This window comes from Lissotriton helveticus, chromosome 6, assembly GCF_964261635.1.
Source record: "Lissotriton helveticus chromosome 6, aLisHel1.1, whole genome shotgun sequence".
In the NCBI taxonomy this organism is placed as follows: domain Eukaryota; kingdom Metazoa; phylum Chordata; class Amphibia; order Caudata; family Salamandridae; genus Lissotriton; species Lissotriton helveticus.
This window is the reverse complement of record NC_136067.1, coordinates 644,977,530-645,554,245: the sequence shown is the minus strand read 5'-3', so window position 1 is coordinate 645,554,245 and position 576,716 is coordinate 644,977,530. Positions and strand designations below refer to the sequence as shown.

At 45.4% G+C, this 576,716-nt stretch overlaps 2 protein-coding genes and 1 long non-coding RNA gene across 5 annotated transcripts in view; 2 read left to right on the top strand and 1 right to left on the bottom strand.

Moving 5' to 3' along the window:
* LOC144762824 (lebercilin-like) overlaps positions 1-118,891 on the top strand; it is a 2,038,162-nt gene extending 1,919,271 nt beyond the window's left edge. For both annotated transcript variants that reach the window (XM_078648105.1, XM_078648106.1), the window contains 3 exons: positions 829-947; positions 46,259-46,412; positions 117,970-118,891. In XM_078648105.1, coding sequence (XP_078504231.1) covers positions 829-947; positions 46,259-46,412; positions 117,970-118,628 — 932 coding nt within the window. In that variant the 3' untranslated portion in view covers positions 118,629-118,891. The remainder of the gene's footprint in view (positions 1-828; positions 948-46,258; positions 46,413-117,969) is intronic.
* A 35,493-nt stretch (positions 118,892-154,384) lies between these two features.
* Positions 154,385-415,418, bottom strand: LOC144762821 (uncharacterized). The gene is made up of 4 exons (XR_013596141.1): positions 415,033-415,418; positions 158,682-158,769; positions 158,519-158,591; positions 154,385-154,740 (listed from the first exon to the last, which is right to left on the bottom strand). It is a non-coding gene; the product is annotated as an uncharacterized LOC144762821 (long non-coding RNA).
* HMGN3 (high mobility group nucleosomal binding domain 3) lies at positions 413,976-445,533 on the top strand. 2 transcript variants are annotated; one of them, XM_078648103.1, is made up of 6 exons: positions 413,976-414,218; positions 420,003-420,053; positions 421,567-421,596; positions 430,609-430,659; positions 444,618-444,716; positions 445,159-445,533. In XM_078648103.1, exons 1-6 carry the CDS (start codon positions 414,204-414,206, stop codon positions 445,192-445,194), a joined length of 282 nt encoding a protein of 93 aa, XP_078504229.1. In that variant the 5' UTR covers positions 413,976-414,203; the 3' UTR covers positions 445,195-445,533. The 2 variants fall into 2 exon arrangements, with proteins under 2 accessions (XP_078504229.1, XP_078504228.1); XM_078648102.1 differs by having other exon boundaries at positions 414,026-414,218; positions 444,615-444,716.
* Positions 445,534-576,716: the final 131,183 nt, after the last annotated feature.

The following is a 576,716-nucleotide window of genomic DNA, read 5'->3' as shown; positions in this document are numbered from 1 at the left end:
CACTAGGATATACAATTTGGGCCATGCAACAATGTGCTGTATCTTGCTTGCTCTAATAAGTTGGCATTCATTCTCATTGATTCAATGTGTAGACTATGACATGACAATTGTAGTTTGCTCCAAACTCTGCTGGTGTGGGTGTATAATTGTTTGAATCAAACGTTTGATGATATCCGTTTATGGCTTTAGGATGCGCTCTTATCTTGGCCCATGAAACTGATCTATGGTTTCACAACTTCTAGCACAGGCTCTTCCCTCCATGTCAGTGATGTATATACTCATATTATCTCCGGGTGCCCTCTCACTTCAGAAAATGTACCTGAACCTGTCTGACCAACTAGTGAAAGGGAAACTACAGCAATACATCTTGTGTACTTTCGACATCACTGGCAATGTGTCTGCAGCACAGGCTTCGTGCTCAAAGCTCTTTAAGGAAACACTGCATGTCTCCACATTTGCACACATGCATCAACTTGCATATAACATCGAGACTTTTGCACGGTACCCTTCATTCAGGAATGGATACATATAATATGGTAATTGTGATCAAATTATTTTTTTACACGTTCTCTGTGGTGTTCTTCCACGCATGCAAAAGAGGCAGTTTATGATGATCTTAACAGCGCTGCTAACTGATACCTATGATTAAACTGAAATTATCTAAATAGATTTTCGACTTTGTGCAATCAATGAAATATTTCGTTGTGTGTTGTTGTTCCTTTATCATTGTAAAACACATTTTGAAAAGATCCTAGAACTAAATATAAGTAATACAAAAACTGGCACTGCAAACCTGAATGTAATCTGCTTTTTAAATGACAATTGCAGCTCCTGTCCTAACTTCTGCAAAAGGTATACAAACTAATGAAGATGTCTTACCAGTACAGCTTGCTTCTTCAGCTCCATGTAGTACTACTGGCACTGCACAAGAATTACAAAAGCAAGAGGTATGTCCTTTACTAAAGATGAACTTGTGTTGCACTGAATCATGCTTTTGCTAAGCTTATTGAAAAGATCATTTTACTAAAGGTGTCTGTGTGCAAAGCTTTGAAGCAATTAATTTGTTAATAGATTTTCAGCCATCAGAACTCCAATAATGGTCATAAAATTAAATAGTTGAATTAAAAAACTTTTAAAAATAATGGCGAGGGGCGGGGCCAAGAGCATCAAGATGTCAGTCGCACCTTAGGAGTGCTCCGGACCCATCCGTCATCCGCTCTTTAATCGCTCGCCATCGGGACCCCAGTGTCGTGTCGGGAACCTTAGCTGGGCTATGACCCGAAGGTGGGGAGAAGGCCTAGCACGGGGGCAGGAGCGCGAAACAGGACACCGGAAGACCACACCAGTATACAGGTCGGAAGTGAAGAACCCCGAGCGGCCGTCCTCCTTTTATTAGACCCCGCAGGCCACGCCTGGCCTGCCGATGTGGTGGGTGCATGAGTGTTGGCCACTAGACCGCCAACTGTTACATCCCTATCCAACTCAGTTCTTTTGTTATAACATTTCTTTTAACATAATCACAATGGTTCACAACTGCTATTCCATCCAAAATAGAAGTACAGTACTTGCGTGGGCCTCAGTCGGCGAGCTCCGGGCCTCTTCAGGCGGGGGTTCGGCCTCAGGCTGTATCTTTGGGTGCTGGTACGCCCTTCCGTGCTGTTCTGGCCGGGGTTTTCGGAGCAAGCTCCATGATGAGATGAGAGGCTCACTTCCGGGGTCTCGCCGACTTGGCCACTAGCCTATTCTTACGCCCCTCCCTCGGGCGCAGCAGTAGTCATGGGACTTGTGTGGTCACTTGAGGTCTCCCTGCGATGTTCTGGCGGGACTTCCTTGAACCATGAGATGTTTCTGGATACTTCATCCGCTCCTCTGCCCGCAGTTACCATTGTGCCATGGTTAGCGGTGACTGTCCAGGTGCCAGGCTCCTAGTTTGTTTGGAACTTTCCCCCCTGGCGTCGGCTTCGCAGGATGACCATCGCTCCCTGGTTGAGCCTTCTTGGGGTGGCACGGCGTCTGACGCTTGCGTCTTGGTTGTGTTGCGCTCTTCTCTCTTGCACCTCTTCAACCTCCAGTTGAGGTGACGATCACCTCGGGCAGATAGGGAGCAGGTCCCAGTGGGGGCCATGGAGCATGAGGGCCCACGGGCTCCGCTGGGACGTACAGTGAGGGGTGCTTCGGTATTCTCTTAAGAACTCGTGGAGCCTCTGTTCTGGGTCTACTTGTTCCACGACCGCTATGCGAAACATCGTGTTCAGAGTGCACAGGAAGCGTTCGACAACACCAGTTCGCCTGAGGCCGCTGAGGGGTGATGCGGCGATGCGATATGCCTCGCTGTTGGAGGAACGTGGCAAACTCGGCCCCTTGGAACGGGGGACCATTGTCGCTTTGTACTTCTTGAGGAAAACCAAACATGGTGAAGACTTTCTCTAACACTGGTCCGACGTGGTTGAAGGCCGTAGATACGACGGGTTCTACCACAGGATGTTTTGAGAATGCATTTATGATCACATTTGTGCTTTCCTACTCGCTTACTTTGGACCATGGGATGGGTCAGGCCTCTTCGGTGATAACTGGGAGAGGTGTCTCCGGGCCACTTGACAGCTGGTACAATGAGCATCGTCTGACATATTCTTCTACCATGTCCTCCAGCTCTGGAGCCAGACCTTTTCTCGCATCCGTGCTTTCATCTTGGTTATTCCCTGGTGCCCTTCATGGGCTAATTGGACTGCCCGGTGCTTGAGGCTCTTGGGATCACTAGCCGGAGTCCTCTCAGCAGGATGCCCTCGCTGGTAGCGCTAAGTTCGTGACGGACCCGCCACATTCTTGTTAGGGTGTCACGATCTTCCGGCGTCCACGAGTTGGCCTGACGAATGTAGTTTGTCCACGAGCCTTCTTGCACGGCGCTTAGTGTCTTGGTGTAGACAGCATCAGTAGCAGCAGCTTCTCTGAGATCCTCCAGGGACATGCTCTGGGGGCATGCTGCCAGAGATACCAAATGTGCATATTGTTCGATGTCCTCATCTTCTTCTTGCTTCTCTGACCAAACTGGGTGTCTCGCGAGGAAGTCAGCCGGGTTCTTTGACCCTGGGAGGTATACCACCTCCATTTCATACGGTTGCAACTGGACTGCTCAGCGCTCAAAGCGCGGGAGTGGGTGCAGTGCAGTCCCTCTGGAGAGGGGAACAAGAGGCTGATGGTCGTTGACCATGGTGAACGGTCGTCCATGGAGGTACAGATGAAAGTGGTTACAGGCCCACTTGATGGCAAGCGATTTGCGCTCAATCTGGGTGTACCTTGTTTCCGTGGAGGTGAGAGACTTGCTGGCAAACGCCAAGGCGGCCCACTGGCCTGGTTCACGTTCACGAAATCGGCCGTTACCGACCGCTATTTGGTCTCCTACATCTGGCCCTTGGATCTCACTGCAAAAAACACAGTTGATGGATAGAATGTAGAACAATGTCATACATTCACCCCAGTAAAAGGATCTGGGCCTAAATCCATCGTTTTTTTGCACTCCACACCACCCTGGGTTAGACACTGGCTATATGCAAATCAGCTCTGACCCTGTGCCTCATGGGAACAGTCCAGTCCGAACTACCAAGCCATGTCTTACCCAGACCGGAATCAAGCATCCAAGGACCGGTTTCTGGCTATGAGCCTTCATCAGCCTGGATAGCTTGACTCCAGTGGTGTGGAGAGCCTGGGACTCACGTCTGAGCATACTCAGCCCACTCGGGGTGAAAATTGCAAAAAACACAGTTGATGGACAGAATGTAGAACAATGTCATACATTCACCCGAGTACAAGGATCTGGGCCTAAATCCGTTGTTTTTTTGCACTCCACACCACCCTGGGTTAGACACTGGCTATATGCAAATCAGCTCTGACCTTGTGCCTCATGGGAACAGTCCAGTCCGAACTACCAAGCCATGTCTTTCCCAGACCGGAATCAAGCATCCAAGGACCGGTTTCTGGCTATCAGCCTTCATCAGCCTGGATAGCTTGACTCCAGTGGTGTCTTTCCCAGACCACCACTTTGTTCGCCATAAGTTGGCAGGGTATGCTCAGTCGTGAGTCCCTTGCTCACTTTGTCACTGGATTCAAGCAAGCCGGGCTGAGGACGGCTGAAATGCCAGAAACCGGTCCTCGGAAGCTTGTTTCCGGTCCAGCGAAGGCATGGCTTGGCAGTTCGGGCTGGACTGTTCCCATGAGGCACAGGGTCAGACTGAGTTGCATATGGCCATGTCTGAACTGGGGTGGCAGAGTGGGCTAAAGAACGGTGATGAATTAAACCCAAATCTGTTGACTGGGTGTGAGTGTTTGATTGGTTCAGATGCTCCGTCTATCACCACCCCCTTTTGTACCACTTTGTTCGCCATAAGTTGGCAGGGTATGCTCAGACGTGAGTCCCTTGCTCACTTTGCCACTGGATTCATGCAAGCCGGGCTGAGGACGGCTGAAATGCCAGAAACTGGTCCTCATAAGCTTGTTTCCGGTCCAGGGAAGGCATGGCTTGGCAGTTCGGGCTGGACTGTTCCCATGAGGCACAGGGTCGGACTAATTTGCATATGGCCATGTCTGAACTGTGGTGGCAGAGTGGGCTAAAGAACGGTGATGGATTAAACCCAGATCTGTTGACTGGGTGTGAGTGTTTGATTGGTTCAGATGCTCTGTCCATCACCACCCCCTTTTGTACCACTTTGTTCGCCATAAGTTGGCAGGGTATGCTCAGACGTGAGTCCCTTGCTCACTTTGCCACTGGATTCAAGCAAGCCGGGCTGAGGACGGCTGAAATGCCAGAAACCGGTCCTCGGAAGCTTGTTTCCGGTCCAGGGAAGGCATGGCTTGGCAGATCGGGCTGGACTGTTCCCATGAGGCACAGGGTCAGACTGATTTGCATATGGCCATATCTGAACTGGGGTGGCAGAGTGGGCTAAAGAACAGTGATAGATTAAACCCAGATCTGTTGACTGGGTGTGAGTGTTTGATTGGTTCAGATGCTCCGTCCATCACCACCCCCTTTTGTACCACTTTGTTCGCCATAAGTTGGCAGGGTATGCTCAGACGTGAGTCCCTTGCTCACTTTGCCACTGGATTCAAGCAAGCCAGGCTGAGGACGGCTGAAATGCCAGAAACCGGTCCTCGGAAGCTTGTTTCCGGTCCAGGGAAGGCATGACTTGGCAGTTCGGGCTGGACTGTTCCCATGAGGCACAGGGTCAGACTGATTTGCATATGGCCATGTCTGAACTAGGGTGGCAACGTGGGCTAAAGAACGGTGATGGATTAAACCCAGATCTGTTGACTGGGTGTGAGTGTTTGATTGGTTCAGGTGCTCCGTCCATCACCACCCCCTTTTGTACCACTTTGTTCGCCATAAGTTGGCAGCGTATGCTCAGACGTAAGTCCCTTGCTCACTTTGCCACTTGATTCAAGCAAGCCGGGCTGAGGACGGCTGAAATGCCAGAAACCGGTCCTCGGTAGCTTGTTTCCGGTCCAGGGAAGGCATGGCTTGGCAGTTCGGGCTGGACTGTTCCCATGAGGCACAGGGTCAGACTGATTTGCATATGGCCATATCTGAACTGGGGTAGCAGAGTGGGCTAAAGAACGGTGATGGATTAAACCCAGATCTGTTGACTGGGTGTGAGTGTTTGATTGGTTCAGATGCTCCGTCCATCACCACCCCCTTTTGTACCACTTTGTTTGCCATAAGTTGGCAGGGTTTGCTCAGACGTGAGTCCTTTGCTCACTTTGCCACTGGATTTAAGCAAGCCGGGCTGAGGACGGCTGAAATGCCAGAAACCGGTCCTCGGAAGCTTGTTTCCGGTCCAGGGAAGGCATGGCTTAGCAGTTCGGGCTGGACTGTTCCCATGAGGCACAGGGTCAGACTGATTTTCATATGGCCATGTCTGAACTGGGGTGGCAGAGTGGGCTAAAGAACGGTGATGGATTAAACCCAGATCTGTTGACTGGGTGTGAGTGTTTGATTGGTTCAGGTGCTCCGTCCATCACCACCCCCTTTTGTACCACTTTGTTCGCCATAAGTTGGCAGGATATGCTCAGACGTAAGTCCCTTGCTCACTTTGCCACTGGATTCAAGCAAGCCGGGCTGAGGACGGCTGAAATGCCAGAAACCGGTCCTCGGAAGCTTGTTTCCGGTCCAGGGAAGGCATGGCTTGGCAGTTCGGGCTGGACTGTTCCCATGAGGCACAGGGTCAGACTGATTTGAGGGAGAGGTGTGGCGCCACGGCCAGGGCGACTGACGCTGGAATCTGGGGATCAGGGTTCGATCCCTGGCTCCGGCGGCAGGTTAGCCCAGCACCATGCGACTCTGGGCAATAGCTTGCTTAATCTTCCCGATGGCCCCCAGCGCCTAGAGACCCTTACGGGTGATTGTGCGCTATACAAATGTGGATTATTATTATTATTATTATTATTATTTGCATATGGCCATGTCTGAACTGGGGTGGCAGAGTGGGCTAAAGAACGGTAATGGATTAAACCCAGATCTGTTGACTGGGTGTGAGTGTTTGATTAGTTCAGATGCTCCGTCCATCACCACCCCCTTTTGTACCACTTTGTTCGCCATAAGTTTGCAGGGTATGCTCAGACGTGAGTCCCTTGCTCACTTTTGCCACTGGATTCAAGCAAGCCGGGCTGAGGACGGCTGAAATGCCAGAAACTGGTCCTCGGAAGCTTGTTTCCGGTCCAGGGAAGGCATGGCTTGGCAGTTCGGGCTGGACTGTTCCCATGAGGCACAGGGTCAGGCTGATTTGCATATGGCCATATCTGAACTGGGGTGGCAGAGTGGGCTAAAGAACGGTGATGGATTAAACCCAGATCTGTTGACTGGGTGTGAGTGTTTGATTGGTTCAGATGCTCCGTCCATCACCACCCCCTTTTGTACCACCTTGGTTCTCACGGCATCGGCTTGCTCCGTCTTGATGGATTACGGCCTCCCGTGGGGCTTGGTTAGGGCTTGATCCATCTCGTTTGCCCTAGCCGCAGACAGGTCATGTGATCTGGCTAGTATCAGTATGTCCTCCAGCGTGATTCTTGGTTTGTGCAGTATGAGTCCTCATAAGGTCTTGTCACGGCACCCCTGAATTAGTTGTCTCCTGATCTTCTTTGGCTGGTCTTCATCTGTGCACATGCTGGCAAGCTCCCGGAGACGTGCGCAGAACATGTGTGTCGATTCTCCTTCCCTCTGGAGGGCTTGTCTGAGCTTAAAGTTTTCGAAATCCGGGTTTAATTGTGGATTAAAATGGCCATTTAGCGCTGTTACTGCCCCATTATAGTCGTCTGCTGCCCCTGTATTAGGTAGATGCTTGAAAAGCTTGAAAATGTCATTCCCCACATAGTGTAACAGCAAAGACCTCTTTACCGAGTTGTCCTTCTCTATCGTCGTGACGAAATAGTTGTTGATACGTTCGTTCCATATCTTCCAAAGGGATCACTGACTAAATATCGAGGGACAAAAAAAGGCTACCCAAAATATCGACGCCAAAATATCGACAGACAAAATATCGAATTCCTATCTACAAACAGGTAAGTACCAAAATATCGAATCCAAAATATTTTTTAAAATATATACTTTGGAAAAATATAGAATTTCTTAAAAATAATGTAAAATTAAAAAAATATTAAAAATAAATAGCTAAAATATACTTAAAAATACTTAAATTACCATAAAATGATTAAATAATTAATTTAACTTATAAAAAAAAACATGCAATCATATTTGTTAAAACATATATATATATTAACATAATATTAATAAAATATACACAATATTATTACCGTAAGATAGCGGGAGTGTAAAAATTACTATTCCCACTCCTGGAAGTGCAACAGTAGGGAAAGCGTTGGATAGCATAGGGGTAAAAATTACTATTCCTACTCCAAAGAGTGCAACAGTAGGGAAAGCGTTGGATAGCGTAGGGGTAAAAATTACTATTCCCACTCCAGAGAGTGCAACAGTATGGAAAGTGTTGGATAGCGTAGGTGTAAAAATTACTTTCCACCCCATTCCCCTATAAACCCACAACCCGCTACAGAAAATAAATTAATATTATTCACATAATTATCAATTAATAAAAATTAATTATCAATTAAGAATTAATTAATTACCAAATAAAAATTAATTAATTTATTCAAAATAAATACCAATAAATTAATTAACATATTTAATTACTTATAATTAAATTACTTTCCACCCCATTCCCCTATAAACCCACAACCCGGTACAGAATTAAATTACGCAAAAATTAAATAACATAAAATTAATTACTTAAAATAAATTACAAAAAAATATACACTTCTCACACATATACTAACATACAAAACACTTTAAAAAAATCGATATTAAAAATTCAATATTTTTAAAAACCTATATTATGTACTTCGATATTTTGACTTTCTATATTTTTAAAATCGATATCACATTACTTACCTTAAAAACTATATTTTTGATGTCTATATTCTGTCCATTCGATATTTTGTCCATTCTATATTTTGGAGTCGACATTTGTGTTACTCGATATTTTGACCATATACCCTTCCAAAGGGAGCAGGCTAACGCGGGATTCTCTAACTTACTGAAAGGAGGTAAGACTCCTGATGCTGCGTGTTGGAACGGTATGCGGGCTGCGGCCTGGTCGCCGTCCCTCATTGCGTCTGACGGTGGGGCCTCTGGGTGTGTTTAGGCCGGTGGTGTGCCACGGGCTCTGGCGTGGCCTAGGGTAGGGTAGCGCAGGGTGTCCCACGTGGTGCTCTGTACTAGTATCAGTCTTGTCCTCTAGACTCTCAATGGGCTGGATCCCTCTCCTTCTCCTTACTTGAATGCTTTTATTTCCTTCCTTCCTTTTAGCAATGCTTGTTGGGTACAGGAAACAGCAGTGAAAGTCCTTGTTTCTGCCGTATGGATTGATACTTCTCCCTCCAGGTGGGGTCTCAAGCAGTTCTTCCCCCGGGCACGGCCCAGAGCGATGTAGCTTGGCGGGTGTGTGGCCAGCGTATTCAGACTGGGCTAGGCACAGTGGGGCTACCGGTGAGGTCGCGTGCTTCCCTCGATGTGCTTCCCGCATCAAAACGCGTCCGGCTCTGAGGCAGCTGCGGGTGCGCACGTGCTGCTGGCGTTGGGCAGTCTTCAGCTCGCGTGGTGCATAGCCGCGACGGAACGCACAGGAGGCGGCCGTTTCAGCCGAGTAGTGCGCAGTGAGAGCGAGGGTTGGGCCCCCTCCGGTCGTCGCCAGTGTCATGTCGGGAACCTGAGCTGGGCTATGACCCGAAGGGGGGGAAAAGGTCTAGCGCGGGGGCAGGAGCGCGGAACAGGACACAGGAAGATCACACCAGTATACAGGTCGGAAATTACGAACCCCGAGCGCCCGTCCTCCTTTTATTAGATGTGGTGGATGCATGAGTGTTGGCCACTAGACCGCTAACTGTTACACCCAGTGCCCTGCCAATCATTCGTCTGCCTACCTGGGAATCCGGGGGGTTCCTTTGCAGTGCTTCCTGGTGATCCTGGACGAGATGGGCAGCCCTGAACTCCCGGACTGGCCACCGGATTCCCGCCTGCCCTCAGGCCCTGAACACTCTGCCTAACGGGTGCCGGTCCTGGTGCTCTTCCGGTACTGCCTGCCCACACCCGGTGCCCTGTTGACTTTTGGGGACCGCCTGCCCTGCCCCGGTGCGCCCCCCCTGTTGCCAAAGACCCTTTGAGCCTGCTCGACCGCCGATCGGTTGGTGATGTGCTGATGTGCGAGTCTCCCCTGGAAGACTTGCGGAGCTGCGGCGCTGAGGCTGCGGCTGTCCTCAGCTCCCCCGGAGGCCTGCCTGCTGTGGTGTGGACTTCTGGAGCCCCCGGCCCTGAACTGGCGATGAGTCCTGTGTGCGGCAGCCATCATTTTAATATGGCCTGGAGGCCTGGGGCACGGAGACATAGGTGACGAGGTGAGGAGGAATGCCGATGGTGGGTGTCTGTGAGGGCCCTGCCTAATACTGAGTCGGCCATCGATCGGGTGGCAGGGGGGCGTTCTCCCCCCACTGATTGCTCCTGAGGCACAGAGGTGTCCCACACTTCACCCGGTCCTGCACTACGGGGGTACTATGACGTGGCCTGATTGGGGTGGTGGTACAAAAGGAGGCCCCCTCCCTCTGATGGTGCAGTACGCTGGGGGCCTCTTGACTGCCATTCCGGGCAGTGGCGCTCCAGTGGCTGTGCTGCCCACCCCCTCTTGAAACATTGCATGGGTTGCTGACCGGCCCCCTGCCGTGATTCCCGCCAGGTTGAGTCTCCACATGAGGCCTGAATCTTTAGGCACCTCTGCTGAGGGGCTGCGGAGCATTAGTGCTCCCAACTGCTGTCCGACTCGCTGGAGTGCAGGCCTGGGGAGCTGTGACTCAGCCGCCGATCAGGCGGTAGTGGGCGACCTCTGTACTGGTGTGGCCCTCCTCTCTGTTCTTTTGCTGCAGGGTGGTCCGGAGAGCCTGGGTCAAGACGATCCTGCGTGCCCTGCCTGCGTTGAATCGCGGTGCCTGGGTGCGGCGATCGGCCTGCTGCAGTTGGCCCCCCTCCTCCCCTGGTGCCTGAGTGGGACATGAGGGGTGTTGCGACTGCCTGTTCGGGCAGTGGCCCTCTTTGTGTGGGGTGTCCCTCCTGGAAGACCTAAGGTTGGACAGTGGCAAACGGCTGTGGCCCACTCGGTAGATCTCGTCCGCTATATCGAGTGGCGGTGTCTTTGTGACCTTGGCATCCCCCAGTCCCTCTCGAGACTCTGACTGCTCCTTCAATTTGCCATCAGGCGGTTGATTCTGGTCCCTCTGTCCCGAAGGACCTGGAGGTCCTAGGCTGACACCAACCTTACCCCCTGCAGATCAGTGCGTCCAGAGTTCTCTCCGCTGCCAGCGGGGGTCCTCTGTGTGCCTACATGTATCTTGCCCCTCTTCCCCCTTCTTCGCCATCATCCCTCCACTGGTCTGCCTGACCGATTGGTACCCACCCTTGATCGAAGGTAGCCATGGGTAGAGACAGAGTACCCAAGACCCCCGCCACCCAAACCAAGATGGATCGGTTTACCACCACGGACGCCGGGGCCACTGCTGGTCCCACGGACAAAGAAACTCCTGCTGTGACAGACCTCTGTACCATTCTCCAGGTGATTCACACGTCACAATCCTCTGTCGAGGGTAAGATTGCGGAGGTCAGAGTAGACATGACCCTGATCTGGCAAGATCTCCGCAATGCTACTGCCCGGATTAAAGAAGCAGAATCCCGCATTTCTACCATGGAGGACGATGTCCATCAGCTTAAGCTCCAGATGACCCAACTCCAGTCCCACACGCAGGAGCTACATCGGCGGCCCGAGGATGCTGAAAACCGATCCCGTCGCAACAACCTTCACCTGATTGGTTTTTCGGAGTGCGTAGAGCAGGGCCTGGTGGCGGACTTCGTGGAGCGCTGGATACGCTCCTGGATGCCCGAGGGCTCTCTCTTCCCCCTGGTTCTCGGTCGAGAAGGCACATCGTTCACTTGCTTCCCACCCACAGCCGGGCATCCCTCACAAACCAATCATCCTGCGGATCCTCAACTTCAAGGACCGCAACGCTATCCTGGCCGAGTCTCGTGAGAAGCAGCCTCTCAAGCATGAGAACCTGACGATAATGGTCTTTCCTGATTACACACCAGAGGTTCAGACCCTCCGTCGATCCTTCAGGAAAGGTCAAGCAAAAGCTTTGCTCGCTTATCATCCAGTATAGACTCCTCTTCCTGGCTTGTTTGCGAGTGGTTTTCCAAGACAAATCTCACTTCTATGACACGCCTGAGGAGGCATGGACATGGGCAACAGAGGAACGTCCGTTGAGACTGAATGCCGGTCCTCCGACCACGACGCAGGCACTCCGGTAGGCGCAGGGGCTTCACGGAGATTAACACCCAAACCATCTGGTGAAACCTCCCCTGCTGAGCGGCGCTTCAACTCCTCAGGCCGCTCCGACCCCGGAACTGATTCGCCCATCCTTGCTGGACCTCCCAGACACTGACCTCTCCCACAGCCCAACGCTCCTCCCAGGACCGGCTTGAACCTTTTGCTGAACTGTTAACTTTTCCTTTGTCTCTTCAGATGGTGGCTGGCGTCACCCAATGCTAGCACCTTGCCTAACGACAAACTTGTCATTGATGGCTACAGATATGAACATCCTACTACGAGGAGGGGTCCTCCACGACTTTCCCTTTTTCTAAGAGTTTTAGTTTGGTTCTTTTGCTTCACTGTTTACTGTTTGGGCGACAGATGCTTCCGTTCCTGAAGTGTAGGGTGGGGGGTGGAGGGGTTTGGGGGGGGGGGGGGGGTGTGAGCTGCAACCCCTGTTTGTTTTGTTTTTATTTTCTCTGTTTTCTGCACCAATCTCATTCCTTTACATGTGGATGAACACTTGTCACTCGCTCCTATAACACCATATCCACTGGTTCTAGACATAGTCTCACTTTTCGGGCCTCTGCCATGCTGGCCGGCAGCCTGGCCCCCTGCATGACTTCCCCCTGTCCCGCAATTCTAGCAGGGCGTCGTCGCTCCATATAATGTCCTGGAATGTTAATGGCCTACTAGATAAGATCAAGCACGCAGCTGTCCGGTGATATGCCTAGCTACAAGCAGCAGACCTACTCCTGCTTCAAGAGATCCATCTGCTAAGCAACCATTGTCCCTTCTTTGCACGACACGGCTATGGCGCAGTCTGGCATTCTGGATTTAGTAAGGTGTCAAGAGGGGAAGCTATCCTGGTGCGTCGTACTCTTCCTCTGGTGGCACGTAAAGTGACACACGACCCTCAGGGCTGTTTTATTCTTCTGGATGGGACCCTCGGAGATCGCCCTCTTAATCTACTCGCTGTTTATTCCCCTCCCACCTTATTAGCTTCCACATACCAGAAGCTTACTTTAGAGGTCACTGCCCTGCCCCTGGGACTGACAGTTGTTGGGGGTGATTTCAATGCAGTTATGGACCCCGGCCTTGATACCGCGTCAACCCCCTCCTCCTCCAGGATTGCCCATTCTGGCCTCCTCTCGACATGGGCTGCTAGCCTAGGTCTCGGGGATGCTTGGAGACTTTGGTACCCGACAGCGCGACAATACACACATACTTCGGCATCTCACCGCACGCACACGCGCATAGACTACGTTTCTCTGCCGACTCAGGATTGCCAGACGATTCAAGTAATTTCTATCCTCCCCCGAGGCTTGTCAGACCATTCCCCGGTGATGCTCCACATAGGCTCCCTCCCCCCATCCTCCCACCCAATTTGGCGACTCAACGCCTGGTTTATGCAAGACGAGGAGTTTAGGGACCAAATAGGTACCGAGCTCCGCCTTTATTTCACCACTAATCAAGGTTCAATAGCCTCCTCCCGTACCCTCTGGGAGGCCGGAAAGGCCACCATTCGGGGTTTCGCCAAGGCCCAACTCAAACTCACCCGCACGGTGCGTGACTCTCAGCTCACGCTTCTGGAAGCACAGGCCGCCCAGCTTGAGACACTACCCCCTGACGACAGAACTGATGCCCAAGACAGGAGACATGCGTTCCTGAGGGATGAGATCAGAAAGACCTCCCTGGAAGCTGCCAAATTGCATTGCCGATCTTCCATGGCCTGCGTGTATGGTTGGGGAGATAAAAAGGGAATGCTCCTCCACCGCCTTGCCACCTTCCCTATGGCCAACCGTATAATACCAGAGATAACTGATACGAGGGGGGCGCTAGGGGGTGCACACACAAGATGGCCACACAAGCGTGAGGCTCCTGCAGCCAGGTGTATTTTATCCTAAAAATATCCTGCCAAATGAATAGGTGCATACCTGCAAAACACGCCATCTGAGAGCCAAATGCCACCTCTCGCCTCGGTGTGAAAATCTGGCTGATTGGTGCTGAGCTGAGCCTGCCATGAGCTGCTGAAGATCTGACCAAGAGTGCCGTGGCATTTCAAATATAACAAATCCTAGGCAACTTGAGGGTCCTGAAAATTGTCAGGTACATCAACACACAATGGATAAATCTGACAGTGTACTGGGCAAAAAACAGCAACTACGTTTTAAAAAATATATTGTTCATTTATTTAAAAAAAAAAAACCATATACACATAAGAATTAAAAACCATGTGATTGAGCAAAAATACAATGAATGACAATAATAATTGACGCAATATAAAACATAAAATATTATGAATACAATGCATATATGAAATTAAATAAGAAACTAAACAACACAACAGTGGGAAAAAGATAATCTCTATGCGCGTTTTGGCGTTAAACACGCCTTCTTCTGGAGACCCACTGGAAGATTCTAAAAAGAGTGAAGCATGGGCGCAAGATGACGCAAGAGGAAGATTTATAGACGGATAAAAGCAATTCAGAAAGGTGTCTACTATGTAGCATGTGCCAATGATAGATGGCGCCTGCAGTAGTTGGTTAAAAATGACCTCCTTTCATGTGTGAGTACTGGTAGAAAAGCAGAAGAGGTTCTGCAATAGACTTGACTTTTAACAAGTTGCCCAATTATGGGGCGCTGTAATATTGAGCAGAAATGATGAACTGCTGGTTTCAGGGAATCGCTCGGGACCCCTAACGACCTTCAATAGTTTTCCAAGTCCAGATGATCTTGATGTCTCATCGGATAAGGTACCAAATGGGTAAATTGTGGATAAAATGTGTCGTGATCTGAGGTGAGGGGCGCTAGGCCCTCATGACGCAGCAAGCACACAATGAGGCAGACACCGACACAGTGGTAACAGATGGGTGAATGGGCCCCAGAGCACGTGCGCTCGGCCCCTTTATTGGCCAGTGTCACATGACCTGTGACGCCTGGTGGTGGGTGGGTGTTAGGTGTACAGTTACAGAAAGAACTGAGACACTAGACCGTGTCTTACGTTACTACATCCCTCCCAACCTTAGTTAAGCAAATTACCCTAACTAGAGTTCAACCTGCGGGGAAAAAATACAGTTCAAACAAAACCTATGATTTACACGACGATTCCCACGTGGTGGTCTTTACTGCTGGCTCAGTTGATTGCTGGCAATGTCTTTTCTTTTGCCTTGGCAGACTTGCAGCTTGTAAGTGGGCTTTACAGTCTCTCTCGCTCTGTTTCACATCCTGTGAACGTGCAGAAGTATAAATATACATTGAGTCCCAAGTGTGTTACTTTTCGCTGGACCGTCCTGTTCAAAGTGCTTGGTTGAAACTGGTGTCTGTTCCGGACTGGACTTTCAGCTGCAGGTCATCCCTCTCACGGATGCCCCTCTCTCGTGGGTGTCCCCTCTCACTGGACGACCCGGAGGCCCTTCTGCCAGGCTTCCACTGGACCGGTGTGCATGCCGCCTTGCCTCTTCAACATGTTGAAGGACGTCGCTACGGGTCATCTTCTCCGTGTCCGAGTTCCACCTGAAAGGGTGTTGTTGGCACTGGTTCAGTCGTGTGCGACCTTCGGTCTTCCAGGATCTTCAGCGTGAGCTTCAACAGTCCGTCTCTCGTTGGGGACCCGCTGCCACCGGTGTCCCTGAGGCCTCTGCCCCTGGATTTCCGCGGCCCTTTCGTCCGTTCCATCCCAGAGGTGGGTGTTGCCAACAGACTGGCGTGCTCTCTTCTGTCCTTCCATGGATGACTGTCGGGTTCGCACGTGGATGCTTCCTTCCAGTGATGTTACTTGTCCCGGTCGTGCTTGTGGACTGTCGTGCACCTCTCACGTTCTTCTCGGTGTTTCCCCTTTTGAGTGTCGTGGTGTTTTGGTCCACACTCCTCTTGGTTATCCTCCATTCTCTTGTCGTCCTGTCGTCGTGCTCTGACCTCTTTTCCTTTTCTTCTCTTCGGTGGTGGCAAACGTGCCACTCAGACCTCTTCTCCTTTCTCCATCTACTTCGCAACGCGGTCTGGTCACCTTGCTGTTACATCTTCCTAACCAGACTTCTCCAGGCAGCGTGCACTCCACCTGCTTCCATCCGGTCCTGTCCTGGTTCACGGACACTGTCTTCTCTCGTCAGTCTGTGACTGGACCGGGCGTTGCGATCTTCTCTCTCTCTTTAGACGTTACATGTTGAATTGTGGTTGTCGAAGTTCGTTAGTCGCTGATCATGGACTGTGTCTTGGTGTTCGAACTTCTTGGACCTCTGCCGGTCCACTCTGCCGATGCTGGCAGGCTATCTTCGGTCCTCTTGTGGGATACTTGCTGTGTTACGGTTTGTTGACCCTTGCTTCGGTCACCTCCTTTTGCGACCGCCGGTGGGTCAGTTTTTGGTGCAGCCATCTGGCTGGCCGGCTTCTTGAGTGTGGCACGTGTGTGACTGTCTGTGTTCTTCGTGCGACCGTCTGTGTTCTTCGTGCGACCGTCTGAGGGGTCGGCTTTTCCTTCTCTGCGACCAGACGGGGTGGTCTTCTGCGTGAGTCCCCACGCTTCGCTGTTTTCAATTGGGTCACTCTTCGCTCCGTTCCGGTGCGTGAGCATTGGCGCGCTTTCGTCCGCGCTCTTCCTGTGCTGCATTTCTGTGCGGAGGGTTACGCCGCCACTCCAAGCTTCTTTGTGTTAGGTCAGCTCCCCGTTACGTCACGGGTGTGCTTGCTTTTCTTCTGAGACCTTGGAGCAGTGTTGACGGTCGTCGCGCTTCCTCCCTGTGTCGTACTTGCTTGCTGGGGAGTCTTGGGACCTCTGTTCTGTTCCCGTGGTGACGGAGCTGCAGTTCCTTCCCTGCTGTTGCAACGACAACCTGTGGCCATCAGGTGCCGCTCCGCTGGCAGTTGGTCTCTGCTTGTCCCCTGTGCGTCAGGTGGTCTGCGCTTCCGTTTTGTCTCCTGCTCCTGGTCACTGCTTGCGAGCGTCAGTCCTTGCGCCCTCCTTCGTGCGTGGAGTTACCTCACTCCTTCTCCTGGTGCGTTAATTCTGCGTGCTTGGCGTATTTATGCCTTTCTGGCGCGTTCCCGCGCCTTCACTTGCTGCTACAGTCTTGTGCTGTTGCTGGCCGTTCCTAGGCTTGTGCAATGCTTGTTTGCTTCTTTGTTTCGGGTGTGTAGCGGTTTGCAATCTAACCTGGACGTGATTGCCGGTCGAGTGTGGCAATTTGTAGTCTTTTCCCTGCAGCTGCACCTGAGGGCACTACTTTCCCCTGAGCCCCTTTTGTGTGCTGTACAATTGTCCTTGTTAGTCTCTGACACTCTATGGCATGTGAGTAGGTGCCATAGCATTACACTGCGGGGGTACAGTAGTGTCCTTCAGTCACCCCAAACTGGGTAGTGTCCTTGCACCCTTCTGGCATATCTGTATGCCTTGCATCGTTTTGGGGGAAAGTTTGTCTTGCAGGCTGCAGTGTTGCCTGTTGGCCACTGGGTGGCAGTGTATCTCGAACTGGCTGCCTGCCGCCTTTGCTTTCACTCGCTCCGAGTTATTTTGGTTCTCCGAGGCACCTCCCGGTCTTCACCCCGGAAACGCGCAGGCCTTGTGCAGCTTGCTCCTGACGGCCTTGCAGTCATTACCCCCTGGGCGGGCACATCATCAGACAGCCTCGCTGCCTCCGAATTCCCGGCAAGTCCTTTATTTATATATATCTTTTTATCCCCAGTCTCGCACGATGCCCATTCAGTGCCGGGAGGGGGGGGGGGGGGCTGGAGTTGGCGCTTTCCTTGACGGGTGTGGAGGAGTGGGTAGCTACTCCACTCTCCACTGTTTTCCCAGCGGCCTCACTGCCCCATTGCTGTACGGGCTCACCTTCTGCCCGCTTCCCTTCACTTTACACTTTTCCTCCCCCCGCAGCAGCTCCTTCACTCACGCGCTGCCGGGGGTGTGGTAGCGCCGTCAGCCTCTCCTCAAAACGCGGGCGGGCTCCGCTTGCGATGCTCTCCCGCCCGGCAGCTCTTCTACACGCTGCGGGCACTTCTTTTGTAGATTCTTCGCCCCGCCGCCGCGGCCTCCACTCACACACTGCGCGGTGGGGACAGGGACACTCGGGGTCGCTTCTCACCTGCCGGCGGACCTCTTCAACCACGCGGGTGAGCACCGCGTGGTCCTTTCATTTTTCCCTCAGGGCGCTCAGTCACCGCTGCCGCTTATTTGTTCAGGGGCAGTCGCGGTTGACGCGGGTAGGCTCCGCTCGAAACGCTTCGCCCTGGGGCACCCCTTTATGCTTGGCGGCCCTCTTCTGCCACGCGGGTAGGCTCCGCAGTGGTCTCCTCAGTTCATTCACGCCGCAGCCTTTCACCACACACGCTGCGCGGCGAGGACAGGGGACGCTTCAGGCAGGCCGCGGGTGGGCTCCGCTGGCCTTCTTGCACTCGGGGCACACTGCGCGTAGGCTTACCTTCGGCCACAGGGCCACTCTTGCCACGCGGGTGGGCTCTGCGTTGGTCACCTCACGGTGGGGCTCAGTCGCGGCCCAGTTTTAGCCTCTGCAGGTGGGATCCGCGCAGCCCTCTATTTATCCCACGCAGGGGGGGGCAGCTCCCGATGTGCTCATGAGGTGCGGGGTCGGCTCCCGGTCACCTCCTCGGTCGTGTCGCCCCGGGGCTTGGCTCACGCCCCGCGGGCCTCACGGAAGGCAGGCGCCGATCCTGTGGGGGGAAGGGGGGGGCGCGATGTCGCCCGGCAGCTCTCTCCCCTTTTCATTAGATTTGGGTAGTGGCACGCATGGGCGCACATCCCACCCTCGTCGCCATTGTCGTGATCTGAGGTGAGGGGCGCTAGGCCCTCATGACGCAGCAAGCACACAATGAGGCAGACACCGACACAGTGGTAACAGATGGGTGAATGGGCCCCAGAGCACGTGCGCTCGGCCCCTTTATTGGCCAGTGTCACATGACCTGTGACGCCTGGTGGTGGGTGGGTGTTAGGTGTACAGTTACAGAAAGAACTGAGACACTAGACCGTGTCTTACGTTACTACAAAATGATCACGGAAGAGAAGGATTCTCAACATTTCATGGTCCCGAAGCAGAGAGAGCACCGTGCCAGCACGGTGGAGCTGGGAGGCGGCGAAAGACACTGGGATAGACCGATGCTGCGGACGAGACAACTGGGTCATGGCCGCTGATCGAGGGACAAGATCGGAACGCCACCCTGTACGTTGGTGGGCAGTCAGTGGAGATATTACCCTGTATAGCCTCCTGCATTGCCGTGAGGGATCTACAACGGAGGACGGGGCGCCACAGGCAGGTCTGACTGCGAGGTGAGAGGCGGCGGCACTGATAGAGCGCTGGCGGCACTGCGCTCGGAGGCGGCATTGAGGTGCGAGTCAAACTCCGCACCGACGGGGCACACGCTGCGGACGCAGAGCCGAAGTGCCGACTGTGGGTCCCCCCCGGAGGTCTGCACTGCTCACAGAGGAAACGCTGACTGGGAACAGGCACCACTTGCAAAATTGGGAGTGCTGGAAGCCCCGGTACCTCGAGCGGGAGACTAGCGCTGCTGCTGCTTTGGATTCTTCATTGTTAGGTGCACCGCCCAAAACGGGCGGTGCACCTAACAGTGAAGATAGCAAAGGATCTCCCCCAAAGGGGGGGAGGCCACGCGAATAGATGCGGCGCACCGCATTAGCTGGCTGTCCCTCGAGGTCCATTACTAGGCCCCATCTCGAGAGGAGGTCACGGCGGCCGCCATTTTGAGAGGATCATCGCCCAGGTGAACACAAGTGGGTGCAACTGCTACGTGAGGCGACATAATGGGTCGCATAACATCAGGGTCTCTATATTTCAGCTTTCAACAGCCCCCCCTGTGGTGAGACTGTGAGTTGGACATTTGACTGGAGCACATAGAGAGCTGGCACTCACACGCGAGGAGGGGGGCGAGTAAACTACAAAACAGGATTGCGGAGAAACTGTGGGGGGATTTGCAAGGAGACTGGAGGAGTGCCCTTGGCGCTACACCGCTGTGCCCGGTGCGAAGGGAGGATTGGCCACGCGAGACTGGGGGCACCCTCACTACATTGAGCCTGGGGCTGGAGGGAAGAACTGTAGCAGCTGCAACTGTATGCCAGGAGACAGAGGTGAGACAGGGTCGTAGTTGGCAGCGCACAGTGAGAGAAGACGACTGAGCTTGTGTGGTGCAACTGCAGCGTAGTGCACAAAGAGAGTGCTGGACAGGGACGTATGCCTCAAATCCCCCCCCCCCCACCCCCCCACTTAAGTGCCAGCATGGGCAAACCAGACGCGAGGCAGCCAAAGTGTAACTTTGAAGGTGCGAAGAGAGGAACGCGTGGCGTAAACGATGGTCAGGACCTTGAGAGGAGAGCCAGAATGAGGCCACGTCACACACCTCGGATGTGCAGAACATACTGCAGGAGGTGAGACAGGGGTTCGCCACAATAGTGGATAAAGTAAATCGAATGTCCTCAAGAATGGATGCCATCGCACATAAACTTGACGGTCATGAGGATCGCATTAAAGAAACCGAGAGACGCATATCCGACACAGAGGATGCTACCACCAGGAATACGACGCAAATAAATCACATGGATAAGCTTCTGAAAATAATTGCAGCCAAGAATGAGGACTTGGAAGCTTGCAGCAGACGGAACAACATACACGTCTTAGGCGTTCCCGAATCAACCAACATGGGGAGGATGGAGGAATATATCGAGAGGCTGCTAGTGGCGACCATAGGCACCGAATCTTTCTCCAGTCAGTTTGCTGTGGAAAGGGAGCATAGAACCCTTGGGCCGCAACCGGCTCCAGGCAACACTCCGCGTCCCATTATAGCAATGCTATTGAATTTCAAAGATTGAGATGTGGCCCTTCGTGCGGCAAGGAGTAAGCAAACCCTTTCCTGTGATGGCAATACACTTTCCATCTACCCGGATTTTACACCCGTTGTACAGGAGGAAAGGCGTAAATTTACAGATGTTAAGAAAAAACTGCGAGCCGCGCAAATTGACTATGTGCTGTTGTACCCAGTGCGCCTCAGGGTTACGCACAAGGGCAAGCAGCATTTTTTTACTAACCCGCAGCAAGTCGAGGATTCCTACGTCACATGAAATGCGCAAACCGAGCTGATGGAAACCTGAGTGCATCCCAGCAGGCCGCAGCTGAGGCGATGGACGAAGAGCAATAACAAAGGAACGTATGATGCGCTTAAACATATTTGAGATACAAATGCCGGACTGGATGTGTAATTGTAGACTCTCAAATATGATTGCTGGTTATTGACTGCGTCATTTGGACTAGTTGCATGGGACACCGGGCCCCCACTCCCCCTCCTTAAGGAACCCGGGAAGTATGGTCAAGGAGGGCCTGGGGGGAGGGGGTTCATGTCCAGAAATGGCCCCCAGAAGGTATCCCCCATTGGTATGCCACAACACTACACGTACAAGGGTTGTGGTATTATTACTTTTAGTTCAGTTGGGGTTTGGGGAGGATGGGAGGGGAAATTATTCTGGCAAGTTGGGGTTGGAGGGTGGGAAGGGAGAGAGTTGGGTTGAGCCTATTATGGTGTTCAGTACTGTGCGTCTGGCAGCCGGAGACGTACGTGGCTGGCAGGGGAGGGAATTGTTAGGCATCATAAGTGCGCTACATCAGGTTTTTTTACACACTTACAGATTTGGGTACCATCACAAGGTCATTCATGTGGAAAAGGTTGGGCTCTCATGACACATGGCTAAGGTAGATACAGGGGCTATGAATATCATAACGTGGAATGTCAGGGGCTTGGGGGACCCCAGAAAAAGACGGAATATACTGTCGTATTTACATAGGCATAATGTGCATATAGCGATGATTCAAGAGACTCACTTTGCAACTCTAAAGCCAAATTGCTTCGCCAGTAAATGGGCGAAGCATAGAATCTTTTCCTCTTACTCCACGTACTCTAGGGGCGTTGCGATTTTAATAAAGAGACAGGTGCCTTTTCAGCTATCAGGAGCCATGTGGGACACACAGGGGCGATACTGCCTGGCGTGGGGGAGACTGGGGTCACTGTTGGTTACATTGGCCTGTTACTATGGGCCGAACACTGATGACCCGGACTATTTTACCTCGCTCTGGGCCAAGATATTTGAACTGGTCTTTACTCATATCATTTGGGGTGGAGATTTTAATGTCACACATAATCTCAGAATGGATAGATCACACCCCTCACCCCACCACTACACCAAGGCAAGCGCGGTAGTGCAAGACACGATCACTGCCTATGGACTCATTGACTCCTGGAGGCATACACATTCACAAGAAGGCACGCACTATACAGCTCAGGCGGCGTCATGGGCACAACTGGACTATTGTTTTGTATCCCGGGGGTTAGCCCCGGCAATAACTCGAGTACAACACTTAGCTAGAACATACTCGGACCACGCCCCAGTGCTCCTCGAGCTCTCTTCCGCCGACCTCGAGATCCCGTGTGGTCACTGGAGGCCGCATGCCCCTATCTTATTAGACATAGTCTTTCAAGAAGAATTGCGTGTAGAGAATCAGGATTTTTTCGCACGTAATAAAGACTCGGTGTCCAGTGTCGAAGTTATATGGGAGGCATTTAAGGTAATGATCCGTGGATACTGTATGTCGAAAGGATCAGGGGTACTTAAAGATATTCTTAACACATTGGGTAGATTAGAAACGGACCTTAAAGCTTTGAAGCTGGAAGCTGCCGTGGGGCAGAATAGGACTGCTAGTGCCAGGTTCAGAGACAAACTCACAGAGTACATGGAGGAAGCGCAACGGGAAGCGCGATTCAGGGGTAGATACTGAGTGACTAGAAACTACGGAGAAGGGGAAAGGCCAGGCAAGTCGTTGGCACACAAAATAAGACAACCTCGCTGTAACAATTATGTACTGGAAGTCAAAGACTGGGAGGGGGAGGCATGCCGAGACACGGCCAACATACTTAATGCCTTTCTGAAACACTACACTATGAACAGAAAGGATGAACTAAACTTAGAAGCATTCTTGGGTGACGTGGCATTGGGCTAATTGAGTGATGTGCAGAGGACATTTCTTAGTGCCCCGTTTGAGATAGACGAGGTAAGGGAAGCCATAATGACTATGCAATTTGGGAAGGCCACTGGGACAGATGGCATTCCGATCGAATTTTATAAGACCTATATTGATCTGATGGCCCCCATTCTTCGAGAGGTCTATGAGGACGCGTTGGAAGTAGGACGTCTCCCTGTATCCATGAGAGAAGCTCTTATACTCTCCCTGCTGAAGCCAGGGAAGTCGCCTATAAAGTGTGACTCCTAGAGGCCACTTTCCTTGCTTAACTGTGATGCAAAAATACTGGCCAAAATGATAGCGACGAGGCTGAGCCTACTGATGGAGAATTTAATCCTTCCTGACCAGTCGGGATTTGTACCAGGGAAGGCCACCTCTCATAACTTGCGAACGCGTTTCTCCATCTTAAATAACGTTGCACCGGACCTCCCTCTGGCCGCAGTATTTCTAGACGCTACCAAAGCGTTCGACTCTATTGAGTGGGGTTATATTTTGGTGTAATGCTACGCATGGGCTTCCCACCACTGTTTTTATCGTGGATTAAACTATTATACTGTTCACCTGTTGCTAAGGTGCTGATTAATGGGCATACGTCACATACATTTAGCATTACTAGGGGGACCCGACAGGGGTGCCCGCTTTCCCCGCTGCTTTTTGCTATAGCGGTAGAACCATTGGCGGCCAAATTGCGTCAACACCACAACGATAAGGCATTGCGATGTAATCTGCGCCAAATACTTATATCCCTCTACGCAGATGATATTACTCTTTACATCTGTGACCCACAGAGCAATCTGAACCCAATCCTAAGAGAATTTATAGTGTTTTGGAAATTGTCAGAAATCCAGATTAACTGGTAGAAATCCTGTATTTTTCCATTGACGGCCGCAACTTCACTCTTCCAGCTGGATTACCTCCTGTAGTGGTGTGAGGAAGAACTGAAGTACCTGGGGATGAGGATCACCAGAAATAGAGAGGAGCTTATGAGACTGAATTATGGAACAGTGAAGTACCGGGTTATTTAGAACCCAGCGGTGCCAGGGGACATACCCGAAAACTTCGGATTCTCCTGTCTCAGACTACAGAAACACAGAAACTTCTTGGTGACGTCAAAGATCAGATTTATTGGCTGCAGCCAGTAACAGGTATCCTAGAAGTACAACACGGTGTATGTTCTCAGGAGACTGCTCAACTTTACAAAGCTAGTCATCCCTTTTTATACCAAATATTATGCTTCAGGCGAACATTCCTTATTTTACAGTTGGCCATTCACATGTTTTCACGACAAAACTGCAGAATCATGATGACAAGCCCATTTTTCAGTTTGTCCAGCCCACAATCAATTTTTAGTCAAACCCAACATTCTTCATCAGACAGGTCGATCGAACCCACCATAAAAACGGGCACATCCCCATCGTAAATGGACCATAAAGAAAGGAGCAGAGACAGGTGTGAGCAAGATAAGACATAGCTGTGCGTAATAAAAGGTTTGATGGTGTCTTGTGTCTTGATCAGCAATCTTGATCAGCTACTGGGAAAGGAACTGGCTTAACAAGTTTGGCTTCAGGCAAGAGGGTCGCTCGCTCAGGTCATTCTGAAGTCAGCTAAAGTGTACGTGTGCTTGGAGACTCGTTCGGCCACTGTCATCGGACTATGTGAGGGCAACCACAAAATGGCTGCCGTACGCAGGATGGAACCCGAGGGTTCAGAACGGGAACTCTGATTTCACGGTGATCTCGTCACTCGAATATGACGAAAATACTTGTACACCTTACACTCGCCATTTTCGGTCTGGTGCTACCAAAATCGTCATGGTACGATGACTTTTATGAAACGGGTTCAGAATTTCAGTACCTCAGACCCTCCTTTTGCCCTTACATAGGCAATAACCTAAACCCATGTTAGTCTGCGTCTAGGTCTATACTCATCAGGTCGTCAAGATGTTGCTGTAGCATCATCCTATTACTTAGCACGTCTCTTGGTACAGGTTTCCTTACACACGATGTAGCACAGAGGCCACATATAGCAGGAGCACACTGTACCCACAGACAGAACAGGAAAAGAATGGCTAGGATCATCCCAATGATCATCAGAATCTTCCATCCCCACGTGGATAACAGTCACCAGAACCATCCCATCAACGACCAATCTCCTTTATCCACATGTATAGATTCGGAGATCTTATGCAGTCTTGAAATGGCCTGGTACACTGTCGGAGCATTATCTGGAATGAAGACACAGCAACTTGATTGGATCACTTTACATACCCCACCTCGATCTGCAAGTATGACGTCTAACGCAACTCTGTTCTGGAGTGTCATAAGACGATCCGACTGGAGCTCAGCAGTCACGTTACTAAGGGCACCGGCAGTTTCAACTACGGTGGACTCGACCACCCTCGTCAATTGTCGTATGTTCCTGCTGTTAACCATAGGTCCCCAAAACGGCAGAAAACCCTTCAAGAAGTCACTCAATTCTTGTCCTGCAGTGTCTTCCTTACTGACGACACCTCTAACTACCCTTGTCTTGTGGTAATCTGTCGCAGCTGTGTAGGTGGGAGGCAACAGGAATGAGACAAAACATGTGCCTGAGAAATCAGGGGGCAACCATGTGTATGCTCTGTCATAACAGATTAAATAGGTACCCTTAGCTGCTAGGAACGATGGGGAAGTCTGAGACGCAAAAACATACGTCTCAGTGCAGATACTCTTCCCTAACTGAGCTCTTGGATTCTTGCCATTACCTTGCAGACATAGATGACCCTGATGGGGTACAATCCAAATTGGAGAGGATCTTTTTGATCGCTGATTCTCACTCAGACTCGTTCCATATCCAGTCACGTTCCATCCAATATACGCTAGTGTCTCATCTTTTGGGGTAGCCTCATAGGAACTAGCTCCCTTTATCATGTCGACTATTCCCTTGACTAGAGCACTATTCTTTGGGTTGTCTTTCACAGAACGTAGGGGGTGGACTTCGCGAGCATAGATGAACATCGTTCGGTATGCCCACACAGAACCATTATAGCTGAATGGCAGGACTAGGTAAGGAATACCTTTATCAGTAGTATGAGGCATAAGACCACACAACCAACAGTTAGTTGTGTTCACTACTAATTGGTGTTGGTGCAGAAGCTGAACGAAGGAGTTATTAATAAACTCTTATCTTCTAACGGACTCATGTTCAGGTAGAGGGTGAAAAGAATGCGAGGAAACAGTAGTCGGAGGTATGGGCTGTGTAGTGGGTGCAAACGTCACTCGAAAAGAGAATAAAACATATCCCATTAAAAACATCATCACGCTAAGCAACATGAAAATGCATAATATCAGAAAACGTTTTCTAGTCATCACTGTACACAGTTTGGCTCTAAAATTCATCTCTTTGGCAGGTCTCTCCATCTCGAAAAACTCCATCCTCTAACCTTGCTGCTCGCGGAGGTAGGGTGTTGCGTGCTAAGGAATGCGTCTGTCAGTCCAGGGAACGCCCTAGGACCAACCAGAACCGTCGACCTTGTGCCTCCGGCTTGTACTCCAGAGACTTGACGCCGCGACCCTACAGCTGAACCCGGATGGCGGTTCGAAAAACAAAAATCGGTCAAAACAGTTTCTCGGATGGGAGAGCTGAACCTTTTTCTCTAAAAAGTAAAAAGAATTTTATTTGTCCATGGTTCTTGGTCTCAAATTATAACGGCTTTTTCCAGATAACGTCTGGTCTTGGAATAGGAGTTCAGGCCCGGTAGTGTCCAATCGAACTGACGGTGGCACGGCTTCTTGCAAAAGGTCGTCGCTTTCACGCTGAGAACTTGTCCCAATTAAACGTGCATCGCTGAAAGGCAGAAAACGAGGCACAGTCTCAGTTTCAGAATCAGCAATACCCTCCTGGACCCACCGGTCGTACGGCAGAGGCAAAGGGACCCTCTTGCAGTGTACGCCGTGGATCCAGTTCTTTTTTCCTTGCACTCGTACTGCAGTTCTTGTGGACAAAAGCACCAAGTAGGGGGCGATCCAGCGGGGCTGATCGTTCTTTGTCCGCTGGAAGTTCTTGATTAATATCCACGATCCAGGATCGATTGCATGCCCTGGATCTCCAGAAGCCTGAGGCAGTGTATCGTGAACCTGTTGGTGTAAGACACGCAATTTAGCCGTCAGATCATACAAGTAATCAAGCAGTACAGGGTGTTCAATCTCGCTGAATTTCGTCGGCCTCGGCACTCCCCATATGTTGGCCGGGCGACCAAACACAATCTCATAAGGACTAAGTCCTACTCGGGAATGTACAGTAATCCTAGTTGACAAAAGTGCTAATGGCAAAGCATCAGGCCATTTAAGGCCAGAGCTTGCTTGTATCTTGGCCAGTTTTAGTTTAAGAGTGCCATTATAGCACTCTACTAGTCCAGCTGATTGGGGGTGATTTGCAGCATGGAACTTCTGGCGGATTCCTAGCCCTTCACACACTCTCTTCATCACTTGACCCACAAATTCACTCCCATTGTCACTCCAAACCATTCTCGGCAAACCAAACCTAGGGAAGAACTCTTTGAGAAGGGCTTTCGCTGTGGACAAGGCAGTATTATCTTTTAGGGGATATGCTTCTACCCATCTCGAAAAGGCAAAAACAACAACGAGTACGTATTTCAAGTTGTTGCACCTCTCCATGTGGATAAAATCTAGCTGCAAAACCTCGAACGGATACGTTGGAGGCGCAAAATGACCAGCTGGAGTTGGAGTTCCCTTACCAGGATTGTATCTCAGACAAACCATACAATTTTTAACCACATTCTCTGCACACTTGGGAATTCCAGCATTTTGCCATACTGGAGCCAACAACTTACAGATCCCTTTCACACTGATGTGAGCCATTCCATGCGCCATTGTAACCACTGCAAGCACGTACGCATCGGGTAACAACCATCGCTGATGCTCTGACAACTCAACCCAACAACCATTCGCATCCAATTTACCTGTACTCTCTCTCCACACACTCAATTCTTTCTCTGTAGCTTCAGCTTGGATAGATTTCACACTCTCTATCGTATCTTCACACATTCCAACGTCACCAATCCATCTTGCAGGGCCCGCAACATACATTCGACTTATCACATCTCTTGCCGTTTCTTTCGCAACCTCATCAGCAAACGCATTACCGCGACCAACGTCGTCAGTAACTTTCTTATGTGCACTGCATTTCACAATCGCAACTTGCAACGGCAAAGTAAGTGACTCGAGGAGCTCATTTACCAACTGACCATGCTGAATCTTAGTTCCATGAGACGTGAGGAACCCACGTTCCTTCCACAATCGTCCAAAACTGTGAGCCACACCAAACGCATACTGGCTGTCAGTATATATGGTTACTTTCATTCCTTTTGATAATACACACGCTCTCGTAAGTGCAATCAACTCTGCTGCTTGAGCGGAGTTATGTTGGATACATGCAGCTTCAACAATCGTATGCAAGGTCGTAACAGCATATGCCGCAGTCGTATCACCATTCGGAAGCTTGAAGCACGAACCATCCACCCATAAGGTACCATCACACTTCACAAGAGGAGTGTCCCTAAGATCTACTCTCCCTTTCGTTTCTTCTTCTTCCTGAGAAAACAATCATGTTGTTCAGAAACCTCTGACTTTGCTACAATCGGTAACAACGTAGCTGGATTCAGCGTGTTGCATCTCTTTATGTGCACATGGCTCGCTAAAAGTGTCAGCTCATAACCTGACAATCGAGCACTAGTTAAGTGCTGTGTCGTGGTTCTGTTTAGCAAAGTATCCACTGCATGTGGAACCATTACAATCAACGTATTATTCATCACCAAACCAGCAGACTGTCGAATAGAAACAGCTGCTGCCGCTGTAGCTCTCAGACAACTCGGCAATGCTCTAGCTACCGGATCCAAAGTCGACGAGAAATACGCACATGGACGCTGCTTGTCCCCAAAAGATTGCGTCAACACTGACAATGCACATCCTTCTCTCTCATGGACATACAGTGTAAAGGGCTTACTGTAGTCGGGGGTACCCAACACAGGAGCCGAACATAATGCATTGCGCAATTCCGAAAAACTTTTCTGACACTCTTCGGACCACGGAAGGGGATTTGGTGTATCTTTACAAGTCAATGCCACCAAAGGTTTGGCCAGTAGGGAAAAAATCGCTATCCATTGTCTGCAATATGACGTGATACCCAAGAAGGCACGCACTTCTCTTTGTGTAACTGGCACACTCATTTTTGCAATTGTCTGAATTCGTTCTGGGGTCAATCTTCTTCCCTCCATCGACAAGAAATGACCTAAGTAGGTCACTTCTTGTCGACAGTACTGTAATTTCGAAAGAGACACTTTATGATGCAAATTAGACAAATGACGTAACAACGACAAGGTGGCTTCTTTACAAATCTCCTCAGTATCTGCAGCGATTAACAAATCGTCGACGTACTGAATAAGAGCAGCACCATCAGGTAGAACAATCGTATCAAGTTGTGTTTTCAAAGCCTGACTATAGATTGACGGACTCTCACAATAGCCTTGAGGAGCGCGCTTGAACCCGAAGCTTCGACCTCCTAGAGAGAAACCAAAAATATCCCTACTCTCCTCGGAAATTGGGATGCTGAAGAAGGCATTCTTTAAATCAATCACTGAAAACCAAGTCGCGGAAGCTGGAATCATAGTTAATAAGGCAGTGATATCAGTAACAACAGGAAATTGTGGCACAACGATTTTATTCACCTCTCTAAGATCGATTACAAACCTGTAAACGGGTGGCTGAGAAGAGTCAGTACGTTTCAGGACAGGTAAAACAGGGCTATTGCAAACATTACCTCTCGTTTCTTCAATTACATCTTTCTCAATCAAATCATAAATGATCGCTAGCAACACCTTTTAACCTTCATTAGAGATCTTGTATTGGGGAATGCGCGGCATTTTAACATTCCCTTTCAACGTCACAACATATGGCGGTATTTCCAAAAGACCCACGTCATTAGGACCAGTAGCCCACAGAATATCAGGAAGAGATAACAAATCTGCCGGAAGTTTATCCTTCGACAAATACATTGGGGAGACCACTTTCTTACCCAATGTGAGTTGTACTCCCGAAGGAGAACAATACAATGTCGCATACAATCTTTTCAACAGATCCAATCCTAACAAGTTCTCACCACAACCTGTCGTCAGAATAAGGGGTGCTTCGAATTCGCAAGGTCCAACAGAAAGAGACATAGGACTAGAAATCGGGTTCCTAACCGGGGCGCCAGAAAAACCTACTGAAACATTCGTCTCGCCAGACAAGGTGCGCCAGGGAGTTTAGAGTGCATAATAGAACTCTTCGTAGCACCAGTATCCAACAGAAAAGGTTCTCACACACCTGATGTAATCACCTCAACATAAGGTCCACTCTGATCTACTGGAACTGAAACAACTCCCTCTCTTTGTCTATGGCTGTCCTAGCAATCATCACCTTCCATATTCTCACCTTCTGCATAGTAGTCATCGGCATAGTACTGAGTCATCCTACCAGACGCTTTATGCTGCTGATCAAAACTATTCATTGAATTTTGAGGAGGAAATGGACGTGCGTTCTGGGAGAATCCTCCACGTCCTCTACCTCTAAGAGCTTGTGGAACACCCCGACCTCTTGCGCTAGAAATACCATTGATGCGCTGTAACAACACAGGGCAGCTACTTTTAAAATGACCCTCTTCTTTGCAATATGCACACTGATTAGGGCCTACAGGAAAACGTGGTTGAGAAGACTCGAACCTTTGCGAGTTTCTCTGAAATTGCTGAGGTTGCTGATAGTCACGCTGATTACTACGGGGCGGATACGCTTGCTGTAAAAGAACCTTCGTTTTTAACTCTTTAGTTTTCTTGTCTGCTCTGTCCTTCTCATCCTTATCTCTATTTTCGTAGTATTGTGCAGTAGCCAATATCTGTGCTGAAGAGGAAACGGCCCAAGAACTCTCTGAGTCTTTCAATTTCTTACACAACTCGGGAAGCAAATTGTGCACAAACTTGTCAACGAACAACCGTTGACCGCCTTCTATACTCATGTCTTGACCACTGTGGTCGTTAAACGTTTCTTCAAACCTAGTGAAGAAATCAGACACAGTTTCCTCCTTCTTCTGCTTGCATGCAGACAATTTATCCCAATTTACACGCATCGCAGGCATTAAAGTCTTCATGTAAGTAACGATCTTACCAGGGAGTTCTGCTACTAAAGGCTCAGGTTTAGCACTGCCTACTTGTCTGTCATTTGCCGCACCAATATTAGCCCATGTGTCCCCTAACTCCTGCGCATGATCCGTGTGACGAATCAAACCCCACAAAGGCTGTGGGACCACATTTCCAAACAACATGTCTATATCAGCTAAATTCATAACACATGAGTCTGCAGTCTGTGATAATTCCTTATAATAGCCTGCAGGATTTTTACGGGGGTCAGGTAAGGTCTGTTTAAGGGCCAAGACTTCAGCTCGCTTCCATGGAACATGTACCCAAACACGCTGAAAATGAGGCTGAACAGGTGGATTAGCGGTTAGATCCCCTTCTTTCCAAACTGGCGGAACTTCTCTCATGGGATACTGTCTCACTTTCCTCCTAACAGAGGGATCAGGCTCAAACAACGATCGAGAAATAGCCTCATTCCTAAATGACAACAATGTCGCAACTGCTCTCTCAACGTCGGAACCCACAATCGTGCCTTTCGCAAACTCGAACCGTACACGACACAACTCAGGTGGATTGGGTTCCACATCACGATCCTCCAATTCTTCGAGGAGAAAAACACACATTTTATCAAAAACATATCTCTGCTTCGGTGCTTCCCATTGGCGGAAGACATCCATAACAGACTCTAACTCATATCTTGTAGGGTCGGTAACCCATCTATGCGCCAAGTGGTCCAATATCCCTTCTCTCTAGAATCAGGCAGTTGGCTACGCAACTGTGTATGCTCTGAAGTGGGGGTCGTGTTTAATGACCCAAAGAAAGGAGACAAAAGACTAGTAACAGTGTCCGTCATTCTCTGTCGGACAGAAGGAGAAGTTGACAGAACAGGAGATAAAGCGGACTGAGAAGAAGCTAATGTAGGAGAAGTAGCAGAGGAAACAGCAAGAACAGGTGAAAAAGTCGTAGGTATTAAAGCCGGAGCAGGTAGCAAAGTTGGCAGCCCTTGAGAAGGCTGCACCAGAGGAGTAGGAGCCAGCTGAAGAGGAGCTGGCGGCTGTGCAACAGGAAGAGGCAAAGCAACCAGAGGTTGCGCAACTAAGGGTTGCGGAGGTGCTGTAGCACTCTTCGCATAAGGGGGTGGCGAATTCAACAAATGTGACATTAAAGGATCTTTCTCAAGTTCCTTCGTTGCATCTTGCTGAAGAGGTGTCAAAACTGGATAGCATTTATCAATCGCCAGTTTACGTTGCCTGTGCAACTGTGCACTCGCTTGTTCCTCCTCATCATCCTTATACTGCATAGCAGCTTGCATTATCGAGATACCCCTTTCTCTTTTATTTCTCTTCGCTAATTTAATTTCTTTCTGTTTGGCTTCCTTTCGCCATAGGCGAAAGAGTCAAACATCGCCGGCCGGGCTTTCTTCTTAAAAAGTCTAACCTCTAGGTTATCTAAAATTTCCGTGTCGAAACTACCATATCGGGGCCATTGTAGGACACCGTCCTTCTTTGTGTAACGAATCCATACTTCGTTATATGCGATGGGGCCCACGCCATGCTTCACATAGAGCTCATAGGTTGGAGTTCCAATTGGAGGAACCGGACACGAGTCCTCCAATCGGGAATCCCTATTATAACCACAACAAAACAAATTTCCAAGTCTGCTAAGACCAGGCATCTTCGCTCACTAGCCTAGCTTCAAACTTCAAGGGAATATCAAAAACGATAGTCTCGTGAATACACGAGTCCCTCGGCTTTGGTACTTGCAAGTTCCAAATCAAAGATCCCAAGGGGATACCCAAAAACTAAGGACTGGGAGACGCTCCACTCATACTTAACTGAGGTATCGATGATGTCACCAGAAGACCCGTCTATCGTCCCGCTCTACAAATCATCAAAGAGTCTAAGACAGGGCGATAGTCAGGGCAGCAGTCCTTCGTAGCCGTCGGAAAGTGGGAACCTTGCAGCAAAGACTTTCGGACCACGACGACATACAGGGGTCGATGAAGTGGTTGGCCTTCCTCCAGAATTTTCACACGAAGCTCCTCACGAACCTCAGGCTTGGACCGGTACCGCTGAAATCGCCCCACCTTGGGCGCCAAATGAAGTACCGGGTTATTTAGAACCCAGCGGTGCCAGGGGACACACCCGAAGACTTCGGATTCTCCTGTCTCAGACTACAGAAACACAGAAACTTCTTGGTGACATCAAAGATCAGATTTATTGGCTGCAGCCAGTAACAGGTATCCTAGAAGTACAACACGGTGTATGTTCTCAGGAGACTGCTCAACTTTACAAAGCTAGTCATCCCTTTTTATACCAAATATTATGCTTCAGGCGAACATTCCTTATTTTACAGTTGGCCATTCACATGTTTTCACGACAAAACCGCAGAATCATGATGACAAGCCCATTTTTCAGTTTGTCCAGCCCACAATCAATTTTTAGTCAAACCCAACATTCTTCATCAGACAGGTCGATCGAACCCACCATAAAAACGGGCACATCCCCATCGTAAATGGACCATAAAGAAAGGAGCAGAGACAGGTGTGAGCAAGATAAGACATAGCTGTGCGTAATAAAAGGTTTGATGGTGTCTTGTGTCTTGATCAGCAATCTTGATCAGCTACTGGGAAAGGAACTGGCTTAACAAGTTTGGCTTCAGGCAAGAGGGTCGCTCGCTCAGGTCATTCTGAAGTCAGCTAAAGTGTACGTGTGCTTGGAGACTCGTTCGGCCACTGTCATCGGCCTATGTGAGGGCAACCACAAAATGGCTGCCATACGCAAGATGGAACCCGAGGGTTCAGAACGGGAACTCTGATTTCACGGTGATCTCATCGCTCGAATATGACGAAAATACTTGTACACCTTACACTCGCCATTTTTGGTCTGATGCTACCAAAATCGTCATGGTACGATGACTTTTATGAAACGGGTTCAGAATTTCAGTACCTCAACAGCTATTACGCGAATAACGGATAGTGTCACACGCTGGATAGCGCTGCCCCTCTCAATAGCAGGGCGGGCATCCTAAATAAAAATGGTGATACTCCAACAACTTCTCTATCTTTTTTTAAACATACCATATCACCCGGGGGCCTATTTCTTTAAGACGCTAAAATCGGAATTGATACACCTGGTTTGGGGGGGCAAACAACCGCGATTGCAATGGGATGTACTAATTCAACCTTATTCACAGGTAGGGTTTGGTATACCGGATTTAGAGCTGTGTTACACGTGCGCGCAAGCACATTACGTATGGTTTTGGGTGGAACAACCAAGATATATGCCTCAGGTTGCAGCGGAACATTGGCTCTCACACCCCATTCCATTAGACGGAGTATTATTCGAACGGGTGGGAACTAAAGACAGACACGCATCTGCCCTCACACCCACTGTAGCGGCATGGCAACGAATAGGCCGAATGCTGGATGTCCTCCTATTATACTCACCACTGTTACCTCTCACCTACCAACCGAACATGTCCTTGCTCCAGGAGACCATCTTTCACACTTTCGAAAAGCGGACTCGGATCCACACCTGGGGGGACCTGTATCACAATGGCCAATTCCGCACTGCTGACCATTTATTTCAGGACACACAACAGACAGCACTTGACGTTTTCTTGTTCATTAGACTCAGACAGGGGATCCGGGCGCTTACCCCTGACTTCCCGGCAGAACCGCAAACTCTTGCTCCGTTACAGGTGGTCCTGAAGGCCGACACGGCTAGACGCCTTGTATCACTGATATACAAAACGGTCCACACTCAAAGAGAAGTGCCACCCGCACCATCATGAGGTAGATGGGGGGAGGAGCTGGGATTTGACTTAACTGATGACCAATGGGATTTCTGTTGTATGCAGATGTAACGTGTCTCGGCCAGTAGCAGACTTCGTATTATACATTATAAATTTCTACACAGACTGTATTATACGCCAGCCAAGATGTGTAAATATAAACTGAGATACTCAGATAGGTGCGATAGATGCAGCACTGAAGGGGCAGGCTTCCTACACTTGGCATGGGAAGGTCCAGAGGTGAAGTTGCACTGGGGGCAGGTCTTTCACACTGTACAATTAATGATTAATGCGAAGGTAGACCCTACCCCGCTGACGGCACTGTTGGGATTAGTCAAACCACTAAGGGCTGAACACCGTAAGTTTGTAGCATTGGCATTGTTAATGGCCAAAAGGAGAGTGGCTTGCCGCTGGGGTAGAGGAAGCGCACCTAAATTTAAGACTTGGATGGATGACTTGATTATTTGCCAGGATCGCCTTACCACATATGCTGAACTGCTACCAGTGGCATCACGACCTAGAGATATTTGGGCCCCACTGTTGTGTTATTTGCTTACACATCCTAGAAGCTAGCAACCAATAGGGTAGACACGCAATGAGCAACGAATTGAGGTGGTGATGGATGGCTAGGAGAGGGAAGTGGGTGGAAGATTACAGACAGGACTGAGTTGAAGAAGGTACTGTAATCCATGTGTTAGGTCCTGAGGGAGAGGGGACAGCAGCACACCATGACTGTGGAGAAGTGGGACTGAATAAAAGAAAGTGGTGGGGAGCCTTGGCACGGCTGTATGGTGGGAAACGGTGTACCCAAGTACCCTGAATGGTTTCTTGATTGTCCCCAGGATGTATAATGACTATGAGTTGAATGGAGACCTTGTAATGTATCTTGTGTACTGTGGATGGACCCAAAAGGTGCTTAGATTTGATTGTCTTGATGCTGTGATTGAATTACTGTTATCAAAAAATTAATAAACAGGTTAAAAAAAAAGAGATAACTGATACGAGCGGTGAGATCCAGCGTGCCCCGATAGCGGTGGCCCAATGCTTTGCCACTTACTATGCTACCCTCTATTTGGCTCGGACGCCTGGTCTGTTGCTCCCCGAGCTCCTCCGGCGGGAACGGTTCCCCCTTCCACACCTTAGTGAACTTGAAGCAGAGGCACTAGACCTTCCGATTAGCCCTGAGGAGGTGTCTGATGCCATATCACGCATGGAGGCCGGTAAGACACCGGGCCCAGACGGGCTCCGGCTAGAATTTTATGCGTCTTACCAAGACACCGTGGTCTCACCTCTCATGGCGATGTACAATGAAGCGGTGGAGGGTGGCTCTTTCCGACCAGAGTCGGACCTGGCTACCATTGTAGGGATTCCTAAGTCTCAGCCCCCCTCGAGCTGCTGCTCGGACTATCGCCACATCTCACTTATCAATACTGAGCTTCAGATCTTGACCTCTGTCCTGGCCAACCGCATACGACCACATCTAGCTAATCTGGTTCATCCAGACCAAAGCGGCTTCATGCCTCTTCGAGGGACCAGACGCTGTCTTAGATGCCTTAATCTTGCTCTTGGGAACTGGCACTTGCTGTCCCCCTACTTTTCTCTCCTTCTTGTAGATTTCGAGAAGGCTTTTAATTCGATTGATTGGGGTTATCTGGAGGCAGTGTTGGAGCAGATGGGCTTTGGAATCCCTTTCCACAACGTGGTGAAGACGCTATATCATCAGCCCCAGGCACAGGTCCTTGTCAACGGAGTTCTATCTCGCCCCTTACCCATTAGGCGAGGTACACGGCAGGGATGCCCCCTCTCTCCGATCTTATTTGCTTTGGCAATGGTGCCCCTTGCCTGCCTTATTCGATCTGACCACTCCCTCATTGGATGGAGGAGGCTCGGCTTTGAAGATTATAAGAGTGCGCTCTATTTAGACAATGTACTGCTGTTTCTGGCTGACCCAGCCCAATCGGGGCCCAGATGCCTCAGAGCATTGGACCGTTTTGAGTGCACCTCCGGCCTTCGGCTCAACCCAGCCAAGTCCGTTTTGGTCCCTCTTCACTTGTCCCGTGAGTGCTTTGATTGGCAGTTGACGATTCCCCTTTGACAGCAGTCCTTCAAGTACTTGGGGATCTGGGGATCCCTTCTCCCTGACCTCGCCTGGTCACTGTATGTCACCCCACTGGTTAAGCTGGTCCGCGCTGATCTCCTTAAATGGTGTACACTGCCCCTAAACCCTCTGGCCTTTTGATGGGGGTCTTGGGATGACAAGCCTCTATCTCTATTATTTAGCGACGCGGCTCCTTATGGTTCACAATTGGTTTAATTTTCGGCTGGTCCGACCCGGCATATCGCCTGGAACTGCACACCTTGGGCTTCTCCTCTATCCAGGGTATGCTGTATGGAGACGTTGTTCCCCAGGCTCTCCCTGAGGTCACATGCAGAGTACTTCTGGCAGGGCGGGCCTCACTGCATCATACCCGCTGGTTGGGCACATTGACTCGATATACCCCCTTGTGGTGCAGCACCAGGCTCTGAGAGGTTGCTTCCCTATCAGGGTTTCGGCCCTGGGATCTCACCTGGATCTCCCTGCTGGGCGATGTCTGGCGTGGTACCCATCTACGCTCCTTTAAGGATTTGCAGGCCAGACACTCCCTCCACTCCGCTAAATTTTTCTGATATTGAAGCTGGGCCATGCCCTCCAGCCCTATATTCCAGATGGCACTTCCTTGCAGGAGTATAGTCCATCCGAAGCACAGGTCATGACCGGTGATTTGGGAAGAGGAGGGGTTTCCCGTTTTTATCGTTCACTCACCAACAATACCTCCAACTCCCTCTCTCAAATCCGGGATAAATGGGAGGGTTGGCTCGGAGCACTAGAAGACGCTGACTGGAGAGACGCACTGATGGTCCCTAAAACAATTGCGACCAAATATACTTTCTACACGCTGCCTATCTTACACAGCTGCGTCTCCACCTCGCGGGGCTTTAGCCTGACGCCCTCTGTCCCTTCTGCAACCACTCTCCTGCAGACTTCTATCACATGGTATGGTATGCCCTGCGATACAGGGGTATTGGGAGTCCATAACAGGAAAGCTCACGGAAGTCTTGGGCTGGGAGGTTCCTCTTGATCCTACATGTATCCTCCTGGGCATCACCGAGGGACTGGATGGCAAGAGGGCTAAGAAACTCTTCCTTAATACAGCACTGCTGGTAGCTAAAATGGACATTGCAGCTCACTGGTTGAACACTACCGCGCCCACATTGGTGCGCTGGTGCAGAGGGGTGGACTGGTGTGCCCCGCAGGAACAGCCTCTTTACGTGGCATGGGGATGTCCTAAGAAATTTCACCAAATGTGGGGCAAATGGGTTGGAGTGATAGAAAACTAATGTGGATTCATATAATCTCTGGATTGAAAGTGGATATGTTGATACTGGACTTGTGTGTGTCTATCCTTTTATGCCAATGTGATGTGTTTTTGCCTTGGTCTAGCCTTTTAAGATGTAGTCCTGAATGGTGCTGTTTTCCTTGTTACATGTAAAACTCAATAAAATTGATTATCAAAAAAATATTAATGGTGCCAATGCATCTGTGAATTAATGGTGGTATTATTACTCCAATTTCTGCTTCTTCATCCAAGTCCTTCCTAAATGTATGCAGCTCCCTAATGGGCACTGCCCACCACCTGATTAAAAAAAAAGGAACAACTGGATCCTCAAAGGGTACTCTGTCTCTTTGATCCTCTATAAACCAGCACCCCGCTATGCCATTATCCTGAGTAGGATACCCACTCTTTAAGAAATGCATAAGGCCAACCAAATGTAGGAGGGTGGATGTAAAGACTGGGATGCAGAAGATGAAATTGAGGTGATGAAATTACCTATAAGTAATTGAAGCATTCACTCCTTTGCCACTTCATTGTCCCAGTTTTACAAATGTAAAGATATGATCAAGTATACTTAAGTGCTGACTAAGAATACCAGTCTACAGAGATCAGCATATAGAAAGCTTTTAATGCAAAGGTTTAGAAGCAGAAGAATCTCAACACATGCAGAACACAAAGCTAGACAGTAATGAAAAATGAATTTGGAGGGAGATGACAAGTTCATGGCAGCAAAGAGATAATGCTGTGATGCACCCATAGTTGCTGCCTAATTAACAAATGTGCCCTCCTGTAGACCTCCCCACCGCATATGTTGAATGAGGAACACCAGCCAGATTGTAAGCTCTAGAAATGGAGCATCTTAACCATCATGGGACAGTGGCTAGAGATGGTTTAAGCTTATATCTGGATGGACCAAAAATCAGTCATTCGCATGATATGAAATTGGCGGTATGGTTCAGATAGATGTAAATGTACATGTATTTATATAGCGCAAATCACGGACACGGTATCTAAGCGCTTGCTTAGGGAACCCGTCCTGGTATTCCCCTGTGAGATACCCCGGCAGGGTATCCACAAGGTAAAAGCCAGGCATCCCGCCGCGAGGGGCCGTAGTGGAGATTAAGCAAGCTATTGCCCAGAGTCGCAGAGTGTGACCCTGTAAGTCGAGTAGGCACCGGAGCGAGAATTATCGAGTCCGTGGAATTTTTAGAGCCCGAGACCCGCCGAGGTGGGGAATCGAACCCTGGTCCACGGCTGATCTCAGCTTCCGGGTCTGCCACCTCTAACCACTGAGCCACACTTCTCCACTCCACAGATGGAAAGTACTCAATGAATATCAAGTGTATGACCAAAACTTCTTCAGGCAAAATGGATTAGGAAACACATTTGATAACTAGGGGGCATATTATCAAGCAGGACGTTAAAATTATTGCTGTTTTAGCGGCAGAAAACTGCAGCTAAAGCAGAGATAAGGGGCTTGATAATATGCCGTGGAGAATTCCAATAGAAGCCCATGTTCACACCAGAACATGGGTTTCTATTGGAATTCACAAGGCCATATTATCAAGCCCATTATCGCTGCTTTAACGGCAGTTTTCTGCCGCTAAAGCAGCGATAATTTTTAACGCCCTGCTTGATAATATGCCCCGTGGCCTCTTGAGAATATTGGAAAATGTATTGATTCAATTAACAAACCCCGGAACATTGGTGAGACCTATTTTGATAGACAACCCTGATCACTCAATCTATCTACAGAAGTCATTGCTACAAGGAACAAAACCTTCAAAGATAGAGGTTCAAAGAGGGCTCTCTTTGAAACATCTAGAACTTAAAGAAGATCCCAAGTAGGAGAAGGAGATTACAAGAATCTATAACCAAGAAAATCCCTTAAGTAATCTGAAAGTCAAATAATCCTCCTCCTTTATCCCCTCCACCCCAAAAGGTACACTAAAGGCATGAATGATAGTCCAATAGACTCCGACAGTGGAAATAGATAAGCCTAAGTCAAACCTAAGAAAATGGAGGATCAGGATGAAGGAACAATCACTTGATATCTGACCTTTAGAATTATACTAAGTCCTAAAGGAATACTAATGATGGCTGTGTGATTGTAATGTAACATGGGTGAAATATATTGAACAATATGTCCTTTCTTCGATGGCAGGAGGGAGCCTATGACACAGTGGGGGATTTGTTTGCCAGCTGTACGCTAGAACAGTTTGTACTGGGACTGGGGCAATTTTTACAGTATGCCAGAATAGCACATACAGACCAGGGAAATTAGGACTGTTTTCCAGAGAAGCCTCTGAACATGCAGTTTTGGAGCAACTTTTGTATTTCAATTGGTGCAGAAACCTAATCATACAGTCCCTGGCCCAGCTCCGCCGTGCTGCTGCACCGCACTCGCTCCTGTTTAGATTGCCTGATTACTTTTTTCCATGACTTCCTCTCTCCCTTTCTGCGGGTTCTTATTTGTTTTTTCCTCATTTTTCTGCCTGTCGCCCCTTGTTTTTCTGCTTGTTTTTCACTTGTCTCCCCTTGTTTCTCTGGTTATTCTCCACTTGTTTTCAATGGTCTTCTCTTGTTTTTCGGCGTGCGTCTTCACTTGCCCTCACTTGTTTTTCTGCATATTTCTTCACTTGTCTCCCCTTGTTTCTGTTTGTTTTCACTTGTCTCCTTTAGTTTTTCTGCTTTTTTTCTCTCTTTTTGCTTTTCCCCCTGCTTGTTGCTCATTGCCTATTTTCTGCCTCCCACCTCTCCCGCCCACCGCCTCCCAGCACACCTCCCTCCTGCCAGGACTTACTTAATGGAGGGCGCAGCGCGACCTCATTCAGCAGGACCCTGACCCAGATTCCCCAGTACTGCTCTCCCTGCTGCGGTGCCCCTCATTCCTGCTTAGATTGCCTGATTATTTTCCTCCTTGGTTTCCCCTCACACTTTCTGCGTATTTTTTTCTATTTTTCCTTGTTTTCTACTTGTTGCCCCTCGTTTCTAGGTTTTGCCTGCACAGCACTTGTGGTGTGTTTTTGAAGTCTGTTGTATTTAATGTAAATATTAAGAGGGGCTTACATTCCACCCTTGCTTTTCATTGGTCGATGTGCATGCCACTTACTTTTCCTCCATTTCTCTTGGCTGTAGCATACTAATTACTGTTATTCCTCTTGTGTGATTCTCTATCAGTGTCCCATGATCCAAGTACTGTATTCATGCACTTTGGTGGAACTTCTTTTCCTAATTGATGTGCTATTTTACACATAGGGCGAACCCCATCAAAGGTATCGGAGCACTTTACAGGCACGGAAAGATGACGTGATTTGCATAGAAACACTGGATTTGGGGCTTCCCACGGAGTTCTCCAGCTTCCCGGTCGGTCATTCTAACCCTTACGCTAGCACTCGCTGGTGCTTCTGTATCAATCGCGATTCCATGAATAGTGTGAGCACAGCTGTAGCTTTAACGGGGAGGAGATTTCAGGTTAGCTTTCACTTTGAATAGCCCATTCTTGGTAATCTGAGACAAAAGTCGAACTTTACGACTTTTGGTATTGAGAGAGATCATTTACGAGTCTTTCTTTACGTCTGCAGTCAGTAGGAATCTCCACACCTGTGCCGTACTCTCCACACCCGGGCCGGACCCTCCGGCTCAAGCCGTACTCTCTAGCTCGGGCCTTAATCTCCGGCTTGGGCCAGATGAAGTGTAATCAGTTGGCCAGAATAAAATTTTTACAAAAGGGACCATTAGGAACATGTGATAAATGGTAGAGGAGGTCATGAAAATCAGTTTAAGCAGGGAAAAGGGTGAGGTCCATCACTACATTATATCCCAGAAAAGTTTGCTTCTTTGCATCATGGTACATGCAGTGTACAATTTGCGCTCCCCTCAGTGTTAACTGTAGTGTCTACACCACAGTCAACACTAAAGAGAGTGCTCCTAGAACTGACTGGAGTGTTGACACTACAGTCAACACTGAGGTGAGCGCAAATTGTAAAATGATGCAAAATAGCAAACTTTTCTGAGTTATGATGTAGTGTCCGGTAACAACCTTTTCCCTGTCCAAACTGTTTTTCATGACCTCCTCTAGCATTTATCACACGTTTCTAATATTCCTTTTTGTAAAAAGTACATTCCAGGCCATTCGTTACACATCATTTGGCCCAAGCCGGAAAGTACGGCCCGCGTGCAGCGAGTACAGCCCAGGTGTAGAGATTCTGGCCAGACTGCTGACGTGAAGATACGCCTTGTAAATTACCTCTGTGAATACCAAAAGTCATAAATGACTTCTGTGAATACCAAAAGTCGTAAAGTTAGACTTTTGTCTCAGATTACCTTTGTGAATCGGACCCCTTGTTGTCAGTTGTTTTATGATTTTATCCTAGTCACTATTTTAAAAAGTAAAATTACTTTTTATTTTATTCTGCTATGTGTTTGAAGTTCCATGTATTTTATTATCAGTTGAATTATTATTCTTTTTTTATGTTTAACTGAAATTGTGTGCCACTTTGTTCCGTCACACATGGGACATTACGTTTATTATGTTGTTCTATCTTGTGATACAGCACATGATCACTTTCTTCTTCTATGTAGTGTAACTTCTATTATGATGACTTTGTTGTCTGATGGTTTGATATGCATTTTTAGGAGACATGCGCAAATCGCCTCTAGGCGCTATCCAGCTGCCGCACTTCCCCCATACACCCCGACCCTCTTACATTGTTTGCGAGCTGTGCCATGCATTATTACCATGAAAAGCGCCTCTTCTAAATTTTCACTAACATCAGTAAACTAGTTACAACAGGACAGATTCAGAGTAACCACATCTGCAGTGCTAGCGACATAGAACTCACAAGCAGACATCCGGTGGGCACGTCCCAATCATCTTCATGTAAACTTCACCAACAGGTATCATGGATGCTGACATTATCAACTGTGAAACTAAAGCAGTCGGACCTTTGAAGGCAGAATGTGGGGATTACTCACATTCTCTCTACACTAGGGAGGTCACAAATTGGTGTCCAAAACAGGAAAGGGGTTAAGGGGCCAACCTCTCCTGGCATCCGGCCCTAGCCCACACCCAGCCTTTCTTCTCCCTTGAGATGCAGAATAGTGGGAGTATCCCTAATCTGCCCACACTTGGGTGGGGTGTGGATTGAAGGGGGGCAGAATTCCCAATATAAACCAAGTGTAGGAAAGTGAAGAATCATGTGGTGTTGAGGTTAGCCCTCACCATGTAATACTACCACAATCACCCAGAGGTGGTCCTTGGATTCACACTAATAAAACTTAGCTCATCCCTGGTTGTGTGGCAAAGAGCAGTCAGGCTTTACTAGAGGGACATGTGGTAAGCATTTCAGAGTACTAACATGAATAATAAGTAATTCACATGCCTCGAGAGACATCAGACACCAATTTATAAAAAAAGAAAGTGTATTTATTTATCTTAATTTAGACACCAAAGCAAACTGAATAGCATACAGATAACTGGAGTCATTGATTTTTAATGGAATAGAAAATCAATGGAAAAAATACAATGAAAATGTAACATTGAGGTCGATGGGAAAAACCACAAGTGACAATCGATCACTGGCTGGTCAAGTCGTGTTGCACTCTTGAAGGGTAAAGGTGATGTGGGGCCCATGACCAAGTCACGATGATCAGTTAAATTTTACCTGGCCCATGGAGTCCGTGTGCAGAGTTGTATTGGCAGTCCCTGGTGCTGAACGGGAGTCGCAGGAGAGCTGTTTTTACGACCGAAATGGTGCTGCGGGGTAAAAAGATGCAAAAATACAACAACGCTGTAGCTGCTGATGTCGGTTGAAGGTTGGATGGAATTCCCTCTTAATGCAGTGTCATGTAAAAGGGTTGGTTGCCTGACTGGCGACCAATAAGCCTTGGCAGCCTATTACTTGTTCCTGTGAGGCATTTCATACACATTCACACTCATTCAATTGCTAAATACTGGCTGACAGAAGTGGGAGAACAAATGCAAATGGACCCCAGAGGTTTTAGGTATGGAAAATGTAACAGAGTACTTATAACAAATCTTAAAATACTTATAACAAATCTGACTTCACCGTGAATTGTGCTGGTGGTAGCAGTGGTCCTATGGGAGTCTCCCGCCAAAGTCATAATACGGTGGTCTGGAACTCTATTGCAGGGGTTGCTGCACTGCCACCCCGGTTTGGCAGTCCATCGGACCTCCAAACTCATAATCGAGCCCTTTGTCCCTTCTAGCCCGACATGGATGGCAATGTGCTAATCCGATACTTTAAACTCTGCTAGAATAAAAGACATTTTAGGTGAGCAGATTTAGATTGTCGCTGGTGTAGTAGGGTGTATATCATAGATATTACCCAGTGGTTGTTATAGTTAGGACCATGTTTTCATAGGAATTTTTGTTTTTGTTTTCCTAATAACTTTGGTGCTGTTTGACAAATCTTCAAGAGACGTTCTAAAAAAAAGTTGTTCCGCCTCAGCTCCTTCCTAGAAAGTTTCAGGGTGATCCCTCAAGCAGGAGCCGGGAAAAATAGGCGTAGTCCCACAATGTTTTTTCTTCATTTATTTTTCCGTAGGAAATCTAGACACAACTGCAGCCCAAACCGCTAAACTGTTATACACCAAATTTGGCAGAAAGCTAGATCTTGGTCCAGAAAGGGTGCTTTTTATGATTTGGTGTAAATCCATTCAGTAGTTTTTGAGCAATTAATGCTCAAAAACATTGTATCTATCAAACCGCGGCGCAACCACAGAGCCAGCAGATCTCTTGGAGAGAACTATAACTTGCGTCCTTACCATGCACTGCTAATTGCTCTGCATATTACTTCACTCATGATATATTCTATGACATCATAGATAATAACACTGCAGCATTTGCAATTAAATTATTGATCAGAAAACTGTGCATGGCGGGTCACGTGTCATAGTAACCTTAGGGTATGAGTTATGGTTACTTGAGATAACTATAACTGGTGAATGTCGGTGGCTTTGAAAATGTAAAACATCCCCTAACTATAACGTCACATTAACCTTTGTTCTTTATCAGTACAAACTAAAAATAAAACAACAAAGGTTAATGTGATGTTTTAGTTATCTGATGGATTGAGGCACAAGCTAACATTAAAAATCTGAAGAAGCACTTAAGTAAACTAGTTATAATTTAGGTGCCAGTAATTCTTTAGTGAATTGACTATAATGTTTGCCCCAATCATGCCCTGCATATGACCTAACATATTACATCACTCATGACATGTTAAATGACATCATTGATGACATCACTCAACATCTAAGCCATAGGCTATTTAATGATGTTCGGTGGCCAGCTGCCCACAAGTGACCTCCGCCAGCTGCACCCATTCTTTGGATGAATACTAGTAAAAATACAAATGCATCCATCAAAAGTTTTTTACTTCCGAAATATCCAATTAATTTAGCATCTTTTGAAAGCTCGCAGACAAACTTATAAGAGCTCAACCATCGATTTATGTTGTTGTAGTACTCCTCATTCACAAAGCCTGTAGCAGACTGTCCGAATCATTGGTTGATATTGTTACTAATTTCAACAGTATTGTTATTTGCTTCTAAACAACTGGTACCCTTACAAAACACACATAGCTCATTTTAATGTTATGTTAATTGTAGTTTGATAGAGCACACAGTCACCAAAGGCTTCATGCCGCTGGTATAAACCATTTACATGATCATTGCATTTTAGAGAGCATATGGTGAAGCAGAGATAAATGTAATTAACATCATAATGCTTTCCTAAAGAACCAAGCCTTCAAAACCCATCTAAATTGAAGTTATTCAAATTCAGTAATGATTGTTCATGTCAGCTAAGGACATGTATATTTTGCATTATTTGCACAGACCAATAAACTACATAGTTATGCTGCACAGATCTACCCTGAATTCTTTAGTGATTTGAGCCGTTATTTTTAAAAGAAAAATTCCCATAAGCTATCATGATGTGCTATTTCTTTATTATTCTTTTAGGAAGAGGACAATTTGAAGAATGAGCGGAAAATAGAAAAAAAATACCTTATGACTGAAATGGTGAGGCAAGAAAAGGACAATGTGAGGAAACAGGCGCTAAAGAAAGAGCGAAAACATCAAGTATGGGAAGCAAAAGCTCAGATACTTCGCAGTGGTAAGAATTGCGATTCTCCTATTATCATGACTAGAGAAACTGGTTTTCATTAAAGACACGGAGGCTAACATTATGCATAACACTTTTAATGCAGTCTCCAAGCAGCCGCATACATCACAAAGTAAAAGGTTCAAGAATAGAACAATAGGAACATATAAAAGGCATGAGCCAACAACAATCTACCTCTTTTAAATGTGGTGGAGAAGAAAATAAATCCAACATTTTAATCTTCCAACGTTTGTTTTAAACCAATCGCAAAATGAAGGACGAAGATGAATGAGGAAGGAACCAAAAGGCCAAACTTCTCAAAATGATGAAAGGTTACCTGAAAGAGAGAAAGATATAAGCATTTCCAGAAAGGGCAGAATGACAAGCAATGCACAATGCAACCTAATCAATATGAAGTTATAAATAAGACAACTAAATCATAAATAATGTTTCAATCAATAGAAACATTTTCCATCAAAGGTACTCGAGATGATGAGCAAAAAAATATATATAATGTAAGCCTTAGCCTTCCAAGGGGAGGGATGGGTGGGATAATGTTAGCCTCCATATCTTTAATGAAATCCAGATTCTCTAGTCATGATAATAGGAGAATCGTAATTTCATTACAAGAACGGAGGCTACATTATGCTTGTTGGAAGCTTTGTAAGACTACATCAGACATGTGTTCAATTGGTTTGCAGTAATGTTGTTCGAAAGTGCTAACATTAGACCAGTCAGCCGCTTTAAGAATATCGTTCAACTTACCACCAGACCAGAAAGATTTACTGGCCATAGCATCTCTAAGTGAGTGAACTTGGAATTTGTTTTTAACCAGCACCTGCTAAATTCATGAACATTTTGACTCATCTGGCAGTAGGTGTCGAAGTTATAGCTCTATGAGGTTTAACAAAGTATATAAGTAACTGGTTCACACCCTGAGCACGAAGACCATTCATTCTGCGATCGTACTCTCTCATGCAATCTACCACACATAGTTTTGGGAATAAATCAAAGTATGGATAAAAAATTGAATCAGACATAGTCTTGGTTCTCCAAATTAGTTCAAATCTGACACAAAACATATTATAGGATCAATTAGTAATTTCAAGAGCTTTGACATCAGAAATCCTGCAGCAAGAATTTAAACATAGCTGTGTGGCGAGCTTGATGAATAGTGATTTCCTACTCAAGTGAGTATTAGGCCAATTAAGATCAAGAATTAACTTAACGTCCCAGAGAGACTCTTATCTGGGCTTAGGAGGTCTCCTTAGTCGAATACTCTTCATTACTCTACAAACAATAACGTTCTTACCTACCGTTTTACCGTTGACGAGGGCGTTGCCTGCGGAGATAGCCGATCTATAGCAATTGATTGTTCTATAGCTGAGACCTCTTTTGAATTGTTCTAAAAGGAAGTTTACTATGTCAACAATAGGTGCTAACAAGGAATCCAAGTTCATTTACAGGCACCAGCTTCTCCATATGTTGTTATACCTGTGGTGAGTACCTAGGGCCCATGACTCTCCGAGGAGAGTTGCAGCTGTTGACGAAAGTCCTGAGATTTCATTGGATCTCCTGACACTCTCCAGGCAAGAAGGTTCAAACTCCCAGTCAGAATTAGGGGGTGACCTCCTCCATCTAAGTCTGTTAGAAGATTCTCTTGGGTAGAAATTAAGACGGGGGTTGCAAGCTAGTTCTAGAGTGGTGGGGAACCAGGCCTGAGATGGCCAAAAGGGAGTTATTAGGACAAGGCAGCACTGGTCCTGTCCCACTTTCTATAGAACTCTCTCGATCATGGCAAATGGTGGGAAAGCATATGCTTTGATTCCTTTCCAAGACTGGAGAAAGGCTTACACTGACAGAGCACCCGGGTCGGGCATTCAACTGAAGTATTTTTCCACCTGAAAAGTTAATCTGCTTGTAAAGAAATCTATTTCTAGGGGTCCCTAAATCTTATTGAGACATCTGAATACGGAAACATTGATCTTCCAATCGCTGTGATCTAAGAGGAATCTCGAGTTACAATTCGCCGAGATATTCATTTTCCCTGGGAGGTATTCTGCTCTGAGAGCGATCTTGTGTTCCAGGCAGAACATCCAACGTTTTTGGGCTAAGTTCGAGAGGTCCGCAGATTTGGTATCTCCCAGACAACCGCGGACATGTTGTCCATCTTTAAAATGACTGATCTTCCCTGGATAGAATGTTTGAAGCTCATCAAAGCGTAAAGGTCAGCTGTTAGTTCCAAGTAGTTTATGTGCTGAGAGGATTCCTCTTGCGCCTGTATTCTTTTTTTTTGTCAAATCTGTTTTTATTATTTTAAGATTACACTGAGCAATATCAGGCATTGCATACAGAAGCGTACAATCATGCAGAGGTTATTTGTCAGTACATGAGCGTGTGGCCACAGTGATTTTACATGTATTCAAGCTTTACTGCAAATGAAACAATGAATGCTCACCCAGGAGCTATCTGTACTGTGTTCTGCTAGTTCTGATGCAGTCTCTAGGTTACAGTAGAAAAGCTGTGTGTCAACCTCCCAGTTACTTGTGTGGTCCAATGCTGACCGTTCAGCTTGATCAATGAAACAGATGATTTACTTACAAAGCAAAGGAACAATAACAATGGCAGCGTAAACTGTGTGTACATGCTTAACTCCCTCCCCCTTACCTTTATCCCCACCCCGCCCCCCGGGGCCACTTGTACGCTCCTCAGCTACAGCCGTGCTAGTGTAGTTGCACTCGTGCCAAAGTAGAGCAGTAGAAAGTGGGACCATACTATCTCAGCAGTGCAGTGGCCTGTGGCATGCCTCCGCCTGCGTGGTCCTTATCTGCTCCCTCCGTGTGTCTCATGTGGCCTTCCCTTTCCAGTCGCTGTAACGCACAGAGCATCTGTTCCCAATGGTCCGCTATAGGCTCCTTCCGTAACCCCATTGTTTCCTCCCTCCAGATGGCAGTCCCCTCTGCCCTAGCCCATGCCTGAAATGAGGAACTCCATGCCCATGTGTGCGGCGGGTCATGTGCCTTCCATCTCCTTGTGAGGAGGCACTTTGCCACCACGAGCCCCAGATCAAAGAATTGGGACGTTACCTTGTCTTTAGGGGACCACTGGGAGTGGTGCAGGATGTACTCGGGCCAGTCAAACGGTTTGGTACGACCCGTGCTACCCTGCAGCAGCCCACTAATTGCGCGCCAATAGATGCCCAACACAGGACAGCTCCACAGCATGTGCAAGAACCCCGCCCCCAGCTCAATACACCCAGGTCACAGTGCATCATTATGATGAAAATACCTGTTGATCAGCTCTGGTGTGAGATAAGCCCTGTGGACAATGAATAACTAGATTTGGCGGAGCCACATATTTCTGGGGATACGCACGGGGCATTTAAGTATCCTTTCCCACTCCGTATCCACCAGTGGCCGCCCCAGGTCCAGTTCCTATTTGCATCGAAGCAGGCCTAAGCTAACAGCCGTGTGCTCCCTCAACGATGCCGCGAACCAGGGGCCTGTCTCTCCCCATGACGTGCAAGTATTGCATGGTTAGATGCTGGCTTGGCTCCGTGGTCATGTCCCCCCATTTGGCAGTCAATCTCGCCATCAAGGAATGGTGCGTCAAAACCCCCCCGGGCGGGAGCCCTTCCTCTGCCACCAGGGTCTCGTATGGTATGAGCTCACCATCCCGGTATAGATCTCCAAGCGTACGAACATCGGCCTCCCACCATTCCACAAGCACAGGAGCCATAAGCACCCCTCCACCACTAGGGGAACCCTCTAGAGGTATGGGGAGTGCGAAAGGGACTGTATTGCAGGTGAGATATAGGGCCCTTCGGTAGCACTTGTATGCCACAGCTAAGAGGAGCGGCGTCGGCCGCGTGACTCTAGCAAGAGGATGGAAAAGTCTGGTTATTTGTTCTAGTGAGTATGGCGGCATTTTTGTGGCTGTATCATCCCTGCCCCTATCCGCCAGCCAGCGAGCAACCCATTGCAACTGAGCGGCCAGAAAGTAGCCAGGCCTCCCCGATCCGTCGGCAGGTATAATTTCCCCAGCGCCAACCTGTGCCTAGCAGTGCCCCAGACAAAGTCCCGCAACATCCTATTGAGCATGCTAAAGAAGGGGGCTGGAATAAATAGTGGCAAATTAACAAAGTAGTACAGGAGACGGAGGAGCATGACCATTTTGGCGAGCGCCACCCTACCTGTAGTCGTTAGTAGAAGTGTACTCCAAAAGCGCACCTGCGATTTAAGCGCCTTGACTGCCCTTCCCAGGTTCCCATCAAACAGATCAGATGGGTGGCGGTAGATTTATATCCCCAGGTATTGGAAGGTACCCTCTTTCCACTGGACCTGTGTACAGTCAAGACAGTATTCCGGGTCCGCGGTCCCTGCGCTAAAAGCGTAAAGACAGGATTTACCTGCATTCACTCGAAGCCCTGAGATGGTGGCAAAGGTCTGCAGCAGCTGGGCCAGCCGCCCTAGCATGCGCCCCATGTGCCTCACATACACCAACAGGTCATCAGCATAGAGCGACACCTGATGGACCGTGTCCCCCAGTGGTATACCATCCCCCAGAGTCGCCCGTATAGCCACCGCTAGGGGCTCCATTGCCAGTGCGAACAGCAACGGGGACAGGGGGCACCACTGCTGGGTGCCCCGGCCCACCGGTACCGCTTCAGAGATGTAAGGGCCTAGCCCCATTCGGACTGTGGGATTCTTGTATAGCAGGTCGACCATATTGAGGAACCCCATGTCCAACCCGTAGTGTAGCAGCACCACTGACAGATAGCCCCATTCTAGGCAATCAAACGCCTTCTTCAGATCTAGGATAAGATATCCCGCTCTGGGACACACATGCGTGGCCTCGGCTGCCACCCTGAAATACCTCCTGAGATTCAACGAGATGGACCTCGCATGGACAAACCCGTTCTGGTCTGCTTGTACTAAATGGTGGACCACTGGTGCCAAACGTTCCGCTAGCATTTTTGCGAGGATTTTATAATTCACATTAAGCATCGCCAGGGGTCTATATGATCCTAAAGCTGTGGGGTCTCTGTCTGGTTTAGGCAGGGAGACCAGGAACGCCTCCAATATTGAAGGGGGCAACGATCCTTCCTCTACCGCTGTACTGTATAGCGCGTGAAGTAACGGCACCAAGGACTCGCGGTATGCTTTATAGTACTCAGCAGGCAAACCGTCCGGCCCCAGCGTTTTCCCGGATGCCAGTGACTGGATCGCCTCCCCAATTTCCTCTAAGGAGAGAGGTTCATTGAGCGCCTCTCTATGCTCCTCTGAGGCTGTGGGCAGTTGGATAGAATCCAGAAACCCCTCTAGAAGATGCCTGGGGCCAACTCCTTTGGCCTTGTACAACTGCCTATAGTGATCAGTGAGGGCACGGTGAATTTCGCGCTGCGTATACACCAGCGTCCCATCCACCCTGGGAATTGCTCCTATCGGGGCGCGGTTACCCTCCTGCCATATCAACCAAGCCAATAGGCGGCCCGCTCTATCTGCCCTGGCGTCCGTTCTGGGCATGTGTGCCGAATAGTTGTGACATCTGAGCCGCTCCAGAAGCTCCGCATGTTGGGCACGGAGATCCTCCAACCTGCGCGAGTGCCTGCCCCCTCCCTCTCCTTCCTACTCGTATTGTAATATCTCATCTTCTAAGCGCGCCAGGGAGTCTGAAAGCGTTCTACTTATATTCCATGTGGTCCCCAAGCAGTGCCCCCGGACAGCCACATTGTGGGCGTCCCACTCCACTAACGCGTTGCTCGCCGTCCCTTCATTAATGTCAAAATATGTTAAAATAGCCATACCTCGGGACGAGCGAAACTCTGAGTCTTCCAGCGCGCATGGTTGAAGTCGCCACGTGGGCACCGCCTCCCAGCTGATCCGAAACCACAGGGGGTTGTGATCGGAGTGTGTCCGCCCTAGGTATTCTGACTGCGCAATAAGCAAGAGCAATTATTGGGAACCCACTATCCTGTCTAATCGGACATGCAAGTCATGGACTGCTGAGTAATTGGAGTAGATTCTATCCATCGAGGGGAGTATGCCCCACAAGTCCTGCAGCGCCCAGTTTGAGAGCCAGTCCCTAAGCACCTGCGCTTTGGACTCCGCCACTGTGGCATGGAGGGGAGAAAAGATCTGTCCAGCACCAAATAAAAATGCCCGCCTAGCAACCAAGGGATCCCAGCATAGGGGCGCACACACCGTCAAAGCTGATCGTAATACACGATCAGCTGGTGGCTCGTGGATACGGTGAGGAAAGTCGCCTGGCAACGCGAGGACGAAGCGCCTCCGTTGCCAAGGTGCCTTCCTTTAATGGCTGACGCGATACCGAGGCGTGCCAGAGCCCGCGCCTCCCATCAGAGGGGGGGAGGTGTCTCACTGACACTGGCTTTTCCTCAGGAGGGATCTTTGAAATTAGAAGCGGGCCATCACATTTAGCTTAAGTCGTGAGTAACGGTAACTCATTGACAGTGGTACATGGAAATAAAAACGGGTAACAATTCAGGCAAGATTAAGAAACATATGACTAAAAACGTATGACGATACTGACTCGAGTTAGCAGATTGGGGTAAATTCAAGGGGAAGTCAATCTCCGGTCAAAGGGAGAGGGAAGGCAAGGGGGGAAAAGGGAGATCTCCGTAAATTGGAGATCAGTATCACGGTAGGAGAGAGGGGGGGTAAGTCCCACATACTGAATAAAATACTCTAAAATGGTACAAATAAAACAGTTAAGAGCAAGTATAAAAGTTAAACTTACCTGCTCGGAGCCACATTTAAAAGAGGCAGATTATTGTTGGCTCATGCCTTTTATATATTCCTATTGTTCTATTCTGGAACCTTTTACTTTGTGATGTATGCGGCTGCTTGGAGACTGCATTAAAAGTATTATGCATAATGTAGCCTCCGTTCTTGTAATGAAATTCAGCAGTTGCTTCACCAGTAGTTTACTTTTGCATTGGGCTAAAGAATGTTTTAAATAACATTATGACTGGATCCAAACATAAATGACTTAGACATACTATATTTAAGTATGTAGTTTGTTTGCTACATGTCAAAAATATCCAACTTAGGTGTAACTCTTTTTTATTAGCATTTGCGTTGTACATACAGTTGCAGCTCTGCAGCAAATAATTTGCAGTGAACTTTAAAGTTTTGATATATTTCTCATACATTCAGCTCTACTGTGACCTGCGCTATCAACATACTTCTCCTGGTGCATGCGAGGCAATCTGTATTCTTAAATATGAAAAGGTATAACTTAAGGAGGGTGAGAACTTACCCCCATAAACTGAAACTGTGAAATCCCCCCCACCTCCCTCCCCACCATTGGTATGCATATTGCTAGTTCGACTGCCACGCCATTGTGAAGAGATTGGACCCGGCCAGAGTTCAATTTACCTCAGAAGTGTCTTCCTTTGCTGTTAGACGAAGGAGGCGGAGGTACTTCGGAAACATAATTTCATTGCATTCTGTTGACAACAGGGTCAGAATGGGCCTCCATACCTCTTTAAATCTGGACACAGAGCCTGTGAGGGAGGCCTGAATGGGTTCCATCCCTAGAATGTACCATAGTTTATGGAGCCAACCTGTGTGTGTGGGTACCGTTTGCATGCCCCAGTGCGTTCAAATATTTTGAAGCGCCGCCCCCAGAGCTAAGCACATCTGTTTTCCTTTGCGGAACTTCAGTGGAAATGTTAGAGGGTTGGGTAAGCCTAATAACACGTAGGCCGGGAGTCTCGGGATCTGTGTCTCGAACTGCCCATCGATGTCATCCAAGATTTGAGGCCAATATTTAGACAGAACCAGGCAGTCCCACAACAAGTGTAGCAAGGTCCCATCCTTCACGTATCCCCACCAGCATGTAGGACTACGGCCTGGGTTCCCCTGGTTTAGGCAGGCAGGTGTCAGATACCAGTATGTAACTATCTTGAAGGCAGTTTCCTTACTGGCAGCGTTTTGCGCTGTGTGTTTGGCCCTATAATAGATATTCCCCCATTCCTTCTTTGAGAGGTCCCTTTCCTAGCTCTTTCATCCAACGTCTCTGCCTGGGGGTAGGCTCTGTGGGGGCCGGCATGCGCAGTACTTCGTATAGCTCGGAAATCAACTTTTTATCCGATACCTCTGCGACCAGCAATTTTTCGTATTTCGTCAGTTTTCAATTAACTTTGGGATGTATGTCGGGGTGTAGGAGCCAATGTATGATCTGCATATAGTGATACCTTTCTGTCTCTGGGAGTGTGTAATCTTGCCGCAATTGTGAGAAGGGGATAATCCCATCTACGTCAAACAAGTGACCTGCTGATTTACAAGGCATGGCTTGCCAAGCTCTGATTCTCCACGTGGGAACCGGTCAGACTGCTTCGAATCACGGAGCCGCCACTCCATGAGTGTGGGGTCCTTTTACTCGAACCATCAGACTCTCAGCTACTCCACCAGGGAGTTTTGATCTTTTTGCCATTACCTTGGCCACATCCTTGGAAACCCTTCCTCCTTTTGAGCTACCAACCTAGCTCCATAGCTAGTAACACCCCCAGTGACCAGTCCTCTACTCTCTGGGTCCTCCATTTCAATGAATGGATGAAGCTTCATTTCTCGCCAGACATTGAATAGCTACAATCTGGGAAAACCACATCCACAAGAGATGTCCGCTCACAAGAAGTGGAGTACCTTACATCATATTATTTAAACAACGTCCACCACTCTAGTTCTTGAACCTGGATTACAGCTGACCCAACTACGTCACTGCCTTTCCTTGTTACCTACAAGCAGCATCTGGCATCCTGTTTTATCCTCTCACAAATTATTATAAATACAGACTAGATCTACCATCTCTGCAATGATAAGTACCTGTGGCACTCCTGATGAAGGCACCTTCAGTGCTGAAACGTGCGTCGAGAATTTATTCCACACAGCCACTTTGTACTAGTCCTTGTTTTTATAATTGTCTTTAGTATCATAAATTGTGTATCTGAGATTGTTCAGACCAAACTGTCAACTAAAATTATCATAATTCATTATGCATGTATGATATCGAGTGTGCAACAGATTGTGTATCTGACAATTTTTCTAAATGCATTATTTTTTTAATAAAAATATGAATAAAATGAAATCCCATGTTTTAGCAAAGTCAATTTTCTTTACACTGAGTTCATAATCATCATTTGCTCTTTGATGTACAATATGTTAATGTAATATGTATTGATTGAACTGCCTAGGAATCCTTTTTGCGATTGTTGCCAAGCTCTGAAAGCCTTGCCGTCCAACACCGGGGAGAATTTCTTGTTCTCTGGCAAGGGCGTCATTGAAGAGGGGAATGTCGTAAGTGCTCGTCTCATAGCCACCTCCTCTCCTGAGTCCATCACTGCTCTGGTAATAGGGGACACCTGTAGGCCCTGCGGCCTATCAGCCTTTTTCAAAAAGGGAACCTTCCACAGAGAGATCTGAGCCACCGCTCCATCTTGGAACAACCACCACTTTTCTGACTCCTCTCTGTTCCATTCAACCAGGTATCTCAGTTGAGCTGCTCTATAGTACTCCACTAGATTCGGAATCCCTAGCCCTCCCTCTTCGGCCCTCAGATAGCCCACTTCTTGGCGCATGCGTGGTCTCGCACCTGCCCATATGAAATGAAGCATATCTTTCTGCAATGCATTGAGTGCCCCTTTGGTGACCTGACCGGTTGCTTATGGACCAGATATAGTGCTTTCGGTAGACCCGATATTTTGATCGTGGCCAAGCGACCCTTTAGTGACATCTGATGGTGCCTCCGTGTCTGTAGATCTTTCGTGATCTGTCGGACGAGATTATCATAGTTCATGGTGATCGTTTGTTGCACCGATGGAGCCAATTCAATCCCTAAGTACGGTATAGAGTCTGTTACTTGGATCCGCGAGAACGGATCTCCCTCCATCAATGAGCCCATCCGTGCACCGGCTAGATTTAGAATCTGTGACTTCTCGATGTTGACTTTAGAGACGAGACTCTACTGTGTCTGTGGGTACAGTCTCTGATTGTCTCAGCAGAAGAAAACGGGTACCGACTCATTCATCGAGTCCATTGCAGGATTCCGTGTCCTGAAAGCACCGCCGAGAGCAATACCACGCTTTGCAATGCAACCCTGGTCTCACAGACTCCGTCAACAAGCCGCTGCTTGCACCACATCCTGTGGGCACCGCACTCCGCAACGCTTAGCTAGACGCTGCCCAACCCGAACATCGGCCGGCGGAGGTGGAGGTGGAGCCTATCAGTAGGGTGTGTCCCCCAATCAATACATGAGCCAAGAGTCTTCCTTTGATTTTGGCCTCCCTTTCCCCCACCGTCCCCTTGAACTGCTTATCACCTAAAATAGCCACCCCCGCCTTTTTATCCGGGGTAGATGAGAAGAACTGTTGGGGGAAGAATTGGGATCTCATTTTATCCCAACCTTTGGAGAGGAGATGCGTCTCTTGGAGAAGGCACACATCCGCCTCCATGTTTTCCAAATAGGAAAGGATGGACCTCTGTTTAGTGGGATAGTTAAGGCCTCTCACGTTGAGAGTGAGAAATTTCATTGTGGACTGGGACATGACTTGTTGTGGGGATTGTACCATTGATGGCCTGTCTCTGGATCCTTGTGATTTCCCTTCCCCCTTGTCTCCCAAGCCTTGCCTGACCTCCAGTGCATGAGGCCCATCCCCTCGGCGCAATTACCCTGCATACCAGTGTCCCATCCTCCCCTCCCGAACCCCAACTGTGAGTCCTGTTAAACCCCAAAATGACCAGGGCCCGCCAAACATGTTTTTGTGTCCTTGGTGTTCAGAAAAGTTGAGAGTATTGTGTGGCCAATTCCCCGAGTCTCCCCGCTCCCCTTGGATGACCCCGCCACCGGCCTATCCCTGCATATGTCACTTATATGTGTTCAGGGTGTCTTCATGGGGGGGGTGTCTCCTTAGGCAGCGTCTCCAGCACCGACTGTCTTTCTTGCGCTATGGTCGTGGGGTCAGGTCTCATTGCTCGCTCTGTGCTACATCCTTCCGGTGACCTTTTGCCATCTGTCTCTAGGGGTACTGATCTGCCGACTCTCCACCTCCTCCTGGAGTGGGTTCTCGATTCCCAGCACCTGGCAAGTGTCTTACATTGATCTGAGCTAATGCAATTTGCCCTGCCACTTGAAGATTAGCCAGAAAGCATGACCCCAAGTATATGCTACTCCTTGATTCCGAAGGTGTGTGGTTGGCAGACAAAACTCTCTTTGCTTTTGGAGGGTTATTAGGGACAAATCTTGGTAGAGGGCGATGGGATGTCTTGATATCTTAGGGGTTGTGGTCTCTGGCTAGTCATAGTAGGCGCTCTTTCAGTTGGAAATCCAGGATGTAGGCCAGGATATCCGGCGGGGGTGCCGGCGCTCGACGCGGGAGACTCACTCTGTGCGCCCTATCTATTTTAATCTCAAAGTCCAGTGGGGCATCCAGTACACTCCTGAAAAGGCCTTGTAAGTATTGCGAGATGTCCGGGCCTTCTTCTTTGGGTGGAACTCCCTTAACACAGATGTTATTAACCGAGAGCGATTCTCCAGGTCTTCTGTGTGTGCCTGAAGATCAATCTGCTGAGCCTTGAGCCGGAGAACCTCTTGCTGCAGTTGTTCCACTTCCTCCTCCCGGGCTTGCTCTTGATCTTCGATGGAGGACACACGCTCTCCCACTGCATCGATGTCCCACCGTATCGCCTTCATCTCTCTCGCTATTTCCCCTTTCAGCTTCTGTATGTCTTCTCTCAACGAGCTATAGAGCGTCTCCAAGAAGGAGCGAGTGACCGGGGCTTCGGGGGGATCTGTGTCCTGTCCATCTTGCGTTGTTGGGGAGAGTCTCCCCTCACCGCTACTGGCCGGCGGGAGCTTGGTCAGCATCTCCTTTAGGTTCCGGTCTTTCCTGCCCCGTACTGAGGTCATGGCCGCTGCACCTCCCACCGCCGCACTGGTCCACTTTGCCCCGTCCCAGAGGGGCTTTGTGTCTTGGCCCCGGCCGATGTCTTTTCACCAGGGCGTCATCTCACTGACACCCCACGCTGTCGCTGAAGGCGCAGGGCCCGCTGGCAGCTTCTCCTTTTGGGTGCTTATCCCTGGTGGGGCCTCAGATGTCACTCCCCTTCTTCCTCCTCCGGGACTTGCTCCGTTTACCCCCATTAATGGGCCACTTGAGGGACTGCAACGTGCTCTCGGCTTGGGTGCCCAGGCGCAACAGTCCTCACAGAAGGTCCTGCGATATCACGGCTTGTCTCGCAGGTCCTGTGACCGCCAGATTACGCCTGCCCACAGTATTCACTCCCTTGCCCTGGGTGCTGCTGGGCCGTGCCTCGCCGCGTCCTCCGTCCTTGCTGGTCGCCCCAGGGGGTTCTCAGTGTCTTGGCCCTGTAAGAGTGTGCCACATCTTCCTCCCTGACCACAGGTCCTCCGGTATCACACTCTCTCTGTCCTGGCGGCCACTCGCCAAGTATACCGGCTTCTCACTTGTGGGCTTGGGTGTCCGGCTCCCGGCGTGTCAATGTAACCGCTCGCCCAGGGGTCGCACAGCCCTCTGCCCCAGACCTCCATGCATCTGACTTCCCCAGGGCCCTGTCTTCGTCCGTTGACCGTCATCCGCCTTTGTGCCACGTCGCCGCTTCTCACCTGTGATGCCGTTGCAGCCTTGCAGCCGACCTGCAGAACCTACACCAAATGCGCAGGGGTCTCACCCATCCGGCGGTCACATTCCTCTGCTCTGGGTCCCACGCTCTGAGGGAGCGGGCATCAGCAGCAAGAGCGCAGCGTGGCCAGGTGGGGATTCTCGCTCTTGCTCTCCACCATGCGGATTTGCAGGCAGGTGCCCACTGCCGGTGGCCTCTCTCTCCCGGCAGTCTGTCCCCGAATCTCCGGCTCCTAGCTCCACCGATTTCGGCACCCTTCTCCCCGCCAACCGATCTTGTTGGGCGAATCTCTGTGGGGTAGAGTGGCAGCGTTTCAGCTCTCTGCCGTCGCTGCACCCCTCATTGGTGCTCTGCTTCAACTCTCAGCCCTTTTAGGCTCCGGCTGCAGTCACGCTGATTTGGGTCCGAGTGCTCTGTCCTGCCCGCGTGCCCCCACCACTGCATGCCTTTTACTGTCCCCTGCTGCTCACAGATGTTCCCCAGTCCGTTTCAACTGGGCCACTATTTGTCACTGAGGGGATCCGATGCGGAGAGCGGCATCAGCGGGCCCAGCCAAGCCCAGCCGCCATTTTCTTGCACCGGCCTCGCATTGTCCCGTAGCACTCACTCACACAGTAACGGGCCCTAGCCCCAGGTTTCCCCTTCCTCTCAGGTGCAGTCGGGGACAATGCATATGCCTCACCCAGTGATGTGGCTCTGTAAGGAAATACGTGCTGATTTAGGCTGGATTGGGCGCTGGGGAGCGGGGAGACGAGAGAAACATGTCTTACCCGCTCACCATCTTGGGCACGCTCCCTTCCAACTCCTTAAAATGCATTTTTTGCAATTTTCACCATATACTTCTTGATTCATTAAAAAACTTTGAATTAGAAGGCACCTTTGAAAATGTTCTGTATCAGGGGCTGAAAGGTTTTATAATGCAATTTTAGTTTAAATATATAAAAAATAAATCGCAGAACAATGAACCCTTGATCTTTTTGGAAGACATTATGTTCAGAAAAGCTGATCCTGATTATCATTACAGCAAAAAGGATAGCTGATACCCTATAGATACAGATCCAGGATAGTGAACAATGTTTAAAAGAAAGCATCCTGTTAGCAACCTATAAAAGAAAACTGGAAGAAACAAACAATGAGCTAGGCGAATATAAAGACTACCTCATGAAGTCTGAGAACAGCACAGACACACGACTGCAACTCAGAAAATGTAATTTACCTTATCAAATCTATTCCTGCGAGAACAGAAGTGGATTTATGGGATCCGCAGCCATAAAATTGGCCTAAATGATGACATTCCCTGGAGTACTCTTAGTAGATTCTGAATAGTGTTATAGGAGCATCTTACTGCGCTGCCGTGTTATCTCACTGCACTGCGGGTATAAAAGTACCTACCTATAACCCCACTCCCTGATAACCAGATCTTTCAATGAATAGTCGATAGTGAATTGATTAAAAATCGTGGTTAGAGTGGTTTTGACAGAAACTAATATTCCCCTAACTAAGGAGCCGATTAGGATCGCGGTCAATCTGCATCCTCCGGGCCGGCGGAAGCCACTGCCGGCCCAGAGGATGCTGATTCACCGCTGCGGAGGCTCCAAAGACCCACCGCCAGATTAAGATGGCTGGTGGGTCAGGAAGACCGTCCGCCGCTTTTCTGCCGCGGTCGCATTCCGACCGCGGCGGAAAAGCTCTGATATGGTGGCGGTGTCTACCAGACACCACCAGCCATATTAGGATGAGGCAGAGGACATGCTTTTCCGCTGTGGAAAAGCATGTGGTCTTTCGTTTTTGGGGGCTCGTTGCGAGCCCCCAGGGTGTTGGGGGGTGCACATGGCGGTGCCTTTTAACCTTGCGGGGGGCGCTGCAACAAGCAGCACCCGCCGCAATGTTAAACATAGGGTATGTGACCGCCAGGGTGGCGGTCACATCCTAATCTGCATGGAGGGAACGCCGCAGCCCCTGCGGATGTTCCCTCCACCTCGGGGGTGGCGGGCGGACGGACGCAGGTCCGTCCGCCATCCTAATAGGCCCCTAAGTTGTAGCATTCCTGGGCATTTGCTTTATTTGTTATCTCCAAGTATGTGGATGATGGCATAAAAGAAGCGTATAAATAAAATTATTTACCCCAGATGACACTTACTTCCTTCCAGTGAAAGTTGTATTGAAACCAATGGAGATGCTGTGTCACTCTCCAATGCTAATGTGGTGTGAAACGTGCAGACCTTTAGCGGGTATTGAAGCCTATTCCATAGACAGTTTGATGAGGCAATATCTGTTTCAACAGGATGGTTCAAGCACTCTCTTTGGTAAACAGCTGCGTTCTAGTCTCTGTCACAGACGTCCCGCATCATGTGACTACTTCTGGATCACATGATGGGACGCATTGACACTTCGGAAAGAGATTCCGATCACTTGTTCTGAACCTTCACAGCATACGGAGAGACATTGTCATAGAGGCGGACTCACCTTGATGTAGTAAGCGGGGAATATTGGGGGCAGATGATAAACGAATGCAATGAGCTGGGTCCGTTTATAATTGGAGCATGAGCACAACAGCACTACAGTCACTCGATATAAGATTTCGCATGGTACGATTAGGCACGATTAGATTCATGGATGTTTTTTGTGAGTTGGAAGTAAACAAGTGCTGTTAGATTGTATGAGGAAGGATATACACAGTTGATTATCGTGTCTTTCTCTAACTTCTCATGCATTACGCCCTTGTTTTGAAACTAGTGTGTGACTACAGGGAGCAGCCCTCGCTTCTATGATTTTTGGAGCACAAACTGCTGTGAAACTCAGTAAGAATTATTTGGTTAATTTCTCTGTGGACAACGATAAACCTTGAGGGGTGTAATGGGCTTGGGGTGAATTCCGAGTAATTACTTTTATATGATGAGTTCTAAGGCTGCATAATTGATTAACATTATGTGGAGGCACAGTCCTGATATACTGTGATTAAATGAGAGTAACGATTGGTCTTAAGGAGGTCAGCCGAACGCACTGATTTAGTTTAGAGGGGCAGAGAGGTATGGTTCTTTTAAATTATACACATATATGAATGAATTTTGCACAAATTGTTTTCACTTAGCCATATTTTCTTATTTGCTGATTATATTATAAGTGTGAATATAAGACCCATATGTGAGTACAAGGTCAGTCCTCGATCCACTTCTAATAAGGTAGAAAAGGAGGGTATGACTACGGGGATCTATTAGTCCCGACGAAAGCCAGGAAATACACAACAACCAGCTGAAACATGTCAACCCATGTGCAGAGAGGAGGGAGGAATGGTTCATAATCTACCCTCCTCTGGTTTGTTATACCTTTCTAATCCTGGCCAGCGAATCCAGGAATAAAATAGGAAATTGGATATCCCTGAGGTAGGTATAACATCTGTTTTCTGCACTTATCCTTTGCTTGATCCCTTCTCTTCTTTGTATTAGTATTGTTTTCCCCACCCTATTGTTCCATCCCATGCGTTGGTCTGCCCAGGGGTGTGTTTAGCAGTCCAATGATGAAGCATGGCACAATTTTTTGGGTGAGGGCAGTTTTTCGAACATCTTGACTTTGCCAGAAGACTCTATAATTTCCACTCCTACTTCTCTTTGTGCAATTACTCACTCATGCAAGTCATCACTCAGTGACAGCACATCTAACAGTGGATAAATGTACGCCACAGAACTCCACAGTTTCACATCTATGCCTTTGAGGAACAGTGTTTGAGACACAAATGTAGCTACAAAAACCATAACATACATAGCTTAATCAGTAAAACATGATTAATAAGAGGGACCTAATTATCTACGTCTGTCTAACCAACTCACCAATGTTTACACACTCCTGTCTGTGTGTACAAATCATCATGTACTAGCCAACATGAAGGAAAAATATCCATCACACATTGGACAACACATAGTAATGTGGATGACTGAAATCCTCAACCTAGGTAAACCCTTACATCATTGAGCATTTACTTGTAGTGAAAAAAAACCTGAAAAATCTACACATCTACATTTATGCAGATTCAGATGATACCTGTGTTGATTCAACATCTCACAATGTATTACATATCCCACTTACCAAAGCCAAGTACGGCTCTTTCATTGAATCCTATGTGAATCCTATGTGCACTTCATTTCATATCACATGTAATACATTTCCTGGACAACATACACAGTATTGGGGGAACATCACTCCAAACAAAAAGAAGACGTGGTCGGTGTGGGACATCTCACACACACATCAAACATGTGTAGGTGGCATGTCACATCACTCACTCTTGTGTCAGTACAACTATGTAGATTGTCATGTGACTTCACTCATCTTTTGATCAAGACAACAAGCCATAACAGCATGTACCCGCGTCACTACATATGCAAGACGGTCTATCATCTTTGCACCTAGACTCACTTACATCATTGATGAGGAATCTGCTGCTTGTTACAGGAGGAAAAGTTAAAGCACAATGTCAGACTCTGCACAACACTTACCCCTTTCTAGCTTCTGTTAGGCCTTCAACAGCCCATTTAGCTCTGGGTAGGCCACAAACAGGGTGCATCCCATGAGTGGAGTCAGCTTCCAGTGAGCTCCCTACGACCTGGGGAGGACTTCCCAACCTGGACCTCAACAATGGTACGGGTCCAGAGTCTTCGGTCCTCCCACCTTTTCTTGCAATGGGCACTGCGCCAGCAAATGATCCCCAGGGACTGTACTTGACAGGCAATGGTTTTCATAATGCCAAGCCTTCTTCTGATGGGCGTTGACCTGTTTACACATGTTAGAAATGGGGGTCTTTAGTTGGCAGAGGTAGGTACCTTTGTCCAAATAGGGACCCATGCTTCTAGTCAGAGTAAGGGGGATACACTTCTAAAATAACCCTTGCTCACCCCCTGGGTAGCTTGGCACGAGCAGACAGGATTATCTCAGAGGAAGTGTGTAAAGCATTTGTGAATACATACAGTAATGCAGTGAAAACACCACAAATGGACACCACACAAGTTTAGAAAAATGGTAAATCTTTATCTAAACCAACAAGACCAAATACGATACAAACCCAACATACAATACTCTTGAAGAAATAGTACTTGTGTCCTCCTGGGCCTACCGCGATACTGAATACGGCAGAGTCTAACAATTCCTGCTGACTGCGTCAATACGGGCCAGCTAAAGCGTCGACAGACTCGGACACAGTACCTTTTTAGTTGTGACCAACACGTCGGTGCGAGTCAGTCGGGGAAAACGTTGCCAATGCGTTGTGAAACAGAGCGTTGCGGCGGACGTCCTCGCAATTTGGTGCAGGCAGCGGCTCGTTGTCGGAGTCTGTGAGACCAGGGCTTGCGTTGAAGGGTGAGACGATGCTCACTGCGGTGCTGGCAGATCACAGTGCAGCGACGGAGCCGGCCGATGTTCGGGTTGGGCAGCGTCTAGCTAAGCGTTGCGGAGTGCGGTGCCCACAGGACGTGGTGCAAGCAGCGGCTTGTTGACGGAGTCTGTGAGACCAGGGTTGCATTGCAAAGCGTGGTATTGCTCTCGGCGGTGCTTTCAGGACACGGAATCCTGCAATGGACTCGATGAATGAGTCGGTACCCGTTTTCTTCTGCTGAGACAATCAGAGACTGTACCCACAGACACAGTGAGGTCTTTGCTGTTCCTGAGACCTCTAGAACAGGGGGCAATCTCAGTTCAAGCCCTTGGAGATCTTTTCTTCAAGCAGGGGGACAAAGCAAGCAGCAAAGTTCTTTTCTCCATTCCTTGTTAGCAAGTAGCCATTGCAGGCCAACCCCAGACAGCAAACAGCACAGGGGCAGTATTCCTCCTCAGCTTCTCTAGCTATTCTCCTTGGCAAAGGTTCCTCTTGATTTTCCAGAAGTGATCTAAAGTTCAGGGGCTTGGGCCCCACTTTTTATAGCACACAATCCTTTGTTCTCGGGCGGCAGAGAGGCCCTGTGCCCAGTTCAAACCAGTTCTGTCCTCTGGTGCAGCTTCCTGGCATGAGGGGGAGACAGCATTCTAGAAGGCAGACCAGGCACATTCAGGTGAAAGGAAATCTCCTCCCCTACTCCAAATGCAGCCCAGGTCTATTCAGCTCAGCCCAGCCCAGGCTCATCACTTTCTCGGGAGCAACGGCACCTTCCCAGCCCCTGACACTCCAAAACCAGAAAGGCAACCCACATCCTAGCAGAGACACACTGGATGGCTAGGCAAGAAAATACCTACTTTTTGAATGGGCCAAAACCTGGGAATCTTGCATGCCTCACAAAATCAGCCCTACACTATCGGAGACTAAATTTTGGCTTCTCCATAAAGCTTTCTGGACACCGGCACGTCTTTTCGCTCGCAACATCAGAACAGATGCATTCTGTTGGAACTGTAAGTCCGCCGAGGGTGACCTCGGCCATCTCATCCTCCAATGTGAATGTGTGGTCCCCTTTTTGGATAAAGTTTTCGGATTCATCAGTAAAGTCTTCTCTTTCTCCCCACCCAGGGAATTGCCATACGTAGTATTTGGGTTTCTCAAAGCCACGTCCCTAAATGACAATGACAGGGCCCTATTAGACCTGCTACTCATGGCTGCTGTTAAGGTAGTTCTCAACAATTGGAAAGATACCAGCTAATCTAACTTTGCCTGCTGGCTAAATTGGGTAATCAATCTCCGAGGCGCCGATAATATATCCCTTCAACACTCGCCATGGCGCCCCCCCGCGGAGGCGAATGTGGATCACCCTTGACAACTACTTTAATACCCACAAACCTCCATGAGTCTTTTTTTTTCTTTCCACTGCATTCTAGTTTGGCCGGTGCCTCTCTGTCTACATGGCTGGAGCCAAGTCAGCGCAATTAGAACGTCATCAACCTGTGGACCACCTTAGTGATACTCCTGCTAATACTGTGGCTTTTGTATCTGCAAACCTATGATTTCCTCAGTTAGTTATTTATTTATCTATTTACTTTGTGTTATATTTCTGTTAAGATATTGTTTGATTATTGGTAGTCACTGTTCTTTATCCCATTGTCAATGCTGTAACCTCTATCGTAATTCCATGTATCACAACCATTTAATCGCTATATGTATATACCACCTATGTACTCCTTTGTTTTTATTTTCTCTGAAACTGCCAATAAAAAACTTTTGAAATCGAAAACACCTAATTTTTAAAAGATATATTTACAAACACAGAATGTAAAAATAACCCTCACTAAAATATGCATTTTAACATTCTGAGGCCAGGCATACTAAACTTCTTTTTCCTACCTGGTTCCCGGGGGTGGTTATGCTTAGAAGTTGTTATAGGTAAACTCCCAATTCTACCTTACGGGAACAGGTAGCCTGGCAATGATGAAAAAATTAACTTGGCAGTATTTTACGATCAGAACCTTCCACGCACACCAGGGCATGTCCCTCTTTTCACATACACTGAACCCTGCCCACAGCGGTACCTTGGGCCTACCTTAGGGGTCGCTGACATGTAAGAACAAACATTTGCAATGCAATAGGTCTCGCATTATTAAAGTTTGAGCTATTGGTGTTGCATTATTCAGCAATGCCAATAGCTCAAACGTTAATAATGCGAGACCTATTGCATTGCAAATGCTTGTTTTAAATGGATTTAGGAACTAGTTGGATGGATGAATGAGTGAAGGGATGATGGATGGATGGATGACTGAAATAATGGCTGGATGACTGAAAGAGAGGGTGGATGGATGGATGAAAGGGTGGATGGATGGATGATTGAAAGGGTGAATGGATGAAAAGTATAGATGCAAGAGTGAGTTAACGTATGGATGGCTGACTGAACGGATGGATAAAGTAAAAGGGTGGATAGATTGATGAGCGAAAGGATGGATGGATGAGCGAAAGGATGGATGGATGAACAAAATGATGGATGGATGAGTCAAAGAGTGGATTCTGGGGCATTTCAAACCCCCACCTTTAGCAGCTACAGCCGGGGTGATGTTCTTGATGGGCCTCTTCTGTCTGCAACTTGGCAGGCAAAGGCGTGCGAGTGATAGGATGGATGGATGTGAGTAAAAATGTGGATGGATGGGAGGGTGAAAGGATGGATGGGTAGATGGATGAATTAATGATTGGATATAAGGATGGATGAATGAATGGGAAAATAGATGGATATGTGAAAGACTGGATGGATAAGTGAAAGGGAGGATGGATGGAGGGAATGATAGCTAAAAGGGTGAATGGATGAGTGAAACTGAGAATGGACAGATGATGAGAGAAAGGAAGGATGGATGAGTGGATAGGTTTAATTGATAGGTTTGGATATAGATGAGCAAGCAGACAGAATGAAGAAAGACTGAATAATGGATGAAAGAATCAATGGACGACAGATGTAAAGGTAAAATGGTAGATATCACCAGGGGGATGGAAGGATGAATGGACAGATTATTGGATGAAAGAGACAAAAGAGGTCCTTTAAAGGGAAGAAAGCCCCAATGTCAGCGAGGCCAGCCTTTCACGCTGCCCAGCATCCCCGTATTCCAGATTGGGTTCTCTGCTCAGGGGCTTTCCAGCTGGTTTTCTGGTCCAAGACATGTGCTTGTGAGATTTACAACCCAGTTAAATTGTGCAGAATATGTAATTTATAACAGACTGATGTGCTGATGAGTCTTCGGTGTGTCCAGATGTGCTGATGAGTCCTACCGGATGCTACGTTGTATGCGCTTTACTTATAACATTAAAAGTAATGTGTGGGTGCCGCGATTATACCAAAAGTAAAGAAATAGAAAGAAAATATGTATATTTCTTTACTTTTGGTATAATCGCAGCACCCACGCTTTACTTATAACATTATAAGTAAAGCGCGGGTGCCGCGATTACACCAAAAGTAAAGGAATAGAAAAAAATATCTATTTCTTTTGGTATAATCGCAGCACCTGCGTTTTACTTTTAATGTTAAAAGTAAATCGCGGGTGCCGCGAATATACCAAAAGTAAAGAAATATAACATCAAAAGTAAAGTGCGAGTGCCATGATTATACCAAAAGTCAAGAAAAAAAACACGAGGGTGGAAATCGAAACTAGTGGTGCGCGTGCACCACAGAGGAGCAGGTGGGGGGGCGAGGGAGCCTGTCGTCTGTGTCCGCGCGCTGATGCGCGTCCTAGACAACAGACGGGAATGGGCGGAGCAAAGGCAAGACATGCGCCCGCCTTTGCTCAATCGCGTGTCACGAAAGCCAATGAGAGACGGGAAAAGCAAACCCACACACACGAGCGTGTGGGTAGCTTTCTAAAACCCGTACAAGAGGCCTCGCGCTGCGCGAGCAGTGCTGCACACTTCAACGCAGACGTGAGACCTAAAAAGGAAGGTTAGGGCCCGGCAAGTGGGTGCACTTGCCAAGTCGACAAGGCAGTACCAGACTGCACACAGTCTCTGCACTGGCAGACCAGAGTTACAGTTACAGGCTGTTTATGTGGGTGGCACAGTCAGTGCTGCAAGCCCACTAGCAGCATTTGATTTACCGGCCCCGGGCACACACAGTGCACTGTACTAGGGACTGACTAGTAAATCAAAAATGCCAATCATGGAATTACTAATCCATAACACAATTTTCCAGAGGGAGCATTTGCACTTTGGCACTGAATAGCAGTGGCAAATTACCCAAAGCATCTAGACCAGCAAAACAGCAAAAACAAAGTCCAACACACAGTAAAATAAAGGCGGCAAAGACAAAAAAATACAGGGGAAACCCACACCAATGATTCCAGTTCTAACAACACACAAGACATGAAGCAATAGATTGTAACAACAAAAACATTGATCAATCTAGTCCTCATACACATTTATTAGAGTGTTCGCACATGCATGTGACACATCTCACTACACAACATTCGTACTCCTCACATTCTATTCATCATTTTTTCAATAAAACACTCTGTAAGACATCGGTGGACTATACTTATCCCTGGTTGTGTACTGCACAGACAAACACAGTCCACCAAAATCATGTAGAGCTTGTAGGGATTAGTAGTGTACTCTGCTGTGAGCTAAATGGGCACACACCACAACATGTAGACCTCCTGCAAGGGAGCACACTAGAAAATGTGTGTACACACTCTGTACGCACACTCTGTACGCACTTGCCACTTCAATGACATACACATGCTACATACAGCCCGACACTGGGGTGCAGACTTACACCTATCATAAATAGTACAATGCAAGCATTTGCAGGTGCCACACTGACAGATACCATTCGTATATGTTATGCACATGTGGACAACAGACAGGTATAACATACCAACTGAAACAGACTTTTAGTGGTTGCTACTTGTGTCACAAGACATACCCCCTGCTACATTAGTCACTTACACATGGATGACAAGCACAGAAAATAAGAAATTTCAGCTGTACATGGTGACTGTTAACAAGCTCAAGATCCACTGAAGTCGTATTAAAATCACGTGAGAAGGTTGCAGTACCAGTACATTTGAATTGGATCAGAAGGCCTAAATTATGTAAGCTAAATTAACTGGCATAACATAGCAGTTGAAGTAATTGCCAGAACTTATGGTATCGCACACACTCACAGTGTAGGACAACAAAAATAACTCCCTGGTCAAGGGGTTACCACAGACAACATACAGTAATTTCAACATTTAAGTCAATCTCGAAAGAGTAGTGGGCGAAGGGACTCAGTTTGGGAACTTGCTACCATAATGTCGACTACAGGGAGCAACAGCTGATAAACATATGGACAGTCCAAAGTGACTGTGCCTCTCAACCTCTGTCATTGACAATGATGGGCACTAATCTGCATTCTACCTTGTCCTGTGCATCCAGTACACACTTAATACACATTTTACAACACATCCACATGACTACAAAGCCGAATGTACATCTCCGGGCCATGGCATATGTGACATCAACTATGTGTGGCACTATGAGGGGGCCTTTGAGGAATAAGAATCTCCATAGGCACAGGGTTAAGACAACAGATCTGGCCAGAATCTGTATTTTGACTGCACACAAGCCTCTCTTGATCCTTACCTGGAAATTACAGGACACATACACACCATTTATTCTGAGACTAGACATATACAACAACATTCGTCAGGATTACTGGACAAATGTGTGTCTGTAATCTTCTTTACATTAATCTCTAGGAACTGTGTGGTAGCAAGCCACATACACATGGATGTAGGTGCTAAACTGATTCCATGCCCACCTGCAGGATATGTTGGACAATACACAAGCAAGCTCGCAGTGTCACTGTAAGACCCCAGACCGTAAACAGAGAAGGGATTGGATATTTGCAATCACTGAACATTTCCGCCCTCTTCCCATCAGGGTACAAAAGTTAGGTGGTCCGAGTTGGATATGTATTTTACACTTACTCTGTATTGGTATATAATAAATTCTTACACACCACAGTTATTATTCATGGTACATATATTCAGCGCAATGAAAGTATAGTATGCAGTATTCAAGGAATTGTATTTATTCCATATTGGTACAGTACTTGTGCTTCTAACTGCATACCATTATTCATAAATTATCTACATTACGTTCATGTAATTTAACAGTCATTACACAATTGTTGTTCTCAGTGAAAATAGGAAAGAAGGGAGGTGATAGGTAAGTGAGGGACGTGGTAAAGGTGGTGTGACAGTGTTACAGCACATTGGAATAAAAACGCCTTTACAATTGAGGTACTGGCAATGTTCCCAAAATACATCGCACATAGGATAGAAAAAATTGTTCATTTGTTCCTATGCATGTCTGGCGTCTCGTCTTGGGCTTGGAATAGCTCCTGTAGATTACGAAATTTTGGTTTGAGCCACAAACACGGGCAAGCCGAGGCACTCCGGTCGCTGTAGCTGTATACGAGAGAAGAATGATGGTCTGCACTTTTTGAAGTATACCACATGAAGACCCCATTTACTACATTTAAGACGCCGGACCAAAATTTCGTAATCTACAGGAGCTATTCCAAGCCCAAGACGAGACGCCAGACATGACGTCCGCCCCACACCATGCTCTCCACCTTGTCCTGATGAAGACCCCCACATGAGGGAAGAATAACCCTTCTATATACTCGGGGTCGAAACGTTGACCACGCCGTACCCTACACGCAATAGGAACAAATGAACAATTTTTTCTATCCTATGTGCGATGTATTTTGGGAACATTGCCAGTACCTCAATTGTAAAGGCGTTTTTATTCCAATGTGATGTAACACTGTCACACCACCTTTACCACGTCCCTCACTTACCTATCACCTCCCTTCTTTCCTATTTTCACTGAGAGCAACAATTGTGTAATGACTGTTAAATTACATGAACGTAATGTAGATAATTTATGAATAATGGTATGCAGTTAGAAGCACAAGTACTGTACCAATATGGAATAAATACAATTCCTTGAATACTGCATACTATACTTTTATTGCGCTGAATATATGTACCATGAATAATAACTGTGGTGTGTAAGAATTTATTATATACCAATACAGAGTAAGTGTAAAATACATATCCAACTCGGACCACCTAACTTTTGTACCCATATACCGACCCAGGTCCATGAGTTACGAGGGCACACCCCTTTATTACTCATACTCTTCCCATCAGGGATCATCAGAACAGATGTGGAAGCCTTTTGCTCAGCCGCTCGTGCACTTTCATTTTTAATAGAAGTAACAAGGTCTACACAGAGGGTCGTTAATTTATTAAACAAACATAATTGTGTCTATAGCCAATGTTCGCATATGATCATTAGGCTTAAGCAGGTGTAAGTGAATCCATGCTTACCAATAGTCATGAACAGAAAACAGTACAGCCAAACTTCATATCAATGCAAGGAATTTTACATAATGGAGGATGTTTCAAATAAATTCCAAAGCTTTACGTATCCGACATGTCTAGGACAAGTTTCTATGTAATGCTAAGTGAATCCTTACTGGATGAGCCTGCATATTGCCTGCTTGGAGATGCCCATGAACAAATCTTGGACACCCTCGTGTAGAAGTTTGGTACTTGATAGACTCCGTGTCAGCATGCAATTATATCATGATGTCAGCAGAAGTTCCTCTGCTACATGACTTCTGTAAATGTTCGTTAAAGTAGAAAATAGAGCATCCTTGTATGATGCACACAAAGCAAAGCACCATTTGTCATGGTTTGGCACACAGACATGTCATCTCGTGGATGTTAACTGGACTGATATTTGCATACTTGTTGCAGGACCTAGTAGGCAGTGTCCAAGGAGTCTTGAGAATGTTTGCTTTGCAACTTGTGGATGAGAAGATGCATCAGAGAAAGTCAATCAACATTTGCATGTATGCTGCAAGGTCCTAAAAGGGCAAAACATCTTGTTAAAAAGAGGCTATGTAAGGTGAAAAATGTAACTGAATGGATTGGGCATAACGGATACACATGACACCCATTGCTTACTCTAAGGGACGACCTCAAGGAGCAATTTAAAACTAGAAGAGTTACATCTCCAGACCAGAAATGTGTACTGAAAAATATCTTTCAGAATTAAGCCATCTAAGCAAACGATTAACAAAAATGTGAGGGAAAGCAACTTAAAACGAAGCATCCCAAAAAGCTGCAAAAATACGTTCATGCCGTTCAAACGTCAAAGCACACAGAAAGCCATGGTAACTAAAAACCAGGTAAGTCATTACTAATATTGTTTTTAGTAGGATATCAGTAATTTGAGATACACAGGCTGATTCCAAAGTTCACACCACACAGATCAGCTTAAACTTAATGTGTGACGAGTGGTAGACGCAACATTACTGATGCCGGCAAACGCAGAAGGTGGTCCAAGAGGAGCTGCTCGAACCAAGTCAATAGAGCAAGTATGTTCCCAGCTAGTTGCCACTGCAGCCGCAGTGGGAAGGATTCCAATCTGTTGAAGTTCCACTGCAATAGCACTAGGACCAGGTGATTCTCAGGTTGCCTCGATAAAGCATTAAGCAACAAAGGTATACTCTGGGGGCAACTAGACAAATGGGCATCCAGGGGATCCAATAGTACATTCATGTCCGTTGGCTCTACCATTGGCGAACCCAGGCAGAAATCCAGTGCACATTCGTAAATGCACAACAGACAGCGGAACACAGGTTGTGTGCAAGGATGCCACACTGATCGAAAGGAAAGGAACCAATGCTTATTAGGCTCCAGAAGCCACGGAATACTGTAATATTGAACCATGCGTTCATGGCACAACAGCACAGGTGTCAGTGCTTGTTCCATTCTGTCTTAAACGGGGACATCCATAGCGGGTCGGGAATACCACAATCACAGTCCCAGCAGCAAGGAGAAGTACAAGCAGAATGCCTCTACAAAAGCTTACACAAGCCAAGTGTACAAAAGTAGGAATGACACAGAAAGTAGTCAATAACACCGGAGATAATGTTGTATAAAAAGTGGACTACTCCCTCTGTATCAGACATGTTCAAGATACGATGAACCAGCTCCCCTAAATGCTGTGTGAAGTTGGTAAGAAGTACCTCTCTAGCTCGGATGCAGACCTTCAAAATAGGAGATCAAACGACGCTGACGGAAGGTAAGGCCGTAACACTTTGAAACAGCATGGCCTTCAGTGTGCTCAGAGTATCAAAGCCGTTTGTGTAAACATTCCTCACAGGCCATAGCGTTGCCTCCCTAAATATGCGGGCAGGTGTAAAATTAATTTGTGTGCAACAAGTCCTAATGGAATGGACTTTCACCACATAAGTCATGCCAGCTCGCTTACTACAAAGAGCCTTGATCGTGAGCCAGAAATCAAATGTCTATCAATAGTAAAGTTAAAGTTGGATGTTTCACCTCTGCATGTGAACTTCTCAGGTTGTCTGACCTGTTTGCCACCCACATATCTTTCAGTTACAGTTTATTTTTAAACTCCATACACTGTACAGACAGTAGGATGAGGAAACAAGGTGAAAATCACTGCTTTGTAAGTGTTTGCACATATCATACTAGGCTGGTGTATGTGCATGCATATGACACTTTGAGCCATGGTATGTCAATACCAGTAAAAACAAGTACAGATATGAACACAAGTGAGAATGATATACCCTACTCATCAACAACTGTAAACAATCACAGAAAAGTGGAAGTTATGCCACAATGAACGTTAGGCAAACAAACGTCACAATGATTCTGTCAAGTACAGAGTAAATATATCTTCTCTACCCATTACATGAAAGTAGAATTTCTGGCTCTAAAGTAACACACTCCTTTGTCTTAACTAAGACAGACTGGACACATAAGCATAATCTGAACCTGTGAATCAGTAAGCATTGCAGTCCAACAGAGTGAAGTAGATATGTAAGGGACTTACCTGCTCGTCTGGTGAGCCATAGAGTTGACATAATGGGGGAGAACCTCATCCACCATGGTTTCCAGCTCCTCTAGATAGAAGGCTGTAGCCCTCACACCTTTAGAACGGGACATGGTGGCTCACAGACATGACAAACAGCAGCTGAAGTAGAGGAAGTGGAGTTCGCAGCACTTTCAGTAGGCAAGTGAAGAATTTAGTCCACCGCAAAGTACTTGTACATCACATAGGTGGTCTTAGCCATGCACGGACACCGTCATTGGACCGCGAGATTCAAATTCACCAAGGCTTCAGCTTCCGCGTGCGAGATTGCCTACCTCGCAGTCAACTTCTGGCTGCGACTTTTGATTATCCAATGTCTAATTGGATTATCCAATGTCCGGAAAGCGACATCAGACAGTCACCATCTTGGCGGCTGTTGATATATAAAAAATAAATGTTAATCTAAAGCATCACATCCACTACAAACAAGCTTACAAGTGGGATGTTGAAACTGGGGTGGTTTCTTAAAGGGGCGTGGCTCAAATAAGAAAGGTAGTTGTTTTAAAAAATGAACCATTAGGAACAAATGAGTGCCTAGCATAGTGTGGCGGCCCACCGGTTTGTCACTGCATTTCTTTGCTACATGACACGACTAACATAACAACCACAACAATTCAGGACAACTGATTTTGACAGATGCCTCTTATTAGCCAATGTTAAATAAGCACAGACTATGGCTTCGTTGTTATCCTTTTTGAAAAAAGTTTCATTCATCTGATGAGGCAATGAAAGGACTCAAACGAGTCTAGATGAATTGACATCAGAGGTTCTGAAGGGTGGCACTGCTGCAGAGTTAAAACGTTTTTGTCCAGCCAGAAGGAGATGCCAATAGGGACTTGTCTCAGCACCTACATTTTAGTACCTGCTGGGCTGAGTACCGACAGGACCCTGCCAAATGAATGCCCTGACTTCAAGCATGTAACGACATGTCTACAGAGGGTGTACACCTCGTTCATGGGAAAAGCAGCTCACAAACTGCTATATATAACCTTCCTTCTGATATCTCCAACAACTCTGACGTGAGAGGACCACAGTGACGATGGAAGTAACTGTGTGAATAGAAACTAACATTGGAGACTTCTGTGTGGTCGTCAGAATCAGATTATGTATCCAAAAATCAACAATCAAATGCAAACATGTTGAGCCAAGATGAGTGAGATCTGGGGAAGCAATGTTGTGAGTATGCCAATATGTTAAAAGATGTGTAATACTGAGTTTTGGTGCTGATTGTATTCATCACTAGTGTTGTCGGAGGCATGACTAATGTAAGACCAGACACTGGGATCTATGTCAAGAATCAAGATATGTGTAAGTCACACACATTGTAAGTTTTGTACAGTATGTAGAAGGTATCTTTTACCGTACCTACCATTCACAGTACTTAAAAATAGGCAAAATATACATGTAATTCTTCTATACGGTAGTTAAACCTACTTTCCAAATCATGATGCCACTCAGACTACAACGTGGGTACCCACAGCCAAAGTTTCACATATATCCCCATGTGAACAGTAGCTGTGTTCTCACCTTCACCTAGCGACATGTCAAGGATTTAGTATCAGACCTGCAAGGAATGGAAATGTGTACCTTAGAGTTGGCTCAGCAACCTCAGCAGAGATTGCATGTGTGACAGAGGGAGATTAGTCCATTGAAAGGAGAGAACACCTGTCTACACACTAGTACTCTATCAACATAAGGCCTACTTATGTACTTCAAAATATTGAATCCAGGGTTTGTTACTGCAACACAACTGCCACATATGCAATCTAACCATAACAAGAGTTGCTCGACACAAAAGGATCACGTTCTCCATGAGGAGTACACATACCCGACATAAGTCCAAACTTCCTTAGTCCATGGGACACTTGGCCACCTCCAATTGTTTGCCTACATCTGTGCCATTTACTGGATCATTCATATGTATGCTGTTGGTACAGCAACACACATGTAGGATTCTGACCATACTGTTAGACATCACAGATACTCTGACAGCTACACATTTTGATTTGAAACAATGACAGGATACCTGTGTATATGACTAAATAGATTAGATTTATTTTATATAAAAGAACATATGACTATCGCATATCAGGCCTTTGGCCAGTCCATGAAATAGATTGTGGGGGCAGGTAACCAATCTGTATGCCGCCTCACTTGCCTACTCCACACTGTCAGCGCAAACTCCCCTGGAGGGGCATCAGGAGGGTAAGACAGGCACCTTAGGGATCTAATATGGGAGTGGGGAGTCCAGGTTTTGGGAGGGGTGTGCTTGTGCTTAGTAGGGGGGCATTTGGAATTGGGAGGGGTGGACTTTGCCTTGGTAGTGTGTTGTTTTGGAGTGAAACTGGACCTGCCGCTTTTCCTCTTTCTGGGAGTGGATTTTAGAGGGGTAGTACGTGAGGTGAAAGGATAGGGGATAGAGATGGAAAAAGTGGGCCTGGGTTGATGGAGGGCTGGGAGATGTCCTACAGGGCAAAGTCCAAGGGAGAAGAAGTAATGCTCATGGGTAGAGTTGGTGGGTAAATCAGAGTTGGGGTCAGATTAGGAGGTAGAGGAAGTTGAAGTGTTTGCTGTATGTAGATCTGATGTGGCTGCAGGAGTGGTTTGTGTTGTGATGAGAAGGTGTGTATGGCGATATGCCTGCAGGTGTGGTGTGTCAGGTGAAGGGGAGGTGTGGATGGCTGTATTGATGCAGGTATGGTATGTGTGGTGATGGGGGAAGTGTGGATGGCTGTATGGCCCCAGGTGTGGTATGTGTTGTGATGGGGGAGTTGTGGATGGCTGAAGGGCTTCAGATGTGGTGTTTTTGATGATGTGGGAGGTGTGGATGGCTGTATGGCTGCAGGTGTTGGGTGATGGAGAGAGGTGAATGGCTATATGGCTGCATGTGTGGTGTGTTTGATGGTGGGGGTGTGGATGGTTGTATGCTGCAGGTGTGTGTTTGGGTAGGATCATGCCCTCTGTGTGTGTGCTTGGGGCAGGCAAAGGAATAGGGTTTATGGATGGGGTTGAGGAAGGATGTGGGACGGAAGGCTGGGGTTGGGGTAAGGCTGCCATTAATGAGGAGGTCAGAGCCTGAACCTATAGAGCACACATACCACTGTGAATGCCACCCAGGTAGGCAGACATCTGAATAAGTTGGCTGCCCAGACCCTGGATGGCATTCAACAATGCAGTCTGCCCAACAGAGATCCGTTTCAGGTGGCCAGTCCCTCCTCACCAAGGCACAGTGGCAGGGATGCCTGCAGCTGAGGAGATGCTCCCTTCCTAAGGTAGCGGGCCTGGGCAACTGGTTGAGGAGCAGCAGGGAGGGTGGCGATGTAAGTGGGTGGCAGTCAATTCAATTCAATAAAACTTTATTTCGTTTTTGTTTTGCAAACCATAAAAGTGCAAATGCAGCGATACAAAATTCATTATTAAAGAAAACCACATCAAGACACAAAAATACAATATTAGCAGCACTTTGAGGAAATACATGTTTTGCCAAAATACATTAAATACAGATTCATAAAGGAGTTTGACAAAAATTCATTACAAATCCAGACATTTTCTATACTTTACAATAGATTTTAAAAACTCAAGTACATAAAGGATACTATCGCTGTGTAATAATTGTAAATACATCATAGCTGGTCTGATCTGACGAAAATTAAGTTTCTTTAAAAGTCACACCAGATAGCGTTTGCGGGGGTATTCATATAATTTACATAAGAACATAAAATGCAGCATATCCAGTGGAGACTTTCCGTCGCAGCCGCAGGGAGCTGCTTCTTTACTAAAAATAGCTTTTTTGTGGCCTGACAAGCAAATAGTAAAATCGATTCAGCCGAAATCTAGTCAATACAATACAATACAATACATTGTCCAGAGACAGAAAGTCTTTTACAATCAGGTGCGTGAGAGGGATATCAGGGTTTAACCATAATTTTAACGAGAAGGACAGTGGACGCAGGGAAAAAATATCACTGACATACTGGCTCCCCAGTTCTTCATGGACATCTAAATTAGATGTCCCCTGCGGGACACCCAATAGATGTTTCAAGAACGTGTTCTCTGCAATCTGAAGTTGCTCTCCCGGGATGTACCCCCAAATTTCACTACCGAATGTTGCTGTAGCCACTGATTTGGCATTATATGGTTGCAGCATAGCGCCAGTAGGCTTTTTCCCCAGTTTAGATGCAAAATTAAATACCGAGGCGTTTACCCTAGCAACGTCCCCTTTCTTTTTAAGAACATGCGGGCCCCAGTTTAACTTACTGTCAAAGAGGACCCCAAGATAGGAGAACGTGCTGGATATGGGGGATTGTTGCATCTCCCACGTTAAATTGAAAATTCCTTCTGGGTGGCTGGCCTACCTGCATAATAAGCGATTTGGAGTTAGTTATTGTTAAATCCTTGTCTGTCATGAAGGACTTAAAAGCAGTTAAAAGAGCTTGGAGGCCTCTTTCGGGTCTAGATATGAGGACTGCATCGTCGGCATATAGTAGGACCGGAATAGCCAGACGGCCAACTCTGGGGCAGTCAGCCCCCACCTCCTGAAGAAGGCTATCTAGGTCATTAATATAACAATTAAACAAAAAGGGAGCCAAAATGCATCCTTGTCAGACTCCCCTTTTGATATTAAAATTCTTCATCACACTCAGATCTTGAGAAAATCTAACATTTGCTCTGGTGTTTCTGTGTAAGTTTTCTAGAAAGTCCACGATACCACCATCAACACCCTTCGCCCTCATGGACTGCCACAGCTTCCGCCTGTTCACACAGTCAAAAGCTGAAGACAAGTCTATGAAGGTGGATGGTCCCTTTATATGCCACTGTATATTTACTTAATATTAAAAAAAGATTAAGGCATTGGGTGGTCGTGGAACGTCCGCTACAGAAACCATACTGGGAGACGGTCATGATGTTGTTGTCCTCAACCCAGGTAGTAAGTCTCTGCAGAAGTACCCTTCCTATTACTTTCACCATGGAGTCTATGAGTGAGACGGGTCGATAACAATGCGGACTGCATTTATCCCCTTTTTTAAAAACAGGTACAAATTGTAGAAACCCCCAGGACTGTGGGCATCCATTTTGTACCGCAGCATTAAAAACGGATTCCAAAATTGGGGCCCAGAAAGAAGGCTGAGACTTAAATAAATCAGGGGGAATCCCATCTTGGCCAGGTGCTTTCCCGGCTGTTAATCCTACAATTCCTTCAAGGATTTCACCCCTACCAATTATAACTTTATTACCACTAAAATCAGGTACCAGTCTATCGTTTTCTTCCAAAGGCCAAGCATACATATGCTCAAAATTAGCTTCCCAATCCTCCTTAGATATATAACATTCAAGACCACCTCCTGTCTCCTGGACAAGAAATGTTTTTTTTATTGTACCCCAAGACTTGCAGCTATTCTTAAGAGTTTCAGGATCCAATAACTCATTCCAAGCCTCATCCCTTATTTTCCTTGCGCTTGGCTAACGCTATTTTATAATCCCTGCGACATATTTTTACGTTAGCTTGCACTCTTGGTTTTGAGGCTAGGGCTGCCCTTAGATTACTAGCTGATTTTGAGCAGTGTTGATCAAACCATTTAGGGCCCACCTTGGTCTGTTTCTTAATTGGCACAGACAGCAACTCCGTGCCCCTTTCTGAGATCGTCTGGAAAGCTACTAACACCTTCGTATGCTGATGCCCCCTCTGTGTGCAGATGTCAATTTCACCTGCGCACGCTGCTTTAATATCATTATAAAATTGCTCTGGGGCAACTTGTGTCCATCTAAGTCTACGCTTTCCATCGATTGTACTCATTACTCCCTGTTTGGGATTTGACCCTATCTTTGTAATCCAAGGTCCTGTTAAGCATAATGAGAGAGGATTATGGTCACTGGATTCACTCTCCTCAATTAAAAAAGAATCTATAAATGTCTGCATAGGGGATGAAAACCGCACAAAATCAATGAATGTCCCCTTCCCATGGCCCTTAAAAGTGGGTACCCCAAATCTAGTGTAAGGGTCCATCAGAGCCATGGTGGGTGTCACATCAAAATCATTCATCATATCATTAAGCAACTCCCCCTCAAGCGAGTGCTCAAAGTGAAATCCATGGGTTCGTGAGCAACTCAACTCAGAAATACATGTGAGTAGGGGGTCACCGCAAGGATGTATATTAAAATCACCCATAACCATAAGATTGTGTAAGCTATGGCTCATAGACGAATTGATAAAAGCATTCAGAGCAAACATATAACTATGATCCGGACATGAAGAAGGTGAATGTGGAGAAGTGTGGCTCAATGGTTAGAGCGGCAGACCCTGATGCTGAGGTCTAGCCCGGGACCAGGGTTCAATTCCCCGCCTCGGCGGGTCTTGGGCTCAAAAATTCCACCGACCTGATAATTCTCGCCTCGGTGCCTATTCCAATCATGGAGTCCCACTCTGCAACTCTTGGCAATAGCTTGCTTAATCTCCACAACGGCCCCCACAACGCTAAGGATGCCTGGCCTCCACCTTGGGGGTGCCCAGGAGTGGACACCTCACAGGGAAAGCCAGGATGGGTTCCACAGCGGTATTCGTACAAGCACTTTGAGACCCTTGCAGGTGAGTAGTGCGCTATACAAGTATCAATTTACAATTATGAAAATTTATCAGACCAGCCATACAGTTTTCTCCTTTTAAAGTTAAAGCAAGAATACCCGGGTTAGAGGAAGGGACTGTACGTACTTTGCATGCCAAAGCTACATAAATATAAATAACCAATCCCCCCTTTGGTCTTCCCCTACTGGAGGCAATTGCTGGAGCAAAGTATGCCTTATATCCTTCCAGAAGTAGATTACATTCAACCAACCACGTTTCTTGCAAACAAATTATTAAAAATTGCTTAATGTAGGCAATCCAGCTGGGGATCCCTATCCTGGCAGGTAACCCTGCAATATTCTAAGAAATAAGATTATTTGAGCTTCCCCTGTATAGTCTGTCTTCCACAACTCCCAAATCGTCCTTCCTCCCTCCTCCCAGATCACCACTTTCCTCAAGTCAATCGCAGGCTTCCAAGCCAGACAGGTTTTCAGATCTGTTATGGACTGAGAGTCCGCGCCCAATCATATTTGGGTTACTGAATGTATTCTGTGGTAGCAATGAGGGAGGACAATCAGAGAGGGATCCCACCCTAAATTAGCCTCCCAATCGCCAGTTTCCATCCCGATTGGGTCTTACCGGGTCCCTCCCTGGTAGTGGCCTATAAAAAGACCCTAAAGGTAATAATTCAATTGCAGTACCCGTCGTCCGCTGGTGGCGTTGACCTCTTGATAGTAAGCAACCAGCAATATGAGGATTATCAAAATTGACAATAATACAATCCCCACTACCTGTCTTGTTAGATCTGCCAATCAAGTTAACCCTGCGTACCATTATTATATTATTAGAGATATTCACTCCGTCAGGGGTGTTTTGACTTAGCCAAAACATTGTCTTGTTCCGCAGTTGTTCATAACTCAGTCTCTCCTGATGGGAGGGCAGGAGCGTGGCTTAGTATGACCACGTAAGGGGTGGCTTCTGGTGGAAGATCAATACCCACAGGTCTTTGTGCCACACTGAGTCCCTCAACTGACCTCTGAATAGAATAGGGTGTAGGTGATTTCCTCCTGGTACTTAGGGGTTGTATTGGAGGTGTATTCCCTCTCAAATTTTCATTAGAATTGCTGGCGCCAGCTATAGCCATGGGCCTTACACCGCTCGTCACTGGATCAGCCACCTTATTACTATTACCAGCTGTCCTGTCCTTCGTGCTAGGAGGGGGATATTTTTTACCTGTGTGTGTGCTGTGCCTGTTACGTTAAAAAAATTAACCAGCGAAGACTCGAGAAGCAGAAGCCTAGACTCTACCCTACACAATTTTGATACGATGGGTTCCAGCAAGGTTTTTATCATACCCTCTAATTTTCCCCAGAAATCTCCCCCACCATGAGGACTATTCAATATTCCCCCATCACTCTGGACATTATTAATTGGGTTTCTGTGATCCTCCTTTCCTGTGTCATGTATTTCCGCCGTAGTCACCACGGTACAACCTGTATCTATATGACCCTGTTTAGTTACCCTGGTTTATTTTGGGATGATACTGGCTTTTTTTAAACGAGTGGAAACTAGCTTTTGTTTCTGTGCTCTATCCCGTAGTCTAGACTTAACCGGGCTAGGTACCAGCTCTGGCGTTCCAGAACACATACTACCATTTAGTAAGGAAATATCATCCTCTGTCTGGGGGACCGTTTCTTGGCCAGGGGGAGGGGTAGTTTGGATCTGGGTATTTGTTATGGCTGGAGTAGCAGATAACCTGCCAAAGGTGGGGTCCATGGATAGCCTACGCTCTGTCAATATAATTTCCTTATTGACGGCTGACCCTGCCCTAGTCAGATAAGCGTCTAAGGTCCCAACCATCCCTGAACCACCTTCATCTTTCCGTCGTACCATTGCAGGACACTAATAATAATTCAAGGTGACCAGTGCTTAATTGCTAAAAACAGTGGACTGACCTAATTCAAGGGAGAAAGCCTAGGGAGTGTTATCAATCATAACAGCACCACCTATTTAATACAACACAACAATCCTAATATAAATTATAAATACACACAATTATACCTTGATGACAAATGAATATTGTTGCTGTAATTGAAAGAAAAAGACTAGGATAAAAAAACGCTGTCACAGCTGCAATTAAATCCTTGGAGATAAAATACTAACTTATAGTACATTAAGTCAGCAAAGGATTAATCCGTTTTATACTGAGTAACTACGTTTAACAGGTTCCACAAAGGTCTTTTGGTAAGTGCCTTTCAAATATATGCACTGTTCATGATACCATGTAATTACTCACAAAGTTATATGGGTTTTAGGGGGGTGGACCAGCCCGGCCTCTTCTGGCCCCTGACGGCCACAGACGGCCCGCCCTTTGCCCGGGCTGCTGGTCTCGGCATCCTCCTCGCGGTGGTTATGGGCCGTGTAGTCCCTGGCCCCGCTGCCCTGCACCACAGGTCACAAGCGCCGAGTGAAGTGAAGCGTCTCCCGCGGAGCGGGAGGCGCGAAATGCTGAAAAAGCCCCCGGTATCAGGGGGGAGGGGCTGCTGGTCTCTGCGTCCTCCTCGCGGTGGTTATGGGCTGTGTAGTCCCCGGCCCCGCTGCCCTGCGCCACAGGCCACAAGCGCCGAGTGAAGTGAAGCGTCTCCCGTGGAGCGGGAGGCGCGAAGCGCTGAAAAAGCCCCCGGTATCAGGGGGAGGGGCAGCTGGTCTCGGCGTCCTCTTCGTGGTGGTTATGGGCCATGTAGTCCCTGGCCCCGCTGCCCTGCGCCACAGGTCACAAGCGCCGAGTGAAGTGAAGCGACAGTGGCAGTCACTGATGGCTGGGTGGGGTCTGCCACCACCAAGAAAGAGCCCCTGGAGTCCAACTCGCTGGATGTAGTCTTTGGGACAGGATCCTCCATGGCACTCCCCTCACCCTCTTGGCCACTGGGTACATCAGTATCAGTGTAACGACTGGACCCACTGTTGTGTATCGATTTAGATTCCGTGTGAATTTCCCGATTCATGCCCTTATATAGGTACAATTCACATTGCCCTTATATAGGCATAGAAATCCAGTCCTTATTTAGGCATAGCCCATGCTACCAAAATACAGGCATGGCCACTTTCATCCGTTCATCTACGTCACGACGATTTCTTGGAACTCTTAAGCCGTTAGGGACATCCCCTTGCTTGAATATTGATTTCTCCAAGAAACTCATTAATATGCATGAACATCTATTTCCTAGAGGTTCATTCATGACGTTCATATGCCCGACTTTTACGTCAATACTGGCATTCCTAAAACACCTTCAAGGTATAAATATACCTTCACTTGCTACGACAAAGCACGGTGTGGTTCGATGCAGTTCGACTACCTACTTGCACAACGCAGCTCGCCACAGCAAGTATCAAAGGAAGCTAACTCCCCAGCTGACGCACTGACCAGACGCTGTCATCCTCCTGCCGAAAATCCAACTCCAGTGTTTCTGACTCCCCTTGCGGGGTGTTGTGAAATCGAGTCCTGGGAAAGAAATACCACCCTCTCTCGTTCTAACTTATGAAGCTGATCAGAGACTAGAGAAACCGTTGGCAAATTCTTGGCAAAACTAAACCTATGCTAAAGCAGCACCTACTTCTTCCCTAGTACTAGACTTAGGTTAGGTAGACTGGGGTAGGATTATTTAGAAGCATCAGTTGAGTATTTTAGCCTGTGTTATTTATGTATGTATTTTTATATATGTCATAGCTGTGCGCATTATATTTCGCATTCTGTCTAACGATTGTAGCAGTTCATATCTCTTGCATGAGAAATAAGACTGTTCAATAAACCCTTTTATTGAAATGCCCGTCTCTCTATTTCTGTGCAACTCTGTAGAAACGAAGCATGCACGATTGACTGAGTGAAATAGTTATCTATTGTTTCCCCGACTCTGAAGATATTGTTCCGACTCTAAGGGAAACAAAGTTGTCATGTTTATGCGGTTGTCAGAAACTAATCCCTTCTTGTTCATTCGAGAAAGTTTCTAGTGACCTCTGAATTAGCTGGCACACACACAATTAAGTTTAATATACTCGAAAGAGACATACTGACCTTAGTCCTATGTCAAATCTATATGTAACTCAGTCGTGCTTTTCTCAGAGACCCCTTTTACTCGTAAAACTCCAATAGATGTCTGGAGTGGGTAAGGGATAATATCCGCCATAGCCGAGTAGGACAAAAAATCCTATGTATTAGATTTTTGGTTTGTTCAACGTTGAAGGATACTGTGTTCCAAAATATTGTGCACCTTATCTTTGTTTCCTTGAAACTTGCACTGCAACTTTCATTGAAATGGCTGACGAGGATAACGCCTCAACTGCAGCTACAGGCGACAATGCCGACAGCGTTTTAAACTTTACAGGTTTTCAAGAAACCGATGCAAATGCTGTAATAATTCCTCAAAATTTAAGGAAAGCCATCACTATAAAACTTATAAAACATGGCCTAACATCAAGAGGTGGTAGAGCAGTTTTTGTGATAGAGGCACATGAATATCACCAGGCAGAGGTATTCTGTTCATGGATAGTCTTCCCAGAAGCAAATCCAGTAACACGTATGTTTCACTTCTACAAAGAAGATGATCCACCAGAGGAATATATTCCTTTCGAGGATAAATGAAATTCCACTCACATACCAGGAGCATGAGCTCTGGTTTCACGGCGCCCTAAAACATTTAAATCACATTACCAGGCTCGGTCCACTAGGTAGACCAGGAGCAACATGGTCGGCCTTAGCCGGCTACACACCTGACCCTGACATTGAAGCAATATCGGATGATGAATTACTTAGTAATATACAAAGATTAATAGAATTATACAGTGAAACACCAACTGTCAGAAAGTCCTGAAAAGGTCTTTACTAAAAACACTCCTACATCTTCTAAAAAGAAGTGGGAAAATAGCAAACAACCTTCCAAAGAGAAGCGTTCTCATTCCCGAGGTAGATGTCCTCAAAAGGAGCCCTCTGAAAGGAGGTACAACCTCAGGAATACGGATAATTGAAAAAAAACCTGATAGATATCAAGATACTGATACACGTTCCTTTCGTACCTTTCAGACATCGTCACAGAAATCCGAAAGAAGAGGACGGTCAGAAAACAAGGAAGAATGCGTGAAGTCCAAAGACGATCAACACGTTCAAAAAAACAAAACACCTCAATTTACTAAAAAGAAGGTAGCAGGTCTAAAGATCAGACATGCCGAGGATCTTGAGGACACAACTCAAAAACGGAGAATGGGCTCAGACAATGCTGGACAGCGCAGCAGAAGTAACAATAGCTCGCCAGAACCTGAAGGGTCTTCTGGAGACAGTGGACTTGAATGAGTACATTTAAGTTGAAATTGCAGATACTAGGGTTAGCTCTCCACATAGGTTAAATAAAATAACACTCCAGATGGAGGGAGACATTCCAAGAAAAGTGAAAGCACTTTTTTGGGAGCGACTTTCTAAAGGTTATGATATACTTCTAGCTGAACAAGACTGGCCACCAGAATTTGTCAGGGAGTGCCCACAGGGCGAAGACATCATTATGCCAGCCTTCTCTAACCATATTCCAGTACTTTTAATATATACTTATGCCAGGAAATGGGCAGTTGCCCAAGCCTCAGCATTATGCAAAAATCATGTAGGATGGGATGAGGATTCTCTTCACCATAAAATGTAATTAAAGAAATCAACCAACTGCGCAAAGGCAGTACTCAGTTAAGCAAGAAGCTAAAAAACAGGTCAGGGAGATTTTAGATCAACTTGAATACCAAGGGGTGATTGAAACATGCACTTCATCACTGAACAATCCTTTGTTTTCTGTTTCCAAACCAGACAATACATATTGTCTAGTATTGGATTACAGACACCTAAACTCTTGTTGCAAAACATTTGCAGAACAAAATACACACAGTACAGCATTAATGAATACCATTGTGCGTAAAAAATATAAAACCACATTAGACATTTCAAATGGTTTCTTTTGTCAAAACATTGCACCAGAAAGTAGGGATTGTACCGCTTTCTCAATAATGGGGGCACAGCATCACTTCTGTCATCTCCCTTAAGAATTCAGGAATAGTCCTGGGTTATTTTCAGCAAGGGTAACAGAGTTACTACAAACTTATGATGACAAGGAATTGTCATACGTCGACAATATCTATCTGATGGACAATGACTTGGATAGGCACTTGAACAGAGTGAACACCATTATACTGGGCTTCGCCTCTGAAGGGTACAAATTCAACTTAAAAAAATCTAGAATTGGCCATCTCAATGTCCTTTTTCTAGGATATGAATTATCAAGTGAAGGTAAAAGCCTGGCAGCCAACTTTTTAGAAAAGTGTGCACTGCTCCAACCTCCAAACACGCTGAAGAACTTACAGTCGATTCTAGGTTTCCTGAATTCCGTAAGAACTTACATTCTAAACTACGCAGAGAGGGTAAAACCTCTCTACGAATTAATCAAACCTGATTTTAAAATCATTCATTGGAAAAAAGAACACACAGACATTTTGTGTTCACTCCAAACAGACATGTTAGCAACTAAACATTTACAAACACGCGTAAATGTATGCAACCTGGTGATCTGAATAATTCCAGGTCAATGCGGATTCACCTACTTAACTTTTAACGAAGGTGAAAAAGTACCAATTGCATACAAATCACATTTGTACACATAAGGAGAAATGAAATTCACTTCTACAGAAAAAATTCTGACAGCTGTTCAAACCCCTGTAGCAAAAGAAAGAGCCCTAGCACACGGAAAACGCATAATGGTTGTGACTCCCGTACCTGCCTTAGAGGCAGTGACAAAAGCGAGCCTTCTGAATGCTAAAACTTTACATTCAAGATGGATACAATGGGTTAATTCTCTTGCTGCAACTGATGTTGAATACGTTTTTGATCCTTATTTAAAAACATAAGCTTTCCTGCAATACAAACAAGAATGCCCTCTGCCTACTGAAATTCTCCCTCTTGATCAGTATGAATGTATAATATACACTGACCGATCAGCACACCCACTACGGGGGGTAAACAAGCTTATAGTGCTGCATGCGTGTTCGTTAAAGGTCATATGCGCGATGGCAAATTCAGACCTATGGTCACAAAAACGCAATCTCTAGGAGATTGTACAGCTCAGCGAGCTGAACTACAAGCATTCAAAATGGCACTTGAAAATACAGATCGCGAATTCCCCACACTCATATTGTGTGATTATTTCTATTGTGTCCAATCTTACAATTAATATTTACAGAATTGGCTTCAAAACAGGTTCAAAGATGCAATAGGTGGCACAATCAAGCATAAGATGCTTTTGGAACAAGTAGTTCAGTTACGAGAAGGACTACAAAACACTCACGTGATACACACGCTGAGTCATCAACGTGATGGCGTTCACGTTGAAGTGAATTCATTGGCTGATGAAGCAGCGTAGGCAGCTGTGCAAATGGCTTCCGTAGCTGCAATCACTCATTCAACAATGAAAATAGATGGTGAAATAATACTGGCTGTCAATGCAACAAGCAAAGGCAGCAGTGCAGTGTTACCTAAAAAGATTCCACTCAAATACTCATATATAATTAATGCAAACAACATTCCGTTTGCTCGAATCACTGGAGTGGTGGATAGAGTAATTCCAAACAGGGAACGTAAAGTAGCTTTGATTCACAGAGCACATTTGGGTGAGGGTCTGAGACATAAGGGGATCTCTAAAACAATATTAACTGTAAAAGAGATGTGATGGTGGCCAGGAATGAATGCACACATTCACATGTTTGTCATAGACTGCAACAGAGATCGCAGCACAGAACGCCGCCAGATACCTGACTATAGTATAGCCAGCCCAGTACAGACACCATTGTTAGACAGCATTAGACTATCTGCGTGAAGATGTCCCTGTGGACAAATGCAATCCCACAAATATTAAGACACGGTTCCTTTGGATGTGGCCTCAGCGCTCGGCTGACGCTCGAACTGTTATAAAAGATTTGCGAGTCTTTATCGGCACATACGCAATTGGCATGCTACATTCTGACCAGGGTCCTGTGTTCAGCTCTCGAGCTTACAAAGAAGCCATGGCCAGTTTGGGCGTTGCATTGCGGTATTCTAGTCCATTCCATCCTGAGGGAAATTCGGTTGTGTAGAGAAAAAAACGGGACATAAAGCTATCTATAACAGCTAGGGTATTAGGTTTGGGTGACGGGTGGGTCAAACATCTAATAAGTGTCCAACGTAGTCTTAATAATTTGGCAAGAAGTTTTCTAGGGGGTATCACTCCATATGAGGTCCTTTTTGGGACAGGTATGTTGGTCTCGGACCTTGATTGTCACACATCAGTGGTGGAACAAAAGAAATTTGATATCACAGATCGTTTGGCTGTTTTACAGGACTTAAATGAACTAAGAATGAAACAAAGCAACGTGTTCCTGAAACCAACCACCACTGGGGAAAAAACAATCGTCCCAGCAAGCCTGTCTGGATTCCAAAGCTTGGTGATCTAGTCAGAGAAAAGATCGCAGACAAGATGGACTTTGGGCCTTCTTAAAGACAGCCAGTACCTGTCCTAGCAATCCACGGATCAAGAACAGTTTTACTGCTGCCCTTTGCTGGTAAAAAAGAGAACAGGTTTGTGTCTATCGACCTGATCTAACCACACTATGTGGCTGATACTAAGCAGTAGGCCATGTGGACTCCGACAATGTAGCAGACACACTCCTCTAGCTACAATCCAAGAGGTTCAAACTGAGAGACTCATCACCATTGAGGAATCTGCAGTTAGAAAAGAAGAACTACGCAACAAAGCTATGGAACTTGTACATCTTGAGACCCAAATAACAGTTTGTCATGTAACACCAGTCTACAACGAAGTAACAAGCGATCAAGTGGTTCCAGCGATTTCAACAAATCCAGATGCAATTCCAACCATTGACAGAACTGTCTCCGGCTATTTCATTAACTTTGATACATTTTCTGAGGATCCAAGTGAACCTGAAACAATGCCAGTAAAAAGAATATTCAAAGAACAAGCTATAGACTTTTGTCATCACCTGGAAAAGACTTATCTGGTTTCACCAGTATTGAACTTTGGATTGTGTTGGGCATATTCTTTCTTCTACTTTGGTTAACTCTGGTAATAACTCTGGGTATGCTGATAAATGGAAGATATGTCAAAATGGACACAGCAAGTAAGAAATTCAACTTAATCCTGAAACCACACAAGTCATCCCATCGTGAACAAAGAGACATGTCATCAGTGAACATCACAGCCGTTCCTATACCTGATGGTATAGCTTGGGGCAAAACAGAATATGACATTTTTGGCCCGTCGGAGCAGTTGAAGATTCCACACTTATTCAAGATTTCATTAAGTGACTTTGTTTCATCTAGTACCTTTTCTGATGATTGGGACTTCAAGACTGTTAATAGTATGATGTCAGATCTAGAAATGTCTGCAGTATTCACAAATCATTAATATTTAGAAGGTTCTTCAGACTATGAAAAAATGTATTGTTATAACCATTATGGTCATCATTTCTTGCACAAATCTGCAAATCCTAGAAATGTATTAATGTATAACCAATGGGAACATTGTCCTACGCCACCAAAGGGTAGATCAAAAACTTTTGCTATGAAATTTCCATACTTTTCAGGGTTCAATGTATCCAATCTAGAATCATTTTACTTTAAGAATGTAAACAAAACAGGAATTAAAAGTATTTTAACAGTACCAAACAGATTAATTCTGCAGCCTTTTATGCCCAACTGTCTAGACTAGGTTTTGACTTTTGGAAAGACTACATTGAGACAGAAACTGTCTGGGGTACAAAAGATTGGCAGGTACAGCGGGTAGAAGCTATGTTTAAAGCCTGTATCGTCCCTGAGCAAATTATGTTTTTGAATGACACTGTCCAACAGATGTCTTGTCTTGGGTTAGCCAAGATCAAAGACATGAACAATACGTCTATACCTACACCTGAAAGTGATGACACTTCAGAGGGGGAGGTCGACGTACATACTATTTTGCATCACAACAGAACAGATCCAGATTGGAATAAATGGTTGATCTGGCCCACAGACACAAACAACTGTCAAGATAGATTCCTGAACAAAACACAGGGTTTCACATTCAATAGGCCAGACCCAAGATATGTTCAAAGACAGCATCCTGGAATAGTAACAACATACAGTGTAGGGAAGCTCTGCCTTGATTGGCTACAGAAATCTACACTGAAGGATGTAAAGCAACACTTAACTTTACTTAAAGATGGCGCAGACCCTAGGGAATTCTTGCTAGGACCAAGAAAACTGTGTCAAAAACGTTTCATATAAGCCGGTATATATGCTGCATATAACGAAATATGAAAGATTACGCAAGCAGAGACTGCAGAATAAATACGAGAAATTGATCGTATAAATGTAGAGAAATCTCTCTCTGTGGTTGACAATGGGTTAACGACTCTGTCGTCCAGGATATATTCAATGGACAGCATAGTGTCTTATGCCATAGACATCATGGAACAAGACTTGGTCATGTTGCAACTGTCTAAAAAAAAACAAGAAAGATAAGGAATCTCGTATGGTGCTTGTATCCAAATTTTCTACAGCAAGTTCGACATACAGGAAAATCATACTTAAGCACTGGCCCATCTTACAGTCTGAACCCGACCTCCGGGGAATTTTTGAAAAACCTCCTTTGTTCGCTTACACAAGAAGCAAGAACCTTAAAGAAATTTTGTCTAAACCCACTCCAACAACCAAGCAACACCGAGGAACTCAACCTTGTCTTAATTGCAGTCACTGTAACTGTATAATCAAGGGTAGCACTATCCAACACCCCATGAAGGGTCACACCATCAGATTACAAGTCGATGCCACATGCGACTCAATGAACTTAATTTATGCCTTGAAATGTCCCTGTGGGAAGCTCTATGTTGGGAAAACAGAACGAAAAATAAAAACACGTTTAAATGAACATAAATCCAACATACGGGTGTGTGACGGGGCGGGTACCCGGGGGTCTGAGGGTGGGGGCCTGGCCACCGACTGGTGGTCCGGTCCCGCTTGTTCACGTACCTCCGTTTCTTCTCCAATGCCCCAGGACCCGGAAGAGGAAGCAGACTGGCAAGGAGGTGATCCGGACTACTGGTGGCCCACCGCGGAGAAAGCAGGCGGCTACCCCTTTAAGGAGACGGACCTGAGAAACGAGACCCCGCCCAGAGGGAGTGACGCGTCGGGGTCAAAAGGCCCTCTGAACCAGGAAGCGACGGACGGCGTTTCCCGAGCAACAAGCCCAGGCGAGGAGAGGAGAACCAGGAGCAGCACGGAGGACGAAGAGGACGTACAGCCCCGGAGAACAGAGGAGCCGAAGAAGCCAGGAGGCCACCGGTTAGGCGATTCGCCCCGCCACGGTCCCACGGGAGGAACGTGGCTACAGCAGGTACGGGGGCGTATGGCAGGGTGGATGGGCGCTCACGTCCCTACAGATACTGAGTAAAGTGACCCGAGTGCAGAAGCTGCCTCGACCCCTCCCTCTCACGAGCACCCCCCACCCCTAGGATAAGAGAGTGGTCGTTGCACCTGGTGTTGGTTTCCCTCACTCCCGGTCCCGGTGTTGACTACGTTACAAATAAGCCCTGATACTTTCCTGTCTTCTTTCCTCCTATGTGGAGCCCGACGGGACGACTTGGAGAACGGAAGCAAGAGCCATCCTGGACCCGTTTCGCCAGCCCCATTACGACCAGGCAGCGTTCGCCAGAGAACGCATCACTAGCAGGAACCGAAAGACTTATACTAAAATAAAGCCATCCTTAAGAAGTTTGATTCGGGTCTCCGCCTCTCCTTCCAACATAGAGCAGGGTCCCCCAGAGGAGGTCCTTCAACCCCTCCCGTCCTCAGGCACCCCGGGACAACTGGTGTCAGAAGTGGGACCAGAAGATCAGTCCGTCTGTACCCCTGAGATGGACGCCCTGATACAACACATGATAAAAGGACAGGAGAAACTGGAGTGGGCCGTGGAACGGCAGCTCTCCTCGGCACAAGCCGACCGGGAGCTCTTCAAAGCCACCTTCACCGCTCAAATGGAGAGCTTAAAGACTATGCCGCCCGCAGCAGCGATCCCCACTGGGGAACTACGGGTGCATACCCCTAATCCATCAGGCATTGCCCTCCAAAAATACCTGCAGGGGGAAGACCCTGACGCCTTCCTGATGAACTTCGAGAGAGCCGCTCGAGTGCTGGGATGGCCCGAAGAAAAGTGGCCTTTCTTCCTCGCCCCTTTGCTCACAGGGGAGGCTCAATCGGCCTATCAAGCGGCCAACCCCTTGGGCAACACTCCTTACGCCACGATTAAGGGAGTGATACTGGATCACTTGGGTCTCGATCAAGAGGCCTACCGAGTCAGGTTCCGAAAGGAGAGGGGCATCCCCGGAGAGAACCCCAAGACATTATACTTCAGGCTCAAAATGATGGCTGATAAATGGCTGACTCCAGAATCCTGCTCCAAGGAAGAGATACTCAAAAAAGTCTATCTTGAACAGTTCATGGAAGCCCTACCTTATGCCAGTCAAAGGTGGCTAAGACAACATTCAGGATTAGGGATTGAGCAGGCGATCGAGATGGCGGCCAATTTTGCGAGAGCACAACCAAAGGCCCTCCCCTGGGACGGTGAGAAGACTCCGAAACATCCCTTAACCCTCAAATCTGAAAGGAAACCCAAACCCCTACTGGAACCCCCCCGCTACAAACCTCCGGCAATGGTGTCGCCAATGGGGCGAGGACCTCAGTGCTACGAGTGTGGGGACTGGGGGCACATCGCGCGGGTGTGTCCAAGGAAACGACCCCCCCCTGAAGAACCCATGGAAGTGGGCTATCTGCCCCGGACTGTCCTATATTCCGCCGAAATGGGTGCCTCCTTTTATGTAAGTATGGGAATGAATGGCTTTAACGTTAGGGTGCTCCTTGACTCAGGCTGTCGCCAATCGGTAGTGCAGAAACGCTATGTGTTCCCGACCCAGTACGTCCCCAGAACCCTAGTGCACATCAGGTGCGTGCATGGGGACGTAAAGTCATACCCCGTGGCCTCCCTCACCCTGAAGCACAAGTCTAGAGGGCCGTGCACCGTTCGGGTTGGGGTGGTGGACACCTTACCCGAAGACGTAATTATGGGTGTCGATAATCCGGACTTCCTTACCCTGTTTCGGGACATGCTGAACAACCCCTCACGGAACAGTACCCGTCCCCAGCCTGCTTATCTCACCCCGGACCCGTGGGTTACGGACCAGAGCTTCAGGTATGCGCAGACAGAGGACAGAACCCTCTTCAACGCATGGGAAACAGCACACGCCCAACAGGGTACCCAATCCATGGTGTACCCAACCTTTCTCAACAAGAACGGGCTCTTATACCGACACGCCCAGAAAGACAGCCCGCTTCAACTGGTGGTGCCACAGGCCTTCAGGGAACAGGTCCTGTTTTATGCACATACCCACCTTACCACTGGTCACGCCGGAAAAGAGAAAACCACGGATGTGATCCTGAGGAATTTCTTCTGGCCGGGTATTTACAAGGAAGTGCAGGAGTACTGTGCCAGGTGCGAAGTATGCCAACGAAGGAATACGCAGCGACCATGTGCTGCCCCTTTGTATCCCCTACCCATCATCGGGGTACCTTTCGAGAGAGTGGGGATGGATCTGATTGGCCCCTTGCCCAGAACAACCAAAGGCCACGTCTATGCGCTGGTCCTAGTGGACTACGCCACCCGGTTCATTTAGGCCTTCCCGTTGCGGGCCCCCACCACAGCGGCTATATCCGACCGATTCGTGGAGCTGTTTGCGAGAGTCGGGTTCCCTAAGGAGGTGTTAACGGACCAAGGGACCCCTTTTACATCCAGGCTAATGAAAGAAATCTGCAAGACCTTGAACATCAAGCATCTGCGTACCTCGGTATACCATCCCCAGACCGACGGTTTAGTGGAGAGGTACAACCAGTCTTTGAAGGCGGTCCTCAAGAAGATGCTAACAGCCGAAGGCCCGGACTGGGATCGGCTGTTGCCCTTGGCCCTGTATGTCCTACGCGCCCAAAAACAAAGCAGCCTGGGATGCTCCTCGTTCGAACTCCTGTACGGACGCATGCCCCGCTCCCTGTTGGACATCACGAAAGACCTATGGGAAAACGAGGAGGTATACGACCAGAAAACGGTATTGGATTACACCAAACAATTAAAAGGGAAGCTGGGAAAATTGAGGGATCTGGCCTCCTCCAACTTAGAAAGGAAACAGGCTACCCAGAAGAAACGATATGACCAAGGAAAGCGGCTGAGGCGCCTTTCAGTCGGGAAATGGGCCCTGGTGCTGCTCCCTTCGGTAGGCGGCAAAACCAAGAGCGAATGGCAAGGGCCATATCAAGTCGTAGACACGATTGGAGATACCACCTACCGGCTACGCATGTCATCACGAAAAACACAAAGCTACCACATCAACCTCTTGAAGGAATGGTTGGGCCCCGCGCCTCGCAGTGTGAACAGCGCTTCTTCGAGCCTTGAAACACCTTCCACCGTAGGCAAGCTCGTGGTGAACCCCGATCTGTCCCCTAGGGAAGTTGATGACCTGCGAGAAGTCTTACAACCGTATGCATCCATCTTCTCTGACTTACCCGGACACACGCGTCTCGTGGAACATCGCATCAACACCCCTGAGGGTAAAGTGGTGAAACAGAAGCCCTTCAGGATCCCCGAGGCTCGTAGGGCTGTCGTAAGGAAGGAGGTCAGAGAGATGTTGGACCTAGGGGTTATCCGACCCTCGAACAGCGAATGGTCGTCCCCGATTGTGCTGATCCCGAAACCCGACGGGTCCAAAAGGTTCTGTATGGACTTCCGAGCCCTGAACGCTATTTCCACCTTCGACACGTTCCCCATACCTAGGGTGGACGAACTGATAGAAAAGATCGGCGAGGCGCAGTACATCACCACCCTCGATCTCACGAAGGGGTATTGGCAGGTGCCTCTTCGTGAGGATGACCGAAAGAAAACTGCCTTCGTGACCGATGACGGCCTCTACGAATTCACCGTCCTTCCTTTCGGTCTTCATGGGGCGCCGGCCACCTTCCAGCGCCTCATGAACCAAGTATTGCGTCCTTATCTTTCATTCAGTTCGGCTTACCTAGACGATATCGTCATCTTCAGTGGTAGTTGGGCCGAACACCTCCTACACATATGGACCATCCTGAGTGCACTCCGTCAGGCTGGCCTACATATTAACGCCAAGAAATCACGGGCTGCGTTCACGAAAGTAAACTACCTGGGGTACGTGCTGGGGGAGGGACACATAGCACCCCAAATAGAGAAAGTAAGAGCCATTGCTGCAGTGCCTTTTCCCTCTACAAAAAAAGAACTCAGGGCCTTTTTAGGGTTAATAGGGTACTACCGGCGGTTTATTCCTAACTTTGCTGCTGTTGCCTCTCCCCTTACTGATCTGTTGAGGAATGATGTGCGGCCACGGGACTTACAAAAACCGTCCCCAGACGCCCTCGAAGCCTTCAACCACCTGAAGGTCTCGATGACCACGGCCCCGGTGTTGGGCTCCCCCAACTTCTCCAAACCTTTTATACTTGCCACGGACGCTTCTAACCTGGGGGTGGGCGCGGTCCTCTCCCAGACAGGCCAAGACGGTGTGGAACATCCCCTGTTGTACATCAGTCGGAAACTCTTTCCTAGGGAGGCCCGGTATTCCACCATAGAACGGGAGGGTTTGGCCAGCAAATGGGCAGTAGAGAAGCTGCGTTATTACCTAGAGGGACGGCCATTCATTCTCCATACCGATCACGCCCCATTGAGGTGGATGCACCAGAACAGTGGACACAATCCCAGAGTGCTCCGGTGGTTCCTTTCACTGCAGCCCTTTGCCTTTACCGTGGTACACAAGAAAGGGAAAGAGAACGGGAATGCGGACTTCCTGTCCCGGGTCTTTCCTCTCCCCGATCGGGAGAGTCCAGGGGTGGAGATGTGTGACGGGGCGGGTACCCGGGGGTCTGAGGGTGGGGGCCTGGCCACCGACTGGTGGTCCGGTCCCGCTTGTTCACGTACCTCCGTTTCTTCTCCAATGCCCCAGGACCCGGAAGAGGAAGCAGACTGGCAAGGAGGTGATCCGGACTACTGGTGGCCCACCGCGGAGAAAGCAGGCGGCTACCCCTTTAAGGAGACGGACCTGAGAAACGAGACCCCGCCCAGAGGGAGTGACGCATCGGGGTCAAAAGGCCCTCTGAACCAGGAAGCGACGGACGGCGTTTCCCGAGCAGCAAGCCCAGGCGAGGAGAGGAGAACCAGGAGCAGCACGGAGGACGAAGAGGACGTACAGCCCCGGAGAACAGAGGAGCCGAAGAAGCCAGGAGGCCACCGGTTAGGCGATTCGCCCCGCCACGGTCCCACGGGAGGAACGTGGCTACAGCAGGTACGGGGGCGTATGGCAGGGTGGATGGGCGCTCACGTCCCTACAGATACTGAGTAAAGTGACCCGAGTGCAGAAGCTGCCTCGACCCCTCCCTCTCACGAGCACCCCCCACCCCTAGGATAAGAGAGTGGTCGTTGCACCTGGTGTTGGTTTCCCTCACTCCCGGTCCCGGTGTTGACTACGTTACAAATAAGCCCTGATACTTTCCTGTCTTCTTTCCTCCTATGTGGAGCCCGACGGGACGACTTGGAGAACGGAAGCAAGAGCCATCCTGGACCCGTTTCGCCAGCCCCATTACGACCAGGCAGCGTTCGCCAGAGAACGCATCACTAGCAGGAACCGAAAGACTTATACTAAAATAAAGCCATCCTTAAGAAGTTTGATTCGGGTCTCCGCCTCTCCTTCCAACATAGAGCAGGGTCCCCCAGAGGAGGTCCTTCAACCCCTCCCGTCCTCAGGCACCCCGGGACAGGGTGAAACAAGAAAAATCCAACATTGCTATGCATTTTGCTGAATCACGCCATACCATCGCACAACTGAAATTCATTGTTTTGGAAATTGTCAGCAAAAGGGAAGGAACTGACAACCATAAACAGTTGTTAATACGTGAACTTGAGTGGATCTACCTGTTACAGACTCAGAAGCCGTACGGCCTTAATGACCGCATCGAATATAGTTGTTACCTGTAAAGCATATTTACTGTATCTTGTACATTGTACCTTGATGACTTTGCCCCTTGCCCCCACTGACTCACTCCCTCACGTTCAGTAACCGTTACAAGATGGCCACCTCACTTCTTTTCCCCTTAGTACCGTTTTCTATGTCTACCACCCACCTGCGTCACCCTCCCCGTTTAGCCACACGTCCTTATAGTCTCCTCCCACGAATATCATTGACACAGATTTTGCAGCCGTTTGCCAGCGGACTCCGCTACGCTTGAGCACGAAGTAAGTCACCCGACCTTGTTTAAATTCACGCTTCCAGTCATTCTCACTTCATCCCACGCGGTAAAATTCCACCTCACCTCCCGCTGTACACGCCCCCTAGTCACGCCGATTTACTAGTCATTTTACCCCCTCACACATAGACACGGTTAATTCCCTTCAAAGCACCCCCTGGTCATCAGCGCCTCACCGCCGCTTTTTTCTGTTTTCCTCCGCAGCACTCCGTGATAAAGGGCCTTTTGGTCCGAAATGCATTGGAGAAAAGTTCATGTGCCAGTAAAATGAAATAATTGTCACACGACTGATATGACAATAATATCAGGTGTTTAAAGTAACATACAATGAACTATAACAAATAAATCATGAAACTTCATTGATTGTGAATCACGTTATTGATCACGCCCGGTGTGCCTCGACAGGGGATGTATTCGCAACTGTTGCATACACTACTCACTCCATGTTGCAACATGGCCAGTCTCAGCTACGTTCTATCATGCTATTAGGCTGGACGTTACAAAACCTTTGTTCAGGCTATGTGCCTTGGCGTCTAATCAACACTACGTCAATGTTTTCAGAATTCAATCTCACTGATAAACAGATCAAATTTGGCGCAAAGGGGAGCAGACTATACGGTGCTGAGCATTGAAAAACTGGAAAGATTACCATTCACAGTGACGGAAAAACCAGCTACTAAATGGATAATACATGCAACAATCACTATGCCTGTTACAATTTTCAGTATTGCCTAAAACACATACCAGCAGGCACATATGAAAGGTTGGGTAAAGAATACATCAAGACATCCTGGGAATTACCTTACACACACAAATGTTGGAGTGGGGGCTTGAGGTGTTTCTTAGCGGTTCAAACTGTGAAAATGCGTTAAGCGGTTCTCTCCTTTGTCAGGGTATTAACTTACACGGGGCCTGCGATGGTTCCTCTAACAACTTATCCTGTCACCTGCAAGGTTCCCCAGCTGCTGTGATTGATCCAATTTTTGGACAACTCTTTTATACGAATTGATACTCTAAGCAGAATGAAAGCCATTCTTTTGCAAAAAACTGTGCCACTTACCTCGGCCAAAGAGACCTATGATCTACAAGTCTCAAGGACTTCTACTGAGATACGTGCCCTTTTGAATACAAACTGCCTTATACATTTCTCAGAAATGTTAAGTCGTATCTTAAACATGTCTGATATGAGCGGTATTGTAAAAGTATTTAAGACCGTATGTTCTGGACTGTTAGCACCATTTCAAGCAGTCCTCGGATTCCTTCCAAACTTCGTGCACTCTGTGTTTGGAGGACTGCCCCTCCTTATGGGACTCGTTGCAGGGATATTATTTTTGCTCCTACTGCTACAATATGGCAAGCCAAATCACCAGCGACACCCAGTTCTCCATGGAGACAACTCTACTGGCGATGAAGTGTCGTGAGCGCATCGTCCAAATTTTGGGACTACCTCGTCTACGAGAATTAAATACCACATGATTTCTGTCATTCAGACCAATTTGGGAAGATTGCATCTTACCTGTTCTACGCTGCCTGCTATGCGGAGAGGAATGCGTGCTTGACACCTGTCTGACACTCCCATCAGTCACGCCATCGGATGTTGATACTTTGCTGGACCCGGTAACGGCTCATGCTCTATGTTGTCCCCAGCGGCTACCTATTCTGATGACGGCATTCATTTAGATTTCACAGATGCGAATTGCAACTGCTGAGGTACGAGACGAAACATCAGGCGCGCAGGTACCATCCGATTCGAACATTGATGATGCGTCCAATGCTGAAGGCGAAAGTTCACATCTACGTGCGGGTAATCTTCTAAACGAGGTAATACAACTTTCACCTACAATGGTAGACAAATTTTTGTCTACAGACATGGAAGATTTCATGCTTTCTCCCAGCCCTAACACTGACTTTTGATTTTGGCACACAGTGTTCTGAGAGACTTTGAATTTGACCTTCATTTTTCAAAACAAGGTACTAACTTTGGAACTTTTTCCTATGATGAATTTTCCAAATTTGTATTTTTTCATTTTTTGGCACAAGAAATCTGCTTATAGTAGAACTATTCATAGAGAACAAGAATTATTTGAAAACTTCCAGAGACAATATATGACCTTGTCCACATACAAACAGTTTTATGTAGTCTGACATGAAATAGTTTTGGCACCTTTTTTCTTCTATATTTATGAGCAATTTCATAACTGTTATTTTTCGTGATTCATTGAGTTAACATTCAAGATGTCAACATATGCTTAGAATGAATCCTTGCTTTAATGTGTACAGCACCAATGCAATTTTATGCTTACGAGTATGAATACATCGTTTACAATGTTTTTGAAACATGCTTTTAGCACTTGATGTATAGATATATTTTAGACATGTTACAGGTGTTTAGAATTTAGTAATGTCATACATAAGAAAGTGGAGTGGGTGTTGTGTATCGATTTAGATTCCGTATGAATTTCCCGATTCATACCCTTATATAGGTACAATCCACATTGCCCTTAAATAGGCATAGAAATCCAGTCCTTATTTAGGCATAGCCCATACTACCCAAATACAGGCATGGCCACTTCCATCCGTTTATCTACGTCACAACGATTTCTTGGAAAACCAGACTCCTAAGCTGTTAGGGACACCCCTTTGCCTGAATATTGATTTCTCCAAGAAACTCATTATTATGCATGAACATCTATCCCCTAGAGGTTCATTCATGACGTTCATATGCCCGACTTTTACGTCAATACTGGCATTCCTAAAACACCTTCAAGGTATAAATATACCTTCACTTGCTATGGCAAAGCACGGTGTGGTTCGGTGTAGTTTGACTACCTACTTGCACGACCCAGCTCGCCACAGCAAGTATAGAAGGAAGCCAACTCCCCAGCTGACGCACTGACCAGACACTGTCATCCTCCTGCCGAGAATCCAGCTTCAGTGTTTCTGACTCCCCTTGTGGGGTGTTGGGAAATCGAGTCCCGGGAAAGAGATACCAACCTCTCTCATTCTAAGGTATGGAGCTGATTAGAACCTAGAGAAACCTTCTGCAAATTCTTGGCAAAACTACGCCAATGCTAAAGCAGCACCTACTTCTTCCCTAGTACTAGACTTAGGTTAGGTACACTGGGGTAGGATTATTTAGAAGCACCAGTTAAGTATTATAGCCTGTGTTATTTATGTATGTAGCAAGGTCTGATTATATGCTGTAAAACATGGCTGCCTGTGATGAAACAAGAGATGTACTAATTGAACCTGACACATACATCCTTGACCGCCTCCTTCATTTGCTATGGAAACAGATGCCATACCACGCCGAGCCATAGATCTAGTAGCATACAGCAGTGTTTATAGTGGCATGACACAGATACGTAAGCAAAGCCAAACAATACTATGCATGAAATTACTCTGTTATGGGGATTAGCATTAGTCACAATACAGATTGAGGCATTTGCAGGTACCTGTGACTAAACAACACTTGATTAGTTGATGACCTATTTGTCCGGTCATTTACTCATAGTTATAGTGGCTGATGGGCCTTCAAGTGCCCATCAAGCTTGGAGTAGGCCACCACCAAGATACAGGCCATGAGGGGGTTCAGGGTCCGATGTGTGCCACAACGACATGGGGAGGACTTCCCTAGCTGGACTTGGGTGATATTTTAGCTCCAGGGTCTGAGGTCCACCCACCTCTTCCAGCAGTGGGACCTGTGCCAGTGAAAGACTCTCAAGGACCACACTTTCTGAGCGATGACTTATCAAATTCTTTGCTTGAGATTCCCGTTGACTTGTATCAATGCAAAAGATGACAAAACTGAGTGCACATGCAAAACAGATATCTTCTGTGATGCTGATAAAGGATGTTGGGACTACTGACATGTACAAGTAGTACAATACTAGAACTCAGATTTTTTTCATCAAAACACATTTTGTAAGATCTTCGGCCACAACATGGCTCAAAGAGGCCGGAATCACATATAAATCGTCCCTGGATTAAAGACATGGAAGTTTTCTCTATACTTATAACAAGCAATAAGAACTATGATGTTTTGACAATACTGATGGACATGCACACTGACATGAGGCTATATTATACATACCACCAGAACATTAATATTGACTCATTTAGCTCTTTTCCAAGCCCATGCCAACATAACTGAAAAAGAAAGGCCAGGGCCAATACACATGGTCTGTGGATTTAGACAAGAGGTTACAATGCACACATCTGGGAGTACATGACAGGTTAGGTATGTCTGCATGACTGTACAGAGAGGCCAGAAGTCTGACTCTGTATATGTAGTCCACAACATGTCTGTTAGTGCCACCTATGATCTACCCCAATATCTTTGATCAACATTGAAGCTCTGGCAAGTGTTGCAATGTATTCTCACAGTGATCAACATGGTGTCCATCTGTGTAATTTTAGGTGTAATACAGGTCTGACATTTAGTCAGACCTGTATTAGGCATCTAGCCATTTAGGTTAGTAAGCACTGTGACAAGGAAGACTTTGACATACCATTCGTAATATGGTGTAGTTCAGCCATGTAACACAAATGTGGATGCTGTGATGGATGTGCCTGCTTATACCCATTGGCTATATGCACAGTACTTGACACAAGAGTGTAGTTACTCTACCCAATGTGTTCAAGAATTCTGGGCCTGTTATCACACAACAGTAGTTGTAAGTGGCCTTTCCTAAGGCTGGGCAACACAATTGATATGATTCACAAAGCCAACAAGGGAACAACACATCACTACACCCACAACAAGTTATGTGTGGCTCACCTCTCCCAAGGCCACCCGCCTACGCTCCCAAAGTAAGACTTGATATACGAGCTACTAGCTCTCTCGGTATGCACTTCTACTGCCCCTGCTGTTCCCAAGGGGCGATCTCAATGATCCAAGTAAATTCTTACCCACTGTGGCTTGCACCACCCAATACAAATATCAAAGTAAGGTATCAATGAATTGATAATTGTCCATCCAATGTTATCTGATTTCAAATTTTCTTTATTCTTCTTTATTCATGTAACAACATCGGGCAGCCAACGAGTTTTGTTCTTATAAAAGAACTTCATCAGGGCGATTCTTCTGGTGGTGATTAGATAATAATGATGGTGGAGCTCATAGTCAAAAAGGTGAAACAATTGCAAATTCCTACTGGTACTTCTTATAATTCGCCACACCTCTAACGTCCATACCAATTATTGTACCTATAGCTTCTGAGTTATTTCAAATATTTAGATGGTCTCATGATTTTCTCCTAGTAAATGGCTACTGTGCCCGTATCACGGCCTTTCCAAATGGCAACAATGTATCCTCTTCGATGTTCAAAGGAGAACGCCCGAGCTGGTCATACATGGAAGTGACCTCTCCAACAAGGGTCTCCAGCTCTTCATTTCTGTAGGCAAGGGCCCTCGCACCTGTTTGACCTGGCATGGTTGCTTCCTGAGGTGACACACAGTAGTGGACGACAAGGAGGTGTTAATAGCAGCAGTGTCTGTAGGCAAGTGAGTATATTTTCAACCCTCAAAGTACATGTACATCACATACGCGGACATGAGCATATATGCACTCACCAATTGGATGACCGCAATCACAGGAGTAGTGCCGGAGGCATGGAAACAGGCAGTGGTAACCCCTTTACTTAAGAAGCCCTCGCTGGATCCAACAATCCCAGCCCATTTCAGGCCTATATCTCTTCTGCCCTTTCCCATAAAAATTCTGGAGAAAGTGGTTAGCAGGTCCCTGTCAAGCTACCTGGAAGATAACTGTCTATTGGACGGGGATCAGTTTGGATTCCGCCCAGGCCATGGGACAGAAACTGCATTGGCAACCATGTTGGACACTCTGCGAATGCGAGCTGACAATGGTAATTCCTCAGTACTTGTACTGTTAGATATGTCGGCAGCATTTGACACGGTTAGCCATGCAGTTTTGCTAAACAGACTGGAGAAACTGGGCGTGAAAGGCAAGGCTCTGAAATGGTTACAATCTTATCTGTCCGATAGACAACAGATAGTGACCATGACTCCGTTTGCTTCCCCTAAGTCCCCGGTCCATTATGGAGTACCACAAGGCTCGTCGATCAGCCCTATCCTTTTTAATATATACTTGCAGCCTCTGATCCCTATTATAAAATCTTACGGGATCGAATTGATTAATTACGCTGATGACACCCATCTGGTGTTCTCTCTGGAAGGGAAACATGCGGTACCCATGGACAGATTCCAGGATTGCATGGGTCGGGTCTCCGCCTGGCTCAAAGCAAACTTCCTTCAATTTAATGAGGGGAAAACGGAGGTAGTCTGCTGCTCGACGGTTAAATTAAATCAACAGATACCGAGCAAGCTCAGGCTCTCGCCGGGGGCCGACCCCTGCGTCCCAGTAAAGACCGTGCGGAATCTGGGAGTGTTATTTGATGAAAACCTTCAAATGGTGTCACAAACTAACAAAACAATTAGTGTTTGTTTTGGTCTGCTAAAAGCACTCAGGCAGATTCTCCCTCTCCTGCCCGATGACACTAGAACCTTGGTGGTAAGGGGCATAATCCTGGCTAGACTGGATTACTGTAACTCCCTTTATTTGGGCGCCCCCTTATACATCTTGCAGGGGTTGCAGAGAGTCCAGTCGATAGCGGCCAAGTTGGTGCTTAATAGACCACGTAGCTCCTCTACCACAATGGCCCTGAGAGACCTTCACTGGTTCACTGGTTTCCTGTACGGGACAGAGTCACCTTTAAATCTCTGTGCATAGTCTACAGAGCGTTACACAGTACGAGTCCTCTACCAATGCAGTAAAGATTCACATGGTACAAGCCCACTAGGTCTCTTCGTTCCTCTAATCTAAGTCTGGCAACTACCACTAGATTTAAGGGGGACGGTGGCAGCTTTCCCTGAACCCGCTTGGCGCCATTCTTAGAGCATTACTGCTCGCTATTGTTTTAATTGTTTAACTGCTGAAAACCAGCTCCGTGAGCCTGTGAATAGTTTTATTTTGCTATTTGAAGTAGCGTTTTAAAAAGGGGAAGAATTGCCTGTCTGTGTGAAAACTGATTACTAGTTACACATTGTCAAAAAATTCCGCTTACCCACACGCACTGAGGGACCAGCTCCTGTTGTTGTTCGACCTGTGCCTGCACGCCCAGTCCGACCCTCAAGCCAATCACGGGTGCGGAAGGCGGGGCAGAGCCAGGAACATCCAGGGAGGCGAGCGGTTAGCGCTCTAGCTCTCCCAGACTCAAGGGCTATAAAGGTAGCGAGGAGGCACTCGCCCTCGCGGTAAGGGGGACGGTGGCAGCTTTCCCTGAACCCGCTTGGCGTCATTCTTAGAGCATTACTGCTCGCTATTGTTTTAATTGTTTAACTGCTGAAAACCAGCTCCGTGAGCCTGTCAATAGTTTTATTTTGCTATTTGAAGTAGCGTTTTAAAAAGGGGAAGAATTGCCTGTCTGTGTGAAAACTGATTACTAGTTACACATTGTCAAAAAATTCCGCTTACCCACACGCACTGAGGGACCAGCTCCTGTTGTTGTTCGACCTGTGCCTGCACGCCCAGTCCGACCCTCAAGCCAATCACGGGTGCGGAAGGCGGGGCAGAGCCAGGAACATCCAGGGAGGCGAGCGGTTAGCGCTCTAGCTCTCCCAGGCTCAAGGGCTATAAAGCAACTCGTCGGCTCAACGCGCAGTGTTGACGCGCAGTGTGGCGCCTAATCCTGCGCCTAAGACGAGCCAAAGACCACCCGTCTGCGCCCGTCCGGGACAGGACGGGGCCAGGGGCAGGGGGCTATGGCGATTACCACCATGTGCTCGGAGTCAGTCCGGCGTCTGGCTCTTACGGACACCAGCCAGACCCTAATCGACATGGGCAGGGATGTTACTACTCTGTGCTCCCACAAGGTGGGGAGTAATTTGGAGGGACCGTTTACCTGCAGGGAATGCTTAACACAATTTACCATAAGCGCGGAATTACCCCATGTCAGTTAAGATCTACTTTAACTGCCGCTGCTAATGACCCTATAAAGTCGACTATCAGCCCTTTTAACGACCCCCTTTTAAACTGTAAGAGCCTATTGTGTAATGTTCGCTCCTTGGTTACGCATTGCACGCAGGTCTGGGATCTCCTAACATCAGAGAAACCACATCTTTGTTATCTGACTGAGACTTGGCTTAAGCCCCACACTGTTCCGGCTATCACACTGGGAGTGCCGTCAGGATATAAAATGGTAAGGATGGATCGCCCTATTAAAACTGGAGGTGGGCTAGCCATTGTTTTCAGGCAGGAAATGGAGGTGGTGGTTACCGAGACGGTGTGTAATCCACAAATGGAGCTCCTAATTTTCACCATTAACCCTAGCTCTAGGGAAACTAGAAAGGGAGCTTTGGTCTATCGACCCCCTGGTCCTCCTGGGAATTTCTCCATTCATCTTGTTGAAGCTTTAGCTCCCTACATGCATGTGAACTCAGATTTTATTCTGGTAGGGGATTTTAATGTCCACAGTGAAATAGACACCTGCGTGGAGGCACAGACATTATTGGCGGATTTGGCCACTCTTGGTTTTAACCAAATGAATCAGGGACCCACACATATAGCTGGCCATACACTGGATCTTGTGCTTTATACTTCTACAGTGATTAAATGTCTGCCTCCCATTCAAGTGGACAGGACTGATCACTTCATCATAGAGTTCCATACTCGTTCCAATCAGAGGGTAAATGGCACTCAGAGGACTATGGCGGATGTCAGAAGACCCTGGAACAAATTAACACCAGAGAGTTTTAGGGGGAAATATATAGAACCCAATTGGATTGAATGTGGCGATAATGTCACCACTGCGTTAGCCAGGTTTAATAAAGCTGTAACCACAACTATAAATCATGTTGTCCCTCTTAGGACATATAAACCACGGCCTGCCCCTAAACGAGAAGTCTGGTTTACGGACGATCTCAGACAATTAAAGCTAACTGCAAGGAAGTCAGAAAAACGATGGAGAGTCACACGCAGGGCCGAGGATAGAGATGACTACAGGATTTCCCTAAAAAACTACCATAAAGCTATTCGGTCTGCTCGGAAACATCATATAGCGGCCCAATTAACAGCAGCTGGGAAAAATGCTAAAGTCCTCTATCAAATATTACAAATGTTTACTAAGCCCATAGCATGTGAAACCGAGGGGATTGAGTCCCAGGAACTTTGCAATAACATCTCACAGTTCTTTGTTAGAAAAATTGAAGGTATTTATACCAAGATCTTGACCTCAAAAACCATCTCTTACAACACTGAAACTGTTGACAGTCTGCCACACCTTAGTACAGCAGAAAACAAGGGTAACAGACTTATTGAATTCCCACCAATATCTCTGAAGGAGATAACCATTCTAACCACTCAAATAAAAAGTGGGTGCCCTTCAGATGTAATTCCAGCACGGGTCATGTCACTTCTGAGCGACGATCTGGGTGTTGGAATTCAGCAGGTCGTTAATTTATCCTTGAGTACAGGGGTAGTTCCCCCTGACTGGAAGCATGCTCTGGTGCGGCCTCTACGGAAAAACAATTCCATTCCGTGGACCGACCTGACTAACCTGAGACCCATCTCTCTCCTCCCTTTCTTGGGGAAGCTTACTGAGAAGTTTGTAAACCAGCACTTATCTAAATATATTGAAAGTACGGGGGGACTAGATCCATCCCAATCAGGTTTTAGGCCAAGGCACGGCACTGAGACCGCCTTGCTGTCCGTCGCTGACGATCTTCATATGCTACAGGATAAGGGTTACTCCGTTATCCTGGTGCTTTTAGATCTGTCAGCGGCGTTTGACACTGTGTCACATGAGATCATGACCTCCAGACTAGTTGACATCTGTCTGGGAGGCAAGGCGCTGGCCTGGTTAAGGAGTTTTTTCACCGAACGTACCCAAAGAGTCATATTGGGTCCCTACCAGTCTGAGGAGGTGGAGATCTCTAAGGGGGTGCCACAGGGCTCCTGTTTGAGCCCAACGTTATTTAACATCTACGTGGCACCCCTAGCTAACATCATGAGATCCCACGGGTTCATTCCCGTATCGTATGCAGACGATACCCAACTCCTCTTCCCATTTAAAACTATGACTCCGGAAGTACGTAGCTCCTTCTCCCAAGGGATGAAAGAAGTGGCACACTGGATGGCAGCAAATTTCCTCCAGTGCAACGTCTCCAAGACCGAGGTGATGCTCTTTGGGGAAGCCAAACGTTTGTGGACCCCTGACTGGTGGCCTCAAGACCTAGGCCCAGTCCCCGAACCCAAGGTGGTTGTGAAAGACCTAGGAGTTAAACTGGACCAGGAGCTCAACCTTAAACATCATGCCAATCAAGTGGTGAGCTCCTGCTTCCATGTAATTGGGCTTCTCCGACGGGTATTCCCCCTGTTGCCTGATACTACCAGGAAAACTCTAGTTCAGTCGCTCGTATTGAGTAGACTGGACTATTGTAATGGTCTGCTGCTAGCCGCAAATGAGGGGATTACTGCCAGACTGCAAGTGGTGCAGAACACGGCTGCCCGCCTTGTTCTCAATGCCCCGGCTCGCACTCCCTCTAAACCACTGCTAAATAAACTCCACTGGCTCACAGTGAAACAGAGGGTGTTGTTTAAAACTGGTTGCATCATCCACAAGTGCATCACGGGTAATGGTCCTCATTACCTATCACAAAAATGTAACCCTTACATTCCCTCAAGATCTTTGAGATCTGGAGATCGTGAATTGTTAGTTGTCCCCAGGTTCTGGAAGACAAGACAAGGGGGAAGGTCGCTATCTGTAGCAGGCCCGAAGTTCTGGAATGAACTACCTTATGAACTTAGATCATGTAAGGAACTCTTTCCCTTTAGGAAAAAATGAAAAACTTTCCTGTTTAACTATTAGTTCTTGTTGGACCATTAATAAACTATAGGATAGGGCTTGGATGCTCTTAGATGCTGCCAAAGGCGCGGAGATACTCCTTAGGGAGTCGATTCCCAGCGCGGTACAAGTGTGCAAAAAAATAAAAAATTTAAGAGATCTAGGATGGGAGGCAGAGCCTTCAGCATAGCAGCCTCTCGCCTATGGAACGAGCTGCCTCAGAACATCAGGCAAGCCGACTCCTTTGCCAAAGTCTGAGACCCCGGCGCCCATCATTTAGCCTTTCAATCTGCAGTTTCCATCTGATAATGTTTTTCCCCCAGAGCGCCAGGATACCCGTAGGGTGGCAGTCGCGCTATATAAGAGCAAAATACAATACAATACAATACAATTCCCCAACATTAGCCTATGGGAGAGACCACCGTGCTGGTAACTGCCAACCTTGTGGTCCTCGACCGCCGGCATTGTAAGCCTCTATTTGTCCTATGCTTGAGCTCAGGCAACCGCCATATCAGCAGTCAAGTGTGATGTGTTGCAAATTGCACTAAGAATTGGTAAAAATTGCATATTAACACTTGCGTAGGTTCTATTTGCTAATTCATAAAGCACCACCACCACAACATATAAATATTGGAGCCTTTATAATTGACATGCTCCAATCCAATTTTAATGTACTGTACAGGGATATATTTGTGCATTTCATTGATGTGCAAATATCTAGGATGAGATCAGCAACATGTGTGACGAGGTACCCGTTTATACATGTCTGTAACGCCTCTCTTTAGTGCTGTTTCCCACTTTAACATCATGTTGTGCATATCCAAGTTACAGTGCTATGATTGTGACCTTGTGGATGAATGGTCGACAAGTCAGGCTTCACAGTCATGAAGCCACAGGTGTAGTTCTTCTGGATTCTAAACGTGTACTAACACATGACTTTGCCCTTAGAGGCCAGTTGTATGTAATGTTGCAAACAGAGAGCACTAATGATGTTCCATAACCTTCTCACATAGATATCCCTGGTGGGGGGGGTGACATCCTCCACAGTTCTGCCCATTTCCTGACCAAGAGACCATGCAGGAGTGGCACAAAATCCAGAAATACTGATTAAATTGACATACCATTCTGGATCGGACTACGTTGGAGGTGGACCTCCTACCTGAACTTAACAATCCCCACAATATAACCCCACTTGTTAAAGTAATGTCAGTTTTGCATTTTTTGGCCACAGGCTCATTTCAATTCACTGTTGCCATTTCAGGTGGAATGTCTCCACCGATGTTCAATATTGTCCTGACACAGGTACTTACAGAAATGTTGAAACATGTGGGCAACGGCATTCAGTTCCCAAGACGTGAGATTTATCCACAGTATAGGAAGCTTTCTATGGAATTGGTCACATCCCACATGTTATTGGATCAACTGATGGAACCCATATTCCCCTAGTACCACCATATGACCGAGAGCAAGTCTACAGGAACCAGATGCACTACCACGCCAACGTGCAAGTTGTCTGTTTGGCTGATCTGTACATCTCCGTCTTTGCCCGGTTTCCAGGATGTGCATATGATAACTTCAGCCTGCGGAACAGTAGCATACCACGGCTGATGTCATAACTCCAACCAGAGACAGCCTGGCATGTAGGTAAGTGAGTTGTATGTTAGCTATGTTATGCATAAAGGTGATGTAAAATGATCTGAGCGTGTGATTAAATGGTGCCCTTCTATCTATCTCCCATCTAGGAGACTCAGAATATGCCAACCTGTGATGGTTGTTGGCCCTGCTGAGCAATCCTGCAACGCCAGTTAAAGTCAGCTTTAATGAGGCCCATGGAATGACAAGGCGCCAGTGGAACTGGCTTTAGACCCTCCTGAAAGCCAGATTCTAATGTCTGGACAGGAATGGTGGAGCCCTCCAATACTCACCCGGGAAGGTGTGGCAGATCACCGTTGCCCCATGCATCCTCCAGAATATTGCCCTGAAACGGGTCATACCTTACATCCCAGGGGATGGAGGCTATGAAATCCCACTGGATCTGTGTCGTGAAATGCCAAGTGAGGATGAAGATAGTGGTGAGGATGAAGGAGCAGATTTGGGTCAGGATGTCATCTGCACCTACTTCTCCTGATGGTAAATATGGTGTGAGATGTGCAGCTGACAACAAACTAGGCACTGTTGGGGTGATGTTCTGATCCAGAGATTGTAGCTAGTCTGACCATGTAGTTTTCAGAACAATTTGGTGAAGGTATATGTTTAGGTAGTGGATCTTAATGCAAATGTGTCAGATGTTTTGGTAAGGGAACTTCAGAAGTTGAGCTTGTGAAGTAGTTCATATGTGTGTTTTCACAACTAATCTCCATGTAGGTCTGTTTTAGGTCTCTGCGGCATGTTGTATTCATTTGGACATTTTAGAGTTGTGACTTCAATAGGTATGTGTTGCTGTCTCGATGAACGGAGTGGACAGGGATTGTTCCTGGGACCGTGAGTCATGGAGTTTGGGAGTAAAAATCTGTTATCAAGACAGCTTGCACTGCTATAGTTTTACAGTAACCTACATTCGTTTGGACTGATGTCTTGTGGTGCGTTGGTACTAAAGCAAGATGTGTGCCATGTGACATTACAAATGGTTGTCTTGGGTCCAAATAATAGAAACCAGCCTTCACAAGGCCTCATTCCTCATGGTCTATGACCTGTATGTAACTGTTGCTGTGTTTCCTCACTAAGGGATAATCATGCTTGTCAAACATGACTGACATTTATTTGTGTAATTCCTCCAGATGAAAGCAACACTGGATTGAGAAGACCTTGTGTTCAAGAACTATGGTACTGACACGTGTCTGTGTACAGAATTCATTGCTGTTATTTGTTTTTATATATTTGGGATAACCTAAATGTGCATGTCTGATGTTTTCGACTTATTCAGTTTTTTGCCATGGTGTGCAATATTGACAGACCTGTTCCCTCATGTGGTATCAACCTCCTAGTGCAGAGGTCTAAATTGACCCTGTATTACCGAGTGCTGCAGATGTTGGTATGGTATCAGATATCATGTCAGCTTATGAATGGACAAATGTAATACATGTATTGATTCAAAACATATGTGTGTATGTCCTTATGTGACCTGCTAGTGTACGAAGGTTATACCACTTTCTTTCTGACAACATATCCATGTTTCCAATATTCACATATGTTAAACATGAAAAACTGAATATGGTTGTTCTGTCACATAGTACAATGTGTGAATGAATACAAGAGACAATGTGCTTTTTGGTGTATTGTACAACTAATTTACAGGACAAACAAAAGTGAGTAACATAAACGTGATAGGTGGCTAAAAGGAAAGTAAAAAGTGAAGGATACAGTCATAGTGGATGAAAGCATTGAAGTAGATTCCATAGTTTCTGGAGCTCAAAGTCCAAATTTGCTCCTCACATCAGACTGAGAAAAGTGGGGCGGTATAATCAACAAAGTTAATGTGTCACACACACAGGAACAACACCAGTGGCAAGGTGTCTATCTGCCAGTGGTTCTGGTCTTGCCCCCTTCCCTCCTGAAGTCTTACAAGAACGTCCCCTCTTTCTGGGTGAGAGGGGACTGGGAGCTGCTGAGGCAAGGGTACTTGAGGGCAAGGGCCTCCATTCCTGTGGCTGCTGCAGAGATTGATGGTGCTGAAGTGCTAGGCACACAGGGAGGTGTAGTCGAAATTGGAAAAGCCATGCAGAGAGTGCTGTTGATGTGCCACATCACCCCTACAGAGGTCAGCCACCTTGGTGCGGACCCCAGCCACCTCAGTGTGGACACCTGCCACATCGGTGTGTAGGTCTACTACCTTGGTGTTAACACCAGCCACCTCAACCCGGATTGCAGCAATCTCCTCATGTGTTGACTCTTGCAGCTCCTTCATTTCCCTGACTTTGTTTACAACCTGGGCCAACACATCTTGAGAGCTCGGGTAAATGCCCAGGAATTGTGTAATGGCAACCTGGGCAGCTGTCTCACCAGTGGACTCTCTGTGGTATTCCACATTGCCCCTCTCACGACATCTAGCCTCACTGCTTCATGACCTAGGCCTAGACTGCAAACTCTCACTGGGTCTTGGCTCCTGACTTACTGGGGTGGTTGTGGCCGTCTGAGAAGCCAGGACTGCGGGGCAGGAGACGGTACTACCTGTGCTAGGTGCACAAGTTGCGGGGACAGATGTTATTTGGGAAGTTTCCACCGTGGTGGGAGGTGTGGTCCCAGTGAGCCCAACTGTTGAAAATCTACCCAGGCTGACCAGATTTGCCAGGCCATTCTTCGACGTCCAAAGCTTCAGGAGGACGTTCTTCACAGAGGGCTTCTTCTTCTTCTTCCTCAGGGTATTGAGAGGGGCTATGGTGGCTCGCCTGTGTCTGCTTTGCAGCAGTGCTGGGTTTACTTTCTTGGTGAAAATATTGGCAGTCAATCGGAGATTAGAGGTGTGTACATCTAGGTTGTTTGTGCCAAGTCCATTGTGGGGCTGAAAAGTGAAAAATGTTAGTGGTGTCTTCATTCTGCAATTTCATGTGGACTTCAGATCTGACAATGTATCTGATCTCAACATCTCCTGGGATGTGTGGCTATCTGGAATTTAGAGTCTAGGCATTGCGTCATCATCACTAACCTACACCCACACAGTATCATTCTGATGTGTATCTATCCATTCCAAAGGCCATAGATGTTGAAATCTGAGCAACAATTAGCTTGGCTTCATGTTTTGGATAGTTATTCCCATTATGGGACTGTGAGCATGGGGTCACCTGGCTTTAGTAGAGACTTTAGTGAGTCTTTGCATAACTCAATAACTCAGACTAACATCAGTCATAGTTTGCATGCAGAACACCATTTAACTGAAGTTGTACTATGTGTATTTCTGTATACAAATTTCTGTGAATTACAGATTTCATGAGTAGTATTAGTTTGGTCGCAAGATGGCTGCCAGGTGAAACGGGGGGTTAAGGAGTGTAGCATGCTGTATAAAGTTGAAGAGACAAAGCCTTGTGTGAGCTGTAGTCAATTGGATATCACTTTAGCAACATCTGAGAAAAGGTAATCTACTTGAGTAGTGTTAGTTCAGTAGCAAGATGGCTGCCGGGTGAGAAGGAGGGTTACGGAGTGTAGCATGCTGTGTGGAGTTGAAGAAACAAGGCCAAATGGTAGCTGTAGTCAGTTGAATGTGCCTTTAGCAACAAGTGAGAAAAGGAAAGCTACTTAAGTAGTGTTAGTTGAGTAGCAAGATGGCTGCCAGCTGAGATGGAAGTTGAGGAGTGTAGCATTCTGTATGGAGTTGAAGAGACAAGGCCTCATAATAGCTGTAGTCAATTGGATATCACTTTAGCAACAGCTGAGAAAATATAAGCTACTTCAGTTATGTTAGTTCAGTAGCAAGATGGCTGCCAGGTGAGAAGGGGGGGTTAAGGAATATAGCATGCTGTGGGGAGTTGAAGAGACAGGGCCTTGGGGTAGCTGTACTCAATTTGGATATCACTTTAGTAACAGCTAAGAAAAGGTAAGCTACTTTAGCAGCGTTGTTTCAGTAGCAAGATGGCTGCCAGGTAAAAAGGGGGGTTTAGGAGTGTAGCATGCTGTGTGGAGTTGAAGAGACATGGCTTCATGGTAGTTGTAGTCAATTGAATGTGCCTTTAGCTACTTGAGTAGGGTTAGTTCAGTAGCAAGATGGCTTCTCGGTGAGAAGGGGGTTATGGAGTGTAGCATGCTGTATGGAGTTGAAGAGACAAGGCCTCATGGTAGCTGTAGTCATTTGGATATCACTTTAACAACAGCTGAGAAGAGGTAAGTTACTTGAGTTGTATTAGTTCAGTAGCAAGATGGCTACCTGATGAGTAGGGGGGTTAAGGAGTGTAGCATGCTGTATAGAGTTAAAGAGATAAGGCCTCAGGGTAGCTATAGCCATTTGGATATCACTTTAGCAACAGCTGAGAAAAGGTAAGCTGCTTGAGTAGTGCTAGTTCAGTAGCATGAGGGCTACCATGTGAGTAGGGTGATTAAGGAGTGTAGCATGCTATATGGAGTTGAAGCTACAAGTCCTCATGGTAGTTATAGTCAACTGGGACTTGACTTACGTGAAGTGTACCGTAGCTGTTGACAGCACAGATTTTTGGCCAAGCACACATTTGCATGTTCCGACATTATCGGGGTCCTGTTTTTTAATTTAGAGATGCAGCACTTACAAACAGCATTGGACCATGGCATTTCATGATATATAAGCATGTGGTGTCATATACACCAATTGTCATTGCCACAAACAGACATCTCAGACACTTTCTATGTGGCATGTTCAGGGAGTAGATGTGAAAGACGATGGCAAAGGCAGAGTTGATGGCAATCATGATAGTGTAATGTTGTAGCATTTCTTGTAGTATAGCTTAACAGAGTCCATTCCTCCCTGTATTTTGTCCAAGCCTTATGTTTAGGATGGACAAGACCTTTTCCTCCCAGTGAATGAGTTGGCACGCTGGGAGGACCACCGCCAGTCCTCCTGGTGGTGGCTGATGCACTTGCCATGCACCTTCTTCCTGAGGTTGTTCTACTCTTCCTAATGTCGTTCTGTGTGCTCTGTTCACTATCCTCTCTCACATTTCCACTCTCGTACGGTAAGGAGTATGCTGTACTTGGGCTCCAAAACGTTGGGGCTCTAATCTAATGATTTCATCCACCATGACTCTTAACGCGCCTTAAGTGAACGCAGGTTTCTTATGTGCCATGGTGAGAAAAAAATGGGTGAGGACTTCAACTGAGATATAAAAACAGAGGATGATAAGATAGGTTAAAAAATAAAAGATAAATGTGGGGTGGTGAAGAAATAAATATGAACATTTCACCCAACAATATATGCGTTGTCAAAGGTATTGTACAAGGTGTATATGTGCCTGTTCTGACTAGAATGTAAAAAGATGCTTATCAGGTTTGGGGTGTGTTTTGTAGTGTGATTTGCAGGTGTATCCACTTGTCACAGCACTTCCAGTGTGTGGTATTTAAATCCATTCAATGGACAGTGTTGTGTTTTTTTAATTCTCGTACCTCGGCAATTGATTGCCTTTAAGAACTCGTTGTTGACTGTGCACAGCCGTGAGACTATCAGTGCCACTTTGTACTAGTAATATGCTTGACGATCGGATTGCTATCCTGGCGGCATCTGTAAGCTCACTGCCAATAATTCAGACCACCGTGAGACCGCCGCAGGACCACTGACAGAACCCCCATCCTTGTGGTGTATGCTTCATGCTGCCCAACTCATAATACGTCAGTCTGTCATGCGCTGGTGCAGCTGCAGCGTGGAGTGGACGGACGCGGTTCTCTGGTGGTCGGACCAGCAAACTAATAATCAGTCCCTCTGTATTCATGGGTCTCCAAATTCCTGTTCATACTCCAACATATCCCCTTTTGCTCCATCCAATATAGTTCTCTTCTTTGGAAGAGTAGATTTACCAATTCTTAGATCTAATTTACAGTCTAATTGTATCAGATCACGGTGCTGCAAAATGGATTTTGCATTTTGAGTGTTGATCTTACATGAACATAATAAAGAGGTTAGTGGCAAAATATAGTAGAGCACGTTTCACTTTGAGCCACTGCGGTTGAGAAGGGTTCTCATAAAGAAACCAAAGAGAACCATGTCTGACAGGAAAGTCAGTTCAGAAAGTCACAAAGTCTGCAAGGCTAATTCCATCCAAGGGCCATATTACATATATGCCACAATTTCCCTATTTGCACCATGGTGCACCTTTAAATAGGTGCGGCGTGCGCACACAGCAAAAGTGTGCCCCTAGGGCAGCCGCAAACTCTTGCTGCCCTGGGTGCAGGCCATTCAAGCGAAATACAGAGCAGCTGCTTCAAAGTTGCCCCATGTTTCACTGTGTATGTGGCAACCTGCATGCACTTTTTAAGAGGGGAGAGAGTTCCCCTTGTAGGCGGGTGTAGTGAATGGTTTAACCCACCTGCCAGGAGATGTCTGAGGGGTCCATCAGACCCATTTCCCCCCATCCAGTGGGCAGCCATCATGGGGCGCACTGATAGTGCGCCACATTTTTGTGGTGCACTTTCAGTGTGCCTTCTGACAGCTTCTATGTCTTTGCACCTGCATACATATGACGCAGAGGCAAAGTGATTCCCTCATTTGCACGGAGCCGAACACCAGGGCAAATGAGGGAATGCGCTCTTGAGCTAGCGCTGGTGCTACATATGCCCCAGAGGCCTCGCAAGCGTATGCGACCCCTTCTATAATACCATGGTGCCCTGGGGGCACACAAACTGGGAACACATGCCCATAGCGCCCCCGGGGCACTTTTTGTAATATGGCCCCAGAGTCTTTAATGAAAAAGGTTATAGGTGAGTACTGAGCTAACTGGGAATTCACGCGGGAGGAAGGAATTCAGATATCAGTCAGTTCTTAGGTTTCTGCAGATCTGTTCTTTCTATCCATTGTGAAAAACACAATTCAGAAATACTCTGTAACACAGTAAGTTTAATTTCATACAACATTTCTTTAAAAAGGCACGCCTTATGATCCTCACATAATATGATCGCTCAGCATCTAATAATGCTTTATATTAAGTAATGTCTAAAAGTTAAATGGCATATTTCAAGGCTTTTGTCATCATTATTATTGTGCTCTTGTTTGCTTCCTCTCCCTTATACCTTGATTTGTAATCTCCGAAACAACGTCTTCAATTATTATATTTTGTTTTCTTTCAGAATGGAAGCAAGAAGTTCTAAGAATAAATCCGGAGAAAGATATTGCAGAAGATGACAATAACAGAGCAAAGTTAGAGCTGGCCTGCTCCAAACCAGAATTTGAGGATCTAAACTTTGAGGACATCAAAGATAAAATGTGGATTAAAAACCTTCTAATAGAAAAGATTCTTATGATTGATCCGAATATCTGTAAAAGAGTTTATTCTGATAGCCGTGCTAAGCACAAAGATGGATGCTCTGCAGTACAAAGGAAAGACCAAAAACACACAAATGAGTCTTACTGCTGTCCTGACTTGACATTTGGCTGTTATTCGCCTTCCTTAGGAAGAGGACCAGAACAAACATGTGATTCTTTTAAAAAAGCTTTATTTTCAGAAGATAATTTTGTTAACACAAGAGACTATAAGAGCAAAAGAATAAGAAGTCCTACTTTAATGAAACAGCTGTTTGGAGTCCCTAACAATACCCCTAGTTCTTCCAGAGGCAACAGTTTGAAGCCTCTTTGTGCTACCTATGACCATAATGTTAAATATCACATTAATAACAGTAAAAGCAGCAAACGTGCTATTATAAAGAATCAACACACCTCCTGTGAAAGGAGGTTTGTGAACTCTAATAGACACAATCTGCAACATACCACAAGTGCAGACAGTGACTGATTCTTCTTAAAATCGAATAGAAGCACTACTGTAATCAAAACACAGATTAGACATTTTATTGCTGATTGTACATATTTTAATCAGTTCATTTTCAATTATTAAAAATAATTGTTAAAATATATGAGGCCTTTTATCATGCCTAATTACTGTAATTTCAGGAAGTTGAATTGTAAAATATATGCCACATAAATTACAACGGATCATGTTTGGGAGCAGTTTATTTCCAGGTCGTAGTTGATTTTATAAAATAATTTATTTTAGTAATGCCTCCAATGATGATGCTGTCTCAAGGTGTGCATTTTTGGAACTAAATAAATAGCTTCTGTTTAACTCAAACTTTACTATTGTATCCTTAGAAGTACCCTGTAAAGAGGAATACTTACTAGAGGGCAACGGTTTCCTCTTCGCATAGGCACGGAAAAAACCTGACCTTGTAAAGAAAATGAAGCTAGATTAGTGAAAGGGGAAATAGGAAATGACGAGATTGTTAGGTAAAGAGAGGGAGAGGAAGAAAAAAGAAACAGAGACAAAAGACTGTGGAGGTATCCAATGCAGGAGTAGGTTGGAATCGCAGATGACAGATTGACAGTGGAGGGCGAAACCAAGGTAATGGAGTACCATGAGACAACCCTTAAACCCGTTTAGAGAAGGACGTCATTAAAAGTTGGCAGTTGCACACTCAACAGGAATGCCTTGTCCCACCCTGTGAGATGGAGTGTCCCAGCCACAAGTCAGGAGGTTTGTTGCAATGAATACGGGTGGGGGAAATCTGGGATCCAAACAGGAAAGCAGGTAAAATTATGAAACAGAAATATTGTCAAGGATATTGTGATGTCAAAAGTTGTATATTGAAAGCAACAATTTCCTTTTAAGTGTTGTGAGGGGTATTGGGTTCATAAGAAAGGAGTAGTTTCTGTCCTGTAACTCCAGTTCTGTAGTAGGGGTATCTCTGTTATAGTCATAATCTAGTGAATAGTCCCGCCCATGTGCGTGGACCCCGGCAATCAAAAATAATCTCTTAAGTTGTCAGAAAATTGCAGAACTGCAAATACACTTAAGAGAAAATTTAAAGACAAATAATGCAGCCTATATCCACAGGCTACACTGTCCAGTACTTCAACTAGAAAAATTCCACCAAAAATCCACAAACAGCAAAGCCTGTCCAGATTTCCCTTGTTTTAACAGCAAACACTCTCAAAAATGATAGAGAGGAAGGCATGGACAGACAAGCCCCATAGGCTGCCATTATTTGGCTTAAATAGGATACTGTGCCTTTAAGAGAACCTTCCAGAACTTTCTCCCAGTATCCCAGAATGCATAGCAGGTCCAACTTACTTTCAGTTCTTTTTGAAGGCGTAACACGCCAGACCTGTCGCATTCCTTAAAGGAACATGTCTCTCTCCACCGGGGAGGCGAGAGGGCGCTTATGACTATAACAGAGATACCCCTACTACAGAACTGGAGTTACAGGACAGAAACTACTCCTTCTGTAGTAGGGGATCTCTGTGTATAGTCATAATCTAGTGAATAGAATGGCAAGCCCATCTCCACACCAAAGCAGCGGTGGAGAAAAGAGAATAAACGCCACTATTGTGCGAACAAATTCCGCAGCGAAGCCTGCCCAACCTGAGCATCTGCCCTGGCATCCGTGTCCAGGCAGTAATGCTTAGCAAAGGTATGAACCGACTTCCAAGTGGCCGCCTTGCAGATTTCTGCAATCGGAACATTACGGAGCAAAGCTGTCGTGGCAGCTTTCCCCCTGGTGGAATGCACCTTAGGCTTACTCCCTAAGGTCTTATTAGCTTTTTGGTAACATAACTGTATGCAGGACACAATCCACCTAGAGATAGACTGCTTAGAGGTCGCAAGACCCGTCCTGACAGATCCATAATTGATAAACAATTGGTCAGACCTACGAATATCTTTGGTCTTATCCAGATAAAATTTCAAGACCCTCCTAACATCCAGGGAATGTAACGACCGTTCCGCCGGAGATGAAGGATTCTGAAAAAACGTAGGCAAAGTTATGGTCTGGTTGACATGAAAATCAGAAATAACCTTGGGAAGAAATTTAGGGTGAGTACGCATAACAACCTTAGCAGCATGAAATACAGTATAAGGTTCTTGGCAACACAATGCCTGAATTTCACTCACCCTGCGGGCCGATGTAATGGCCACTAGGAACGCCGCCTTCCAGGACAGGTGCTGAACGAAGCCTTATGAATAGGTTCAAAAGGCTCCTTCATCAACCTGGACAGCACCACATTCAATTCCCATGAAGGCGAAGGAAGCCTGACAGGAGGGAACACTTTCTTCAAGCCTTCCAAGAAATCTTTGATCACAGGGATCTGGAAAAAGGAAGTCTGCGAGGGCATTTCCTGTAGGCAGTCAAAGCAGCAAGATGAACCTTAATAGAATGGACATTAAGGCCAGACTGCGCCAACTGTAGAAGATAAGGAAGGATGACATCCTCCTTACAAGTCGTCGGATCATAGTTCTTAGACCTGCACCAGATGCAAAATCTCTTCCACTTGTAAGCATAGGAAGTCCTAGTGGAAGGTCTCTTAGACTCCTTCAGTATGTCCATACAATCTGCAGGAAGATTCAGATGACCATATTGCACTAACTCAGGAGCCATGCCGCCAAACTCAAAGACGAGAGGTTGGGGTGCAACATCAGCCCCCCGAACTTCGTGAGAAGGTCCGGCCTGCACGGCAGCCGAATGTGAGGAAGGAGAGACCGGTGAAGCAGGTCCGTGAACCACCACTGTCTGGGCCATTCCGGGGCAATCAGTATCATCCGCGCCCTGGACTGGGACAGCTTGATGAGAACCGTCGGAATCAGGGGAATGGGTGGAAAAGCGTACAGAAAGCTGTTCGACCAGTTGATCCATAATGCGTTCCCCAGCGTCCCCGGCTGGTAGTACCTGGAGGCGAAGCCTCGGCATTTGGTGTTTTCGGCGGTGGCGAACAGATCTACGTCTGGAGTCCCCCACCTTGCGAAGACTTCTCCTAGTACTTCGTCGTTTATGACCCATTCGTGGTTTTCCTGAATCAGTCTGCTCAGTGCGTCTGCCTGAACATTCTGCACATCTGGCAGATGGGTAGCCGTTATCCTCAGTCCTCGAGCCAGAAGCCAGCGCCAGATCGCCTGCGCTTCCTGCGACAGGGTGCGTGACCTCGATCCTCCCTGCTTGTTGAGGTAATACATCGTGGTCGTATTGTCCGTCTGCACATGTAGAGAGTCGGTATAGAAGGACAGATGAAAGGCCTTCAGTGCCAAGTGAACAGCTCTGAGTTCCAGGAAATTGATGTGGTACGTGGACTCCGTCGGGGACCACGTCCCTTGAATCTGTAGGTCTCCGGAATGCGCTCCCCAGCCCTGGAGAGAAGCATACGTCACGATAACCTGAGTGGGAATGTCCTTGTGGAAGGGAACCCCTCTGAGGAGATTCCCCGCCGAACACCACCACTTCAGAGACTGAAGAGCATGCAGAGACAGTCATATCTTGTCGTCCCAAGATCCTCTCCTCTGATCCCACTGATCCTCCAAGCACTCTTGCAACGGCCTCATGTGCAGCCGTGCATGTGGCGTCAGGAAGATACAGGAGGCCATCGATCCCAGCAGATAAGACACCGTCCTCACTGTCGTGGATGGAGCGGCCATGAGAGCCCGAGCCTTCCGAAGCAGTGATAATCGTCGCTCCTCCGAAGGAGACACGCTTGCTGACAGCGTATCGATGGAGGCTCCCAAGTACTGAATGCACTGGACTGGAGTCGGAACCGACTTGGACATGTTGATGTGCAACCCCAGCTTGTTCAAATGAACGCACGTCTTCTGGAAGTGTGCTTGCGCTTCCGTGAAGGAGGAGGCCTTGATCAACCAGTCGTCCAGGTACGGGTAGACAAACACCTTGTTCTTCCTTAGGTGTGCTGCTACCACCGCCATGCACTTTGAGAATGTTCTCGGCGCAGACTTCAGTCCGAATGGCAGCACTGTGTATTGATAGTGATTGGCGCCGACTTGGAACCGCAGGAACTTCCTGTGTTTGTGTGCAATGGGCACATGGAAGTAAGCATCCTGGAGGTCAATGGCACACAGCCAGTCCCCCCGTTGCAGCTGAGGATAAATCTGATGCAATGACAGCATGCAAAACTTTTCTCTGCGAATCCACTTGTTTGCTTGTCGCAAATCCAGAATGGGCCTGAACTCGTTCTTGTCCTTTTTTGAACCAGAAAAAAACGGGAGTACAGGCCTCTTCCTCTTTGAGACAGAGGTACGACTTCGATCGCCCTTTTCCTTAACAGGATACCGGTCTCCGCCTGGAGCTCGCGCAGCTGATACTGTGAGCCGACCGGAGGGATCGATGGGGGAGGGCTGATGAACCGAAGACTGTATCCATTGCAAACAATATTCAGCACCCACTTGTCCTGAGTAATTTTTCTCCACTCTGCCAGAAAAGATTGAATGCTTCCCCCCACCGGAGCGGGTAACAGTTGTCGGGGAAGTAAGTGCTCAGGGCCTAGACCCGGCCTGGCCCTTAGTCGCTGGTGCCGACTGATGGCCGCCTCTGCCCCTCTGGCGTTTCTGGAACGGTCTTCTGAACTGCTGCTGTTTTTGCTGCTGCTGTTGTCCAGAAGACTGGCCATGTCCCCTGCCTTGACCACCGAACCGGCGTTGGAACGGCCGGTACGTCTTCTTGGTCTCCTTGGGCTTCTCCAAACCCACCGCTGTGAGCGTTTCAGCTTCCGTCTTCATGCGGGCCATTTCGTCATCAGCGTGCTTCCCGAAGAGGGTTTCGCCAGAGAATGGCAGATTGGCAACCCTCTGCTGAGCATCCGGTTTCAGAGACGTAAGGCGGAGCCATGCATATCGTCCTGGAAGTCTTCACGCTTGTCCCGCGGAAGGAGCTCCGCAAATTGTTGAAGGGACTCCCAAAGGGCTCTGTCATACCGACCCAGCAAGGCAGTGGCACTAGCTGCTTTCATTGAGGTAGCCGATGTCCCACAAACTCTTCTCCCAGATGAATCCAACCACCTAGATTCCTTATCTGGCGGAACTGTGGAGGAAGGCGTGGTGGCATGCTGTTTGCGCGCCGCCGTCACAATCACCGAGTCAGGAGGGGGTTCCAGCCTGAGAAAGGCCGGGTCCGAGTCCGGAGCCCGGTACTTCTTCTGTAGTCTGGAAGGCGCCGCCTTCGTCACTGCTGGAGTGAGGAAAAGATCCAGGGCCGGTTCTTCCAGGCCCGGCACCAGTGGTAGTAACGGCCGAGACAAATGCTTCTGATGGAGCGTCTCGAAGATGACCGAAGTCTTTGGAGTGGGCACCGTCAAAGTAATGCCCAATTTCGCCGCACCCCGTAACAGTACGTCCTGGAAGGACACCAGATCGTCGACCGGTGAAACCCTCGTGTCTGGCAAATCTGACAAGGTCGGGGAGTAGTCCCTGGTCCCAGACGACCGGGTCCATGAACGAGACCTGTGTCTCCTGAGGCGCCGTCTAGATCGAGTAGAAGACCTGTGACGCGAACGTTCCCTTCTCCTGGAGCGGGAGCGCGACCTCCCAGCACGTGGGCGCTCCTCCGGTTTCCATGGAGGCGTCTTCCGTGGCCTGTCCAGGGGCTTCGGGGTAGGCGTACCCTTAGGAGGTGTCGGAAGCAGAGGCAGCGACACCGACCTCGGCGGCCTATGAGGGGGTACCGGCGGCGGAGGCTGCCCCGCAGGAGACGGGGGAGGCAGGGAGGGGAGAGGCGGCTTAGCCGGAGGAGCCTCCTTCGGTAGAGGAGGAGGGGTCACAGGTCTTGGCAGCGTATATACCACCGAGTACGCCGTGCCCGATGACTTCTTCGAGGGAGGGGCCTGTGATCCAGACCCTCCATAGCGAGAGCGACGCCGCCGACGTCCTCCACCAGATCCAGCGTGACTCTTGGCGCCAGAATCCCTTCTGCGCCTCTTAGAGGAGGTTGAGACCCTTGGTGACGCTGATCTCTTTCTGCTCGACGTCGAGCGTCGTTTTTCAGGCGTGGAACGGCGATCCCTCGACTCTGGCGTCGAACGCCGTCACCTCGACGTCGAGTGTTTCTTCCTCGACGACGAACGTCGCCCCTTCGACGACGAGCGGTCAGACCTCGACGGCGAGCGTCGACTCTTTCTCCTCGACGACCGCTTCCTCGCGGTCCTCGACGCCGAGGATCCCCTCGACGTCGAACTGGTCGACGGCGACCGGCGGTGTCGCTTCGACGGCGAGCGCCGGTGTCTTCGTCGACGGCCTCGACTTCGACGACGACGCCGTCGACGACGCCGTCGGCGGTGACTTCGACGGCGGCCTAGCCAGGCCTCTCGACGTCGATCTTCCACGCAGTCTCGACCCGGAGCCCCGGGGAGAAGGGGAACACACCATCGTCATCCCTCTTGACGTCGTCGTCGATGCTATCGACGTCGACGGAGACCGGGACCTTTTGCTGGTCTTCCTGCCTCTGGGGAGCCCCCCCAGAGGCCTCAGCAGGGGCAGAGGGAGCCTTCCCAGCCTGCCCAGACCCACCTGCAGTCTGCAGTCGCCGCTCTTCCAGGCCTTGGAGCCTAATCTTCTGCCTTTCCCTCAGGGTCCTCGTAGAAAAGGTCTGGCAGATGTCACACTCTTCAGGGACATGATCATCAGGGAGGCAAAGAATGCAGACGTCGTGGGAGTCAGTCTTGGCCTTCTTCCTTCCACATGCTGGGCACTTGTCGAATAAAGCAGGCATTTTAGATCCCTAAAAGCCTGAACAAACACACAGAAGTGAAAAGGAAACACCAAGAATCAAATGAGAACACTTTTAAATCCAAAAAGTGTAAAAAAGTCCAATAAACCCTTGAAAAAGGGAGAGCTCAATGCACAGGGTCCTGTAAGCAGGAGCCGGAAAAAAGAACTGAAAGTAAGTTGGACCTGCTATGCATTCTGGGATACTGGGAGAAAGTTCTGGAAGGTTCTCTTAAAGGCACAGTATCCTATTTAAGCCACATAATGGAAGCCTATGGGCTTGTCTGTCCATGACTTCCTCTCTATCATTTTTGAGAGTGTTTGCTGTTAAAACAAGGGAAATCTGGACAGGCTTTGCTGTTTGTGGATTTTTGGTGGAATTTTTCTAGTTGAAGTACTGGACAGTGTAGCCTGTGGATATAGGCTGCATTATTTGTCTTTAAATTTTCTCTTAAGTGTATTTGCAGTTCTGCAATTTTCTGACAACTTAAGAGATTATTTTTGATTGCCGGGGTCCACGCACATGGGCGGGACTATTCACTAGATTAGATAAAAAAGAAATATGCAAAATACCTTTTAAAAATGTATGTTAACATTTTATGGTTTAAATCTTTTATAGATTTTATCAACATACAATACGTTCCGTGGTGCAAAAGCTGAATCACAGCCATTTTCCGGTTTAATACAAACATAGTTGAGTGGCCGTGGTGGATGAGGAACGTGATAAAATGAGACAAAACAAAACATAAACCGTAAAGGAAACCTATCTCATCCCCCACCCCGTCCCTTGTCCACCAAAGAAAGAAATATATTCAGTGCTTGAGTCTCGTAATTGAAGCTCGGGCCTCACTTCCCGTCTCCCTGGGGATCAGAGAGCCGCAGAAAGCGGAGATACCTTGGGCAAGTGATTTCCCTAAACTCGGAGGAGAGAAGGGACAAAAAAGGTTGCCAGAGCTCCGCAAAAGAGAAACCCTTCCTTGTCATTGTCAACGTAAGCTTCTCCATCCCCAGGACATGCCACAACCGGTGGAGCCAGCCTGTGAAAGTGGAGGGTTGTGCAGTGCGCCAATGTGTTAGTATGTTTTGCACTGCAGAACCCAGCACTATTGCCATCAACCGGCCTAGCCAAAGGGTTTGGGAGGCCCAAGAGAACATAAGCCGGGAAGCGTGGTATTTGCGTGTCTAAGTGTGTGTTTAGATGGGGGCACTGGAGGGCGCACTGCAGTATGGCTGCCTCCTAAGACAGCTCCGCCGGTCGGGTTCAATTATTGGTGGCAAAGAGTACATTGCGGATGCCAAACTGACCACAAATGGCACTAATGGCGATCAGAACTGTTTGTCCCTGAAATGAGCAAGGTGAGAGCCCTGTGGATTGCTGCAGAAACCGGTAAATCATCATTGTGGGCACAACACGGCGAAGATCGGAGCATGTAAGATGGCGGCGCCCGAGGCGATGTCGGTCCGGAGCGGGTGAGGACCGCGGTGCAATTATACGGGGTACCAGACACGGTAATCTCCATTGCTCATTCGGATCCTCAGGGAGGTTGAGGGCTGTGTCCTCTACTGGAGCGCACTGTTAGTAATCGCAAGTGGACTGGGCTACATGAAGCACACGGAGGGAGACAAGCTTCCACAAAATGGAGACCCGGAGTAACGGCGGCACAGCGGCTAATGTCCTTTTATGAGGCAGAGTATCTACGCCCTTGAATGCACAAAAGGAGTAGAATTAATATGGAATAATGGCAAGTTTACCCCTTTTGTGACTTGTGGCATACTGCACCGCCCATGCAATTGCGGATCCCATGACACCCAGTGGTGCGGTTGTGCTGCGAGGAAACTGTTTGCGGCGACATCCCTGCAGGTGCGGTCTCAGTGGGGGATATTCCTAAGAGCGACTGCATAGGTTCTGTGGTGCAATGAAAGAAGCCAGAAAGTGCTGCGAAGCTGCATGAGTGCCCGGTACCGTCAACGTTTATGGAGGGTGCTGCCACTAATGCTCCATGGTAATATTGAAGGGTGGAGTCTATGCTGCATAATTTTATGTACCGGTAGCCCAAACTAAATAACATGTGGCCTGCTAATTGAAACTGCTGGGGTCACCTGACTTCTGTATCTGCGGCGAGGTAAAGGGAGCACATTGAGTGCATGAAGTGTGAAGGTGCACAGCTGGAGAGACATTCAGGGCTTCCGTATGTACAGTGAGGCTGCTTAGTCCTGAGGAGATACAATACTGGGAATTATTTGACTGTCCTCATAGTGGTTGTCTGTGTGCTGTGCTGAAGAGCTGTTGTCATCTGACTGACGACAAAGCCACGGCCAAGGGACACATCATACAAGAATAACGGGTTACGGCACAGCTAAGCAACGATTTTCCAAATCTGAAGTGCCTTACATCGCCAGACATAACCGTCTGAAGTGCTGGATCGCGTAATAATGGGTAAGCCAAATAGACAGCAATCAAAATTGACCTTTGAAACAAAACGTCATGCCAAAGGCGCAACTGTGCATTCGGACACCGAACTGGAAGCGGAGAGTGTGACGGACAACGTCATGGAAAATGTTCTTCAGTAATACAACAAAGTCTGCAAGACATCAATGGAAAATTGGACTCTCTCCCCCAAACGGTAGACAACATGTCTGCAAACCTGGATAAGCAAGGGGAACGTCTAGATGAGGCAGAGAACCGTATCACTGCGGTGGAGGACGAATAACATTCTACGATATTGGAGGTCATAAAGAATAGGGCAGAAGATTTAGAAGCAAGGTCACGTCGCAATAACATCAGAATTGCGGGAATCCCAGAGTCCACAAACACAGGAAGGATGGAGACCTACGTGGAGGACATGCTACGCGAAGTATTTGGTGCCAATAACTTCTCGACGGTCGTTATAGTAGAATGTGCACACAGATCCCTGGCCCCGAGACCGCCGCCGGGCGCTACTCCGCGGCCCATCATCTCCCGTATTCTTAATTATAGGGATATGGACGCAATATTATGGATGGCAAGGGAAAATCAGCAAATAACCTTCCAGGGCAACACGCTGGCTTTTACCCGGACTTTCGATGGCAGTACAGCTAGCACGTAAAGACTTCAACCCTGCGAAAAGGAAATTACGAGAGTTGGGTGTCGAGTATGAAATGCTCTACCCTGCTAGATTGAGGGTGACGTGTGAGAGTTGCCCCACGATCCTACAGTTGCCAAAGGCAGCACAAGACTTCATTAAAAAAGTAGCCAGCAAGCGAAAAGAGCAAAAACGTACTGAACAGAACCAAGATTCAGATTGAGTTAAGATCGGCTGGGAATGTCTCCGTGTACTACTATCATCATGGAATGATGGGGAGTATACTCCTCATTATAGAAGCGGACATTACCGGTGGGACAAGTCTGTTGTTTGTTATGTGAACTACACTGGATACTGCCGGGTTGGCTACATGTTTTTGCTGTCGAAAATGTGAGATGAATGATTTTCCTAAGGACAATAGTTGGTGATTGGATACCCTGCGACTGGACAGCATTCCTGTGGTAGCAAGCAACGGCGTTGATTTCTACTGGTGGTAATGTATGGACTATGCATATAATGTTCTGTTCCAGGCTGCGATCATGGATGCTGAGTTTCTGTTCTGCCCTGTCAGACTGATGTGCCTATTGAACTCTAGTTGCACTGGAAAGTTATCTAATGGTTCAAGACGCAGTAAGAGTCAGGGCACCTGACGCAGGTAGAAATGTACAGAAATAATGTTGCTGGGGGTTTGCTAAGTAGTTTACAGGGACTGTAACTGTATCTACTATTTTGTGGATTAGTATTTAGTACATTTTGGATCTCTAATGTGTGTACTCATGTAGTTTGACCTAGGCTGGCGGTGATGGCAATACAATTTCTTACCCCACACAATACCCAGATATACATAGTAACTGGGCGGTTTTTGGAAATGGATATGTTTTAGGTAATGTTAGATCTGCACTAATAACGTACACCTGACCACATCCACTAAGATGGATGGCGTTATGTGCACTTGGCGGATCCCCCAGGCGGGTGTTCTCCAACATGTGTTTTGTTATGTTGTTAGTTCAATTAGGGGTCTGTCTTTGGCATGGTTGGGATGCTGAAGTGGGAGGGGGGTGGGCGGGACGGGGATGGGAAATGTTATGCAGGATGTGGTATTTGAGAACCATCACGGATATCCAGGTTTATTCCACTATGATTGTTGTTGCCGGTATTTTAATAAGTAACACTAGATGCACAAGTTGCGTAGATTGTACAATATTACACTATGTGATATTTACTAGTGATGACTACTGATAGATACATCCAGCGCACCTAAATTTGATTACTTGGAACGTTAGAGAGCTTAACAACCCGAAGAAAATCCGTCAAATATTTGCGTACTTCGACAGGCTTCATATTGATATTGCCCTCCTTCAGGAAACACACCTTGCACCTAATCACAGAAGTCATATTGGGTGCAAATGGGCGGAAACAATACACAGCTCATCATACTCCACATACTCTAGGGGAGTACTAATTTTGGTTAAAAAAGGCACGCAATGTAGTGTAGAAAACACTGTAACAGATGTCCTGGGTTGATATGTTATTAACACGGGGCGTCTCAGGGGGCAGCGACTAGCTTTAATTAATATCTATGGCCCCAATATAGATGACCCAGACTTCTATAACATGATCTGGTGTAAAATTACCGACTTACCTGACACGACATTACTCTGGGGTGGGGACTGTAATATTGCTCTGAATGACAACTTGGACAGGTCAGGTACCTCGAAAGAGCCACACCGGAGGGCAGTAGGAGTATTACAGGATATTATGACTGAAACACGCCTAATTGATCCCCGAAGAACCCGAAATCCAGGGCGTATGGAGGCCACATATACTTCAGCGGTGCATAGCAGTTGGTCTCGTATAGACTACTGGTTGGGTACAGAAGACACTGTGCTATGGACACGGAATATACGTCACCTACCCAGAACACTATCGGATCATAATCCGGTGCTGTTGTCCATAACTATACCGCATTATGCGCCACCACCATATGTCTGGAGATTTAATGCAAAGGCATTATTGGACTCAGTATATACTGAAACTATTGGTCAGGCCATCACTGATTACTTTGAGTTAAACAAGCCCACCACTGAGGATCCTGGCTTACTATGGGAAGCTTTTAAAGCTACCATTAGGGGAGTCTGTATAAGTACCAACGCAGGAATATTAAAGGACATACGTAGACAACTCAGCATGCAGGAGGCCACACTAAGCACACTGGAACGCGAATACGAGCGCACACAGATTGCAAAGACCTTAGGTGAAATTCTAATTGTAATGACGGAATATCAGTCATACGCAGATGAGGAACTTAAATATATCTCAAAACATCAAACGGCATGCTCCTATGGTGAAGGGGGTAGACCAGGTAGAGTATTGGCGTCCAAAGTTTGTTCTGGTCGTGCGCCGCAAACAGTACTGTCAGTCAGGGATTCCAATGGGGAGCTACAACATGATACACAGGGGATACTGCAGGAGTTCATGAGAACATATGATGAACTATACGGGTCACAACACACTGCTTCACCTTCTGAAGTCATGAAATATTTGGAAGATTTGGCGATAGCGTGGCTATCTGACACGCAAAGAGAATATTTGTCCCTGCCAGTAACAGTGAAAGAGGTAACTGAAATCATTAAATCACTCCCAAACGGTAAAGCACCAGGCCCAGATGGTTTCACCTGTGAATTTTATAAGGCCTTTGTCGATCAGCTACCACCTCATTTGGTTGAAATGTACGGTGAAGCCCATGACAAGCAGATTTTACCACCCACATTGAGAGAAGCCATGTTAATTGCCCTTTTAAAACCAAATAAAAACCCAGAATGCTGTGACTCATATATACCGCTATCCTTAATTAACGTTGATACAAAGATACTAGCCAAACGTATTGCCACCAGGCTACAGCCACTGATGCCCAAACTCATATTACCAGATCAGTCAGGGTTTATACCCTCTAGATCAACAGCCCAGAACACCAGAACACTATTCGCACTTTCGCATTATTTAACCCCATGCACAAAAGCAGCTACAGATCTTTTAGATGCTGTGAAAGCATTTGATTCCATTGAATGGCCATATCTAAACACTGTTTTACGAAGAATGGAATTCCCGCTCATCTTCTTACAATGAGTGCAAATACTATATACTGCGCCTACAGCGTGTATCAAAGTTAACAAATATATATCAGATGCCATTCCAATTGCGAGGGGAACAAGACAAGGGTGCTCACTATTCCCCTTGCTCTTTGAGATAACACTTGAACCGCTAGCTTGCAAAATACGGCAGGGTCATCATTATTCAGCGCTTCAATTCCCACAGAGACCTTAGCATATTTCTTTATATGCAGATGATATGATGTTATACGTGAGTGATCCTGAGAATCATTTGGCCCCTCTACTGAGGGAATATATCAAATTCGGACGACAATCTGGGCTCCAAATTAACTGGTCCAAATCTCTCATCATACCCTTAACAGACACAACACAGCCACACCCGATAGAGTTCCCGCTAGAGTGGCAGTCAGACCCAGTAACATATTTCGGCTTTTGGGACCACCGGGATCCAGAAGTAGTGATCCGTACAAACTATGGCAGGGCAATTAGTGTCATGGAGGACAAAATAGGGCGCTGGATTCAACTACCATTGACATTGGCTGATCGCCTGGCCATTGTCAAGATGGTCATTTTACCCAAATTCTTATATCTTTTTAATAATATCCCTATTACACCTCCAGCAGCAGTCTTTCGCAGATTATCTACAATGGTAACCCGACTGATATGAACGGTTAAGTAGGCCCGAATCGAGTTGCATTCTCTTACACTACCTTACTCGCGAGGGGGTTTTAAAGTCCCGGATTTTCTTCTGTATTTATTTATGTGCGCAAGTGCAATACGCGCATTATTGGTATCATCCTGTCCCCTAATTCACCCATGTGGCTAATAGAAGAAGGTGATGCGCTCCCAATACCACTAAACGCTGTCCTTACTCATCGCCAGCCCCCACTTCATGATAGAGATAAAAATATTATAGATACGACTAATACTGCCTGGGGAAAGATGGGTAGTTTGGCACATAAACTCCCATTATATGCCCCTGCACTGCCACTACATCATCACCCAGAACTCTCAGTTACTCAGGAAGAGGTAGGAATGGGTCTGCTAAAACAAGTGAGAATTGATACTATGGGGAAAATGTACAGCAACAGCGCATTTAGAGTACCCAGTGACCTTACATATATTAGCATTCAGACGTTACTGTTTCGTATCACATATTATAGGCTACAGGGAGCTGTCCAGAAGTTATACCCCTCTTACCCTGCGGAGCCACCACAGCTGTCCGTGTTACAGTTGATTCTCACTGAACCTCGTAACATGCACATGGTATCAAAACTCTGCATTAAATTACAGGAGGGTATAGCCGACACCACGCACAAAGCATTAAAGAAATGGAACGATGTCCTGGACAACCCCCTTACAGAGGAAGAATGGGCTATATGTTGTTCTCTAACTGGTATGCTAACGCCAAATGGAAATCTACGTATATTGCACTATAAATATCTACACCAAACTTACCACACACCACCAGGCTTTGTAAATATGGACTGGTACAGATTCTAGATGTCCACGCTGCAGTGCCGAAGTAGCAAATTTTATACACCTTGCATGGTACTGTACATCAGTGAATGACTATTGGGTAAAAGTTGTAAAGATACTGGGTGGTATGGTGGGTGTTAACTTTGAATGCACGGTTCGTACCTGTCTACTGGGTCTCATCCCCGGTGTGCGAGCTACTAAGCGCAAATTCTGCATAATTGCTCTACTCCTAGCTAAACGTAGAATATTGCTATGCTGGGGTAGTAGAGAGGTCCCAAAAGTCAAACAGTGGATTCAAGATATGGCTTACTGAAAAGACATTCTGCAAACATATGAGGAGGAGCTGCCCACTGGTTCCAAGCCTAGAGACTACTGGAAGTACTTGATCGAATATTTGCAAATGAACCAAGTTGATTAATTGTGCATCATTTTGTAATGTGACGTGCTATTTTCAGGTGACATTATACAATTGCAACATACTGGATGATGGATGCTGTACTACGGTCTGTATGTTGTTCACATGTTTTGAACATTTTATGTGTATGAAAATGCTAATAATTTTTTTTATTTTTAAAGTGTGTGTCTACATCCTCCAGTATATGAGTCCAGTATGTCTGGATGTGTGTACAGTCCCACAGCAGGTGTACTAAAGTGCCAGACTCCCCACAGCCCCGCCAGCAAGTAGCTGCCTGAGAGGGATCCATTGAGTGAAGCCTTTCGGGGGTATAGTACCAGTAGGTAGCTAATTTGGTGAAGGTTTCTGTCAGTCCCATGTGGTACGCCGAATGGCAGGCTCTGTAATATACCCCCTCCCACTCTTTATGGCTGAGTGTTCTGCCCAAGTGTGTATTCTGGGCTAAAAGCAGTTTGTAGAGGTCTGAAGTGAGTTTTTGTCAGAGGTGCGAGTGATAAGCCACTTCTCATAAGTGGTCAGGAGCCTGCCGAATTTGACAGTATCAGAGCCTTTCAGTTTCCGGGAGTCCATAGTCTGATTTGAGCTGGTGGAACGGTATAATTAGTCGAATAGATGGCCCACCAAGCAGCAACCTGAAGATCTCCACCGAATGGCAGCTGCTGCTTCCATGCCCGGCTGGAAGTCAGGGTTCTCAAACCACGGGGTAAGTGGCGAGGGGAATGTGGTGAAATTGTGTTTAGTGTTAGTATGGTCCCACGTTTCAAGAATGACCCGAGTGATATGGGACGCATAGAGGTTGGGTGGCCGGTGTGTTCTCCGTAGGAAGGGAATTCCCTGCAGTGGTCTGGCAGCCACTGCTTGGCCCTGATATAGCCAGTATTTCTCCAGACTCCAGCCGGATCCACTCAACCAGGTGTCGCAGCTGGGCCGCTTGGAAGTAAAGAAGAAGTTCAGGGATACCAAGACCCCCTCTCTCCGGGGGGAGCATCGTCAATGTCTGCTTCATCCTGGGTTTGTGGCCATTCCAGATAAAACATGCAAGTTCGGATTGTGTCTTTTTAATCGATCCCAACGGGGGTCGGAGAGGTAAGGTGTGGCTTGCTTCTGGCTTGGCAAACGAGTTAAAAATCTTAGTTAACACCGGGGCCAACAGGTAGCAAAATGTTTTACAGAATATGGTGGAAAACTCATCGGGCCCGGGGGCTATGGCGAGTTTGAGCCTTGAAATAGCTGTGATGTCCTCCTCTATCTTGATGTCGCTGTCCAGGTGATCTGCCTGGGCTTTCGTCAGGGTGGGCAAGCCGTCGGACGCGAGAAAGGCGGCACCATCCGCGAGAGATAGGGGGAGCTAGCATAAAGGGAGTAACAATCTCAAAAGAGCGTAAAAGTAGCGACGACTGGTGCATGGTCAGATAAAGAGGCCACGCCTATCTCCACGGCTTTGGCCAGCGCTTGCAGAGGTGTGGATGCCAGCAGATAATCTAATCTAGCGTATGTTTTATGCGTTAGAATAATAGAAAAATGTGTGGCTTTGGGGGTGAAAGCAGCGCCACATGTCATTGCGGTCCAATTCGTGCAGGCGGGTCAGACCTGCCGCGGATAATGCGCCTGTCTGGTTAGTGCGCTGACAGGATCTATCTGTGTTGTTATCAAAGACAATGTTTAGGTCACCCCCCAGGAGAATCTTACATTCTATTGTGGCCATCGCCTCAGTGAGCACAGTGTGCAAAAACTTTTCCTATCCTTCATTGGGGCCATAGACTGAGCCGATGGAAACGTGAGGCACCCTAGAGCAAAACGATAGGTGAGGAGCCGTCCCTTAATTTGAGCTTCTTTATGGAGAATTTCCCCGGGAAACTGCTGCGCGACCAAAATGGCCACACCAGCTGAATTGGCGGGGCCTGAAGAAAACAGCTGGGTCGGGAACCTGGGGGATTTGAGATGATGGCAATCTTTTGACAGTAAATGAGTTTCTTGGAGTAAACATATGTCCGCCTTGGTGCTTTCCAGGCAGGACAGGACAGCTTTACGTTTGACGGGGTTGTTAAGTCCCCGCAAATTCAGGGTGAGTATTCTAAGTGTGGTAGGGATCATGTAGTCAGGAGGGAGTGGGCTACCATGTACGGGATCTGGGATTCCTTGCTCTGTGAGTGTAGGGCAGGTGTGGTACCGAGAAGCGCTGTCTGCATGGAACTATGCTACAAATTAAAAAAGGTGGACAAGGAACCCCTAAAAAACAATAACAGCCTCAACCAAATGTCATTTGAAAGTCCTTCTGCAACATGCAGAACTAAAAAGGAAAAATAAGAAGAATCGTATTGTAGTCCATCATCCATCGATGATCGGAAAAAAATTACCAAGGGGGGAACGTTGTAGTCAGAGGTGACCTTCCCCCCCACCAACAGCCCACTACAAAAGAGGGACCCATCAAAGAGAGCAGGCAATTTCGTGTATATCAGCTAGGCCATGTCTTTGCTAGTTCTGCGGGCAGGGTCTCAAGGGCTGCTTTTTGTTCTTGTGATATTTCAGCAGGAGGTGGTTGTCTCGGTCGGCATCGCCGACCGTGCTGTTGCCAACGGGGTTTCGTGTCGTCTGTATCTTGAGCAGGGCCGTCATCTCAGCTTTCTTCCACCTTGGAGGTCCACTCCAAGCAGACGGCAGGCCTCTGAAAGTGAGGGCAGCTGATAAAGTTTGCCATCCATGCGAAACAACAGACGGAATGGGTGACCCCAGCTTAGGAGATGTTATGTTGTCGGAGGTACATTGTAATGTGCTTGAAAGATCTCCTTTCTTGTAAGGTGAGTGCTGCTAGGTCCTGGTAGAGGATAGGGGTCTGACCGCGAAACGTCAGGGGGTGCATTCTGAAGAATTTCTTCTTTGGTTCGGAAGTCCTGAACACAGACCAGGATATCAGATGGCAGGACCGTCGCAGAGCGCAGATGGCCCACTCTGTGCACTCTGTCCAGGTGAAGGTCGGTGTCTAGTGGTCTGCCCAGAATGTGGTTGAAGAGTTCCCTGGTGTATTTAAAGATTTCGCCTGCCTCCTCGTCGGCCTTCACCCCTCGGATCCTGACATTATGGCGACGAGAGCGATTCTCCAGGCCTTCGAGATGCGACTGTAGGTCTACTTGTTGATCATGAATTCTAAGAACCTCTTTTGGAGTGTCGCCATCTCCGTGTCTCTCCAGTCACTCTTCTCCTCCAATTCGGCGACCCTCTCTCTGATGCCGTCCATCTCTCTGCAGACATCTTTGATTTCCGCCTTAAGGTCCTGCTTAAGGGTTTGCAGGTCCTCCCGCAGCGGGACAAATAGTGATTCCAGGAAGGCTTTCGTGATCAGCTCACTGCTTTTGCCACCCGAGAGCATGGGATGCTCGGGGCCCGCCACCGCGTGGCCCATTTGGTGATCGGCCTGTGCCTTCGGGAATAGATCTTTGAGGGTTTTTTCTCTTCGCCCCCTGGAGGAGGACATGCTGCGCCCCAGGTGCCGGCTGTCCAGGCGCGGGCTTGCCGGGGATAGATACGGCAGGTGTGGACCTCGGTGTAGTTCCGATATGTGCCCAGGTGCACTGTTGCCTGGATACTCCATGGTCAAGGGCTGGTGACAGGCTTTGGTTGATGGGGGTTGGCGAGTCTCCCGGTCCCCTGGGCCCAAGCAGCGGGCCTCACTTCTGCATTGGCGAGGTCTGAGCCCCGCGGCGTGTGCGTGGCCCTGGGATCCCCCATTCGTTCCAGTTCCCCAAAGGACACGACGCCCCAACCTAGGCCGTCCGTCAATGCAGCCTCAGCAGGTCTGTCCCAAATGCCTCCTTTTCAAATTGCTCCACTACCTTGGGCCTCACACTAGGAATCGGGGTTGAAGGGCTGTACTGGCTTCCCCAGCCTGTCTCAGAGGCCTAAGGGTATCAAGGTCTCCCCGCAGAACCCCGGGCGGCTGTTGACCTCCTACTCCTCCGCACCTGGAATCGCTGTAAGTGTCCTTTTCGCCGCTTGCTGCGTGGGTGCTTCAGATTGGCTTCCGGGACCGCAAGTCACCGGTAGGCCACGTCGCAATATGGCGGGTACGCACCTCGCTGCTGGTGAGACAGCCATGGTGTGGGAGTCTGCGAGGATCGCTGAGGGCGCCTGGCGTGTGTACAGGCTATTGACCCTGGAGGGCTGTATCTGGGCCGGCTACTCTATCTCAGTGCGAGCGCTGCCTGGCTCCAAGCCTCGCTGCGTGGGCCCTGCGTCTCCCATGGCCGAACGCCATCCGACTCCGCACTCCTCCCCACAGCCAGCACACCTGCGGGTCGCCTCCCCGGGGCAGTCACTTGCCTGAAGATGGTGGGCGGGAGGGTCCCGTCAGGACCGCGGGACCCTCGACCAGCCCTGGAATCGCCTGCTCTCTGCTGTTCCGTCCCAAAATGGCAGGTGGGCGCCACACCTCCTCGGGCCCTGCAGCGCAGGGAGCTTGTCCTCCATCTCTGCTGCGTGGGGGTGGATGGGGTCCCCCGCACCCCTTGGAGAATGAGGGCCGGCGGTCTAACTCATTCTCACAGCCGACCCCTCGTGGGCCCCAGTTCGCTGTTATTGTCCGTTGCTGTTCTGGTCCGCGCCTCCCCGCAGCCGGGCCTCTGCCCGGCCGGCTCGCCGCTCGCAACGTCAAGCACAGGGAGCACCGAAATGCGGATCTCCTGGTGTTTGCTGCAGGGACCGGCACCTGCAGGCTCAAATCTGCGGACGTCCGTCAGCTAATTGCGGCAGAAAGCCGATGCTATGCTGGGTCGTCGGCGGGAGAGACAGAGCAGCACGTCTGCTCAAGCTACCATCTTGGCCACGCCCCTGTTAACATTTTAAATGTTTGATTTAAATTGATATTGTTTACAAACTGATTGTAAAATTGTTATTATATTTTGGCTGACTTTTATTTACAGGTTAAAATTAAATTGTACTTTTTTATTTTATTATGTAGTAACTTATATTATTCAAAATGTTTTTAAATGTTACTATTTCTTTTACATTTTGTAAAACAAAACTTAGAATTACACATTTTTAGAGTATATTTATAATATATTTCGTTTTTCCATTATTTGTTGTATTTTTATTATAAAGTTTGTATATTTTATTAAAAGTGATGATAAATTATATGTTCACTTTATTAATTTTGTTTCTAAGTGCAGAAAAAGTAAATTAAACAAAGTTTTTCATGTATATGTCTACTGTCAAGTAATTTCTTTTTAATATTTTATAATTACTTTTTTAATTTATGGTTTTGTAAAATGTTATTTTGTCATTTAGTATGGTTGTATTTGGTTTATATATTTAGTTATTCATTGTGTTTTTAATGTGTTTTTTTTAAAATAGGTGATGCAAAATGATTATATATTGTGTTTGATTAATACATTTTCTTTTTAACATAAATTAATAAGAATGTATGCATGATTCTTATTAAATTGTATTGATTAATATTATTAGCTTATTAATATTTGTTTTCTTGGAGTGTTAAAGATGTATTGTGTTATCTTTAATGTTAAATACCCCAACTCAAGCATGCAGAGGCACAAAAATCTGGAGCGCTGCTTGCACGGCTGCTGCGGGTTGCGCCCCCTCCCCACCCCCATACATAACATAGTCTTGTTAGAATACCTAGTGAACACACAACAGGAAATACATTTGGCTTTCTATGAATACTACGAGGCATTGTATGGGCCAATGGAAGCTTTTCTGTGCGATCTAACTATCCCCAACTCTCAGGTAGACCTGGAAGACCTGACCGGCCCAACTACCAAAACTGAAATTAGGGAAGCCATTCGAGACCTCCCACATAATAAGGCTCCGGGCCTTTATGGCCTGCCGGCGGTGTTCTATGACACCTTTTCTGCAAATTAATCCCCCACCTGGAGCAGCTATACCCAACAGCCCTAGATTCTTGTAATCTCCCCCCCCCACTACCATGCAGGCCTTGGTCTCTTCCCTTCCTAAACCGGGCAGGGCCCCATCGGATATGTAAGGATACCTCCCACTGTCGCTTTTAGCTACAGAGTATAAGATTCTAAGCAAAATCTTGGCCCGTCATGGGGCGTGGCCGACTGCCAAAGAAGATGGCTGCACACTAACACGGCTCCAACACCCACGCCTGGCATCTTACTTATCCGTATCATAATCCGAACTTGGGAGCTGACATCAAAACCTTGACCCTCCCCTGTTGTCGTCCCGGGCCGCGAGAATCAAACATTTGCCTCCCGGAAGCAAGAAAATCAGACCAAGGTGGCAAACTTGAGAGGCCTCCATCTACAACTTTCCGTGTTGTGTCGCTGGCGGCCGCGCGTGAGAGCACTGTGGGCCCGGCAACAGGAGACTGACCTAGGGTGCGGGCTCAGAGCAGAAAACAAACCTACTGGGCAAAGAAAGGAAGATGGTTGGCCTGCCAGCCTACTGAGCCCGCCTGGAAGTATTCGCCGCACAGACTGAAGGGCGGAGTGGAAACGGGTCGCCCACTGCATCTGTGACCGGGTGATGGGAGATATCATCGAAGCTAGCCATTGTAGTCCTGGGGACAGTGAGAGCAAGTAATGTGAGGACCCACACCCAGCGAACTGGACAAGACCATCCTGCACAACCTGAGCCAGAGAGCTGATCAGCGCCAACGTGCGTAGCTGGGAAAACAACTGCGTATTGGCCCTAGGAGGACTGCAGTGCCTGGAGAGCAGAGCGGAGGAGCAATACTGAGCACCGGTACAGAGCCAATCAAGGGAGAGACACCGGGGATCGAGACACCCTGCCCCCTGAAGTGAGACTACTTAGCCGCCTACTGCTGCGGTATTAATCTTGAGTCCAGGCCGGGGAGCACATATGTGAGGCCCTTAGCACAAATAAGCAGTGACCAGACCTTGAGCAGGGACCACCGCGACTCACTGGTGTTGGAGTTGCGGCACAGCACCCAGTAAATACAGCTGCATATGGGGAGCATGCGCCGGGGGGGGGGAGCAAGCTGGTAAAAGCTGACAGGCCGACCAAGGCCCTTCCACATTGGCCCGTGCAGGCGGCTGTGTGTAACTGGTGGACTCCGGCCCCCCTAGGATCCACCTTGAGGAGACCCAATGCATAGCAATGTCTGGAGGAAATGGAGGCGGCACCTCGCTACAGACAAAGTTAGACAAGTATGCATGACAACAGGGGAACAGCGATCAAGCAAAAAGCACCGCGGACACCCAAAAATAGGGGGCACCACCAACATGTGAAGGGAAACAAGATGACTTAACATTACAAGACATTATGACCGCAATCACAACGGTGCGCACCTCCCTAGAATCCAGGATAGATTCGGTCTCCAATATTCTTGATCTTAATATAAAACATGTAGCAGGTAAATTGGAACTAGAACTTTTTTCCAAACCGACAGATAAAAATACATTGCTACATTACACAAGTTATCATCCAAGGGCTCAGAAGGACAATATACCCTTCGGACAGTTCCTTCGTCTCCGAAGGAACTTTTCTTCCTTGACTGATTTTTATAAACATTCGGAGAGCTTGAAAACTAAATTAAAAGATATGGGTTACCCCCAAAAGATTAATCAATCATTTGTTTCAACGAGCAAGATTTTATAACAGAGAGAGTATGTTTGATCACTCGCATAACAAGGAACAACAGTAGGAAACAACAAATAAAATTGTTTTTATTAGTCAGTTCTCTAGCATCAGCAACAAGATAAAGAATATCATTAATTCCAGTTGGGCAAATCTGAATGACAATGAACAAACGGCTCTTGATTGCCCCATATTTGCATTCAAACGGAATAATAATTTTAAAATAAATCTCGTGCACACATACAGAGAACCAGGAGGATTTAGACAACTTAATTTGGAAGGGAATAGAGTTGTCTGCAAATATAGATGCGGCACTTGCATGATCTGTGACCACTGCATTGAAGGCAAGAGTATTACCCACAACAATCAAACAATTGTAGCTAAAGATTTGAACAATTGTAGGAGCAAGAACCTAATTTATCTGATGATATGTCCTTGTAAAATGGGCTATGTGGGTGAGACAGGACAGGAGTTAAGAACTCGACTGTCGGAACATGAATTAGCTATTAGAAACAAGAAAGTGAATGCCCCTTTGGGGGAGCATTTCACACAAATGGGTCATACATATAATGATGTGAAGTGGTTAATTTTAGAGAGTTCTCCAGTAGCAGGTGGGGAGGAGATATCACTGTTAAACGGAAACACCGGGAACAGTGGTATATATCTATTCTTAACACAGTGAGGAATGGCTTGAATTCGAAAGAAGACTGGGAGCGTCTTATAGGTTAATGTTTACCCAAGATGATGCTAAATGAGATGAGAATACTAATTGTGTTATGCTCTGATATTTATGGTAATTTACTCAACCGCAGTAAGCTTCCAAACTCTCATTATATTGATGGGTGCCGTCCGGCCGGCAGCCTTGACGTACAGTGCTTGTTTTACTCACTGGTTGTCATGGACCATATCGAATGAGCTTTAATTAAACTGTGGCAAAGTGTAGCTTAGGCGCAGATCCAATGTGGGTCAGTAGTGATATCTTTTTTAAAAACTTTTTTCGTTGCAATGAGGGTGGAAACATGGAACACACTAATATGAGTTCTATACTAGGATATCTTTACGGTCTTTTCGAAGACCCTTCTGGTCAATGCGGCTCTATTACCATCTTTACGGTAACTATGAAGGAGAGGTTTACAGTCGCAGCTACAGATGACGTCAGACGCAACGAGATGCAACTGACGTTAGGGGATTCTTGGCCCAGGTGAAAATAATGAAAAATTTCCTAGCTACCGTAACGGAAAGTTTCAATTCTATTAAGGACTAGGATGAGGTACTGGGTTTTTCAGAACCGGTACCGAACCGGTAACCCAGCAGTGTCAGGGTACACCCTAAGACCTCGAGTACTTTCCTGATTCAGACACAGAAACTCAGAGTCTTCTAGGTGAAGTCAAAGATCGAATTTATTGGCTGCAACCAAGTAACAGGCGTCCTAGAAGTACAACAGCACGGTGTGTATATTCTCAGGAGACTGCTCAATCTTACAAAACCAGGCTTCTCTTTTTATACAAAATATTATGCTTCAGGCAAACATTCTTAGATTTACAGTAGACCATTCACATATTTTCACTACAAAGAAAAAGCAGAGTCATGATGACAAACCCACATTTCAGTTTGTCCAGTCCACAACAAATTACCCGGCAAGGCCCAACATTTTCATCAGATATCAGTGGACCCCCAATAAAAACGGGCACCTCCTCCTCGTAAAGCAAGACATATGTAAAGAAACAGGGACAGGTGTGAGCAAGATTAGGCAGGGTGTGTGTGCGATGAAAAGGTTTATGTCATGTTGTGCCTTGATGCTATCTCGCTCGGCCACTGGGAAAGGAACTGGCCGGGCAGGTTCGGCCTGGGGCAATGGTTTCAGCTTGCCCAGGTCAGAGAGAAGTCAATTAAGGTGTACGTGTCCTTTGGAATCAAATTTAGCTGTATTATAAGCCTATGTGAGGGCAACTCACAAAATGGCTGCCGTACACAAAATGGAAGCCAAGGGTTCAGGGCGAAAATGACGATTTCGAGGTGAAATCGTTAATGGAATATGATGAAATCAATCAATCAATCATGCCATTTGTATAGCGCACTACTCACCCGGGAGGGTCTCAAGGCGCTTGGGGGGAGGGGTATGCTACTGCTCGAACAGCCAGGTCTTGAGTTGTTTCCTGAAGGCGAGATGGTCCTGGGTCAGCTGAAGGTGGATGGGGAGGGAGTTCCAAGTCTTGGCAGTCAGGTAAGAGAAGGATCTTCCTCCGGCGGTGGCTCTTCGGATGCGTGGTACGGCTGCGAGGGCGAGGCTGGTGGACCGTAGCTGGCGGGTGGGCGTGTAGAAGGTCAGGCGGTCGTTGAGGTACTTGGGGCCCAGGTCGTGGAGAGACTTGTGTGCGTGGGTGAGGAGCCGGAACGTGATCCTCTTGTCGACGGGGAGCCAGTGCAGGTTCCTCAGGTGGCTGGAGATGTGGCTGCGTCGGGGGACATCCAGGATGAGTCGGGCGGAGGCGTTCTGGATGCGCTGGCGTCTTTTCTGTAGCTTGGCTGTGGTTCCGGCGTAGAGGGCGTTTCCGTAGTCCAGTCGGCTGGTGATGAGTGCCTGGGTGACAGTCTTCCTGGTCTCGGTCGGGATCCAGCGGAAGATCTTGCAAAGCATACGCAGGGTGTTGAAGCACGATGAGGAGACGGCGTTGACTTGTCTGGTCATCGAGAGGGAGGGGTCCAGGATGAAGCCCAGGTTGCGTGCGTGGTCAGTTGGCTTGGGTGCAGTGCCCAGGGCTGGGGGCCACCAGGAGTCGTCCCAGGCGGAGGGCGAAGATCCCAGGATGAGGACTTCCGTCTTGTCCGAGTTCAGTTTCAGGCGGCTGTCCTTCATCCACTCGGCGACGTCTTTCATCCCTTCGTGTAGATGCTTGTACATAGTGTAATAGCCATTCTCTGTCTTTTGATACCAAAATTGTCATACTACGACAAAGTTTATTGCACGAGTCCAGAATTTTCAGAACCACAAACCCTCCTTTTGCCCTTACATAGGCAATTTAACCTATCCTCATGCTAATCTGAGTCCAGGTCTATATTCCTAAAGTCATTGAGATGTTGCTGTAACATCATCCTAGTACTTAGCTCGTCTCTTGATACAGGTTTCCTTACACATGATGTAGCACAGAGGCCACATATTGCAGGAGCACACTGCACGCACAGACAGAACAGGAAAAGAATGGCTAAGACCATCCCAATGACCATCAGAATTTTCCATCCCCAGGCGGATATCAGTTCCCAGAACCATCCCATTAACGACCAATCTCCTTTATCCACATGAATAGATTCGAAAATCTTATGCAGTTTGGAGATTGGATCAATTTACATACCCCACCTCGGTCTGCAAGTATGACATCTAATGCGACCCTGTTCTGAAGGGTCATAAGACGATCCGACTGGAGCTCAGCAGTCAAGTTACTAAGGGCACCGGCAGTTTCAACCACGGTGGATTCAACCACCCTTGTCAATTGTCTTATGTTCCTGCTGTTAACCATGGGTCCCCAGAACGGCAGAAAACCCTTTACGAATTCCCCAAATTCTTGTCCTGCAGTGTCTTCTTTACTGAAGACACCTCTAACTATCCTTGTCTTATGGTAATCTGCCGCAGCTGTGTAGGTGGGAGGCAGCAGGAACGAAACAAAACATGTGCCCGAAAAGTCAGGGGGCAACCATGTATAGGCTCTATCATGGCAGATGAAATAGGTACCCTTAGCTGCTAAGAACGAAGGGGAAGTCTGGGCTGCAAAAACATACGTTTTAGTACAGATACTCTTCCCTAACTGAGCTCTGGGATTCTTGCCAGTACCTTGCAGACACAGGTGACCCTGATGGGGTACAATTCAAATCGGGGAAGATCTCTTAGCTTGCTGTTTCTCACTCAGAGTAGCTCCATATCCGGTCACGTTCCATCCTATGTATACTAGTGTCTCATCTCTAGGGATAGTCTCGTAGGAAATATCTTCCTTAATCATGTCTACTATACCCTTAACTAGAGCACTATTCTTAGGATTGTCTGTTACAGAACGTAGGGGGTAGACTTCATGTGCATAGATGAACATTGTTCTGTATGCCCACACAGAACCATTATGGCTGAAAGGCAGAACCAGATAAGGGATACCTTTATCCGTTGTGTGAGGCATAAGACCACACACCCAACAGTTAGTCGTGTTCATTACTAGTTGGTGTTGGTGCAAAAACTGAACAAAGGAGTTATTAATAAACTCTAATCTCCTAGCGGATTCGTGTTCAGGAAGGGGTTGAAAAGAATGTGAGGAAACAGTAGAAGGAGGAGGTATAGGCGATGTAGCGGGTGCAAATGTCACTTGAAAAGAGAATAAAACATATCCTATCAAAAACATCATTACACTGAATAACATGAAAATGCACAATATCAAAAAGCTTTTCTTGGTCATCATTTTACATATTCTGCTTTTAAAGTTCGTTTCCTTGGCAGATCTCTCCATCTCGAAAAACTCCATCCTCTATAATATGCTGCTCGCGATGGTTGGGTGTTCTATGCTAAGGAATGCTTCTGTCAGTCCAGGGCAACTCCCTTAGACCAACCAGAACTGTCGACCTAACGTCTTCAGCTGCACCCCAAAGACTTTGGGCAACCGCGACCCTACAGCGGAACCCGGATGGTGGTTCGAAAAACAAAAATAAAAAAGTTTCTCAGATGGGAGAGCTGCACTTTTCAAAAATAGCAATGGAAAGAATTTTTTTTTTTATTTGTCCATAGTTCTCGGCCTCAGATTATATCTTTGTTTTCCAGGTATTGTCTGGTCTCGGAAAAGGAGTTCAGGTTCTTTAGTGTTCAATCGAACTGACGGTGATACAGCTGGTTGCAAAATATTGTCACTCTCTTTTTCAGTAAGTGTTCCTTTTATACGTGCATCACTGAAAGGCAGAAAACGAGGCACGGTTTCAGTCTCTGAGTCGGCGACACCCTCCTGGACCCACCGGTCGTACGGCAGAGGCAAAGGCACCCTCTTGCAATGTACACCGTGGATCCAGTGCTTCTTTCCTTCCACTCGAACAGCTGATCTCGTTGAAAGAAGGACGAGGTTTGGGCCGCTCCACCTGGGCTGGTCGTTCTTTGTTCGCTGAAAGTTTTTCACTAGAACCCAGGATCCAGGATCGATCTGATGTCCTGGAGCTTCAGAGACCTGAGGCAGTGTATCATGCACCTGTTGGTGTAAAACACGCAATTTAGCCGTCAATTCGTACAAATAGTCAAGCAAAACAGGGTGTTCAATTTCACTGAATTTGGTGGGTCTTGGCACTCCCCATATATTGGCCGGGCGGCCAAAAACTATCTCATATGGACTAAGTCCCACTCGCGAATGCACAGTCATTCTGGTTGATGGGAGTGCTAAGGGTAGAGCATCAGGCCATTTAAGACCAGAGCTCGCTTGAATTTTGGCCAATTTTAACTTTAGCGTGCCATTGTAGCATTCTACTAATCCAGCTGATTGGGGGTGATTTGCAGCGTGGAACTTCTGTTGGATGCCTAGCCCTTCACATACTTTCTTCATCACTCGACCCACAAATTCACCCCCATTGTCACTCCAGACCATTCTCGGCATTCCAAACCTAGGGAAGAACTCTTTCACAAGGGCTTTAGCTGTGGATAAGGCAGTGTTGTCTTTTAGGGGGTAGGCTTCCACCCATCTTGAAAAGGCACAAATGACAACAAGTACGTATTTTAAATTGTTGCACCTCTCCATGTGGATGAAATCTAGCTGCAAAACCTCGAACGGATACGTAGGAGGTGCAAAATGACCAGCTGGAGTTGGGGTTCCCCTACCAGGATTGTATTTCAGACACACCATGCAATTCTTGACCACATTCTCTGCACACTTAGGAATTCCAGCATTTTGCCATACTGGAGCCAACAACTTGCAAATCCCTTTCACACTGATGTGAGCCATTCCATGAGCCATCGTCACCACTGCAAGCACGTACGCATCGGGTAACAACCAACCGTGTCAGGGCGGCGGGCATCGGAGGCTCGGCCCTTATCTGGCTTTCATCCTTCCTGAGGGACCGGACCCAGGCGGTGCGTCTTGGGGAGTTTTCAGCTACCCCCTGTAAGGTCCAGTGCGGGGTGCCTCAGGGTTCTTCTCTGTCCCCTTTATTATTTAATCTGTACATCTCTCCCCTCATCTTTGCTCTTCAGCAGCGGGAGGTCACGGTATATAACTATGCCGATGACCTCCAGCTCATCTTTAATCTGTCCTCTTCCCCTGATTCTATATCTAACTTCCAATCTATTCTATCTTTTATCAGGGACTGGATGAACTTCAACCACCTGAAGCTCAACCCTGATAAGACGGAACTTGTGCTTACGGGTGGTTGCTCCAGTCCCTGGAATTCTCTATTCTGGCCCCCCTCCTTTGGCTCTCCCCCTACCCCTGTTTCCTCAGTTAAGACTTTAGGCATCAAGCTTAACGATAAACTCACCATACACTCCCAGATAGGCTCGGTGGTTTCTTCCTGCTTCCTTACTCTCCGTACTATTCGTTCCATCTCTCGTTTTTTCTCCTTTCCTGCACTCAAATTGATCATGTCCGCACTGGTCCTATCCCGCCTGGACTATGGGAATGCCCTGTTCAACGGCATCCCACAGTACAGCATGCGCAAGCTCCAACTGGTTCAGAACCAGGCGGCTCGCCTGACATTCGGTCTACCTAGATTCCACCACACCTCTCCTCTATTGAAGACCCTTCACTGGCTTCCTGTTCGGGAATGCGCCTTGTTTAAATTAGGCTGTATGGCTTTTCAGGCCAGGGCTGGTCTGGCCCCTATCTTTATATCCTCAGCTATCAAAACTTACGTTCCCAGCAGAGACCTCCGCTCCTCGGCTCAACATCTATTAGTAGCCCCACGTTTCAGGAGAAAAAAAACAGGGCGGTTCCAAATTCTCTACTCTTGCCCCTGTGTTTTGGAATTCCCTTCCCTTCCACCTTAGATCCCTTACCCAGTATTCCCTTTTCCGCAAATCCCTGAAAACTTTTTTGTTTACCCAGGCCTTTTTGTCTTAAAATTTCTTCCCTTGTTTCAGTTTATGTCCCAGCGGTGGATTCCAGCTCCCCTGGTAGTTTGCTATTTTAGCGCCAAGAAACCGCTCGGTGTATGTTGCGCTCTACAAATATTTTAAACTTAAACTTTTAAACTCTGATGCTCTGACAATTCAATCCAACAACCATTTGCATCCATTTTACCCGTACTTTCTCTCCACACACTCAACTCTTTCTCTGTAGCTTCAGCTTGAATCGATTTCACACTCTCTATCGTGTCTTCCCACATTCCAACGTCACCAATCCATCTTGCAGGGCCTGCAACATACATTCGGCTCATCACATTCCTCGCTGTTTCTTTTGCAATTTCGTCAGCAAATGTATTTCCACAACCAACATCATCAGTCACCTTCTTGTGTGCGCTACATTTCACAATCGCAACTTGCAAACGGCAAAGTCAGTGACTCAAGAAGCTCATTCACCAACTGACCATGCTGAATCTTAGCTCCATGCGAAGTCAGGAACCCACGTTCTTTCCACAATCGTCCAAAACTGTGAGCCACACCAAATGCATACTGGCTGTCGGTATAGATAGTCACTTTCATTCATTTCGACAACACACATGCTCTCGTAAGTGCAATCAATTCTGCTGCTTGAGCTGAATTATGTGGGATACGTGCAGCTTCAACAATTGTATGCAAAGTCGTGACAGCATATGCTGCAGTCGTATCACCATTCGGAAGCTTGAAGCATGAACCATCCACCCATAAGGTACCATCACACTTTGCAAGGGGAGTATCCTGGAGGTCTATTCTTCCTTTCGTTTCTTCTTCTGATCTAAGAAAACAATCATGCTGTTCTGAATCATCTAATTCCTCTACAATCGGCAACAACGTAGCTGGGTTAAGAGTGTTGCATCTTTTTATATGCACATGGCTCGCTAGCAATGTCAACTCGTAACCTGACAATCGAGCACTAGTTAAGTGTTGTTTCTTGGTTCTGTTTAACAACGTGTCCACTGCATGTGGAACCATCACAATCAATGTGTTATTCATCACTAACCCAGCAGACTGTCGAATAGAAACAGCTGCTGCTGCTGTGGCTCTTAAACAACTCGGCAATGCTTTAGCTACCGGGTCCAAAGTCGACGAAAAATACGCGCATGGACGCTGCTTGTCTCCAAACAACTGTGTCAATACTGATAATGCACAACCTTCTTTCTCATGGACATACAATGTAAAGGGCTTACTGTAGTTGGGGGTACCCAAAACAGGAGCCGAACATAATGCTGTGCGCAATTCGGAAAAACTTTTCTGACAATCTTCAGACCATGGAACGGGATTCGGTGTATCTTTACAGGTTAATGCCACCAAAGGTTTGGCTAATAACGAAAAATTTGGTATCCATTGCCTGCAATATGATGTAATGCCCAAGAAAGCACGCACTTCTCTCTGTGTTCTTGGCACACTCAATTTCGCTATTGCCTGAATTCTTTCTGGGGTCAGTTTCCTTCCCTCCTTTGATAAGAGATGACCTAAGTAGGTCACTTCTTGTCGACAATATTGCAATTTTGAGAGAGACACTTTGTGATGCAAATCACACAAATGACGCAACAATGACAACGTGGCTTCTTTACAGATTTCCTCAGTGTCTGCAGCGACAAGTAAATCATCTACATACTGAATAAGGGTAGCGCCATCAGGTAAAACAATCGTATCAAGCTGTGTTTTTAGAGCTTGACTATATATTGATGGACTTTCACAGTAGCCCTGGGGAGCGCGTTTAAATCGGAAGCTTCAACCTCCTAAACTGAAGCCGAAAATATCCCTACTCTCCTCTGCAATCGGGATGCTGAAGAAAGCATTCTTCAAGTCAATCACTGAAAACCAGGTGGCAGAAGCTGGAATCATAGTCAATAGGGCAGTAATGTCAGGGACAACGGGAAATTGTGGCACAACTATTTTATTCACCTCTCTAAGATCAATCACAAATCTGTAAACAGGTGGCTGGGAAGGGCCAGTTCGTTTCAAAACAGGCAGAACAGGACTATTGCAAACGTTGCCTCTTGTCTCTTCAATTACATCTTTTTCAATCAGATCATAAATGATCGCTAGTAAAGCTTTTTCACCTTCACTAGAGATTTTGTATTGGGGAATTCGTGGCATTTTAACATTGGCTTTCAATGTCACAACATATGGTGGTATTTCCAAAAGACCCACATCATTAGGACCAGTAGCCCAAAGAATATCAGGAAGAAACGACAATTCTGTCGGGAGTTTATCCCTTGACAAGTACATTGGAGAAACCACTTTCTTACCCAGTGTAAGTTGTACTCCCGAAGGAGAACAGTACAAAGTCACATACAATCTTTTTAACAGATCCAATCCCAACAAGTTTTCACCACAACCTGTTGTCAGAATAAGGGGTGCTTCAAATTCACAAGGACCAACAGAAAGAGACATAGGACTAGAAACTGGTTTTCTAACCGGGGCGCCAGAAAAACCTACTGATACATTCGTTTCGCCAGACAAAGGTGCGCCAGGGAGTTTGGAGTGCATAATAGAACTCTTTGTAGCACCAGTATCCAACAGAAAAGGCTCTGACACACCTGATGTAATCACCTCAACGTAAGGTCCACTCTGATCTACTGGAACTGAAACAACTCCCTCTCTTTGTCTATGGCTGTCCTAGCAATCATTACCTTCCATTTGCTCATCTTCTGCATAGTAATCATCAACATAGTACTGAGCCGTCCGACCAGACGCGTTGTTCTGCTGATCAAAACTATTCATTGAATTTTGAGGCGGAAAGGAACGTGCGTTCTGGGGGAAAGTTCCACGTCCTCTACCTCTAGGTGCTTGTTGAACACCTCGACCTCTTGAGCCAGAAACACCATTTGCGCGCCGTAACAAAATAGGGCAACTATACTTGAAATGACCCTCTTCCTTACAATACGAACACTGGTTGGGACCTACAGGGACACGTGGTTGAGTATACTCGACTCTTTGCGAGTTCCTCTGAAACTGTTGAGGCTGCTGATAGTTATTCTGATAGTTACTCTGAGTACCACTATTTTGACCACCACGTGGCGGATACGCTTGCTGTAACAGGACCTTTGTTTTCAACTCTTTAGTTTTCTTCTCTGCTCTATCTTTCTCATCTTTGTCCCTATTTTCGTAGTACTGGGCAGTAGCCAATATCTGTGCTGAAGAGGAAACTGCCCAAGAACTCTCTGAATCTTTCAACTTTTTACACAACTTGGGAAGCAAATTATGCACAAATTTATCGACGAACAACCGTTGACCACCTTCTGTACTCATATCTTGACCACTGTGGTCGACAAACGTCTCTTCAAACCTGGTGAAGAAATCAGACACCGTTTCATCTTTCTTCTGCTTACACGCAGGCAATTTATCCCAATTTACTCGCATGGCAGGCATTAAAGTCTTCATGTAATCAACGATCTTACCAGGAAGTTCTGCTACTAAAGGCTCAGGTTTAGCACCACCAACTTGTCGGCCATCTGCAGCCGTAATATTAGCCCATGAGTCACCTAACTCCTGATCATGATCTGCATGACGAATCTTTCCCCATAAAGGCTGTGGAACAACATTCCCAAACAACATGTCTATATCGGCTAAATTCATGATGCAAGAGCCTGCAGTCTGCGACAATTCCTTGTAATACCCTGCAGGATTTTTACGGGGATCAGGCAATGTCTGTTTAAGGGCCAAAACTTCAGCTCGCTTCCATGGAACATGTACCCACACACGCTGAAAATGTGCTGGTATAGCTGGTGGAACATTACCAGGACCAGCCGCTACTTCTTCCTTCCATACTGGAGGAACTTCTCTCATGGGATATTGTCTTCCCTTCTTTTTGACAGAAGAATCAGACTCAAACAAAGACTTGGAAACACCTTCAGTCCTAAGCGACAACAACGACGCAACTGCTTTCTCAACATCCGAACCCACAATTGCGCCTTTTGAAAACTCGAACCGTACATGGCTCAACTCGGGCGGATTAGGTTCCAAATCAATGTCCTATAAATCTTCACACAGAAAAGCACACATTTTCTCAAAAACGTATCTCTGCTTCGATGCTTCCCACTGATGGAAGACATCCATAACAGACTCTAGACCATATTTTGTCGGTTCGGTCATCCATCTATGTGCCAAATAATTCAACGTTTCCTTCTCCCTAGAATCAGGCAGTCGGCTACGCAACTGTGTACGCTCTAAAGTAGGAGTCGTACTTGTCGCCCCAAAGAAAGGATATAGAAGACTAGTAACAGTACTAGTCACTCTCTGTCGAACAGAAGGAGAAGTCGATGAAAAGACAAGAGGGAAAGCAGGAGGAGTCAAGGCAGATGTAGAGGCAGTGTCAGGAGGAATACCAGGAGTGGTAGTCGATATAGTAGTCAAAGTTGTAGGAAGTATAAGAAGAGCAGATGTAAAAGCCGGTGGCCCTTGAGGAGGCTGCACCGGAGGAGCAGGAGCCAAATGAAGAACAGCTGGTGGGTGCTGTGGAGGAGCAGGAGGCAATGCAACCATGGGTTGCGCAACTAAGGGTTGCGGAGGTGCCGTAGCATTCTGCGCATAGGGGGGTGGCGAACTCAACAAATGTGACATTAGGGGATCTTTTTCAAGTTCTTTTGCTGCATCTTGCTGAAGAGGCGGCAAAACTGGATAGCATTTATCTATTACCATTTTACGTTGCCTGTGCAACTGCTCACTCATCTGTTCCTCTTCGTTGTCTTTAAACTGCATAGCAGCTTGCATTATCGAAATACCCCTTTCTCTCTTACTTTTCTTCGCTAATTTAATTTCTTTCTGTTTGGCTTCCTTACGCCATAGGCGGAAAGAGTCAAACATCGCCGGCCAGGCTTTCTTCTTGAAAAAAGTTTAACTTCGAGGTTATCTAAGATTTCCATGTCAAAGCTACCATATTGGGGCCATTTTAAAACACCATCTTTTCTGGTGTATCGGATCCACACTTCATTATATGTGATGGGGCCTACTCCATGTTTCACATACAGTTCATAAGTTGGAGTTCCAATCTGAGGAACCGGACACGAGTCCTCCAATCGGGAATCCCTATTACTACCACAACAAAACAAGTTTCCAAGTCTGCTAAGACCAGGCATCTTCGCTCTCTAGTCTAGCTTCAAACTTCAAAGGATTATCGATTACGATATTCTCGTGAATACACGAGTCCTTCGGCTTTGGTACTTGCAAGTTCCAAATCAAAGATCCCAAGGGGATACCCAAACTAAGACCAACTAAGACCTGGGAGACGCTCCACTTATACTTAACTGAGATATCGATGACGTCACCAGAAGACTCGTCTATCGTTTCGCTCTACCAAACATCAAGGGTCCAAATCAGGGCGATAGCCAGGGCAGCAGTCCTTTGTAGCCGTCGGGAAGCGGGGAACCTCGCAGCAAAGACTTTCGGACCACGTCGACATGCAGGGGTCGATGAAGTGGCGGCCTTCCTCCAGAATTTTCACACGAAGCTCCTCACGAACCTCTGGCTTGGACCGGTACCGTTGGTATCGCCCCACGTTGGGCGCCAGCTGAGGTACTGGGTTTTTCAGAACCGGTACCGAACCGGTAACCCAGCGGTGTCAGGGTACACCCTAAGACCTCGAGTACTTTCCTGATTCAGACACAGAAACTCAGAGTCTTCTAGGTGAAGTCAAAGATCAAATTTATTGGCTGCAACCAAGTAACAGGCGTCCTAGAAGTACAACAGCACGGTGTGTATATTCTCAGAAGACTGCTCAATCTTACAAAACCAGGCTTCTCTTTTTATACAAAATATTATGCTTCAGGCAACATTCTTAGATTTACAGTAGACCATTCACACATTTTCACTACAAAGAAAAAGCAGAGTCATGATGACAAACCCACATTTCAGTTCGTCCAGCCCACAACAAATTACCCGGCAAGGCCCAACATTTTCATCAGATATCGGTGGACCCCCAATAAAAACGGGCACCTCCTCCTCGTAAAGCAAGACATATGTAAAGAAACAGGGACAGGTGTGAGCAAGATTAGGCAGGGTGTGTGTGCAATGAAAAGGTTTATGGCATGTTGTGCCTTGATGCTATCTCGCTCGGCCACTGGGAAAGGAACTGGCCGGGCAGGTTCGGCCTGGGGCAATGGTTTCAGCTTGCCCAGGTCAGAGAGAAGTCAATTAAGGTGTACGTGTCCTTTGGAATCGAATTTAGCTGTATTATAAGCCTATGTGAGGGCAACTCACAAAATGGCTGCCATACACAAAATGGAAGCCAATGGTTCAGGACGAAAATGACGATTTCGAGGTGAAATCGTTACTGGAATATGACGAAAATGCTTGTACATAGTGTACTAGCCATTCTCGGTCTTTTGATACCAAAATCGTCATACTACGACAAAGTTTATTGCACGAGTCCAGAATTTTCAGAACCACAAGGAGGCGAGGATTATGCAGTCCTTTCTTCTCTTTATTACCACAGCAATTCAAAGAAAAAATAGTCAAAACATATCAACAGAACCACAACACCCATGAGCACATGGGGCACAGTGTCCATAGCAACCGCCAGCCAATGATGCTGCCATCCGATGTATAACTAGCCGTGACGTCCCTTCCTCTTCCTCTTCTGCTCTGTGAGGAAAGCCCAGGAACGCTCCTCAATCCTTCTGGTCTTGTCCTAAACCAACACAAGACAACCGTTATCCAGTTCTTCTTTCACGAAAGAAAGCAGAGAAAAGCAGTACACAGCCGCTATGACCAGAACAGAATAGCATATCACCGCTTCTAGGAGAATCAGAATATGCAAAATACTCCATCACCAATTCCATAATAACATAATGCAATAACAGTAGCATTGAGAAAAGACATAAATCGTTACTTACTGAGTTACGAAGTTGTGCGGGTGGGTCGAGACCGACAAGTCTCGGGAGGGATAATCCTCGCCTCCTAGTCCTTAATAGAATTGAAACTTTCTGTTACGTTAGCTAGGAAATTTTTCATTCTATGTCAGGACGGAGGCGAGGATTATGCAGTTTCAAAGCTTATCCACCACCAGTTCTGCCGCTCCATAGATGGGCTTGAAGTAAAACTTCTTGAACGTGGACTCGGAGAACCAGTCTGCCACTGCCATAATGTCCTCCAGCCACCTGAATGGCTTTAGAGGCCATAGCCCCCCTCGTGGAATGAGCTCCAAATATGGTGACATCTATCCCCGCTTCGGTCATGATCCACCGGACCCACCTAGCAATGGAAGGAGCGGAAACCGCCTTAAACGGCTTCTGCAGAGCAATGAGAAGCTGACGCTCTCCGGGGGGGCGGGACTCCGCCGTCATGTCTTCATACGCCTTAAGGCAACGCACCACACAGAGTTTAGGTTGCTGCGGAAAAGAAGGGTAGGATACCGACCTGATATTAGTCTTCCTAGCGACCATGAAAGTAACACCTTCCGGAGTGAACATGCGTGCCGTAATATCCAGTGCTCGCACGTCCGAGACGCGTTTGCACGACACCAGACACAATAGGATCGCCAGCTTAGACGACAATTCCTTTCTGGTAAGATACTGATTGTCATGCCAGGAGCAAAGAAACCGCAATATGATGTTGACATCCCAGAGACTCCTATATCTGGGTTCTGGGGGTTTGGAAAGTCTGGCACCTCTCATGAGTTTGCAAACCCACGGATGCTCACCAGCTGGTTTACCGTCGATGTGAGCATGTTCTGCTGAAATGGCAGATCTGAAAGAATTAACAGACCAGTAGGCCAACCCCGACTGGACCAGTTTGGCCAGAAAGTTCAAAATGTGGGCAACGTCCGCCCCCACGGGATCAGCGTGTCTTGCCAGACTCCAACGACGCCACCGTTGCCAAGCCGATCTGTACCTCTTGACGGTAGCTGGGGCCCAGGCTCTACGGATGAGCTCCTCAGCGTCCGCCGAAAGGCGTCCGTCCTGCCAGCGTCCCCTGAAATCCTCCATGCCATCAGGTGCAAGGTCCCCTGAAGTACCAACGGATGCGGCTCCCCCAGGGGGCCCGCAAGCAGCGAAGGGAACAAGGGCAGCCGAATCGGGCAGTCCCATGACAACTCTAGCAGAGGGGGAAACCAGGCCTGAGCCCGCCAGAAGGGGGTCACTAGAACCAGGGAGGCCTGCTGACGGCGAGCCTGCGCCGCTACTCGAGGAATCATCAGAAACGGGGGAAACGCGTAAGCGTGCTCCAGTCCTGCAGAAACGCATCGACCGCCGTCGCCTCCGGGTCCGGCCTCCAACTCACGAACCTCGGAAGTTGGCGGTTGAGTCGGGAAGCGAACAGGTCCAATGAGCACGGCCCCCAACTGTCCATCAAAGCCTGGAAGACCGCAGGATGCTGCCGCCAATCGCTGAAGTCCTGGAAATTCCTGGAATGCCAATCTGCGATCGAGTTCTGAGTGCCCGGAAGATACTCCGCCGACACCGAGATTCGTTTCTCTAGACAGTAGTGCCAAAAGTCCTTCGCCAGGTTTGCCAGGGCCCGAGACTTCGGTCCGCCCAGGCGATTGATATACTGTACCGCTGACACATTGTCCATGCGTAACAGGATGCAGCACGACACCTGGTTCTGGGTCAGAGACTTCACAGCGAAGGAACCCGCCAGGAGTTCCAGACAATTGATATGAAGCTGGAGCTCTTCCTCCGACCAGCGGCCCCCCATCGTGACATCGCCGCAACGAGCTCCCCAGCCCGTTCTGTTGGCATCCGATTCGATGACCAGGTCTGGGCTGGATCCGAAGATCGCACTGCCATTCCAGGCACTCATGTGATCGATCCACCAACGCAACTCCGTCCTCGTCTCCTCCGTGAGAGAGATGAGTTCGGAGTACGTGAGACCCTTCCGGAGATGTTGAGCCTTCAGTCGTTGAAGGGCCCGGTAGTGCAAGGGGCCCTGGAAAATCGCTTGAATCGAGGAAGAGAGGAGACCCACGATTCACGCCAATGTCGAAGGGAAATTCTGTCCTTCCGAAGGGTCTGGGAAAGTTCCTTGTGGATCTTGGTTACCTTCTGCTGAGGAAGGCTGAGACAAGCTGACACCGAATCTATAAGGTACCCCAGGAAGGTTATCTGTCTCGTCGGAAGGAGCTCGGATTTCCGAGCGTTCACCACAAACCCCAACTCCTGGAGCAGAGCAATAGTCATGTTCAAGTTGGAACGAAGTCGATCCGGCGACTGATCCATGATCAGTATGTCGTCGAGATAGATGATCATCCGAACGCCCCTCTTGCGTAGTGTCTCCACCACTGGCCGTAGGAGCTTCGTAAAGCACCAGGGCGCCGATGAGAGGCCGAACGGGAGTGACTGAAACTCGAAGACCTCCCCGTTCCACAGAAACTGCAGAAAACGCCGGTGAGGCGGGAAGATAGGCACCGTGAGGTACGCATCCTTCAAGTCCAGGCGGACCATCCAATCCCGTGGAGGAGAATGTCGCGCAGCAGATGGATTCCCTCTATCTTGAAATGGCGGTAAACAAGCCATTTGTTGAAGTCTCTTAAGTTTATGACCAGGCGAAACCCCTTGTCCTTCTTCTGAACCAAAAATAGGTTGCTCAGGAACCCCGAAGGGTTAAGGCGCGTTCTGCGGATCGCGCCCTTTCCTTTCGGAGGAGCTCCGACACCTCGTTGTCGATCAGACTCCTGTCCTCTGAGGGAAAAATGAACGGTCGAGGGCGAACTTTCTGGAGGGGAGTACCGTAAAATTCTATTCGGAAACCCCTGACAGTCTGGAGAACCCAAGGGTCTGAGGAGATTTTGCACCAGTTGTGGAGATAATTCCTTATCCTCCCCCCCAGCACGGACGGGGAAAAAAGGGTAACACTCACCGGATGGGCCTCCCGGAGCGTTGGCTCCGCCATGATATCCTCTGCCACCCCCTTTGCCGGCGCCACGAGTGGGGCAGAAGTTTCCCTGGCGGCAATCGTTCCAGCCGTTGTTACGCTGCTGCTGGTTCTTGTTATTAGGGCCTTGCTGGAACTGGCGGCCGGAGGAGCGGCCCCGTCCTCTTCCGGCCCCTGCAAAAACCCGTCCAGGAAAAATCTTTTTGATGGACGTCTGCGCCATGTCCAGAGCAGAGAAAGTGGTGACGAACTTATTCAGCTCCTTAATAAAGGGCTCGGCAAATAACTTGCCTTGTGCAGTAGGCCCTGCCTCCGAAGTGGCCAGATCTCCCAGCTTAGGATCTATCTTGATGAGGAGAGATCTCCTCCGTTCCGGATTCTTTTATGTCTGGACTTTACTATTACACAAATTTTAGAACTCACTACCTGTCTGAGGAAGTTCAGATAGATTTTCCTTAAGGAGATCCTGCGGGTTCTATGCTGCGTCTGGTGTAGGTAAAACACTGTCTGAAAGCAAAGATATAGTAGTTTTAATGGGCCTATTTATAGATACTCGTTTTTTTGATCGAGCACGGTTTTTCAGACTGTCTTACCTCTTAAGCCTTATAAAGTATATTGATATGATCTCATGGACATTGATATGTTCCTATTGGGTGTACCGGCTCCCTGTAAGGCAAAAGTTGCTTTGTTTTAATATTGGTCTTCGATGGTATTTCGCTACGGCATTATTGTAGTTTCAGGTATTGTATTTCTCACCTTTTCAGAATGTGTACGATGTCTTACGGGATTGCGGATCTATTTCTGAGTTGAACGGCACGATTCGTGTTCATGGGTGGACGGATACCTGAAAATAGAGAGTCGTGTATGAAAATATGTTTCCCTGTTTATTCTCATGGTGGACACTCCATATAGTATGCATTGGTTGACTTGACTCATACTCGACCAGGTTTATAGCTTTGTGTTGCCTAATAGTTAATTATCATAAGCGCCGTCACATTCATCTTATGAGAACAACCAGATAGACAGATAATTTGGATTGACAGACCTCAATGGTGCATTAGCCGGGCTTGGTAGATGATATTTATTCTTACCTATGGCAGGCAACCTTGTATCGTAATGGTCCTATATTCTGTCCGTGGGAGTGTCAGATAGTTGTTAAAAACTTGGGGGCAGATTTATGAAGGCCTTGCGCCGCCGGTGCGTCATTTTTAACATGGGAAAAAGTGACGCACCGGCGGCGCAAGGCCTTCATAAATCTGCCCCTTGCAGTTTATCGGTAGTGGGTGAAGAGACGATATGGAGATAGACTGTTTTTTTCCCCCCGTCTTGTCTTTCTGCCAAAACGAGCGTCCCGTCTATCTAAGTTTAAAAAGACCCCATTTATTAGTGTGAGTCTATCTTTGTTAACTAGTTAACGTTAAATTGCGGTGCTGTCTTACTGGTAACAGATAGTTAGGCGGCCTCTCGTGTGAACTTCATTCAGCGTTTCGATCTTTCAGGAAGGAATCTCGCGCTGTCGTTTAGATCGATTTTATATAAGGTGCGTTGTCATTGGTTGAAGCTGTTGCCTAGTTTCTTAAAGGCATATGCCGCAATCAACGTTGGATGTCTATTCCAAGATGGCGATTAAAAAGTGGCATCACATCTAAGTGTTGGGGCGGCAATCTCGGCTACATTGTGGCATTAACGCACGTAGTCTATTCAATATAAATATCTTTGTATTCTTATTGTTTTGGGTAGGTTCGTATTGCGAGAGGACAGGGAGCCGTGCATAATATTAATACGGTCTATTTATTTAGAGTTTGAGGGTGAACCACAGTATAGTATGCCCCATTACACTAAGTAAAGAGACAATAGTGTGCTGATGTAAATCAGCCAATTATGGTTGGAATAGATGGTAGAGGTTGCTTATACATATTGGAATTCAGTTCAGTCCATGAGCTACACCGTTCAATAAAAATGAATGCACTTGAAATGGTAATCCTTCTTTGTATTGATATAAAAAAAGTCATACAATGATCAACAATTGAACTGTGACAACAGGAAATGAATATATTGATATGTTTCCATTGTCTCCATTCATGTAATAATATACACGTTCTGGGCACCATTATGTGCATTTGAGCATTAGGCGGTACATCATGTTATTTGAATCATTTACTGGCATCAGAAACCTGGCAAACTGTATCTAACATTTGTCAACTGTCTTAGTATAAAGAGAACAATCAGTAAATTGTGTTTACAATTTCGTTCACAGAACCATGATGGTAAAGTCCTGATGAAGACACAGTCTACGTGTCGAAACGCGTTGACAGGAAACCATCCATTATTTATATTATATTTTTTCGTTTTTTATCTATGTATGCATATGCAACGATGCAATGATGTTTTATCAAATCTTATTAATGAGTTAATGATTTTATCAAATGATGTTTTGATTGTATGGAATTAAAATGTACTTTATACTCTAAAGCAGTTGGATACCATTATTAATTATGGTTTGTTTTGCCTTTTGAATTGTGCCAGTAGCCAGCTTGCGTGCCTGGGTGTGCTAGTTTACATATATTGTTTACCCTGACCCAGGAGCATGATCCACATCAGGGGGTCCTTGTTTCTTCACGTACTGTGCCCCATGTGCTCATGGGAGTTGTGGTTCTGTTGATATGTTTTGACTATTTTTTCTTTGAATTGCTGTGGTAAGAAAGAGAAGAAAGGACTGCATAATCCTCGCCTCCGTCCTGACTTAGAATTAGGAATTACTCTGGGACTATTTAAATCCCGCAAATGGGTTGGCCCCTTATTTCACACTATCCCAGGAGAACGAAGGTCGCTTGAGACCCCGTAGTTGGCGCTGTGGGTGATAGACCGAGAGAAACGCGGGTTTAACGTTTAAGGCCCCGTGGTTTTTGGTCATGGTGTTTAAGTATTCTTCCTGAAACTTTGGGTTTGAATTAATTTTGGTTTTCTTTGAGGTTGCCGTACATGGGAACCGGCTTTCACTTTTCAAAGCGCTGCAACAAAGCAGTCAGCTTTTTTATCATCGCTATGGGCTATTGCACCCTCCCGGAATTATCCGCAGCAACGGTGTGAACATAACCCCTGTGTACAATTTGATAAAATACAGTTAACTCACTCCAGCCATGCTGGAATAATGCATTATGTATCTATTCACAGGTAGTTCAGGGTTGCGCTCATTATAAAATGTTCCGTATCTACCCCTGTAGATTTGCCGTACGTGGAGATTTACCGGTACCGCAGTTGATGAAGCGCTGCAATCAGATTAGGTCGTTTTTTAACTCCGAGTTCAAGTTGTTCAACTGAGCAGAGGATTTTTATGTGAATTATCTGTGATTTAATTCTCTCTCAAGAATAGAGACAGGTAACATATCTTTTGAGCTTTTGCGAAGAGATGTGCTCAAACCTATTCGTGGGTTGTTTTATATTTTACTTTCAATTGTATTTTAGAGGGACGTTTTTCTCGAATCAAAGTACCCCATGGAACTTATATAAAGGTAACATGGTCCTTGTAAAGGATCAATCCCTGTAAGGTATGTACGATACTCAAAAGGGATAATTTTATACATAGGTGGTTTCAAAACGTCTGCATACCTATATTTATACCCCCACTGATAGGGTATTAATGATCGATGATGAGCTCAGTGGAGCTTGATCCTGGATTGAGGAGACATGGATTTGCAAATAGATGAATGAGTGGTTGAGTGTATGGGTGAACCATGCAGTTTAAGTAGAGTTTAGTGCAATTGGGTAGAATCTTATTATAGTTGTGAATATAACCACTGTATTGCGTTTTTCTTGTGAATCTTAAGGGATGTTATTTATTCCTATGAATATGTTTTAAAGAAAAGAACATGATGTTAACAGACCTGTGCTTTTATTGTTTATGATTTTCCTTATGATATTATGATAATGAATTGTAATTTTGTGTTTTGATTATATATTTGTGTTTTATTTAGATACATATGAAATTATCTTTTTGTGAAAGAGACAAGCATCTACACTAGTCTTGACAAAGGTGGTGCATATCTGGCAGCACACCGAAACGCGTTGACGCTACAGTTCTAGTTGCATTTGATTTTATCAGCATTCACCAATGCGAGTCTGACGCAGCTGTTAAATAGATTCTAACTAATTAATGTTTGTGATGATTTTGTAAAATATCACCGGATATTGTCTCTCTCGTGGTTTTCTTTTATTGTTTTTTCTTTTATTGTTTGATTATACGTACCTGTGAATAATTTTTATTAAGAACATTTTAATGTTGTGTTTTCAACCTTGATATCAATTGATAATAAAATCATATATCTCATAACAGGTTGGGTTTATTGATGACGCCAATGTGCTTGTACTTATAACTATGTGGTTCCCCCTCTTTGGTTCTAAGTATGTATGGAGCGTTAATTACTGAAGAGTGATTGCGTTTGAAGGTTGCACTGGTTCCAAGGGAATTTCTATTTTATATTGACGATTTTGGTACCCTGTCTCTTGGATAGTTGGGCCACTCCCTTTATTTTTGCATAGATTCAGTTTCCTCCAAAGCTTCCATAATCAGTGAGGACATTTAAAACACAAATTCCAGAATCAAAGAAGTAGTGGTCACCACTAAGTCCCTAGAACCCGACACAGTCATACTTAAAAAACAAGTCAATGAGTTGCAAACAACTGCGGAAAGAATGGATAGCCACCTGGATGACTAAGAGGGGAGAGCAAGGCGCAATAACGTCCAAATAGCTGTGCCGGAGAAAGCAGAGGGCCCAACAGCTGATCTCTTTGTGGAAGATCTGGTCATGAACAATCTAAAGGTATGCCGGGAGGAAGGCCAAAGCCGGGAGCACCCCTGCGACCCATACTGGCGCAAGTGTTTAATTTCCGCAATTGAGACACCATTCTCCAGGCGGAACGCAAAAACCCACTGATCAAGTTTGAAAATACCACACTCACACTGAAAGTTCAGAGACAATGTCACAGTTTCATGAAAATCAAAAAGGCCCTCCGGGAAAAAGGTCTACAATACGTCATGTTGTTCTCCACTAAGTTGCGAGTTGAGGCGGAAGGAAATGTGTGGTTCTCCTCTACGTGGATAGTAGAGATCACAGCCAGGTTGTATCAGTTGGGAGGAGGAGCAGACATTATCCAGCTCCCTTTTCATGTCGAGTAGTTTCTTACTCCAGGACAGACGCCCCCTCCTATTTTTATTGGGATTCAGCTCTCCCCTTGATTAGTTCGCACTGTGACCTACTAATTTAACTATATGCTGGTTTCTAAAATTGGTACTCCTATCCGTGGATCCTTATTCAAGTGGTCCGTTTCTTACTTGAGGCTTAGCATCTTTGAGCACCTCCTTGCTTGGGGAGGGTTTCCATCTTCACTGGCGTGTAACAGCTTCATCATTCTGTTGCTAAATGACATTGCATTCATTAAACATATGTAGTATGTATTTATATTGAGCCCCCTTTATTGCACATTGAGGAATAGTGCACGTATCCAGGAAGGCCACCACCCTACTTGATTTTTCAGCTCCCTTATGAAGGATTTGGCTAAAAAGTATCTCATCTCCGAAACGTACGTCGGCACATTTTCTGTGTATTTGTAATCACATGTACTGTTTATTCTGTGTATGCCATCATTATTTGTTGTTCTGCTGTTTTTGTATGTATTTGACTTATTGTCTAATGTTTGTGTATTGTTTTGAATTTTGTATTGACACATTGTTCATTGTTCTTCGCATATTGATTAGGAGGCTCCATAACAATTGATGTACACTATTGTGGCTTTTACGATAATTTCATATGTGATTTCTACATGTTATTTATATTAATGTTCTTCATGCATTAGAACATTTAATAAATGTTGAAAACTACTCGTCTATGGGACATGTGAATTTATGAATATACTACCCTTTTGAAATTAACAATTAGGGAGACTGTTCTTGCTTGCGGCTTGGAGGCAGAGCTTCCGGCCCGGAGGCGGAGCTTGTGGCTTGGAGGCAGAGCTTCCGGCTCGGAGGTGAGGATTTAGCCGTGGCTAAAATCTCCACCTCTGGGCCGGAAGCTCCGCCTCCGGGCCTGAAGCTCTGCCTCCGGGCCGCAAGCTCGGCCTCCAGGCCGCAAGCTCCGCCCCCAAGCCAGAAACTCCGCTTCCGGGCCGGAATTTACAGGCCGAGTGCGGACTTAAAGTTAGTAGTCTTAAATCTATTCTGTGAATACCGAAAGTAGTACGTTCATTCTGTGAATCCTGAAAGTAGTAACTCTGTGAATCCCGAAAGTAGTAAGTGCATTCTGTGAATACCAAATAGTAGTAAGTTTAGGATTTAGTGTTAAGTTCATTCTGTGAATCGGGCCCTGTGGAATTATCTCCCCGTACAACTCCGGCATGAAACCATCTATTGCAAATTCCGCAAAGACCTAAAAATGTGGTTATTCAATCAATAGGGTATCTCTCTTCTTGCATGGAGCTGATGGCACGAGGGAAACCTCCGGGTAGCTGTGTGCCTTAGGAATTTAATAATAATACAGAGGGGGAAATACTGGAAGATGAAAAGAAACTGGCCCATGCCAACGATGATTCAATTAAGCAAACCCTCTCGGCCAAGAGACAAGATTATAGACAAGTTACAACAGAGGCAGCTAGGGCTAGCTAAAAAAAACACCTATCATAAGATATATGAACACGGCGAGAGGGCAGGCAAGTTATTAGCCTGGCTTGAGAGAAGAGATCAGGCAACCTGCTGGGTCCACCGCTTGAGGGGGGCACGGAGGAAAAATTAATAGACCCTCAGAGAATGGCATAGGCGTTTGCCACCTATTATGAAACAATTTACACATCCACTACCACATCCTCTGTTCTTGATTCTAGAAGCCTCCTAGCCACAATCCCATTCATCGTCCTGGCCCCCGAAGAGCGGGAAACCCTGAAGGTAGACATCACGGAAGAAGAGTTGAAGGCTGCAATCCGGGACATACGTTCTGGTAAAGCCATGGGACCCATCATCAAAACGGCTACTAAGTTGGCACCCCACCTCCGGGCCATGTACCTAGACAGCTATCATAAAGGTATCCTATCAGACGAGATCAGACTTGCCTCGATAGCAGTGATACACAAGCAGGGCAAGCCAACAGAAGAATGCGGCTCCTACCGTCCCATCTCACTGCTAACTGCAGAGGCAAAAATCCTTGCCAAAGAGTTGGCAAACAGGCTCATCCCCATAATCAAAAAACTAGTACATCCTGATCAATCAGGCGTCATGCCAGGTTGGAATACTACCCTCAATCTACGTTGCCTGCATGAAGTACTGGGCTGGGCTGACACGATAAAGGAAGATGCAGCACTGCTGTCACTCGATGCCAAATGGCATTTGACACCATCTCCTTTACACCAGCCCCAAGGCGCAAATAATAGTTAACTGACATATGTCCCAGCATATCCAGTTGAGTTGGGGAACTCTTCAGGGATGTCCTCTGTCGCCGCTTATTTTTGCACTGGTTTTAGAACCACTAGTGGTGTGGGTGAGGGGGTCCCTCTGATAAGGGGACTAAAATGGACAGAACGCCATGAGGACAGAATCTCCATCTATGCGGACGATATTCAAATATTTATAGCAGCCCGACTGCATCAATTCATTGCATCCTTCACAGATTCCGTATCTTTGGCAACCACTCAGGATACACCATAAATTGGACTAAATCCATATTATTCCCAACCCACGGTCCTATACCAAAACTGCGAGGTCCACATGGCAGCTGAGGGATTTTGTTACTTGGGGATCTATGTGACCCTCGAACCATCGCTCTTCTATGGCGTTAATCTGCAATGGCCCCTAACCTGCTTGCAGGCCGATGTTCGACATTGGCGAACCCTCCCCCTTACTCTCCTGGGACGAGCAGCAATCTTCAAAATGCTAGCCCTGCCTCACTTTGTGTATGTATTGAAAAGTACCAGACTCCTATTATAATAATATTGAGAGTGCAGTACGGACCCTGTTGTGGGACGGGAGGTCACTGCGCATCTCATTGCAGAAACTGACCAGGGGGTGGTACAACTGCGGTAGTGCCTTACCTGACCTAAAATTATACTACTGGGCGTCCCAATTGACAGTAATAAATTGATGGATCCACAGCCCACAGTCTAATCCAAGTCATCAGACAGATTTATAGCTAATGGGCGGGGTGGGCACCACAAAGCCTTATACACGAATCCCAAGCAGCAGTACCTCACAGGTCCTACAGCCCGCACTATTGAAATCTGGCACATGATGAATAAAAAATTAGGGTGGCACAAGAAAATTACACAAGTAACACCTCTCTGGGAGCCCAAGTGGCTTGGCGTACTGGGCACCTGCTCTGGTTTAACAAGTAAGATTTATTTGGATCTCATCTGTGGGAGATTTGTGGACTAAAAGCAGACTAATCTCTTTTACCGACCAGCAGAAGGAATATCAATTGGTGAAGTCTGAAAATTTTAGATACCTACAAATCAGTCATGCCCAAAAAGCCGCGATCCCTGGTGGGAGGCTCTCCCAGAGGCGTCTCCACTAGAAGACAGATTGCTGCTAGACCCTATGCCCCAGAAGGCCAAATTCCTAACCTACTAGAAACTGATTACTAAATGACCCGACTCATTAACACGCCGTAGGTAACAATGGGAAGCAGACGTGGGGGACCTAGAGGACGAAGACTGACAGGAAGCACTGTCCTCCCTGCCAGATAGCTATTCCCATGAGACTAAAATTGGTCCAACTTAAAATCCTGCATAGAGCCTGTCCCGTGGAACTCTGGTCAAAATGAGGAAGAGAAAAGACACACTTTGCTTCAGACACTGTTCCCAAGAGGGAACCTTCTTCCACACACTTTGCGGCTGTCCAGCTATCCAGCCCTATTGGAAGGGAGTTACATCCAGACTGGCAAGGGTGGGGGGGAAGAACTCTCCGCCTCCCCAAAGCTCTGTCCACTGAACATATGGGAGGCCACAGATCTAACTCACACTGAACAATCGTGGGTTACCTTGGAGCTGGTAATCGCTAAATCGAACATTGCACAAAAATGGGTAGTTGAGGAACTTTGGACAATGGGAAGATGGAAGGCGGACATGGATAGATCCATGATAGCAGAAAAAGACGTCTTCAAACATAGAGGGTGCCCTAAAAAAATGAAACCGCAAGTGAGCAGGGTGGACTACACATCAATTTGAGATTTGTTTGTCTTCAACAATTGAATTGCACTGGATGGAAGGGGGGGTCGCGAGACCCAACGAGAGAGGGGGGAGAGGTACAATACAGCTAGAAAAGTCTAGGATTGAAGTACCCTATGTTATGAACACCAGTGATATCCCCGAGTGCTTATACCACTTGCTGTAATGCTGAGATTTGTTTTTTTTGTTGTCTCCTTAATAAAAAGAATATTTTAAAAAACAAATCTTGGCCCGTTGACTACTCCCCTACGTGCCACAACTTATCCACACTGACCAATGCGGCTCATCCCAGCCCGCAGCACCTCCCTGAACATTAGAAGTGTCTACCATGTCATGGAGGCCACTCCTGATGACTCTTTGGGGGCTGGGAGCATTTCCTTTGATTTGCGCCAAGCTTTTGATGCCCTTAATTGGGAATATATGGTAATGGTTCTGGGCAAGTTTGGCATCCCACCGGGGTATGTAAAATGGGTCATTCGTGCTGGCACTTGAACCCCTCTCTATTAGGCTCCGGTAGGAAGCAGAGATCGTAGGGATCCGGGTAGGCAACACAACACATCTACTGTCAGCATACGTGGACGATCTCATCCTATACACTCATGACCTGATGGGTGATCTAGAGCCCATACCGTGTACTTTCAAACATTTCTAACACATTCTGGGTCTGACCATAAATTAGAAGTCCTGTGCGTTCTTTTTTCAGACAGGAGAGCGCCCCGAGACCATTAAGTTTGGGGAGCTCTTTCTCTCAGTCGCTCCAAGCACCTTTAAATATCTGGGTATACAAATATATAAATCCCCACTAGACTTTTTAGAGGGCAACTGATGAGGCTGGCTAATGCACTACGCACCTAGATATCCTTCTGGGTGTCGCTGCCTCTCACGGTGATGGGCAGAATAGTCATATCTAAGATGGTCGTGCTCCAGCGCCTTCTGTATTTCTCTTTACAAATCTGCCAGTACTGTTTCCTGCCTCCCTTTTCAAAAGATTGGACTCACTCCTATCGGATCTCACCTGGAAAACAGGCCACAGAAGGGTGGGGCTAGCCAAATTGGAGCTGGGGACAGACAGAGGGGGTTTTGGGGTGCCGGATTTTCACGCCTACTTCTTTGCAAGCCACCTGCAATGGCTTTTGTACTGGCTTGCGGGGCGCAACCTGCATGAACTGGGCTACACAGCACAATCTTTGAGCCGGGGTGCTCTTCACACATTACCACTACCACAGAGTAGGATTCCCCCTGAGTCTCCCCTGTTGCTTCGCATAGCTCTCACATACTGGAAAAAGGCCTTACAATACACAAATCGGAGATTCCCCTACGCCCCTAATACTCCACTACCTGGAATCCCCACACCCACTGGGCTGGTCACTAGGCTGAGTATGATTGGTTGGTCACGAGAGGGGGTCTTCATAGTGGGGGCGCTATTTGCGGATGGCCCGCTGATGGACCATAAGAATTTTGATCGAAAACAGGGAGTCCTGCGTGCTCTCTTTATTCTACATGCAGATATATTCAGATATGTAAAGAAGCACTGGACACCAGGTGGCGAGGAGCCTCCAGCACACAAACTGATACATGCTGTATACCTGATGGGTAAAGGACGCCACATTGTAAGATAGCTATACAGGGGCGCCCGCGCACACGCAGAGACCTCCCTCATGATACTTAGAGAGAAGTGGGACAGAGACCTGGGTAGGAACCTAACGGACAAGGACTGGTCCTCTCTCTGGAATACCTTAAGAGGGTGCCCTGTAATGCCAAATTTAAGTTAATACAATACATGATTCTACACAGGGCCTATCTCACCCCGCACCGTCTAAACTGCATGTCCCCCAATGTGCGGGTTTTCTCCCCAATATGCCAGGCAGAAAACGGGGACTTACTGCATATGCTTTGGATGTGCCCACATCATAGGGTGTTCCGGTCCGAGACTGCACATATAATAGGAAACATAACAGGAATCTCTAGTTGGGACACAGTGGAGCATTGTATACTGGGGCTATACCACCATTCTAAGTCACAAAAAGTGCAGCTCAGATTCCCTGACCTAGCTCTACTTAAAGCGAAGCGCTCCATCACAATGAGGTGGACATCAGCCCTTCCCCCATCATTACACACCTGGCATGGGGAAGCAGTCCGTTGGGGGGGAGCAGAAAGTGTAGTCATCAGGAAAGAGGAATATCTGAATATCTGGTGCTGAGGAAAACAACGATCTCCATGGAATGGGATATGATGCTGGAGGCACTCAAGGCAATTGAACCTCCTATACCACACCACACATAGGTCATACACCCCTCCTCCAATGCAAGGGTGGGATTGGCTTCACCACCCGGCCCAACACCTGGACCGGCGAGGTGGGCCGTACCCCTCAATATGGGACTCCAAAACGGTGAATACAGGTGGACAAGGCTGAATCCGGGCCCGCATTATCTTAGTTGAGGGTGAGCCAGACTAGACAGAGGGGTGGGTTGTATGGGATTGTTTTGTTGTTATCTTGACCTTGATCGATAATTAGCCAGTAAAAGATCTACTACAATAGGCTGATACTAAAATGTCAATTCCCCACTTTGGACGGCATCTATCTTCCAAATGTAATCTGAATGTTTATTTATACTGATGTTCACTCGCTTACTGTCAAACCGCCTATGTATCGACTGTATCAATGCTTTCGCACAACGTGACATTTCATAAAATTAATAAAGTATATAACTTTTGAAATCTTTAATGTTAAACACTTTCAAAATTCATTTAGATTGGACTAAGAATTGGTGATGTGACCAAGATTGAACTGAGAATAGTAAATTTAAATTATTTAGTGTCCAGAACTTTCCACTAAATTGCTTAGATTGTAGTGTGAATAGTAAATGTCGTCCTTTTAGTGCCCAACACCTTACCCATAATAGGTCACACTGAAGTGGGAATAGTAATTGCCACCCCAATTGGGCCCAACTTCCCCTAAGTAACTTACATTTAAGTAAGAATAGTAAATGTGACCTCTTTGTCCAGCACATTCCCCTAGATTCCTTAGACTGGAGTCTGAATAAAAATGTCACGCCTTTAGTGTCCAACACCTTCCCCTAAATGGCTTAGTTTAGAGTGAGAATAGTAAATGTGACAACTTTAGTGCCAAACGCCTTCCCCTAGGTGGTTTTGATTGGAGTGGGAATAGTAGACGCCACCCCTTTAGTGTCCAACATCTTCCATTAAATGGTTTACATTGGAGTGAGAATAGTAAATATCACCGAATAGTAAATATCACTAAATCACTGATATTGGAGTGGGAATAGTAAATGTCACACCTTTAGTGTCCAGCGCCTTCCCCCAAATAGCTTAGATTGGAGTGGTAATTGTAAATGTCAACTCTATAGTGTTGAAGGCCCTCCTTTAACTGGTATAGATTGGAATGGGAATGGTAAATGTCACCCCTTCAGTGTACAAATTCTTCCAATAAATAGCTTTAACTGGATTGGGAATAGTAAATGCGACCACTTTAGTCATCAACACCTTCTACTAAATAGACTAGATTGGGAACAGTAAATGTCACCCATTTAGTGTCCATCCCCTTCCCTTACATGGTTTAGATTAGAGTGGGAATAGTAAATGTCACCCCTTTCTTGTCCAAACCTTTCTACTAAGGGCCTGATTACAATATCGGTTGGAAAACCTCAGACCTCCAGTCGAATCCCCCTACACCATGTCTTATCCCATCCGCCCGACCAATTAAAATGCCTGCGGTCGGAAGGGGAACCGTTCGGTCATTCTGAATCGGTTCCGACTGGCATTGGGAGAATCAGAGTAATCAGAGCTGATTCGTACAGCTCAACAGTCAGCGTTTCCAACCGACCGATTATGATGTAGGATTTCGACAGCCTTTCCAACTCGGTTTCTTCTACATGAAAAGGCTGTTGGAAACTGACTTTGGGGGCCCCTAGCAGGCCCCCCTTCAACCGGAGTCCTCCAGTTTGGGGTCGAGGGGTACTCAAGGGACACCCCTGTAAAACCATGCACAGTGTGGCAGGCACCATGGGGTGCCCACACAAGGTGCAAGGTTTTCCACAGACACCCATTTTCCCCCACGGTGCCTGCCACTTAGTGCAGTGAAATGTAGCAGGGGTAGCATGGGTACCCTCCTGCACAAACACCTCCCCCAAACACAAGGGGGGCCCGCAACAGGCCCCCAAAACTAATCACTGCCAGCCTTTCAATGGCGTTTTACCCGCCATGGAAAGGCTGGCTGCCGCCAGCATCCTAATCTGGCTGACGGTGCCTGCTAGGCACCACCACCATTTTACTGATGCTGACCGCTCTGCCACGCAATCGTAACGATTGCCTTTGGCGGATCCATGGCGGGCGGTCTTTGCTCCCGCCACAGTCGTGGTCAGATTGCCCTGCCATCGTAATGTGGCGGGGGAAAATTGCTTTCCGATGGCGGAAGGTCCACCTCAGCACTGCTGGTGGTGGCGTGCCTTCTGCCATGGTAATGACCCCATTAGTTTGTATTTGTTTTGCTGGTAAAATTGTCTTTCTATAAGCATGTTGTAGTGGTTAGCAACCTCAGTTACAGGGCAAAGGCTAATGCAATTTTTTTTTATTTGAAAGGCAAACTGGCTGTTTGTTGCATAGTCTACATTTAGTGCAGATTATTAGAAATCTCTTCACCTGTTCTGATTAAAATGGTACTAACAGCCTTGAATGGCTGTATGGGGATAGAGTTTGGGTATTGTTTGTATCATGGCTTTTTCAAAATCCATTATTATTTTATTTTGGGAGTAGTTGATTGTTTTAATTTGAATGTATTTTAGTTGTTCATAGTAAGTGCTATTTCCTTTATTAGGTAGCAAGACTATATGAGGGGTGTATTAGTGTTTTGATGCTTGTCATGAATGAATGGTTTAGGGCACATTTTGAAAGTTCTGTCCATCATCCATGTTTGGCATTGGCTTAGGCTTAATAAATTATCTGTTGTAGCACATATAATAACAAGATTGTTTTTTATAAGGTTGGCAAGTAAGAGGAAGGCTTCATTATTATATTTGGTTGTTAAGTGTTCAGGAATGTGGATGTCTTGGTACCTTCTAGGGACAGCAGGAGTATCACTGGTGGCTTTCTTAGTTTGTGCAATCAAGTCTTTTAAAGTGACCATAGCTGGTACCTGATGTGATGGGTTCAGGTACTTTAAGGATTATATCTTTTAGAATGTTAGTAGTGGGCTTTCGGGAAATACTGCTTGCCTATTTTAAATCTTGAAGTACGTTCCTTACTTTGATTTGAATTACATTTGGAGGTAGTTGGGTTCTCTCACGTTAACCCCATCATTCTTTGTAGTATCCCTCCGTAACAAGCATTAGAGTAACGTTTCATGTTTTTACAAATAACTCTCTGTGCTTGTGCTTTCCTGGCTGTAAGTGTAGCCCATGTGCAGGGAAAACTGTTTAATTGTTTGCCTTTCTGTGATGTGATATATTTTGCTATTTTGGTACTAATAATATAGATTAAAAAATGTAATAATTGAACTTTTGCTTTGCAAGTGTAAATAAAATAATACAGCAACTGTTTTGGGTTTTATACTTACATATGTGTTGTTGATTATCAACTTCAGTTATCCGTTAAAGGTTTTCCAATGTGTTATTTTAAATGCATTTTTTATGATTAATTTTATTTATTAATGTACATTTTTATATTACATTAATTGTAGTAAGTCTGTATGTTTGATACTTATTTGATGTTTTGTGATGTAGTTTAATTTTTTAATGTGTTTATAGTGTATTTTGTAGTTATTAAATTTAAATAATATAGTTAGACGATTTAATAATTCATGTGGAGTTTAATTTTGTTATTTATAGTAAACTATAATTATATTATTTCATATTATATGGCTTTATTTTTGTCATATTAGTGTAATAATCTATATGATATGTTTCAATATTTTTGATACTTGGTATATTTATTTAAAGGTGATGATATTTCTGTTTCAGATATTTGTGGTTTCGATATTAGTAGAAGTAGATATTTTTAGTGCAATATTTTGGTCATTGATATTTGTGTTAATTGAGTATAGGATGGCAATATTTTTGTAAACAATATTTTGTAGCAAAATGTTTCTGTGAATCAATATTGTTTTCATCTGCATGATGTCATTAATCTGGTAAACGCTGAATAGCATTGAAAAGGTTGTTCTGGTGCAGAAAGTGAGGGTTGATAATATCTAAAGCACATAAGAAGGAGAAAAGTTTATAAATGGGTAGAGGATGTGGCCTAACGGCTAGAGCAGTTGACTTCAAAGCTAGGGAACTAGGTTTGTGTCTTGGTGGGGCGCTTCATATCCTGTGATTCTGGGCAACTCACTTAATCTCCCTGTGCATAACAAAATGAATGTGTCCGTCTGTAATGCAACTGGTGGTCATGTAAAGCGCTCTGATGCCTTTGGGATGAGTTTGCCCTATAAAAAAAAAGTTTTAAAAAAAAGCGTGGGGTGTTGAGGTATGTTTGTCAAAATGTGGATTATAGATTAAGGCCAAATGTCAAAACCGAAAAATATCAAAAGCCCTGTCCATAATAATGAAATCTTCACTACAGGCCGGTGCAGGGTATGAGGCAAGTGGCTCACTCACATATAGAACAACTGAAGATGTATTTTTATAGATAAGACAGTAAAACTGGGAGCTATGCGATTTTCACGTTATTCTTTGAGCTGATTAAAGGGAAAAGATTGACCCAGACAGATAGGAAGGAAATAAAGGAAAATATAGAAGGACCTAAGTTTAAGGTGAGGAATAGATTTATAGACTTGGCCCTGGTGCTGGCCAAAAGAAGAATTGCGGTGACGTGGAAACTAAACATAGGGCCTCAGATTAACACCTGGATGCAAGAGGTATCTAAGTGGGCTGGATCCGAGGGTAGAGCTCTCTAGGGAAGAGTTAAAGGGTCTACGCCAACATCCAATTGCAGACTTCTGGAATGACACCCGTTTTGCTTGAGAACCACCTGAGCCACTCCAATAGCGCAGATGATGACAGTGAATCCTCCACAGATTGATACGTTGCAAATATTGAAGATAAGATGAGATGCCTCACTTTAGACGTGTGAGGTGAAGATAATTACCCTATTGCCTTCCCCCGTGTGCTATGGTAGGGAATGTCTGACTACATCGACAAGATAGCAGGTCGGACCTGGCCTGACATGAAAATACTCCATAATCCTCCCTGCCCTTAAACCCCCTTTACTATAAGTCCTAGGTCCCCTAACCTGTGTTAGTTGAGTTTCTCTAGTTCAAGCTTCTTTGGTTGTATACCTGTGATGCTTTTTTAAACAGGTCCTTTAAATGGCAATATATCATTTCCCACCTAATCTAAATGACCCTAGAGTGTCCGGGACACTACATCTATTACGGTCCCTAATAATGTGGGATAGGCAAACTGATATAACATGAGTATCTTTTGGGTTAAGTGGGTAGGAATCACTGGCCATTGAATGTGGCTCCTTGTATCTTCCAGGGATGAGGAAATCTTATAGCCCTACGCCCGGAACATATTGTTTTGGGTCAAGGGCAACATGTTTTCATGTGTATTTTGTCCTTGGGACAAGTAGGCCCATACCCCTACAGCACAAATCCTTTGGCTGCTAGTTTACAGTACCGCATTATGGATCAGGGAAAAACATTGCCTGCAGTTAAGATAATATTTGTGTCCATGTGTTAATGCTGTTCAAACGTGTATGTATGGTTCATTAATGCAAAGCCTTTATTAGTAGGGTGAGCGCTCTAAGTTTATGTTGTAAGCTCAGACTGCACTACTGACAGTGGTTCCAGTATAAAAGTGTATACGTTTTCAATGTTTAGCAATACGAGGCTATGTATAATGCTCCCAGAATGCTCTCTGATTAGATGCAAATATTTGCAGAAGCTTGAAAGCTTGTTTGATGATTCTTTGCTTTCGAAATAAAAACATTTCGCTAAACTACTGTAACATTTTAGGTAACATTTCTTTTAAGCATCATTTAGTAAAATGTGTTCATGTATGCTAGTATTTCTGAAAAATATTCTTAATGGAAACTCAGTGTAACCAGTTTTAATAAGATTATGGGAAACATAAAAATAAACAAGCATTGTTAAAGCCAGTAGGTCTGAAATTGTTGGTCAGCCTTTTGGTTTTGTCAATGCGTGACTTGTTTTGGCTTGGTTTTTGTAAAACCTTATTTGTGTGGGAGCTGCCGGGCCCTCACCATTATAACAAATATTGACTAAAGCAAAAATAGTTTTTGGTCTCAAAAAAGTACACATTGCCACAGTAGTTTCTGGCACTGAACAAAACAACTGTGTCAATATGCTTCTTGTGAAAGAATAGGATGCTGTCTCTCACAGTGAAGCTAATCTATAGACAGAGAGAGAGAGACAAAACACACAAGGTCATGGTTAACACCAGACCTAATTAGGGGCCCAGGTATTAAATAAAGTCTCAAAAGTGCACCCATGTCCTTGTATTAAGTGCAGATATACGGTTTTCATGAGTTCACAATACTTTACAGAAGTAGGCCAAGGAAAATATTTGTGAACTGCATTTTAGCATGAGCAAATCTGCAGGTGTAGATTTGCTCATGCGAAAATGTGAGTGTTTGGTAGTTCACTTTCCCTCCACCACTTTTTTCCCAACCCTGTAAGAAGTTTTATGTCTGCCATTGCCAGGAGTACTCAGTTTGGCACTCTAAGTTTAGAGAAGAATTGGTGAAAACCCTTAAAACATGCAAGTTAGTAGGTTTGCACAGACTCAAAGGGGCATTCCAACCCTGGAAATGTTGCTTACCCTTACCTTCAGCTCCAGTATGTAGATCTGCAGAAACGCGGTAACATAAGAGAACTGCTAGTATTCAAACCCTACTATGGTATGAGCCCTGGCATATTCAGAGAGGATATTTCAGAGCTCTTATATAATGAGATTGCTGCCATAATTTGTCGCCGCATTACATTGCACAAAACAGACAAGTGGATTTTGTTATAGGACAAGTAGATTTATGAGGCAACATGCCCCATGGGCAAGTATATATTTTAAATAATTTCCACACCCCTGATTATCATACCGACAAACATCTCCAAATCTCATTTCTGTTCTATATGGTTGACATGTGCTCTATTCTAAGTGTCCAACAAAAACATAACAAGAAATGGCATTTGTTCATTATTGAATGTAAAGTACAATAAAAAATGCCAATAAAGGTATCTTTAAAAAAAAAAGGAAAATACAGAAGGAGGATTGGGAATAGGGGTAAGATGGTGAACCAATGAGACAAACATCTGATATTCCACTTTCTTTTTCCAAGGGGCACGCATACACGGCTGGGACCAAAGGCGCTGACCGAACAGAAGACACGTGAGAGAAGGATCAGAACCTGAACTAATCAGAGAATATGACCTGAAAAGAAGAATACAAGCAACCAAAACTATGTGAACCGGAAACATGGTGTCAGAAGTGGGATCTTTCCATGAAATAATGGAACCTATAGTGCATCAACTTGTAAAAGGCCAAAAGAAAATTGAATGAGTCCTACTAACATATATCACAAGTTCCCAATTGGACTGGGACAGTCTCCAATAAATAGAAACATTTGGTGGTTCAGCCTGACTGGTCTCTCAGTCCCAGCCTCATTGCAACCAGGCCATTCCCCATTAAAGTAATAGGGACACCCTACACTGTAACACACCTCTGCACCGGGATGCCCCAGAGCCTCTCGGGGTGACCTGTTGGTGTGGCCTTGGACCTTGCCCCATATTCACATTAGGTCCAGGAGATTGGTCCAGTAAGTCCCTATAAAGTGCCTGAATACAGGAGTTCCAGGGTGTGGCCTGCAGGAGAAGCATTGTGGACGTGTTTTAGAGCCACTAGGCTACGAATCCCCTTTATCTGCCTAAATTATACATAGCAGTACGGCATCCTCTAAGTAACTGTTGGTTAATAGCCCCATCGGTCCCCAGGGGCCTGTCTAGTGGTGGCGGAAGCCACAAAATGAAAGTTTAAACGTTCGGATCCTGCGACCGACCTTTGAGGCAGAGACTGGGCCCAGTGCAACGTCTTTTGAAAGGAGTGCTCGACAAGTGACCGGCAATGGGGCGGCGAACCAGATGGAGGGTATGCTCTGTCAGAACCCGAATGGACCGGAGGACAGGCTGCAGGTTCTGTGGTGACACTGGAGCTTGATATCCATAGCTATGGTCCCGGGGCTGGCCTGACTGGTGCGCTGCAAGCAAAACCTGCTGAGGCAGTCAGCGAGAACTTGGGCTTGAGAGGCATACCTGGCAGCAGGTGCGGAAACATTTGTGGTGGAGGAGGGTTGCTGTAAGTCGGTGGAAGGCCGAGTGTAACGCTTGTACAGGAGGTGGAGGACATCCTCTGTGCAGCGGGGGCCCCCCACAGGGGCAGGGATTACCCATTCTAGGCCAACGCTGTGAATGAAGGCGGCCCGAGTGGTGCGGCGCTTGTTGCCGGAAAGCCCCCCCCCCCGCGGTGGAGGCCTGGAGATTAGATCGGCCGCTGTACCGTGGGATTTACAGCGGTGGAGAGCTGAGTAAACGAGCATTAGCACAGAGGTCAGTGTGGATCGAGCCCTGACCGGGCCCTGTGGTTAACAGGCGGTCGGGGTGTGGTGACACCTGCGGGCAGGAGGTGGGCGGATGTAGCTGGGAAAGGATCGAGGAGGCAAGGCCACCGGGAGAAGTAAGTCCATGCCTGGCCCCGCTGCTACTGAGACGCGCTAATTACATGCAAGTGTAGAGCCACGACAACAGGGCCTCCTGCTGATCGGGAGAATTGGTGCAGTGGATTGAGGTGCGAGCCACAGTGCAGGAAACGCTGACAGCCCGAGCCAGTGAGGCAGGCTTCAACTAACACGGGGCAAGCCGAAAACAAGGAGCTTGCATGCCTACAGGACTACCCAGATAGACAGTTACTGTATACTGCATAGTCTGCTGCAGCCCAGGAGGAGCATGCATTAGTGCACTGGTGGCAACAGAGGGACTAGAGAGCCTGTAGCCCCCTCGACACGGGAGGACAATGTGGTCCACTGTTTAATGCATAGAGGCACTGGAGGTTGCTGTGAAGGAGCGCCCCAAAGTAGTGAGTGACATTGCCCTCCTGCTTCCAGGCACTCCCTTGGTGGAACCCATATACAGTCCAGTAGAGCCAACTGCAGGGGACATCAGCATCTGGTGGTGAGTAGAAAGTCCATGGGTTGATCCCACGACACGGTAATCCACGGGCTGTGCCGACAGCAGAGCTTGTTGTCTATATCGCTGGCCTCACCCGCACAGAAGTGTGCTCAAGGGGATGGGCCGCACGAGGGGCACTGGTACCTGCACCTCCTCACATTAATCAGGTACGATGGGCATAGAACACGCAACACACACAGACCCCCCCGGAGGACAGGTTAGGCGCGATACATGATGCAATTCAGAGGTCCTGTGCGACACTGGAATCTAAAATAGACAATGTGGCAGCTGATATCAGACCATGGAAAGCTTTCAGACCGGGTGACCGCGACGGAACACACCCTATCAGAACTGAAGCCAGTGACTGATTTAATTGAAAAACAGCAAAAGGCACATGAAGACAGAATCTGGTACCTGGGACAGAATTGAAAACGCAGAGGGCCGCTCAAGGCGGAATAACATCTGCCTGATAGGCTACCAGAAAGGGCGGAAGGACAAGACGCGGTTGCTTTAATGGAACAATGCATCAAGGACCTCTTGCCTGCTGCTTTTTCATGACTGAGCAGGCACACAGCATTCCTTCTAGGAGGCCGGCGCCTGGAATGGGGCCCAACCGTTTATCTTCAAGGTATTACACGACAGGGCTAGGGATGCAGTACTACGGGAAACGAGGAAAATTCAAGACATCAAAACAGAAAACACAAGTGTTACGTTCTTTACAGACAATACACTGAGAGTGCAACGTCAGAGGGGATCTTTTTTGCCAGTGAAGCAGAAAATAAGACAACTCAATATTCAATACTTGCAACTCTGCGTGTTGGCGGACAGAAAAACAAGATTCTTAGACAACCGGTCGGTTTTCAGGACCACGTTCCTCTGAAGAGACTAGCAACCAGAACAATGCCGCGTCTGGACCTAGATCCAGCAGCCGCCATAATAAGAAACACCAAATCTGGCAGCAGTACCTGACCTAGAACAAATAATAAGGGAGCGCCAGAAACCAGTGTGCGAAGCGGAAGGCATAGCTCCCACAGTGGAAACCTCTCAAAGGGAGGTGACACATACTCTTTCATCAGAAGATGAAAGCTCATCAGCGGGGTTCCCACCTGACTGACTCTATCAGACATTACTCCGCAAACCTCAGCTGATATCATCTGTCATACGCCCCGCTCCTGTGGGTCACCGACTTCAGCGGCGTCCCGCAGCTTCACTAACTGATATAGTCAGTGGGTTACATCACTAGCAACTGTGGGGAAACCAATTTAAGTGATTTACAGATACCACATCAATTATCCACTGGTTTACAGTACAATGCATGCTAAAATAATGTAACCGTGGGAAAACCTAGGGGATGGCACACTGGTAGGCATTGTAAGGTCTCGCCCCATCATCCCCCATCTCATTCAAGTATTTGTTTAATAAAGCGTGATTACCGCTTAGGTTTGGGCAGCTCCCCTGGTTCACGGAGACTGCCCTTTTCGTATTCACACATTGCCAAGTTGGCACATATGTTTTCACGCAAGTTTCATGGGCATCTGGGCAGGGTGCGCCTCTAGGCGACTGTGGTCCCCTATATACGCATACACATACAAGCCTTGGCCTTAGTACTCATACGACCCCCTCTAGTACAGTGACATGACAGCTCAAAAGATTCTGACTTGGAATGTGAGGGGCCTCAGCACACCCTCCCATCGCTATGAGGTATACTCCTACCTCAAGAGGCACAATGTACACATCGCCCTTATGCAGGAAACGCACCTATCACACACGTAGATAACCAGATTACAACGAAAATGGAAGGGCTGAGTATACGCCACAGATTTCTTAGCATACGCCCAGGGCACACTGATTTGGATCTGACCAAACACCCCCTTCCTAACAGATGAAGTAGTGAAGGGCAGATATGTGTTTATAAAAGGCAGGTTGGGTGGTCGTTGCCTTCTACTGGGCAACATTTACGCTCCCAACACAGATCAGGGCTTCTTCCTGGGTTCGCTCTCACTGGTGCTGGCCAAGTGGAGTGTTATGCCATGGCTGATAGAGGGAGACTTCAACAGTGACATGAACATAGATCTGGACAGATCTTTCCCGCTATTGCGCTGCACAGCAGCATCCTCCAATTGTGGACACAATTCGGGACTGGGTTAACAGATGGGAACTGGTGGACACATGGAGACATCGCAAGCCTGCCCTGCGGGTATATTCCTTTTACTCTTCTCCACATAAACTTCATGTCCGCTTAGATAGATTTCTGAGCACGACTTCCCTGTTCCCATCCATGTCAGACATAAATTATATGGGACGTACCCATTCGGATCATAATACATCACCCTAGCATGAGAAAGCAGGCGATTACAGCCAGTGGTGCTGGAAGACACAGTATTTCATGACTTTCTTGGCAAAGCCATTGGGGAATACTTTGAGAGGAACACAGGCACAGCCACATCGGTGCTAGTGGAGTGGGAGGCACTAAAGGTCCAATTGTGAAGGGAATTCTTGGGTATGGGAAGCGGCATGAGGCGTCAGATAGAGTCAGATAGAGCCCGAGGTGGAACGGGCTTTGCTATCAATACAAACGCACGAGTCACAGACACCCCTGTGCACAACAGCACTGTCAGAGGTGCACGAAAAACACTTGATACTATTGGAACGTCTAAGATGCTTGACTTACTCAGCACACTCAGCAAAAACACATGCGAAGACTGATCGTGTAGGCTACCTTCTCGCTAAGCTGATTAAACAAGATAGGCTGACAGGCCCCATTACAGCGCTTAGGTCCCCTATTGACGATATACATTAAGAACGGACTCTTCATTTCACATCACTATACCAGAAAACACTAGAGGCATCGGAACTAGATATACGCTCCTTCCTCGATGCCCTAGTTTTCCCCAGTCATGCCAGGGCATGGAGCTAGATGCCCCAAATACGTTGGAAGAAATATGAGGAGCAATGCACGTTAGCGCATCTGGAAAAACACCCGGTCCAGATGGCTTATCATCCGAATTTTATAAAACTTACGCTGATCTTTTAGCCCCTCAGCAGCACCGGGTTTACACAGAGGCATTACAGGATGCCTCCCTTACTGAAACCACGTTGATTACTCTCCCAGATCCCACGGAACTAGGCTTTTACCGCCCGCTAGCGCTACTTAATGTAGATTAACACATTCTGGCAGGGGTTCTGGCAGGTCGGTTGGCATTACTCACATCACACCTCATTTACGAGGATCAGAATGGGTTTGCCCCAGCGTGCAACACCTTCTTTAAGATACGTAGACTATCTTGGCTCATGAGGTACGCCCCGCGTGACTGGCCGGAATCGGGTTGCCTGGTGCTGGACTTGGAGAAAGTCTTTCATACTGTTGAGTGGACATTCCAGTTCGCTGTGCTCCCAAGGTACGAAGTCGGACCTTACTTCTTAAGGCTCGTCAAACTACTATATGGACCACAAATGCTGCGAGTCTGAACTGGCACCTTGTTCAAGCAGCCTATAAAGATCTGTAGGGGAACCAGACAGGGGTGCCACCATTCGCCGATGGGGTATCCTGATGGGAGTAGACATTCACGCCATATCGCTATATGCCAATCATATCCTACTATCAGAGATATCCGATCTGTGCCACCTATTATCCCTAACACCCTCAACCTCTTCGCGTAGCTATCAGGGCTGAGAGTAAATTGGGGTAAATCATGTTTGTTTCCCTTTGTCCCCTACACAGCGGACCCTCATCTCACCGTCGGTGGCGCCTTAGTGCCATAGCAGCCAATCATGTTCTGCTATCTGAGGATATGGATATACCACGCGGACCTAGACTTAATGGATGGTAACCACACTAGAATGATTTCTGCACTGAAGTTGCAGATAGAAATTTGGAAAAACCGCTTAGTCTTTCAGTGGCGGGGAGAGTGGTGCTCATCAAGATGGTAGTGCTCCCACGCCTTCTGTACCATTTTGCTAACCTACCACTCTATTTACCACCCCCTTTTTCAGCAGGCTGGGGCGCACACTTCATGACCAGATATGGAGCAAAACACGAAGTTGCACCTGCGAAATTGTATCTGCCTTCAAATCAGGAGGGCTTGGCCGTCCCAAATATGGAACACTATTTTTTGGCATCTCAACTGCAGTGGGGGGCCAGGTGGGTGTCAGAGTCATGCTTGACGGACACAGCGGAGTATGGTCCTCCATAAGCCCTGGACATGATACTTCACATTTTCCATCCATGCTCTTGCCCGCCCAGTCCCTCCCACTGTTGGTACAGGTGGCCTATAGATGTTTACGTCATAGCTTGTTTCTCACGAAGCAGACCACGTCATATACGCCTGCCCTTCAATACTAGGCATACCTAGGGGGGCTGGCAGGGCTGGGGAGTTGGAACTCGCAGCTTGGCACGGGGCAGGCATTCACATGGTGGGGGACCTTTATAGCAACAATGTGTGAGGAGGGAGTCCAACCCGGGCTCTTTCTTAGTCATGCCTCCTGGACCGGCATGATGAGAAGTCATTGGAAATACATCACACGGTAGCCAGAAATGCACCTCTTACTGCAATACATACACGTGTTATGCACAGGAAAGCATCTCACTAAATGGTTTGTGGAGGCACTTCGTATACACATCTCTGTTGGGTTAGCATCCTTGAGGGACCTCTGGGGGACAGACCTGGCTCGCCCATGCACATCCAAAGACTGGAACATGACTGGAACATGATGTTGTCCAGCCCCACGTAAGTCCCCAGGAATACAAGGTTTCGTCTGATCCAGTTCTATATACTACACAGAGCATACCTCTCCCCTGATAAAATCAACAGATATTTCCACAGGCAAGACGCATACTTCCTGAGCTGAAAGCTTACTGGTGCTGATTTCCTACACATGATGTGGATGTGTCCTGCGCTACACATCTACTGGGAGGGAGCGATACAACTCTTTAAGTCCTGCACTGACAGAACACTGCCAAATAACTGGGAGGCCAGCATACTGGGTGTGTTCGCCAGGGACAAAGCACACAGAGCCACTACCCAATTCCTGGAACTGGCTCTAGTTGTGGCCGAAAGACTTATTACCAAATGTTGGAAGTCGGAAGAACCCCCCCCGACCCCACAGGCTTGGTCTCACTCCATACTGAACTAGGCCAACGCAGAGAGTGCTGCCCTACAGAGGGAGGACACCCTTGGCCTAGATAAATAACCAATCTCATCTCAGTGGAATATAATACTATTGTCGCTCCAGGTAGCACTGACTCAGAGGAGTGCTTCTGACAGCCCTAACACAGGACCTCCTGAATTAAGCCCGTAATCGGGATGTTATACATGAACAACTGGGTCAAATACACAATACATACACTAGAGGGATCACTGACAGAATATCGAGGAGGAAAATATCGACCTACCAGAATATTGTGGACAAAATATAGAATGCCAAAATATCGAATTCCTATCTAAAAACAGGTAAGTACAAAAATATTGAATCCAAAATATCGTTGTAAATAATATAGTTTGTTAAAATATTTAATTTTTTTAATGTAGTAAAAGTAATGTAAAATTAATAAAATAATACATATAATTAAATAAAACATACTTAAAAATACTTAAATAACCTTAAAATTAATAAATAATGAATGTAAGTAAAACAAAAATAAACATGTATTTTTTAATACATATATATTAACTTAATAATAAATAAAAATATTCAATATTTTTAGCACAGGATAGCGGGAGGGTAAAATTTACTATTCCCACTCCAGAGAGTGCAACAGTAGGGAAATAGTTGGATAGCGTAGGGGTAGAAATTACTATTCCCACTCCCGAGAGTGCAATAGTAGGGAAAACGTTGGATAGCGTAGGGGTAAAAATTACTATTCCCACTCCAGAGAGTGCAAAAGTAGGGAAAGGTTTGGATAGCGTAGGGGTAAAAATTACTATTCCCACTCCAGTGAGTGCAATAGTAGGGAAAGTAATGATTTAATATTTAAATACAAATACATTAATTATCAATAGCAACACAAAACTTAATTAAAATTAATTACCAATTACAACATATTTAATAAATAATTATGAATACTGATAAATAGTATTTATTAAAAACGAATTACCTATTCATAATTAACAACAAATACATTTTTACTACCAGAAATTTAATAAGTAATAAAAAAGTATCAATTAATAATTATTTAACAATACATTAATCAATACACAAAAATAATTTCAATAATAACTTAATTACAATTAAATTACTTCCCACCCTATTCCCCTTTAAACCCACAACCCGCTCCGAAAAATAAAATACAATTTGCATAATTATCAATTAATACAAATTAATTATGAATTAATAAAAATTAATGACCAATTAATAATTAATTGACAATAAATTAATTATCAATACAAATAAATAAAAATACATATTTACTCAATTACAATTAAATTACTTCCCACCCTGTTCCCCTATAAAGCCACAACCCTCTACGGAATTAAATTACGCAAAAATTAAATAACGTAAAATTCATACTTTAAAAAACAATTAAACATACATTACAAAAATAATATACACTTTTCACACATATACTAACATATAAAACACTTGAAAAAATTCAATATTATAAAAAATTCGATATATTTTAATGCCTATATTATGTACATCAATATTTTGACAATCGATATTACTTACCTGCATTTCGATATTATTAACCACTATATTATGTCCATTCGATATTATGTCCATTCTATATTTTAAATTCAATATTTGGTCCATGCTATATATTTTTTTCGATATTTTGTCTAGTTACCACACCAGAGGCACCATGATACGAAAATAACCCAAGGTCACGTAGGTTATTAACACAGGACTTCAGGACACCGTAAGAGGTGCAGATTCACACCCTCACTGTTCGATAGGCCCAAACTCCCCCCCCCGTGTTCCAATAGTTTTCTGATTTCATTGTGAGATCTGTAATTCCCTGAGATGCAATTCTGGTGAGGGATCTTGCAGGTGCATCTGTATCTATCACACGCTCACACAGTCCGGCAACTATTACACACAGCAAAACGGCAACCTTACGCAAGCACATAGCAGTCTAATGTTTAGGTTCCCACTTCCTTTTCACTGTCAAATGCAAAGTGATTACATGTTTGTGAAATCGAACCCTGTTATTTAATATTTGAAATTGTATGTCTACGCCATATCCCTGTAATGTAACATTCTTTAACATGGGAACCCAACACTGAAAAGCAACTCTTCATCTGGCCGCCCCGGTGATATCCAAGGAGGACTGTTGGTGGTGCCTTGGACCTTGCTGCATACTTACCTTAAGTCCAGGAGATTGGTCGAGTTAGTCGCTGTGAAGTATACATATGCAGTGTATATCTTTCCTCCATAGGATAACATTACAAGCTTCAGAAACTGCAGTGTTCAGTTTTAAAAACTGTAAATAAAATGTCATAACTCAAAAAGTACTTACCTGGTTCCGATGATCTTGGTATCTAAATTTATATAAAAGTATGTGTTATTGTTAAAAATTGGAGTCCAATTTCTTTATTGAGTGTGATCTCCCTTACCTGCCTTTGTGTATACAATAAATGCTTAGCACTTCCCTCTGATAGTCCTAACTGCTTGCCCACACTACCACATAAGAGAGCAATTAGGGTGTAGTTTGTGCCTCTGTCATCCCCTTGGGGTTTTCCTGGACACTTTACAGTGTACCTCTTGTTGGGCCATTGTATAAAGAGCCAAGTTCCCACAGGGGGTCCCTTCCTCCTTGGTCAAATATTAAACCAATGCCTTTTGGGGGGATTACTTGGATCCGCAGATCCACCACGACATCCAAAGTGACACTTCTGGGTATTTAATTAAGATCAACGGTTCCAGAGCAAAACCCCAGAGGTGTCACATTAAAGGGGATATTTTTCCTGGCAGGTCTTTAAACTTCCTCCCTTGGACCCTCTCCTCCTGTTCTTTGTTTTACTACCTGCCACACTACATGTCATGATGCATTTGCGGATCCACAAAACTAAAAAAAAAGAAAATGTGGGTTGTGTGCCGGTGGGGGTTTGGCCCATGCGGGAGGAGGGGTGTATGGCCAGTCCACAGACCAGGCCCTGTGCCCAATCCCATGCCGCAAATGGTGATGAACAGTTTACATTACAAAACATAGAAATTCACACAAAAAAGGTTCAAGTGCCATTATAGTTAGGAAATATAATAATTTTAAAAAATATTAGAAATTCACAGAAAAAAACGACAGTGAAAGGAAAGTTTTAGTTAAGTGAAAATGTCAATTAAAACATAGTTTTAAACTAACAAAACCACAGATATTAATTATAGTTATGTCAAGTAACTATAACCCTTGCCCTAAAGTAACTATAACTTGCGCCGTCACTGTACACTTCTCACTGTACACTGCTAATTAGATCACTTATTAAATCACTCATGACATGTTCTACAACATTATTGATAACATCACTGCAAAATCTGAAATTATATCATTGATGACAACACACACTGTTCATGACAGTTGGAGTTATAGTTGAGATAACTAAAACTGGTTAATTTCTGTTTGACATATACATATATATATTCACTGAAAAAAACATAGGTTTCAGAGGCGTTATAGTTAGTTGAACATTTTACTCGTACAAAACCATAGAAATTCCCCCATTATAGTTAGTTCAGCTAACTATAACTCGCGCGCCCGCAATGCACTGCTGATGACATCACATATTACATCCCTCATGACATGGTCAGTGACATCACTCATGACATCTCAAATGACATCATCCTTGTGATAGAGTGGCAGACCTCCTCTCACCCTAATATAACCTTTGATACACACACTCAAAAATAAAAACTAACATTTTCAAAACTATGGCCATACCAATACCAGATTCAACACACCTATGCAGTAATTCCAAGATCTTCACACACATCCACTCATTCACCAACAGTCCCTATACAGTCACTCATACATGTACTCACTCATCATATGTACTCATACACCTATACATCCTGTTACACACCGCCACTCATCCATGGAGTTACTCACACACATAGTCACAAATACAAACAAAGGGGCACATTAGGATGGCGGGCGGAAAAAGTCCGCCCGCCATCCTGTCGTAACAAGGGACCGCCCGCCATAAAGGCGGGGATCCCGTATGTGCCATTAGGATGAGCCCGCCACAGTGGCGAGCGCATCCTGCATCCCTAACATTGTGGCGGGCGGTGCACTCAACACCGCCCGCCACAATGCCAGGGAGGCATGTTCTGCACTTCCATGCACAACATGGCAGGCACCGCGCATAATAATATGGCGGGGATCTTTTGTACAGGGATTTTTTTGTTTGAAATTTGTTTATTGAGGTTTTTTCAGAAGAGATTTCATAGATCGCAACACATTCGCTGTACACATTTTTACAATTATATTGAGGTGTGTATCTGGCGCAGGCTAACACTTATTCGTTTCGCAATATTCAGTCCATAAAAATCGCCCAACAGTAGGGGGTGTCATTTGGGAATTGGGCACACCTGCTGTTACGCGACAGTGACCATTGCGGTATTGATTTCAGGTGTGTGTGCTGTCGGTGGTCTTGTGTTATCCCACTGCTTTTTTGCGCCTGCTCTCAGTGTGCAATGTGTCCGTTCTGGATTGAATACGTTCCCGACAAACTAACATTTGAACCATAACTGCTATTGCAGAACTTCAAACCTGTAACTATTTGGGTGAGCTATAGGTGGGGTTGGCAGAGCGTCACCAAATTTTGGTTTGGAAAAGTCAACGGTGTGGGTGGTGGTATTACCCCCTTACAGTGTGGGTGTACGGTGACATATGTTACTTCACGTAGGGGGGTGGAGTGTGAAACAGTTCTCATAAGGTATTTTTATCCCGATCGGGGGATGTGCAAGCGTGACTCCGATGTTGGTGGAAACCTAATTGCGCTGCTCCTACCCTGAAGTGTCTACATTGGATCCCGTAGGGGTTGCGGTGGGGCTTGGGGTTGGAGTTCTCTGGTGTTTCCTCGAGGGTGGTTTCATGTGTAAAGGTATGTAGCAATTGTGCCCACTCGAGAGAGATGGGATGTTTGCGAGTGCCTTTTACTTCCTCACCCTGTAACACCTCCTCTTCCGCCTTCCCCCACTTTTTCAAGGCACCTATCCAGGTTGCAATTGGTTGGCCTGTCAGGGCTCGTCAGTGCATAGCTATTTCCCTTTTCGCTAAGAGGATGGCGAGGGACAGAAAGCGACACTGCACTTTTTGAGTCTTCTGTCTACGGAATATTCCAAGGGCGCATGCCTCCCAAGAGGAAATGGTTGTGATGTTGGTCGTTGCTTTGAGTGTCTGGTGGACTCGGTCCCAACATTCCTGAAGGTTAGGGCAATCCCAGAACATGTGTTTAAAGTTCGCTTCTGGCACTCGACAGCGGGGGCAAGCAAAACTCGTGTCAGGGTAAAACCTTTGGAGCTGGTGGGGTGTGAGGTATGCTCTGTGAAGAATATTGAATTGTATATTTCGAAAGTGTGCATTCCTGGAGACCTTTAGGATATTCCAGGGCCACCTCTCATTCTTTGTCATTCAACACCCTTCCTATCTCCGCCTCCCACTTCTGACGTAATGGATGCAGTGAGGGGAGAATGAGTTCCCGGATAGCTTTATAAATCCATGTAACTAGGTGGCGCCCTATCCCCATGTGCAGTATAGTGTGAATCACTGGGTGTGTCGGGGGCTCCCCCGCTGTCTGGTACCAATATTGACGGCTGCTGTCAATCAGTTGCCTGTGTGTTAAAAATTGCCCAGGTGGGAGATCATACTGTTCAGTCATTTGGGCATACGTTTTAAGTTGGCCGTCCTCGAATAGGGATTCCATCTCCGTGACAGTGAGGTCGGTCCAGACTTGAAGAGCGCCGGGCCCGGGGGTGTAGTATGAGTCTTCCCTGGGGAAACCTACTAGCGGGAGCAGTAGTGAGTATGGGGGTTTCTCCTTGGACATGCAATGGATGCCCAACATACAGGTGCGGGCTATGGACATCGGTAAGGGCCGTGTACGCATGGGTTTAGTGCCCGGTAATAGCATCCGGTGGATTACTGGCAATGGTGTGCGGCCTTCCATGGTGACAGTTTCCCCTGTGTGATGCTCCGCCGTCCAGTATGACAGCCATTGCAGCTGGGCTGCGAGGAAGTATGCCTCAAAGGAGGGCGCTCCGAACCCCCCACCCGTCGTGGGAATGTGTAGTGTAGACAAAGCTACCCTGTGACGACCCCCTCCCCAGATCAGCTCGGTAAGTAGGGAGTCCAGTTCCATTAAGAATGACCGCGGTGGTATAACTGGGAGGTTGGCAAAGTGATAGAGCATTCGTGGGACCATGATCATTTTGGCTAGCGCCACACGTCCTATGGGGGTAGGGGTAGTGTTTTCCAGAACCCCACCACTGACCGTAGCCCTGCTAAAGCCCTGCGGTGAGTCCCTTCGTATAGGTCCTTAGGGGAGTGGTATAGTCTCACTCCCAGATATCTGGGCGCCTCGGTATTCCAATCGAGTGTTTGTAGTCCTACCTGTATTTCAAATGGGGCTATGTGAGCGCTAAGTGGATAAATAGTGGATTTTCCCCAGTTAACCCCGAGACCTGAAGCTGCAGTGAAGTCTTGTAGTGTCTGCCATATGGATGTCAGGTCTTAAGTAGCATCACAGACGAATATCAGTAGGTCGTCCGCTTAGAGGGAGACACAGTGTGTCGTGCCTGCCAATGGGATACCCCATTCCTCACCCTCTTGGCGCAGTCGTATGGCATGGGGTTCCACTGCCAGAGCGAATAGGAGGGGGGACAAGGGGCATCCCTGCTTTGTTCCCCTTTCCATGGCGAACGCTGAGGAGATATACTTGCCTATCCTTACTCTCGAGGTGAGGCCGGTGTAAAGGAGTTTTGTGTAGGCCATTAGAGTGGGTCCTATGTTTATCCTACGAAGGACCTCGAAGAAATAGGGCCATAGTAGCATTTTGAATGCCTTTTCAAGGTCTAGTATGAGACACGCTGCTTTAGGGAAGTGCGTGCTCGTCACATCCTGTATATGGAACCCTCTACGTAGGTTTTCCGAGGAAGAGCGCCTTGGGATGAATCCGCATTGGTCTGGGTGAATTAATGGTGTCAGACTTTGGGTGTATCGTTCCGCTAAGATTTTCCCCAGTATCTTACAATCTGTATTGAGGAGGGTTATTGGTCTATAGGAAGAGGGCAGGGTTGGGTCTCTACGTGGTTTAGGGAATTTGACTATGACTGATTCCCTGAGGGAGCCTGGGAGCTCCCCTCTGTCACGTGCATCATTATATACTACTGCAATGTGTGGGGTCAGTCGGGCTGAGTAAGTGCTGTAATATTTTACTGGGAAGCCGTCCATTCCTGGAGCCTTGTTTCGCGCTAGCGTTCTAATCGCCTGGGAGACATCCGCAGGCGTGATCCTCGCCTCTAACTGTTTTTTATCCTCCGGCGGAACCTGGGACAGGGGTAGTGGGTCTAAGAAGTCGGCGCTCGCTTGGTGACCATCTCGCTCTGGAGTCCTGTAAATGCCAGAGTAATAGTCATGAAAGACACTCAGAATATCCTGTTGCAAATGCTGAAGATCCCTGGAACTATCCACTATTTCTGTGATTGGCTTGATCTCCGTATCTTGCTTGGCTAACCAGGCTAGGAGCGCTCCCCCTCTGTTTCCCTCCCGGTGGACCCTACCTGCATACAGACAAAAATTGTATTTACGGAGATCGGTAAGCACTCCGAATAAAGTGCTTTTGCCGCTTTCATTTGCTCCGGAGTGGCCGCATCCGTATCCGCCCATTTCGAGAGGGTCGCCAGGGTGTGTTCTGCCTTTTGTAACGATTCTTCTAAGGTTTTGCGTATCCCCACTATTTGCTGGATAAAATGCCCTTTTGCCACCACTTTGTATGTGTCCCACTCGATCAGCCAAGACGTCGCTGTACCGGCGTTTAATGTGAAGTGTTCCTAAATATGTTCCCCATGGTCATGTTTAATAATAATAACAATAATAAAGGATTTTGTAGAGCGCTCAGTAACGCCATCACAGCGTGTCCCCGCGCTAGTGGAGAAGAAGCAAACAGACCTTAGAGGAAACCCCGTACCCAGACCTTACAGTATGTACAAGTAGGTTTTCAGCATAGAACAAAATGGTCCCTCTCTGCTCTCTAGTCTAAGGGCTAGCGGGAGTTTGTTCCAATTTTGGGCGGCCAGTAGTGTTTAAATGCTTGATCAGTGAGGCCGTCTCTTGGCAACTTCCATGTGGGTATGGGGGGGTGTGGCAGCCTCCATATTCGGGTCAGTTCATGTGTGTCATGGTCTGAAAGCACCCTCCCTAGATAATCTGTATGTTGCACTTTGGGGAGCAGCTCAGATGGAGAGAGGCCCTCACCTGTTCTCATCAGACGAGGAAATCAGTGACACCCAAACCTCTCACGACAGATCAGTTACGCCACCACTAGTGACACCTCAGACGGCGGACACACTAATATGAGTGCGACCTTCGGAGAAGACGACGGACAGGGGGGATGGCTCTTCCCTCATCCTGTCTGCCCCATCACCGCTGCAGTTTCCCGTAAAGCTCTCCTGCGCTCCGCGATAATTTGCTCAAGATCAGGGGAGCTTTTGTATGAGTGCTTGTCTGTCGGGTTAGTTGCATCAGGGTGACTCGCTTATGTTGACGCTGCCGTCTGTTAGATGATCGCCAATCCTGTGAGCTGCTGTGACCGTATAGATCTCCCAGGTGCTGTTCCACCAAATCCTTCGCCTCCGCAGGGTCCGTAAAGAAATATGTGGCACCATCTTGGATGATCTTAAGGCGGGCGGGGAATAGGAGTGCATATTGTATATTTTTCTGGCGTAAGGTGCTTTTCACTGCCAGAAAAGAGGCTTGTTGGCGCTGAACAGCTTGAGAGTAGTCCGGGAACAGCATGACTTGTTTGTCCTCCACTCAAAGTGGACCTGCTTGCCTGGCCGCTCGAAGCACCATGTCCCTGTCCCGATAGTGTAGCAGTTTCAACAGGAACGGCCAGGGTGGCGCACCTGGAAGTGGTTTTCGCGCTGGGACACAGTGAGCTCTCTCCACGGAGAAGTACGGAGTTAAGTCCTGCTCCCGGGTGAAGGTTTTGATCCATGTCTCTATGTAGTGAACAGGGTGCGCCCCCTCTGCCCCCTCCGGTAGGTTTAGGACACGAATATTGCTCCTGCTCGACCTTCCTTCCAAATCGGCAGTTTTGCTTTCCAGGGCCTTCACTCTAGTTTGTAGTTTTTTTAGGGTCTCCTGGTGCGCTTTCCGTTGGTGTTCCACTGTTTGGAGTGTCTTCTCTCCTTGTTTTACTTTGTCCGCTAGTTTTCTGTGGTCATCTTGCAACAGACTGAGATCTGTGACTAGTTCCCCAAATGTATTCTCCATAGTCACACTAGAGTGTTCGATCGCGGCTAGGACTTGGTCCAACTTGGCTGACGTGGTATCTGCCCGGGAAGCTCCCCTGCTGGCCGCGAGGACATCGGTCTGGGGAGGGTCTACCGGTGTGGCAGTCCGTCTCGGTGTGGCCTCCACGTGTTGGGCCCTCTCTGGAAGTCATCCACCCTGCCAATGCCTCGGTAGCCTCACGCGTCCAGAAGTCGGACGCCGGCGGGGGGGCTCTCAGCTCCGGACTCGGGGTACCACCCTATCCTCTCGCGGGGGTATGGAGTCAGCCACTTTGGAGTAGCGCCGCCGTGGAGGTTCAACAGCACAGTCCTCCCTCCTTGGATGTCCTTGAGGCCCCCGCGCTTGCAGTGAGGTAGGTCGCATGTGGGCTGAGTTCTGCCGGTCCCCAGGCCTCGATGCTCCTGTGGTGTAGTGGTTCGCCCCTGCGGGGGCCCGACTAGCCAAACACTGCTTGGAGTGGATCCCGCCGTTCGCGAGGCGGGCAGAGTTCCCACGTCGCACTCCCCGCCGGCGTCCCTGTGCCCTTAAGCGCCTCGACTGCCGGCGCCCATCTGAGGACACATCGTCCCTATCCCCAAGCACAGTACCACTCACGCAGGGGCCAGGGGCCTTTCAGTGACGGCAGACATCTGCTGCGGGGCCTCCGAGTCGCGGATTTCCCCCCGGGGGACGCTCGCTGGCAGCAAAGCAGGCTCCCCCCAGTGCTCACCGCACGTTTCAGGCGTCCGGGGTCTCACAGTCCAGCGTAGCGCCCACGCCACCGCGGAAGATCCAGGGGTCGTTCACAGGACGCGGGGGCCTCTCTCCTTGTCACCTCAGGCAGTTAAGGCTCAGCGGGCGCCTCCACTTTAATTGGATTTCGGGATCGTCCGGACGGTGTCAACGTTCTCAGAAGGCGCTGCCGGAGCCAGATTTCGGGGCATCACGGGTCTGCCTGTAGTCCGCGGTGGTTCCAGAGCCGTTTTTCCGGTATTCCCTGTGCTTTATGACTGTGTAGTGATCATTTTGCGCGGGCAGCCCTGCGGAGCTCTAGAGGAGTGCGTCCGGCATCTTAGTCGGCTCAGCCACGCCCCTCTCTTTTGTACAGGGATGGCGGGCGGATTGCCCCTGCCGGGCCGGCGGTGAGTACCGCCGGCCTGGCGTGGGCAACCCCCCCGCCATCCTAATGGGGCCCATAGTATCAAACTTCCATTTACTTGTATATACAGGTATATACACACAGTAACACACTTACTTCTACAGAAACGTACACATACTTACTCTCTTAAACAATCACTTATAGAAACACCCACTTATTTGTACAGGAACTCTTCCAATCTCTCACTCTCACATAAACTCACTTATTTACACCAATACTCACATATACTAGTTTAAAACATATGTAGTTACTCATAAAGACACTATTGAGACAGTCATTCACTCACTAACACACCCATACGCACACTCATCCACCTATACAATCCTGCACACATGCTGTCTTCAACACATACAAAAAGTGAGTCACTCATTCATGCATCTATGCACTAAGTAATACCCCCACCGAACCATACAGATACTCAGACACTCATACTGATACTCAAAAAACCAACTAATAACCCATATAGACACTCATGTAGCTACTTACCAACCCATGCAGCCACTTATACACAAAGTGAGAGACTGATACAGATATTTACATATTTAAACATTACTAACTAACCCATGTATTCACTAAGATACACTTAGGGCCTGATTCGGATGCGGATTGGAAAGCTTTCCGACCGAATCGGTTTGGAAATGGTTTCCGACTCACTCTGATCGGGAGAGTCCGATCTACGGAGTAGGATGCATGCGGATGCTTCCAGGTACTATTTGGTTAGACTCCCATTCACTTCAATGGGAGCATATGTTCCTAACCGCATCATAATTGGGCCCCGGGTCGGGAAGACGCGTTCCCGATCCAATTTGGAAGGAGCAAATGCCATTAGGAGGCCTTCCTAACCGCATCAGAATCAGGCACTAGAGCAGGCCCTAGAGGGAATGCTTTCCTAACCACATCAGAATCAGGCCCTTCATCAGTCAGTTATACATTTTTTTTTTAAATCATCCATTTAGACACTTATATACCCATTTATTCTTCCATCGACCTTGAGATATACATATACAAAACATATTTAATTTTCAGAAAAAGACACATTCAGTGGATGATTCAATCAATCAATCAATCAGTACATTTATAGAGCGCACTACTCACCCGTAGGGTCTCAAGGCGCTAGGAGGGGGGGTGCCTTTACTGCTCGAACAGCCAGATCTTGAGCTTCTTCCTGAAGGAGAGGTGGTCTTGGGTCATGCGCAGGTCGGTCGGAAGGGAGTTCCAGGTCTTGGCGGCCAGGTAGGAGAAGGACCTTCCTCCTGTTGTCGCTCTTCGGATGCGGGGGACGGCGGCGAGGGCGTGGCTGGTTGATCTGAGGTGGCGCTTGGGATCCGGTTGTTGAGGTAGCTCGGGCCTTGGTCGTGTAGGGCTTTGTGTGCGTGGGTGAGGAGGCGGAAGGTGATTCTTTTGTTGATGGGGAGCCAGTGCAGGTCTCTAAGGTGTCCGGAGATGTGGCTGTTTCGTGGGATGTCGAGGATGAGTCTGGCTGAGGCGTTCTGGATCCGCTGGAGTCTCTTCTGGAGTTTGGCAGTGGTTCCGGCGTAGAGGGCGTTGCCGTAGTCCAGTCGGCTGGTGACGAGGGCCTGGGTGACAGTCTTCCTGGTCTCGGTGGGGATCCACCAGAAGATCTTCCGTAGCATGCGCAGGATGTTGAAGCACGACGAGGAGACGGCGTTGACTTGTCTGGTCATGGAGAGGGAGGAGTCCAGGATGAAGCCCAGGTTGCGTGCGTGGTCCGTCGGTTTGGGTGCGGTGCCTAGGGCGGGGGGCCACCAGGAGTCGTCCCAGGCGGAGGGCGAGGAGCCCAGGATGAGGACCTCCGTCTTGTCTGAGTTTAGTTTCAGGCGGCTGGTCGTCATCCACTCGGCTATCTCTCTCATCCCTTCGTGCAGGTTGGCTCTGGCGGCGGTGGGGTCGTTGGTCAGGGAGAGGATCAGTTGGGTGTCGTCGGCGTAGGAGATTATGTTGAGGTTGTGTTGGCGTGCGATGGCCGCGAGGGGGCTCATGTAGACGTTGAAGAGGGTGGGACTCAACGAGGATCCTTGAGGGACGCCGCAGATGACTTCGGTGGCCTCTGACTTGTACGGTGGTAGGCGGACTCTCTGTGTTCTTCCGTCGAGGAAGGAGGTGATCCATTCCAGTGCCTTCTCCTGGATTCCGATGTTGTCAAGGCGCTGCACTAGGGTGCGGTGGCAGACAGTGTCGAATGCCGCGGAGAGGTCCAGGAGGATGAGGGCCGCTGTTTCTCCGTTGTCCATCAGGGTTCGGATGTCATCGGTGGCAGCGATGAGGGCGGTCTCGGTGCTGTGGTTGGCTCGGAAGCCAGACTGTGAGGGGTCGAGGGATCCATTTGTCTCGAGGAAGGCGGCCAGCTGTTTGTTGACGGTCTTTTCGATGACTTTGGCCGGGAACGGGAGGAGCGAGATGGGACGGTAATTCTTGAGTTCGGTGGGGTCCGCTGTAGGTTTCTTGAGTAGAGCGCTGAGTTCGGCGTGCTTCCAGCTCTCAGGGAAGGTGGCGGTGTCGAAGGAGGTGTTGATGATGTCCCGCAGGTGGGGTGCGATGACAGCGTCGGCTTTGTTGAAGACGTGGTGAGGGCAGGGGTCGGTTGGAGATCCGGAGTGGATCGAGTTCATCGTGCGGATGGTGTCTTCGGTGCTGATCGGGGTCCAGGCGCGGAGGGTGGTGGTGGGTGGCGTTGCTGCGGTTGTGGCGTGCGTTGGTTGGATGCTGAAGCTGTTGTGTATGTCCGCGATCTTGTTGTGGAAGTAGGAGGCGAGGGAGTTGCAGAGGTCTTGCGATGGGGTGATGTCGTTGTTTCCGGCGTTGGGGTTGGAGAGCTCATTCACGATGTTGAAGAGTTCCTTGCAGTTGTGTGCGTTGTTGTCCAGACGGTCCTTGTATGCAGTTTTCTTGGTGGCGCGGATCAGTTGGTGGTGTTTCCGGGTGGCGAGCTTGAGGGTGGACATGTTGTTCATTGTTGGTTCCCTTCTCCATACTTTCTCGAGGGCTCTGCAGTTCTTCTTGGAGCTCTTGAGTTCGTCGGTGAACCATGGGGTTTTTCTGCTGCCGGGTCTGCTGGGCGGGGTCCTCAGAGGGGCGAGTTCGTCCGCGCAGTTGCTGATCCACTTCGAGAGGTTGTCGGCGGCCTGGCTGGGGTTCGTTGAGCCGGCAGGCGGGTGCTGGCTCAGGGAGGCGGTGAGCTGGTCGGCTGTGATCTTGTTCCAGCTTCTTCGGGCAACCTGTTGCTGGTGGTGGTGGATCGTCGTTCTTTTGAAGGTGAAGTGGACGCAGCTGTGGTCCGTCCAGTGGAGTCCAGTTGCGTGGCTGAAGGTGATGTCTTTGCTGGATGAGAAGACGGCGTCGAGTGTGTGTCCGGCGAGGTGGGTGGGGGTGGACACCAGCTGTTTGAGTCCGAGGTTGGCGAGGTTGTCGAGCAGGGTGATGGTGTTACGGTCGCTGTTGTTCTCCAGGTGGAAGTTGAGGTCCCCCAGGAGGATGTAGTCGGCGGAGGGGAGGGCATGTGGGCTGATGAAGTCGGCGATGTCCTCGCTGAATCGTGTGCGTGGTCCCGGGGGTCGGTAGATCAGGGTGCCTCTGAGGGTGGTCTTCGGGTCGGTGTGGATCTGGAAGTGCAGGTGTTCGGCGGTGGTTAGGGTGTCGTCGGTGTTGGTCGTGATGCGGATGGTGTCCCTGTGGATGATGACGATGCCTCCTCCCGTCTGGTTGGCGGTGCGGTCCCTCCGGGTGATCTTGTAGCCCTCTGGGATGGCGATGGCGATGTCGGGTGCTGAGGAGGCGTTCATCCAGGTCTCCGTGAGGAAGGCGACGTCTGGGTCTGTGGTGTCGAGCAGGTTCCAGAGCTCGACGGCGTGTCTGTGGACGGAGCGGGTGTTGAGCAGGATGCACTTGAGGTGGTTGCTGCTGGTGTTCGGCTTGGCGGGTGCTGGTGCAGGGTAGGTCCGGACGCAGGAGAACTTGCAGGCGTGGCAGCTGAAGGGTCCGTGGGTGTGCTTCGGGGTGGGTCGGTGGCATCCCGGGATGGCGCCGGGGTTGAGTGCGATGAGTTGGGCGGCGTTGTAGGTTCGTCGGGTCGGCTTCCGTCGGTGGGGGCCAGGGGTCCTGGCGCTGAGCGCGGTCCGGTCGCGGACGGGCGCAGACGGGCTTACCTTTGGCGCGCCTTCGGCGTACAATCGGCGCGCCCGCTGCGCGTCAACGCTGCGCGTTCGCACGGTTGCCATATATGGCGAAGTGCGCGGGTGGGCGGAGCAGCTGGGAGGCGGGAGCGGGGAGGGTACAGAAGGGAAAAGGGGCGGGGTCAGCGGCGGTGGCGGGAAGCGGGGAGGGAGTACGAAGGGCGGCGAGACAAGGGGCACACAGGAAGGAAAACGCAAAAACGATCAGAAATTTACTAAAACAGGCACTAAGGAATGACAGAAACAAAACAATAAAAACAATCACACAGTTACACCAGCAGGCGAGCACGGACCACGCCGCTCGAGGGAGGGGGCGTGGTCACGTGGCGGCAGCGAGGCAGGCAACGAGGCAGGCAGGGCAAGGGGGCACACGCAGCAGCTGGTGGCCGTGCGGCGCGGGGGTGTCCTACAACTGATTTCATCAGTGATGTCCTCAGTGATGTCATTTGAGATGTCATCAGTGATGTCATCAGTGATGTTACTGACCATGTCATGAGTGATGTAATATGTGACGTCATCAGCAGTGCATTGCGGGCGCGCGAGTTATAGTTAGCTGAACTAATTAGAACGGGGGAATTTCTATGGTTTAGTACGAGTGAAATGTCCAACTAACTATGACGCCCTTGAAACCTATGGTTTTTCAGTGAATTTCTAAGGTTTTTTAAATGCTAATTTACAACTACACCGTGCCTGAAACCTATGGTTTTTTCAGTGAATTTCTAAAGTTTTTTAAATGCTAATTTCTAACTATAACGTGCCTGAAACCTATGTTTTTCTCAGTGTATATATATATTTATTATGCTCCGGCCAGAGGAGCATTGCAGATGGCCCTGCTGCAGCAAGCGACCTGGACAATTTCTGGCACACCTTCGCTGGGCTCAGCGATGTTACCACTCAGGGTACAGAGAGTTCCAGGGTCCACCTCCCAGTTCAGGATAGCACGGGTGGAGCGAGGTATTTTACCTCCAACAGGACGCTGTAGCCTACGGCTGTCCCTGCCTATATTGCCTACCTGGACTTCTAGGTAGCAGCAGACCGAGGGGACCCAAGGAGGAGCTGCTGGACTTTGGCGGATTTCAGTGCACAGCCTCACATCCCACCTGCACCAACTGGACATTGCTCCTGTTATTCAACCAAACATCCCCCACACCGCCGACCCAGATGCACTCACTCGTTGCATTCTGGGAGTTGGAGTCTGTTTGTTTTCACGGCAACCAACAGGTGAGCCAATCCAGCTAGTGGGAGGAGTATCCGGACTTATCACTTCAAGAGGTGCAGAAATGGGACTATTCAGTGAAGGCGGTTCACGCAATGCAGGGTGCTGAGGAAGGCATCACGCCAAAATGCATACGCCACCATTGCTTTGTCTGCCTAATAAAGCCGGTTTTTCCTTGGAACCCCCTCTGGCCTCTGCCTTTTCTTGTTTGGAGGGGAGTTTTGCGATGTATTATGCTCCGGCCAGAGGAGCATTGCAGATGGCCCTACTGCAGCAAGCGACCTGGACAATTTCTGGCACACCTTCGCTGGGCTCAGCGATGTTACCACTCGGGGTACCGAGAGTTCCAGGGTCCACCTCCCAGTTCAGGATAGCACGGGTGGAGTGAGGTATTTTACCTCCAACAGGACGCTGTAGCCTACGGCTGTCCCTGCCTATATTGCCTACCTGGACTTCGAGGTAGCAGCGGACCGCGGGGACCCAAGGAGGAGCTGGCGGACTTTGGCGGATTTCAGTGCACAGCCTCATTTCCCACCTGCACCAACTGGACATTGCTCCCGTTATTCAACCAAACATCCCCCACACCGCCGACCCAGATGCACTCACTCGTTGCATTCTGGGAGTTGGAGTCTGTTCGTTTTCACGGCAACCAACAGGTGAGCCAATCCAGCTAGGAGGAGGAGTATCCGGACTTATCACTTCAAGAGGCGCAGAAATGGGACTATTCAGTGAAGGCGGTTCATGCAATGCAGGGCGCTGAGGAAGGTATCACGCCGAAATGCATACGTCACCATTGCTTTGTCTGCCTAATAAAGCCGGTTTTTCCTTGGAACCCCCTCTGGCCTCTGCCCTTTCTTGTTTGGAGGGAAGTTTCGCGATGTATTATGCTCCGGCTAGAGGAACATTGCAGATGGCCCTGCTGCAGCAAGCGACCTGGACAATTTCTGGCACACCTTCGCTGGGCTCAGCGATGTTACCACTCAGGGTACAGAGAGTTCCAGGGTCCACCTCCCAGTTCAGGATAGCACGGGTGGATCGAGGTATTTTACCTCCAACAGGACGCTGTAGCCTACGGCTGTCCCTGCCTATATTGCCTACCTGGACTTCTAGGTAGCAGCAGACCGAGGGGACCCAAGGAGGAGCTGCTGGACTTTGGCGGATTTCAGTGCACAGCCTCACATCCCACCTGCACCAACTGGACATTGCTCCTGTTATTCAACCAAACATCCCCCACACCGCCGACCCAGATGCACTCACTCGTTGCATTCTGGGAGTTGGAGTCTGTTTGTTTTCACGGCAACCAACAGGTGAGCCAATCCAGCTAGTGGGAGGAGTATCCGGACTTATCACTTCAAGAGGTGCAGAAATGGGACTATTCAGTGAAGGCGGTTCACGCAATGCAGGGTGCTGAGGAAGGCATCACGCCAAAATGCATACGCCACCATTGCTTTGTCTGCCTAATAAAGCCGGTTTTTCCTTGGAACCCCCTCTGGCCTCTGCCTTTTCTTGTTTGGAGGGGAGTTTTGCGATGTATTATGCTCCGGCCAGAGGAGCATTGCAGATGGCCCTACTGCAGCAAGCGACCTGGACAATTTCTGGCACACCTTCGCTGGGCTCAGCGATGTTACCACTCGGGGTACCGAGAGTTCCAGGGTCCACCTCCCAGTTCAGGATAGCACGGGTGGAGTGAGGTATTTTACCTCCAACAGGACGCTGTAGCCTACGGCTGTCCCTGCCTATATTGCCTACCTGGACTTCGAGGTAGCAGCGGACCGCGGGGACCCAAGGAGGAGCTGGCGGACTTTGGCGGATTTCAGTGCACAGCCTCATTTCCCACCTGCACCAACTGGACATTGCTCCCGTTATTCAACCAAACATCCCCCACACCGCCGACCCAGATGCACTCACTCGTTGCATTCTGGGAGTTGGAGTCTGTTCGTTTTCACGGCAACCAACAGGTGAGCCAATCCAGCTAGGGGGAGGAGTATCCGGACTTATCACTTCAAGAGGCGCAGAAATGGGACTATTCAGTGAAGGCGGTTCATGCAATGCAGGGCGCTGAGGAAGGTATCACGCCGAAATGCATACGTCACCATTGCTTTGTCTGCCTAATAAAGCCGGTTTTTCCTTGGAACCCCCTCTGGCCTCTGCCCTTTCTTGTTTGGAGGGAAGTTTCGCGATGTATTATGCTCCGGCCAGAGGAACATTGCAGATGGCCCTGCTGCAGCAAGCAACCTGGACAATTTCTGGCACACCTTCGCTGGGCTCAGCGATGTTACCACTCGGGGTACCGAGAGTTCCAGGGTCCACCTCCCAGTTCAGGATAGCACGGGTGGAGCGAGGTATTTTACCTCCAACAGGACGCTGTAGCCTACGGCTGTCCCTGCCTATATTGCCTACCTGGACTTCGAGGTAGCAGCGGACCGCGGGGACCCAAGGAGGAGCTGGCGGACTTTGGCGGATTTCAGTGCACAGCCTCATTTCTCACCTGCACCAACTGGACATTGCTCCCGTTATTCAACCAAACATCCCCCACACCGCCGACCCAGATGCACTCACTCGTTGCATTCTGGGAGTTGGAGTCTGTTCGTTTTCACGGCAACCAACAGGTGAGCCAATCCAGCTAGGGGGAGGAGTATCCGGACTTATCACTTCAAGAGGCGCAGAAATGGGACTATTCAGTGAAGGCGGTTCATGCAATGCAGGGCGCTGAGGAAGGTATCACGCCGAAATGCATACGTCACCATTGCTTTGTCTGCCTAATAAAGCCGGTTTTTCCTTGGAACCCCCTCTGGCCTCTGCCCTTTCTTGTTTGGAGGGAAGTTTCGCGATGTATTATGCTCCGGCCAGAGGAGCATTGCAGATGGCCCTGCTGCAGCAAGCGACCTGGACAATTTCTGGCACACCTTCGCTGGGCTCAGCGATGTTACCACTCGGGGTACCGAGATTTCCAGGGTCCACCTCCCAGTTCACGATAGCATGGGAGGAGCGAGGTATTTTACCTCCAACAGGACGCTGTAGCCTATGGCTGTCCCTGCCTATATTGCTTACCTGGACTTCGAGGTAGCAGCGGACCGAGGGGACCCAAGGAGGAGCTGGCGGACTTTGGCGGATTTCAGAGCACAGCCTCACTTCCCACCTGCACCAACTGGACATTGCTCCCGTTATTCAACCAAACATCCCCCACACCGCCGACCCAGATGCACTCACTCGTTGCATTCTGGGAGTTGGAGTCTGTTCGTTTTCACGGCAACCAACAGGTGAGCCAATCCAGCTAGGGGGAGGAGTAGCCGGACTTATCACTTCAAGAGGCGCAGAAATGGGACTATTCAGTGAAGGCGGTTCACACAATGCAGGGCGCTGAGGAATGTGTCACGCCGAAATGCATACGCCACCATTGCTTTGTCTGCCTAATAAAGCCGGTTTTTCCTTGGAACCCCCTCTGGCCTCTGCCCTTTCTTGTTTGGAGGGGAGTTTCGCGATGTATTATGCTCCGGCCAGAGGAACATTGCAGATGGCCCTGCTGCAGCAAGCAACTTGGACAATTTCTGGCACACCTTCGCTGGGCTCAGCGATGTTACCACTCGGGGTACCGAGAGTTCCAGGGTCCACCTCCCAGTTCAGGATAGCACGGGTGGAGCGAGGTATTTTACCTCCAACAGGACGCTGTAGCCTACGGCTGTCCCTGCCTATATTGCCTACCTGGACTTCGAGGTAGCAGCGGGCCGAGGGGACCCAAGGAGGAGCTGGCGGACTTTGGTGGATTTCAGTGCACAGCCTCACTTCCCACCTGCTCCAACTGGACATTGCTCCCGTTATTCAACCAAACATCCCCCACACCGCCGACCCAGATGCACTCACTCGTTGCATTCTGGGAGTTGGAGTCTGTTCGTTTTCTCGGCAACCAACAGGTGAGCCAATCCAGCTAGGGGGAGGAGTATCCGGACTTATCACTTCAAGAGGCGCAGAAATGGGACTATTCAGTGAAGGCGGTTCACGCAATGCAGGGCGCTGAGGAAGGCATCACGCCGAAATGCATACGCTACCATTGCTTTGTCTGCCTAATAAAGCCGGCTTTTCCTTGGAACCCCCTCTGGCCTCTGCCCTTTCTTGTTTGGAGGGGAGTTTCGCGATGTATTATGCTCCGGCCAGAGGAACATTGCAGATGGCCCTGCTGCAGCAAGCGACCTGGACAATTTCTGGCTCACCTTCGCTGGGCTCAGAGATGTTACCACTCGGGGTACCGAGAGTGCCAGGGTCCACCTCCCAGTTCAGGATAGCACGGGTGGACCGAGGTATTTTACCTCCAACAGGACGCTGTAGCCTACGGCTGTCGCTGCCTATATTGCCTACCTGGACTTCGAGGTAGCAGCAGACCGAGGGGACCCAAGGAGGAGCTGGCAGACTTTAGCGGATTTCAGTGCACAGCCTCACTTCCCAGCTGCACCAACTGGACATTGCTCCCGTTATTCAACCAAACATCCCCCACACCGCCGACCCAGATGCACTCACTCGTTGCATTCTGGGAGTTGGAGTCTGTTCGTTTTCACGGCAACCAACAGGTGAGCCAATCCAGCTAGGGGGAGGAGTATCCGCACTTATCACTTCAAGAGGCGCAGAAATGAGACTATTCAGTGAAGGCGGTTCACGCAATGCAGGGCGCTGAGGAAGGCATCACGCCGAAATGCATACGCCACCATTGCTTTGTCTGCCTAATATGGCCGGTTTTTCCTTGGAACCCCCTCTGGCCTCTGCCCTTTCTTGTTTGGAGGGGAGTTTTGCGATATATATTTATTATACTATGTATACCTGTGAAAATGTCTTGGTCCGTGTGTTGCCTCGGTGGCACGGAAAAATTGGGTGAAACTGACGTCAGCACGCCAACGAGGTCCTCTTATGGCTCCGATGAAGTCATACGGTGTCACGAGCGGAGCCGTGCTATTATGACGTCCTCGTCGACGTGGGAGAGCTAGGAAAGAATTTCTGTGGAATGCTGGTGCAGGGGATATTCACCTAAGTGTTCACCCTAGTCCTGTGGGAGCAACTGTTTATGTTGCCACTCCAGAAACCAAAACAAGCGATCTGAGGGCAGATGCCCTGCAGATGGCACACGAGGTGGGGTGCCCAGTCGTGTACACCGGCGGGGCAGCGAAGTGACAAGCACCACAACCCACAAAAAAAGTAACAAGGGCACTGAATAACAAAGGATCTTCTCTCTGTACCTGGCAGGAACAACAAAGTTAAAATGCCCTACTACCAAAATGTAGAATTAGTGCTACAACTGTCTTCAAGAGGACCTGCGATGCCGCTTCTACCTCCCGTACCCTGGAGGCGGCACATGGGTCACGCAGTACGGTCATACTGCGGTGGGACGCACACTCCCTGACCTCTCATGGCACTGCTCCACATTTCAGGGAGGACGCTTTCCATTAGCTATGTTTTCTGATGACGTGTCGCGCCGGCCACGTCCGACAACATAACTCCTTTAGATCCAAACAGACTCTTCCACTCTCTCACCAGAATTGAAACCAGGCCACGCGGACACTTTCACAATACAACAGCTGGGAATGCACTTTTCAGTAAAAAAACACATTCCTTCTTCCTAATAAATCAAACAAAATGTCCCTCTAAAGAACAGGGGCCAGCTACGATCGGTAAACAGCCGTTACAACAACTTATTTACTTTGCGATACCATTACAACCAATGCATTACCACGCATGCGTTGTACATCGCAAAGTCATTACTATGCATTTTTTTGGAACGCTTGGTCATTTACCACGCATGCCTTTACAACTAATTTTGTTGTAAAGGTATCTATGGTAAATGACCATGCGTTCTAAAAAACATGTAGACGTAAGGAAACAGGCTGTTCCATTTCCTCACTACGACGTGCACCGCCCCTCAGAGATGACGTGAAGCAGGAACAATGAGGAGAGAGGAACTACGAGGAGTGAGAGGTAAGGGGATTGGGCATGGGCTGGGGGTTTCTTTTCTAGGGTTCAAGGTTGTGCAGTGGTGTTTGGGTAGTGTAAGGGTAGTGCTGGGGGTAGTGTTTTAGGGTTTAGGGTAGTGCAGTGGTGTTTGGGTAGTGTAGGGGCGTGCTGGGGGTAGTGGTTTAGGGAAGTGCAGTAGTGTAGGGGGTCGTGATGGGGGTAGTGTTTTAGGGTTTAGGGTAGTGCAGTGGTGGATGGGTAGTGTAGGGGGTCATGCTGGGGTAGTGTTTTAGGGTTTAGGGTAGTGCAGTGGTGTTTGAGTAGTGTAGGGGGTCATGCTGGTGGTAGTGTTTTAGGGTTTAGGGTAGTGCAGTGGTGTTTTTGTAGTGTAGGGGGTCATGCTGGGGTTAGTGTTTTATGGTTTAGGGTCGTGCAGTGGTGTTTGTATAATGTAGGGGGTCGTGCTGGGGTTAGTGTTTTATGGTTTAGGGTAGTGCAGTGGTGTTTGGGTAGTGTAGAGAGTCGTGCTGGGGGAGGGTGTTTTAGGGTTTAGGGTAGTGCTGTGGTGTTTGTGTAGTCTAGGGGGTTGTGCTGGGGTAGTGTTTTAGGGTTTATGGTAGTGCAATGGTGTTTAAGAAGTGTAGGGGGTGGTGTTTTAGGGTTTAGGGTAGTGCAGTGGTATTTGTGTAGTGTTGGTGGTAGTGCTGGGGGTAGTGTTCTAGGGTTTAGGGTAGTGCAGTGGTGTTTGGGTAGTGTAGGGGTTCATGCTGGGGTAGTGTTTTACGTTTTAGGATATGGCAGTGGAGTTTGGGTAGCGTAGGGGGTCGTGCTGGGGATAGATTTAAGGTATAGGGTAGTGCAGTGGTGTTTGTGTTGTGAGGGGGTTGTGCTGGGGGTAGTGTTTTAGGGTTTAGAGTAGTGCAGTTGTGTTTGTATAGTGTAGTGGGGTTTATGGTAGTGCAGTGGTGTTTGTGTAGTATAGGGGGTAGTGTTTTATGGTTTAGGGTAGTGCAGAGGTGTTTGTGTAGTGTAAGGGGTCATGCTGTGGGTAGTGGTTTAGGGTTTAGAGTAGTGCAGTTGTGTTTGTGTAGTGTAGGTGTCGTGTTTTAAGGTATAGGGTAGTGCAGTGGTGTTTGAGTAGTGTAGGGGTCATGCTGGGGTTAGGGTTTTAGGGTTTAGGGTAGTGCAGTAGTGTTTGGGCAGTGTAGGGGGTTGTTCTGAGGTAGATTTAGGGTTTAGGGTAGTGCAGTGGTGTTTGGGTAGTGTAGGGAGTCGTGCTGGGGGTATTGTTGTAGGGTTTAGGGTAGTGCAGTGGTGTTTGTGTAGTGTAGGGGGTTGTGCTGGGGGTAGTGTTTTAGGGTTTATTGTAGTGCAGTGGTGTTTGAGTAGTGTAGGGGGTGGTGTTTTAGGGTTTAGGGTAATGCAGTGGTGTTTGTGTAGTGTAGGGGGTAGTGCTGGGGTAGTTTTTAGGGTTTAGGCTAGTGCAGTAGTGTTTGGGTAGTGTAGGGAGTCGTGCTGGGGGTAATGTTTTAGGGTTTAGGGTAGTGCAGTGGTGTTTGTGTAGTGTAGGGGTAGTGTTGTGGGTAGTTTTTAGGGTTTAGGGTAGTGCAGTGGTGTTTGGGTAGTGTAGTGGTTCATGCTAGGGGTCGTGTTTTACGGTTTAGGGTATGGCAGTGGTGTTTGGGTAGCGTAGGGGGTCATGCTAGGGGTAGATTTAGGGTTTAGGGTAGTACAGTGATGTTTGTGTTGTGAGGGGGTCATGCTGGGGGTAGTGTTTTAGGGTTTAGAGTAGTGCAGTGGTGTTTGTATAGTGTAGGGGGGTTTAGGGTAGTGCAGTGGTGTTTGTGTAGTGTAGGGGGTCATGCTGGGGGTAGTGTTTTAGGGTTAAGGGTAGTGCAGTGGTGTTTGTGTAGTGTAGGGGGTAGTGTCTTATGGTTTAGGGTAGTGCAGAGGTGTTTGTGTAGTGTAGGGGGTCATGCTGTGGGTAGTGTTTTAGGGTTTAGAGTAGTGCGGTCGTGTTTGTGTAGTGTAGGTGTCGTGTTTTGAGGTATAGGGTAGTGCAGTGGTGTTTGAGAAGTGTAGGGGTCATGCTGGGGTTAGTGTTTTATGGTTTAGGGTAGTGCAGTGGTGTTTGGGCAGTGTAGGGGGTTATGCTTGGGTAGATTTAGGGTTTAGGGTAGTGCAGTGGTGTTTGGGTAGTGTAGGGAGTCGTGCTGGGGGTAGTGTTTTAGGGTTTAGGGTAGTGCAGTGGTGTTTGTGTAGTGTAGGGGGTTGTGCTGGGGGTAGTGTTTTAAGGTTTATGGTAGTGCAGTGGTGTTTGGATAGTGTAGGGGGTGGTGTTTTAGGGTTTAGGGTAGTGCAGTGGTGTTTGTGTAGTGGAGGGGTAGTGCTAGGGGTAGTTTTTAGGGTTTAGGGTAGTACAGTGGTGTTTGGGTAGTGTAGGGGTTCATGATGGGGGTAGTGTTTTACGGTTTAGGGTATGGCAGTGGTGTTTGGGTAGTGTAGGGGGGTTGTGCTGGGGGTAGATTTAGGGTTTAGGGTAGTGCAGTGGTGTTTGTGTTGTGAGGGGGTCATGCTGGGGGTAGTGTTTTAGGGTTTAGATTAGTGCAGTGGTGTTTGTATAGTGTAGGGTGTTTAGGATAGTGCAGTGGTGTTTGTGTAGTGTAGGGAGTCGTGCTGGGGTAGTGGTTTAGGGTAGTGCAGTGGTGTTTGTGTAGTGTAAGTGGTAGTGTTTTAGGGTTTAGAGTCGTGCATTGGTGTTTGTGAACTGTAGGGGTCATGCTGGGTTCTAGTGTTTTAGGGTTTATGGTAGTGCAGTGGTGTTTGGGTAGTGTAGGGGGTGGTGTTTTAGGGTTTAGGGTAGTGCAGTGGTGTTTGTGTAGTGTATGGGGTAGTGCTGGGGGTAGTTTTTAGAGTTTAGGGTAGTGCAGTGCTGTTTGGGTAGTGTAGGGGGTCGTGCTGGGTGTGGGTTTAGGGTAGTGCAGTGGTGTTTGTGTTGTGAGGGGGTCATGCTGGGGGTAGTGTTTTAGGGTTTAGAGTAGTACAGTGGTGTTTGTATAGTGTAGGGGGGTTTAGGGTAATGCAGTGGTGTTTGTGTAGTATAGGGAGTCGTGCTGGGGGTAGTTTTTTAGGGTTTAGGGTAGTCCAGTGGTGTTTGTGTAGTGTAGGGAGTTGTGCTAGGGGTAGTGTTTAGGGTTTAGGGTAGTGCAGTGGTGTTTGGGTAGTGTAAGGGGTCGTGCTGTGGGTAATGTTTTAGGGTTTAGGGTAGAGCAGTGTTTTTGTGTAGTGTAGGGGGTCATGCTGGGGGTAGATTTTGAGTTTCGGATAGTGCAGTGGTGTGTGGGTAGTGTTTTGGGTTTATGGTAGTGTAGTGGTGTTTGCGTAGTGCAGGGGGCATGCTGGGGGTAGTGTTTTAGGGTTTAGGGTCGTGCAGTGGTGTTTGTGAACAGTAGGGAGTCGTGCTGAGTTCTAGTGTTTTAGGGTTTAGGGTAGTGCAGTGGTGTATGTGTAGTGTAGTGGGTCGTGTTTTAGGGTTTAGGGTAGTGCAGTGGTGTTTGGGTAGTGTAGGGGTCGTGCTTGGGGTAGTGTTTTTGGGTTTAGGGTAGTGCAGTTGTGTTTGAGTAGTGAAGGGGGTCGTGCTGGAGTTAGTGTTTTAGGGTTTAGGGTAGTGCAATTGTGTTTAGGTAGTGAAAGGGGTAGTGCTGGGGGTAGTGTGTTAGAGTGCTGGGGGTAGTGTTTTAAGGTTTAGGGTAGTGCAGTGGTGTTTGTGTAGTGTAGGGGGTCATGCTGGGGTGTAGATTTAGGGTTTAGGATAGTGCAGTGGTGTTTGTGTAGTGTAGGGGGTTGTGCTGGGGGTAGAATTAGGGTTTTTGTTGTTGTTTTTTTATACTTTATTTTGAGAATTTTAAGAAGGGTAACAGTGTTTTAGGGTTTAGGGTAGTGCACTGGTGTTTGGGTAGTGGAGGGGGTAGTGTTTTAGGGTTTAGGGTAGTGCGCCCAACCAGCCACAACGCTGCTCCAATTGAATAATTTGGGTCAAGGGCCCTACCACGTCCAGGACCTATCAATTCCTTTCTTGGATCTCTCATATACTTGGAGAAAAAGGTACATAGTTTCTCATCAATTTCAGGCGTGTGTGCCACCTTCCCCTTCAGTGAGGGCCTGGGGCATTCTCCCCTCATCCTATTCTTGACCTCCCTTTCAAGGGGTTGAAGGATTTTCCCCACCACATACTCTGCCACTCAGGCGTCAGGGGTCCCTCGGCCGACCTAGGATGTACATTTGGGTAGGCTCGAACATGTCCAAGTAGACCACGTCCCCAACCAGGGGACTGAGAAGAGTGGGACTCTGGATGCCAGGGACGCCCCGAGTCCTTATCCTCATCGAAGGAGAAATCGTCCTCGGATACACCCTCTCCCTCTAAGGGAAACCCGCCGTCGGGGTCTACAATAGTTGTGACAGCGTCGCAATTTTCCCGGGCTCCTCCTCCTCCGAGCAGGGTGCATGTTTTAGCGTTCCCACACTCTTGAGAAAGGTCTCCGTAAGTTTATCAAATCCTTCCAAGTGCCCGCGGCCCTTTTATTCCCCATCTCATCTGGGAGCTACTGGGACCCGCCACCACCAGATCTGGGTCACTGAACACCCCAGGGATGCTTTTCATCAGCTTATCAACCTGATCCCTAAGAGGAGCCAGCGCCCTAGAATTAGCCAGAGAGAAGGCTTGCCACAGCTGGAGGGAGAAGTTGGGGGGCCATTCCTCCTCCACTTCCTTGGAGGAGTAGTAAAAATGGTCTTCTGGAGAAGATATGATATGATATCATATCATTATCATTATCATATCTGGAGAAGACATGATAGAGGAGGGTGTGAGCACAGAACAAATGCACTTAAAATCCTTAATGCAGCCCCCTCACAGGTGATCCAACAGCTGGGCTTTCAAGGAAGCCGTTATAAGAATAGACTGAGGTGCAATACCAATTACCACCACCAGGTGGTGCTGGTCAGTAACTTGGCCGTGTGGGGAAATCACCGCGTAGCTGTGTCAAAATTAGGCGAGGGTTGGTTGGGAATAAAACAGACACTAAAGGAGTGACCGGATTCCCAAACGTGCGTGAAGACCAGCGGGAGAGCTCAATGGAGCTGCCTCGCTCGGACCAGATGCGCCTGGCAGGATCTCACCGCACGCAGAGCGCACAGCAGGAGAAACTGCGAGGGGCAGAACGCGCTCGGGCAAGAGCCTGCTGCACAGGGAATATGAAACAATACGAAGGCAATAAAGCTAATAACGTGCACAAGAAACGGCTATACAAACAGCAACAACGTCAGATTAAGTCAGGAATGTAAGGAATGTACTTAACTGACGAGCAGTGAAGAAAAAAGAAGCGGAAGGGACGTCACAATATTATATACGATGGACTGTGATATGATTGGACTATAGTAGCCTTGGAGACTACCGCCCTAATGGTTCATGGGTTGTGTAGTCTTTTGTTTAACGATTGTTGTGTTACATTTTCTTTGAACTGCTATGCAAATAAAGTGAGGAAAGATATGCATAATCCTCGCCTCTGTCCTACCATAGAAATCATTAAACTTTATTCGATCTGATTTAGAAACATAGATCATAAAAGTGTACATAAAAACAGTAAATCCTCTTTCCTAATACAATACAGTGAGAAATAATTAAAACCAGTAGGTAAAACGGGTGTTACAAAGCCCGGTTCAGAGCAACTTCAGGTTAACAGAATCGTAAAGTTCAATGTTTTGCAAGATCAATCTCATGTACTTTGTGCAAAATACGCAAGAAGGGGTCAAGTAAGATGTAACGCTCCAATACCTAACCAGTCTGCACTATATAAAACTGCAGAAAAATAAAAAGTGTTTTGCACACTTCTGTCATTGATCTATATGAGGGCTACATCTGGGCGATATTTGTGCTACATTTCGGCTCTTTTTTCTCTGATGGCTATCCTGGGAGACTTATGTGTTATGAAGTTTCCTAATTTCCTCATTTACTGCAGTCTCCTCAGTAGGAAATGCTTTCAGTTTTTTACCTTGATTCCATCAAGAAGGCATTCAGATCTGTCACACATTTGCCATAAATTCTGAATGTTAGCACTCTAGTTGTTCATTAGATCACTGTAGTAAAGCTACTGCTCACCAGGGAGTTAACTGGAAGTCTACTGCTGGCATTGAAAGTGATTGTTTCAGTCTGCATGTCAGAATGTTCTAATGAAATAGAAGAGGATTTGAGATCTCATTTAAAACATGCCCTAAATTTTCTTTCTGCAGCACTAACCTCCATTGGGATCGAACCAGAAGTCTAGCGGACCGAAGAGGTACCATCTAGGAATGAGGAAAAGGGGGAGCCGGACCCTTTCTGGCAACACACAAAAGCCAGCCATGGTCCAGGAGGGTCGTGGCTCCAAAAGGTACGGGGCCACCTGGGGGCTGTGTGGGACAAGGGGAAGGTGGGAGAGAAGGGCGGGCAGTCTGATTAGTGTAAAACCTAGCAGCGCGTAACGTACTCCTGGGAAGGAAACAGCGCGCCTCACGGTGACGGTCGGGTGCTCAGTCCTTCACTCCCTTTTCCTTGTGTGTGGTATCCCATAGAAATGTAACCCTTACCAGGCCTTTCTTTGTTTTCTTTCCTTTTTGACACGGAGCGGAAGTAGCTGTCTGCTGTTGTCTGAAGACTGGAACCTCTTTTAGTTACTCTCTACTCTCTGATGTAAGAGAGTGAATATCTCTACACTGGACGTTGGATTCTTTTGTCGTTTTTGTGTTAAAAGACCTCCTACAATAAACCTATTGTTGATTCACCTACTCTCGGTCTCCCTGTCTCCTTCTCCACCGCGCCGCCTAGGCCTCCTGAATGGGCACTTAATTCCTAGCCATGCCTTATCAAAAAATCAAATACTAGGCCTCAGTGCACTGTCAGAGTTGAAAATCAGCATCTAGCAGCTAAAAGAGGGGCAGAAAGTGGAGGGAATACTAGTGAGATCAGCAGATAAAGATCCACTTAAGAATTAAAACACATATAGATTCCTCGCCCTGAATCCCCTTAAGGGCCATTTAACCACCCATCATCTCCCCTCTTATACTAGATCTAGCTGTGTCGACCCTATTCATACTCTCCATCCACACTGCTACTGGGGCTCAAATTAAATCTCTTTGTTTCTGTGCCCATCCTCCCTTTTGTTCATAAAGACCTTTTCTCATATTATACATGGCCAAAAAGCGCAACCTCTATTCTATGAATGTAAGGATATCTGAGCGAATACATCCAGATGCTATACACATCTGGGCTATGGCTACTGCCATGAAGAGCAGATACATTACCCCTTTAGAGAGTCCCTGGTCATCACTAACCCATAGTAAAATTGCTTGGGAGTAATTTTGACCTGATGATTAAGGATTATTCCCATAAAGACTTCAATGTCTTCAAAATATTCAGATACCTGGGAGAAAGCAATAAACATGTGGACTATATCAGCTTCTTCAGCCAAAAATCTATGATATTTAGAATTTGGCCTCTTGCCCCACCTAAACATGCCTATTAGGTGTATGATATAATTCAAAAACTGTTTTAAAGTGTTGCTTTTGAGACTGGCAGTCCAGAGTTTATCTTTACATATCTCTAACGACCTCCCCAATACTGGACCGGTTACACCTAATCTAGATCCCCACTTCATAGTCTTAATTTCAAAGATCATCTGAATCTGGCAGGCCCTGTGTTAGAGCATCAAAAAAGTGCCCATTTCTGTGGCCTTGGTCCACCATATCTTTACCCAAACATTTAGCAGTTGATAGTTGTTTTTTATCCAATTTGCCTACATATTTCCGAATCTGGAGATATTTATAAAACTTCTCCTTGCTCAATCCAAACTTATCCTGAAGATCTAAAATGGAACATAATTGATAGTTATTATTATAAAGGTCCCCTAGTTTTGAGATCCCACGACTCATACCTCTTGCACATGCCGTCTTGAAATATACTTGGTAGGGTGGGGGAGTCCCAAAGGGGAGCATAGCAGCTCAATTTACAAATATTAACCTTCCTTATTATCTGACGCCAAATCTTGAACCCCTTCCAGCCTTTTAAACTTGGTATTCTTGTAATAACTCCTCTCAAGATTCCTTAAAAAGCAACTCTTAATCTCTGACCCCACTGTAAGTTGATATAACCAATAATATAATACACAGCTTGGAAGTGCCCACCCCCTCGACATCTAGAAAGAGTCATAAATCTCGATGCCCTTCTTGGCTTCTTGAACTGCCACATAAAACTGTAACAAAGGCCTTCCAGCTTGGTCAACCAACTACTATGAATCTCCAATAGGCTAGTAATGAATAAATATAATACTTTCGGGAGAACAAGAATCTTTAACACATTGCACCTCAGCCTCAGTGTTATATGCATATTATTAATCCTAAGTAGATCTTGTTTGATCCTATTGAGTAATGGGGAAAAGTTAAATTCCATTATCTTCTCCAGAGTGGTTGACACAGCCACTCGTAGGTAAGTTGCCTCCCCTACCCAACGTTGATCTCCAGCCTTTGCGCCCTCTGTACTGATTATTTGGGTTTTATTCTCATTAAGATGATACCCTGAAATAGCATCAAATTCAGCAGCTTCCTCTTCCATGGCTATTGGATCATTACACTGGTCAGATGTTGTTACCACAATGTTATTGGCATATGCCAACACTTTATAATGTATGTGGGTAACTACAAATGGTCGAATACTTTTGTTGTTTTCCAATCGGGCAATAAAAGGATCAATATATAAGGCAAACAGCAGGGGTGAACAAGAACACCCCTGCGTTGTTCCTCTGGTAATACAAATCTGATGTGCTCCCTTATCCATGATATGCAGTCTCGCCCTGGGGGCATGATGCAGGGCCATGATGGCCTTAATAAAACTCAGAAAGAGTATCTGCCACCTCAACACTTCCCAGAGGTGGCCCTATGAGTTTAGGTCAAAGACCTTCTCTGCGTCCAATCGTACCAGCCCCATTGGTTTTTTCATTACAGCAGCTATATCTAATAAGGTAATGACCCTACGCACATGATCACCCATGCTGCGGCACGGATACATCTGTGTTGATAAGCTGAGACAAGTCCAGCAATCACCTTTCCCAGCCTACTAGCCAAAACCTTTGCATAGACTTATGCAGCTGCATTTATCAGTAAGATGGATCTGTATGACCTGGGATTTAGAGGGGTTTGCCCTATTTCTTAAATACCACAATGTTAGTTTCTTCCCAAGATGTCGGAATTACCCCCTCCGTCTGAGCAATATGAAATGTGAGAGACATTGTCTCCCAGAGCTCGGGAAGAAATGTCCTATAAAATTCCAGAATTATTTTATCTGGCCTGGGAGCTATTCCCCAAGCCACGGATCATGCTGCCTCCACCGGCTCTTCGGTAAGAATTGGTTGTTCAAGGGAAGCCCTATCCTCTTACTCTACTAAATTCCCCCTAACTGAACCAACAAAACTGACATAGCCATCTGGTTGAGAGGAAATATCCTCTGAATATAAGTCTGCATAACAGTTACTAAACACTATGAGGATCTCTGCAGGAATCTCAGTCTTGCAGCCCTGCTTGTAACTTATAGCCTCCGCTCCTCTATCAACCTCCCTCTGTCCGATACGATGTTCTAAGAGCCTACCAGTGCTCTCGCCATATTCATAGCAATCAGCCTTATAGCTTTGGTATTTAGCGGCCATCTTAATATAATATTGCCCATTAATTGTGGATTTTCTGCACGACTTCCTTATAATTTTTCTTCTCTCTTATTAACCTGGCAAGATTGGCTTCATATTTAGAGCGATCATCGTAGAATTCCTGCTTAACCATTCGCTTACGACATTGCTTAAAAAGGCTGACACTCGTTGTCTCCCCCCTTATTCCTACTTTGAGGGCGTCCCAGACCATCATAGGGCCATCGGTACCTTGATTAATCATTAAAAAATCCTTCAACCACCTACGCATAAATTCCTTGTACTCATTATCCTGTAAAAGCTTTCTATCAAATGTCCAAACCCTAGGTTGTCTTTCAAAACCAGTTATTACACAGTCCAGGACCAATGGATTATGATCCAATAATACCCTTTGGAAGTATTTGATTCCCACCTAACCCGCTAAAGACGATGAGACAAAAACACACAAGTTTGTTATAGGGGTGGGTAAAGAATATGTCTCTTGGTTCTGGGTTCTTAAGCACCCCCTAAACATCAACTAAGCCATGATCTTTAATTCACTGCTGAACAGCTCTATAGACTATTAGTTTCCTCCCAGAGTATACGGTGCATTTCTTGCCACCCCCTTCCACATCCATATGCAGATTCAAGTCCCCAAAAGAGAATAAGAGGGGCTGACCAAGCTGATAATTCTGAATTAAGTGCATGGAAAACAGCAGGGTCATCCAATTTAGGACTATACACTAAAGTCAGTGTAGCCCTTCCTATACCACAGGCCCTGTGTGACTCTCTGGCTGGCGCCTTTGAGGAAAAGACCGCTAAGATTTTAGAGGGTCTAAAGAACTCTTTGCCTCCTGTTCTCGGTCTGGAAGCTCCGGTTAGTCCGTCCAGTCGACCCCGGCCGGCTGTCTTTGGCCCCGGTCCGGGAGCTCCGGACGGGCCACCCAGTTGACCTCAGCCGAGGGACTGGTCTCTCAACTCGGGCAATCTCGGTTTGGGAGCTCCGGTTAGCCCGCCCAGTCGACCCCGGCCGGCTGTCTTTGGCACCGGGCTGGGAGCTCCGGACGGTCTATCCAGTCGACCCCAGCCGAATGACTCGGCCCTTAGTTTGGTAGCTCCGGAAAATCTTTCCAGTCGACCCCAACTAAGATCTTTTCCTAGTCCTTCCTTTGAGGAATTCTGCAGCATGGCACATATGGTGTCATCAGGCTCTCCGCTCGATCCTCTGCCTCCTAAATTTTGGAAGGCATTTCAGGCTGAATTATTTCAGCCTCTATATGCTATCTGCCTCCAATCTTTGGATCTGGCTACTGTTCCCGAATGCTGGAAGTTAGCAGTAGTGTCTCCTCAGCTTAAGAAACCAACGCTGGATCCTGCCTGCCTCTCCAATTACAGACCAATTTCCTTGCTCCCTTTTCCTATTAAGATCTTGGAAAAATGGGTGACCCGCTCTCTTTCGGGCTTCCTGGAGGAAATTGGATGGTTCGATGAGTCACAGTTTGGCTTCCGTCCTGGGCACGGGACGGAATCCGCACTGGTAACCGTACTGGACAACCTTCGTTCGCGTGTCGACAGTGGTCGGGCAGCCTTCTTAGTGCTGCTCAACATGTCGGCAGCGTTCGACACGGTTTGCCATCGGACCCTTATCGGGAGGCTTGAGGAGTGCGGGGTCACATAGGGAGCAAGAGACTGGCTGGTATCCTATCTCAGCAATCGGCAGCAGTTGGTCTCGTTACCTCCATTTCGATCGGAACCACGGAAGGTAGGGCAGGGGGTCCCTCAGGGTTCGGCCATCAGCCCTATACTTTTTAATCTATACCTCCGCCCTTTGGTCCAGCTCATAAAATCTTTTGGTGTCTCGGCTTTTAACTACGCTGATGACACCCAGTTGGTCTTTTCTTTGGAAGGAAATAATGCGCTCCCTCTGGAGATTTTCCATCAATGCATGGCAGCCACAGCGGATTGGCTGCGGGCTAATTCCCTCCAATTTAACAGCACTAAGACGGAGGTGCTTCACTGCTCCATGGACCGGATTCTGCGAGTACTTCCAGAGAACTTTTGGCCTGTGACTTTCCCCGAGCCAGTGTCGGCGGCGGAGTCAGCTCGCAACTTGGGGGTGATCTTCGGCCCAAATTTACAGCTTGATATGCACGTTAACAAGACCATCTCTACATGCATGATGCTGTTACGCATGTTGCGCAAAGTTCTACCCCTTCTCCCCGCTCAGGCCAGGCCAGAAGTAGTGCGAGGGACTATACTAAGTCGTTTAGACTACTGTAATGCGCTACTTCTGGAGGCTCCAAAAAAATCTGCTGGGGAAGTTACAACGGGTGCAGAATATGGCCGCCAAGCTGGCGCTTTCTCGCCCTAATTTCAGCTCCTCCACCTCAGCTTTAAGAGATCTTCACTGGCTTCCGGTGCACTCGCGCGTACTGTATAAGGCGGCGTGTCTGGTGTTTAAGGCAGTACACCGACAGGGTCCAGTGTTATTACAGAACATGTTTGCCTGGTACTCTGCCTCGCGGCCTCTTCGCTCTTCCTCGGCACAGCTGCTGGTGGTCCCAAGGTTTCTGAGAGTTAGGATGGGCGGCCGCTCATTTAGTGTATCAGCGGCTAAACTTTGGAACTCCCTGCCGCTCTCTCTGAGAAGCCATGGGGACTACCTTCCGTTCAGGAAAGCGCTAAAAACGCATCTCTTTCCAAGAAATGTTTGAGCTGTGAAAAGTGTAGTTGACCGAAGTTCAAGCGCCAGGATGCCCTTTGGGTGACAGGTTTGCGCTCTATAAGTATACAAAATAAATAAATAAATAAATACCAATACGTAGATCTGTAATGACCCATCTCCCCATTTTATCAGCCTTGGTCTTGACTACTGTACCGGATGTCCTATTAGCCTCTATAGCTACCCCCTTACTGTGGTCCTCAGCATTGTAAAGCACAGTAACGAATACCCCAGTTCATCAAATATTTTCCTGCCGTCCCATGGAACATGGGTTTCTTGCATGCATGCAATATCAAGCCTCAGTGCCCAAAACCGCAATGCAACCCTGCCCTTCTTACTTGTCATTCAGACCACATACATTTATTATACCAATATGAAATTTATCCTACATCAATGATTCCTTTGTTTTTAACCTGGATAATATGTACCTTATTATATACCATGATATTTATTAAAACAATGGTGTTCCACCATTGCTCATACTCTCTGCTTCTGCTGATTCTGCTCCTGCTAATCTCTTATATTTTAAATTGTCATTGCCCATACCATATATACCTCCCCTACTCCTCACCCTACACTCCCCAACCAGCCCTCTTCTCCCCACCCAGTCACCCGACCCCCGCCAACCCTCCTACCTATGCTAAGGCATTTGGACCACCCTTGGCCCACGGATGGAAATGTAAACACACCCCCAAGCCAGCTCCTAATGAACAAAATACCCTATAAATTGTTGAAACTAAGAAATCAACCAATGTGTTCCTTTTATTTGAAACACGTTCTTTTTCTTTTTTTTCCACATCTAACTCCTTTAAACAGGTGTCATTTCCTGCTGCTGCTTTCTAAGCTTGTTCTAGACTATCCTAACTTATCCTGAAAGTCTTAAGCTTCACTTCAGATACAAAAAAATATATTTTATCTTGGAAGATTATTTTAAGCTTAGCAGGGCTCAACAAAAATGCTTGCGCCCCATTAGCCTGTGGAGGTAGAATACACTGCCTCAGTCGCCAGTGCCTCTCAACTGTAGTATGACAAAAGTCTGGCCTCACAAAAACATGCAGCCATCTGCGGCCCGTTATGCATCAGGACGTGCTTTTTTGAAAAAATACCTTGACGCAGCAGAAACGTACCAAAAAATACAAGAATGGCTCTCAGCTTACTCGTGTCTTCACCCAGGCTGCTCTGTTGCTTAAAAGGAAATCAATTTGCCTGCTGTACTTCAGATTCCCTATCCTAGTTTATTAGTTCTGAAAAAGCCTTCCTGAATAAACTGATGATAAAACAACAGATAGCCTCTTTTTCAGCCCCCTCTTCTATGCCCAATATGCTGAGGTTGTTACACCTTAAACAATTCTCAAACTCTTTGAGTTTCCACGGTGTGCTTACCAGGCACGCTTCATGATCTGTGCCAGTCTTACTGATTGCCACCATATCATTTTCTAGAGTAGAGACCTGACTTTCTACTTCTGTCATTCGGTTTGCAAACTCTGTTAACGTTTTTCCCACCTTTTTAACTGCTGCCTGGAGTTTCTGGGTGGCTGCCTGCACACTACAGCTGTCTAGCCTGGTTTCCTCAGGTGGTCCATAACTTCCTGATATATGGCTTCCAGAGTTATTGGGTTGGGCAGGATTGTACCCCAGGAGGGGCATCTATGGCGTTGTCATCAGGCCTTAGCATACCAGTATAATCCCATTTTAGTCCTGACTTCTCTGTGGCTCCCTCGAGCAAGCTCATATTTCTGACAGTCTGCCAGGAGTCCTTTAAATCATCCTCTCCAACTTCACTTGATTCATTATCGATGCTCCTTAGGCTGCCTCCCAAGTCATCCCTTCTTCCCTTGTCTGACTCTTCACTGGTCCAATTTGACTGATCAGATAGCAAAGAAATACTTCACAGTATCTTTTTTCCTATTTGATTGACAGGGGAATACTTGTTGCCACCTGGAGGCCTTCTCTTAAGCCTACTGGCCTTCTTACCGCTGGCATACTCTGGCCCTGATCCTGGCCCTGGGTCCCCCATTCCTGAGCTGGGGCTGCATTGGGCCTTTTCATTACTTTGGAGTCCCTTAATCAAACCACAGGGAAATGCAATACTTCATCCATAACCAGCACTCTTCTAGCGAGGTATCAGTTCCTCTCAACCCTTCGCCCCTGCTTGGACCCTTAGCAGGCAGTTCAACAATTATGGAGAAAAAGGAGTAAGCAAACATAGGGGTACTTGCCCTTACTGGACCGACATCCACCATGGTATTTTGTTCTCCGGTAGCCTTCACAGACTCAACCTCCATACCGCGGGAGTACCCACCAAAGCCATGCCCTAGTTCTGCTTTCTATAAAAAAATCCATTGCCTTTTTGACCAAGCCTAGGGCACCGCCGGATATTCCAACTATCCCCAAAGGGAATTCTCCGCTGCGATCCCACTTGAGAAGGGATTTTTCCCTTCCAGCCATGCTGACTTTTGGGGCAGTTTCCCGCAGCTTAGAAGCCGCTGCCGATTTGCAGCTCATCCTGGAACGGGTAGAGGAGGAAAGAATCATGGCAACATTAGAAATGTCATCATTGATGACAACAATGTTCATGACAGTGGAATTACAGTTGAGATAACTATAACAACTATAACTGGTTAATTTATGTTTGTGTGTAACCATACTAATATTATAAAGAGAGAGCCCACACCTTTGAGGCGGGTAATCTCAGTAACCACAGCACCAATCACAACACCCAATACAGCTTTGGAAAGGGCAGTTGCAGCAGAAGGACATAGGCTATGCAGATGGCCACCATATATATATATATTTTTTTGGAGAGTTTTACATAGCGCAAACTTGACCCGAACTGAATCAGGTATCAGAGCGCTTTACATAGCACCAGTTACGTTACATGAGGACACACATTCATTTTTGTTAGGCACCGGGAGATTAAGTGATTTGCCCAGAATCACAGGATGTTTGGCGTCGTTACCAAGACTCGAACCCAGATCCCCAGGTCCGAGGTCGAGCGCCTTCGCCGTTAGGCCAACTCCTCTATACATTTAAAAGGTAAAAGAACCGTGCCAGCAAGGTAGTCCCTCGTGGGCGTGTCTGCGTTGTGCTGTGGGCGTGGGCTGGGGGCGTGACTAACGCTGGGGGCGTGTGGTACGGCCATCACATCGTGGGCTGTGGGCGTGTGCTGGGGGCGTGACAAACGCTGGGGCGTGACAAACGCTGGGGGCGTGTGTCCGCCCTTCATGCCATGTCAGTCGTACATACAAGCGCCAATTACGTTGCTGCGCAGCATCAAGGGGCACGCTGGGGGCGTGAGAAATGCTGGGGGCGTGTGTCCGGCCTTCATGCCATGTGAACGCAGTTGCGCCGCATCAAAGGGCACGCTGGGGGCGTGAGAAACGGGGGGCCTGTGCTACGTTCCACCCTTCATGCCATGTGGGTCGTACATTAATCAGAATATCGTCTGCTGTGGCCGTGTGCTGGGGGCGTGACAAACGCGGTCACCTGGAGGCCTGGTAAGTAACATTACTGCAGCCTCTCCTGCGCGCTGTTACTGAACTCTCTCATTCAACGAAATTACACGCGCCTGCTACCATCAACCAGGGCTCTAGCCGAGCTCAGGCGGCGGATCAGTACACTAATTACACGCGCCTGATAACATCAACCAGGGCTGCATCTGGGCCTCAAGCGGGGGAACACGCTAATGAGCTTGTCTGCGGGGACAATTACTGCAGCCTCTCCTACTCGTTGTCACTCAACTCTCCCATTAAACGGATTTACCCGCGGCTGATAGCTCTCTCATTCAACGACATTACATGCACCTGGTAACATCAACCAGGGCTGCAGCTGGGCCTTCTCCCTCCCTATTCTAATGAAACAAAAAATGTTGTCTACCGCAAGATTTTAAAATAAATTGCCCTTGCCAAATACACACATTACAAACATTCTATTTCATACCCTGACAACGTCGGGACGGGCTGCAGTTATAGCGCAAACTATGAATATTAATAACAAACGTTCACTAATGCCATAACAATTTCGCGATCCGGCTGGTAAAAGCGCAGTGCAAGTTAAACAAATGCAATATGAACTACTGAACCCACAATGCATCCTAATAGCCAAGTGGAGTTTGTCAGTATAAATGGTAGACACAAATGATGGACACGTGTTTGTAACCGTGATCAAGGACAGTTTACCTGTCTGAAACGCGTAGGTGGGGAACCTACAAGAAATAAACGAATAAGTCACATAATCGAGGTAGTGTGCGGCGTCTTCTTTCGAAGAATCTTTGCTGTAACCATTGTTTTGCGAGGGTGTCCCGAACCTTGCCGCCAGCACCAGCTTTTGTTTGCTCCTCTCATATTGGGACATTTGCTGCAACCATATATATATATATATATATATATATATATATATATATATATTCACTGAAAAAACCATAGGTTATAGACCATATATAGTTAGGAATTAGCATTTACAAAACCTTGAAAATTCACTGAAAAAACCATAGGTTATAGACCATATATAGTTAGGAATTAGCATTTAAGAAACCTTTTTTTTACTCACACAAAACCATTGAAATTCCATATATAGTTAGTTGTACTAACTATATATCGCGCACCCGCAATCCACTGCTGATCATGTCACATATTACATCATTCATGACATGGTCAGTGACATCACTGATGACATCACTGATGACATCTCAAATGACATCACTGATGACATCACTGATGACAACATCCAATGACTGTATGTTTCTGTAAAGTTAAAATATGTCTTACATATTGAAGAATGAGTGGATGTATAAGTGTCTGGATGAAGGATTTAGTAGGTGCATGACTGACTGTATGAGTGAGTGATTAAATGTGTCTCACTGAGTGCATGGGTTAGTGACTAAACTGTCTTAATTTGTGCATCATTATGTCTGTTGTTCTGTAAACTGCTGCATGTGTTGATCAGTAGCTATATGAGTAACTATATGGGTTATTGATTGGTTGCCCAAGTATTTGTATGGGAGACTGAGTGTGTGTGTGGGTGGCTGGGAGGTGTATGACTCTGTGCATAGATGTGTGAGCAGTTGATTCACTAGATGTATGGGTTCAAAAGTGCATGTGGAAACAGCTGTATGGGCGCTGTGTGCATGAGTGTATTGGTGAGTGAATGGATATCTCAGTGCTACATGTCAAAGTAAGTACATATGTAAAACACAGTACATGTGAGAGTTGACATATATAAATAACTGTGCAAAAGAGCCAGTAAATGTGTGAGTGGCTGTATGGATCATTGTGAACTTGTATCAGGGATGGTATAAGAGAGTAAATATGTGTTAGTATATGTTTGAATAAGTAAGGTGTGTATAACTGTATAGTTGAGGAAATGGAGGTGTGATTGATTCTTTGCATGACTGACTAGGTGTGTGAGTAACTCCATGGATGAGTGACAGTCTGTGAGTGTCTGTTTGCACTGAGTGTATCTAAGGTTATATTAGAGTCTGAAGAGGTTCATCGTATTATCACATGAATTATGTCATCAGTGATGTGATCAGTAATGTCAAATGAGATGTCATCAGTGATGTCATCAGTGATGTCATTTGAGATGTCATCAGTGATGTCTTTTGAGATGTGATCAGTGATGTCATCAGTGATGTCATCGGTGATGTCATTTGAGATGTCATCAATGATGTCATCAGTGATGTCATCAGAGATATCATCAATGATGTCATTTGAGATGTCATCAGTGATGTCATCAGTGATGTCATTTGAGATGTCATCAGTGATGTCATCAGTGATGTCATTTGAGATGTCATCAGTGATGTCATCAGTGATGTCACTGACCATGTCATGAATGATGTAATATGTGACATGATCAGCAGTGGATTGCGGGTGCGCGATATATAGTTAGTACAACTAACTATATATGGAATTTCAATGGTTTTGTGTGAGTAAAAAAAAGGTTTCTTAAATGCTAATTCCTAACTATATATGGTCTATAACCTATGGTTTTTTCAGTGAATTTTCAAGGTTTTGTAAATGCTAATTCCTAACTATATATGGTCTATAACCTATGGTTTTTTCAGTGAATTTCATTGGTTTTTTAAAAGCTAATATCTATAGCTGTAAAATGTATTCTTCTTTAAATCAAAAAAAATATTTTATATGTTTATTAATAATTTTTTTATTATTATTTTTTTTTGTTCGCTCCCGGTTCGCGAACCGGGAAGCTTCCCGTTAGCTCAATTTGGTGCCGCGACCCGGTCCGCGAACCAGTAAACGTTCCGTTTGCGCAACTGCCGCGTTAGAAATCAACATCGTGACGCTTCGCGGAAGCGCGACGTATCACGTTGTCGCGTAATGCGTCTTATGACGCGCCGCGTTAGCGCACCCGGAAGTGCTCCGGTACGCGAAGCGCAGCTCCCCGGAAGCGATCCGGGGCGCGTCGCGAAAGCGCGACGTATCGCGTTGCCGCGTAATGCGTCTTATGACGCGCCGCGTTAGCGCACCCGGAAGTGCTCCGGAGCACGAACCGAGGCGCGAAGCGCAGCTCCCCGGAAGCGATCCGGGGCGCGTTCCGCAGCGCGTAACATAAGCATAACAGGTCATGTGACTTGTTAATAAAACTTTTCATTGGTTCATTTCACTTTTGGTTTCCTAATGATGTAAGGCTAGGTCATGTGACCTAAAAATAACACTTTTCATTGGTTTAGACCTATTTTTTTTCCAAAATGATGAAAACCCCTCCTTCTTTCCTTACTCTGACTTTCATCTTTGTGAGAGGAAGACCCTTTGTGATCACTGAGCAATGGCTTCATTAGTAGCTTCAGCTGGTGCACCCCCACCACCACCTCCTCATAGGAAGAGAGGACCACCTCCACAGTTCATTACCAACACAGAGGAGGAAGAGGATGAAGAAGAGGAAGAGGAGATACAGGGAACACAGTTTTTACAAGAGGAGCCCCGGGTATCTCATCATAAAACTAGTTTCATTTGGCAGTTTTTTTCTTTTCCTGAAGGACAGAAAAAAGTTAATGCTCGATATGTGACGTGCCTGATATGTAAAGAGGAGTTATCTAGAGGCACAGAAAAGAAGTATAGTTACGGCAACTATACTATGCACCGTCACATGGTGAGGTGGCATCCACTAAATTACAGCCGGGCAGAGATGCGTGACCTTCAGGATAACCCACCAACTCCTGTGGCCAGGACATCGGCACAGATATCTCTGTCGGGGCCAGAGGCACGGGAAACAGTGCCAAACATTCAGGAAAACTTTGTCCACATAAAGATGGTCTGTTTATATTGTGGTACATTACTCTCATGTGGCAATATGAGCATTAACTTAATAAACAGAGCATTTGAAAACCACAAGTGCTTTAAACGCCCCAGAAAATAAACATTTTTTTTGCTCCTGTTGAGCCCTTTCCAATGCCTGTTTTTTGTTGTTTCCCCTCCAAAAAAAACAAAAAAACATAAAACTGTTCAAAAAATACAAAAAAAACAAAAAATGTTGAGAAAAATAAAAAAAAATATAAAACAACAAAAACATTAAAAAAAAGTTCTTTTCAGAACTACCTCCCCTTTATAAGAAAAATGCTAGAATGTTTAGCACTCTGCAAGCTCTATTTCTTTTGGTTCGCTTCCCGGTTCGCTCGCCGGTACGCGAACCGGGAGCGAACCAAAAAAAAAAAAAAAAAAAAAAGAAGAGTAAGTATAAGGGAAGTAAACAGAGAGTAATGTTAAAAGAAAGACAGCTATAGGGACTAAACCAGAGATACTGTTTAATAGATTTATTTACCGAAGAAAAGAGGGAAGAGGATATAATTCTGAAAAACAAAATAGATAAGGAAGTGAAAGAAAAAAAGGAGAGTAGAAGAATAACAAAGAAGAGTTTGTTAGAGAATGTGAGTGAATGTTCAAAATAAGATTAAAACATGTGGAATAACAGAGAGAAAAAACAGAAAGCAGAAAAGAAGAAGTAACAGAAAAAGTATAATTGAAACAGCAAAGAAATGTAAATAACATAGGGGCATATTATCAACATAGGCGATAAAAGTTTTGCAGCTTTTATCGGCAGAAATGTGTCGCTAAAGCCGCTTTTGCGGCAGAAAACTGCCGCTAAAACCGCTTTTGCAGCAGTTTTCTGCCGATAAAAACAGCAATAATTTTATTGGCTGTGTTCATAATATGCCCCTTAGTGTGCTTCAACTACACAGAGAAAGCATAATGAACAAGTAGTGAAAGAGTGATCAGTCAAAGACACTAAGAGTAATAGAGACGGAGTGAGTGAACAAGAGTGAGGAACTATGAGAAGAGAGGGACTGAGAAAAGGAGTGGAAGGAGTAGAGTAAGTAAGTAATAGAGAAAGGAATGAGGGAAGTAGCAAAGGCAGGAAAGTGAGGGTTAAAGAAATGAAGCAGTGGAACTAATAGTAGTTAAATGTGATAGAAATGTAATGAAAAGAGTACAAAACATTTACCTTATAATTGTCGTTAACTTAGTCACTTGTTATTTTTATACTTTCAATCTGTGAAAGAGAGAACAAACATTTGAAAAATATTAAAACATGTATTTAAAAATTAGAAAAGACAAGGGAAAAGATTGAAGGACAAACAGTTTTTCAACAACTTTGACACTTATAGAAGCTTCTGCTTCTCCAGGCCCCCTACACAGTCCTAAAGATATACATTTTAAACTAACAGTATCTTGATGCAGATGAAGTGAGGCCTATCTTGGAACATGGTGCATCTTTTGCACTGCTGTTGTCTCACAAAAGTGACGCAATGGCAGCGCAAAAGAGGTGCACAATCATCATAAAACTGTTCCTAACATTTTAAATGATTGTTTCAGGATGGCAATAAGGTGTGTCCTATCCAGACGTTTGTTTCAGGTGAGGCCTACTCAGGGTTGCAGATCAAATTTAGCCTTGTTGAAGAGTACAGAGGAGATAATATATGTGAAGGCCTACCAATGAAGTAAGTCATGTCCACTTCACTCTTGAACAAAGGCCAGACCTCTTCTATGTCCGTGGACAGACCTAAACCTCATCTGCACAATGTCATTCGTAAACTTAGGAAACACAGGTGATGTAATTGAAAAATGTGGAGTTTCTTTTCCTCATTTCACAATCACATCACCTGTGTTTCCTTTGCTTAGGTATCTCATTGTGCAGATGCAGTCCAGCATATGAAAGAGTACGCACTGCATGCAACAACTTTGACACTTACTGAAGCCTCAGCTTCTCCATACCTCCTACACAGTCCTAATTATATACATTTTAAACTGACGGTATCTTGCTGGAAAAGAACGGAGGCGTATCTTACAACATGGTGCATCTTTTACACAAAAGTGACGGAACAGCGGCGTAAAAGAGGCACACAGCCTTCATAAAACTGCCCTTAACATTTTAAATGATTGTTTCTAGATGCTGATAAGGTGTAACCTATCCACAGATTTGTTTCAGGTAAGTCCAACTCAGGGTTGCAGATGAAATTTAGGCTTGTTGAAGAGTATAGAGGACATAATACATGTGCAGGCCTACTAATGAAGTGAGTCATGCCCACTGCACTCTTGAACAAATGTCAGACCTCCTCTGTCTCCTGGAACAGGCCTAAACCTCATCTACACAATGTGATGTGTAATGTTAGGAAACACAGGTAATATAATAGAAAAACGTGCAATTTTTTTTGCTCATTCCACAATCACATCACCTGTGTTTCCTTTGCTTAGGTATCTCATTGTGGAAATGTAGTCTATCATATGAAAGACTACGTAAAATGTGAGCACTGTATGCAACAACTTTGACACTTACAGAAGCCTCACCTTCTCCATGCCTCCTACACAGTTCTAAATGTACATCATAAATACAAACAGTACAGAATTAATTATACATGTTAAATGGTTTATTTTTGCTGTTCTCAGAATGTATCAAATTTCACTAAAAACAGTGACTTGAAGGTATTCATCATATAACAGCGGGAAAAAAAACCACAATCAAAATGATTGTGTTTAAAAAACCCATATAACATAACCAATCAGAAATCAGAACTCCTCAAAAGTAACTTACTTTCCATGACGTCGAAGGATGTCCTATGAACAGCTTACACTCGGTTGTGCTGTTTTTATTTTCAGCCCGCCACTTTCTGAAAGAAAACCTCCATCGTTTTGAGAAATATGTTACATACAATAAATGACTTCTCGCTCTCTACCACACGTTTCCACAAGGCCAAATCATGTAAGAGCCATTTATAACTCTTGGAATTCTTGTAAACAAATCCCGTCATTTTCTATTTCCGCAACTTTCAGAAAGAAAACGTTCAAGATCACTTTCACAATCCTAGACTAGTAATATCTTACCCTTCTTGCTCAGTCATGTTCTACATTTCCTATGACACTGATACTGCTTACTATGAAGCAGACTTACACTACCTCTATGACTACTACAATTATTTAATTCTCTACATCACTTTTAATCACAAAGCAATATAAAACAGTAGATAAAATTATATCAACCCCTAGAATCATTATACGCCAGTTACCTACCCTAAATTCTCTTTTCTGAAAACAGAAAGTAAGAATATTTTTAAGTAAAAAGGCAACATTGTATCGTAGTCAAATGGCAATAATTTCCGAAACAGCAAATTTTTTTACATTTTATATAAGCTGTGTAATAAGCGGATCTTGTCAAATGTCCATCATGCCATATAATAGCTGCAGTTACAAATGTTCTTCCTAAAATCAACCACTGTGTAGCCACAACATTTGTAATTAAAGTTGAAGACTTACTTTCATCAGGTTTATATACTTGGATTTTTAAAATGACATTATAATCAAAAGTTTGGACCAATAATCTAGACAGCATTGCAGACTTACATTCCCTCTACTCCATGTTTTGATTTGCAGCTTGAATTAGCTTATAAAAAAGAAACAGTTTTTCTGAACTCATTCAAAGTGCAGTTATTTTTCCATGACGTCAAGTGTTATGGTAAGAAGACCGTTTGCTTTGGGAAATACTCTGTTGTCCCTCAACTAATCTGTGCCCACCACTTTCTGTAAGAAAATCTTCTTTTTTTCTAGGAACTATTTAATACTCAAAAATAACTTATGTCTCTGTACTACACTTATCCTCAAGGCCAAATCGTGTAGGAGCCATTAGAACCTCTTGAAATTCCTCAGAGCACATCCCGAGATTCTTTCCCTAAAATTTTGGTTTTAAAAACACCAGGTAAGAATTTTTAAGGTCATACGGCAATTTTTTATTGAAAGTTAAAACAGAATCGTTGCAGAATGACCAGCCGTTTCTAGACTTTAAATAAGCTGTGTAATGTCCTGATGTTATTGAAGGACCGTCATGATATATAATTGCTGCAGTTACAAAAGTCCTTCCTGTTATTGACAACTGTGAAGCCACAAAATTTTTTATTAAAGTTGTCAATTTTGTTCCATCAGGCCTACATCGTTGGAACATTAAAATGACATACTGGCCATATGTTCGTATAAATAATGTTGACATCATTTCAGATTTACATTGGCTACACTCCATGTTGTGATCAGCTGCTTTTACTAGCTTATTAAAGGACACTGATTTACTGCCTGGCAAAGTTAAATATATAAATCTTTCTGAGTCTACACTAGTAGTACTTGATACCATACAGTTCTCGCAGTCATGCTGCCATTGATAAGAAAGCCCAAACAGCTGATCTACATCTACACCTTCAGCATGCAATACATCAAGCATATACATTAAAAACTCCTGACAATCTTGCTGAATATTTTGAGAGAATTGTGTTTGACCTGAACATCTGTCTAACAGATTTCGAATTTCAGACACACTTTCTATTTTTGTTCTATCAGTGCTACATTTCTCTAACACAGAATTTAACAAACTGCAAAATCTGTGATCCGAATTGACCACAATCTCTTCTTTTACATTTTCTAGAGAAAACAAAACATTAACCACTACATTAGCATAGCAGTTGACACCAGAACTGTTTTCAAATTGAAAACCAACAACATCTTCAACAGAATCCTTTTTCTTTCTGCTTATAATTTCAGGTCCATCAACTTTTCGTCTTTTTGCTACAACCTCCCTAGTATTGGTCACATTTCTTCGTTTCCGGCCTACCACACGTTTCTCAAACAAAGGATATTGAGGCAAATGTGGCGCATACTCTCTTCTTAACCTATTGTATTCCTTAACACAATCTAGATCCGCACAAATGTTTGTGACATCACACTCAATCAAGTACAATCCCGATAAAGTTCTAACTCGTGACAATGCCACATATGCCATACCCTCCTTGCAAAACACAGAACTGCCAATATTCACCAATGCACTGTCTACACTTAAACCTTGTGATTTATGGATTGTCACCGCATATGCCAAGCAAACAGGAAACTGCTTACGGCGAACATATAAGTCTTTTACAAGCAAAAATCTAGCAGAGCAACGACCAATTAGCTGTACTTCCTCAATGCCATCAAATTTAATTTTTCAAAATTCAATTCCATCTCTATTTCTGTATTTCACAAAATCAACAACATTACCCATTGATCCATTTACCAGACCTCTTTCAACATGTAAATTCCTTCTTAAAATTATACGGCAATTTAAGCACACATTCAGAGTCTTTTCAAAACCTGCAGTTTTAGATATAGTCTTCTCTAATGAATCCAATTTTGTTTTCAAATTCTCAAACAAAATAATTGTTGATCCCATATGCTCTACTCTGTCAATAGCTTCCAGTTTCACAATCTCTTGGTTTTCTAAATGCAACATTTTGTTGTTGAAGATGGCACATTCTGCAAGAGTTGGCATCAAACATATTCCAGATTTCTTCTCAGTAATTTTCTGAAAAATATTCTCAGGCACAACGTCTTGTTCTGGATATAAATTTGACAGTAATCGTGCATGTAAAGCTTCTTTCCCATGCTCGGTCACTTTTCCAATTCTAACATCTTGTAGAATATTCTTGTAAACTTCATCCTTCGCCTGACGCATATTTTCATGCAGTTCAGCATAATTGAAGTTTAACCATATATTGACGTTGCCAATGCTCCCTAGGCACTTCCTGGTATCTTCATGCGTGAGCATTTTGAACACAGGTTGTCCTTTCACTGGTGTCAGCTGCATAAGATCTCCAAAAACAATGATGTGTTTGCCACCAAATAACACATCATACTCTGTTTTAAGAACTTCTTGCATTCTCAAATGCACAAAGGCAAGCATGACATTGGAAACCATGCTTACTTCGTCAATGATAAGAAGTTTCATTTTCCTCAAGACTCTTGAAACTTCACAACAAGCATCTCCAGATAACTTGTGGTATTGTAATTTGTTATAATGCTCCACTGGCAGCATCAGTAGACGATGCAAAGTAATACCTTTAATGTTATGTGCTGCCAGTCCAGTTGGAGCGGTGACAACACAAGACGGGCGATGACTCAGTCCTTTCCTTCAAATAACATGAAATTGCTTTAATGAGGAAACTCTTTCCAGTTCCCGCTTCTCCACTCACGTACAGTCGGACAGGCTTCAACGACGTACATGAGCACTCTTTCTTCTCATGACTTAATCCATGATCAATTTGCTTGGTAACTTCGTCATATATTTTCCTCTGCTCAACGTTGAGTTGTCTTTCCAAGTCTTCTAAGTTAACCGCATCCTACTGAGCATGTGCCATGGCTCTTTCCACTTCATTCATGGCAGTGGCAGCTTCATTTTCGATAACAGGTCCTCCTAGTGGATCCTGACTCAATGAAACAGAACTCTGACTGTCCTGAGAACTGTCTCTGGCAATCTCGGCTGCAATCGTTGCTTCCTGCTCAATTTCCGCATTCAACATTTCTACATATTTGGGAAAAGCAGGACATTCTATGGTCTCCTTGGCGGCAGTGAAAGAGTCTTCGTAACAGAGGAAATCTCCAAGCAGTTCCTCTTCTGCACGCCAAGGATTGAAAAGTTGCAAAAGTGCTGAATAGAAAAACTCCTTTTTTTCAGGAGATTCGCCACTCAATTTTCGATGGTTTACCAAGTGGCATTTTCTTTGCTTGACCAGACATCCCTCACTTCCAATTACAGCATACACTCCTTTATCAATATCTTCTTTGATGTTCCTCTTGAATATGTAATTTTGTAGAACCTCATACAGACAAACATTCTCAAGGTGACTGCTTCGATTTGGATAATATGTATCCAACATGTTGGTCTTCAAAATGTCAGTACTGTTTGGCTCCTTTTCCGCCAAATACTCAATTTCCCGCACAGGTTTCAGAACTCGCCCAAACGATACTCCTAGATTTGGCATAGAGACTTGCTGAAGACAACCGGTCAGAACATTCGTAAGCTCCGATTTCTCGATGCGACAACATCTTCAGACTGAAACTGTACAACTTCTTACTGAGGCTCTTTTCATGGGAAATGTCCTCCCACATATCCTTCAATTCTGTCTTTTCTTTTTTGGTGATGTAAGATGTCACATACCGAGCCACAGCCATACAGTTATCAGCCACAAACTGTATATCCATGTTAGCATTCCACATGGACAAAATCACTGGGTTGTAGTCGTTGATGTACTTGGACTCTTCATTCCTCTTCAAATTGTATGTGTTTTTAGGTGATTTCTTCATCACATTATGTCGCAGAGAAGACATCAAACTGTTCACTCTTCCTTTAGAAATCACCGGTCGTGGAAAGGCGAAACGACATTTGGTGTAGAACTTGTCCTTGTTTCTGAATTTACGACGACAGTACTTTCCGCAACGATGGCTTTGGAAGCGTAGAACTTGTTCTCTTAGGCTTTTGTCCTCCTTTGCGTTTGGAACAGCACATGTAGAATACTGTTCTATGAAACTCATCACCAAGTCTTCTGGATATGTTCCAAATTTAGGTGCATCCTTGATCCACAGTAGCATATGTATATGAGGAGCACCTCTTGCTTGGTACTCCTTTCTCCAGAAGAAATCCAACACCTCTCCAAGAGGTGGATTCTTCTTATTCATGATGAAAAACATCATAGCTTCAAATCTATGATTAAAGTACCTGCATACATTCACTGGATCCAAAGAGCACAGTTCTCCGGGTGTCTTGAATTCGATGTTTTCGATGTTTCCATTTGCCTCTCGTAGAAATTCAAGTAAGTCTTCCCAGCCATACTCGGCACAGCTCAGAGTGAGGAACCATGTGGGAGTCCTAAGTTCCTCAGCATACATTTTAAATCACCATGACGACGGTACCAGTACTCATTAGTACCACGCTGACACGCCATGAGATTAATCAGGTGACAATCCAAAATACTGTCTTGGACATTGACTTTATCCATAAAGTCACTTGCCGAGATGTTTTGCATCTGTATACCACTTTTCAAGATGTGGTTCACTGCATATGACAGTCCAGACAGATCGCTTTCAAACAGGAGATGAAACAAATAGGGAATGCATTGTCGAAACCTAGCATCTTCTGCATACAATCGTAAAGTCCGGTATTCAGAAGCAGGAATTTGATGAGGTCGCTCATCATATCTTCCTCCTTGACCTGTTGGAAATAGCTGTGGGAAACACCGAGCTTCCAAACTTTCCTCCCAGACACTAATGGGACTCCCTTTGGCTTGTTTAATTTGAAACAACTCAATAGCATTCCCCATGACTTCCTTGGAATGCAAAGGATGAACACTATAATGTTCATATATTTCTTCACTTTTAGAGGGTTCTACTTTCTCAATTTGACCAGCACACAAATCGCTATCCTCTTCCTCACTTACTTCCTCTTCTGCAACATATACATTCTTATAGTACTTATTATTTTTTTTCAAATACAATGTTGCCTTTTTCACTTTCCTAACATCTACTAAATCTTGCCATATTTTCTTATTCTTTGTCGGAACCCCATTAACTAAGATAACCAGAGGTTCCTCTTCCACTTTTTCTACTCCAATTGTGTTAATGTTTTTCTTCAAATCTAGAGGCAAATAAACAACTCTTCCCTTTAATCCTCTCTGTAAATCTGATGGAGGCAATTTCCCTATCTTTGGCTCCATTCTTACAATAGCCTGAAAGGGATGGATACTTTGAATCAAAATAGATTCATAAGTATTCAAATCCTTCAATTCAGAAGGAATCTCAACCAATTCCAGATTATTATGAACCGCTCTAGCAGGCATCTGGTTTTGATTTAATTTATTACAACAATAAGTACACACACGTTGATCCGATCCCAAATCAAAACAATTTTCTACCATCAAGTATGTTGCGAAATCCTTCCATTCACTATTATTTTCCCTTTCACTTTTTGCATATAAATCCACTAACTTAGTCTGATTCTTATAATAAGTGCGTCGACAACACACACAAGTGAAATTAGTCCTCTCACTTGATTTCACCTGAAACGTGGCAATTTCCTTCTGAAAATTATCTGTACTGGAAACCTGTACACTATCTTCCACATTACCCTCTTCTTCTGGGTCAATTTCAACATTCTCCTCTTTACTTCCAAAGTAACAAAACTCAATTTCTTCACACATATTCTTCACATCTATTTCAGAACCATGCAAAAGAGCAGCGCATAATTGTTTAAGCATAACTGCTGGACTCTTAGCATAATACAACATTCTAACTAATTTCCTCACTTTATTATGATGCACTGCTAGCATCCTGAAATGATGAAAAATACTCTGGCATACTCTCCTGGAAAGACAAGCCAGTGAATGACCATGCAAACCTGTCACTTCTCTCACGCTGCAAGGATCTAATTCTTGCAACAACTTCATTTTCTGCTTCAAACTTTTCTTATTAAATGTCCGTACAAAATCACAAAGCAAATTGATGGAATCCTGTCACACACTGCAAATACTACTACACTTCCAGGTGTACACAGGTCCCTTAGGACGTCTTCCTAAAACCTCATTACCTAACATCTCTTCTGCCTCTGTTGTCACAAGTTTTTCTTTTTCAACTGGACAACCATCTTTCACCTCATAAGCTCGACCGCTGGTGTCAACTGCATGCACCAAATCATTATCCTGGAAATAACTCTCCTCATTGAAAAATGCCTCACAACTTGAACTATGCATCCATTCTCCGGAAAAAACTTCACAAAAATTACTACGATTAACTGTTCTCTTCCATCTACTATTTCTTTTGAAATCATAAATTGCCTTGTTTAGCTTTCTAATTCTTTTGATTATCAAAATAAATAACTTTCGTTTAATTTCAAATGCCTGATCAATAACTTTCTCAACTTTTTTTTTTCTCTTATAAAAAACAACTTTCTGTTGACCTTTCTTAATATTTTTTAACAAATTGCCAATTATCCTGTTGCGGAACATTCGTTTACGAATGTCCCTAAACTGTTGTTTCCTTCTACTATCATGCACAGAGTTATCTCTTGCTCTAGCAGTAACATTTTTGACTGGCCTTTCCTTTCCGTTTAAATTGCTTCTCTTTTTCTGGACAAAAACATTTTCTGTAGTACTACTTTTTTTTCTAGAAATGTTTCTTATGAATGTTTTCGTGGTCTTACCCGGTGCTTTCTTGGTGACTTGACGATTTTGTATTGTAGAGGACTGCTGCAGTAAATGATGGACCTGCTGTCTTTGACGTTTTGTAGCCTTTCTCATTCTATCCTTAGTTGGCATTCTCAAAATTTGAAATGATCTGCAGTTGAATCTGTGGTAAAATATAATAAAAAATGTTATTAACCACTATTACCAAACAGTAAATCAATAACAGTCATCAAAAACTTAACACACTACTTGACATTTTTACATAGAATATTTTTTAGTGCTTTGGCAAATTTAGAATACACAAATATCAGAAAAGAAATGGAATTCTTATTCATTTTACCTGTCCTGTTTTATATGTGAATCTGATCTAATTTTATGAGCATATTTTAATATTTTATTGAAGACACTACACATAACCTGTTTTTGAAGGTGTGTTTAATTTTAAACGAAACGGTTTACATTTTTACTTTTCATTTATTGTAAATTTTAAAAATAAATGTTTATAGTTCCATAGGCTCAAGCAGGTCAGCTTCCCACCCTATGTCATACAATTCTGACAAATCGGCATCCTCATCATGTTCTTCATCATCCTCAGGATTTAAATCATCCAAGGGATCTACTTCCACTGACGTTTCAATTACAAGTTCAATGATGAGGTCGAGATCAACTGATTGCTGATTGTCACTCATGGTTGATGCTGTCGTTATCTTTAAAGAAAGAGAACAACAATGAGATGTTGCAGAGTAAGAGACAAATCTCAGAGATTATAATAGTAAAATTGTTTAACAAGAGTAACATTTTGCAGCTATTATTTAGCCATGTCCAGCGATGCTGAGGAGGTGAGGCCTATGTCCAACTTTTCAGTGAACAGGACTCATCTCTTCTTAACCTTGGATAAGCCTCACCGACTCTGTGTCCCCTGCTCATACTTAAATGTACAGGGGCAGATTTATGCTAAGTGGCGCATCCCCACGGATGCACCAGTTAATGTGCACCGCTGCACTGCCACCCATAGTGTGCCGCATTTACAATGTGGAGCACCATTGAGCAAAAACAGCACAGATGCGTCACACATCTGTGCCGCAAAAGCAGCACATTGCAGGAATCTTGCATAAGCGCGACATGTCTACTGCAATGCACAGGAGGAAGCCTCACATTGCATGGTGCATCACTTCTTATGCCTGTTTCAAACAGGCGTAAGGATTTGATTCAGCAATGCTATAAAGCTGAGTCAGTGAAATCTTCTAAATTTCACTGTGTTAGTTTTACAGGGCTTTCATGCAAATTAATGCATACCTTGCAACAAAACACCTATATGAAAACTGACGCAGGTTTCATGTGGCACAGGACTTTACAGCATGACACATCTGCCTAGATGCATCAAGTTATAAATATGTCGCCACATAGCAAATCTTTTGCACCGCCGCTGCGTCACAAAAGTGACGCAAAAGAGACATACACCTATCATAAATCTGTCCCTAACATTTTAAATGATTGATTCAAGATTACGATAAAGTGTGGCCTATCCAGAGATTTGTTTGAGGTGAGGCCTACTCAGGGTTGCAGATGAAATTTACGCTTGTTGAAGAGTACAGAGGAGATAATACATGTGAAGGCCTACCAATGAAGTAAGTCATATCCACTTCACTCTTGAACAAAGGCCAGATCTCTTCTGTGTCCGTGGACAGGCCTAAACCTCATCTGCACAATTTCATTCGTAAACTTAGGAAACACAGGTGATAAAATTGAAAAATGTGGAGTTTCTTTTCCTCATTTCACAATCACATCACCTGTGTTTCCTTTGCTTAGGTATCTCATAGTGCAGATGAAGTCTAGCATATCAAAGAGTACACAGAAGTTCAGCAGTGTATACAACAATTTTGACATTTACAGAAGATTCAGCTTCTTATCTTGTTGGAGATGAAGTGAGACCTGTCTTGCAACATGATGCATCTTTTGCATCACTGCTGCATCGGTTTCATGTGGCACGGGACTTTACAGCATGACACATCTGCCTAGATGCATCAAGTTGTAAATATGTCGCCACATAGCAAATCTTTTGCACCGCCGCTGCGTCACAAAAGTGACGCACAGTGACGCAAAAGAGGCATACACCTATCATAAATCTGTCCCTAACATTTTAAATGATTGATTCAAGATTACGATAAAGTGTGGCCTATCCAGAGATTTGTTTAAGGTGAGGCCTACTCAGGGTTGCAGATGAAATTTACGCTTGTTGAAGAGTACAGAGGAGATAATACATGTGAAGGCCTACCAATGAAGTAAGTCATATCCACTTCACTCTTGAACAAAGGCCAGACCTCTTCTGTGTCCGTGGACAGACCTAAACCTCATCTGCACAATGTCATTCGTAAACTTAGGAAACACAGGTTATGTAATTGAAAAATGTGGAGTTTCTTTTCCTCATTTCACAATCACATCACCTGTGTTTCCTTTGCTTAGGTATCTCATAGTGCAGATGGAGTCTAGCATATCAAAGAGTACACAGAAGTTCAGCAGTGTATACAACAATTTTGACATTTACAGAAGATTCAGCTTCTTATCTTGTTGGAGATGAAGTGAGACCTGTCTTGCAACATGATGCATCTTTTGCATCACTGCTGCATCGGTTTCATGTGGCACGGGACTTTACAGCATGACACATCTGCCTAGATGCATCAAGTTGTAAATATGTCGCCACATAGCAAATATTTTGCACCGCCGCTGCGTCATAAAAGTCACACACAGTGACGCAAAATAAGCTTACACCTATCATAAATCTGTCCCTAACATTTTAAATGATTGATTCAGGATGACGATAAGGTGTGGCCTATCCAGAGGTTTGTTTGAGGTGAGGCCTACTCAGGGTTTCAGATTAAATTTACGCTTGTTGAAGAGTACAGAGGAGATAATACATGTGAAGGCCTACCAATGAAGTAAGTCATGTCCACTTCACTCTTGAACAAAGGCCAGACCTTTTCTGTGTCCGTGGACAGACCTAAACCTCATCTGCACAATGTCATTCGTAAACTTAGGAAACACAGGTGATGTAATTGAAAAATGTGGAGTTTCTTTTCCTCATTTCACAATCACATCACCTGTGTTTCCTTTGCTTAGGTATCTCATAGTGCAGATGGACTCTAGCATATCAAAGAGTACACATAAGTTGAGCAGTGTATACAACAATTTTGACATTTACAGAAGATTCAGCTTCTTATCTTGTTGGAGATGAAATGAGGCCTGTCTTGCAACATGGTGCATGTTTTGCATCACTGCTGCATCGGTTTCATGTGGCACGGGACTTTACAGCATGACACATCTGCCTAGATGCATCAAGTTGTAAATATGTCGCCACATAGCAAATATTTTGCACCGCCGCTGCGTCATAAAAGTCACACACAGTGACACAAAATAAGCTTACACCTATCATAAATCTGTCCCTAACATTTTAAATGATTGATTCAGGATGACGATAAAGTGTGGCCTATCCAGAGGTTTGTTTGAGGTGAGGCCTACTCAGGGTTTCAGATGAAATTTACGCTTGTTGAAGACTACAGAGGAGATAATACATGTGAAGGCCTACCAATGAAGTAAGTCATGTCCACTTCACTCTTGAACAAAGGCCAGACCTCTTCTGTGTCCGTGGACAGACCTAAACCTCATCTGCACAATGTCATTCGTAAACTTAGGAAACACAGGTGATGTAATTGAAAAATGTGGAGTTTCTTTTCCTCATTTCACAATCACATCACCTGTGTTTCCTTTGCTTAGGTATCTCATAGTGCAGATGGACTCTAGCATATCAAAGAGTACACATAAGTTGAGCAGTGTATACAACAATTTTGACATTTACAGAAGATTCAGCTTCTTATCTTGTTGGAGATGAAATGAGGCCTGTCTTGCAACATGGTGCATCTTTTGCATCACTGCTGCATCGGTTTCATGTGCCACGGGACTTTACAGCATGACACATCTGCCTAAATGCATCAAGTTGTAAATATGTCACCACATAGCAAATCTTTTGCACCGCCGCTGCGTCACAAAAGTGACGCACAGTGACGCAAAAGAGGCATACACCTATCATAAATCGTTTTTTTTTAAGCCCTTGCTCCATTTTTAGATCACTTCTAACATGGCTATGTAAGTCAAATAATCAAGATCTAAATTTGCCAAGCACAGATGGGGGCGTATTTACAAGGACCTTGCACCACAGGGAAAGGTCTTAAATTAAAATGGGAAAAATAACATCAGAGAGACTCAAAGGCCTTATAAATATGCCCCAAGCAACCTATGAACCTCTAGCATTACATATCAACAAACCTAATTGATTTCAAAAAACGTTTTTAAACACAACTTGAAAAGCAATTATATTCATACATTCATGGGGAAGTTACTTAAAATACCCTAAGACACATGAAACCGTTTTTTTTAAGCCCTTGCTCCATTTTTAGATCACTTTTAACATGGCTATGTAAGTCAAATAATCAAGATCTAAATTTGCCAAGCACAGATGGGGGCGTATTTACAAGGACCTTGCACCACAGGGAAAGGTCTTAAATTAAAATGGGAAAAATAACATCAGAGAGACACAAAGGCCTTATAAATATGCCCCAAGCAACCTATGAAGCTCTAGCAGTACATATCAAGAAACCTAATTTTTTTCATAAATCGTTTTTAAACACATCAACTAAATCAATTAGATACCTACATTCAAGGGGAAATGACTTAAAATGGCCTAAGACACATGAAAGTGTTTTTTTTAAGTCCCTTGCAACATTTTTGGGTCACTTTTAACATGGCTATGCTAGTCAAAGAATTAAAATCTAAATTTGCCAAGCACAGATGGGGGCATATTTACAAGGACCTTGCACCACGGGGAAAGGTCTTAAATTAAAATGGGAAAAATTACATCAAAGGAAGTCAAAAGCCTTGAAAATATGCCCCAAGCAACCTATGAAACTCTAGCAGTACATATCAAGAAACCTAATTGATTTCAAAAAACGTTTTTAAACACATCTTGTAAATCAATTATATTCATACATACATGGGGAAGTGAGTTAAAATACCCTAAGACACATGAAAGCATTTTTGTAAGACCCTTGCACTTTTTTTGCATCTCTTTTAACATGGCTATGTAACACAAAGAAACAAAATCTATTTGTAAAACACTTGACACAAAGCAACATTTTAAATACACAACTTTCTTCATAATTTTCTCCCTAAACCATACTATTCTCTACCTAAATTAAATGAATCTTTTCTCACCTTAGCAAATACTTTATGAGTTTCAAAACAGTCTCAGAAACACACCAAATTGTCTTTAGCAGAGAAAAAGGTATGCACTCCAGAGTCTGCAGCTATGAAAAGCACAGAAATGCTGTAACTCATCACACATATCTCTCATGTCACCCAATCAAAACTCTTCCCTCACTTTTTTCAAATCAACACCCTTCCCCCCTCTGGCCTTTCTGCCTTTTTTGCATAGCAACCACCTCCTGAAAGACCTCTCATGTTTGCAAGTTCACACAACAATGTTTCAATTGAACTCTGAACTCTCAGTGCACCTGCGTATCCAGTGCAATCTTTCATTAAATGATTTTTTCTTGACCATTCAAATTACATCTTTCAAACAACACATCCATGCACCCTAACTTTCTGTTTTCAGCAATCAAAATGCACCAATCACTGCTACTGCTTCCTTAACACAGAAACTCCACAGTTTTTTTCATTTTAAACTCTTATTTTTCCAACTACCATTTCATTGCCACACTTCATCTGACTGCAGCAGAACCTTCTCTCACCATGTTTTCTGTCTGGATTGTTGGACATAGTTACATCTACTGGGCTCAAAGGTATGCTGAGAACAGAAATTTACCTAACCTCAATTTACAAGATGTGGAAATTAAGTGGTTTGGCCACAGAGGATTAAAATGTCACCAATTGATACCATTGGTGAAAACCTTTATGCATTTGCCAAAACCTGACCTGTTAATTGTGCACTGTGGAGGTAATGACTTGGGCACTTTGACTGGTGTAGGTCTGGAAATGCTTTTAAAGGACACCTTTGAGCAATTGATGGCACTTTTTCCTCAAACTGCCTTGGTATATTCAAATATATGCCAAAGACAGAAATGGAGGTGGTCGAACCAATTTTGTCCACAAATTGAGAAGTCGAGGAAGCATGTAAACAAATCTGTTTCAGCTTACATGAGAGACCATGGAATGGGCTCCATGTACAACAATAACTTGCGTTACTACATGCAAGATATCTACAGAGGAGATGGAGTTCACTTCTCAGATGAGGGCAACAGAGTTTTCATTTTGAATTTAAGACTGTGCATTGGTACCTACTTATAAGTACCTAAATGTACCATAAACCCAAAAGCTCTTCTCAGAGCTACCCTACATCTGATCACTCACAATTATTATTTTACTCTAACTTTTTTCACAAATTTTCAACAAAGTACGCTCCCCGGAGCGCTACCCGGTACGCGAACCGGAAGCTAACCGCGCGAAATTTTTAAAAAAAATGTTTTTTTTCCGCACATATGGGCCTCCTCAGCCACCCTCAGAAAACCTAGGGGGTCAAGATACATCTACCGTGCCCCCTTCTACCCATTCTGAACATTATTTGCCCTCCATCTTGTATTTTAATTCAACCGAAACACAAAATGGTGGACTCCCGTAACGCTGCAGGTTTGCGTACCGGGGCGCTCACCGGGAAGCGCTCCATCAAAAAAGGTGGGAAAGTAATTTACAGAAGAAACCCTGGAGACACTTTCACCAAATATAGATTTGCTCATACTACATACCAATCCCTACCATTTTCACAAATTTGGTTGGAATTCCATTTAGCCATTTAGCCTGTAGACCTCTCTAAATACCCTGAGGTAAATTACTTCACAAAACACATCTGAAGTGTTGGAATTCACAACCAATTAAAATGTTACTTTCATTTTCTATTTTTTTTTACCTGACATTTGATTGGTTATGTACCTGAATATATATAAAGGAAGAGAAGGAAACACAGCCATTTTGACTACTACTTCCTGGTGTACATTTCAATAGGATTTTCACTAATAACTTCAACTTCTTTGTAAAGGTAAGTTGTTATTTTAAAAACTGAAGTATATTGTGCACTTTAAGTTAATATGGTAAACTTTTTCTGATAGTTATATACTATCCCTCTGTAGTAGTTATAGATTTAGATAGACTTCTCTGTTATAGTTATGGATGGAGTTACGCTTCTCTTTTATAATTATGAATTTACTTACGTTAAATCACATACACTTTTTTATATTCCTACTTCCACTCTGATACTATACACTGCCCAAAGATAAATTCACTGTTAAAAACTGCCTATCTAAAATTAATCCCGACAGTGCCCTATCTCTACTAATATATATTTTTTTATGCAAATTTCAGACAAAATGGAAGGCGAACAGAAAGTTTCATTTGAAATTGTCCTTGCAGAGACCAACCAAGAAATCATTGATCCAAATGACATTGAATTTATGGATGAAACTTGGGACCAAGAACTACTGCAATGTGTGCAATCAGTAGATGTCCTCCTTGAAAATGAGGACATTTTACACACTCAAACATTACAAGCTATGTTCAATGAAAATAACGACATTTCAGACAGTGAAATATTAGACATTTTATTAAATTTTGAAACACAATGACAATAATAAATAATTGCTTAAAAAATAAAGAAATAAAAAAATCAACAAAACAAACAATCAATTAACATACAATATTTAAAAAGTCTATCATTCTTTTTTCCTTATAGTACGCTCCCCAGAGCGCTTCCCGGTGTGCGTACCGGGCGCTCCCCACGCAAAAAAAACAAAAAAAAATTATTATTTTTTTTGCCCCGCGGGGCCCTTTTAAAGCCTCCACATCAAACCTAGGGGGTCAGGGAGGATCTACTATGCCCCCTTATGGTCATTTCCCCCTTTGTTTTGGCCTCCTCTTGTCTCTCGATCCTACCGAGAGACAAGATGGCGGCCGCTCCGGACTGTTTAGAATGTTGACAGACACCGGAGAGCCAATCAGCTTCGCTACGCGAAGTTCCGTTACGCGTCAAGTACGCGAACCGGAGCGCTGCCCGGAACGCGCTTACAGATATATATCTTTTTTTGAACGTTAATTTCTCAAAATCCACTGGATCACATATATTGAGACCTAGCAAAGGCACATCGGGCTACCAGTCCCTACAATTTTGCCAAGTTTCGTGCAAATCCATTCAGCCGTTCGGGCTAAAAGTGAGGCCAACCGCCCTATGGAAATTAACATGGGAAAAACACGTTTTGGGACCCCCCTTTTTTCTCAGCCCCCCCTTGACAAACCCCCCCAAATTTTCAGTGGCTGCTCAGAAACAAAATGTTCCATTTTCCTGAAAATTTCAGCCAATTCCGTCCACAAACGCCAAAGTTATTAGACATAGAATTTTCAAAAATCCCATAGAGAAAAAATCCTAACTATATATACCTACTGGCGACCGCCAGTAGGTAATATATATATATATATATATATATGTATATTACCTATTGGCGGTCGCCAGTAGGTAGTTATAGTTAGGATTGTTTTCCATAGGGAAATCGCAACATTCTATTGGGAATAACTTTGGCGCCGGTTGAGGAATCTGCCTGAAATTTTCCTCAACTTTGCCTCGTGGCGCTCCGGTCCTTCCCTGAAAGTTTGGGGGGGATCCGTCAAGCAGGGGCTGAGATAAAAGGGGGGGTCCCAAAACGTGTTTTCCCCATCTTAATTTCCATAGGGCGGTCGGACTCACTTTTAGCTTTTATTCATTTAATATACATAGAGACTTGTATACTCTATGGAGAAGATTTGGAAGCAAATTGTGGTTTTTTAATGTTGCTTTGTGTCATGCTTTTTGATAATGCTTGGTAAAAAGTTTTTACTGCATAGAGGAATTGTATTTTGTAAAATTGTGAAGTTTCAGTAGTGACATGGAATGCTTGTACATAGGTCCTGTGCTGTGTTTCTTAAATGTGATGTCAAAAACGATTTTGTGGAAAATGAATGGCTTTTACATTTTTGAGAAGCAATAAAGAGTGTCTGCATGCTTAAAGAAAAAAATTTGACCCTTTCACAATGATGTTACCTGTGTTAACTCAGAGTAGGAAGCACATTGAGTTTCTTTGCTGTTGGTTTGTGTCATTTTTTTTGATAATGGTTGAATTTCAGTAGTGAAATTGAATGCTTGTACATAGGACCTGTGCTGTGTTTCTTAAATGTGATGTCAAAAACGATTTTGGGGAAAATGAATGTCTTTTACATTTTTGAGTAGGAATAAATAGTGTCTGCATGCTTAAAGAAATAAATTTGACCTTTTCACAATGATGTTACGTGTGTTAACTCAGTGTAGGAAGCACATTGAGTTTGTTTGCATAGAGAAATTGTATTTTGTAAAATTGTGAAGTTTCAGTAGTGACATGGAATGCTTGTACATAGGACCTGTGCTGTGTTTCTTAAATGTGATGTCAAAAACGATTTTGTGGAAAATGAATGGCTTTTATATTTTTGAGAAGGAATAAAGAGTGTCTGCATGCTTAAATTTGCCCCTTTCGCAATGATGTCACCTGTGTTACCTCAGATTAGGAAGTAGATTGTGCAGATGAGGTGAGGCATGTCCAGAGGTACAGAGGAGGTGAGGCCTTTGTTCAAGACTGTAGTGGGAGAGAGGGCTTTCCTGGGGAGCATAGGTGGTGAGGCCTGTGTCTAAGAGTGCAGTGGACAAGGCTTCATGAAGCCTATCCCCAACTGCACTCTTAGACACAGGCGGCAATTTGACTCTTTACAATGATGTTACCTGTGTTAACTCAGTGTAGGAAGCACATTGAGTTTGTTTGCATAGAGGAATTGTATTTTGTAAAATAGTGAGGTTTCAGTAATGTCATGGAATGCTTGTACATAGGACTTGTGCTGTGTTTCTTAAATGTGAAGTCAAAAACGATTTTGGGGAAAATGAATGGCTTTTACATTTTTTAGATGGAATAAATAGTGTTTGCATGCTGAAAGAAATACATTTGACCTTTTCAGAATGATGTTACCTGTGGTAACTCAGTGTAGGAAGCACATTGAGTTTCGTTGCATAGAGGAAATGTATTTTGTAAAATTGTGAAGTTTTAGTAGTGACATGGAATGCTTGTACATAGGTGCTGTGCTGTGTTTCTTAAATGTGATGTCAAAAACGATTTTGGGGAAAATTAATGACTTTTAGATTTTTGAGAAGGAATAAATAGTGTCTGCATGATTAAATAAATATATTTCAACCTTTCACAATAATGTCACCTGTGGTACCTCAGATTAGGAAGTACATTGTGCAGTTGGGGTGAGGCATGTCCACAGGGACAGAGGAGGTGAGGTCTGTGTTCAAGACTGTAGTGGGTGAGAGGCCTTTCCTCGGGAGTATAGGTGGTGAGGCCTGTGTTTAAGAGTGCAGTGGACTAGACTTTATGAAGCCATTGCCGTGATTGATTGATTGAGTGCACTCTTAAACACTCTTAAACACAGGTCTCACCTTCTTTGTACCCGTGGACAGACCTCTCTTCCACTACACTCTTCAATACAGACCTCACCTCTCCTGCACCCCTAGACAATCCTCACCTCATCTGCAACCCTGAATAGAATTCAACTAATCTGTATCCTTAGACAGGCCTCAGCTTATTTACACCCTTGGACATGTGTCACCTCATCTGCACCCAGTTACCATCATTTATACTCAATACATTGAGGCCTGTCCAGAGGACACAGATGAGGTAAGGCTTGTCCAAGGGTCAGAGGAGGTCAGTCCTCTCCACTGTACTCATGGACACTGAAGGCTTGTACATAGGACCTAAAGTGTGTGTCTAAAATGTTATTTAAAAAACGATTTTGGTGCAAATCAATGAGTTTTAGATTTTTGAGAAGTAATAAATAGTGTCTGCATGATTAAATACATATATTTCATCCTTTCACAATAATGTGACCTGTGTTACCTGAGATTAGGAAGTAGATTGTGCAGATGAGGTAAGGAATGTCCAGAGGGACAGAGGAGGTGAGGCCTGTGTTCAAGACTGTAGTGGGAGAGAGGCCTTTTCTGCAGAGTGTAGGCGGTGAGGCCTGTGTCTAAGAGTGCAGTGGACTAGGCTTTATGAAGCCTGTCCCCCACTGCACTCCTAGACACAGGTCTCACCTTCTTTGTACCCGTGGACAGACCTCTCTTCCACTACACTCTTCAATACAGACCTCACCTCTTCTGCACCCCTAGACAATCCTCACCTCATCTGCAACCCTGAATAGACTTTAACTAATCTGTATCCTTAGACAGGCCTCAGCTTATTTACACCCTTGGACATGCGTTACCTCTGCACCCAGTTACCATCAATTATACTCAATACATTGAGGCCTGTCCAGAGGACACAGATGAGGTAAGGCTTGTCCAAGGGTGAGAGGAGGTCAGTCCTCTCCACTGTACTCATGGACACTGAATGCTTATACATAGGACCTGCAGTGTGTGTCTAAAATGTTATTTAAAAAACGATTTTGGTGCAAATGAATGAGTTTTAGATTTTTGAGAAGGAATAAATAGTGTCTGCATGAATAAATACATATATTTCATCCTTTCACAATAATGTCACCTGTGTTACTTCAGATTAGGAAGTAGATTGTGCAGATGAGGTGAGGCATGTCCAGAGAGACAGAGGAGGTGAGGCCTATGTTCAAGACTGTAGTGGGAGAGAGGCCTTTCCTGGGAAGCATAGGTGATGAAGCCTGTGTGTAAGAGTGCAGTGGACTAGACTTCATGAAGCCTATCCCCTACTGCACTCTTAGACACAGGTCTCATCTTCTTTGTACCTGTGGACAGAGCTGTCTTCCACTACACTCTTCAATACAGGCCTCACCTCTTCTGCACCCCTGGAGAATTCTCACCTGATCTGTAACCCTGAATAGACCGTTTGCTTTTTGTCATTGCTTTGTTGTTTGGTAATAGTGGTCTATAATGTGCTATTTTTTTCTTTAACACAGATTGAAATCAAGATTTCAAGAGTAAGGAAAGATGCCCTCAAGGCTAAGGAGAAGAAAACATGATAACCGCAAAAAAACAAAAACAGCAATGGAATTACAGCACTCTTCCACAACAAATACTTCAAAAAACAGGAACAAAGCTCCTGGTAAGACAACTAAGTCTTTCTTACGGAACATATGTAGATCAAAAAAAAATGTTGGACAGCATGTAGAAAAAGAGAATGAGAGAGTAAATTTGAAAAGGAAGGAGAGACCCTCAAAGAATCCTACAACTGGAGCAGGAGAGAATAATATGTATAGGAATAGAAGGCAGAATCAGTTTAGAGACATTCGTAAACAAATGTTTCGCAATAGGGTGGTTTTAAATTTGTTAAAAAACATTAGGAAAGGTAAACAGAGAGCTGCTTTTTATAAGAAAAAGAAAAGTGTAGAGAAGATTGTTGATCAGGCTTTTGAAGTTAAGAAAAAATTATTTATTTTAATAATTAATAGAATTAGGACACTTAACAAGACAATTGATGTTTTCAAATCAAACAGTAGATGGAAAAGAGTAATTAATCGGACTAATTTTTGTAAAGTTTTTTCAGGAGAATGGATGCACAGTTCAAGTTGTGAGACATTTTTTAATAAGGAGAGTTACTTCCAGGAGAATGATTTAGTGCATGCAGTTGACACCAGTGGTCGAGCGTATGAAGTGAAAGACGGTTGTCCGATTGAAAAAGAGAAACTTGTGCCTAGAGAACCAGAAGAGGTGTTAACTGATGAAGTTTTAGGGAGACGTACTAAGGGTCCAGTGTACACTTGGAAGTGTAGTCGTATTTGTAGTGTGCGACAGGAATCAATTGATTTGTTTTGTAATTTCTTACGTACATATAGTAAGAAAAGTCTAAAGCAGAAAATGAAGTTGTTGCAAGACTTAGATCCTTGCAGAGTGAGAGAAAACACAGGTTTGCAAGGGCATTCACTGGCTTGTCTTTCTAGAAAAGTCTGTCAGAGTGTTTTTCATCATTTTAGGATGTTAGCAGTGCATCATACCAAAATGAGGAAATTAGTGAGAATGTTGTATTATGCAAAAAGTCCAGCACTTAAGCTTACACAATGAAACAGTGCTCTTTTGCATAGAACTGAATTAGATGTGAAGAAGATTTGTGAAGAAATTGAGATTTGTTATTTTGGTGAAAAAGAGGACAGTGTAGAAATTGACACAGCAATTCAAGGTAATGTGGAAGACAATGTACAGATTTCAAGTACAGAACAGTTTGAGCAGGAAATTACCAGGTTTAAGGTGAAATCAAGTGAAAGGCCGAACTTTACTTGTCTGTGTTGTCGACGAAGTCATTATAAGCACCAAACTAGATAAGTTGATTTATACGTAAAAAGTGAAAAGATAAATAATTATGAGTGGAAGGATTTTGCAACTTATTTGTGGGTGGAGAATTGTTTTGATTTGAGTTCTGATCAGCGTATTTGTAAATATTGTTATGATAAATTAAATCAAAACAGAATGCCTGCTAGAGCTGTTCATAATAATCTGGAGTTGGTAGACATTCCCCGTGAATTGATGGATTTAAATACATGTGAGTCTATTTTGATTCAATGTGTCCATCCTTTTCAGGCAATTGTTCGCGTGGAGCCTAAGATAGGGAAATTGCTCCTACAGATTTGCAGAGAGGATTAAAGGGAAGAGTTGTTTATTTGCCTCTAGATTTCAAAAAAAATATTGATACAATTGGTATAGAAAAAGTAGAAGAGGAACCTTTAGTTATTCTAGTTAATGGGGTTCCGACAAAGAGTAAGAAAATCTGGCAAGATTTAGTGGATGTTAGGAAAGTCAAAAAGGCAACATTGTATTTAGTCAAAAACAATGCGTATTACAAAGATGTATGTGTTGCAGCAGAGGAAACAGCTGCAGATGAAGACAGTGATTGTTCAGGCGGCCAAATTGAAAAAGTTGATGTGTCTTGAAGTGAAGAAATATATGAACATTATACTGTTCATTCTTTGCATTCCAAAGAAGTAATGGGGAATGCAATTGAATTGTTTCAAATGAAAGCAGCAAAAGGAAGTCCCATTAGTGTATGGGAAGAAAGTTTCGAAGCTCGTTGTTTTCCACAGCTATTTCCAACAGGTCGAGGTGGACGATATGACGATCGACCACTTCAAATTCCTGCATCTGAATATCGAACTGTAAGATTATATGCTGAAGATCCAAGGTTTCGTCAATGCATTCCCTATTTGTTTCATCTACTGTATGAAAGAGACTTGTCTGGGCTTTCTTATGCAGTAAACCATATACTGAAAAGTGGAGCACATTTGCAAAATGTTTCAGCGAGGGACTTTATGGAGAAAGTGAATCTGCAAGATAATATTTTGGAATCGCATTTAATCAATCTCATGGCATGTCAGCGTGGTACAAATGAGTATTGGTTCCGTTGTCATGGGGAATTGAAATGTATGCTAAGAAACTTAGGAACTCCTACATGGTTCCTCACTCTTAGCTGTGCTGAGTATGCATGGGACGACTTACTTCAATTTCTACAAGAGGCAAATGCAAATATTCAAAATATAGAATTCAAAACTGCTGGAGAACTGTGTTCTTTGGATCCAGTGAATGTGTGCAGATATTTCAATCATAGATTTGAAGCTATGATGTCTTTTATTACCAACAAAAAAAATCCTCCCCTTGGAGAGGTTTTGGATTTCTTTTGGAGAAAGGAGTATCAAGCGAGAGGTGCTCCTCATATACATATGTTGTTGTGGATTAAAGATGCACCCAAATTTGGAACAGATTCGGATGAGACAGTGATGAGCTTCATTGAAGAGTATTCAACATGTGCTGTTCCGAAAACTACCGAAGAAAACAGTTTAAGGCAACAAGTTTTACGCTTTCAATCCCATCGTTGTGGAAAGTACTGTCGTCGAAAATTCAGAAACAAGGACAAGTTCTACACAAAATGTCGTTTCGGCTTTCCACGACCAGTGATTTCTAAAGGAAGAGTAAATAATTTGATGTCTTCTCTGCGACATACTGTGACGAGGAAATCACAAAAAAATACATACAATTTAAAAAGAAACGAAGAGTTCAAGTACATCAACGACTACAACCCAGTGATTTTGTCCATGTGGAATGCTAACATGGATATTCAATTCGTTGCTGACAACTCTATTGCTGTGGCTCGATATGTGACGTCTTACATCACAAAAAAAGAAAAGACAGAACTGAAGGAAATGTGGGAGGATATTTCACATGAAAAGAGTCTAAGCAAGAAATTATACAGTTACAGTCTGAAGATGTTGTCGCATCGAGAAATTGGAGCATATGAATGTTCTGATCGATTGTCATCAGCAAGTCTCTATGCCAAATCTAGAACCATCATTTGGGTGAGTCTAGGTCTTGCTGCAACACGAAACCGAGTTTTGAAATCTGTACAAGAAATAGAGTATTTGGCGGAGAAAGAACCAGAAAGTACAGATATTTTGAAGACAAACATGTTGGATACATACTATCCAAATAGAAGTCCTTATCTTGAGAACGCTTGTCTCTATGAAGTTCTGCAAAGATATATTTATAAGAGGAACATCAGAGAAGATATCAATAATGGAATATATGCTGTCATTGGATGTGAAGGATGTCTAGTGAAACAGAGAAAAGGTCATTTGATTAATCATCGAAAATTGAGTTGCGAAAATCCAGACAAAAGGGAATTTTACTATTTGGCTTTTTTGCAACTCTTTAAACCATGGCGTACAGAAGAGGAACTACTTGGAGATTTTCTCTGTTACGATAACTCTTTTAATGCAACGAAGGATACCATAGAATGTCCTGTTTTTCCAAATTATCTGCAAATGTTGAATGAAGAAATAGAGCAAGAAGCCACAATTGCTGCAGAGATTGCTAGAGACAGTTCTCAAGACAGTCAGAGTTCTGCTTCATTGAGTCAGGATCCACTTGGAGGACCAATTATCCAAAATGAAGCTGCCAATGCCATGGATGAGGTGGAAAGAGCTATGGAACAAGCTCAAGATGATGTAGTTAACTTAGAAGATTTGGTGAAACAACTAAACCTTGAGCAGAAACAGATATATGACGAAGTCACAAAACAGATTGAACATGGATTTACTCATGAGAAAAAAGAGTGCTCATGTACATCATTTAAACCAGTCCAACTGTACGTAAGTGGAGAAGCGGGAACTGGAAAAAGTTTTCTGATTAAAGCAATTGCAACTTATCTGCAGAAAAGGACTGAATCACCGCTATCTTGTGTTGTTACCGCTCCAACTGGGCTGGCAGCACATAATATTAAAGGGATTACTTTACATTGTTTACTGATGCTGCCAGTGGAGCATGATAACAAATTGCAATATCACAAGCTATCTGGAGATGCGTGTTCCGAAGTTTTGAGAGTCCTGAAGAAAATGAAACTTCTTATCATTGATGAAGTAAGCATGGTGTCAAATATAATGCTTGCTTTTGTGCATTTGAGAATGCAAGAAATTCTTAGAACAGACTATGATGTCTTATTTGGAGGAAAACATATTATTGTTTTTGGAGATCTACTGCAGTTGACTCCAGTGAAAGGACAACCTGTGTTCAAAATGCTCACGCATGAAGATACCAGGAAGTGCCTAGGAAGCATTGGAAACGTTAATATATGGTTAAACTTCAAATATGCAGAACTGCTTCAAAATATGCGGCAGGCAAAGGATGAAGATTATAAAAATATTCTACAAGATGTAAGAATCGGAAAAGTAAGTCAGCAAGGGAAAGAAGCTTTACATGGACGATTAATTTCAAATTTGTACCCAAATGAAAACATTGTTCCAGAGAATATTTTTAAGAAAATTAACGAGAAGAAATCTGGTATATGTTTGATGCCAACTCTGAAAGAATGTTCCATGTTCAACAACAAAATGTTAAAGTTAGAAAATGAAGAGATAGTGAAACTGGAAGCTATAGATAAAATTGAACATATGGGAGCAACAATTATTTTGTCTGAAAAATTTGAAATCAAAATTGTATTCATTAGAGAAGACTATATCTAAAACTGCTGGTTTTGAAAAGACTCTGAATGTGTGTTTAAATTGTCGTATCATTTTGAGAAGGAATTTAAATGTTGAAAGAGGTCTGGTAAATGGAGCAATGGGTCATGTTGTTGGTTTTGTGAATTACAAAAATATAGATGGAATTGAAATTTTAAAAATTAAATTTGATGGCATTGATGAAATAGAACAAATTTGTCGTTGTTCAGCTAGATTTTTGCTTCTGAAAGACTTATATGTTCGCCGAAAACAGTTTCCTATTTGTTTGGCATATGCGGTGAAAATTCATAAATCTCAAGGTTTAAGTGTAGATAGCGCTTTGGTGAACATTGGAAGTTCTGTGTTTAAAGAGGGTATGGCATATGTGGCATTATCACGAGTTAGAACTTTATCAGGATTGTACTTGATTGAGTGTGATGAAACAAAGATTTGTGCAGATCTAGATTGTGTTAAAGAATACAATAGGGTAAGAAGAGAGTATGCTCCACATTTGCCTCAATATCCTCTGTTTGAAAAACGTGTGGTGGGCCGAAAAAGAAGAAATGAGAATAATTGCAGTGAGGTAGTAGCAAAAAGACAAAAAGTAGATGAAACTGTAATTGTAAGGAGAAAGAAAAAGGATTCTGTTGAAGATGTTGTTGGATTTCAGTTTGAAAACAGTTCTGGTGTCAACTGCTAAGCTAATGTAGTGGTTAATGTTGTTTTTTTTCTTCAAAATATACAAGAACAGATTGTTGAAAATCGGGATCAAAGATTCTGTTGTTTGTTGAATTCCGTGTTTGAGAAATGTAGCAGTGATAGAGCAAAAATAGAAAGTGTTTCAGAAATTCGAAATCTTCTAGACATATGTTCTGGTCAAAATCAATTTTCACAGAATATTCAGCAGGATTGTCAGGAATTTTTAATGTATATGTTTGATGTATTGGAAGATGAAGGTGTAGATATAAAAAATATTTGTAGCCTTTCTTATCAATGGCAGCATGACTGAGACAACTGTACTTTATCAAGTACTACTAGAATAGACACTGAAAGATTTATATATTTGACTTTACCAGACTGCAAATCAGTGCCTTTTAATAATCTAGTTAAAGCAGCGGATCACAATATGGTGTGTACCCAATTTAAGTCTGCAATGCTGTCCACATTATTTCTACAAAATGATGGTCAGTATGTCATTTTAATGTTCCAACGATGTAGACCTGATGGAACTAAATTGACAACTTCTATTAAAAATTTCGTGGCTTCTCAGTTATCAATATCAGGAAGAACCTTTGCAACTGTAGCTATTATTTTTCATGACGGTCCTTCTACAACATCAGGGCATTACACATGCTATTTAAAAAGTTGTAAAGGTTGGACCCACTGTAACAACACTCATTTGACTTTCAAACAACGTTTTCCTTTTGGCTTAAAAAATTCATACCTAGTGTTTTTACAACCAAAATTTAAGTAAAGGTAATTAGCCTATGAAGACGGGAGCAGTTAATAAAGGTTATTTTGCGGTTTAAAAATATATTCTGCGTAAAAGTGATCCAGGTAATATAAAAAATTGACTTGTCATATAGGTACTGTAAGTGGATCTCATAGTAAGTGATATTAGTATTATACGAAATGATGAACATGAGTGAGTCAGAGATGGTTTTACAAATACTTAAATATTGTGAAAATGTTGTATGAGCCTTTCTTTCAGAACGTCGGAAAAAAGGTAATTTCAGAGTTTCTTAGAATTAATTTGAAAATATATTCATACATCTGACACTATTTGGCCAAAAGGAAAGGTACAGGAATGAGTAAAGAGTCATGACTGAAAAAAAGGAGTATATGAAAATAATGAAAATATTTCAGATGTTCTTGGAGCTTTTCTTCTAGAAAGTCGATGAAATGGATTTTTTAGTGAACAGCAGAGTACTTTGCAACGAGAAAAGGACCTCCATGATATACTATTTGGCCTCAAGGAAAAGTAAGTCAATCAAAGATTAGTGCACATTTGTCATTTGTCAGTATCTAAGTTTTTTTTTAAAACACAATCTTTTAGATTGTGTTTTTTTTTTCCCGCTGTCATATGATGAGTAATTTGAACTCACTGTTTAAGTGAAATTCAATATATTCTGAGAACAGCAAAAATAAACTATGTAACATGTTGTACAAGTTATTCTATACTTTGGATTGTGTAAATTAAATTGTATTCCCATTCTCTGACACTCACTTTCCTTTTTCCATCCTCTTTCAGCTCTTTTTACTCACTTATAATGTCTTTCTCTCACTCTCTGTAACCCCCGTTCCTTTACTCCACTTCTTTGACAACCCCTCATTCTCATTTCAATTGTCTGCATCCCCTCTCTCCCTTGCATAACTTTTCAGCTTTCAGTCTCTCTGCTTTACTTCCCTTTTCCGTATTTTCCTACTTTGCTCTTTTAGTAATTCCTGTTTACTCACTCATCAGTATTATCGCACTCTATCACTATAAATCACCCACTCTCCCTCGCTTATCTTTGTTTGCTTTTTTCTTTTGACCTCTTCTCTCTACTTTTCATTCACTACCTCTATGTCCTCAGTGCCTCACTCTCCTTGTGTTATGTTCACTTGTGTTTATCTACCTTCTATCATTTCTTTTACAACAACTTCACTGCTCCTCTCTCATCGTTCTTCATCCCATTTCTTTTACTCTGGTTCCATTACTATCCCTCATTTCCTTTCTTTCAATGTCCTTCTCTTTACTTTCATCACCAAATTATTTTCTCTCAGTACCACTGTTTCAGTCATCTTCTCCTCTCTTTCTTGTACTCCACCTCACTCAGTTTTTCTCTTAGTGTGTCTGTCTACTAACTTCCTCACTCCATTTCCCTCAATCATTGTATATTATCCTCTCTTCCTTCATCCCTTCACTCTATGACTGTTCTTCACTTACTCTCAGTTATCTTCTATTCCTCATTCTTCTAAATGCATCCTTAATTAGACTCTTTTCCGTCTCAGTCATTATCTTTTTACTTACTACTGTTTCCTGATTTAGTTTTGCTAACTCACATTCTTTTAGTATCTTTCTTACCTTCAGTTCATTTCTCTGTTCTTCTCTTCCTCTCTGTCAGTGAATCTATATGCCTTACTCTTAGTAATTTGCTCTCCTTCTATTTCTTGTTCTCTCTTTTTGTCCTTCTACCTTACTTTATTTCTCTTTCTGTGTCCTTCACTCTTACTTTATTTCTAAGTACACTGTTATGATTTTTAACCTCTTCATTTGTATCTTTTATTTTAAAATAGATATTTTACTAATTATAACTTATTTTTTCTTCTCTCTTTCACAGATACAAAGTGTAGTAAAAAATGTAATAAAAGTTACATTTATTATATGGTAAGTGTGACTAAAAAAATGTAGTTTGTCATCACCCTTTGCTTTCACCTCACTAATATTTTCTCAACGAACCTCACTCCTGTTTCTTTACTCTGCTTCCCTCACTTATTCTCCATGTTTACTCCCCTTTCCCTATTTCCCCTCTCATATTCAACTTCTTTCAATTCCCATTCTTTACTTCACTTACCCTCTGTTCCCTTCCTTTACTTCTTCACTCATTCTCTTTTTCTTAATTATTTACTTCACTCCTACATACACACCTCATCCCCCTCCCAACACATACACACACCTCTGACATACAACCCACACACACACCACACACACCTCATACACACACACACACCCCCGCACACTCTTCACACACACACACACATTCCATACACACACATACATCCCACACACATACCCCCACACCCATACATCCCTCACAGATATCTCACACACCCTCACCTCCACCCACACCGAAACACCCCACACACCCACACCCACAGACACACCTTACACACCCACACCCCGACCTACACTCACTGACTCCCTATAAGTCACACACACTGCATTATTTACCTTTCTTTGCTGTTTCACTCACACCCATTCAGGCATTGTTTCCTTTACTCTCTCTGTCCTTTCTCTTTGTCACTCCCCATGTCTTATCCTAATTCAATTTTTCACCCTCTTTCATCCCTCTTTTCTTACACTCACTGCTCTTTTCTTACCCTCCCTCACCGTTGTTCATTTATCCCGGTTCCGTCACTACCCTTCATTCCCCATTTTTTACTGTCCTTTCTTTTTCTTTCAACACCCACTCACATTCTCCCACTATTTCTACTTTAGTCTTCTTCCTCTCTCTTCCCTTCTTTCGCTCCCTTATTCATTTTACTTTTCTCACTTTCACCCTATTACACCTTCTCTGTTTTTTACTATGTAATAAACAATCCCTCTGTGTTTCTCCCTCTAGCCCTCTTTCTCTTAACATTACTCTGTTTGTGTTCTTCCCTCATGCTAACTCCTTCATTAATTTTTTTTTTTTTTAAATTTGGTGCGCGCCTCGGTGCGCGCCCCGGTGCACGTACCGGTACGCGTACCCTGCAGAAAAAAGATTGACAGAGATTCTTTAAAAATATAGGTTTATGTTTTATAAAGTAAAGGTAGTTCCAAAAAGAACAGTTTTTTTTCTTCTTTTTGTTGTTTTATATTTTTTTATGTTTTTTTGAACATTTTGTACTGTTTTTTGGCTTTTCTGAACACTTTTATATTTTTTTTGTATTTTTTATGGGGAGAAACAAAAAACAGGGAATTGTAAATGGCTCAACTGGAGCAAAAAAAAAATCAGGAAAAATTAGGGTTTTCTTGGACACTTATGGTTATCACCAGCAACCATGATAAGTTCGATACTTTGCCAACATAGATATGGGACCCCCTCTATTCGTATTTTTAAGGTCAGGGAAAGAGAGGAACACAATTATATTATACAGAAATATTCCCTCATGACCTACACAATTCTAAGATTAACAATTTTTATACTTTGAAGATTATTATTTAACACAGGGTGACAACATTAACTTTTTTCCATATATAGTTTTTATTATTTTTTTATGTGAAAAATATATTTCATCTTTTTCTCCTTTTTACTTTGAAGTTATCACAATCATTTGATAAAACATGTAGTACTTCATTAGAGCAATAAAAAACATACACATACCATGCAGAGAAAAAAACACAACCTATAAAAATCTTACAAAATCCTTGAAACAAACTATTTCACACACACTACATTCACTCCTTATTCTGCGTCTGAGGGATCGCAAGTTGTAACGCGAAGTTGTTACGCAAGGTCGACGCGTTTCGGTGGTGTCGGAACACCTTCCTCAGGACCTTTTAGCAGAACAATCAGATATTCACAAACGAATTATAAACACTGCATGGATGGGTATCTGTAATGATAAATAACATACATTTGTATCTTTAATCTAGTTAGTCTATCTCGCGATTTAATCATACATTACAAAAACCACTATGACTTCAATTACCCTGTGAGAACATCAACAAATACTAAATCACAATTTTTCTTTATTGACTTATTGTCTTTTATCAGTGATCCAGAAACAAGCAGGACAACACAGTTTGCTCACTACAAAAATTGAGTATATTAACGTGACGTGAAATTTAGCCAAAAATAGATAAAGTGGGAAACAAGAAAATTCAAAAAGATTCAAGAGATTATAGTCAGGCTGCCTATTATTTTGCTTGATTTAGAAGGCAAATATACAGGTGGTTATCCTCTTGATAGTAACCAGGGATACAGTTATTCCTTTTTTAATTGTCACAACTGTGACCAGTGTTCTTACCCTGGTATTTTCAGTGGGGTAGGTCACCGCTTCAATTATAGCTTCATGTCCATAAATTTGGTCACACGAGAGTGTTCCTAAAGTGAATTGTATAGGAGATATACATCGGTCAAACACGAATTTGTGGACATGTTGCTAACATATTTTTAATTTGTACTTATGCTGATCTATTAGCTTACCAAGAACCGATCTACCCATTCATTAAATGGTCAATAGTACGGAGATTATCTGAAGCTGTGAGCCTTGGTCGGAGGGTATGGTTATCCTGAAAAGATGACAATAATCCTTAGTCTAATGTACAGGTTCAGAATTATCTAAGTGTATTTTTAATACAAAAAAACTACCACTGACCTTGTAATTAATTGAAACAGCTCATGCAACTTCCTTCATGTACGTTGACTGGTTTCTATTCCACAATCAGTTCGAGGCATATCCCTTGTTTAATAGCGGTTAACTATAACAATAGGAATAAGGGTAGAGCATGAGATACAGATCTCATCTCAACTAACTGATAACGCAATGACCACTTTTACAATTGTCTTTTTACTAATTATAAGTTTCCATCACTAGTGCCAAAATTTTGTTTTAGTAAATTCACATGTGGACAATGTTAATAAAAGGGCTGTTATTACTCTACAAAGCTGTCGCTTTCAGTGATAATGGTGTTGCATTAAAATACTCCGATCTGTGCTGTTATTTAGGCCTCTCAGATAAACCCTATCACACTGAACCCCGACGTTAAAGTTGACTTTTAAGTAAACTATTTACTCCCCCTGAGATTTCTATCAAGGCTCGAATGTTTGGGCTCTATCGCGTAGCTTCACTTACTTTTGTTTGTTGTAATGCGCATCGTATAACGCTCCTTCCGGCACTCCCTCACGCAACTCCGTAGGCTTAAAGGGAACTCTCGTAGCGTCTTCCTTTAAATGTAGTTTCGTTCGCGCCAAAAGTTTTATTCACATGATCTTATTACTAGTGGGCGCCATTTCTCAGTGGTGTCGTATATTCATTTCTTATACTAATTACTTTATTTCGTCTTATAATTCAACAGAGCGGCCGAATATCAATACCGTTTCTCATTTAGTAAACCAGACCCGAATGTAAGGCAATATAGCAGATTTTTTACACACGCTGGTGTTACATCGGTCCGATTGTCACATACTTTTAAATTCTACGAAACCATTTTTTATATGTATAGGCACTCTCCACTTTTTATTAAAACCATAAACATTATATGTTTTTTTCAAACGCAACCCATAGTATTCGGAAAATTATGAGTGTGTGCAAGTTATTATTAAAGGGAACCGATCTTGTGCTAATACGAATGTCACATAATTACCAACTTGCACTAACTAGTTATTTAGGCGCCATTACTAAGCGGTGTTTCGATCTCTGATACAGACCACACGCTGGTGGCCATGAAAAGTATAGATTAGGCTTATGAAAGCGATATTGTAGGCGTCATAACTGAGCAGTGTTAAAATATCTCCTCTGGCTATGTCCACAGACTACGCACTTCAAGTGTTAATTGGAATGCAGATGACACTCAAAAGCGTATAAAGTACACTATTTAATTTGGGCTCTCCTCACATAAGGACATATATGTGTGGGCTATCTATTAAGACTTATACCATGTATGAATTTAAGGTCAATGATATTTACTGACCCAATGCTACCATTGATCACATAAGAAAGATGTCAATCTTTACTATTGATTTATATACTCAATTTTGAACTTTGGAGTTGCAAGATGATTCTTAGTTGCATTATTTTAAAAATGGTACAGCATAGTATTATCTGAATTATCTGGAGTAAATTATCAGTGGGGGCCCATATATATTTTTAATTGAGGTATGTAAGATTGATTATTCTGTCACATACCAAGAGATATTTTCATTTAGACCCGTCCTAACACTGTCCAAACGGAAAATCCAATAACATTCCCGTTTTTTCCTGGTTCTTTCAAGTGGTTCTCCATTTCTATATTGGATTTTTTCCAGAACGCACCATTTAAGTTCTGATTCTTTATGGTTAAGATCGACACAATGTTGGGTCAAGGGTGCTTTTTAGTCCTTACAGACGATTTGTGTTCACTAAATCTCTGTCTGAACTCTCGTACCGTTTCGCCTATATATGCTAGACCACATGGGCATACAATATAGTAGACGACATTTTTACTCCTGCAATTCGTGAATGATCTTAATACAATGGTCATATTATTGTGCTGAATGGTGTTACCTATTATCGCAGATTCACAAGCATGGCAATTGCCACATCTGTGATTGCCACGAATAGTATCACCGTCAGTCAAAGAAATTTGTTTCTCTCGTGATTGAACTTTATGCCTTGTATGGACCAGCCGGTCTCTAAGGTTTTTGTTACGCCTGTATGCTACTAAGGGTTTCTCCAAGATAGTTTCATTCTCTACTTCAAGAATTCTCCAATTCTTGTTGATTATATTCCTAATTTTGTAATTTGAAGTGGAATGATATATCACACATGTGATCTTATCTTGAGTTTTATTTCTTTTGTGATTAAGCAGGGCGTCTCTGTCATAATACTTAGCCCTTTTGAAGGCTTGACGGACTAGGCGGTGAGGATAACCCCTTTCAATTAGTCGTTCTCGTAGGGATGCACTATGAGTGTCATAGTCAATGAGAGATGTACAATTTTGCCGAATGCGAAGGAATTCCCCAAAGGGGATTGAATCCTTCTGACAGTGAGGATGGAAACACCCAAATTGGAGGATGGTATTTTTGGCAGTGGGTTTACGGTAAAGACTTACTTTTAACTCACCATCTTTCCCTTCAATTGCAATATCTAAGTATTTGACTCTTTCGCGACTGTAATTAGATGTAAATTTTAAATTTATATCACTGGCATTGAGCCAGAGAATAAAGTCTTCCAGTTGTATCATGTCACCATGCCAAATAAAAAAGATATCGTCAATGAAACGTCTCCATACGGAGACGTTCTCAAAGAAGGGGGCATTTGTGTTGTAGATATTTTTTCTCTCCCATTCGCCCATGTATGTATTTGCCACACTTGGCGCACAAGATGCGCCCATACTTGTGCCCTTTATCTGCTTAAATAGATTTCCTTCAAATTCAAAATACTTGTTAAGGAGGACAACTTCCAGACACTGGATGATGAACTCATCCGGTCTATTATTAGGATATCTCTGTAACAGTGAGGTGACTGCCTGTAACGCCTGACATTGAGGAATGTTGGTGTACAACGCCTCAATGTCAAGCGTCACTAGGCAGTCAGTCATAGGATTGAAAGCTAAACCCTCAATTTTATTTATCATGTCTCCTGTGTCTTTTACAAATGACTCATATTTCTGAGTAAGGGGACATAAGAAGGTATCTACGTATTTGGATAATGGCTCAGTATTAGAGCCAATTGTGGAGATTATTGGGCGCAAGGGTGGATTAGTTTCATTCTTGTGCGTCTTAGGAAGACCATACATGGCTGGTGTGACAGGGCAGGATTTGTTAAGAAATTGAAATTCTTTGTCACATATATATCCATTGGATAGAGCCACCTCCGTCATTTCTCTAATAGATACACTGAGTCTGTGCATTTCTCTGATGTTAGCAGATCTATAATGTTCTGTATTAGACAACATATCTCTTATTCTGTTGTCATAATCCGATTTATCAAAAACTGATATACCCCCACCTTTGTCACAAGGTTTGATCACCAACGCTGTGTTATTTTCGAGGTTCGTAAGGACTAAGTTCTCTTGTTTAGTTAAATTGAAGTTGAATCTCTGGGGTTTGGATAATAATCTGGTTATGTCTGACAGGACCTGTCTTTCAAAGATCTGTACCTCTGGTCCAACCATATCCAGTGTTGGAGAGAAAATAGATGGGGGTTTGCATTTTGAGAGATTTTCCTCCTCATCTAACATACTTTTTTTGGCTTTTCTGAACACTTTTATATTTTTTTTGTATTTTTTATGGGGAGAAACAAAAAACAGGGAATTGTAAATGGCTCAACTGGAGCATAAAAAAATCAGGAAAAATTAGGTTTTTTTTGTACACTTATGGTTGTCACCAGCAACCATGATAAGTTCGATACTTTGCTCACCATAGCAAAGAGTCTTGTTACAATATTTGCACACGATTTTGTAATCTGCAAACTTAGGTTGAATAGTAGCCAATGTGTCTCTTGCCCCCGGACCCGATGGAGTGGGTAGTTTTGATGTTGAGGGTCTAGACGTTGATGGGGGTAGCTTACTGCAGAGGTCCCTTAACTCTGCATTAGAGTAATTGTTTGGATGCCAACACATCATGTGGCGAATCATGGTATGATTCCCGAAGGAATATTTTTTGTTAGGGTTCCCCTTGGACAGCTCACCACCACAAATCAAGCAAGTCACCTTTGCAGCGTTGACTTTTTTAAAACCCCTTGGGATTTTGTAGAACTCCCATACAAAGTGCTCTTTAGGTTTGTAGGGCTGTTTATCTTCAGGCAGGAACTGCCTTGTCTGTGCCTCCTCTTCATCATTCTCCTCCTCTTCCTCTTGACCACCAATGTAATCTTCTGGTGGTCTTTTAGATGGTGGTGGTGGTGGTGGTGGGGCAGATGCTCCAGCTGTTGCTGCTACTGTAGCCATTTTATACTAGTAAAGAGTAGAGATAGAACTCAAAATAGGTCTTCCTCAGTCAAAGGACAAAGTCAGAATAAGGAAAAAAGGTGGGGTCTTTCATCATTTGGAAAACAAAACTGTTCTGGACCAATGAAAAGTGTTATTTTCAAGTCACATGATCCAGGCTTTCATCATTTGGAAACCAAAACTGATCTGCACCAATGAAAAGTGTTATTTTCAGATCACATGACCCGACGCGCTTACGCTACGCGCCCCGGGGCGCGCCCCGGGGCGCGTAAGCGAGTCGAGAGGTTGCGCAATCGTATGCGATCGCGTGCTTCCGGGTGCGCTTACGCAGTACATCATATGACGCATCACGCGGCTGCGCGATACGTCACGATGTTGTTTTCGTTCGCGGCAATAGCGCTATCGGGACGCTCACCGGTACGCGCCGCGGGGCGCGCTGTAACATTGCGCTTACCCGTGCGTTCACCGGTACGCACGCCGGGAGCGCTGCGGGCAAAAAATATTTAAAAAAAAAAAAAAAAAAACTATTACATAATTATACAATATAAAATTCGTTATAAAAAAAATATTACTTTTCATACCTATAGAGATTTGCTATTAAAAAACCATTGAAATTCACTGAAAAAACCATAGGTTTCACACCAGTTATAGGTAGCTGGAAGTTTTACTTGCATAAAACCATTGAAATTCCCACGTTATAGTTAGTTGGACTCACTATAACTTGCACGTGCAATGCACTGCTGATGACGTCACATATTACATCACTCATGACATGGTCAGTGACATCACTCATGACATCACTGATGACACCATCCTTGTGACAGAGTGACAGACCTCCTTTCACTGTAATGTAAACTTTGAAACACATATTCAAAAATAGAAACTAAAATTTTCAAAAAAATTGAGATACCCATACCAGTTACAACAACCAATTCAGTAATTCCACCATCTATATACACATCTACTCATTCACCAACAGTTCTATGTAGTCACTCATACATATACTCACTCATCATATATAGTGATACACCTATATATCCTGTTACACAACGACAGTCATCCAAAAGTTACTCACACACATACTCACACATGCAAATAAACTATTGAACATCAATTTATTTGCATATACAGCTATACACACACTACCACCTTACTTCTAAGAAAACATACACATATTTACTCTGTTAAACAATCACTTATAGAAAAACATAGTTATTTAAACAGGAACTCTTACAATCCCTCACTCTCACATATACTCACTTATATACATCAATATTCACATATACTAGATTAAAACATATGTAGTTACTGATAAAGACACTAGTGAGACAGTCATTCACTCACTAACACACACATATACACACTCATCCACCCATACAGTCCTGCACATATGCTGTCTTCAAAACACATACAAACAGAGAGTCAGTCATTCATGCATCTATGTGCTAAGTAATACCCTCACCAAACCATATAGACACTCATACTGATATTAAAAAAAACATCTAATAACCCATATACATACACATATAGCTACTCACCAACCCATGCAGCCACTTATACACAAAGTGAAACACTAATACATATATTTAAATATTTAAACATTACTCACTAATATTTATTTTTCAGAAAGACACACATTCACTGGATGGTGTCATCAGTGATGTCATGAATGATGTCACTGACCATGTCATGAGTGATGTAATATGTGACGTCATCAGCAGTGCATTGCACGCGCAAGTTATAGTGAGTCCAACTAACTATAACGTGGGAATTTCAATGGTTTTATGCGAGTAAAACTTCCAGCTAACTATAACTGGTGTGAAACCTATGTTTTTTTCAGTGAATTTAATAGGTTTTTTAAATGCTAATTCCTAACTATAACTGGTGTGAAACCTATGTTTTTTCAGTGAATATATATATATATATATATATATATATATCCACAACAGTATTCCTTCCAGAACAAATCCACAGGTACTCACTGGTAAATGCTTGTTACGCTGTCGGTTTTATTTTAGCAGCAATATCATCTGACGAGATACAATCAAACGCATTTCAGTGTGTCCTCAGACCTTTCTCACGGGTAACCAATGCTTGTGTCAAAGCCTGTATTTCAATCAACCCATGGTGTTACCTCACATCCTGGTTTGACAGCACTTGGCATTCTGGTAGTTGTAGTACTTAAATAACATGACTAATGTGTAAATAGTGAATTTAACTATGAGTTACGTGACAGTGAATTAAAAACCTTTATGCTCTCAGCTCACACAATAATTTTCATTGTTCGCTTTTGAAATCAAATTCACATTCATTACTGCATTGTTTGTTTTAAGTTTTCAAAAAAATTCACATTTTATGTCATTACTAGCAGCCCGTCCCGACGTTGTCCGGGTATGAAATAGAATGTGTGTAATGTGTGTATTTGGCAAGGGCAATTTATTTTAAAATCTCGCGGTAGACAACATTTTTTGTTTCATTAGAATAGGGACGGAGAAGGCCCAGCTTCTTTGAAGAACAGGGTACTATAGAATGTTTTGAAAAAACAGAAAAATAACCAAGATCTGAAATAATAAAGACCAAAATGCACAGCAAGATAATGAGGAAGACGCAATTAGATTAATAACTACTTTATCAACGGAATCAAAACAAATTGCAAACATCATTTAGAAGAATTGGACAATTTTGTGTTTGGGCTCCACCATTTCAAAAATTGTGGGGAATCATCCTAAGATAACATACAGGAGGATGAAAAACCTTAAGGACGAATTGGTCCACAGTCATTTTGATCCACCAAACAAAAAACAAAAGACATGGCTGGATACAAAAGGATTCTATAAGTGTACGACCTGTAAAGTGTGTCAAATAGCTCAAAACACAAAGGAAATCGTTATGGCAAATCACAAAAAGTGGACAATTGATCAATTGTAAAAGTCAATATGTTCCCTGGATCCCCGGAAGACCCCTGCCCACACCACATCTTCAACAAAGCCAGCACTACCATCGCAGCCTATATCCGGAAAACCATCAACATCTCCTTCGAGACAGCGACCTTCCCTGAGAGCTGGAAGCACACAGAGATCAACGCCTTACTCAAAAAACCCAAGGCGGACTCCAAGGACCTCAAGAACTTTCAACCCATCTCGCTGCTCCCGTTCCTGGCGAAGGTCATCGAAAAGGCTGTCAACAAACAACTGACCAGCTTCCTCGAGGAGAACAGCATCCTGGACCCGTCCCAGTCCGGGTTCCGCCGCAACCACAGCACCACAGCACCGAAACTGCCCTCATCGCCACCACTGTTGACATCAGGACCCTGCTAGACAACAGAGAAACCGCGGCCCTCATCCTCCTGGATCTGTCAGCCACCTTCGCCACGGTCTGCACCGCACACTATGAACACGCCTCTACGACGCCAGAATCCAAGAGAAGGCTCTGGACTGGACCTCCTCCTTCCTCTCTGGCAGCACACAGAGCGTCCGCCTTCCCCCTTCCGCTCCGAAGCCACCGGGATCATCTGCAGCGTATCCCAAGGCTCATCCCTCAGCCCAACGTTGTTAAACGTCTACATGGCACCGCTCCCCCACGTCGCACGACCTCAACATCATCTCCTACGCCGACACCCAGCTGATTCTCACCCTCACCAAAGACCCCCACACCACCAAAACTAACCTTCACGAAGAAATGAAGGCCGTCGCCGAATGGATGAGGAACAGCTGAACAAAGATGAACTCGGACAAGACGGAGGTCCTCATCCTCGGCTCCACCTCCTCGGCTGACTCCTGGTGGTCGACTGCACTAGGAACACCCCCAACACCCACCGACCACGCACGCAACCTAGGGGGTCATCCTCGACTCTACCCTCCTCATGATGAAGCAGGTCAACACCGTCTCCTCCTCCTGCTTCAACACCATCCGCACATTTTGCAGGATCTTCAAGTGGATCGCCACCGAAACGAGAAGGACGGTCACACAGCCCCTCATCAGCAGTAGACTTGATTACGGAAACGCACTCTACACAGGTGACCCGGCCAAACTCCCTAAACAGCTTCAACGCATCCACAACGCCTCCGCACGCCTGATCCTCGACATCCCTCACCGCAGTCACATCACACCCCACTTGAGAGACCTGCACTGGCTCCCTGTCAACAAGAGGATAACCTTCAAACTCATCACCCACGCACACAAGGCACTCCACAACACCAGACCAGCATACCTCAACAGCCGACTCAGCCTCTTCACCCCACCTGCCAGCTCTGCTCCACAGACCACGCCCTCGCCACCGTCCCTCGTGTCCGAAGAGTGACCAACAGCGGCAAATCATTCTCCCACCTCGCCGCCAAGACATGGAACACCGTCCCCATCCACCTACGGCAGACCGAAGTCCTTCTAACCTTCAGGAAACTTCTCAAGACCTGGCTCTTCGAACAGTAGCAGCTTCATCCCCCCAGCACCTTGAGACCCTCACCGGTATGTAGTGCGCTTTACAAATGCTATGATTGATTGATTGATTTACATAATTGAACAACCCTGCCAACTTAAATACGTGGAGAGCACTGTGTGCAAACTCAAAAAATGCATCCTTGAGCACGTGAGGGCGACAACAAGCAAGTATCGAAGTTATGCTGTGGCTGAACATATAGAGAAATGCCACGAAGGTGACAGGAGAAAATTTACATTTTACGCTGTGGAAACGGTCCCACGCCATGTGAGAGGTGGCAACCGTGAAAAAACTCTAAGACAAAAGGAATCAAGACACATATTGTCCTTCAGGACTTTGGCCCCCTATGGGCTTAATAAGGATGAAAAAATGCACTCACATCTGTAGAAGGACCTCTGTAAAAATATGAACTTAACATTAAATCTTTATTGTTTCAAAATTCTTATTGTTCCATATTACCTAACAGAAAGATAACAGGATAATGATTTTTCCTTTCCTTTCTTACCCACCATTTTTTGTTTCTTCCATACATGAGTTGATCATGTCTTTGAATACAGTGTTCAAGATCAATTATACAGGAAAATAGTTTTAATTCACTATTATTCACACTATTTGGTAAAGGCTGTCCACTTAGAAATGAGTTCACTGATTTTTTACAATAGTACAAATTCATTAGCCAGTGCTCACAAAGAGCCCACTAGAGGGCATGATTTGTGTCCGATTAGAGGTATTGATAAAAAGTGTTGTTACCAAGGAGTACAACTGAAATGTGATTACTAGGCCCACTAGAGGGCATGACTCAAATCAAATGAAATAATGACATAAAATGGGAATTTTTTGGAAAACTTAAAACAAACAATGCAATAATGAATGTGAATTTGATTTCAAAATCGAACAATGAAAATCAACGTGTGAGCCGAGAGCATAAAGGTTGTTAATTCAGTGTCACATAACTTATAGTTACATTCACTATTTACACATTAGTCACATAATTTACACACTACAACTACCAGAATGCCAAGTGCTGTCAAACCAGGATGTGATGTAACACCACAGGTTAATTGAAATTCAGTTTTTGACACAAGCATTGGTTACCCATGAGAAAGGTCTGAGGACAGCCTGAAACGCGCTGGGTTGTAACTTGTCGGATAATATTGCTGCTAAATTAAAACTGACAGTGTAAGAAGCATTTACCAGTGAGTGCGTGTGGATTTGTTCCGGAAGGAATATCGTCTCCACAGCGCACTCTCAGAGAGCGCCGGATGCCGGAAACAGAGCCTCTACTTGGGATTGGAAATATATATATATATATATATATATATATATATATATATTACCTACTGGCGGTCGCCAGTAGGTATATATAGTTAGGATTTTTTTCCTATGGGATTTTTGAAAATTCTATGTCTAATAACTTTGGCGTTTGTGGACGGAATTGGCTGAAATTTTCTGGAAAATGGAACATTTTGTTTCTGAGCAGCCCCTGGAAATTTGGGGGGGTTCGTCAAGGGGGGGCCGAGAAAAAAGGGGGGTCCCAAAACGTGTTTTTAACATTGAGTTTTCCATAGGGCGGTTGGCCTCACTTTTAGCCCGAACGGCTGAATGGATTTCCACGAAACTTGGCAAAATTGTAGGGACTGGTAGCCCGATGTGCCTTTGCTAGGTCTCAATATATGTGCTCCAGTGGATTTTGAGAAATTAACGTTCAAAAAAAGATATATATCTGTAACAGCGGACCGGGCAGCGCTCCGGTTCGCGTACTTTACGCGTAACGGAACTTCGCGTAGCGAAGCTGATTGGCTCTCCGGTGTCTGTCAACATTCTAAACAGTCCGGAGCGGCCGCCATCTTGTCTCTCGGTAGGATTGAGAGACAAGAGGAGGCCAAAACAAAGGGGGAAATGACCATAAGGGGGCATAGTAGATCCTCCCTGACCCCCTAGGTTTAATGTGGAGGCTTTAAAAGGGCCCCGCGGGGCAAAAAAAATAAAAAATAATTTTTTGTTTTTTTTTGCGTGGGTAGCGCCGGGTTCGCGAACCGGGAAGCGTTCTGGGCAGCGTACTATAAGGAAAAAAGAATTATAGACTTTTCAAATACTGTATGTTAATTGATTGTTGGTTTTGTTGATTATTTTTTAATTTTTTTTATTTTTTAAGCAATTATTTATTATTGTGATTGTGTTTGAAAATTTAATAACATTTCTAACATTTAACTAGTTTATGAATTACATATAAAAATGATTAAAGACTCAAACAATTTTTTAATATTACATACAATTTTATTTTTCGGATTGTTTTTCAAAATTTAATAGAACGTCTAGCATTTGACTGTCCGATATGTCCTCTTGTTGAGTGAACATAAGTTCCCACATTTGACCGTCATCATAATGAAGTAAATGATCCACAGATTCTACACATTGAACTAATTCATGGTCCCGTGATTCATCCATGAAATCTGAGTCATCATTGTCCTCAATATCTTTTTCTGTGTTGTTCTCCAGAACAATTTCGAAGGAAATATTCTGCTCACCTTCCATTTTATTGCTGTAATTTGCATAAAAAATAAATATATCAGTAGAGATAGGGCACTGTTGGGTTTAAGTTCAGACAGGTACTTGTGAGTTTATAACAGAGAAGTAATCTATGGGCACTGTTTCCTATGGGATTTTTGAAAATTCTATGTCTAATAACTTTGGCGTTTGTGGACGGAATTGGCTGAAATTTTCTGGAAAATGGAACATTTTGTTTCTGAGCAGCCCCTGGAAATTTGGGGGGGGTTCGTCAAGGGGGGGCCGAGAAAAAAGGGGGGTCCCAAAACGTGTTTTTAACATTGAGTTTTCCATAGGGCGGTTGGCCTCACTTTTAGCCCGAACGGCTGAATGGATTTCCACGAAACTTGGCAAAATTGTAGGGACTGGTAGCCCGATGTGCCTTTGCTAGGTCTCAATATATGTGCTCCAGTGGATTTTGAGAAATTAACGTTCAAAAAAAGATATATATCTGTAACAGCGGACCGGGCAGCGCTCCGGTTCGCGTACTTTACGCGTAACGGAACTTCGCGTAGCGAAGCTGATTGGCTCTCCGGTGTCTGTCAACATTCTAAACAGTCCGGAGCGGCCGCCATCTTGTCTCTCGGTAGGATTGAGAGACAAGAGGAGGCCAAAACAAAGGGGGAAATGACCATAAGGGGGCATAGTAGATACTCCCTGACCCCCTAGGTTTAATGTGGAGGCTTTAAAAGGGCCCCGCGGGGCAAAAAAAAAAAAAAAAAAAATTTGTTTTTTTTTGCGTGGGTAGCGCCCGGTTCGCGAACCCGGAAGCGTTCTGGGCAGCGTACTATAAGGAAAAAAGAATTATAGACTTTTCAAATACTGTATGTTAATTGATTGTTGGTTTTGTTGATTATTTTTTAATTTTTTTTATTTTTTAAGCAATTATTTAATATTGTGATTGTGTTTGAAAATTTAATAACATTTCTAACATTTAACTAGTTTATGAATTACATATAAAAATGATTAAAGACTCAAACAATTTTTTAATATTACATACAATTTTATTTTTCGGATTGTTTTTCAAAATTTAATAGAACGTCTAGCATTTGACTGTCCGATATGTCCTCTTGTTGAGTGAACATAAGTTCCCACATTTGACCGTCATCATAATGAAGTAAATGATCCACAGATTCTACACATTGAACTAATTCATGGTCCCGTGATTCATCCATGAAATCTGAGTCATCATTGTCCTCAATATCTTTTTCTGTGTTGTTCTCCAGAACAATTTCGAAGGAAACATTCTGCTCACCTTCCATTTTATTGCTGTAATTTGCATCAAAAATAAATATATCAGTAGAGATAGGGCACTGTTGGGTTTAAGTTCAGACAGGTACTTGTGAGTTTATAACAGAGAAGTAATCTATGGGCACTGTTTCCTATGAGATTTTTGAAAATTCTATGTCTAATAACTTTGGCGTTTGTGGACGGAATTGGCTGAAATTTTCTGGAAAATGGAACATTTTGTTTCTGAGCAGCCCCTGGAAATTTGGGGGGGGTTCGTCAAGGGGGGGCCGAGAAAAAAGGGGGGTCCCAAAACGTGTTTTTAACATTGAGTTTTCCATAGGGCGGTTGGCCTCACTTTTAGCCCGAACGGCTGAATGGATTTCCACGAAACTTGGCAAAATTGTAGGGACTGGTAGCCCGATGTGCCTTTGCTAGGTCTCAATATATGTGCTCCAGTGGATTTTGAGAAATTAACGTTCAAAAAAAGATATATATCTGTAACAGCGGACCGGGCAGCGCTCCGGTTCGTGTACTTTACGCGTAACGGAACTTCGCGTAGCGAAGCTGATTGGCTCTCCGGTGTCTGTCAACATTCTAAACAGTCCGGAGCGGCCACCATCTTGTCTCTCGGTAGGATTGAGAGACAAGAGGAGGCCAAAACAAAGGGGGAAATGACCATAAGGGGGCATAGTAGATCCTCCCTGACCCCCTAGGTTTAATGTGGAGGCTTTAAAAGGGCCCCGCGGGGCAAAAAAAAATATTTTTTTTTTGTTTTTTTTTGCGTGGGTAGCGCCCGGTTCGCGAACCGGGAAGCGTTCTGGGCAGCGTACTATAAGGAAAAAAGAATGATAGACTTTTCAAATACTGTATGTTAATTGATTGTTGGTTTTGTTGATTATTTTAATTTTTTTTTAATTTTTTAAGCAATTATTTATTATTGTGATTGTGTTTGAAAATGTAATAACATTTCTAACATTTAACTAGTTTATGAATTACATATAAAAATGATTAAAGACTCAAACAATTTTTTAATATTACATACAATTTTATTTTTCGGATTGTTTTTCAAAATTTAATAGAACGTCTAGCATTTGACTGTCCGATATGTCCTCTTGTTGAGTGAACATAAGTTCCCACATTTGACCATCATCATAATGAAGTAAATGATCCACAGATTCTACACATTTAACTAATTCATGGTCCCGTGATTCATCCATGAAATCTGAGTCATCATTGTCCTCAATATCTTTTTCTGTGTTGTTCTCCAGAACAATTTCGAAGGAAACATTCTGCTCACCTTCCATTTTATTGCTGTAATTTGCATCAAAAATAAATATATCAGTAGAGATAGGGCACTGTTGGGTTTAAGTTCAGACAGGTACTTGTGAGTTTATAACAGAGAAGTAATCTATGGGCACTGTTTCCTATAGGATTTTTGAAAATTCTATGTCTAATAACTTTGGCGTTTGTGGACGGAATTGGCTGAAATTTTCTGGAAAATGGAACATTTTGTTTCTGAGCAGCCCCTGGAAATTTGGGGGGGGGTTCGTCAAGGGGGGGCCGAGAAAAAAGGGGGGTCCCAAAACGTGTTTTTAACATTGAGTTTTCCATAGGGCGGTTGGCCTCACTTTTAGCCCGAACGGCTGAATGGATTTCCACAAAACTTGGCAAAATTGTAGGGACTGGTAGCCCGATGTGCCTTTGCTAGGTCTCAATATATGTGCTCCAGTGGATTTTGAGAAATTAACGTTCAAAAAAAGATATATATCTGTAACAGCGGACCGGGCAGCGCTCCGGTTCGCGTACTTTACGCGTAACGGAACTTCGCGTAGCGAAGCTGATTGGCTCTCCGGTGTCTGTCAACATTCTAAACAGTCCGGAGCGGCCGCCATCTTGTCTCTCGGTAGGATTGAGAGACAAGAGGAGGCCAAAACAAAGGGGGAAATGACCATAAGGGGGCATAGTAGATCCTCCCTGACCCCCTAGGTTTAATGTGGAGGCTTTAAAAGGGCCCCGCGGGGCAAAAAAAATAAAAAAATAAAAATTGTTTTATTTTGCGTGGGTAGCGCCCGGTTCGCGAACCGGGAAGCGTTCTGGGCAGCGTACTATAAGGAAAAAAGAATTATAGACTTTTCAAATACTGTATGTTAATTGATTGTTGGTTTTGTTGATTATTTTTGATTTTTTTTTATTTTTTAAGCAATTATTTATTATTGTGATTGTGTTTGAAAATGTAATAACATTTCTAACATTTAACTAGTTTATGAATTACATATAAAAATGATTAAAGACTCAAACAATTTTTTAATATTACATACAATTTTATTTTTCGCATTGTTTTTCAAAATTTAATAGAACGTCTAGCATTTGACTGTCCGATATGTCCTCTTGTTGAGTGAACATAAGTTCCCACATTTGACCGTCATCATAATGAAGTAAATGATCCACAGATTCTACACATTGAACTAATTCATGGTCCCGTGATTCATCCATGAAATCTGAGTCATCATTGTCCTCAATATCTTTTTCTGTGTTGTTCTCCAGAACAATTTCGAAGGAAACATTCTGCTCACCTTCCATTTTATTGCTGTAATTTGCATAAAAAATAAATATATCAGTAGAGATAGGGCACTGTTGGGTTTAAGTTCAGACAGGTACTTGTGAGTTTATAACAGAGAAGTAATCTATGGGCACTGTTTCCTATGAGATTTTTGAAAATTCTATGTCTAATAACTTTGGCGTTTGTGGACGGAATTGGCTGAAATTTTCTGGAAAATGGAACATTTTGTTTCTGAGCAGCCCCTGGAAATTTGGGGGGGGTTCGTCAAGGGGGGGCCGAGAAAAAATGGGGGTCCCAAAACGTGTTTTTAACATTGAGTTTTCCATAGGGCGGTTGGCCTCACTTTTAGCCCGAACGGCTGAATGGATTTCCACGAAACTTGGCAAAATTGTAGGGACTGGTAGCCCGATGTGCCTTTGCTAGGTCTCAATATATGTGCTCCAGTGGATTTTGAGAAATTAACGTTCAAAAAAAGATATATATCTGTAACAGCGGACCGGGCAGCGCTCCGGTTCGCGTACTTTACGCGTAACGGAACTTCGCGTAGCGAAGCTGATTGGCTCTCCGGTGTCTGTCAACATTCTAAACAGTCCGGAGCGGCCGCCATCTTGTCTCTCGGTAGGATTGAGAGACAAGAGGAGGCCAAAACAAAGGGGGAAATGACCATAAGGGGGCATAGTAGATCCTCCCTGACCCCCTAGGTTTAATGTGGAGGCTTTAAAAGGGCCCCGCGGGGCAAAAAAAAATAATTTTTTTTTGGTTTTTTTTGCGTGGGTAGCGCCCGGTTCGCGAACCGGGAAGCGTTCTGGGCAGCGTACTATAAGGAAAAAAGAATGATAGACTTTTCAAATACTGTATGTTAATTGATTGTTGGTTTTGTTGATTATTTTTAATTTTTTTTTATTTTTTAAGCAATTATTTATTATTGTGATTGTGTTTGAAAATGTAATAACATTTCTAACATTTAACTAGTTTATGAATTACATATAAAAATGATTAAAGACTCAAACAATTTTTTAATATTACATACAATTTTATTTTTCGGATTGTTTTTCAAAATTTAATAGAACGTCTAGCATTTGACTGTCCGATATGTCCTCTTGTTGAGTGAACATAAGTTCCCACATTTGACCATCATCATAATGAAGTAAATGATCCACAGATTCTACACATTTAACTAATTCATGGTCCCGTGATTCATCCATGAAATCTGAGTCATCATTGTCCTCAATATCTTTTTCTGTGTTGTTCTCCAGAACAATTTCGAAGGAAACATTCTGCTCACCTTCCATTTTATTGCTGTAATTTGCATAAAAAATAAATATATCAGTAGAGATAGGGCACTGTTGGGTTTAAGTTCAGACAGGTACTTGTGAGTTTATAACAGAGAAGTAATCTATGGGCACTGTATGGTTTCAGGCGTGAAGTAGTACTATTAAAAAGTGCCTGTGAAGAAGCCTAAGTAAATTCATAATTATACCACAGAAACCTAAATCAATCCATAATTATAATAAAGAAGCCTTTCTCAATGTCTAACTCTTACAGAGGGATAGTATATAACTATCTGAAAATGTTTTCAAATTTATAAAATAATATCTCACCTTCTAAAAAGAAGTTTAAGTTGTGAGTGAAAATGATCTTGCAATGTAGTTCAGGAAGTAGTAGTCAAAATGGCTGTGTTTCTCTCTCTTCCTTTATATATATTCAGGTAGATAACCAATCAAATGTCAGGTAAAAAAAGTAGAAAATGAAAGTAATATTTTAATTGGTTGTGAATTCCAACACTTCAGATGTGTTTTGTGAAGTAATTTACCTCAGGGTATTTAGAGAGGTCTACAGGCTAAATGGTTAAATGGAATTTCAATCAAATTTGTGAAAATGGTAGGCATTGGTATGTAGTATGAGCTAATCTATATTTGGTGAAATTGTCTCCAGTCGCTTTTCTGTAAACTACTTTCCCACCTTTTTTGATGGTGCGCTTCCCAGGGAGCGACCCGGTACGCGAACTGGCGAGCGCCCCGGTTCGCGAACCTTAAGCGTTACGGGAGTCCACCATTTTGTGTTTCGGTCGAATTAAGATAAAAGATGGAGGGCAAATAATGTTCAGAATGGGTAGAAGGGGGCACGGTAGACTTATCTTGACCCCCTAGGTTTTCTGAGGGTGGCTGAGGAGGCCCATATGTGCGAAAAAAAAACATTTTTTTTAAAATTTAGCGAGGTTAGCTCCCGGTTCGCGTACCGGGTAGCGCCCCAGGGAGCGTACTTTGTTGAAAATTAGTGAAAAATGTTAGAGTAAAATAATAATTGTGAGTGATCAGATGTAGGGTAGCTCTGAGAAGAGCTTTTGGGTTTATGGTACATTTAGGTACTTATAAGTAGGTACCAATGCACAGTCTTAAATTCAGAATGAACATTCTGTTGCCCTCATCTGAGAAGTGAACTCCATCTCCTCTGTAGATATCTTGCATGTAGTAACGCAAGTTATTGTTGTACAGGGAGCCCATTCCATGGTCTCTCATGTAAGCTGAAACAGATTTGTTTACATGCTTCCTCGACTTCTCAATTTGTGGACAAAATTGGTTTGACCACCTCCATTTCTGTCTTTGGCATATATTTGAATATACCAAGGCAGTCTGAGGAAAAAGTGCCATCAATTGCTCAAAGGTGTCCTTTAAAAGCATTTCCAGACCTACCCCAGTCAAAGTGCCCAAATCATTACCTCCACAGTGCACAATTAACAGGTCAGGTTTTGGCAAATGCATAAAGGTTTTCAACAATGGTATCAATTGGTGACATTTTAATCCTCTGTGGCCAAACCACTTAATTTCCACATCTTGTAAATTGAGGTTAGGTAAATTCCTGTTCTCAGCATACCTCTGAGCCCAATAGATGTAACTATGTCCAACAATCCAGACAGAAAACATGGTGAGAGAAGGTTCTCCTGCAGTCAGATGAAGTGTGGCAATGAAATGGCAGTTGAAAAAATAAGAGTTTAAAATGAAAAAAACTGTGGAGTTTCTGTGTTAATGAAGCAGTAACAGTGATTGGTGGATTTTGATTGCTGAAAACAGAAAGTTAGGGTGCATGGATGAGTTGTTTGAAAGATGTATTTTGAGTGGTCAAGAAAAAATCATTAAATGAAAGAATGCACTGGATATGAGGTGCACTGAGAGTTCAGAGTTCAATTGCAACATTGTTGTGTGAACTTGCAAACACCAGAAGTCTTCCAAGAGGTGGTTGCCATGCAGAAAAGGCATGAAATGGCAGAGGGGGGAAGGGTTTTCATTTGAAAAAAAGTGAGGGAAGAGTTTTGATTGGGTGACATGAGAGATATGTGTGAAGAATTACAGCATTTATGTGCATGTGCGCCATATGCCCCCAAATTTCTTTTTCAGGGGTGCAGCAGGGTGTTCTTGAGACACCCCTGCACCCTTGGAAAAATTCCTAATTTGCGATGAGCTAATTGCTAATCGCAAATTGCACCTTCATTCCTATGGGCCTCCTGGCCCATGGAAATGAATGGGTAATTTGCAATTAGCAATTTGCTCATCGCAAATTAGGAATGGTAAAGAATCGCTATTTATTCCTTAAAATTCGCTATTTAGGAAATGCAAAATAGTTTGATGATACATAAGGCGGTTCATCTCTAACAAGATAAGAAGCTTAGGGATAGATTTATGATGACTGGCGCATCACCAGGGATGTGCCAGTCATCCTGCGCCGCTGTTCCGCCACCCATGGTGTGCTGCATTTACAATGCGGCGCACCATGGGGCAAAAACGGCACAGATGCGTGACGCATCTGTGCCGTAAAGGTGGTGCATTGCTGGAGTTGTATCGCAAGTGCGATGCAGCTCCAGCAAGGCTCAGGGGTGCCCCATCTCCACAATGTTGCGTCAAGACCTATGCCTGCTTCAAGCAGGCGCAGGGTTTTGAAGCAGCTTTGTCCTATCTGATTGTAAATGCGGCACACCATGGGTGGCAGAGCAGTGGTGCACGTTAACTGGTGCATGCCTGGGGATGTGCCATTTAACATAAATCTGCCCCTTTACATTTAAGTATGTGCAGGGGACACAGAGTCGGTGAGGCTTATCCAAGGTTAAGAAGAGATGAGTCCTGTTCACTGAAAAATTAGACATAGGCTTCACCTGCTCAGCATCGCTGGACATGGCTAAATAATAGCTGCAAAATGTTACTCTTGTAAAACAATTTTACTATTATAATCTCTGAGATTTGTCTCTTACTCTGCAACATCTCATTGTTGTTATCTTTCTTTAAAGATAAAGACAACATCAACATGAGCGACAATCAGCAATCAGTTGATTTTGACCTCATCATTGAACTCGTAATTGAAACATCAGTGGATGTTGATCCCTTGGATGATTTAAATCCTGAGGATGAAGAAGAACGTGATGAGGATGCAGATTTGTCCGAATTATATGACATAGGGTGGGAAGCTGACCTGCTTGAGCCTATGGAACTATAAACATTTATTTTTAAAATTTATAATAAATAAAAAGTAAAAATGTAAACCGTTTAATTTAAAAATAAAGACACCTTCAAAAACAGGTTATGTGTAGTGTCTTCAATAAAATATTAAAATATGCTCATAAAATTAGATCAGATTCACATATAAAATAGCACAGGTAACATGAATATAAATTCCATTTCTTTTCTGCTATTTTTGTATTCTAAATTTGCCAAGCACTAAAAAATCTTCTATGTAAAAATGTCAAGTAGTGTTTTAAGTTTTTGATTACTGTTATTGATGTACTGTTGGGTAATAGTGGTTAATAACATTTTTTAATATATTTTACCACAGATTCAACTGCAGATCATTTCAACATTTCACCATGCCAACGAAAGAAAGACTGAGAAAGGCTGCAAAACGTCAAAGACAGCAGGTGAATGAAAAAAAGCAGCAGTCCTCTAACAAAAAGATTTGTAAAGTCACCAAGAAAGCACCGGGTAAGAGTACAAAAACATTCATAAGAAATATTTGTAGTAAAAAAAATATTACTACAGAAAATGTTTCAGTCCAGAAAAAGAGAAGCAATTCAAACGGAAAGGAAAGGCCAATCAAAAATGTTACTGCTAGAGCAAGAGATAACTCTGTGCATGATAGTAGAAGGAAACAACAGTTTCGGGACATTCGTAAACGAATGTTCCGCAACAGGATAATTGGCAATTTGTTAAAAAATATTAAGAAAGGTCAACAGAAAGTGCTTTTTTATAAGAGAAAAAAAAAAGTTGAGAAAGTTATTGATCAGGCATTTGAAATTAAACGTAAGTTATTTATTTTGATAATCAATAGAATTAGGAAGCTAAACAAGGCAATTTATGATTTCAAAAGAATTAGTAGATGGAAGAGAATAGTTAATCGTAGTAATTTTTGTGAAGTTTTTTCTGGAGAATGGATGCATAGTTCAAGCTGTGAGGCATTTTTTAATGAGGAGAGTTATTTCCAGGATAATGATTTGGTGCATGCAGTTGACACCAGTGGTCGTGCTTATGAAGTGAAAGATGGTTGTCCAGTTGAAAAAGAAAAACTTGTGACAACAGAGGCAGAAGAGGTGTTAGGTAATGAGGTTTTAGGAAGATGTGCTAAGGGTCCTGTGTACACCTGGAAGTGTAATAGTATTTGCAGTGTGCGACAGGATTCCATCAATTTGCTTTGTGATTTTGTACGGTCATTTAATAAGAAAAGTTTGAAGCAGAAAATGAGGTTGTTGCAAGAATTAGATCCTTGCAGAGTGAGAGAAGTGACAGGTTTGCATGGTCATTCACTGGCTTGTCTTTCCAGGAGAGTATGCCAGAGTGTTTTTCATCATTTCAGGATGCTAGCAGTGCATCATAATAAAGTGAGGAAATTAGTTAGAATGTTGTATTATGCTAAGAGTCCAGCAATTATGCTTAAACAATTATGCGCTGCTCTTTTGCATGGTTCTGAAATAGATGTGAAGAATATATGTGAAGAAATTGAGTTTTGTTACTTTGGAAGTAAAGAGGAGAATGTTGAAATTGACCAAGAAGAAGCGGGTAATGTGGAAGATAGTGTACAGGTTTCCAGTACAGATAATTTCCAGAGGGAAATTGCGACGTTTCAGGTCAAATCAAGTGAGAGGCCAAATTTCACTTGTGTGTGTTGTCGACGCACTTATTATAAGAATCAGACTAAGTTAGTGGATTTATATGCAAAAAGTGAAAGGGAAAATAATAGTGAATGGAAGGATTTCACAACATACTTGATGGTAGAAAATTGTTTTGATTTGGGATTGGATCAACGTGTGTGTACTTATTGTTGTAACAAATTAAATCCAGATGCCTGCTAGAGCAGTTCATAATAATCTGGAATTGGTTGAGATTCCTTCTGAATTGAAGGATTTAAATACTTATGAATCTATTTTGATTCAAAGTATCCATCCCTTTCAGGCTATTGTAAGAATGGAGCCAAAGACAGGGAAATTGCCTCCATCAGATTTACAGAGAGGATTAAAGGGAAGAGTTGTTTATTTACCTCTAGATTTGAAGAAAAACATTAACACAATTGGAGTAGAAAAAGTGGAAGAGGAACCTCTGGTTATCTTAGTTAATGGGATTCCGACAAAGAATAAGAAAATATGGCAAGATTTAGTGGATGTTAGGAAAGTTAAAAAGGCAACATTGTATTTGAAAAAAAAAAAAAATACTATAAGAATGTATATGTTGCAGAAGAGGAAGTAAGTGAGGAAGAGGATAGCGATTTGTGTGCTGGTCAAATTGAGAAAGTAGAACCCTCTACTAGTGAAGAAATATATGAACATTATAGTGTTCATCCTTTGCATTCCAAGGAAGTCATGGGGAATGCTATTGAGTTGTTTCAAATGAAACAAGCCAAAGGGAGTCCCATTAGTGTTTGGGAGGAAAGTTTGGAAGCTCGGTGTTTCCCACAGCTTTTTCCAACAGGTCAGGGAGGAAGATATGATGAGCGACCTCATCAAATTCCTGCTTCTGAATACCGGACTTTGCGATTGTATGCAGGAGATGCTAGGTTTCGACAATGCATTCCTTATTTGTTTCATCTCCTGTTTGAAAGCGATCTGTCTGGACTGTCATATGCAGTGAACCACATCTTGAAAAGTGGTATACACATGCAAAACATCTCAGCAAGTGACTTTATGGATAAAGTCAATGTCCAAGACAGTATTTTGGATTCTCACCTGATTAATCTCATGGCGTGTCAGCGTGGTACTAATGAGTACTGGTACCGTCGTCATGGTGATTTAAAATGTATGCTGAGGAACTTAGGAACTCCCACATGGTTCCTCACTCTGAGCTGTGCCGAGTATGGCTGGGAAGACTTACTTGAATTTCTACGAGAGGCAAATGCTAACGTAGAAAACATCGAATTCAAGACACCTGGAGAACTGTGCTCTTTGGATCCAGTCAATGTATGTAGGTACTTCAATCATAGATTTGAAGCTATGATGTCTTTCATCATGAATAAGAAGAATCCACCTCTTGGAGAGGTGTTGGATTTCTTCTGGAGAAAGGAGTACCAAGCAAGAGGTGCTCCTCATATACATATGTTGCTGTGGATCAAGGATGCACCTAAATTTGGAACGGATCCAGAAGACTCAGTGATGAGTTTTATACAACAGTATTCTACGTGTGCTGTTCCAAACGCAAAGGAGAAGAAAAGCCTAAGAGAAAAAGTTCTGCGTTTCCAAAGCCATCGATGTGGAAAGTACTGTCGTCGTAAATTCCGAAACAAGGACAAGTTCTACACCAAATGTCGTTTCGGCTTTCCACGACCGGTGATTTCTAAAGGAAGAGTAAACAGTTTGATGTCTTCGCTGCGACATAATGTGATGAAGAAATCACCTAAAAACACATACAATTTGAAGAGGAACGAAGAGTCCAAGTACATCAACGACTACAACCCGGTGATTTTGTCCATGTGGAATGCTAACATGGATATACAGTTTGTGGCTGATAACTGTATGGCTGTGGCTCGGTATGTGACGTCTTATATCACCAAAAAAGAGAAGACAGAATTGAAGGATATGTGGGAGGACATTTCCCATGAAAAGAGCCTCAGCAAGAAGTTGTACAGTTTCAGTCTGAAGATGTTGTCGCATCGAGAAATTGGAGCGTACGAATGTTCTGACCGGTTGTCTTCAGCAAGTCTCTATGCCAAGTCCAGGAGTATCGTTTGGGCGAGTCTTGGTCTTGCTGCAACGCGTAATCGAGTTCTCAAACCTGTGCGGGAAATTGAGTATTTGGCGGAAAAGGAGCCAAACAGTACCGACATTTTGAAGACCAACATGTTGGATACATATTATCCAAATCGAAGCATTCACCTCGAGAATGTTTGTTTATATGAGGTTCTTCAAAATTACATATTCAAGAGGAACATCAAAGAAGATACTGAGAAAGGAGTGTATGCTGTAATAGGAAGTGAGGGATGTCTGGTCAAGCAAAGAAAATGCCACTTGGTAAACCATCGAAAATTGAGTGGCGAATCTCCTGAAAAAAAGGAGTTTTTCTATTTAGCACTTTTGCAACTTTTCAAGCCTTGGCGTGCAGAAGAGGAACTGCTTGGAGATTTTCTCTGTTATGAAGACTCTTTCAATGCCGCCAAGGAGACCATAGAATGTCCTGCTTTTCCCAAATATGTAGAAATGTTGAATGTGGAAATTGAGCAGGAAGCAATGATTGCAGCCGAGATTGCCAGAGACAGTTCTCAGGACAGTCAGAGTTCTGCTTCATTGAGTCAGGATCCACTAGGAGGACCTGTTATCGAAAATGAAGCTGCCACTGCTATGAATGAAGTGGAAAGAGCCATGGCACATGCTCAGGAGGATGCGGTTAACTTAGAAGAGTTGGAAAGACAACTCAACGTTGAGCAGAGGAAAATATATGACGAAGTTACCATGCAAATTGATCATGGATTAAGTCATGACAAGAAAGAGTGCTCATGTACGTCGTTGAAGCCTGTCCGACTGTACGTGAGTGGAGAAGCGGGAACTGGAAAAAGTTTCCTTATTAAAGCAATTTCATGTTATTTGCAGGAAAGGACAGAGTCATCGCTGTCTTGTGTTGTCACCGCTCCAACTGGACTGGCAGCACATAACATTAAAGGGATTACTTTACATCGTTTACTGATGCTGCCAGTGGAGCATGACAACAAATTACAATATCACAAGCTATCTGGAGATGCTTGTTTTGAAGTTTCAAGAATCTTGAGGAAAATGAAACTTCTTATCATTGACGAAGTAAGCATGGTTTCCAATGTCATGCTTGCCTTTGTGCATTTGAGAATGCAAGAAGTTCTCAAAACAGAGTATGATGTGTTATTTGGTGGCAAACACATCATTGTTTTCGGAGATCTTCTGCAGCTGACACCAGTGAAAGGGCAACCTGTGTTCAAAATGCTCACGCATGAAGATACCAGGAAGTGCCTAAGCAGCATTGGCAACGTCAATATATGGTTAAACTTCAATTATGCTGAACTGCATGAAAATATGCGTCAGGCGAAGGATGAAGTTTTACTATTCTACAAGATGTTAGAATTGGAAAAGTGACCGAGCATGGGAAAGAAGCTTTACATGCACGATTACTGTCAAATTTATATCCAGAACAAGATGTTGTGCCTGAGAATATTTTTCAGAAAATTACTGAGAAGAAATCTGGAATATGTTTGATGCCAACTCTTGCAGAATGTGCCAAATTCAACAACAAAATGTTGCATTTAGAAAAGCAAGAGATTGTGAAACTGGAAGCTATTGACAGAGTAGAGCATATGGGATCAACAATTATTTTGTCTGAGAATCTGAAAACAAAATTGGATTCATTAGAGAAGAGTATATCTAAAACTGCAGGTTTTGAAAAGACTCTGAATGTGTGCTTCAACTGCCGTATAATTTTAAGAAGGAATTTACATCTTGAAAGAGGTCTGGTAAATGGATCAATGGGTAATGTTGTTGATTTTGTAAAATACAGAAATAGAGATGGAATTGAATTTTTAAAAATTAAATTTGATGGCATTGAGGAAGTACAGCTAATTGGTCGTTGTTCTGCTAGATTTTTGCTTGTAAAAGACTTATATGTTCGCCGTAAGCAGTTTCCTGTTTGCTTAGCATATGCGGTGACAATCCATAAATCGCAAGGTTTAAGTGTAGACAGTGCATTGGTGAATATTGGCAGTTCTGTGTTCAAGGAGGGTATGGCATATGTGGCATTGTCACGAGTTAGAACTTTATCGGGATTGTACTTGATTGAGTGTGATGTCACAAGCATTTGTGCGGATCTAGATTGTGTTAAGGAATACAATAGGTTAAGAAGAGAGTATGCGCCACATTTGCCTCAATATCCTTTGTTTGAGAAACGTGTGGTAGGCCGGAAACGAAGAAATGTGACCAATAATGGGGAGGTTGTAGCAAAAAGATGAAAAGTCGATGAACCTGAAATTATAAGCAGAAACAAAAAGGATTCTGTTGAAGATGTTGTTGGTTTTCAATTTGAAAACAGTTCTGGTGTCAACTGCTATGCTAATGTAGTGGTTAATGTTTTGTTTTCTCTAGAAAATGTAAAAGAAGAGATTGTGGTCAATTCTGATCAAAGATTTTGCAGTTTGTTAAATTCTGTCTTAGAAAAATGTAGCACTGATAGAACAAACATAGAAAGTGTGTCTGAAATTCGAAATCTGTTAGACAGATGTTCAGGCCAAACACAATTCTCTCAAAATATTCAGCAAGATTGCCAGGAGTTTTTAATGTATATGCTTGATGTATTGCATGCTGAAGGTGTAGATGTAGATCAGCTGTTTGGGCTTTCTTATCAATGGCAGCATGACTGCGAGAACTGTATGGTATCAAGTACTACTAGTGTAGACTCAGAAAGATTTATATATTTAACTTTGCCAGACAGTAAATCAGTCTCCTTTAATAAGCTAGTAAAAGCAGCTGATCACAACATGGAGTGTAGCCAATGTAAATCTGAAATGATGTCCACATTATTTATACGAACATATGGCCAGTATGTCATTTTAATGTTCCAACGATGTAGGCCTGATGGAACAAAATTGACAACTTTAATTAAAAATTTTGTGGCTTCGCAGTTGTCAATATCAGGAAGGACTTTTGTAACTGCAGCAATTATATATCATGACGGTCCTTCAATAACATCAGGACATTACACAGCTTATTTAAAGTCTAGAAACGGCTGGTCATTCTGCAATGATTCTGTTTTAATTTTCAAAAAAAAATTGCCGTATGACCTTAAAAACTCTTACCTGGTGTTTTTAAAACCAAAATTTTAGGGAAAGAATCTCGGGATGTGCTCTGAGGAATTTCAAGAAGTTCTAATGGCTCCTACACGATTTGGCCTTGAGGATAAGTGTAGTTCAGAGACATAACTTCTAACCATAAGACTGGACGTCATGGAGAAATAAGTGCACTTTGAATGAGTTCAGAAAAACTATTTCTTTTTATAAGCTAATTGAAGCAGCCAATCAAAACATAGAGTAGAGGGAATGTAAGTCTGCAATGCTGTCTACTGTTTTACATTGCTTTGTGATTAAAAGTGATGTAGAGAATTAAATAATTGTAGTAGTCATAGAGGTAGTGTAAGTCTGCTTCATAGTAAGCAGTATCAGTGTCATAGGAAATGTAGAACATGACTGAGGAAGAAGGGGAAGATATTACTAGTCCAGGATTGTGAAAATGATCTTCAACATTTTAATTCTGAAAGTTGCGGAGATGCCAAATGACGGGATTGGCTTACAAGAAATCCAAGAGTTATAAATGGCTCTGACAAGATTTGGCCTTGTGGAAACTTGTGGTAGAGAGCAAGAAGTCATTTATTGTATGTAACATGTTTTTCAAAACGATGGAGGTTTTCTTTCAGAAAGTGGCGGGCTGAAAGTAATAACAGCACAACAGAGTGTAAGCTGTTCATAGGACATCCTTTGACGTCATGGAAAGTAAGTTAACTTTAAAGAGTTCTGAATTCTGATTTGTTATGTTGTATGGGTTTTTTAAACACAATCATTTTGATTGTGGGTTTTTTTCCCCGCTGTTATATGATGAATACCTTCAAGTCACTGTTTTAGTGAAATTTGATACATTCTGAGAACAGCAAAAATAAACCATTTAACATGTATAATTAATTCTGTACTGTTTCCATTTATGATGTACATTTAGAACTGTGTAGGAGGCATGGAGAAGGAGAGGCTTCTGTAAGTGTCAAAGTTCTTGCATACAGTGCTCATATTCTACGTAGTCTTTCATATGATAGACTACATTTCCACAATGAGATACCTAAGCAAAGGAAACACAGGTCATATGATTGTGGAATGAGCAAAAAAATGTGCATGTTTTTCAATTATATTACCTGTGTTTCCTAACATTACACACCACATTGTGTAGATGAGGTTTAGGCCTGTTCCTGGAGACAGAGGAGGTCTGACATTTGTTCAAGAGTGCAGTGGACATTAATCACTTCGTTGGTAGGCCTCCACATGTATTATGTCCTCTGTTCTCCTCAAACAACTCGAAATTTCATTTGGAACCCTGAGTAGGTCTCACCTCAAACAAACCTCTGGATAGGACACATCTTATTGGCATCCTGAAGCAATCATTTAAAATGTTAGTGTCTTGCGACACTTTTCTGAGACAACAGCAGTGCAAAAGATGCACCATGTTTTAAGATAGGCCTCACTTCATCTGCATCAAGATACTGTTAGTTTAAAATGTATATCTTTAGGACTGTGTAGGGGGCCTGGAGAAGCAGAAGCTTCTGTCAGTGTCAAAGTTGTTGAAAAACTGTTTGTCCTTCAATCTTTTCCCTTGTCTTTTGTAATTTTTAAATACATGTTTTAATATTTTTCAAATGTCTGTTCTCTCTTTCACAGATTGAAAGTATAAAAACAAAAAGTGAGTAATTTAACGACAATTATAAGGTAAATGTTTTGTATTCTTTTCGTTACATTTCTATCACATTCACCTACTATTAGTTCCACAGCTTTATTTCTTTAACCCTCAGTTTCCTGCCTTTGCTACTTTCCTCATTCCTTTCTCTTTTACCTACTTACTCAACTCCTTCCACTCTTTTTCTCAGTCCCTCTCTTCTCATAGTTCCTCACTCTTGTTCACTCACTCCGTCTCTATTACTCTTAGTGTCTTTGACTGATCACTTTTTCACTACTTCTTCATAATGCTTTCTCTGTGTAGTTGAAGCACACTAAGGGGCATATTATGAACACAGCCAATAAAATTATTGCTGTTTTTATTGGCAGAAAACTGGTGCAAAAGTGGTTTTAGCGGCAGTTTTCTGCCGCAAAAGCGGCTTTGGTGACATATTTCTGCCGATAAAAGCTGCAAAACTTGTATTGCCTATGTTGATGATATGGCTCTATGTTATTTACATTTCTTTGCTGTTTCAATTAATCTTTTTCTGTTATTTTTTGTTTTCTGTTTTCTATTTTTTCTCTCTGTTATTCCCCATGTTTTAATCTTATTTTGAACATTCACTCACATTCTCCAAGAAACTCTTCTTTGTTATTGTTCTACTCTCTTTTTTTTCTTTCACTTCCTTATCTATTTTGTTTTCCACAATTATACCCTCTTCCGTCTTTTCTTCGGTAAATAGATCTATTAAACAGTATCTCTGGTTTACTCCCTATAGCTGTCTTTCTTTTAACATGACTCTCTGTTTACGTTCCTTATACTTACTCTTCTTTTTTTTTTTTTTTTTTGGTTCGCTCCCGGTTCGCGAACCGGGAAGCGAACTGGGAAGCGAACTAAAAGAAATAGAGCTTGCTAGAGTGCTAAACATTCTAGCAATTTTTTTTGAAAGGGGAGGTAGTTCTGAAAAGAACTTTTTTTTAATGTTTTTGTTGTTTTATATATTTATTTATTTTTGAACATTTATTGTTTTTTTTTTTTTTTTTGAACAATTTTATAATTTTTTTGGTTTTTTTGGGGGGGGGGAAACAACAAAAAACAGGCATTGAAAAGGGCTCAACAGGAGCAAAAAAAAAATTACTGTGTGGGGCGGTTAGGGCAATTATGATTGTTATAAGCCAGGTTGATGGAATTAATACTCATGTTGCCACATGATATCAATGCACCGCAGTGCAGACAAGTAAATTTCATATGCCCAAAATTATCCTGGATGTTTGGCACGGTTTCCCGTGCCTCTGCTGCTGTCAATGATATTAACGAGGTGGACCTGGCCACAGGAGTTGCTGTTGGGTTTTGTTCCATGTCACGAATTTCCGCCCGGCTGTAATTGAGTGGATGCCACCTGCTCATGTGCCTATGCATGGTATAGTTCCCATAGCTATACTTTTTATCAGTCCCTCTTGATAATTTCTCTTTGCAAATGAGGCAGGTGACATACCTCGCATTCACTTTCTTCTGCCCTGGAGGCATTGAAAAAAACTGCCAAATGAAACTGGCTTTCCTATGGGAAACCCGGGGCACCTCTTCCAAGAACTGTGGTCCTTCTCTCTCCTCTTCCTCTATTTCTTCCTCTTCCTCCTCTGTGTTGGTGATGACCTGGGGAGGTGGTCCTCTCTTCCCATGAGGAGGTGGAGGTGGTGGTGGGGGTGCACCAGCTGAAGCAAGTACTGAAGCCATTGCTCTATTATGAATAAAGGTCTTCCTCTCACAATGATGAAAGTCAGAGTGAGGAAAGAAGGAGGGGTTTTCATCATTTGGGAAAAACAATAGTTCTAAACCAATGAAAAGTGTTATTTTTAGGTCACCTGACCTAGCCTTACATGATTATGAAACCAAAAGTTAAATGAACCAATGAAAAGTTTTATTAACAAGTCACATGACCTCTCACGCTTATGTTACGCGCTGCGGAACGCGCCCTGGATCGCTTCCGGGTCGCTGCGCTTCGCGCCTCGGTTCGCGCACCGGAGCACTTCCGGGTGCGCTAACGCGGTGCGTCATAAGACGCATTACGCGGCAATGCGATACGTCGCGCTTTCGCGACGCGGATCGCTTCCGGGAAGCTGCGCTTCGCGCCTCGGTTCGCGCCCCGGAGCACTTCCGGGTGCGCTAACGCAGCGCGTCATAAGACGCATTACGCGACAACGTGATACATCGCGCTTCCGCGACGCGTCACGATGTTGATTTCTAACGCGGCAGTTGCGCTAACGGAACGTTTACCGGTTCGCAGACCGGGTCGCGGCATCAAATTGAGCTAACGGAAAGCTTCCCGGTTCGCGAACCGGGAGCGAAACAAAAAAAATATTACATTTTTTTTTATTAATAAACATATAAAATATATTTTTGGATTTAAAGAAGAATACATTTTACAGCTACAGATATTAGCTTTTAAAAAACCAATGAAATTCACTGAAAAAACCATAGGTTATAGACCATATATAGTTAGGAATTAGCATTTACAAAACCTTGAAAATTCACTGAAAAAAACCATAGGTTATAGACCATATATAGTTAGGAATTAGCCTTTAAAAAACCTTATTTTACTCACACAAAACCATTGAAATTCCATATATAGTTAGTTGCACTAACTATATATCGCGCACCCGCAATCCACTGCTGATGATGTCACATATTACATCATTCATGACATGGTCAGTGACATCACTGATGACATCACTGATGACATCTCAAATGACATCACGGATGACATCACTGATGACATCTCATTTGACATCAATGACCACATCACTGATGATATCATTCATGTGACAATACAATGCATCTCCTCACATTTTAATATAACCTCTGTTACACTCAGTGTTAAATACAGAGTATAATTTTTGAAACCATTGACACACCAATACTAGTTACTACATACGCACTCACTGATTCCTACGTCTACACACACATTCACTCATTCACCCATACAATCATTCATACATACAATCAATCATCTTTACAACACTATCATATGCACTCATACACCTATACAGACACTCACACTCTGCCACTCATCCATGGAGTTACTCACACACCTAGTCAGTCCTGTAAAGAATCAATCACACTTCCATTTTCTAATCTATACAGTTAAACATAGAGCACCTTACGTTTTCAACCATATACTAACACATACTTAGTCTCTTATACAATCATTGATACAAGTACACATTGATCTGCACAGAGTCACACACCTCCCAGCCAGCCACACACACACTCAGTCTCCCATGCAAATACTTGGGCAATCAATCAATAACCCATATAGTTACTCATATAGCTACTGATCAACACATGCTGCAGTTTACAGAACAACAGACATAATGATGCACAAATTAAGACAGTTTAGTCACTAACCCATGCACTCAGTGAGACACATTTAATCACTCACTCATACATTCAGTCATGCACCTACTAAATCCTTCGTCCAGACACTTATACTTCCACTCATTCTTCAATATGTAAGACATATTTTAACTTTACAGAAACACACAGTCACTGGATGTTGTCATCAGTGATGTCATCCGTGATGTCATTTGAGATGTCATCAGTGATGTCATCAGTGATGTCACTGACCATGTCATGAATGATGTAATATGTGACATCATCAGCAGTGGATTGCGGGTGCGCGATATATAGTTAGTGCAACTAACTATATATGGACTTTCAATGGTTTTGTGTGAGTAAAATAAGGTTTTTTAAATGCTAATTCCTAACTATATATGGTCTATAACCTATGGTTTTTTCAGTGAATATATATATATATATATATCACTGAAAAAACCATAGGTTATAGACCATATATAGTTAGGAATTAGCATTTAAAAAACCTTATTTTACTCACACAAAACCATTGAAATTCCATATATAGTTAGTTGCACTAACTATATATTGCGCACCCGCAATCCACTGCTGATCATGTCACATATTACATCATTCATGACATGGTCAGTGACATCACTGATGACATCACTGATGACATCTCAAATGACATCACTGATGACATCACTGATGACATCTCATTTGACATCAATGACCACATCACTGATGATATTATTCATGTGACAATACAATGCATCTCTTCACATTTTAATATAACCTCTGTTTCACCCAGTGTTAAAAACAGAGTATAATTTTTGAAACCATTGACACACCAATACTAGTTACTACATACGTACTCACTGATTCCTACGTCTACACACACATTCACTCATTCACCCATACAATCATTCATACATACAATCACTCATGTTTACAACACAATCATATGCACTCATACACCTATACAGACACTCACACTCTGCCACTCATCCATGGAGTTACTCACACACCTAGTCAGTCCTGTAAAGAATCAATCACACTTCCATTTTCTACTCTATACAGTTAAACATAGAGCACCTTACGTTTTCAACCATATACTAACACATACTTACTCTCTTATACAATCATTGATACAAGTACACATTGATCTGTACAGAGTCACACACCTCCCATCCAGCCACACACACACTCAGTCTCCCATGCAAATACTTGGGCAATCAATCAATAACCCATATAGTTACTCATATAGCTACTGATCAACACATGCAGCAGTTTACAGAACAACAGACATAATGATGCACAAATTAAGACAGTTTAGTCACTAACCCATGCACTCAGTGAGACACATTTAATCACTCACTCATACATTCAGTCATGCACCTACTAAATCCTTCGTCCAGACACTTATACATCCACTCATTCTTCAATATGTAAGACATATTTTAACTTTACAGAAACATAGTCACTGGATGTTGTCATCAGTGATGTCATCAGTGATGTCATTTGAGATGTCATCAGTGATGTCATCAGTGATGTCACTGACCATGTCATGAATGATGTAATATGTGACATGATCAGCAGTGGATTGCGGGTGCGCAATATATAGTTAGTGCAACTAACTATATATGGAATTTCAATGGTTTTGTGTGAGTAAAATAAGGTTTTTTAAATGCTAATTCCTAACTATATATGGTCTATAACCTATGGTTTTTTCAGTGAATTTTCAAGGTTTTGTAAATGCTAATTCCTAACTATATATGGTCTATAACCTATGGTTTTTTCAGTGAATATATATATATATATATATATATATATATATATATACACTGAAAAAACCATAGGTTATAGACCATATATAGTTAGGAATTCGCATTTACAAAACCTTATTTTACTCACACAAAACCATTGAAATTCCATATATAGTTAGTTGCACTAACTATATATCGCGCACCCGCAATCCACTGCTGATGATGTCACATATTACATCATTCATGACATGGTCAGTGACATCACTGATGACATCACTGATGACATCTCAAATGACATCACTGATGACATCTCAAATGACATCACTGATGACATCACTGATGACATCTCATTTGACATTACTGATCACATCACTGATGATATCATTCATGTGATAATACGATGAACCTCTTCAGACTCTAATATAACCTTAGATACAATCAGTGTAAACAGACACTCACAGACTGTCACTCATCCATGGAGTTACTCACACACCTAGTCAGTCATGCAAAGAATCAATCACACCTCCATTTCCTCAACTATACAGTTATACAAACTTTACTTATTCAAACATATACTAACACATATTTACTCTCTTATACAATCCCTGATACAAGTTCACAATGATCCATACAGCCACTCACACATTCACTGGCTCTTATGCACAGTTATTTATATATGTCAACTCTCACATGTACTGTGTTTTACATATGTACTTACTTTGACATGTAGCACTGAGATATCCATTCACTCACCAATACACTCATGCACACAGTCAACCGCCCATACAGCTGTTTCCACATGCACTTTTGAAACCATACATCTAACTAATCAACTGCTCACACATCTATGCACAGAGTCATACACCTCCCAGCCACCCACACACACACTCAGTCTCCCATACAAATACTTGGGCAACCAATCAATAACCCATATAGTTACTCATAAAGCTACTTATCAACACATGCAACAGTTTACAGAACAACAGACATAATGATGCACAAATTAAGACAGTTTAGTCACTAACCCATGCACTCAGTGAGACACATTTAATCACTCACTCATACAGTCAGTCATGCACCTACTAAATCCTTCATCCAGACACTTATACATCCACTCATTCTTCAAGATGTAAGACATATTTTAACTTTACAGAAACATACAGTCACTGGATGTTGTCATCAGTGATGTCATCAGTGATGTCATTTGAGATGTCATCAGTGATGTCATCAGTGATGTCACTGACCATGTCATGAATGATGTAATATGTGACATCATCAGCAGTGGATTGCGGGTGCGCGATATATAGTTAGTGCAACTAACTATATATGGAATTTCAATGGTTTTGTGTGAGTAAAATAAGGTTTTGTAAATGCGAATTCCTAACTATATATGGTCTATAACCTATGGTTTTTTCAGTGAATTTTCAAGGTTTTGTAAATGCTAATTCCTAACTATATATGGTCTATAACCTATGGTTTTTTCAGTGAATTTTCAAGGTTTTGTAAATGCTAATTCCTAACTATATATGGTCTATAGCCTATGGTTTTTTCAGTGAATATATATATATACATACATATATAAACATATATCATCTGTATATCTATATAAATACAAACATAAATGCATGCATACATATACTTATATGCATACAGATGCATGTTATTTACATGAAAGTTGAAAAAACACTAATAAAAGCAAAGCTAAAAAGCCACCACAAGTGAAGTAGTGTGGCTCACTGGTTAGAGGCGGCAGACCCGAGAGCAGAGGACGGCCCGGGACCAGGGTTCGATTCCCGGCGCGGCAGGTTTCTGGACCAGGGTCAGCGGACTCGATAATTCTCTCGCCTCGGTGCCCACTCTGATCAGCGATCACACTCGGCAACTCTGGGCATTAGCTTGCCTCATCTTCACTAACGGCCCCACCAGACCGCCGGGGATGCCTGGTCTCACCCTGGAGATACCCATTAAGGGACCATCTCTCAGGGAAGCCAGGAAGGGTTTCGCAGCAGTCGAAGCGCCTTGGGACCCTACGGGTAAGTAGTGCGCTATATAAATAAATGCCAATACACCTCATTACAAACAGAATGGCTTTAACTTAAACGAGGGCGAGATCTATTGCATTTTCAATGCTTGTTTACTTTGGTTCCATCAAGAAGGCATTCAGATGTGTCACACATTTGCCATAAATTCTGAATGTTAGCACTCTAGTTGCACATTAGATCACTGTAGTAAAGCTACTGCTCACCAGGGACGTCTGCTGCTGGTATTCAAAGTGCATGTTTCAGTCTGCATGTCAGAATGTTTTTAATGAAATAGAAGAGGATTTGAGAAGTCACTCAAAATGATCCCTAATTTTTCTTTCTGAAGCACTAATCATACTTTCTATGGCAAAATATACCCCCTCATGTTGTTTCTTTTTAAATTAAATGTTTTAAGAGTTACCACTTTATTCCAATCAAGATGGCTTCAGGTGTGCCATACCTTTGTAATAAGTAGGACTGTTAGCGCTCTAGTTGTTCTTTAGAACACTCTGGGAAATTCTGTCATTGGGCTATACTTGGGCTACATCTGGGTGATATTTGGGCTACATTTGGGCTCTTTTGTCTCTGGTGGCCATTTTGGGAGACTGCATGTCAGAATGTTTTAATGAAATAGAAAAGGATTTGAGAAGTCACTCAAAATGTGCCCTAATTTTTCATTCTGCAGCACTAATCATACTTTCTATGGCAAAATATACCCCCTCATGTTGTTTCTTTTTAAATTAAATGTTTTAAGAGTTACCACTTTATTCCAATCAAGATGGCTTCAGGTGTGCCATACCTTTGTAATAAGTAGGACTGTTAGCGCTCTAGTTGTTCTTTAGAACACTCTAGGAGGCTGCAGTAGAACACAAAGGAATCAACTGACAGTCTCTGTCCTTGTTGGATGTACACGTTTTACTGAGAATGTCAGACTTCATTTTCACATGACTGAGAAAGATAATGTGAATTTACAGAAAATATGCTTTCAGTTTAGCTTATAGATCCCCTTCCAAACCACTGTGGGAAAATCATGAGATATTAGTTTTCTTTCAAACAATATTCATGATATCACAGCAGAAGGTTTTTTCACATGGTAAAATCACCTTAGAACCCACCACAATTCCTAAAACGAGTATGGTACCATCAACAAATGATTTATAATGTAACTAAAGTCCTAAAACCCTCTATTAACTACAATGCTTTTTAATGAGGTGCTATCATGTATATTGGTCCCAAGATGGCTGCCAACACTTCTTGGATGAAGTGCTGACAGCCAATCAGATCAGATGTGTGGTTAGGCTCCGCCCAGATATATATCTTTTTTTGAACCTAAATTACTCAAAATCCACTGGAGCACATATATTGAGACCTAGCAAAGGCACATCGGGCTAACAGTCCCTACAATTTTGCCAAGTTTCGTGCAAATCCATTCAGCCGTTCGAGCTAAAAGTGAGGCCAACCGCCCTATGGAAATTAACATGGGAAAAACGCGTTTTGGGACCCCCCTTTTTTCTCGGCCCTCCCTTGATGAAACCCCCCCAAATTGTCAGGGGCTGCTCAGAAACAAAATGTTCCATTTTCCTGAAAATTTCAGCCAATTCCGTCCACAAACGCCAAAGTTATTAGACATAGAATTTTCAAAAATCCCATAGAGAAAAAATCCTAACTATATATACCTACTGGCGACCGCCAGTAGGTAATATATATATATATATATATATATATATATATATTCACTGAAAAAACCATAGGTTTCACACCAGTTATAGTTAGGTGGAAATTTTACCCGCATAAAACCATTGAAATTCCCACGTTATAGTTCGTTGGACTCACTATAACTTGATGACGTCACATATTACATCACTCATGACATGGTCAGTGACATCACTCATGACATCACTGATGACATCTCAAATGACATCACTGATGACAACATCCTTGTGACAAAGTGGCAGACCTCCTATCAGCATAAAATAACCTTTGACACACACATTCAAAAATAGAAACTAACATTTTCTTAAAAAAGGAGAAACTAATACCAATTACAACAACTTATTAGGTAATTCCAACATCTACATACACATCCACTCATTCACCAACAGTTCTATATAGTCACTCATGCATGTACTTACTCATCATATGTACTCATACACCTATGCATCCTGTTACACACTAATACTCATCCATATAGTTACTCACACACAAATTCACACATGCAAATAAACTATCAAAAACACATTTACTTGATTATACTGCTATATACACACCACTACACATACTTCTACAGAAACGGAAACATATTTACTCTCTTAAACAATCAATTATAAAAACACATACTCACTAACCCACCCATACACACAATCATCCACCCATACAGTCTTGCACACATGCTGTCTTCAAAATGCATACAAATAGTGAGTCACTCATTCATGCATCTGTGCTCTAAGTAATATCCCCCACCGAACCATACAGACACTGATACTGATACTCAAAAAAACAACTAATAACCCATATACACACTCATGTAGCTACTCACCAACCCATGCAGCCACTTATACACAAAGTGAGACACAGATACAGATATTTAAATATTTAAACATTACTCGCTAATATATGTATTCACTAAGATACATTTAATAAGTCAGTTAACCAATCAATTTTACACAAAAAAAATCCATTTAGACATTTATTTACCCATTTATTCTTCCATCAACCTTTAGATATACATATATAAAAAATATTTATTTTCAGAAAGATACACATTCACTGGATGATGTCATCAGTGATGTCATTTGAGATGTCATCAGTGATGTCATGAGTGATGTCACTGACCATGTCATGAGTGATGTAATATGTGATGTCATCAGCAGTGCATTGCACACGCAAGTTATAGTGAGTCCAACTAACTATAACGTGGGAATTTCAATGGTTTTATGCGAGTAAAATTTCCACCTAACTATAACTGGTGTGAAACCTATGGTTTTTTCAGTGAATTTAATAGGTTTTTTAAATGCTAATTCCTAACTATAACTGGTGTGAAACCTATGGTTTTTTCAGTGAATATATATATATATATTACCTACTGGCGATAGCCAGTAGGTATATATAGTTAGGATTGTTTTCCATAGGGAAATCGCAACATTCTATTGAGAATAACTTTGGCGCCGGTTGAGTAATCTTCCTGAAATTTTCCTTAACTTTGCCTCGCGACGCTCCGCTCCTTCCCTGAAAGTTTGGGGGGGATTCGTCAAGCGGGGGCCAAGATAAAATGGGGGTCCCAAAACGTGTTTTCCCCATGTTCATTTCCATAGGGCGGTTGGACTCACTTTTAGCCCGAACGGCTGAATGGTTTTCCACCAAACTTGGCAAAATTGTAGGGACTGGTAGCCCGATGTGCCTTTGCTATGTCTCAAGATATGTGCTCCAGTGGTTTTTACGAAAATTAACTTTGAAAAAATATATATTGGGCTACATTGGGCTATATATATGTTAAAGCCCAAATGTAGCCCAATGTAGCCCAAAGATGGCCACCAGAGACAAAAAAAAACAAATGTAGCCCAAATATCAGCCAGATGTAGCCCAACTATAGCCCAATGACAGAATGTCCCAGAGTGTTCTAAAGAACAACTAGAGCGCTAACAGTCTTACTTATGACAAAAGTATGGCACACCTGAAGTCATCTTGATTGGAATAAAGTGTTAACACTTAAAACATTTAATTTGTAAAGGAACAAAATGAGGGGGTTCATTTTGCCATAGAAATTATGATTAGTGCTGAAGAAAGAAAAATTAGGGCACATTTTGAGTGACTTCTCAAATCCTCTTATATTTCATTAAAAAAATTCTGATATGCAGTCTCCCAAGATGGCCACCAGAGACAAAAGAGCCCAAATGTAGCCCAAATATCAGCCAGATGTAGCCCAACTATAGCCCAATGACAGAATGTCCCAGAGTGTTCTAAAGAACAACTAGAACGCTAACAGTCTTACTTATGACAAAAGTATGGCACACCTGAAGTCATCTTGATTGGAATAAAGTGGTAACACTTAATACATTTAATTTGAAAAGGAACAAAATGAGGGGTTTCATTTTGCCATAGAAATTTTATATATATATATATATTCATTGAAAAACCCATAGGTTACACACCTGTTATAGTTAGGAATTAGCATTTAAAAAACCTTTGAAATTCACTGAAAAAACCATAGGTTTCACACCAGTTATAGTTAGCTGGAAATTTTACTCGCATAAAACCATTGAAATTCCCATGTTATAGTTAGTTGGACTCACTATAACTTGCACGTCTGCAATGTACTGCTGATGACGTCACATATTACATCACTCATGCATATATTTAAATATTTAAACATTACTCGCTAATATATGTATTCACTAAGATACACTTAATAAGCCAGTTAACCAATCAATTTTGTTTTTAAAAAACACTGAAAAAACCATAGGTTTCAGGCCTTATATAGTTAGGAATTAGCATTTAAAAAACCTTTGAAATTCACTGAAAAAAACATAGGTTTCAGGCCTTATATAGTTAGGAATTAGCATTTAAAAAACCTTTGAAATTCACTGAAAAAAACATAGGTTTCAGGCCTTATATAGTTAGGAATCAGCATTTAAAAAACCTTTGAAATTCACTGAAAAAAACATAGGTTTCAGGCCTTATATAGTTAGGAATTAGCATTTAAAAAAACCTTTGAAATTCACTGAAAAAACCATAGGTTTCAGGAGTTATATAGTTAGGAATTAGTTTTTTTTTAAAACTTTGAAATTCACTCAAAAAACTATAAGTTTTAGTGGTGTTATAGTTAGCTGGACATTTTACTCATACAAAACCAATGAAATTGCTCCTATATAGTTAGTTGTACTAACTATATTTCGCGCACCCGCAATCCACTGCTGATGATGTCACATATTAGATCATTCATGACATGGTCAGTGACATCACTGATGACATCATCCACGTGACAATCACATACACCTTTTCATACACTATTACAATTTTTCATCACTGTTTGTAAAATACAGAGTATCATATTTAAATCCATTGTCACAGCAATACAAGTATCTAAAAATCCACTCAGTGATTCATAGATGTATACACACATCTAATCACTTACCTATGGATTCACTCATACATGCTGTCAATGAACAATAGAACACTATCAAAAACACTTATACATCTATATCGACATTAAACAACAGCACTCATCCTATTCACATATGAAGTCATCCTACTCACTTATGCAAACAATGGATCATACTTACATATTTACTTAGCAAAACACTTATACAAACACCACTTCTTCTATTCATTTAGATAGTAAGTCATACTTAGTGAATTATAAAATCATTATTACAAGTATACAGTTATCCATACAGTCACTCACACAATCATTGTGTCTTATGTATACTTATTTATATACAACAACTGACACATACACTGCCTTTTATTTTTCTAGTTTGTTGGACCTGTACCTTTGAGAAATATATTTGCTCATCACCACACCCATAAAGAGATTCCCTCACCCAAACTGTTAGAACATGTAGTTTTAACTTCATATATCTACTGAATCAACTATTCACACATCTTTGGACAGTCACACACCCCCCACCGAACCACACACACTTTCACACTCCCATACAAATACTCAGTTAACTAATCAATAACTAATATAGACTTTCACATAGCTAGTAACCAACTGTAGAATCAGTTTCCACAACAACTGACAAAGTGATACAGATATTCACACAGTTTAGTCACTATCCACTATATTTAGTGAGACATTATAAATTGGTCAAGTAAACAGTCAATTACACTGCTACTAAATCCTCCATCCAAATATTTATTTATATATATCCACTCATTCTTCAATGTAAATTGCTATATATATAATGCATATTTAAATAACGAAGCAAACCACATTCACTGGATGATGTCATCAGTGATGTCATCAGTGATGTCATTTGAGATGTCATCAGTGATGTCACTGACCATGTCATGAATGATCTAATATGTGACATCATCAGCAGTGGATTGCGGGTGCGCGAAATATAGTTAGTACAACTAACTATATAGGAGCAATTTCATTGGTTTTGTATGAGTAAAATGTCCAGCTAACTATAACACCACTAAAACTTATAGTTTTTTGAGTGAATTTCAAAGGTTTTTTAAAAACTAATTCCTAACTATATAACTCCTGAAACCTATGGTTTTTTCAGTGAATTTATATATTACCTACTGGCGGTCGCCAGTAGGTAGTTATAGTTAGGATTGATTTCCATAGGGAAATCGCAACATTCTATTGGGAATAACTTTGGCGCCGGTTGAGGAATCTGCCTGAATTTTTCCTCAACTTTGCCTCGCGGCTCTACGCTCCTTCCCTGGAAGTTTGGGGGGGATCCGTCAATCGGGGGCCGAGATACAAGGGGGGTCCCAAAACGTGTTTTCCCCATGTTAATTTCCATAGGGCGGTCAAACTCATTTTTAGCTCGAACGGCTGAATGGATTTCCACCAAACTTGGCAAAATTGTAGGGACTGCTAGCCCGATGTGCCTTTGCTATGTCTCAAGATATGTGCTCAAGTGGATTTTGAGTAATTTAGGTTTAAAAAAATATATATATCTATAGGCGCGCTCCGGTACGCGCACCGGGGAGCGCTCCGGGCGCGCCACGCGACTTGCGCACGGAAAGCTGATTGGCTCTCGGGTGTCTGTAAACATTCCAAACAGTCCGGAGCAGCCGCCATCTTATGTCTCGGTAGGATCGAGACACAAGAGGTGCAAAAAACAAAGGGGCAAATGACCAAAAGGGGGCAGGGTAGACCCCCCCTGACCCCCTAGGTTTGATGTGGGGGCCATAAAAGGCTCCGCGGGGCAAAAAATAATTATTTTTTTTACGAATTTTCGCGGGGGAGCGCCCGGTACGCGTACCGGGAAGCGTACCAGGGAGCGTACTTTGGTGAAAAATTGTGAAAATAATAGTGTAAAATAATCATTTTGAGTGATTACAGGTAGGGTAGCTCTGAAAAGAGCTTTTGGTTCTATCGCTGTTTTAGATACCTACAAGTACGTCCCACACACACGCACACAACCCCACACCCCCACACCCACAGACTCCCCACACACACCTCACTCACGCACACCTCCACCCACACCCAAACACCCCATACCCCCACACCGACACCTTACACATCCACACCCACACCCACACATCCCACACACACACCTCACCCCCCCAACACACACACACGCACACACAGATACCTCACAGACACACCTCACACATCCCACACACACACCTCCCCCCCATACACACACACGCACACCTCACAGACACATCCACACATCCCACACATACACACACATCCTACACACATACCCCCCACACCCACACACACCCCACACACACCTCACACACCCACACCCCCACCTACACCCAAACACCCCACACACCCACACACACACCTTACACACCCACATCCCCACCCACACCCACATACCCCACACACCTACACACACCTATACACCTCATCCCCCCCTCAGACAGCCACACACACACACACACCTCACAGACACACCCCACACATCCCCCACACACACCTCCCCCCACACATGGGGAAAACTCAGTGAAACACTAAAACAATAATTTAAAGTGCTTAGAGGTAGGGTAGCTCTGAATAGAGTTGTTGTGTTGTTTGAGTGTTTTAAGTACCAACATGTAGGTACCAATGCTGAGTCTTAAATTTAATGTACACCGTTTCCTCTGTAGATAATTTGCATGTTGTTACAGAAGTTATTGTGGTATATGTAATCCATATCATAGTCTGTAAGGAAAGCAGAAACAACATGGAGGCAGGAGATGAAAAAGAGATGTCAAATACACATTGGAGATAATATATTGGGAGAAAGGAAGTATCTATGAGCAAAATTACTATGTAACATAAAAAAGTTACACAGTATACTATAAATCTGACTTTACATTATAATCAATTTGGTACTAATTTATGAATTACATATAAAAATGAATAATGTCTCAAACAATTTTAGAATTATTAAATATAAATTTATTTTTCAGATTCTTTTTCAAAATTTGATAGAACTTCTAATAACAGATTGTCGGAAATGTCCTCATTTTGAATTAGCGAATCTACCGCTTCCACACATTGAACTAATTCATAGTCCCGTGATTTATCCATGAATTCTAAGTCATCATTGGGTTCAATAACTTGTTCATTGTTGCTCTCCAGAATAATTTCGAAGGAAATATTTTGCTGTCCTTCCATTTTCTTGCTGTAATTTGCATAAAAAATAAATATATCAGTAGAGATAGGGCACTGTTGGGTTTAAGTTCAGTCAGGTAGTTTTTATTTTTTAAAAGTGAAGTTATCTTTGGGCAGTGTATGGTATCAGGCTGGAAGTAGAATTATAAAAAAGTGTATATCATGAAGCCTAATTAAATTTATAATTATACAAGACAAGCCTAACTCCATCCATAACTATAACAGAGAAGTGTATCTCAATCTATAACTATTACAGAGGGATAATATATAACTATCAGAAAATATTTTCCAAATTAACTTAAAGTGCACAACATACTTCAGTTTTCAAAATAACATCTTACCTTTCAAAAAGAAGTTTAAGTTCTCAGTGGAAATGCTTTTGAAATGTACTTCAGGAAGTAGTAGTCAAAATGTCTGTGTCTCCCTCTCTTTCTTTATATATATTCATGTACATAACCAATCAAATATCATGAAATAATAGTAGAAAATGAAAGTAACATTTTAATTGGTTGTAAATTCTAACACTTCAGATGTGTTTTTGTCAAGTAATTCACCTCAGGATATTTAGAGAGGGCTACAGGCTAAATGGTTCAATGGAATTCCACCAAATTTGGGAAAATGGTAGGGACTGGTATGTAGTATGGCCTATTCTATATTTGGTGAAAGTGTCTCCAGTGGTTTTTATGTAAATTAACTTTTAAAAATGTGTGGGAGCGCTTCCCGGTGAGCGCCCCGGTACGCGTACCGGTAAGCGCAACGGGAGTCCTCCATTTTGTGTTTCGGTAGATTTGAGACAGAAAATGGAGGACAAACAACTTTGGGAATGGGTATAAGGGGGCATCGTAGGCACTCCCTGACCCTCTAGGTTTTCTGAGGGGGTCTTAGGAGGCCCATATAAGCGAGAAATTTTTTTTTTTTTTTTCGCGGGGGGGCGCCCGGTACGCGCACCGGGGAGCGTACTTTGGTGAAAAATAGTGAAAAAAGTTAGAAAAAGATAATCATTTGGAGGGATCAGAACCAATGCACAGTCTTACATTCAGGAGGAATATTCTATTCCCCTCATCTGAGAAGTGCACACCATCTTCCCTGTAAATATCTTGCATGTTGTAACGCAAGTTATTGTTGTATATTGAACCCATTCCATAGTCTCTCATGTAAGCAGAAACAGATTTATTCACATGTGTCCATGCTTTCTCAAATTGTGGACAAAATTGGTTGGACCACTTCCATTTCTGTCTTTGGCATATATTGGAATATACCAAGGCAGTTTGTGGAAAAAGTGTCATCAATTGCCCAAAGGTGTCCTTTAAAACCATTTCCAGACCTACCCCAGTCAAAGTGCCTAGGTCATTTCCACCACAGTGCAAAATTATGAGGTCAGGGTGTGGCAGATGGTGAAAGGTTTTCACCAATGGTATCAATTGATGACATCTTAATCCTCTTTGGCCAATCCATTTGATGTGCACATTTGGTAAATCAAGGTTGTGAAAATTTCTGAGAGCTGCATACCTTTGAGCCCAGTGGATACAGCTATGTCCAATAATCCAGACAGAATACATGGTGAGAGGAGGTTCTGGTGCAGTCAGATGAAGTGTAGGAATAAAATGGCAGTTAGAACAGTAGGAGTTTGCAAAAAAAAAAACTGTGGAGTTTCAGTGCTCTTGAATCATAAGCAATGATTGGTGGATTCAGATAGTTGAAAACTGGAAGTTAGGGTGCATGGTTCTGTTCTGTGAAAGAAGTAATTAGAATGGTTAAGAAAAAGTCATTTAAAGAAAGATTGCAGTGGATAAGCTGGTGTATTGAGAGGTCAAACATCCTTGCTTATTTGATTTGCAACATTGTAGAATAAACTTTTAACCCTGGGAGCTCAGTGAGGAGGGAGTTGCTATGGTAACAGGTAGAAAGGGCTGAGGGGGGGGAGGGTGTTGATTTGAAAATAGAGAGGGAAGAGTTTTGATTGGTTACCATGAGGAATATGTGTGTACAATTAGAGGTTTTCTGTGCCATTAATGGTTGCAGTGCCTGGAGAACATACCTTTTGCTCTGCTAAAGAAATATTGGTGTGTGTATCTGACACTGTTCTGAATCTCCCAAAGCATTTGTAAAGGTGAGTTATGATTCATTTAGATAGAGAGTTCAGATTAAGAAGCACATTGATTTTGTTTGCTGTTGGTTTGTGTGATGCTTTTTGAAAATGCATGGTTTCTATATTTGTAAAATAGAGGATTTGTATTTTGTGAAATAGTGATGTTTCAGTAGTGAAGTTGAATGGTTGTACATAGGACTTGCACTCTGTATCTAAAATGTTATTTTAAATATAAATTTTAGGGTAAATGAATGGGTTTCAGTAGTGAAAATGAATGCTTGTACATAGGACCTGTGTTGTGTTCCTAAAATGGTAATTGAAAAACGATTTTAGTGCAAATCAATGGGTTTGAGTAGTGAAAATGAATGCGTGTATATAGGATCTGTGCAGTGTTTCTAAAATGTTAATTTTAAAACGATTTTAGTGCAAAACAATGGGTTTTAGTAGTGAAAATGAATGCTTATAAATAGGATCTGTCTTCTGTTCATAAAATATTAAATAAAAAACGATTTTAGGGCAAATTAATGGCTTTCAGTAGTGAAAACGAATGCTTGTACATAGGATCTGTGTTCTGTTCCTAAAATGGTAATTGAAAAACGATTTTAGTGCAAATCAATGGGTTTGAGTAGTGAAAATGAATGCTTGTATATAGGATCTGTGCAGTGTTTCTAAAATGTTAATTTTAAAACGATTTTAGTGCAAAACAATGGGTTTTAGTAGTGAAAATGAATGCTTATAAGTAGGATCTGTCTTCTGTTCATAAAATATTAAATAAAAAACGATTTTAGGGCAAATTAATGGCTTTCAGTAGTGAAAATTAATGCTTGTACATAGGATCTGTGTTCTGTTCCTAAAATGGTAATTGAAAAACGATTTTAGTGCAAATCAATGGGCTTGAGTAGTGAAAATGAATGCTTGTATATAGGATCTGTGCAGTGTTTCTAAAATGTTAATTGAAAAACGATTTTAGTGCAAAACAATGGGTTTTAGTAGTGAAAATGAATGCCTGTAAATAGGATCTGTGCTCTGTTCATAAAATATTAAATACAAATAACGGTTTTAGGCCAAATTAATGGCTTTCAGTAGTGAACATGAATGCTTGTACATAGGACCTGTGTTATGTTCCTAAAATGGAAGGAAGCAGATTGAGTTTCTTTGCTGTTCGTTTGTTTAATTTTTTGGGTAATGCTTGGTAGGAATGTTTCCAAGAGTTAGGAAATGTATTTTGTAAAATAGTGACTTTTCAGTACTAACATGGAATGATTGTACATAGGACTTGCACTGTGTTTCTAAAATGTTATTGAAAAATTGATTTTGGGGCAAATTAATAGCTTTTACATTTTTGAGAAAAAATAAAAAATGAGTGCATGATTAAGTAAAATAATTTGAAGGTTTCATAATCATGTCACCTGTGTTACCTCACATTAGGAAGCACACTGAGAGCTTTATTTATGAAAACAGCGATGCATCACTTTTCACTGTGCACTCCTTGTGACACCAATGATGCATTATATTTAATGTTTGACGCATCATGTTTCTAGGACTTACAGATAAGTCAGTATTTGTGATGTATCTGTAAGCGCAAAAGTGACGAATTGTTGGAGTGTGTCACAAAAATGACGCAACTCCTGCAATGCATACTTTCACATGGGGAAAGCCCCATGTGAAAGTGGTTGCCTCAGTGTTATGGCTGCTGTTAGGCAGGTGCAAGATTTTGACGTAACAGTGTCCTAAAAGTGACGCAGTGAAATCTCAAAGATTTCACTGCGTCACTATTACGAGGCTTTTTGCGGGGGAATGCCCCCTTTGTGTACATTACACCTGACAGAGGTATAATGTGGCGTAGAGGTTTAAAAAGTGACACATCTACCTACATGCGTCACTTTTTAAATATGGCGCAACAAAGCACATGTTTTATGCCGCCGATGCGTCACAAAAAGTGACGCATCAGCAGTGCAAAACTGACGCAGGACCTCATAAATGAGGTTCATCTTTTTTTGCACACTACTCCAGTTTAGTCCTGTCCACTGCACTATTGGACACAAGGCTCACCTTTTGTGGTCCCCTGGACAGGCTTCATTACATCTGCACTCCTGCTTAGGTCTCATAATATTTTTTTAGAATAACATTTGAAAAACAGAGAAAAGGTTATATGTATAAGCTTTTCATTACACTACTGAAACATTTTTGGGGCAAATTAATGTCTTTTACATTTTTGAGAAAGAATAAATAGTGTGTGAATGATTACATAAAAAAATGTGACCTTTTCACAATCATGTTGCCTGTGTTACGTCAGGTTAGGAAGTAGATTGTGCAGATGAGGTGAGGAATGTCCAGAGGGACAGAGGAGGTGAGGCCTGTGTTCAATACTGTAGTGGAAGAGAGGCTTTTCTTGGAGAGTGTAGGTGGTGAGACCTGTGTCTAAGAGTGCAGTGGAGTAGGCTTCATGAAGCCTATCCCCCACTGGACTCTTAGACACAGGTCTCAAATTATTTGCACCCGTGGACAGATCTCTCTTCTACTACACTCAATAGAGGCCATACCTCTTGTGCACCCCTAGACAATCCTTACCTTATATGTAACCCTGAATAGACTTCAACTAATTGGTATGCTTAGACAAGCCTCATGTTATTTACACCCTTTGACATGCGGTAGGATTGTTTGCAAGAGAGAGGAAATGTATTTTGTAAAATAGTGAGTTTTCAGTATTGAAATGGAATCCAGTAATTCATCCTTTCACATGGGGAAATCTCCATGTGAAAGCGTTTGCCTCAGTCTTATGTCTGCTGTGAGGCAGGCGCAAGTTTTTGACGTAACAGTGTCTTAAAAGTGACGCAGTGAAATCTCATTGATTTCACAGCGTCACTATTACAAGGCTCTCTGCGGAGAAATGACCCCTCTGTGTACATTACACCTGACAGAGGTATAATGTGGCGCAGAGGTTTAAAAGGTGACGCATCTACCTACATGCGTCACTTTTTAAATATGGCGTAACAAGGCACATGTTTTATGCCGCGCAGTGGAAAACTGATGCAGGGTTTTATAAATGAGGTTCATCTTTTTTTTGCACACTACTCCAGTTTAGTCCTGTCCACTGCACTCTTGGACACAAGCCTCATCTTTTGTGCTTCCCTGGACAGGCTTCATTACATCTGCACTGCTGCTTAGGCCTCATAATCTTTTTTTAGAATAACATTTGATAAACAGAGAAAAGGTTATATATATAAGCTTTTCATTACACTACTGAAACATTTTTGGGGCAAATTAATGTCTTTTACATTTTTGAGAAAGAATAAATAGTGTGTGAATGATTGCATAAAAAATTTGACCTTTTCACAATCATGTCACCTGTGTTACCTCAGATTAGGAAGTAGATTGTGCAGATGAGGTGAGGCATGTCCAGAGGGACAGAGGAGGTGAGGCCTGTGTTCAAGACTGTAGTGGGAGAGAGGTTTTTCTTGGAGAGCTTAGGTGGTGAGACCTGTGTCTAAGAGTGCAGTGGACTAGGTTTCATGAAGCCTATCCCCCACTGCACTCTTAGAAAGAGGTGTCAAGGTCTTTGCAGCCGTGGACAGATCTCTCTTTTACTACACTCTTCAATAGAGGCCATACCTCTTGTGCATCCCTAGACAATCCTTACCTCATCTGCAACCCTGAATAGACTTCAACTAATTGGCATGTTTAGACAAGCCTCATGTTATTTACACCCTTGGACATGCGGTAGTTTTGTTTGCAAGAGAGAGGAAATGTATTTTGTAAAATAGTGAGTTTTCAGTATTGAAATTGAATGCTTGTACTCCAGCAATGCATCCTTTCACATGGGGAAAGCTCCATGTGAAAGGGTTTTCCTCAGTCTTATGTGTGCTGTGAGGCAGGCGCAAGATTTTGACGTAACAGTGTCCTAAAAGTGACGCAGTGAAATCTCATTGATTTCACTGCGTCACTATTACGAGGCTTTCTGCGGAGAAATATCCCTTCTGTGTACATTACACCTGACAGAGGTATAACGTGGCGCAGAGGTTGAAAAAGTGACGCATCTACCTACAAGCGTCACTTTTTAAATATGGCGCAACAATGCATATGTTTTATGACGCTGATGTGTCAGAAAAAGTGACGCATCAGCAGTGGAAAACTGATGCAGGGCTTTATAAATGAGGTTCATCTTTTTTTTGCACACTACTCCAGTTTAGTCCTGTCCACTGCACTCTTGGACACAAGCCTCATCTTTTGTGCTTCACTGGACAGGCTTCATGACATCTGCACTCCTGCTTAGGCCTCATAATCTTTTTTTAGAATAACATTTGAAAAACAGAGAAATGGTTATATGTATAAGCTTCTCATTACACTACTGAAACATTTTTGGGGCAAATTAATGTCTTTTACATAGTGTCTGCATGATTAAATACGTATATGTCATCCTTTCATAAAAATTTCACCTGTGTTACCTTACATTAGGAAGTAGATTGTGTAGATGAGGTGAGGCATGTCCAGAGGGACAGACAAGGTGAGGCCTGTGTTCAAGACTGTAGTGGGAGAGAGGCCTTTCCTGGAGAACATAAGTGGTGAAGCCTGTGTGTAAGAGTGTAGTGGACTAGACTTCATGATGCTTATCTCTTACTGCACTCGTAGACACAGGTCTCACTTTCTTTGTACCTGTGGACATACCTCTCTTCCACTACACTCTTCAATGCATGTCTCACCTCTTCTGCACCCCTTGAGAATCCTCAGTTGATCTGTAACCCTGAATAGATTGTTTGCTTTTTGTCATTGCTTTGTTGTTTGATAATAGTGGTCTATAATGTGCTATTTTTTTGTTTAACACAGATTGAAAACAAGATTTCAAGAGTAAGGAAAGATGCCCTCAAGGCAAAGATCAAGAAAATTTGAAATATGGTTTAAAACAAAAACAGCATCGGAATTACAGCAGTCCTCCACAACAAAGACTTCAAAAAACAGCAAAGAAGTTCCTTTTAAGATAACTAAGTCTTTTTTACGGAACGTATGTAGAACAAAAATAAATGTTGGACAGCATGTAGAAAAAGAGAAGGAGAGAGTAATTTTGAAAAGGAAGGAGAGGCCCTCAAAAAATGTTAACACTGGAGCAGGAGAGAATAATATGTATCGGAATAGAAGGCAGAATCAGTTTAGAGACATTCGTAAACGAATGTTTCGCAATAGGGTGGTTTTAAATTTGTTAAAAAACATTAGGAAAGGCAAACAGAGAGCTGCTTTTTATAAGAAAAAGAAAAATGTAGAGAAGATTGTTGATCAGGCTTTTGAAGTTAAGGAAAAATTATTTATTTTAATAATCAATAGAATTAGGACACTTAACAAGACAATTGATGTTTTTAAATCAAACAGTAGATGGAAAAGAGTAATTAATCGGACTAATTTTTGTAAAGTTTTTTCAGGAGAATGGATGCACAGTTCAAGTTGTGAGCCATTTTTTAATGAGGAGAGTTACTTTCAGGAGAATGATTTAGTGCATGCAGTTGACACCAGTGGTCGAGCGTGTGAAGTGAAAGACGGTTGTCCGATTGAAAAAGAGAAACTTGTGCCTAGAGAACCAGAAGAGGTGTTAACTGATGACGTTTTAGGGAGACGTACTAAGGGTCCAGTGTACACTTGGAAGTGTAGTCGTATTTGTAGTGTGCGACAGGAATCAATTGATTTGTTTTGTAATTTCTTACGTACATATAGTAAGAAAAGTCTAAAGCAGAAAGTGAAGTTGTTGCAAGACTTAGATCTTTGCAGAGTGAGAGAAAACACAGGTTTGCAAGGGCATTCACTGGCTTGTCTTTCTAGAAAAGTCTGTCAGAGTGTTTTTCATCATTTTAGGATGTTAGCAGTGCATCATACCAAAATGAGGAAATTAGTGAGAATGTTGTATTATGCAAAAAGTCCAGCACTTAAGCTTAAACAATTAAACAGTGCTCTTTTGCATGGAACTGAATTAGATGTGAAGAAGATTTGTGAAGAAATTGAGATTTGTTATGTTGGTGAAAAAGAGGACAGTGTAGAAATTGACACAGCAATTCAAGGTAATGTGGAAGAGAATGTACAGATTTCAAGTACAGAAAAGTTTGAGCAGGAAATTACCAGGTTTAAGGTGAAATCAAGTGAAAGGCCGAATTTTACTTGTGTGTGTTGTCGACGAAGTCATTATAAACATCAAACTAGATTATTTGATTTATACGTAAAAAGCGAAAAGATGAATAATTATGAGTGGAAGGATTTTGCACCTTATTTGCGGGTGGAGAATTGTTTTGATTTGAGTTGTGATCAGCGTATTTGTAAATATTGTTATGATAAATTAAATCAAAACAGAATGCCTGCCAGAGCTGTTCATAATAATCTGGAGTTGGTAGACATTCCCCATGAATTGATGGATTAAAATACATATGAGTCTATTTTGATTCAATGTGTCCATCCTTTTCAGGCAATTGTTCGCATGGAGCCTAAGATAGGGAAATTGCCTCCTACAGATTTGCAGAGAGGATTAAAGGGAAGAGTTATTTATTTGCCTCTATATTTGAAAAAAAATATTGATACAATTGGTATAGACAAAGTAGAAGAGGAACCTTTAGTTATTCTAGTTAATGGGGTTCCGACAAAGAGTAAGAAAATCATTGCAAGATTTAGTGGATGTTAGGAAAGTCAAAAAGGCAACATTGTATTTAGTCAAAAACAATGAGTATTACAAAGATGTATGTGTTGCAGCAGAGGAAACAGCTGCAGATGAAGACAGTGATTGTTCAGGCGTCCAAATTGAAAAAGTTGATGTGCCTAGAAGTGAAGAAATATATGAACATTATACTGTTCATCCTTTGCATTCCAAAGAAGTAATGGGGAATGCAATTGAATTGTTTCAAATGAAAGCAGCAAAAGGAAGTCCCATTAGTGTATGGGAGGAAAGTTTGGAAGCTCATTGTTTTCCACAGCTATTTCCAACAGGTCGAGGTGGACGATATGACGATCGACCACTTCAAATTCCTGCATCTGAATATCGAACTGTAAGATTATATGCTGAAGATTCAAGGTTTCGTCAATGCATTCCCTATTTGTTTCTTTTACTGTATGAAAGTGACTTGTCAGGGCTTTCTTATGCAGTAAACCATATACTGAAAAGTGAAGCACATCTGCAAAATGTTTCGGCGAGGGACTTTATGGATAAAGTGAATCTGCAAGATAATATTTTGGAATCTCATTTAATCAATCTCATGGCATGTCAGCGTGGTACAAACGAGTATTGGTACCGTCGTCATGGGGAATTGAAATGTATGCTAAGAAACTTAGGAACTCCTACATGGTTCCTCAATCTTAGCTGTGCCGAGTATGCATGGGACAACTTACTTGAATTTCTACGCGAGGCAAATGCAAATATACAAAATATAGAATTCAAAACAGCTGGATAACTGTGTTCTTTGGATCCAGTGAATGTATGCAGATATTTCAATCATAGATTTGAAGCTATGATGTCTTTTATTACCAACAAAAAAATCCTCTCTTTGGAGAGATTTTGGATTTCTTTTGGAGAAAGGAGTATCAAGCGAGAGGTGCTCCTCATATACATATGTTGTTGTGGTTTAAAGATGCACCCAAATTTGGAACAGATTCGGATGAGACAGTGATGAGCTTCATTGAAGAGTATTCAACATGTGCTGTTCCGAAAACTACCGAAGAAAACAGTTTAAGGCAACAAGTTTTACGCTTTCAATCCCATCGTTGTGGAAAGTACTGTCGTCGAAAATTCAGAAACAAGGACAAGTTCTACACAAAATGTCATTTCAGCTTTCCACGACCAGTGATTTCTAAAGGAAGAGTAAATAATTTGATGTCTTCTCTGCGACATACTGTGACGAGGAAGTCACCAAAAAATACATACAATTTAAAAAGAAACGAAGAGTCCAAGTACATCAACGACTACAACCCAGTGATTTTGTCCATGTGGAATGCTAACATGGATATTCAATTTGTTGCTGACAACTCTATTGCTGTGGCTCGATATGTGACGTCTTACATCACAAAAAAAGAAAAGACAGAACTGAAGGAAATGTGGGAGGACATTTCACATGAAAAGAGTCTAAGCAAGAAATTATACAGTTACAGTCTAAAGATGTTGTCGCATCGAGAAATTGGAGCATATGAATGTTCTGATCGATTGTCATCAGCAAGTCTCTATGCCAAATCTAGAACCATCATTTGGGTGAGTCTAGGTCTTGCTACAACACGAAATCGAGTTTTGAAATCTGTACAAGAGATAGAGTAGTTGGCGGAGAAAGAACCAGAAAGTACAGATATTTTGAAGACAAACATGTTGGATACATACTATCCAAATAGAAGTCCTCACCTTGAGAACGCTTGTCTCTATGAAGTTCTTCAAAGCTATATTTATAAGAGGAACATCAGAGAAGATATCAATAATGGAATATATGCTGTCATTGGATGTGAAGGATGTCTAGTGAAACAGAAAAAAGGCCATTTGATTAATCATCGAAAATTGAGTTGTGAAAATCCAGACAAAAGGGAATTTTACTATTTAGCTCTTTTGCAACTCTTTAAGCCATGGCGTAGAGAAGAGGAACTACTTGGAGATTTTCTCTGTTACGAAGATTCTTTTTTTTTTTTTTTTTTGTAAGACTTTATTGACATTCGTGCATTTTACACAGCATTCGCCTACAACCCGGAGGCCGGCTGCTACTTGTTCAGTATTTACATATATCAGGACATATTTTTTCAGCGGACGAATTGCCGTTCAGCATCAATGTATTAACCATTTAGCAGAAACGTAACAGCCTGCACCAAAAGCTTTAGTGTATGTCTTACTTTAATAATTTTATAAACTTAACTCAACTTGTGACTCGATAGATCAAATATGCAGTTCACATCACTGTATCCCATGTTCTAAGAATCGTATGCGCAAGCCCTGTCTGGTACTTCTATACATCCCTCCGCTCAGGGTCCCCCATGGTCAATCTCGCCTCCCACCACTCCCCTTGTCCCCATCCTATCTTGATTGTTACCCCTCCGCTCAGATCTCAATCTACATCTGCCTCTTCCTCTGAATCGTCCGTGTCCTCTTCTGATAATGGTTCACATATATCCCCCCGATAGCTATTCCAAAGGAAGCCATACCTTATTCCATTTTCGAGGATTCGCCCTTTGTTTATACACTGCCCGTTCTATCACCATGAGCATATCTACATTTCTACACCATTGTGCTCGGGTCGGGACCTCTACCGCCCCCCATTTCTGTGCTATATCTCGCTTGGCCACCATGAAACCTATAATAGCCCATTGTTGTCCCTGGTGCGTCAAATCATTAGGCCCCCAGACATTCAGCAGGCATATACGTGGATCAGGTGCAATTGAGACCTCCAGAGTCTGTGAAATCGTACGCATTATCTGCCTCCAATATTCCGCAATTATCAGACATTCCCAGAGTGTGTGAAATAGTGTTCCTTCCCCACCACATCCCCTGAGACAATACGGATGATCAGCCCTATGGATTTTGTGTAATGTGGTCCTCGTATAATACACCCTATGTAGTATCTTAAATTGCCCAAGCCTAAATCGTGCTGAGATGCCGTCTTCCCTTGGTGAGGCCACCGCCGCATTCCACTCCGTCTCATCCATCTCTGCTATTTCACTCTCCCATTTTTCTTTCAGTTTTTGTAATGGGTCTGGTAGATTATTCAATAATTTCCGATATGTGAGGGAGGTGGCGCTTGTCTGCATGTAGTCCGTCAATATGCGATCCTCTAGCGGGGATGATGCCGGGACATCCGTACCCGCCTCAATCGCTGTCAGTAGAGCGTGTCGTATTTGGATGTAGCGGTAAGTCTCGTTGACCCCCAGGCCATACTGCTGCTGTAGCTGTTCAAAGGGGATTACGCCATCTCTCGTCCACAGGTCTCCTACCGTGGAGATGCCAATATTATCCCACTGCATGAACCCTTTACTATGTCTTAACTGTCCCAAGGCCTTAGTGTCCCATAGAGGTGTAAGTTTAGTTATAACACCCCCCACTTCAGTTTCGCCTGGGCTTTGTGCCATATCGCCACCGTGTGTCTAGTAGGTCCCTTGAGCTGCAGCAACAGGCCCTTGTTGTACAGCGGGGCCAAGAGACTGTGCGTACCTAGTTGTGCTCTGTCTGCATGATAGGCCGGGTCGACCTGCGGCGCATGTAACCATTGGTTGATAATCTTGAGGTGAGCCGCCCAATAGTATAATTGTACATTTGGCAGGGCTATCCCACCGCTGTACCAGTCCCTGATCCGTTTCCCGTGTGCCACTCGAGCCGGGCGGTCCCCCCACAACAGTCCAGTTAGTACCGACGTCACTCTACGAAAGTAGGAAGGTGGCACTAATATCGGCGCATTTTCTAACACATACAGAAAACGAGGCAGCGCCTTCATCTTAAATAGGGCTGCCCTTCCCAGTAACGTCAGCGGGAGCGTCTTCCAATGTCTCGCGTCTGCCTGAAGCCGTGCGAGCGGCGGCAGTAGGTTTAGGTCGTAGAAAGGTTTTACTATCTCGAGTGATGTGCATCCCTAAGTATTTGAATGTGTCGTTCGCCACCGTCAATGGGCAGTCGGCCAGCAGGTTTGGGGCGGGGCCCCTAAGCACATAAATGATCGATTTAGTCCAGTTGATCTTATACCCGGAGGTGCGACCATGTCGTTCACACAGCGCAAGTAGCATCGGGATCCCCCTCTCCGGATCCGACATGTAGATCAACATATCATCTGCATATAAGGAGACCCTGTCTTCCCAATTTTCCCCCCATCGTATCCCTCTCAGCAGCTGGGATGTTCTAAGGACTGCCGCCAAAGGTTCTAGGACTAAAGCAAACAGTAAAGGCGATAGCGGGCACCCCTGCCTTGTTCCCCTAGCCAAGGATATATCCCGGGAGATATGTCCGTTCGCCGCCACATGCGCCACCGGGTCAGTGTACAGCAATCGAATCCATGAGATAAACCCTGGGCCGAAGCCCATATGGTCCAAGACTGCAAAAAGGTAGTGCCATTCCACCATGTTGAATGCCATCCTGGCATCTAATGACAGGATAGCCGTTGGTTCCGTCAGAGATGGGGCCCTTGCCAGTGCTCCGTGTAATCTACGGAGGTTGAGCGCTGTACTCCTATGAGGCATGAATCCCGACTGATCTGGATGGATCAGTTGCGTGAGGTGAGGCATCAGTCCGCTAGCCAACAGTTTAGCCAGAATTTTGGCTTCTGCGTTAAGGAGGGAGATAGGACGATAGGATGTGCTCTCAATTGGCGGTTTACCTGGTTTTGGGATTGCCACAACGGTTGCTACCCGTTGGTCAAGGGGCAGAACTCCCTGTTCTAGGCTTTCGTTATACATATCCAATAATGGTGTGCATAACTCTTCGGACATAGTTTTATACCATTCTACTGGGATCCCATTGGGGCCCATGGCTTTACCCGAATGTAATGCTTTAATGACTAGCTGAATCTCCTCCGTTGACAGGTCTGCGTCAAGTTCCCCCCTTGCCTCCTGTGATAGGGTCTGCGTTGGTACCCCGTGGAGCGCCACCACCGCCTCCTCCTGTGTTATGGTCACCTCAGGGGTGTACACGTCTTGGAAGTGATCGGCCAGGGCTTCAATTATCCCTGATGGGCATGTATCCACCTCCCCGTTAGAGCCTTTCAACTGCAGTATATGTTTGGCACCCCCCTTTTTTGTATCCAACCAGGCCAGGAGTTTACTAGCCTTATCCCCAATATCATAGACTCTATGTGTCGTTTCTGTGATGTTCTCGACCGTCTTCCTACGAAGATGGTCTCCATGAAGTCGCTGACAGAGCTGTAGTGTATGCAGTGTATTTGTGGTTGGGTCTGCCATGTGTGCCAAGTTTGCTTGCTCAAGTTCAAGTTCCAGTTTTGTCAGCTCCTCCCTTTAAGTGCGTTTATGTCTTGTTATAGACGCAATTGCTTGTCCTCTCAAGACCGTCTTGTAAGCCTCCCACAGGACCGACGGTGATGTCACCGAGGTCTTATTTTCTGCAAAATAATATCGGGTAGCCTTTTTCAGTTCTTTACGTATGTGCGGTATCTTGAGGTACCCGGGGAAGATCGGGTAAATTCGTTTTCTAGCTACTTCTGGGTAGGATAATGTCAGTGTCAGTGGCGAGTGATCTGAGATGCCCCTGGGTCTAATTTGCACGTCACTCACGGTGAGGAGACCACCTCCCAAAGCAAGAAAGTAATTGATACGGGACAGACTGTCGTTAACAGCGGAGTAGTATGTGTACTGTCTATCTTCGGGATGAAACTGTCTCCAGAGGTCCACCAGACCCTGCGCCACTAGGAAATCGCCGAATCGGGAGGGGCCCGGGCTCGGCGTGCGAAGCGGTAACCTATCCTGTGGGTTGTGCACCACCGCATTAAAATCTCCTCCTATTATAAGGTCTCCTTCTGAGAGTTCCAATAGGAATTTCCCCAATTCGGGAAGGGCGACTGTGTGAAGTGCTGGCGGAATATATACTGATACTAGAGTCAGTGACTTCCCTTCCCATTGTCCGTGTGCTGCTGCGAAACGGCCCTGGTCATCTGTTTTAGTGGATTGTAATATGAACCGGGACGACTTTTTCAGTAGTATACCCGTTCCCCGTGATCCTGATGAAAATTCTGAGTGCACAATCATATGGTACCTACGCCTATCTAATGCCCGGCTAGCCGTACCCACCAAGTGTGTTTCTTGTAGTAGAACCACTACGGGACCCAGCCTCCGGATGCCTTGCAAAACCAGCCCACGCTTAATCTTGTCACCCAATCCCCGCACATTCCAGGACATCAGTTGTAAAGGTGGTATTGGTCCTCGATCAGATCCCCCTTCTACCGGTCCACCCGAGTGTCGTGTGCCATTGTCATCCTGCAGTGTTAGAGCCATGTGTGCCCTGAGCTTACCCTGTCGTGTCATTCGTACAGCAGTCCATGTATTGCTGTGTGTGTGCCATAGTAAAGCTTTTCGAGTCAAACAGTGTGAACAATTTGTTAACATTGAGAACAATCCCTCCCCCAACTCCCCCCCTCCCTGCCCTCCAGCTATACGGACATGAAACCGCCCGCCTCCCCAACTAAGCGGAGTGCTCAACCCATTCCCCACACAAATTATACTTGCTCCATGAGGCAAAGGACTCTCCGGAGATGGCAGCCTCTCTCACTCTCTCCAGTTGCACCTAGCCCGGTATCCATTGGCAGTCCGTCAGGCACTCCGCTGAGTTTGTAGAATGTTTATAATCACCGGCAGTTATTGTTCCTCGTTGGCTTCTTCGTCCGCGCCGTCTCTCATCTGCGAGTGTTCTTCTGGTTCGTGCCTAGAATCTTGTGAGCCTTGACGCCCTCCCGCCCCTGAGTCTTGTTTGTTCTGTTTGACCGGCGTGTCTGGGTGGCCGGTCTCCATCCGTCCAGCCAATCTCGGGCTATTTCGGGATTGTCAAAAAACCAAGTCCTGTTGTCCGCCACTACACGCAGCCTGGCCGGGAATAGCATCGAGTATGGAATCTCACGCTTTCTGAGTTCCTTTTTCACATCCAGGAACGTCTTCCTACGGCGGGCCGCCTCCGCCGTATTGTCCGGGAAAAAGGCCAGCGTGGAGTTTTGAATTTTGACCGGTGGCGACACTCGCGCCGCCTGTAGGATGGCATCCCTGTCCCGAAAGTTGAACAGTCTGGCTAGAATTGGGCGCGGGGCCGCACCCAGCTTAGGTTGTCCCCCTGGGACCCGGTGCGCTCTTTCAACGGAGAAGAAAGCGGACAGGCCCTTAGGTTGGAGTTCCTTCTTTATTAGCTCCTCCACGTAGAGGTCCATCGCTCTGGTGCCTTCAGACTCTGGAACCCCCAGGATTCGCACGTTATTCCTCCTAGAGCGCCCTTCCTGATCGTCCAACCTTTCACGCAGCACCTTATTCTCCGCCGATATCTTTTCCACCGCTATTTGAAGTTCCGAGACATCCTCGACCAGAGACTTCGTAACCACCTCCATGGAGCTCACCTTCTCAGACATTTTGTGGAAGTCCGCCCTTATGAGAGTAATTTCGGTGGATATCGTGCCTATCGTCGCCTGGACCTGCGTCAGGGCCTTCATGACATCATCCTGCGTCGCTTTCTTCCCGCTCCTGCCATCCGCCGCTTTGCCCGCCGGTGTCTTTCCGTCCGTTGGGGAGGACATGCTCTTATCACAGGCAAACTTGTCAATTCTGGTCTGTGTAGTGCTACCCTTTCCGCCCTTACCCGCCATGGTGGCCAGCACCACGCCCGTTTACGTTTCAGGCTCTATGTACGGTGGCCTGCCAGCTCGCATCTAAAACAGGCACAAGGAGTGACATCGGTCACCAAACGGGATATAATCGGATGCCCAGACTTCTCAGTCTTGCCAATTTTTTGAGTACCGCTGCAAGGCACGTCAAGGCCGGGTACTTCAGGTATGCTGCGTCCAGATCCGCTGCATTTCCGGTCGGGTCTAACAGCAGGAGAGCCCCTGGTCCGAAGTCCCTCTACAGGCCACTGCTGCCGTCGGTGCTAACTTTTTCCCACGGCGTCCGAGCCGGCCCAGCGGCAGTGCTCCAGGTACCGCCCGGTCCCGGGCGTCGGGCCCCTCAGTAGAGATCTCGTTGTAGCCGGATTAATGTGCGGATGGTTGGAGAGGCTGCTCTATCCACGGAGCTCGCCTTTTAGGCATCCGCCATGCTCAGCCGCTAGCCACGCCCCCTACGAAGATTCTTTTAATGCAACCAAAGATACCATAGAATGTCCTGTTTTTCCAAATTATCTGCAAATGTTGAACGAAGAAATAGAGCAAGAAGCCACAATTGCTGCAGAGATTGCTAGAGACAGTTCTCAAGACAGTCAGAGTTCTGCTTCATTGAGTCAGGATCCACTTGGAGGACCAATTATTCAAAATGAAGCTGCCACTGCCATGGGTGAGGTGGAAAGAGCTATGGAACAAGCTCAAGATGATGTAGTTAACTTAGAAGATTTGGTGAAACAACTAAACCTTGGGCAGAAACAGATATATGACGAAGTCACAGAACAGGTTGAACATGGATTCAGTCATGAGAAGAAAGAGTGCTCATGTACATCATTTAAGCCTGTCCAACTGTACGTGAGTGGAGAAGCGGGAACTGGAAAAAGTTTTCTTATTAAAGCAATTGCAACTTATCTGCAGAAAAGGACTGAATCACCGCTGTCTTGTTTTGTTACCGCTCCAACTGGGCTGGCAGCACATAATATTAAAGGGATTACTTTACATCGTTTACTTATGCTGCCAGTGGAGCATGATAACAAATTGCAATATCACAAGCTATCTGGAGATGCGTGTTCCGAAGTTTCGAGAGTCCTGAAGAAAATGAAACTTCTTATCATTGATGAAGTAAGCATGGTGTCAAATATAATGCTTGCTTTTGTACATTTGAGAATGCAAGAAATTCTTAGAACAGACTATGATGTCTTATTTGGAGGAAAACATATTATTGTTTTTGGAGATCTACTGCAGTTGACTCCAGTGAAAGGTAAACCAGTGTTTAAAATGGTCACGCATGAAGATATGAGGAAGTGCCTAGGAAGCATTGGAAACGTTAATATATGGTTAAATTTCAAATATGCAGAACTACTCCAAAATATGCGGCAGGCAAAGGATGAAGATTATAAAAATATTCTACAAGATGTAAGAATTGGAAAAATAAGTCAGCATGGGAAAGAAGCTTTACATGGACGATTAATTTCTAATTTGTACCCAAATGAAAACATTCTTCCAGAGAATATTTTTAAGAAAATTAATGAGAAGAAATCTGGCATATGTTTGATGCCTACTCTGAAAGAATGTTCCAGGTTCAACAACAAAATGTTGAAGTTAGAAAATGAAGAGATAGTGAAACTGGAAGCTATAGATAAAATAGAGCATATGGGAGCAACAATTATTTTGTCAGAAAATTTGAAATCAAAATTGGATTCATTAGAGAAGACTATATCTAAAACTGCTGGTTTTGAAAAGACTCTGAATGTGTGTTTAAATTGTCGCATCATTTTGAGAAGGAATTTAAATGTTGAAAGAGGTCTGGTAAATGGAGCAATGGGTCATGTTGTTGGTTTTGTGAATTACAAAAATAGAGATGGAATTGAAATTTTAAAAATTACATTTGATGGCATTGACGAAATAGAACAAATTTGTCGTTGTTCAGCTAGATTTTTGCTTGTGAAAGACTTATATGTTCGCCGAAAACAGTTTCCTGTTTGTTTGGCAAATGCAGTGACAATTCATAAATCTCAAGGTTTAAGTGTAGATAGTGCTTTGGTGAACATTGGAAGTTCTGTGTTTAAAGAGGGTATGGCATATGTGGCATTATCACGAGTCAGAACTTTATCAGGATTGTACTTGATTGAGTGTGATGAAACAAAGATTTCTGCTGATCTAGATTGTGTTAAAGAATACAATAGGTTAAGAAGAGAGTATGCTCCACATTTGCCTCAATATCCTCTGTTTGAAAAACGTGTGGAAGGCCGAAAAAGAAGAAATGAGATTAATTGCAGTGAGGTACTAGCAAAAAGGCAAAAAGTAGATAGAAGTGTGATTGTAAAGAGAAAGAAAAAGGATTCTGTTGAAGATGTTGTTGGATTTCAGTTTGAAAACAGTTCTGGTGTCAACTGCTATGCTAATGTAGTAGTTAATGTTGTTTTTTTTCTTCAAAATTTACAAAAACAGATTGTTGAAAATCGGGATCAAACATTGTGCTGTTTATTGAATTCTGTGTTAGAGAAATGTAGCAGTGATAGAGCAAAAATAGAAAGTGTTTCAGAAATTAGAAATCTTCTAGACATATGTTCTGGTCAAAATCAATTTTCACAGATAATTCAGCAGGATTGTCAGGAATTTTTAATGTATATGTTTGATGTATTGCAAGATGAAGGAGTAGATATAAAAAATCTTTTTAACCTTTCTTATCAATGGCAACATTACTGTGATAACTATACTTCATCAAGTACTACTAGAATAGACACTGAAAGATTTATATATTTGACTTTAGCAGACTGCAAATCAGTGTCTTTCAATAATCTAGTTAAAGCAGCTGATCACAATATGGTGTGTACCCAATGTAAGTCTGCAATGTTGTCCACATTATTTCCACAAAGTTCCGGTCACTATGTCATTTTAATGTTCCAACGATGTAGACCTGATGGAACGAAATTGACAACTTCTATTAAAAATGTTGTGGCTTCTCAGTTATCCATTTCAGGAAGAACATTTGGAACTGTAGCTATTATTTATCATGACGGTCCTTCAACAACATCAGGGCATTACACATGCTATTTAAAAAGTTGCAAAGGTTGGACCCTTTGTAACGATACTCATTTGACTTTTAAACAACGTTTGCCTTTTAACTTAAAAAATTCATATCTAGTGTTTTTATCCGAAATTTAAGTAAAGGTAATTGGCGTATGAAGACGGGAGCAGTTAATAAAGGTTAGTTTGCTATTTAAAATTATATTCAGAGTAAAAGTGATCAAGATAATATAAATAATTGATTTGTCATATAGGTACTGTAAGTGGTTCTTATAGGAAGTGATATTAGTATTATTGGAAATGATGAACATGAGTAATTCACAGATGGAATTAGGTAAATTTAAATATTATGAAAATGTTGTTTGAGCCTTTTTTTCAGAACGTCGGAAAAATAGTAATTTTAGAGTTTGTTTTAATTCATTTGAAAATATGATACATCTGACACTATTTGGCCTTAAGGAATGGTGAAGGAATGAGCAAAGAGTTATGACTGAAAAGAAGGAGTATATGAAAATAATGAAAATATTTCAGATGTTCTTCAAGGTTGTCTTCTAGAAAGTCGATGAAATGGAATTTTTATAGAACAGCAGAGTATTTTCCAACGAAAAGGAACTTCATGATATACTATTTGGCCTAAAGGAAAAGTAAGTAAATCAAAGATTAGTGTACGTTTGTTATTTATAACTTTAGATGTTTTTTTTAAAAACACAATCTTTTTGATTGTGGTTTTTTTTTCCCCGCTGTAATATGAAGAGTAGTTTGAACTCACTTTTTTAGGTGAAATTCAATATATTCTGAGAACAGCAATAATAAACTATGTAACATGTTGTACAAGTTAATCTATAGTTTGTATTCTGTAATTTAAATTATATTCCCATTGTCTCACACTCACTTTTCTTTTTCCACCCTCTTTCAGCTCTTTTTACTCACTTATAATGTCTTTCTTTCACTCTCTTTCAACCCTGTTGTTTTTCTCCACTTCTTTCACAACCCCTCATTCTCATTTCAACTGTCTGCATCCCCTCTCTCCCTTGCATAACTATTCAGCTTTCAGTCTGTCTGCTTTACTTTCCTTTTCCGTGTTTTCCTCCTTTGCTCTTTTAGTAATTCCTCTTTACTCACTCACCAGTATTGTCGCACTCTATCACTATAAATCATCCACTCTCCCTCGTTTATCTTTGTTTCCTCCTTTCTTTTGACCTCTTCTCTCTATTTTCCGTTCACTACCTCTATGTACTCAGTCCCTCACTCTCCTTGTGTTATGTTCACTTGTGTTTATCTACCTTCTATCATTTCTCTTACAACAACTTCACTGCTCCTCTCTCATCGTTCTTCAACCTATTTCTTTTAGTCCGGTTCCATTACTACCCCTCATTTCCTTTCTTTCAATGTCCTTCTCTTTACTTTCATCACCAAATTAGTTTCTCTCATTACCACTGTTTTAGTCGTTTTCTCCTCTGTTTTCTTTTTTTGCTCCCTTACTCATTTCCTTTGCTCACTCATTGTACTCCACCTCACTCAGTATTTCTCTTGGTGTGTCTCTTTAGTAACTTCCTCACTCCATTTCCCTCAATCATTGTATATTATTATCTCTCTCTTCATCCCTTCACTCGATGACTGTTCTTCACTTACTCTCAGTTATCTTCTATTCCTCATTCTTCTAAATGCATTCTTAATTAGACTCTTTTCCATCTCTGTCATAATCTTTTTACTTACTACTGTTTCTTGACTTAGTTTTACTAACTCACATTGTTTTAGTATCTTTCTTACCTTCAGTTCATTTCTCTGTTCTTCTCTTCCTCTCTGTCAGTGAATCTATATGCCTTACTCTTAGTAATTTGCTCTGCTTCTATTTCTTTTTCTCTCTTTTTTTCATTCTACTTTACTTTATTTCCCTTTCTATGTCCTTCACTCTTACTTTATTTCTAAATACACTGTTATGATTTTTAACCTCTTCATTTGTATCTTTTCATTTAAAATACATATTTTACTAAATATAACTTATTTTTTCTTCTCTCTTTCACAGATACAAAGTGTAGTAAAAAAATATAATTACAGTTACATTTATTATATGGTAAGTGTCACTACAAAAATGTAGTTTGTCATCACCCTTTGCTTTAAGCTCACTAATATTTTCTCAACCAACCTCACTCCTGTTTCTTTACTCTGCTTCCCTCACTTATTCTTATTCTCCATGTTTACTGCCCTTTCCCTATTTCCCCTCTCATATTCAACTTCTTTCAGTCCCTATTCTTTATTTCACTTACCCTTTGTTCCCTTCCTTTGCTTCTTCACTCATTCTGTTTTTCTTAATTATTTACTTCACTCTTACATACACACCTCATCCCCCTCCCAACACATACACACACCTCTGACATACACCCCACATACACACCCCACACACACCTCATACATACACACACCTCCCCCACATACACTACTCTCACACACACACACATTCCATACACACACATACATCCCACACACATACCCCCCACACCCATACACCTCACACATATCTCACACACCCTCACCTCCACTCACATCGAAATACCCCACACACCCACACCCATATACACACCTTACACACCCACACCCCGACCTACACCCACTGACTCCCTATAAGTCACACATACTGCATTACTTACCTTTCTTTGCTGTGTCACTCAGACCCATTCTGACAGTCTTTCCTTTACTGTCGCTGTCCTTTCTTTTTATCACTCCCCATGTCTTATCCTAATTCAATTTTTCACCCTCTTTCACCCCTCTTTACTTATACTCACTGCTCTTTCCTTACCCTCTCTCACCGTTGTTCATTTATCCTGGATCCGTCACTACTCTTCATTACCCATTTTTTACTGTTCTTTCTTTGTCTTTCAACACCCATTCACATTCTCTCACTATGTCTACTTTAGTCTTCTTCCTCTCTCTTCCCTTCTTTCGCTTCCTTATTCATTTTCCTTTTCTCACTTTCACCCTATTACACCTTTTCTGTTTTTTACTATGTGATAAACAATCCCTCTGTGTTTCTCCCTCTAGCTCTCTTTCTCTTAATATTACTCTCTTTGTGTTCTTCCCTCATGCTAACTTCTTCATTAATTTTTTTTTCTTTTTTTTTTGGTGCGCTCCCCGGAGCGCGCCCCGGTGCAAGTACCGGTACGCGTACCCTGCAGAAAAAAGATTGACACAGATTCATTAAAAATATTGCTTTATTTTTATAAAGTAAAGGTAGTTCTAAAAAGAACTGGTTTTTTTTTTTTTGTTGTTTTATATTTTTTTTATGCTTTTTTGAACATTTTGTACTTTTTTTGGCTTTTCTGAACACTTTTATATTTTTTTTGTATTTTTTATGGGGAGAAACAAAAAACAGGGAATTGTAAATGGCTCAACTGGAGCATAAAAAATCAGGAAAAATTAGGGGGTTTTTGTACACTTATGGTTGTCACCAGCAACCATGATAAGTTCGATGCTTTGCTCACCATAGCAAAGTGTCTTGTTACAAAATTAGCATAAAATTTTGTAATTGGCAAACTTAGGTTGGATAGTAGCCAATGTGTCTCTTGCCCCCGAACCCGATGGAGTGGGTTGTTTTGATGTTGAGGGTCTAGACGTTGATGGGGGTAGCTTACTGCAGAGGTCCCTTAACTCTGCATTAGAATAATTGTTTGGATGCCAACGCATCATGTGGCGAATCATGGTATGATTCCCGAAGGAATACTTTTTGTTAGGGTTCCCCCTAGACAGTTCAGCACCACAAATTAAACAAGTCACCTTTGCAGCGTTGACTTTCTTAAAACCCCTTGGGATTTTATGGAACTCCCATATAAAGTGTTCTTTCGGTTTGTAGGGCTGTTGATCTTCAGGCAGGAACTCCCTTGTCTGTGCCTCCTCTTCATCATCCTCCTCCTCTTCCTCTTGACCACCAATGTAATCTTGTGGTGGTCTTTTAGATGGTGGTGGTGGTGGTGGTGGGGCAGATGCTCCAGCTGTTGCTGCTACTGTAGCCATGTTATACAAGTAAAGAGTACAGATAGAACTCCAAACAGGTCTTCCTCAGTCAAAGGACAAAGTCAGAATAAGGAAAAAAGGTGGGGCTTTCAGTATTTGGAAAACAAAACTGTTCTGAACCAATGAAAAGTATTATTTTCAAGTCACATGATACAGGCTTTAATCATTTGGAAACCAAAACTGATTTGCACCAATGAAAAGTGTTATTTTCAGATCACATGACCCGACGCGCTTACGCTACGCGCCCCGGGGCGCGTGGCGTAAGCGCATCGAGACATTGCGCGATCGTATGCGATCGTGTGCTTCCGGGTGCGCTTACGCAGTGCGTCATATGACGCATCACGCGACTGCGCGAAACGTCACAATGTTGTTTTCGTTCGCGGGAATATCGCTAACGGGACGCTCCCGGGTACGCGCCCCGGGGCGCGCGTAACATTGCGCTTACCCGTGCGTTTACCGGTACACGCCCCGGGAGCGCTCCGGGCAAAAAATATAAAAAAAAGTTTAAAAAAAAAAATTTACATATTTATACAATATAAAATTCGTTATAAAAAATATTACTTTTCATACCTATAGAGATTTGCTATTAAAAAACCATTGAAATTCACTGGAAAAACCATAGGTTTCACATCAGTTATAGTTAGGAATTAGCATTTAAAAAACCTATTAAATTCACTGAAAAAACCATAGGTTTCACACCAGTTATAGTTAGCTGGAAATTTTACTCGCATAAAACCATTGAAATTCCCACGTTATAGTTAGTTGGACTCACTATAACTTGCGCGTGCAATGCACTGCTGATGACGTCACATATTACATCACTCATGACATGGTCAGTGACATCACTCATGACATCACTGATGACACCATCCAGTGAATGCGTGTCTTTCTGAAAAATAAATATTAGTGAGTAATGTTTAAATATTTAAATATATGTATTATTGTTTCACTTTCTGTATAAGTGGCTGCATGGGTTGGTGAGTAGGTACATGTGTATGCATATGGGTTATTAGATGTTTATATATATATATAAAATTTCTATGGCAAAATGAAACCCCTCATTTTGTTCCTTTGCCAGGGCTCGAAAAATCATTAAAAATGCACAAGACCTGCAGGTCTAGTAAACTACAAAATCTCCTCGACCTAACTGAAAGGCACTTGACCTCAAACTCTGAAAACTGAGCAAATGTGACAAGTTAACAAGATTTAAAAGCATTTTTTTTTGCTCATTTACTTTGTGAGAAATAAAGATGCCTTTAAATCTTGCTATCTTGTCACATTTCCTCTGCTTTCAGAGGCAGAGGTCAAGTGTCAGTTTGTATTCCTACTCACCAGAAAGGGCGAGTAGGACCTAAAAATAGCTTGACCGTAATCAATCTGACTCGCAAATGCGAGCGGTCGAGTTAATTTTTCGAGCCCTGCTTTGCAAATTAAATGTTTTAAGTGTTAACACTTTATTCCAATCAAGATGACTTCAGGTGTGCCATACTTTTGTCATAAGTAAGACTGTTAGTGCTCTAGTTGTTCTTTAGAACACTCTGGGACATTCTGTCATTGGGCTATAGTTGGGCTACATCTGGCTGATATTTGGGCTACATTTGTTTTTTTTTGTCTCTGGTGGCCATCTTTGTGCTACATTGGGCTACATTGGGCTACATTTGGGCTCTAACATATATATAGCCCAATGTAGCCCAATATATATTTTTTCAAAGTTAATTTTCGTAAAAACCACAGGAGCATATATCTTGAGACATAGCAAAGGCACATCGGAGTACCAGTCCCTACAATTTTGCCAAGTTTGGTGGAAATCCATTCAGCCGTTCGAGCTAAAAGTGAGTCCAACAGCCCTATGGAAATTAACATGGGGAAAACACATTTTGGGACCCCCCTTTTATCTCGGCCCCCGCTGGACGGATCCCCCCGAAACTTTCAGGGAAGGAGCGGAGCGCAGCGAGGCAAAGTTAAGGAAAAGTACAGGCAGATCCCTCATTCGGCGCCAAAGTTATTCCCAATAGAATGTTGCAGATTTCCTATGGAAAACGATCCTAACTATACCTACCTACTGGTGACCGCCAGTAGGTAATATATATATATATATATATATATATATACATATATATATATATATATGTATATTCAAACACTCCTCACTCCGGAATATGCTGCCGCCTTCCACAACAGCAGGTGTGTCATCGTACAAAGACCTCTGTAGTTAGGTCTTTAACATTTCTCCTCTCCCATGTAGCAAAGAACCACGAGTTGATGACACCATGTGTTGGCCAAAATAATTTATTGTAAGTTAGCCCTTCGGACGCGTTTCGCCTGACCAGCAGGCTTGTTCACCGCAGATATATATGTCCTACTGGCGGTCGCCAGTAGGTAGTTATAATTAGAACCTAGTTTCCATAGGAAAAGCATTTTTTGCTTTGATAATAACTTTGGCGTTGTTTGACAACTCTTCCTGAAATTCTCCCATAAAAAGTCTATCCAGGTCAGCTCCTATCCTGAAAGTTTATGGGTGATTCGTCAAGCGGGGGCTGAGAAAAAAGGTGTCAAGGTTCAAGTTCCTCAGGAGCAGTACCCTCAAGTAGCCCAGCCCACCTTCAGGCAGCCCCGACTCTGAATATAAAATACAGAGTATCAGGATGGCCAGATGAGGGGAAGGGAAGGGAGGGTACTGCGGGGAGGGAGATCTGAAATGATAGAAACTGCAGAAATCCACAATCTTATTGTACGTTAGTACTCCTTTCTTCAGATTAATTCTTCACTGAATGCTGCCATTTAAAATAAAGATCAAGATACAATTGCTATCTTACAGGGTTAACATTCACCAACTATTCAAAGAACCTTAGCACTATAATGGTTTGTATATTAATCACATATACAGAGCGGAACACAACAAAGCAGAGAATAACCTCGATGTCATGCAAAGGGGCATCAATGGGCAATAAACAAGAAAATACATTAAACTGTATGTCAAGATTAGGTGGAAAATATATACATAATTCGTTTAGGTAAACAATGTATGAGAAGTCTGTGATTTATACATGCATGAGTAGTTTTGGCACCAAACATGGGTTATGGGTAACACAAAGAAGAGCAGCCTTGGCAGCGAATATAGGTGGCTTAAAACTGTAAATAACTAACCTGCTGGGTACATTTTATAAGTAACTACCTTTTGGGTACATTCAAAGGTGTTACTCTTATCTGTTTGAACTTTGAACTCTGGTGGGTTATGATTTTGGGTTAAGACAAAAGGGGGTCCCAAAAGTCGTTTTGTCCATCTTAATTTCTATAGGAAATTTTGCGACGAGCTACAGCTCGAACTGCTGAATGGAATTACCCCAAATTTGGCAGAAAGGTAGAGCTTGGTTCAGAAAGCGAACTGTTTTTAAATGGTGTAAATCCATTCAGTAGTTTTTTGGAGAAATTAAAAAAATAAGAGTCAAAAATCAATTTCCCATAGGAAACTTTGTGCAAGGCTACAGCTGAAACTACTGAACGGAATTACTCCAAATTTGGCAGAAAGGTAGTGCTTGGGTAAGAAAGCGGTACAAAAGGGGGTGGTGATGGACGAAGCATCTGAACCAATCAAACACTCACACCCAGTCAAAAGATCTGGGTTTAATCCATCACCGTTTTTTAGCCCACTCTGCCACCCCAGTTCAGACATGGCCATATGCAAATCAGTCTGACACTGTGCCTCATGGGAACAGTCCAGCCCGAACTGCCAAGCCATGCCTTCCCTGGACCGGAAACAAGCTTCCGAGGACCGGTTTCTGGCATTACAGCCGTCTTCAGCCCGGCTTGCTTGAATCGAGTGGCAAAGTCATCCGTCCATCACCACCCCCTTTTGTACCGCCTTGGGTAAGAAAGCGACCTTTTGAAAAATGGCGTAAATACGTTCAGTAGTTGCTGAGAAATTAGAAAAATAAAAGTTTTGATATCTGGGCGGAGCCTAGGTCACGTGCGTGAGCTTCACTGTGATTGGCTGCTAGCACTCCAAACCAGCAAGTGTGGCTCAGTAGAAGCGAGGCGAGTCACCCAAAAACGGTTTGGGGGTGAATGGTGTAGGAGCGGCTGAGAAAAAAGAGGGTCCTAAAACGTATTTTCTCCATGCAATTTCCATACGAAACTTTTCAGAAGACTACCGGTGAAACTGCTGAACAAATTAGGCAGAGAGAAAGGTGATGCTCCAGAAAGCATGCTTTTGTTGAAATGGTGTAAATCCGTTAAGTAGTTTTTGAGAAATATCAAATTTTACAGATTTCGATATTAGAGAATTCTGACATGAGATTGGCTGAGGGGTTACAAGCACCAGCTCGTGGCTTATTGGCTGTGAATGGTTGAAACCAGAAAGTGTTGGCAGCCATTTTGTGATTTACTTCGTCAGCTCGCATCTCTCCATGTAGAAGCCATTGGGTCCGCACTTTTACCTGTGCCTGACAACACTGGCATCTGTGTCTGTGTGAGATATACCTTTCACACTGCCTCTCCTCATATCACCTGGTTGCGGGTATGCCTTTAGCAGTCTGTCCATCGGTTCGGAGCTCTGTGAGTCAGTATGTCGGTACGATCCCCTACACCACCCAAAGACTACCCAAACACCAGTGCATTGTCCTAAACTCTCAAACACTACCCTCAGCAGGACCCCTACACTACACAAACAACACTGCACTACCCTAAACCCTAAAATACTACCGCCAGCACAACCTCCAACACCATTGCATTGTCATAAACCTTAAAACAGTACCCCTAGCAGGACCCCCTACACTACCCAAACACCACTGCAGTATCCTAAATCGGAAAACACTACTCTCAGCACAACCCCCTATAATACACAAACACCACTGCACTGCTGTAAACCCGGAAACACTACTCCCAGCATTACCCAAACATTAGTGCATTGTTGTAAACTCTAAAACACTACCTCTAGCATGATTCTTACATTACCCAAATACCACTGCAGTCCCTTAAACGCTAATACGCAACGTCCAGCATAAACCCTGTACAGTACACAAACACTACTGTACTACCATAAAGCATAAAACAGTACCAGTCTGTCTGCTTGCAGATGTGCGTCTGTAAACCATGGTATCCCTAGCTGTACATGTGCGAGTAAGTCCGTTAGGTGATAGGTGTGTCTCTGCTAGCAGGGCCATTGGCCCGCTGGTGTTCCTTTGTGAGTTAGACCCGAGTACTCCCTCTGAGAGCTAGCTCGGTGTGCGTTTGCGAGCGACGGCCCGTAGCTCACACTGTGCGAGCCGGTCCGACGGGCCGCAGCTCTCCCTCTGCGAGCATGCTTGAGGGCTAGCAGGTCTCCCTGTGCTAGCCGGATCGTAGCTGTCACTCTGCGAACCGATATTGGGAATATAAGGCGGTTCTAAAAAGAGCCCTTGTGTTTATTAGTTGGAGCTACATATAAGTGCGGATGCACAGGTTCAGGTTATTCAGAAAATCTCCATTTCCCTGATCTGTGAACTGTACTCCATCTCTTCTGTAGATATCAGCCATATCAAAACGTATGTTGTTGTTGTAGATTGACCCCGTTCTATGGTTTCTGAGGTATGCAGACAGCTTTGTTGACATTCTTCCTCGATTTTTCAATCTGAGGACAAAATTGGTTTGACCATTTCCACTTCTGTCTTTGGCATATATTGGAATATACAAAGACAGTTTGAGACAAAAGCAACATCATTGTCTAAAGGTGCCCTTCATTAGCATTTTCAAACCTACCCCAGTCAATGTGCCTAGGTCGTTTCCACCACAGTGCACAATCATGAGGTCAGGTGTTGGAGATGCAAACAGGTTTTAATCAAAGGCAACAATTGGTGCCACTTTGATCCTCTCTATCCAAACCATTTAATGTCCAGATTTTGTAAAGCTAGGTCTAAGTCAATACGTCTCTGTTCTGCATACCTTTCGCACCAGAAAACATAGCTATTTCCTACGAACCACACTAGCATTTTGAAGGTATGGCCGGGTGGTATGGATAGATGTCTGTAGCTCATGCAGTCCGTTTGTAGAATAAGAGATATGTTAGACAAACTTCTTTTTTTCCCCATACAAAACGATAACTGATTGGGAGATGAAAAGCATTGTTTTTTAAAAGTAGGGTGCACATTCATTTTGTGGAAAAGCATCTTTGTGATTGGCTAATAAAAAGCAGTTTAAAAGTGGAGTACATATCATAGGATAAAATGTGCTCAACTCAACCACACCTGCTACTTGCATTCGGAAGGCACTGTTCGAACTTAAAACAATCGTGAACTTTTAACCTGCACATGCTATTAAATGTTCGAGAAAATGTTGCAAAAAAAATCGTTAGGTTTAAAAAAATGGATGAATTTTTAACGTGCACGTGCTGTAGAATGTTCTAGAAATTGTTTTGATAGAATACGTTGCACTGCTGACAACTATGTGTCTTTGAATATTAAAAAAGTGTTTATATGGAAAATTAAAAAAAAAAAAAATAGAGAGAAGTTTTGCAATCTAAAAGAATCAAGGGAATATTGTCATTTATTCTTTACATGTATTTATGTGTGGAGGAACAAAATTACAGACACAACAGCATCAGGAAGAAGAACAAGCAGGGAGTGGGGGAACTGGGGGAGATGGGCACAGTGGCACACATGCACAATTAAGTACAGCACAACTACAGACAAACCATGGCCAAAATGAAACACACCAACAAGGAGAACAAGTCACACAACCCGCCAACATCACACCACTGAACAAGCATAGAAGTGTAAACCACACTCCCTGAAAGGGAGAAGGGTGAACAAAACCTCACATGAATGGACATTTCATACACAATGCAGCACACACACACATAGGAAGCAGAGTACACCAACATCCAACAGAATGTTGTCCAAACACAAACATTCGCACAATCGAACACAGGACTCAAATGCTCGCAGGATAGCTCAGACAAAGAACCTTTCATCCTTACGGTAACTTCGCTAACTGCATTCATACATGATGTGTACACTTTTGTGCGGTGCGCTGCTGTATCCCGTGCACTCCTACGGCACACCATTGTAATGCCTATTTATTCATGCTTGTCCTGCGCCATTCTAACCACACCATGACACTGTCGTTTGGAGGTGGTGCATGCCACTTTACAACATCGACTGCTGCGGCCCTTGTGGCGGCTACACCAGAACACAGAGAAACACTTACCGCACTTCCTGCACACGGACATGTCCAAGACACCCGTTCCCCTTGCCGGACAGGCACACCCTTGCGCTGACCTGTGTACACCAGACCAGCACACGCCGCATGTGCACGCAGGAGGATGCGTGGGTAGCTACATGTCCAGGCTCACTGCCAACGCTGATGTGACATGGTAATGTCTCATGAAGATAGCACACTGTGATGTTGCAGGGCCCGTGCCGATCGTGCTAACACAATGACCACACGGACACACTTGCTCAGATGCGAGTTCGGGAGACGTTGGCAGTCCTGGGATTGTTGCGATTAGTGTTGTGGCCCTCATGGGTATCCGTGTATCATGCTCATTGACTTTATGGCACCTGTGGGTGTTTCAGTGTAGCACTTGGCTGTGTGCCCTTTCATATTGGATGTAGTCGTCCTGCTTAACACCAGCAGAAAGCATGTGTAAAATCCCTTGTGCTAACGCGGCTTATCGCCGGAATTTGTTTCACATCAGTTTTTCCCTTTCGTTGTGAAAGTTGTGATGTGTTTTTTCGTGTACAGAAAAATAAATGAACTGGGCAGTGTATCCCGTCAAGATACAGCACCTGAGTCAATATTCCTAATCAATATAAATACAATGAGATTTCTTCATTGATTTTGTGTGTACATTGTAAATGCACCCACTACCACAGTACAATTCAATACAGGATTTTAGTATTTAGAATATATCGTAAAGGTGTATGTCGTGTCTTTTTGCATGGGAACAGCTATTCTGCATCTCATTATCAGCACTTTAATGCAACTAAAATTGAGATAAATCTAACACACTATTCAGAAGCTGGTGCAAACTGCAGACATCACCAGTATTCCCGAGATAACTACCCCAAAATTTAACACCACGGTGTCCTTGCGCGGTTGGACAAACAAGTATCTTACTCATGTATAGATTTACATATAAAACATTTTATTTAAAGAATACAACAACAAATAAAACTGAAGGGAGTCTGGTGCTGTGGTCACTGCCACAGACTTGAGGTCACTGCCATTCAGGACTCCGGATAAAGTTACACAAGTGGGATCGGCTTGTGTTGTACAGGGTTATTGGCATCACGTGTCGCCGGTCTTGCATATGGAAATATGCCTCACTGATCGAAGGAAGTCTGGTGCTGTGGTCGCTGCCACAGACTTGGGGTCACTTCCATTCAGGACTCGGGACACAATTACACATGTGGGATCGGCTTGTGTTGTTCAGGGTTAGTGGCATCACGCCGGTCTTGCATATGGAAATATGCCTCACTGATCGAAGGGAGTCTGGTGCTGTGGTCGCTGCCATGGACTTGAGGTCACTGCCATTTAGGATTCAGGATACAGTTACACATTTGGGATCGGCTTGTGTTGTTCAGGGTTAGTCGCATCACGTGCCGCCGGTCTTGCATATGGAATTGTGCCTCACTGATCGAAGGGAGTCTGGTGCTGTGGTCGTTGCCTCGGACTTGAGGTCACTGCCATTCAGGACTCAGGACACAGTTACACATGTGGGATCGGCTTGTGTTGTACAGGGTTAGTGGCATCACGTGTTGGGGGTCTTGTATATGGAAATATGCCTCACTGATCGAAGGGAGTCTGGTGCTGTGGTCGCTGCCACAGACTTGGGGTCACTGCCATTCAGGACTCAGGATACAGTTGCACATGTGGGATCTACTGTGCTGTTGATGAGTCGTCCGGGCAGGCCGTACTGGTAACAATGTCTGTTGCCTACTGGACTGCGTCATTTGCAAACGCGACTCGATCTGTATTGTGAGCCCTAGTCACCGCAGTGTAGGCTGGAGGCAGCGGTCAGGAAGAGCACAAAGGCGTGTTGTGTTGACTTAAGCAATGCCTGTTGCCTACTGGACTGCGTCACCTTGAATCGCGACTCTATCTGAATTGTGAGCCCTACTCACCGGAGTGTAGGCCGGAGGCAGCGTTGAAGAAGGGCACACAGCCACGTGGCATTGAATTAAGCAATGTCTGTTGCCTATTGGACTGCGTCGTCTGCAATTGCGACTCGATCTAAATTGTGAGCCTTGCTGTCCGCAGTGTATATCGAAAGAAGTCGTTTGTACAGACATAAGTCCGCAGTGCAGTGCCACTGGGGGCCTGTGTGGCAGAAGCCAGCGATCGGCTGAGGAGGCTGGTGGTCACGACGGCGGCCTCATGGCAGGGTGAGGGGAGCCACCCTGGCAGACGTTTTGGCTTTCCCACAAGTGAACCACGCCCAGAGATCCGGCCTATTTATTCACACTCTTACGCTGAAGTGGCGTACGTTGGACCAGCTCACTCCGGTTATGCTTATGCTTACAGTGGTGGGGGGACACAGCTACATGACCGAGATCTTCCCTAGTGTTTGACGTAACATGGTTGGGTCCACAACACTACAAGCACCACTAGTATTGGTGCACATGGAGAGGTGTGTTTTGTGCATACTGAGATGTGCAATGTTATTCATGGGTGAATTGCTTCCATCACATATAGTTTGTTCATACCTGTCCCAATATTCAGCTATCATGTGGCTGACGGGCCATCCTGTTTTTGGAAATTTCCCTGTATTGTTCTGCGCTGCCTCAGTGGTAGAGGGAGGGGGGTTCTGGGGGTGGTGGTGGGTGTTGTGGCGTTCTGGGTGTTGGAGCTGCTTGATCAGTAGGTCTATGACATGTGTTGATCTTCAAATGTGGCTGTGGGCTGGGCTCCCTTTCATACACTATGTAGTTTAATATTTAAAAAACAAGAAGACATTATATAGTTTAAATATTAAATTAAAAAAATACAAAAACTATTTTTAGGATATTAAAGTTACAAAATATAACTTTTTTTTCAAAAGTACTGAGAAAATCATAGGTTTTTTTTTACTTTATAATTAGAAATTAGTATTTAAATAACCTTTGAAATTTACAAAAAAATCGGTCTCAGGAACATTAAAGTTAGAAATTAGTATTTAAAAAAAAATTCAAATTAACTGAAAAAACGATTGCCACATTTCCCAAAATTGAGCTATTATATGGCCGAGGGACCATGCCGTTTTTGGAGGGTTCGCTGTCCTGTTCTGCACTGCCTTGGTGGTAGTAGGGAGAGGGGTGGTACGGGGGGGGAGGTCCTGAGGGTTGTGGCAGTGGGTGTTGTGTCCTTCTTGGGTGTTGGAAAAAACTATAGGTTAAATGAACATTATAATTAGAAGTTAGAATTAAAAAAACATTGAAATTCACTGAAAAAAATATAAGTTTCAGCCATGTTATAGATAGAAATTAGCATTTAAAAAACCTTAGAAATTCACTGAAAAAACCATAGGTTTGAGGCATGTTATAGTTAGAAATTAGCATTTAAAAAACCTTAGAAATTCACTGAAAAAACATAGGTTTCAGACATGTTATAGTTAGTCGGACATTTCACTCGTACAAAACCATAGAAATTCCCTTGTTATAGTTATTTCAGCTAACTATAATTCGCGCCCCCGCAATGCACTGCTGATGATGTCACATATTACCTCATTCATGACATGGTCAGTGACATCACTGATGACATCTCAAATGACATCAGTAGAAGTAGAAGATAGCAGCTAGCAATCATCCTATAATTATCCTGCTTATTGACCCTAAAACCCACCACAACTGCAGTCGGGTGGAAGAGTACCACCGCATGCAGGCTCAGTAAACATTTGGTGAGAATCGAGCTTACGCTGAATGAGATATGTCGAGTTGAAACTGGGACCGACTGCAAGTCCAGAGGTGAGCAGGCGGGGACACGCGAACTACTAAAGACCGTGGCTGCACTAACGGCATTTAGGTCTGCTGGCGGGAGTAACGTGGGAGGAGCGGATACGGACAGTACTCTATATTTCCCTCACAGACCGTTATAACATAATTTTTTCTTCTTCCAAAGAATTTTTTTTCATGCATTATACATGTTAAGAAATGTATTTGTGAGTCTATGAACCAAGATGAACAATGTAGTGGAGAAGTGTGGCTCAGTGGTTAGAGGCGGCAGACCCGGAAGCTGAGATCGACCATGGACCAGGGTTCGATTCCCCGCCTCGGCGGGTCTCGGGCTCAAAAATTCCACAGACTCGACAATTCTCGCTCCGGTGCCTACTCGAATCACGGGGTCACACTCTGCAACTCTGGGCAATAGCTTGCTTAATCTCCACTACGGCCCCTCGCGGCGGGATGCCTGGCTTTCACCTTGTGGACACCCTGCCGGGGTTTCTCACAGGGGAATACCAGGACGGGTTCCCTAAGCAAGCGCCAGGATGCCCTTTGGGTGACAGGTTTGCGCTATATAAGTACACCTACATTTACATTTACATTTACATGTATAAATGTGTTTTTACATAAAAATATAGAACAATTATTCTTTAAAAAAAGATGAGTTCTTTGACAAAAGAAAAACAATAAGGAATTTATGTCTGAAAAGATATAAAAAAGATAATGCTTTTGATAAAATAAAATAATAATGTGATTATTGGAGTTGTCACTGTTGTGTTCTGATATCTACTGAAATGTATAGGAACAATGTCCAATGAGAAGGTATAACGGTCTGTGAGGGAAATATAGAGAACTGTGTGTTTTTTTCAATCCCCACTGAGTCTCCATTGGCACCATTTCTTATTGCTGAAGCTCCTGTGGGCGCCATCTTAGGGAAGACAGCGGCGGGAAAATAGCGGTGCTGGCTGCAGGAATAACCGGGACCGGTCACTGGTCGTGGATTCAACTGCCAGAGAGTTTAAATGTTCAACGCACCCTGCTGATGTGCGAGGACCCTCCAGGGACAAGTGCCCACTCATCCTGGCCAAGGTGCCCAGCGTGTGTAGTCCATCCCCCCAGGATTGGTAGGTGTGAGAGGGCTACCAGCAATTAGGATAAGACTGTGTAAAAGCGGAGTTGACCCAGAGGTATCAAATCCTGCCATCGTAATCTGCATGTGCACAGAGTGTGCGGTGGGGAAACACGTGGTTGGCACACCTGGGCACGATCGACAGCTGGTCAGAGCTGACCCCCACCAGATTTTTGCCTCACAGTGCTGATTGAGGGAGCGCGGGCTGGGGTACCTATCCATCGCTGAGACTGGGAAACAACACGATCTGCTTAGAGGACAAGGCTGCCCAAGTGCCAATATGGGGAAGCCGGACACGAGGCAACCAAAATTGAACTTTGACGCTGCAAAAAAGACTAGCCGCAACTTGCAGTCCGATCAAGAACGGGATGGAGGCGAGGAAGCTCAGAGTGGCACCATGACCCCGACGGAGGACGTTCAGAGCATCCTACTGGAGGTCAGGCACTGTTTTGCCACTGTCGTGGACAAAGTAGATCGTATGTCATCGCGTATGGACACCATAGCGCACAAGTTAGAAGGACATGAAGAGCGGATAAAAGAAACAGAGCGACGTATTTCGGACTCTGAGGATGTGTCGTCTGGACACACTACGCAACTGGCCCACATGGATCAGTTATTGTGGGTGATAGTGGCCAAGAATGAAGATTTGGAAGCGCGCAGTAGGCGCAATAACATACACGTGACTGGAATTCCGGAATCCACCAGCACGGGGAGGATGGAGGAGTACATAGAAAAACTGCTGCTGACGGCGATAGGAACTGAGTCCTTCTCGAGTCAATTTATTGTAGAACATGCCCATAGATCACTAGGGCCGCGCCTGCCTCCGGGCGCCACCCACGGCCCATTATAGCGAGACTCTTAAATTATAGGGATTGCGACGTGGCCCTGCGAGCGGCACGTAGCAAACAGTCGCTGTCGTATGAAGGGAACAAATTCTCCATATACCCCATGGTGCAAGAAGAGCGGAGAAAATTCCTGGATGTTAAAAATAAACTGAGGAAGGCACAAACGGATTACGCATTATTGTACCCAGCACGACTCAGAGTTACACATCAAGGCAAACAGAGATTTTTTACAAAACCGCAACAAGCGGAGGACTTCCTCAAGCAAGTAAAACGCACAAACCAGACGGAGGGAGCTGAAGATCCATCACAGCAATCTCGATCAACGGGGGCGGAAGACGACTCGCAGTGAGACCTAATCTATCTGTCGGACACAATTATAATGTTTTTTGTTTTTTTTGGGCTGTGTAATTGCACATAAGTAAGGCTTGACATTCATTACAGTAAGAGGAATGACATAGTAGGGTAAATAAGAAACTATTCCAGCACACTGGGCACCCCAGACTTTCATGGGGCCCGTACACACTGTTTGCAGTGGGGCTTTCTGGGAGGAGGGTTTTTGTGAGGCCACCGTAAATGTCCCCCAAAGGGTATACCCCATGTAATGTTTGTTGCGGGTCACGAAAGGGATTCATGGACAGGGTTTGGTTACGGGCTGAGTTGGGGATGGGGGGCGGGAGGGAGAATGATACTGGCAAGTTGGGTCTGCTTCAGTGGGAGGAGGGAGGGGTGGGGGAGGTGGGGTCAGGATGGCAAAGGGGAGGGAGGTGGGGAAGGGAAGTTCTTTGGTTGAAATGTTTAACATGTCGAAAACAGACAGTGGCTCTTGTGAGAGATGCGAATTTCACAGCTGAGTTGTTTCACAGTAATCAGAAGAGTATTCCAGGTTTTTTCTATGACGGTACAGGTGGTATAAGTGACATACACTGTAGTTTAAATCGACCAATGCGAGACTCCTAAAAGTAAGACTAACAGGGATTCTGAAGCACTGAATATTCTCACGTGGAATGTTAGAGGCCTAGATGACCCAAGGAAAAAAAGGCATATATTGGCTTACTTAGACAGACAACGAGTACATATAGCGCTGATAGAGGAAACACATTTTGCTTCACAGAGATTTACCAATTTCGCCAGTAAATGGCGGATCACAGGCTCTTCTCATCTTACGCGAAAGATACGGCGATCCTGGTGAAGAAGGGGTGCCATTTCATCTGGCGGGCACTGCAGAGGATCCACAGGGCCGCTATTGCTTAATGTGGGGGAGACTGGGGACTGAATCTGTCACGCTGGCCTGCTGCTATGGCCCGAACACTGATGACCCGGACTATTTCATCTCGCTGTGGGCCAAGATTTTTTAACTGGGTTTTACCGATATAATATGGGGAGGTGACTTTGATGTCACACTGAACCCCAGCATGGACAGATCGCATCCTGCACCACATCACTACACCAAAGCATGTACGGTACTGAATGACACCATAGACACCCATCAACTAATTGATGCATGGAGATACAATCACCCCAATACACAAGAGGGTACACACTACACTGCCCACGCAGCATCATGGGCACGGCTCGACTACTGGCTGGTCTCCCGGGGGCTAGCCCCTGCGGCACTACAAACGCACCAGTTAGCCAGAACATACTCGGATCATGCCCCAGTTTTGCTCACACTCTCCTCCCGGGATTGTAATACGCCGCGAAAAAGTTGTGGGCTCAATGCTTCTATCCTATTAGATACTGTTTACCAGGAGGAGATGCGTGAAGAAATACAGGAGTTTTTTGCACGCAACAAGGGCTCGGTAAACAATGTTGAGACGCTCTGGGAGGCATTTAAAGTTACGATTCGTGGGTACTGCATATCGAAGGGTGCAGGGGTCCTTAAAGATATAATCAACTCCATACGGAAGTTGGAGCTAGAACTCAAAGCTCTGAAAAGGGAACTGGGGGCAGGTCCGAAAGGAGATGCCCAAGCTAAGTTTCGAACAGCGCTCACAGAATATATAGGGATACGGCACAAAGAGAAGTAAGATTTCAGGGCAGATATTGGGTAGCCAGAAGTTATGGAGAAGGTGAAAGACCAGGCAAAGCACTGGCGCAAATAGTAAGGAAGCCCCACTGCGCTAATTATGTCTTAGAAATTGAGGATCTCGATGGGAAGTTATAAAGAGATAGGACCAATATTTTAAATGCATTTACGTGCCATTACCAGTGGCTATACACCACGAATAGGGAAGATGAACTGGATCTTGATACCTTTTTGGGGGACGTGGCACTGGGATGGCTTAGCGACGTACAGAGGTCATTTCTAAGTGCCCCTTTTGAATTGGACGAAGTCAGAGAAGCAATCATGGGTATGCAATCCGGGAAGGCCACAGGGACTGATGGAATTCCGGTGGAATTTTACAAAACATATATAGACATAATGGGCCCCATACTACGTGAGGTGTATGAGAAATCGCTAGAGGTGGGTAGCCTCCCAGCCTCTATGAGGGAAGCCCTTATAATTTTGCTGTTGAAACCAGGCAAACCGCCACAACATTGTGACTCCTATAGGCCATTATCTCTCCTTAATTGTGCCGCAAAAATATTGGCGTAAATAATTGCCACCCGGCTGAGCCTGCTAATGGAAACATTGATCCTTCCTGATCAGTCGGGATTCGTGCCAGGGAGAGCCACTTCTCATAATCTGAGGACACTTTTTACCATCTTGAATAATGTCTCCCAGGAACTGCCAATGGCAGCAGTGTTCTTAGACGCCACTAAGGCCTTCGATTCTATTGAGTAGGACTACATATTTGGTGTTATGCTGAGGATGGGCTCCCCCCCTTTCTCTAGTGGATCCAGCTTCTATATCGTCTGCCAGGAGCTAAGGTGCTGATAAATGGGCAGACTTTGCCACAATTTAAAATCACTAGAGGCACTCGTCAAGGATGCCTGCTTTCCCCGTTGCTCTTCGCAAGCGCAGTGGAGCCGCTGGCGGCAAAGCTGCTACAGCGCCATAATGACAAAGCCCTGAAGTATAATGTGCGTCAAATACCTATATCCTTATATGCCGATGACAGTGGAGTCTGCTGACCAGGATCTACTCACAGGGAGGGTTTGGTATACCAAACTTTGAATTGTACTACATAAGCGCGCAAGCCTACTATGCCTGGTTTTGGATAGCACAGCTGCGATATACGCCGCAGGTTGCGGCGGAACACTGGTTGACACATCCAGAACCCATTGATGGTGTAATATATGAAACTGCGAGGACTAGAGACTAGATGCCGAACACCATTACATGCACGATTTCAGCATGGCAGCACATAGGGCGAATGCTGGACGCTCCCATGCTGTAATCTCCATTGCTGCCTCTTTCTTACCACCCGAACATGCTGCTCCTGCAGGAAGTCATCTTCCACAATTTTAAAAAAACGTACACACATTTGTAACTGGGGGGACTTGTACCATAATGCCCAGTTTCGAACCCTGGAGCAAATGCTCCAAAACAAACAACAGACCCCAATGGATACTTTTTTGTATATCCCGCTTAGACAGGGGATATGAGCTTTGACACCGGATTTCCCTGTCGAATCACAAGCCTTGACACCACTACAGTTGATGCTACAATGCGGGACAGCTAGACACATAGTGCCTTTAACGCCTTGACGGCGGCCGCGATTTTGCTGAAGTGCGGCACTTCCACAAAACGGGCGGGGCCGCGTCGGCCATTGGCCGATGGCAGCACTGGGGAGGTAGTGCTGCCGTCGGCCAATGGCCGACAGCAGCACGGAACGGGTTAATATACCGTACAGTGCATACACAAAGGGTAGTCCCGGACGCTGTAGCCCGTATGAAGTGGGGGTAGGAGCTGGGCTTAGACCGGATTGATAAACAGTGGGAATTCTGTTCCAGTAGCAGGCTACGTATAATTCATTATAAGTTCCTACACAGATTGTATTACACACCTGCCAGAATGCACAGATTTGGGCAGAGGGACTTGGACAGATGTGATAGGTGCTGGGCCGAAGGGGCAGACTTTCTCCATCTGGCGTGGGAGTGTCCAGGGGTGAATGAGTACTGGGAACAGGTCTTTCAAGCTTTAGCGGAGATGATACACATGCATGTTGGCCCAACCCCATTGATGGCACTATTAGGCTATGTTAAACGAGTGTGTGCGGAACACCGTAAGTTTGTGGCTATGGCATTGCTAATGGCTAAGAGGAAAGTGGCATGCCGCTGGGGGAGGGGGTGAACGCCGAAGTTTAAGACCTGGATTGATGATTTGGTGACTTGCCAAGAAAGGCTCATAACATACGCAGAACTGCTGCCTGTGGCCTCTAGGCCCAGGGACATATGGGCCCGCTGACATGCTACCTGATCGCACACCCACAAGACCCCACATAAACAGCCTTGACTATACCAATACAGCAGTGAGACGGGACGATGCGGAATTGAGGGGTAGAGATAGAAATGTCAGACATGAGAGGTGGGGTTAAGAGTGATATACTTTATGTATGATGGCGGAAACTGTAATCAATTAGTTGCTTAAAGTGCTGAGAGATAACTGTGCTGATGGAATAAGGAAGGCATGGCATCTTGATTATATGTATAACTCGTAAGGAGCTGTAGGAACACCATGGGGGCAAATATTGTTGCATGTATACAGTGCTTGTTTTGAACTGACATGAAAGGAATCTAAGACTTTGTACCAAGAAACTAATAACTACCACTGTACCAAAAACATAGACTGTAAACTGTGATGATAATAGTGTGATTGAACTATGATTAAAATAACAATAAAAAGAGTTTAAAAAAAAAGGAGGCACTATCTCAACAACGGCGGGACGCATGTAGAGACCTGCAGCCCGGACCTGTCCCCGGGGGCCTATGGTGGCCCATGGGATCCAGTCTGAGGTCGAGGATGAAGGGGACACTTCTTGGGTGAGAAGGGAGTTACAACGTCGGCCCGGAACAGGTGAGAGGCCTGCACTGCCCTGGGGGCTCAGCCTGGACTCCTGTACAGCCATCCTACCCAGGCTGCGGTTTAGCGGGGAACTCTGGCCTGTGGAGAGGTGGGGGACCGGAGCAGGAGCTGCCAATGAATCCTTGCCTGAACCGGCTAGTGGCTAACAGATGCAAATAGAGGAGAAGGCAGGAGGCACACCCTGAAGGTTCCACAACAACATACAGGTCCCTGCCCCACCACTACCCCGGAGGAACTGAAGATCAGGGGCTGGATATGAGACAGATGGCTAAGCTGTGATAGGTCCAGATAGTGGAGCCAGGACAGAGCTAGCACTGTGGTGGGCCCCAACATAAGCAGGTGGAATTCGTTGCTCCCTGGCATGACTGAGAGGCCTGGGAGGGAGCCAGCTGCGAGAACTGGCCAGGAGTTCAGACTAACACGGCCGGCCCCATCACAGCAGGCCACATTTTTCACCCTAAGCCTCGGTGTTTGCCGCTGATCCAGGCTACATCGCCCAGGAGCTTGACGCCCCGCACTCAAGGGAGAAAGGAGAAAGCCATGGCAAAAATGATGGGAGCCACTTCGAACCGGGGGAGGGGAGCAGACCCCACAGATCATCCTCAGACCCCAGCGGACTCGCTGGCACAGATGGACCCGGTGCAACAGCAATTGACTAAAATCCTAGAAGCAATCACAGACGCCAAAACGACCCTTTACCAGGATATCAGCACAGTCTCGGTGGGGTTGGGTCTGCTCAGAGCAGAGCACCACAAGCTAGCTGAGAGAGTGAGGACAGCAGAGACCTTGATCACAGAACTCCACCCACCCAACAGAAACTGACTCGTCAGGTCATCAACCTCACTTAACAGGTAAACACACTTGAGCATAGGGCCAAAGACGTGGAATAGGAGAAACAACATACGGGTCGTGGCCCCACCGGAGGGGACTGAAGGCAAAGATACGGTCCCTTTTCTGGAATCTTGGCTTCAAACGGTAGTGGCACCAGAAGGTCTCACCACATTCTACACGCTTGAGAGAGCCCATAGGGTCCCAGCCTGCCCCCGGGCCACCCATCGTGTCCGGTGATGGCGAAACTCCTACATTATAAGGATAAAGACATCATCCTACAGAAGGCATGCATAGATGGCCGTTCACATTGGGCAACAGCAGGGTCATAGTGTTCCCCGACTACACGGCTGATGTACCAAGGAGATGCGCCTCATATCTCGAAATCATGAAAGCACTGGGGGAAAAGAACTTACAGTACTCCCTGATATTTCCGGCCAGGCTCCGCATAATGCTAGATGGAAAGACATTTTTGTGAGAGCCCGGAAGTAGCCTGGGAATGGCTCCAATCCTATAAATCTGGAGACAAACACAAGAATGCAGACACTGAAAAACAACATGGAGGAACAAGGTCTAGGAAAGGGGTGCGTTTTTGACTGAAACAGAAAACAGCTAAAAAACCTAACCTGTTACAGACCGAGAAGGAGGACCGCCGCCTTGCAGGCTGTAGCCGACATCCTGAGACCTGTGGCCTCGGCCTCAGAACCCGGATCTGGATCAACCAAAGGAACTGGGGGATCTGACTCCGACAGGTCACGAACAAACAGTATTAAGCTGCTGATTGTAACCCTGAGAACGACCGATGACCTCTAATCGCACTGAACCCACCTAGAGGGGAATCACGCACTGGAGACATTGTAGAACACTTCGCCACGACTGCAACGAGATAGGGTGATGTCTTCGATTACATAGGCCGCCGCAGGTTGCGCCAACAATCATTTTTATGGGAGGGAGATGGTGCACAAAGCAAAACCAAAGGGGATGATGGACGGAGTGTTGAGCATTGGAAGCACTCACCCCCAGTCAACTGATCTGGGTTTAATCCATCATCATTCTTTAGCTCACTCCGCCACCCAAGTTCAGACATGGCTATATGCAAATCAGTCTGACCCTGTGGGAGATGGTGGAATTATTTAGATAGGCTCTAGATGACGACCCCTGAACAGAACACACTGAATATACTGACATGGAACATTAGGGGAATGGGCTCAACTGTTAAATGCCACAATGTGCACAGATACCTATGCAGGAAAGGTGTACAGTAGAGATGGAGAGGGCAGATATTTACAACTTCCTACTCCCCATACACACAGGGTACAATGATCTGGATATGGGCTTGTATACCATTTGAACCCCTGCATGCACTCATAGATAGAGAAGGCAGATATGCGGGTGAGTAGTGCGCTATACAAGTATCAATTTACATTTACATATGTGCTAGTGAAAGGTAGGCTCTTCGGACAGGATCACATTGGGTAGTCTCTATGCCCCCAATCAAGACCAAGTATTATTTCTCCAGAATCTGTCAGCTCCTTTAGCTGAGTTATTAAATAATTGTAATTCTGAAGCTTATAAAGCGCATGGTTACACTTACCAGTGTGTCCCCGCACTGAATAAACCGCTGAGGAACCCGTCCTGGCCTGTTCCTGTGAGGCGCCCAACTCCTGGGCACCCACCCTGGTGAAGCCAGGCATCCTTAGCGATTAGGGCCGGTGTGGAGACTAAGCAAGCTATTGCCCAGAGTTGCAGCGTGGGACCCCATGATTAGAGTAGGCACCGTGCCGAGAATTATCGGGTCCGCGGACATTTGAGCTCAAGACCCTGCCGCGAAGGGAATTGAACCCTGGTCCCGGGCCAGACCTCTGCATCAGGGTCTGCCGCTCTAATCAGTGAGCCACACTCCTCCACACCTCCTTAACACCAAATATACTATTGGGGGGTGACTTAAACTGCATCACTGACACTACCCTATGTCGCTCACACCCGCCACTGCAGGGTGATCAGGCCCACCATACAACTGAGGGGTTTCGGGACTGGAGGGGTCACTGGGGGTGGAGGACACCTGGAGGATGCAACATGCACGAGACCGAGATTATTCATACTATTCTCCCTTGTACCAATTACCTACCAGACTAGACTTATTTTTGAGTACACCCGGCATATACGGAGTATCTGGGACATACATTCTCAGATCACAGCCCCCTTCTGTTGGTACTACAGCCAATGGGGAAACGCCCGCCGATGTCCACTGGGGAGGTTAAACCCACTGACTCTAGAGGATGCCTGTTTCAAAGAAAATTTAGGCACAGCCATAGATACTTACTTTGCCAATAACACAGGAACAGCATCCACAATTTTAGTGGAATGGGAAGCGTTCAAAGTAGTGTTGAGGGGACTCTGCATGACACAAACTATTGGGGCCCAGAGAGAACTCCATTAGGAGCTTGTAACCCTAGAAGACACCTTGCATACATTAGACAACAAACAAGGTACCAGAACAGATGCGTTTGACACCCTGAAACAAACATACACATTATACCATCAAGCCCTTAACAGGTTGCTGTGTCACGATTACAAGGGTTATCTCACAAAGGTGCAGGAAGAAGAGGTGAGGCCAGGTAGACTACTGACATGGTTAGTTAGGATGGAGATTTGAGCGTCCCCGATCACACAAGTCCGGTCTGCGACCGGAGACCCATATTACACACCTGAGGCCATTAATGCTTCTTTTTGGAACTACTACACAACCCTCTACAAGGCCCCACCTCTGATGCCCCCTAGGGCCCATAAAGACTTCCTGCAAGTGCTACACCCCCGGACCAGGGCCCAATGGCCTTCCGTCTGAATTTTATTTAAACTACACTTCGAAACTCGCCCTACAATTGGAGAGGTTATACGCCAAATCTCAGAAGCCAGGTCACCTCCTGAAGACCACAGAGAGTGCACTGTTGGTTTCACTTCGACCCCTCTCCATGCTTAACCTAGATTTTAAAACCGTTAGCAAGGTCTAAGTGCTGTGTATACTGCCACACATGTCGGACCTGGTTCACATAGACCAGAACAGATTTACCGATGCACCTCATTTATTCTGTGCAGAATGTCCTCAGTGCTGAATCACCCAGATGCTTGACAAATACCAGAGGAGGTCCTGGCATTTGACAAAGGAGGTGGGATTACTTATTTGCAAATATGGAGCACATGGGCCTAGGCGAGGGCTGGGTAAGATGGGTGAAGCTACTTTACAACTGTCCCACAGCCAGGATACGGACAGGCAAGATAGCGTCTACACAGTATGGGATCTTCCGGGGTATGTGGCAGGGTGGCCCATTGTCGCCCCTTCCGTTTGTACTGACGATGGAGCCTCTGGCGGCATTGTTTAGAAAGGGTGGTGAGGGACTCTGTATAGCCGTGGGGGAAAACACACGTACTATGTCCCTATATGCTGATGACCGGCTGATTTATCGTAGTGACGCAATGGTGGGAACTAAGACGGAAATAAACATGGAGTGGTTCAAGCAGTTGTCTGGTTTTAAAGTCAATTGCAACAAGACTTACCTCTTCCCGGTTTCGGACGGCATGGCTCGCCCTCTACACATTGTGGATTAAATCAACTGGACCCCTTCAACTTTTTGCTACTTGGGGATCCAGGTCTACCACTCGCTGCATGACCTCTGCGAGGGTAACCGCGGAAAGGCTCTCAAATCCCTGACATCAAGTGTCCCCTTTTTGTGTTTTCTCCAACTATTATGGCTCTGGTCTCCCTTTCTAAGATGATTATGTTACCACAATTGCCAAACGTTTTTACTAACCTTCCCATCACAATTGCCACCTCTTGGTTTAGACAACTAGACTCACTGTTGAGAGACCTCATATGAGAAAAGTGGAGACGGAGAGTGGCCTTAACAACCTTAAAATGACCATCTATCAGAGGTGTTCTAGGGGTAGCATACTTTGAACTGTATTTCCTGGCCGCCCAATTGCAGTGGCTGGCACAGTAGTTGGCAGGCACAGGACCGAAGGGGACCGACATAACTGAACTAGGGTCCCATACTGACCTGTTATTGGCCAAAATATGCATCCTACAGTGACCATACCCATCCCATCGTTATTCCAAACTAATGCCTTATGCTGTTGGAAATGTAGTCTGTTAAAAGCAGGGAAAACTCTTTTATATATTCCGGTTTGCCCCTGGTGGGCCTCCCTCATGGTAATGCGAAGACAACCCTGACTCCAGCATTAATGTAGGCCTGGACCGAGGCCAGACTGGAGACGGTGGGGAGTTGCTACCAGCACTCAACCCTAGCCCCTTTTGGGGATTAGCTTGAAGACTATGATTTACAGCCAGGCCACTACTTAACTTACAAAATAGTGCATCACACTTTCGGGAATTATGGGAGGTAGGCCAGGCTAAGCCCAAGACACATGCGATACTACACTTGGTTCTCAAATTGGGCACTGCAAGGCACCAGGTAAAATGGTTCTATGCTTCTCAACTGGAACTGCCCTGCATGCCCCTGACAAAACTGTGCAACCGCTGGGGAACAGCGGAGGGCAGCGCCCTGGCAAGAGAGGAAATGAGGAGGCTGAGACAACAACCTATAGCAGAGCACTGGAGAGAGATACTTGGGGCATGGGAAAACCTAGGCCAGGACCAAAGCGAGAAGCAAAGGGATACGGATAACACTTAGTCAAACAGCGGACAGTACCCAGAGAGGGCATGCATGGGAACCTGGCATTGGGAAGTTTTAAATAGAGAAGGCTAGTATGTTCAGCACTTGACACACCAACAGGAAAAGACAATGACTGGGTGAAGCCCCCACTTTGTCTGCACCTCCTCTCCGTACATATAACACATACTCAGAGGGCAGTGATGGTTAGACACCTGAAGTATAAAAGATGGCCTATTAGCCCTCCAACCGCTGACTCCACATCCCAAACGCCCCAGACACTTACTCTACATCATGGGCATGAACACAAAACAAGTACCCCAATGCACACCTAGTTAAGTAATAAGTTGTAAAATTTTACATAAATTGCTAGACATTTATGGGATAGCTCCCTTTATACGTTTACATACAGATCACTGATGACTCCCTCTCAGTAATACACAAAGAAACTTAAGAGTGAACTATAAGTCGGCATGACTTGTCTTCAATGTTCTTATACTTTACCTCCTCCACCTAAACTCCACCGGGTCCCTGCCTCCTACTCCTCAGTCTACAAAATGCTGTCTATTAACTGCAGATCTTTATCCAAACACGCCACGCAAATTTCTACCTTGCTCCAAGACGATGCCCTGAAGTGCTATTTCTCACCGAAACCTGGCTCAATGCTGAGTCAGAACCTGACCTAGTCCAATGTCTCCTACCGGGTTACTATATCCAGAGGAAAGATCAGGAACAAGAGAAAGGAGGAGGGATTGCCATTATTCTAAAAGAAGGTTTTAAATGCTGCATTATCCCCAATATCCTTCCCGACTGTGAGAACTTCTCCTGTGAGGAGAAGCGTGGCTCAATGGTTAGAGCGGCAGACCCTGATGCAGAGGTCTGGCCCGGGACCAGGGTTCAATTCCCGCCTCGGCGGCTCTTGGACTCAATTTCCCCGGACCTGTTAATTCTCGCCTCGGTGCCTAGTCTAATCATGGGTCCCACTCTGTGACTTTGGGCAATAGCTTGCTTAATCTCCACAACTGCTCCAGCAGCGCTTGGATGCCTGGCTTCACCTTGGGGGTGCCCAGGAGTGGACATTTCACAGGAAAGCCAGGATGGGTTCCGCAGCGGTATGAATACAGCGCTACGAGGCCTCCGGGTAGAAGTGCGCTATATAAATACAATACATTTACATTTACATTTCTCCATCTCACTTTCTTCAACTCATACCTTCTCAGGTATCCTTATATGCCGCCCCCCTGGTCCCCATGGACAACTGTTTAAAATTCTGCCAGAAGTTGTTGCCATCTTGGCAAGCTCCCCTTCTAACTTTACTACACTGGGGGATCTCAATTTGCATTTTGATGACCCCTCAGAACAAGTAGTGACTGAACTAACCCAAAATCTTATGGCTCTTCAGATAAAGCAAACTGTTACGAGCTCCACTTATGAAAAAGGGAATATGCTAGATCCCATTTTCCACAACTGCAAAGAACTTTCAGTTGGAGACCCAGTCCCAGTACCATGGTCCAACCACTTCCTGGTCCCATTATCTCGGGATCAAGTAAAACCCCTCCTTAATACTGGCACGACCATTCGCTGGAAACACTCCTGGTCCAACCTCTTGTTGGACACCTGGAATGCAGCTCTGATAAATTAGATATCTACCCTAGATCCCTGCCCCACCGTCGAGAATGACCTATTTAACCAATGGATCATCTCTTCCCTTTACCTTATTTCACCTAATAAACGTAACCATAAAAAACCAGGAACAACCACTCTTCATGGTATTCCACTACACTGCATGAGTATAAACAAATCTGTAAAAGATTCAAGAGGAAATGGAGAAGAAATTACGATACAACAAGCAAACAGATCTACAGGGATTCTATCAACATTCACTAATCCAAAGTGAAGGAGGCACAAGCGCTATACTATGAGGAAAGAATCAACTCCGCCTCAAGCGCCCTACATGAAATTTTTAAGATCATCAAACACCTCCTAAAACTAACAGTCAGGGATGTTCCACCGGACTGCTCAAACGCAAGCTGTGACGAACTTGCAGAATTCTTCTCCAATAAGATCAAGGATATCTACAATTCCCCCCCCCATCCATCTACCAGCGGCTCACAGAGCCCTCCATGTCTGGTGAGCACTTTCTCAGGGAAATTCCCTTGATAGACAGAGACACCCTAGTCAATATATGTGCCTCAGTAAAATCTGGCTCTCCCAATGACCCAGCACTTCCCCAATGTTTTAGTAAGGCCGGGGATACTCTCTTCCCAGTGTTGCTGAAGCTGATTAACTCCTCCATTTCAAACAGACTAGTACTAACCATGGGCGTAAAATCCGTTTCGCGGTCGAATTTGCGGATTTGTGACGATTTCGCGATCCGATTACCCAATATTCCGCAAATTCGCAAGCTACGAATTATTTAGTTGGTCGCGCTTTAAAAATACAATATCGCGTGCGCGGCGTTGACTCTGAGCCTGCCGAGTTGTTTTTCTCCCGGTTTTGCGTGTGCTGCGCCATTTTCGATCCTGCTGCGTGATCGCGCGAGAGTTTTTCGAACGCAATTACGTCATCGCGGCTTGCCATCTTGCACAGCGAGAGTTTTACAACGCGAGTACGTCATAAATGCCCGCGACGGCGCGCAGCTGACTTCCGGCGGGAGGTTTGAACAGCTCGAGTTCCCGAAATTGCAAAAATTGCAATTCTGCACAAGAAATCCACCGCAGGAAGCATAAACCTTGTGAAAATGATGATTTTGATCAGAATAACTCCTCAGATTGACATTTGGCTGTACTTTTTGGTGCAGGAGTTCTTTTTTTGGGGTGGGGTGGGAGGAGGGAAGTGCCTCACAGTCTCCAACTTCATGTTCCTGTCCAGCAGGCTCCTCCCAGTTCTTTGTCCATGAACTGGCCACTTTTCATTTAGATCTGGAGCTGGAAGGATTACTTTTTGTGGCTGCTGCTGGATATTTGTATTTGAGGACTTTTTGGACTTTGGAGTTTGGATCACTTTTGGACTTGAGATTTTACAAGTAAGTTGGTGTTGTTTGTTTGGGGCATTGCACTTGAGGCAGCTCCAGTTCTAAAACTTTTTTCACAACTTTAACAAAATATATATTGTGGTGGTAGCTAGCCACAGTATCTAGTAGGCCCAGGGTAAGTCCTGGGTGCATGCTACAACTGTTTCTCTGATTTTTTTAAACTTAATTCTCATATATGTCATGGAATTTTAGCTCACTGTTATATGTTTTTTTTTTTTCTTCTTTGGGGTGCCTGTAAAGCCTCACTAGCCAGTAGGCCCAGGGGTAGTGAGTGGTGCATGGGTCTAGTCTTTCTGTGGGGTGTCTTGAATTTAAACGTCATTGAGAGCATGGATGGCATGGGATTGTGCTGATTTTTATGTGTTTTTTCGATTTTTGGGGGTGTTGTTGTGGACTGTGCATGTGGGTGTGGGCCATTTTGAGTGCTGGTACAGGCAGGGACGGGCCATGTGCTGGGGTGCAAGGGGCCATTTTGAAGGCAGGCAGTGTTCTCAGGCCTGCTCCCATTTTGCCTAGCTTTCATCCATTATGCCCAGGGGTAGTGAGTGGTGCATGGGCCTAGTCTTTCTGTGGGGTGTCTTGAATATAAACATCATTGAGGGCATGGATGGCATAGGATTGTGCTGATTTTTATGTGTTTTTTCAATTTTTGGGGGTGTTGTTGTGGACTGTGCATGTGGGTGGGGGCCATTTTGAGTGCTGGTACAGGCAGGGACGGGCCATGTGCTGGGGTGCAAGGGGCCATTTTGAAGGCAGGCAGTGTTCTCATGCCTGCACCCATTTTGCCTAGCTTTCATCCATTATGCCCAGGGGTAGTGAGTGGTGCATGGGCCTAGTCTTTCTGTGGGGTGTCTTGAATTTAAACATCATTGAGGGCATGGATGGCATGGGATTGTGCTGATTTTTTTGTGTTTTGCGATTTTTTGGCTGTTGTTGGGGCCTTTTGCCCAGGGGTAGTGAGTGGTGCATGGGCCTAGTCTTTCTGTGCGGTGTCTTGAATTTAAACATCATTGAGGGCATGGATGGCATGGGATTGTGGTGATTTTATGTGTTTTTTCGATTTTTGGGGGTGTTGTTGTGGACTGTGCATGTGGGTGGCGGCCATTTTGAGTGCTGGTACAGGCAGGGACGGGCCATATGCTGGGGTGCAAGGGGCCATTTTGAAGGCAGGCAGTGTTCTCAGGCCTGCACCCATTTTGCCTAGCTTTCATCCATTATGCCCAGGGGTAGTGAGAGGTGCATGGGCCTAGTCTTTCTGTGTGGTGTCTTGAATTTAAACATCATTGAGGGCATGGATGGCATGGGATTGTGGTGATTTTTATGTGTTTTTTCGATTTTTGGGGGTGTTGTTGTGGACTGTGCATGTGGGTGGCGGGCATTTTGAGTGCTGGTACAGGCAGGGACGGGCCATGTGCTGGGGTGCAAGGGGCCATTTTGAAGGCAGGCAGTGTTCTCAGGCCTGCACCCATTTTGCCTAGCTTTCATCCATTATGCCCAGGGGTTGTGAGTGGTGCAAGGGCCTTGTCTTTCTGTGGGGTGTCTTGAATTTAAACATCATTGAGGGCATGGATGGCATGGGATTGTGCTGATTTTTGTGTGTTTTTCGATTTTTTGGCTGTTGGTGGTGCCTTTTGCCTAGGGGTAGTGAGTGGTGCATGGGCCTAGTCTTTCTGTGGGGTGTCTTGAATTTAAACATCATTGAGGGCATGGATGGCATGGGATTGTGGTGATTTTTATGTGTTTTTTCGATTTTTGGGGGTGTTGTTGTGGACTGTGCATGTGGGTGGCGGCCATTTTGAGTGCTGGTACAGGCAGGGACGGGCCATGTGCTGGGGTGCAAGGGGCCATTTTGAAGGCAGGCAGTGTTCTCAGGCCTGCACCCATGTTGCCTAGCTTTCATCCATTATGCCCAGGGGTAGTGAGTGGTGCATGGGCCTAGTCTTTCTGTGGGGTGTCTTGAATTTAAACATCATTGAGGGCATGGATAGCATGAGATTGTGCTGGTTTTTATGTGTTTTTTTCGATTTTTGGGGGTGTATAACTGATGTTCCTCTGTCTTCCATTGCTTTTAGGTGTGCAAGACAACCACCAGTTCCAGGAAGAAGTCCTGCAGCGGTGTGTGCAGCACAACGTCACGCGACCTAACGTGTGGCCACAGACAAGACAACTCTGCAACTCGTGCAACTGCGGCCTGCTGTTCTGACATCTGAAGAAGATGGGCCCAAAGAAAGGTGGCCGTAGCGCCTCAGCAAAGAAAGTTGCCAGTGCCACTGCCAGTAAGAAGGAGCAGAAGAAGCAAGTGGCACCACCTACCAAGGAGACGGGTGTGCCCACCGAAACCTTTTTTGGGAGAAAAAAAACGACGCCTGCAGCAGCAGCGGTGTCCGCCGGGGACCAAGCTGGAAGCAGCACCCCCGCCTCATTGGGGTCAATGCCACCACGCCAAGTTAGGTCCAAGACCATGAGTGCTGCTGCCGCAGCCACTTTGGTTGTTCAATCACCATCGACCAGTGATGTTGGCTCATCACAAGAAAGTACCATCCAATCAACGCCGGGTGTAACTCAGCTGGCAAGTGTTCAACAACCACAGCCGCAACGACAACCACAGGTGCAACTAGTACAAGCGCAAGTACATGGGCAAGGAGGGGCGCAAGGAGAGGCGCAAGGAGAGGCGCATGGACAGGTGCATGGAGAGGTGCAACTAGAGGTTCATGGAGCGGCACAACTGCCTACATCGCTTGTTCCTCCAGAAGTAGGGGCACATCAGGAAATTGATATTCAAGAGGAGGTATCATCCGAGGAAGCCACTCCTCCTGATGATGATCCATTGTCTTCCAGATCCCCAGCAAGAAAAAGGTCAAGGAGGGCTACTACTACTACTACAAGTTCTTCTTCAAGCCCTCTTCATTCTGATGAACTTGATGTTGATTGGAACCCACAAATGAAGTCTGAGAGTGAGGCACGCCATGAGCCGACAAAGGTAGCTAAGCCTAAAAGGAAGGTTCCCGCAAGTCTTCGACTTATGGGTGATGACGACGAACAAGAAGTGGTGCCTTCTGCTGCTGATGAAGAGTCTGACGATGACCCAGTCATCACAGATGTCACTCCAGCCACAGCGGGCATGCAGCAGACAAACATTTTAACCCTAGCCCAAATGGCTGCTGAGCAGGATGAGGGCGGCGCGGCCCTGTTAACTACAACACCAACACGACCTACAGCTTCCATATTTTCTCGTCAGAAGGGCCGGCAGGGACCTCCATCCAGCTCGACCCCCATTACCGCAAGTAGTGGTGCTGTAAGTCAACTACAGGGAAAAATTCAGCCACGCACAACCTACAATTCATCTGGCATTGGAAGTCAAAGTAGCACCTGCACCACCACCAGCAGACATCTCCAGTCCCCAGTTTGGGACTTCTTTACTGTTAGCAAAAAGGCGGAAAACATGGTAGTTTGTTCAATTTGTAAAGTATCAGTTAGTCGGGGTAAGCTTGGTACCAACTATGGTACTGGAGGCCAGACAGGTCATCTCAAAAAACACCACGCTATCCAGTGGTATAAGCACCTAAGTGACATCGATGAAGCCAAAACAAATCCAAATGTATCCCTTGATATTGCATCTGATGATGATGAGAGGCTGATCGTGCAGGGGGGAAGTGAAAAAGCGACAGGCATTTTTTCTGGTGCACGCAGTACCCCTGGCAGCAGCACTGCAGTGGTAGCGCCCACACCCTCTACCCCTGCAACATGTATGAGGCACACTAAGACTCTGGGGGACACACCAATGCAAAAAAGTAAATCAATGAGCCTAAAGTCTGCATCATCATCACGTAAATCGGTCCAGCGCACCATTAGCAGCATGTTTTGGTCGGATCCGCCATTTGAACGCAACCACCCAACGGTGCGTCTCTAAAACGCAAAGCTAGCTAAAATGCTAGCGCTGGACCTTCTCCCTTTCTCTTTCGTGGAAGGGGTGGGTTTTCGTGAATTTGTGGCAACAGTCTGCCCTAAATGGAAGGTTCCTAGCCGGTACTATTTTGCAACGGTTGCTGTTCCAGCACTACATCAAGATGTGCTGGAGGTGATTGGCGCAGCTATTCTGAAGAGTGCTGTTCACACTATCCACATGACAACAGACATGTGGACCAGTTGCGCAGCCATTAATTACATGTGCATCACTGCACACTGGGTCTCTTTTGCAGGGGTCGAAAGACAGTTAAAACACAAAGATGTTGACACGGAGGAAGTTTTTCAAGCTACTCGCAAACATGCAACAGTAGGCATGTTTGCCATGGAGAAAACTCACACTGCACCTAACCTTTTGGAGGAGTTTAACAGGAAGGTCAATGAATGGCTGCATCCAAGAAACCGCACAGTTGGTTATGTTTCCACGGATAATGGCAGTAATATAGTTAGGAATTAAAGAAATAGGGCTAGGCACTCCTTGTCTTTGATTCTATATACCTAGTTTTAAACTCTTTTATGCGTGCTGCTAAGGTTAGCACAATGTCCAAATTGTGCTCTTCAACTAAACAAAAAAACTTCAAGTGAAACCACTTGACCTTATGCGCACTGTTGCACTTCCTGCTGGAGAGCTACTGGTTAATTTCTTGACTTAAACATTTAGATCATCAGTTTTTTACTTTTTTCACTTTTTTCATTTTCCAAACTTAGAATTAAACATCACATTCAATTGGAAATTTCATTGACTAACACCTTGTCACCATGTTTAAAAAATATTTTTTTAGACTGCATTCATTGATACATTGAAGGATTAAATTAAATAGTATGAATATCTCTGTTCCATTTCAGATACAGCCCCTGAGGAAGGGCCAAGGGGCCCGAAATGCATAGGGCATTAAGAAAAGCATGAAATGTATATGTGCAATAACAAATGAAAAACTGTAATTCAATGAAATTTCCAATTGAATGTGATGTTTAATTCTAAGTTTGGAAAATGAAAAAAGTGAAAAAAGTAAGAAACTGATGATCTAACTGTTTAATGTCTGTGTACATTAAATTAATGATACAATGTTAAAGATTTATTATTGTTTAAGTCAAGAAATTAACCAGTAGCTCTCCAGCAGGAAGTGCAACAGTGCGCATAAGGTCAAGTGGTTTCACTTGAAGTTTTTTTGTTTAGTAATATAGTTAGGGCCATGTCTGATGGTGGCTATTTCAGAGTGCCGTGTTTGGCGCACAGTATTAACATCGTGGTGCAAGCCTTCTTGAAAGCAGAAGAGCCAGTCGTCAATGTACTGACCACCTGCCGAAAAATCTGTAGCCATTTCAACCATTCTTTTAAGGCCCGGAAGCAGCTGAGGACCCTTCAATATGAATATCAACTGCCAGTCAAAGGACTAATCCAGGAGGTGGCAACACGTTGGAACTCAACCTTCTACATGCTTGAGCGTCTGTCTGAGCAGTGGGAGGTAATACATGAGTTTGTCTTTAAACTGGGTTCTGCTCACAAAGACTTGATGCTAGAGTTGGAGGAATGGAAGCTAATTGCAAGCCTGACAGACATGCTTCGTCCTTTTGAGCTCTTCACGCGTGAAGTCAGCAGGGAGGACTGGTCTTTGACCAAAGCTATCCAATTGTTGCGCATGCTAGAGCACCGACTGAAGGAGGTGTGTTCAACATTCCGAGATGATGGTGAAAAGCGAGGAGCATATGGTTTGGCGCAGAAGTTATTATGGCGCCTACTTGACAATGAAAGGCTTAAAAAGATACATGCAGAACAACATTACATTTGTGCCACTATTGTTGATCCACAGTACAAAAAGGCACTGCCCACCAATACTTTCTTTCCTTTTTCGGAAGCAGAAGTTTTGATATTTTATATACTTTAGGAAAACAACTGTTGTGGAGATTTATGTGTTTTCGAATGCCCAAGAACTGAACGTTTGCATTCTGCATACAGTTTTGGTCAAACCTCTGACAATAGTGAGTAATTTGAACGGTAATATAAGTGTATAGACCTAATAAGCATCTATGTAAAAAGGAAACAGTTCCTACAACCATCATGAGTGTTAACCTACTATAGCCATCAATTTTACAGTTGTGAATATCGATTCTAAATATTTCAATGCCGCAAATTACATTTTGTATTACATTGCGTATCAGTTGTGGCTTATTTTATTACTTTGTACTTAAACATGTCTGTTAATGTTTTCAATCAATTTTTGCAACCATGAATTCATCATCCTTTCCCTTAGTTTTTGAGTACGGCACAATCTTCACTTTTATGTTTTTATCTAATTTGTTATGGCAACAAGATATTGGATTTAATATTTTGACAGTGATTACTTAGGCCTTGTTTTTATTCTTGTTTATGAATACATGTCATAGTGTCTCTTTTATGAAATGTATAAATAATGTAACATGAAGCATAACAGACTGTCTTTCCTTTTTTTTATATGTGTGTTTCAGATATCAATACTTCTTTGTGACTCCTGAAGAAGGCGTCTTTACGCCGAAACGCGCGTTGAGTTTCACTCGTCTGAGTTTCACTCGCTACAGTGTGCATTTTTATAAAAATTAGTGATATGAATTTGTATATGTGTATTTTGAATAATGTATGAAATATATGTTTTTCAAATCCCATGTTTACATCGTGCGGTGATGGTTATGCCATCTACATGTATGATTTTTATCTGTTTCCATTAAAATCATGATTATTTTTAATTCATTTTTCTGTATTTGAAGTTTTTGCTGTCATTTTATATTACTTGTTTGCCATTTGTGCTTATTGCCTAGGGTTTTTGTTCACACATTTTTGTCCCTGCCCTAGGAGTTCACTGACATCAGTGTCCAGGGGGTCCTTGTTTTTCTCAATCCTCAGTAATATAGTTAGGGCCATGTCTGATGGTGGCTATTTCAGAGTGCCGTGTTTGGCGCACAGTATTAACATCATGGTGCAAGCCTTCTTGAAAGCAGAAGAGCCAGTCGTCAATGTACTGACCACCTGCCGAAAAATCTGTAGCCATTTCAACCATTCTTTTAAGGCCCGGAAGCAGCTGAGAACCCTTCAATATGAACGTCAACTGCCAGTCAAAGGACTAATCCAGGAGGTGGCAACACGTTGGAACTCAACCTTTTACATGCTTGAGCGTCTGTCTGAGCAGTGGGAGGTAATACATGAGTTTGTCTTTAAACTGGGTTCTGCTCACAAAGACTTGATGCTAGAGTTGGAGGAATGGAAGCTAATTGCAAGCCTGACAGACATGCTTCGTCCTTTTGAGCTCTTCACGCGTGAAGTCAGCAGGGAGGACTGGTCTTTGACCAAAGCTATCCAATTGTTGCGCATGCTAGAGCACCGACTGAAGGAGGTGTGTTCAACATTCCGAGATGATGGTGAAAAGCGAGAAGCATATGGTTTGGCGCAGAAGTTATTATGGCGCCTACTTGACAATGAAAGGCTTAAAAAGATACATGCAGAACAACATTACATTTGTGCCACTATTGTTGATCCACAGTACAAAAAGGCACTGCCCACCAATACTTTCTTTCCTTTTTCGGAAGCAGAAGTTTTGATATTTTATATACTTTAGGAAAACAACTGTTGTGGAGATTTATGTGTTTTCGAATGCCCAAGAACTGAACGTTTGCATTCTGCATACAGTTTTGGTCAAACCTCTGACAATAGTGAGTAATTTGAACGGTAATATAAGTGTATAGACCTAATAAGCATCTATGTAAAAAGGAAACAGTTCCTACAACCATCATGAGTGTTAACCTACTATAGCCATCAATTTTACAGTTGTGAATATCGATTCTAAATATTTCAATGCCGCAAATTACATTTTGTATTACATTGCGTATCAGTTGTGGCTTATTTTATTACTTTGTACTTAAACATGTCTGTTAATGTTTTCAATCAATTTTTGCAACCATGAATTCATCATCCTTTCCCTTAGTTTTTGAGTACGGCACAATCTTCACTTTTATGTTTTTATCTAATTTGTTATGGCAACAAGATATTGGATTTAATATTTTGACAGTGATTACTTAGGCCTTGTTTTTATTCTTGTTTATGAATACATGTCATAGTGTCTCTTTTATGAAATGTATAAATAATGTAACATGAAGCATAACAGACTGTCTTTCCTTTTTTTTATATGTGTGTTTCAGATATCAATACTTCTTTGTGACTCCTGAAGAAGGCGTCTTTACGCTGAAACGCGCGTTGAGTTTCACTCGTCTGAGTTTCACTCGCTACAGTGTGCATTTTTATAAAAATTAGTGATATGAATTTGTATATGTGTATTTTGAATAATGTATGAAATATATGTTTTTCAAATCCCATGTTTACATCGTGCGGTGATGGTTATGCCATCTACATGTATGATTTTTATCTGTTTCCATTAAAATCATGATTATTTTTAATTCATTTTTCTGTATTTGAAGTTTTTGCTGTCATTTTATATTACTTGTTTGCCATTTGTGCTTATTGCCTAGGGTTTTTGTTCACACATTTTTGTCCCTGCCCTAGGAGTTCACTGACATCAGTGTCCAGGGGGTCCTTGTTTTTCTCAATCCTCAGTAATATAGTTAGGGCCATGTCTGATGGTGGCTATTTCAGAGTGCCGTGTTTGGCGCACAGTATTAACATCATGGTGCAAGCCTTCTTGAAAGCAGAAGAGCCAGTCGTCAATGTACTGACCACCTGCCGAAAAATCTGTAGCCATTTCAACCATTCTTTTAAGGCCCGGAAGCAGCTGAGAACCCTTCAATATGAACGTCAACTGCCAGTCAAAGGACTAATCCAGGAGGTGGCAACACGTTGGAACTCAACCTTCTACATGCTTGAGCGTCTGTCTGAGCAGTGGGAGGTAATACATGAGTTTGTCTTTAAACTGGGTTCTGCTCACAAAGACTTGATGCTAGAGTTGGAGGAATGGAAGCTAATTGCAAGCCTGACAGACATGCTTCGTCCTTTTGAGCTCTTCACGCGTGAAGTCAGCAGGGAGGACTGGTCTTTGACCAAAGCTATCCAATTGTTGCGCATGCTAGAGCACCGACTGAAGGAGGTGTGTTCAACATTCCGAGATGATGGTGAAAAGCGAGAAGCATATGGTTTGGCGCAGAAGTTATTATGGCGCCTACTTGACAATGAAAGGCTTAAAAAGATACATGCAGAACAACATTACATTTGTGCCACTATTGTTGATCCACAGTACAAAAAGGCACTGCCCACCAATACTTTCTTTCCTTTTTCGGAAGCAGAAGTTTTGATATTTTATATACTTTAGGAAAACAACTGTTGTGGAGATTTATGTGTTTTCGAATGCCCAAGAACTGAACGTTTGCATTCTGCATACAGTTTTGGTCAAACCTCTGACAATAGTGAGTAATTTGAACGGTAATATAAGTGTATAGACCTAATAAGCATCTATGTAAAAAGGAAACAGTTCCTACAACCATCATGAGTGTTAACCTACTATAGCCATCAATTTTACAGTTGTGAATATCGATTCTAAATATTTCAATGCCGCAAATTACATTTTGTATTACATTGCGTATCAGTTGTGGCTTATTTTATTACTTTGTACTTAAACATGTCTGTTAATGTTTTCAATCAATTTTTGCAACCATGAATTCATCATCCTTTCCCTTAGTTTTTGAGTACGGCACAATCTTCACTTTTATGTTTTTATCTAATTTGTTATGGCAACAAGATATTGGATTTAATATTTTGACAGTGATTACTTAGGCCTTGTTTTTATTCTTGTTTATGAATACATGTCATAGTGTCTCTTTTATGAAATGTATAACTAATGTAACATGAAGCATAACAGACTGTCTTTCCTTTTTTTTATATGTGTGTTTCAGATATCAATACTTCTTTGTGACTCCTGAAGAAGGCGTCTTTACGCCGAAACGCGCGTTGAGTTTCACTCGTCTGAGTTTCACTCGCTACAGTGTGCATTTTTATAAAAATTAGTGATATGAATTTGTATATGTGTATTTTGAATAATGTATGAAATATATGTTTTTCAAATCCCATGTTTACATCGTGCGGTGATGGTTATGCCATCTACATGTATGATTTTTATCTGTTTCCATTAAAATCATGATTATTTTTAATTCATTTTTCTGTATTTGAAGTTTTTGCTGTCATTTTATATTACTTGTTTGCCATTTGTGCTTATTGCCTAGGGTTTTTGTTCACACATTTTTGTCCCTGCCCTAGGAGTTCACTGACATCAGTGTCCAGGGGGTCCTTGTTTTTCTCAATCCTCAGTAATATAGTTAGGGCCATGTCTGATGGTGGCTATTTCAGAGTGCCGTGTTTGGCGCACAGTATTAACATCATGGTGCAAGCCTTCTTGAAAGCAGAAGAGCCAGTCGTCAATGTACTGACCACCTGCCGAAAAATCTGTAGCCATTTCAACCATTCTTTTAAGGCCCGGAAGCAGCTGAGAACCCTTCAATATGAACGTCAACTGCCAGTCAAAGGACTAATCCAGGAGGTGGCAACACGTTGGAACTCAACCTTTTACATGCTTGAGCGTCTGTCTGAGCAGTGGGAGGTAATACATGAGTTTGTCTTTAAACTGGGTTCTGCTCACAAAGACTTGATGCTAGAGTTGGAGGAATGGAAGCTAATTGCAAGCTTGACAGACATGCTTCGTCCTTTTGAGCTCTTCACGCGTGAAGTCAGCAGGGAGGACTGTTCTTTAACCAAAGCTATCCCATTGTTGCGCATGCTAGAGCACCAACTGAAGAAGGTGTGTTCAACATTCCGAGATGATGGTGAAAAGCGAGAAGCATATGGTTTGGCGCAGAAGTTATTATGGCGCCTACTTGACAATGAAAGACTTAAAAAGATACATGCAGAGCAACATTACATTTGTGCCACTATTCTTGATCCACGGTACAAAAAGGCACTGCCCACAAATACTTTCTTTCCTTTTTCAGAAGCAGAAGTTTCAAAGTACAAACATTGGCTAGCTGTGTCAGCCACTCGGTTCGAAAGAGAGCGGCAGAAGATTCAAGGAGGCAGCACAAGTACAACTGAATCAGCAGGCCATCCGGCGTCAAGTTCCACTTCTCAATCCGTGGCCGAAGGGAGTCACTTTCCCTCACAGCCGTTAACGACACCAGCAACCATATCATCACCCTCACCTGCACCAGGCCGCAAACAAATATTGTCATTAGGGGATTGGCTAACTCAGCAAGGATTAGCTCGGTCCACTGATGAAAAGGTCACAGATGGTACGCAAAGTGGATCAACCCTGGAGAAACTTGAGTCGGTGGTGCAGGCCTATCTGGATGACCCAACAGAGGTCTGTCATGATGAGAACCCACTGGGATATTGGTATACGAAAAGCTCAAAATGGCCACTGATCACCAACCTGGCTCTAAATTATTTGTCTTGCCCACTCGCAAGCGTGTCTTCTGAACGTGTTTTCAGTGCTGCTGGTGCCATTGTTACTTCAGAAAGGACCCGCCTTTTGCCCAAAAATGTGGAGAGGTTAACAATAATCAAGATGAATCAGCACTTCATACCACCCGATTATAAAATACGTGAATACACGCAGGAAGAAGAGGACACCGACTTAGGTGATGACGACGACGAAAGTTCTTCTCGGTCACCAGACCTACTCCCGTCTCAATTCATAGACTGGGAGGACGAGCTCTGCTTCCCTGACAACGAGGACTGAAAATTGCGTCCTTTTTTTCCGTACTTATTCACTTTTATTCCCTTGTGTCTTTCTTTGTGTTGATACTTTTACCACAACAAAACTCTAATCAACTAATCACAATCACAATAAGTCCATCATCAGCACTGTCTTCATCTTATTTTCGGTATTGATTTGAAGGTGCCGCAGTCTGCATTCAGATGTTCACAAGTTCACAACTCAATCATGCTCCTCTATCCTCCTCCTCCAGACTCCCCCTATCCATTTTCCTCAAGGCAGATGGATGGATTATGGAGAAAAAACAAACTTTGTCTTCGTAGACGTGTCCCCTCAAGTGGGACTGAAATAACTGACTGACTGACTACATGCTTGCTGATTGTTGACAGACCTACTTCTGAAATTTACAGGAGAGGCTGCCCTGTGGGCCCTCACTTTCAGAAGAAGATGCGGACATAAAGTGGAACAGGTAATGAATAATGAGAAGATGGCATGCAGTGGACAGCAATGGCTGTCTGTCTCTGTTGAAACCAATTGCTGTTTGTTTTTTGTGAACAGCGCAATTTGCCATGTTTTCAATATACCAGTATTGCAGGTTTTTGGGGGTTTATTTGGGGGTGTTCTAGATTTGCGGTGCTGGGTCGGGGGGCTGGGAGCACTGCTGGCACAGTCTAATTTTGATTGCATTTGTTTTTCAGGAAATCCATGGTGGAAAACGGGAGTTATGGCCTAGCTGCACAGCGCGCTTGGAGTGATTTTGGAATGAGGCTGAAAATATTTCTAAGTGTGAGCTTTTCCGGTTTTGCTTTTTGCCTTTTTGGGGGTCTTCTACTTGTTTCTGCCTGGGTTGACGGGTCTGAGGCCATTGCTGGGAAGGTCTAATACCGGATAAAAGTGTTTTGGATAAAATACATGATTAAAACGTTTTTCACTTTTTAGTGTTTTCTGTCACTTTCGTGTTTTCGGGTGAGGTTCCGTGACGATTTTACTCGTGTTTGTAACCTTGTCGTAAATACATAATTTTAGTATCAGTGAACCGCAAATGATCCATTTAGTATATCCTGGTGTTTTCGCTATGCTACGAGCAAGAGCACTCCAGTTACAAACACATTTCTGTTCTTCCCGTGGCATCCATCTTAGAACACGGAAGCCATTTTGTATTCCTTGCCCTCACATAGTCAATGGACACGCAATGACTTCTTCTTATTTAAGGACACGTAGGCTTTAACCGGCGATTCACCTTGCTAGTGACACGTGCACCTTAGGCCAGCAACGCTGTAGCAGCATGACTCGGCAAGAACTGCCTCCCCAGCCTGAGGCCAGTCCTGCTATACTGGTTCTTGTGTTCGTTGGCCTGATCATGATTAGGCGGCCGAAGCTGGTAACCGTGCCCATTTACGACCCACAAACATTTCTTATCCTGTCTTTCTATCTTCTACACCTGGCTCTGCTCCTTTCCTTCTGGGCCTTTATTAGGGGGAGGTAACGAAATTTACGATGAGGCGGTCCGGGTCTTGAATGAAGAATTGACATGGGATTATGATGGACTAGTGGGAACCCTTCATTTGTAATGTTTTGACATCAGATACTATCGACGATCCCTGTGCAACGCCAAATATTTATTGTTTAAGACACGAATGTTTAGAACTGTGGTAACATGTAAAGAATTTGCCTGAAGCCCAATATTTAGTATATAAGGAGCAACCCTCTTTGTACAAATTGAACAGGCTCCTAGATACTGCCCATGTGTAGTTTCTGTGACTTCTGTGTCCCTGCAGTAATAAACCTTTGGTCTTTGACGCCACCATCGAGAAGCCCGTGTTTCTGTTTGTTTGTGCACCAAGACAGGTGGAACTCCGGGGTCTTCGGGTGTTATCCCTGACACCTCTGGACGGAACCAAAAAGTCCAGAACTCCAATTGGCGCCCAACGTGGGGCGACGTCATTCGGTACCGGTCCAAAAGCCTGAAGAGTTCGAGGAGCTTCGTGTGAAGATTTCAGAGGGAGGCGCCCCACTTCATCGATCCCGGCATATCGCAAAAGTGGCCCCGACGTTCTCTTCCACGAGGGTTCCCGTTCAGACGGCTGCAGTGGTCCGTTGCCTTGACCGTCGCCCTGTCTTGGACCCGAGGTGCAGTCCTCAGTACGGCGAAACGTGACGGGTTTCTCCTTGGTGACGTCTTCAGTGCCTCAGTTAAGTGTTCAGTGGTTGCTAGTTGGTTATTTGTAAGGGTTGCTCCTATTTGGATAATCCTTTTAGTTCTCAGTTCAGTTCAGTTCTGTAAGGTTATCACTGGTTATTCTGGTTACGATAATCATTCTGTTCAGTTCAGGTATCGATACATTTGTCAGTTCTGGTAGGCCTAAGTTCTTGGTTCCAGTGCGCATCTTTTCTGTTTGTGTCCTGTTTGTTTTGTGTTCCGGATTATAAAATGGTAAGTCGGAAAAATTGTATGTTGTCTTGTTTTAGTTGCAACAGTGATTCCCGGTTGGAGGACTCGTGTTTGGTTCCTCCGATTGGAACTCCCCTTTATGATCTATATTGCAAATTTGGTGTGGGCCCTATCTCTTATAACGAGATATGGATCCGCTACACAGAGAAAGATGGTGTCCTTAGTTGGCCACTACATGGTAGTTTTGAACCTGAAGTTCTCGATAATCTAGAAAGAAGGTTGTTTAAGAAGAAAGCCCGGCCGGCAATGTTTGATTCTTTCCGTTATTGGCGAAAAGAATCTAAACAGAGAGAAATTAAAAAGTTGAAGAAAGAACAGAAAGAGCAAGAGTTGACTTTAGAACAGTCTGCTAGGCAGCTGCGACTCAACGAGTCTGAGAAAACGATGGAGGTGGCCGATAGAGAGCGTAATTTAGCGATAGACAAGTGCTATCCTGCTTTACCATCGAGTACGGCTAAGATAGTAGAGGACCCTGAAAAGGATCCCCTGTTGTCTTACTTGTTACGATCACCCCCACCGTATGCACAGGGTGCTACGGCTCCACCTATACCGAATGTTCAATTACCGGTTGCTGGACAACCTGGTGTCCCTGTTCCCGCTCCCCTGAATCAAGTTCCTGTACCTCCTATGGTCAATATTAATGTTCCTTCGACAACCCCTCTTCTAGGGTTGCCGGCTTCTTTACCTATGCCTGTGTCGCTCACACCTGCTACTTCACGAGCTATTTTGCCTGCTACTCTTACTGTTCCTGATCTATCTGTTCCAACTGCTACTCTATTCACTGCTTCTGCTAATATTATGACTCCGCTTTCTGTTCGTCGAAGAATCACTGATTCTGTCTCCAATATTCTATCTCCCTTCTATAAAACTCTGATTAAGACTCCTACCTCTGACTCTGTGCAGAGACGTAGTCAGATTCCCAGTACTGAAGAAAAGGGAATATTAGATTCCACTGCTCTTAGATGGGTTTCGAAAGTTGGAAGATATAATGTACAAAATGTATTAGATACATTTATGCAATGGAACGAACCGACACAACGATATGTGTTCGATGAAATGTGTTTCCTTCTACGAGAGGAATTGGAAGAGGATGACCCTGAATCAAATCTAGGAGAATTAATTAATGTTCAGAAAGAGTTTGCTGCAGGTATGATAGTTGGCCAGAATATAAAAGAAGCGATGGAACTGATTTTAAGTTATAGGAATGACCCATCCCTTCGTTCACCAAGAGAATTAGAGAAACGTAGTACAAAACGAAATCGTCAATATCCAATGAGAGAGGTTCCACCAATTTGGCGTGAAGCTGTGCAAGCTAATGCAAACCTTGGTATTGCAGCCGCTCCGGCCCAATTCCAGAGAGTATGGATACATATTCCATGGAAGCGAGCTGAAGTATTAGCAGTGAAACAGGCTTTGCCAGATCCGCGTAAAAATCCTGCAGGGTACTACAAAGAGTTGGCTCAAACAGTTGACGCTTGTGTATTGAATCTTGCTGACATAGATCTGCTATTTGGTAATGTAGTACCGCAACCCATTTGGGCTAAAATTCGTAAAGAGAATCATCCAGTTGCCCTAGGTGGTGACTGGGCAGCTATAATTGCAGCGGATGGTCAACAAATAGGTGGTTCCAAACCTGAACCTTTAATTAATAATTTGCCTGGTAGAATAATCGATTTAATGAAAACCTTGATGCCAGCATTGCGCGTTAACTGGGACAAATTGTCCGCGTGCAAACAAAAGAAAGACGAAAGCGTCTCCGACTTTTTCACAAGATTCGAAGAGACTTTCGTGGATCATAGTGGTCAGGATATGAGCACAGAAGGAGGCCAGAGATTATTTGTTGATAAATTTGTGCACAATCTGTTGCCAGAACTTAGTGGTAAATTAAAAAATTCTGAAAGTGCGTGGGCTGTCTCTACGACTGCGCAAATACTTGCGACTGCTCAGTACTATGAAAATAGAGATAAAGAAGAGAAGGAAAAATCAGATAAAAAGACGAAAGATTTAAAAACTAAAGTACTTTTACAGCAAGCTTATCCGCCTCGCATGAATCAAACTAATATGCAGCAAGGGTCATATCAAAGAACGGATTATAATTTTCAAAGGCCACAATACCAATGGAATCAATGTGCTTATTGCAAAAAGGAAGGTCATTACAAAAGTGAGTGTCCAGTTCGAACGCAAAATAATGCTGCGGCAGCTCAGAGAGGTCGTGGTAGTTCTATGCAAAACTCTAGAGGTCGAGGACGAGGTGCTATGCCTCCGCAGACGCCTGATCGCCCCTCTAATTATTTCGACCAGCGAAATGGACAATCTGCCCAACAGAATAGGTCTCCACAGTATCATGTCGAAGACTATTATGAAACTAGTGAGGAAATTCAGCAAAGTGAGTACTAGGACAGCCATGGACAAAGAGAGGGAGTAGTATCAGTTCCAGTAGATCAGAGTGGGCCTTATGTCGCAGTAGCAACATCAGGTATAGTCGAACCGTTTCTGTTGGATACTGGTGCAGCAAAAAGTTCTATCATACATGCGAAACTCCCTGGCGCACCTTTGTCTGGCTCAACAAACGTTTCAGTAGGTTTTTCGGGCGCCCCTGTTCACAACCCTGTTTCTGGTCCTTTGTCTATTTCAGTTGGACCCCGTCAATTGAAAGCACCTCTGATTTTGACGACAGGTTGTAACGAAAATCTGCTTGGTTTAGACTTGTTAAAACGCCTGTACGCGACATTGTACTGTTCTCCAGCAGGAGTACAGCTTACGTTGGGTAAAAGAATAATATCCCCGATGTACTTGTCGATGGATGCGCTCCCACCAGAGCTGCGTTCACTCCCTGATACTCTTTGGGCGACTGGTCCTAATGATGTAGGTCTATTGGAAATTCCACCCTATGTAGTAACTTTGAAAGTAAATGTTAAGCTTCCACGAATTCCACAATACAGAATCTCTAATGAAGGCGAGCGTGCGCTCCTACTGATAGTACAAGACCTGATCAAGAAAGATGTTATAGAAGAAACTAGAGGTAATGTCTGTAATAGTCCTGTACTGCCTATTTTGAAACGAACTGACCCTACAAAGCCTCCAGTATATAGGTTCGTAATTGATCTCAGAGAGGTTAATAAAATTGTGATCCCACAGTTTCCTGTGGTACCAGACATTACTGCATTGTTAACGTTGATTCCTGCTACAGCAGCATGGTTTTCGGTTGTCGACTTGAAAAATGCCTTTTTCAGCATTCCGATAGCCGAGGAAAGCAGAGATATCTTCGGTTTCTCTCTAGGAGGACGAAGTTTTAGATTTAAACGCGCTCCACAAGGTTATTGTGAAAGCCCATCCATTTACAGTCAAGCGTTGAAAAGCCAGTTAGATTCCTTCGTACTTCCTCATGGTTCTGTTTTAGTACAGTATGTCGATGATCTTCTAGTGGCTGCTGATGACAAGGAAACTTGCAAAACAGCTACGATTTCTTTATTGCATCACTTGTCAGATTTGAATCACAAGGTGTCACCTTCAAAAATGCAATACTGCTGCCAAGAAGTGACCTACCTAGGTCATCTCTTGTCAAAGGAGGGAAGGAAGTTGACCCCAGAGAGAATAAAAGCAATTACACAGATGAATGTTCCTAGCACGCAGAGAGAAGTACGTGCCTTTTTGGGTATTACCTCATATTGTAGGCAATGGATCCCAAATTTTTCTCTTCTAGCAAAACCATTGGTAGCCTTGACTGGGAAAGGTGTTCCGAGTCCGGTACCATGGTCTGCTGAATGTCAGCGGAGTTTTTCTGAGTTACGAAATGCACTGTGTTCAGCACCTGTATTGGGTACACTCGACTACAGTAAGCCATTCACGCTCTATGTCCACGAGAGAGAAGGTTGTGCATTGAGTGTTTTGACGCAGAAATTTGGTGATAAACAACGCCCTTGTGCGTATTTTTCATCAACATTAGATCCAGTAGCTAGAGCATTGCCTAGTTGCTTGAGAGCTACAGCCGCAGCTGCAGCTTCCATTCGACAATCTGCTGGTTTAGTAATGAACAACATGCTAGTAGTTATGGTTCCTCATGCTGTGGATACACTCATGAACCGAACCAAGACGCAACACCTTACCAGTGCTAGATTATCAGGTTATGAACTGACACTGTTAGCTAGTCATATTCAGATCAAAAGATGCAATGTATTGAATCCAGCAACATTGTTGCCGACTAGCGAAGAGTCGAGTGATTCCGAACCACACGACTGTTGTTTCAGAACTGAGGAAGAAACAAAAGGACGAATCGATCTAAAAGACACTCCGTTGTCAGATCCAGATGGCACGTTGTACGTTGACGGGTCTTGCTTCAAATTGGAGAATGGTGATGTGACTGCTGCTTATGCAGTAACAACTTTGAGTACGATTGTGGAGACTGCAAGAGTGAGTCAGAATTCTGCCCAGGCTGCAGAATTGATCGCGCTAACAAGAGCGTGCGTTTTAGCTAAGGGAAAGAGAGTGAATGTGTTCACAGATAGTCAGTACGCGTTCGGCGTGGCTCATAGTTTCGGCCGTTTGTGGAAAGAAAGAGGTTTCATTACGTCCCATGGGACTAAGATTCAACATGGTCAGCTAGTTAATGACTTGTTGGAATCTCTAACCTTGCCGACTGAAGTTGCGATTGTGAAATGCAGTGCTCATAAAACAATCACGGATGATGTTGGTCGTGGGAATGCTTTTGCTGATGAGATCGCAAAACAGACAGCTAGAAATATGATGAGTAGAATGTATGTTGCAACGTCTGCCAGATGGATTTCTGAGTCTGGAATGTGTGAGAACACAGTGGAAAGCGTGAAGGAAATTCAGAAAGAGGCGACTGAGGAGGAAAAACTTGCATGGAGAGAGAGCACGGGTAAATTGGACTCGAGTGGGTGTTGGATTGACTTGTCGGAGCAACAGCGTTGGATGTTGCCTGATGCGTATGTGCTTGCAGTAGTAACGATGGCACATGGAACAGCGCACATCAGTTCGAAAGGGATTTGTAAGATGTTGACTCCGGTCTGGAAGAATGACGGGATTAGTAAGTGTGCAGAGAGAGTGGTGAGAAATTGTATGGTATGCTTGATGCATAATCCTGGCAAGGGAATCCCCACACCTGCAGGTCACTTCGCTCCTCCTTCCTGCCCCTTTGAGGTGATCCAGCTAGACTTCATTCACATGGATCGTTGCAATAATCTGAAATACGTCCTAGTGGTAGTTTGTGCTTTCTCCAGATGGATCGAAGCATACCCACTGAAGGACAATACTGCCTTATCCACTGCCAAAATTCTTCTTAAAGAATACTTCCCCAGATACGGAATGCCACGGATTGTATGGTCAGACAACGGAAGTGAGTTCGTAGGGAAAGTTATGCAGAGTGTGTGTGCCGGCCTAGGGATTAGACAGAAATTTCATAGTGCGAATCATCCCCAGTCCGCGGGTTTAGTCGAGGGTTACAATGGCACCCTTAAACTGAAACTTGCTAAGATACAAGCATCCACGGGTTTGTCCTGGCCAGACGCATTGCCTTTGGCTTTGCTATCAACAAGAGCAACTGTACATTCTAGAGTAGGGCTTAGTCCTTACGAAATAGTTTTTGGCCGTCCTGCAAATGTTTGGGGGGTACCTAGACCGAAAGAATTTAAGCAGCTGGAATACCCAATGTTAATTGATTACCTTTTCGACTTGACTGCTAAATTGAGTCTTATTCACCAACAGGTTTTCGATGCATTGCCAAAGCCACCGGAGAGTCCAGGCCATCAGCTGAAACCGGGTGATCAGGTGGTCATCAGAAATTTTGCAAGAACAAAAAAATCTTCAGCCCAGATTCATTGGCCCTTTCCAAGTCCTGCTAGCAACGAGAACTGCTATTCGTGTGGCCGGAAGAAAAAATTGGATCCATACGACACATGCTAAACGTGTGCCTCTGCCACTTCCTTACGACAACTGGGTAAAGAAAGGAATCGGTGCCTCTGAAACGGAACAAGTCCCCAGGTTCATACCTTTCAGCGATGCAGAACTAATCACGGATTCACCAAATTCTGACTCTCCTCCTGAAACTGCTCTTTTGAACCCTGAACATTTGTCATCTGCACCAAAAGAACATTTGCCATCTGAAAACGTGAACATTGCAACGTCAGCTGAAAATACATTGTTTCCAGATCAGACAGCTCCTGCAAAACTGAGATACAACTTACGTTCTCGCAATATGGACAAATAAAGCAGGAAACTGCCTATTTTCAGATTTGAATTTGCTATACATTGCCTCCAGTCAGGAAGTTTGCTAATACTTTGTATTGTTTCTTTTTTTGTTTTAAAATTGCCTTGCCGTCTGGGTAGCCGTAGGGTCGTGGCTGTGTGCCTAGTTGAATCTGCGGGGGTCAGACACAAGGTCGATCTTTCTGTTAGTTCTGGGAACTCCCAGGGCTGATAGAGGCATTTTCATCTACGTACACATCATCAGTGGTCGCGAACGGTCGTAGAAGATGGAGCTTCCTGAGCTACAACGAGAAAATGTAATTTATGTTCGCAGAAATAGACTGTACAGAATACTTCACAGCAAATGCTTTCTAATGCAATGTGCAGTTACATTTTTAATTGTTTTGATAACGTTGGTGGGTGGAATCATCTTTGGTGTACATTTGATTTTTATGCCAGTAACTACAGTACCTCCCCTTGATCCTACTACTTCAACTGTTTCTTCTATGCATTCTTTTCACTCATTTCCTGAACACGAACAAGCTCGACGCTCAGAATTTATTAACAATACATTTGTACAGCTCTTGCATCAACACCAACTGATAGTTAATACTACAAACTGCTGGGTGTGTGGCTTGATACCTCACACTATGGATAAAGGCATTCCCTATCTAGTCTTGCCTTTCAGCTATAATGGATCATCTCAGGCCTTTCAGACCATTTTTTCATATGCCCTTGAGACCTATCCTCCGCGTCCACCACGGTCCACTAAATACAACTCAGCCAACAAAGCTTTAGTCCAGGGAATTATTGATATGATTAAAGACGTCAATAATACTCCGTCTTATCCTAGAGATGAATTACTGGTGTATTTGAGTTGGAACTCTACAGAGTATCGCCTTAGTTTGGGAGAAAGCAAGCGTAAAAGCTCCACTTCAGTTTGGGTCGTGCCTCACCGAGGTCAGGTCTGTTTGCAAGGAAATGGGAGAAATCCGAGAGCTCAGCTAGGGAGGAGTGAGTGCGTTGAGACTTACGTATTTCCGTCTAACTCCTCCCCTGCCTTTCTGACTGCTAGGGGTACCTACTTCATTTGTCAGGACAGAGCATATACATGGCTGCCTGCTGACTTTTCAGGTTCATGTTATATTGCTCGATTGTTACCCCCGACATACACTGCTTCTTCAGATTATCACAAAACCAGAGTAGCAAGAGGTGTCTTCAGCAAGGAAGATACCGCTGGCCAAGAAGCTGGAGACTTTTTCAAAGGTTTCCTTCCGTTTTGGGGGCCTATGGCCAATAGTAGAAATCTTCGTCAACTAACACGGGTAGTTGAATCTACTATTACAGAAACTGCAGGTGCCCTTAGTAACTTAACAGCTGAGCTTCAGGCGGATCGTCTCATGACGTTGCAGAACCGTATGGTTCTAGACGTAATACTTGCAGATCGAGGTGGGGTATGCAGAATGATCCAATCAAGCTGCTGTGTTTTTATTCCAAATAATGCTCCAACAGTCTATGAAGCAATCTCTAAGCTACATAAGATTTCCGACTCTATACACGTAGATAAGGGAAACTGGTCCTTCATGGAGTGGTTTTGGACTCTGGTATCAGCGTGGGGATGGAAGGTTCTGATGGTCATTGGTGTCATCCTAGTATTTCTGTTCTCGTGCTGTCTTATTATCCAATGTGGTCCCGCTCTGTGTAGCTTCTGTGCTGCAACCTGTTTCAGAAAACCACCTGCATTAAGAGAAAAGGCACGAGACAGGATGATGATACAACAACATGTCACTAACCTAATGAGCATAGAATTAGACTCTGACTCTGATATAGACTGAGTAATTGCCTATGTAAGGGCAAAAGGAGGGTCTGAGGTTCCGTGACGATTTTACTCGTGTTTGTAACCTTGTCGTAAATACATAATTTTAGTATCAGTGAACCGCAAATGATCCATTTAGTATATCCTGGTGTTTTCGCTATGCTACGAGCAAGAGCACTCCAGTTACAAACACATTTCTGTTCTTCCCGTGGCATCCATCTTAGAACACGGAAGCCATTTTGTATTCCTTGCCCTCACATAGTCAATGGACACGCAATGACTTCTTCTTATTTAAGGACACGTAGGCTTTAACCGGCGATTCACCTTGCTAGTGACACGTGCACCTTAGGCCAGCAACGCTGTAGCAGCATGACTCGGCAAGAACTGCCTCCCCAGCCTGAGGCCAGTCCTGCTATACTGGTTCTTGTGTTCGTTGGCCTGATCATGATTAGGCGGCCGAAGCTGGTAACCGTGCCCATTTACGACCCACAAACATTTCTTATCCTGTCTTTCTATCTTCTACACCTGGCTCTGCTCCTTTCCTTCTGGGCCTTTATTAGGGGGAGGTAACGAAATTTACGATGAGGCGGTCCGGGTCTTGAATGAAGAATTGACATGGGATTATGATGGACTAGTGGGAACCCTTCATTTGTAATGTTTTGACATCAGATACTATCGACGATCCCTGTGCAACGCCAAATATTTATTGTTTAAGACACGAATGTTTAGAACTGTGGTAACATGTAAAGAATTTGCCTGAAGCCCAATATTTAGTATATAAGGAGCAACCCTCTTTGTACAAATTGAACAGGCTCCTAGATACTGCCCATGTGTAGTTTCTGTGACTTCTGTGTCCCTGCAGTAATAAACCTTTGGTCTTTGACGCCACCATCGAGAAGCCCGTGTTTCTGTTTGTTTGTGCACCAAGACAGGTGGAACTCCGGGGTCTTCGGGTGTTATCCCTGACACCTCTGGACGGAACCAAAAAGTCCAGAACTCCACGGGGACCTGCTTGGGGGGGTTCCTGGTGTTTGTGGGTGGGTTTTTGGGTCTTGGGGCAACGCTGGGTATGGATACTTTTCATTGCAAGAGGTTTGAAGCAAATCCATGGTGGCAAAGGGGAATTAGGGCCTAGCTGCAGAGCGCGCGCTGAGTGATTTTGGAAATTTTCCTGAAAATTTCCAAGTCCACACTTTTGTATATTTGCTTTATGCCTGTTTGGGGGTCTTCTACTTGTTTCCGCCTGGGTTGACGGGTCTGGGGCCATTGCTGGGAAGGTCTAATACCGGATAAAAGTGTTTTGGAGAAAATCGGAGTTGAATTTTTTTTTTGCGTTTTTGCTCACTTGCTTGTCTTTGGGGTGCTGTTTGGGGGGGGTCCGGGTGTTTTGGGGTGGGTTTTGGGGTCTGGGAGCACTGCTGGCACAGTCTAATTTTGATTGCATTTGTTTTTCAGGAACTCCATGGTGGGTGGAAAACGGGAGTTATGGCCTAGCTGCACAGCGCGCTTGGAGTGATTTTGGAATGAGGCCGAAAATATTTCTAAGTGTGAGCTTTTCCGGTTTTGCTTTTTGCCTGTTTGGGGGTCTTCTACTTGTTTCTGCCTGGGTTGAATGGGTCTGGGGCCATTGCTGGGAAGGTCTAATACCGGATAAAAGTGGTTTGGAGAAAAGACATGCTGAAAAGCGTTTTGGCACTTTTTTTAACTTAGGGCTCGTTAGGGTTAGCACTGGCAGCAGTATTGCATGTGTTTGAGAGTGTTCTAGATTTTTGCAACTGGGTTCTGGGGTTTTAGAGCACTTGTGGGAATGTGTAATTTTGGTTGCAAGTGGTTTGAATAAAATCCATGGTGGGAAAGGGGGGATTTGGCCTAGTTAAAGAAAGCGTTTTCCACTATTCTTAACTTAGGGCTCGTTAGGGTTAGCAGTATTGTATTGCATGTGTTTGGGCGGGGGTTCTAGATTTTTACGACTGGGTGGGGTCTTGGAACACTTGTTGGAATGTCTAATTGTGATTGCACGTGGTTTGAAGATAATCCATGGTGGGAAAGGGGAGTTTTGGTCATACTGTCTGAGTGCGTTTTGGCACAATTTGAATTAGGCCTCTGCGAGGTAGCAGCAGTATTCTGCACGTTTTTGGGAGGGTAATGTGGGGTGTTCTAGATTTTGGGGATTGTCATCTCTGAAAGTGACAGTATAATTTTTGCACTAGACAGCGTGCGTTATATATTTTTTTTCTCCGAGGTGTCTTTAACACTTACTGTTGTGTTTTTCCATCATCAATTACAGGCAGGCTTTTACCCTGTGCCATTGATGTACTACTCAGACTTACAATTAGCGATCCGCAAATCCGCATCAGACAGGCAGTGGACAGTCAGTGTGTCTGGTCACCAAGATTGATCGACGGAGCATCCGATGGAATGAAGGAGTACCGCGAATAAGAGGAATGGCTGGATGCATCAACTTCACAAATTCAACGGGACAACTACAAAAAACAGTAACAGTATCCAAAATTCTCCTTATCTTTTCAATGATATTCTTGTGAACTTGAACTTACTTCTACGAGTGTGACTCTGTGCGTTTGTTTGATCTCTGCCTCAAATTCATGCCTCCAGCTATTTGATACGTCTTTGCTATGTTTAACACTAATTTAATGTTCTAAGTGTTTATTGTCTGAGGGCAGAGGCAAGTGAAATTGCGTAATGACTGCAGCCCTGTACTGCCAAGTTTGCCAACTTGTTCCTTCGTAGTTACTAGTAAGTTGCAGTAAGTAGTAGTACTACTTTTCAGTAAGCTAACCATCCATTTACTAAACAACTTCTCGCATGCAGTAGTGCACTTTCTTTATGTCCCTTTAAAGGTTTATCGATATCTTCAAATCCAAAGATTTGTTTCTCTTCATTTGTTGTTTTACTGACCATGTTGTGTTTTTTTTCCTCTCTACCAAACTTTCCCCCCAAAAAAAACCATTCCCATCCAATTTTCAAACCCTAACCCTCTTCCCCCGGGCTGTGTGGTATTTCATTGATGTGTGACTGACAACAACAATAAATTCCACACACTTGCTGGGGAGGATAAGGTCAAAGAAACCAGAAGTTCATGTGCGCCATCGTGGATTGATAATAAGAACATCCTCCTCCTACACGTCGTGAACAATCTAATGCTTAATACTTACCTTACGTTGGCACTGCTTAGGCTACAATTTAGGGCACTATTCTGTACCGTACTATCTATTGTACTGTTTCTAATGCCACGCTCAGGCCACTCAATTTTTAATTTCCTCTTTTTTTCATATGGTGATACTGCAAGTGTGTACCACTACTGCTACTAGCACAACAATGATATTGCATCCGTCGAGGATTCAAGTCAACAACCAACCTTAATCACCATTTGCAATGCAGCCAGCCCTGGGGCTACCCCGATTCTCAAACACGAATCACAGGTAAGATAAGCATTTTGGAGAGGTAGAATAATGGGCTAGGACTGGGAGGAGAGCAGAGATTGCCAGTACTACTAGTAAAGTACAGGTAGGGCTACCTACTGAATTCACTAACTCGGTTACTGGCACTTTGGTACATTTCAGGACTAGATGTTTCATTCATGCTGGTAAGTTGGAAGAAACTAAACGTCCAGTAGCCACCGCCCACCCCCACACAAAATAATATGAACGCGTATACTATGTTTTGGTATGAAAAATAATTATTAAGAAATATATTGAGGTAGTCAAAAAATGAAATAAATTAACCCAACTCACCCCCTACCTAACCCCAACCAATGTCAAAAAGTCCAAAAGTCCCCTTTCCCAAACACCCAATTCCCACCCCCCCAACAGTCTTTAAAAAAGGGGCAAGGGACAGTCACTTCCTCCGGTGGCCTCGTTTTGCAAGCTGTTGCTTCATGTCCCGCTGCTCTTTGCGGAGGTCCCGGAGCTGGCGCTGATGTTTCTCGGCCAACCGCTCCAGGTAGTCCACTCTTTTGCGTAGTCGGCGCACACGAACGATCCAGGATCTGGGGAGGGCCGCTGATGTTGTTGCTGCTGTGCGGCGGCGGCGGGAGGCTGTCGGTCCACGGCTCCGTTTGGCTGGAGGCTTCTGGCTGGTGGACCTGGGGGCAGTGGAGGAGGATGTAGATGTTGATGTTGTCTCCTCATGCTCCCGAGCCCACAACTGCCGATACTCGACACAAATAGCCTCCATCTTACGGGCCCTGGCCCGGACAGCCATCTCCTTACGGGTGAGCTTTTTGGGAGTAGCATCTATGAAGAAAGAAAGAAAAATACTGTAGCCAATAGTCCTTAACATAAAGTCAAAATAATTCAACGGAAGGTTGACACTCGGTAACACCAGCAAGTAGCAAACACAGTATAACATTTTGGCCTGTATCTTTCCGCCGTCTTTGTAAGCCTGTGACACTGTGAGTTTCAGGAATTCCACTAGCAGCACTATAGGTGGACTCACTACTAGTACATACATAGTCAGATAGTACTAAAAAATGCCTTTTTTACTTTTTTTGTCTTGTTTTGCAAAAGAAATTACTGGTACGTGAACTTGTGGTAGCCGCCATAATGGCAGCTCACTCAGCTTTAACCCAAGAAATACAGACACAGGCCATGATGATGCAGACTCGCAGTACTTTAAGCAGTACATGCAGGTGGGAATAGGAATGTCTTACTTTTCTATAGGGGTGGCACTGCCACTGGCCATACTTCATCCACTCAGCGTCTGCTCTACTACATCAAACACCTCTGCTATCGACGAGGAGGATAAAGAAGATAACATCCAGGCTTCCAAAGTACGTCTATGATTCTTCTTAATGTCTCAAATGTACCAACATTTCTTTTTGTCAACAACCAACTGACACCCTTTTCATTATATTTTGGAAACCGCCGTCTTCTTTCTTATGTTGAATTACATTCAACAAAATAATTTTTTACAGTCATAAATAAATATTAAGACTCACTCGTCCTTCGTTTCACCCTTCTTTAACTTTTCGTTCTTCACATCCCTAAACTACATCTGATCTGATATGACTTGGCTTCACAATAAAAATTTGCCAGCTGAGTTCAAGTGAAATAGAGGGGGCCATAGGTTACCAGAGAGGTACTGCCGCTAATGCTATTTCAAGTCAAGGTTGACTGTCTTCTCCGTGATAGCCCAAAAAGTAGTTATAAATTAGTAAATGTTCTTGACAGTACAGTGTACTTATACTAATGTACTGTGTACTACTGTATAGTACATCATACACTCCTTTACGAGCCTACTCCAAAAAATTTCAATAAGTAAGGAGTATAATAACTTACCACCATCCGCCGCCGCTGAGGCTTCCCCCCAGCTCCTCCTGTTGGCGCCGCCGCATCCAGAGTGGACCACTCCGCACTGCTGGCCCCGGCACTGGTGGTCATCTGTGCCGCATCAGATGTTGTGACGTCTAGGAAAAACATGTCATATTTTCAGATGCCATACACAACCCCCTATTTTGTCTCGTAATGGAAGGAAATGTTACATAACACATTTTTTATTACTGGGATTGAAAAAAGTAACGGTTTGTGGGGAGGGTGTTAACCTTTTAGATGCTTATTCCATTAAATGCTACACTTCTTCTTATGACAACTGATGAATGCTTGCTTAACGTGCACCATTTTTCTCATTACAGAAAGAAGATTCCATTGCCCTTCTGCCAGACGATTCACCAACTACTACTGAATCACCACCAGCAGTCCTTAAATACTTTAAAGAAGGTGGGGGCTCACGCACAGTTATTCTACTAATTTCCTGTGTCTGTTAGGGTTAACTATTATTACGTTTGAGTCATACTAATTTCATTCATGGGAATGTTGTTTAAACTTTAACGTCATCTTCATCCATAAGAATACTACGCTATTAAAAATAAAGAAATAATGTTTTCATTTCTCAATTGAAAATAAAACTTTAAAACTAACAAACACTGTGTGGTTTTTGTTCACGAGTGAGTGAGCGGAAAGGTTTGAACTATTTTATTTATTTATATCATTTCTAAAGCGCGCTGTAACCCTACGGGCATCCTGGCGCTGGCAGTCATGTTTCAGTGACTCAGATAGGCCGGGACTCTGAGGTAGTCTTCTTCTGTTCTTCTGGGTCGTAAAATCATTGGTCAGACATTCTAGATAGTCGGTCAGGGGAATGGGGGTTCAACTTCTGTTCGGACTGAGCTATGTCGAAAGTCGAACTGCACCTATCATCAACAATGTCCTATTTATCTTGTCCATACTTCTTTGTGTGCAGAATAGTCCCTGAAACACTAGCGGTATGGGATGTGCTCCTCTCAAATCAAAAAGGCAACTGCTACCTTTTACTTGGTGTAAACAATGACCTTTTGTTGTTCAAATTGTCAAAGCACTTACATTAAGAAGACTGGAATAGACAGCAAGGGCAACCCAGAGGACTGCACTCAGTGCCTAGAGCTATTGCTGTATCAGAGTTTTGTTTCACACCGTTTGCGAATGGGCAAGCTTAGCTACCTACACAGACCACCTCATAATTGTAAATAGTAGTAGCACAGACAGTGATGGTAGAGGCAGGATAAGAATGTAGAAAGTAGTCTACATTAGAAGAAGATCAAAGACTATTTTGTAAAACATAGAATTATTAGGAACCAGTTTGTAATGAATAGGAGCTGTAAAAGTTAGGGAAGTATAAGTATTAATATAACAATAGAACAACTTACTGGGGCCAGCAGAAGAGCCTGCAAGGGACTGAGCCTCTCCACCTTCTGCCACCGGAGTCTCTGTCGCCGCCGCCGCCGCCTTGCCCCTGGGAGGTCCTGGTGAGCATGAAATAATGAAACACAACATGGATGATTGTTTTTGGGGAAATATTTGATTTCTTTGTACTCAATCTAAAATTATGTCGGGGAAACAAATTAACATCAATTGCATCTGATCTGGTCAACTAGGAGGATAGTAGTACAGTATTGCAGGATTCGCAGACCATCTAATAGGAAAGTTATGTAATTCACTAACTACATCAACAACAAAAAGGTTCTACTACGACTGCCATCACTCAGCAGCACAAGACGTCGCGTGACAGACACAGTCCGTCATCATGATTGCAGACCACTAACAAATGTCCTATAACAAGTAAAAAACAATAAACTCAACGTATCAATGCACCACTATCTCATCAAAGTGGCAGCAGCAAGAGTACAAAGAAGGACTAGACTTGAGTCTACTGTCTCTAGCATTACGCAGTAATGCTCTCAAATGACTAAAAAGTTGCAAACAAGTAAGCATAGTAGCAACGCCAATAACCAGGCGAGCACCTGCAATGACAGAAGCTATTTAAACATTAATTTACCTGCAATGTAATCGAATCAGCAGCATTCGTACTCTTCAGGAGAAAAATAGATTAGCAATATAACAGAGCAGAAGGAAAAAAAGTAGTTATTAAATAGCTACTTACCAAGGCCAGGGATCTCCACACCGAGCAGGTCGACCATGTCATGCTCCCGGTCCAAGATGTCACTCCACCGGTGCGTCACTTGCTGGTAGGTGCGCCGGACCCCAGACTCCTTATACATGCGCCGGCACACCTTCTCCCACAGCTGGCGACGCTCCCGGAGGCCTTAACCAGAAGCAATCCGCCCACCTGCTGCCACGGTTTTAGGGAGGTGGACTTGCACAAACACCATCAAGGCGGCCACCTCCACCGCGGAGAAGATCTCCCTGGCCTGGACCTCCTCGCCCCTCAAACGCCCGCAAGGGAGCCGGGTACGGGGTGCTGGGCCCTTCCCCTTGCCCTTGTCGTCTCCCTCAGCCATGGTCCTGGGCACAAGAAGAAGGAAAGAAGAATAGGTGTGAAAAAAAATAAGAGAGAGAGCGAAAGAAATAAAGTAGGTAATAAAGTAACAAAAAGTTAAAAAAAACACAAAATAGAGATGTAGGAAATTGAAGAGAGAGATAATAAGCAAAAAAAGACAAAAAAAAGTTCAGAAAAACATAGGATTACGAAGATGTGAGATGGATAGAAAGGTAGCATGCCCAAAACCATAGCAGTGAATGAAAAACAAGATGGCCGCAACCGTAGAGGACCGCGTGGGTAAGTTTGCGCAATATTTTCCCCGCGAGCGCGCAAAAACGCCCATGAACACGGAATCGCGCGCCGCATACGTCACGATCATGCAACAAGCGCCCGGAAACGGAACCACGTCACGCAAACAAGATGGCCACGCCCATACACGACCGCATGGGCAACCTCGGGGGTCGGTGCACTGCAAGCGGTCCGCGAATAAGCTGAAAAACACGCGAACACGCAAAAAAAAAAGAAATCAGCAAATTCGCACGAATTTGCGGATTGCAAGTTCGATTTCGCACAAATACGCGCCCCGCGAATCTCGCGAAATGGCAGAAAAACCAATTTTGGACAACTGAAAGCACTTAGCAGGTGCAAAAGTTCAAGCTAATTTGTAACCATTCCCTGTAGTGCTTCCTGAGGGGCCCCTCCAGAGTTCAGTTGCCTACTTGCAACTATTCTCTGACCCTGCTCTGACCCTCAAAGCAGGGTCAGAGAATAGTTACAAGAATGGCCCAATGCTCCTGTAAAAAAAATAACTGCAACAGGAAGCACTTTCAGCTAAGGAAGCAGGTGGCAGGGATGAACCAGAGGGTGGCAGGGATGAAGCAGAGTGTGACAGTGCTGTAGCAGAGGGTGGCAGGGGTGAACCAGAGGTGCTGTGATGAACCAGAGGTTGGCAGGGATGAACCAGAGGGTGGCAGGGATGAACCAGAGGGTGGCAGTGTAAACCAGAGGGTGCTGTGCCCACATACACAACCCCATGGATAACTTCGCCATGCAAGCTGCCCGCGAACACGCAAAAAGCCCCGCGAACACGCAAAAATGCCCGCGAACAAGCAAAAAACAAAAAATTCGCAATTTCGCATGAATTCGCGAATTATGCGGATCGCGAATTCGCTTTCGCACGATTTCTCGGACCGCGATTTCGCTGATTTCGCCCATGGTTAACTAGTAACCCCACCCTGGAAACACGCCATGGCGAGGGCACTATTGAAGAAACCCAGTCTTGACCCCGATACGCTTGGAAACTATAGCCCCATTTCCATTCTCCCTGGGATCAGCAAAATGCTAGAAAAGCATGTTAACTCAGTTATCTCTGCTTTTCTTGAATCTAACAATATACTCCACCCGTCTCAAACTGGATTTTGCCCCCAACACGGGACTGAAACCGGATTAGTCGCAGTGGTTGAAAAGGCCAAGATGATTCTAGATTAAGGAGGCTTGACTGCCATCATCCTCTTGGACCTCAGTGCCGCCTTCGACACTGTTAACTAGGACCTCCTGATCCACAGATTGAGGAATTTTGGTTTATCAGGTAGTGTCATCACCTGGTTACAGTCCTTCCTTAAGGACAGGAGCTTTCAAGTATTTGAAGGGGATAACTCGTCAGATCAAATCCCACTTGGCTGCGGCATCCCTCAGGGCTCATCCCTGGGCCCGACGTTGTTCAATGTCTACATTAGCCTGCTGGCACAGATTGTCCTCCCCTTCGGGATAGACACTGTTACATACGCCGATGACACCCAGTTAGTGGTGGTCCTAAACCACCCAGGTTCCACCTCGTCCAGTCTAGGCCCCTACCTGGAGAGAGTCGCCAAACGGATGGAACTCTCCTTCCTCAAACTAAACAGAGATAAAACAAAGCTCATGATGCTGGGCTACTCACCCATATCTGGCATCGGCCTAGCTTGGCCAAGCTCTCTCGGCTCCCCACCCACACCCAAAAATCAGATCAAAAGTCTAGGCATGTGGCTAGACCAGTCACTCACTTTTGATCATCAGGCAACTAAACTAGTAGCATCCTGTTATGGATCCTGCTATGGCATCCTGCAGATGCTCCGTAAAGTTCTTCTGCTCCTCCCTTTTTCAGCAAGAAGACTCATGGTCCAGGCTTTAATCCTCTCTCGCCTCAACTATGGAAATGCTCTGTATTTAGGAGCTCCTAGGTCTACCACAGGCAAACTGCAAGTCATCCAGAATTGTGCAGCATAGATGCTTTTTATGATTCCCAACAGCCACTCTGCAAGGCCTGCTCTGAAAACCCTGCATTAGCTTTTGGTTGCAGACAGAATAAAATTCAAGTCTCTATGTATTGCCCACAAATCTTTCTGGCAGAAAGACCCCCCCCATCCTTCAAGCCATCATCTCCCCTTACCACCCTAATAGACTCCTTCGTTCATCCAGTCTCTACCTAGCTGCGGTCCCTAAAATCAACAGGATGAGAAGTGGTGGTCTATCCTTCAGCTTTGCCTCCGCTAAGCTCTGGAACACGCTCCCCCTTCACCTCCGATCAGAACCAAATCTCCTTCCCTTCTGCAAACTTCTGAAAACTTGTTTTTTTCAAAACCCCTCCAATGAAGCTGTTGTGACCTGCCTCTCTCTTGGCTAGCGCTGGGACGCCTTTGGGTAGCCATTAACTGCACTCTACAAATATCCATAACATAACATGACTCCTATATATGTACAAATCTCGCAACTTGTCCTAGCAATACCAACATTCAGGGATGGTATGAGGAAGTATACAGTAACAATGCTGGGATATTATATGTAATATTGAATATTACTGCTCCTGATGAATATTTTAACAAATGCCAATAAAAATAGCTGCCTCACTTCATGCTATATTTTCAGGATGAATTTGCTGGGCACCTTTGCAATTTGTTGCCAGTGTATAACCTAGATTCCAATGTGTTTTGCACTCTGGCCAGATAGTAGATTGTTTTTATGCAGATCAAGCGATCCCAATTACTTTAAGAGTCAGATTCAATGCTATTAGAGATGTAGTCCATATATGGTGTGAAATTTCATCTAAATACTTTTGACCCCTAAAGTACTCAAATCTGCCCTTGTGGGACAATCCGATCCTTCAGTATATATTTCATGACTCAATAGGTAAGATCTGGGCTAGCTACGAGGTTGAGCGTCTAGGACATTTATATGGTGTACATGGTTTTTGAACATTCAAAGGATTGCAAAGTTCCTATGACCTCCCCCATCGGCTATTCTTTAAGTACTTACAGATCAGGGATTACTTCTTGGTGCGCGATGAGATAAAGTCACTTGTGAGTTCTGATTTACTGGTATGTCTCTATAGGGCACTTAAGAAATCACTAATAAGATCTATCTATCAAAGTCTCTGACAATATAGAATTAACAATAGTTCTAAAAATGCTTTGAACTGGAGTACTCTCTTATCTGAAGATTTTGTCCCTGCGGAAAGTCTTGACGCGTTAGTGACGTTAGATGGTTCAGTACATTCCATACACTTAAAACTACAACTTTTTATAACTTTGTATATGCTATACTGTGCCCCTGAAAGAATAACAAGATGGGCTAGGAATGATAGTAGTGATAAAACTAAATCGCCTAAATGTGGATTGGTGGCCGCCAATATGCTACATATGTTTATTTCTGCCCTAAAATTGGGGTGTTCTGGGAAGCGGTGACTCAAGTTATTGGAATGTATCTTGGCTTTGATGAACAGCCTACTCACAAGGAGATTATGCTTTGGTACAGGGCTGAAGTGGGTCAGGATTAGAAAGACTCTTTTCCATGACTTTTGTGTACGCCAGGTTGTGTATAGCTAGGGCATGAATCGCTCAGTTGCCTTCAAGGCCAGCAGAGTTGTGAGCAGCCATGAGGTAAATCTTTGAAAGGGAACTTGCACTAGCCAAGACTAGGTGAGTGCCTTCTATCAAGAAATTTGAACGTATATGGACTAGGTTTCATTGGGATCGTAATGCAGATTTGAATTCTCTTTATAATTCAAATTAGCTCATTTGTATAATTTCACTTTATCTATCTGTAATATATTACTAGCTAGGGTCTGCTCGCTTGAATAGATATGATACAGCTATTACACTAGTCTAATGTTTCTGTTTGTGGTTTCTGAGGAATATAGTGGGGGGGCTGGGCATGAGGGGAGAGGGCGGGTTTTCGCAGCCAAGTTGGGGTTGGGCAGGCGTGGGAGGGCACTGGAAGGGGCGGGTGGAAATGTTTCCATGACTTATTTGGGGGGGAGAAACTTGTGGTGTATTTTTTGTCTTTTGTTGGCTTTATGGCACAGATACATGTTACGATCACATACGTACACGTCACACCACTATGGCTCATTTACACGCTGCTAACCCCTCGATGACACCACCTGGGGAACCCCTAGACTCACTGGTCCTATTGACATGGAACGTTAGAGGTCTTAATGACCACCGCAAGGTCAGGAAGGTCCTGCACTACCTTACTAGACACAGCGTTGACATCGCACTGTTGCAGGAGACCCACCTACATCCGGACAGCCCTGTGTACTAGGGGTCTCTTGGGTAATGTTCACTCGGCTGGATTTACCTCACACGCTCGGGGAGTGCTGACGTGGTTTAACCCGAAAGCCTCTTTGACACTGACGCCTCTGGAGACAGACAGGGAGGGGCGTTACACTATCTCTAAATGCTGTGGGAAAGGTCTGGAGATTTGTATACTGAATACTTACGGCCCTAACTATGATGCCCCCTACCTCCCTGACATCTAAAGTTCAGACACACTCGCGGGTTCTATTCTTTCGGGTGGTGATTTCAATATGACAAGACAACCTGGAATTGACAGATCGGACGGTCCTGATAGAGGCCCCTCGGCCTCGGCCAGAATGCTGGAGGCGTCAATGATAAGACTGGACCTGTGCAACGTGTGCAGACACCGGTACCCAACACAGGGAGGCTACAAACACAACTCTGCTCCACATAATATCTATACTAGAATTGACTACTGGCTGGCCTCCACTCACTAAATCCAAAATGTTCGTGCTTGCACGATACTGCCATGCACTTACCCGGATCACACGCCACTTTTATTAACTATTGCCTCACCCAAGAGGCGAATTCCCCCCATTTATGTGGCGCTTTCCACCCTATTCCCTATTGGACAGCTCCTTTAGGGAGGAACTGGCCATGTCAATTGAGTCGTTTTTTTAAACGAACGTATTCGGTTGATTCATTTCAGACAGTTTGGGAGGCCTTTAAGGTGTATATCAGAGGGATCGCCATCTCAAATCACGCGGGGGTGCTTAATTCGATTCGAGGACGACTGGAGACCTTGGAGAAAAAACGTAAAGAGTTAGAGGTCCGGCGTCTAACAGACCGGAGTGACACACTCACGCAGGAACTAACACAGACGCTGCGTGAATACCACGAGGAAGCGGATGCGGAAGTAATACATCTTGGGCAGTATGCCACGGCTAGAACTTATGGTGAGGGGGAGCGTATGGGGACTGTCCTTGCGCAGTTAGTCAGACGGCGTCGGAACAGACTGGAGGTACCAGACGTGAGGGCTTTACCGACGGATCCACCGATGAATGAAGTTCAGGTGGCGGAGAGGTTTCGCGAGTATTACGCGGCTTTGTACGCCTCCCGAGGTCCTGCCCCGGAGGAACGTATCCTAGATTACCTTACCCATATTGAATTGCCGTGGTTGTCGAACTTACACCGGGAATTTTCGGTGCGACCAATCGAACGGGAAGAGGTCGTCTGGGCGCTGTTGGCTATGAGGGCTGGGAGCGCACCGGGTAGTGACGGCCTAACTGTCGCCTTTTATAAGGCTTTTTCAGACCTGCTGGTGCCACAGTTGCACGCGCTGTTTGAGGATATCGCAGATTCCGGAGTAATGCTGCCTACTATGCGTGAGGCAAAACTGGTAGCTATACTTAAGCCGGGGAAACCCCCTGAGGAATGTACCTCATACAGGCCCTTGTCTTTACTGAATGTTGATGTGAAGATATTTGCAAAGCTGATAGCCAATCGTCTTAGCCCCATGGTTACCTCACTGGTTGCGCCGGAACAGGCAGGTTTCGTGCCCAGCCGCAATCTTACCTATAATCTCAGGACGGTGTTTGCAGCCATGCAGCACACATGCCCGGAGGTCCACGCGGTGGCAGTCTTCTTAGACATGGAAAAGGCCTTCGACTCTGTCGAGTGGCCTTTCATGAGACAGGTTCTTAGCAGAATGGGGGTGGGGGCGCTCTTCCTTCAACTCCTGGCGTCACTGTATTATGCCCCCACAGCACGTATCCGGATCGGAATTTTGATTACCGACCCTATACAAATCAGCAGGGGCACGAGACAGGGCTGTCCCCTATCCCCCATACTTTACGCTCTCACGGGCGAGCCTCTTGCATGTGCTTTGCGTGAATACCACGGGCATAGGGGCATACGATTCCCAAACTACCGTCTCATTGTATCCACGTATGCAGACAATACCCTTTTATATGTTCGTGACCCTGAAGCCCACCTTTCCCCGGTTCTGCATGAAGTGGTGGTGTTCAGCTCCCTCTCAGGCATCAATGTTAACTGGAATAAATCTATTATGTTCCCACTCACGCCGGCCACGATGCGGGTGGTTCCGGAATACCCACTGCAATGGACTACAGATGCGGTTCGATACCTAGGAATCCGTCTGCATACGGACTTAGAGGTCGTGCTGAAGGAGAACTACGGCGTCGCCATCTCCAAACTGGAGGACAACATTGACAGGTGGATCGCCCTACCATTGTCATTGATGGGGCGGGTTTCCTGATGAAAATGATGGTGCTACCTCGTCTCCTCTTCCTATTTACTAACATACCCATGGTGTTGTCCAAAACATTTTTTCAGCAGCTACACTCGTTGAGGATCCGCTTGGCCTGGGCGGGCAAACAGCCATGGGTGGCTTGGAAAATACTCACCCGACCGTACTCAGTGGGTGGACTGGGCGCCCCTGACCTAGAACTGTATTACAGGGCGGCACAATGCTCCCACGCCTATCACTGGATCCACGGTCCTGCGGAGGTCCCACATCTCCGTATAGAAACTATGGTCGCGGACCCTGTTCCTCTACCCTCGTTATTGTTTTTGCCCCGAGATCATCGCACCGGTATCATAGACTTGCTAAATACGGTCACGCACACGTGGCATCAGATGCTGGATGTACAAGCTTGCAATTTTTTAAATGCCCCGGAGGCACCTCTCGCTCGGTGCTCCTGGCTCGCCCCATGCAGGGAAAAAGGGGTTATAGCCGCGTTGAGAACATTGGAAATACACAACATGGGAGATCTCTTTGAGGAAGGCATTGCGCGCTCTTGGGATGAGGTTGCGACGGAGGGAGAATCTTATTCACTAATGTTGCGGTTCCAGTTTCATAGGGTGCGACATGCACTCAAGGGCATCATAGGGGAGGATATGGCAGAACCTCCGGAGGTTACAGCCTTGACCTACATTATTAAGGCAAAGTCGCCCACTAAATTGGTATCCAATTTGTATCGTATAGCCCTCTCAGAAAGGCATGCAGAATATGCTAAACCACGATTGGAATGGCAGAGAGACTTAGAAGTGGAGATGACGGATGAGAGATGGAAGTACTGTTGCTCGAGCACTAAGCGTATATCGCTTAACGGACGCCACAGGCTGATACATTTTAAATTCCTGAATAGGGTGTACTATACCCCCGAAAGACTTCATAGATACAGACTCCGAGAGAGCCCCCAATGTGAGAGATGCTGAGAGATGGTGGCCGATTTTCTGTATGTGGCCTGATCCTGCCCGGGGATTGCATCCTCCTGGTACAGGGTGTATGAAGAAGTGAACCGGATCACTGAACTAACACTGACGCCAGATCCGCTCCTGGCTATTCTTGGCTACCCTAAACCACTTCATAAGGACCTTAGGAGACTGGTAGATATGGCGTTCCTTCTGGCCAGGAGATCTGTTGCTCTCTCTTGGATGTGAGGCCCTATGCCGACGTTAGCGCAAGGGACTAACGAAATGCTATATAGCAGCACACAGACAGAGTTATATAGCGAATTGCTGCCCCCTCGTAATAGACCTAAGAACTTCTGGGCCTTATACCTGGACAGGCAGCCCACACAGAATGCGGCAGAGGAGGGGAATACGGACACGCTTACCAGGGAGGATCTCTTAGAAGCTCCCACATAATTTTCCTATTGGGGGGGTCACAGCTCTGTGACACGCGCAATTCATGGACAGGCTGCATGCATGGGACATAGAGGGACGAGTCACAAGATGGGTTATACCACTGACTGAGGGAACAGGAAATTCCTGGGTGGTAAGCTGATATATACATGACTCTTTTGGAACAACGCGGTCACACTGAGGTGGTCTTCAATTTAATTACGTTAATGGATAGGTAACATTGTCGATTGTTTGCCTTTGTTCTCATGCGCTGTCTGTATGTGCCAATGCCTTGATTTGATTCCTTTGTTTTTTGTATCTCTTTTCTGAAAACGCCAATACATCAATTATTTAAAAAAAAAAAGATATGATACAGCTATAGTGGAACTATTTGTCACAAATATTTATCCTTTTTTCTTTTTTATTGTATATCCAAATGGTTTTGCAGCATGAATCCTTTTCTGGATTCACATGCTGTGCATTATTCCACCATCTAGTTGTTGGGTCCGGAATTGTCTTTGTTTTCTTGTTTTTGTTTTGGTCACTGTCGACCACCATTTGGTGCCAAGTATGTCCCCTGTGTGACGTCAGATGGTATCCTGGAGGTCGATGTGCGTGGTAGCCATCTTCAGATTCTTATTTCCGCTGTTGGGTCCGTAAGCAAGTCGAGAAGCTCCAAAGAACGTTTCAGATTTTTCCCAGAAACGTCAAGAAAAGATCACTGTGAAGTTCATCTCCCATCAACGTCGTAACCGGAAAGAAGATCACAGTTCTGGCGAAGCTCCAGGGCAGATTCCACAGAGGGCCTTATCAGTCCACAAATGGCGAGGTAGGGGACATGGAAAATACCCCTTTCAAGTTTTTTCCCAAGTGCCACCAAAAAAATGCTCAACGCGACCCACACGATGTCTGTAACCTCTGCCTACCTGAAGACCACCAGGACAAAAACTGCGAGGCGTTCCTGCCAAAAACTCTAAGAAACCGCCGTAAGCAGAGAGAGGCCCACTATGCCACAATGTCGCAGACAACGAAGAAGACACCTTTCAAAGATCTGGGTTTCTCCAGCAACAAGGGCAAACATGGACTGCCAGCAGAATCGAAGCACGAGGGGTCAGACGTCGAAATTCAAGAAGGGGACTCCGAAATCGCCTGCGCCCAGAAAAAGACGAGCGAGCCAACAAAGAAGATAGATAAGGTAAGACACCACATACATCCGTCGGAACCGAAGGGCCACGAACACAAGGCACAAACCAAGGCAGCCCCGACGCCGAGCAGAAAGGTGATCGAAGGTCAGCCGCGTTTGAAAGAGCCCCACGGAACCCAACTGAAGCTTAATGAGGAGGTAAAATTGCAGAAGACCCCAAAATCAAGGGTCAAAGCCGAACCCGCATAGAAGAGCGCCACACCGTCGGACGTAGGTGCAAGCCAAAAGAGAAAATCCCCGGCCTCTGACGCCGAGAGGGCTCTCACAGTCGAAAAGAAGAGAAAAAGGCTTGACGAATCCCTAAATGAGTTTCGAATCCCGAAAAACTCCGGTTTTCGAACCAAAGAACGCTGCAGTCGCCGAACCAGAGAACATCGATGCCAAAGAGGGAGAAGACGCTGAAGGAGGAGAAGACAATATCTTCTAATCACCTCCCACCCCAGAGCCTTGAGACGAAGACCCAGAGGAATACGAAGACCTTCCTGACGAGGAAGAAACCTCTGAAAATTTTGAGGATACGTGAAACGAACTCGACACCGAAAGCCCTGAAGAGAAGATATGCAGTTATCCTTCTAAGGCTTCGCCTCCAGATGACATAGCATTTTATAATGGCATAGTCAAGAGGGCAGCAGACCAGTTCGGAGTCACCCTTGAGGAAGAGAAAGGAGACACATATTTCCTATTAGAAACCCTGGCCCCTGCCACTCAGGGAGTTCAGTACTTACCTATGCTCCCCAGTATACTGGCTCAAGGCAAAGAAGCCTTCAAGGAAACCAGCCTCAAGCAAGGGAAAAACACCCAAGGTGGAAAAAAAATACAAAGCCTCCTCAAAGGACCCTAAGTACATTCAGGGGAACACGGTGCCAGACTCCATCATTGTCACCACAGCCAGAATGCAGTGTCCAATACCGAACCTCCTCCAGAAAAGGGGAGTAAAAGAATAGACATGGTGGGGAGAAAAATGGAAAAGGAAGCAGCTACAAAAGCAGAAATAAGAGGACCCCCTCTATAGCAATAATAGTGCAGGGAAAAGAGGGGAGAGCAACACATATATACATATCAAAATTTCCCTCGTTGACCAACATATCTTACTTCTAATCTATTGAAAATATGCCAGTGACAGAAAGTTGTACAAAAGGGGGTGGTGATGGACGGAGCATCTGAACCAATCAAACACTCACACCCAGTCAAAAGATCTGGGTTTGATCATCACCGTTCTTTAGCCCACTCTGCCACCCCAGTTCAGACATGGCTATATGCAAATCAGTCTGACCCTGTGCCTCATGGGAACAGTCCAGCCCGAACTGCCAAGCCATGCCTTCCCTGGACCGGAAACAAGCTTCCGAGGACCGGTTTCTGGCATTACAGCCGTCTTCAGCCCGGCTTGCTTGAATCCAGGTGAACTGGGGTGGCTGAGTGAACTAAAGAATGGTGATGGATTAAACCCAGATCAGTTGACTGGGGGTGAGTGTTTGATTTGTTCAAGCGCTCCGTCCATCATCCCCTTTAATATCGCAGTGACAGAAAGTTGTCATCTCAAAGTTTTTTTACATTTTATCAAAACATTTCACTTCATTTTTTTTTAAAAGATTTTCATCATATTATTTTTATAAATATGCAAAGAGTTATAACTTCATCATGAATAAATTTAAATGCATATAATCATTGCCACATCACTTCTATAACCATGATTATTGCAAGAAATTAGACAAATATAGCATACAATTATACAACACATCTATAAAAAGAAGAACGAAAAGAAAAAAGTCCTCCTGATTCAATATGGCAAACACATCCACACTCCAGTCATACACTGTCATTCATTCTCACACACTTGAAAGCAGACCATATCTGTCAATGGTAGAGTTTAAATCAGACAGAAAGGAAAAAATGGGAAGAAATTCTCCTCTCTGCCAACAAATCGGGTCTCAAACAGAAGATCTGAGACTCGGCACTGGGTCGACGCGCGTTTCGGTGGAACGAAGGCTGTTGGAACCACCTTCCTCAGGACCACTTCAGATATAACACTCTTATTTCACAGGGGATCTATAAATACAACAAAATGTCAACTTACAGTACTGGCACAACAAAAAGGCTAAGTGTCTTAAAAATTTCATTTGATTGTAAATGTAAATGTACAGGAATTTATATAGCGCAAATCACCAAGCGGTTTCTAAGCACTTGCTTAGGGAACCCGTCCTGGTATTCCCCTGTGAGATAACCCCGGCAGGGTATCCGCAAGGTGAAAGCCAGGCATCCCGCCGCGAGGGGCCGTTGTGGAGATTAAGCAAGCTATTGCCCAGAGTCGCAGAGTGTGAACCCGTGAATCAAGTAGGCACCGGAGCGAGAATTGTCAAGTCCATGGACATTTTAGGACTCAAGACCCCGCCGAGCCGGGAATTGAACCCTGGTCCCGGGCTGACCTCTGCTTCCAGGTCTGCCTCCTCTAACCAGTGAGCCACACTTCTCCACTTGACCTATCATGGATGACCACACATCAATAGAGAGCATATCAGCCAACAACAAACCTAAACTCTCTGAAAGGTCTTTACACAAGTCTCTAAATCACTTACATAGTCCTATATAATGACACTACAGTGGTCTGGTACGTTTTCAATGGGGACCGCTCCAGAATATCTAACACCTCATATACACAACTGAAGATTGTGGACACCATCACCAACACCAAATGTTCACGCATATCATACCTAATAAAAAGAGTCCATTTTGTTAGACTCCGGTATATCAAAACACCAGGGATGGTAGGGATCCTTCAAAAGTCAATAGTAAGTTGCACAGCGTCCTAAGGTTGTAAAAAGGATATATTTACTATCAGGCAGTCTAATAACCAATAGACGAGTACATTTAAGTTAATCAACATAGCATCGTTATATTACCCAAAAAATGTGTAGATAGTTCGGCTCAGGATAGCTTTGACAGGGTAACTTCTTTCAAGATGCACGAAGGCCAATATAGAGTAAGAGTCACTGGAACGATTGTATATAAGCAATATGGTAAGTAACTCTAAGCTGTAATCAGTGTGACTCAGGATATCAGGATTCAAGCAGGAAGTTCAAACTTTCATCCTCAACAGACCATTCACGGGGGACGCACTCTTCAGAAAAGAGGTAGATGAATCCCTGCAACAGATTAAAAAAGATAAGGAAACGGCAAGGGCGATGGAAGCCCTATAGCAGAGAGGTTCTTTTAAAAGGGGTGGTTTCAATAGCAAGGAGTCCACTTGAAGAGGCGCATTTGGCCAGGGGCAGCAAATGGCACAGTCACAAAATCAAGGCACGGCAAAACCAACAGGGCAGGAGTCAAGCTACCAAGTTTGGCAGCAACAGCAGAAGCAGCCCTTTCAAGGCAGAGGCAGAGAGGCCAAACCTCAAGAGGAAACGGCTCCAACTGACTTGTTTCCAAAAAGGACCCACAGAAAACATCAGTGGGGTGAAGAATATTCTTTTCCCTCAAACAATGTCAAAATATCACAACGGCCAATTGGATATTAAATTTGGTAAAATACGGGTATTGCATAGAGCTGACAAAGAAACCACTGCAAACCCACCAAAAGCAAGAAAGTTCCTGAAATCAGAACAAACATTGATAAATTCAGAGATGAAACAACTATCGCAAAAACATGCAATAGAATTTGTGCCAAAACAGGAGTGGTTCATGGGAAACTACTACCCATATTTCCTGGTACCCAAACAGGATCTGCCTCTAATACCAATTCTGGACCTAAGGTTCATAAACAAGTTCATATTAACACAACAATTCAAAATGTGTACCCTGCAAGAAATAATCCCACAGATACAAAAGGGAGATTACATGACAACCACAGACCTTAAAGACGCCTACTTGCATATCCCTATAAACAAAAGACAGTGGCATCGCATCTGAGAAGAGAAGGAATCTATGTCTATCTCTATCTAGACGACTGGCTCATAAGGGCCCACCCAAAGCAAGCATGCTGCAGTCATGTTCAAACAGCTGTACAAATGCTTCAAAAACTGGGTTTCTCAATAAACCACAAAAATTCATCCACAAATCCAGAAAAGGAAAAAACTTTCCTAGGAGCATGATTAAAATCAATAAGTGCAAAAGTGTATCCAACACAAAAGAGAATACACACTATCCACCATGCAGCGACCCTTTACCAGAAGGGACAATCTCTGAGAGTGAGGAAAGTCATGAAACTGATGGGCATGATGGCATCATGCAACCCACTGATTGCTTACGCTCGCCTACACATGCGCCTATTCCAGGGATGGCTTACCAACCGCTGGTCTCAGGCCACTGGAAGTTGGGAAGATCAAGTGGTTGTTACACAAAGGGTGCAGGCACAGATACAATTGTGGGCATCCAATACCATAGCACAGGAGAGACCTTTCCAAAACCCAACTCCATCTGTGATGATCACCACGGACGCACCCCTCAACAGTTGGGGAGCACACTTCAACCAACTCAAAGTACATGGTCAATGGAACTAACAGAATTCCATAAAACACATCAACTATCTGGAAATTAAGACAGTCGTTCTGGCACTGAAGGCATTCCCAAAACACATTCAGGGGAAAACTGTGCTGATCAAGACAGACAATACCACAACAATGTTCTACCTCAACAAACAAGGAGGTACGAAGTCCTTTCCACTGAGCAAACTAGCACAGGACATCTGGCAGTGGGCACTGGCTCAAGAGATCAACCTACAAACGGTGCATTTGCAAGGAGTAGACAACATTACAGCGGATCAGCTGAGCAGACAGAACAACTGCTCTCACAAATGGGAACAAGTGAGCAGTTCAATACCTGTTCAATCGCTGGGGAACGCCAGTGATAGATCTGTTTGCAACAAATCAGAATAAGAAATGCCAGTCCATTGCCTCGAGGTTTTCATTGCCTCGAGGTTTCCACATCACCTGTCAAAGGGGAATGCACTTTCCCTCAACTGGTCACAGACATTTGCTTACGCTTTCCCACTGATACCCCTAATACAAAGAGTACTGGAAAAAGCCAAACACACAGGAGCAAACATGATTCTCATTGCCTCTCAATAGCCAAGGGAAACACGGTACTCAACCCTACTGGAACTATCCAAAGGGAAGATGATAAGGATCGAAGCAGACAAGGATCTGCTAACAATGGAACAGGACCACATTTTTTACCCGGAACCAGCGACACTACACCTCACTCCACTAGAAAGAAAGGAGCAACCGTAGCTTCCATGGCTAATGGACCGATTGACACTATTTGTGCAGCAGAAACATGGGCATCACCACACACCTTTACAAAACATTACTGTGTGGACACACAAATGAGTAGGGAGGCTCAAATTGGACAGCAGGTGCTTCAACACCTGTTTGCAAAGTCTTCCTCTCACCACAGCGAAACCGCTACGTAATCTAATGCACAGCATGTGAATCCAGAAAAGGATTCACGCTGCAGAACAAAATGGTTACTTACCAGTAGGAGTAGTTTTGCAGCTTGAAGAATTTTCTGGATTCACATGCGACCCACCTGGCCTCCCCTACAAGGAAAGCGAACAGGTGGGAAGGCAAATGATTGCATCACTTATTTAATTACCATCTCAAGGACTACCAATAGAAACAAAGCAGAACAAGCATTGGCATAGCCAATAGGTCTTGCTTTTGGGACCTTATAAGTATTTAGTTGTGCAGCACAATATCCTTGGTGCAACAACATCAACCGTTGCATGGCTAAACACTAATAAGGTCCCAAGGGCGAGACCTATTGGCTATGCCAATGCTTGTTTTCCCTGCTACTGACACCTCTACCATCATTAGTTTATGATGCCTCACAGACCACCGTGGACTCGCCAAAGCTCTCAGACACCCCTTTGTTATTCTGGCCCCCGGCTTCTCGGTGACACCTGACAGACACCTATCGCCCCTTTTGAGTCACATCTACATCCTGTTTCCCACCTGTCTGACGCCCCTCACAGTGCAATCTCATCAGCGCCCCCACAGACGGGGAACTCCAATACACCCACATGACAATCCCGTCGAACAATGAGGGCGGGGCCCAGGGTGATTAAAGAAAGAAAGGCGCTGGAAACTCCCACCCCCTCGATGACAGCAAGACCTCAATGAAGCCCCCTCCCCCACACACAAGACAGAGCAAGAGAAGCGGGGCATGCCTGCCCCCACTGTGCACGCCCGGACACGCTGCTTGTGTGGGGAGGGGAGGAGGCACAAGTGTGAAGGGTGGGGTGGGGGAGGGAGAGCAGCACGCGTGCTCTATTTAGCGGGGGAGCTGAAGGATACACCTACGAGCAAGAGGGGATTCTTAGCACCGCTGTTGCACATCCAATTAGACAAGGAATTGAAAGGAGGGGGATTCAGTCACCCCTCAAATCAGTGCTCATCCAATGTGGCTTGCATGTGTGTTTTGGGAGGTAACAGCCACCCCAGTGCACACTGACAGGGGAAATGCAGCCAGCGTATGCATCCACCACTATTGTTTGCAGGCCTAGTGCACTTATGTGTGCATTGGGCTGCTAACTATTCGGGGGAGGGGGGGCAGGCCGCTTCCGGTCCCAGTGCATATCCATAGGAGGAAGGGAGGAATTAGACCGCCAGGTGCATACACTCAAAGAGGGGGAAGGCCCCAAGACCTGACAATCAGAAGTGAGGGGAGAGTCAGTGGCCTGGACTTTTGCAGGAGTCTCTTTTCCGGTAACAGTTGGGGGGAGGAAGAGTCTTGGGGGGCGGGGTGGTGATGCTTACGATGAGGCGCACCTTATGGACTATGTTTCAACATGTAAACGAATTCTGACAGCAAAATGCTAAATGAAATAAAAGACGAGACAGATGAGCTACTCACATGGGACATGGGTGACCGCAAACTGTAATGGCTCACATTCTGCCTGCTTTGGCTAGCTGCATCCTTTGACACGCATCAGAGGCCCATCGGCACAGGGCCCCCTCTACAGAGCCCAGTGGGTGTTGGTCTGTGCACACTCCTCTACGGATCCTTGGGGCGCTGGTCCCTGCACCCCTCAATACAGCAAAGCGGCCAGAGGTCTGAATGCAATGATCCACGGGGTCAGGGGTATTATATCTGCTCCCTCCACTCAGTGTCAGCTGGTTGCAGCACGAGGGCGCCTGGCCTGTGAGCCCCTGCTGCCAGAGCACGGGCGGACGGTCGCTGCACCCTTCCTCCACGGGCCAGATCTAGTCGCACCGCCCGGGCTGCACCTGGCTCACGCAGCCGCTCCCGTTGCTCAACTTCCTGTTCCTTTTCTCAGGTGACTTCCTTACCTGAGGTCACTGAGCGCAGAAAGTAAGTTAACCCTTTCACTCCCTGTGACCGAAATTTTATGCCAAAGGCTGAAGCATAATTCCATTGGTCCTGCCTACACCCCATAATCCAGGTAGCAGGGGCTCCCTCTTCCCCTTTCTCGGCTCCTGGGATCTTGGCTCTAGGTTGGAGCTACATAACAAAGGGGCAAGGAGCTTTTTTGAAATCAAGGAAAATGTCCTCCCAGCCTCGCCCACTGGTTGGATAGTAAAATACAGCCATAATTTAATGCAGTGGGCACCTAACAATCAAGCCCCGGTGTCACGGCAACATGATTATGAACACATGGCTCCATGTCACTTGAACACCCTTTTTCCATTCCTGGCGTTTGCTTTTACTTATCATTTTCATGGGGTGTGTTGGCCCAATTAAAATGAACCAAAACTACAACTCCCAGGATGCACTTATATGTAGAAACAAAGCCCATGAATGGAAAAGTGGTTTCCTGGTCACACAGAGCCATCTGGTCACCCTACCAGCACATTCTACACTATTGATGGCTTGGCCCCTTCACTGGCGGATCATCATTTCTCATGGATATGGGACACATTAAGGTCTCTGTGGATTCAGCCTTAGTGATCTTAAGTGGAAGTAACCCAACCACGCTTGGGCTTTTCGATGCACTCTGCTATCTGTTGTCAGCATGGCCCTAGAGTTTATTTGCTGCCCTGGGCGAAAATGTCCAATTTTACACACAAATTACTTAGTTCTGTATAAAATAAGACACACGTACAAAAACAGGAAGTTATTTCTTTAACTTAGTGCCACAAATATCAGCAGGCAACAAAACATATGTGTACTGCACAAGCTACTCAGGCAAGGAGCTGGGACACATTACGGCTGTGATAGGTCTCTAAAGGTAACCATATCTCTGCAGCCCCCGCCACCTCCCCCATGGTATTTAGAGTACTGGTCTGACAAGAACGAAAAAACATTAATGTATCAAAAGATACCTTTGAGGTGCTGAGCGCTCTTACTGGAAGAAAGGAGAAAACAGTGAAATGAAGGAGAATGATAATAAAAGAAAGAAGAAAATGAATTAATGAAAAGAGAGTTAGAAAAAGTAGGGAAAAAGTAAAAGCGACAAATGATACAAGTTTGACGAAAAGAGGAGGAGGCAGCAGGGGGAGGGGAGAGAGGAGGGGGCCTGCGCCTGTTTCCCTTGTGGGAGCGAGCAGGGGCACCATCTGTTTGCAAGTTAATTACAAACAGATGGTGTCAAAGCTTGCTCCCGCAAGGGAATCGCCAAACGTGCACGTTGCCATTGAGAGCAATGCAAAGCGTGCACATTTTTGGCTGAAAAAGTGAATCGATCCTAAAGGTCTCCTCCTAGGCAGCAGACCTAAAAAAGAATCCAAAGATGGCTACCACACATGTCGCCCTCCAGGATACCGTCTGACGTCACACAGGGAACGTACCTGGCACCAAATGGTGGTCGACTGCGACCAAACAAAAAAACAAGAAAACAAAGACAATTTTGGACCCAACCACTAGATGGCGGAATAATGCATAGCAAGTGAATCCAGAAAATTCTTCAAGCTGCAAAACTACTCCTACTGGTAAGTAACCATTTTGTTAATTGTCACCCTGATTTCTTTTTTAAAGTTTTTTGTTTATACGTTGGTGTAACCCCTCGCTTAATGTATCTAATCCTATAACTACCTTGGGTGCTGGCTGAGCGACTCGGACAAAGCAACTCTACACTTGCACAAAATGAAATCTAAAGAAGAGTCCACAATCTATGCCTTGTGCAAATTACATGAGAAAATGCAGAGTCCAAATACTATCCCAATTAGAAAGGTGTTACAATCTAAAATAAGGGCAATCACGGGTTTTGCGCAGCAGGCATTCCCAGGCAAAATGAATACAATGATGGAAAACGCACTAATTTTTTTAATTACCTAAATATACCCGCAATAGCGGCAGCCGTCTGGAATTCGGTCTGGTGCAACAGAGCAAATAATGCTTGGGAGTGAACGCAAAATATCATCACGTACTGAAAGTTCGGGATGAGACCATGAAGAGCATGCTAAAACACATCTTTAGTGGACCTCCTAACCCATGGCAGGTCTACATGCAGAAAGATGTAGAAGTTTTAGACTTGGCAATACAGAATTGGGGGCAAGAGAATATAACAAACAATGCTATCAAGTGTCAAGAGAAAGTGATCTAAAAACTTTTGCGAGTGGAAGCGGTCGATCTGGACTGATGGTAACCTACATGGAGAACAAATATCAGCCTTAACTCCACCAAGCATTGGGGAGAAAGGCGCTAAAAACATTCAGTGGGCTAGACTAGTGCCACTCCCAATAAAAGAGCTATATCCGTGGTGGAAAGCCCTCGGACATAGAATCAGCTGTAGAATCTGCGATTTTAAAACACAATCACTACAACATCTGATATGTTGCTGCCCGGGATTGTTACAATCTCGTATGAAACTACTAAAGCCAATATGGCTATGCAAAGGTGTCCAGACAGTAAAAGACGCTGTTTTGACCCTATTTGCCTGCACTTTACCGACTGACCTGGCCAGGCTTGGGAGATACATGGAGAAAGTGCATTCCAGACTTGTGAAGGAATAAGACCATGCCAATTGCGAGAAAACAGCCTCGCACAGGACAGACAAAGTCTCACTTCCCTCTTAACAGCTCAAAAATGACTTGACTTACTATTTGGATTGTTTCTTTCTTTTTAACTCTCCCAAATTTTTACTTGTACTTTCATGAAATGAAATTGTTTATAATTGTAAAATAATTTTTCTTAATGTTCTGCTTTTATATAACTTTTGTTATATTGCAAATGGTTTTAAGTAACTATGCAATTAAATAAAACAAATCATCATGGCTACCACACACGTCGACCTCCAGGATACCATCTGACTTCACACAGGGAACTTACCTAATACCAAATGGTGGTCGACTGTGACCAAAACAAAAACAAACAAAAAACAAGCATTGGCATAGCCAATAGGTCTCGCCTTTGGGACCTTATAAGTTGAGGGTGAGGATGGGAGAGAGAGTCACCGCTGACAAATAAAAGGCGAATGAGTAAGCCCCGGAGTAAGAGATGCTTTGAGAACAGAGACATGAAATGACAATACAGCACTATTTTAATTAAAGATGAGGGTGGCTCCTTTAAAAGGGGAGAACTGGCCAGTATGGCTGGGGGTTACGGGGTGACAGTGTGCTCCCGCACCCTCCCCACACACACGGGTCATTTTTTAAATATTTTTTTAAAGTTTTTCTGGCATTTTATCTGGTAACAGACAGAAACATGTCATAATAGGCAGCACCACAATACGTAGAGGTTTCACGGAGATACGAAAGGAAGGAAGGCAAGAGGCTATGAGCTGTCCAACTTCCCACTCAGCGGGAGCATAGTGGGCCTAGGAATTCAAATGACATCACTGTATACCGTTCCAACAGGGATTTCAAAAGCAAACGTCTTCAACAGCTGTATACTTCACTAGTGCTAATGTCCTAGAGCTCCAGTTGCCCAAGAGTGGGATCAAACCTCTGCAGTATAGGAAAATCCTCCTTCTATCGATCTAGCACTCTTTCGCTATAAAACATGCTAATGTTGTGTTAAGACGCCATTGTTGCAACAGTGGGTGGCTGAACATAAACCGTGCTGCGGAAAAGGAAAACAAAAAAGAAACATTTATATAACCAAAATGGGGGGATGGAAAGTGGGAAAAGGGAAGAGGGAGGGGAGCGGGAAGTGTGGCGGGGGGTGGGGGAGTGTGTGGTGCCTTGCTATAGTTTCCAAATCATTTCACGGCATTGGAAGGCGTCACTCTAGCCATAGCTTATATGATCTCTGGTGACACGCAGGGAAGAGTCAAGGGCGTCCGTAGCAGTCAGAATATCTGAAAAGGGGATGTTGGAGTCCTAATGGGTACTTGCGGGGTGACTATGGACTAATAGTCAGTGGAGTTCCAAAAGCTCTCCGGGTCAGTGGGGTGTATTGCATCATCAAAAAGCTGCAGAGCTCGGAGTCTTGGTGGTTGCAGTCTAGCATTTTCAAGCCGCCCAAGATGCTCTACCAGCGGTTTCCACAGCTTCGTGAATTTAACATCTCGAAACTGTAGGCGTGCCGTGAGAAGCTCCATTGCCACTGTGCGCCATAAGCAAGTGAACCATACATTTATTGAGGGTGATTCCGATTTCTTCCAATATAAAGCAATAGTCAGCTTTGCAGCTCCCAACATGTGGAGGCTAAGGTGCCGGTCCCGGCGGGTCATTGCTCGCAGGTTCACTGGCTTAAGGTCCATTATGATAGTGAGTGGCGTTTCAGATAGGGGGTATCCTAAGACCCATTTAATATGGCCAAGGACCTCCTTCCAGTAGGTATGAAGAAGAGGGCACGACCACCACATGTGTATAAAATCACCAATCGCTTGTGTGCAGCGCAAACACAGGGAAGACGCATTGGGGAACATCTTACGAAGCCGAGACGGAGTATAGTACCACTGGGTCATCACCTTGTAGGCGGATTCCTGCTGGGGGATGCTATGGAAAGTTTTTGGAATATCGCGCCAAAGACGCGCCTACTGGGATGGTGCTATGTCGGCATCGGACAGGGATTGCCACTGCAATTGGTACGGGTGAGGGTCTAAGCGGCATGAATGCTGAAGGATTTGGTATATGCGAGAGATTAACCCCTTGGAAGAGCTAAAAGGTACGCGCCAGTTTTTCGAACGGTGTGAAAGGTGCGCATGGCTGCTTGCGATAACAAGGGTCCCTGCAGCCAGTGCCGGAGTTGAAGATACTGGTACTTGTCTTTCTCAGCCAGCTTGAATTCTTGCTTACATTGGGCGAATGTTTTGATGTCTTTTCCCAAGAATAAGTTCTGAATCGTTCTGCAATCATTATGCGTCCAATTTGCAAAATAGGGTGGAGAGTACGCAGGAGGGAACTGCGGATTGCGAGCAATTGAGGTGTGTGGGGATGGAAAGGTATTGAGGCCCCGACACACCGCCACTCTATCCCAAATCTCAAGCACTGTTTATTAGGAACCGCCATGTAGGCGCTGCGGTGGCGCGCCTCCCGAGGCAACCACGCATGGTCCCAGAGAGGGCAGCAAGTGACCATTCTGCCCATGTGGAACCATACCTTCTCACTTTCCCACACCGTCCATTCTGGTATAAAGCGGAGGTGTGACGCCCAGTAGTATTCCAGCAGGTTAGGGCAAGCGAGCCCCCCTCTATCGCGCGGAAGCATTAACATTTTTCTAGAGAATCGTGGTACAAATGCTATTAGCTCTCATTGCAGTCCCTGGATCTGGTGTTCCGGGATGGGTGTCGGAAGTGTTTGGAAGAGGTAAAGAATCTTCGGCAGGGTGTACATTTTGACTGTATTAAGGCATCCCAACCAGGAGAGTGGTAAAGCTTTCCATGCCCGTAAATCGGTGAGGAGTGAGTTTTTGTAGTCTTGCCAATTAGCTTGAGACCAAGTGGCTAAGTCTGGTGTTAAATTGAGGTCAAGATACCTTATAGAGTTGGTCGCCCATTGGTATGGGACAAGAGCCTGCAAGGCCGCAATCTCATCAGCCGGGAGTGTGAGGTTAAGGGCCCAAGATGTTGTATGATTAAATGTAAGTCCTGAAACTTGCTCATAGAACTGGAGTAGGGTGTGTACTGCTGGGAGCGAGCGCAGCGGATTAGACAGGGTAAGAAGTAGATCGTCTGCAAACAGGGCAATCTTATGTTTTATGCCCCCAAGCATAAGGCCGCGATTATCAGGCGACTGGCGTATCATAATAGCGAGCGGCTCCACGACAAGAGCGAACAATAGGGGCAACAGGGGACAACCCTGTCTGGTACCCCTAAGAATAGAGATAGGTTGTGTGAGCTGCCCGTTGACACGAACCCTAGCGAGGGGTGAGATGTAGGGAGCCATGATGCGCGCTATAATTCGCGGTCCTAGACCGACTTTCCACAGAACAGCACGTAGAAATCCCCAGTCCACTTGGTCGAACGCCTTTATCTTCCAGTGCCGCGCCCTCCCTACAAGGTGCGCCCCTTGCCGTTGTTGAATGAAGCGCACCTGATCCAGCTCGTTGAGGTTGGGAACGTGCACACTGAGTCGTATCGCCAAAATGTTGGTGTATAATTTAAGATCCGTATTTAACAAGGCGAAAAGACGCAACATATACGCTTGGAGTTGCGGCAGGAAAGTGCGATAAAATTAAACTGGGAGCCCGTCCGGGCCCGGCGTTTTGCCAAGTGGGAGTTCTTTCAGGGCACTAGTTTGTTCCTCCGACGTAATTGGCTCCTCCAAAAGCTTGGCGTGATAATCATTCAGGGGGTCCCAGTCGCAGGCGTCTAGAGTGGACGATATGAGGTTAGGGGCGGGCGGATCTCGAGCATAGAGAGACGAATAGTAATCTTGGAACGTTTGGAGTTTGTCAGACTCTGTGGCAGCCCATGACTCTTTCCCTAGCTTTAGTTTTGCGATGTGGGCTTTGGCTGCCCGCGTTCTCAGGCGATGCGCTAAAACAGTACCCACCCTGTCCCCCATCATAGTAACGCTGATGCAGTGCAAGCAAAGCGTGGTCTGCCTTGTTCGTCCTATGGGCTCGAAGCTGGCCTCTAAGGACAGCCAAGCGCCGTTTATGCACCAACAAGGGTCATTCCTGATACAATTTCTCCGTTTTAATTTCGCACGTGAGTTTGGTCTCATATAGGTGAGCTTCCCTCGCCCTAGCGATAGCAATTGACGTTAGGGTGCCGCGGATCGTGGTATTCAACACATCCCACAAAACTGGGAGGGGCATTTCCGGGAGATTGTTAGCTTCAAAATATGAGGAAATGGCAGACTGGAACTCTTCCTTATCCACCGGGTCCCTAATAACGCAGAGCGGAAATCGCCATCTCGTAGGCCGCGCTGGGTGAGCGAAGCGCTCATGGAGAAGAAGTTCTATATGGGCGTGGTCAGATACTGATATATCAGAGATGTCTGCGGAGAGGATATCTTTAATCAATGAATGGGACACAAAGAGGAAGTCAATGCGAGAATAAGAGCGATGCGCATGAGAGTAGAAAGTATAGCCGCGGCTCTCAGGGGAATGGTATGAGATGGTAAAGCATTAAAAGATTTTTTAGTTGCTGCCGACATAGCCTCCACCCCATGAAACGCGCCCCCGCTGAGGTCCAACTCTGGATCCCACAACAAGTTCAGTTCTCCCCCCACTATGAGGTCCGTATCCACCGGCATCACATGCTCCCGTAAAATCCTGCGCAGATAAGCGTCTTGGCACTGATTTGGCGCATACACATTGCAAAGGGTAAGTGTGCGGCGCCCTCTCTTGACCCCCACCTTAAGAAATCTGCCCTCAGAGTCACGGACTACCTTAGTGTCGCCCTGTGAGATGCCCGCCTGGCAGAAGATAGCTACACCCGCTGTCTTGGTGGCTGCTGAGGACCAAAATTGATGAGGGAAATGTGGGTGTATCTCTTGCAGGAAGATTATGTCTGGGTTCTGTAACAAGAGGTATCGCCATATCTGTTGCCTTTTGTTGAGGGAATTGAGTCCCTTCACAGTAAGGGACAAGACTTTCAAACAAGGTACAGAAGTCATCGTCATCTATCGTCAGGGAGGGTCGCGATCTCAAACAAGTGGTGCATCAGGCTAGGTAGCCGCTGAGGGGTCTCCCAGGGGCCCAAGGACTCCCCCGCCAGGGTGAGAGGTAGGAAAGGGAAAGAGGGGGGAAGGGTAAGGGTGGTTGAAACAACTTAACTACTGATACGGCCAACATATTCCCAGTCCAGTCTAGGGAGTAGCCAGGCATGTGGCACAGGCTGTCCCGGAGATGTAACTCTCCCAGGAATTGGAGTGAGGGTTGGTCATCGTGCTGGAAAAGTTGTCAAACACTAAGGGACGCAGACCCGGGCTGCCGCTGCTAAAGTGGAAGCTAGAAGACCATCAGCCTGCCTGCCGGTGTGCAGAACAACGGGGCGCATCAGCTACACATCAGTGGTTCAGAGCCCATCCCGGGGCACAGGGCGAGTAGCAAGCGTGACCATTAGAGTTAAGGCAGGCCGAGTGACAAGAATCATGTGAATCTGGGGGCGATGACCCTCCGCCAAGGCATCCCCCTCCTCGTAACACCTCTAGGTATTGGTGAAGCAGTCTGCCCCAGTCTCTCTTGGGTAGATGTCTAACGTGGGATGCTTCATTCAATCTTGAACACATCGCGCTTTGATAGACCAGGAAGGCCCCCCGCAGGGTCCACCAAAGAAGCATCAAAGGAGTGTAGCCCCTGAACTGCCTCTCCACCTGTTTGCTGTGCCTCGCAATCAGGAATGGAGAGAACCTAGTGACTCGAACTTAGTGAGCGAGTAACCTCCACAAAACAAGTAACAGGCGATCGAGCTAGCAACACAGCCAATAGCGTAAAAATAAGCTTGCGGACGTGCAGAAGACAAGGCTCCCGCCGGCATCCATGCACACTGCGGTAAATTCTGCTTGCAATGTGTGAATTTGGTGCGACCTGCTGCAAGGGAACATCTGGTAAGGAGCGTTGCGGTCTCCCCCAGCCCCAACTGAGCCAAACCCTGTGAGAGCGGTCGTGCAGGATTTGTCAGTGGGGATACCAAATAGGTGAAGAGTCAACAGTGGAAGATATTCCGGTATGATGAGTAGTACAGTTCGAGAAGCGCAGTACTCTGAGAGTCTGTCTACTTAGTGGCAGCCGTTTGCGAGCTCGAGGGCGAACGACCTCCTTCTAAAGATTTGATGTGTTGAATGATGTCCTCTTTCTCCCGAGAAAAGCTGCTGCGACCCCTGGAGGACAGGCGTCGAGAGCGGTGAACCACGTTCCACTGTGGCTTTAATGGAGTCCAGTTCTTAGTAGGCAGTTGGGAGGGACTTGCCGGGGGGGGGGGGGAGTCTGGGATCTGGAGCAGTTGGGCCGCCTCTCTGTATGACCTCAGTACTCGCCACTTGGACTCCCACTGGAAAATTAGGGCGAAGGGATGTCACCATTGGTAGCGGATGTTGAGCTCCCGGAGCTTATCGGTGATGGGTCGAAAGTCTCTTCGGCGTCGAAGCGTCGTGGGGGCCAAGTCTTGGTATAACTGGATGGGCACACCATTGAGCCGAATCTCTGATTTGTCCCGAGCTCCTTTGAGGTTTGCTTCTTTCTCGGTGAAGAAATGGGCCCGCATTAGGATGTCAGGGATGAGGCAGGGCCTCCCCGGGGGTTCAGTTACTCGGTGTGCACGGTCTGAGGCCTGCGATGCGGCGTCATCATCTCTCCTGATGTCACGTAGCAGGTCAGCCACAAAGGTCAGGATATCAGCACCTTCAGCTCCGATCGGAACCCCCTGTATGCGTATGTTGTTCCATTGCCCCCTATTTTCCAAATCCTCCTGTTTGATCTGCAACTCAATGTGCTGTTCCTCCAAAGTGGCCAACCGCTGCCATGAGTGCTCCTGGTCTTCTGTGCGGGTATCCAGGGTTCATTCAATGTCATCCACTCGGTCACCCAACTCCCCCACATCTTTCTAAAGATCTTTGATGCAAGCATGGACCTCATTTTGCAAAGACCCTATCTCTGATTTGAGTTCTTGCATGAAGAGCGACATAAAAGCTTGTGTAACTGGCTCGGAAGGGCCCCCAGTCGCCAGCACCACTGCAGAGGCAGGGGATGGGTCCAGTTTGTCCCCCTTGGCCGCGATTGCAGATGCAGGCTCTTAAGGGGTCACCGAAGCGTCTTTTCCAAATCTTGACCACATCACAGCCATAAAGGAGGGTTGCCTTGCCGCTGCAGAACTCTCTGGGGATACCCCCTCGTTCAAAACTGCTACCAATCCACTATGTCAGCGTGCTCCACCACACAGCCCCAGCACCCCCGCGCAAGTAGCAATGGAGAAGCAGGCCCACTAGCGTGCTAATGCGGGGTGTCGATTCTGAAGGCTGTGGGGTATATGTGGGTCCCAGGGGCTGAGAGGCAGCCAGCAGAGCATGGATTGGACCAGTCTCACAGCAAGGCCGTCACTCCACAGTCTCCAGATGTACACAGTCCAGATCTGGCAGCCAGCAGGGAGTAAGGCCCCACCCAGAGGGAGGAAGGTAGAAGAAAGGTTGCAGGGATGCTGGGCCAATGGTCGGCCCCTCGAGCGATGGAGGAACCGACTTAGTTGTGTAGATAGTGAGGCAATAATGTCAGCCAAAAGAGGGGCCCTTGCAACCACAACGTTTGGGCAAGCAGGTGCTCAAGAAATTCATGGGATGGCCTCCAACCCCATGAGGATCAACCAGATCGGCACCAAGGAAGAAGAGAGGAAGGGGCTCTGCCTGCGGCGCTGTATCCCCACGGCCGATCACCAGTGCGAGGCAACGTCACTATCTGGGAGTCTGAGGGGGGCGCATATCTCCATCAATGGTCACAGACGGAATGTCAGAGGCAAGGCATCCCGCCAGGTCAACAAGTACACACAGGGGTAGCCTGCAAGAGCTAGAGCTGACGCTTCCGGTAGGGGAGGGGTGTCACCGCTAGAGTACAAGACTAGGCCTGGGGGGACATTGGGGGCACAGGGGACTCACACAGTACATGCCAAAATGGTGCCCGCCCAGAGGCTACTCCGACACCTCCTGCCCCCGTACCTGTACAGGGCCCACACTCCTGGGCCCCACCGTCGCAGTCCAGCTACCAAGGAGCAGGCAGGGCCAGCGCAGCACTCAGGCCACAAAATGGCGGGCAGTCCCCGCCAACCTCCGCTGTTCGTGCGTCAGGCCCTGATGCGCCAGCCGGTCTCCGTGCCCGCAGCTGTCCACTCTCCTCTAAAAGAGCGCTCCCCTTCACAATGCACGTGGATAGCCGTAAGCTTCTGTAATTCAGGCAGCAGTAATAATAAAAGAAGCCCCTTGGGACTCTCTGCAGGTTACAGCCGGGTCGGGGAGAGGAGCAGAGTTCCTGTGTCAATCCTGCGTCTCACTGCTCCCATGTATACCCCTTAGGGGTCGCAGAAGGCCTCCAAAGCCCCCATGCCGTCGTGACGGGACCAAGTGTCACAGCGCAGGGCCCGGGCTGCAGCAATGGCGGACACCCCGCCCGTCACCAGGAGCACAAAATGGCGACGGGGCAAGCTACCCCGGGATCTGACCGTCCCCAGGCGGCGGGATCAGAGCTCTCCTGCCCCCGTGCGCTTACTGTCCAGGAGGGTCTCCGCCGCTGATGACGATCTTCAGGCCCGGCAATTACCCCGATGCGCCAGCCGTTCCGGGGCAGCCGACATAGAGTGGCCGGCGCCTTCCCGCCAGAAGCCGCAGTCAATCTCTCCCCAGGGCTCCGCCAGGATTGTCAGGGAGGGCACACCACAAAGCCAATGCCGCCCCCACTCCACTGCTAGAGAACTCGGGGCAGAGCCTCTAGTGTTCGCTGGCCTCTAACAGCAGGTGTGCAGGGAGCGCGCATTCAAGACTCAGCTCCTCGAAATGGCAGGCGCGCTCCTTTTGTCCAAGGCCCTCGTCGTCCGTTACTGCCTACGCCTCCAATCGCCAGCCAGGTGAGTCAACAGGCACCCATGATGTAGCCCAAGGCTTGTCTGCAGGTAGTCATCCCCAGGTGAGGCCCAACCCGCGCTGATTGCAGGCTGTATAAAGCTTTTTCTGCCAGCCGCAGCCCGGAGCTCCCCAAGCGTGCATCTCACTCCATCTGCAGCGAGATCACGCCCACGAGTTATCTTTAAACTCTCCCCTAGAGTATGATTACAAAGGCTGCGCCGGAGCCTCGGCAGACCTCTGGTGTACACGAAGAGGGATGCACACACTGATGGGTCCTTATCTGGCCTCATTAGGCGTGTTTACACACTTCCCCCCAGATGCAACACTTAAGCGTGGCACTTTTGATTCAGAACACCTGCTCGGCTAATCGGGCCGATGCCAGCACACAGGGTACCACGTCACCATAAAATGCCCAACACACGGTAAGCCAGAAACACTCTACTCCCTGGGGCTGAAACTCACGGCTTGGTACTCAGTGTTAAATGTATACTCATGGCTATTAATGGTAACATTTTGGGCGAGTGAGTACATTAACAAAATGAGTGAGTGAGCACTTCGAGTATCCGAGCAGGCTACAATTCTGTTCATGCAGAGATCTCACTCACTACATGTCGAGTGTGACAAATCCGTCTTGCATTGCATTCTGGTACTTGAAGTGTTTGTAGAATGTAGGAATTGGGGGACAGTAAATAAAGGCAAACCACCACTGGGATGGGGCAGCCCCAGGCCTCAGTGCCAAGGAAACAGAATGTAATCACCTCCACCTACTATGCAGGGCCCCTCTTGGTTCTCACCAACCTCATCTTCCATGTGGGCTGCACGCCCTGGACGCTCACCCAGCAGCTTGGCCTGCAGTTGCCATTTCTGCAAACTAGTCCCACTTTTCAGTCACAGAGGAGCCTTCTCTACTGTACATTCAGAAAAATAATCTTCGGTCATCACCCCTACAAATAAATATGCCTCGTTAGCCACAGCGCTCTTAAGCCACACACTATGGCATACAGCGCTATCTTCTCATCAAGTTACCATAAAACTTGAAACATTGTTTCTGGCGATGGGCTTTGTACCGCAAGGGTAAGAGAGCTCTTCGGGCTGAGCGACTGCTCCACAGCTTTCAGTGTTACCATGGCAACACATGTTCGAATTAGCCCCTCCTACTTTCATCTATGTGAGCAGATAAAATGAGTACCACTAACTTAGATATTAATTACAGCTATTATTTAACCACCATGAGGCAGTACCATCTGTAGCAGGGCACATGGGGTCTGTATAACATCGATAACAATGTTATTATAATATTTACAGTACCTGCTTTTGTTAAACTCTGAAACACAAAACAGTTTTTGAAGATCCTTGAAATAGTGTCCCCCGCAAACGAACGCATGGGGAGTGGCGCCCCAATAAATCTGAGCAGTCCCTTCATTTAACTCTTTCATTAAAAGGGTTAAATGCATGTTTTGCACGTCACAGTATTAAAAGACTTTCAATACTGTGACGTGTAAAACAGTTCCCGTTCTCCCCAAAACACTAAAATGCGCCTACCACACTCCTACACCAAGGCCCCTACACACTTTCATGCAGATAGTTCAACCCAAAAAGGGTCATAATCAGAGCGGAGATGGCACATATTGTCAGACCTGCTGGATCAAGCATGAAAGGTTGTGGTAGTAGTGTTGTCTTAGGGTCTTTGGGGCCTTGGGAAAGACATTTTGGGGACACCTGTACGGAACAAATTTTAATTTTATAAACCATTCCCTGCAAATTGCCAAAAAGCGCATCGACACCTCACCAGGGGTAGTGAGCGCTTTATAATTGCAATCACAATAATTTATACCCTGTGTGATGCCAAATAATAGTAAATTATATTTAACTTTAACAGGGTAACACAACAGTTGAAATATGTTATGACCAGGACCCCAGAGATTACCAAGATTACACTGAGTAGTGAGAGAGAGAGAGAGAGAGAGAGAGAGAGAGAGAGAGAGAGAGAGAGAGAGAGAGAGAGAGAGAGAGAGAGAGAGAGAGAGAGAGAGAGAGAGAGAGAGAGAGAGAGAGAGAGAGAGTGAGAGTGAGAGTGAGAGTGAGAGTGAGAGTGAGAGTGAGAGAACAGGCGTCGGTCAAACAGAGAGAAAGTTCACTTTCACAGGAGCGCCCTTGGAAGGTGGGGGCCCTGGGCAATTGCCCACTTTGGTCATGCCTTAAAAATTTTCCTAGCTGGTAGATGGTGTAATATCACATGGACCTCAGTCACAGCTCAGAGAGTTCAACGCGTAATTGAATATTTCCAACCACTGCACGGTGTGCTGCTAGTGCACAAGACATTTTGTGTACGTAATATGCGCATTACAAGCAAGAACAGCAGAGACGAAAACTTACCCCAAACAAGCAGTCAAAATGGGGCGAAGAGAACGGTCCAGTGTCTGCAGGTAGACTCTCCCAGGCGATCCATTGAGCAGTCGGGGTCAAACAGTCCTTGAGGTTTCCAAGAAAATTCCGAGTCTGTTTCCGGAAAAATCCTGTTTCTGTGGCCCACTTTTCAGAAATTTGCCTGGAAGTGGGAAGAAAAGGGGCTCCGAGGCGCTGCACTCGTTGTGGACTCACAAGCAGCACCCGGGCTGTGGACAATCACTGTCCACTCCGAAAGTGCTCGTCCCACTTGAGGGGGTGGTAAACCGTGGCCTGGATCCCCGGAGAGTGTGGACTGGAAGAGATGACGATGCATCGAGCGTTCAACGGGACGGGACGTGCAGAAGGCGCTCTCCAGGGCATGGGTGAAAGGCGCACAAGACAGCCTAGCTCACTGAAGCTATTTTCCAGCACTGCAGGCTAAGGTCCGAAACGATTACCAAAAGAACAAGCATTGTCCGCACGCGCGTGCGCCTCGCGCTCAAAGTTAAAAAAACAAGCTTGGAGACGCTCTGTGGGGTGGGGGAGGGTAAATGCATCTTGTCAGGTATGCATCAGTTGACAGCCAAAGTATGCATTTACAACCTAAAAGACCCTTTCAAATGCGTTCCTGTTTTTTCTTTTTTTCAAAGTTTATTTATCCAAGTAGGGTTTTATTTTCCAAACATTAAAAGATCACAATCTCAGTGGCGATTTATTTTGGAACTTTCTTTGTAAGTGGCTCTGTACTCCAACGTCATTGCACCTCTGCTGCTGAGGTGGAAACTGGTGAGATGTGGTGCCTTCATCTCGCATGCGCAGCGTGTTCTGGGCCCTGTTGTTGACACAGCCATCCCTCTCGAGCTCCCTATCTTATACCCCCCCAAGTGTCTGCCTGTAGCTGCCCCTTTTTGGTTTGCTGCCAGACACGCACAGGGGCCTCACTAGATTTATGCTTTTTGAATGAAGAGCCAAGCGAATATTAATAAAGTGCCTGATGGGAGCATAAAAAGAATTAAAAGTGTGAACAAAATGTTGCACGTTACAGTAACAATTAGGAACAAAGGGCATTCGCCTGAAGTAACGCAGTCAATGTAAACAGCAGACAGTTGGGCAGCTTTTGTTTGGGTTTAACACATGGCATCAAAAACCTGTGAAAATGTGGACAGTATTTGTTAATGATGAGCTGACCAGGCAATGTGTTCTAAGCATATGGCTTTCAGAGGTGAGCACTGCACAAGTTCGGCAGCGACCGGGAGTGTGTGCGCGCGCGCACAAAAAGAAGCACAAGCGCACGTGGCAGCAGGGGGGAGGCGGGGGGCATGCGCGATTCACTTGCGGGGGCGATAATTGCTACCATATGGCGGTGCTCGCTCCCGGAAGTGAATCGCCACACGTGCATGTGTTGCCATTGAAGGCAATGGAACTCGTGCATGTGTTTGGCTGAAAAGCCAAAGCCATCGGAAAAGGTATTTTTGCCTATACAGCGCATGCGTGCTGCGTAGGCGAGACCTAAACAAGAAAACAGACAATTTTGGACCCAACCACTAGATGGCAGAATAATGCATAGCATGTGAATCCAGAAAATTCTTCAAGCTGCACAACTACTCCTACTGGTAAGTAACCATTTTGTTAATGGTCACCCTGAATTTGTTGTTTGTTTATACGTTGATGTAACCCCTCGCTTAATGTATCTACTCTATATGTGAATCAAATTAAAATATTAAAGATCATGTTTGACATCATATGCCAATAAAAATAAGTTTTAAAAAAAACACCTTATTGATAACATCACTAATACATCCGAAATTACATAATTCATGAAAACACTGTTCATGACAGTGGAGTTCTACTTGAGATAACTATAACTTGTTAATTTCTGTTTGCTATATAGATTTATACACCTTCCCCCCCTTTCTACTAACGTCTGCAATAATCAGTACTTCAATATGCTAACGGCTGATGTAGTGGGCAGCTCAGCATTTGAACCCAACCGCTGTTTTCACTGGTCGAAAGCTTTTATCAACTGTTGTAACCCAAAGCCATCCCTATACTTGCCGCCCTTTCCATTGGCGGGCGCGCCCCTCTCCACCCCTTGGAAGGGCAATGTCGCTATTATCCGAAGGGGCGGTATAGGTGACGTCACCCAAGCAGGGGGGGTTACAAAATGTCGTCATGGGAGGCGCGGCTGGTTGAACGGGGAGCCGGGTCTGTGTAGTTCAGCGCGCACTTGGAGCCCATAGCAGCATCAGCACCATTCGCGCAGCAGCGTCGTAGCTGTCACCATCATGCCGAAGAGGAAGGTGAGGCCTCGGTCGGAGTGCTCCTCTGGCCTAGAACGGTTGTGGGGGCGTATTAGGCGTAAGCTTACTGTGCAGGACTGACTGAGCCGTGGAGATGGCACAAGGAACGCCCCAGTTGGGTGTTTCAAGCGGGCTTAAACCTTCTTTTAAACGAAATGCTGCGTGCGCTGCTTCTTTGATGGCACGCACCCGGTGCATGTCGCTGTCTGTGTGGGCTGCGCCTACTCCTATGCACGCTAGTCGTTAGTAGCAGTCTGTCCCGGCCGCAACTCGACACACCAGGGGTTTGACTACCCCTGTTCTGGCCAAAGCACAGCGGGGCGGGGGGGAATTCCCCACCCTCACAACAAAGAAAAACTCATTACGTGACAGTGCGCCACCTCGAATCTCTTTAATATAGAACGTTTTTTTTAATTGGGTGGGGGTGTGGCTAACCAGAATCGTTCGACGTTAATCTATCGCAGCCATTTAATGTTCATTTTGTGTTTGATTACTTTAGTTGATTATCATAACTTTCTTTTCTGCTGTGCTGTACCCTAGCGTCGGTGTGGATTGTTGACTCGAGCCGCGCGCCCATCGGTTTCAAGTTGTAGGTGCAGATTTGCATACACGTTGCTTGTGTGCGACTGGGAGGAAAGCGACCATGCTCTTAGCGGATGGTTCTCACTGGGTGGCGAACTCCCTGTCGTCCATTATTCTGATACCAACAGGACATGATATACATTTAGTGACGAGGTTAAAACCCTTAATTGTGCTCACACCACAAGCGTCCTCCTAGGCGTTTGTAAAGTGTTTACTTCAAGGGCATACACACCTTGCACTGGAGGCGTAAGATTCCAAAGCAGCCACATGAATTCTTCATTGTCCGCTCATACGCCACCAGCTGATATCTTGCAGTAGTACAGGAACAGTTGGCTAAGCCTGCATTGTGGGTAAACGTGACGTTACAAGGCTCTTATGTTTCCTCCTCGCTTTAAAGTGAACAGTTTCACGCAGGTGACCAGCAGTATCTTTCTCAGGATTCGTAGGGTTTTATATATAATTTTTTTTGTGCATCCAACCATTATATGCCTAAACTGCGTAAAACAAGACAAAGGGCACTGTTATGACTGGGCGTATCGTTCAGACTCGCGTCATGACTCTACACCTCCCCGGAACTCTTCCCCCCCCCCCCCCCCCCACCACACACACACACACACACACACACACACTTCCAGCGTACCTCACAGCATCAGACAGAAACTAGGGAGTTATTTTTGTTACTTGCAGTTTTTTAGGGTGCCCATGAATTGGTCCGCTATGCGATTGGCCTGAGGCCATAAGTTATTTTTCGAATTATAAATGAATCCCGATTTTCTTTCTAAATCCTTAAACTCCTTTACCGAATTGGAGAAAGGAGGGGAGGTAGTGTCCTATCTGCCTACAGCAGTGGGGATAGTCAGATCAGAGGAAGTGCTGGGTAAAACCATGACTTCTGGAAATAGAAAACACTATGATGTGATGTCCACCAGGAAGTATTAACCAGTTGTTGTTCGCCCAAATAATCAACAGATTCCTTTCAGACTTGTGTTCGTATCTTTTACATTTGAAGTGGGTCTGGAGAGATGTCTTTACACAATGCTAGCCACATAGCACACACCAACTTCTCTGCTACAACGTGTTCTAGCTGTGGTAACCAGACTTTTTCTGAGGAGCCTCTTGGTGGATATTACTTCTCTATGTGCCTCACGGGTAAGCGCAACCTTTTCCTGAAGCATTCTGGGAAATACCAGAAATGTTTCATATAGGCGAGATCCTTCGGATGACAGGCTAACTTCCCTCTTTTAATTCTTTATTGCCCTGAAATCTTTTAAGGAACTGTGAGGCTGTCTTCTGTGAGTTCTTTGTAGTTTGTGTCCTCTCCAACTCAAGAAGTCTTTACCACGCACAAGATGGGACCATTGACATCCACACTAGTAAACAGACTTGTTTTGCCTCTCCATCCCTAGTAAATCAAATCCGCTTTTTTGAAATTGACTTGCATCATCTTCTAAAGGAGTTTCAAATCCTCATTGTGTGGCTTGCAATTTCTTTTAGTAACATACAGTTCGTGTAAATCATATCAAGTAATATATTGCACAAAGCCATTCCTTTTGCTAAGTGGCATATACATTTTTTTAATGTTTACGCGATGTACACGTACAGTGGAATAAGGTCGGTTTTAAAATGCGACATAACTTGTGGTAGGTATGACTGTTCCTGCAAGGGCTTTACCAGTACTGATTTTCACTTTGAAATGAATAAACAAGGGGTATTTATCTTCCCCACAAAGAATGTTATGTAGCATCTGTAGTAGCAGTGGTAGTCATTGTTTGCCAATGTTGAGATTTTCTTTTTTTAACATATAGTTCCTTTTGAATAATTAACTGTGTACTTAAATAAACATAAGTACAAGGACAAAGTTCAGAATATGGTAGAAGGTGGTCAGGGAAGACTTAACACTGAAGTCTTGCACAATTGGTGATGCAACACAAACAAGCCGTTGTAATGCTATTCTAATTTATATTATCAAAAGACACAAACAAGCAATATGAACTGCCCCACATAAAACAGAAACCCAAAAATAAGTACAGGCATGTAGCATAAGGGAGGGTGTACTCTCTCCCCCCCCCATTGGCCCTACCTGCTACTTCCTGAAAAATCCATAAATTTAGTATTTAGGTGGCTCCCCCAGGCTTAGAAACTAGATCTGCGACCATGTAAGACATCCTTGCAGAGAAGACTGAAGATGAGGACTGCCTTAGCCCCAGCCGTACCGGCCGGTCTCCAGCTTACGTGAACCAGCAACCTCTGAAACCCTGGAAAGACTGCTGCCTTCGAAAAAGACTCCAAATCCCCATCGACAGCAGACCTGTCCATCAGAAACCGAGTCCAAGGGCTCCAGATGGAACAGCGATCCTTGCCCACTCTTCACCTGATGCCCACAGCCAGAGTATGAGTGTCCCAACTGCAGTGAAGTCTCCGTAACGATCCTGACCTAGTGTTCAGCGTTGGCTGACCTTTACTGATCTCCACGGCAGCACCTGCATTGTGAATCAAGAGGCTCCCCCTAACCGTGTCCAGCTCAGCTAAGAAGACTCGTGTCAAAAGACGCCCCTGAACCTTGGTGAGCTGAACTGACTGTGCCCCTACATCTCTACTTACCTCTGCTGTCGTTGGTCTCCTACCTACAACCTCTGGTGCAACGCCTCCAGCCTGTTTGGCAAAAGAAGAATCTCAGTTAAAAAGCAATAGGTGCCCGATGCTGAAATTACACTAGGCACCCGGCCACTGGTGCTGCTTTGATCCCCCGTGCTAGTCCTAATCCCTAAAGCTGGCCCCTGTAACAGATTTACCTACTTGCAAGCAGTGTGGTTCCAGGCACCCCCAGTCCATTGAAAAGCATTGGGCCGAACTCAGATTTTGACCTCTGCATCCTGCTGCCCCTGTGCAGCTGGTGGTGCAGTTTTGGTACTCACCTTCCCCTTGCTGGCCTTTGGTCCTGAAGACTGGAATTGGAAGTGATTACTCACCTGTTTAGCCGCGATAATGTTTTCGAAGTGTCATTTCAAAGTGAAACTCATTTTTATTTATAAACATACTTACCTTATTGGGCAGATCTTGGTCTTAAAAATAAAATACAAAGTATATTTTTCAAAAATGTGTCTGAATCTCCTTCTTGAGTTGTGTCCATTATTTGTAAATATTGTCATAAATGTCTTAAACTCCTCTGTGTTTGGCCTAAGGCTGCTCGCCCACACTACCACTCGCTAATGGAGCACTTTGGGTTTTACATTGAGCCCTGTGCACTTTTGGGGAACCCCTGGACTCTGCACGGTATAACCAACTAGTGGCAATACCATATACAGAGACCGCTTCTTACACAAAACCTAATTACGTTTTTTGCGGTTTGAAATGTGGGGTGGGGGAGGACTACAGGTATTTAAAGCCTGAACTAATTAGCCCCACCCCCAGTATTCTGCAGAATTTAGTTAAATACCAATGCAGCCCTCATTTCTATGCAGTACAGAGCTCCTCTCCCACATCTGAAGAATATCTGTCAGCTATGTAAACGTAAAGCCAACATTTCCAATTTGGAACTTGGTGTAAACCACAACATTGCCGAGTTGCCCCACCATCTCAGATTAGCCACAAACATCGAACTAATTAAGTGTTTGTTTATAAGCATATTGCCACCACTTGATGGCTCAGTGAAGACAGGACTACAGAAATGTTTTGGCAAGCAGAGTTCAGAAGCCTAGAGTATTGACGATCAAGATCTAAGTTAGTGTCAAACTCCCATTGCTCATGCCTTTGTCTGAAGAGGCACCATTATGCTCAGAACCTGCATAACAGGATAGATATACTGGAGTCTGTAGTCAATCTGTACACCTATCTGGCTTGGGCAAACCAAAAAAGACTTAAGTGCTCCATGCTAATGCGCTGGAGGTGGGAACACCCTGTATTCATGGACCTCTGTAAGGTGAAAAGCATGATTGAAATGAGAAATTATGCCACTCTCGGTTTTTCCCAGTCAATTACAAGTTAGAGGGGCTTAACGGCCGCAATGTGCTGTTATATCTCAACCATGGTCCCATTCTAGTTAAAGCCTCCTGCAGTGTGGGGCTAGTTTGAACATTTTTGTTGGCTGATTTTGGTTTGCAATCTGGCTGTGTTAAACTGCCTGGTGTATGTTTGGGAACTGGGTGCCGCAACCACTTGATCCCAGAGATCCTTGTTGCACGTGGGTAGCACTAACAATCTTGTCTGCGTGGATTGTAGCAAATTTTCTGGAACAGTCCAGTCTGCTTCAAACATTCTAAAAAAAACATGCTATTGCAGAATCAAGGGCTTGAGGTCCGGTTCATGCGTGTGGGCCCACAAACCAATGAAACGACACATCTTGCAAAGGAAGAATGAAATTAGTTACAACTTAAGGAGCTGTGACCCAATGCCTAGCCTATATAATTCCATTCAGTCTTTTATAGTCAACCACTAACCATTTCGGGTAGCTGTCAATATTTCTTTGATATGGTTAGAGCGCTTTAGACTTCACACAGGAGCAACATATTCAAATCAAACTAGAAAGTATTTTGCACACCTGAAAAGTGTTGTGGGTGATGTGGCTGAGGGAATATAATTGAAAGTTAGGTGTTCTGAAGAAATGTGGTCTGAAAAAGGAAGGAAGTAAGTTGGCAGGAAGTTGAAGGGACCCCGCTGCTGGCCCAGCCCATAGCTGACCCTAAAATAAGTTTTCTTCAGTCTTTCCCTTTGACGTCCTAGAGGGAGAGGTTAAGAGGATTCCAAGATTGGAATTTCCTGCTAGCGGGTCGGAAACCACGGTAGAGACCTGAGGGCTCTGCTTCAAACATGTGGTAGGCAGAACCTGCTCAAACCCAACAATAAAACAAAAAAAATGCATACTAAACAAATCGAGTTTCAAATGACCCATTTCTTGGAATAAACCTTTCTGCCCCAAAACGTTAAAATAAACCTATCTGCATGCCTGCTTTAAGCAGGGGCAGATCATGGCTCTTTGGAGTTATGGCAGGCTCGATGTTCCAGTGGGTGTCTCGACCTACCCAAGACTATAAACTAAACCCAGAGTGGTGTTGTAGGTTGTGGCAAGCTGTATAAGGTTATGCACATGTACTATATACTTCTTGGAAAATGCCGGACTTAACTGTTTGGCATGTGGGGGTTGTTGACTTTGACATTGCAGTTGGGATAACTGCAAAACTACTTTTTTTTTTTGTTTCTCAACAGACTCCAGAGGGTGCGGAAGGAAAGGATGCATCAAAAGCCAGGAAACAAGAGGCAAGTATTCTGGGGATTCCAGACTCTATGTGAATATCTGAAATTGAACGTTTAGGTGCAGGTTTACTTGGGTAATGTATGACGACTTACTTGTTTGCAATACATATTTTTAGTCCCTATAAAGTTCCTTCTATTGTGTTCAGCTAAGTTTGTGTGTAACACTTTTGTCTTAACCTTCTAGGGGATTGATAACTTCAGAATTTACAGTGGCTGTTCACAATATGCACCAGGGTTTTTAGGTCTTGGTCAAGTTTTTTTTCTCTAAAACGATCTTATTTTTTTTTTCTTTTAGTTTAATTTCATGATTTTTCCCATTGTTCCACCAAGTGACACTGACTTAGGGGCCGATTAGGATTGCGGTGAATCCGCATCCTCCGGGCCGGCGGAAGCCACCGCCGGCCCGGAGGATGCGGATTCACCGCTGCGGTGCCGTCAAAGGACCCCCCTCCCCCCGCCAGATTAGGATGGCTGGGGGTCATCGGCGGACGGGAAGACCGTCCGCCGCTTTTCCGTCGTGGTCGCCTTCCGACCGTGGCGGAAAAGCTCTAATATGGTGGCGGTGTCTATCAGACACCGCCAGCAATATTAGGATGCGTGTTCAAACATGCTTTTCCACGGCGTTTTTTCCGCCATGGAAAAGCATGTGGTCCTTTGCATCTGGGCGCCCGCAGGGGCCCCCAGAGTGATGGGGGGTGGGGGTGGGGGTGCACATGGGGGGTACCTATGGTACCCCCCTGCAGTTGCATGCACAAAGCGGCAGGCACCGCGTGGTGCCTGCCGCTTTGTGCATGTAACTGCAAAACATGCATTTTTAACCTTGCGGCAGGTGCTGCTTCAAGCAGCACCCGCCGCAAGGTTAAAAATACGGGATGTGACCGCCAGGATGGCGGTCACATCCTAATTGCACCAGAGGGACTGCAGCTGCCCCTGCGGACGGTCCCTCCACGGGGGTTGCGGACAGACGCAGGTCCGTCCGCCATCCTAATAGGCCCCCTAGCGAGGAAAGAAATTAGTATCAGAAAGTTATCATGTTTACCTGAATTTAGTTTACCATAGTAATTTCTGACGTTGAAAGTTTAATTACTTGTTGGCCTAATCTTTTCAATTGGCCATTCTACAGAGCTAATCTGTTTGCAAGTTTTTTTTTGTTTTTTTTTACAAAGGTTTTAATTGTGTGAACTGTAGTGCTTTTCTAGGCTATTGCACCGACCCTAGACAATCCAGGAGTTAGTAAGTTAATTTTAAATGAAGTAATTTGGAGTTAAGTTCTTGAGGGGCTTAAGAATAATGCCCCTCGGGATAGGAAATGCTAGGATGTTGAGAACAATGAACTGCATCATTCTAGTTGACCATGTCTTCCTGTACAGAGGAACATATATTAGACTTGACAGTGAGCATGACTAAATGTGATGTTTTATTTGTCTCTAAGGACGTCTTTACAGGAGGATTATTCTTGATGGTGTGAAGCATGACCTTAATTAAAACTATTTAAACTTTCTTTTATCTTTCCTAGCCTACCAGGAGGTCTGAAAGATTGTCTGCGGTAAGTGGTGTCATTGTCCTGCTACTATATTGGTGTTGCAATTAACTACATAGGGTTGATGAAATCTAGCGGTTCTTCAGATCCACTTCATAGTAAACGTCATGAGTTCGGAGCACCAAATTGTAATTTAAAAGGAGTCTTGTTGATGGTGTGGTTTATTTGAAATATCAAATGCTACTTGTGTGATTTTTCACTTTAATTCCCCCGAAGCCTTGAGTCTCTCCCACAATGTTAACTTTATAATTTTGGGCCGGGGGCATAGGCTCCCACTCCTGAGCCTCTGAGAGGCCCCTGGGGCCGTGGTAAACGAAAGGGAGTGGGTACACAACCCTCTCCCAAAGCCTAATTAGGCCCTGGTAACCTGATACCCCAGGGTTGAAGTAGATAATAAAAGGAGAGGGTGCCACATGGCCCCCCTCAGAGCCAAAAAAGGCCATCGAGACCATCCTTGGGGCCAAATATTTGCAATGAAATTGACGAGAACTGTGCACGGCAGAGGTGCGAGTTCGTTACCTTAGGGCACGAGTTATAATTATTTGAGTTAACTATAACTGGTGAATTTCTGTCTTTTGAGTTTTAAACATGACATTGTTACTGCGCATTTTATCGAACTATGTTACTTTAACCTTTGATTTCTTTTTCCAGTGAATTTCTAGGGTTTTTAACACAAAGCTACATAAATATTGTGTATAAACCTATATTGCACTGAAAAAACAAAGGTTAATGTGAAGCTAGTTACGTGAATTCCACAGGGTCAATGATTTAAACAAAACAGTCAGCCGTTGTAGTTAGTAGCATTAACTAACTTGCACCCCCCACATGCATTGCTTATGAACGCACATATGACCGCACTCAAGACATGTTCTATGACCTCATTAATGACCTCGCTGATGACATCATCTGAGTGTGCACGTTTATTTTACAGTTTATATAGTGGCTATTCAGTCTATGTAATTTTATACAGCTTATGCAGCCAATGGGTGTTAGCGTTTACTAAACATGTTTGCTCCTAATGCACCATAGCTGTGTAGAGGTATTAAACAGATTATAAATGTTTGCTTTAAAGAGTAACTGTGTAAGGCAACAGTTGACTTTGCATTCATTATGTTCCATACAATCCTTTTGGTTCTACATAAAGTTTCCAACAGAAGAAAGATTCTTAGTAGTAGATACTAACTTGTTTTCCCAAATAGCTTTTCACTCTATAAACATAGTGTAGAATACATTTACCAACATTAGTACACATGTACTTCACAAAGTTTATAAATTATATTCAATACCTGAACTTGTTGTTCTTACTTAAATGCCAGACCCCCCCCAGACACATACAATCTCGCGGGATCATAAAACCCCTCCTAGCAGGCACAGTAATTTTCCATGTGGGTTGCGCGTGTGGCTCGCTGGATTGTAGAAACTTGTGGCAGGCTGAGCAATTTTCCAGCTGGGTCTTGCAGGCTCGTAAAAATTTGTTAAAAACAATATACATTTATTTTTATCAAAGTAGTTATCCCTTTTACACCTCCTTTCTAAATCTCGAGGGACAGGATGCCTTTCTGCTGCCCCCTTATATAGCTTTTTACTTCACTTCCACAACACCTCCAAATTTCACAGTAAACAATAATGGCAGGCAGTTAAAATTCTAACTTTCCAACAGCCAGCCAATCAAAGCTCTTGTGGGAACCATCACACTTCCATGAGAACATGAAGGCTCGTGGGGGAAAAACAGGCCTCTCAACCAATGGAGCTCCTTTTTAGAATTTTGCGCTCTTATGGGAGGCTTGCTGTACTCTTGCGAGCCCAACTGCCAAAATTTACCATTATTTTTTACGCTTAATTTCTCAAACTACTGAACAGATTTACACCAAATCACAAAATTTGGTGTAATTCCGCTTAGCAGTTATTGCTGTAGCCCTGCCTAAAGGAGTTTATAGAAAAATCCATGGAGATTTAGGCCCCAATTACGATGTTGGGCGACTGTTTCGGCGTGGGAACCGACCGGTAGATCAGCGGTTCCGAACACACTATTACAATGCGACACTCATTGTGTGGTTGCAAACTCTCCTTTCCCTATGGGAGCTTGTCCAGCAGTCTGAAACAGCCTGCAGCACAAGCTCCCATAGAGAAATGGGAGTTCTTGTAAATATTTGAACCGCGTGGCAGGCACCTCACGGTGCCTGCCATACAGTGCAGGGATTTGCAGGACCATAGGTGCCCCCAGACCTCCAACTGGAGGCATGGGAGCCCTGCTAGGGTTCCCCAAAGCCGCTTTCAGGCAGCCTTTATGTCTGAAAGCCCGACATGAAAAGCTTGTTGGAAACCGACATCATAATCCCAATGGCAGAAACATCGCTTGTAAGGGATTGTGTTGCGGCTTCTGACTTGCACCTTTAGTCTGTCGGTAGCCAGCCGGAATGACTAGCCGGGTTGACTTCCAACCGCCGTATTATAATTCCGTGATCAGAAGTCAAACTAAGGATGCCGGTCAGCGGTTAGAGGCTTCCTAATGAGGCCCTTAATGTTTTGGGACCCCTGTCCCCCCTTTTTAGGTCTCGTCTGAGCTAGCGCGCATGCGCTGCTGTGCGAGACTAAGTAAGGGCTTTTTGACTCTAAACACGCATGCGTGTGCTCGCCCCTGTCACCCCCCACCCGCTATTGGCATGTCCGGCCTTCTGTGTACTGTGGCCTAGGCTGCTCGGGAGCGAGCATTAATGCCATTGGTTTCCACTTTTCGCGTTAATTGGAAACAGATGGCACAATAGCAGTCAGTGCTGGTCGCGCAGGTTTCTCCTACAGCGGCAGGCACAAGCGCGCCCTTGCGCGCACCACTTCAGGGCTTGTTTGTAGAAGCTAGGTGCCCAAAAGCATCCCTCCTGGATGAAAGCTAAAGAGTGTCCTACATATAAGGGCGACTTCATACCTCCAATAATACTTGATAATTCGGAATCTCCTTTTCAGTCATCAGTCGCAGTGATTTCTACCTCCTAATAAAGGAAGGCACGCAGGCAGCTTGCAACAAGTGTCTGCTGCAGGGAGATTGGTGCCAGACCAAGGCAGCCTGTGCAACGCTCCATGCACAGCCGGCTGCTTCGGGGAGAGGGCAGACTGGAGGAGAGCGGCTGCAGACGAAGTAGCAGTCTGGCTGGCATGCAGGCAGGCACCACACACTGATGGTTGTGGAGGACGTGCCGCTTCCCAAAAAATGAATCTGGAGTTCACACACGTCCACGCGTCTCTCGAACTGCTAACGCTGTGAACGGGCGCCCTCTGACATGGAGCCGCGGGTCCACTCCGGCATAAACATGCAACCGTTTAGTGGTAGGGTGTCAACTCCGAGGGTGAGAGTTGATCTTCTTGAAGCCTCATAGTCACCCCTCCTCCCCTTAGACCACCAGCACTAAGGAGAGGCTGGGTGCCGCCGGACTTCCCGCCAGATGGGCACCGTGCAAGGGCCGGACTGCGCTCTGTCAGAGGCAGGAAGTCGGCCTCCAGCCACCTGTCTGTATTCTCTGCGGGCTGGCAGCGGGGTCGTCTGGCTCCCCGTGGGGCAAGCATGGGGCGAATCCATGGCACTGAGTGCGCTGTCTCTCCTCTGCTTCTCCCAACGGTTAAGGTAATGAGGGGTTTTAGCCTAGCAGCCAGCATGTGAAACCTTTAAATCCTGTTTTACTTTTCCCTCTGGATTTAATAGAGATTTCAGTATGCCCCCAGTGTTAGAAAGTGAATCTGACAACCGCATTTCTCTTTTCTTTCCCGCTGCCTTCCCTTCTGCGGGAGGCCCCCCTCCCTGCTCCCCAAATAAATACACTACTCAATGCAACATAAATAGACTCCACACAGTGCCACATAATTACACTGCACTCCATGCAACATACTCTAATACCACTCTACATATTACCACTCACTGCCACATAATTACATGCCAAATAATTGCACTCTACTCAATGCAACATAAATATACACTCCACATAAATACACTCTATACCACGTACCACCAATCAACATAATGCACTCCACACCATAAAACAATTTCACTAAGCATAATTTCACTCAACTCAACAGTTCCAGGCCACAACACATAATTACATACCAAACCTTTTTCAAATCCACAACGTACCTTCAAATCTCGCATCTATGAATTCTCCCCTAGTGTCCGTCCGCTGCTCGTATTCTAATTAAATTACTGTATGTCAAACTCCACTCCCCTGTTATTTATGTCATGAGTGATGTCACTGACCATGTCATGAGTGATGTAATATGTGACATCATCATCAGCAGTGCATTGTGGGCGTGCGAGGTATAGTTAGCTGAACTAACTATAACGGGGGAATTTCAGTGGTTTTGTATGAGTGAAATGCCCAGCTAACTATAACATGTGGGAAACCTATGTTTTTTTTCAGTCCATTTCTAAGGTTTTTTAAATGCTAATTCCGAACTATAACGTGGCTGAGACCTATGGTTTTTTTCAGTGAATATTATGACCGATTAAACATTTGCAACATACCAAAATGTTAATTAATATGACTTTGTTTTGTTTGGAAAACTTGTTTGTTTCAAAATCTGATCTATCAACCGACACGGAGTGGCCATGGGGGCCGGTTTCTCCCCCAGCTGCGTGTGGGAGGAGATGGTCCTTGGGGTCAAATATGAGGCCACAATGAAAACATGCGGTTATATGGTTGTGATTTATAGATGATTTATTTATCATATGGCGAGGATCTGAAGAAATTGCTTTTGAGTTTGTTTCCAGGATTAATGTAAATTGTTTAAAGATGGTAAATTGGTAACTTCGCTATATTGTAAAGAAACAGCAGGGAACTCAGTGCTCCACGCAACCAGCACACCCAAATTAATTTAATTCTAAGCATACCATATGTGGAAATGCTAAGATTAAGATGTATATGTAGCATCAATGCGGATTTGGTAAAAGTGCAAAATGAGAAGAAACCAAAATATGGGGGGGGGGGGTAACCTTGCTATCCAGTAGAAAAGGAGTATGTGCCAGATATGCAATTTCGGGGAGAACAAAACCTTTTACTTAACGACCTTTTGTGATAAGTCAACCAAGATAAATCCATGTGTTACATGTAAACTGATCATGTAATATATGTATTGGAATGTAGTTGTGGCCTTCGTTACATTGGGAATACTTAACTACAGGCAAACAAACGCATACTTCAGCACATTAGGGCTATCACCAATTCAGATCCCACATACCCTGTGGCTCACCATTTTACAGACAAAAACAAGAACAATTTGAATCACCCAAGATATTATCTGATTGATGCAGTCAGTTACCTCCGGAGAGGAGGCAATAGGGAAGCCTTGTTACGCAAACTGGAGACTCGATACATCTTGGAGTTGGATACTAAAATACCAGGGGGGGCTTCATACTAGTGAAATCTGTTTACCAGCTTATACTGTTGATATGGTTTTGGCTTGGTCATAAAATGATTATATTATAAGAAAGATGCGTACTACATCAACTAACCCAGCACCTGGACTTCATCAACCTCCTGGACCCTCACCAGTGTGGCTTCAGATAAGGCTTTAGCACAGAAACCACGATTCTCAACATCGACGATATACATGGATCACTAGACTCTGACCAATGCTGCCTCCTCATCCTCCTTGACCTCTCTGCAGCATTCGATACTGTTGATCACAAACTCCTAATAAGGGCTCTCCAAGAAAGAGCTCTGTCTGGGTGAGGTAGTCCTCAAATGGTTCTCCTCCTTTCTTCACAATTGTATACAAAAAATAAAAATCAAAAACTTCACTTCCGACCTCCAGCAAGTCAACAGGGGCGTCGATCAAGGCTCTGTGCTTTCACCGCAACTCTTTAACATCTACATGGAACCTCTCTCCAAACTACTCAGAAAAGCCAACAGCCACTTCCATCTCTACACTGACGATACTCAGATCTATCTGGAAACGACCTCTCTCAAAGACCTACAAAGACTTAACGATGTCCTGAAAGATGTCCAACAATGGTTGACAAGCAACCATCTGAAACTAAATCCTGATAAGACTGAGACACTCATCTCGAATAAGGAAGATAACCCCCAAATTGTCGAATGGTTAAAGGCCATCGATGCACTCGGCGTGAATCTCATTCGAGCGGACTCTGTCAAATCTCTAGGCATCACTCTAGATCCAAAACCGAACATGACGAGACACATTAAGAACTGTTTAAGTGTGTTCCTTAACCTCAGACTACTTAACAAAATAAAACCCTACATTCTGCCTAACAATCTCAAACAGGCCACCCAATCTCTGGTACTGTCAAGACTGGATTATGGAAACGCAGTCCTCTCAGGAATCCCAAAATCGCATCTGGCTCCCATCAAAACAACGCTACACGTGGCGGCCAGAATGATCACCGGTATCAAATTCGATCATATCTCCCCTGCACTTAAGGAACTTAAGTGGCTTCCAGTGGAAATGCAGATTAGCTTCAGAACAGCCTGCCTCACCCACAAAGCCCTTCACACTGGCAAACCTGAATACCTGGCGAAAAAACTCATAAAAGCAGGCCAGTCCAGGAACCTGAGGAGCTCAAACTCCCTCCTACTCATCCCACCTAAAACTAGAAGGAAAAAAAACTGCAGATCGATCTTTCACTGGAAGCTCTCCCAAAATTTTGAACTCCATTCCTCCCTCACATCAGATCCATTGCCTCTTTAGTAGAATTCAGAAGCCAACGCAAAATCCTGTTCCTCAACCGCTACCTAGGATAACGTGGAGAAAATAGCAAACATCGACCTCTGCTCCAGCTCTAAGACTCCGAAGAACCTGGAAAGCAAAAATGTCCTAAACTACATTGTGCTTCTCTTTTACTTGCCCTCCTCTGATATGTTGTATCTGATGATTATCGGTTCTGTACCTATTGTAAAGCGCTCCGAAACCCCTGGGTCTGGCCAGCGCTATAGAAAACTTCTTCCCAAAAAAATATATCCATCCATTTGTGTTTATAAATGCGGTATTGGATTTATCCTGTATAAGTTGCTGAAATGTGATTGAAAACACGGACCTAAAATGATAAGATTCCTTATGGCACCGTGGCAAGCATACATATATGTAAGCAATGGACAGTAAAAGAATATATAATATATATATATATCAAACTGATCATTGCTGATATATATTGATATATATAATATATATTTTTTTTTTGTTCATGAAGCCCTGCCATCCGCACTGCTTTACCAGGACAAACAGAAGAACGGCACGTAAAAATCCTTTAACGAGGCGCTTTATTAGGCTTCAAAAGCTACCATGCGTTGTGGAGCAGATAGAAAAGTGCAAGGTGCATGAACATCCATAGACAGACCTATATATAATCCATTTTTAAATTTTAGTAGGGTAGCATTTTCACTATTTTGGTGTTGTACACTGGCACTTTATTACTTCGGTATCGATAATGGAGCACTTTAGACTCTCTTTTTTTATTAAGTGGGGATAGCCAATGTGAGAAATTATGAGCATTTAAGCCTATAATGTGGATATGAGCACTCAATAGGGAAGATACTATCATTGTTAAAGTAACTTTGAATAATGACAACACAGGATTGAATAGGTATTTTACTGTGATTTTAAAACTGAAATTTAAGTCCCTCTTGATTATTCTTACATTTTTATTCATCATTGGGAATATATTTACAAATCTATGTATTCATCTATATTTATATATTATGTTATGGCAGTCTGTTCTCAGTGACCATTATAATTGTTGAATGCACTCTTCACTTTAAATAGATTGTGACACCTGGTAGCATTGCCATGTGATCAATGCCGTGTTGGGCCGAAACGCGTAATGGCGGACAGTCCCAATAAACATTAATAAGCACTATTCTATTGTGGTCCGTATCCGTTATCCTTTTAGATAAGGAAGCGAATAAAGCAGAGTGGGTGTGTCGTTTTTCCGTTCCGAATGATAGCTTCCCCTTAGGGTGGATCTTCTTGTTTATGATAATGCTGTTCACCATCTGCAACAAACATTGGCAAAGCTAAAAGGCTAGTTAACTCTGGTCAAAGCCAAAACATGTTGGCTTTCCAGTGTTTGTTCGTTAGCCACGAAGACTGACATGAAATAATGCAGGGTTTGCACCAATACAGAAGCCCGACTGTGGCTATAAAAAAGTTTGTATGGGTGCACATACAGATCAAATGGCACCTACCTTTAATCAACCTAGTACTGGGTTTTTTGTGTGTCTTTGTTTTATTAAAAAAGCCCATTACTTCAACCATGTCCAACTGTCGCCTTTCCTGCAGTATTCCTGTTATTTCTCTTGGCATTGGTTTCTTTTCATTAGTGGAGACTTACTACTTCCACAATTTACTGCTTCCTTCTCTCTTGTTTTTAGTTGATGTCCTTTCTTCCTGGTTCTTTTCGGTTCTTCCCTCTTACACTTCAGCATGGTCATTTGCCATGAAGAGCTTCCTGTTTACAGGCTGCAGTTTTAAGTTGTTGCAATACTATGATCCTCCTCCTCCTCACAGCATATTGTGGAAACGTGAATAACTTGGTGGTGCTTATTTGCAACCAGTCCACCACTTAACTTTCAAATTATGTGGTGATTAATTAGGTTATAACTATCAGAATTTAGGTAGGTGGAGATGTGAAGGATTTTATGCGAAGGTAGTCTGGCTGACTAGGTTTCAATTCTGGTCTAGTATTTTGAGAGTATGTGGTACCTGTGTGCGATTCAATGTGAGGATTGCTGTGGTACTTGGGTCTCAAGTGCCGGGAGGACCATATTTAGACTTGTGCTTTTGGATTGTTCTATGCTCCTGCTTTGAACCATGATGTTGGGTTCTGGTTAATATATTAATGCACAGTATGGTTGAGCACTCGGAGTAAGTGCCATAAGATCAATCTCTTTTGGATGCCAGTGGTAGTGATGCGACTAGTGGTAAGTATTCAGAGTAGTTAATAAAAAACTTGCTAGTTAACCTTACTTTAGACTTGAAATGTGGGGCAGTTTTGATTTGAGTATGTTTACTTTATTTTAGAAACCTGCTGCACCAAAGCCTGAAGTGAAACCGAAAAAAACAGCAGCAAAGGTAAGTTTGTGCTGACCTCCCTAAACATTTTTTAAAACTTGTTTTTATTGCAGTTTCAAAAAAATCATACAACAAAATCACTGTGCATACAATGTGGAGCATATGAAGCATGTGTTAACGGATAGCAAGTGAAGTGGGCTATAGCAGCATTAGCTCCATAATAATCAACTATAACATAACATGCTAAGATATCAAAAATCTTTTGGCAATCCTGAGCACCAGGACCTGTCTGCTAATCCAGCAATCTTGTCTACATAAAATGCATTTCAGTCCGTTCAGGGTGGAGTACCTAACAACTTCATTTAAATAGCTTCTGGATATCTGCCTCTTAGAGCCCGATGAAACCAGTATCCCAGTGTTCTTTTTGGGGAGTTTGAAATTGCCGAGGAAAGTTACTAAGTCAGTGCTTCCCAAACGTTTTAGAACCACAGCCCAGTTTCATAGAGTAACAACCTTTGCATACCACCTAGCTACAATGGACATAAGGGTGATTTATTTAATGTAATAAAACGTAATCAAAACTTCACAACCATGAACGCACCCTTCAATATTGAACTGTTGCCAAGATATTGATATGCCCATAAAGTGGCACATGGTGACTGCACTGGAGCTGAAGCGCTTTTCAGAGTGGGGTGCTGGCCCTTGGCATCAATTCATTCAAAGTACAAGGTTGCTGAAAAATCTTGATACGTGTGATTTTTGAAAATTCGAGAAACTCTACCAACACAGTATGATGTAAGGCCTCCTGTTCATTTTTGTATTGCAGGACCCACTAGTTCATTTTGAACTGTATATATTGTAGTTGTATGTAGCGAAAACACGGCCCATGGGCATTGGGGAACTTTAATATGTTTGAGATACAATAATATCCAACTTTCCTCTTCTTGCTAACATTTGACTCGTAGTGTATGTAATATTCACACAAATAGAAAATTCTTTAACTTTAGAATAGGCGTTTGGCAGTTAGCAGTTTATACTATGTGTCACTTAGTGAGACATTTTGGCTTGTCTTGCTTTTTGTGGGGGGTAATGGCGAGAGTAGACTACAGCCTTAATGGTATTCTTATGGGAATCTTGACATATCAGCTGTTCATGTGTCTTCATGGTGACCTAAGCAAACACAAGGAGATGATGGACGGAGCGCTGAAACCCTTCTGACACTCATCCACCCCCTCCACCGTCACAGATCTAGTTTGAATCCATCATCATTCTTTAGCTCACTTTGCCACCCCAGTTCAGACATAGCTATATGCAAATCAGTCTTGACCATGTGCCTCATGTGAAAAGTCCAGCCCAAACTGCCAAGCCATGTTTTCCCTGGACCATAAACCAGCATTCTGGGACCGGTTTCTGGGAAACGCCATTCATCAGCCAGGCTACCTTGAATCCAGGGACAAAGCGAGCAAGGGACCCACGTCTGGGCATACCCTGCCAACTTAGGGCGAAGAAAGCAAACCCAACGAGAGGATGGACAGAGCGCTGAAACTTTTCAGACACTCAACCCCAGTCACAGATCTGGGTTGAACCATCATCATTCTTTAGCTATCTGACTTGTAAGCAAATTTTCTCATGATCATGTTCCCATCTTCACATATTCATTCAGTATTTCAATCCCTGCCATCACCCCCATGTTTGTAAATCCTTCAGCTGTCCAGTCCAAAGCAATTCTCCACTTGCCCTGAACATATGCCATGTCTATGAACTGGGTTGTGTGCTTATGTTGCTTCTTGTTTGCTACCCTTCTGAGCCAACCACATTCTAGGATATACGTATATCTATGGTCCGTTATTTCTCCTACTATGTTCACCTCTGTGTTCCAGTGCTCATCTGTGTAGTCCACACAATTAAAAAAAAATATATATATATTTTTATTTAGGATGAACTCTTTTTATTAGCAGTTTCATCGTACATACACTTGTAGCTCTGCTGTTTAAAACACAGTAAACAAAGAAGTATTGTCTGTGATGCCTTCAGGTCTATCATGTCTCTCGTTTTCAGTGTCCCCCCCCCCCCGTGTATGCGAGCCAGTCCGTATGCTGACGTATGAACAGGTATAACTTGAAGAGGGTGAGAACTTGTCCCCACAACATAAAACAATGAAACCTTCTCCCTCTCCCTCCTCCCCTCCACTGGTATGCAGATTTCCTCTTTTCCTAGTGACGACATCATCAGGAGAATGGGCTCCATGCCTTTACCTCCTCTCAGAAGCGTCTTCTGTTGCTGTTAGACTAAGGAGGCGAAAGTACTTTGGGCACGTAAACTCATTGAATTTGGTTGACAATAGGGACAGAAGGGGTTTCCATACCTCCCTAAAGCCGGAGTCCGTGAGAGGCCTGAATGCGTTCCATCCCCAAAATGTACCATTGCTTATGAAGCCAACCTGTATGGGTGGGTACTGTTTGCGTGCCCTAATACCTAATTATTTCAGGTTTAAGTGAGGCTCCAGCCCCCCCCATCCTGCCAGTGATGGCCCATTCAGTCACACCTAAGCTCCCATTGTGTGACAGTTTAGGAGGAATATACAAATCCAATCTGCCATCTACACCCAGACATGTGAACCGAGACCGGCTGCAGGCACCAAATGACTAAGGCAAGAAAATGCCAACTTTCTAAAAGTTATAGCAGGAAGGGGTTTGGCCCTACACGACAGGGCAGGGCCTTAATATTAGACTAGAAGAGAAGTTTGTCCTGGCTGTCGTATTTGTGTGCTGATAAGTTTATGGACTCAAGTCTGTTTAATTGCTTTAATTAATATGGACTTTATGCATGTATTTACAAAGTCATTAATGTGTTTAAGCAAATTTGATCCAATTTATATCATAAGGCCGACCAGCATGCATACGCATCGATTAGTGCACATTGAAACAAACCATGTGACAAAATGTAAAATAACACTGAAATCAACTTTGACGAAACAATTATAACAAATAAACAATTAGTGAAAATAATACTACACCAGTCTCAGTTCACAAAACAAAAGCAGCAAGTGGACAATCTTTTACATTCAAATTGTCTTCCGATTATTCAGTGCAGCTACACCCAGGGAAGGAAACCATTGTACCTAGTAGTTAGGAATTTATACTGCATATCTACTAGGGCAAACTAATTTCATTAACTAGATACCCGCGCTGTACCTAGTTACTGAAATTAAGTTTACCCTAGTAAAAATGATGTATAAATTCCCAATTACTAGGCCCAATGGTTTATTTCCCCCCATGTGTAGCAGCACTGAGTAATTGGAAGACAATTTGAAAGTAAAAGATTGTCCACTTGCTGCTTTTGTTTTGGTGAACTGAGACTGGTGTATTATTATATTCACTAATTGTTTGTTATAATAGTTTCAAAGTTGATTTCATTGTTATTTTACATTTTGTATCCCAACAAGAAGTTACCCTGTTAACAAGTCTGATTTCTAATGCATATGGAGGCACATAATGCCAGTGATTTAGGTGTTGACATTACAAAAAATGTATGGACTGGCCTCACACACCACCGAGTGTCATGCTTCATCGGCTGTCCTCGCCCTTTAAAAACCACGTTTGATAAAGGGTGGTCCTGCACCTGGAGACAGGGCGGAGCTTCTAAAGCTAGGTGGGCGCCCGTGCTGAGAAAGTGAGTGAGTGATGTTTAAAAAAGGATGCACGTTTCTGCGTGGAATCTTTTAATGGCGCAGACTGTGCTCGATATTAACAATTAGTTGTGGGGACTAGGGTGTTTAGTACCCCATCTCCGTCTGTGTTGCCAACGATGATGAAGCATGACACCTGGTAGTGTGTGAGGCCAGTCAATACATCTTTTTGTAATGTCCAACACCACCTACATTACTGGCATAATGTGCCTCAATATGCATTAGAAATCAGACTAGTTAACAGGGTAGCTTCTTGTTGTGTGATGCATGTGAATTGGAGGCCAGCGTACCCGGTTTGCCCCACATCCTCTTGACCCCCCCCGCCCTTTTTGAAGAAAAGGGCTTTTGTGTTTTGATTTTACATTTTGTCACATGATTTGTTTCAATGTAAACTAATTGATGCGTATCCATGCTTGTCTGACTTAAGATCTAAATTGGATCAAATTTGCTTAAACACATGAATGATTTTGCAAATAAATGCATAAAGTCCAGATTAATTAAGCTTATGGACTCCAGTCTGGTTAATTGCTTTATCAACACACGAATAAGACTGCCGGGACAAACTTCTCTTTTAGTTTAACTTTATTTTTTAGTTTAAAGGAACTTTATTGAAACAAAAAGAATGCAATAAAGAAATAAGATACAATATTAATGTCAAATACAATGCAAATAGAAAATGTGGGTAATATAAAGAAAGAAGAAAGAAAAGGAAGAGAAGAGAAAGGAGGAGAGAGAGGGAAAGAAACTCAGCAATTAAAATACAATATCCATATATTAAATGTAACATATCAAAGACCTGCAAGTCTTCCAAAAAACAGTGTACAAAATTAAAGGGGAAAAAGGCATATGTGGAAAAAGAAGTAAATTTAAATAAGAAACCTATTAAGGGGGTTTAGGTACTTCCTCAGTACAGGGAGAATGCAACCTGGAGGATTGAGTTGATGAGCCTTGGAAAGTAGTAATGGGTAACCACAATAAGTCACGTTTGATAGCAAGTGTAACAGGATAAACATATGCTCTATCTAGCCTATGATTGAAACAAACACCATACCACCAAGCCTGAAAGGAGATGGTCGGTGTGTCTTTCCAAGCCTTAGTAATTTGTTGAAATGCCACAGCCAAGAGAAGGTCGATAATGGAAGTATTAAAGTCAGAGGAGGACCATATGTCAGAGAGGCTACCTAGAAAAATATGTGGAAGGGGAAGTTAGTAAAAAAAATTGTGTTAAGTTGTTGCCATACTTTAGACCAGAAAATAGGGACCAAAGGACATGAGAAAAGCATGTGTTTAAGATCCGCTCTCGGTTCCGAGCAGGACCAACATGTTGAAGGTAGAGAGGAGTTGATTGAATGTAGTTTAGCAGGGGTGATCAAAAGTCAGTTATAAATAAAAATAACGTTTGGGTAGTATTCGCTGCTCTAGAAGATCTCCTTATCTTATTCCATATATCCTGCCACAAAGATAGAAAAAGACTCCTTTAAATCAAGTTCCCATTGTTGGTTAACACTTGATTTATCTCTATCAACAAAGGGTTCATGTAATTTTTTATAGATTTGTGAGGCAGAAGAAGACGCCTAAAAGGACCGTGTGAGAGAGGAAGAAGGATTACAAGAAAGTGAGGATGGAAAAGAATCATAACGAGTCTGAACAACAGCAGTCAACAAATTATAATTGGAAAGGAAAGGAGGAAGAGAGAAACGAGATTGAAGAGTAGAAAAGGAAATACATGTACCATCAACAAGGAGTTGATGAACCCAGAGAAGGCCATGGGCATGCCAATCTTTCCAGAAAAGAGTTCTATTTTTAATTTTAATGAGAGGATTATACCAAATAGGAGATTGTAAAAATGTTGCACGGTCATCAAGGCCATCTAGAAACAGGGGAAGAAAAAGTTTTCTGGAATTCTTAAGAATAGGAAGAGACATTTTTTGTGGAGCCCGAGCCAATAAGACAAACTCTTTAAAAGTAAAAGGGTGAAAAAAGGAGGCTTCAATGTCAACCCATAAGGGAGAAAAGGCGACATCTGGTAACAAATCAGATAAAAAAGAAACCGAATGAGATAGAAAAAAGGAAGTATGGTAAGAGGAAAAATCAGGGAAATTAACTCCTCCCAAGTGTTTGGGACGTTTAAGTTTAGAAAGACATTCTGGCTCGTTTATTTTGCCATAAAAAATGCGACAATATAGAGTAAATGTTTTTATAACAAGATTTTGGAATATTAACAGGAAGATTAGAAAGGAAAAATAAAATAATAGGTACTAACATCATTTTAATAGAATCTAATCTACCCCACCAGGAGAGAAATAAAGGATGCCACCTTGTCGTGGATTCTGTTAGAGTAGTTTGCAAATGTTTAATATTAAGAGCTACAGTATCCTTAGTTGAAGAAGTAAACCAGAGACCCAAATATTTGATTTTGGAAGGGCTCCAATGAAAGGAGGAGATTAGAAAGTCAGCATGAAAACAAAGCTTATTGAGGGGAAGAATTTCACACTTATCGACATTCAATTTATAACCTGATACTGCCCCAAAATCCGAAACTTCAGAGAGAAAAGCAGGGAGAGAAACTAGAGGATTAGAAATAAAGGAGAATATCGTCAGCGTAGGCAGAAAGTTTTACTTGTTTGTCCACATAGGGGAATCCAGAGATGTCATTATTGAGCCGAATTTTTGACAAGAAAGGTTCTAACGCAAGAATAAATAGAAGGGGCGAAAGAGGGCATCCTTGACTAACTCCACGAAACAAGGGGAAGGAAGAAGACCCGAGCATTAGCAAAAATAAAAGATCTAGGAAAATAATATAACAAGGAGACATAAGCAAGAAATTGAGATCCAAAACCAAACCATTTAAGAGATGACAAAAGAAAAGGCCAATTAACCCTGTTAAAAGCCTTTTCTGCATCTAATGCGATAGCAGCCAAGGAATGATCAGAAGTCTGAGACTTACTAAGAACATTGAAGAAGAGTCGAGTTATCTGAGATGACGTCCTTTGATGAAACCACATTGTTCCTTACCAATCAATTGAGGTAGAATGTTGTCCAAACGTAAAGCTAAAATTTTTGCAAAAATCTTATAATCAAGATTAATCAAAGAAATAGGCCTGTCATTTTTACATTAAGTATGATCCTTGTTATCTTTGGGAAGAAGACAAATCAATGCCTCCTGGAACGAGCCTTCAGATTTCTGAGAAGATATGAAGGTGAATAATTGAAGTTTAGGAACAAGAAAACTGGAGAAATGAGAATAAAATTCAATGGAGAAGCCGTCAGGACCAGGAGCTTTACCTTTTTTAAGAACGCGAATGGCTTCCAAAATGTCTGTAGAGTCAATATCTTTATCTAAAGAGGAAAAATCTACATCCGACACTGAAGGAGAAGGAATAGAAGATAAGTAACGATCAATGTCAGAAGGTAAAGAAGGGGATTCTGGAGTATAGAGATTCTGGTAAAATTTGGTAAATTCAACTAAAATATCTTCATCTTTATGAAGGATGGTATTAGAAGAGGAGACAATCGAATCAATCTTCATTCGTTCCTTTCTAACTTTGAGATAATTCGCGAGCATATTGCCAGCTTTATTTTGTGAAGAATAATATTTAGCACTAGACGTAAGCAAAATCAGATTAGCAGATTCAGTAGACGATTTATTGAAGGAGAGTTTGGCAGTGATAAGATTATTGAGATCAGATTGTGATTTAGTCGAGTGATATAAATTTTCTAATTGTTTAATTTGAGAAGTGAGACTGGACAAAGCTTGTGTGGCTAAACGTCTCTTTTTGGCAACATAGGAAATAATTAAATCTCTAGAGGCAGCTTTAAAAAGTGTCCCAAATCAATTGAGGTGAGGACTGAGGAGATTCATTGACTGTAAAAAAGAGAGGCAAAATCAAGAAAAGCAGAGGAAAAGGACTTATCTAAGAGGAGGGAGTAATTGAATCTCCATCTCCTAGTTCCTTTACTAGGGGAAAGTAAATCAATCTGAAGGGAAATCGGGGCATGGTCAGAAATCAAAATGGAACCTATATCAGAATGTGTAATATGTTGGGTGAGGGCTTCGGAAATAAAGAGATAATCTATACGGGATTGGGAAGAGTGGACAGGGGAAAAATAAGTATATTCTTGCAAGGTAGGGTTACAAATCCGCCATGAGTCAACTAGGGATCTTTGGGAAATAACAGATGTGAATTGAGCCTGCATTGGAGAAGGGGAAAATCGGGAATTCGACTTATGGTCTAGGAAAGGATCCATAACCATGTTACAGTCCCCGCCTAAAATAAAATAATCATCTGTGTATTGCATTGTGGAAGAAAGAATTTGAGGCCAGAACAGTTTATCCTGCACAGTAGGAGCATATACATTGAAAATAGTTAAAGGAATTTTGTTAACCAACAACGACACAACAACCCACCTACCCTCAAGTCATTATCCTGCTTAACAAGTTGAACATTCGAACGTTTATGACAGAGAATAGCAACACCGTTACGCTTTCCTGTCCCGGGAGATGCAAACACATGTCCCACCCAATTACGACGTAATTTAGAAACCTCAACATCTTTGATATGAATTTCCTGTAATAACACTATATCTCCCTTCAAATGAGCTAAGTGGGAAAGCACACGTTGTCTGTTAATGGGAGAACCCAAACCTTTAACAAGAGATTACATTAATTGACATTTAAAACTCTAAAAAATATATAACAGTGTGAATAATAGTCAACAAGAAAATCAACAACGAGTGATAGCTGGAACAAGTGCAAACAATATATCAAATTAGTGAAAAAGGAAGAAGAAAACAGATGGAAGAGAAGGTATCGAAATGTCATGAAAGACATATAGAAGTGTTGAGAATCGTAATGAGAGAAAGAGAAGAAAAACGGAAGGAAATAAAATAAAATCCAAGAAAAGAAGAGAAAAAGAGAAGGTAGAAAGAGAAGATGAAAACAGAGGTTCAAAAACAAAAGACATACCATAGAACACCAAGAGAACCAGGGATGGAGGAACCACAGAAGGAAGGAGGCACAACTGACCGAGGACTCCATGGAGAGGTGGTAAGGGGAAAAGAGCCACCAGGCACATTCATGAAGAACAGATGAAAACAATTGCAGGGATCACAAGACCAGCATCTAAAAAAATATAAAAGAAGAAAGAGGTCAAAGAAAACAAAGTTAAGACATAGCAGTTTTTACGAAAAACAAACAATGGGAAGAAGTCAAGCAACATGACGAGCCATTACAGTGAAACACAATAGAAGAAGCAATAACTATGCATGAAGAATGTCCATCGACTCGGCATTACAGGAATCCAAAAACTGCTGCAGACGAGCAGGATCGTCATAAGACGTCGTCTTATTGTAGGTGACCCTAAAAAGACTGGGATGAAACAAACCATAGCAGGCATTCAAGGCCCGTAATGCAGGTCTCCTGTCCAAAAATTTCTTACGCCGATCAGCAGTAGCCTTAGCGTAATCCTGAGCAAAGTAAAGATTAGAGCCATTGTAAGAAATCTTTCCTTTTTGCTTAGCTGCTTGAAGGACTCTAAGATCCGTGTATTCCAGAAAATGGAGGATAACAGTGGAGGCTAAGGGTCGAGATGCCTAGACGATGAGCGCGTTGAATATTTAGGGGAGGTGATGCTTGGAGATCAAGAAGAGTGGTAAGAAAGGATTGAAAAAATGAAATTGGATTTGATCCTTCAAGATTTTCGGCAAGACCATAAATACGTAGGTTGTTACGCCTGTTTCGATTTTCCATATTTTCAACCTGCTGCTTGAGAAAAGTGATCTCCTTTTGCATTGCGGGAACCTGGACAATGACCGATTGAGCTGAAGCAAGAGAACCCTCAAGATGATCCACTCTGCTGTGTGTGAGACCAGTTATCCTCAAGACTCTGGAGGCGGGAATTAGTCTGTCATGTAAGGTTTAAGCGCTCGGATCTCCTCCAATATAAGTTCCATAGATATGGATTCTGACATGTTGGTGGGAGATGGAGGACTGGCTTTGACCCTCTTTCCAGAGTTGGTGGCAGTAGATGGAGAGGAAGATTTAGACAATTGTTTCGAAGATGAGCGTGAAGCAGGAGTAGAGGAACCCCTGAGAGCAGTGTTATCGGATTGTGAATCATCCAATGTGTCTTGTAAAACACTAAAAGGGTTAACATCTGGTGCATTAGAAGTAGTGCGTTGATGAAGGGCAGCTGTACGATTGGTACGTGACGTTGCCATTGAGAAAGCGAGTCAACTGGCACAGAAAAATCACTGAAATGAGGAAATCCACTAGATAACACAGTATGCCAGAAGGAAAAACTTCCAAAAACTACCAATATGTGAGGAGAAAAAACAGGAGAAGAATTCTTGAAAATTCAGTAGAAATGGCGCACTCATCCCAATAATAAAAAGTAAAAACTAAAAAGTGAAGGAGAATCAAATCTGAGTCCAGAGGAGGATCATTGGATATGTAGGGAGTGAAAGTCACCAGGAGGCAAAAGTAAGAAAGTAACTAAAATGGCAGACACATCTTGAGGAGATCAGTGCTAGTCAATCAGCATGAAAAACAGCACTCCAGATGGGGGGAAAATGCATCAAAAGTCAATTACCAGTAAGCGCCAGAAGTGAACTCACAGCACATCAGAGGTCGAGTAATCCAAAAAGGCAGCTCTCCTTCATATAATCGGTAAACGCGGCAGAAAAATCATCAAAATGGCGGCCGCGCTTCAAACTCGAGCCGCTAGGGACATGCAGGCTCAAAATACCGGTGTGCGCAGCGACTTAGAGGCTGGGACTGGGAAGCACATGCGCAGGTACCAGAGAGATTCCGCCGTGCTGCAATGCCGTTAGGCGATCCAAAAGGGAGTAAGGTGCCTGGAAGGGCTTTCGTCGCCTCACCCCGTACTGGAGCTTCCCGTACCTGCTTCCATCCTCCTTGGCGCCGTAGCCACACACCCCCCTTTAGTCTAACTTTCTAAAAGTGGCATTTTCAGGATTGCAAGTTCAAATCAGACTTCACCATACATTGGGATTTTAGATTCGGATTCAAGCTTTCTATTTGGAAATTACACATAAAATGTAATCCGGTAATCCTAATGTTATCCTATGGGCGATGTAGGACTTGCAGTGGTGAAAAAACACTTGAGTTTTTCAGTACCAGGACCTGTAAAAATTTTAAGTAGATGTTCTGCTTTTTAAATACATTGCATCTTGCCCTCTCAGCTTTCCAGGTCCCACCCTAGGAGTTACATATGTATTAAAAAGGAACGTTTGAAACCCGGCAAAAAGTTTATTTTGCCAGGTCGAAATAGCAGGTTAAACTGCACACACAGGCTCTGCAATGGCAGGCCAGAGACCTGTAACGGGCTACTTAAGTGTGTGGCACAATCAGTGCTGCAAGCTCACTAGAAGCATTCACTTTACAGGCCCTGGGCACATGTAGTTCACTTTACCAGAGGCTTATGATTAAATTCAATATGCCAATTGGGTTTGTTCCATGTTTAGAGGAGAGTGTGTGCATTTTAGCAGTGACAATATGCACTAAGTCCTAAGGCCAAAAAAAACCAATTCCGCAAAAAGTAGGAGGAAGGCAAACAGTTTGGAAGTGACCCTGCAAAAGGCATTTCCATCACTAGGGCTGGTGTCTTCCTGACAGCTAATGTCCCCAGAATGAGGGAACATCACCTAAAGTCAATACGTTCCGCTGGAAGAGCGGATTGTCAACCAGGAGAGACTGTCTAAGGGGAGAATCTATGTGCTCTTGGTTGGAGACGCACCCACAGAAGGTTAGTTTGTTGGAGAGTGAAGCCTGGCAAGACCCTTGCTGAAAAGGTCTTTCTGCACTTCGCACAAACTACTACAGTTGCTGCAGGGATCACTGCAGCCCAATGAGTGTTACAACTGTCATGGTATTCTTTTTGGCCTGGATTAGGGCAACAACTTCCTTAGTTTGTCTTGACCCCAGCGGGGCTGCCGTGAATGTGGTGCCTGCATCAGGTATAAAAACTTGAGCAAAGCAGTGAACTGATTTCACAATTGACTTGTAGGGCACCTTAAATCTGAATCGGAGTTTTTTTAGTCCTGCTTCTTCCATAGTTATTAAAAGTGGTCTCCAAGATCGATTCCCTATATGTTGAATTGAGTTGTGTAGTATTGAGATTAAAAACTCTTGTCTGAAGACACATTGGGCTAGACCTTGAAATTAGTGTCAGTTGCAAGATTTGTGAGTTGTGAACTCGTGCCCACCTGGCTGAAGTTTGTAACTGTTCACTACGCGGGGAGTCCATACATAAAGGTGTGTAGTTGTTCCAGTTTTCAGAGCAATAGTAGGATAGAACCGCCCTCATCGCCGCCACCGATGACATCCGAGCCCTGATGGACAATGGAGAAACAGCGGCCCTCATCCTCCTGGACCTCTCCGCGGCATTCGACACTGTCTGCCACCGCACCCTAGTGCAGCGCCTCAGCAACGTCGGAATTCAGGAGAAGGCTCTGGAATGGATCGTCTCCTTCCTCGACGGAAGAACACAGAGAGTCCGCCTACCACCGTACAAGTCAGAGGCCTCTGTCATCTGCGGCGTCCCCCAAGGATCATCTCTGAGCCCCACCCTCTTCAACGTCTACATGAGCCCCCTCGCGGCCATCGTACGCAAACACAACCTCAGCATAATCTCCTACGCCGACGACACCCAGCTGATCCTCTCCCTGACCAACGACCCCGCCGCCGCCAGAGCCAACCTGCACGAAGGGATGAAAGAGGTAGCCGAGTGGATGACGATCAGCCGCCTGAAACTGAACTCGGACAAGACGGAGATCCTCATCCTGGGCTCCTCACCCTCCGCCTGGGACGACTCCTGGTGGCCTCCCGCCCTGGGCACCGCACCCAAACCGACAGACCACGCACGCAACCTGGGCTTCATCCTGGACTCCTCCCTCTCCATGACCAGGCAAGTTAACAAAGTCTCCTCGACGTGCTTCAACATCCTACGCATGCTACGGAAGATCTTCTGGTGGATCCCCACCGAGACCAGGAAGACCGTCACCCAGGCCCTCGTCACCAGCCGTCTGGACTACGGCAACGCCCTCTACGCCGGTACCACCGCCAAGCTCCAGAAGAGACTCCAGCGGATCCAGAACGCCTCAGCCAGACTCATCCTCGACATCCCACGAACCAGCCACATCTCCGGACATCTGAGAGACCTTCACTGGCTCCCCGTCAACAAAAGAATCACCTTCCGCCTCCTCACCCACGCACACAAAGCCCTACACGACCGAGGCCCGAGTTACCTCAACAGCCGAGTCAACTTCTACGCTCCCAAACGCCACCTCCGTTCAGCCAACCACGCCCTCGCCGCCGTCCCCCGCATCCGAAGAGCGACCACAGGAGGAAGGTCCTTCTCCTACCTGGCCGCCAAGACCTGGAACTCCCTCCCTCCCGACCTGCGCCTGACCCAAGACCACCTCTCCTTCAGGAAGAAGCTGAAGACCTGGCTGTTCGAGCAGTAGCGGCACCCCCCCCCCCCCCCCCCCCCCCCCCCCCAGCGCCTTGAGACCCTACGGGTATGTAGCGCGCTCTACAAGTGTCAGTGATTGATTGATAGAACCCAGAACATAAGTGGCAAACTCAGTAACAACAGTTATCAGCTTTGTTGTTGTTGTTTTTGGCACAGAACATGGTCTGACGGATAATATACAATCTCAATAAATACCCTCCATCTCCTATACATTTCAACCTTGCTACCAAGACTGAGGACCTTTGCAAACTGTCAAGACTAGCTTTTAGAGCCATTCACGGGTCAGCCCCATACTAAAGTTTTGCTAATCTAGCCCTATGTATCTCTGTATGCAGTTTACTGAGAAAATCAGCACATCCTAAGTGTAACGATACTGCCTGTGCACTGTTCAGCCTCTGCATCTTCGACCTATGCTTCTGGAATGCAACCCCCTCCCTCAACACCAGAGCATGCCCATGGCAACAATATTTAAAGATGCTGAAATCCATCACTTGCAAATTGGTCATTCTGAGGTAATTGTTAGTCCTCATTGCCTAACATTGTAAATGTGTTTATATATAACAGAACGAGATGAGGCAGCTGCCCACTATGCTAATCTACTCTATATTTTTGTTGCACAGTATTAAAGTGCCTATTTGACCTTGCTGTTGCTTTTCATGCAGCAACTGATGTAACACTTGGCAACTGTGCCCGCCTTGGGTTTTCCAACTCAGTCAATCTACAGTTCCTATGTTTGGCATTGTTTGTTTCTGATCAAAATGTTAATTTATGCTTGTGAATTGAGTTGTGTATCTGCCTAAGTGATTGCAAATCATGAGCTTTTCCTTTTTCAGAAGGAATCTTCAGCAAAGGGTAATCCTGGTGCAAAAGGCAAGAAAGATGCTGGAAAGGAAGGTACTGCTCCATCTGAAAATGGTGAAACTAAAACGGAAGAGGTACTTAGTGTACAGAGTTGGTAGCATCTGCATTTTTCAGTGTTCAGTCTCCCGCTATGAAGTGCATGTTCATAACACTTCTTTTTATTACCCATGGTGTTATTTCAGATACGCGTCTCTCGATCCACTGTTAATGTTGCAACATCCAGAGGGTTCCCTCCAAGCACACTTTCAGTAAAAGGGCACATTGAAACAGTGAAAGTTAAGGGTATGGTAGTGTTGTTTGCAGTGATTAGGAAAAATAGTGTGGCTTTGTTTTTTTTATTTAAAGAAGGTTGCAGATAATGTGTCCATTGGTGTAAATCAAAGGGGACATTTCTTCTGTTGTGACCTTAGATAGAGAAGTAGGCTTCCAAGTTTACAGGCTTGGTTAATGCTCCTGGTGGGTACATGTAGATCTGTACAGATTTTTTTAATTAATTGCAACTTTTTCTTTTTGCAGCAACAGAAAACTGAATCTGGCAATGACAAAGATTGAATACATCTTCAAGATTTTAAATTGGTTTTAATTACCTCTTAAAAATGTAAAATATTTTTTATCAAATTTTGTAAATGCCAAAATATTGACTAGTGTCTTTAATCCTCATGCTTTCTGATCATGTCCATTGAACTGCCTTCAGTCGGTTGTGAATTTGTTTTTGACATTGCTCTGACTATTACTTTTAGTGTTTTCACATTGGTCTTTGCATGCCCTCTTTATCTTGTAAAAAAGCAATGGTGCTTTTATATGTGATTAAAACAAAAAAAGATAGGTGTGACCACTTGCCATGGTTTCCTTTTAATAGTCTCAATTAAAGTCTGGATGGATTTTAAAATCTATTGTGCTCCGTTTATTTGTCCTCCATTGTGCTTGTGTTGTAATTACTTGTTCACCTTGAAAAATACTAAGGGCAACTACCCGTATGTTGATCTGGGTGCCAACCCACAGGTTTTTAACCTACCTGCCACTGATTCATCCCCAGTGGGTCTAACATGTCTGGTTAACTTCTAAGCTGGGAAAATGTACCACAAGTGTTAGTTTGTTTAATCGCTGTCCACTAGACCGAATAGTGAAGAACCACAAACTACACCTGTGTGAAGCAATTTTGTGGTTTTAACTGACTATTTACTGTGTAATTCTCCTGTTCCTTTCCCAGCTTGTGTATAGTCTTAATCTGACAGAACCTGGTACTCGTACTATCTTATTCCTGCGTTCCTGAAGATTTTTTTGCAATTCTGATGGATCCTGTAATCCCTAAATCACATTCATCGTGGCCACCATTTTGAGGTCCAGCTGTGGCTGAATCTGCTAAGAATATTCTTTTTTAATAAGTTGGTTCTCCACAACTGGATCTTTCATAAAATCACATGCCATTTGACTATTTCCCCATGTCAAGCTTGAAATCCTCTGGCAAAAGGATACCAGTTTGTAGTTAACTGAGAGCACTTTACCCCATACTACTTGCCCTAGGATGATTCTTCCTCCTAGCACCTCCCTTGTTGAGATTCATTATACACATGCTGCTCTCTAAGAGCTGCGCTTGTGCTTAAAGTGGTTAGAAGAACATCTCTGTATACTGCCTTTATCATGGCCATGATATCACAAAACATTCAATATACTAATATTCTTGCGAAGGAAAACTGGCACTCAAGGACATTAGCAATCTAACTTGAGTGCTGCCTTTCCTTTGCAGTATTTGCAAGAAATCACAGATTTGGGCAAGCAACGTTCAAAGCACCGTCCGTGATCGGGTGCAATTGAGGAATTTGCCTGTTTAGAGCTAAAACTTTATATACACTTTCTTTGAGACTTTTAGCCATATATGTATCACCTTTACATTCCCCAGGCATCAGACTGAATCTGTAACATTTTCAGCAGTACTTCTGCACCCCGGAGGATGGTGCTGTGTGGCTCTGCACTTACGCCATCCCACTCCAGAAATGATGTACAGATCCAAAATGGATGCCACTCCTGTGTGTTGTCTGTTCTTTTTGCGCCACTAAAGGCGATATCTGAGCTACCTCACGTCTCTGAAACACCCACATTAAATTTTTTTTTATTTGCAATGGAAATATCACATCCCAAAACTACAGGTTTTAAGCCTTGTAAGGACTGTTGCAAACAAATGACTGACAGATTCTCATCAGGTTTGACTATGGTGCACCGAGGCAAATCTAAGAGTTCCTTGAGGCCGTGCTCTGACTCTTCGGACCTTTACTGACTTCCTCTGGCACGTCGAGATGCCCTCCACCTGGGATACTGTCTGTGGGTTCACCTTTAGCGCCAGTTGGGTCCTCTGAGCCTCCCCTAGCTCCTGCTCCAACTCTGCCTCAGGTGGCATGCTCCACACCAGTTTCCGCAACCTTGATGCCGACTCTACTGACTGAGAAAAAGGGGCACATTGGGCTTTTCGACTTCTAGGTGGTGCCACTACGACCTTGACTACGGTTGCACTTCATTGGTGTGGAAGCGATCCAACCAGCTTGATTTGCCTCCTCCACGACACAAACTTTGCACTCATTATTTGGTACAGATTCAGACCACAATCATGATCCCGGTGATGAGATACAGCAACCTTCACACAAACTTGATATGATGGTTTTCAAGAAGCCAGTGGCCTTGACATGGCCCTTGTGTCGGGATTCCTCTCACTGCCTTGGCACTGAGGAGAGTGCATCTTACAGTGGTGAAGCTTAGAGCAGCCAACATTCTTGACATCCAGCTCCCTTAGAGGTCAAAACCAATGTTTTTGCTGAAGTGCTGCAACCACGGCAAACCTCAACAGAGCATGTCCTCGCATTAAATGAGGCACTTACAGATACTGTTAAGGGCTTGGGTCAAACCTTGCTCTGGTCCCATAGTCAGCCACCTAATTGCAAAATGCCACTACTCTGCCTAGGGTGACCCAGCATTTTTGTTGACTCTACTCTTCCCCTGAAAGCTTGGTGGTGCAAGCATCTACCTTTTGGACAAACCTAATACTGTTCAAACTACTCCCACCATAGGGAGTCCAAACTAGTGGTAAACGTTGGGAAACTATGTTCGAGGCATATGAGCTATAAATCATATGCTTTAGCATAGATTGCCATCTGGTGCTCAGTCTGGATGTTTACACCTTGTTTTTGTTCGAAGAAGTCTTGTAGTCGTGAGCTAGGGGAATCCTCCTTTCGGTGATAGTGAGCATGGGCATCCACGCCATCCCCAGATTGTTTTCTTCCGCCATCGGGTTCAGATGTGGATTGCTGTGCTCCGATTGGGTACCGTTTTCGGACACCTTCGATGCGCAATCCACTATTCTCAACGGTATTGTTCTCAATCTCGATCCCTCATTCGATGCGAATCGTCTGACTTCGGAAAAATTTTCATTGGAATCGTCCAAGCAGGCCGTTGGGCCTACCCATGCCGACCGCGTTAGTTTAAATGGAGTCCGTTCCATCTACCGCTATGTCCCAGGTGTTGTGCTAAATTTCCACGCACCGTCCTGCATGAAGTTTGCAACCTCTGCTTATCCCCAAAACATAACAAAAGTAGCTGCGACATGTGTATCCTTCTGATCAAAAAAGACACGTCTGGCTCGGTGCCACAAAATGTAGCACCACAGCAACTCCCATTCTGGACCTCTTTGGAGAAGATTCCGTCATCCATCCTGTAATTTCGGAGCTAGAAGAGCAGGTCTCACTCTCCGAAGCTGACTAACACATGGAGGAAGAGGAGGACATCCCTGCGGGACAGCGTACCGCGAGTACAAATCCACAAAAGACAAAGGCTCCGGTCCCTTTATCTTCGGGTTGAAATCGGCACCAACATGGTTCTGATGCCCCGCCTTCCGGCCCAGTGCTGAGACCAAAAAGAAAAGCCTTCGGGCTCGAGCCAGCCTCATTCAGACATTGAACCGACACCTTCGAAACATAAAAGCAACCTACCTTCGGGACCGAAGGTTTTACCTGCTACACCAAAATGCTCCGAGCCGAAACCCTCCAAGCCTGAAGACTCGGAGCCGAGACATTTCAAGTCCAAAGACTCAGAGTCGGAACAATCAAAAAACAAGGACACAGCGCTTAAATCCTCTAAAACCAAAGACTCTGAACCGAAATCGTCCAAAACCAAAGACTCTGAAAAATCCAAACACACAGAGCCGAAAATGCCAGCACCTAAGAGCTCCGAGCCAAAATTTTCGGTGCCAGTGTCTCCAAAGAAAGATAAAGGCACTTCCCCCAAGGAACTTCCATCTATTGACCCATTTTTCGACCCAAAACAGAAGAAATTGGTCATAAATTCTGACACTGGACATATTCAAGCAACTATTCCAAAAAATGAAAGCTGGCTTGCCAGAAGACCACCATGCCCTCTCCTAAAAAATAATATGGGTACTAACCCCTCTCCTCCTTACATACCGCCCCCTTCTCCTAATCCTAACCTGCTCATTACGCCCATACATTCACCTACACGGCCTATTACACCTGACCCACAGAATGAAGGGGACAAGGATGAGGATGCTGATGCTTGGGATGATTACCACACAGGCCCAAATACAGACCATGAACCTGATTTGCACCCCTCTAGGCCTTCCCAACTGATGACAGCATTGGTTACCTTGAACTACTTACCAGTGCCGCTAATTACCATGGGGTAGAACTTCACAAAGAACCCTAGAGGATTTTCTTTTTGAAACACTTTCCTCCTTCCAAAGAACAACTCATACCTTGCAAATGTTAAAAGGTATGCTCAAACATACGGACGAGATCTTTAAGGATCCCGTGAGGGCTAGGATTATCACTCCTAGGATAGATAAAAAATACAAATCCGCTCCTACAGATCCGGTTTATGTTAAAGGACAATTACTTTTAGACTCTTGTAGTATCAAATGCATGCAAGAGCTAACTCTCATGCTACAGGAAACACCCCTCCTTCTAACAAAGAATCTGAGCTGATGACTCTGGCAAAAGGATAGCTTCACAGGCCTCAAATAACTGGCGCATTGCTAACGCCCAAGCACTGTTAGCCCGTTATGACCAAGTTCACTATGATGAGCTGGAAAAACTAATTCAACACCTGCCTGACAATACCAATCTAAAGCTTACAGGAGGGTAAGCTCATTACTAACCCCTCCATAAAATGTGCACTGGACGCAGCAGACACGGCCTCTCATGCTATTAACACAAGTGTATAACTGCACAGACACGGTTGGCCAGGATCTCTGGTTTTAAGCCAGAGTTACAAACCTCTATCCTTAACCAGCCAGTTGATAAAGTACATCTTTTTGACCCAGCTGTTGACACCATGCTGGAAAAGATGAAAAAAGACACCAAGGTCGCAAAGTCAAAGGGGGCTTTACAAATGCCGAGCAGTAGAGGTTCCTTTCGCTGCTCCTTTTACAGGGGTGGCTCAAAAGGGGTCTCCACTGACCAGGCCTCCTCCTCTTACAAGGGCAACAACCAATTCCCCTCCCACAGAGGATATTCTAGAGGGAAATTATAGAAGGAACAATAATAGAGGACAAGGTAATTCCACACGCTCTTCCCCCTCAAACAATGACCATCCCACTCCTGTCGGGACTGCTCTCCCAAGTCCTCCCTGTCTGGACCTCCATCACCTCAGGCAAATAGGTACTACAAATTATCCAACATGGATACTGCCTGGAGCTTACAAACACTCCACCAAACATTTCTCCAAGAGCACATACAATGTCACCAGACCATCTCACGCTCTTAAAGCAAGAGGTTTTATCCCTGTTACAAAAGCACGCTATAGAACCTGTTCCGCTAATACATCAAGGGATGGGAGTGTACTCCCTGGATTTCTTTTTTAAAATTAAATATTTTTATTAAAATTGAACATCAAATATTAATCGCATGTCCGTTAAATATACATAATGCACCACATTTAAAACAACCACATGATCAACAAAAGCGATAGGAACTCAAATCTGTTCTGCTCTCCAGTCTGTCTTTGTGGCTCACTTCCATATCAACAGTTGGTGAGGTACACAGTTTGCCTCGATACACATCCCATTTACCCCATTTTCTATCCCACCTTTTAGGGCAACCCCGAGATTAAACAGATCTTTCTCACTTATCATGCATTTATCAAATTTCTGCATCCAGCTTTTTGATGATGGCTCCTCCCCCACTCCCCATTTCATTGCAATAGCCCGCTTGACTAGTGTGTATCCCAATGCAGTTATTTGTTCCACTTCCGTTACATCCCAAACATTAAGGAGCCCTAGGCGCGCTGTGAGACTAACTTCTTTATCTAACGCCCTCCATGTGTCTTGTGGCACGTTCCCATAAAATTTGTATGCGGGGGCATTCCCAGATAATGATGGAAAGTTGCAACCTGGTTGCAGTTACCAGACAGTCTGGTCTGTGTCCAATTTTCCCCAGTGTGACCCCTGCAAGATATGTTCTACGAAGGACTGCCTTTTTCAGGGACATTAATTCTGTTTGCCAGTCATCCACCTACTGTCCCACATCGGCTTGCCATCTCCCGAAGAGTATAGAACGAATCAGGAAGGTTATTGCATAATTTCTTATACGTCAGCGAGACACCCTTCTTTAACAGAGGCTCCAATAGCAAACGATCCTCAAGACGGGAAGACTCTTGGAGATTGGTAAAGTCAGATAATGGAATACTTCCCCTTGAGCTAATTAATATTGAGTTTTCAGTTCCGTGAAGGTTAGCAATTTACCATTTTTCACTAGGTGGCCAATGGACGAAATACCAATGATATCCCATTTATCAAATCCTGGTTGGTGACACAACAAACCCAACTGTTGGGTGAACCAAAGCAGAGTGGCTTAGGTCAAACGACCCGACCATCCCAACCTTCGAGTTGCCTGGTGCCATAGCTCCACTGAGCGGGCTGTCGGACCTAGGTATCTGTTTTTCTGAACTCCGGTATTTCTTAATCCCCAAAAAGGATGGCTCTCTAAGGCCTATATTAGACCTCAGACAGTTGAACCTCTACATGCAGTCGGACAACTCCCACATGGTCACACTACAGCAAGTGCTCCCACTACTTAGGCAAGGCGACTTGACTCTAGATCTAAAGGATGCCGATTTCCATATTCCCATTCACCCTGCTCACAGAAAATATCTCTGGTTTATAGTGGATGGATGACATTATCAATTCAAGGTCCTACCATTCGGAGTAACTACAGCACCCAGAGTTTTCGCCAAGTGTGCGCAGTTTTCAGTTCTTTCAAGAAGAAAACACATTCATGTCTTCCCCTACCTAGACGACTGGCTAATAAAGGCCAGATCAACACTAAGCTGCATACATCACACTCTAGACAGTCCAACTGCTTCACGACTTGGGTTTTACAGTAAACCTCGCCAAGTCTTGCAACCAACCATCCAACACGCAAGTGTATCTGGGAGCCACAATAAACACTTGCAAAGCCTTAGCTTACCCCAACCCAGTCAGGATTCGCAACATCAAAGCTCTAGTTTCACTATTTCAGCCTCAACACTCACTACCAGCCAGAATGTTCATGCAACTAATTGGAATGATGGCTTCTTGCATTTTAATCGTTCCATATGCAAGACTCGTAATGCATCCCCTACAGGAATGCTTAGCATGTCAGTGGAACCAGGCTCCAGGTCAGTTATCAGATCTGGTGTTGATAGATGGCACTACTCCTCGCTCTCTGCAGTGGTGGAACATAAAACACCTTTCCAAGAGACGGCCATTTCTCGATCCGGTTCCACAGATGGTGATAACTGCAGACTCATCCCTTACTGGTTGTGGAGCACCTATGGGAATACATATAATTTAGGGCATGTGGACTCCACAGCAAAAACAACTTCACATAAACCACTTAGAACTGCTAGCAATTTTTCTAACATTGAAAGCCTTTCAATTTCATCTACTAGACAATGCTGTCTTGGTCCGTACGGACAACATGACAGCTATGTACCACATACAAAAACATGGTGGAGACGTGCTCTTTAAAGCTGTCCCAGTTAGCACAGAGCATCTGGAGATGGGCCATACCTCAAAACATACCTCCTTGCCGAACATCTTCCAGACATACACAACCAAGTTGCGGATCTCCGCAGTCAATGACAGCAGATACACGAATGAGAACTTCACCCCCAAGTTCTCTTGTCATTCTTCCAAATGTGGGGCTTCCCAGACATAGACCTGTTTGCCAACCACCAACACACACAATGCCCAAACTGTGTCCAGCCACACCCATTGTCCAAAGGCAATGTACTATGAATAAATTGGTCAGGATATTTGCTTATGCTTTTCCGCCTCTCCCACTCATTCCATTAGTGGTTCGGAGTCTCAAACAACGCTCCCTGGCACTTATCCTAGTTGCACCAACATGGGCCCGACAACACTGGTTCACCACCCTGTTGGAACTATCCGTTATTCCCCACCAAAAACTACACCTCTTCCCCGAAGTTCCTTACTCAGAACCATGAAGAGATGAGACCTTCAGATCCCAATCAGCTCAATTCTGCGATTTGGCACCTGAAATCCTAGAGTTTGGCTACCTCAACCTCCCGCCAGACTGTATGAATATTATCAAAGAAGCTAGATTCCTACCACAAGACAATGCTAGGCAACAAAGTCCAAGATTTGTGGTTAATCCACTAGATGCTTCAATACAAAACATCATTTGATATTTATTGCACCTACAACGTTCTAATTTAGCGTACACATCCATACAATTACATCTTGCTGCAACATAGATAGCTCCTGTCTCTTTTTAGAGTGCCAGCTATTAAGGCTTCTCTGGGTGAAACCTTAACATAGTCCTTACAAGACTCATGGCCCACCATTTGAAGTGCGAAATACAATTTCTTACCTGGAAAGAAGCCTTCCTTATAGCCATCACTTCTCTAAGGAGAGTGGATGAGCTTCAGGCATTAACCATAGAGGAACCGTTTTTGCAAATACACCAAAGCAAATTAGTCCTTAGGACTAACCCAAAGTTCTTACCTAAAGTCATTTCTGCCTTTCATATCAACCAATCTGTTGAGTTTCCTGTCTTTTTTTTCTTTCCCCCTCTACAACATTCAGTGGCAGAACGTGCTCTTCACACATTAGATGTCAAAAGAGCACTGCTTTACTACATAGAAAGAAAAAAGCCCTTTAGGAAGACTAAACAACTCTGTGGCTTTTACCCCACCACATAAAGACAATCCTATTTCAAAATCGGGCATTGCAAGGTGGATAATTAAGTGCATTCAGATATGCTACCCCAAAGCACACCAACTGTTGACCCCCCCCCCCCAGGCACATTCTACAAGTAAACTAGGGGCTTCTATGACATTCTTAGGCAACATACCCATAGATTACATCTGCAAAGCTGCAACATGGTCTACGCCACATACATTCACAAGACACTATTGTGTGGATGGGTTAGCAAAACAGTCTAGTGTGGGCCAGGCAGTTTTACGAACACTATTCCAAACCACTGCAACAGATACAGTTTAACCACCGCTTAAACATAACTGCTTTATAGTCTATGCTATAGCATTTTATCTACAGTTCATATCCCTCAAACAGAAAATGCTACGTACCCAGTATACATCTGTTCTTGGCATATAGAGCTGTAGTCGTATGCGCCCACCCGCCTCCCTAGGTACCTTTACCTGTAGCAGTGATATCTTCGATACAATCTAGATGGGCATCTCTTTATTACTTTACTAACTCCATCACCCTTTGTGGCAAAACAATCTGGGGATGCAGTCAATGCCCATGCGCACTATCACCGAAAGGAGGAGTCACCTATCTTGTGACTACAAGACTTCTTAGAACAAAAACAGCTTGCAAACATCTGGACCCAACACCAGATGGCGATCTATGCTAAAGCATATGACTCTACAGCTCTATATGCCAAGAACAGATTTATACTGGGTAAGTAGCATTTTCCTTTATTCCCCCAGCTTGGCCCTCAAGTCAGAATACCAACTGCTTTGGGCTGCTAATCCCACGCTCTGGGATTTGGTAGCTCAAGCCTTTCCAGGTATCCTTGAAGATCTCTGACCTGGCCTAAACCAAGCCATACAGGACGGTTGTGATGCAGTCAAGTTAACAATTTGTTGTAGCTTGGACACCACAGATTTCATCAGGCAAGCCAATCGCACCAGTGTTGCCATTCTCCAAGCCTTTCAGGAGTTAACTTGTTTTATAACAGATACATTAGCATTTCTGTTATGAGGTTAGCCAAACGTAGTTTGTAGTGCAGTGCAGTGGTTACAGGTGCTTTGAAATATATGTTTATGTTTAGTTAATCCCCTCTACCTTGACTTGCTGGAAAATTAGGCAGTGGATGATCGAAAGAAAGAAGCAGGAAAGAAAGAGGTGAAAAGAGGATACAAGAGAGGTTCTGTAGCAATGAGCCTAATTGGGCTTATAGCCATGTAACAAAGTCAACACCCCACTCGTTAGTTTGTGGCAGGATTAGTAGCCATGTAAGGCCCCCTGATGCCACTTCGGCCATGGTGGTAGCGTTCCAACTCGCTCCCCCCCCCCCCCCGCCCATAAGGGAGAGAGGGGAGGGAATCTGAATGGTTTCAAGAGTGTTCGTAAGAGTCTAGGAACTTGTCGAGTGACTTCCACAACCCCCTGATTGCTGGCCTCCAGGGATGGTCTTGTGAAGTAATGTTATCCGCGCCTCTGAGGTAAGTCACCCTTTTGACCCAGCCTTTGTATGAGGTCTTAGCTGTGACTTTCCAATTGGTCAGGACCATTTTTACTGCCGCGGTCAGAAGCAGGTCTAGTAGGTCTTTGTCATGCTCGGATCTTAGTCCTGTGGTCATTAATGCGGTGGCGAGGGAGGAAAATTCAGCTGTTAGTGTGCAGCGCAGTGCTTCATTTATGAATCCAAAGATTTTCTCCCAGAACGTTTTGAGTGTTAGGCAATAGTAGATAAGATGTGCTAGGTCCCCTTTTTCCTTGCTACAATTCCAACATAGGTCATCTTCCCTGAGGCCTAGTGAGAATAATTGAGCAGGGGTCCAGAAAGCCTTGTGGAGTAGCCAGAATTTTGTTTGTGATAGTGCCGGGGAGATTTTATTATGTGATGCAGAGGTCCATAATATAGCTAGTTCTTGCTCATTAAGTAAGATATTGCCTTGTTTTACCCTATAGTTAGTTGTCTTATCATTAGGTTGGTGGAGTTTGGCCGAGTTTGGCCGTAGAAGTTTGTAGAGGTGTGATACCTGATGACCTAGTCGGTTGATTTTCGCCATGTACTGTGGGATTGACGGTTTGGCAGGCGATAGTTTGGCATTGGCTAGGGCTGTTTTGATTTTCAGGTAGTTGTAGAACTCAATGTCTGTTAGGTTATGTCTAGATTTCAGTACGGCAAACGTGGTGGGGTATCCCCCTTCCTCTAGTTGGGCTGGGTGGGAGATGCCTTTCTCTATCCATGTGTCGAATGCTAGGCATTTCCCCTTGTATCTGATCTTGCTATTGGCCCAGAGTGACTCCAGCTTCGAGACCTTTATGCTTTTCTCCATTTTCTTATCTATTTTTAGTAGGGCAATTTTTTTGTTTTTAAAAATGGAACTGGAGGTGTGAAGATGCTTGTTAGCTGTTAACAGCGCCATTGGGTTTAAATTGTTCAGTATGGCTCTCTCGACTTGTAGCCATACCGGTGTGTTGGTTGGATAGGAGGAAGACAGACAATACTTTTTCGGACGTGAAGCTTGCAGGAGTTCTGCGTACTTAGTTTTTAAATAAAAAATTTGGGCAATCATGAAATATACTTGGTTTTAAGGAAATTCACCTTGGGAGAACATATTGATGACTAATAGAAACTAAGAGATTTTCCAATATTTTGTGATTCATTGTCCCCATAGCGACCTGACACATTTTTCCAGTCCTGGAGTGGCCGGGGTGATCACTACAGATTCCCTCTGTTCTTTGAGTTGTGTCTCATCTTCACCTTATCGACTAAATACGTCCTCCAACCCTGAAGTGGCCTGGGTGATCACTACAGCTACCTCCAGATCAGTGACTTACATTGGTGTGATCAACTTATTATGGTTGGATCCCTCCACTTTGCCTGAGCAGCCGATTAAAATTTGCTTCTATCACAAACAGGACCTAGTAGGAATGAATATATCATTCATGTGAACGGCTATTGGTTTTGGACAACAATTTCCAGTAACTTTTGCGGTTTCATTCTTCACTTTGTACCTTTACACGTGACACTTTGTTTGCCCTGAGGAAGTTCCCTATATGGGAATAAAATGCGTTGGCTGGAAAGTCTCAAGGTAATGTTTTTAAAAAAAGAAATATTTTCAAATCGAGAAGTTACTATTACATCTATATTGGTCTATTGGACTTTTTTGAGCTGTGCACCCCCATTTGGCATAAGAATCTCCCATACTGGTGTGTATCCGTGAGGAGGTGATATCCAGTAGGCCCCTTGTTTTGCCAGAAATGCTGTTTGGAAGATTCTAAAGTCTGCTAGATTTACCCCTCCCGGTTTTTTCTCCAGTCTTAGGGGCCTATTAGGATGGCGGACTGACCTGCGTCCGTCCGCCACCCCAGAGGTGGAGGGACCGTCCGCAGGGGCAGCGGCGGTCCCTCTGTGCAAATTAGGATGTGACCGCCACCCTGGTGGTCACATCCTGTATTTTTAACATTGCGGCAAAGAGGCAGGCACCGCGCGGTGTCTGCCGCTTCGTGCATGCAAATGCAGGGGGGTACCATAGGTACCCCCCATGTGCACCCCCCCTTCACCCTGGGGGCCCGCAACGGGCCCCCAAAGAAAAGACCGTATACCTTTTCGTGGCGGCATTGCTGCCGCGGAAAGGCATGTCCCAGGGCAAATCCTAATATGGCTGGCGGTGTCTTATAGACACCGCCACCATATTAGAGCTTTTCCGCCGCGGTCTCGCGGTCTCGCGGCGCAAAAGCGGCGGACGGTCTACCCGTCCGCCGATGACCCCCCCCAGCCATCCTAATCTGGCGGGGGGTCTTCACACACACCGCAGCGGTGAATCTGCATCCTCCGGGCAGGCGGTGGCTTCCGCCGGCCCGGAGGATGCGGATTCACCGCAATCCTAATCGGCCCCTTAGTGTTTTTTTTTATGCTTATCCGTGCCTTCTTCCCACGCCATAGGAATTTAGTGATCTGAAAGAGACTATCTAGTAATAGATTCCTTATCTTAGAATATCAGTGTCAGACTGGATCCGGAAAGTTTTGCTTAGCAGTACCGCTGTGCGTTAGTAGGTGGCGTACTGCGGCTCCGCGTCTGTCGCTGGCATCGTATACGCCCACATGATGTCACGGAGACAACTTAGGAGCCACCTATGCGCGCTGATGTCAGTTCCTTCTTTTTCCGCGCCAACAAGCGCAGATCCGGATCGAGCACGTACCTTAGTCACTTTTGACTACTCTTTTGAGACTTTTTGTCTCCCCCTTGCTCTCCTGGTGCACGTTGGAATGCTTGGATTTAAGTCCTGCGGGGCCTGCTGTTGCAATATGCCGGTGGCGGACCCCCACGATGTTTGCCTCTACTGCCTGGAGACTGATCACGATTTCCGGACCTGCCGGGATTGTCAAGCCATGGCCCGAAGGCCTTGAGGGAGCCGCGCCAGAAACTGCTGGAGGCCCGGCATTCGTCCCACCGCGGCTCTGGGTCCAGGGACTGTTCCCAGGACCGCTCACGGGGCCTTAGTCGTCGCTCCTCGGGCTCCAAGTCTAAGCCCTCGGATTCTGGTAAGCGACGACATAAGAAGTCGAAGAAGCGTGTTCGCTCTCCGACGACCCCCGTCGGTCCTCGGATGCGGACGAGGAGGACCGAGGTTCTGCCCTTGCGGCTCCCTTGGAGCCTGGGAGTCCCTCGGCCTACCCTCCCTACCCCGGGTCCATCGGCGACTCCTGAACAGGTGCAAGAGTTTCGGGCCGCCTTTTTATGCCACAGGCTCCCGCCGGCGCGCCTTTGGGCCCTGCGGTCCCGTGTCCAGATCCTTTTGGCCCGTCGGTGCTGCCGGCGGATCCAGCTTCGGCGCCACAGGATCCTGCGCCACGAGGTCCAGCGCTGATGGCTCCAGCCCCAGTGCCGCCCTCTACTCCACCTCCGGCACTGCAGTGGGTGCCGTTCGTTCCACCCTTCCCCCGGTTCCAGGACCATTTTGTTCCTGCCTGGGATCCGCATTGTGAAGCGGCGCAGGTCTGGCCCCGGCCGCGCTGTTCACAGCCGTTTTGTCCCCTCTCCAGCTCCTGCTCTTCCACCGCAACTGGCTCCTCCTGCAGCGGAGGTGGAGGTTGACTGGGAGGGGTCCGAGGACCCTCTTGCCCGCAGTGTGACTCCGAGCAGTACTGGTTGGACAATCTGGAGGACGCAGGTGACCTCGATGTCTCTTCTAACCTGAGGTTTGCTTCTCCCCCGCCTACAGTTGAGGAGGGCGCTTCCTACACAATGGTGCTCTGTTGGGCTGCTGAGGTCCTCCACCTCGATCTTCCTACGGTGGCCCTCAAAACTAACCTCACAGAGGTGCTCCAAACGACATCTACTTTGTTGGAGCTGCTGCTTCCCTTTAATGACGCCTCACCGAAGTCCTGTTGGGCACTTGGTCACTGCCCGGCGCCTGGTGATCCCGCCTTTCTGACCACTCATCCTCCGCCTGAGAGTCTGGTAATCCAGGCCTCTACGTCACAGAGTGCCTTTTCCACGGCTCCGCCGGATAAGGACTCTAAGAATCTGGAACAGTTCGGTAAGCGGTTGTTCTCTTCGGCCAGCCTGGGGCTGCGGTCGGTAAACACCGCCTGCTTATTGGGCCGTTATTCCCATGCGGTGTGGGATACCATTGCTCAGGTGTTGCCCCAGTGTCCTGAAGAGGTCCAGGCTGTCCTTTCCCAGGCGATTGCTGAGGGTAAGGATGCGGCTAAGTTTACCATTCGGTGTGGTTTGGACACCGCAGACTCATTGGGCAGGGCAATTTCTACAACTGTGGCGCTGTGTCGCCAAGCCTGGTTGCGTTCTACTGAGTTCTCACCCGATGTCCAGAGCTCGCTCTTGGATATGCCCTTTGATGGCACTCGCCTGTTTGGCGACAAGGCCGACCGTGCCCTGGAGCGCTTTAAGGACTCGAGGGCCACGGCCAAGTCCTTGGGCCTTTCTGCAAAGAACCCGGCCACTCCTGGCTTTCGATCCTTTCGTGACCAAGGCAGAGGCACCCAGGCATGTTCCTTCAACAAGCCTGTGCCAGAACCAGCCTCAGCGCGGCCGCAGCTTCCGCAGGGGGGGGGGGTTGGGAATCAGTCCACCTCCACCCCCGATGCTTCTACCTCCAAACCTTCCTAATCCGAGCTTTATGGAGCACCCCACACCGGTGGGTGGCAGGATCCGCCACCACCTCCCCCACTGGCGCGATATCACGTCGGACAAGTGGGTGTTGCAGATCATCCGCAGGGGTTACTCCCTTCCCTTTCAGCCCTCCCCTCCAGCCATGCCACCGCATGTCGGGGGATCACTTGGTATTTCTCCAGCGGCAAGTCATGTCCCTCTTGGCCAAGGGGGCCATCGAGTATGTTCCCGGCTGGAAGTAGGGAGTGGTTGTTACTCCCACTACTTTCTGGTCCCCAAGAAGGACAAGGTTGACCTGCGCCCCATCTTGGACCCCCGGAACATCAATCGCATTCCTCCGGAAGGAGAAATTCAAAATGCTGACTCTGGCTCAGGTCCTAGCTGCCCTCAACCCTGGAGACTAGATGGTAGCATTGGACTTGCAGGACGCATATTTTCACATTCCTGTGCTGCCGGCCCCCGGCGTTACCTGCGGTTCACGGTGGGCCAGGAGCAATTTCAGTTCGCTGTGCTCCCCTTCGGCCTTACCAGTGCCCCTCGGGTGTTCACGAAAGTGATGGTGGTGGTCGCAGCTCAGTTGTCTGTCTTCCCCTACCTCAAGGACTGGTTGTTGAAGGCGGGCTCGCCTCAGGCAGTCGTCACCCACCTTCAGACTATGGCCGACCTGCATGTGCTGGGGTACTCCATCAACGTGCTAAAGTCACACCTGAGCACCTCTCAGATGCTCCCTTTCATCAGAGCAGTTCTGGATTTAACGCAGTTTTGGGTTTATCCTCCCGAGCAGCGAGTCCGGGATATTCAGGCTATGATTCTGATCTTTCGGCCTCTATCCCGGGTTTCAGTAAGGATGACCCTCCGGCTCCTGGGTCTGATGGCCTCCTGCATCCTGCTAGTGCAACATGCCAGGTGGCATATGCGGACTCTGCAGTGGGACCTGAAGTTCCAGTGGGCACAGCATCAGGGCAACCTGTCCGATCACGTTCCGATCTCGGAGGGCACTGAACGGCACTTGCAGTGGTGGCTCACGAATCGCGATTTGGTCAGTGGCAGATCCCTCTCCCTTCCCCAACAGGAGCTCACAGTTGTGACGGATGCGTCCCTCCTGAGATGGGGAGTCCATTTGGGAGAAGCGGAGATCAGAGGCCTCTGGTCTCCGGCGGAGTCCCGGCTCCGCAACAATCTCTTGGAGCTTCGGCAATCCTACTGGCGCTGAATGCATTCCTTCCCTCTGTCCGGGGAGGTGTAGTGCAGGTGTTGACGGACAACACCACCGCAATGTGGTATTGCAATAAACAGGGTGGGTGGGGTCGTGGACCCTATGTCAGGAGGCTCTGCGCCTCTGGACCTGGCTGGAACATCAAGGCATTACCTTGGTGGTTCAATACCTGGCAGGTTCTCTGAACGCCAGGGCGGACGAACTCAGCCGCCAGTGCTTGATGGATCACGAATGGCGTCTGAACTCTGACGTGGCGCAAGGTCTCTTTCTGCAGTGGGGAGAGACTTGGTTTGCCACCGAAGAGAACGCGCAATGTCATCAGTTCTGCGCGTTGGAATTTCCAAAGCAGCACTCGCTCGGCGTTGCTTTTCTCGCGAGGGGAGCTGTGGTCTGTTGTATGCTTTTCCGCCTATACCACTTCTGCCCAGAGTGCTGAAGAAGATCAGGCACGACCGGGCCCAAGTCATTCTTGTGGCTCCGGATTGGGCACAAAGATTCTGGTATCCCAAGATACTCAGCATGGCGATCGATCCCCCAATCCGACTGCCTCTTCGGGAGGATCTTTTGTCGCAGCAGCAGGGGACGGTCCTCCACCCGAACCTGTCCAGCCTCCACCTCCATGCGTGAAGATTGAGCAGCGACAGTTGACCGCTTTCGAGCTTCCTCCTGAGGTCTGTGATATCATATTGGCAGCCAGGCGTCCCTCCACAAAGACGGTATGTACCTGCAGGTGGAACAAGTTTGTGTCATGGTGCACAGCTAAGTCTGTGGATCCCCTTTCTGCCCCTCTTTCTGAAGTCCTTCTGTTCCTTCTTTCTTTGGCCCAGCAGGGATCTGCTCTGGGCACTATCAAAGGTCATCTTTCGGCCATCTCCACCTTTCTACAGCTTCCAGATCAGCCTTCTCTTTTTTAAGTCTCCGGTTGTTAACTGTTTCCTAAAAGGCATTACGCAAATGTTTCCTCCCGTGCCGTTGATTATGCCTCAATGGGACTTAAACCTTGTCTTAACATATCTGATGCGTGCTCCCTTCAAGACCCTTCATAACTGTCATTTGCGTCTTCTCACACTCAAGACTGTTTTCCTGGTAGTCCTCTGCCAGAAGGGTGAGTGAGCTCCAGGTGCTTTCTTCAAAACTTCCTTTCCTTTCTGTTCATCCGGACAAGGTGGTTCTAAGGACCCGTCCTTCCTTCTTGCCAAAGGTTATGCCCTTCCACATCAGGCAAACCATCACTTTTCCCACCTTCTTTCTGCCTCCGCATCCTTCGAAAGAGGAGGAGAGACTCCACCGTCTGGACATAAAAGTGCTTTTTATCTGAAACGCACACAGCAGTTCCGGGTGGATGACCAGCTCTTTGTTGGCTACATGGGCGCCAAAAAAGGTCGGTGGGTCATTCTCTGCATCAAAGCATGTTACTCGTTGGCTAAGATGGAGCCTCCTGTGGGGCTGCGTGCCCATTCCACCAGGGCAACAGCAGCCACCACTCCCTTGGGACGCGGCGTTTCCTTGCAGTACACTTGTCAGGCAGCTACGTGGGCCTCGCTGCACACGTTTACCAAGCATTACTGCCTTGACAGTCAAGTCTGGAGAGACAGCTTCTTTGGCCGTTCTGTTCTCTGTGACTTTCTGGTGTGATTTTGGTTTGCAGACCCACCACCGGGGTTGGTATTGCTGGGGTATCTATTCTAAGGTAAGGAATCTATCACTGACGTGTCTCTTTCTGATGCACAAGTTACTACTTGTGTAACGATATATCTGTAAGAGACATTAGTTAGTGATAGATTCCTTACCACCCCACCCATCCTCCCCGTTCTGCGAACAGATTACTAGGGTTAAGGACATCCCTTTCAGGGCCCTCGTTTCATGGCGCCAGTAGTCGGTTTCTTGCATGGCTCTGTGTCCCTGGTGCGGAACGTCGTGCACAGAACTGACGTCAGCGCGCATGGGTGGTGCCTAACTAGTCTCTGTGATGTCATCTCGGCGCATACGACGCCAGCGACGGACGCGGAGCCACAGTACACCACCTACTGACGTGCAGGGGTACTGCTAAGCAAAACTTTCCGGTTCCAATCTGACGTAAGGATGCTCCTTTCGGAGCGACAGTTAGCGCTCTATAAATACCCTATACAAATACGCCTGGGGATATTCTAAGGTAAGGAATCTATCACTAACTAATGTCTCTTACAGATATATCATTACACAAGTAGTAACTTGTGCATCAGGTTATCTACTTTAGGGAGGAAGACATCTGTGAGTCTGCAAGCATGCTGATCAGGTAGTTGATCATTGGGGTGATCATCATTTTGATAGTTTCTATTCTGCCCCACCAAGTTATACATTTCGGGGACCAGGCTTCCAAGAGTTTCTTACATTTTTCTAGCAATAGTTTCTCGTTGTGGCCTAGTGTGCTCATGAGGTCGTTACCAAAGTGTATACCTAGAAATTTGATAAACCCTGTTTGCCAGGCCAGGCCAGATCCCCCTAGGATGTCCCTAGTGCAGTGGATGTTCAGTAGTTGGCATTCTGATTTATCCCTGTTGAGCTTATTTCCTGAGTGTCCTGAGTATATCTATATGGTGTCTATCAGGGCCTCAATTGAGGTCTTTGGATGCTCCGTTACAATTAGAATGTCATCCGCGTATGCGGACAGTTTTATTTGAACGCCATTATTATTGACCCCTTTTATTTTCGGGTTTGCCTTGATGTTGTTGATCAGGGGTTCCAATGCGAGCATAAAAAGTGAGGGGGACAGTGGGCAGCCCTGTCTAGCGCCGCATTGTAGCATAAGTGGTTCGGAGAGTGACCCATTAATGACAATATCTGCTCTTGTGTCCCCATACAGCACCATCACCTTCCGTATGTAACCTTCACCTAAGTTGAAGGATTGCATGCACTGCTCCAGGAAGGTCCATGATACTCTATCGAATGCCTTCTCTGCATCAAGGGTAATAGCTACAGCTGGCTTTGTTTTGTTGGCTGTATGTTCTAGTATGTGGCAGAGTAGTCTGGTATTGTCATTAGACATTCGAGTCCTTAGGAAACCTACTTGGGAGTTGCTTATTAGGTTGGGTAGGATGGAATTTAGTCTGGTTGCTAGGATTTTTGCATATATTTTGCAGTCCACATTAATTAGGGATATGGGCCTGTAGTTCTTGGGTAACCACTGATCCTTACTCTCCTTTGGGAAGACTATTATGTTTGCTTCGTGATACCAACCCATTCTCCGCACAGTGATTGAACACTCTCTTCATGGTAGGTTTCAGTTGCTCTAGAAAAGACTTGTAAAGATGGCTGTGTACTCATCCGGGCCTGGGGCTTTATTATCCTTCATAGATTTGACCGCCATTTCAATCTCAGCTATGCTAATTTCTTGCCCTAATCTCTGTGCTTCTACACTGGTTGACTGTGGAAGACCAAGTCTGTTAGGGTATTTTGTGCACGCCTCCAGATCCAAGATCTGGTCTTTTTTTATAGAGTTCCTGATAAAACTCTTGAAAGGTCTTGTGGATGTCTGTGTCTTGTGGGGGTTTTGTTGCTTGGGTCTGTGATGGATGAGACGGTAAATTGGTTACGCTTATGCTTCAGGTATGAGGCTAGTAGCTTCCCCGCTTTATTTGCTTCGCAGAGGTTAATGGCCTTGTATTTGTTAAACCACAGTCTGGCTCTCTCACTCAGGATCTTATTGTATTCATACTTTTTTCTAGTTCGGTCCGTTAAGAGTTAGGTATCGTGAGTGGCCCTGGCATGGGCTGTCTCTAGGCTTTTGATGTCCTGCTCGAGCTGGGTCAGTTGTAAGTTTGTGTTTTTGTTTATTTTGGATTTCATTTTGATTATTGTCTCTCTGACGGTACCCTTCAGTGCGTCCCATAGGGTAGTGGCGCTAATCCCTGGTGAGTTATTGTATCTAAGGTGTTCCCTTATGGCCTCCTCAATCTTTTTTTTGTTCTCGGGTATAGCTAGGACGTCGCTATTAAACCGCCACCTCCGGGAAATGGCTTCGTTTTGGCAGCCGCTCAGCTTTAGGCTGATACATGAATGGTCTGACACTAACCTAGGCGCTATGTCAGAATGTTCTATTAGGTGTCTGTGTGAACCTGTGATTAATATGTATTCTATCCTGCTGTACAAGTTGTACGGGTTGGAGTAGAATGTAAAGCCCCTAGTATCTGGGTGCTGGAACCGCCAGGGATCCTTGAGGTTGAATTTGGAGCAGATATTCTTTAGTGTAGTGTGTGCACTTGTGTGTTGATATTGGCAGGGTGACTGTCTAGTATATGGTCCAGAGGCATATTAAAGTCCACCGCCATCACCGTGAGGTCGTTCTGTGGGAGGCTATCGAGCTTGTGTGACACCCCTTTCCAGAAAGTGGGGTTGTCTGTGTTTGAGCCGTATATGTTAGCTACGTGGATAAGCTCCTCACCCCTTCTCAGGTGTGTTATCAAGAGTCTACCCACTTCATCATGGTACTGTGATTCTAGAGTTAGGTTGGAACTTTTAGATACCAGTGTGATTATCCCTCGTTTCTTCCCTTCTGCCGGTGTGCACGCCTCCTGTGAGATCCAGTTACCTTTCACTAGCCTGATATCTCCCAGGAATAGTTTGGTTTCTTGTAACAGAACCACATCTCCTTTAGTTTTAGCTAGGTAGTCTAAGATCTTCCTGCGTTTAATGGGGTGGTTGAGCCCTTTGACATTGAGGGATACTATCTTTAGGTCAGAAGCCAGATTGAGATTGTTGGTGGGGGCCATTATCTATGGTGAGTGATGTCTGGTAAACCTAATCTACGTCCCCAGCTTTCGTTTGTTCTAACTCCTCCTCTCCCGCACGACCAGGCCACATGATGTGGGACGGGTGTCTGCCTTGTGCTAACCACAGTGTTAGGTCACCCTCTTCTAGCAGCTACGAGTGTCTGGTTAACCTTCTCGACAAGAAACGTGAGAGTAAAGAGGTGAAAATAGAAAGGACGACCAAGAAAAAGAAAGCAAAGAATTTAGTGCCCCCCTCACCTCCCTCCCCCACCACAGAAACATTGTATGCTGAGCGTGCGACAACAGGGTCGCCGTCCCGTCTCACTGGGAGTTGTTGGGTAGTAGTTCTGTGTTTCTATGATCCCAAGAGAGTCTACATTTTCAGTTTCTTTGCCGTGCTAAGTCTGTATTAGTGTCCCCTCCCAGCTCTTGTTCACTACCCTTGTGTCTTTATAGGTAAAAAGGATATGATGATTGTCTTGGTTGACGTGCTTGACATCAGATATGTAGGTTGTGCTGCCTGTCCTTCAACTTCCGGTGTCTGTTGTTGAGGTCGCGGTGAGGTAGTTCGCAGAGGTCTCTAACGTGGTATATGATGTTGATGCGGTAGCTGCTGGGTGCAGGTGCTTGCTCCGGGCTGAGTCATTCCCCCCGCACTGGAAATGCTCTCCTTTTTACTAGCTCAAGGGCCGGGAGTTGGGAGCCTCCATCAGCTGTCGGTTGTTGATTCTTTGCTGAGGTGCCGGTCCGGTTGTGCATGGTCTGCAGGGCCTTCGGTGAGACTACTTTGTGATACCTTGAGGTATCTTTGAAGTAGAGAGTTTTTGTTGAAGTTGGAGTAGCTAATGAGTTAGATAGAGTTGGTACAGTAGTTTGTTACGTTTCTCTGTGCAGGCCTTGCTTCATTCCCCCCACCCCCTGCTCCGGTGAGGCTTTCCTTTTACTGGTGCCTGCTTGAGATATCTCCATTTCTTGGGCTGTTGGTCCATCCAGGTTTCTGGCTAGCTCTTTTGGGTCGTCGAAGAGATGGGAACGTCTGCTGTCATTTATCCTGAATTTTGCGGGGCCGATAAACGAGAACTGTATGTTTTTCTTCCTCATTTTATCCCATAAGGACAGGAAGCCCTTTCTAGTATCCACCGTGGGCTTGGAGTAGTCCTGCGTGAAGATAATCTTCTGCCCATTCCATGTGATCTGGTGGTTTTTCCGTGCAAAATTGAAGATGGCTTCTGAGTGTTGTGATCTCAGAGGCTTGCAGATTGTTGGGCGAGCCGTGCTCCTTGTGGACCTGAAGGTGGGGACTCTATAAGCTCTATCAAGCTCGAACTGATGGTCAAATTTTAGGTTTGTAATTTTGGGTACCATATGTTCGAGAAAGGCCAAGCATCAGGCCGCTTTTTCTGCTCCCTCCGGGACTCCTAGCATTCTTATGTTCCCCCGCCCGTTGCGGTCTTCCAATTCCGCAGTTTGCTTCTGGAGTGGTGCTGCAATTTTGGTTAGGGTTTTCAGCTCTTTGTTTACGTTTAGGTCCGCATCTTCAAAATTGCTTATTCTTTGTTCTGCTGCGGTTGGTCTGTTGTTAACTGTGTGCATGTCCGCCCTGACCGCTGCTATCTCCAGTTGTATCGCATCTGTGGTCTGCTTTGTGGTCTTGGCCAGGTCATGAACATCCGCCAGTTTTTTTAGGATCATCTCTAGGGTGCCGTTGATGTCTGGTTTCTGCTTGATTGGTGAGTCGGATAGTGCAGATTCGCCCTTGTTTTTTTTTTAGTTGCTGAAGTCTTGCCTCACTCCCTGCCATGTTCGCTAGTCCTCTATTCTCCTGGTGTAGTTCAAATCTCCCCTTTCTCCTTGTGTCTAAGCCTGGACCACTGTGGCCTTGCGTTATCTTCTCTTGTGTCTGCTGGGGATGTTTGGGCACCACTGTTGGATTACTGTCTGTCTTTCTTGCTGTGCTTTGGGGGACTGGATTCACTCCAGAGGTCTTACAGGCCCTCACTCTCTTAACAGGGCTTCATCTCACGTCTGGGTAGTCTGTGTCCGTGCTTTATATCTCCCCCAGCTGTGCCTGTGCTGGTTGTTTCTTTTGCTGTTGGTGTTAGGGACTTGCACTGTGCCTGGTTGTCTCCCTAGCATGGCTTCCCTGTGTTCCTTGATTTGGCTGCCTTGATTGTGGCCCTGTCTGGGCTCCTGAGGGTACCTGTCGCTTTCAACTTAAGTAGGTGTGTCACTTGTGGGGTGCCCGTGCAGCACTTGCGAGACTTCCACCCTCAGAAGGGTTTGTTTGGCTGCCCTCCTTTCGCTTTAAGCCTCGGCTCTCCCTCTGGGAGGTCCTCCTCATCTGGGGGCAACTGTGGGGCTTCTGTGGGACTGCTGTGGGGTTGTTCGATAGTTGCACTGATTGCTGTCAGGCATCTGTGTGGCCTTCACTCCAGGCACCTCACTTCACACCACTCACGTTCCCCCTTCTTTCTTTGTTCTTGATGGCAGTCCCACGCGTCCCTCTCCCTTACACGAGGACTGCCAGGACTGTACCGGGCTCCTCTTGTTGCATTATGTTTCACTCACCAGCACACTTTTCCACCGCACCTCTATTCCACTTCTCGTCGACGGCACCGCCTCTCCCACTTCGCTTGTTACAGGGCTCTTTTTAGGGATCGGGCCTAGCGTACACTGCGCAGCGAGAGTCCTTTTCCCGGCGTTTAGAAAATGGACCTGGAAATTCCACACAGCTCGTGCGTGTTATTTCCTAGGTCCATTTTCATTGGCCTTTCAGTGCGTGTGTTTTTAAAACAGAACAAGCAGTAGGCCATGGGCAGTCGCGTAGCCTATTGGTGTCTGTCACGCGCACCAGAGGCCACATATCTTCAATTATCGCAGCCGTCAGGGCCGCGGTAATTGAAGACATATGCTGGCAGTGGCACACACGCACCATTCGCAGGCTTTTTTTTTTTTTTTTTTACAAAAGTATCAGTTTCATACTTAGAGGAGAAGGTAAAGCACACATGTTTAAATACATAAGTATGAATTTACCTGAATAAGTATAATTGCACTTACACACCAGTGTACAATATAACATATGTGTGAGCAAATTCCATATTTAACCTTGTGTAAGACATTACTTAGAAAAACAGTTGTGCTGGTTTGATTCTTTAATTTGCACAAAAGTATCATATAGGACTTCTGGTGCCTACGCCCTACATTGTACATGGCGCGCACTCAGCCACCTCTCCCCTCTCACCACAGACCCCTGTGTCCGGCAGTAGGTGAGTTGAGGGTATACTTGGTTCTAACCGGCAGAACTGCTCCGGTGAGGAGGGCCTGGGGTTAGAGAGCCACGCCAGGGGCATCAATACATGGCGGCAGGAACCTGAGACACAGGATACTTGAGTCATCCCTAGCCCGGAAGCGTGAGCACGGGGTAAGAGTAAGACCCTCTTGCGGGACGAAGGGTGGAGATTAATTGTTGTGGAGGTATACACATTGCTCCCAATATTTTCTGGGGCCGAAGGAGGGGCGATGCACGACTCAGGAAGGATATACAGAAACAAGTGATTCCAGCACTGACCACAGGGTCACGCCGCATCCCGGCCTCGCTCGCCTTTACTTAGCATTCGAGCTGCCCGAGTGCACTGCCTGCCAGTGAACTGCCAGGCGTGACCCTGCTTACGTGAGTATGACCGGTGGGGTGGACGAGCCAGGGTCCCGGAGGGCACGGCTTCCCCATGGCGTGACTTCAGCGCAGCCCGAGGATGCGGAGCGTAGAGGAGGCTGGGTGTTTAATGGAAGCTGCAGTGTGTCTGTCATTGTGTGGAGTGTGTGTCGCCCTGGTCTGCGCCCATTGCCGTGTGAATTTCAGATTACACCCTATCACACTCTGGGTGCCTGTCGCTGTTTCTGCCCCCTATTTCTTGGTGCCCACCTGTACGTACACGTATGTGCGGCGTGTTTCTCTTTGAGCATATTTTAGTTGCCACTGTATATCCACAATTGTTATGTATGTGTGCAGAATGGTGTCGGAGTATCTTTCTTCCTGTCAGCCTGTGTCCATCCCTTCCTGTCGGTTACACTCTGCATCTGTTACTTTTTGTGTTTGTCATACTATGCCCCTTTAATTTTTTTTTTTTTTTTTTTAAATTTAAATATTTTTATTGCAGATTCATAAAGTGCCTACTCTTACATTTCAACATTCCTGCATCTGACAACATCAATGCATATGTCGCGAAGCAAAATACTACACAGCCCGTTAACCCACATCCCGGAGGACGGGCGGCGTTACTCATAGAAAACAAAAGAAGCACATTTGGCCAATGTTACATGCGACAGTTCAGCAGGAAAGTCGTACATCTGCATTTTCTTTATCTTCCCTCCCTCCCACCCATCCCCAACCGTATAAACTGGTATAAGCCCCAGAGGCAACAGCAGATGGTCAGTACAGTCTTTATAAAACCTTTGCAGCACTTTACCCCCAAATCAGTATCCAGAGCCCGTATGGCATCATCAGGCAGTAATCCTTACCTCTCTAACCCCACATCCCACCCACGCCCGTCCGAGCACAAGTCTTTAGTATCACATTCCATGTAAACATCCATGACAGGTCCCTCTACGCTTCTTGCCCCTCATCTCATGTCCCTCTACTTCCCTCCCATTCACAGGGCATCCTGTAAGTGCTGTGGACCCTTCAGAGGCCTCCGTCTAGGCCATGATATTGTCTCCATTTACTCCACACTCTGCGGAATTTCCTCGGACAGCCTCTCGCTTTATATGTGACTCTTTCTGCCGCCATGTAGAGGTCTAGTCCCCTCCTCCATTCCCCAATCTGAGGTGTGTCAGCCGCTCCCCACTTCCTAGCTACGTCCCTCTTAGCCACCACCAAGGCCAGTACTAGGAATATTAGCTGCGGACGGGCCAGCTCTATATCGTTGGTCATTCCCAGTAGGAACAACTTCGGGTCCAGCGGAATATCTATCTCCATAACTGCACCCAATTCAGTAGCAATCTCGTTCCAATAGGCCTGCATATGTGCGCATGTCCATAGTATGTGTAAGAAAGTCCCGTTCTCGTGCCCGCATCTCACGCAGCGAGAATCTGATGTCTTCCCCATTTTACAGAGTCGTACCCTGTCATAATAGACCCTGTGCAGGATCTTAAACTGAATTAGGCGAAGGCGAGACTTGATTGCCACTTCTCTGGGATGCATCAACACCCCTCCCCAGTCTACATCGTCCATCTCACCCACTTCCTGTTCCCATGTGTCTCTGAGGCCCGCCAGTGTGTCCGGTTTATTATTCATAATTGTTTTGTAGGTCAGCGAGACCACCTTCCCTGGGATCTTTTCTTGCAGTAAACGACCCTCTAGTGGTGCATATTCGGGAAGCGGGCCCCGTAGTGTCCCTTCTGCCAGGTAAGCATGTCTCAATTGTATGTATTTGTATAGTTGAGAGCGCTGTAACCCAAATTCGGTCTGCAGAGATGCAAATGACTTCAGCGCTCCGCTTTTAATGATGTCCCCTAACGTGGAGATGCCGATATCGTCCCATCCCTGGAACCCCTTCAATTTGCCTAACTCCTTAAGCCAGGAGCATTCCCATAAAGGCGTTTGCCTCGTAGCCCTGTGTGTCCACCCAGTGATCTTCGTGGCTCTAGCCCATGCCCCTAGTGTAATCCTTGTTGCCGCCAGTAGTCCTGCCTGTCCCTTCCCCCCCATATATGTAGTACAGACTCGAATGTGAATCCATTTGGTACCGTTCCAGAGCGTATGGGGGGTGGGTGGCGGGTGCATGTAGCCAATCATTAATGGGGGCAAGATGTTCCGCCCAATAATATGTCTCTAGATCAGGGAGCGAAATTTCCCCATCGTATTGATGTCTCTGTAACGTCGTGAGGGCAACCCTGGGGTGTTTCCCCAGCCATAAGAATGACCGGAGGTCCGCCTGTATGTCTCTGAACGTCTTGGAAGGTATCTGATAATATTCATTTTGGAAGGCGTAAAGGAATTTTGGGAGCGATATCATTTTGAACATTGCCGCTATACCGAGTATCGTCAGGGGGAGAGACCGCCACCTATCTGCGTCAGTTCTGAAAGTATTCACGATTCGAGAGATATTACGATCGTATGAGGTGCTTCTGTTAGCCGTGATGAATATCCCCAAATATTGGAAGCCTTCTCCGGTCGTCTGTAAATTCCGTGGCAGCTGAGGCCATTCCTCACGCCCTCGGGGATCGTAAAGCGCCGATTTGTGCCAGTTAATCTGGTAACCTGACCTTGCGCCATAGTTCGCCAGTACATCAAATATAGCCGGTATTGTACTGTCTGGCCGTGTAACATAGCGGAGGATGTCGTCTGCGTAAAGGGATATTTTTTCATATCGTGTGTCTGTTTGACTGATACAGAACCCCACGATCCTCTCATTCTGTCTGACTGCAGCGGCCATTACCTCGATTGTCAAGGCGAATAGCAGGGGTGACAGGGGGCATCCCTGCCTGGTCCCCCGCTGTATGGGGAAGGTCCGCGACATCACTCCGTTTACCCTTAGCCGAGCCTCAGGGCCTGCATATAATAGACCGATTTTCCTCCTGAATTTGGGTCCAAAACCCAGGCGTTCTAACACTCCCTCTAGGAAGGGCCAGTGGACAGCGTCGAACGCCTTTTCGGCGTCAAGGGACATGAACCAATGGGGATCGGCCCTGTCTTTCACCACATGTAAATAATAATAATAAATCTTTATTCGGTTTTTAGCAGTGCAAAACCATAAAAGTTGTCACAACATACAAAATACACGAGTATTTATATAAAAACAGTTATTACACACATTAAAAAAATATGACCAGGTTCCGTGCAAAATTAAGTAAAAAATAAGACGATAGTAACCTTCTGAGTTTCTTTTTCTCTTTTTCAAAGGATATTCCTATGTCTCAGAATGCACTTTAAAAAATTAAGTACGTGGTAATAAGTACGTTCAGACTCCAACATCTGTAGTGCTAACATGGCTGGGCGACACTGTCTATAGCCCCAATTTTTTAGTAAAGGGTTTAGCCAGATTTTTCTATGGGTGTAAAAAAAATTGCAAAACAAAATTGTATGAATGGTTGACTGTTGAGACAAATCATCACATGGACAGGGGGCCAAGTTTGAGTCCCAATTATTTTTTTCTGGGAAAGTCACAAGTCTATAAAAAAGATTCAGTCTGAACCTTGTTAGGAGCATCTTATCGTATGTTGTAAATTCTAGAGTCAGATAAAGCTGGATTTTCGGGCTATGCTGTATCATATTCGCATGGGTCACAGATTTTTTGTTTGACAGCAGAGTCAATCTCAAGGACTCTAGATGGCTCAGCGCAGTTTGTTTCAGGTCCTTCTTAGATATATCATTTAGTTTTTCTGGGGTGAAATAATACTTTTGTAGTCCCAAGTCCGAAAAGAAGTGTCTAATATAGGAGAGCCATGCTATTTTATGTACATGATCCAATTCCATGGAGTCCTTTAAGATGTTTTTGGTCAGCAGGTTTTTGTCTGACAACCAGACGCGCCTCCAAAGTAAAAGTGGCTGGATTTTTATTAAGTCTTCAATATATGGGATTCCCAGCTCCATATGAGAGGCATAGATGGAAGAGCCTTTTGGCGTGGACAAGAGGAATCTCATGAAAATATTTTCCTCTTTTTGCAATGAACCAGTGGCTGTGTGTCCCCAGATCCCTGCCCCATAGAGAGCGACGGCCTGGCATTTTGCAGCATAAATCTTTAGCAATTCTACTGATGGTATATTTCCAAGTCTTTTTGAAAAGTTCATCAGTGCTAGAATTGCTCTTTTAAACAAATGTCTCCTGGCCTCAACAGCAGCCTTCCAATTTAGGCTTTCATCGATCATGATGCCCGAGTAAGGGTACTGTGAGGTCTTTTCAATTTTTTGGTCTTTTAAATAGATAGTCTTTGTGGCTTTTCGTTGAGTACCCGCTACCATGACAAATGTTTTTTTTTTACATTAATGTGTAAATCCAAGGCACCCATGAAGTCAGCGTACTTAGATAAAGATTTCTGGAGCTCGATAGGAGTTCGTGCTAAAATAACTGCGTCATCCGCATAGAGCAGTGCGGGGATCAGGCGGTGTTTCAGTCTGGGCAGGTCCACATGTAACCAATTATGTGTCCTCCTCAAATTATATCTATCCAGCACAATGGTTCAGCACCCCACACAATGTACAATTGACAGTGATAATCAAAACAGTAATCAGGAAGAAACAATTCAGTAGGACTTAAAGTTTTCTTTCTTGCTTTTATTGAAAGTCTTCAGGTAAAAAAAACGTAGCCAACGCGTTTCGTCCGTAGGACTTCTTCAGGGCGAAAGATATTGAGGACGTTTTTGTTTTCTCTCAAGACTTTTTCTATATATTTTCAAAGCTTCAGGTGTAAATGGCATTAATGGCCTTTTTATGAAGAACAGTAGTCAAATCCTTTTTCTCAAAGCCATATATTCAGAACTTCAGAACTTCAGGTGTACGAGGCATAAGTGGCCTTATACTGGGGGATAGCAGTCAAATCCCTCTATGCATCCTGATCAGTAGGCCATCAGGAAAATGTATTTTCATTGTCCGCAACCCATTTATGTGGTGTTCGAAAATATCTTGTTTTTCTATCACGAGCAGCGCGTGCGTTCTCCCTCGGTCCCAGTCTTGAGTTTGTAGTTCAAATTATATCTAGTCGCCCTCTCCGGAATGAACCCTGTCTGATCCATGTGTATCAGGTCCAGGATGACCCTTCTCAAGCGCTGGGCCAATATGGTTGCATATAACTTGGCCTCCACATTTAGTAACGAAATGGGGCGATATGAGGCACAGTCCTCTGGGGGCTTCCCTGGTTTATGGATCGGATAATCGTGGCCTGTCTAAGATCTAGGGGGAATTGTCCCTCCGTCTCAGCATCCTGAAACAGGCCCAACAAATGCAGCGTCAGAAGATCAGCCAAGCCCTTAAAAAGTTCTGGCGGAAAGCCGTTAGGACCTGCGGCCTTTCCCGTGCGGAGTCTGGCTATGCCCCTTTAATTCTTGGTGTGGGTCACACTTTGGGATGTGTCTCTCTCTTCATGTCCCAATCACTCTATACCTCTATCTCTGTGGGATTGTCACTTAGTGTGCTGACCACCGTGTGTGCATGTATATAACGAGAGAGAGAAAGAGAGGGCGTGTCTTCATTTTTCACTGGTCAAGGGTCTGTGCAGTATAACTGTGCGCTCCTTTCTTCCTCGCTCTTCCTATATTTGTGTGTGCGTATCTGTCATCGCTGTGCCTGTCATCGAATCTGTGCGCGCGTTTGTGTATTTGTATTCGTCACTCACTTTGCCTGTTATTATTGTGTCCCTGGTGGGCAGAGTGTTTGTGTATTTACGCCTGCCTCTCTCTCAGCTATGCCCTCTGTCAGGATCCATGTCTATTTTTATGTATTTGTGGTGCGCGGCGTTGGCGTGTCTAGTATTTTCAATCTATACGTGTTTGTATGTGTTCTCACTCTCGGTGTACGACACCCTCTTTGCACGGGACTCTCTGAGCATGTCATTCTGTAGGTCACTCTGCATCCCCGCAGGGTATCGACCGGCCAATCAGCATATCCGTAGATTTTCCCACGTCGCTGTAAATAATTAGTGACCGTTGCCTTCGCGTAAAAATGTCAATGTGAGTTTGATATATTTTTCCCCCTTCCCAACAAATTGCGTGGGAAATGTTTTTTCTGTGATGTTTGGTTAGGTAGCGAAATTACCTAGCAACCGCTTGCTGTCATTTGCTCCTCTGGTATTTTTCTGTGTTTTTTTTTTTTTTTTTTTTTGTGTTTTGCTTTTCTTTGTCATGGGAAGCTGCTGCTAGCCTGATAGGAAGCGGGGTCTCGCAAGCATGGATCTGCCCCCTCTCCAGGGAGGGATATTTAAAACTGTCCAGATCCTCCGGATGGGGCCGCGCTTCCAGCTCCCGCCCAGCAGGCCCCGGGGGAGGGGCGGTGTCCTTTGTAGGCACTTAGTATGGAGGCTCCTGCCGCACACCTCGGGATGCAAGACGGGGGCCCTGGAGAGAGCAAGGATGGGTAGCAAAATACAGCACTGTCAGACATAAGTGCGACCCTCGGGGTCCCGGTGTCACTGCACCTGCTGCATCCCTGGACACCCACAGCCACTGGCAGCAAAATACAGCACTGTCAAACTTAAGTGCGACCCTTGGGGGTGTCAATGCACCTGCTGCACCGTCCCCTGGACACCCACAGCCACTGGTAGTAAAATACAGCACTGTCTGGGTTAAGTGAGACCCTCGGGGTCCCGGTGTCACTGCACCTGCTGCACCCCTGGACACCCAGAGACACTGGTAGTAAAATACAGCACTGTCAGAGTTAAGTGAGACCCTTGGGGTCCCGGTGTCACTGCACCTGCTGCACCCCTCGACACCCAGAGACACTGGTAGTAAAATACAGCACTGTCAGAGTTAAGTGAGGCCTCAGGTTCCCGGTTTTACTGCACCTGCTGCACCCCTGGACACCCAAAGTCTCTGGTAGTAAAATACAGCACTGTCTGAGTTAACAATGACAGTTATACAGAATAGAACAAACGCTAATAGCATTCAAATCCTTAAACCAGCTAGGTTTAGCTATTGCACGCCCAGACCTGGTTGTGCTGTTTTCACTACCGCATACATGCCAACCCTCCCGATTCAGGCGTGAGACTACCGGTTTGAAGGCTAGTCTCCCGCTTCCCGATTCAAGCATCCAGAATCCCGATACCTGAAAATCTCACCTTTGGTTTTTTAGGGCTCGGGCCTAGCTTACACTGCGCATGAAGTGTCGCGCAGCGAGAGTCCTTTTCCCGGAGTGTGCTGGTGAGCAGTGAGTGTATGTCCAGGGTGAGCAGTGTGTGAGTGTGTATGGTGAGCAGTGTGTGAGTGTGCAGGGTGAGCAGTGTGTAGGGTGAGCAGAGCAAGCAGTGTGTAGGATGAGCAGTGTGTGAGTGTGCAGGGTGAGCGGTGTGTGAGTGTGTAGGGTGAGCAGTATGTTAGTGTGCAGGGTGAGCAGTGTGTGGGTGTCCAGGGCCAGCAGTGTGTGTGTATGTAGGGTGAGCAGTGTGTGAGTGTGCAGGGTGAGCAGTGTGTGGGTGTGCAGGATGAGCAGTGTGTAGGGTGAGCAGTGTGTCAGTGTGCAGGGTGAGCAATGTGTCAGTGTGCAGGGTGAGCAGTGTGTGAGTATGCAGGGTGAGCAGTGTGTGGGTGTCAAGGGCCAGCAGTGTGTGAGAGTGTAGGGTGAGCAGTGTGTGAGTGTGCAGGGTGAGCAGTGTGTGAGTGTGCAGGGTGAGCAGTGTGCAGTGTGAACGTTGTGTGAGTGTGCAGGGTGAACGTTGTCTGAGTGTGTAGGGTGAGCAGTGTGTGAGTGTGTAGGGTGACAGTGTGTGAGTGTGCAGGGTGAGCAGTGTGTGAGTGTGCAGGGGGAGCATTGTGTGAGGGTCCAGGGGCAGCAGTGTGTGAGTGTGTAGGGTGAGCAGTGTGTAGGGTGAGCAGTGTCTGAGTGTGCAGGGTGCGCACAAATGACGTGCTTTGGTGCCAGTGAAGTCCAGTGCTTTAACTGAGACTTTGTTCTAGACACCTAGAAGACCTGGCACATGTTACTTGAGGCACACTGGTGTGGTGGTGTTAACGACAGGGGCACTGCTTTCAGAGTCTTTGGCTCCTAAGGGGGACCCCAATCACCTGCCAGCTCTTTCACAGGAGTGAAACATTTCCTTGTTCCCCCATCTGACCAAAGCTTCCATTCCAGACGACAGACCCCGTTGTCTCACAGAGGATCACACAACACCACACAGGCACACACCACACACACACACACAACACCACACACACACAATACCACACACATAACACTACATACATAAGACCACACACACACCACACACACACATACCACACAAACACACAACACCACACACACACACCACACCACACACACAACACCAAATACATAAGACCACACACATACCACACACACAGCACCACACAGACACCACACACACACACACACCACACACCACACACCACACACACACCACACACACACACACACCACCACACACACACACCACCACCACACACACACACACCACACCACACCACACACACACACACACACACACACACACACACACTCACCACCACACACTCACCAGGCACACACACCACCAGGCACACACACCACCAGCCGTCGGGGCACACTTTCAACAGGCACACACAACACCAGCCGTCACTGCACGCTTTCACCAAGAACACACAGCACTAGCCGTCTGTGCACGCTTTCACAAGGCACACACACCACCAGCCATCTGTGCACGCTTTCACCAGGCACACACACCACCAGTTGTCAGTGCATGCTTCCACCAGGCACACACACCTCCATCCGGCAGTGCACGCTTCCACCAGGCGCACACACCACCAGCCATCAGTGCACAATTTCTACAGGCACACAAACCACCAGTCATCAGTGCACACATCAATTGTTAACGCATCCACAATTAACTATTGTAGCAATCGCAGTATGGCACTCTTTACTTTTAAACATATTCATCTAAAGCGCAGCATGACACCATTGCTACAATTCAAATCCAACCCACATAATTCCACTACACACCACATGCATACCCTCCATAACACATGGCGAAATTACATTACCATTTACAATGCCATTAGCTCAAACTCAAATAAATCCGAGACCTCTTGCATTTCCAATGCTTGTTTTTATTACCCGCACAACGTGCCTGGGCCTTGTCTGCCCATTATTTGGTTGGGTGTGGTGCCGCTTACAGCTTATGTGCTTCGGTATGCTTCTATGATGCGAGACGCGCCGACGTTTCAGTCCCGCTGTGCTTGTGGCCGACCATTTTGATTATACCCCCCTCAGCGTTTCGCAGGGCTCGGACAAATTCACGCCTCCCTGGAACTAACCCGCTTTCACCCACTTCACTCACCAAGTCACTGATCTCTATTCTCCGGCTAAAATGGCGGCGGTGCTATTGCTGTCCTGGAGCTCGGTTTCAGTTTCGCTCCGAGTCCGCCATTTTCTTTTTCTTTTGCTGAGCTTCTTTGTTGTTGGGGGCTCGAATCTCCTTACCCCTGTGTCGCCATAGTCTGAATCACCGTTTTACCCCCCTTGCCGGCCGTTGCTTGCTTGTCTTGCTTGCTGAATTGCTACCTTGGGAAAACCGGCAATTCCGTAGCTCTGGCCTCCCGGTCCGATTGCAACCTCTTAAGCACTTGCGGTTCACTGGACACTCATAGTCTCCTTCACTTAGTCTTGCCTCATATGTGATTGCACAGTGGTTGCGTTGCGTCACACCATGTTCGGCTCTCAGAAACGCACACCCTGGTGTCCAGTTCCTTTCACCCTTTCTTCTGTTTTGTTCTGTACTTTCTCCCCGTTCAGCATGACACTCTTGCCGCACCTTTCATTACAAAACGCTCCTTGATGCTAGCCCCGGCCCTCCATCGCTTAGCCGCAGTCAATAGCTGGAGTCCATAACAGGCAGACAGGGTGAATTAGGCAAGCGGGGCTGGGGCAGTGGTGGAGCGACGGCGGGGACTCACAGTTTTGTATTCATTTATTTATTTTGACAATTTTGAATAGCGCGAACAAGACCCTTGCAGGTATCCGAGCGCTTTACAGTGCAGATATATCGACATAAAAACTTAAAAATACAACAAATTAGGTGAATACTGTAATGGTAAACATTAGAGATCAGCACATATTTACAAGAGAGTATAAATGATTCAGGTGAAATTGGCTAGGAGAATCGATTTAACTTCTTTTTTGAAAAAAGCTGGGGATGGATTAAGTCTCGTTTCTGGGGGCAAGGCGTTCCAAATCCTAGGAGCCATTCAGGAGAAGGTACGATTGTATGTTTTCTTCTTGGAGAAATGTTGTGGTTTAAGTAGAAGATTGTTAGAGCTCCTAGTAGATCTTATACCACCCGAAAGTACCAGTTTCTCCGCTAGGTAGCTCGGTGTTTTGTGATGTAAGGCCTTATGTGACATACAAGCAATTTTCAAATGGATTCTGGCCTCAAAAGGTAGTCAGTTGAGGGCATGAAGGTCAGGGGAAATGTGGCAATTTCTTTTGGAGCCTGTAATGAGTCTGGCGGCTGTATTGATTGAGGCTTTTAGAGGAGCGGTCGTTGATCTGGGCAGGCTGCAAAGAGCAACACGCCCATAATCCACTCTGGGTATTACTAGAGATTGAACTGCCTGTTTAAAGTCACTTGCCGGTATGAAAGGTTTTAATTTTCTCAGGGTATTCATCTGGAAATTAGCTCCTTTAGTTGCAGCGCTGATGTGCGTCTGCATATTTAGCTTATTTTCCAGGGTTATTCCTGGTAATTTAGCGGAATCAATGATGAGAGGTTGACCATTGAGTCATGTAATGTGCTTCATCCACTCGCGGATAATGGTTGTTTGGTTGGGAGGAGCGATTACGAGAAGTTCTGTTTTTAGGGTGTTTAGTTTTAGATGGTTCTTTGCCTGCCAGATCTGAGTTTTATGGAGCGTTGTATTAAGGGACTTAATGTCTTCAAGTGAGTGGACCTTAATGTAGAGTTATGTGTCGTCTGCATACATGTGATATTGGATATTTGAGGAGTTGAGAAGCTCAGTGAGTGGTTCCATAAACAGATTGAAGAGTGTCGGGGAGAGGGAGGAACCCTGGGGTACTCCCAAAGTGACTGGGGAGGGGTTAGATAACGATTGGTTAATCTTGAATCTTTGTGTTCTGTTTTGGAGGAATGAAATGAACCAGTTTAACACTGTACCAGATAGTCCCATCCTGTGTTTCAAGAGGTCTAGTAGGTTGTCATGTTTGACTGTGTTGAAGGCTCAGGAAAAGTCAAGCAGATTTAGCAGGTAGGCCTTGTTTTGATCCAATATTTGTAATGCGTCATCGATTATGTGGGTCATGGCTGATTCTGTACTGTGCCCTGATCGAAAGCCTGATTGGAATTGATCGAGCAGGTTGAAGTGGTCTATCTGATTACTGAGCTGCACTTGGACACATTTTTCTGGTAGTTTGGCCAGGGTCAAGATGTTGGAAATTGGGCGATAGTTATTCATGTCAGATGGGTCCGCCGTTGGTTTCTTTAGGATGGGGGATACCTGACCAGCTTTGAGGATGTCTGGGATAATTCCTTGTAGAAGAAAGGTGTTTATAATCCTAGTCCATAGGGGCGCTAGCAATGGAGTGAAGGTTTTTAAGTGGGTTGCTGGGAGAGGGTCTGTGAAGTGGTTGGAGAGATTCAGAGCTGTGAGCATTTTTAAGATAGTTTCTTCGTTGAAAAAGCTGAAGTCGGTCCAGGAGACATTGTTCTTGAGTTCGAGCTTTGTAGAGCAGATCGGGATGCCTTGTGTGGACAGTGAGGCTCTCATGTGTGAGTCGGTATGGGATAATAGATCGTTAAGCAGGTCTGTCTTTAAGTTTTCAGTCTTTGTTGTGAAAAAGGATGCAAGCTACTCGCAATTGGAGAGTGTTTCAGGATTAGCTTGGGGGGAGTGGGAGACACCCTTAGATTGAGCTTTGATTATTTCAAATAGTCTTTTGGGACGATTCTTGGCTTGGTCTAATTGTTGACGAGTGAAGTCAGCTTTTTTTTTTTAAAACAGAGTTTATTGATAGATCACATAGAAATCGCAGAGCTCTGTACCCCTGAGGTATCTGCCAGACATAGATATATAGGTGAAACAACGCAATCCATCATGTCTTTTACATTTGGAACAATGGAATCATTGCAAGTAACAACCCTCCCCCTCCCCCAACTACCCCCAACTCCCATCCCGCCCGGATCCCCCCCGCACGGTTTCTAACAATTTCGGCAATCCGTGTACACACAGCCATCGGCACAGCACGCTCAAACATCCAATATCGGGTCTTGTTCCGGCGGAGGCTCTAGCCATATGCCCCTGAAGTCGGCCCATCGCTGCCAAATTTTATAATGTTTACGAGGACAGCCCCGGTCAAGAAATATGGGCTTCTCCATCCCCATACAAAAATCTAGTCCCCGCTTCCACGCTACAAGCGACGGGGCCCTCGAGTCCTTCCACGCCCTCGCAATATCTCGTTTGGCTACTGTGAGTCCTAGTAACAGTAAATGTCTCTTGGAAAGGTTGCCCCCCACTCCATCTAGCACATGCAACATTCCCAGGCATGGTGTGCCTGGGAGCACCCACCCAAGTGCCTCATCCAAGCCATTCCAAACCCCATTCCAGAACCTGTCTAAGTGACCACAACTCCATACCGTGTGGAAGAAAGTACCCTCCTCACGTCCACACCTAGTACAGTCCGGGGACGCAATGAGGCCCGCCCGCCACAGCCTCCGCCGAGTGAAATACACCCTGTGTAGGTATTTGAATTGGATTAGCCTAAGGCGGACAGATATGGCTGCGCCTCTGGGACCTGCCAGAGCCTCATTCCAATCCTCCTCCTCCAGTGTCCCAATATCAGCCTCCCAGGTCTCCTTTAGTTTCTGCAAATTAGAGGAACAGTGTATGATCAGGGATTGGTATATGCGTGATATTTTTTTGGTCTCAATGTCTCCCATGAAAACCCGGGCCTCCAGTGGACTGAATTCGGGAAGAGAGGTCAACCCCTCCAGGTATGGGGCCAGAGCATGACGGAATTGTAAGTAGCGGAAGAATTGAGTGCGGGGCATATTGTATTCTGTGCTCAAGTCTTGGAACGACTTGAGCGACGTCCTAGTCATGACATCTCCCAATTTAGAAGTTCCAATATCGTCCCACCCCGCGAAGCTCCGAAGGGCTGCCAGGCCAGGTAAACGGCCATTGCGCCAAAGAGGAGTTTCTTCATTCAGGGTCTGCCACCATCCCATCCGCCGCAGAGCTTGCCTCCAAACATCAAAGACCACCTGCGTCACCGACGGTAATGCCTTGCGCCTATGTGTCGCGTAGAGCAACGTGTGGAGTGTGTGGGGCTCCATCAGGAACCGCTCCAGTGCATAGGCCGGGTCTCCCCTGTCCCCGTACCACCATTCACTTAATACTAAAAGATGCAAAGCTTGATAACAGGAGAGGACATCAGAAGTCGCCAAACACCCACAGTACGTTGACCGCAAGCATGTGCGCAGCGCCACCCGGACTGAACCACCCACCCAAAGGAATTGCCCCAGGGCTGAGTCCACTTGTTTAAACCAGGGAGGTGAGATAGAATAAGGATGGTTTTGCAACTGATAAAGCAGTCGAGGCAGGGCCACCATTTTAAATATGGCCGATCTACCATAAATAGTCAGTGGCATTCGGGACCATATTTTAATATCCGCCCGGGTCCGTTCCCAGACTGGCGCCACATTGCGTTCCCAAGAGACAGCGGGGATCTCGGACAAGAACACCCCTAGATATTTAATTTCCCCAACTGCATTCTGGAGCGCCGATGCCCAGTCTCCAACTGCCGGGCCACTCCCCAACACCCAGAGCGTAGATTTGCGCGGGTTCATATATAGGCCCGAAGTCTCGCCAAAGATTTGTAGGATACGTAGGAGACGGGCCCTGACCTGTTACGGTCCGTTAAAAAGAACAGGACATCGTCCGCATATAACGCGATTCTATCCGACAGGCCGCGCTCCCACTCCAATCCCCTCATCTGTGCATCTATACGGACCCATGCAGCCAATGGCTCCATGGCCAAGGCGAATAAGTAGGGGGAGGGGGGCAGCCCTGCCTGGTTCCCCTCCCGATGACAAAGCTCGAAGACGACACCCCCGCCACCCTGATAGAAGCCGTCAAGTCTGTGTACAGCAACCTCACATAGGACATGAATACGGGCCCCAGATTTAGTTGTGGCAGGAGCGAGAACAGATATGTCCAACTGAGCGAATCAAGCGCCCTGTCCATATCGGCCAGGAAAAGCGCCGCCTGCACCCGGCGGATTGAACCGCCGCCACTGCAACGTGGGCCCGCCTGATATTGTGCCGTGTCGCCCGTCTTAAAGAATTCGCTGGGGAAGCCATTAGGGCCAAGGGCCTTCCCAGTGTTCAACTCCCTCAGGGCGACACCCAGCTCGTCCTTCGTTAGCGGACAATCAAGGCGGTCTCAGGCTTCATCCAAAACCGCTCACGGCGGCAGATCAGCTATAAATTTGTCAACTAGGTCTGCGGAGATGCATTCATGCGTGGTATACAGATCGGCATAGTAGGCCGCAAAACCTTCAGCCAGCGTCCTGGGATCTGTAATCAGGGAACCGGTGTCATCTAAAATCTTCGGGGGGGGTCTGAGCCTGAATCAGGCCATGACAGTCTATGGAACATTGTCCCTGATTTATCACCCCATTGATATATTCTACTACGGGTCGCCAGCCACAGCTGCCACGCCTCATCCAGTAACAACGAGGCATAAGACTGCGGTGCCAACAACTGCCCCACTTTCTGGCCCTCCCCTTCGAGGCTGCTGCGATGCTCAAGGTCCCTAATCTCTGCCTCGGCCTGGTCTAAGGCCTCCCTATGCCTCCTCCGAGCCGCCGTACACCAAGCAATGTCTATGCCCCGCAGCGTGGGCTTCATAGCCTCCCATAACGTCGCCTTATCCGCCACAGTCCCAACATACTCGGCTAAATACTGAGCTATGGCCTCACTCATGTGTGTTTGATAATCCACTAGTTACAGATGCCAGACAGAGAGGCGCCAACGAAATGGCTGCCGCCGCCGATCCAGACCAACAGTAACAGTTGTGTGGGAATGATCCGACAGCCCACGTGGCAATATGTCTGCGGTCTCCACCCTACCCAGAGCTGCCGTAGGAACAAATATGTAATCCAGTCTGGAGAAAGTTTTATGGACTGCTGAGAGAAAGGTATACTCTCGCCGTGCGCCATGTATGTGCCTCCAGGTGTCCACCCAGCCCAGGTTCCTGATCATATCACTCAATTTGGTATGGCTGGCTGCCACAGTCCCCCCTCCAGGCCTGTACCTATCTCGTGCACTGTCTACGACGTCATTCCAGTCACCACCTATAACTGCTAGTACATTCGGGATATCATTCCTTACCGCAAATATCTTTTCCACCAGGGACCACTGTAATGGGGGTGGGGCGTACACACAGCCTAACACAATAGACTCCTCCCCTAGTGTACCCTGGACAAATATGTAGCGACCCTGCGCATCTACCCAATGAGTGGAGTGGACATATGGGATTCTACGGTGCACCAGGATGGCCACCCTTCTGGAGCCCCTGGCGAAGCTAGCGTGAAAGACCTGATGATAGCCATATCGCTGGAGGCAAAGTGTTTTATTACCCAGAAGATGTGTTTCTTGCAGCATCACTACATCCGCCCCCACCCTCTTGGCCTGTTTCAGGACTGCCCCCCCCCGCTTAATCTTATCCAGCACTCCCCTCACATTCCAACTAAGGACACGAAGTGGGCCCCTGGGCCCACCGGCCCTATCATCTGGGCACGACATCAAGGACCCCGTGTATCAAAAAGCCACCACACGCCCCACGTATGTGTACACTCAGCCACCGTAGCAACATCGCTAGGACCGTGCATCCCCCCCGATTCAACATCAAACATCCCCCCGTGTCCCCAACCCCTTCCCCCACCCCATACCTCAAGAAACAATGAAGTACCTGTCGCGGTATAGCAGGGTCCCCACCCCCAACTCAAGGTTGATGACCCTCCACACCAATGGATCCCCATAGAACTACCCAACCCACCAAAAACCTTCAACTACCAGCCCACTACAGGGGGACCCCCCGCCCGTAGGTACCCCCCCACCACCCCAGTCACCCCCGAGTCACCCACAGGAACACTCAGGCGCTTCAGACACGCTACACCCCCATGGTGACGGGGCCCTATTACACCCCAGGGCAGGACCCCTAGTCAGAGAGGGCAAAAGCAAGATACCAACAACATGTCTCTCGAAGCTTTCAGGTGCCCTTCATCTGCCCTCGGCAGCTCCCGTCTCCTTCTCAGAGGCCGTGCCCGACGTAGACTGCTGCCTTGACCTGGACCTCCAGTTGTCTTTGCGCCGCGCTTCCCGAGAGGGCCGCGCCTGTGTCCCACCATGCGAGGAGTCTGAGTCCAAACCCGGGGGTGTGTGCACCCTCACTGGCACGATTTCATCTGTCCATGTAAACACCTCCTCTGGGGAGTCAAAGAAGTGAGTGCGGGACTGAAACACGACCCTCAGACGGGCCGGATATAGAAGAGCGTACTGTATTTTCAGATCACGCAGCCGGGCCTTGGCCGCAGTAAAAGACTGCTGTTGTTGTTGTACCATACGGGTGTAATCTGGAAAGATTAGGACACAATGATTGTCATATAGCAATGGTTACTTCGCTCTGGCCTGTTTTAGGATCATGTCCCTATCGTGGTAATTGAGGAGCCTAGCAATCACTGGCCGCGGCTGTGCCCCCACTGGCGGTTTTTGCATTAGGGCCCTATGCGCCCGCTCAATTACAAAGCAACAAGATAAAGTGTCCGGCGGAAGCCAGCTCTCGAGCCACCGCACCAGGAAGCCCTCCATGTCGCCCTTCTCACAGCCCTCTGGCAGACCAACAAAGCGAAGATTATTGCGCCTGGCGCGCCCTTCCGCATCCTCCACACGAAGCGCCAGACCCTTTTGAACAGATTCCAGGCTGGCCACCTTGCGCTTAAGGGTTGCAATATCGTCCTCTGCTCCAGAGATGCGCGTCTCATCCTCGGTAATGCGGGAGACCGCATTCCGCAGATCTTGGCGCAGCAGTGTAACATCCGACCCCACCGCCGGGATCTTTGCGTCCAAAACGTCCTGGGACTGGGTGATGGCCGCCATAAGTGCTGCATTGTCCGGCCCAGCATCTTGAGGTCCACCGGAGGCCCCCGCGTTTCCACTAGGCCCTGTAAATTTATCAATCGGTCCATGCTTGGGGCCCCCCCCCACCACCTGCGCCGCATGTCATGGCTGCCCGGATGCTGCTGCGCAGAAGTCCGCCGACCAAACCCTCTGGATCGTAGCCTGCAACTCCACCCAGGAACCCACGCGGCCCGGTCTGACCGCTGAAATGTCGTGCAAGGAACCCCTCCAGAGCTGCTATGGCCAAGAGCATCTCCAGTCCGGTCACTCTGATCCGAGGGCCACCCCCTCACTATTTACTGTTGGTATGAGCCCCTTCAAATCACTACTCCACCACCAGCCACTAATATAAACGGGGCCAAGACCACAGCAACCAGCCTCCGATGACAACAGCCCCTCTCCAGTAGGGAGTCAGTCCAAAGTAGTTCCTGGGGCCCCAAGGCCTTCCACTCCGCTATCACAATCTCCGCGGCCCGTCCTAGCCACCGTGCAACCAGCCCTAGGCCCCCTCACATATCACTGACCGCTGGTCTTCCCCTCACTCCGACACCAGGGGGGCGCCGCACACCTCCTCACTGTGGATGCTGCTTGGCCAACCCCTCTCGGGACAGTCTGCCACCAAGTCCAGGGTCGAATGGCACCCCGAGGGAGCACTCCAGGTGCCAGCCCCCTCCTCACCGCCTAGGTCAGATGTCCCGGCCCCGCCCGCGTACCTGGATCCAGGGCCGGCCAGCCACCTCGAACTCCGCTCCGACAGCGGGGGCCCCCAATGTTGTGGCCGGGGCCGTAGTGGTCCAGTGACGGCTCCCAGCGAGTGCCCACCAGGGCCAAGCCCCCAGCGCCTTCAAGAGCCTATTGCCGGGCCTCGCGAAAATCGAGGTCCCCGGCTGCTGCTGGGGGCGTAGGCTGCACTCCCCACTGCCGACTCCGTTGGGGTCTCAGGGCGTCCAGACATCAGGGGCCCCCCAGCGATATGCCCACTCTGTCCGAGGAGGCCCCACTTCAGGATCAATGCAGGGAGGGCTGCCCTGCGCCGACGATATCGCCCCTTCACTCGGGCAGGACTGCATCACTCCTCCCCTTTGCTAAGGCTGAGTGCCGGCCCAACCGGCAAGGGCCGCGCCAGCCAGTGGGGATCCCAGACACCTCCAAACAGCACTGGGTCAAACGCGGTCCTCCGCCGATGCGGGTCCGCCGCTCACCGTCTGTGCCCCGGGTGCCGCCACTCTCCTCTGGCCGGGGTTCGCCAAACACGAACTCCCCGGCTGCTGCAGGCCTCACAGGCGTCTCCGCTCCCGTCCGCTGCCACCCGGCCCCCGGGGCACCAAATCCGCCAGAATATCGCCGGTGGGGGCCTGCCAACCTCTGACTCAGGACGCCACCCTCGGGGTCACAGTTGGGCGGGGAAAGCAGGATAAATATACGGATAATTGGCCGGCGGGGACGGAGCTCTACTAAGCTGCGTGCGCCATGCTGGCTGTCCAAGCCACGCCCTCCAGTGAAGTCAGCTTTTGATCGTCTAATCTTTCTATAATAGGAATTTCGTGTGCTCCTTAGCAATTTGAGGTGGACAGCGGATGGATCAGCTCTCCATTGTCTCTCAATTGTTCTTAGTGATCTTCTGTCTTCATTTAGCCTACCATCATACAAGGGGTTTGATTCTTTTGCGGGGACTCTATTCAGTTGTAGGGGAGCTAAGTTGTCTAGTACCTGGTTCATAGAGGGAAAGTAGTGATTAGTCAGTTCATGTACATCATTAAATCCATCCAGTAGGGGTGTGAGGGTATGACTAGAGGTTGTGAGAGAAACAGGGTTAATGTTTTCTAGGTTCCTCTTCCAAATTTTCATTCTTGTAGGTTGGACAGAGAGTAGTTTGACTTCTTTATTGATGTGGAAAGTAATTATGTGATGGTCAGACCAGTCGCAAGGGAGGATCGATTCCAGCCGGGTAGAGTCTGTTTTGGCAATTACTAGGTCGAGGGTTGAACCCTTTTCGTGGGTGGGGCTGTCACAGATTTGGGACAAATTAAGGTTGGACAGAAAAGCTTTGAGGCTATTGACCTCTGCATTTGTTTTGGCCGCTATTACCTCCTTCACATCGCTTGGAGCCCCGGAGGTTTTTCGCGACTCTCTGAACTTATCTTGATGCAGATGTCCCAGCGCTGGTGTTTTCGGGTGCTGCCTACATTCCGCCGCACATTGATGTCTTTATGCAACGTGTCCGGTCGTTGGGACTCTTGGGATCATCGATAATCTCCCTGATGGACCAGCAGACTCAGGCAAGCATCCTCCTTGCCATCCAAGCCACGCCCCCAAATGTATGCATTTTAATATGATTATTCTAAGCCTATTTGTTTCTATATTGTCTTTTTTTTATGTTTGTCCTTGTACTTCCATTCAGCCCATCTTCTTTCTCTAGAGCTACTCTTTAGTTTCTTGAGCTATATTTTTTCTCTCTCCTTTATCCTTTCTTTGTTGATTATGGATAATATTAAAAGAATTAAAGTTGTTTCATTTAATGTTAAAGGTTTAAGATACCCTGTTAAAAGATCTAAAGTTTTAGATTATTTAGCCAGGCCTAAGGCAGACATTTGTCTACTTCAAGAAACTCATATTGATGATACAGATTTATCATACATGAATAAACCTTGTGTTGGTAATATTATTTCTTCTCCTGCAGTCAATAAAAAGAATGGTGTTGCTATCCTTTTAACAAAAAAGTTAAATGTTCAAAAACTAACCAAAGTTACTGATACAGAAGCATTATATCATAGCAAAAATAAAAATTGGTACCCCCATTTTTCATGTAATTAACATTTATAGTCCAACAAATGATTCACATTTTTTGTCTAGCTTTACTTCAGAGGTGATGATTACAATAAGGAGTGTTCCCCTTATTATTGGTGGTGATTTTGCCTTAACCACATCGCTGCAGCGGCTATTCCGCCGTAACGCTAAGGGGGCGGGGGGCCGCGCGGCGGGCACATGCTGGTGACGGAACCGCTCCGTCACCAGCTGCGGTTGAGCTGTGTTCATGACGGAGCGGTTCCGTCATGGCCCCGCCCGCTTAATAGAGCGCGCCGCGCAGGCGCGAAATCAGCGCCGCGCAGGCGCGTTGGGCGGACCATGACGGAATCGCTCCGTCATCAGCACAGCGCCACCGCGGCTGATGACGGAGCGATTCCGTCATCAGCATGGAACCGGTTAATATGTGACCCCTATGGGATAGACATTCTCAAACTAAATAATATTATATAATATGGATAATATTAATAGAATTAAAGTTGTTTCATTTATTGTTAAAGGTTTAAGACACCCTGTTAAAAGAACTAAAGTTTTAGATTATTTAGCCAGGCCTAAGGCTGACATTTGTCTACTTCAAGAAACTCATATTGATGATACAGTTTTATCATACATGAATAAACCTTGTGTTGGTAATATTATTTCTTCTCCTGCAGTCAATAAAAAGAATGGTGTTGCTATCCTTTTTACAAAAAAGTTAAATGTACAAATACTAACCAAAGTTACTTATACAGAAGGTCATTATATCATAGCAAAAATAAAAATTGATACCTCCATTTTTCATGTAATTAACATTTATGCTCCAACAAACGATTCACAATTTTGGTCTAGCTTTACTTCAGAGGTGATTAAAATAAGGAGTGTTCCCCTTATTATTGATGGGGATTTTAACTTAATGTGTGACCCCCTATGGTATAGACATTCTCAAACTAAACATTGTCCCCCTAAAGCTTATTTCACTTTAAAATCCTTTTTTGAAATCAACCAAACTGGTAGATATTTAGATCTGCACCACGCAAAAGATAAACAGTTTACCTTTTTCTGTAACCGTCATAATTCTTACTCTTGAATTGACTATTTGTTAATTTCTCGCTCATTAATTTAATCATTTTCTGATCCTATCATTCATAATACTGATATTTCAGATCATGCATTACTGTCAGGTGTTTTACAAATTAGTACCATTCAACAATCCCACTCTCGCTGGCATATGAATATGAATATTGTTCTTAATGAAAATAATACTTTTATCCGCAACTTCAGATTATTTTTCTTTCAACCCAGAAGGATCTACTTCACTTGTAAATCGTTGGGATGCATTTAAATCCATATGTCAGAGGGCAACGATATCCATTATGGCACATGATGATAAAGCTTTTAACGCTAAACTTAAAGAATTAGATAAACACATAGCAAAATACCAACAATTCTTTATTTTGTCGAATGACAAATGCAAAATGCAGTTACAGAACTTTAGATATGAGTTAAACTCATTAAGTAAGAGAGCTGGTATACACATTTCAAATAATAAGGCTAAATTTAATTTCAAAGTTAATAGATCTAGACGGCTTTTGGTAACTTATGTATAAAAAAAATAAACTCCAACTTAATGCAATCCATGGCTCTAATGGTAAATTGGCATTATCCCATACTGAAATTGTTAATGAATTTTTGATTTACTATTCAAATTTATACAGTAAGCCCCCAGCTTCAGATATGTCTAGTATTGATAACTGTTTGCAATCTTGTGGCTTGCCTAAAATTACTCCTTGAAAAAAAAATGGATGTACATATTTCATTAGAAGAAATTAATTTAGCTATTAAATCTCTTTAACTGGGTAAATCACCTGGACCATATGGTATTCCTGCAGAATGTTATAAATAATTTTCTCCTTACCTACTACTTCATTTACCTAAATTAATATCTCACTTTAATAATTCAGGATCTACTTTAGGATCCTTTATTAACGCTTTGATTGTAGTACTTCCAAAACCTAATAAAGACCTCACTTTTGTTTCACATTACCGCTCTATTTTTTTAATTAACCAAGATTGTATGCTTTATGCAAAAATTCTTGAAATCAGATTAGCTTCTGTGCTTGATACTATTATTCACATTGATCAAACTGGTTTCATGAAATATAGACATTCTGTAAATAACACTAGATTATTATTTCATGTTATTTAAGCTGTCATCTTTGCATCTTCTCGCTGGTGTCCTTGCTTTGGATGCTGAAAAAGGATTTGACAAAGTACATTGGCAGTATCTTTTTCATACTTTATCTTCATTCAATTGTGGCCATTCATTTATTCGTATGACTTCTGCACTCTATTCTGGTCCATATGCTAGACTTTTCATTAATGGTCAACTGTCTAATTTTTCTTTCCTTTTTAGAGGCAATCGTCAAAGTTGTTCCATGTCACCTTAACTCTTTCTCATTGCTATTGAACCTTTACTCATTGACATCAGACACTGCATAGAAGTAAAAGGTATTAGTATCAATGATTGTACTGTAAAAACCTCAGCTTATGCTGATAATGTATTATATATTAGTAATCCTGATTCTTCCATTCCTCCACTATTAAATCTAATTCAAACATATTACCAAATTTCCGGTTATACTCTAAATACTAACAAGACTGAATGTATTCCCTTAAATGTGTTTTGTACCCCTGGTATGCACCCCAATAACAATATAATATGGCAAAAGGACAAACTTAAATACCTTGAAATCCTATTCTCTCACACCATTAAACAATCGATTACATTAAATTGTGAATATATTCCTAACCGTATTAATGACAAAATTCATAAGTGGTCTGCTTTACACTTATCCTGGTGGGGGAAAATTGACTGTTGAAATGGTTATTGCTCCAAAAATATTATCTGTTATCTATGATACCTACTCAACTTCCACTTAAATTTTATAAATCTTTAGAAACTCTAATATTTAAATTCATTTGCAATAAAACACCGCGTATAAGCTATAAAAAATTGAAAATTACAAAATGTAAATGTGGTTTTGGTTTACCTGATTTTTTTAAAACTGTCTTAAAGCGTTTATTTTAAATCAAAGCACCTTTTGGTTCACTAATGCAGAGTTTAACAATACACCTTGATAGCTTCTCATTGAAAAAAGTTTGATTTCACAGTTTCTGTTGCCTACGTTAATTATCATGTCCTCTTGAATACGAAGATCTGCAATACTAAAATCTACAAAATGAATATTGCAGGATTTAGATTTTCTTTTTCAAATACCTATTTCTCATATCTTAATTATATCCTTAAGTTATAGTCCCGTTATTAAACTTAATTAAAATATACAATTTTGGCAATCTTGGATGAAAGCATGTATTTTTTTTTATTTAAAAGATATATATTGCGAGGAGGAGCATAACGCGCGCCTAAGATGGTCGCGTAGGTGAGCAGCTCCGCCGGGACGAAATCCTCGCCCCCATATCCTGACTCACTCCTGAGGCGCAGTGACGATAACTGTCCAGCGGAAATCCCGCACACCCCCCTGAAGCAACTCCGGCTCCGCTGTGAGGTCGGGAGCCGGAGCAGAGTGCGTGGACGATTAGGCCCCTGAGTATTGCTCATCCTGGGGCTCCGGGACCGGAGCGGAAAGCAATGACGTGACACGATCAGCGGAGATCCGCGCACCTCACCCTGAGGCAACTCTGGTCCCGCTGTGAGGTCGGAGACCGGAGCGAAGTGCTCACCCATCTGAGGCCCTGTGGACTGCTAAGCCCGGGGCTCGAGTGGAAGGCGCGGCGGGTGGCTACTCGGTGAGAAACCGTGTCCGAAACCGGAAGTGTCGGCCGGATCCTAGGAGTGCTGAATTTGGCCCAGAAGCAGAGAGGCTGACCCGCGTATTCTGTGCTGAGGATCCCCCCCGATTGCCCCCACCTCTGCGGCCACCGTGTGAGGCTGTCGGGGCGACCAAGATGCACCGGCGAGAAGACGCTGATTTTACTGGGACGGGGGCACGAGAGAGCTCTTTCCTGGGTCGTGTGTGCTGCAGATCCGGCTCCGGTTCCACGGCGGGAACGAGAGCAGGAGTGGTGGACTGAGGGATGCGGGCCCCAGAGAGGAGAGAGCTGGGAGGCTTCTGGGGACACTGCCAGCCGCCGAGAATACGACAACTGGGAACAACTCCGGTCGGCCCAGAGGGCGCAAAAGGCGAGGGTTACTACCCTACTGGAAATGTGCGCGCTCTACTGCCTCGGTGGCAGTTGAAGAAAGTTGGCCGTCCTGCCCCGCTCCTGGCCCCCTCCCTGGCAGCCGGCATGAACGAGGGGAGGATTTACGAGGGCACTGTGGAGACATGGGCTCCCTGGCCTGCCGGTGTTACTAACGATTGTTACCTGAAGGCGGCAAGTGCAAGACGAGAAGTCTGGCCTGAAGGTCGGTCCAGCGCCCTGAGGTAACGGTAGGCACTGAGACTGCGTGAGGAGGTGAGCCGGCGTGTGGAGGAAGCGGATATACTTATTATACACTGTGGTGTGTGTCTCAGATGTTTTGCTACCTGTTGAGAGTTCTACTAGGAGCTCAATGATGGCATCCAAACCTGAATCCAAGAAATCCCAGTCCCGGTCCTCCAGGGGAACTCGATATGTCCACTCCAATAAATTGGCCCGATACACGACGTCCAGGGGATCTCCGCAGGACCTTAAAAAGGCGCAGGATTCGGGGAAGGGGCTGACCAGCCCTCTGATAGAACCCACGCTTCTCGATGTTATGGCAGCGATAGATGGGGTGAGAACATCATTGGGACAAAAAATGGAGTCGCTTGATCATAATCTGGATACAGTAACCATTGAAGTTAATCTTATCCGTGCGGATCTCACTAAAACTAGCGAGAAGGTCAAGTCCTTGGATATTAAAACAGCGAGCTTGACAGATGATGTGGCATTACTACAGCAGGAGGTATGGGAGCTCAGGAGGGCCGGGGAGAACACGGGCCGGAAGCTTGACGATTATCAAGGGAGGGTCCGAAGAAACAATGTCAGGATAGTTGGTGTTCCCAAAAAGGCTGAAGGCCCAGCCCCAGACCTATTCGTTGAAGATCTAGTCCTCACTCACCTTCAACCCAAAGGACTGAGTAATTTCTTTACTGTCGAAAGGGCGCATAGAGTCCCGGGTGGCAGGCCGAGGCCTGGGGCTCCTCCACGTCCGCTGATTGCGAGAATACTTAACTTGCTATCCTGCAGGCCTCCAGGTCTGGAGGCCCTTTGAAATTCGAGAAAGCTAACCTTTCCTTTTCCCCCGATTTTACGCAGGCGGTGCAAAGGCTGCGCCAGGGGTTCCTAGGGATCAAAAGGAGGCTTAGAGACAAGGGTTTGAAGTATGCCATGATGTTCCCGGCCCGACTGCGGATTGAGCTTAATGGGAAAACGTGTTTTTTTGATAATTCTGACATTGCCTCGGACTGGTTGGCTGCACAGCCTGGGCCAGAGACCGAGAGACCCAGAACTCTAGAGGTTGCAGATGAGTTAGAGCAGGAATAGAGGGTGCCGCTTTTGGAAATTAATGATAGGGTGTTCGGCAAGCGTGTTTCTTTAGAATGTCATGAGCGTCGCTATTTACGTGGGGTTTGGCGCTAGGGGGGTGGGGGGATCCTTAAGAGCTGTCTTCCTCCTCATTTCTATCTTTAGTTAGCCGGTTAGTAAGTGTGTGGGGTGACAGATACACTGCAAGTTGGGGTCAGGCGTAAGCCAGGAGCAGGGGTGCAGGGTGGGGGGAGGAGGGCTGGGAATGTTTTTTCCTTATGTGTTGTTGCATTTGTTGGTGTGTGATTGTGTTTTTTTTTATTATTAGTGTTTGAACTCAGGTGATACCATTGTTGCGCTTTGCCTGTTGCATGGGTCAGGTGACGCAGAATAGCCGAGGGTCGGGGTGAGAGTGTTGAGCTGGAATGTGAATGGCTTGGGGGACAAGATCAAGAGGGGGATGGTCAGTCAACTTGTTAGGCGACATTCCCCAGATGTGATATTATTGCAGGAGACGCATTTAATCGGGAATAGGTGCATGGCCCTCCACAAGGGAGGGTATACATTGGTGGTGCATGCTGGATTTACTACCGGCTCTAGAGGTGTTGGTATCCTGGTTAAGAACTCGTTTCCCCTGTTGGTGCAGGCCACGTGGATTGACCAAAGGGGCAGATATGCCGGTGTTTCCGGACAGGTTTGGGGCTGGACGATCACCTTTCTATCTATTTATGTACCGCCTGGCCTTAAGACTGAGACCTTTCAGGATTTGAGTACTATATTTGTTACGCTGCCCCTCGGAGGCCTAGTCTTAGGTGGTGACTTTAACTCAGTAATTGATGGGGAGGTCGATCGAAGTCCACCCCGGGCGCTCAGACAGACACAGAAATGGCTCTCAGAATTTCTTGACACGCTGGGGCTGGTGGACAGTTGGCGAGTACTTAATCCAACGTTGACACACTATATCCATGTCTCGGCTGCTCATGGCAGACTGTCTAGGCTGGACTACTTGCTGCTTCCTGCGGCGATGGCGTCCATGATCCAGGAAGTGAGATATCTCGGTCGGGGATTTTCTGACCACTCCCCGTTATGGCTTTCCCTCGCTCTTGAAATACCGACAGCCGGTAGAGTGGCTCCCATTGGTGCCTGGCAGTTGAAAGACCCTGCTATTAAGAAGGAGATTCTCCGTATGTCAGACCGTTATTTTATGGAGAACACGGGGTCGGTAGATTCTGCACAGTCCCTCTGGGAAGCATACAAAACGGTCGCTAGAGGTGAAGTACTGTCCTTGGTGTAAGGGAAGAAGAGGGAAGGCCATGCGGAGGTGGCACGGAAAGAGGCGGAAGTTATACTTTTGGAGGGGGAGGTGGCTAGGTCGCACACACAGGCGGGCTCCATTTTTTACGACTCCGGGAGGAGGAGTATAAAAATCTGGTTAGGAATAGAGCTGTGGCTCAGCACAACGCCATCCAGAGCCGTATTTACGAACACGGTGACAAAGCAGGTAAACTGATCGCATGGCTTGAACACGGGGAACGTGCGTCTAGGTTGGTACCTGAACTGGAAGGGCCAGAGTCACGCAGGATCACAGAGCCGTAGGCTGTGGCGGAAGAGGTCTCCAATTACTACCGGCAGGTTTATATGGCCTGTGGTGGCTTCACGGAAATGGACAATGCCGAAATGATTAAGGATATAGTCATGCCACGTCTGTCGGAGGAAGACAGTAGATATCTTGATTCCGCATTGTCAGACGAGGACGTAGCCCAAGCAATTAGGCAGATACGATCGGGTAAAGCGACGGGCCTCAATGGGATACCTATTGATCTGTATAAGTTCAACACTAATAAACTTGCCCCACACATCCGTGCCATGTTTGTGGAATGCAAAGAGAAGGGAGAGCTCCCTTAAGATCAGTGGGTGGCCAATATAGTGATCCAACACAAAGTAGGCAAGCCTCTGACCCAATGTTCCTCCTATAGGCCCATATCGCTTCTTAGTGCGGAACCTAAGATACTTGCGAAACTACTGGCCACTAGGTTGATCAAAGTGATCACAACCCTGATCCACCCTGATCAATCCGGGTTTATGCCGTGCCGTAGCACGGCGCTAAATTTCCGCAGGCTACACGGAGTCCTCGGAGGCTCCTCAACAATCCATGAGCCGACTGTGCTAGTATCCCTCGATGCCACAATGGCCTTTGATAGGGTGGAGTGGGGGTATCTGTTTGCAGTGTTGGCTAACCTGGGCTTCGGAGAAGAGTTCATCGGTTGGGTACGCTTGCTGTATGCAAACCCCCTGGCTAGAGTGGTCGTCACAACTGTAAGTCCAGTGACTTTCCGTTGGGGAGGGGCACCAGACAGGGGTGCCCACTGTCTCCGCTGCTCTTCGCCATCGCTATGGAGCCATTGGCTGCCTGGGTTAGATGGGTTAGATCGATACTGGGTTTGTGGTGGATGCCTGAATGGGAAGACAAGATCTCCCTGTATGCGGATGACGTTCTGCTTTATCTTACTAACCCCAGGGATTCCTTCCGCAACTTCCTTGATGTACTTGTTGTTTTTGGTAGGTATTCTGGGTTGGCCATTAATTGGGCAAAGTCGGTACTCTTTGTGTTGGTGGGAGACCCGCCGGTGATCCCCGCGACGTGCCCTATCCATATCGAGACGGCAGGTTCAAATATCTTGGTATATTTATCACGCTGGATCCGAAATTGCGATACGTTAAAAATTTGGCTTCCCCACTGAGTAGGTGCAGGAAGGATGTGGAGCGCTGGAAGGCTCTTCCACTCTCCCTGTTCGGGGGGGCCGTCCTCTTAAAGATGATGGCTTTGCCGCGGTTCTTGTACGCCTTGCAAAATTGTATGGACCCGATGCCGGACGCATACTTCAGAGAGATAGAGGCTCTTCAGAGACAGCTCCTCTGGGATGGTGGGTCCAGAATCGCCTTCAATAAACTGACCCTTCCGTGGTATGAGGACGGGATTGGACTTCCGGATTTGCGGAGGTACTATTGGGCCTCACAGTTGGCCGCAGTGAACCACATTGTCTACGGACTCCCTGGAGATCCGGGATATGCTATGGACCGGGGTCAGGCCCCGGGCGGGATGTTTGATCGAGCATTGTATGCTAGGCCCGGGAAGTTTCCCTTGACAGGCCCGACTGCACATGCGGTACAGGTGTGGCACACAGCCAACAGGTGTCTGGGGTGGGAGGGCAGATTGACACTCGCCACCCCTCTCTTAAATTCCGAAAGGTTGGGCAGTTTTTGGAGGACTAAGGGATTCGATAGATGGGACCTTATCGGGATCACCCAGATTAAAGATGTGTGGGGGAAAGACTCGGTACTCACGTTTGATTCCCTTGCGAAGCAGGATAGCTTACATCAAAACGAGTATTTTCGTTATCTGCAGGTTAGACACGCCCTTACCACACATGTTCCCAAAGACGCGGGGCTTCCGGAGGCGTCTTCTCTTGAGGACCGAGTGTTGGATGGTCATATTCCCGAGAAGACCATCTCTTTGATCTATAGGAAAATAATTAACAGCTCAGGGGACCCATTGACGCAGCTTAGGGCTCAGTGGAATACAGATGGGTTAGAACTTGACGATGAGGACTGGACGGAGGCGGTATCGTCCTCTAAGATAGTTGCTATCCAGATGCAGCTCCGGTTGGTACAATTAAAGATACTGCATAGATCCTACATAACGGGGCCTCGACTGGTGCGAATGGGGAGAGCTGATAGAGGAGTCTGTAGAAGAGGTTGTGGTGAAGTCGGTACATTGATGCATATCCTTTGGCATTGTGATGCGATCCAGATGTATTGGACAAAAGTCCACGAGGAGTTGAGAGACGTTATGGGTGAGGAGATGCGACCGGAGGCCCGTAGATGTCTGCTGAATGTGTGGGAGCCGACCGACTTGGGTGCGTACCAGAAGCAATGGGTGACCCTGGCCTATATGGTGGCCAAATGTAATATTGCACAACTCTGGGGGGCCAGTCAGCCGCCCCATATCAATAAATGGGCAGAAGATCTTGATTGGTGCATGTTTCGGGAGAGATCGGTGTATGTGGCCTGGGGCTGCCCGCAGAAGTGGGCGAAGGTTTGGGGAGCGTGGAATAGCCACCAAGGAGAAATTTGTGAGCCACCCATGACGAGATTAGGCCTAGGAGCACAGGAATCCCCTTGACCCTATTATTGATCGTTGCTATTTGATCCTGCATTGTGTCGATTTGAATCCATGCTTTGAAACTGAATGTACTCACCTGAGAGTTGAGTTTTTTTGTAATGTCTTTTGTTTTCCCTTTGTTTAATAAAAAGAAATTAAAAAAATAAGATATGTATTGCAATAATACTTTTTTCTTTTGAAGAACTGCAACAAATTTATCTTACCTCCATCAGATATTTCTAAATACACATTTTTATGTAGTTATATTCTTGATTAATTTCTCAGCAATTTCTCAAAGGAAAACGTATAGGATTTAGAGAAATATATATTCAAGTAGCTACTTCCACTCACGCTGTGTCATCATATTATATAAAATTGAATAATTTTGACAAAAAGAACTGATTTTATTTCTTATTTTTGGAGTAATGAACTTTATCTTTTTCTCAAGACATATGGAGGAAAATATGGGTAAATAGTCTCTCTGGATGGCTACCTGTGTCCTTATATCAAACTAATTCTTTTACGCTATTTAATCGTTTATGGACTCTGTAAAAAATGTATAATGTAAAACTAATAAATTTGCCTAATTGTCGGCTCTGTAAATTGGTTCCAGGTTCGTTAAAACAATTGCTTTTCGAATGTAATCTTATCTTTAAATTTTGGAATGAAGTATGGGATGTTTTTATAAAAAAAATAATCATTTATCGGATAAACTCTCATATAATATATTGATTTGTAAATCGCTTTTACTTTCAACAAAACTTTCGGATTCTAACAACAAGCTCTTTGATTTCTTACTATCTGCTGCTCTAAAATCAATTACTGCCAATTGGAAAAGCGCTTCATTATTATCACTTCATTTGTGGTGGTCATGGATAATGTTTACCAGAAAAAGAGCGTATATGAATATGTAGGGTATTGTTTACAACACATCTACTTACCAGTTCTTTTTTAAACTAATTGACAATTATATAGCGTTATATGATTAATGTTTTATAGCATATAATAAGTAACGTTTGTCAGATTTTATTATGTAGCTCTGTTATAATATACGTGCTAAACTAGCTGATGTCTCCACCTTTTATTTTAGTTTCTATTACATTGTAGTTATCGATGTATAGGTACAATGCATTATATTAATGAAATACTGTAAATTCCTATGTATCCTATCGGTGCTCTTTTTTGATTGGTTATTGTTTTATCATAAATTCAATAATATATTTTGAACATAGAGATGCCCCCTGAAAATCAACCAGCCCTGGTGTGGTTCTTGAATGGCTGCTTGCCATTTGCCACCACCAGTCAGATTTCTGTACTCCTGGGTAGAGGGCCACCACTGTCTTGGTCCAGAAACAAAGGCCATCCGGGGCAGAGGTGTCCTGCCTCCCCCCCCCAGGATGGCTGAGTCCATGAAAGGGGAAGCTCCAAAGGTCTGGCGCCATTAGAAGCTGTCACTGCCTTTTGCTGCCCCCAGCAACTGGTTCTCACCGGTTCTGGCCACCACTTTGGGCAGGAGAATCAGTGGGAAAACCAAGCTAGGAAGAGAGGTGTGCCCCCCTTTGCCAACCCCTCTCCTCAGGAGGGCGAGGCGAGGAGAAGCACGCATCTCAGTCCCCTCCATCTTGAAGATGGGGAAACTCAGACAATTAGGGAGAGGCTCATGCCCCCTCCCACTGGAGGGTGGCATAATAGGGGGTGTGCCCACCCAAAGTAAGGGACCCATACATTTAGTATTTAGGGGCAACCCTGAACCTTGCCTCCTCCAATTTGAGGAAGAAAGAAGGATTGAAGAGCTGTGCTGACACCAACTGCTTTGGCCCCTGCCCTACCGGCCTGTCCCGTCTACGACCTGCTTACAGCAAGAACCCCGGTGAGTCCAGCAGCCAGCAACCCCCAGAGAACATGCCCTGCAACCATCTTACAGACTCTGTCACCTATGAGCACCAGATTTGCTCAATGTTAGATTTGGGGGTCTCTAGTTGGCAGAGGTAGGTACCTTTGACCAAATAGGGACCCATGTGTCTAGTCAAGGTAAGGAGGTACACTCCTAAAATAACCCCTGCTCACCCCCTTGGTAGCTTCGCACAAGCAGGCAGGCCTATCTTAGAAGCAGCATGTAAAGCATTTGTGAACACATACAGTAACCCAGTGACAACACTACAGATGGACACCACACAAGTTGTAGTATAAAAATAAGTATTTTTATATAGACATAACACAAGACCACAAACGACAAAAATCCACAATACTGTACTTTAAAAAGGGTAGAAATAGCTTATGTCTCTTTAGATGTAAAATGCGACACTTTAAGTTCAATGTACCTTTGGCTGCGTAACGCTATACAATGAAAGTGTTGCAGGGAAGGTGATGCATCGGTTCCTTACATGCAAGAACGGTGATGTGTCAGGTCCCTACTGATGCGTAGGGGATGCTTTGGTTCTTCTCGGCGTGGGGAGGTGATGAGTCGGTTTCTTACTGTGCTTCCATGGCGAGGCGACCAGCAGCGCCGTGATGCAGATCTGGTTCAATAAAACAAAAATGGCGTCTTCTCCTTGATGCGACACGATGCGTGCACGCCCGACGGCCGTGCGACTACTCAACGATTCTTCGGTGATGCCACGGCGTCTGATGCCACGGCAACACTCTTTTCCGGTGATGCGAGACGCTTCGGCGATGCGACAGAGGCGACACCCTTCTTCAGTGATGCAACAAAAGCAGCTGCGGCGGCGACATACTTCTCCGATGATGCAACAGTGTCTGATGCAATGGCGACACTCTTCTTGGGCGATGCGAGTCGCTTCTGTGAGGCGAAGCAACAGCGACAACACCCTTCTCCAGTGATGCGACAACAGCGGCTGCGACACGCTTCTTCGTGAGTCGCGCTTCCAACTCCTTGCGACACGCAGTCCCTCAGAAGGCCCAACACAACAGTAGGCACTTCAAAAGAAATCTTGCGGAGCTGGTTGGTGAAGTCTGTTCTCCCTGAGACTTCAACAGGAGGCAAGCCCTATCTCAAGCCCTTGGACATCCTTCGCAAGTTGAATAAAAGTAGCACAAAGTCCTTTTTCCTTTCTTTGACAGTCAGGCAACCACTGCAAGCCGATCCCCCAGACAGCACTCCGCTTAGGAATAGTCCCTTCCTCAGTTCCTCTGGTTCCTCTCCTCAGCAAAGGTTTCTTCTTGTTTCCCAAAAGTGATCTAAAGTTCTGGGGTCTGGGTCCCCATATTTATACTAGCAAATCCTTTGTCCTCTGAAGGCACAGGGTCCTGTACCCAGTCCAAACCAGCTCTGTGTAGTCCTGGAGCACTTTGTTGACAAGACTCCTTCTTTCCTTTGACAGTGTGGGCCAGGGACATCAGACGCACCCCAGGAGGTGGAGCCAGCATTGTGGAGGTAAGGCACAGCCCTATTCAGGTCCCAGGTACAACTCCTTCCTCCAATCTACATGCAGATCTCTCTATTCAGCCCTGTGCTGACTCACCCGGTCTCCTGGAATCCCCCAGCCCCTGTCACTCAAACTCCAGACAAGGATTATACAAACCAGCAGAGGCAGGCTTGGATAGTTAGACAAGAATATACCTACTTTCTAAAAGTGGTATTTTGAAACACAGAATGTTAAAACCAACTTCACTAAAATATGTATTTTATCATTCTGAGTTCAGGCATTCTAAACTCGAATTTCTACCTAGTTCCCTGAGTCAGTTAGGATTATAAGATGTAGTAATAAAACTACCCATTCTGGTCTATGGGGAAAGGTAGCCTTGCAATAGTGAAAAACGAAAATGGCTGTAATTCAGTATTAGGAAATGCCACACACAAAGGGTATGTCCTACCTTTTACCTACAATGCACCCTGCCCTTGGGCCTACCATAGGGGTGACTAATATGCATAAAAGGGAAGGTTTAGGGACTGGCAAGTGGGTGCACTTGCCCAGTCAGCATGGCAGTACCAGACTGCACACAGGCTCTGCAATGGCAGACCTGAGACACACTTTTACAGGCTGCTTCTGTGGGTGGCACAACCAGTGCTGCAAGCCCACCAGCAGCATTTGGTTTACAAGCCCTGGGCACACTCAGTGCACTGTACTAGGGTCTGACAAGTAAACCAAACCAACCAATCATGGAATCACTAATCTGTGCATCAATTTACAATAGGGAGAGCATATGCACTTTAGCACTGATCAACAGTGGTAAAGTGCCTAGAGTCCTAAAACAGCCAACAACAGGTCAGAAAAAATACAGGAGGAAGGCAAAAAAATCAGGGATGACCCTGCATAAAGGACCAAATCCAACACAACCCCCTTCCAGCCAAAACGCAGAGGAGACCAATCACTGCCCTGATGGGCTTCCCTGCTTTGGGCGATAGAACATGGACCCTGGCCCGCAACAGCAGGGACATATTCCAGTTCTACGCCAGTCTGAACGCATTTCAATCCCTCTGTCTATACTCTCAGGGTCCACCAAGCTAACCCATGTGGAATCCCTCTCCTCACCTGTGGACACCATCTGTGCAGCACCTAACCTTAGCTTGCTCACAGGTGTGTCCCAACAGACAGACAGAAAGCCACAGTGGCCACTGACAGTAGTTAATGCTGAGACCAAGGCCTTATGCCTCTCAGGGATCTCAAACCTCTGTGGCATCCAAGAGTGGGGCGCAGTACCCCCAGGTGCTTGGCACCCTTTGTCCACTCTCCCTTTTGTCAGGTCAGGTATGACATCCTGACTCTGACCCACCAGCCACAGGCCTGTACCTGGCGGCTGGACAAGAGATTGGGGTGGGCTCTCCCACACCTGGTCCTCCATCTTGGGGCGCTGTACCCTCCCACCTGGAGCGGTACCTCCTTCCAGAATTGTCAGGGTGCCTGTAGCAGGTGTCCTGCCAATTCGCCCACCAGCTCAGGGGTTCTATCCTGCAAGTGGGTTTCCAGGTCAGAGGGGACACTCTGAACCTGGCCCTCTAACCTAGGGTCTATACCCTTGGACTGCACCGGGGTCAAAGGCGAGGTCTCCCTCCCTCTGCACCCCCTTCCAGAGCACTGCACCCCCCCAACTGGAGCGGGACCCCTAGAAGCTACATCGGTCAGGACACTGATTATAGTTGCCCCTTCCTCCAGGTCCGACAACACCTGAACCTGGCTTCCCAACCCAGGGACCAAACCCTGCGGTTTAACACTTGTTCAGCGCACCAGGACTTCATTGAGAGCATACCTGCCCTCCCCCGAGGGTGACACATAACTCATGTGTCGTGTGACAGTCTGCCTGGTGCGGATCTCTTGACTCCTGTCCATCTGACAGTGCGTGAAGATCCCCTAGGACAGAAGTGGTATCACCATGGTCACTCCTTGGTGACTCGGCCCTTCTGGCTGGCCCCTGACCCACTGGTTCTTCCACTGGGGACTTTTTCCCCCTCTCACCCTCCAATCTGGACTTCTGCACCCTCCACTGCCAGACACCAGAACTGATGGAGGCCTGCTTACAGACACTCCCAGTTCACCAGACACTAGGGGTTCCCCCTCAACAGACGGCCCATCTGGACAGACTAGGCCCCACCTGGTGTTCCCTTAAAGAACCATCCAGGCCCTGAGACTGGGTTTCGGGCACCTTGGGACACGCAGCCCCACACTCACTCTGTTCCCACTGAGACAGGACGTGAGCCCCTACACCCCTCCCACTACACTGGGACCTAGATGGGCTACTCTGCCCCTTTTCCACCACACTGGGTTGGAAGATACCTGAACCACTCCTCTTATGATCACTCCCAATGCCTCTCCAGAACCTCTGGAGTCCACCAAAAGGTCTGCCTCCAATGTGTGTTCCCTGGGGTAAGAGAACTAACTCTCCAACAGGTGTTGGAATAGCTCTGAAAAACAGGGACTTTCAATACGCTCTCCCACAATTGGATTACACAGCCCCCTGCAAGGTCTTGCACCGTTTATTTGATCACCTCGGGTCGAGCCCACCCCGAGAAGTGCATGTGAGATACATTGTTGAGGAGAGGCCAGGTGGCTCTCTTTAATAAGTGAGTGAAAATATTGGGTGACATGTTTTGCTGTCCTCCTTGGTGCACGTGTGAATCAGAGTTATTCTGGTAATGCGATTGGGCACTGATATATAGTATTCTCCGTGTTATAAGGAGAACTGGTTGGAAGGTTGTGGCCGAGAAAAGTTCACCTAAATCTGCTGCAGAATAGTTTAGAAAAAATATGCATGGTCTGAAATGATCTCTTGCACACCACGTGAAACGCCCCTCATTTTCATAATTTCACAAATGCGCACACCGCATGCCAGATATCTTCCCAGAATGACAATGACCATGCACCTCTGTCCCAGGATGCTTGTTTCCGGTCCAGGGAAGACATGGCTTCGCAGTTCGGGCTGGACTGTTCCCATGAGGCACAGGGTCAGACTGATTTGCATATGGCCATCTCTGAACTGGTGTGGTGGAGTGAGCTAAAGAATGGTGATGGATTAAACCCAGATCAGTTGACTGGGGGTGAGTGTTTGATTTGCTCAAGCACTCTGACCATCATCCACGTTGGTATCGCTTTGTTCGCCCTAAGTTGGGAGGGTATGCCCAGACGTGGGTCCCTTGCTCACTCTACCACTGGGTTAAAGATAGCCTGGCTGATGAGGATTATGAATCCGAAACTGGTCCCAGGATGTTGGTTTCCGGTCCAGGGAAGACATGGTTTGGCAGTTCGGGCTGGACTGTTCCCATGAGGCACAGGGTCAGACTGATTTGCATATGGCCATGTCTGAACTGGGGTGGTGGCGTGAGCTAAAGAATGGTGATGGATTGAACCCAGATCAGTTGACTGGGGGTGAGTGGTTGATTTGCTCAAGCGCTCCGTCCATCATCCCCTTTGGTATAACTTCCTCACCACAGCGGGTCTGCTGCGCAAGTTTCTTTTTCTACCCCATCATAGGTAGTACACCATGTCGTACAAAAATGATCATTCTTGTGGGTTTAGCGAGTTGATATGGCAAGAGCCTCCTTAAATGAGTTGGAGAAAATTATCTAGGCCTGGGATGGACAGTTATAATCTTTATGCTGGGTCTCCATATCCCCTGTTTAACCAATCGTTAATTACCAGAAGTTGAGATGCCCAGTAATACAGCTGTATGTCTGCCATGACCAAGCCTCTGCCATAAGTTAATTGCCCCAGGTCAGGGAGGGCTTCATCGAAATATCTATACCTAAATAGAGGAAGCTAAGCTGCTACTGGATGGGGGTCAGAGGAATGCAATAAAAAAAGAAAGGATTTACCTTGAACTGCCGGCTGCTGCCTCTCTTCCGTCCTCATCCTGGTAATCTTCCTGTTCCGGCAGGTGGCAGCAGGAAGCACCTGGGCAGACCGGCTCCCCTGAGCTAATCGCATCTCTGCAATGCAGCGTTGTGTTTGGTCTGAGCCCTGTGAATCGGCACTCAGTCTGCAACAGAGAGCCTGTACATGTTTCTTACCAAGCTGCGTAATGCAGCATGGTAGGAACATGCAAAGTGTGCATGAACTATTTGGTTGGCCCAAGAGTGTCGGCCAAACAGTTCATGCGCACTTAGGGAGTGCACAGCACTCCTCCCCTGCTCTGGCCAGACCCGCCTGCCCCACACTGCACACAGGCAATAGGAAAAATAGAATGACAATAACAATACATTATTGTCGTTTGATTTTTCCTTTGTGCGCAGTTGGACAAAGCTCATCTGCCTTAGCAGTGGAACCGCCACTGGACAACCAGTTCTTGGATCCCAGGGAAATGCGATAATGCAAACTGTAAGCCTCTGATACGGTGCTATAAACTTCGGCCCTGCATAAATCGGCAAAATTTGGTGTGCGCAAGCGCATATTTTTGTTGGAGATCTGAAAAAGAGCATATGTGTGACCCCGCCCAGACATCTCCAAGTTGCGATATTCCAATCATGTCCCAGACCCTCAAATCATGAAGTATGGCCACTTCCCTCAACCACGTGCTGTGCCACAGGGGGGTTTGTTGGGTAAGCCTGCCCTCCCACTGCACATGATAAAGCACAGATCGCCATGCAAGCAGCACAACCCAGGTAACCAGAAGCATGGAGTTGGGAATGGGGGAACCGTATAGCATAGCCTGTCTGTTATGAAAGTCGAGACAAGAGAGCTCCAAACGATAGGCTGGATCCGACCAACCCCCGTTGAACCAGTCATGAATGACAAGAAGGTGACATGACAATTAATACAAAAACAAGTTGGACATGCCCAGACAACCGTCAAAGGGGCCCACTAACAATTAGCAAAGGCCAGACGAAGTCGCCATCCCCTCCACAGGAAGGACCCAGGGACACCGTCTCCCGACACCATTACCGTGGCAACAGAAGTGGGAGATTTTGAAAAATGCGGCCCATGACATTGAGAGGGATTGTGTACCATTTTGCGAAGTACGCCTGCACCTTCTTACGCATAGGTTGCAGTTTGAGGGCCCAAGTGAGTTTGGGATGAAGCTCAATCCAAATGCCCAGGTACTTAAAACTGAGCAGGTGGAAGGGAATTGTGGACTGCCAGTCGAAACAGTCCTTAGATGATGCCAAAAGAATCAGCACAGAGTTCGAAGAATTCATCTTCAAGCCAGAGGCCCTTCCAAAGGTGTGAGTAACTGGAGGCAGCGAGGGCCACTCTTCGCTGAGTGTGCGAGTTAAAGGAGAACATTGTCTGCATATAATGCAATATGCTCCCCATGGCCTACCTCTCAGGTCCAGCCCTGTTATTGCTAATCCATCCGGATAAGTTGGGCCAGGGGTTCCAGGGGCAAGGCAAGAATGATGGGGTGCATGGGACGCCCCTGTATAGTGCCTCAATGTATTAGAAAGGGATCCAAAAGCACCCCATTGACACATACGATGTGCGATGAGAATAGAGAACACAACCATGCTGCGAAAGCGCTAGCCCAGACTCGCAAAGATCAGGACCTCCTGTAGATAATCCCAGTCCACCGTATCAAGCGGCCAGAGGGGGCTGCTTCCCCAATTTCCTCTGCGGTAAGGGGTTTGACCAGTACATTAGAATCCAACAGTGAGAGGACAGGCAAAGGAACCAAAGCTAGAAAAAGCTCAGTCCCCATTGGATCCCTGTCTGAAGGTGCAGAGTACAGCTTCTTGTAGAAACGAGCAAAGGTCTGTGCGATCTCCGGAAGTGATCACTCCCAACAGCCAGAGTCATCCATCATTTTGGGTGTGATCCGGTTCGCCTGTTGATGGGAAGCCAGCCAATAAAGCATTTTCCCATTATTATTCCCCCCAATCGTACAATCTAGCTGTGGAGGTGTGCCAAAGGAGGTTAGCCGCCTCTAGGGAGTTTAAGCAAATGTCTTCCTGGACAAGTTGCAGTTGCAGAGAAACAGCCTCACTGGGGGTCTGTTCCAGGTGATGTTCCAGGCGTATAATGTGGGCCTCTAACTGGGTAATGAGAGAGGCGTTTTCACATTCCCTTCTCCTGATCAAGCACTTTGCAACCCCGGTAGGGTCGCCATACTAGCAGCCCAAAGGGTGCCCCTGCAGGAGACAGACCCATCGTTTTTGTGAAAATATGCACCTATTTCGGCCCTTAACGCTTGGACAAACGCTTGGACAAAGTCCATGTCCTGGAAATACCATGCGTTAATGCGCCACATCAGACGCAACCCCGAAGGAGAGTGCCACAGGCGAAGGAGAAGCGGGGAATGTTCAGATATACCCACGGTAGGATATTAATATGGGTCACCAATTGGCAGTCGGGTGGCCAAGCGAAAGAGGTCTATACGTGCATGTGTGTGCTGTGCCATCTACATGTGCATAAACTGGCAGAGGTCATGGTGCCAAGACCTCCAGCTATCGTAGAGACCCCAGACATTGGTCAAATCAGCAAGGTGGCGGTCTCCTGTGTTTCTGTAAGTGGTGGGTGGACCAGAGCTATCAAGGTCATGGCATAGGAATGCATTAAAGTTGCCCCCTATTACAGGAAGTCCCTGTGGGAAACACAATAAGCTTAGAGAGATCCGTAAGACAGTGCAAGGGAGGCTGGTGGAACATACATGCACACCTACACAACCGACCTACCCTCCAGTGTGTCCTCAAGGAGATGAATCGCTCCTGTGGGTCGCGCATGACCTGGGAGATCATCATAGGGAATGAGTGGCGCAGGAGGATGGCTACCCCGGGAATATTTCCTGTGGAAGAATCTGTTATACCCTTTACGGGCCAGGAAGGGACATCTATCACCTAGGGGATGTGTTTCCTGGAGTAGCAGGACCTCAGGAAGGTGGCAGTGAGCAAATGTGAAGATTGCGGATCGAGTCACCCGCTCCAACAGACCGTTAACATACACGATAAAACCTGGAAGGTCATGCGTTGGGCGGAGTGGAGGTCATGGAGGCGAAGGTGGATCCCAGGGAACCCATCCCAACCTTGAAACTGGAGTAGCACCGATTTCGGCGGTGCAGTGCCTAAAAGCAGTGTACTGAAAAAAAACACCCCCCAACTCCCCATCCCACCCCATACTTCTGCCCTAAAAGTATCTGTAGCCCAATGAAACTCCAATACTAAAAGCAACATAATACACTGTAGTGGACATTCGTCATGACAGAACAGTGGGAATCCAAGAATTGGGTGGACTTATTAAAGGTGGCTGCCCTCGGTCATCAGATATGCCCGAGTCCCAAACATAGCAAGACATTATGCTTAGATGTCTTCACCTAAGAGACACATCCTGTTTTGTGCATGTGGCATGGGAGCTGTTCACTAGAGGAATGCCAGAACTTTCAGATGACAGGGCTACGAGAGAGATCTGAGTCCGGTAGTAGAGCAGGGCAGTACACCGACCCTATCGGTGTGAGGGACCCAGCGTTCTGATCCTGTTCTCTAACTTAGTGAATTGGCCCCCAGGCGGGCCTCCCAAAAGCCGTGACTGCATTTGAGATGAGGCAGGCGGCGATGCTGAGCAGGCTGCTCCATGTCCCCTCCAGGAGCGAGTGCAGTGCCTTCGAAATCTGTGCAGCAAATGGAAGGTCGAAGCTGGCTCAGTTAGTCTAGTTCTAGGAGAGGGGCTGCCGCTCATCCATGACCCCCTGCCACACTGCTTCAGTAGTATCAAAGAAATTAGACTTGTTAAGCTGAATGACTCCGAGTCTGGCTGAGAACAGAAAACGACATTGTAGGCCCATGGCTTGCAATTTCTGCTTGACTTCTAAGTAGGACCACCTCTGTTGCTGTACCTCCCTGGTATAGTCTGGGAATATGAGGACCTTCGCATACTTGTACCTCAGATCGGAGGGAGAGCGGGCTGCTCTCAGGATCGTCCCGATAGTTCAGAATATGGACAGTGATGGGCCAGGTGGAGGCCCCCGATGGGGGCCTGGGAGTCAGAGCTCAGTTCACCCTCTCCTTGGCGAACTATGAGGAAAACGCAAATCTGGCATCCAGGACTTAATCAAGGTCTCAATTAAGTTGGCCATTTGCTGCCGAGCAGTGCCATCACTGGCTTCAGGCACCCCTATGTCCCAGATGTTGTTGCGCCTTAAGCAATTCTCAGCATCCTCAGCTCAAGCGTTTTGCTCCGATGTGTGGGAAAGGAGAGCGGATACCTGGGATTTAAGAGGGGAGGCTTCATCCTCAACTGTGGAGATCTAGGAATACGCCCCCTACAATCCACACAGTGACATTGCCGAGGTCCTGTCAAAGGAGCACCACATCTATTCAGACCTCACCAACCTTGGCTTTTACCGTTGCTTGAGAGAAATGGATTACTTCCAGAATAAACCCAAGATCATTAGACACAGACTCAGTTTTTTCCCCGTCAGTGTGGCCTGGGGGACCAGATGCTGACCACGTAGTGTAGTGGTCTGCTTGCATCTATATTGAGGACGGACAATCACAGCTGTCTGTCAAGTGGTGGCGCCGCAGGCGCAAATCACACTGTCCGAGGCCTAGAGGGGCATAAGGAGGATGCAGTTCAAGAGCAGACACCTGACCCCCCTGGGACTCCTTCCACCCCAGGAGACCACACTAGGTAGTGAATCCACGCCCTGATCCTCCACAGCCCATGCGGTGATTGTCTGCATCGGGGGTGGGTATCACACTTATGGCATTATCCCATTGAATAGGGCTCAGGGCCAGCCAGCAACGCCCCACAAACCTCTCCTCCAACAAGCCTGCCGCTCCAGCCTCCACATGCCAGCAGCAGCTTTAAAGCCGGGCAACCCCCCGTCCCCAGCAGGCAGTCTGTCGGTAGGGTTTTAACGATTTTCTGAAGCACAAGCCCAATGATATATAGATTGATAGTACAACAGTATAAAAATGGATCTCCAAGTTGTTGTGCTTGTCTTGTTTCTATATTTTTTTCCACTTGATCACAATCATACGTTGGGATGATTTGCGAACAAAGGCCTCTAGGAATCCTGTCCAGTTTAACATATTGTTTCAGTGTGGTGCCGTCCCACCACTTGGACATTTCAGCACGCTTTCGTTTTTCCAATATAATACATTTCTCACATAAACCCTCATTCTTTGGTTGATTACCACTTTTTACCGCTTCATTGACAGTGCTCCCCTTACACAAATTATCAAAAAGCTCAGCCGCCATCCTATCCCGATCCAGATTATCACTCATTGTTAAAGTTCCCCAGGTATCACAGTGTTTACAGAGCAACCTACTCTTGTTTGTGAATAACAAAGAATGGGTGTCCAAAGAGATTCTGGGCGCTCATGTAAAATTCACACAATAAATGACTAGTAAACAAACAATATCAAGAAATTTCCTATGTCCCGCTGTGCCTCCAGAAAAGGAGAGTGTACACCCAATCCCTCCCAAATACTCAATCAAAGATTGAACCTAAATTTTAACGATTTTCTGAAGCACAAGCCCAATGATATATAGATTGATAGTACAAGAGTATAAAAATGGATCTCCAAGTTGTTGTGCTTGTCTTGTTTCTTTATTTTTTTCCACTTGATCACAATCATATGTTGGGATGATTTGCGAACGAAGGCCTCTAGGAATCCTGTCCAGTTTAACATATTGTTTCAGTGTGGTGCCGTCTCACCACTTGGACATTTCAGCACGCTTTAGTTTTTCCAATCTAATAAATTTCTCACGGAAACCCTCATTCTTTGGTTGATTACCACTTTTTACCGCTTCATTGACTGTGCGCCCCTTACACAAATTATCAAAAAGCTCAGTCGCCATCCTATCCCGATCCAGATTATCACTCATTGTTAAAGTTCCCCAGGTATCACAGTGTTTACAGAGCAACCTACTCTTGTTTGTGAATAACAAAGAATGGGTGTCCAAAGAGATTCTGGGCGCTCATGTAAAATTCACACAATAAATGACTAGTAAACAAACAATATCAAGAAATTTCCTATGTCCCGCTGTGCCTCCAGAAAAGGAGAGTGTACACCCAATCCCTCCCAAATACTCAATCAAAGATTGAACACAAATGTTAACGATTTTATGAAGCACAAGCCCAATGATATATTGTCCGTTGGTAGGGGGCTGCCGCCCTGGTGTCCTGGCGCAAAGTGATAGTGATCCGTGTGCAACCCCAGGAACCAAGTGCGACAGTCACCCATCAAAAGCAGCCCCCATCCAAGGCATGCCACAAGTAGGAGGGGGAACCGTAGCAGGGATTTAGGAGCACCGGAGGAGGGAGCCCACACCCCAGGGGTTACTGCACTGACCCGTTCAGCAAACCTACCCCAACATCTGCATGCATAATCTGCAATCTCAAGGCTGCCCCATAGGAGTCAATGTCCGCACATCAGGGATCGCCGGTGGTGGCTTCAACAGCAATCTGCCTTCCCCTTTACAGGGCATTGCCATTTTGCCTCAGGCAATGCAGTGTCTCCCAGCAGCAACTGCGTCACACAGGTGCTCTGAAGGCTCAGCTGATGGGCCCACCTGCCCCAGGTTGCAACACAGGCCCACCTGCTCCACAGGCCCCTGCCAACTGCTTGGCTGGGCCCCATCCCGGTCTGGACACAGGGAGCGAAAACAGCTGCAGAGTCCTCACAGCCTGGCCCCAGTAGAAGGAAGGTGCAGACCTTACCACAGGGCCTCTGCACTGACGTGTGCAGTGAGGCTGCCCCTGTGGTGGGGTAAAGCATGCCGTGACCACCAGGCTGTGTCGCAGCCCCAGTGTCCAGGAGTCTGCAAGCCCCCCAGTACCTGTGGCAGTTGGACCAGTTGCGGCCAAATGCCAGGCCCCCTCGCCCGGGTGGGACTCAGAGAGGGAGATACGGGGCTGCAGTCGTACCTCCAGCCCCGAGAAAGAAGAGGGTAATGCCTCAGGGGCACTGCACTGATGCGTGCTGCAAAACTTCCTCGGAGTCTGAAGGGGCGGGCCGTGTACTCAAGTCCTCACCGTGACCACAGCTTCCAGCCGGCAGCAGGCACCTCGTTCAGCTACCCCCTTTCCCCTGACAAGCCAAACTGGGGGCGGAATGGATGGGGCCCTCCGCCTATCTCAGGCAGCATGTCCAAGACAGAGGCCTGCATCACTCCGCAGCCACTGCGGCAAGTGCCTGTACGGCGCAAAGGCCCAACCAGTGCTCGGGCTCCGCGCCTGCTTGACCCAGGCTGTGGTCCAAGCCAGCACCTCAACTCCACCGGCACTGCCCACCAGCAACGGATGTCGGGCAGCCGCCGCAAATCTAGATTAAGGCCGGATAGCTGGATTCCTGACGGAGCTCCACTACTGAGCGACCGCCATGATGGCCTCCTTGGCCACGCCCCGGACTGGTTGAATTTTATGTGTTAAAGATATATTACATAAAATACAATCTCTTTATGTTGTTATTTCTACCATTGCATTTTTGGGGTGCAAAATGTTAAAAGGTAAAATAGAGACATATTTGTTTTACTTTTTTTTCTTAAAGCAAAAAAAGATATCTGACTATTTATTTTCCCATTTCCCCCAAAATGTAATAATAAAAATTATGTAAAAAGAGTCACAGACATGTAGTTCAATAAAACTTTATTACATATTTTTAAGTAATTATAGAAAAAATAATTTTTAGCTTACACCAAAAAATGGTTGCTAATGTTTGGGAAAAGATGATAGACGTGCTTTAAATATAGAGTTGGGGTTGGTTGGGAGGGGCTGAGGGTTGGCCATGTGCAGCATGGGGTTGGCTACCTGCAAGGCGTTGGCCGCAGTCCAGGACCGGCAGCCAACCCCACACAATGAACATCAGAAGGCTGTGCGCTCAGAAGGTTGGCTTTACGAATGATAATAAAATATTGCTTTACTTTTTTTTAAACTAAAAATTCACTAAAAAAACAGATGTTAAAGTAATATTATAGTTAGGTGAAATGTTTTAAACTCTAACAAAACCACAAATTCACCAGTTATAGTTGTGTCAAGTAACTATAGCTCATGCGCTAAGGCAGAGGTCTTCAAACTTTTGTAGGCTGAGCCCCCCAGATGAGTTTTTTTACATGTTGGGCCCCCCACCACCTGACGGAAATGTCTGGAATCGACCACCACACGCATATTCCGGGCATATCCAGCAAATAATGTTCAATACTATAAGAGTGTTTAGTAAACTGCAGGTTTGTGAGTGGGTGTGGTGAAATGACAGAGGCTTATTACACAGCGCAAAACACCACTTTCCAAGATAAAATGTGGGCAAATTGTTTTTACTAGAATGCTTTGCTTTTCCCAGGACATAGATTGATAATAACATCACCAACATAAATGTGACAGGTGTACCTGTTTTTCAGAGACGGTCAATCTTTGGATGGATTTTTGCTACTGCCATACTCTGGTTGTGCTCCACATCCAGTCTTGAAACGTACTTAGCCTTTACATTTGCAAGTGCTGAGAACCCAATCTCACATAAATAGGACGAGCTGAAAGGCAAGAGAGTTTTGATAGCAGTTTCTCCCAAAGCTGAATATTCTGCAGACATTTTCAGCTAAGACAGGGACCGTAAGGGAGACAGTGTTGTCAGATCTTTCAAGCACTCCCTAGCTCAGAGCTGATACAGGAGAAACAAATCTTCTCTAGAAATCATTTACAAACGTCTTAGGCAGCATTATAATGGGATTTTTGCCCACCAACCAGTTATGGATCCCAAGACAGTTGAAAGTCCGCAGAGAGGGCGCTGAACGAACACCTAATTGAGAATTCCTTAGTGGTACGATAAGTTGCTTGCCTGAAGCAATGGGGGTTTAGGACACTTCAGGCTTATGCTTTAAAAAATAAAACTAGTAATAAATTAATGATGTTGTCTATTTTACTTCAGAGCAATGTTGTCTGACAGACTTTGTAACGGCATAGATATGTTAGGGATTTTGGGTGCCCTGGGAAAAAACTATTTTGGGGGCCTCTGTTCAGTACAGATTTGAGTTTAAATGATTTACTTTCAGCTCTGCCATACCCTATTTAGCCAGGCTACTAACGGTGCACAGGCGCTGTAGTCGAAATTCTAAAAGTGTTTACATCTATTATTCAGAGATAGTGATGTGTTTTCACTGTTGTAACGAAGCAGCAGCCCACTAATTTTACAGTGAATAATATCTGTTATATCCTCCAATTTCTCATATATGAGGACCCGCTTGGATCTAACTATTTTATAGTTAACTTTTTATGGCTGTTGCATGAAACAAACACATTTCTCTGCAAATAATAATAGACTCCCTCACATCAATCATATTAAAAAGAAATTAAACAAAACAGTATTTGCAAGAATCTGTTTAGGAATTATTTCAGGCCATCAGGGCAAAAACAGAACTGGCTCTATCAAGTGGCCCCTGTAAGGCTGGATTGAAGTGCATTTAGATGTCTCCTTTTGTAATTTAGGACGAAAACCTTGATGGGGCAGGACATTCCCATACTTGTGTACAGGGGTGAGTGAGTTGACCATATGAATTTGGGTGCGCATGTTAGTGCAGAGTGGGACTAATGAATGTATGGTTGGTGGTGGGCTTATTTGAGTGAGGTTGCAGATTGAGCAGTGAGGGGGACAGGTGAGTGAAGTGTCACAAGTGCAGGTTGAGTAGAGTGCTCCTGTGACTGCAGGGTGAGGTACAGGGTGAACAGCGCAAGTGCATTGTGAGTGCAGAGTGATCATTGTGAGTGGAGGGTAAGTGGGTGAATGGTGTGAGTGTATCAGGATCAGTGTGAGTGCAGGGTGAGGGTGAAAGTGAAGGGCGAGAATGAGGAGCGAGTTGTCTGAACGCAAAGTGCAATCCCAGACACTTGAAATAACTCCGCATGTTATTGACGGCACTGTAGGGTTTCAAATGTGTTAAACTATTGCTATTATGGCAATAACCAGGGATCAGGGTGGTGGAAGAAAATAATGTACTCATCCCTCAACAAACTTCCAATCTTATGATTAGAGTTGCCAGCTTATTATTTTGATGGCACAGAGGGTATAAAGATAAGCAGTCACCCAAAGCTAAATTTTCAGCACTTGCCTGTGCATACTTTGAACAGCAAATATAAATAGAAAGAACTTTTAATGTTTTCTAGAGCTGCCTGAAGGATCCATGACTGATAATAACAGGAAACATTACAAATGAATACGTACAGGGCCAGCTTTAGGGCAGTACAACTGGTGCGGCAGTACAACTGGTGCGGCCGCACTGGGCGCTGACCTATGGAGGGGGCGCCGACCTCATGGGGAGGCGCTGTGTTTAGCAATAAGTTATGAATGGCACATATGTCTGGTGGTAGTGAGAGGATCCGCTGAGGCAGTCATGGGGTGTGGGGGCACCAAAAATAATTTTCGCACCAGGCGCCACCAGCTCTAAAGCCGGCCATGAATACATACTATTTGGTGTCAAGACAGGCAATTTGCAGGCTATTTAAACAACACATGGCTGGTTGGCATTTTGCAATCCTGCCTGTGTAATTTTAAAAGAAACTTTTCGGGACGTTTTAAGGATTTTGGGGGCCCTGGGCCAAATGTATTTTGGTGGCCCCAGTTCGGACCTGCTTTGATTTTATGATCCAGTCTCAGCTCTTTCATGCCTTCTTTGGTCAAATAATATATGTGTGTACATCTGATATTCAGGGATAGTGATGTATGTTTTCAGTATGTAACACAACAGCAGTTCACTAATATTACTGCAAATAATCTCTGTCACACCCTCCCATTTCTCATATGTGAGGTCCTGTATTGATCTAAAATAAACTTTTTATATGGATGTTGCATGACGCATAAACATATTTTGTCTGCAAAATGTCTGTGATAGACTCTTACACATGAATGATAGAAAAACTGCATTTACAACACTGTTTAAAAAAATGTCAAGGTCATGAGGGCAAGACTCTGTAGAACAGAGCTAGCACTTTCAGTCACCCACCCACCAAATCCCCCCCCCTTGAAAGTCTGGGACACTGGGCCAGAGCCCACCTTGCCTAGAGCTCCCCCATCGATTTCCCCTCCTTCCTCCCTTCTCCCTCCAGCCATACTGGAGTTCTCCAAGGGAACGAAGGTCAGATTACAGTGGAGTGCGCGCCCCCCCTGAGATGGTGTTGCGGCCCCCCAGCGGGGGGCGCCCCACAGATTGAAGAACTCTGCTCTAAGGTAACTATAACTTGCACGTTCGCCACACACTGCTAATTTCCGCACATATTACATCACTCATGTCATCTTCAAAGACATCATTAATAATATCACTGCAACATTTGCAATTAATTATTGCGCAGAAAAGTATGATTTGCAGGTGTGAGTTGTAATTAATTGAGATAACTATAACTCGTGAATTTCTGTGTTTTTTAGTAAAATATTTGTTATTGATTTTTCCAAACAACCAAATAATGCAGCTGACATATATCATCCAAATAACCAGTCCCCAACACACTCCTCCCACTGAGGTCGCCAGCTAAATCATGTTAAACCTCACTCAGTCATCCATTCCAAATGTTTTCAGACATCCCCTTTCTTTATATATCCCCTTTTCCTGCACGTAGTTTATGTCCATTTCGGTTTTCCAATCTCTTAGCATAGGATCCACAGTGGATCCCCACTTACATGCAACTTCTCTCTTGCCTAGTAAAAACCTGAGGTTAATCAAAATGCGCTGGTAGGAGTTTGCATCAGATCCACTCCGTTTCCCTAAAAATATCAATGAGGACTCTGGAGTAATCCGGATATCAGTACTGGACTCCAGTCTGTGGATCAACCCCTCCTAGAATTCACCCACTATTATGCACTCCCAGAGTGTGTGAACAAATGTACCCTTCTGCTCAAACCCTCGCAAACAGTTCTCATCCGAGTCTTTTCCTAATTTATATAGGAGACCTCTTGTATAATAGACCCTGTGCAGGCTCTTTAGTTGGTTCAATCCTTAATCACTACCTGTCTTGGGAACTGTAACGCCTTCGCCAGTCCTCATCCTCAAAGTCACTAACATCCCTCTGTCATCTTGCCTTCAAGGGTTTGAGTTTTCTTTGGGTATTGCTCATCAGAGTGTGGTATATAAGAGATATTGTTTTAATTAGCATTGGCCCCTCCAGTAATCAATTCTCCAGCAGCAAGGCCTCCATAACCTCCTTGTTTCAAAAAAATACTAGCCTGCAGCGTATGTCTCAGTTGGAGGTATTTAAATATCTGAGAAGACTGCATCTCCTGCAGGCTCAGAACTCCTGGTATGAGCCTGCAACCTGAAATGGAACTGACGATCTCCATTGGGTAACATTGGCCGCCTGATGCTGTGTGAGCACCCTGCATCCGGCTGCTCCTGTGCCGATGGTGGTGTGGTCCTGAAGATTGTCCTCCAATCTTCCCATGAGCAGCCTCCATCCCACGTGCCCCTAGTCTCCATAGACTAGCATTGGCATCTTTGCACACTGGACCTTGCCTCCCTAGTGCCGCTAGTGGTGCACCTCAAGTGCTGAATTGACCTTGGGGAACCTTGGTTCTATCCTCCAAAACCAGAATTTCTTTTATGACTCTGTCTTGTACTGCAACAAAGTAACTTTGTGTCTTCAAAATAGTTAACCTGTCTACTAAGGTACTGTGATGCCTAGACTGTGTTATTAGGTTGATTCACCCCAAAATAAAAAAGTAACTAGAAAGTAATCCGAAAAAATTACAAGTATTCTAAAGAGCTTACAACCCATTTGTTTACTGCAAAGTAACTTGTATGCTTCGACAAAACCAGTGCACACTTTATCTGGAAAAGTAATATTGTATTGAAAGTATCACTTACCTTCTACTGAGTAAATCTTGGTTCTAGTAATAAAAATAACAAAGTAACAACTTTTGTATGCAAACAATTGGTCTGGATTCCGTCTGTTGACTGTGTGATATCATTTCTTGCCTGAGTGTGTACAACAAATGCTTAACACTACCCCATGATAAGCCTGACTGCTACCACAAAAGAGAGTACGGTATTATCTACTTTAGCCTCAGCTATACCTCTGGGGATCAACTGGACTCCGTGCACACTACACCTTACTTTGGAATAGTATAGACAGAGCCAGCTCCCTACTTATATGAAAGGTTCTGGGCTTTAGGGTGTGTATGGGTTTTGGGTGGTAAGGGAATTTTTGGGGTTTAGGGTAGGTATTGGTTTTTGGGAGGTATGTTTTTTAGGGTTTGGGGGTCGGGAGTTTTTTTGGGTGGCAAGGGAATTTTTAGGGTTTAGGGTGGGTATGGGTTCTTCGGTGGAAAGGGATTTTTTATGGTTTAGGGTGGGTATGGGTTTATGGGTGGCAAGGGGATTTTTAGGGTTTATGGTGGATACAGGTTTTTGAGTGGTAAGGGATTTTGTTAGGGTGGATATGGGTTCTTGGGTGGCAAGGGAATGTTTAGGGTTTAGGGAGGCTGTGGGCTTTTGGGTTGCAAGGGCATTTTTAGGGTTTAGTGTGGATATGGGTTTTTAGGTGGCAAGGGATTTTTTAGGGTTTAGGGTGGATATGAGATTTTGGGTGGGAAGGGTAATTTTAGGGTTTAGGGTGAGAACAGGTTTTTGGGTGGTAAGGGTGTTTGCATTTGTGTGTGTGTGTGTGTGTGTATATTTATGTATATATATATATATATATATATATATATATATATATATATATATATATATATTACCTACTGGCGGTCGCCAGTAGGTATATATAGTTAGGATTTTTTCTCTATGGGATTTTTGAAAATTCTATGTCTAATAACTTTGGCGTTTGTGGACGGAATTGGCTGAAATTTTCAGGAAAATGGCACATTTTGTTTCTGAGCAGCCCCTGAAAATTGGGGGGGGTTTCGTCCAGGGGGGGTCGAGAAAAAAGGGGGGTCCCAAAACGTGTTTTTAACATTGAGTTTTCCATAGGGCGGTTGGCCTCACTTTTAGCCCGAACGGCTGAATGGATTTGCACGAAACTTGGCAAAATTGTAGGGACTGGTAGCCCGATGTGCCTTTTGTAGGTCTCAATATATGTGCTCCAGTGGATTTTGAGAAATTAACGTTTAAAAAAAGATATATATCTGTAACAGCGGACCGGGCAGCGTCCCAGGACGCGTACTTTTCGCGCAACGGAGCTTTGTGAAGCGAAGCTGATTGGTTCTCCGGCGTCTGTCAACATTCCAAACAGTCCGTAGCGGCCGCCATCTTGTCTCTCGGTAGGATCGAGAGACAAGAGGAGGCGAAAGCGAAGGGGCAAATGACCATAAGGGGGAATAGTAGATCCTCGCTGACCCCCTAGGTTTGATGTGGAGGTTTTAAAAGGGCCCCGCGGGGCAAAAAAAAAAAAAATAATAATAATCGAACGGCTGAATGGATTTGCACGAAACTTGGTAAAATATTAGGGACTGGTAGCCCGATGTGCCTTTGCTAGGTCTCAATATATGTGCTCCAGTGGATTTTGAGAAATTAACGTTCAAAAAAAGATATATATCTGTAACAGCGCTCCGCTTCGCGTACTTTTCGCGCAACGGAGCTTTGTGAAGCGAAGCTGATTGGTTCTCCGGCGTCTGTCAACATTCCAAACAGTCCGTAGCGGCCGCCATCTTGTCTCTCGGTAGGATCGAGAGACAAGAGGAGGCGAAAGCGAAGGGGCAAATGACCATAAGGGGGAATAGTAGATCCTCGCTGACCCCCTAGGTTTGATGTGGAGGTTTTAAAAGGGCCCCGCGGGGCAAAAAAAAAAAATAATAATAATAATCGAACGGCTGAATGGATTTGCACGAAACTTGGTAAAATATTAGGGACTGGTAGCCCGATGTGCCTTTGCTAGGTCTCAATATATGTGCTCCAGTGGATTTTGAGAAATTAACGTTCAAAAAAAGATATATATCTGTAACAGCGCTCCGCTTCGCGTACTTTTCGCGTTACGGAGCTTTGCGAAGCTGATTGGTTCTCCGGCGTCTGTCAACATTCCAAACAGTCCGTAGCGGCCGCCATCTTGTCTCTCGGTAGGATTGAGAGACAAGAGGAGGCCAAAGCGAAGGGGGAAATGACCATAAGGGGGCATAGTAGATCCTTCCTGACCTCTTAGGTTTGATGTACCATTTTGCCAAGTTTGGTGTAATTCCGTTCAGCCATTCAGGCTGTAGACGTATGTAAATGTCCTATGGAAAATTGCATGGGGAAAACACATTTGAAAGTGTTGAAATTTAGAACCAATTAAAATGTTACTTTGGTTTTGTATTTGTGTGTGATGAAAGTTAATTGGTTATGTATATATGTCAAATGAGAGGAAACCACAGCCATTTTGTGATACTACTGTCTGAGGTACATTTGTGAGGAATTTTTGGTGGTGAATTTCTGGTGTTTGATTTACACAGTACTAACACTTTTCCTACTTTTAAAAAGGTGAGTTGTTAATTTGTAAGGGGAACTATGTTGTACACTTGAAGATTATTTGAAAAATGTTTTCTGTTATTTATTTGCAGTCCTTCTGTTATACTAAATACTTGATAAAGTTAGTTTTATATTATGTATTACTAAAAACGATAAATGAAAGTGATTATTTTTTTCTGCAATTTACAGCAAGCAATTTCAAAATAAAATGGCTCACAATGAAGAGACCGTGGCAATTTCTTTTGAATTGTCCACTACATTGATTGAAATTGAGAGCACCAATAATGAAATATTGTCACAAGGAGGACATGACTTGTATGATTCCATTAGATTGATTGAAATGGACAGCACCAAGAATGAAATATTGTCACAAGGAGATGACTTGAATGATTCCACTACGTTGATTGAAATTGAGAGCAGCAATAATGAAATATTGTCACAAGGAGGAGATGACTTGTATGATTCCATTAGATTGATTGAAATGGACAGCACCAATAATGAAATATTGTCACAAGGAGGAGATGACTTGAATGATTCCACTACATTGATTGAAATTGAGAGCACCAATAATGAAATATTGTCACGAGGAGATGACTTGAATGATTCCACTACATTGATTGAAATTGACAGCACCAATAATGAAATATTGTCAGAAGGAGGAGATGACTTGAATGATTTTTTTGATCAATCTCTTGATGGCGAATTTATCGAGTGTTTGGAGACCATAGAGTTACAAGAATCATTATTGCAGACTTTTCATGAGGACATTGCTGATGAGGACATGTTACTAGTTCTTTCAAATTTAGAAAATTCTGAAGAATAAATTTATATTTAGAAATCAAAAATTGTTTGAGACATTATTCATTTTTATTTTTAATTTATGAGGTTGTAGCGAAGTGATTGTAGTATAAAATGAGACTTATAGTATAGAGTGCAACATTTTTATGTTACATGGTAAGTTTACTCATATTTACTTCCCTTCTGCCACTATATTATCTCCAATGTGTATTTGACATCTCTTCTTCATCTCCGGCCTCCTTTCTCTCACTGTGTGTCTCCGATGCATCTTATCGCTGCTATTTTGTGTAATTACAGAAGAGAGTAAAATAAAATAGTTCGGAACGTGAAAAGGGGTCAAAGTAGAGTACTCCTCACCCCCTAGGCCTTTTTAGGCGGTCCCAAAAGGATCAGTTTCTGCTTTCCTGAGAGATTATGGTATGAGTTCCATATACCACAATAACTTGCATTACAACATGCAAGATATCTATCTCCTATTACCAACTTTTGGAGATATTCGCGCTAAGCGCGAATATCTCCAAAAACTAACACCTGCCCTGAGCAGTTCTTAGCCATGTTATCCAATGGGAGGTGGATAACATGGCTAAGAGCATTAGCTCGGTAATGTATGAATATCGCTGAGTTTTTAGCGATATTCATGCATTGCGGCCGTTTATTATCGCATTTGTGATAAACCTTGATAATAGCAAGGTTTATCTTCGATAATTTCTGACGATGCTTAGCGGTAAAAAATTTGTTGGTAAGCATCGTTAGCGATAAATATCGCTTAACTTTGGTAATATGCCCCAACGTCTGTTAACGTTCGATTCGAAGGAAATGAGGAAGTGTTGAAAAACATTGTCTGCGCCATCTTGCCTTTTTTGAAATGCCACACTTTTGTCGTGCACGGCAGCCATTTTAGATGCCTTGACCAGACCCACTCTCTGCACGCTGTTGATTCGTAGCATGGCTCCTCACCCTCGCAAGCATCTTCCCCAGGCACTGGTCACCCCCGCTCTCTGTCTTATGCATGGGCAATAAACCTCCCCCCATCTGCGCTGCTCTTCCCTGAGAATCACACTGTGCCCGCCCGACACCTCCCTTTCGCCCTATTCACTACCGCACCCTCTGACACTCCTCTTCCTCTGTGTCCGATTGTCCAGGCTATCAGCTAGCCCTGCAGATGTAGTTTATGGCCCCAGCTGTAAAGAATCACCCCTCTTCAAAGGAGTTATAGTAGATCAAGGCCCACACCCAATGAGATCCGTCACACCACACGTGTTCCTACTATCTGAAAACTATCCTGTATTGTGATTGGGGAGGGGACCGAGCCTGAAGCGGAAGATTCCAGGAATGACTCTTTGTACATCAAAGTTTTTACAATTATGTGTCACATTAAAAATATATAGCACTCCAACAAAGTAGTAGGAATATAAAACTTTAATAACATATAAATATATACAACAAAACAAAAACAGTAAAAACATTTAAACAACGAAGAGACTGTGGCAATTTCTTTTGAATTATCCAATAGATTTATTGAAATTGACAGCACCAATAATGAAATATTCTTGTCAGTAGCGGTCTGTTGTGCGAATAGTTCCAAGGCAGCAGAACGCGCTGAAATCTAGATGGCACGAAAGTGATGTCTAGCAAGTTGCCGCCCAGCAAATAACGGCGTGGGGCGCCGCGGGGGTGAGTGAGTCCAGTAGGCACCACAGCTATTCTTACCGGCATTGCAGAATTACTGCTGGGGACAATGCCTGTGCTGTAGCAGGGTCACAGCAGAAACAAAAAGGATTCTGTTGAAGATGTTGTTGGTTTTCAATTTGAAAACAGTTCTGGTGTCAACTGCTATGCTAATGTAGTGGTTAATGTTTTGTTTTCTCTAGAAAATGTAAAAGAGGGGGAGGCAGTCCAAAGTTCCGTTAAAAGGGCAAAGGAAAGGATCGGTGGTTTGAACTATCAGTCAAAAAGGGGAGGGGGTGCAACAATTTTTCCTACCGGGTCACACTGTGCTTTCACCGGAAGTGAGGTCTGCAGGATTCTAGTAATTCAAAGTGAGGCTGGCGCCGACGTCCCGCGGATACAGTTTCGTCACTCCACGAGTGATCATGGCAGTCATTCCCCATCGGGGGTCGGAGACTCCCGCGGCTCCTCTAGAATCTTCAAGGTCGTGGAGGACTACGGTGGTGGAGTCAACCAGTGACCGGGCCATTTCTTTATGCTGGGCCCGCTCTTGCCAGGTCGACCGCCATTTTGAGAGTTCGGTAGCTACTGGCGATCGCGGGGTCAAATGAGCGGACGGGCTCCACCCTGCCTGGGCGAGACGTTGCAGCATGGCCACAGTGGAAGAACTCTTTTCCGGGCGCCTGGAGCGCTGAGGGTGCAGCTGGGAAGCCTCCACTGGGGAGGCGGGAGAGGCCTGTTCGCACCGTCTCTCCCTCCCAGTGCACCCCACGGCGTCTCGCTTGAGATTTGTTATGGCCGGACCAGGCGATGAGGACGAGGGGGGGGGGTCGGAGGCATGTGCAAGACATCCCCCCCCAGGGTTGTTGCAGCAATTATACAAGAAAGAAGAAGTGTCCCGTCCGTCTTCGGGCCGGGCTTCCGGTAGATGTCGGCCGGACGCCCCTGGTTCTGGCCCCATGAACGGGTTTCTAGGTTTATCGGCTGCAGCCGGATCCCGTCGGCCTCGGCCCCCCGACCGTTGGTGGCCAGACCGGAAGAGCATGTGGCGGGACTACCTGCAACTCTCAAGGGCCACCGCGGCCGGACTGGGAGAGAGAGGGGAGGGTCGAGGAGACATTCCCCCCCCCTGCAACTGTTCAGCGTTGTAAAGGCAATCCCCTGGCCGGGTCCCGCTGGTCTCGGCCTCTCCTCCGGCTACACCCTACGTTAGGATCTCCTGGCCGAGGCGTGGCAGCAGGACCTGCCTTATATGGGCTGCTCCCGGCTGGGCGTAGCCGGAACCCTGCCCCACCTTGGAAGTTTCCAGAGTGGGGGCGGATGTTCTACTGACTTGCATTTTCCCTAGTCTATCGATTTTTTTGGCGTGGCAGGCGGTGGGACAGCGAGGGGTGATTTGGTTTCTCTTACTGTTTTTCTGGTCTCTCACCACTGGCATATTTTAACGTTTTCTTGTTTCTAGGACATTAATAGGTTTTATCATTACGTTATGTTATCGTTTCTTTGTTCGTTGTTTAATAAAAGTTCATGTTCATCAGTGGCCTACTGATTTTCGATTTCCTATTCTTTTCTTTCCAGGTTGTTTCATGCTAAAGTTTCTGTTAACAGGATACAGTGATCACTTCGTTATTATTGCATATGTCCTTTTCACTAGGGGTGCTCTCTGGTCGGGCCAGATGACGTATGTCTAGTAAATGGTCCGGGTGAAACAGGTGCATCAATCAGTGGGGAGTAGATAGGCATGACAGATTACAACGGGGGAGAAAGGTCCGCATTACGTACCCTTTCACTACTTGCAAAGATTTTCCTACGTTTATTTGCAAACAGGGAATACCTCCAAAAAGAACTAATTCCCAAACAGTCAATGTTCGGACAATCAATCAATCAATGAGGAATGAAATAGGTACGACGTGTTAAAGGCTTGCGTTACCTACCCTTCACTATCTGCAAAGGGAGAGAGAATATTCCTATTCTTCCTCGTTTGCAGGCAGAGAAGATCCTTAAGAGAACCAACTTCGAACAATTCAATGCTCGATTCAAACAATCAACAAGGGGTACTGTGAACACAAATGAACGCCGCTTATGTACATACGCATTGCTATTTTCAACAGGTTGTTCCTAATGTTTCTATTTTAGCGAGGTCAAAAAGAGATCCCATTAGTGGCCTACTGATTTTGCTCGATTCCTTTTGTTTTTTTACACGGTTTTTCGCTATCTGCAAAGACTAAACAGAGTATTTTGACTCTGTGCTTGTTTGTAAATAGAGAATGAACGAAAGAGAACAATCAATCAAATGGAGAGAGAAGCAGGCACGACGGATTACAAAGGGGGCAAAGGGCTGCGTTAACTACCCTTCACTATCTGCAAAGAGAGAGTCCTCCTAATAGAAATGAGGGGTGGGGGGCAGCATTCAAAGCAGATCAGTGTGCATAAACACGAAAATGTTTTTACTTACCACGTACTTGACATTCGACAGCTTATGATATTTGCTATTAAAAAAACATTGAAATTCACTGAAAAAACCATAGGTTATAGACCATATATAGTTAGGAATTAGCATTTACAAAACCTTGAAAATTCACTGAAAAAACCATAGGTTATAGACCATATATAGTTAGGAATTAGCATTTACAAAACCTTGAAAATTCACTGCAAAAACCATAGGTTAGAGACCATATATAGTTAGCTGGACATTTTATTGACATAAAACCAATGAAATTCCATATATAGTTAGTTGCACTAACTATATATCGCGCACCCGCAATCCACTGCTGATGATGTCACATATTACATCATTCATGACATGGTCAGTGACATCACTGATGACATCACTGATGACATCTCAAATGACATCACTGATGACATCACTGATGACATCTCATTTGACATCAATGACCACATCACTGATGATATCATTCATGTGACAATACAATGCATCTCCTCACATTTTAATATAACCTCTGTTTCACCCAGTGTTAAAAAGAGTATAATTTTTGAAACCATTGACACACCAATACTAGTTACTACATACGCACTCACTGATTGCTACGTCTACACACACCTTCACTCATTCACCCATACAATCATTCATACATACAATCACTCATCTTTACAACACTATCATATGCACTCATACACCTATACAGACACTCACAGTCTGCCACTCATCCATGGAGTTACTTACACACCTAGTCAGTCCTGTAAAGAATCAATGAGACTTCCATTTTCTTGTCTATACAGTTAAACATAGAGCACCTTACATTTTCAAACATGTACTAACACATACTTACTTTCTTATACAATCATTGATACAAGTACAGATTGATCTGCACAGAGTCACACACCTCCCAGCTAGCCACACACACACTCAGTCTCCCATACAAATACTTGGGCAATCAATCAATAACCCATATAGTTACTCATATAGCTACTGATCAACACATGCAGCAGTTTACAGAACAACAGACATAATGATGCACAAATTAAGACAGTTTAGTCACTAACCCATGCACTCAGTGAGACACATTTAATCACTCACTCATACAGTCAGTCATGCACCTACTAAATCCTTCGTCCAGACACTTATACATCCACTCATTCTTCAATATGTAAGACATATTTTAACTTTACAGAATTATACAGTCACTGGATGTAGTCATCAGTGATGTCATTTGAGATGCCATCAGTGATGTCATCAGTGATGTCACGGACCATGTCATGAATGATGTAATATGTGACATCATCAGCAGTGGATTGCGGGTGCGCGATATATAGTTAGTGCAACTAACTATATATGGAATTTCATTGGTTTTATGTCAATAAAATGTCCAGCTAACTATATATGGTCTCTAACCTATGGTTTTTGCAGTGAATTTTCAAGGTTTTGTAAATGCTAATTCCTAACTATATATGGTCTATAACCTATGGTTTTTTCAGTGAATTTTCAAGGTTTTGTAAATGCTAATTCCTAACTATATATGGTCTATAACCTATGGTTTTTTCAGTGAATATATATATATACACATATATATATATATATATATATATATATATATACGTGTAAACATTGATTTAAAACATATATAAATAAATATATAAGCAGCTGTGAACTGACCTATGTAGGTAGCACGAAGTTACCCGTTCACCAGCGCGTACTTCAACATCTGAGAGCAATTGTTAATGCCGATCTAAGTTATCCCGTAGCTCGGCACTTTAAAAGTGTTCATAATCAAAACCCCAATCATATTAGATACTTTGTTATAGATGCTGTCATTCCAAGTAAAAGGGGAGGCGACAATGAGAAACGCCTCAGACGGCTCGAATCGAAATATATCGTGCTCCTTAACAGTAAAAGCCCGGGAGGCTTGAATATGGGGGAAGATCTCCATAATTTCTTATAATGGACGTAACAATAGAATAAACAGTTAGTATCAGCAATATATTTGAGGGTATGCCCACTTTTGTTCTAGGTTTCTGTATGCGCAATAATAGAACTGTATATTTTGATATTTGATATTTGAAGGGGTATTTATATAGCGCAACGTTCGCTCCGGAGGGAGCATCATGGCGCTGAGATTCCTGAAGCCCAGTGTAAGAGGTAGCCGGAGGCTAGATGGCAGCTTTAGTCCAGTCATCGGGTAGGGTAAAGATCCATGTTTTTAGGAGATGTCTGAAGGGTTTCTCCAGGGTTTGTTGTCTCAGGAGTTTGGGCATGTTATTCCAGGCTTTGATGGCCAGGAAGCTTAACGTTTTTCCACCTTTCGTCTTCATGTTGTACCTTGCAGGGGACATAAGGTTGTCATGTGCAGAATGGAGGAGACGAGTCGGGATGTAGTGGTGGAAACGTCTGATCAGATATTTCGGGCCAGAGGTGTTAAACGACCGGAAGGCGATAATAAGCATTTTAAAAAGTATTCTTTTATGCAGAGGGAGCCAATGCAGGGATCTGAGGACTGCAGAGGCAGAAGATTTACGGGGTAATTTTAAGACCAGTCGGGCAGCAGTATGAAGGACACTCTGAAGTTTGATCAGAGTAGATTTTTTCGTTCCTGCCAGGAGGCCGTTACAGTAGTCCAGGCGCGAGAGTATGAGGGCCACTGTAACTGTTTTCCTGGCGGCCAGAGGTAAAAAGTCGAAAAACTTTTTTAGGGATTTTATTATCCCAAAGCATCTGCCGGTGACATTCCTGGTGTGCTGGTCAAATGAGAGATCCGGGTCAAACAGTACGCCAAGGTTTCTGGCTGTTGTTACGGTCTGGGGAGGGGCAACAAAGTTATCTGGCCACCACAGGGCTGGACAGAAGGAGGTGTTCTTTCCAATGGGGAGGATCTCTGTTTTGTCAGAGTTACATCTAAGATGATTAGAGTCCATCCAGTGGAAGACAGCTGTTAAACAGTTTTTAAGATTGAGCTCAGCTGAGGTTGAGTTGTCCTGTAGGGGTACAATCAGCTGTGTGTCATCGGCATACGAGGTTACCGGTATGCCGAATGATTCTATCAGGGATAGAAGAGGGATGAGGTAGACATTAAAAAGAAGGGGACTAAGGATGGAGCCCTGGGGTACTCCAGAGGAGACCTTTTTCTCTTTGGATTGAAAGGGGCCAAGAACAACGGTTTGGCATCTGTCAGTAAGGAATGATTTAATCCATGCTAGGGCAGTGTCTGAGATCCCTATGTCCTTCAATCTGTTGATCAGGATGGAGTGGGATATGGTGTCGAAAGCTGCTGTGAGGTCAAGAAGAATGAGAATAGCCTTCTTTCTCTGATCCTGCAGCAGCTTAATTGTGTCTGATAATTCGATCAGAGCTGTTTCGGTCGAGTGTTTAGGACGAAAACCCGATTGTTGCGGGTGGAGTATATTGTGAGCGTCCAGATAGGTTTTAAGTTCTCTATGGACCAACTGTTCTGTTATTTTTCCCAAAGCCGGGAGAAGGGTGATCGGGCAGAGATTGGTCAGGTCCATCGGCGATTTATTAGCCTTCTTCATGAGGGGTTTCACTATTCCCATTTTCCAAATGCGGGGGACAGATCCGGTACTGAGAGATGAGTTGACTATGTCGTTAATGATGGGATTCACCACATCTATGAGCTGGTGGAGAATCTTGGGGGGGCAGGGGTCAGCGGGGGAACCGGATTTACAAGATAGAATTGCTTCTCTGGTTTGCACAAGGGTGACCGGGGTGAAGTTTTTGAGTCCGTCAACTGAGGAATCCAGCTGGACAGAACTAGAAGGTCCTGGAGACGTAAATGGGGGGGGGGAAGTCATTTTGGATGGAGGCAATTTTTTTTTCGAAAAAGTCTGATATCTTGTCACAGAAATCTTGGGAAGGGGGGATTTCAGGTTGAAGTGCATTTGGCTGTGTGAATGATTTGACTATTGAAAACAAGGTTTTTTGTTTATGACTAGCTTGGTTAATGGCATTAACGTAAAAGATTTTTTTTGCTGATTTGATATCGGAAAAGTAGTTTTTTCTTTGTTGAATAAAAGAAAGGCGGTCGTCGGTGTCGTAAGTTCTGCGCCATTTACGCTCGGCTTTCCTGCAAAGTAGATGGGCGGTGGCTAAAGCAGGGGTAAACCAAGGGGCGTTGATTTTGGTTATTTTATGGATTCTACAGGGGTGGTTGGTGGGGTCTCGAGTTTTGACTTCTTGTGAAATCCACTTATTAAAGAGTTTTGCGTCTAGTTCGGTGTTACCAGATAAGACGGGGGATTGGGTTTGAGGGATGGGATTGAGAGTAAGGTTTTTCTGTACTGTTTTCCAATTGACGGAATGGACGCAAAGTGGCTTAATTCTGTTGGTGGTTTGGGGGTGTACCTTAGTGATATGAAAGGGGATTAAACTGTGGTCTGTCCATATCATGGGGAGAGGGGGTGAGGTGGTGAGTGAAGGGAGATTGGAGCATACACCATCAAGGGTGTGTCCTAGTGAATGGGTTGGCAAAGTGACACTTTGTTGAAGATTGAAGACTTCAAGGGTCTGCAGGAAGCTATTAGTTTGAGAGTCCGATGAGGACTCAAGGTGTAAATTGAAATCGCCGAGGAGAGTGAAATGTGGGTAACGGAGTAAGAAGTGGCCCAGAGAGTCGCTCAGGGAGTCTAGGAATTTGGAAGCGTTTCCGGGAGGACGGTAGATCAAACCACCTGAGAAGGAGGAGGATTGACTGATTTTAATTGAAAAACCTAAACCTTCAGTGTTGGTTAGGGGGTCTAAATTAAACGTGTGACAGGTGTAGGTATTTTTCAATATGATTGCGACGCCTCCCCCTCTTCCTTTCGGCCTGTCTTGTCTAAAAAAGGACTATCCCTGGGGTAGGGTGTTAGCTATGTCTGGGTTGCAGTCCTCCGTTAGCCAGGTTTCGGTGATCAGAAGACAGTCAAGGTCAGAGTCAACGATGAGGTCATGAATGTCTTGACTATGCTTGCACATTGACCGAGCGTTTATCAAACCGCCGGTGAAGGGTGGAAGGGAAGCTTTAGGAAGGGGTGGGGAGGAGAGGGAGTGGGTGTAGGGTTTGAGGTAAGGGACCAGCAGCAGTATTTGCAGCTGGTCGAGCTAGAGACAATGGATAGGTCAATTTTGCATGAGCAGTAGTTCTTACCTCGCAGTAGGTGGAGGGCGCTGGGAGGGTACCTGATGTACGTGGTAGATTGGGCAGAGTTTCCTGCGCCTGTCGCGGTCTTGGCGCGGACGGGCGCAGACGGGCTTCCCTTAGGCGCTCCCGCTGCGCTCGTCCGCTGCGCTTCCTATGCATGCACATTTGTATAAGAGAAGGGGGCGTGGCCTGTAGGGGGCGTGGTCAGCGCGCACGCCTGTGCTGATGGCAGCCGCTCAAGAAATGTCAAGCGCGAGCAGCGTTAAGATCGGCTGTGCGCTGAAGAGGAGGTTAAATTGTGGCGCTTTTAAACACAGAATACAAGTAAGTGACAGCACACAATGTTAAAAAGAAGCAGTTATTTTAAAATCAGTGAACAAAGCCCTCGTACCACCAGCTCCCGGCTTTTCGCCTCAGGACTGGGAAAGCAATCTGCCAAGCGCTAGCGATTCAGCGCTTATATAGGAAGGATTTAGGGGACGTGGCCTGTAGGGGGCGTGGTCAGCGCGCACGCCTGTGCTGATGGCGGCCGCTCAAGAAATGTCAGGCGCGAGCAGCGTTAAGATCGGCTGTGCGCTGAAGAGGAGGTTAAATTGTGGCGCTTTTAAACACAGAATACAAGTAAGTGACACCACACAATGTTAAAAAGAAGCAGTTATTTTAAAATCAGTGAACAAAGTCCTCGTACCACCAGCTCCCGGCTTTTCGCCTCAGGACTGGGAAAGCAATCTGCCAAGCGCTAGCGATTCAGCGCTTATATAGGAAGGATTTAGGGGGCGTGGCCTGTAGGGGGCGTGGTCAGCGCGCACGCCTGTGCTGATGGCGGCCGCTCAAGAAATGTCAAGCGCGAGCAGCGTTAAGATCGGCTGTGCGCTGAAGAGGAGGTTAAATTGTGGCGCTTTTAAACACAGAATACAAGTAAGTGACACCACACAATGTTTAAAAGAAGCAGTTATTTTAAAATCAGTGAACAAAGTCCTCGTACCACCAGCTCCCGGCTTTTCGCCTCAGGACTGGGAAAGCAATCTGCCAAGCGCTAGCGATTCAGCGCTTATATAGGAAGGATTTAGGGGGCGTGGCCTGTAGGGGGCGTGGTCAGCGCGCATGCCTGTGCTGATGGCGGCCGCTCAAGAAATGTCAAGCGCGAGCAGCGTTAAGATCGGCTGTGCGCTGAAGAGGAGGTTAAATTGTGGCGCTTTTAAACACAGAATACAAGTAAGTGACACCACACAATGTTAAAAAGAAGCAGTTATTTTAAAATCAGTGAACAAAGTCCTCGTACCACCAGCTCCCGGCTTTACGCCTCAGGACTGGGAAAGCAATCTGCCAAGCGCTAGCGATTCAGCGCTTATATAGGAAGGATTTAGGGGGCGTGGCCTGTAGGGGGCGTGGTCAGCGCGCACGCCTGTGCTGATGGCGGCCGCTCAAGAAATGTCAAGCGCGAGCAGCGTTAAGATCGGCTGTGCGCTGAAGAGGAGGTTAAATTGTGGCGGTTTTAAACACAGAATACAAGTAAGTGACACCACACAATGTTAAAAAGAAGCAGTTATTTTAAAATCAGTGAACAAAGTCCTCGTACCACCAGCTCTCGGCTTTTCGCCTCAGGACTGGGAAAGCAATCTGCCAAGCGCTAGCGATTCAGCGCTTATATAGAAAGGATTTAGGGGGCGTGGCCTGTAGGGGGCGTGGTCAGCGCGCACGCCTGTGCTGATGGCGGCCGCTCAAGAAATGTCAAGCGCGAGCAGCGTTAAGATCGGCTGTGCGCTGAAGAGGAGGTTAAATTGTGGCGCTTTTAAACACAGAATACAAGTAAGTGACACCACACAATGTTAAAAAGAAGCAGTTATTTTAAAATCAGTGAACAAAGTCCTTGTACCACCAGCTCCCGGCTTTTCGCCTCAGGACTGGGAAAGCAGTATAGGTGGGAGTTCCGTCACTTTCCCTTGATGTACAATAATGTTTACAACTCATGCAAAGGTATTGGTACCATTATATTCGTTTAACTGTAGCGATGCAGTAAACACTGTTGAGCAGATTAAGAAATGTGATAATGTTATTATATATTTTTCTATTATTTCTTATGCACAGTTCACATCTATGTTTTTCATAGAATTAGCACTTAGTTTCAGGTTCACTTATTATTTTAATAGTGTATACCTGTTTTAGCCAAACACACTCTATTTAGAGTACCACAATGGAGTTATAAACACACACAGAACAAGCCGTGCACATTAGTCATTATGATAACCTGTGGATATACTAGAAAAATGAACTATTGAGTATGTGTACAGACAATGAATTAAAACGAGTAACATGTATTGCATTACAATTGTTTATTATAATATGAAGGTTATTACATATGACCACTAAAGATTTAATGTATAATTCGAGGTAAACCAGTTATGCATAATGTAATGGATTAATGAATTGAATTACATGACTAGGCTACAGCAATTGCTGATATATAATGTGACAATGAACATATATGCGAATTTTACAATAACATTAACATAGTGTTAAAATGGCGCCCATAGAAATGCCTTAACAGGGACTATAGAAGTGAATGCAGTCCTCTGTTCATGTTTATTTTTTTAAAAAAATGGGCGCGCAATTTGTGTGTGTTCCCCGATAAAATAGTGGTTACTCTTAACACTCCCCATCAGTGAGCAAGGACGTGAAGTCCGAAACGCGTCTGATGACTTGCACCGAAATAAAAATTTAAACTATACCAGAAGACTGACTTTGGCGTATTCTTTTAGTCTGTGAACCTGCCGGTGCGGAGAAGCACAGCTGCGGCAAGTCGGATTTTCATATATATATATATATATATATATATATATATATATATATATATATATATATATATCTTCACACGCCGGTTCCTGGTTTCCCAGCCTTGCGAGCGCTCAGTGTGGGTGCGTGCCCTACGGCGGAACCTCGCCGTTCAATATTTCTCACTCCTTCGCAGAAACGAAAGTAATGGGCGCACTCGCGCTGATTTTCCACAATTTGATTTATTAATTATATTTCAGCATGAAAACAAACAAAACGATCTACGCGTTTCAGTGCTCCTGGCACCTTGCTCACGATCACTTTTCTCACGTTTTTTCATGGTATTTAAACCAACCAATAATATCGGATGTTACCTCACATCCTGTTTTTCTCTAGGCATTGTGGTATTTGTAGTTTTTATTAAAAAGAGTCTTTTTAGTGGAGTTAAACCATTCAATTTTGTATGAGGGAAACTCAGTGACCCTTCATTGATTCATTGTGTCATGAACATCTGTCGGGTTTCTATGTTACATATTAATTGTTGTCCATTTCCATCCCTCCAGTGGGTTTTGTCATTTTTAAGTCAATTTCTTGGAGCCCTAGGTGTTCATCTTTGCACCTTCATGTTTATTTTCTTGTACATTTTCCATCCCTCCAGTGGGATTTGACACTTTAGAGTCCATTTGCCAAGTCATTTGTTTCCTTGATGATTTTGTTTTTGAATGCAGTTTTACACTTCACAAGCTCATTTTGATCTGTTACAAGAGATGAATATACAACTCCTCCGACTGATTCAGGCCGTGTGGATTTAGGGTTCTGAAGTTTAGGATGTGGCGAGATTTTTTTTTGCGCATGATTTTCTCACGGTCTCCTCCACGTATGTTCTTGGGTATCGTTTCTATGCCAAAAAATTTCAATTTCAGCCAGTCTCCATTGTGTTTTTGCTCCATATGTTTAGCCACCGCATTCGCTCTGTCTTTATGTGTTGTGGCTCTGACATGTTCCATTATTCGTTTTTTCAGTTCCCCTTTGGTGCTCCCCACATACATCAGGGGACAAGGACATACAATGCCATAGATTGTGAATTCTGTCGTGCATGAGATCAGTTGTCGTATTTGCCATTTTTTGTTGTTAGGTAATGGTATCTCCTTAGTTGGTTTTGCAATTTGACACATTTTGCAGTTGTAACATTTTACAAAGCCTGTAGTTTTTAGCCAGTCTTTCTTTTTGCTTGTTTTGCAATGGCTGTGAATCAGCTGGTTTTTCAGGTTTGGTGCTCTTCTATACGTTACAACTGGATGTGGGCCCACTATCTTTCCTACTGTGTCATCCAAATGCAATATCTTCCAGTTTTTCCTCATAATTTTCACGAGTTCTTTGCTGTTTTCCGAGTAGTCCATGATGAGTCGAATAGGTTCAGGTTCAGTTTTGTCATTGCTTTCGCTTGGCTTTTTCAAACATTCCTGTCTTGTTTTGTCATTTGCCTTTTTCCAACACTTTTCGATGTTTCCTTGATTGTATTTGCGGTTTTTGAACCTTTGTTTCGTTTTGATGCTGTGTTCCTGCCATTCAGAATCTTCACTGCATATCCTTCTAATCCGGAGGAACTCCCCATATGGGATACTTGATATAAGGGAGGCTTGATGGCAACTGGTTGCTTCCAGTGTTGCATTGGTGGCCGTCTCTTTTCTGTGCAGTGTTGTGTGGATGTGGTTATCTTTGATCTATCGTATCTATATCAAAGATAACCACATCCACACAACACTGCACAGAAAAGAGACGGCCACCAATGCAACACTGGAAGCAACCAGTTGCCATCAAGCCTCCCTTATATCAAGTATCCCATATGGGGAGTTCCTCCGGATTAGAAGGATATGCAGTGAAGATTCTGAATGGCAGGAACACAGCATCAAAACGAAACAAAGGTTCAAAAACCGCAAATACAATCAAGGAAACATCGAAAAGTGTTGGAAAAAGGCAAATGACAAAACAAGACAGGAATGTTTGAAAAAGCCAAGCGAAAGCAATGACAAAACTGAACCTGAACCTATTCGACTCATCATGGACTACTCGGAAAACAGCAAAGAACTCGTGAAAATTATGAGGAAAAACTGGAAGATATTGCATTTGGATGACACAGTAGGAAAGATAGTGGGCCCACATCCAGTTGTAACGTATAGAAGAGCACCAAACCTGAAAGACCAGCTGATTCACAGCCATTGCAAAACAAGCAAAAAGAAAGACTGGCTAAAAACTACAGGCTTTGTAAAATGTTACAACTGCAAAATGTGTCAAATTGCAAAACCAACTAAGGAGATACCATTACCTAACAACAAAAAATGGCAAATACGACAACTGATCTCATGCACGACAGAATTCACAATCTATGGCATTGTATGTCCTTGTCCCCTGATGTATGTGGGGAGCACCAAAGGGGAACTGAAAAAACGAATAATGGAACATGTCAGAGCCACAACACATAAAGACAGAGCGAATGCGGTGGCTAAACATATGGAGCAAAAACACAATGGAGACTGGCTGAAATTGAAATTTTTTGGCATAGAAACGATACCCAAGAACATACGTGGAGGAGACCGTGAGAAAATCATGCGCAAAAAAGAATCTCGCCACATCCTAAACTTCAGAACCCTAAATCCACACGGCCTGAATCAGTCGGAGGAGTTGTATATTCATCTCTTGTAACAGATCAAAATGAGCTTGTGAAGTGTAAAACTGCATTCAAAAACAAAATCATCAAGGAAACAAATGACTTGGCAAATGGACTCTAAAGTGTCAAATCCCACTGGAGGGATGGAAAATGTACAAGAAAATAAACATGAAGGTGCAAAGATGAACACCTAGGGCTCCAAGAAATTGACTTAAAAATGACAAAACCCACTGGAGGGATGGAAATAGACAACAATTAATATGTAACATAGAAACCCGACAGATGTTCATGACACAATGAATCAATGAAGGGTCACTGAGTTTCCCTCATACAAAATTGAATGGTTTAACTCCACTAAAAAGACTCTTTTTAATAAAAACTACAAATACCACAATGCCTAGAGAAAAACAGGATGTGAGGTAACATCCAATATTATTGGTTGGTTTAAATACCATGAAAAAACGTGAGAAAAGTGATCGTGAGCAAGGTGCCAGGAGCACTGAAACGCGTAGATCGTTTTGTTTGTTTTCATGCTGAAATATAATTAATAAATCAAATTGTGGAAAATCAGCGCGAGTGCGCCCATTACTTTCGTTTCTGCGAAGGAGTGAGAAATATATTACCTACTGGCGGTCGCCAGTATGTATATATAGTTAGGATTTTTTCTCTATGGGATTTTTGAAAATTCTATGTCTAATAACTTTGGCGTTTGTGGACGGAATTGGCTGAAATTTTCAGGAAAATGGCACATTTTGCTTCTGAGCAGCCCTTGAAAATTTGGGGGGGGTTCGTCAAGGGGGGGCCGAGAAAAAAGGGGGGTCCCAAAACATGTTTTTAACATTGAGTTTTCCATAGGGCGGTTGGCCTCACTTTTAGCCCGAACGGCTGAATGGATTTGCACGAAACTTGGCAAAATTGTAGGGACTGGTAGCCCGATGTGCCTTTTGTAGGTCTCAATATATGTGCTTCAGTGGATTTTGAGAAATTAACGTTCAAAAAAAGATATATATCTGTAACAGCGGACCGGGCAGCGCTCCAGTTCGCGTACTTTTCGCGCAACGGAGCTTTGTGAAGCGAAGCTGATTGGTTCTCCGGCGTCTGTAAACATTCCAAGCAGTCCGTAGCGGCCGCCATCTTGTCTCTCGGTAGGATCGAGAGACAAGAGGAGGCCAAAGCGAAGGGGCAAATGACCATAAGGGGGCATAGTAGATCCTCGCTGACCCCCTAGGTTTGATGTGGAGGTTTTAAAAGGGCCCCGCGGGGCAAAAAAAAATAATAATAATAATAATCGAACGGCTGAATGGATTTGCACGAAACTTGGTAAAATATTAGGGACTGGTAGCCCGATGTGCCTTTGCTAGGTCTCAATATATGTGCTCCAGTGGATTTTGAGAAATTAACGTTAAAAAAAAGATATATATCTGGAACAGCGCTCCGCTTCGCGTAACGGAGGTTTGCGAAGCTGATTGGTTCTCCGGCGTCTGTAAACATTCCAAACAGTCCGTAGCGGCCGCCATCTTGTCTCTCGGTAGGATCGAGAGACAAGAGGAGGCCAAAGCGAAGGGGCAAATGACCATAAGGGGGCATAGTAGATCCTCCTTGACCTCTTAGGTTTGATGTGGAGGTTTTAAAAGGGCCCCGCGAGGCAAAAAAAAAAATAATAATAATAATCGAACGGCTGAATGGATTTGCACGAAACTTGGCAAAATTGTAGGGACTGGTAGTCCGATGTGCCTTTGCTAGGTCTCAATATATGTGCTCTAGTGGATTTTGAGAAATTAACGTTCAAAAAAAGATATATATCTGTAACAGCGCTCCGCTTCGCGGAGATAAAATTATATCTGTATTACCTAGCTGTTGCTAACACCAGTTAGCGACGGCTAGTAGGAGATAGCGACCATCTTGGGCCCCACTTTGCATGTGAGTGATATTTATCACTAATGACATGCAAAGTGGGCATGCCAAGATGTTAGCGACTGGAAACAGTCGCTAACATCGCTATCTCCTATTATCAACTTTTGGAAATATTCGCGATAAGCGCGAATATCTCCAAAAGCTAGCACCTGCCCTGAGCAGTTCTAAGGCATGTTATCCAATGGGAGGTGGATAACATGGCTAAGAGCATTAGCTCGGTAATGCATGAATATCGCTGAGTTTTCAGCGATATTAATGCATTGCGGTCGTTTTTTATCGTATTTGCGATAAACCTTGATAATAGCAAGGTTTATCTGCGATAATTTCTGACGATGCTTAGCGGTAAAAAAATCGTTGCTAAGCATCGTTAGGGATAAATATCGCTTAACTTTGGTAATATGCCCCAACGTCTGTTAACGTTCGATTCGAAGGAAATCAGGAAGTGTTGAAAAACATTGTCTGCGCCATCTTGCCTTTTTTCAAATGCCACACTTTTGTCGTGCACGGCAGTCATTTTAGATGCCTTGACCAGACCCACTCTGTGCACGCTGTCGATCCTTAGCATGACTCCCCACCCTTGCAAGCATCTCCCCCAGGCAGTGGTCACCCCCGCTCTCTGTCTTATGCATGGGTAATAAACCACCCCCCATCTGCGCTGCTCTTCCCTGAGAATCACACCCTGTGCCCGCCCGACACCTCCCTTTCGCCCTATTCACTACCGCACCCTCTGACACTCCTTTTCCTCTGTGTCCGATTGTCCAGGCCGGTCCTAGGGTATCAGCTAGCCCTGCAGATGTAGTTTATGGCCCCAGCTGTAAAGAATCACCCCTCTTCAAAGGAGTTATAGTAGATCAAGGCCCACACTCGATGAGATCCGTCACAGCAGACGCGTTCCTATTATCTGAAAACCATCCTGTATTGTGATTGGGGAGGGGACCGAGCCTGAAGCGGAAGATTCCAGGGATGACTCTTTGTACATCAAAGTTTTTACAATTATGTGTCACATTAAAAATATATAGCACTCCAACAAAGTAGTAAGATTATAAAACTTTAATAACTTATAAATATATACAAGAAAACAAAAACAGTAATAACATATAAACATTTTTAGGGAAAAACAACGAAGTAGCGGTCGGCTGTGCGAATAGTCCCAACGCAGCACAACGTCCAGATTTCTGGCGTGGGGCGTCGCGGGGGGTGGGTCATCAGTAGCAAACTGTTGTGCGAATAGTTCCAAGGCAGCAGAACGATGGCACCAAGGTGATGTCCAGTAAGTTGCCGCACTGGTTTTGGTATCCTACAATGCTGCTCCGAATAACGGCGTGGGGCGCCCCGGGGGAGGCGGCGTGAACGGGCCTCTCCAGGTGGAGTCTTGTCTGTTGTAGTGGGGCGCCCCTTTACCGTTTCAGTTGCCATTCCGTCCGTTTTTGGTCCACTGTGTCAAAAGCCGCAATTCAGCTGAGTTGCGCCCACTCTTGCGGTGCAGCGATAGGCGGCTGTCACAGGACTCTCAAAATGGCGGCAGGCTCTTTCCTTTTTGGGCCTGGTCCACTGAAATGGCCCTGGGACACCTTGGAAATCGGACGCTTGTCTGCTAGGTCTTGGACCCCATTCTCGAAAGCGTCCCCTCCGCCTTGAGGATTTATCAAAAGTTTTGGGGGCCCCCGACTCCTGTAGGCTTCTGGTGGGGAGCGGTTGCCATGATTGCTCGCGGAATGACCACGACGGAGCTACGAGATGGTGGTGCTCTCATGCTGAAGCCAGCTTCAGTCTGAAACATCCAGAAACAAGGTGGGGCTTTCATCGTTTGGGAAAAAAAAAAAGTTTTCATCCAATGAAAAGTGTTGTTTTTAGGTCATATGATCAAGCCTTCCATCATTAGGAAACCAAAAGTAAAATGAACCAATGAAAAGTTTTATAAACAAGTCACATGACCTGTTATGCGGCATAGGGTATAAAATGCGGAGAAAATACGTTGGCACGTGAGGCGGCGTCAGTAGCGGACCGATGTGCGAATAGGCCGAAGGCAATACAACGCGCCAAGATCCGGATGGCACCGAGGTGGTGTCCAGCAAGTTGCAGCACTGGTGTGGCCGTCCTACAATGCTGAAAGTCGGCGTGGGGCGCCCCGTTGGCCTGTGAGTTTGCGTCAGTAGCGGACCGATGTGCGAATAGGCCGAAGGCAGCACAACGCGCCAAGATCCGGATGGCACCGAGGTGGTGTCTAGTAAGTTGCCGCACTGGTGTGGCCATCCTACAATGTTGAAAGTCGGCGTGGGGCGCCCCGTTGGCCTGTGAGATGGCGGCAGTAGCGGACCGATGTGCGAATGGGGCCAAAGGCAGCGCAACAATATTTTCGGAATAGAAGACACCACAAGGCGCTGAGATGCCAAGATCCGGATGGCACCGAGGTGGTGTCTAGCAAGTTGTGGCACTGGTGTGGCCATCCTACAATGGTAAAAGTCGGCGTGGGGCGCCCTGTTGGCCTGTGAGATGGTGTCAGTAGCGGACTGATGTGCGAATGGGGCCAAAGGCAGCGCAACAATATTTTCTGACTGACACCACAAGGCGCTGAGATGCCAAGATCCGGATGGCACCGAGGTGATGTCTAAGTTGCGGACCGATGTGCGAATGGGGTCAAAGGCAGCGCAACAATATTTTCTGTATGGAAGATACCACTAGGCGTTGAGATGCCAAGATCCGGATGGCACCGAGGTGATGTCTAGCAAGTTGCTGTACTGGTGTGGTCATCCTACAATGCTGAAAGTCGGCGTGGGGCGCCCCATTAGCCTGTGAGATGGCGTCAGTAGCGGACCGATGTGCGAATAGGCCGAAGGCAGCACAACGCGCCAAGATCCGGATGTCACCGTGGTGGTTTCATAGTTGAGAGGCACTTCATCTGCAGTGGGGCGCCGAGATCCGGATGGCACCGAGGTGATGTCTAGCAAGTTGCTGTACTGGTGTGGTCATCCTACAATGCTGAAAGTCGGCGTGGGGCGCCCCATTAGCCTGTGAGATGGAGTCAGTAGCGGACCGATGTGCGAATGGGGCCAAAGGCAGCGCAACAATATTTTCTGAAGAGAAGACACCAAAAGGCGCTGAGATTCCAAGATCCGGATGGCACCGAGGTGGTGTCTAGCAAGCTATGCAGTTGAGTTGTGTGCGCACTTGCGGCGAATAGGTCGAAGGCAGCATATCAATGTTTTCTGAATAGAAGACACCACAAGGCGTTGAGATTCGGTTACCACCGAGGTGATGTCTAGCAAGTTGCCGCACTGGTGTGGCCATCCTACAATACTGCTCCGAATAACGGCGTGGGGTGCCCGAAGGGGGGGGGGGGAGGCGGCGTGAACGGGCCTTCCTAGGTGGAGGCTCGTCTGCTGTAGTGGGGCGCCCCTTTACCGTTTCAGTTGCCATTCAGCTGAGTTTCGGCTGCTCTTGATGCTACAGCGACAGGCGGCTGCAACAGGACTCTCAAAATGGCGGCCTGTTCTTTGGATTTGGGCCTGGTCCACTAAAATGGCCCTGGGACACCTTAGAACTCGGACGCTCGATTTTTTTTTTCCTTTCCTGTACATGCAAAAAAAGGTAAATGCCTGGTACGTTACACGCTTCATCTGCCACGATGAACTCTCCAGAGGAACCGAAAAAAAATATAGTTATGGTAACTATACCATGCATCGTCATATGGAGAGGTGGCACCAATTAATTATAGTGCTGCATAAAAGAGATTTGGAGGAGAACCCCTGACCTGCTAGTACATTTATCAAAGAAGTGGCACTGACAGCATCAGAGGCAAGGGAAACGGTCCCAAATATTTAGAAGAACTTTGGAAAGATTAAAATGACATGTTTAGATTGTGGCAAATTAATTTCATGTGGACAGATGAGTGTTACTCTAATAAATACAGCATATGAACATCATCATAGTCGATGGTTGGTAGAGACATTTTGACTATATCCTGGACCTGCCCGTCCTCGCCCAAAATGGCGCCGGAATAAATGGGACTCGTAACTCCTTGTTGTGTACTGGTTGCAGAACCTTGAAATCACGAGATACGTATGCAGTTTTGAAGCACATGGCGGGCGGGGACGAGAATTGATTGAATATTTCGACATCCCTATTGATATTAAGTTCTGATGTGTTATTGATTACTGTACTATTGAAAGTTCGAATTAACGTCACCCATGGTACTTGCCCGCAAATGTATATCTAGATAATTTTATTGTAAGTGGCCCTGTCGTATTTTAATTATAAAATGTACGTCCACCGATTCCGTAACTGTTAGACACCTTAGTTCTTACAAACTAATGGCCCGCCCGTTACGTTCCTCTACAGTGTAAATGTCTACTCATCATATACGATTACAGTTTGCTCCGTGGCCGGCCCACGTGGTTATAGGCTCGTATTTGTATAATGAAATTTTCACAATAAAGGTTTTTAAAAGAAAACATGGTAGTAGTATATACATTGGTAAAGTTTTTAATAATAGTCACTGTTTTAGAATCAGTAAAAGGCAAGTGAAATAAAGCAGACCAATTACATGAAGGGTAAAAGGTATAATTCGAAGGAACGCAGTAAAGATAAATGGTCAAGGGCTGTTGTGTTTTCTACTCCTGCAACATAAAGTGATCGATAAGAATCTCATATTCCGGCGTATCGGCGACTAAGACAGCAGGTCGACCCTCTTTTGCTCAACGGCTCCGTCATGGGACGAAGAAATGCTCTTTTTCTCGAAAAAAGAATATATTTTACTTGCAGGACAGTTGTAAATTTTCCGGGAAAGTACATTAGCCTGGAACATTATAACATATATTTAAGAAAAAATAATGTTTGGAAGTAATAAAAAGCGTAATTTTTAGGTCATATGACCAAGCCTTTCATCATTAGAATAAGAAAAGTAAAATGAACCAATAAAAAGTTTTATTAACAAGTCACATGACTTGTTATGCTTACGTTACGCGCTGCGCGCCCCGGATGACTTCCGGATGCGCTAACGCGGCGCGTCATATGACGCATTACGCGACAACGCAGGTCCAGAATATAGTCAAAATGTCTCCACCAACCAGCGGTTGGAACACAACCCCTTTCAGCAGGCTTAATAGTTCTGTTAAATGACAACAGAAGGGACAGGCAACAAGAACCATCAGTCAAAGAGGGGAGGGCTAGTTCTTCTCTACCGGGTTACATTGGGGCGCTACCGGAACTGATCGAATTGGTAGTCTACAGTGTTTCTGGATATTCAGACTGAAGCTGGGGTTAGCATGAGAGCAGCACCATTTCGTAGCTCCGTCGTGGCCATTCCGCAACCAATCATGGCAGCCGCTCTTTATCGTTATTTTGGGCGGGGTGGGTGGCGGAGCCAAGCTGTTTTGCAGCCATCATTGTGTGGAGTTCAGTTCATCTCACTAGTTTTGTATTTGTCATGAGGGGTTGTTCCTAATGTTTCTATTTTAGCGAGGTCAAAAAGAGATCCCATTAGTGGCCTACTGATTTTGCTCGATTCCTTTTCTTTTTTTTTTACACGATTTTTCGTTATCGGCGAAGACTAAACAGAGTATTGCGACTCTGTGTTTGTTTGTAAATAGAGAATGAACCAAAGAGAACCAATTCTAAAACAGTAAATACTTGGATAACAATCAATCAAATGGAGAGAGAAGCAGGCACGACGTATTACAACGGGGGCAAAGGCCTGCGTTAACTACCCTTCACTATGTGCAAAGAGAGAGTACTCCTAATAGAAATGAGGGGGGGGGCACCATTCAAAGCAGATCAGTGTGCATAAACACGAAAATGTTTTCACTTACCACGTACTTGACATTCGACAGCTTATGATATTTGCTATTAAAAAAACATTGAAATTCACTGAAAAAACCATAGGTTATAGACCATATATAGTTAGGAATTAGCATTTACAAAACCTTGAAAATTCACTGAAAAAACCATAGGTTATAGACCATATATAGTTAGGAATTAGCATTTAAAAAACCTTATTTTACTCACACAAAACCATTGAAATTCCATATATAGTTAGTTGCACTAACTATATATCGCGCACCCGCAATCCACTGCTGATGATGTCACATATTACATCATTCATGACATGGTCAGTGACATCACTGATGACATCTCAAATGACATCACGGATGACATCACTGATGACATCTCATTTGACATCAATGACCACATCACTGATGATATCATTCATGTGACAATACAATGCATCTCCTCACATTTTAATATAACCTCTGTTACACTCAGTGTTAAATACAGAGTATAATTTTTGAAACCATTGACACACCAATACTAGTTACTACATACGCACTCACTGATTCCTACGTCTACACACACATTCACTCATTCACCCATACAATCATTCATACATACAATCAATCATCTTTACAACACTATCATATGCACTCATACACCTATACAGACACTCACACTCTGCCACTCATCCATGGAGTTACTCACACACCTAGTCAGTCCTGTAAAGAATCAATCACACTTCCATTTTCTAATCTATACAGTTAAACATAGAGCACCTTACGTTTTCAACCATATACTAACACATACTTAGTCTCTTATACAATCATTGATACAAGTACACATTGATCTGCACAGAGTCACACACCTCCCAGCCAGCCACACACACACTCAGTCTCCCATGCAAATACTTGGGCAATCAATCAATAACCCATATAGTTACTCATATAGCTACTGATCAACACATGCAGCAGTTTACAGAACAACAGACATAATGATGCACAAATTAAGACAGTTTAGTCACTAACCCATGCACTCAGTGAGACACATTTAATCACTCACTCATACATTCAGTCATGCACCTACTAAATCCTTCGTCCAGACACTTATACTTCCACTCATTCTTCAATATGTAAGACATATTTTAACTTTACAGAAACACACAGTCACTGGATGATGTCATCAGTGATGTCATCCGTGATGTCATTTGAGATGTCATCAGTGATGTCATCAGTGATGTCACTGACCATGTCATGAATGATGTAATATGTGACATCATCAGCAGTGGATTGCGGGTGCGCGATATATAGTTAGTGCAACTAACTATATATGGAATTTCAATGGTTTTGTGTGAGTAAAATAAGGTTTTTTAAATGCTAATTCCTAACTATATATGGTCTATAACCTATGGTTTTTTCAGTGAATTTTCAAGGTTTTGTAAATGCTAATTCCTAACTATATATGGTCTATAACCTATGGTTTTTTCAGTGAATATATATATATATATATATATATATACACGTGTAAACATTGATTTAAAACATATATAAATAAATATATAAATAGGCATACACATCAAAATATCTATGAAATATATATTTAAAATATATATACATATATATTAACAAACATATACTTATCTGGTACGTTTTTACCACACATATGCCTTTACCATGAAGTCCTTAGCAATGCAAATTTTCTTTTAAAGGCATGTGTGATAAAGGCATATGCGTGGTAAAGACTTGCGTTCTAGTGTCACGGTCGTTGTAATGACTGCATTGTGAAGCCATTAGTGGTAATGGCTTGCAGGATTCAAGCTATCCTGGCTGATGAGGGGTGAAACCCCGAAACCTTTCCCAGGATGCTTGTTTCCAGTCCAGGGAGGACCTGTCTTGGCAGTTCAGGCTGGACTATTCCCATGAGGCACAGGGTCAAGACTGATTTGCATATGGCCAGGTCTAAACCGGGGTGGCATGGTGAGAAAAAGAATGATGGATTTAACCCAGATCTCTTGACTGGGGGGTGAATGTTTTGATTTGGTCTGCATTCCGTCCATCAATTGTGTGTCTTTTGCAGGGTTTCATTATACATCCGGTTAAAGTGCTCATACAGGTACTTTGCCCAAGTTTCGGTCAAATGAGAGCTGATCCCTTGGTGGGTGAGACGTTGTAACATATTTACTTTGCGCCAAGACCATGCATGGACATTACCTTTTATATCAAAGTGAGCATTACCCAACGTGAGTCTCCTCCTTTCCTTTTTATTGTCCAAAGTAGCTTCTTTAGTGCTGCTTTATTCTGTCTCAGCTCTCGTTGCAGATTATCGTAAAACGGGTTCTAGCGGAGTTTTATAAGAGTTAAATTTATAATTCTCTTAAGTGACTTTACTTGCTCTAATTGCGAGAGAGTAAGATGACCATGTTGGTTTCCTAGCTGTGGCATATTTCTTTTTTTTTTTTTGTGTCCTCATACATGCCACCAGAAAATATCAACTCTAGATGGGATCTCTCTGAGCCTCCTGCACACAAAATCCTGGATTCCACCCCTGAAATATGTGCAAGGTATACAGAGTTCACCCAGAGGTAGGTTGTTTCCTTTGTCCAACTCCCAATCGCCACGTTTCCGGGGAGGACTGGACCACGAACCTCTGGCATAATCATTGCGATAACAACCAAGTAGAAGAGAAACTGTGTAGCTGGATTGTTCATCGAGTACCCTTGGGATAAACCAAAAAAGATCAGTCTGGGACAGCAGGTGATAAATATTAATAAAACCTCTTCAAGAAAGCCGCACACCTGCCTCCAGTAGCTAATAATATCAGGGCACTCCGCAAACATGTGCACGCCATCCGCCGCCAACAGCTTACACCTCGGACAGTAATAGCTCTCAGCTGAGATCCTAGAGAGTTTAGCCAGAGTCCAATACACTCTATATGCTGTAAATAAGTGATTCCTTCTGAGATTCGCTGGTTTAATTGTCTTTTGTGAGATTGTGAATGCATCAGACCAGATTTTCCTTATCTCCTCCGGACTCTCAATTAGATTGTTACCCCAAAGGCCAACGACTTCAGCGGTTAAGCTATCTTTTGCCCCAAGCAGAGTGCTGTCCCAGAAGGCCACCTCCCGTTTCCAACCACTACCTCTACCCATAAGATCTAAAATGTGGGTCTCCTCCTGCATCCCCCAACATTGTCTCCCCCACCATGATGATAGTTGGTAGTACTTAAATCTTGTTAGGGGCCCCCCCAGTGAGATTTACAAAAGATTCCCAGTCTAACAACCAAGAGTTAATACTGAGGTCCGCCCATTTTACTAAGCCCGCCTCTCTCAATGGGATTGCCAGGCAATCTAACAAACAGTCTGGAGTACCAGGGGAGTCCCATATGGGGGCTTGCATATTGTAATAGGAGATGTCCAGGACCTTCCGGAAATACAGCCAGATTTTCAATGCTGCCTGTAGGATTTTCAGGCGGACCTTTTTATAAAATTTTTGATTGCCAAATTTAAATAGGAAGAATTCAGAGCTTTGTGGCTGGTCAGCTAGCTTTGCCTGGAAAGGGCGACCGTGTGAAGAGGAGTCAAGCCTATTTTTCAGAATTCTAAAATTTTTAAACTGGAAGGCGTAGCAATACAATAAGAGATCAGGTAGCGCAAGGCCTCCCACCTTCAGCCCCCTTCTCAATTTCCTCCATGCTATCCTGGGGGACTTTGTGGCCCAGATAAATTACCGATCTTCCCTTGGAGGCTGGCGATGTCCTTGGGGTTGAATGTTAAGGGTATGTTATTAAACAAAAAGGTTATTTTTGGGAGGATAGTCATTTTGATTAAATTCACCCTTGATTGATTGATAAAAATTTATAATGCGCATAAACAATAACCCGCAGGTATCAAGGCGCCTAACAATACGATCAAATTGAAACAGATGTCCTTACACATAGGCTTCTCGAAAGAGGTGAGTTTTTAAAACATTGCGGAAATTCTGTAGAGATGGAAGAGATCTCAAATCAAGCGGAAGGTCATTCCACCATTTGGGGGCTAGCGTCGAAAAAGCCCTGCCACCCCATTTGGCTCTTCGTACACGCGGGGCTTTAAGGAGCAATTTCCCGGATGAACGCAGGCTCCTACCAGGGGTATAGTGGGAAATGATAGAGCCAAGACCTGTGTCGCTATTTTTTGCGATGGCTCTGTAGGTCATACATAGCACTTTGAACCGGATTCGAGATTCCACCGGTAACCAATGCAGCGATTTCCTGGCCGCAGTGGCTGAGGAGCGCCTGGGAATGTCCAGAACAAATCTGGCTATAGCGTTTTGGACCACCTGCAAGTGCTGTAAGTGGCTCCGGTTTAGCCCAGCATACAGCGCATTGCAGTAATCCAAACGAGAGCCAATCAATGCAGCAGCAATTTGCTTTCTTGCCTGCAGGGAAAGATATTTCCTGATCCTTCGCAGGGTATGGATCAGGCCCCAGCAGGTAGAGACAGTTCTGCTCACCTGAGCGCCCATGTCAAGGGCTGGATCTAACATCACCCCAAGGTTCTTAGCAGACGTAGTGGGGGAGGGACATATTCCTAGTGAGTCAGGCCACCAGAGGGCTGACCAGATGTTTTCTTTTCCCCCAAACACCAATACCTCAGTCTTCTCCCCATTCAGTTTAAGAGAGTTCTGGATCATCCAGTGGCCAACCGCCTCCATACAGGATCTAAACTTGGAGGCGGTAAGCACATCAGAATGGGGGAGAGAGACGAGTATTTGGGTGTCGTCTGCATAAGAGACTACCTCCATCCCGAAAGATCTTATTAATCTGGCTAGTGGGGTCACATAGATGTTAAAAAGGGTCGGACTAAGCGCCGACCCTTGAGGGACCCCACACTGCACTGGTCGGGATGGAGATAGGAACTCTCCCAGCTTGACTCTTTGTTCTCTCCCAGTAAGGAAGGAGGTCAAGAGATCCAAGGCTGCCCCCCTAACCCCCACCTCCTTCAGGCGAGATGTAAGCACTGAGGGGGAGAGGGTGTCGAAGGCCGCTGTTAGATCTAGCAGGACCAGGAGGGAGGTCTGGCCCCCATCTACTGTCGTGCGGATCTTATCAAGCACGATGGTGAGGGCTGACTCGGTGCTGTGTTCCCTCCTGAATCCATGCTGGGAGGAGTCCAAGCATCCCGAGCTTTCCACAAAGATAGCGAGATGCTTGTTAAGATGTGCCTCAAGCATCTTCGCTGGAGCAGGAAGCAACGAGATGGGACGGAAGTTTTTTAGGACCTCCGGATCAAGGGATGCCTTCTTTAGCAGAGGTTTGACTACCGCCTTCTTCCACTCCATAGGGAAGATACCATCTCTGATAGCTAGATTCATTATGCCTTCCGTAAATGTTCAAAGGAAGACCTTAATAACTTACTGACTTCCTTCGCCACGGTCTGCCAACTAGTTTTGGTAGTATCTGCTAGTTTCTGTGTAATGTAAATTCCCAAATATCTCATTTTTTGCTTGGCCCCCTGTACCGGACAAGCACTATTCCAGCTCATAATTTCAGTTTTCTCCTTTTTTATCTTATAGCCCGATACTCTTCCAAAATCTTCTGATAGGTTAAACAATATAGGAATTGCTTCTGCAGGGTTAGCGGTATAAAGGAGAAGATCATCTGCATATAATGCCGTTTTGAGTTCTAACTCTCCCACCTTAAACGGTAAAATGGCGGATTCTGATCTCAAAGAGCATACAAAAGGCTCTATGTATACATCAAACAGGAGGGGGGACAGGGGACAGCTCTGCCTAGTTCCTCTAGAAACATTAAACCATTCTGTCATGCCCCCATTAATCAGGACTGTGGCTCGGGGATTCTTATATAGAGCTTTAATACCCTCAACAAAAGTTGTGGGAAACCCAAACCTTATCAATGTCTCCCAGAGGAACACCCAATTAACCTGATCGAACGCCTTAGCGGCATCATTCGCTACTATAGTTAACGGGAGTCCTCTTTCTTCTGCAACATCTATTGCCCCAAACACCTGGAATGTCAGTTCGTTAAGCTGACGACCCGGTATGAAGCCTCTCTGGTCTGGATGGATAATTGACTTGATGACTTTTGCTAGCCTGGAGGCTAATACTCCTGAGAATAACTTCAAATCAGAGTTTAAAAGGGAGATCGGTCTGTATGATTCTATCCTCTGAGGGTCCTTGTTTGGTTTTGCTATCAAGACAATTGTGGCCTCCAGCCAGGAATTGGGAATATTTTCCCCATGGAGGAGAATTCTATTAAAAAGCGAAACAAACACAGGGAGGGTTTCTTCTAAGTTGTCCTCATAGACCTCTATGGGCAGGCCATCAGGTCCCGCCGCTTTCCCTCGGCTCATCTTCTTCATTTGCAGCCTTATCTCTCCCTCTGTGATTTCACTAGCCAAAAAGCTCTTTTCCTCCCCAGATAATTGTGGCAGATCTCTCAATCCCAGCCAGGCTCTCACCTCCTCAACATCAATACAACTATCCTCTTGATATAACCCCATAAAGAACCCGCTAGCTTCCTCTCTGATCTCATCTTCCCGAGTTATCAGAGTCCCTGACACCCGCTGAATTAGACAGTCTATATTGTTCTTACTCCTCTCTGTTCTGGCCTTCCAGGCGAGGAGAGCCCCGCATTTCTCCCCGTACTCAAAGTTCTTCATTCTACTGACCTCCCACCTATCCTTAATGAGTCTATCGTTTCTCGCCTGAAAAGCAGATTGAAGCTCCAGTAGATCTTTTTCTAATCTCAGGATACTGTCCCTATTCACCAGGGCTGCTAACTGTAATTCTAATTCTTTCTTCTTAATCCCTTCAAGATCTTCAGTGTCTCTTTTCTTTAGTGATTTCCTTTTGAAGGACATCAAGGAACTCAGTATACCTCTTAGATAGACCTTAAAAGCTTCCCATACCAGTTGTTCTGTTCCTGACCATTTGTTGAAGAGGAAGAACTCAATTATGCCTTCTTTAAACTTTAATTTTGTCTGGTTCTCCAGCAGTAATGTTCTATCTAGGGTCCATCGGGTCACAATGGGCTTAATCCTAAAGTTTTTTACAAGTTCTATCGCTGAGTGGTCAGAGAGACCAACTGGAACATGGACTGCCAACACTATATCAGGCGTTAGGGTGCGATCTACCAAAAAGTAATCAATCCTTGAATACTGCTTATATTTCTTGCTAAAAAAGGAGTATTCTCTAATAGCACCATACTTGACCCTCCATACGTCCTTCATATTAAAGTCCTCCATAATATTCCTTAAAGCTAGAAAGGACCTCTTTGGGGTTGAGTACTTCGCTCTAGAATTGCGATCCAGCTGGCTATCAAAGACTAGATTGAAGTCTCCTCCTAATATTACTGGCGCATTATGTTGTAATAAACAACCCCTTAACTTCAAAAGAAAACTAGAATTATCTTCGTTGGGGCCATAGTACACCGCACACGTGTAAAGGGAGCTATCGATTAAAAGGACCGCCACCAGCCATCTACCAGACTGGTCAGTATCCCATTTCTGGACTTTAATCCCTCTGTTCGCTCTAATGATGATAGCTACCCCTCTTGAGATCCCCTTCTGCCTAGAACAAAGTATCTCCTGTACCCAACATAGTTTACTGAATGCTAGTTTACACGACTTAGCCTCCAGGTGAGTTTCCTGAAGCAGGCAAACAGAGGCCTCTGAATTTTTAAAAAACTCACAGACCCTAGACTGTTTCATCACCCCCCCAATACCATTAAGATTCCAAGAAAGAATTTTATTACCTCTGACCCTACTTCCAGCCATAATAGATTTTGCCGAAAATCACTCCCACCTTCCAATGCAAGAACTGACTAACTGGTTTTGCAATATATGAGGACTTATTTTCTTTTTCCCCTCCCCCCCTTGACCCCTCCCTAACCCTCCCCCAGGGAACCCACCCATCTTACTAGGCACTGTTCTTGCCTTTAGGGATCCCCCTGCTCCCACGGCACTGCACTACATCTATTCATCTGATGCAAGACCTTAGAACACATTTTATTTTATTTATTTATTATTATTATTTTTTTCCTAGTATAAGAGTAGTATATGCCCCCTTTTTTTTCCCTTGTTTGATATTTGTTTTTTTTTGTTGTTTTTTTTAATTTCCCCCTCACACCCGTTTTGGTTATTTATTGATTGTTAATTACTCTTATTTTTTATTTTTTAAAATACATCAAGTATTATCTTTTCATAATCAGCTGTTTCTTTATTTGGATACCCAACAACCAACTATTTCCTCATCTGGGACAGGAGTTTGTCTACCTCCTCTGGATGGTTACAATTATACATTTTATTGTTCCACATCACCTTCAGCAGTGCGGGGAACTTCATCTGAACCTATGCCCCTAATGATCTAAGCTCTGGCATTCTTGAGCCTAATTCCCACTGCCTTTGAGCTGTCCGACCGCCCAAGTCAGAACTAATTAAATATGGGTTGGCTCTATGATGTAAGGTGATCGTGAGAGGCTCCTACTAAGGATCAGTTCCTTGATACTGTAAGTTTGGAAATTGACGAGGATTTTCCTGGGTGCTTTTCGATCTGGATGCAACCTAAAGGGATCTCTATGCACCCTCTGTATCTCTGACTTCGAGGTCGATGTCTGGTCGGTCTTTCAAGATCCCATCTCGTATCAGCTTACAAACGAACGCTTTAATGTCCTCAACCTCCTCTCCCTCTGGAATTTTCAGGATTCTAAGATTGTTTCTCCGTGTATGCATCTCCAGCTTTTCAATATCCATCATAAGTGACCGATTTTGCACTTTTAAGGAAAGTATGTCCTTAGTATTTCTCAGCGTAGACTCTGATAGCAAGGAGACCTTGGACTCCAAAGCGCTAGTACGGGCAGAAATGTCCTCTAATTTTGTCTCCAAGTGGTCGAATCTATCATGTAGACCCTTTTGATTGGTCTCAGAGATCTCGAATTTATACAAGAGGTCCTCCCTTAGGGATTGAAATAGAGAGCCTAACCTATCTCCTTCCTGCTGGGAACTAAACCCATTCGTTGGTACTTGGCGAACTATCAGATCTTGAGAAGCAGCAGACGTCATTAAGGAGCCGCCCTGCACCTGCACCTGTGGCGTCCCCAGGCCTACAGCAACCAAAGGCAAGGAGGAGCTGATTGGCCCCGATACCAGTGTTGGCACAGTCAGAGGCACTGGCTCCGGCGCAGGGGGGCACTGCAACTGCATCGCTACCGAAGGGGGAAGGATATCTCTTAGATTAGCTGCCACCATTGAAGAAATGCCTACCGAATCAGCTCTATCGGCTAATTAGGCTAATTCAGAGCCTGCCAGGTCCCCTCCTTCTTGGATACTTTGAATTGGTGCAAACCGGTTTTCCAGCACTAAGACTGGGGGTTGAGAACCCTCAGCTTCTTTCTCCATCGACCCCTTTGAACCCGCCACATGCTCCATGATTTTAAAATACGCTTTGAGCGACGGGGCTTTTTTCTGGGTTTGCAGCTGATGCGTTGCCTTAGAACTCTCCGGTTTCTTTGTACTCCACTTTCCTTTCTTTTTAAACGGGGTTACTGGGGACGGGCCACCTTTCTCAATGGTATCAGCAGAGTCCAAGACCCCCTTTAACTTCAGGTCTTGCTTAGACCTTAGTTGGTATCTGTTCCTACTGTCAGACTTCCCCAGTTGTTTACCCACAATTTCACTTGATTTACTAGCTTCGCTTGCTGAAAAGCCTGGGATACCTGCTGCTGCAGAGTTAGACACCCCCGACTCCCTTATAGAAAGTATTGCCCCCCCTCCACCTTGGGGGGTGAGTGGGTGAGCTAGCAGAGCTAGCGCTTCGGTTGCCTCAACCTCTAACTCCAAATCCATGCAGCCCCTCCCTGCTGGAATCACCTTTATAAACCTTTATTTATCATTTTCAAAAATAAACGTACAAATAAAGGGATGCATAGATGCTGAAAAGGTACAGTCGTATCATATCGTGTCATTTTAGTCTCATACATACAATGCACAATAATCTGAGCATACTCAAGATCTAGATCAGGCCAAAATAATAGGTATCTGAGTGGATACGGTTGCAACGCTGGGTCCTAGTGTGGCCGAGATCACTTCCCAGCCGTGATGAAGTAGAAGTTTCGCATAGATTTCAACAGTAATCGGTGAGGAAGGGGAAAGTAACCAGGGTATTGGTCTGATGCAATACACAAAACAAATGTAACTGTTAGCGTCTCTGTGCAGTCGTTCAACCGATCCCTTCGGGATCCATATCTGTGGTAGAGGCCGTCTGATCTACGGCCATGACGCCAGCGAGATATGAGCGATACGGACCCCAAATATCTTTTGGTCTGGAAGTAATGGGACCCATATTAGAGTACTCTTCACTATTGGTGTTGCAGTGCGCCATGCTCCGGAGCCAGGAATTGTGTAACGGGGGGCGACGGTCACACCATCGCAGTGCCACCTCACGCTTGGCTAGCAAGAACCCCAGGGCCGCCAGCCTACGCGTCGCCTTAGGGAAGTCAGCCATGTAACCCAGAAGGGCAATCTCGGGGATGGGGACTAGTGTCAGGCTCAGCATGTCACTAAGTGTGCGGTGTACTCTGGTCAATAGTCCTGAAGCATTGGGCATGACCATGAGAGGTGTGCAAAGTCCACGTGGGGGCCACCGCATTTAGGGCAGGTGTGTGGCCTTGCAGGGTCTATTTTGTGCAATCGCGCTGGGGTGAAGTATAATCTACGCAAGAACTTAAAGTGTAGGAGCTTATGTCTACTGTTTAGTAAGATGTCTTTGGTCGCCCTACAGCACCACTGCCACTGCTCATCTGTAATGGGGTAACCCAAATTCGCCTCCCATGCAGCCCGCACTTTCTGATCTGGAGAAGGAAGAAGGTCGGCGCACATCTGATATAGTTTAGAGACTAAGTGAGTTTCCGATGGGTTTTGAATAAGAAAGGTGAGGGGAGGCATCTCCTCCGGAGGGAGGGGAAACGAGGGGAATGAGGCACGCAGCAATGAGCGCAATCTATTGAGCACAAAGGAGTCCATGAATGTCCTTGCTGTAAAGCGGTGATCTTCTTTGAGGGAAAAGGCATGGCTCTCAGGGAACAGATCCCCGATGGTGGATATGTGGAATTTGGATAACGTTTGCCTCACTACAGTTCCCCCAGTTATTGCCAGCCAGGTGGGGTTGGGCAATGGGAGGGCTGGAGAATATAGTTGGGTGAGCCCAGCCAGGCGGCGCAGTCTACCCCACGCCCAGCAGGTCGACGATACAGTCTGAATGTCTTGTGGGTCTCTAGGGAAGCCCGACGGCAGAGTGGTAGACAGCGATCCCGGCAGAACCAAATCTGCTTCCGTTTTCAAATAAACAATCCGGTCATCGGGGTGGAACCAGGGGTATGCGTAGGAGCATTGCGCCACGAGAAAGTAAAGATAGAAATCAGGGACACCCAGACCACCACGCTCATATGGGAGTGTCAATATGCGCCAAGACACACGGGGGTTCTTATCTCCCCACACTAGTCGTAACAGTAATGATCGTAACTGTGTGAAGAAAATTTTTGTGAGGGGAACGGGTATATTGTTGAACAAATACAAAAACCGTGGCAGCACTATCATTTTAATTATTGCGACACGCCCAGCCATGGACAATGGGAGTCGATTCCATCGTTCAATCTGGTCCTCCAGAGCAGTCAGCGCGGTACCATAGTTCAGTCTGATGATGGATTCAGTTTCCAGGTGTATTTGTATTCCCAGGCATTTCACCGAATCTCGGTTCCAAGTGAGGGGGAAAGGGCAGGGCCATTCAGTAGTGCTAGGCGTGAATGGAAATATAACAGATTTGTGCCAGTTTATGCGTAAGCCCGAAAACTTGCCAAACCGGATTATTTCCAGGATCAACGGCCCGAGGTTGATCTGCGGTTGCCTGACATAAAGGATGGTGTCATCCGCATAAAGCGAAATTAAAAGCGGTCCTGTGCGGAACTGAAGACCCCGATGTAAATGCCTTTCCTGAAAGTGACGGACCAATGGGTCCATTGCTAAGATGTACAGAAGCGGCGAGAGAGGGCAACCCTGTCGCGTGCCACGCGACAGGCGGAACTGTTCAGTGATAGTGCCATTGAGGCGCAATCGTGCCACAGGCAGCGTGTACAGCAATTCCACCGTATTCACCAGGCACTCTGGTATGCCCATCCGGCGCATCACAGACATAAGGAATGGCCATTCTAAAGAGTCAAACGCTTTTTCGGCGTCCAAGAGAATCGCCACCGCTGGGATGGTAGGATCCACCCGGTGCAGGACGGAAAAGAGGGTGCGGAGGTTGAGCGAGGTGGAGCGATGCGGTACGAAGCCAGACTGTGCCGGGGAGATAATGGACTCCATTAATAATGAAAGGCGGATGGCGATGGCTTTCGCCAGGATCTTGTAGTCCAAGTTTAACAAAGAGAGAGGGCGATAAGAACCACACAGTGTGGGATCCCTTCCCGGCTTGGGCAAAAGCACTATGACCGCTTCCCTAAATGTGGGGGGCAAACAGCCCGTCTCCAGGGCTTCGGCGTACACTTCCACCAAATGGGGGACCAACAGCTCTTTATAGGCCTTGTAGAAGTCTGCCGAAAAGCCATCTAAACCGGGGGCCGAAGACCCTTTCATGGAGTCGATAGCTTCAATGATAATGTCAGGTGTGATGGGATCAGCCTCTCATCCAATTCTCCAAGTACACCATCGCTATTTCATTAAGATAGTTACCACGGTCAACGGTGTCATCAGTCAACGTGGAAGTGTACAGAGATGTGTAATAGTGCAAAAAGGCATCGCATATTGCAGGTGTGGTTTGCAGAGTGTCTCCCGTAGGGCCTATTAGTTCAGTGATGTAAGCAGACTTGTGTGGGGGCCGCAATAGTTGAGCCAACAAGTTGCCCGGTCGGTCGCCCTCCCCGTACTGCCTAGCCGTGTGTGCCCTAGTCAAACATCTAAGTTCTCTTTCCGCTTCCTCTCGGAATTGCATCATCAATTGTAAGCGTTTTGTTTCCCTTTCCTCCGTATGTTGTAGGAGTTGTTCCGCATCTAACGCCGCTATGTCGCGCTCTGTCCGTAGCAGGGCAGTGCGAATATCGCGCAATGCTCCCGTGTGTTTAGCAATGCACACTCCCCTGATAGTTGCCTTAAAACCCTCCCACAGGACCGCCCAGGTGTCAACCGTGCCCGTGTTGAGTTCAAAATATTCGTCTATGGCCTCCCTGACCTCTTCAGTGAATACTGGATCTGATAAAGCTTTCCCGGGGAAGCGCCACTGTCTTTCATAACCACCCGCCCTGGGAACTTTGAGTCGTAACACAATGGGAGAGTGATCTGACAGAGTGCGAGGGAGTGTAAGGAGGTCATCTACCCATCCAACCACGTCCGGGGAAATCAGCCAGTAGTCAATCCTGGTCCAGGTCTCGTGGAACCCAGAGTAGTGTGTGTAAGCAGGTGTGGGGGCATGTAAAGAAGCCCCGGGTCGCAATGTAGGCCTTCCCCACGAAAAATGGCGGACCAAAACTGTTGCGCAGTTAGAGAAAGAGCGCTCAGTGCAATTGTATGTAGCGCTCTGTTCAGCAGTCAGTCACAGGGAGAAGTCTACGATGGAAGGCGGGGCCACCCATCCCCACAGTGGTCCCAGCCCCAGAGACGCCCCCCACCACCCCCGCTCCCCCCCACGCGGCACCGGGACCAGGCCGCGCAGTCCCCCAGTCCCAGCCGGGATCGGTAGCCACTCGAGTCCCCGGCTCCGGCCTACGCTCCGGGCCCGAAGGCCACCGCGCGCCCCGGAGCCCCGAAACTACCGGGCAGCTCCCCAGCAGGACCAGAGGAAGCACAACCAGGCCCCCAACGCCCCAGGCGAGTCAGGGGCGAGTAGCAACGCGTCCCCGGTGCAGAACTCACCTGTAGGCCAGGCGCAGCTAGAGAGGACGCCGGAAGAGTGGCGCTCCTTCTCCTCCGCCGTGTAGTCCTCCCGGGGCGCTCCTGGGCCCCAAACAGGTTCCAGATGGTGGCGAATCGCCGCCGCTTCAGAATGGAGGTGCTGAACGGGGTCAGTTCAGACGAAGTCCGGCAGGATGGAGAAGATCGACCGCCCGGACGGCGGAGCTTCAGTCAGAAGCGGCCATCTTGGTCGCCTCCATGGCCACGCCCCCTGCTGGAATCACCTTACCGGCGTTTTGGTTTCCTGCAGGTATGTGGCCTGCACAGACTGGCCCACGAAACTGTATGCAGAGAAGTGCGACCCGTGCCCGACACCAGAGTCTCTTCCGTTGCTCCCCGAGTGTCTGTGTTGCCTCTTCTACTGACCTCGGCTCGAGGTAGGATTGGCTGCTAGACTCTGCGTTCACCAAGACGCCGCCCGCCATATGCAGCCTGGGTCCTAGTGCCTCCGAGCGCTACAGTCGCCTCAGCCCAGCGATCGACTGCAAAAACAAAAGGTATATCCTGCAGTAAAAAGAGCCTCCAAGAAAGAGAAAAGTAGATTTCCCCCGTATCTCACCGCATCGGGGGAACGAAGTCCGCCGTCCTGCCTCCTCTAATCAGCTATTTCCTTCTGCAGTGCCGCTGAGCAGCGGAGACCCGCGACTAGCGTTAGCCTGCCGCCGCCATGTTCCCACTCCCACCGCTGTGGCATATTTCTTGTCATTACTGAGGTGGTGATTGTGTCCCCTGGCTCTCTTCTGAAGGCCTCCCATGTGGCTAAGGGTTTTGTAAACATGTCTTGCTGTCCTTGTAATGTCTCTTTTGCAGACCTCAAGAGTCTTTGGAAGTGATGTGTCATTCACTCCCTTTGTTGCTCAAGGTGTGAACAGAGTGTGGTATTTCAGTCAGATAATAGGTGACTTCAGGGATTGCTTTGAGCGTGACCACCTGTGGAAGATGATCACTGGATTCTTCCTTGGCGAGGTGGTATGAAAATATTTATGTTACAGTGGAAGAGTGACAAAAGTGTAGTACAATGTTGAGGCGCTTTATTTAAATGGAACATTGTTGCATGTGGGTTGTCCTCCAGAAAACACCTGTTTATGCCCAAAAGCTGAGATGCTCGCTCAAAAATTGCTTGCCTGCATTGTTTTGCTTTCCAGTTGTGCACTCCCCCTGTTGTGGGATGTTCCATTGCGATGATTGGGCAGCTATAAGTTCTTCATCTGCCAGTGTGCCAACTAAGGGGCCTATTAAGATTGCGGTTTTTCCGCATCATCCGGGCCGGCGGAAGCCACCGCCGGCCCGGAGGATGCGGAAAAACCGCAGAGGACCCACCAAAGACCCACCGCCACATTAGGATGGCTGGTGGGTCCTGGTTTCCGTCTGCAGCTTTTCCGCTGCTGTTGGCTTACAACCGCGGCGGAAAAACTCTAATATGGTGACGGTGTCTCTCAGACACCGTCAGCCATATTAGGATGGGCTGTTAAAAATGCTTTTCCGCGGCGGGTTTTCCGCCGTGGAAAAGCATGTGTAACTTCACTGCGGGGGCCCGTTGCGGGCCCCCTGGATGAAGGGGGGATGGGGGGTGCACATGGGGGGTATCTATGGTATCCCCCTGCATTTGTATGCAGAAATCGGCAGGCACCGCACGGTGCCTGCCGCTTTCTGCATACAAATGCAATGTATGCATTTTTACCATTGCGGCGGATGCAGATTGAAGCCGCACCCGCCGCAATGGTAAAAATAGAGGATGTGACCGCCAGGGTGGCGGTCACATCCTAATTGCACAGGAGGGAACTCCGCAGGCAATGTGGAGGTGCCCTCCTATTCTATGGTGGCGGACGGACTCAAGTCCGTCCGCCATCATAATCGGCCCCTAAGTGTAGATTAAAGTCCCCAGATAGAATAAAGTTTGGATTTTGTTCTTCTCCAAGAAGCCTTATGGTTTCGCTGATCTGTAACTCTGAGCCCTTTGCCTTGCCTTTAGGATGGCGGCATGCATTTATAATCACTATTCTCAGTTCTATTTCCTTACAGTAAACCTTTACTCTGCTTTTATTTTGATTTTTGCTGATGACTTCACCTGCAGTTCTTTTGTAGAAGTGGACCTCAGTAAGGCCTACCAGTGCTAGGGATTCGCCCTTCTCTGCACACAAGTCCTCAGACCAGTAAATAGATGTTGGCACGGAAACTGAAATAGCAAAAAGATATTTTATTAAACCTCATGAGATGGAACTACATTCACACAACACCCTTCGTATCAAGTAGCACAAGGAGTAGAAGAACCATGGGTCTTTAATACCCACACAGGAGCTCAAAGGGAGGCGGTACAAGCAGACATAGGAGAGTTACATACATAGATGGTCATACAGAGAATGCACAGTCAACAAAGAAGGAGGAGCCAACAGTTGCTGACTTTAGTAAAAACATCCTGACAGTAACAAACCTAAGCAGGTGCATGGGCAGCTACAGACTCTTCTTAGCATGTGCAGAGTAGCAGAGGCTACGTATAGCCAGTTCTTGAGCAAAGCACAATGGCAAGTGACAGTGAAGAAGGAAAGAGCATATGGCGAGCACATGGTCAACAAGATGGCTTCAGCTAAATGCTATCATCAATCTCTGCCAAATTTCCACAGATGACCCTTTTAGCATTAGCTGAAGACATTTACAATATAGAGGAGTCTAAGTATACATCATGTATATCAATTTTCATCATGTCATCAACTTCTTTGTCTAGTATATGCTGGGTATTCATTTGTTTAACATCATGTCTGGTAGGTGTACAAGCAGTGATACAGATGGAGCAAAGCATTGAACCACGTATACATAGGCAACATGTCAGTAGAATTGCAAATAATATACACAGAACTGTCAAAAGTTTCCAGCCACAGGTAGTGAGTAATGTCCAAAACCAGCTGGCCAAAGTCCATGTGCCAGTAGCAGAGTGAATCTCAGCAGCAATTCTATGTAGTTTAGAGATCGCATCAAAAACTGAAGGGGCATGATCTGGAATGTACACGTAGCAGCTACTTCCGATGATGTGACATGCACCACCTCGATCAGCCAAAACCACGTCCAGGACCATACGGTTTTGGAGCGCCACAATCCTTGCAATCTGCAGTTCCTCTGTGATGTTTCCGAGTGCCATTGTCACAGCCTCTACGACCCTAGTCAAACGTCTGATATTCCTACTGTTCAAGGCAGCACCAACAAAAAAGAACATCCCCAAATTAAAATCAACATATTGATGCAGTGCGGTGTCAGTCTGATCCACCTCATCATTACTTATTGTTCTTTTGTATCTGTTCTTGGAAATGTCATTAAACAGTCGATAGTCCTTGTGATATGATGCAGGTTCCAGAAACATAGACCATCCAACAGGTAGATGGTAGTATCCCTTGTTTCCGCCGATAAAATACGTGTTATGTGAAGACGTGAAGCTACTGTTATTGGTGCCAGCAATGATCAAAACCAGAGTACATTCGCTTCTTCTCACTGGAATTTTCCCAACACTACTCACACATAAATCTGCTTGGGCTCTAGTGACAGCTATAACAAATGGTCCATTACCCTTAGTAGTTCGAGTATTTGGGTAACCATAATGTGTAGAAGCATTTCCTCGTCTGTACTCCTCCATCTCCCATTTAGTACCTTTAGCTTGGGGATCACCTTCTTCATCAGGATAACACGCTTTATTAAGATAGTAGTTTAATCTCCCTACACCCATATTAGTAATATTAGCCACTTCAGAAGCCAATAAAGTGCAAACCAGGCTTGACAAGAACCATTGTGAGAAAAGGGAAGAGGAATGAAAGGCGTTCCTCCCTTTTTCTGATGAGCTAGCATCATTCCACACACCCAACAGTTAGTAATGTTCGTAGCATTGTGGTACAACATCTGGATGAACGTGTTGTTCAGATAAGACTGTCTATGCTTCTGCTCTTCATGATAAGGGAGAGTAAAATAGTGGTGTTCAATGGATGCTGGAGTTGTGGCAGTCATTATTTGTCAAGCAGGGCCACTTCCTCTACAACCCAAGTTATTACTGCCATAGTGACCATAAATCCAACAGTACACATTATCTTCTTGTCGCAGATCCTCGCAGCAGTTGATGTTTTCTCCATAGGCATATTCATCTTGCTTGTCGAAGTAAAAAAAACGTTGGAGATCTAAAATCCTGGGCAGCTGTTGGTTTCTTCACTGAGAATTAAGACAGGTGTCACTACACAAAAGACCCCCCCTCTTCTTCAGCTCAGTTTCTTACTAACACAGGACGGTTGCTCAACCAGTCTTTTCAACAATGAAGTTTCTTTTCGGCCCGCAGTTGATATCGAGATGCATTAGAAATCGTATGGTCCGGGAAGACTTCCTCAGGTTCTTCAGGTGATATGGCTTGGCCTCTCTCCATGTCCAGGATGTCTCAATGGTCGATCAGGGCAGCAGTTTTCTACCAGACTAGACAGCACCTTCTTGCAGTGGGTAGAATGCACCCAGTTCCTCCTGTTCGTCACTCGGACCGCAGTTCTTGTCGCCAGAAGGACTTGCTCTGGGCCACGCCACCTAGGCTCCATAACTGCTCGATCATCATATGATCCCCGGGCCGTAGTCCGTGGCCTTCACCTTTCGACCTGTCAGGAAGAGCTTCTCGAACCTGTTGAGGAATAGAAATCAAGCTGTCAGTCAACTGTGATAGGTACATACTCATCAAGACACATGGTACATCATGTATGAGGCGTGGCTTAGGAATTCCCCAAATATTCATAAGCCTTCCAAATACCACCTCATATGGTGTAAGACCAGATCGTGAGTGTGGCACTGATCTAATGGACAACAATGCCAAGGGTAGTGCCTCAGGCCATTTCAAGGATGTGGAAGCCTGAATTTTAGCTAGCTTAAGCTTGAGGGTAGCATTGTATCTCTCCACTAGCCCTGCTGATTGTGGACGGCAGCATGAAACTTCTGCTTAATCCATAATCCTTTCAGGACATACTCAACAACGTGCCCAATAAAATGGGGCCTGTTATCACTCCACAAAAGTTTGCAAACACCAGTTCTAGGGAAGAATTCTTTTAGAAGTACCTTTGCTGTAGTAAGAGCTGTATTATCCTTCGTAGGGTTCGCCTCTATCCACTTACTGAAGGCACATACCACTACTAGGACATATGTCAGATTATTACAGCGTTCAAGCTGGATGTAATCCATTTGCAAAACTTCAAAAGGTGCAGTTGGTGTAGCAAGCCCTCCTGTAGGAGTTTGTGTCCATTCTCCAGGACTGTACTGAAGACAAATCAAGCAGGACTGCACTATCTTTTTAGCTGTGCCGGCAATTTCTGGATTCTCCCAAACTTGTGTAAGCAATTTCGTTATCGAGGAGACTCCAACATGTGCCGGCCCATGTGCTATATGAATCATAGGCTGTAAATAGGCTGTGGGCAGTTTCCACTTGGTCATGTACTTTATTTCTCCAACAGCCCTCATCATCCAATGTTCCCTCCTTAGACCATTGCTCAAGTTCTTCTGTAGAAGCAGATCTCTGCATGTCTAGCACTTCCTGACTAACATCATGCCAACGTTTAGCCTGTGACTTCACTACGTACATAGATGTGGTACTTCGCTGCTGTGCAGTCTCACGGACTGCGTGATCTGCGAAGGCATTGCCTTGTCCTATTTTATCAGTCACTTTCTTGTGTGCGCTACACTTAACAATCGCTACTTTCTTCGGGTATGTCAAAGCAGTCAGAAGATTGTGTACCAATTCTCCACGCATTATTTGCATCCCATGGGATGTAAGAAAGCCTCTTTCCTTCCAGAGTAACCAAAAATCATGAGCCACTCCGAAAGCAAAGCGGCTGTCAGTATAAATGTTCACAGATAAGTCAGTACTAAATTCACACGCTCGTGTCAAAGCTATTAGCTCAGCTGCCTGAGCTGATTTCTGTGGAATACGAGCTGTCTCAACTATCGTCTGAAGTGTTGTAATTGCACATGCAGCTGATGTTTTGCCATCTGGTAATTTCAAACAGGACCCATCAACCCACAGTTCCCCATCAACATTTGAGAGGGGCGTATCTTGCAAGTTAACACAAGCCTTTGTCTGTTCCTCAGTAAGGAATATACAATCATAAGGCTCTTGTGACTGGAGGGGCGTGGCTTGGGTGCCGATGCAAGCAGTAGCGGACCCCGGAGCTCCTCTGCGGCCGCCCTCTGATGCAAGCAATCCTGGAATACCGTAAGGGGCCCTGACACTGTAGACTGGTGCGGAATATCCAGTGCCCGTCTGGAAGAACTTTTAGGCTTTAGGATTGAAAGGTAGACGGAGGAAATCAGGTTTTTCTTAACCGATGTAGCCTGCCAGAACGTGAACTAAAATGGCGGCCCGGGCCGGAGGAGTCGTTGCCTGCAGTTAGAGACGACAAGTGTCCCTGGAGCGGAAACGGGATGACCGATTCACGGCCGTGACTCGACTGGGGACCCGCTGCTCGGTGAAGATTAGGGGCGGTGGAAGCGCTCATGAGTCTCCTGCCGCCCGCCCGAGGCTGCCTGACCTTAAAACGGCGGCATGGGAGAGACTGCCTAAGCCCCGACGAGTCTGGTATACCTCATGAGACTGGAGTTGACCGAGTTATATCGCTCTGGCACAGAGGTGAGGTGGGGGATCCTGGGAATTGGCGCTGCGGGAGGCCATGAGCATGAGGGAGTTGTGGCACGAACGGAGCGTGCTACAGACCAGGAGGTACGCACCGACGTGGGAGGCCAATTACACGGGGGAGTGGTGGCGCGAATGGAGCGCAGAGAGCGTGAAAGGCCAGGAGTACAGCACGATGACCCTGGACTCACAGGGATAGTGTGGAGCTTCTAGGTAGAAGATCAGGCAAACAGAGACGAGAGCACCCTATGCCCAGAAAGTGCCCAGTGAGCTCTGCGTGAGACACCATCAGGTGGATGCTTGTGGACACTGGGCGGCCTTCATAGTTCGCAACTTGCTACAGGGCTTTGCGAAGGAGTGGAGCGGGGATTGCCTGTGGAAGCCCGCTATGCTGACAGCGCTGCTACCAACACGGATGCCCTGTGCTCGGGAGCACTGAAAGTGGGGCCTATCTGCTGGGAGGGGCATGAGATACACCCCCCTAGAAGCAAGTGCACAACCTAGTACTGGAGCTGGGCGTAGTACGCACCACTGCAACAGGCGAGGAGGGCTGAATACAGCACTGGGGGAATAAGATCACCTCAGAGAGAACACAACAGTCCAGCCTGATTCTTGATCTGCTGTGGGAGTGGAGTCCTTTGCTCCTGGATGGTCCACCCTCTGCATACCTGAGGCACGTGGGACAATTCTCTGGAGAACACACGGGTTGGGATCATATGACCTGTAGGCTTTTGGAAAAGTTCTGGTGGTACTGCACCTGCTGGAGAGAGGCTGCAACTCCAATTGACTGGTGAGAGTGGGGATCGCGGTACTTCTTTACACATCTTACTACTACTGCCAGCGGATCGCAAGATGGGCAGGGTGTCCAGGAAAAAGGGTTTTGAGGTCCTGTGGATGGACGAGGCGGAACAGCATACTGATGACGATGAAACCGCTGCTGGAGGATGAGAGCCTGGGCGACCCGGGGACCAATGAAACTAACATGAAAGACATACCGGACGCGGTCACCACCCTACAAGACTCTCTGAAAGAAGTGATGAATAGGGTCAAGGTGCTGGAGATGAGGGCTGAGGAGAGCGAAGGGCGCTCCAGACGGAATAACCTCCGCACCGTGGGAGTTCCGGAGAGAGAGGAGGGAGCTGATGCGGTCCAGTACCTAGAAACCTGGCTGAAAATGGAGGTGGCACCGGAGGGTCTATCCCCCTTCTATGCGCTGGAACGCGCACACAGGGTCCCGGCTCGACCGCCTAAACCTGGGGCCCCACCCCGCCCAATAGTGGTGAGACTGCTGCACTATCGAGACCGCGACTACATACTGCAGCGAGCCCGGGAGCAACAGAATCTACAGATTGGGAACAACAAGATGATGATATTCCCAGACTATACTAGGGAAGTACAGCACCAAAGAACCTGCTTCCTGGCTGTTAAACGGAAGCTGTGCCAGCTCCGTCTCCCCTATGCCATGCTGTTCCTGGCCCGCCTTAGGGTAATTGCAGATGCAAAGACGCACTTCTTTCTCACCCCGCAGGTTGCTTGGGACTGGTTGGAAACCCGAAATAGCACTGGCACGCTCTGGCCACAATCGACCTCTCCCCGAGGTCAGCTGTCCACCACATCACCATTACAGAGGCCCATCTCTCCAACTGATCAACGCCAGGAAGGAAACAGAGCAGTTCTAGCAGTGGCAGCCATTAGCCAAGGTGCAGTCAGTCTGACTAGCAATGACACGGACAACGAGAAAGGTGGAGCGGAGAGCTCGGGATCGAGTAATGCCCAGGGGCTCTCCTATACTGAACTTCCGGACGTTACCCCGCAGAGAGCAGATGGGATGTTTGGATGATTAGGCTACAGAGGGTATGCGGAAAAGATGGTAGGATGCCTGCTGTGACACCTGGGCCTATAGACCCAACTAATGCACTGTGGCAGGATGAAGGGAGATTCTACAAGAAGTACGGGGCCCAGATGGATGACTCAGTTATAATGGGGGGGCCGGGAGGGGTTCTGGGGCCATCGGATGCGAGTCATATGCCACCTCCTTTCTATGTTTTTTTATATTAATAGCTTTGTTTGGATGGGGGCCTGTTCTTGTGTGCCTGTCTTGGGGATGAGGAGTTGGGTAAAGTTTGAAGTTGGGGGCAGACGGGGGGGGTCAGACATGTCACTAAGGGGTTCATCTGGGGTCAGGACCTAGACTTGAAGCCATGGGTATCTACGTAGGAATCAAAGTTATGTCTTGGTATGTAAGAGGGATGCACACAATGGTCCGGCGACACAAAATTCATGCCTACCTAGTGCGGAGTGGGGTGCAAATTGCACTGCTGCAAGAGACCCACTTGACGAAGTGAGAAGGGGCGGCGTTACAACATCGTCGGAGGGGGCAGGTGTTTCACACCACATATTCGGCCTATGCATGAGGGACCTTGGTGTGGGTGCGAGCAGGGGTGCCATTCCAATGTGTTAGGCCGCTTGTCGATACCGAAGGCCGATTCACAGTAGTTACAGGATGGCTTGATGGCCGGGACATTACCTTAGGAAGCATATATGCCCCTAATATTGAGTAAACTGCTTTCTTCGCACAGCTATTACAGAAATTAGCGATGGTGTTGACGGGCCCTAGGGGGGAGATTTCAATTGCATTACTGACATAGATCTGGACCGATCTCACCCACCGCTTCCTGACGCCCGCATTCATAGGGTTGCAGAGGCAACGGCACTGGGGACTGACAGACACTTGGCGAGCCTGTCACCCGGGGGAACGGGACTACTCTTATTTTTCAGCTATGCATGAGCTGCACGTCCGGTTAGATGCTATACTTTGCTCCCCCGTTACTGGTGTCCTTGAATTGGGTTTGACTTAGACCCGTGATCCCTAGCTGGCGTCTCCGCCCGGAAACTCTGGAAGACCAGGTCTTCCGAACCACCATAGGTAATGCTATTGAGGAATACTTTCAACACAACACCAACACATCCACTAACCTACATAACGAGTGGGATGCATTCAAGGTAGTGATAGCAGGTCGCTGTATTGGGGAAGCAATGGGAGTTCGCAAAGCCTTATTGAATGATGTACAACAGGCGGAACAACGGCTCAGGGAGATAGAAAAGGAAAGACCTGGACGGGAGGATAAACAAGAGTAACTTTTGGTGGCTAAAGAAGGGATGGCGACACAAGTAGAGAGGCTCAGGTGCTTCGATTACAGGGCATATGCAGCAACGGCACACACTGAGAGGGATAAATCTGGGGCACTCTTGGCTTGGTTGGCAAACGCGCGCAGAGGGACACTGATTTTAGAGCTGCACATTGAGGGTGGTGCAGTATACTATGGACAGCAGGCTATCAACACGCAGTTTCTGGAATACTACACTACTCTATACCACAATCGGCTAGATCCCAGGGTTCTGGAAGAGGGGGGATTTCAGGACATTGAACTGCCGCAGATTGAGGCGGAGGATGCAGAGAGATTGGGTCGGCCAGTGGAGCTGGGAGAGATCAGGGGAGCCATAAAACGTATGGCCAAGAACAAAACTCCTGGTTACGGGACTGGGAAGATCTGGGGGATCTCTATGAAGATGGTGTCCTCATACCATTTCAAGACCTAATGAAAAGATCCGAAATGCCCGCCCAAGACTTTCTCTTGCATGCGGCATTGACAGCAGCCATTCGTAAAAACTGGAAAAAAAGAATGGAGGAGCCACAGACCTTCCTCCCCTGTCAGTATGTGGTCACTTCAGCGGGGAAGATCAGAGCAGTTACCTGCCTGTATAGGAGAATCACACAGGGGTCTAGAACTCCCTAAGAGGGGCTGTGTATTCAATGGGAGGCGGATCTGGGGACATCTATAGAGGAAAAGCCGTGGGAGATGTTGATGGAACGAGAGTGGAAGTGCTCCCGGAACGCAAGATTCCAACTCATACAATTTTATGTGTTCCATCGGGCGTACATCACTCCTCTCAAAATTAATTTGTTTTTTGGATCCCACACAGTCTGTCCACGGTGCAAGCTGGAAGATGCTGCGTTTGTACACATGCTCTGGGAATGCCCACAGTTATACAGGTTTTGGGGGGAGGTCTTGTCCAGACTCAATGAGGTGACAGATAGGGATCTGCAGCAGACTCCAGGTGTTTGCCTGCTTCACTGGTTTCCTCACACTGCCTGTAATAGGATCACCAGTAAATTCATAGATTTAGGATTAGTCCTAGCCAAAAGGGAGATTATTAGTGACTGGAAAGCAGTCACTACACCTAATATAGTGCGATGGATGCAGGAATTTATAAAGTGGGTGGATTGCGAGGGGATTTTCCGACTACAAGTGGCCCGGAGAACCAACAATGATTTATTGCTGGAAACGGCTAGGGCCTGGGTAGCGATGGTGGACCTGCTTAAGAGCCCGACGGATGATGACGACTGACCTTCTGAAGGTGGGAGACTCATCCTCCATCTCTGGAACATTGCCTCTGTTGAGTAGGTGGGACGGATGCTGGGTGCGGAGATTGAGATGAGAGCATCCCCCTAGATCACAGCTTTCCAAACTGTGTGGCGCGACACGTTACTGTGTCGCGCCCCATGCGTAGGTGTGTCGCGCGATGAAGTCAGGGTCCGGCCGATATAGGGAAGTGCGCCTCGAGGCTCGCTCAGTGTGTTTGTGCAAGGCGGTACTGTAGCAGCGGAGCAGCAACGCCTCATGGAACCTCGTGGTCAGGAGCTCTCAGCGGCGGTCTCAGGCACTCACTCGGTAAATCTACCTCTACTCGGGAGAAGTCTTGGGAGAAGTTTTGACTGCCACTGGAATTTGTTCCGAGATATAAGCAGACCACCCCTAAACGTGATTTGAAATGGGCCCGTCATCCCCATGCAGAGCGGCACCATCGGGAGCTGTGTGCAGGGAGTGTCTGGCGTGCATGATCAGTCCATGGGGGCGGGGGGGGTATTTATGGTGCACAGAAGACCAAAACTCGCAAAGATCATTGTTTTTTCACGTTTGGATCGTCGCCACAAAGTCACTTCAGCAGCGGTTTCAGAGCCCTGTTCCACAGACATGCTGTCATAATCCAGAATTATTTATTTTTCATAGGAGAATGGCATCATTCCTTTATATTATGTAGTTCGACTAATGAGACGCCTGGACATAATTGTATGTAATATGTGACAGTGTATTCCAGCTCTGGTCTTGCTATAAATTTTCCAGCTTTGAAAAAGCGTGGAAAATAAAAATAATCTGTAACCGGTAAAATTGCACAGGATTCTGATGACATTAATAAACCACTCAGCCTCATAGCTGCTATTGCTAGAGCCCACAGAGGCGCCGAAGGAGCACAGTCCCAAACTGCCATTTATTCCTGATTTATAAATAGACCTATAGATATCATGGTAGTGACATAGGGCCACTATACTTACAATTCTGTTAATTTTCAGTATGGAACTGATAATGTATTTTTTGGGCAACAGCCTTTGACAAAAGTTTACTAATAGGCTCTTGAAATCCACAAGTGCTTGCACATGTCAAGTTTTGCCAATACTTATCAAGAATTTCATACTTCATCATCTTGGGGATGATGTGGCCTAACGACTAGGGTGGTCAATCTCAAATCGGGAGAACTGGGTTCAAGTCTTGGCAATGATGCTCAACATCCTGTGATTTTGGGCAAATCACTTAATCTCCCTGTGCCATGCAACTGGTGCTCGTATAAAGCCCTTTGATACATTCAGGTCAAGTTCGCGCTATAACAACACCTGGAAAAAAATATATATCATATTTTGAAACATGTTTATTGAAGTCATTTTTAAGCATTATTTTAACATGGATTTTTTCAATGAAAATGTTTATGTACATACTTCTAAACACCATGTGCATCACATTTCACCAAAATTGACATACACATGAAATGTTTTTCTGTGAGTTTGCAAAAACATGACCGCCTTGGGTGATTCGGGCGCGCTTGCGCGCTTTACCGTGTCCCGAAATATTTGGGACCACAATGGCGTGTCACCAACATGAAAAGTTTGGAAAGCTGTGCCCTAGATGGAACCCTGATTACTGACAAAAGGATTTCAATAGGGTGGTAGGAATACATACTGGGCGACATGGGAGATATGGGGGGAGAGTGACATGTCTGAGGGGAGGGGGGAGACAGGGACGTAGGGGGGAATGGGGAAGGGGGAGTTGTGGTTTTTAGTTGCCTTATTAGGGGAGGGGAGGAGTTAGAATATGAACCAGCTTAGAGCAGCGTGGACTTGACGTCCGGGATAGAGTTAAACAGGTTTTTGCGGCTTAGACAAATGTACTTTGTGGACAACGCGAATGAAGAAGCTGGTCATGAAGACCTGGACGAAGTAGATCGGATTGCAATTATGTCATAATATATCCTTAATATGGATAACGCTGTATGCATGAATGTGTTATGTACTAGGAATATGAAAGCTCATGAGAGTGGTAAAGAACAACTGAATAAAGTTTGTTTACAAAAAAAAATGTGGCTCTTGTGACTGGGACTAAGTCGTTGGATATGGCAACAGAGTAGCTGGATTCAGGGTTGAACATCTTCTCAAGGTGATATGAGGGGCCAAGAGTGTCAATTTGTATCCTGTCAAACTAGCACTAGTTAAAAGCTGCGTTTTAGTTTGGTTCAAAAGGGCATCAACTGCATGGGGTACTAACACCAACAGTCTATGTGACAAGAATATCCCTTCACTCTGACGTATGGACACAGCTGCCGCTGCGACAGAACGGAATTACCCAGGCAGTGCACGAGCAACTGGATCGAGAACAGCTGAAAAATATGCACAAGGACATTGCTTGGCATCGTGTGTCTGTACTAAAACTGAAAGTGCACACCCATTTCTCTTGTGTACATAGAGTGTAAAAGTCTTAGTGTAATCTAGGGTGCCTAACACTGGTGCATGACGCAACTGGTGGAAAGTATTCTGGCATTCATTTGTCTATGGAAGGGGCATTGGAATGTCTTTAGTCAGAAGAGCCAACAAAGTTTTAACAATGTGTGAGAAGCCTAAAATCCATTGCCTACAAAACGAAGTAAGACCAATGAATGCACGGACATTTTTCTGAGTACAGGGCACTGGTGTGTCTAAAATAGCTTGAATGTGGTCTTGTGTAAGTGCACATCCCTCCTTAGACGGGAGGTGACCTAAATAGGTAACCTTCTGTCTACAATACTGCAATTTCTTCCGAGAAATTTTGTGATGGTGTGATGCAAGAAATGAAAGCAATGACAGTGTTCCTTCTTCACACTGTTCAGGCGTATCAGCTGCCAACAAGATGTCATCAACATATTGTATGAGAGCCACCCCAGTCGGCACAGAAAAAGAGTCAAGCTGTTTTTTCAATGCTTGGCTGTAAATACTAGGACTCTCTGTATACCCTTGGGGAACTCTACAGAATCTAAAGGATCGGTTATTCAAAGTGAAGCCAAACAAATATCGGCTATCAGGATGAATAGGGATTGAGAAGAAAGCATTCTTCAAATCAATCACAGTAAATGTAGTAGCAGTTGGAGGAACCAAGGTAAGGAGTTTTGTGATGTCAGAGACTACCGGGTATTAGGGCACTAAAATCTTGTTAACCTCTCGCAAATCAATAATAAACCTGTAGATTTTAGTATCAGTGTCGTCTTTCTTCAGAATGGGAAGGATAGGGCTATTGCAAATATTGTAAGGGACTTCTTTCACACCCACCACTTCAATCAGATCGTGAACAAAACGTACAAGTGCCTCTTCACCTTCTTGAGAAATTTTCTATTGAGCCAATCGAGGCAATGAAGCTCCCTCCTTTACTTGAATATTTACTGGTGGAATAACCATTTGCCCCACATTGGTATCTGATGTAGCCCACAGAGTACTAGGAAGTGAAGCCAAAGCAATATCCTCTCTAATAAGACAAGACTTCTCAACCACAGGATAGTTATCATTTAAAATAACACGTACACCTTCTGGGGAGCAACGTATCGTAGCCCTAAAATACTTGAGCATATCAAGCCCCACAATATTGTTCGGTGTGTTAGGGGAAAGCAAAAATGGACATGGAGCAGTAAATTTATCAACATGAAATGCAAGTTGTTGTGACAGTGGGCTAAGGGAAGGTGTCCCATCGAAAACTATTGATGTAATGGTTAAGCCAGGCAGGGGAGCCCCTGGAACCAATTGTTTAGACAAGGCGAGTAGCTCCTGTATGTGAGAAGTTAGCCTGGCATATGATGTCCACTATTCTAGTAGGCACCTTACACCAGTCTAATCGACCCTTATTGATGGTGGTTGTAAACTCAACCTTATAGACAAGCTATCCTAGTGGTAGCATGGACGAGCAGTCATAGGCTAAGACTTCAGAGAGCATGTGAAGCAAACTGTTTTACCAATTATAATCCCTTGAGTACCAAATGAAAGGACACCACACAAGGTATATATCAAATATACATGTATTTATGTCTAACACAACCCCTCTGCACTCTTTATGAGGTCAGAGGTCAAAGTACATCACAAGTTACTCAATTAGCATACGATAAGTTGCACAAATACAGTTATGCCCTAGGGGCCTCACAAACCATATACTAAGGAAGTGGTATAAGAACCACATGAGAGTTAGACAGCAGGCCTAGGGCCTGTAGAATCGCTGGGACTACACTAAACAACCAAAGGTTAGGAAGTAGAAGGCCCACGGGAGACGTGTGCAGTGTCTAAACACAGTCGCGAGTTACCATTGACTTATAATGGGAAACGAAGACAAAACGACAAAACCCCTTTAGACTAGGACACTTCGAGAGTCAAGACCCACGGAAGCACCGGAGTACTCGTGTTACCTCACCCAGGGAAGCCAGGTGCATAGGTGCCTTTTGGTGTCGGGTTTCGTCATCGTTTTCTATGGAGATCTGCAGAGAAGTGCTGCAGGCGACCAGAGGAAAAGTGTCCGGGTGGATCCAAGGGTGGATCGAAGATCTGAAGAACCTGAAATCAGAGGGGACAGAGTATGGGTCACTAGCCAGTGACCAGGAAGGAGCCAGGAAGGAACCAGGCGATGTCGCGTGCTTGAAGGTGAAGAAGGTGAGTTTGTCTCTTCAGCCACGAGGTCCAGGAGGCATCGACGATGACCAGGTGCTGGATTCGAGATGTCCCACAAAAGATCTAGTTGATTGCGGTGTCGGTATCCAAATTGGACCCAACAAGCCTTGGCAACCGCAAACCATGCAGGATTACAAGATTAGCACTGTTGCAGACCAACAAGGTCTGTGGCGCTTCTCCATTTGAAGGGAAGCTGGAGCAAGTCTGGAGCAACCAGGAAAGCAGTTTAGTTAAAAAGAAAAGTCTTCAGGGGGCTCACTAGTTAACGGGCTAGCAACCGGGAAGACGTGTCGAGCTGAAATGCAAGAGCAGGCCCCACGCGGCACTCGTGGAGTGTGGTGGCTGAGCTTCAGTGCAAATGGTCTGGGGCTTCTCGTACTCCAATGCACAACTGCAAAGGTACCTTGGGAGTTGAGCAGTTAGCAAAATGCAGGATGTTCAGGGTGTCAAGTCCCATGTCTCTCGTGTCCACCACGGGTCTCAGCTTTGCTGTGGATGTGGGTCAGATTTAGAGAAGTCTGAGAGTCCAGTTTCTGTGTCACTGAGTCTTCGGGTTCCGGCAGGAGCATCGACAAAGCAGCCTGGCAAGTTACTGGTGGTGCCTGTTTGCACAGTGTGGTCACTCCTTGACCACAAGGGAGGCGTCTTCCGTCTTCTAGTCAGAATAGAATGTCGAAGGTCCAAGAGTTCTGTGTCAAAGTTTCTTTTCCAGGATGATCTAAATTCCTGGGGACACAGATCCTATACTTATACTAAGCTAAGAGGCTGGATTACCTGCCTAGTGCCTAGATCCCTCCTATGGGTGGACCTGGGCAGAGGGTGGTTATACCCCTTTCCCTTTGTCCAGTTTTGCGTGAGAGCTGGGGCTGGAGTGCCCCAGCAACTGGTTTGAACGGGGCTATACATGGAGCACCTTGTGTGCCCAGGGCAGTGTCTCAAAAAGCATCTGCTGATGCAGCCCTCCCTGCCCCCAATACACATCTGCCTTGTTGGGGAGGTGCTGGCACCTCCCTGGACAGGAAACCTATTGTCCAGGCCTCCCCTGCCGGAGTTTCGTCCAGCAGCAGGAGGTCAGACTTATGTCTGTGGCAGCAGCATCCATTTTGTGATGCTGGGGCTCTGTTTAATTTTAACCGGGTAAAGCAGTAACATACATGTATTTTCCCTCTAGATGGGTGGTATGTTACCCCCGCCTTTAGTATTCCAAAGTGTTTGACACCTTACACGACATGTTTTGATAAAGCCAAACCAAAGTTACCATTAACCGCGAGGATTATAATGCACTTAAGAGTATATGGTATGCCTATATCATAGAACAGCTATAAGGAGATGGTTCAGAAAGCTGCAGAAGGGCTCAGCTCATGCTAGGGCACCCTCTCACATAAAACCAAGCACTCTGCCTCCAGGATTGTCGAGGCCTACCATAGGAGTGACTTATAGGTGCATATGTGTCTATATATAAGGTAGATATAGGTATACTATATATAAGTAAGGGGTGATTACACCACCTTACCCAAACTGAGAGATCAGCCTGTGGTGTCAGTTTGGAGGGCCAGCCAGGGGTGGCATACATGCTGCAGCCCCTGGTAGGCCTTGGATGCACCTATGCCCTGGGTACCTATGGTACACTATACAGGGGCTCACAAAGGTGACCCAATACCCAATCTGGTATGTACATGGTATCAATTTAGAGAGAGAACAGCTGGGCTGTGGGTCTGATTAGCAGGCCCACAGCCACACAAAAGTCGAAAAAACAGAAAATCACAGCAAAAAGTGGGGTGACCATAGGAAGCAGACCATACTCTCCTACACAACCCCCCCCAAACGTAGGGACATTAAACTAACCTTGACCAGTTGAGTCTTCATGTTCTAAGTGGAAATATCTGGAGAGTCCATCTGCATTGGCATGGTCAGTCCCAGGTCTATGTTCCA

Excerpts from the sequence above, each read along its gene's own strand:
- HMGN3 (XM_078648102.1), top strand. Across the intron at positions 420,054-421,566 it reads CAAAAGCCAGGAAACAAGAG|CCTACCAGGAGGTCTGAAAG; the intron begins GCAAGTATTCTG and ends TATCTTTCCTAG. Across the intron at positions 430,660-444,614 it reads CGAAAAAAACAGCAGCAAAG|AAGGAATCTTCAGCAAAGGG; the intron begins GTAAGTTTGTGC and ends TTCCTTTTTCAG.